At 36.2% G+C, this 562,537-nt stretch overlaps 14 protein-coding genes across 29 annotated transcripts; 5 read left to right on the top strand and 9 right to left on the bottom strand.

Annotated features, from left to right (window-relative positions):
- The first annotated feature begins 7,591 nt into the window (after positions 1–7,591).
- Positions 7,592–33,683, top strand: LOC120414326 (ras-related protein Rap1). Its single transcript, XM_039575464.2, has 5 exons — positions 7,592–8,106; positions 28,161–28,268; positions 28,326–28,454; positions 30,288–30,440; positions 30,545–33,683. Exons 1-5 carry the CDS (start codon positions 8,032–8,034, stop codon positions 30,632–30,634), a joined length of 555 nt encoding a protein of 184 aa, XP_039431398.1. The 5' UTR covers positions 7,592–8,031; the 3' UTR covers positions 30,635–33,683.
- A 5,596-nt stretch (positions 33,684–39,279) lies between these two features.
- On the bottom strand, positions 39,280–41,463 carry LOC120414340 (signal recognition particle subunit SRP68). Its single transcript, XM_039575494.2, has 2 exons — positions 41,240–41,463; positions 39,280–41,172 (listed from the first exon to the last, which is right to left on the bottom strand). The coding sequence occupies exons 1-2, from the start codon at positions 41,364–41,366 to the stop codon at positions 39,458–39,460; spliced, it is 1,842 nt and encodes a 613-aa protein (XP_039431428.1). The 5' UTR covers positions 41,367–41,463; the 3' UTR covers positions 39,280–39,457.
- Positions 41,464–45,119: 3,656 nt separating this feature from the next.
- LOC120414328 (uncharacterized) lies at positions 45,120–57,034 on the bottom strand. The gene is made up of 9 exons (XM_039575468.2): positions 55,977–57,034; positions 55,661–55,919; positions 49,772–50,747; positions 49,627–49,702; positions 49,471–49,565; positions 46,449–46,610; positions 46,218–46,383; positions 46,054–46,155; positions 45,120–45,992 (listed from the first exon to the last, which is right to left on the bottom strand). The coding sequence occupies exons 1-9, from the start codon at positions 56,089–56,091 to the stop codon at positions 45,526–45,528; spliced, it is 2,418 nt and encodes an 805-aa protein (XP_039431402.1). The 5' UTR covers positions 56,092–57,034; the 3' UTR covers positions 45,120–45,525.
- A 5,386-nt stretch (positions 57,035–62,420) lies between these two features.
- Positions 62,421–64,516, bottom strand: LOC120414310 (bifunctional lysine-specific demethylase and histidyl-hydroxylase NO66; the record flags this gene model as incomplete). The annotated part of the gene is made up of 2 exons (XM_039575449.2): positions 62,421–64,247; positions 64,304–64,516. Coding segments are annotated over 2 exons (1,962 nt in total), but the record flags the coding sequence as incomplete, so codon positions are not given.
- Positions 64,517–65,487: 971 nt separating this feature from the next.
- On the top strand, positions 65,488–66,061 carry LOC120414358 (39S ribosomal protein L33, mitochondrial). Its single transcript, XM_039575521.1, has 3 exons — positions 65,488–65,642; positions 65,799–65,902; positions 65,966–66,061. Exons 1-3 carry the CDS (start codon positions 65,602–65,604, stop codon positions 66,016–66,018), a joined length of 198 nt encoding a protein of 65 aa, XP_039431455.1. The 5' UTR covers positions 65,488–65,601; the 3' UTR covers positions 66,019–66,061.
- Positions 66,062–68,859: 2,798 nt separating this feature from the next.
- Positions 68,860–98,269, bottom strand: LOC120414366 (1-phosphatidylinositol 4,5-bisphosphate phosphodiesterase). 2 transcript variants are annotated; one of them, XM_039575533.2, is made up of 13 exons: positions 98,055–98,269; positions 97,886–97,945; positions 97,118–97,255; positions 93,114–93,193; positions 80,270–80,346; positions 80,047–80,206; positions 79,534–79,700; positions 79,158–79,462; positions 78,934–79,098; positions 74,412–75,817; positions 73,992–74,352; positions 73,847–73,936; positions 68,860–70,655 (listed from the first exon to the last, which is right to left on the bottom strand). In XM_039575533.2, the coding sequence occupies exons 1-13, from the start codon at positions 98,223–98,225 to the stop codon at positions 70,587–70,589; spliced, it is 3,249 nt and encodes a 1,082-aa protein (XP_039431467.1). In that variant the 5' UTR covers positions 98,226–98,269; the 3' UTR covers positions 68,860–70,586. The 2 variants fall into 2 exon arrangements, with proteins under 2 accessions (XP_039431467.1, XP_039431466.1); XM_039575532.2 differs by lacking the exon at positions 93,114–93,193 and adding an exon at positions 86,529–86,608.
- Positions 98,270–142,398: 44,129 nt separating this feature from the next.
- Positions 142,399–143,776, top strand: LOC120414360 (protein arginine methyltransferase NDUFAF7 homolog, mitochondrial). Its single transcript, XM_039575522.2, has one exon. The coding sequence runs from the start codon at positions 142,451–142,453 to the stop codon at positions 143,741–143,743; it is 1,293 nt and encodes a 430-aa protein (XP_039431456.1). The 5' UTR covers positions 142,399–142,450; the 3' UTR covers positions 143,744–143,776.
- A 3,863-nt stretch (positions 143,777–147,639) lies between these two features.
- LOC120414335 (uncharacterized protein CG43867) lies at positions 147,640–457,317 on the bottom strand. Of its 10 annotated transcripts, none has more exons than XM_039575476.2 (19): positions 456,162–457,317; positions 351,518–352,245; positions 351,356–351,448; positions 201,164–201,226; positions 161,734–162,621; positions 161,521–161,676; positions 161,200–161,449; positions 160,602–160,765; positions 159,154–159,576; positions 158,948–159,091; positions 158,742–158,886; positions 158,572–158,684; positions 158,300–158,509; positions 156,538–156,633; positions 155,912–156,024; positions 152,728–153,106; positions 152,491–152,665; positions 148,174–148,810; positions 147,640–148,093 (listed from the first exon to the last, which is right to left on the bottom strand). In XM_039575476.2, the coding sequence occupies exons 2-19, from the start codon at positions 352,160–352,162 to the stop codon at positions 147,889–147,891; spliced, it is 4,899 nt and encodes a 1,632-aa protein (XP_039431410.1). In that variant the 5' UTR covers positions 352,163–352,245; positions 456,162–457,317; the 3' UTR covers positions 147,640–147,888. The 10 variants fall into 10 exon arrangements, with proteins under 10 accessions (XP_039431410.1, XP_039431411.1, XP_039431412.1 ...); XM_039575477.2 differs by having other exon boundaries at positions 160,602–160,756; XM_039575478.2 differs by having other exon boundaries at positions 160,602–160,738.
- LOC120414337 (uncharacterized) lies at positions 224,337–225,442 on the bottom strand. Its single transcript, XM_039575488.2, has 2 exons — positions 224,842–225,442; positions 224,337–224,785 (listed from the first exon to the last, which is right to left on the bottom strand). Exon 1 carries the CDS (start codon positions 225,337–225,339, stop codon positions 224,860–224,862), a length of 480 nt encoding a protein of 159 aa, XP_039431422.1. The 5' UTR covers positions 225,340–225,442; the 3' UTR covers positions 224,337–224,785; positions 224,842–224,859.
- Positions 363,280–367,773, top strand: LOC120414309 (aminopeptidase N-like). The gene is made up of 2 exons (XM_039575448.2): positions 363,280–365,313; positions 366,577–367,773. Exons 1-2 carry the CDS (start codon positions 363,307–363,309, stop codon positions 367,312–367,314), a joined length of 2,745 nt encoding a protein of 914 aa, XP_039431382.1. The 5' UTR covers positions 363,280–363,306; the 3' UTR covers positions 367,315–367,773.
- On the bottom strand, positions 422,886–510,432 carry LOC120414308 (astacin-like metalloprotease toxin 2). Its single transcript, XM_052710020.1, has 4 exons — positions 509,992–510,432; positions 509,587–509,925; positions 428,044–428,173; positions 422,886–423,001 (listed from the first exon to the last, which is right to left on the bottom strand). Exons 1-4 carry the CDS (start codon positions 510,115–510,117, stop codon positions 422,886–422,888), a joined length of 711 nt encoding a protein of 236 aa, XP_052565980.1. The 5' UTR covers positions 510,118–510,432.
- Positions 510,433–521,340: 10,908 nt separating this feature from the next.
- LOC120414302 (heterogeneous nuclear ribonucleoprotein 27C) lies at positions 521,341–527,186 on the bottom strand. 4 transcript variants are annotated; one of them, XM_039575440.2, is made up of 2 exons: positions 526,941–527,186; positions 521,341–523,460 (listed from the first exon to the last, which is right to left on the bottom strand). In XM_039575440.2, exon 2 carries the CDS (start codon positions 523,210–523,212, stop codon positions 522,004–522,006), a length of 1,209 nt encoding a protein of 402 aa, XP_039431374.1. In that variant the 5' UTR covers positions 523,213–523,460; positions 526,941–527,186; the 3' UTR covers positions 521,341–522,003. The 4 variants fall into 4 exon arrangements, with proteins under 4 accessions (XP_039431374.1, XP_052565812.1, XP_039431375.1 ...); XM_052709852.1 differs by having other exon boundaries at positions 527,017–527,186; XM_039575441.2 differs by having other exon boundaries at positions 527,021–527,186.
- Positions 527,187–531,349: 4,163 nt separating this feature from the next.
- On the bottom strand, positions 531,350–540,336 carry LOC120414334 (DNA polymerase alpha catalytic subunit). The gene is made up of 4 exons (XM_039575474.2): positions 540,181–540,336; positions 536,083–540,119; positions 531,787–531,922; positions 531,350–531,722 (listed from the first exon to the last, which is right to left on the bottom strand). The coding sequence occupies exons 1-4, from the start codon at positions 540,194–540,196 to the stop codon at positions 531,424–531,426; spliced, it is 4,488 nt and encodes a 1,495-aa protein (XP_039431408.1). The 5' UTR covers positions 540,197–540,336; the 3' UTR covers positions 531,350–531,423.
- A 3,381-nt stretch (positions 540,337–543,717) lies between these two features.
- Positions 543,718–546,146, top strand: LOC120414339 (nucleosome assembly protein 1-like 1). Of its 3 annotated transcripts, none has more exons than XM_039575493.2 (4): positions 543,718–543,923; positions 544,210–545,296; positions 545,353–545,416; positions 545,476–545,594. In XM_039575493.2, exons 2-3 carry the CDS (start codon positions 544,235–544,237, stop codon positions 545,386–545,388), a joined length of 1,098 nt encoding a protein of 365 aa, XP_039431427.1. In that variant the 5' UTR covers positions 543,718–543,923; positions 544,210–544,234; the 3' UTR covers positions 545,389–545,416; positions 545,476–545,594. The 3 variants fall into 3 exon arrangements, with proteins under 3 accessions (XP_039431427.1, XP_039431426.1, XP_039431425.1); XM_039575492.2 differs by having other exon boundaries at positions 545,350–545,416; XM_039575491.2 differs by lacking the exon at positions 545,353–545,416 and having other exon boundaries at positions 545,476–546,146.
- The last annotated feature ends 16,391 nt before the right edge of the window (positions 546,147–562,537 follow it).

Here is a 562,537-nt window from a genome sequence, read left to right as displayed (position 1 = left end):
ACTATCAAAAGGGAATGGTAAGATGCAATAGTAATATTGCTAGGTTTGATAGTGTCAAAAGGTAAGATTAAGGAATAAGGATTATATGAAACTATATTGTCATAATTATTGTATTCACTGAAATATCTATCCGCTTTCTACCCCCAATGTGTCCTGCACTGGGGGTGCCTGGGGTAACTTCGAGTTGACCTGGGCCGCCCGAGGAATTATGTCGTAGGTGGTTCGTGTACTTCTCACTCACCTCTCCTCGCGGCAAGGTTTTCCGTAGGTCTACACTCGAACATGCAACATGGGACAGCATGAATCTTCAGCTGAAGCCGGACGAATGTATTCCGAAATTACAGAATTACAGAATTACAGAAATTGTTTGCTATCAATCTGATTCTTGGAGGGTTGTAGGGAGTGTACTAATTAGTGGAATAGTGGAATAATCCCGAATGTTTACGTTTTGATTTTGTGCCCTAATGAAATGTTTGGCTCGAAGTATGACCTTAAGGGTTTCTCTCTTAAGTGATTTAGAATTTTTGAATCCGAGATGGTGGTCAAAATGGCGATGATGAAATATTGAAAAAATGCATTTTTTAATTTTCCAGGCAATAAACCATTAAAATTTGACTAGAATGGGGTCGCAGAACTCGAATTTGAAGTAAAAGTAAAATAAGAAAATAAAAAAATACGAAAAAACTATTTTTTTGTTCGTGATCCGATTATCAGAAGTCCCATACAAACTTTCGGATAATCGAGTCATGACTGTATAGGAGTTAGACTCGACAGTTAAAAATAATACAAATAAAATGTTTATTTTTTCGAAATGAAATTTTTCCAAGGCTTTCGGATAATCGAGTCTGAACTGTATTCAAAAACACACAAATAAAAATATTTTTCTTCAAAAAAAAGTTACTCCAGAATTAGTATTTGCGCAGGTCATATCGATAGGAAAAAAGCAAAAAATAACGTCTCATTTGAATATGTGGTTGCTCGATTGAATTACTGAAACTGCATTTGGTGGTGTTACAAGTCCCTCGATTTCGAGGGATGTGCCACTAGCGAAAAACTACAGCATATTTTTTTAAGCCAGCCGTGTTGCCATACTTGATTGAATGAATTTTTCCACTTCTGGTTAGAGAGCCTATATGGAGAGGCGAAATGTCACTCTCAGGGTTCCAAATCGGGGTTCCAATCGAGCAACAAGATCATGCAAGAATAAGGTCGGAATCAATATAAAAAAAATGTAGGCCGAAAAACGATATTTATAACAATCAAAAGCATTGTAAAACTGTTAATTCTCGATTAAATTTTCAAAAGGTCCTATCTGCATAGGAAACCCATGAGGGATAGGTTGTTTTGAAAATTTAATCTAGAATTATTATAATTTGGTAGTTTTTGTTATGTTTGCGCTTGTTCGGTACAAGAATAGTGCCAGCACAAAAGTAAAACTACAAGTTTTTCAACCTTACATTTGAATGAGTTTGGGTGTTTGAAATTTCTCCCAGAACATTTCATTTCCCTATGTAGGTCCCTACTTCTGGTCCCATACGCCTACTACAAAATATAGTACACCCAAACTAATGTAATCCATGCATTTTGGCAAGAATTCTACTAGATTGGACATAAGAGCAGAAAATCACGCTAGAACAGCAACAAGCTTAGCAAGATTGTCAGACTTTTTTTTCGTTCAGTTGTAAACACAAACTTCCAGCGAATAAAAAGGCTGGCTTAGCAAATTTATCAGTGGAATCAGCAAAACCAAACTAGGGAAATAAACCAAGAAATTTTGCCCAGTTTTAAACACTCGTACTCCTGTTTAACTTGCATACAAGCATGAGCGAAAGAGACGAAAAGCGCTCTTTTTGTTATTTCGGTATTAGTGTGCTGTAGTAGGCCGTGTACGATGGACGAAACGATCACCACAAACGCCGCTCTAGTCGCGCTTTGAACAACGAACAACGAACCAGCAGCAGAGAGAGCGAGGGTTTAGTCGCCAGAGTCAAACACACGAGAACCATCGTCATCCTGAGCATACTAAAATAAGAAAACGGTAGTGTATTTTCTTCGCCTACTACGATTGAAGCGGTTGTTTCGCGGGTTCGTTTTGGATTTGCTGCTGGAAGAAAGGATTTTCTTGCTGTCTACCGCAGAATGTGGCTGACTTTGTTCTTCTAGTTATTCTTGGGTTTCGTTGATTTTTGTGACTTCTAGCGATTGGTGTTGGATGTGTGTGTGTGTGTAAGCGCGTACGTCGTCGGGAAGAAACTGGAAAATAATCTGCTGCTGCTACTGCTGGCGAGAATACTGCCGATAACGAGACGAGACCGTGAAGAAGGAAGGAAAGTCTATTTTTTATTCTTTCACTCCAGCGCTTACACGGAGTTTCGGAGAGGAAGTTTTTTTTGCCAAAAGTGCAACACACTACTAAACGCACACACTGTCGCGTGTTCTGTCAGTTTGTTCAGTCAGAGTCAGAGTGCTGATGTGATGGTAGAGTGTTCAGCAGAGAAAGAGAGCTGGTTTTAAAGTTATGTGATCTCATTTTCGCCTACTGTGTGTGGTGAGTTGTGCTGTGTGCTGCCTGCCTGCTAGTTGCGTCTCGCGCCTACTGTGTTGGTGCATTTCTGTGTTTCGAGAGGATAAAGATCCCCCAAAAAGAGCAGCAGGAAGCAGAACTCGATTGTGGAGTTCTTTTTTGTTCGGTTCGCGACCAGCTTGTTGTTGCCACAAAGGGAACCTGGAAGCTTGGTTCCTTCTTTCTTTCCTCCAAAGTAAGTTGCCACAGTCAGTCCAGGCCAGAGTCCAGGAAGAAGAAGAAGACGGAGCAAAAGACAAGCGAAAAAGGCTCCGCTGGAAAATGTGCCTTTTCGGTTGGTCGTGTGTGTGTGAATGTGTGTGCGGCTAAGAACAAGAAACTCGTCTGTTCCTCTTCATCTTGTCAGATTTTGACGGATAAGGAATCGAATCGAAAATCTGCACAAGGAAACCAAGCAGGCTGTGGAGAGTAGACGTTACCGGAAGGAGCCTCGCCAACAGGGGAGGTTAAAACTTTTATTAGTCATAGCACCCACGGAGGCCACGAAGTAGGAAACGTCAAAAAGCTGTCATTTTCCGTGTCGTTATGGTCGGTTTGGATGTGTGTGAGTGCGTGTGTGTTGTGTGTATGTGTGCAATTCAGTTGGGTAGAGTCGAGTCGGCGGCAACGCGATGAGGGCTGGGGCCGAGTTCCGAAAAACGAGAGAGCGGTTTTGAGAGAGTGAGATTTGGAGAGAGAGCGCGCGCGACTGCTGGTATTTGAACTCGGAAAACAGTGTTGCCGGGGAGAACTAGATGCTGCTGGAGAAAACAACTTTGACAGTTACTGATTGTTTTTGACTCGGTATGATCGTTGAAAAATTGCGTTGCAGGATCCGGCCCATCAATCAATTTAGAGTGGAGATCGGGATGCTAATCCACGATTAAAATAGTTTTCGAAAGGATCACTGCTAGATGGTGAAGATTTTAGTTCGTTTTTGTTACTCATTCGCCGATGTGCCTTCCGATCAGTGCTGCAGTGAGCATAGTAATCCTTGATCAATGTAAAAACGGTAGTTGAGTGTAAACCAAAACAAAGTGTCATTCCAATTCTGTACTTCGGACTAAACGAACGTCTCTCGTTCCAAGAGGTTATGAGCCCATACAACGCCATATCGTGCATTAAACGGCGTAAAAAGGAACCCAAAGGTTTTATCAAGGAGATCAAAATTTAAAGAGGAGTGTTGAGCATAGTAATCCTTGATCAATGTGGAAACGGTAGTTGAGTGAAAAACGAAATAAGCTGTCATTCCAATGCTGTACTTCGAACTGAACGGATGTCTCTTCTTCCAAGAATTTTGATGAAGCAATGCATCGAGCATAATACTCTTGGTTTTGTTATTCTTGCTGCGAAGGAAAGGATGGCACCACAATACTTGACGGAAGCGATGGTATCCGGGGATATTCATGAGAATGACACTAGAGAAGCTGGTCAAGATGCGATACGAGAAGGACTTCAGTATAATCTCTTAGCAAGGACAAATGATTACAGAAATTGTGATAAGCTTTGTGCCTTTTCTCTTGTCTCTAATTGAAGATTTTGCGTCTTTTCCATTAACTTGACAGCTTAGAATCGTACTCCAACAAATGATAATGATATTCTCTCTATACCTTTTTGCGCTTGGCGGAAACTAATATCCTCATTCGGATGCGTGTACGCCGTGTGCCTGTACTGAATTCCTAATCGTTGGCTTAAGTTGGCAACCGGCGTGGATAACCCAACAACAACTCCTCTCGTCGGTAGTGGTTCGTTTCATTCGATTTTATCATCGGATAAACTCACGCGCCACTCACACGACGTTGGGGGGTTTCATTTTTTTTGTAAAGTTTAATGTGGTTAACCACCCACTTCTACCCATCCCTGGCCAGCTCCAGGAACGTGTGGGGAACGAGTAAGAAGAAGTGGGACAGTATAATTGATTCGTAACAATTCGGGTGGACCTCGGTTTACCTCATGTTGAATGAAATATCGGGGGTCTTGTTTAATTAGTGATTCGTTGCTCCACGAATCCGCTACCTCAGGCCATGCTTGTTGACTTGTGTGGCTTTATGGTAAAAGTTTGCAAGTAAACGACATAACGGGTTGTTGATTTTCATCCTATCGTAATTATAATAAGCCGGCATTGGCAATCAGTTGACTCAGGGTTCGTTCGACAAGGTAATATTTGTATTGTTGAGTTATAAATATCTCGGTATGATTTCATTACCCGGGAGGTCAACCCAAGTCCGATGCTTGTCCAATATGTTACATATATGCATCGACGGGCTATGCACTTGCGCTACCACCACGTCACATTGTTGGCCGATGAATCACTCGAGAGATTGCTCGGCTATCACATTCAATTCCCATCAGTCATGCTCGGTGCTGCGATAGCATGCCGCGCGACCCACATGGGTCTCTGTGCCTATCACAGCGCGCCCCGATATTGGATTATGTGGACGCTTGTTTCAATTTCGCTCGTCCGTTTCAATCCGGCTTAACATTAGCAGCGTTGTTTGGGATCGAAACGTGGCTGGAATCGATTGCAATGAGCTCTAATGGGTTGAAGCGAAGTGAATCGATCAGAAGCCAATTGCTAGAATTTAAAACGGTTATTTGAGGAATTTTATGAAACATTCTAGAAATGGTTTTTAATCTCAAGAAGGTATTCCACTGTGGAAAAGTTTATAATCTCATCCTTAGATTGACACCAAGCATCCTTTGATCACACTAACACTTGTATTTGTATTTGTATTTTATTTTTCAACAATATACCGAAGGTACAACCTTTTTTGTATACATTGACTTAAATGATAAGGACCTTATGTTTCATTAAAACTAAAAACTAACAACTAAATTAAAAACTAAAACGAAATAAACTAAAGATATAAAAATGTCGATAATACGAGAAATTACTTGTTTAAGTAGAATTCAGTAATAAATTTAAGACTGATTATCAGCTGTGTATGTAGTTATAAAAGAGTGTGTAATACAAGGCATTGCTTAATCAAAAACCAAAACAAAACTTAAATTGAATTTTTTAAATGCTCTTTACACCTACGCTTGAATTCACTAAATAAAGTTATAGATTTTAAGTTATGCGGCAAATCATTCCACAAACGTGCGCCTCGAACTGCGAATGAATTTCCCATAAAGTTAGTGTGGTGAACTGGTATTATAATATTATTTGTGCGATTTGAACGACTGAAAACTAAACTTTCGAAAAGATATTGCGGCTCTTTGAAATTTATAAGTTTGAATAAAAATAACAATAATTGAAACTGAAAGAACTTGCTCAAAGACAAATCAAAAATTGACCTTTGAAATTGTGAAACATGATCGAATCTCCTTAAATTGTAGATGAAACGGATACAACTGTTGAAGCAAACTTGTTGGTGTCTTTCAGTGTCAACATTCATTTTAGAAAATATAACATTACCGTAAATGAAATGAGGCATTAATAATGTGTGTACTAGCTTTATTTTAGTGTCAATTGATAATGTGTGTCTATGGCAATTTAAAGTTCGAAGAGTTGAATAGACCTTTTTCTTTATTAGAGATACATGATCATCCCATGTAAGATGTTTGTTCATTTTAATACCTAAGTTCAAGCATTCATCAACTATTTCTACATTTTCATTGTCGATTTGAATAGGAGGTAAGTGTGGAAGAACTGTATTCTGACGGGAAAAAATTATTGCTTTTGTTTTTGAAGTATTTAGAACAAGTCCATTATCCTTACAGTAACGAGAAATAGCAGATAAATCAGAGTTTATTAGAGATATTTTGTTAGGAAGCTGATCAACTGGGCAAGAAAGGTAAATCTGTGTATCATCGGCAAAAGATTGTTTATTACAATGAGTTATAAAACTAGGCAAATCGTTAACGGATAATGTATACGCCAACGGACCAAAAACGGATCCTTGCGGTACACCTCTTTTTGTGGACCTAAACTGAGATCGGACTCCGTTAATTTGAACTAATTGCGAACGGTCGCTCAGGTAGCTTTTCATAAGATCACAAGCATCACTAGAAAATTGAAATTGTTCTTTAAGTTTATCTATAAATATTCTGTGGTCAATCAAATCAAAGGCTTTAGTGAAGTCCAATAAGATAAGTACTGTAACATAGTTAGAATCAAATGATGCATTTATATCCTGGCAAACTTTTGTAATAATGGTGGATGTACTATGGTGTTCTCGAAAACCAGATTGAAATGGTGTGATAAGTTTTTTGAATGTAACATATTGAACTATTTGATCCTTCAGCAAGATTTCACAACCTTTTGATAATGATGGCAAAATAGAAATAGGTCTCAGATCGTTAGGATTAGATGGATTTTTTATTTTAGGTATCGGTTTAACTATAGCCAGTTTATATATTGTTGGAAAGGTATTTGTAGAAATGATTTTATTGTATAAAAGCGTAATGTATGGAACCAAAAGATCAAGAAAAAGTTTAACAAATTTAAGTGGAATTTCATCATACCCTATTGCATCAGATTTAATTCTAAGTATAGCTTTATGGACTTCATCTTCAGTAACAGCTCGGAATTTGAATTGGTCTTCTTCAACGATATCAGGAATAATAGTAGGTTGTCTGTTTCCAGTTGGATAGTTCTCAATTTTTTGGATAAAAAACTTGCAGTGCGTTATTTCGTGAGAATTCATTGTAACATAACAAAATTTCAGGCGGTCAGACCTACTGCGTAAAGTTAACCGCAACTATGATTCGTTGAACTGGATTGAGTTTGAGCACGGGGTGTTCAAACAACAATACAGTTCTGAATCTACTCACGTTCGGTATAGTTATCGTATGCCACTGGATATTTTTTCTGCAAACATAAACTGTTTTTTTGACAAGTTTGGTCCGGAACTGTCCACCCACCTACCACTGCCAAGGTCATCCAACCTCTTCCCACCAGCCGCACCGCAACTTTCGGAAGCGCAAACAACCGCGTCCGACCATGTGACTAACGAGATATCTTGCTCACTTTTAGACCCGATGATTAATAGCTTGTCTTTGCTCTTGTTCTTTTTCCCTCCACAGACGACGACGACGACCGGCACGGGGGACGTTCCGAGCCAAAGTGTGAAGATAGTGGCCAAACTCCGGAATTCCATGAGCAATATCTAGGCGCATAATTAGCGAGAGTCGAAAATTTTCGTTTCGTGAATCACACTGCTAGGGGGAACGCGTTGTACGTGAACGTAAGAAGAAGAAAAGGCAGTATTTGAAGAAGTGAGTGCTTCTGCGAGAGGGAAATTGGTGTAAGGTGGAAGCAGCAGCAGCAAGAGCCTCGGGCGTTGCGTGGGAGTGACGAAAGATTAATTTGTGGTGCAAAAAGGTCCCGGAGTGTGGGAGAACCAACCGGAGAGCCCACGAGTGGAATATTTGTGGCCTGTGTTGCGTGTGTTTGTGTTGTGTTGGAAGATAGCTTGAACAAGCTTGTGAATTAGAAGCAGCAGCGCGCAGCAAAAAGCTTCAAAATGCGTGAATACAAAATTGTCGTGCTCGGCAGCGGAGGTGTCGGCAAATCCGCCTTGACAGTGCAGTTTGTTCAGGTGAGTGATTTGCATCTGTGTTTGTTATCAAACTCCATAAACTCCATCAACCTTGTATTATTCTTGGAAAAAGTCATTACGACTTTTGCGAGTATCGATTTCGATCCGATCGCCCTATAAATAACTCTTCCAAAGACGCTCGTCATTCTTATCTTGTAACACACTCTTCTACACAAATTCCACTCTGAAAGGTCTTCCCATGGCCTCGAAAAAAAAACAAACTTTGTAGAATCACAGAGAAAATAAAACACAGATGTTAACAGCATCCGTGAACACGAGAAGCAAGACGAAGACGACGACGGTCGACCTGGGGTCAAACACATCCTGTCCTGTCCCTGTTTTGACCCGACACCGGTGATGATGCTTTTAGTCCCTTTCCTCCTTCTCTTGGCACAACACTCCCCTTCCCCTTCGAGGAAAAAAAATCACGTGATAAGAGAAGCCCAAGATTGTGGTCGGAGACCACAGTTTTTGGGGGGAAAACCTGTGGAGCTAACAAAACAAGGAGTATGTAGACGGACACCCCTCTTCTGTATGGTGTCGGTCCTAATGGTAGATGACAGGCGAAAAGACTGTCCTGTTTGCGTTGGTTTTGTTAACATCACATACACTTTACTGGGGATTTGTTGCTCGCTTTGAGTGATGGGTGTGTTGTGTAGTACTAGGGAGATTACTTTGCGAGAATGTCATCTGCGATGAAGGGGCAGATTTGGGGAATCCTTGTGATAATATTCCGTTTGAGCGTCTTGAGATGTGGTATTTGATCTTCTATGAATTCATGAGAATAACAAGTTCCAATCGTGCAAACAGAGTACATCAAATCAATGATTGCTGCAAAGCGATTTAATCTCAAAATGCTGACATTGAATTGCAGCTCTTCTACAAGCAATGATGAATTAAATTGGCTGAAATTAAGGGAAAATACTCCTAGTAGAGGTGGGCAAACCCGCTCTTTTTTGGAGCCGCTCATTTTCGTTCGCTAATTAAAAAGAACAGCTCTTTAGAATGGCTCGTTCGCTCTTTTTCAAAATTTTGATAAAAAGGCTGTTTTCAAGAATGTTGTGAATTTAAAAGTTTTTTTTTTTTACTTGTATAGGCCGTTGCAAATATTTTTCAAAGTTTTTGTCGCCATTTTACTAAATTGCGTTTATTTGTGTTACCAATTCGGATATTTTATTAGGAGAAAAAATTATGCGAATTCTTTTCTACATTCTGATATAAAGTCGATTAATGCTAAAGTTTAATCGGGCTAGGCTAGAGGATTGATATTTTTTTTCCAAAATCTCGTAGGCTATTTAGTATATTTTGAAAATTTGTTCCATGTTAGGTAATTTGAAATTCTCATATTTATGATCGGGTCAAAATTTAATTTATGATCAGTTGTACAGTGATTTTTTTTATTTTGTGAAGAAAATCATTCACTTTTGGAATTTTAAAGAAAACTCTTTACTGAAAATATGAGTTGGAACATTGGCATCAATGCTAATAAGAGTCTTTCAATATATAATATTGAGAAAATTGCAATAGACCCTCCAGCGAAATATGACAATTCAGCTCTTAAGATGTCGGAAAATAGTCCCTCTTTAAGCTGTCGTAAAGAACTTGAAAAAAATACACAGTGGTACAATTTTGAGATTATTTTTTAACTGGCATTGAAATATATGAAATTGCATTTTCAATTCTCAAAAACATATTTAATACTAGAATTTGTTGGAAATTCAATTTATTATAATATAAAAAAAAAATAGACACAGGTTTTAAAAATCATTGCATCTTGGAACGGTTCTTTCAAAAGACCGGAGTTTCAAAGAGTACCGCGACTCTTATTCTGTAAGCCATGATTCGTTCGCTCTTTTTAGTGAACCGGCTCTTTGAGCGGCTCGCTCTTTTTTTGCCCACCTCTACTCAAATACAAAAAAATAAAATAAAAAAAATCTTAAAAAGGTGTTATAAATGTCGTAAAAATATTTGTTACAAATTTAAAAAATCAGGAACTTATTTTTTTTCAATTTCAAGAGTTAAAGAGTTTAATAATTCGAAAATTATAAAATTTAAAGCAAGATAATTTTAAATTAAAAAATAAATAAAATTGATAAAAATATTTTGAAATCCATATTTATTTTACGTTAATTGTTAGTTTCAAATAAAAAAAAACGATTCTCAAATTTTATTTATTATTTTCTGCATTTCCCATTTTTTTTTTTGAATTTCGAACACCTGGGTGATTTTGATTTATGTGGCATAAATAGGCAAAATATGATTTAGGGTTGTAGAATATACCCAATTCTATAAAAAAAAACAAACACAATACACTGAACATGATAAAAAAATATATATATATAAAATTAAAAGAAGTAAAAGAGTAGTGCTTTAAAAAAACCTATGAATAAAAGAAATCTTGTGCTATGGGACTTTTAAAAATCTCGAGCTGAAAACATAGTATAGAGTGCTAAGTTACATGCAAGTACTTTGTTGATGCCGGATCTCAGTTATTTGAATGAAACTGATGTCCTGAATCAATAGGGGCAGGGGGGGCAGAATGGACCGCCTAAGGGAAATGCACCAAAAACCATAGAAAAACATGAAAACTTATGAATCCTGTGTAGTAGGCTTATGCTTTGGAATGTTCCCTTCAATGTTGTATACTTGGTTGATGAAAATATTTTACTTAAAACTATTTTTGAGCCACTTTAAAAAAAAAGTTTTTTCGACTAACTTTCCAGGGTGCGGGGCAGAATGGACCACCCTGCGGGGCAGAATGGGCCACCTTAGAAAACAAGCCATTTCTTCTAATACAACGTTGAAGGGTGATAAGAAGTTACTTGAGGGACCTTTCCATTATAGTTTCCATGAAATTTGATCACTTTTATAAAAAAAGTAACTTAAAAAAACAAAGATTTTTGAAAATGGTATAAATGTGTCGAAAACAGACACTTTTTTTACAACTAAGCGTCGAAACAACTAAAAAATCAACTTTTGTTGCATTAAACGTGATTTGTGAAGCTATTAGGAGTGAAATAATCCGTTTAGCTAAAATTTTATAACTTTTGATTGTTTTTATAAGGCAGGAAAAGGGTGGTCCATTCTGCCCCCAAGTGGATTTTAATTTAACACTTCCACCACCAAGCCTCTAAATGATTTTAAGGTTCCGTTGTTGTTTGTATACTTTGGTAGTAGCATCTAGTAACGTTATAAGCATTGAGCAAACTTTTTCAAACAATCCAACTTTTCAGAAAGCTTATTTAAGAACCTCGAAATAAACAACATTTGCGTGGTTTTGTCAGTAAATTTACATTTTTGCTCATAATTCGAAAAATACAATGAATTAAAACGTCGTTTTCGGTATGGTGATGCTATTTGACGTCCTTTATAAGACCCATGCCTTACAGTTGGTCTAAATCCGTTCTAAAGCCCAAAACCAAGGGTGGCCCGTTCTGCCCCCATGGTCCATTCTGCCCCCCCTGCCCCTACTTGTGATCAATCGACAGTTTTTGTGACAGTTGACTGAGCTCATCTTTCGTTTTCTAAGTTTTAGCGTACTAGTAAGTTTAAGTTAATTTCATGGTGATAATTTAGCTTTTTCTAAAAAAGCTTCCAAATCTTGAATCGAACTTTTTTCAATTCCAATAAAGTTATTACAACCAGTAAAATCTTGAGCAGTGATCTGATTTGAAAAAGCTTGGCCTATTTTCCATACATTCCATAAATGAAGTAACACAGCAACAGTGAGACATCAAATTCCACCGCACACTTGGATTGACGCCGAAGTAACTGCACTGCAGCATAATCGTTTATCCTCTCATTCCCATGGAGGCGCCACCAAAACTCATGGCACACTACTGACCGGTGCTGCAAACGTCACCCAGTGCAAATAGCACAACAACACCAGCAGATCTTTTCACCGGAAACAAAACAATCTGCTTGTCGGACCGAATGGCCAAGGGGAAATGTATAGTTACTGTTGCGCCGCCCTCGGCATCGTCGTTTGTCGTCCTTGTTTCGTGTTCCGACACACCGGGACCTGGGTCCATCATTGCTCTCTGTGGTGACGACATCAGCTGCTACATCTGTTATTGCCGGAGCAAAATACAATCAAAGCATGCTACGCGGTGATTGCGCTCTACATGAGCAGGGTAGTTGGCTCAATTGTTGTTCGAGGGAGACATTGAGTTATTTTAGAACGATTTTTGGAGCTGTTACCCTGACGGTGGGAGCACCGACCGGTTGGTCAGGTCCATATTTCACTTCCCGGGAATTCGTCATAAATTGGCCTTGACATGTCCATTACACGGTGCGATGTGTGCGCAATATTGGCTTACGAGATCTTGTTAAAGGAAATTGATGTTTTACTACATTTTGAGCTGCTGCGTCATCTGTACAAAGTTTAGAAGTTGCTTGCTTCAAGAGTAAGCTGATTTGAATGGAATTGCTTATTCAGTGCTCGTTATCAGTTATAAAGTATGTGCTATCGTTTTCAGATTAGATAAGAATAGTAATCGATTCCGTTTCGTATCATTTGACCTAAACGTTGAATATGTATCAATTCATGAGAGTAGGATTTGAGTTTGTGAACTTTGATTCTTAAATTTTCATTTTCCAATGATCAAAAAAACGAACTCTCACTTCACAACCATGACAATCAGCCATGTCCATCGCAAACAGGAAAAAAAAATCAAGAGGCAACAGTAGTGCAAATGACACCCCCGCAAGATTACTAGGCAAAACATAATTAGTCTCGATTGCAGCAAAGCCGATAGAGATGACTACAAATTAGCTGTGTGCAGCCTAGACTGACTAATCTGATTACTCGCCGAGGGAGACTTTAATTGCTCTCTCCATCTCTAGCTCTGTTCGTACGTCATTTATGTGACTAATTATACGTTTTTGGGCGGAAATTTTGCACAGTTGGCCATGAGCACTTCGCACTGGGGATGTCACGCCGGTAGAGTTTTGATTTTTTTTTTTGCCAAATTCAATTAGCATAACGTGTCCAAAATTGGCAACTCTAAAATCAACGCGCCTACTTGGACAGCCAGAGGTCAGGAACGTCAGGTGTGGGCTGCAAAGTAGAAAAAAACAACGACCCGTCAGATCCGTTCTATTAAATTTCAACTCGAGCATTTGGCCTACTCTGACGCCTATAGCTTGGAGGTTTGGTATGCCGCATCGCAGTACCGTAAAACGGGGTGACTTTGATAGGTTTGCGATTTTACCGCAAAATGAAGAGAACAATTAAAATACGTACGGAATTGTTGAGAATAATACTGACCGTGGTAGAGAAGTGTTCAAAGTACCTCAAAAAGCACTTTTCATAAAATTTTGAAAAGTTTAAAAAGTTATTTAACTATAGTTAAGAGGCAGTATTTGTAGATTCTGCTCGGTTTGTTCTAGAGGTCGTATCGAGGTGCTCCGATTTGGATGAAACTTTCAGGGTTTGTTTGTCTATACATGAGATGAACTCATGCCAAATATGAGCCCTCTACGACAAAGGGAAGTGGGGTAAAACAGGCATTGAAGTTTGAGGTCCAAAAAACATGAAAAATCTTAAAATTGCTCGCATTTCCGTAAAACTTCATCAATTCCAACTCTCTTAGATGCATTCGAATGGACTTTTGAAGCCCTTCAAAATGTGCTATAGACATCCAGGATTGGTTTGACTTTTCTCATAGCTTTTGCAAATTACTGTTAAAAATTGATTTTTTTAAAACCTTAATAACTTTTGGCAACAGCCTCCAACACCCATACTCCCATAGGTCAAAAGTTAGGGAATTTCATGGACTATAAGCCTATGGTATTAACTTTTTGGCCAATCGCAGTTTTTCTCATAGTTTTACGATTTTTCTAGAACACACATTTTACAACGTTAGTTTTTGCCCTGTAGGCCAATAAGACGGCACTTTTTGGTCTCAATTTTGTCATATTCGGAATTATTAAGGTTTTAAAAAATTCAATTTTTAACAGTAATTTGCAAAAGCTATGAGAAAAAGTCAAACCAATCCTGGATGTCTATAGCACATTTTGAAGGGCTTCAAAAGTCCATTCGAATGCATCTAAGAGAGTTGGAATTGATGAAGTTTTACGGAAATGCGAGCAATTTTAAGATTTTTCATGTTTTTTGGACCTCAAACTTCAATGCCTGTTTTACCCCACTTCCCTTTGTCGTAGAGGGCTCATATTTGGCATGAGTTCATCTCATGTATAGACAAACAAACCCTGAAAGTTTCATCCAAATCGGAGCACCTCGATACGACCTGTTTCACATCGGTGAAAAACTCGCTCTTAAGAAAATGTTGATGAAAGTAATTTTTTTAAACTTCTCAAAGTGTCATGATTTTCTCAATGAACATGATTTTGAATCGGAAAACGGAATGCATTTTCGGATTCTTTGGACAATTTTCTATTAGGAGCAGGTTAAATAAGTTTGCAAACAATAAAAAATATGTGTTTTTGAAACACAAATTGAAAAATTCTCCAAATATATAGGCAATTTCAGTTGAACAAATTTCATGTAAAATGTGAAAACTTGTGATTCATGCTTCGAATTCAGTATAAAATGCAATATAAATCGATAATGCAGAGGTCCAATCTTCAATGTCTCTTAGACAATTTTATAGCAAATTTTCTGAACTTTAAAAAAAAATATTTTTAGAAATGGTTACTCATGGTCACCATTTTTAAAAATCGAAAAACTGCAAATATTTCAAACTTTTGGTGGCTATATCTTGAAAACGGAGCCCTTTATCAAAAAATCTGTAAAGTAGTTTTCGACGCCAAATTCAATTTTGCATTTAAAAATACCGTCAAATTTGTTTTTGCATGAAATTTAATTTTTTTTCCAAAAATCACTATTTTTTCAAAAATTCATAACTCAGCGGCAGATTTTTTGACCATGTTTCTCTATGGCTCAAAAGTTGCGGATTTTTGTCCCCTAAAACATATAAAAAAATACGCATTTTTGGTAAACTGAGTTTTTGTAAAAAAAAAGTTGACTAAAAAATCATTTTTTTTTCCGTGTATCTATTTTTTTCTCAATAGTTCTCAACAATACCTACAACTTTGCCGAAGACACCAAATTGATCAGAAAATTCACTCAAAAGTTACAGCTGATTTAATATTAACATACCATTTTTGTATGGACAGCAGCCAAAATTGTATGGAGACTTGTATGGGTGAACCAATGACGCAAAATAGCTTATTTGGTCATAGGGAAGGTCCCCACAAAGTTTGAGCCAAATAAAAAAATACAAAAAATAAAAATGGTCGAAATCGGCCGATTTCGTAGAGTCTATTGAAAAAACTTTTTTCCAGAATAGTGCATGGACTTTGTGTGGCCTACCCCAGTACATGTTTTAAAAATAATAATCTTGAGAAAAACCTTACCTGTCCGAAAATATTCCAAAAACAAATTGAAATCCTATCAAAGTCACCCCGGATTACGGTACCTAGTAGGCATTTGTGCTGGAGCGCGCGGGGGTGTACGTGCGGTAAATTGTCACAACATTGACATCGTTGGATGGTTCCAGTCCCAGCCCAAACAGCGCAGCGTCGCTGTTGTTTCTGATCATAACTGTGCTTTACGGTTCATCGAATTCAAACGTGATAGCTACCTACTCTTTTGAGGCGGATTGGCAATGTTGGACGTTGTTCGTTTTTGTGTTGTTTGTGAGAGCAGGCGAGTTTTGAATATTGCCAATTTTAAAAGATTTTGCTTGATTTTGTTTAGTTTTTTTAAAGATTTATTTATGTTAAGAAATTTAGTAATAGATCATTTTTCTCAACAAACAAACAATTAAACATCTGATGTATGTAGTTTTTAATGGTACCGGCCAGACCTACGGTGTAACATTTACCACAGTGATATTTCGTTGAATTGAATTGAGTGTTAACATTGCAACACTGTTCTGAGAATTCGTGATTCAAGATTAACATTGAAACAAATATAAAATAGCAGCTTAGGTTTTTTGATATGCTAATGCTGTAGAAATCACAGTTTATTTTAAAAGCTCTATTTTTGCAAAACTTAATTAAAAATGTTCCAGCAATATTTCACGTTCGTACACTGCAAACACAACACACAATTCCTGCTCCCTGTGTGCTGTCGTCGTCACTGGAAAAGAAGACACTGCTGATGTTCATACCGGCGTACATGATGAATCCTGTAGCAGGAATTAACCAACCGGAAGTGCATGCACATGACATCCGCTGAGGACATGACAACGACGACGGATCTTGATGGGGGCTGTGCTTTAAATAACGTTACCATCGTCGACGCGGAAAGTCTGTTCTCTCCCGTACGGTGTTGTGATGGAGTTTAGTCAGAAGTCGGAAAAAAACTGATTGAAACGTGTTACGAAAATAGTTTCAATCAAAAAGTTGGCTGAAAATGAAGATTGCCTCGTCGGAACGGCGACGCCCCGTCTAGGCTACATGAAGTCCCGATGACGACGCACGCACCACAAAGTACTAACAATACAAAACTCTCGCTCGATGGTTATAACTTTGCTGAGCTGCTTCATAAAATGCAGATTAAACTTATTCAATTTATCAGCAACCGCAGCACCAGCGTGTAATGCAATGTGCTTCCAACTGGACTGGTCAGCTTTTAGTTCAGCTTCGTTCAGCTAGCAGCCAGCCGGGCTACAGGGAAAGATGATGATGATGTGATGACTCAGAGTGAGGGCCAACATTGATGGCAGAGGGAAGGCCACTATTTGGAAGAGTTTAATTTGGAACACACTTTGCTCGGTGTGGTGTAGTTCAAGTGAAGATATATAACGCTGGGGAATGGCCCCTTGAATTAAGATTTGAGCAGGGAAGATGAACAAATTAAACAATTTAAGTGTTTTTTTGTATCAGACTCTCAAGTGGCTCTTTAACAGCTCTAGAGCATAGAACTACTTCTTTGCTGCAATTGGCTCCAAATACAATTATAGAAACAGAATTCGGGTTTACAGTAAAACTGAAATTGAAAATGAAACTTTATTTTATTATTTGATTTTTACTCTAAAACAAATACAGTCCAGACTCGATTGTCCGAAGCCTCGATTATCCGAAGTTTCGATCATCCGAAGTTCGATTATCCGAAGGTTTGTATGAGACTTCGGATAATCGAAACATAAAAAAAATCGTATTTTTTTTCTTACTTTAAACGTCAAAATCGAGTTAGTCAAATTTGACTGGTTGATTGGCTATAAATTAAAAAATGCATTTTTTCAATTTTGTATCACCGCCATTTTGGCCGCCATCTTGGTTTTAAATTCTAAATCACTCTAGAGTAGTTTAGGAGTCATACTTAAGCTTAACAATCAAAAGTAAGACAACGTAAAAAAATGTGATTCAAATATCCGAAGTGAAATTTTGCCAAGGCTTTCGGATAATCGAGTCTAGACTGTAAAGTTGTTTTAACAATGCTACTTTTTAAAGAATTACTCAGTTGTAGTTGGTTCAGCATAAAATTTAAAAAAAAAATCATAATGAAAGATTCACACAATGAAACGTAAATATTAAACAAAATATTTCTAAAAAAAAAAGTAATTTGGGCGATGGAGAGTAAAAGATTCACAGTTTCAACAATTCGCAACCCGACAATCAGCTGTGATGGGCTTACTCGCGCTGACCAGCTCAGAGTCAGACTGCTAAACCGTTAATTTAAATACTCCCCCTCCATCCGTCCAAACGAAAGCGAAAGCCCAATAAGCTCGTTTTGTTGATGCTTGTGCTTCTGGCTGATGTAGTGCAGCACCAGCCCGAGAAAGCGCATATAATTAGAAGCATAAAACCCACAAATGTGGATGATGAAGCAAGCATTTGCGATTTTGCGCCAAGTAATTAAACCTTACAGCAAAAATCACACATTATTACGTTATTATTATTTTGTTGGGCTCTTTTTTTCTACTTCTTCGTTTGCTTCCCGTTTTCCGAGAGCGAAGAGGCACTTTGTATATTTCCAAACCAATCCATCCATCATCATGAACCAGAAGTAGAAAGGAGGTGGGGAAGGGGAAGCACTATTACGACCACAAATCGTGCCCCACCCTCCTCTATCTGTCTCTCTCTCTCGATCTGTTTTGCTGATGCACCCGCGCGCCGGTAGACACCGAAAGTGAAGCAAATATAAAAAGAGTTTGATGGTGAGGCGATGGGGGAGGGGAGGGACACCATTACCGTAGGTCTTCCGTTCCACCACTATAAACTTCCTCTCTCTCCGTCTATTATGATGGTTAGTATAGTGTATTATTGGAAAAGAGCATCAGCAAGCAGCCGGCGCTAAATGTAGCCTTGTAATAGCTAGCCAGCCAGCCGGCCGCTGCTACTGCTGTTGTAATCATAAATATAGCTTAACCAAAGGATATCGCACGCCGCCGTGGTTGCCCAAGACTCGTTTTTTATGCAATTACTAAACATCCTTTGACGTGCAGCAGAGATTTCATTTGCAGAAAATAGCGCACGAAATAGAGATTTCAACCCTTTCCTTAGCATTACAGCTTGACAGGCACGTCGCGTTGATCGCTCAGTTTTATGTTTCGTTTTAACTTATCTGCTAATCTGGTGATGTAGAGGGTATTTTAAGTCCTGATTTTTTCAAATAATATTTCAAATGGATCCACAAAATAATGATTAATAGAGACTTGGTAAAATTGTTAAAATATGTAACCTATTCGTTTTTGTTTGCGATGTACAGTTATTGAAAAAGTTTATATTTATCAAACATTAGCCAAGGTGGTGGCCACTCAATTCGGGAAAAAGTCAAGAATTCGCAAAAATCTGAAAAAAACGTGATTTTTTAATCAAAAAGTCGGAATCTAGAGCATAATTGTTTGAAAAATATTTTCAAAATCTTGAATAAATTTTGCAATATTTTTTTTTTCAAAGTTTAAATCAATTGCATTAGAGTAAACTTAAAATTTTAGGTTCATTTCCCTATTTTTATCTATTTTCGCTAAGGCTTTTGATTAATTAAAATACTGATGCATATTGGATGATTATGATGACATGCTTTTGCGCCGATTTTTATAACATTGCATAAATAAAAAAAAAGATTAACTTTTAATCAAATTTGTTACACTTTAAACAACAACAAAGCTATTGAAAACTTAATTTAAAATACAGCATAATATCAACGGTTACATGACCAGCTTAAAGTTATTATTCTGTTTCATTTCACATTTGATCACATTGCTTGAATTTTGCAAGTAATTTAAATTTGAGATAGCAAATTAAATAATATTGTCATTTTAATAATTCATTGCAAATATTTATTTCCATTTTTTTGTTTCGGTAATTTTTTATGGATATGATTTTTTTTATCAGAAATCCTTAAGTTTCGAATGTAATAAAAAAAACTAGTTTCCTTTTAGAAAATATGAGAAAAATATCTGTAAAAAATACAAATAAAATTAGCAAAATTCATTTGGGCTATTACAAATATGTTTATATAACATGCCTATTCAAAAATTTTGTCTAGAATTAGATGTAAAGCATTCTTTGTACTTGGCGTTTGAAAAAAATGATTTATGATTAATCAACATTGATTTTATCAACAATTTTGCAAGTAATTTAAATTTGAGATAGCAAATTAAATAATATTGTCATTTTAATAATTCATTGCAAATATTTATTTCCATTTTTTTTGTTTCGGTAATTTTTTATGGATATGATTTTTTTTATCAGAAATCCTTAAGTTTCGAATGTAATAAAAAAAACTAGTTTCCTTTTAGAAAATATGAGAAAAATATCTGTAAAAAATACAAATAAAATTAGCAAAATTCATTTGGGCTATTACAAATACGTTTATTTTATAAAACATGCCTATTCAAAAATTTTGTCTAGAATCAGATGTACATAAAGAATTCTTTGTACTTGGCGTTTGCTTTGAAAAAAAAAATGATTTATGATTAATCAACATTGATTTCATCAACATCTACATAATTTAAAAGGAAACTGATAAAAATAAACTTTTAACTAAATTTTCAGATATTTCGATTTTTTTTAAATATCAAAGTAAAAAATCTTATTTTATGTACACAGCTAAAAAAGTAGTAATCCAGCTTCGTGTAAAAGGCCTGGGTGTAAAATAAATATTGCATTTTTTATGCAATTTTATGTGATTTTACACCCTGAAATATGTAGCCCATCAGTATGGGAAACCTACTTGACCGAAATGTCAAGCTCATATATGCGTTTATCCTTAACGCTTTTCATCGGTCTGATGGCCGAGTGGGCTAAGGCGCCAGTCCTTACTGTGGGTGCTGGGTTTGAATCCCGTCGGTTGGAACTTTTTTTTGTGTTTGCAAAAATTGTACATGCAGTGTGGGACTATCCATAAACCACGTGGACACCTGGGGCGGGGGGGGGGGGTATGGCGATTGTCCACGCTCCATACAAAAAAAGTTTTTTTTGTATGGACAATTGTCCACGAGGGGGGGGGGGTCCAGATTTCCAAAAAAAAAGTGTCCACGTGGTTTGTGGATGGTCCCTGTGTAATATTAAGTCTTTATTTTGACGAAGGTGATGTGCATGCTTTTGCATGCGATTTTACCGAATTTTTTGCTGTGTACAGTGCAGACTTGATTATCCGAAGCCTCGATTATCCGAAGTTTAGATTATCCGAAGGTTTGTATAGGACTTCGGATAACACAGTCCAACAAGATTTTGTCTCTGAGACGAGTATATGTGTTCCTAGTAGATTTTTGCCTGCTGAATCCGAATCCGGGTCCAGAATTGCTCCAAATGGTCCCAATTTTGAGATACACCCGTTTGAAATGTTAGTTTAGGCCAAAATTAGCTACTTTGTCGACTATTTTACAAAAGAACTATTGAATAAACAAATAAACCAATACATGTATCTTAAAGTTCACGTTTTCCCCTTTCTGAAACACCCCTGGTTTTCAAAATTTGATTGTTTCTACGCATATTTATAGCCATTTTAAAATTATATTTTCAGTTGGTTCTCATTCAAGTTTTTCCAACTTGCATGCAAGTCAAATTCTAATTTTGAAATGGCTATAAATATGCGTAGAAACAATCAAATTTTAAAAACCAGGGGTGTTTCAGAAAGGGGAAAACGTGAACTTTAAGATACATGTATTGGTTTATTTGTTTATTCAATAGTTCTTTTGTAAAATAGTCGACAAAGTAGCTAATTTTGGCCTAAACTAACATTTAAAACGGGTGTATCTCAAAATTGGGACCATTTGGAGCAATTTTGGACTCGGATTCGGATTCAGCAGGCAAAAATCTACTAGGAACACATATTCTCGTCTCAGAGACAAGAAACATTTGATTTTTTGTTGAACTGTGTAATCGAATCACGCACATTTTTTTTTCTTTTCCTTGTTTTTAACATAAAATTCGAGTTCTGCGACCCTATTTTAGTCAAATTTGAATAGTTGTTTGCCTATTAAATAATAAAATGCATCTTTTCCGTCACCTCCATATTGGTCGCCATATTGGATTTAAATCTTTTAAATCACTTTAGCGTTGTTTAGGGGTCACACTTAAGCTCGACTATCAAAAATTAGACAATGAAAAAAACTGTTTTTGCCTTCCTCACCTCAATGAGGAAAGGCTATAAAATCACTCGAAAAATGAACTTCTTTATTTGACCTCGTAGACCCACCTTCACGTATACCTATCGACTCAGAATCAAATTCTGAACAAATGTCTGTGCGTGTGTCTGGATGTGAGTCCGTGCACCGAAAAATATGCACACGATTATCTCCGGACTGGCTGAACCGATTTGGACCGATTTGGACCGATTTGGACCGATTTGGTCTCGTTCGATCCGTCTTGGGGTCCCACAAGACCCAAGTTAATATTATGAAGTTAAGAAAAGTACTTCAAAAGTTATGCTAAAAAAAAACGATTTTAGCTAAACTTCGGAAGTTTGTAGAAAGGGTGGTTTTTGTAAGAAAGACCTATCCAACGCGTTCAAAAGATTGAAGATCTGACAACCCCATCAAAAGTTATGAGCACTTAAGTGTTATTTATACACTTTTTTGAGGCCGGATCTCAAATATTATGATGAAAAAGTTGTCCGGATCTATCATGCGACCCATCGTTGGATAGGTAATCAAAAGACCTTTCCAACGAGCCCACAAGATTGAAGATCTGACAACCCTATCAAATGTTATAAGTACTTGAGTGTTTTAAATACACTTTTTTTGAGGCCGGATCTCAAATATTTTGATAAAAATAAGTGATATTTATACACTTTTTTGAGGCTGTGTAGTGTACTCACTTTATGAATGCGAGAAAGGCACCAACCACCTAAAGGTGGATTAAGAAACGTTTTTTGTTATTCAATTATCCGAAGTGAAATTTTTTCGAGGCCTTCGGATAATCGAGTCTGGACTGTATTAGCTTTAGTTTAAATCGCTAGCAAGTTCGGTAATATCTCGGTTTTTGTTACTTATATTGTTTTTTTTTCGCTCACAGAACTCTAGAGATATTTTTTTTTTCACGTTTTGATTGTATTAAAAATATAAAACATCTTATTTTTTTTGCGGGAATTTGATAGATGTAGGGTTTTTGTGTTTGTTTTTTAAAAATAAAACTAAAGATTATTTAGTAAAAAGAGGACTCTAAAAAAATATTTATTTTTATATTAGTCAAATATATGTGAAAAAAATCATATCTAAAATCAAATAAGGCCAATGCAATTTTTATTTCAAGTGTATGCCTTCCCCCTTCAAAATTTCCCCAAACAAAACATTGCAATATATCGGGGACAAAAAAAAAATTACGATATTTTAAACTTTCATTGAAAGCCATTCAAATGGCCTAATGAAACGGTTTTGTAACGCATCGAAAATAAACTCGTTTTTTTTACAGAATTTGGCAAATCCTGAATCTCTTGTTGAAAATTTGGCCTAGACGCAATATTTTGAAATTTGCTCTCCAGTTAATATTTTTTTCATTAAAATTTAAAAAAAAGCTTAACGTGAATGCTCTTTTAAAGTTCCAATCCAACAAACCCCGCTATTCTGCACTACAAACAAAAAGGTCACCTCAGGGACACATTTTTTGCTGTTATCATTTGTGTAAACACGTGACCAAAAATATAAAAAAAACAGAAGGGAGTGTTTTGACCTTCGAGAGGAAAACGCACGCACCTCATTCACATTAGGCGGCATGAATTTTTAATTTACTATTTCAATTATTACTGATGCCGTTCCCTTTAAGCTATCTATCCTTTGATTCTCGTTAGTATCGAACCAGCTTAAAAGGCTAAAAGCCAAGGGTTAGATGTCGATTTAGAACCAAACTTTGCGCTTCTGCGTTGGCGTTCGTTTTTGTTGGTTTGGTTTGATGCAAAATTGAAAAAGTTCACCCACAGCCACCATCTCGTTGCCGCCTCATGTTACATCGTTCCATCTGCTGGCAAAGGTTTCGAATTGTTCGAGTGAGCTAATTCACCTGATGGAAATTCAATTTGGGCTTCGGGGGGAAATTTCGTGCGTTGGATTGATGGAGAGAAGAGGATGCTTTGTGATTTTCATGGAAAACAACTTTTTTTTGTTGTATTCTCGTTCTGTTGAAAAGTTTCGGACCTGATGAGGTGGGTGATATCTCAATCTGAAGGATTGTAGAGAAAACTTTCCACTTGAAAATTAAACAGGCCCGGGCAATTTGCTTTGTTCGAAAACATTTCAGTGACAGAGTTTTTCAGCTTTTATCCTTTAGAGTACCGGAAAACACACACACAACAAAAAACACGAAGCTTAAAGCCTTTCAGCGAGGAAAATTTCACGGTCCCACTTCCTGGAACTTCTTGCAAATAAATAGCCGGGATCTTTGCCGTGTCCCTCGCGCGCTCCCTCTCCCCATTTAACTATGCAAATATATTCAGCACCCCTCTCCCCTTCTAGTTTCCCCCTGGACACAAGATAAATAGGGTCCGGGGGTTGTGGTCGTTGGGCCAAATCACGGAACGAGAATCTCTGGGTCAAATTAGACAGCTTTTCGGGGGACTGTTTTCCTTTCGTCCCGCGCGCTTTCCTGCTGATGGAACGTTGTGGCGTGGTAGCATGCCATGAAAACGAGGCCCGAGGTCTATCCCTTAATTTTCACCGCAAATTTATAGATATTCGTAAGCAGATTAACACCTTGTGGAATAATATTTTTGTAGAGTAATCTTGGAAAGGGGTTTGAGTAGATGCTGTTATTATTATGTTTGCAAAATCCAGATTAATTACACCTTGTAAAGGCCAAGGGATAGAATTTTGTAAGCTCGTGGCTCTCTACTGCTCTCCAAAAGGAAGATATTATTTGTAGCGTAAATCAACATACTGCTGGTGACCTTCCGGTGCCGTGTACCACGGTGTGGTTTCAGATTTTGGTAAATAAAAATAAACAGATTTACTAAGAATAGGCATTCTATATTGGAGGCTTCTCACGTCATTTGTTATGTTTATCAACTGCTAATTTAATGATAAATCATAGAAAAAAATCGCACATAATTTTTGCAAGACATTTTTGAAAATTCCACTTCAAATTAGAAGTTTGAGAATTTCCGAAGTAAAGTTATAAGTTTAGGAGAGATGAAAAGCTTATTTTGATAGATTTGGCATTGAATTGAGCCGCTTTTTTCAGGACAGTTGAAAATCTTTCTTTCGACAAATGCTAAAATAATCTCCAGCCTACTTTTGCATAATTTCGTAGCCTAACGATATTGGATTAGCATCACACACATGCTTGATTATTTTCTGTATAGTTGTTTAAAACTCGACACTAGCAAAATCTGATTTTTTTTCAAAATAAATTTATTGCACAAAATCTGATTTGCCTGCCAATTTTTGAGAAAATTATGCCAAGAACATGATTTTCATAGACAAATTGCTTTTTATGCTTGTTTTATTACCTTTGCAGTATCAAGTTGTACAGCTTTAATCTCTTGGATAAAGTTGTAGAGCATTAAATTTCCTGTAAGAACTTTACTTTTGGGCTTTTATTTAAATTAGTTTATCAAAATCAGAAAATTAAAAAGGAAACTTCGTAAAAACACATATTTCAACGCGAATTCCTAAATATTTTCCATTTTATTTAAAAGGGCAATAACTGTAATCATTTTTTAAGCGTAATTTTTGAATACGTTCATTATACGACATTTCTATTTTTTGCTCTTTGGGAGTTTTTTTTAAAAGGTCCAATAAAACAAAATGGCAAATTGTAAATAGTTCCTTTTTATTTATTTTTTATTTGGACCTTTTGTTTGGCGGTTGATTATTTTTTTACAACAATTTTTTATTTACAATCGTTTTTTTGGTAAGTCGGGAATTCATTAATGACATTTGAGTGGCCTGTCTGTCTGTATGAAGCTTAAATTTGTTCTAAAATTAATGAGCAATGGGCGTGATTTTTGTAAATTTCCTGAAAATCAAGAGAATGTTTATATTTTCTTAACTTTCCGGCAATGGTAATGTACTGACAATTTTTTCAAAATAGAAAAAATCAATTTGATCTTATTGATTGAAACATTCAAAATTGAGAATAACTAATACAAACTTTGAAGATAATTGAACAGTAGGGTACCGTCATCAGGAGTGACATTGGGTCTTGGGGTTAAATTGGATCATAAAAATTTCAGCATTTTTGTACGACCCAATCTCACCCCCCAATGTCCCCCCGAATGACGGTACACCCAAACAAAGATATTTTTCAAAACACTTTGGTTGAAACTTCACTAGAAAAACGTGTTTTGAGTATAAAACAGATGAGCAACTCTCTACGAAATCGGCCGATTTCGACCATTTTATTTTTTTTGTATTTTTTTATTTGACTTAAACTTTGTGGGGGCCTTCCCTATGACCAAATAAGCTATTTTGCGTCATTGGTTCACCCATACAAGTCTCCATACAATTTTGGCTGCTGTCCATACAAAAAAGGGGATGTAAATATTCAAACAGCTGTAACTTTTGAATGAATTTTCTGATCAATTTGGTGTCTTCGGCAAAGTTGTAGATATTGTTGAGGACTTTTGAGAAAAAATAGGTACACGGAAAAAAAATTGCAGATTTTTTAATCAACTTTTTTTTCACTAAAACTCAATTTCCCAAAATATGTATTTTTTGATTTTCGAGATTTTTTGATATGTTTTAGGGGACAAAAATCCTCAACTTTTGAGCCATAGAGAAACATGGTCAAAAAATCTGCCGCTGAGTTATGAATTTTTGAAAAAAACAGTGATTTTTGAAAAAAATCGAAGTTTCATGCAAAAACAAGTTTGACATTATTTTTTAATGCAAAATTGAATTTGCAATCGAAAAGTACTTCACAGATTTTTTGATAAAGGGCTCCGTTTTCAAGATATAGCCACCGAAAGTTTGATTTTAGCGAAATATTTGCAGTTTTTCAATTTTTAAAAATAGCGACCATAAGTGACCATTTCTAAAAATATTTTTTTTTGAAGAGTTCAGAAAATTTGCTATAAAATTGTCTAAGAGACATTGAAGATTGGACCCCGGGTTTCTTAGATAGAGCCGCTTTAAGAAAAAGAAACACGAAAATTGAAGTTTTCTAAGTCTCACCAAAATAACCCACCATTTTCTAATGACGATATTCTCAGCAACTAATGGTCCGATTATTAATGTTAATACATGAAACATTCGTGAAATTTTCCGATCTTTTCGAAAAAAAAATACTTTGAAAATTTTTAAATCAAGACTAACATTTTAAAAGGGCCAAACATTGAATATTACGCCCATTTAAAATGCTTCTCAACAATACCTAAAACTTTGCCGAAGACACCAAATTGATCAGAAAATTCACTCAAAAGTACAGCTGTTTGAATATTTACATACCATTTTTGTATGGACAGCAGCCAAAATTGTATGGAGACTTGTATGGATGAACCAATGACACAAAATAGCTTATTTGGTCATAGGGAAGGCCCCCACAAAGTTTGAGCCAAATCAAAAAATACAAATAAAATCCATTTCCGGTTTTGGTAGAGAATTGCTCAGATGGATTTTTATGGTAAATTAAATTCAAAATCAAAAGGTTGTATAATTTTTTTCAAGTAATCAAGCCCTGGATTGATCTTTGCACTAATTTTGACCGTTAATGTTGTTGTTCACTTCGATTTTGCTGTATTTGTTGGAAACTAACTGGACTAACTGTAGTTAGTTTTAGAAGAAAAACCCACATGGCGAAATCCAGTCTGTAACCCGTCAAAACGTCGTCTTCAAGCGACTTCGATTTTGCTGCCATTTTAAATCTGGGTCATTTCTAATGAAATTGAAATTTCCAGGGAATTCCTAGGGTTTCCCGGGAGATTTGTTATCTTTTTTAACACCTGTTTCCCGGAATTTTTGTATCTTCGGAAAATTGGACGCTCTAATTTTAATAAAATACAGAGCATTTCGGGGTGCTGACTAATGTTCTGTAGAATTGATGAATGATTTATTCAGATCTGTTCAATAAATTTTAAATAATAAATTTATTAAATAATCCCCAAGAAACCCCACTCTGTACGTCCTCTCATTCCTAAACGATGTGGCGCAATTTTGTGAATGTAAATAAGAAAGGACATCATCATCAGCAGCATCAGCGACGACGACGACGACGACCAAACCAGACTTAATATACCTACTTGGGAACTTGGGAATCGGGACGCGCCCGGCCACCCTCAAAACACAGGTAGAGGTTGGAACGGAACCTGTTGCCGGCTATCATTATCGCATTTATGGCGGAGGAAGCAGGGAGGGGGTGGAGAGACATCGTTGAGCACGTGTCGTCGACTTTGGTGGTGTCGTATGGTGCCAGCTTTTTTTTCTCCGCTCTTTCCGTCAAACTACGCGATGCGAATTTTAATTCAGTTTCGTCACTCATTCGGGATATAATTATGAACTCTCAATTTCCACGTGGCTTCAAGTGATTTCCACGTTGGCAGAGAAACGTGTCACTTTTGCTACTAATTGCCATCATTACATTGTCACCGCGAGAGCGGAAGAATTTCGATTGCAATCTCGTTTCGCCGATCGATTCTGTGTAACCAATTTACAGTTGATTTTTATACTAATTGATTTCCTTGCACTCTCTTTTCTGTTGCGCAGGGTATCTTTGTGGAAAAATACGACCCCACGATAGAGGACAGTTACCGCAAACAGGTCGAAGTTGACGGACAGCAATGTATGTTGGAAATTTTGGACACCGCCGGAACGGTAAGGATCAAACTAACTTTTCCTCCTTTTCTATACTAAAAGTTGCATTTTTTCTAGGAACAATTCACGGCAATGCGAGATCTCTACATGAAGAACGGCCAGGGCTTTGTGCTGGTGTACTCGATCACGGCACAATCCACGTTCAACGACCTGCAGGACCTCCGAGAGCAGATTTTAAGGGTTAAGGTGAGTTTTGGCTGTAGATTGGTGTAGGCGGTACAGGGTGGCCACTTAAGTCAAAAAAATTTATGAATTGGAAAAAAATGAATTCCAAATTTAGATTTTTGAAATTAAAATGTCTAGAAATTAAAAAAAATCAATCAATTAGACCTGAGACAGTAAAAGGAATAAAATTTCAAGAATTTATAAATTCTGGTATTCAAAAATTCCAATACAGTACGTATTTGATTATCCGGAGTCCTGAGCGCCGGAATTTCATTTCGGTTTACTTGACTGTTTTGTGTTTTGTGGATATTGTAGCATTATATTTTGGAATATATTAGGCTACCAACAAGTCGAATTCAACGAATTTAGGGCTGAAGTTAAATTGCACTACAAAAATAACATTTTTTTAAATGATTCTATTATCCGAAGTAGAGATCTCAAATAATCCATTTGAGCAATTCTCAACGAAATCGGCTGATTTCGTGCATTTTTATTGTTTGTATATTTTTATTTGGTTTATCCTTTAAGAGGCCTTATCGCCTTATCCCTATGATTAAAGAAGCCATTTTGTGTCATACAAGATTCCGTATAATTTTAGCAGCCTTCAAAATTAAAAAAAAAAACATTTGTGAAATTTTCTGATCATAAAAAAATTCTTAAAATTTTGGAATCAAGACTATGATTTAAAAAAAGTCAAATATGCAATATTTCGCCCCTTTTGAAATGTTAGAGTTTACTCCGAAATTTTGAAAATATTTTTCCGAAGAGATCAGAAAATTAAATGTTGAGGCTTAAAAAACTGCAATTTTCTTGTTCCTTCTTTTATTCACTGTATTTCTGCAACCAGAGGTCCAATCTTCAATGTTATTTAGGCAATTTTATTGCAAACGTTTTGAAAAAAAAAAATCAGTAATGAACAATCATGTCATTACTATTAAACTATAAAAAAAACGAAAACTGCAATTTTTGAGTTAAAATTAAACTTAAATTTAAAGTCTAACTTAAAAACTTTGCACTTTTTTCAAAAATCTATTAATTTCATTTCGATTGCAAATTTGATTTATCATTGAATAAAATTTAATGTTAACAGTAGTTTTCCTTTGAAACTTATTTTTTTCCAAATTTTTTTTTTTTAGAGATCAAAACTCGGCGGCAAAAGTTGCGGTTTTTTGTCTCCAAAAACATCAATAAATTCATAAACTACTAAATATGGATTTTGACATTTTTCAAAAATAATTTAAAATTCGGAAAAAATAAATTTTACGTGTACAATTTTTTTCTGTACAGTCTTCATCAATACCTACAACTTTGGCGAAGACACCTAACCGTTCAGAAAATTCCTGTAAAAGATACAGATTTTCAAATATTTACATACCATCTTTGTATCGACAGCTATCGGTCATAGAGAAGGCCCCCAAAAATTTAAGCCGATTAAAAAAAAAAATCAATTTTTGGTTTTGCTCATTTTTTATTATTCGGAGTTTTGGATTACGAGTACGGAATGCATTTAATAAATCTTTTACAGTTTTCATGGTTTGAGTTTTTGAATATTAAAATTATTCGATTTAAAGATTTTAATATTTTATGCTTTAGAAAATTTCTTGTTTTAAAATTTTTGGAATCTCAATTTCTTTAAGTTAAAATATTATTTTTTTATTTCTGAATTTTGTCAATTTTATTATGATAAAATTTTAAAATTATTATACTTCTAAAATTTATTATTTTTATTTTTTTAAGTTTTTTATTTGTAATATCATAAATAGCGAAATCCAGTCTGCGGCTCACCGTCTCCGTAGTGACGAACGATGATTAGAAATTTGCATTTCAAAATCTAACATTTTCTTTTTTTCGCAGGACACTGACGACGTTCCGATGGTGTTGGTCGGCAACAAGTGCGATCTGGAGGACGAGCGAGTAGTGGGCAAGGAGCTGGGCAAAAGTCTCGCGAACCAGTTCAACTGCGCCTTCATGGAAACGTCAGCCAAAGCCAAAATTAACGTTAACGACGTGAGTATTGTATTGTGTTGACGGTTTTCAGTTTTTTTTTTTTTGTTATTTTGATTTAAGAGAAGAGACTTAAATTTAATACTGTAATTTTTTTCAACTTTTAGATTTTCTACGACTTAGTCCAACAAATTAACAAGAAATCGCCAGAGAGAAAGCCCAACAAAAAGAAGAAATCGCTGTGCGTGTTGCTCTAAGTAAACTATTGCTAATAATAACAAAGTAATAATAAAGCGAGAGGAAGCAACAAAAAAAAACGGTTCGAGACGTGGTTATAAGGCAAAAAAAATCGTTCAAGATAAGAATTAAAGAAAAGTTATAAACATTATATTAATAATTAAAACAAGAGGAAGCAGATCGCGCCGCAAGGAAGTTGAAACAAAAGGAACGCGTGGCCAGCCACAATTGGCACCTTCTCTCGATCGCGCGAGAGAGAACCCAAAACAGACAGAACCCAGAATTCGGTGTGGACATCATCATTTCGGTGTGTGGAAGAGGTGTGTGTGGTGAAGAAGGTAAGACGCACTACTTACTTGATAATTTTTAAGCAAATTATGGAACGATAACACACACACATTCGAGCACACAAACAGCAAAAAGAAACAATTTCAAAGAAAATAAAAGAAACAAAAAAAAAACAGTAAACGTCGTCATCGCCATCGTTGTTGAATGTGATTCTTTCACCTGGACCTATCTCTCTCTTGTACACGACAAAAGAATTTAAAAAAAGCAAAAAAATTAAAAAGGTAAGTGATGTTGTGCCCAAAACTGCCACGTCGCCCACGTCGTGTGGTTACTCTTTTTCGATATACGATATCGTGATTATTTGGCTTCCATTGCACACTCTGAAAACACATTCACTCAATCGCACACAACACAATTTGTAGACGGACTCTTTTTTCAGTGATTTGTTCAGTGGCATCGTGTTGTGTTGTTTGGTCGGTGTTGAGAGTTGAAAACAATAGTAGAAAACACACACCTGCACTGTTGCGTGCTTTTGTGCTAGAGCAAATTCGGGAACTAATGAGACTTTTTCACACACAAACAAACAAACAAAAGAATGTATAGTTGTTCAACACACACAGACTCGCAGCGTGCGCGCAGACACCGTTGTCAGGTTGAGTGAAACTCAACAGTATTATGAAAGAAACTTTCCAGAAACAAAAGAAAAAGTTTAAAAACCAAGTAGATTAGAGATGGACACTAGATTTTGTACTATTTTTAAAATGCAGAACCTACACACACAAAAAAAACCCTTTTTCTACTGTCGCGTGAATTTTTAGCTGTTGAGCAACGTTGTTGAACGATAACGTTATCGTCGATATTTTTATCGTTATTCGTTCATGATGTTTTTAATCGGCGAACATCGACGATAATCCATTTAAATTTAGTGTTTAAATCAAACTTTATTAAAAGACAGTTTTCCAAAAGTTTTAAAGCGTAAGTGCTCTAAAAAATCCGAAAAGGTATTTTTTTACATACAATTTTTTTTTGCCAAATCCAAGCCTGTCAAAATCGAATAAAAATGTTGCGTTGTTGATACTCCATTGCAAATCATTAACATTATTTAATTATTGTCGAAAAATTTAGTTAAAAAATGATTTTTGCACAAATAACCTCAATTCTGTGAAAATCCATTTCGCAATTTCAAAAAAGTTGAAAAAGAGTTTTTTGGAAAAAACTACTTTGTTGAAATTTAAAAATTTGACATAAAAATTAAAGATGTTTCAAAAATACAATTAATATTTTGCTGTGTTTGATACCGATATTGAAAATTAAAAAAAAAACTGTTTTCAGAAATTATAATTAAAAAAAAATATTTCACTCGAAAAAAAATCATGAAAAATGGCTTCGTTTGATATCAATATTTAAAATTGTTATTTTTTTTTATTCCAGAAAAACGTATTTTATAAAAAAAACTCAATTTTTTTATAGATTGCGTTTTTTGGTACTCAAATTGGCAATTTATTAAAAATAAATTGCTAAAAAAAATAAAATTGCTTCTTACGTTTTGTGTATTTTACAAATCACGAATTTTGTAAAATTCCATGGGTAATTTTTATGGATTTTCAACAACAAAAAAACGGTTTTATGAAAATTTGAGAGTTTTCCATTAAAAAATTGCATCTTTTACCAAATTTAAAAAAAATAAAACGCTTGAAAAATATGCCGAAATATATTTTTGAAAAATAGCTTATTTTGTGAAATTTATTTTCTTCCACAACATTAACGTTGTGAAATTCAGAATTTGACTTCGTTTTACACGAATTTTGCAAATTATAAAAATATTAATATTTTTCCGAAAATACCATAAATGCAAATCATAAAAGTAATAATATTTAAAAAATGCGGGATTTTGAGAAAATTGTGTGCAATTTCGCAATTTAGTGTTTTTTTCAAATTCTAGATTGCTTCGTTTCGATATTTAGTTCAAATTTTTATATTTTAACAAATAAGTTAAATTCGAGTGTTAAGTTTCTTTTACAGAATCAAATAAATTTTCTCAATAAGAGAATATGATTTGATCATCCGATTGGATTTTTTTTCGAGAAATTAAAAAAAACTTGTTATTTTGAGTATTTTAAATAAATTGCATAAATAAAATAACGCGAAAATCAATTCAATTTTTTCAGAATTTTGTACCATAATATAAAAAAAAGTATTATTCAAAATTGATGAATTATCATCGATTAATTGCCGCTAAAAATAATCCCAGATCGTTAACGATGACGATAATATTATCGTTAACAGCCTTGCTCTTGAGCATAGAGTGCAGAGCAAAAGATGGCCCAGAATCCTTCATAATCATAGAAATTACAATAGAATCGGGATCGCCAAAATTTACGGCACTCTTTGCTCTGTCATAAAAACTAGCAACTCTGTTCCAAAAGTGAGAGAGAGAGAAAACGAAACTAACAAGTTTTGGAGTGCCAAATGTGCAACTACTCACTCATGAAATCAAATAGGTCCTCACCTCACACACACACACTCTTAAAAACTCCTCTTTTCAACTAAACTCCTGTTTTACTCCTCTCTTCCTCTATCGAAAAAAATAAAATGTTAAAATTATCTTCTTCGCGCTTTCTCTCCCCCCGACGGTATTTTAAAACAAATCTCCCATTCCAAAGGTGTCACTTTTACGCTCGCTCTTGAAGGCGGTATTCGACTGCGGGAGACAAACAAAGTTTCTCGCGGTGGAATACCACCCTAACTCTTTCGCAAACCAATTTTAGACAAAGTTAAAAAGAGTTTAACATTCGCAAAAACGAAGGAAAATCAATAATTAAAAGTAAAAATAGTCACATACACACAAAAATTAAAAAGAAAGGAAGGTTTGCCTTTGTTCGAAGTTTTTAAAAAAGCAAGCAAGTATAAAGTTAGCCAAAAATTGAAGAAAAAAAAACGTAATCAAACATAAGCTCGTCATCGTCGTTGTCGTGTCGTCATAATCTTCCACACACACACAAATAAAAACACATTGGAAAAACAGCATAATCTCAGTCAAACACACCCATTAACAAACCCTGTTTTTCATCGCCGCCTTCCCTATTGTGTCTCATGGAACAACACTATTTAGTAGTAGTTTTTAGATAGTCCTTCTTCTAATTCACACCAGCAAAGCAAAGTGCAGAGAGAAAAAAAGAGTTGATCAAAACTCATCACCACATACGCTAATAAAAAAACGTTAGAAACACTAGTGTAAAACAAGTTAAGAGTGTAATCAAAGTGACCCAACAAACTCCAACAAAAGCAAAAGTTGTTGTGGAAAAAACATCTAAACGTGAATGTGTTGAAGTTCCCACACGAAAAAATAGCATTTTAAAATCATAAAACGAATAACAAACAAATAGAACAAACTGTCAAAAGCTCATTCGGGACCATCCATAAACCACGTGGACAATTTAGGGGGGGGGGGGGGTATGGCGATTGTCCACGCTCCATACAAAAAAGTTTTTTTTTGTATGGACAATTGTCCACGAAGGGGGGGGGGGGGGGGGTTCGAGATTCCCAAAAAAGTGTCCACGTGGTTTATGGATGGTCCCTTCGCAGTTGTAAACAAAACAAAAACAAACCCGGAAAAAAACAATATCAAAACTTTGCAACGTGTAAAACTGAAAAAGAGTAAACCTAGCAGACTAGCAGAGTTTAACAGAAGTAATCGTAACACTCATTCATGACCTCTTGTTAACGGCACACACAAACAAACAAACAGACACACACACACACACACTTTTGTATCCATTGTTTGTTTCCCCCCTTCCTATTGCTGCATTTGCTTTGGAGGGCAAAACATTGAACGTAAAAAAAAACAAAACACTAGAATCGCTATGGAATTTTCTTTTCTCAAAGTTAATGGAGAAAACCAAAAAACAAGAAAACATTGTAACAAGAAAATAAAAGTGAGATATACAACAGACACAGTCACACACACACACATTGACACAATTCTACAGAAAAAAAACACACACACACACACAAACACGCTCTTCTCTTACACCGATCAAGAAGAAATGGATGGAAAAAAGATATAACTGTGTAACCATGCAAAACAATCTATTTTCTAATGAATAAAAAGTATATATATACAAAAGAAGGGTGTCCTGTTACTTTTCTATAATAGTCCGAAAACTCCTTTTTGATATTTCATTTAAAAGTTTTGTTTTAGTATAATACAATAATGTTCTCAATAAAAAAAAAGCTTTAACAATTTTTAAGCCCATGCAAAAATGTGTTGCCAATCACTCGTGTTTGACTTTGTCAACATCAAAAACAGCAACTTTTTTGCTCTAAGTGTTTTTTTTATGTTGTGGTTGATTCTTAGAATGTTAAAAAAATCTATTTCGTTGTGAAATTGTTTACATTTCCTGTCATTCTCAAATGACGAAACGGTATATTTTTCATAGCCAACAATAACAGCACTGGAAAATACTTTTGGAAATCCCGTTGTTAGACTACCTATTTATTTTCCTGTCCAATGACATAACATAACGAAGAGACCGTCAGTGAACGCACACGAAGTTAAAACGAACGAATGCCGAGTTTGACACGCATGCAGTCGCACAACACGGCGGCACATGCTCTTTCTCTTTGTTTTTTTTCTCTCTCTTTCTTGCTTGTGCGGTGTGGTGACCGACTGCAATCATTTGAATGCAGTCAAGTTTTAAGCTTCGACTTGACGACTTGTCGATCTTTCGAGCGAGAACGAGCCGGGACTTCAAATTTGATGTTCAGTACAGTCGTGCCTCGGTTTAGCACCGCATATGGGGGATGCAAAACCGAGGCGTGCATAACCGAGGCACAGAGCTTATGGGATTTTGGCTATATGGGAGACATTGGCTATAATTCTATGAATAATCATGCAAACATCAAAAAATTATAGTGTTTTGGAATCGGGATGATGTCAGCTATCCATTAAAATTATTATTTCATGAAAGTTTTCACAAAAATACGTATTTTTCCTGTATTTTGAAAATGCATATTTTTTCTCTAAAGTAACCAAAAATATATTGTTATTGCAATATGGTTATCAAATGATCAGGTTTTTTTTCATACATTTTGGATGTAATAATAACATTTTTAGAAAATACTCCAAATTTTCACAAAACTACGTTTTTTTAGAAAAAATACTCAAAATTTCAATTTATACAATATGGGTATCAAACAATATGGATTTTTTCATACATTTCGAATGTAATAACAACATTTTTTGAAAATACTCAAAATTTTCACAAAACTACGTTTTTTCGAAAAAAATACTCAAAATTTCAATTTTTACAATATGGGTGTCAAACGATCGGGATTTTTTCATATATTTCGAATGTAATAACAACGTTTTTTGAAAATACTCAAAATTTTCACAAAATTACGTATTTTTGAAATAAAAATACTCAAAATTTAATTTTTTACAATATGGGTACCAAACGATCGGGATTTTTTCATACATTTCGAATGTAATAACAACATTTTTAGAAAATACTGAAAATTTTCACAAAACTACGTATTTTCGAAAAAAATACTCAAAATTTCAGTTTTTACAATATGGGTATCAAACGTCCGGATTTTTTCGTACATTTCGAATGTAAAAAATATTTTTTTTGAAAATACTCAAAATTTTCACAAAACTACGTATGATACTTATATTGTAAAAATTGAAATTTTGAGTATTTTTTTCGAAAATACGTTGTTTTGTGAAAATTTTCAGTATTTTCTAAAAATGTTGTTATTATATTCGAAATGTATGAAAAAATCCCGATCGTTTGATACCCACATTGTAAAAACGGAAATTTTGAGTATTTTTTTCGAAAATACGTAGTTTTGTGAAAATTTTGAGTATTTTCTAAAAACGTTGTTGTTACATTCGAATTGAATGAAAAAATCCCGATCGTTTGATACCCACATTGCAAAAACGGAAATTTTGAGTATTTTTTTCGAAAATACGTAGTTTTGTGAAAATTTTGAGTATTTTCAAAAAATATTGTTATTACATTCGAAATGTATGAAAAAATCCCGATCGTTTGATACCCATATTGTAAAAATTGAAATTTTTAGTATTTATTTCGAAAATACGTACTTTTGTGAAAATTTTGAGTATTTTCAAAAAATATTGTTATTACATTCGAAATGTATGAAAAAATCCCGATCGTTTGATACCCATATTGTAAAAATTGAAATTTTGAGTATTTTTTTTCGAAAATACGTAGTTTTGTGAAAATTTGGAGTCTTTTCTAAAAATGTTGTTATTACATCCAAAATGTTTGAAAAAAACCTGATCATTTGATGCCCATATTGCAAAAAACAATATATTTTTGGATTTTTTAGAGAAAAAAAATGCATTTTCGAAATACAGGAAAAATACGTATTTTTGTGAAAACTTCCATAAAATAATAATTTTAATGGATAGCTGACATCATCCCGATTCCAAAACACTATAATTTTTTGATGTTTGCATGATTATTCATAGAATTATAGCCAATGTCTCCCATATAGCCAAAATCCCATAAGCTCTGTGCTTCAGTTAAGCACTGGGCCGTGCTTAACCGAGGCAGCTGAACGGTGCAAAACCGGGGCAGTGCAAAACCGAGGCGTGCAAAACCGAGGCATGACTGTATATGATTCTGTATAATGGAATAAGAAAAAAATGGGTAAAAATGAGACGTAAAACACTGATATGGCTATATATCTGGGAATTAATTTTGGAATAGCTTCGAAATTTGGGCACAAACAGTTTATTGTGCAAGTTTTCGAATGGCTTTTTGTTTGAAATTGAGTTTTTTTTTTAATTTGAATGTGTTATCTTTAAAATAGTTCAAAAATACCTCTTAAAATAGTTTGGTTACTTTTACCGGTCCAAAATTATGAATCCAAAAAAAGAATTCTCGTCTCCGACCCAAGGCTACATGTTTTCGAATGATGGAAGGCACAAATTTTTAGAAGGGTATACAGACATCGCACAAGTATTTCCGGTTTTCGAGCCAAAACACAATCCAAAAAGCGCATCGCAACCTTCAAATTAGTAAAATGGTTATATTCTAGGACGATAACTAACCCGTGCACAAATTTCAAAGATTTCTGAAAAAAGCGTTTTTTCCAAAAGCAAACATTAAACCTTTGTTTTGTAAAAAACGTGAAAAAACAAGAAAAAAAATCTAAAGTTCCTGATAAAAATATTAAAATATGATAAGGTTGTAGAATAATCCAAATACGATCAGAAACAAACATAAACTAAACAAGATAAATGCAATTAAAATACGAAAGATTTAACAAGAAAAACATAAAACAAGAAAAGTAAAGTCTTTCGTTAGTTTTTTTTTTTTTGAATAAAACATTTGGGCATTAGAAGAGGGTACAAGGGTGTATTTCGGATTAAAAAAATTGTAATCAACTCGTTGCAAAACTTGATTTTTTTAGCACTCGTCTGTTAAAAAAAATATATTGTGCTTCTTTAAAAGCATGAATATCTCGATCATATTTTGTCGATAGTAGAATTGAATAATTAGAAAGTTTCGATTGTGTAATTGTTTTTTTTTTTCAAATCTAATATAATTAAATAATTTTGATTATAATATTTTTTTCATCCAGCATTTAAAAAAATCAAAACTAGAGTTTTCATAAAAAAGCCTGAATTTTTTTTATAGATTTCAAAATTGTTTTAATTTTTAGGATTTAAAGAAAATTAAAAAAATGTAAATATTATAAAATGTTAAAAAATCAAAATCTTTAACAAAATAAGAATGAAAAAAAAATCCGATTTTTTTCAATATGTTATTTATTTATTATTTTGCTTATATGTATTTTTTTTTATTCCTATAAATTCTAAAGTTTGAAATATCTTTAAAAAATTTAGAATTCCAAAAAACATAGAAACTTTTTAAATTTTATAAAATTTTTCACTCGCATTTTAAATATTTTTAAATTTTTGATCAATTTAAGTTTTTTTTTTTCGAAAATTCCATAACAAAGTTAGATTGTTATTTCTGAATCCACGATCGAGATTCCTGGACAGTTACATTTCGATTGCAATTTATTGATGGTAGATCGAGATTTGTCCATGGTAGATCGTAATCTTACTGTCGAGAAATCTTGATCGTGAGTCAAGAAATAACGAGCGAGTGCAATAAATCACTACAATAGTAAAAATACGGCAGAATCACCAGTTGGCATAATCCAAAGGTCGACAGTTCAAATCCCGGGGTGGATCGGAGCTAGGTGTAAAAAGAGGTTTAGATTGCCTCACCGTTTCAAGCTTTCGGGCACCTAGGTTCGAGTAAGAATCTATCAATAGATATCGACAAGGGCTGTAGAGCAAACAATATTAATTGAATAAAATATGAAAAGTCCTTGATTTGAGTTTTGGTTTATGGATAACTTTATTGAAAAAATCAAATGTTTTCTTACACATGTTTTGTTATACAGTTATATTACTCTCACATCACTCCGCAGAGTAGAAGTAGTACCAAACGAAAGTTCATAATCGGGCAAACCTGATCGAAAAAATAAACACACACTCCCAAACTCCCCCTTTACTTTCCACCGCTGCCACCCCAACCGAACAGGCCCTTAACGAATCCGGACATTCCGGCCGTCTGCTTCGCCCCACCCTTCTGCTCGACCTTATCGTCCAACGAGGGAAACTCGACAAAGTTGAGCGCCAGGTCGAAGAACAGCGGCTTGGCCGGAATCGGTTGCATCTCCGGCGTCAGCTTGAACACGTTCGGGTTGCGCGAGTTCAGCGAGGAGTCCTCCTTGTACACGGACAGGCGTTCGAACAGCGGCTTGGAGGATTTCGTGCTTTTGCCATAGAGAACCGACTCCTCGGTGGTGTCCTCCTCGAGGACGCTGTTTGCGTGCGCGGAGAACTTGCAGCCCTCGATGGTTTGGATGAGGCGTTTCAGCTCGTCTTGCAGGTCGAAATCAGCGCAAACGGATTTCTTCGATGCGGTCGCTTGGGACGCATACTTGGTAGAGCGTTCGTACATGGCCACGGCATCGCGCCAACGCTTCAACGCAACCAGCGTGATGGCGATGTAATAGCAACGGAATGACTTGAAGGAAAGGGCCAAATTTTCAATTTCCGCTTGGTACTGGGCGTCCGATTCCATGCCCGGGAGCTGCTGCATTTCTGTTACGTTCTGAAGGATGATTTCATACAAACGGGACAAATCTTGAGGTTTCGTTTTCTTGCCCTCAATCTGCACCTTTTCCGGTGCGTTTGGATCGTCCAAGCTTAGCTTTCCCTGCGCAACCATGAACAAATTTCTCTCAAGAGTCAACTTTAATCGAGTGTACGAAAGGTACGTCAGCAGGTACTGCGTGGCCGTCATGGTTCCACTGTCGCTGCTCGAACGCAACTTCGGGTCCTGTTTTATCTCATCTTTAATCGCCGAAATGGCATCCTTACAGTCCAACAGCACATTCTCCAGCAGTTCAATCTTGGCCGGGTAGTCTTTTGCCTTTTCAATACTGTTGGCCAAATCCTGAATGCTAAGCAAGAACAAACGAACCTTCTCCGGCCGGACAGTGACCTTACGTCCACGCCACTCCGTCGTTTGGAACGCTTCCATGCTTTCGGTTTTGGTTTGCGCAACCAGCGCGCTCAAATTATCCATCATTCCCTGTCCACGCATCTCCAGCAAATTGATCGCCCCCTTCTCGCCCACATTGTACGCACAATAGCGCAGACTCGGCGTTAGCTCATCAACCTTTGCCTTATAAACTGCCTGTTCCTCCTCCGGCAGTGCTTGGGCAAGATTCTCGTAAATCATCTGCGCCTTCTTCAAGTTCTCCGCAGCCTGCTTCCACAGCGACAGCTCAAAATGCAACGATCCATGAATCCAGGCCGAGTACGCTTCCGCCTCCAGCTTGGTCCGCGCATCGCAATACTCCGAGTTGCACAGTTCCTGCAGCTGCAGCGCATAAACCGTGGCCTTGCGCATCTTCCCAACCAAATGGAACCGCTTTCTGGGTTCCGTGTTCGACTCCTGGCGCAGCTGCATCGCGTACGCCCAAGCCCGCTCGGCCAACATCAGCGGGATGTGGATGAACCGCTCGTCCGAGTTCTCCCGCTCCAGATTGGCCAGCGTCACGTCGCGCTTCTTAAAGTGCCGCTTATCGCCCTGGGGCAGATTCAGCGTCTTACGCAGCCGCTTGACACGCCGCGAGCAGTAACCGCGGTACCGCTGGTAGTCCCCGTGGCGCAGACCATGCTGCAACTGCAAATCCTTGATCACCCGCAAAACTGGAATGTTACAAATCCGGTCAGCCAAAAAGAACACACACCAAAAAGAGAAGAAGAAGCAACTCACTTTCGATGGTGAACACCTTGGACGGTGCGGTCTCGTCCTCCTCCTCCTCTTCATCGACTTCCATCTCCTTTGCGGGGTCCGCGTTCTCCTTGTTGGCTTCCGGCTTGCTCGACTTGGATTCGACCATTTTTCCGGGCTAAATTTGCTGGAAAATGAGAAAAACTTCAACTCTGATGTTGGCACTTTCACTGAAACGATGTGCGACGACTCTGACAGAAGTGTGTCGTGTTGACAAAGTTTTTGACGTTTCTGACATGAGATGGGGATGTCACATTTATATAGATGTTTGCAGATTTTCTACCTCGAAGAGTGCAGATGTGTTGAGGGGGCTGTTGAAATAAAACGCAACGCAAGCCAAATACATTATTTCCAAACGATGTTGTATTGAGAAAGTTACTTCTTCAGTTATGGTAATTTTTTGAGCATGTTAGCAATTTTTGTGATTTATTTTATTTAACTTCTTGTGAATGTTTGGAATATGTAACATTGAACGTTTGAGGTTTCGCTTGGAACAAAAAATATCCTAGAACAAGGATCACAAAAATTTAAAAACCTTATTTGTAAATTCTTCAGTTCTAAAATTCTCAAATTCTAAAATCCAATGTTTAAAAACAGTGTAAAATTCTAAAATTAAAAATTGTTCAGTACAAAAAATTAAAAAATCTGAAATCTTTAAAATTATGAAGTGAATAGTTTGTAATGATGCTAAAAGACCAATTGCAAACTATTTCGAAAAATACAATTATAAAATTCAACACATCCAAAAAATATTAAATCATTAGCTAAGAATTTTTGATTCCTCCAATTTCAGACATCTATTTCAGAGTTTTAGAAGTTTAGAAATTTATAATTTAAACTTTTGTCTTTCATATGTTTATAGGACCTAATCAAAAAAAACTCTAGAAATGGAAATTTTATTATTTTTGAATTTAAGAATTCTATAAAGTTAGAAATTTAGATTTTTGGGCAAATTATTTTTTTTAGAGAATTTTAGTATGTCAGAATTTAAAAAAAAATTATGCATAGAATTTAAAAATTTAAGAATTTCAAAATACATATTTAAATTTAGTTAGCTAGTAGTCTTTATAAACGAGCCTTTCAGCCTTAAAAACTGGTTCTGCTCGGAATATTTGAATTTAAGAATTCTATAATTAAATTTTCAAATATCTAAAATTTAGAATTTCAGAGTTGTACATTTTAAGTAGTTTTGAGAATTAGAATGACATTTTTTTTGGATATATTATATGCAAAGAAATTTTTAAAATTTTAGAATTTAATTATTTTAGAATGTTTGAATTTTACATTTATAAAATTCCAGATTTTTTTAATTTTGGAGATTTTTTAATTTTATCATTTTAGAATTTTAGAATTAAAGAATCCTATAATTTCAGTTGACACTCAGCAGTCGAGCAGAACGGTTGATACTCACACTTGCTCGAAGAAGTAACCTCGCGATCTTGTGATCAAAATGGCAAACAGTGAAGAACAAAGGACCAACAAATCTTCTTTTACGGAGAAACGACCTTCAGTAGAAAAAATACGGACGTACCCGATTTCATCATCTGGACCATTTTACGTTTACATAAAAAAGCAGCAAGATCCCCTCCGTTTGCTGCCTCTTGCTGACGATCTCAATCAACGTTATCGTTCAGTTGAAGAAATTAGAAGTGAAAACCCCATGAAAATCCGAGTTTCATTAACTAACAGACATGAAGCTAACGGATTAGTGAATGACAAGTACTTTAGAAAAACACATAATGTTTTCATACCGCCTCACCTAGTTGAAGTAGATGGAGTAGTTTATGCTGATGACATAACTCCTTCTACTATGAAAGACAAAGGCATCGGAAAATTCAACGATCCTCGGCTCAAGCCTGTAAACATCAAGTTTTGTAGCCGATTAGCAAAATTTTCGAAAACCGAAGAATGTTATCTACCATCGTCTGGACTACGTATTACATTTTATGGAACCGTTCTGCCAGACTTTGTACAATATCAAAACATAGTTCTGCCGATACGACCATTTTTTCCTAAAGTGATGTATTGTACAAATTGTAAGCAGTACGGTCACACAGTAAAGCACTGCTCGAACAGTGCCCGTTGCTGCAAATGTATGGGGAACCACACAGAAGCCGATTGTTCGGAGACACACAATTGTTGCTTTAGATGTGGACAATACCATCAAATAATCTCCAACTGCCCAATTTTCATCGCGAAAACCAATACAGTGAAACGAAATCTCAAGAAGTTGTACAAACACGCGTACAATGAAGCCACGAAACAACTACCTGCAGAACCAAACTCTGCCGCAAAGACTCTCCTACAACCGAACCACATCGAACATGTAACTACCAACACCGCTGCGGATAGTGAACCAATATCAACGAATTTATCGCGAAAGCAGAAAAAAGCCAGCCAATCCAGATCTTCAACTTCAGCGCCTCGAACAACAAACAACGCAGGACTGATCAGTTTCGACAAACTTATCGACGTGCTGTGCTGTTCCTTCGACGTTGACCAACATTGGAGAGCTTTTTTGCAACTAATAATGCCTCAATTGAAATACTTAATGAACGATGTTGTTAAAAGATATCCACTAGTTAGTGCATTCATTACTATATGATTATGTAATTTATTTTTATTATTACTGTACAATGATACCCGGCTCCGTAAAGGGTTTTCCGCTTGAGCCAACTAAATAAACGAACTGATAAAAAAAAAAAAAAAAATCCTATAATTTAAGAATATCTGAAATTCGAATTTTAGATCTTTAGAATTGTAGAATTTAAGAATTTTTAAGAATTTTTAAATTCCATAAAACTTAAGAATTTAAGAATATTTTAATTTTTAAATTCCATAAAACTTAAGAATTTAATAATATTTTAATTTTAGAATTTAAGGATTGTAGAATTTTTTAAATTTCAGAAGTTATTGAGGATTACAAATTAAGAATTTTAAGATTTTATAAGTAAACATTTTTTACAGTTACAGAATTTCATAATTTTAGAATGTTATAATTTTACATCTTAAAATTTTAGAGTTCCTATTTTTTTTTTAAATTAGAATTTAAGAATTCTATAATTTAAGAATTTATAAATTTTACAAGTTTTGAGTTTATCAGTTCTAAAATATTAAAATTTTAAATATATTTAAAAAATTTCAAATATTATAACTTTTAGATTTTTATAATTTCGAAATTTTAGAATATAAAATTTTTTGAGTTGTTGGTCAAAAATTACTTTGAAATTTGAATTTGCTGCCATTATAAACACTTTAGATCTTAAGAATTGTAGAATTTTAGAATGTTTTAGAATTGTTAAATTCCATAAAACTTAAGAATTTAAGAATATTTTTATTTTAGAATTTCAGGATTGCCGATTTTTTAAATTTTTGAAGTTTATGAGGATTACAATGTTAGAATTTCTGGATTTTATAAGTAAACAAATTAAACAGAATTTCATAATTTTAGAATTTTACATCTTAAAATTCTAGGGTTGCTAAATTTTATATTTAGAATTAAAGAATTCTATTATTTAAGAATTTTAAATTCCTAGAAATTTTGTTTTTATGAGTTGTAAAATATTACAATTTTGAATATATTAAATTCCAGAATTTATTTTATTTGTATTTTAATATTTTATAATTTTAGAATTTTAAGAATTTTAGAGTTGTAGAATTATAAAAAGAGTTGTAGAATTATTAAGAATTTAAGATTCTCAGAATTGCAGAATTTTAAGTCGGTCAAAAATCACATTGCAATTTGAATTTTTTGCTATTTTACACACAGATATCCAAGCCCTATCTTTCGGTGGAGGGCAATACAATACTTTTGTCCAAAAAGAGATTTCTGGGAAATTTCGGAATTGAGTAAATATCCAGAGTTTTCAAGAGTTTAAATTACTTTGTCTTTATTACATTGGTACATTTTTGCCTATCAACATTCAATATATTATAATTTAGCTGGTTTTTTTTTTGTTTGTTTTGTTTTCAATAAGAGTAGCAATCTTAAACATTCCGTCTGGGCTTACGAAGTAAATAATCTGATGAAACAATGCGCTGGCTCATTCGAATTCGTTGCTGCCGATCGAGTAATTTGATTTTCTGGTTTTTTATGCAGCAAGGATACCTCCTCCTTTCAAGCACACAACTATGCGATAATGTTGCTGTTTTTTTGTTTGTTTGAGTGTTTGTGTTTGTAAAAATCTTGGAAAGATGTATATAAATATTTGTTTAAAATAGAAATCCCGTGTGTTTTTTTTTTGTTTGTTGTCCGTATTTTCCTTTTTTTACTCGTGATGCCGCAGGCCGCAGATCGAGATGAACGTGCTAAAGTTTTGCAGGTGGCAGGCCGGAACGACGGTGTACGCGATCCGGGCCACGTTGGACGGCGAGCTGAGAAAGCTTTCGATGGCCTCGAGGAGGGCTTGAACGGAACCGATGGCACCCACCTGGTAGAAGAAGCGCAGGTGAACCGTTGGCAGGGTGGCCGCGCTGGGGACCGGTCCCGTGTTGTGGTGGTGAGGATGGTGATGGGGCGGAGGTACCAGCTGTTGGGTTGGGTTGGGATCATCCGACGAGGAGGAGGAATCGTTTGACGGGCTGTTCCCAAGTGGGTAGTCCTGGAGTAGCTTCCGGAGGACGTACGCGATCGCGTCGTGGATCTGCTCGCGGGAGATTTTCTGCGAGAGTTGATTGTGGTGGTGCATGCAGTCATCGCTCAGCTCCGTCAGCTTGGTCGTTGATGTTGCTAGGCCTGGGTAGTAGATACATGGTCAGGGGTTGAATTCTTCAAGTGGGGAATGACATGGTCTTACCGGTCGAGATGTAGCACACAACCGAGGCGCAATTGTTTTCGTAGTTCCACCGTCTCCGGATTGAGATCGAGTAATCGCCGATTGAGCAACCCGTTTCTTCGTCTGAAACAAACAAAGATCTAGATTTAATTTTGAAACCCCCAAGAGATTCTACAACAACTCACAGTCAAACTTGTCGTTGTGCGTGTGCGCCCAAACTTGCCACTCGACGAGGGCACCCCGCGGCAGCGCCGGCACCACAATGTAGTCGATGATGGCGTTGGCCGTCCGCCGTTCCCACTGCCGTCTGGCCTCGGTGATGTAGCTCGGATGCGTCACGAAGCAGATTCCCTGCAAGATTAGAGGTTACTAAAGATGTCATTCTGCATCAAAAAATGTGACTCCGTCGAACCAACCTGAACGACATCCCGCAGCTGACCCTGGGCGTGCATGGCCTTCGCTATCCGTGCGACGTGCCTCAGCGTGAGCTTGCACTGCTGCTTGATGCCACCCTCGATGATGGTCATGCTGCCCGGGACGAGCGCGATCTGGCCGGAGATGTACGTTATGGTGCCGACCTGGGTAAAAAAGAAAGTTTTAGGAATTAAAGTCTTGCTTTTCAATAATTTACACAAACAAAAAAAAACAAATTAAAAAGTTCAAAATAAAAAAAAAACACTCTAAAAATTTAAAAGCTTAAAACTTTATTGTTAACAAAGAACGGTCCGTACTCGAATTTTAAAATTTTAGAAATATCAGAATATTAGGATTTTAACATATTTTTGGTCGTTTTGGTCATTTTGACCGTTTTGGTCGTTTCGGTCATTTTAGCCAATTTAGCCAATTTGGTCATTTTGGTCGTTTTCGTCATTTTGGTCATTTTGCTCGTTTAGGTCATTTTGGTCGTTTTCGTCATTTTGGTCATTTTGATCGTTTTGGTAATTTCGGTCATTTTGGTCGTTTTGGTCATTTTAGCTAATTTAGCCAATTTGGTCATTTTGGTCGTTTTCGTCGTTTTCGTCATTTTGGTCATTTTGGTCGTTTTAGTCATTTTGGTCGTTTTGGTCATTTTGGTCATTTTGATCGTTTTGGTCATTTTGGTCATTTTGATTTTTGTTTTGGTAATTTTGACCATTTTGGTCGTTTTGGTCATTTTAGCCAATTTAGCCAATTTGGTCATTTTGGTCGTTTTCGTCATTTTGGTCATTTTGGTCGTTTTAGTCATTTTGGTCGTTTTGGTCATTTTGGTCAATTTGATCGTTTTGGTAATTTCGGTCATTTTGGTCGTTTTATTCATTTTGGTCGGTTTGTTCATTTTGGTCGTTTTGGTCGTTTGGTCGTTATGGTCAATTTGGTCATTTTGGTCGTTTTGGTCATTTTAGCCAATTTAGCCAATTTGGTCATTTTGGTCATTTTGATCGTTTAGGTCATTTTGGTCGTTTAAGTCATTTTGGTCATTTTGATCGTTTTGGTCATTTTGGTCAATTTGGTCATTTTGATCGTTTTGGTCGTTTTCGTCATTTTTTTCATTTTGATCGTTTTGTTCATTTTGGTCGTTTTGGTCGTTTTAGTCATTTTGGTCGTTTTGATCGTTTTGATCATTTGGTCGTTTTGGTCAATTTGGTCGTTTTAGTCATTTTGGTAATTTTGATCGTTTCGGTCATTTTGATCATTTTGGTCAATTTGGTCATTTTGGTCGTATTAGTCATTTTGGTCATTTAGATTGTTTTGGTCGTTTCCGTCGTTTTCGTCATTTTGGTCATTCTTGATGTTTTGGTAATTTCGGTCATTTTGGTCGTTTTTCATTTTGGTCGGTTTTGCCATTTTTATCTTTTTGGTCATTTTGGTCGTTTAAGTCATTTTGGTCATTTTGATCGTTTTGGTCATTTTGGTCAATTTGGTCATTTTGATCGTTTTGGTCGTTTTCGTCATTTTTGTCATTTTGATCGTTTTGTTCATTTTGATCGTTTTGGTCGTTTTAGTCATTTTGGTCGTTTTGATCGTTTTGATCATTTGGTCGTTTTGGTCAATTTGGTCGTTTTAGTCATTTTGGTAATTTTGATCGTTTCGGTCATTTTGATCATTTTGGTCAATTTGGTCATTTTGGTCGTATTAGTCATTTTGGTCATTTAGATTGTTTTGGTCGTTTCCGTCGTTTTCGTCATTTTGGTCATTCTTGATGTTTTGGTAATTTCGGTCATTTTGGTCGTTTTTCATTTTGGTCGGTTTTGCCATTTTTATCTTTTTGGTCATTTTGGTCGTTTTAGTCATTTTGTTCGTTTTGGTCATTTGGTTATTTTGGTCGTTTTAGTCATTTTGGTAATTTTGATCGTTTTGGTCAATTTGGTCATTTTGGTCGTTTTAGTCATTTTGGTCATTTTGATCGTTTTGGTCAATTTGGTCATTTTGGTCATTTTAGTCATTTTAGATAATTTGGTCATTTTGGTAATTTTGATCGTTTTGGTCGTTTTTAATTTTTGTCGGTTTTGCCATTTTTATCTTTTTGGTCATTTTGGTCGTTTTAGTTATTTTGTTCGTTTTGGTCATTTGGTCATTTTAGTCATTTTGGTAATTTTGATCGTTTTGGTCAATTTGGTCATTTTGGTCGTTTTAGTCATTTTGGTCATTTTGATCGTTTTGGTCAATTTGGTCATTTAGGTTCCTTTGGTCATTTTAGTCATTTTAGACAATTTGGTCATTTTGGTAATTTTGATCGTTTTGGTCATTTTTATCGTTTTGGTCGTTTTGATCGTTTTGGTCATTTTGGTAGTTTTAGTCAATTTAATCATTTTGGTCGTTTTGGTCATTTTAGTCATTTTGGTCGTTTTGGCCATTTTGGTCATTTGGGTCTTTTTGGTCATTTCGGTAGTTTTGGCCAGTTTGGTCATTTTAGTAATTTGGGTCGGTTTGACCTTTTTGGTCGTTTTCGTCATTTTGGTAGTTTTGGCCGGTTTGGTAATATTGGTCATTTGGTAGGTGTTAGTAATTTTGGTCATTTTAGTAGTTCAGAATTTTAAAATAGTTCTGCCAAAAAAATATATTTTTCGTATGACTTTTCTCTTTAGTGGTGGCTTTCAGTTTTAGACCTTTCAATAATCTGATTTTTGAGGTTCGACCTTTTTTGATTTTGGATTTTAATATTGTATTATATCATTAAAAATTATTATTTTCCCAAAAAATCTAATTTTGCACTTTTCCGACGAGTAAAACAATGGTTTTATTTAAATGTAACTTTTTTCCCTGGATTCTTCTAAGATTATATGACGCGATGGGAGCAAGGGCGTCTATGCGAAGTGTCCAAGTGAAGCGAAGTGTGAATGAACAAATTGATGAAACCTGTTTGGACATCAATGTACTCACAACGTTTCAGCCAAACAAATAATACTAAATAAAATTTTAAAATGAAAGAAAAAAGTAAATTTTACAACAGTTGATTACCTTGGTCGACTGACTGTAGGTGCCGATGTTGGCCGGCGCCCAGTGGGAAATTCCCTGCACGTGCATCGTGTGTCTTTTGTGGTCCCATTCGGAAGCTGTGAAGAGGAAACCATTTTGAGTTCAAGAATTTATCACGGCACAACGCGTTGATCTTACTTGACTTCTCGGGGTTGAACGCGACCGCCTCCAGCACGACGTGACAGTCCTCTGGAAGTGGACATTCTACGCAAACCTGAATGGAAAAAAAGGGAATCGCAATTAGAACCTGCCGTTTTCGCAAAGCGTTTTTTTTTCTACATACCCTAGTCGGTGGATTGGTAAAGCTAAACAGTGAAGAGTAGACCTCGTTGAGCGCACCGTAATCGGCCATGTCCCTCACGTACAGCGTGATGTAGCAGATTTGGCGCAGCGTAAACGAGTTTGAGGTTATAAGGTCTTCCAACGTGTTGAGGGCGATCTGCATCGCCTGACTAGATGATTCGGCCACTCCCTGGACGCCGGCAACCCACATCCAGCCCTTGGAGTTGACGATGGCCCGGGGTTGATTTGTGAGCGGTTCCTTCTCCCTTACGTAGCTCAGCGGAACTTCACTGCCTCCGATGGCGGCCTCCACGCTGGACCGTCTCGTGATGATCTTCACCGGTGATCGTGGTGGCAGTGACAGCTCGTGGTTGAGGTCCTTCGTGCTGAGACTGTTACTGCGTGAAACTCCACCAACTCCCTCAATACCGCTGATGTCGTCCTTGCTGAACGAGCTCCGTATGATCGCCGCCCTTGCGTTGGTTTCCTTCTCGATCAGCTCCAACTCCGTCTCACTCAAATCCGGATCGCTCAAATCGTTATAGCTACTCTCGTTCAAGTCCGACACAAAGTCCAGCGAGTTCTTAATCACCACCGGCGTCTCATTCCGCTCCTTCGGCACCAACCGGAGCTTCGTAAAGTTCAAATACCCCACCGGACAAACCGGATCCGCCGAACTGATCACCGTCTGCACATCGTCCACCACGATCCGGCTCTTGAACAGCGGACAATCCAGCGTAAACGTCTCGTACTCGCCACCCTCGCCGCAAACGTTCAACCCGTACTTGTCCTTCATCTTGGCCAGGTACGGTTGCATCTCCTTCAGCGATTTGCCCAGGTGCCGGTCCGGCATCAGCCCCAGCGCGGCCACCTTGATGATGATGGCGCACACCTGACTGTCGATCATCTCCGCAAGCAGCTCGGTTTGGTCACGGCGCCACAGGTAGGCCAGCGAGATGAGCTTGAGCCGGGTGCAGCTGGAAAAAGAGAGTGATTTTTAATTTTGTATTTTTGTTAAGGGGCCATCCATAAACCACGTGGACACTTTAAGGGGGGGGGGGGGTATGGCGGTTGTCCACGCTCCATACAAAAAAGATTTTTTTTGTATGGAAAATTGTCCACGAAGGGGGGGAGGGGGGGGTTGAGATATCCAAAAAAGTGTCCACGTGGTTTATGGATGGTCCCTAATAAGGGTGAAGCTTTTTCCATCGATTCCCAATAAGCAATTCTGCATCATTGCATAGGGGATGGCGTCGCTATTTTTAAGACCACGTTTTCCACCTTTTCTCCACCGAAACCGACTACTTTATCGACTTCATTTTGCTGGGCGAGATAGAACGCCGTCTGTTTTTAGACGATGACTCAGTACTTTTCCACTCTAGCACTTAAAAAAAAACCAGGTGGCAGCACGATGTAACGCCACGTCCCTATTGGTTTCTCCATACAAACTTGGGTCCATACAAAAAGTGCTATGACAACGTTCAATAATCCGTATCTGGAGACGGGATTTTCTGATCGGAAAGATTTCTGCAAAGGTTTAGACTATAATTTTCAGAAATAGCGATATTTTTTTAAAATGTCTCAAAAAAAAAAACAAACAAAAAAATATTACAATTTTTATTTAGTGAAAGAATTAGTACAGTTGATGAACGAAGTATAAGTTGAACTTTTAAGCACTCAAATGGATGCTCTCTTAATTCATTTATTTCTGGCAGCTTTAAACATCTTGGTCATTCGTTGCTTAAAAATGGATGCTGAAAAGTACTTTCCCTTCTGTTATATTTAAAAATAAAAAAGTATAGATTTCTGAAAATAAGTTTTTTAAAGTTCGTTTTTCGTTTCGTTTTCGTTTTACGGAGCAAGGTGGGGGACGCGGCCTCAAGTCAATCCAAGTCCGGTTTCTTGTGGAAAAAAGGGTAGTGGCCGAACTAGTATTGCATACAAAATGAACACCACCGGAAGATATAGGGGATCGGGAGGGGGAAGGTGAAAGAAAATTAGTGTAGGTGTGAGTGGTAAGAACTTGGATTGATTGAACGGTTACGTTTATCTAAATTTAAAACCTAATAAAGGAACTCTAAAGCAGTTATTCAAAAAAAAAAAAGCAAAAGCACTATTATGCATTCCAACTCTAAATGGAATCAAAAAATCGCACTGGAAAACGAAAGATAAAATAACTTGTTTATGGAATACAAATCTCGATGTTAAAACCTCTAAACGGGGTCCTCGTCCTGTCACGTCCGTCAGTAGTCTTGTCGTACATTGCACCTAGAAGCATTTCTGCCAAAACCTTAACTAAACTATCTGAAATAACTTTAATCTTAAATCCCCAAAATTTTTAGTTACAAAGCCAAACATTCCTTTATCTTGCCTTTAAACCTGTCTTGCCGCTTCCAAAACCAATAAACATAAATGAACAGTTCCAAGAGTCGACGTGAACAGTTAAACAGGCGTCGTGAATGAGAAAATAGACGACCATTTCGTGCCTTCCATTTCATTAGGGCATATAACTCTTGTAAACAAGAGTGTAACCCTCTCACACTATATGAAAACTATCATTTAAGTGAAAGGGACACACTATCCTGCTCACAAAACCCATGCGCCCTTTTGAAATGTTAGGCTCCATTTGATCGTCAAAACTCCAGTAGATCCTCGATTCGCAACAATGGTCGATACAACCATAATCCGAGAACCGTTAGTTCAACAGATTAACGAATTTTGTCCGATATAATTTCATTATTGATTGATCGAGACGCTATGGCAACTTTGACAAATCAGAACAGTACTCAACATGAATGAAAATTAACGATTCTGGCTGTATTACTTGCCCCGCTGACTGCCTAATGAATTTCTGATAATTGTTATCTTTAATCTAATTCCTAAAATTACTAAATGTAAAATCTTCAAAGACCCTATTTTAATTTTAATTTGGAATTCGAATGAGAAACTATTTTTTTGAAAACTAAGTCCTAACCTACCTCCCACATTCGATAGGGGAAAAGTCACATATGTAGCGGTTTGTTGTACATTTGTGATATTTCCACTATCGGAGAACCTCTTAGTCTCGACGCCAGCTTAACTCACAAGCAGTCGCGTTAGTATTCATTGTACACACGTTGTAAGGACATTTTAAGAGTGCCCAAAATACGCGACTTCTAGATGGTTAAGCCAAAAGACATCGATAAGCCTTGGTGCTACGGCAAAGCGGGTTCTCATCAGCATGGAACGATATCCATTGTGTTAATAAAATGGAAGTTTTAACAGTATTTGGAACAATACAATTAAACCCTCAATTTCATTACCATGACGGAACTATCCATGCCCCTTGACAAAATGAGTACTATAACGATCTATATAATACTCCCCTGGCAAGGCCCAAGGAAAAAAAATAAGTTTTTTAAAGTTAATTTAAAAATCGACATAAACAAATTTCGAAAACCTTTTTTTCTGAATGCTCAGCAATTCTTACAAATTTGCCGAAGACACCAAACCGATCAGAAAATTCCTTCTAAAGATACAGATGTTCGAACATTTATGTGCCATTTTTGTAAGAATGAATGAGCTTGGTCAAGTTCACAGGTGATTGCTTGATCAAACAGTTCGTCATCTTATGTTCAGTAATCTGTACACCCATGTTTTTTTTTTGTTCGAATTTTGTCGTTACAAATACCAGTGCTTATACCAAAAGAAATTTCCCATCTCCCCAAAGCAACGGAAATTTGTAACGGGTGTAGGGACACATCACACATGCGCCCTTGTTTAACTGTCACGACATTAAGGGTATGAGATGTCGCAAAATTAATAAGCAATTTTTGTATGGTTGCCAAAATTGTATGGAGCCTTGTATGGGTGTACCATTTACTCAAATTGCCCCCAAAAAGTTTAAGCCAAATAATAATAATAAAAAAAAAATACAAATAAAATCCATTCCCGTTTTTGGCAGAGAATTGCTCTACACTAAAACCCCGGTTTTTTTTATTTCTCTAAATAGATTTTTGCATCTGCCGACCCCTCGGTTATTTGACATTGTTATTGTTTTTTGACGTTCGACTGCATTTTAGTTGGGCTGCCCAGTTGAAAAGCAGCAAAATTAAACAACGCCAAGTTATCGAACAAGTAATCCAATCACAAGTATATTTTTGGGATGCTTTCTTTGGACTGGCTGCATTTATTTTGGAATAAGAAAAAAATATTTTCATAATTTCTAAATCAAAACATTTTAAAATGGGAAACTAATAAATTTTAGGCCCCTTTGAAATGTATATCGTGATTTTGAAATTTTCAAATGCTAAGTAAATTGTGATGTTTCAAAGATTACGATATAGTAGTTGTTCAGTAACTGAGCGTTGTTTAACTGGGCTGCTTTTTAACTGGGCACTCGATAAACGGACCGTAGTTAAGAAGCAGACAAACGTCAAAAAACCAAAACAAACCGATATCACCGAGGGGTTATTGGATGCAAAAATCATGTTCAATAAAAAAAATTCAAACTTTTATGTAATTTTAAGCCACATTAAAAGAAATATGAAAAGTAATCATTGTAAATAAATTTGAGTAACTTTTATTACTATATTTCATCAAAAAAATATTATGCTCCGGTATTCCCCTCGTTATTTTTCGTTCAGCCCAGTTAGCGAACAGCATTTGGTGACTGGGCTACGTTCTCAGCCCAGTTACCGAACAAGTACTGTATATCTTTTTTTTTTTTAAAAAAAAAGGTCCAATAAATTAAATTTTAATTTTTTACTTTGTGGGTGTTTTTGAAACCGCCTTAGACATATTTAAAAACACCCAAAAAGCAAAAAAAAAAAAAATGTCCGAGCAATTAGAAGCAAAGGAAGGAAAAATCAGAAAATTTCATAATTTTAATGGAAGTAGAAGCATAATCAATTGAAAACAATTTGAAATGCATTTTCCAGTGCTTAAAATCATATTTATCTTGTCTGGGAGCGATCAAAAATATTTTACTTTTTTTGTAAAATTCAATTGTACAGCACTGCAGTTTTTTTTTTCAGTGGTATTTGTAATGACCTCATTGGACTTAAAAAACACTCGGGGTATAAACAAAGTTTGATTGTTGTATTTTTTTTTATATATTTTTTAAATACAAAAATTACTCAATGTGTGATCCAAGATGGCGGCCAATAGGGCGTCTACAAAGTGCGCATGTATTTCGTGTACGTACACAAAGGGTTTTTAAGTTAAAATTTGTACCCGCCGGCAAAAAACAAATGGTGTGCGTGAGATCGGGCTTAGATAACTTAAAATCTAGGATAATGTGGACTGTAAAGAAATCAAAAATATTTAAAAATCTCTTGATTCAAAATATCAAATGTTGTTATTTTCTTAATTTTTAACAACATTTTAAAGTATTTGATTATTTTATTTAAGAAATTTTATATGTTTGAATTTATGCAATTACAGTATTTTTTTATGTTTTAAAATTTTCCAATGAAATTTCTATTTCATATTATTTTGATCCTGATATTTGGAACGTCGATCAAAATATTCTAAATTGCAGTGATTCAGGGAGTAAGACAATTCCGGTAGATAATTTTATCAGAATTTTTAACACTCTGCCTTGAAAAATTATATAAATTCTCCACATGTGCTCATAACTTCAACCGAAGACTGCAGATCTGCATAATGTTATCCTCTTCAATTTCCCACAGCTAATCAAAGTGATAAACAGGTTGATAAAATCGCAACAAAAGATTGATTTACACACATCCTCCACCACCCCTGGGCCCTGAGCAATGCTATTGCTGCAGTGCTCATAAATAACTGCCGCCAGTCGTCGCCGTCATCATCGCGTCTTCGTCGCAGACGCAGATCACGCGATGCACATGAGATGATAAACTTGCGTTACACTACACAACTAGACACTTACACATTCTCGACGCGCACCCGCTGGTAGTCGGACAGGATCGCGCCGACGGCGACCGCCTCCACGTTCTGTTCCTCCTTCACCTGGGCGAGCAGCTCGTACAGATCTTCGACTTCGTCGTCTTCGGTCGGTTCGTAGCTGCCCTTGGTGTTGATCGAGTTGCCGCGGGTTATCTTGCGATAGAGGGGGAGTTCCATCGCCTGGGCGAGCTTCTCGATGCCCTGGTGGCCGACGGTCTGGTACATGTAGCTGTCCAGTTCGTCTGGAACGGAAGTTGTTAGAAGGGTTGATGCTGGTGGAGGTTTTGAAAAGGGGTTACCTTTATCTTTGGGGTGCAGGTTGGCCAGCGCAATCACCTGGTGGCCTTCGGCCGTAACCTGCATCATGTTGTAGGTGCTGTCCTTGCCACCGCTGACGAGCGCCACGACCCGCATCTTGTTCAGAGTTTCTGGTTACACCACAACAACAACAACAACAAAACGGTGAATGTGTCTTTTGAAAACAAGCTATAACAAATCAACAACTTGTGACCCGTAGAAAAACCCAATAGAACACAGGTTGGCCGCGCAGCTTTTCCGCAGTTGGCTCCTTCCAAACGACCTTCACTTGCCTTCCTCTCCTTGGCCTGCAAAGAGCAAGAGGTTCCGCCGCCAAGTACACAACAATGTACTGTAGACTTGGTCTGTGTGTTGATCTACTGCAGCGCAGGTTCCGTTGCACCGCGATGTGCAGTGATAAGCCTTATCACTTACTTCTATTGGGAGAATGTGTACAAAAACGTGCGACTCGCAGTCGGCTCTTGGCCCTTTTTTCTTCCTTTCCTCTCTCTCTTTCTGTCCTCTATTGTGATTGTAATACGAGATGAAGATGCTCCTGCTGCAGACGATGATGATGATGATGCTGCGGCGATCGATGTCTTCCGTCCTCTTCCAGCGTCCGCCTCTTTCCCTTCTAATCGCTCAAACAAAGACGACGACCACAACAACAACTACTACTACAACCACTGACAATCCGTATCTTCTTCATCTGCCGCAGCATCCGCACGTCGGGAATCAAAAAACGATAACAAACCACTCGCCCAAACCAAGTAAATAAACACCTTGAGATATTCTCCCCCGAATGGCCATATGTCACTCCCGTTCGCGTGGTACCCAAGATCTATCGAAGCAGGCGACGACGATGGCGACCGACATCCATCACCACCACCACGCACACAGATCACGACGAATCACTTCTCTTTAACATCTTGGCCAGCAGATAAGTAGGCTGTGGTGTTTTGGGAATTTTGGGCTCTAACTTTGGGGTCACCACCAGCAGCAAAATTATCGACGACGACGACGACTCCTCGACTGATATGGCCGCGGCTGATGGGTTGGTCGACGACGTCGATTCGATTCTCGTCAGGTTTGACAGCTGAATAGAAGGTACGAGGGGGGATAGCAGTGCAAAAATAAGGTAAAATATGTGACGGAATTAGATACGCATGTCAGGAATACGAGTATTTGGGAAACATTGTGGCATTAGGTTGAGCACACTAAAAAATAATTGAGATTCTTATTTCATCCGTCTTTCACGGTCTACACCGCAAGGACTAGACGTTTACGGACAGAACATGGTTCTTTACTAGACTAGAACTCCCGACAACATGAAATTTATTCTCGAACAAAACATAACAACCTATAACAAAACTTAAAAATGACAGATCACATCCATGCGCTGTCACAGCACCAACAAGCGTATCCAACTCCAAGCGAAACTTATTTGGGGATACCGCGGAGATTTTCTCTTATCCTGTTGAAAAAGTGGAGCATCAACCATTCCCGTCTTCAAAATCCCCTATCCTTGTCCCTGGCAGGCAGGCGATGGTCGGCTGTCATGGTGTTGAGAATCTGGTTCAAGTGGAATAATTGGTTCTGCTCCCAAATCAATTCCTAGGCACTTTGCAACATGCAACATCGCATGAACATGACGAAATCCGCTAAAATTACCGCCTTCAAGCGAAGTGAAGCGATTTGATGTCCTCGGCAAAGCTGCTGCCCGCGAAAAAAAAATTACATTTTCAGAAGCTAATAAATTTTTAGCAAAATCCTAAAAATATGGCGTCTTCCGCAATTTTTTTAAAAAAATCCAATTAAGATCTTAGTTCTGAGAATTGGTAAGAATTGGATAATTATTGCGCCTTCTAGAGTTAAAAAAAACTTAAACAGATACTTTTCTCCATACATTTTGACGATTTTTCCCGGGGATCCCGTGGTCAGAATAAGCTCAAATTTGAAATTTAGTCTAATGATGGGTCAATCTTTGATGTCAGGGGGGAAGCCCCGAGTAAGCACGGATTTGAACCACTCCATAGTGTTCACTTTGTTTATAATCGCCCCGTTGTCCAGAATTCTAAAAAGAGCAAATTTAAAATAAAAAAAAATTAAGAAATTCTAAAATCTTAAAAGTTTTTAAAAAAAATTAAAACTTTTAAAATAAGTAATCAAAATTTTAAAAAAATATTTAAACAAGGATAAAAAATAACAATAATTGAAACGGCCTAAAAAAACAACATTTAGAATTTTTCTAAATTTTTTGAAATTAATAAAATTTTTGAATTAAAATTAAAATGTATTTAATTTTTATTTTTATGATTTGTAATTTTCTTGAAAGGTATGATTGTTTTTATATTCTAGATTTTTGAAAACATAAAAATATTTTGGAATGTTTTAGATCTTTATTTTTTTATATTTTTTATTACCTAACAAAAATGAATTTTTCAATGTATTTTTTTAATGTTTGAATTATCTAAAATTCTGAATTTTAAAATTCTTTGACGCCCTAAAAATACTTCAAAATTTTTGAGATCTTTGAAAATTTAAGAATTTTGAAATTTTTGAAAACAAGTTCGAACACATATCGATAAGGAGCGGCCGTGGCTGACTGGTTACGGTGTTTGCTTTGTAAGCGAATGGTTCTGGGTTCGATTCCCATCTGCTCCCAACGAGAAATTTAAGAACACAGAAATTTGAAATGAAGAATATGAACGAAAAATCAAAGTCGCTCGAGGCGGGGTTCGATCCCCCGTCCTTTGGATTGGTAAGCAAAAATGCTAACCACTAGGCCATGACGACTTGGTAAGCTTGGACTGGAATTAGGAATACTGTTACAGAGAGCGAGTTGTGGCGCTATAACCACGGCAAATAGTGTCCAGGGCATTCGTGGAAATACAATGTCCCATCCCAGAGGGTCCCGGAGTACCAAACCTTCTTAGCATGGTGCTCCCAACGAATACAACCAAATCTCGGAGCGTATGGTGGTGTGTCCCCACGCTTCTTCCTCCCCTGTCGATTCAGAATTGTGTTGTTGTTCGAACACTCTGTGCTCAAACTCAACCCAATTACGAGTCATCTCTGCGATACGGCTTTACGCAGTAGGCCTGGCCGCTTTAACGCTTGTGATGTTTCAATGCATTCTAATGCAATGGCGCACTGCAAATGTTAATAAATGACAAGAAGAGTGCTAGGCGTCATCTAACCTAAGGCACTCTCCAGGATCCCTTCGAAAGATTGGCTGCGCTAGGGTCTGATTAGATTAGATTAGATTAGACAAGTTCGAACACATATCGAGATTTTTTCGAACGTTAGCCGTTATTTGTCGATGGGAGATCGTTTAAAAATACAAACATTTGAAAGTTTAGAATAAAAAAATCAAATATAAAATTCAAAGAAACATTGTCGTATTTTATTCAGGATTCTTTCTCAAAATGTGGGTTTTTAACCTAAAATAGTACTTTAAAATTTTTGGGATTTTTTTTTGTAATTTGCATCATGACCAAAATTACGGAATTCAAAAATAAAAAAATAAAAATTGTTTAATTCGAGGAATAAATTTAGGAGTCCGGACTGCTATCAAAATTAAAAAAAAAATAATCAAACATTTTAAAAATTTAAAATACAGTGGACTCTCTCGTTGTCGATTTTGAAGGGACCGTCGAGAGCGGGAGTTATCAAATTATAGAACGAAAAATCAAAGCAATTTATTTGAGGGACTGAAAAATTTATTGACAGCTGGAGCAATAAATAGAGAAGATCGACAGCCAGAGAATCCACTGTATTTCCAATGGCTTAAAAACTTTATTTTTTATTTTTTTTTAATTTGTTAAAACTTTAATATATTTCTGGAGCAACATTTGAAGGGGGCGGTTCGACATTGCTTTTACGGCCTTCCATTACACGCGTAAAAATGGGACGAAGGCCGTTAGAACAATGTTGTACCGCCCCTTTCAAATGATGCTTCAGATTTTAAAGTTTTTGAGATCTTTTATTTTTTTTTTAATTTTTGGTAAATTTAGATTTTTTTGTTTTAACTTAAAACTTGAATTTTAGAATTTTTTTTAAATTTTTGAATAAGAAAAAATAATTTTAAATTTTAAGATTTTTAAAAGTTAGATTTTTTTAATTTCTGAATTTAAAATTTTCTTTTAGAATAAAAAACAAATTTAAATTTTTGATATCAAAAATTTGGGAATTTTTGAAAACAACTTTGACCACATATCGAGATTTTTTCGTTCGTCAAGGAAATATTAGACTATGGCAAACAAACAAACAAACAAACTCGCACTTTTTTGTGTTTGACAGTTTGCCAAACTTGTTTGCGGCATACTCGTAAACAAGGTCAAATGTATGCAGGCTGACGTTTCTGCAAACAAATGCAGGCAAACAAACACAGCAACATTTTTTTGTCATTGTCTAAGGGCATCTCCAGCGCTGGGGTGCAAATCAAATTTGCACCCGGCTCATGAATACCGAGATCAAATTTGCCACCTTGATAAAACTCCGTCATCCCCACCGCTAGGGTAGCAAATTTGCCACCGAAACAAGCCCACCGCGGGGGGCAAATATGGGTTCTTATCATTTTTTGCTCTCGTTTACCTTCAAAATCAATAATTATGTGTTGATTCATGCCTAGAATTGCTAAAAGTTTATTAAACTTTTTAATCCTATTGAAAATTTCAAAGAATTACATTTTTCGAAAATGTCGAAAGTTAAACCATTTGCTACCCGATTTGATTCCCACAAAATTTGCTCTCGAGTTTGCCCCCGAGTCTCCCACCGCGCGTAGCAAAGCAGGTATCAAATTTGATCTCAAGTTCATCTGTAGAAGAAAAATATGTGTCGGTACCTGTCGGGTACTCATTTTCTGATACCCGACAAGTACCGGCAAGCCGGGGGCAAAGTTTTGAATGCGTGTTTCGGAGATTTTTGTGAGTCTGTATGTCTCTTGTGTATAATTCAAAGATTCAAAAATTCAAAAATTTAAAATTTCAAAAATAAAAAAATTACAAATACAAAAATACAAAAAAACAAAAATACAAAAATACAAAAATACAAAAATACAAAAATCAAAAATACAAAAACACAAAAATACAAAAATACAAAAATACAAAAATACAAAAATACAAAAATACAAAAATACAAAAATACAAAAATACAAAAATACAAAAATACAAAAATACAAAAATACAAAAATACAAAAATACAAAAATACAAAAATACAAAAATACAAAAATACAAAAATACAAAAATACAAAAATACAAAAATACAAAAATACAAAAATACAGAAATACAAAAATACAAAAATACAAAAAACAAACATTCAAAAATTGAAAAAAAACACAAAAAAGCGTTAAAAAAGCTTATGTTTCTTTTTGATTTTTAATTTTTTTTAAATTTTTTTTAAATTTCTTTTCAATTTTTTTATTTTTTTTTAAATTCTTATAATTTTTTTTATATTTTTAATTTTTTTTTATTTTTTTTTCAATTTTTTTTAAATTTTTTTTAAATTTTTTTATTTCTTTTTAATTTTTTTAATTTTTTTTTTAATTTAAAAAAAAAATATTTTTTTTTATTTTTTTTGAATTTTTTTAAATTTTTTTTAAAATTTTTTTAATTTTGTTTAAATTTTTTGTAATTTTTTTTTGATTTTTTTAATTTTTTTTTATTTTTTATGACTTTTAATTTTTTTTAATTTTTTTATTTGTTTTTATTTTTTAGACACTTTTTAATTTTTTTAAATTTTTTTTTATTTTTTTTTTAAATTCTTTTGTTTTTATTAATTTTTTTTTCATTTTTTTCCGTGCATGATTCGATTTTCCGTGCATCATTCCATTTGCCACGGCAGCAAACCAGCAGAATAACGGGTAGCAAAGTGAAATCCCGAAGAACTGAGAGCAAATTTGCTACCGCGACAAGTACCGCGGTGGGGTTGACGTCGGGTGCAAATTTGATTTGCTTCGATGTTTGCCACCAGCGCTGGAGATGCACTAATGCGTCCTTCAGTCGTAATGAAGTACCCAATTCGAGTGGTAGAAATAGGTAGAAATGACAGTTCTCCCATAAGGAATACATTTGAAGTTTAAATTTAAAAATTCAATCCTTTGAAGGTTCAGAACATTAAAAATTCAAATATTGAATTTAAAGAAATTGCAACTTGAAAAAAAAAATCTAAAAATATATATTTTTTAAACTCAAAAAAACAAAAATCAGTTCAAAACATTCCGTATTCTATTGTCCGAAGGCCTCGTCAAATTTTCTAATCCAATTAAGGAATTTTTATCTCTCTTTATCTTGTTAACCTAAAATAAAGGACTTCAAAAATGTCTGATTTTTCCGCGTTTTTCCGATCTTCGTACCTAGCTTTAAACCGTTCAGTAGAACACCTGAAAACCTCCTTATTCTATTGCATGACTTTCTTTCGCATTGAGACAACTCCAACTTGTTCATTCAAGATAAAAATACTTGTATTCAAATCAACAGAAACTGCCTCTTACCTTACTAACTTGGCAAAACCTCCGCCACTCTACTCACCCCTCGCCACAATCAGCCCCTTCTCCCACAAACTCTTGGCAAACTCGACCTTGTCCTCGACGGGCAGCGCTCCGATGGCCACCGTTTCCGGGTAGATTTTCACCAACAGCTCCACTCCCAGAGCCGCATCCTGGTCAACTTCCAGAAAGTTTGGCTCGTACTCGTGGTACTCGCGGGAGTTTTCCGTGTGGTAGTACAGTCGCAGCGTGTTCTCCTCGTTGACCAGCCGGACAATGTTCCGGCGGAGCAGACGAATGGTGGTTCGTTCGGTGAATGCTGTTTGGAGGGGGACGGTTCCGTCCGGGTTGAAGGCGTAGTTGGCGCCGTAAGCGGTTTGGGCGCGTTCCTGGTCGGTGAGGAGCGGGGGGAGGGCGTCGTGTTGGAAGCGTTTGGCCAGCTGGTCCACGGCCACGTCGATGGCCTCTTCGCTGAAGATTTTGTCGACCAGCGACTTGATTTTTTTGATTAGGTCCTTGCGGGTGGGGGTTTCGTTGTCCGAGTGGACGATTCCGAAATGTTGGTGGAGGTCTTGGGGGATGCCACGGCGGAGTTCCAGGTGGTTCTCGGCGGCTTGGCTTAGGGCGTGAGGGAGGTAGAGTTCCAGTAGGTCGGCCCAGCTGTTCTTCTGGTAGACGCTCATGGTCACGTGCAGCGAATGGTGGCCCGGAACGGTGCTCGCCTGGTGGATGATGCCACGTGGGAAGTAGAGCAGGTCACCGGGTTCGAGCGTCACTTCCAGTATAGGGACGCCGATTTCCTCCTGCGTAAAGTTGGGTGAAGAGACTCGAGCCAGCACTTCGGAGGCCGTTCGAGGGCTGTAGAGCTTCCAGTGTTTGCGTCCTTCGACCTGCAGCACGAAAGCTTCGATGTCGTCGTAATGTGGCGCAAATCCTTGGCTGTTTGGTGGCGTAAGGTAAAAGTTGGATCCCGTCATGCAGTGGAAGAACTCTTGCAGCTTTACGTTCATTTCGTACACACAGGGAAGGTACGTTTGCGGGTTGAGCATCCGGATCGAGCAACCTTCTTCGTAAAACGCCCACACATCCGGTGGAAGCGCTCTTCCGTCCGGGTTGTGCGTCTCGCGAACTCCCTCCCGGTACGAAGTGACGTCCAGATTCTTCGTGTACTCAATGTTGTTGTTACGGAGCATTTCATCGATCTTTCCCCGCGACAGCAGATTAGCGTAGTACGTGGGATCGCTCCGTTGCACCAGGAAAGGTTTCTTCTCCCAAAATTGCGCCATAAACTCGTCGACCGTGGTCGAAGGGCCGATGACCCAACTGAACTTTTCCCGACCAATCTCAACACTATCTAGCGAACCGCTGGAAGTCTCCACATTCAGCATTGTCGGCCTACGCGGAGTCTTTGGTTCCTGTTTGACCACAACCTTCGACGGGGTAAACGTCAGCGGCAGTGGCATGATGTGGGACTTGTTCTTGTTCTTTTTAGCTGCCTTCGCCCCTTTGTGGTGGACCGGCGTCGAATGGTTCGAGCGATCTTTGAGCGAGTCACCGTTGAAGGAAGCTTCCAGCATACTCGTCGAAGCGGCGGCCTGCCGGGAGTTCTCCACTCCTTGCAAACTTTTGCGCAACTTTTCCTTGTGCTTCCTGTGGTCCTGCAGCTTAATCTTGAGACCGGCTGTCTTCGGTTTCTTTGGCTTTGCAGGTTTATCCTTAACGCTGCTCTTGCTGGTGTTGTTATTGCCGGAGGAGTCGGCCTTCGACGAACCGGAAGTGTCCTTCTGCAAAAATAATTAAAATTACCTCTTGAAAACTTCCAACAATTTGATCAGCAAACCTTCTTCCGGCTCTTTTTCGCCGGTGGTGCCTGATCCACGGAGTCGTTGTTGTCCTCATCCTGGCTCATTTCACGGATCAGTTGGTCAATCAGCTGCTTCTTGGTTGCGGCAGCAGGAGATTTTTTCTTTTTCGCCGCCGGTTTGGCTGCAGCGCCGTTTTCCGTGGCCGCAGGGCGGGGATCTGGCGCTGGTGTGTCGAAAATCGACAAATAAAAAAAAATAAAAAAAAAAAAAAAATAAAAAATAAAAAAAAAAAAAGTAACTTTGCGGAGGGGGGGGGGGGGGGGGGGGGGGGAGGGGGGGGGGGGGGGGGGGGGGGGGGGCGGGGGGGGGGTGGGGGGGGGGGGTGGTGGGGGTGGGGTGGTGGGGGGGGGGGGGGGGGGGGGGGGGGGGGGGGGGGGGGGGGGGGGGGGGGGGGGGGGTGGGGGATAGTTTTGATGGGGGGTGGGGGGGGGATGTGAGGTGTTGATATGGTTTTTTTGTAGGTAGGGTTGATTAGGGGTTATTTTTAAAAAAGGGGTATTTTATATTTTATTAGGTGTTGGTTGGGAGAGATTTGGTTGAAGGAAGTGAAAAGGGGTTTGGAGGGTTGAGTTTGATGGGGGTTTTGGAGAAGTTTGTGAGGTTGGAAGGTTGGTGGGGGTAAGGATGTTAGAGGTGGGGGAGGTGTAATTTGGTTATTGGGTAGGTTTTTGGTGGGGGTGATTGGGGGTTAAAGTTAAGAGAACGGGAAGGAGGTATGATTTGGTTGGGAATTTTGGTGGGTTTTTAGAAATGGGGTTTTATAGGGGGGAGTCATTGGGATGGGGATATTTTTTGATGATGGTGAGAGGGTTTATTTTTGTGAAGATTGAGTTCGGTCTGGTGATAAATTGTTGAAAGGGGGTATGGGGGAGAAAAGGGGTTATATAGTTCATAGATGTAAAAGCGGTATGTGTTTATAATGAATTTTAGGGTAAGTGAAGTAAATAAAACTATGGCTTGAGTGTTTTGTTGAGGGCCGATTAACATATGAAAGATCTTGAGTTGTATTGGGCCGTTGTGTATATAATACTCGGGAGTGGGAACGTAGTGATGGGTGAATTAGAAATTTGAAAAATAAAAATTAATTTTAATTCAATGGTTGAAGATAAAAAAGCGTTTCGTAATCTCTGATTGGATTCATTGGATCAAGCGTTCGTTTTTGTCGTCTCTACTGTCAGCGCAGATTGAATCGAAAATAAACAAATCGCGAGCAAAGTGGACCCTTTTTGGTCAAATTTGGAAAGTTTCTTGTGGAAATTTCGCTTAAAATACAATGTTTATTACAAACATTTTGCTGAAGAAGGCAAAGAGCAAGTAAGTAATCGTTTGATATTATTCTTGAGCGAAGAAAACGCATAAAAACACTCAATATTGCGAATCAAACATCAGTTTCGTAACAACTCGTGCTCCCCAACTGTAAAGGGACAACTCAATTTTGCAAACCTAAAATTTTTCAATTTCGCTTTTCAGAAATGTGCTGGTGCTGATGGAGAGTGCCGTCAGCGGGCACCAGTTCACCAAGATTCGTGAGCGGCTGGCCGACAAGCTGGAACTGATTCGGTTCGATCCGTACAGTGAGTAGAACATTTTGAACTTTTGGGGAACTTTTTTGAGCTGATTTTGGATATTTTTTCTAGTCCAGCGCAACAGTCTTTACAAGGAGCGAAAGCGTGTTAGGAGTTTGAACTAAATGTCGCTGTTGTAATATAAATGTTAGAAGAGATGGATTAAAAGGTTTTGTCTCATATTTAGTCACTACCGAAAATCCTTGCGAATCTTTTTGATGAACGTGACATTTTAGTTACTTGAATCTTACGTCCCAAGCTGAGAAAAGTCACCATCGCGCGAAAGCTGCAACACCTCATGCAACACTATACGAACCAAGATTCAAAATATAAAACAAACAAATTTAAAAAATTAAACGTTAAATACTAAACTACTAAAAAATCTGGAATTAATTAAAAGCTGAGTTATTAAAAAAATTTAAACAATATAAAAATATACAGCACTTAAAAACAATTAATTCAATTTTCGAAATCAAGAATTTTTTTAAATTGTGTTAGAAATTTAAAATCTTGTTTATTTTTAGTTTTGTTATTTTTTAGAATTTCTAATTATTTGAAGCTGAATTTTTATAATTTTATAATTTTGGCTTTTAATATTTTACAATTTAAGAATATTAGAATTTTCGAATTTAAAATTTTTAGAATTTAGGAATTTTAGATTGTTAGAATTTCGGAATTTTAGAATTTTGGAATTAACAATATGAAATTTTGGAATTAACAAGATGAAATTAAATCTTAGAATTTAAGAATTTTAGAATTTTTGAATTTTAGAATTTTAGAATTTTTGGAATTTTAGAATTTTAGAGTTTTAGAATTTTAGAATTTTAGAATTTTAGAATTTTAGAATTTTAAAATTTTAAAATTTGAGAATTTTAGAATTTTAGAATTTTAAAATTTCAGAATTTTAGAATTTCAGAATTTTAGAATTTTAGAATTTTAGAATTTTAGAATTTTAGAATTTTAGAATTTTAGAATTTTAGAATTTTAGAATTTTAGAATTTTAGAATTTTAGAATTTTAGAATTTTAGAATTTTAGAATTTTAGAATTTTAGAATTTTAGAATTTTAGAATTTTAGAATTTTAGAATTTTAGAATTTTAGAATTTTAGAATTTTAGAATTTTAGAATTTTAGAATTTTAGAATTTTAGAATTTTAGAATTTTAGAATTTTAGAATTTTAGAATTTTAGAATTTTAGAATTTTAGAATTTTAGAATTTTAGAATTTTAGAATTTTAGAATTTTAGAATTTTAGAATTTTAGAATTTTAGAATTTTAGAATTTTAGAATTTTAGAATTTTAGAATTTTAGAATTTTAGAATTTTAGAATTTTAGAATTTTAGAGTTTTAGAATTTTAGAATTTTAGAATTTTAGAATTTTAGAATTTTAGAATTTTAGAATTTTAGAATTTTAGAATTTTAGAATTTTAAAATTTTAGAATTTTAGAATTTTAGAATTTTAGAATTTTAGAATTTTAGAATTTTAGAATTTAGAATTTTAGAATTTTAGAATTTTAGAATTTTAGAATTTTAGAATTTTAGAATTTTAGAATTTTAGAATTTTAGAATTTTAGAATTTTAGAATTTTAGAATTTTAGAATTTTAGAATTTTAGAATTTTAGAATTTTAGAATTTTAGAATTTTAGAATTTTAGAATTTTAGAATTTTAGAATTTTAGAATTTTAGAATTTTAGAATTTTAGAATTTTAGAATTTTAGAATTTTAGAATTTTAGAATTTTAGAATTTTAGAATTTTAGAATTTTAGAATTTTAGAATTTTAGAATTTTAGAATTTTAGAATTTTAGAATTTTAGAATTTTAGAATTTTAAAATTTTAGAATTTTAGAATTTTAGAATTTTAGAATTTTAGAATTTTAGAATTTTAGAATTTTAGAATTTTAGAATTTTAGAATTTTAGAATTTTAGAATTTTAGAATTTTAGAATTTTAGAATTTTAGAATTTTAGAATTTTAGAATTTTAGAATTTTAGAATTTTAGAATTTTAGAATTTTAGAATTTTAGAATTTTAGAATTTTAGAATTTTAAAATTTTAGAATTTTAGAATTTTTAAATTGTAGAGTTTTAGATTTTTAGAATAGCAGAATTTTAGAATAGCAGAATTTTAGAATTTTAGAATTTTTAAATTGTAGAGTTTTAGATTTTTAGAATAGCAGAATTTTAGAATAGCAGAATTTTAGAATTTAAGAACAGCAGAATTTACTTTTTTTTGAATTTATAATTTTGAAATAGTAGAATTTATTTTTTTAGTGTTTATAATATAAGAATTTTAGAATCTAGGATTTTTTTTTTAGTTTTTAAAAGTCCTAAAAAATCGCATCCTCTCATTTATTCTGCAGTTTGTGAAGCTATTTCCAGACCCTTTTTAGGAACCAGTATGCCCTGTACAACAAAAGTGCAGGTGGTTATGTTACAGACATGACCAAAATGACAAAGAACATAAAACATTTAATGACTTACAGTTCGGATCTTTCGGATTTCGATTAAACAAAAACATCTAAGAGTGTCATCGCAATGGATTGTCATCACGCAGCTAAACAGAAAAGAAAGAGTGTTTGCTAATGGATGCTCTTTTACTTTCCCAATTTTTTGCTTTTTAAAACTTATGTTAATGACTCAACCTGCTTCAACCAGCTTCTTCCTAACCACACGCGCGCACATGGCGATTGCCAATCGTTTTCTCTCTCTCGATCTCAGCTATTCACTGCTGTTTGGTTGATTTGATTTGATTAGTATATTGGAGTTTTCGATACACTGCTTTCCCTAACTGTGTGTGTTTTTTGCTATTTGATTTGTTTTTTTTTTTGGTTTCAAAAAATCCTGGTTGTGATTTGTTGTGTTGAAAATGATACACATAACGCTACTACACCGTGTAAGTCCTTATTTTGTGTGTTTGATGTTTTCGATTTTCCTTCACTCCGTTTTGCTGGAACGGAGAGATCAGCCAGCAGTTTGTTGTTGAGAAGTGAACTGAAGTGGTTATAATGCTTTCATGCTTAAAATGTAACGACTAGAAAATTGTTTCTACACATTATATTCTCTCTTTGGATAGGACTGATCATTTCGTTGAATGTCTTTCAACGTGTGTGTGTTTGTGTTGAGATTCTGAGGGTACTTTTTAAAAGAATTATTTTTAAAAAGTACTCACAGAACTGAAAGAAATTGAAATTCGAACGCACACACACACGCCTTTTTTATTTCTTTTCTTGTTGTTTTGGTAAAAAAGTAAGGGATGATTTTTCGTATTATAGGCACTCATGATTTTGTTGTAGTTTCTTTTAAAGTGAACAACGATTCGTAAGATGATGAGAGAGATAGGGGACAGGAAATGGAGCTCGGCTTGAGGAGTCTGGAGGATGGGGAGGGAGTTGAGGAACGGGGGAAGTAGATGTCTCTTTCTTTTTATTTTTTAATAGTACAATACTTGTTTCGATAATAGCTTAACCCTAAATACTTATCTTGCATTTGCATTTTCAGTAACTTGCTTTTAAAATTAAATTTTTCTGTATATAACTTTAATATGATTTTTCATTGGTAAGTTTCAAAAGTTTTATGACACACACTCCACTTTTCACCAGCTTATATATTGGGGTTTATCATGTTCTAGTTTCTACTCCGGCCAGTGCGAACAAAAGAGGCTGCCCGAAGATGAAACAATGTTGATTGCTATCAGAAAATTGAACTAAGGTTTCTACTTCGAAAAAAGATAGAAAAAGGAGCATTGCAAATATTTTCAAACGTTTTTGGGTGACTAATTTTGGAAAGCAATCTAATGTCTAATCTTTGATATGTGACTTTAACATTCTTACACATGAGAAATCGTAGAGAGTTGTGTAAAACAAGGAACTGTGACGCTATTTTTCACCGAAGAGAAATAAAACAACCATTCAAAAATGTTTGCAATGTTTCCAGCAAAAATATTCAACAACTATGTTCAGATTCATTTCTAATTGACATTCTATCCAAAAAAATTGTATCGCAACAAAAAAGAAGAAAACAAGCGCAAAAATCGAAACAAACTTAACGCAACAACATTGCTAAAGAAAGGCAGTTGAAATTGTCTAGTTTAAAATGTTTTTTTTTTCATAATGATTTTCGAATTTTATTTGTTCCCGCGGTCTTACTAGTAGGATGATTCTGAATCCCCTTCCTTGTGTTTTTTTTGTTGTTTTTGCTTTGATTGCAACTCTAATAACATTCTATCAGTGCGAAAGGGTCAACATCTCTTTTTAGTATTTTTTTTGTTTGTTTGTTTGCTTAGTTCACACACACTACAAGTCAGTATATAAAGATACCTCTCATTTTGTTCACGAAATTGATGGTTTCTAAAACAGCTAATCTCACTTTGATTACTCTCTCTCTCTTTTCTAAATGTTTTGTTTTTCTGTTTGCTATCATAGTAAATGTAGTTGGTTTGTTTTGTTAATACTATTAGTGTTGCTGTTGTTTTTTTATTTTCTAATTCTTAATTTTTTTTGGTTCTCCTAAAGACTTTTGCACAACATGATACATTTCATATGATTATAGAGCATATTGTTGTTGTTGAATATTTCTCTAAAATATGGGGTTTTCGTACTCATATACATATGATTATTAGCTGTTTTGTTTACCTCTAGATTTTCAGATTGTTTGCATGAGTTTTGCTCGGTTGTATCATCTCGTGGCAGCGGCCAGCACTTTAAGCGTAAAACTCCATCTTGCTGGTCAGCTTGTACTCCTCCTCCTCGACCACGTACATTTGGATGAGCTGAAATGGAGTTGGATTATGGTTAAGGGGGGCGCTCTTCGGTTATTGCAGGGTAGCCACTCGAGTCGGAAAAATTAGGAAATCGCGAAAAATCGGGAGTTTTAAAAATATGTTTTTAAAAATCTTGGGAAAGTCGGTTATTCAAGGTTATTAGAATTACTCTGCTGAAAACCTGATTTAACATTTTCGTACTAATTTCAGTCAACTTTATTTATTAATTGTTGAGAGCTTTATGTTTTGCCTTCCTCACCTCAAATAGGAAAGGCTATACAATCACTCGAAAAATGAACTTCTTTATTCAACCTCGTAGACCCACCTTCACGTATACCTATCGACTCAGAATCTTTTTTTTTAATTTTAAACAAACTATCAATGATCTTATTCTTTTTAAAACATTCAGAAAAAAAAGTTTTCTAAATGTCAATATTTTTAAACATTTTTACACTAAAATCGAAAAATTTCATATGTTTCAGTCTTTGAAACAAATTTGTAGGAATTTATTTAAGAACTTACTTTTGACACAACATTTTTTTCCTTTTTTTTACAACATTTCTTTTTGAAGTTATTCAAAGATATCAAGATTGCAATGGCCTGCAAAACTATAAAATTTATTTTAATGAAAATTTATGTTACAAAAATATATGTATATATTTATTCTAAAATGGTTTCTTGGGAAGCATCGATTTGAGTTCTTCAGCAAAGTTGCAGCTAAATGGAGGGTACGCTTTGTAAAAAATTCAATAAAATAAAAAAAATCGCAGCAAAAAATAATCCTAAAATAGTAGTTTATGCAACAAGTTGCAAAAAGAGGATTTTTTCAGCACGAGTCGTACATTTATCCAACGAGGTTCACCGAGTTGGATAAATACGACGAGTGCTGAAAAAATCAAGTTTTGCAACGAGTTCCATACAACATTTTTTGCAATTCCGAAAAACACCCATTGAGTGAAATTTTAAATCAAATTTTCATGTATTTGTCAATAAATCGTTTAAATCAAAACAATGTTGAAAAGTGTTACTTTTCGAAACAAGTGCTGAAAAGTTCAACTTTTCAGCACCCATTACAGTGCTGAAAAGTAGAACTTTTCAGCATTTATTTTGAAAAGTGTTGCTATTCGATTCTGTTATTTTTGGTACAGAAAAGTAGGCTATTTCGTCGTTTAAGAATGACAGGAAAAGTAAGTAGTTTCACGACGGAATAGCAAAAACCCATTTTTAGTTTTAGGACACATTAAAAGGCAACTTATAAACTAAAGATAGAAAAAAATATCCAAGGAGTTTTGAAAAAATCTTGATATGCTTAGCAAATCTTCCCAATAATTTTGAAAAGTATTTTTTTGTTCATTGCGCCGTTTTGATGTTATGGCTTTAAAAAAGCAAATTTAAGGAATTTATGTTTTTGATGTCGACCGATGGTAATTTAGAAACAAATGGTCAAATATATTTTTTCGAATTGCTTAAATTTTATTATATTTTTTACATTGAAAATTGCACTATCGGTACGATTTTAATTTAATGATTAAGAATGACACCTTTGTCAAATTTTCCAACATAAATAAATAAATGAATAAAATTTGAAAAAGGTTAAATTTTGTGTTTTTATATCATTTGCGTTTTTCAGAGTTTGCAGGGAGAATTGATATGTATATGCTTCTTTTGAGATCATGACTCAATCATTTTGATTAAAAATAAAAATCAATTAATTTTGTATGCATCAAGGGCCCTGATGTTTGGTTCAATGATCAGAAATCACTCACTCATCGCCGAACGAGTCTTTGCACACGACTCGCTAGCTGCCAGCGTCTTGGTCAATCGCATCACCCAGCGATACAAAAGGGCTTTTGTTAATTTGATTTGGTTAACCGCGGTGGATTTTCTTGAAATAATTCGAACTGTCAAAAATCCACCAAAGCATCTACCGGTGGATATTTTTCCACCACAGATTTTTGTGCGATCAATGTGGTAGATGCTTTGGTGGATTTTTGACAGTTCGAATTATTTCAAGAAAATCCACCGCGGTTAACCAAATCAAATTAACAAAAGCCCTAAATACTTTGTAAATGTCTTTGCCTACTACGTCCGTCGACCCTAGTCACAAACGAATTTGTTCAGAGAGGAGAGAATCTAAGAAAATAATTTGATTTTGACAAGGTGGAAATTGCTTTCAAATGTATCTTTGATGTTGTGCTATCAACAAAATTGCAAAATATTGTTGATCATGATGATTTTAACAAATTTAATTTATGATCAAAACAAAGCGACACATCGCAATCAGCCTCTCTGAACAGTTCGCTGCACTAGACGATTCGAGAGAGAGAGAGGGAGAGCAAAAGAGAGAGCATTCAATAGCGATTGGCGTGGAAGTGACAAACGGTAGGAAACGGTCAGAGCAGTTTTCGTCGCGTTCGATTTGTGATTGCGACTGAATGAGTCTTTTTGGAACAATGAGGACCCTTGGATTGCATAACAAATTAGTAATATGCAATCGATGATGGCGGCAAATATGGCGCAAAATTACGGATATTAGTGGATAGGTCAGTGTTATCCACAGTTCTTCGAAGTACTTCGAATTTAGGGATTTAGATGCGTATCTTGGGTCAGAATCGCTCAATACTAAGTTTTTGAAATTACGGGATTTAGATAATGGGATTTAAGTGGCCACCCTGATTTTTTTAGTGCGATGGAGAGATTGCTAGTAGATTAGTAGAGAAAAGTCGTTTGATTTGAAACGTTAATCGTTAGCTAGCTGTTGAAGAAAACATAGAATACGAAAATAATAAATGGGAAAAATAATAGCTTACGTGTCGGCAGCAAAACTGAAGATCTGGAGCATGGTCAAAATTGTGTTAACACAATACACTCAAGAGAGTTGGGCAGGAGGGGGGAAGAAACATCAACTGAAGCAGGATAAGGTACGCGCGTGAACTTATCGTAAATCTACTCTGAGAACAACTGAACGGAAATTAGCTACTCTAAACCGAAACTTAACAAAACTTAACCAAAATTTACATAAGAAATAGAGTAAGATCTACGTAACACAGATCGGTTTTGGCAAATACACGGAACGCGCCGCGGGCGCGTCCGTGTGCGTTGTTGTTGACCATTGGTGTGGGTGGGGTGGTTTCGGAGGCTACGCTACGCTACTACACCACCGTTTCTAGCGTAACAATCTCCCTGTACGCGTTTTGTACCTTTTGCACGTCGTTGTCCAGTTCCTCGAGCTGCTTGTCGTGGGTCACTTTTAACTTTTCCTTCTCGCGGTTCTGCTTGATGCCGGCAGTCTGAAAGTGGAGAAAGCGATTAGAATTAAGAGGTTGGATTGAGACTTAAACGCACCTTCTTCTCGTCCATGAACCGCTTGATGTTGTTCTGCTTCTTCTCGCGCAGTCGCCGGTCCTTTTCGCCCTTGGTCTTGAGCGTTTTGTCGTTGGCGACCTCCTTCGAAGTTTCGACGGAGATTTTCGCCTGCTGGCTGTTCAGGTTCTTGACCTCGCGTTCGTGTTTGGCCTCGAGCTGCTTCATCTGCGCGGCCTGGGTCGTTTCCATCAGCTTTCGCAGGATCTCCTTCTGGTCGTTCAGTTGCGTCTTCAGCAGGTCCCACTCCTCCTTCTTGTGGCGCTCGATCATCTCGCTCCAGGTGGCGTTCTGCTCCTGGATCACCTTCCGGATGGCGGGATCGGCTTTGATTTCCTCTTTGCTGTAATTTAAATACCTCATTAGAATTGGTTTACCGAAAGACAAACATCCCACACTCACCTCTTTCCCTTGATCAACCGTTCGATGGCAGCGTTCTGCGTCTTCTGGACGCCGGCCCGTTCCTTGGCGTGCTTCTTCTTTACGCTGTCGAGTTCCTTTTGCTGCTTTTTGGCAGTCTTTTGGAACCCTTTCTCCTGGCGGAGTGATTCCACAGTGATGGGATCGAAGACCAGCGGCGGTTCGGTGACTTCGGTAGTCTTCGTGCCCTTGGTGGCGTCGGCGGCCGCTCCCGAGCTAGATTCTTCGATGCCCATGGCCTTCATGTTGTCCGACCGTTCCTTGGCGGCACCCATGAAGGCGCGCGGGTCGGACAACGCGTCCATGAAGTCTTCGAAGCCGTCCGGGACGTAGATCTTCAGCTCGATGTTACAGAACAACATGGGCAGGGACATGGGGAAGTTGGCGTCGGTACGGAGGGAGATGTGCCGGTAGCCACCTTGGAGACCGTCCAGCGGGAGGATTCGTTGTCCGAGAAGTTTTCCGTTTTCGTCGTAAACTCCGAACCGAAGCACGGCAAGATCTGGGAGGACCACCTTACGGAAGAGGAACGGTTCTTCATTGTAGACCGGGTTGAGACCGTTAGCCGGGACGAGACGGGTTCGGAACTCTTTTCGGACGGTGTCCGACGGTAGACCGTACATGTCCACCTCGACGTAGGTTCCCACCTTCTTGTCGGACAAGAACTGACCGGCAATGACCTGTACGCCGCAGGATGCAGCAATCACACCATCCACGGGGGCATCGGCGAATGGGTCGAAATTTCGGTCCGCTCGTCGCATGAAATCGGGCTTCAGCAGATAGCCACAGTTGCCGTTGTATTCGAACTTTCCCTGGTTCAGCTGCATCGGTAGATCGGACGTTTGGAAGTTGAGGGACACCATCTGACAGCCGGCGTTCCAGAACACCTGGGGCATGTAGTTGGACGAATCGGCACGGGTTCCCTTGGGGTAGATGCGAGACATTTGGCGTTTGTTGTAGTTGACAAAGTCGATGGCCTGTTGCTTCAGCAGATTCATTCCGGTCGTTTCGGCAAACGACGACATGTTGTGGTGGATGTTCTTCGTGTCGGCATAGTCAAACGTTTGGAACTTGATGGGCTGCGCGTAGTTGACCATCGACGACAGCCACGGATGGACGTTGGTCGTTGAGCCGGTGTACTGAACCACCGCAACTTCCTCGCCGCCTTCCGCGGCAGCCGCGGTTGGGGCCACCGCCGCCGCTTCTTCGGTTGGATCGATCTTTCGGACCGCGCTGGCGTCTTCCTTGACTTCGTCCTCCACGACGAACTCGCCCTGCAGGAACAACTCCAGCTCGCGCTTCTCGACCTCCGGCTTGAGCCGCTTGTTCTTGATGAGGATCTTGCGCTTCAACGCCGACGGCGGAGGCAAGGGAGCTCCTGGTTCCAACTAAAAAAAAAAAAACAAAATATTAATTTTTTTATGAAATTAAACAAATAAAAATACCATATTTTTTTAAATTCCTAAATTAAAAAATTAAATAATCCAATACATAATTTCAAAATGAAAAAAAAACTAATATTCGAGAATTTCGACGCCAACATTTCAAAAAGCATCATGTACAAACCATGCGTTTTGAGAAAAACGAATTTGAATGTTGAGCATCCATTTTCAATTCCCATTTTAATATAAAAGCAAAATATGATGTTCTAATGATAACAAACGATGAAAAACGTTGCTTTTATTGATACTTGATCATCCATATTCAATAAAACATTATTTCCGTAATTTTATTTGAGAAAAACAAACATAACTTCTTTTGAAATCTCCAACGTCTATATCACCCTGCTGTCATTGAGGGGGGCGCTTTGTTATGATTCGTTTTTCTTCGCCGAATGTACATGGCGCTTTGTTCATGATGCTTTTTTTTTCGACACGAGGTTTATGTAGTCTTTTGTTTGACAGGTTGACAGGGCTATATAAACAGGGATTGCTGATGGCAGAGATTTTGTTTATGTTACTTTATTTCAAATCATGATTAAACAGACTTCACTGAAGTAACTTTTGCTCATTTTTGGTGGAGAGGTAGCTTATTAGGAGTACTTTCAGAATATGCAATAACCCAGAAAGTGTCAAAATGTACATGATGCCTTTTGAAATGTTACCGTCGATTTAATAAATTTTAAATTCGAAAATTAATTTTGAAAATTCCTAAATGTAAAATGTTTTGAATCGGAAAACTAAAATTGAAAAAAATTACGAATTAAATTTGAAAATTCTTATTTTAAGGCTCCATTGTATTTTTTAAATTTTCCGATTTGGATTTTAAATGTTTACAGATCAATTTGTTTTTTTAAATTATTTAGATTTTTATTTTTTTTAGCAAATCTAATTTGAAGTCTTTGTAACCCTTCATATCACTCCCTCACCTTTAAAATCTTTTTAAAAAATCTGGGGACATTCAAAAAATTAAATTTCGAAAATTCTAAAAACAAAAAAAAAATTAAATTGTAATTAAATTAAAAAGCAGGCTTGAAAATTAAAAAAAAAATCTAAAATTTAAAGTTCAATTCTTGACTTTTTTTTGATAAGGTCCTATAAACAAATGTAAACATTGAGTGTATCCCTTTCACACCTTATGTCAAAGTCCATCGGAGTAAGCGGGATACACTCAATGTTTACATTTGTTTATAGGACCTTATCAAAAAAAACTCAAGAATTGTTTGAATTCTTGAGTTTAGCAAATCTAATTACTAAATTTGGAAACCTTCAATTGTAAATGGCAAAAAATCTAAAATTTTGTGATTTTGAAATTTGTAGAATTATTAAATTTTTTAATTCTAGAAATTTTATTTTTTTCAAATATATGAACTTTTTTCAAAATTTGAACTTTTAAGTTGATTGTTTTTTTTTAGGCTATTGCAAATCTCGTTTAATGTTTTTTTAGTTCCGCCTCTCTCTCTTAAATCTTCCCTAAAAATCAAAGGGTTTCAAAATATTAAAAATATGAAATTCGAAAATAAGAAAAAGGTTAAAAAAACTAAACTTCTGAATCGAGTTTACAAATCCGAAAAATCAAAATCTTCAAGGAAATTAAAAATGTTGAAATTTTTGAGCTTTAAATTTTATGAATGAAAAATTGATTTGATGGGTTTTAAAATTATCAAAATTACAAATTTTAAATCCAAAATTTTAAAATTTTGAAATTTAAAATGTTTGATTCCTGAATTCTAGATTAAATTTTCAAAAGGTCCTATCTGCATAGGAAACCCATGAGGGATAGGTTGTTTTGAAAATTTAATCTAGAATTTTAAAATATTTAAATTAGGAATTTTTGAGATTACAGATCTAAAAAAACATGAAATTCGAATAATAATTAGAGAAAAAAAAACTGCTCTAAAAGGAAAATAAAAACAAGTTTACAAATTTATAAAATCAAAAACTTTAGAAATTTGTAAATTATGATTTTTTCAGTTAATAGATCTAAATTATTTTTTTTATTGCAAATCTAATTTAGTGTTTTTGTCAGGGAGGCCCCTCAAACTTAAAGAAAATCAGGGAGCAATAAAAAAATTAAGAATATCAAAAAATCAATAAAATCCTTTATTTGAATATGATGGATATAAAAAAATATATAAAAATATCAAGCTTTAAATTCAAAAATTCGGAAATATGCATTTTAAAATTGTTTGATTCAAGTTGATTGTTTGAGTGTTTTGAGCTTTGAATTTTACAGATTAAAAATCGAATTTTGAGATTTTAATTATTCGATTTATCAAATTTCCAAATCTTAAAATTTAATTTTTTTTAATGTTTGATTTTGATATTTTAAAATTGTAAAAATACCATTTTTTTGAATTCTTGATTTTTATAATTTTTCAATTTTGAATTTTGAAGTTTACAGATTCAATTGTTTTTTTTTGTTTATTCTGAATACTCTTTATTTTCTATTTTTAATTTAGGTTAATATTGCAATAACAGTTGACTTTTAACTATTAAGAATACATTGTTTATCGATAATTTTTGCACTTTAATCAAAAGAAATACTTTTGGGCATTTGACAACTATTGGATTTTGAGACCACAATTCGAAAACAGACGTAGCACCTTAAGAAAAAAAAAATAAGTTTAAATATTCTAAAAGTGATACTCAGAAACCAAAAATTTGAATGTTTGAATTATTGACTTTTGAAATTTACGAACTAAAAATTATTTTTTTGAGTTTAATTTTTAAAATTATCAGATTTCTAGACTTTGAAATTTTGGAATCAACAATCGATTGTAAATTGTTTAGAATACATTGTGTATAGTTTATTTTTGTATTTTTTTTTATCAAAACTAATAATTTTGAGCTTTTGACAATTTTTGGATTTCGAGACCCCAAATCAATAAAAGACCGTATGCACTTTAAGAAATAACATATTTTTTAGGATGTTTTGATCATTTGTAATTTTTTTACGGTAGCATAACTGTAACAATGATAATGTATTTTGTTGTACTTTTTGTTTGAAAGTGTTGAAAATTTAGCTTTAGAAATTTAGGTTATTATTTTAAAGCAAGACTCACCGGAAAGTCGGGCAGCGGCTCCTTCAGCAGCAAATCGCCGAGGATTTCATCACAGTACTTGGCCAGCTTGTACTGCTGCACCCGGCAGCAGTGGTTCTCAAACGACAGAATCACCGGGTAGTCCGAGGTGACGAAGGCCGTGTCGCGCAGCGCGTAGATTACGTCCTAACGAGAGTTTGAGTTTGTGAGAGCGTGTTTTAATCTCGAGTCATTGATGGGCAAACCTTAAACAGAATATCCGTACACATGGCCATGCCGTGCGTGATGATCGGTTCCTCGTCCTCGCCCTTCCCGTCCCAGCAGTCCAGCTCGACGCACCGGCAGCCGGCCAGCAGCGTCTGGCGGTACATCTCGACGGAACTCTTGCCACCGAACTGCCGCCCGGACAGGTACGTGTTGTGGGACGAGTTGATGTAGTAATGGCTCAGCGGCTGGTCCATGTCCATGTAGATGTCGAGCCGGTCCAGGAACACGGGCGCGTTCTCGTCCGACATCAGGTACCGGATCAGTCCGTCCTTGGTGAGGGTTTCTGGAAGAAGAGCGGAGAACGCGTGTCGGTGTTCTAACCATAGATCGTCAAAAACCGCAGCTTGTACTCACTGGCTTCGCGCGCTTTCTCGTCCTGCTCGTACGTGTTGATGATCTCGAGGGCGCGCTTCTCGTCGTAGAACGGGTAGAGGATTTCGTTCAGCCGAGGATCACGTTGCTTTTCGTTGAGGAAGTTGACAAACTGGTCCAGGTTGATCTCGTTCGCCTTGTTCTGGGTGCTGAAAGTGAGAAAGTGGCGTAGTGAAAGTTAATGTTTGTTTTCTGTTTATTACCAATCACGTTCTTTAAGAATTGGGGAGTCTGAACACGAATCGACAGACATGCATTTTAATTCATTGCCGGCCAGTATCAAACATAACAATTCTTATAAGAAGCCAGGCGCCTCCATCGATCACTCTAACAAAATGTGTATTCAATGGAGACGCATGGTTGGTTAAAACATGGACATGAAATATAATTTTGATGATTGGAGCGTTTCCAGGAAGCCCAATTCTTATAGATTCTCAAGAAAAGTTAACAGAAAAAAATCCTCTCAAAATGTTGAGTTAATTTGTAGGTCCTCACATCGATCGGAACAGCTCCTCGATGTCATTTCTGGGGCAGATCTTGTGGTACAGTTCGTAGAACTTTTCGAACGTAAAGTCCGCCTTCTCGATGGCGTCATTTTTGCTGCTCGGCAGCCCGAGATCCGACAGGATTTGGTAGACTAGCTTTTCAGTTTTACCTTAAAATGACATTAAAATCTATGGTTATCAACAGTATTTGCAAAGATTTGAAGAAATCTTACCGGAGGCGAATGTTTTGGCCACCACTTTCACAGGTACTTTTCCCTTGGCATCGACCAGCATTCCCAGCCTCATCCAACTGGGCGGACGCAGGGAAAGGACGAAAGAATTGAAACAAACGAATTAGTGCTTTGCTTTGCTTCATGCCTTCAATCTTCAGTGTTCACAGTTAGTCGAAGCGTGCAGGAGTACAACACTACAAATGAGGTGTCAATAACGATGCAATCTACGTAATTGGTGCCAATTAGCAGGGAAATTATTTTAACATAAAAGTGCATGCATCTCCCGGCGAGGTGGAAAATTGTAGCCCTGGCAGTGTACCAGACTGTTAATCACGAATGGATGGATGGATGGATAAGCACGTGCGACAAACCTTAACTCTGTACACCGAAATTCACAGACAGCAGACGTAAACCTCTTTCAAAAATTCATCAACAAAAAAAATAACGGTCAATTTAAATAATATCGGAAATTCACCACAAAATCTTTGAATTCACCACGGCTCATTTGACAGTTGCTTGCAACTGTGGTGCCACAACCAGATGGCTCTAGTGAGGTGTGAGTCTGTTTCTCTGTGTCTAAAACTAAATCTACCACTCAAACTACATGCAAATAAACCGTTGTTGGGAGAACTAAATACCGGAAAGTAGCTGTAAATAATTTGCTTTTCAGCATTAATTGCTGCACATTTACTTACCGTTGCTTATTTACAAAATTATAAAATATCAAATTGTTAAGGGAAAAAAAGATCAATAAAGTGCCATCATTCTAATCCAACCACATCAATTGATGTGATTGAAGCCATATCATATGCCATATCACAACTCCCGCCAGTTATTGCTTTATTAAGCGGACAGAGATCTCTTTTGCCTTCCTCCTCTGTGTGTCAATTGAATTGAATTAGCCCGCTGCAAATTCATCACTCAATTACACTGCTGTGCTCTATTTTTTAAAGAGTGAGCGCACGCGAAATTTATTCAATTTGTCAGCACGTTTTTGTTTGCGGTGGCGGCCAGGCGGGTGGACACTTGTTGATTGGGTTTATGATAAATAGTTACTCCTCAGCCAGCACACGTGATGAGCGATTGCGCAAAGACAGACACAAAACTAGATCTGAGAAGGAAAGTCGCAGATAAACGGAGCAATCTTCTATCCTTTCAGATTATTTTTTATTTCAAAAATGGCATGTTTCAAAAAATAAGTAGCTGTTTAATAGGGTGCCCAGAATATGGGACTTTATCTCAAAACCTCGCTCCACAAGCTGAATATTGTTCCTTGACCTATTTTAAGACTCTGGGCCAAATATGAGCAAAATCGGTCATCATTTACCCATTGATACTCGGAGGTGAAGTTTGTATGGAAAAAATCGAAAAAATGTATGGAAAAAACAAGTTTCTTACGGTTTGGTCTGCACGGTGCGCTACTTCCATTCAAATATTCCCAAAAGTGAGATTCTTATTGAAAATTTAATGCTGTACAATTTTGTAGAACATACCAAAGTTGTAATACTCGATCCTGAAAAGTAATTAGCGATTTAAAAAAGTCATTTTTGTATTTATGAAAAACATTTTTTTTGCCGACTTTAGGCTCGGGTATCAATGGGTAAATCTCATCCAATTTTGCTCAAAATTTACACAGATGCTTAAAATAACCCAAAAAAGAGTTTTCCGTTTGTGGAGCAGGGGGTCACTTTTTCTGGGCACCCTACTGTTTAAATATTCTTTTGAACAAGAATCTTGAGGAATATTCGAATTTTCTTAAATTATTCGATGATAGATTTCACAGGATTTTGAGATTTTGTTTTGTCAATAATCTGCTGAAACATCAAAATAATTCTTCAAGGTTTTTAAATTAATTTTTATTGCATTTATTGCTTGAATGAAATTTTTAAAGTAGGTAATCAAAAGATTATGTCTTATATTGTTTGTTTTGTCCATCAATGCCAATTTCAGACATTTTTGGAATGCATCAATAATATATTTTCTTTTTTAAACAATATTAATTCGACTCAAGTTTGCTGAAATTTGGCCTTTCAAAAAATGAAGATTATCAGATAGTTTTATTTTTAAGTGTAACCTTTTTACCTATAAGTTTGCAATTTTACGATATGTTTGAACAAATTTTATCCGATTTTCAATGTCTATCACCATGAGTCTCCATGGAACTCGAACTTCTATGAGGATGCATGGTGCTTTCAGTTCGTTTGATTTACTCCAATATTGGATTCTTTTTTTGAAGTATGTTTCTGCAAACCCTTAATATTTTTTTGTAATTTTAGTAAATTTATATCAAGAAAAATTTCCAAAATAAATGATTTTCATAAGCGAGTTGTGACCATTTTAAAAATTATTTGTTTTTTTCTTGAACATTGCTATGAATTAATCTCAATTCAGAATTCACCAGACCTTGAAAGTTGAAAGTAAATATTCTACCCTTGAAAATTATTGAGAATTTGCAATATTTTGTGTGGCTTCTGCGAATTCCTTTCTATATGAGTTTGGAAATCCTAATTAGGCAATTATTTTTTTTCAAAATTGTACTAAGGCCACTGCAAATTATATTTCAAGTTTTTGGATTAAAAAAACAAATTAATGCTGAAATATTAATTGATGGAACAAGGTGCAAAAAGAAGAGATAAATATATTTTTTCAGCCCGAGTCGTACATTTATGCAACGAGGCTTAACAGAGTGTTGTACAATTGATTGTAAACAATTTAACGTACCGTCATCAGGGGTGACATTGGGTCTGGGGGTGAGATTGGTTCATACAAATTTCTGCATTTTTGTATTACCCAATCTCACCCCCCAGACCCAATGTCACCCCTGATGACGGTATAACTTTATTTTTTGTATTTTGAATCAAATATGGCACTTTTAGGCACTTTGCAAATTTTAAATTTTGAAATAAAATTTCAGATTGCCTCAATTGATTGATATTGAAGATTAAATTTTCGGTAGACTTCAGTCTCAAATTATCATTAGAAAATCAATTGTTCAGGAGGTTCCTTGTACGTATTTTTTATTTAGCCATTAGGTAGGCTGGTTCAACAAATTTCAATTAAAAATGGAAATACATCACTGTCCATTCTAGATTATCCGAAGTTCGATAATCCGATGGTTTGAATGGGATTTCGGATAATCGAGTCATTTTTTTCGTTTTTATTTCATTTTCGAATTTTAAACGTGTAATTTGTATTCTGCGACCCCATTTTAATCAATTTTGAATGGTTGACTGCCAATTAAATTAATAAATCCTTTTTTTAATATTTCATCCCCGCCATTTTGGCCGTCATCTTGGATTTAAAAATTCTAAATAACTGTAGAGCAGTTTATGGGTCATTCTTATGCTCGACAATCAGCAATTAAGCAAAAAAAATTTTTTGTGGTTCGATTATGCGAAGTTTCTACTATTCGAAGTGATATTTTGCCAAGGCCTTCGGATAATCGAGTTTGGACTGTATTTGTTCAAATAAATATAACTCCTTGACAATTGATTTGAGCTCTTTTGGACGTAAATGAAAGTTTATTAGTTGGACCTTAAAGGAAAGTTTGAAGACTGAAAAATCTAGGCTAACAGTTGAAAACATCCTATGAAACTTTAAAATGCGGTTTTGATCTTGTCTGAAAGTGATTTTAACGGATTTCCAGGGAAAATCAACAAAACTTACTCAAAATGGGATTTTTTACAGGATTCCGAGATACAGGTTTTTGAAAATGACGCGAGAAAATGAAAAAAAAACTTTTATGCAGTAAAATGGCCGTAACTCAAAAACTAAATATTCAAGTAACCAAATGCTCGTTTGCGCGCACGTTCATTTCCAAAAAGTTGTGTCTCAGAACTTCTCCTATTTTTTAAGTTTGTTGTGTGGAATTTTCCGGGGAGTCCGATAATAGTAGTTTATGCAACAAGTTGCAAAAAGAGGATTTTTTCAGCACGAGTCGTACATTTATCCAACGAGGTTCACCGAGTTGGATAAATACGACGAGTGCTGAAAAAATCAAGTTTTGCAACGAGTGCCATACAAAATTTTTTGCAATTTCGAAAAACACTTATTAAGTGAAATTTTAAGTCGAATTTTCATGTATTTTGTCAATAAATCGTTTAAATCAAAAAAATGTTGAAAAGTGTAACTTTTCGAAACAAGTGCTGAAAAGTTCAATTTTTCAGCACCCATTTCAGTGCTGAAAAGTAGAACTTTTCAGCATTTATTTTGAAAAGTGTTGCTATTCGATTCTGTTATTTTTGGTACAGAAAAGTAGGCTATTTCGTCACTTTACACTTTTTCACTTTTTTTCAAAAAAATGTTGTATGGAACTCGTTGCAAAACTTGATTTTTTCAGCACTCGTCGTATTTATCCAACTCGGTGAACCTCGTTGGATAAATGTACGACTCGTGCTGAAAAAATCCTCTTTTTGCAACTTGTTGCATAAACTACTATTTCAGACATGGTCCAGACACGGTCACAACGGCATGTTGTTATTTCATACAACTTTTCAAATGTTTTAATTTTTCAGTCAGTTTTAGATTTTTCAGTCGTCAAATTATTTTTCCTTCTAATTCCAACTGATAACTGAAAAAATAGAACCATTCTTATTTGGAAAGTACCACCCTAATGACCAATAAAAAAAAATACGTGTCTTATTATTTGGGACGACCAATTCCTGACCAATTTTGGGCCATTTTCAAATATCAATTTTTAATTTTCAAATGTAATTGCTGTTTACCTAATTGATATAAACAGAAAGTTATAAAATTATCCCATCTGTTCAGCTGTGCCCAAACGTTGAGTGTCACAGCAGAGATTAAATTAGCCAAGCACATCGCCACTTTTATTGGACTCAATAGATATACAGTGGAGCGGGCGCACGGTTATTTATCGTGACTGATGATTGCCTTTTTTTATCCGATCGATGCTCTTCCCCCCCGGCACATAAACCGAGTCGGTATAGGTAAAGTGAGATTGAATTAGCATTGTGTGTATCTGTGCTATCTTTCACTTTTGGCGTATGAATAGCCCTGGCCCTGGCGGCCCAGCCTAAAGGCCAAGAGTCCAGAAGGATGACGATGATACTTGCAACTATAATGATGTACCGACCGCCATAACTCAATAACGATGAAGGGGGGGCGGCCTAGCTATAGGCCTTTCAGAGATGTCGAGAGGTTCAACCAACTCCACGTGAGCGGCTTCTATTCACATCTCATTCTAACGAGGTGTTGATGCTGTGTCGATAAAGAGCAAATGGGGTGAAGTTGGGTCCGTTTGATGGCTATCGAGCTCCCCGACTATTTTTATCACGTGAGATGAATTGTGATTTGATTAGAATCAATCGTAAGATCCTTTAAACACGCTTGATTTCACTATTGCCAGGGATCACGCGTGTGCTGATTCGGCGGTCACCGCGCGAAGGAAACACACGTTTCCCGATTAATCACGTCATCGCCTCTGCCGTCATTTCAACCGACGATTGGCACGAGTAGCAACAGCTTCCTGATGTGGCCCTTTGATGTGAGCCCTGGCTTACCGGATGGCTGGCCCCCACCGCAACCCCTGTGGCTATTATTAAATCATATCAATCGGGGGTGGTGGCGGTGTGATAATCCGGTGGCCACGCTGACTAAACGATATCCCCGACCCGACCCAACCGTCCCTCACAATATCCAGTTTGTCCGGTTGGGATACCCGCATTAACATGAACAGGAGCACCAACAGTAGCGTCGAGATAAGGATATGTAAAAAAGTTAGATTTGGCTGTGAATGTGAGGAAGCATTTGTGTCTTAATGTGGTTCGTAACAGGAACATTTTTTTTATCAATTAGGAGAAGACGTGGAAATACCGTACCACAAACGCTACAAGTTATTATTAGAGTAAAATTTTGGCGAAAGTATTCTAAGCCAACTGCGATTGCACAAAAATAAATGCAAAAAAAAATCTGACGGAAGTCAAGACCCGACGTGACTAGACACCGACCGACGAACAACAACGGCCACATCATTATTCTGGCACGGGTTGAGTACACCCGAAAAGAGTTGCTTGCGCTGCTCCTCATTTGGCCACAAATTGCCACAACACCACACGCCACGCATCTCTCCGGTAATGAGGGATCGCAACAACAAAGGCTTTTTTCTGGTCCTTAACCGTGGAGTTTGACGTCATACTTTTACAATACAATTTTGATAATAATTCGAGCGTGGTCAACACTAGCAATCTACCATTTTTAGCAACACTGGAAATTGTCATAAGTAATTTAATAAACCTACTGCTTCATGAGGTTCAGCCTGACGCAGGAGTTATTCATTTTGTTATTGTGTGTTATATCCCGAAGTCCTTGCTGCCACAGCTGGATGGAAAATTAAGGAATGGAAATTTATCAATTCAAGTATCTATATACATAAAATCAGAGGCCGCTGCCTTCTCTTTTGCAAACCATTCTGTCGTTTCGATATCTGCTTAGATTTCAATCGTCACTAAATACAATCAATCTGATTTGCATTGTCCTTTCGCTGCTAGTTTCGCTGGCTGTTGAAACTTGGTTAGGGTGGTTCACCTATTTTTAGAGGAATTTAGTTTGCAATTTTTTTAGCATCTCCTTCTTAGTGATTTCCTTTAAATAACGAATTTTCAGTAATCGTAGAAAAAAATATATTTTTAAAATTTATATAAACTGTATTATCCCAGCAACCCAGAGCATTGTTCAAGGAAGAGGTTCAAGGACACCATTCCCGTTGACAGTAGTGGTGGCATGAAGGCTCGCCGTCGTGCGCACCATTATTGAATTTGAATTCCATTTTAAATTGACTCTGGTGCGAGGAGAACAGAGCCTGCTATGACTTGCGACGACCAAGACCTCCACGACGTGAGCACATCTCCTGAACTAGCGATAGTGTAAAGTGCCACGGCCAGGGCACCAGGTGACGCGGCAAACGAAGTGATAAATAGTTCATGAATTGAGGATTCAGTCAATCTCTTCCGTTTGGTGACATACACGGCGGCACTCGTGATGAAATTGATGGTAGGGTGGTTCAAAATTGTTTTCAAAATTTGATAAAGTTTTTTTTGAAAATCATTGCATTAGGATCTTTTAAACTTTTTGAATTTAGACACAAAAAAAAAAGTTCGATTCCTACCCAGTAAGGTGATACTAATAAAATAGTTGGTAGCTGGTACTGAAAGGAAGCTAAAGAAAGCTAATAGTATAGAGTTGTTAGGGCTTCCGTCGCTTTACCTATAGATACGTGTGTCAGTCAAGAGGAGAAATTTCGAGCTCTTTGCTCTATTCTTACACGATGATGTACGGTTACAATGTAGGTCAGGAATAAATTAGATTTCGAGTCGCTGCTGCCACTGTGCATTTACAAGGGAAGGAGGTTGCTCCAGGGCTCGAGAAACAACGCCTTTTAATATTTAATAGGGGCAGGGGGGGCAGAATGGCCCGCCTAAGTAAGATGCGTCAAAAACCATAGAAAAACATGAAAACTTATGAATTCAGTGTAGTAGGCTTATGCTTTGGGATGTTCCCTTCAATGTTGTATACTTGGTTGATGAAATTTTTTAGCTTAAAACTATTTTTGAGCCACTTTAAAAAAAAAGTTTTTTCGACTACTTTTCCAGGGTGCGGGGCAGAACGGGCCACCCTGTGGGGCAGAATGGGCCACCTTAGAAAACAAGCCATTTCGTCTAATACAACGTTGAAGGGAGATAAGAAATGACTTAAGGTACCTTTCTAACATAGTTTCCATGAAGTTAGACCACTTTAATAAAAACAGTCACTTACCAAAACAAACATTTTTGAAAATAGTGTTAATATGTTGAAAAAGGACACTATTTTTACAACTAAGCGTCGAAACAACTAAAAAATCAACTTTTGTTGCATTAAACGTGATTTGTGAAGCTACCAGGAGTGAAATAATCCATTTATTCCAAATTTCATAACTTTTGCTTGTTTTTATAAGGCAGGATAAGGGTGGTCCATTCTGCCCCCAAGTGGATTTTAATTTAACACTTCCACCACCAAGCCTCTAAATGATTTTAAGGTTCCGTTGTTGTTTGTATACTTTGGTAGTAGCATCTAGTAACGTTATTAGCATTTAGCAAACTTTTTCAAACAATCCAACTTTTCAGAAAGCTTATTTAAGAACCTCGAAATAAACAACATTTGCGTGGTTTTGTCAGTAAATTTACATTTTTGCTCATAATTCGAAAAATACAATGAATTAAAACGTCGTTTTCGGTATGGTGATGCTATTTGACGTCCTTTATAAGACCCATGCCTTACAGTTGGTCTAAATCCATTCTAAAGCCCAAAACCAAGGGTGGCCCGTTCTGCCCCCATGGTCCATTCTGCCCCCCCTGCCCCTACCCATAACAGCACAACAGCACATAAATCGATGTTTTGTAAGTGAAAAGTTGGGTAACAAGTTTAACTGGTGGGAAACGAAGCACCAGCAAACTATCTTTGTTTTCGAAATTGGATGCTATTTTTGGCCCTCAAAAAACAGCTTAGATTGTAGTCGGGAAATATCCAACAAAAAAACTATAATCCAGCACGTGTCCGTGTTCAGCCTCCGTCAACCATCATCAATTGCGAAAGTGATTAACCGCTTGACTTAAGTCGATTGGCCACAGCGTCCCAATATGGGGGGAGGGAGACATAGTGCGAAAGGAAACACGGTGTGAAAATGCATAAATAACTAGAGTGCAATTAAGCGGTGGCGGCGGCGGCGGTTTGCCAAAGTGAATTTTCCACGCGCAGGCAGTAGGCTGGGACGATTTTCGCCAAGTGGGTGTAGTTGGGCGATTCTCTGGGAGTTTGGTCACATATAAAAAAAACTAAAGTGTACAAAAACTCTTGACTTTTTTTTGATAAGGTCCTATAAACAAAAGTAAACACATTGAGTGTATCCCGCTTACTCCGATGGAATTTGACATAAGGTGTGAAAGGGATACAATCAATGTTTACATTTGTTTATAGGACCTTATCAAAAAAAAGTCAAGAACTGTCAAATAAATTAAAATCACGATACAAATAAAAATATTTTTTTTTAAAATATCGATATGTTTAGAAATTAACCGCAAACACGAAGAATTATAACGTTTCGTTTTAAAATTTACTGTAAAAAACACGTTAAATTTAGGTTAAAAAATTATATTTTTTCAAAACGATGAACTATTTCCGTTTACAAAAAACTGTAACCAATTAAAAATTATCAATATTTTAATTATGTTTGTCATTACGAAATTGTTTTTTTTCCTTTTTTTTAAATTATTTTCAATAAAAAAGAGTTTCTAGAGCATTGTTAAGTACTGATATAAATATACAGCAATTCCACATCAAATAAGCAGGGTTTGTTTTTTATTGTTTTGGCGATCACTATGCACATAAGTCCAGTTCGCAAAATTTTGTAGAAATCTCGCTTACTTTTTCAAAAGGTTCTATGTACATAGGAAACCCATGGCGCATTGATTGTTTTTAAAAAGTAATCTAGAAATTAGATTTCAGTTTATGGTGCTTTTTAGATATATATTTTTTAACGTAGCAATAAGTGATGTTGAAAATAATCGCATTAGTGGTCAAGATGCATCGTAAATCGACATTTTCCGTTCCGTTCCGTTAAATCCCATTTAAAATTCAACCTCATATTTGGAATTCGAACTCTGTGCGCACACCGGCATAAGCCCTTGAATTCCCACAAAAAAAAAGTAATTTTTATTACATCCTGATAATTGTATTTCAAAATATGATGACACCACCCTAACAAAATAAAAATAAAAAAATACAGCAACATGTATTTCCATGAAACTTTGCCCGCTGAATCAAAATCTACTCAAAAAATTGAGCCAAGGTGTACAAGGTATTTAGATTAGATAAGGTAAGGTGGGTTTTCCTGCTGTCAAAATATAGTCAGCACGAAACCTAGATTTTACATGGATATTTTCAGTAATGTGAAAATTTTACCATTTTCCGGGCAAATTTCACCGGACTTTTTTCTGTAAATTTTTTAAGCATGCCAAACTGAACCAAAAAACACTTTTAAAACAAATATATTATTTAAAAAAAAAAATTCAACTAAAATATTTTTTCAAAAAATAAAATTCAACTAAAAGCGTATTTCGGTTCCGTTTTGCATGTTAAACAATCCTACAGAAAAAAATCCTGTGAATGTGAAATTTGCCAGGAATACGGATAATTTTAACTTTTCTGGAAACTTCCATATAAAATCCGAGCTTCGTACTAATTTTTTTTTGACAGCTGGAAAATTAGCCTTAGGGAGCGTTCTTTTATTACATAACGCAAAAAATCCGATTTTTAGACCCCCTCCCCCCCTCGTAACAAAATTTCCATACAAATTTTAAAATTTTTGTATTGAGCGTAACACGGCCTCCGACCCCCCTCCCCCCGACTGCGTTACGTAATAAAAGAACGCTCCCTTACCTATAATGTTATCTATATGCATGTAAAATCGTAAAAATATTGACGTTAAAATTTTAATGAGACAATATTTTTTGGAATTTTTTTCTATGTTTTTTTAATGACGATGATTTTTTAAACTTGACCCTGGGAAATTACTCTGAGATTTTTTAAAGTGTTTTGTAATGCTAGATACCTTCTTTCAAATGCAACCTGGTTCACATCAATTGGCAATCGTTTTATCGTGATATGGTGGTGTTTTTGGTAAATTTGTTCGTGGATTGTCTGATAAAATTCCAGTCTTAGATTTTCCGTAACACCCCGACCTTGTGAACCACTCTTATATTCAACCAAGCCATAATTTACCCCTTAATTTTTGCTACAACTCTTTTTTTTCGAAAAATCAAATTTTAATTTTGCAAACGATTAGATTATTTTGGCTAAATTTGATTTGCGATTTCGATTTTAGTCCTTTTGATTTGACATGGAATTTTAGTATATGAAGGCATTCCTATTTCGAGGTTTGGGTTGTATCGAGAGTAGAGGTGGGCAAACCGCTTTTTTTTAGGAGCCGCTCTTTTTCGTTCGCTCATTAAAAAGAACCGCTTTTTCGAACGACTCTTTCACTCTTTTTCAAAGTTTGGATATAAAGGTTTTTTTTAAGAATCGTGTGATTTCATAAGTTTTTTCACATTGGACTTTTTAAAACAAATTAAAACTGAAAACGAGAAGATGCCCTTGGAAACCATAGGTCTTGGAGGTCTCTTTGTCAAGATTTCTACTCGAACCTAAACATTCGAGTAATTGAATGGCATCCAAACTTAAATCTAGGTTGCTGGAAAAAATGATTTTAATTGCGTTTATTTCTTCAAGAATTGAACTAATGCTGATGTTTTATTTGAAGAAAATATTCTGTGAACTTTAATCGATAAAGTATATAAACGCTAAAGTTTAATCGGACAAAAGGGTTTATTTTTTTTTTTCAAAAATCTCTTAACTATTCAGTAGATTTTTGGTAATATTTTACAAATAATGCAATTTGAAATGCTCAAATTTGTATTCTGGTAATACTTTAGTGTACAATCGGTTGAACAATGATTTTTTTTTCATTTTGTTTAGACAATCATTTACTTTTGAGATACATTTTTATTAGCATTGAAATATTTGAATTTGCATTTTCAGTTCTTAAAAACAAATTTAATACTATTTTTTTGGAAATTCAATAAATTATATTTATAACATAAATCATGCCATCTTGAAACGGTTCTTTCAAAAGACCGAAGTTTAAAAAGAACCGCGGTTCTTTTTTTCTGAGCCACGGTTCGTTCGCTCTTTTCAGTGAACCGGCTCTTTGAGCGGCTCGCTCTTTTTTTTGCCCACCTCTAATCGAGAGATCCAATTGATGGATAGGAATTTGTTTAAAATGAGTAAATGCTTCCTGGTTTAGCTTCCGTTTACATCTTGAATAATTAAATCAGAGAGATTTAGAAGGAAACAACGAAAAAACAAGGTTGAACATCGAAAAAACCAAAACTTGACAAGGTAGCAAGGTAGCTTCCAGCTTTTCCAGCTGATTTTGAGCGGTGATCATCCTAAACCCCCTTCCCATTGTAGACTTGTTCATGTTTCATGGTCGAATCCCGGACCGGAAGTCGTGTGATGTTATGTGCTAACGGCGCCAACGCGCCACCATAGACAAGCAGACATGAGAGCTTGACTGACTTTGAGATATCGGAGGTTTCATGTCTGTTTGTCCGTCTAAAAAGGGCTATTTAAATTCTCGTCGTCGTGATTGGTTAGCCCACTGGGGCGTGCTCCGTTAGTATTTTTAGATGTACAGTCTCCACATTTTTTGCTGCTCGTACCGCCCTTCCTCTTTTTGATCTTCGTTTTTACACTTGCAAACGTGTCAAAATCATTGGAAACCCTGGGAAGGGACGAAGCGAAAGTGAAGCAGAGCAGCGGCCGGATGTCGGCTGTTTATGGGGTGGAAAAATTGGGTTTTCAGCCAAATCAACAACTTAAACAAGCGTCAAGCTATAGGCCGTCCTGCTTTTCTCGTCTTTCGGTATGGTCCTCCGCGCAAGGATGGATAATTTGAGAAAAACGTTGGGAAAGCAAGTCGTCGAGGAAAAAGCTCGCGCCAATGAGTGAGTAATAATTGAATTTCCCGTTACGCGTCAAGGCAAGGTGACAAAACATGAAAGCTATGTAAATGTAGAGCGTGAAAATTTAAAGACGACATTTAACATCTTGATTTCGAAATTTCCTGAAAAAATGAAAGCTTGGAAAACATGCAGAAAATCATGAAAACTTAACTTAAGACATGCAATTGTATTAGTTTCGTGTAATGACTTTAAGACAAAACATCCAAAAAAAACCACCACATGCGTGTTTGTGAAACCAAGAAAAGAAGAAGACCAGGTCAAAGACTTACTGCTTCTTGAGCGCAGTCATCGGACAAAAGTTGTTTGCTTTGCCGTTGTGGGTGATTTTCCGGAGACCCTCGAGCCAAACCTGTGTTTGAGCGGAAAATAACGACACACACGCACAAAAAAGAAGAAGAAGAAGAAGAAAATATTCAGGGTAATTGTGATGGATTGATTTCGTTCGTTTCGTAGCTGACATTCTTCGGGTTTTTTTTCTACGGTGGAGACGCGTGGTCTTTGATGCAAATTCAGGACGGTCGTCGGTCGGTCCGGTTTTCATCCGGGGGGAAGACGATCCTAATGAACTAATTTTCCGCAAATGGCTCCATCTAGCGCTCCTCATCTGGGTTGATCTGCTGTGCTTAGAAGAAGAGAGCAGGTGACGCGGTGTTAACGAGATGCCATCATCGCACCATCATCATCATCATCATCATCATCAGGGGCTGTGGTTCGAGGCGGCAGTCACCAATTAAGATCATAATCTAGTTCAGGTTAAAAGTCGGTCTTCGTTTGATGTTTGCCTATGACGACCAGCTAAACAACCTCCAGCGCCAATACTGCGTCACAAGGAACTTTATCGGGGATGTGCGGTTGCACGGAATTAAAATGTGTTTACGTTCAGGTATATTGAAAGGAAAGTTGTTCTAATCCAGCTGAATGGTGCAATTTTTCAGTGACACATTCTTGAAAAATGTGGGTAACATGGTCTATTTTTTACAATTTACTGATTCTGGTTAAACATAATCGTTTAAAAAAGGTATTTTTCCTAAACAAGAGAATTTTGACATTCGCTTAAAACATATTAAATAGCAGTAATTATTTGTTTATTAAAATTTTTCGGTACTTAAAATATTTTTGTTTTGCGACATTAATTTTAATAGTTTTGTCAAACTTGTATTACAAGCTCATAAAATTTGGCAAAATTTTTATAAAAAATTGCCACAGAGAAATTCTTACCATAATCGGTCAATTTCAAAAATAATTTTATTTTATATTTTAGAAAGTTTTTTGAATTATTGGTTTTCCCATACAGTTCTGACAGCTGTCCATACATAAATGGTTTGAAAATATTCAAAAATATGCAATGAAAATAATTAACTTATTTTCAAATTACCCCTATTTCAGAAAAAAGTGGAATTCTGAAATTCGCATGTTTAATTTTTTTGTATGTGTTTAATGAAACAAAAATAGGCACCTTTTGAAGTAAAACAAGGTATAGACATCGTTTTTTAAATATTAAAAATTTATCCTGAAAATATCCAAAACATATTTAAAAATTTCCATAAAACGCACCGTTTCCAAGTTAAAGCCGTTTAATGGTTTATTTTTGGAAAAATGTTTCGTATGTGGTATCGGCAACTATTTGTCCGAGTATTTAAAAAAAAACACTTTTTGTCCAAATTTCAAAGTCCACAGAAATGTAATAGAAAATTTTTCTCAGCTAGTAGAAATTGCATAATTTTTAGAAATGGACATATTAGTAAAAGTAAATCTTTCCTGAGGGGAACACCCGTGAAGAGTATCGGGGCCGGCATTTACAAAGCGGATTCAGTGACAGTTTATGAATCAACTTAATGTTAACATGTTATGGTTAATTTTAACATTCCATAGGTTGTCTTTATAAGGTGTCTTGATAAGGTCCAGTTTGTGACGATACACTACCCTCCCTTTCCTAAGCAATCGAATCCAGAAGGGAAAAGATCACCAGTTGTGTTGGTCCGAGCCGGGATTTGAACCCCGATCTACAGCTTACAAGGCGGAAGCGTTACCATTGGGCTACGTGGCTCGGTCCCCATTTTTTAATTTTGAATTAATCAATAAACCAACTAAAAATCGTTGCACTTTATCGAAATAAAATGTAATTTTCAAATGCAAATTTGATTTACTATTAAAAATATGTTTTGGAGGTTTTTTGGAGTACATTTTGAAAAACAAAATGTCCATTCTTTTTATTTTTTCCAAAAGTTGCCTGAAACAAACATTAATAAAAAACATTTTTAACTTGATACAAAAATGGGTAAATTTGTCAGAGTTTTGATATTTTTCATGCATTATTTTTATCGCAACTCTAAACAGGTTTTCCCGAGGTTCATTTTTGAATGTTTACTGCCCATGGACATCTTTCGAAATTTTATAGATGAATAAAAAATTTAATATTTTTGAAAAATCATTGTGCATTGTTGTCAATGCTTGTTTAACTAAAAAAAATCAATATTACGTCTTTTTGGAATTTTAGCCTTGATTTCAAAATATTTCAAATATTCAAATATTTCAAATAATTGGCATAATTTTCAGCTAGCCTTATTTTATTTCAATAATCCTCGTAAATACCTACAAGTTTGCCGAAGACACTAATTCGATCAGAAAATTTCTCAAAAAGATGTGATGGACAGTTTGAGCTAATAAAAATACGTAAAAAAATGCACGGAAACGATCGATTTCGTAGGAAATATGGTAGATAAAATATAATGCTTTGGCCAAACTTAAAAAAAAAGGATTCAAAGTTTACAAAGTAATTGAAATTTCGACGTTGAATTTACATTATTATAAACAACTATGACTTCGATGCCTCTGTGCTCTCTTATGCTAACTAGATAGGAAAAACTGCATGCTTAGTACAAGAGAGCACAGAGGCATCGACTTAATGATATTAAATTTATACAAATGTTATAAATCTGTAAAAAAATAATAATAATTTGTAATCATTCTTTTAATTTGTGGCAACAAATCAATGATTTTGCCAAAAAATAAAATTCCCGGAATTTCCGGGAAATTGCAAAATTCAACTCGTCACCCTCGAACTGAATCACATTCAGTTATTTATTTTACTGTAATGGGAATCCAAAATTTGCTGTGTATGGAGCTGTCAAATGCTTGCAGAAATTTCAGCATTTTTTAGCTTACTGGAAATTTTAAGACAAAATCAGTATTGAGCATTCACCGAGTTTATGGGATGCATAATAAAGATACGAATTACAGGAGAAAGTCATGTTTTTGGCATCCTATATAGTTGGGGTTGCACTTAACCTGTTGTTATCTCCTAGTGAAATCGCCAAATCACTGGATTTGTAGCTGGCGGTAATAGTGAATGTCTGCTGGTTAAACTACCGTCATGGTGATGTTTTAATCACTACTCATTAGTACAAAAAAGCGCTTGACGTAATACTCAAGTAATCCTAATCAAAAGAGTACCGCGCTATAATATCTGATCTAGCAAGCCACGGCGCTGTCATTCGCGGCATTCTCGGTGACCCATTACGGTGCCGGAAAAGCCACCACACACCGCGAAACCGGCTGCTGCTGCTCCGGCTGACATTTAATATCCTGTGGCAGATAATTTGCCCGTTGAAGCTTGAAGTGATCCGTACGTGCGTGCGTACGTGTGTGTGTGTATGAACGTTATTCCCTTTTATACCGTATCACACGTATTAGAAGGGATAATGCCGCGACGACGACGATGATGATGATGACGGCGATGGGAGCACATTCATGGCAGCTGATTTTATGAGCCGATGATGGAGGACATTGTACTGCACGTTGTAATACGCTTGAGCCGCGGTACTTGACTGTTGTGTGAGGTGGAGCCCCGTGGTACTTTGTAAATCTGTTTTCAACAGACTTTGCCTCACGTGGCCACGTGGTTCGGTTGGTCTAGTAGGCATTGGCACATGTTTCGTAGGAGGGATTTGCTTGTAAACTCATAAAGAGATTTGTCGATTTTCTTGTTCCTTCCCAACAAGTCAACGTGCCTCAATTGGATCTCTCCGGTAAACATCTTCTCCTTCTTGGGCCATTTCCTGGGAGGAAACAATTCGCAAACAATCCTGCCACTGCTCAAAAACTGTTCAACTTTCCGACAATCCAATTCATTACTCATTCCCTCACCTGACTCATAAAGCTATTGTGTGTTGACCTTCCCCCCTCCCTCCCCACAGGCTAATGGAATAAAGTTTCGAAATGCCACGAGTTGTTTACTATACAGATGAGCTTCTCCTTCTCCTTCTGGGCTTACCTTGGCCGTGGCCGCATCCGGACAGACCACGTGCTGCATGTTGATGTTGATGTAGTCCGTACCGGAGCAGATTGTGAGCGACTTTTCCTCCACATTTTCGCCGTGTTTGTTGCACAGCTGGTTGAACAGTTTCATGTCCTGATGGGGTTTGAAGTTCGTGTGCCGGGAGAAAGAGAAAAAAAAATATTCCGTTAATAAGCGAGTTGTCCACAATTTCATAAAAATTTGCTGCTCTCAGTTACAAGGAATCGACTTGTTTTGCGGGATCAAAAAGTTTGGAGCGAGTGCACTAATTATTTCCGAGGAAACTTTTGATTTTATTTGTGAGTTCAAGTTGACGTCAAAAAAGGGGTCGCGAAAGCAATAAGCCCATGGTTTCAAGAACATTGTTTGTCACACAAAAAGAGTTGAGGATGGCAAATTCATTCATGTGGTTAAGCGTCTTTCGGGGTTGTTTTGCACCGAAAATTATTAGGAGCTTCTTTCGTAGGATTGTTTGTTTCAAACCAAGCACGATAAAAGTTCATTGAAAGTCATCGCTCCGTGATATGACGATTGACGCGAAATACGTCAGAGAAAAAACTTTCTGAAGTAATCATTGTGATTAATCAGTGGTGACGCAAAGCTGTAACTTATACTGACTGCATTTGCAAATTTATGCTGATTTTTGAAGCAAGAAAGCTGAACAATTAAAAAAAAAACATTATTCCTAAGTTGCTTTCTAATTGTTTTTGAGGCAATCTACAAAAAAAGGATTAATTATCTTACCTTTGGCATTCCACCGGCACGGATATCACTGACTTGGCAGAGCTCTATCACATCACCTTCCTGTTGAAATGGAAAACCGGAGAGTAAACCGATTAGCCCCGGAAGACCGGTTGAACCGCTCAAATTGCCATATGGTGTATGAGAAGCAGTACGGCTCATCGCCACTTACCCGCCCCGAGCTCTTCCAGTAGACGAAGAAGCCGTACTCGTCCACCTTGAACAGGCAGTCTGGCTCAAATTCGTTGTTATCCTTCTCCTCGGTCCACCGGTCGAAGACGCACCCATTCTGGAGCACTTCCGGCACCGGGATCTGCCAGTTGAACTCGAACCGCTTCGTCATGGCTTACTGTGTGTGTGGTTTGGTTTTTTTTTTATGTATGAGATCTGCAAAGAATGGAAAAAAGATGATGTTTTTAGTAAACTTAGTTTTACAGTTCAAATTGAATTCAAATTCCAAGGATTTTTCATCAAGTATGCCCTGCTTTGCATGAATAAAAAGGTCAATCAAAAGCTACGATTGCCGTTCAGAATCGTTTCTGAATTGATGTTGCCGATGTTGCAAAACGAAGAATACGTTTCAACACGTGTCCCATTCGTGCATCGACGAGCTTTTCCAACCTCGTTGTCGTCGTTTTACCAATTTCGTTGTACCCACCAGGCAACGCAACGCAAGGTCATCCCAGCAGGCCGCGGCCAGGTGAGCTCGTACAAGTACCAGCTGCGTGCCGCGCGCGCCGCCTCCTTTGGTGGTAATTAAATAAATCAAACAGCGAGTTTATTAAATTAAAACGGCATGATGTTTGCCATTTGTCACGTTTGTTCCCCTCGGTGGCGACGCACCCCGCACACACACACGTGTGTGTATGTGTGACGACACACGAACATATGTCTCACTACATATGGTGATGGAAAATAAGTGAAAACCATGTAACGAGAGCAAACATGGGCAGAGACATTAATTGAATTGAAATTTACATGGTCGATTGCAATAATTTTCATGTAGTTGGTGGAAAATGAAGGAAAAAAGTGGATCATTTTTTGATTTCGCTTAAAAAAATGCTTAAATTGTTGACAATTTTTGATTAACGTAATTTATGAACGTTCCCCATTATATCAACAGTGGCGATAAAGTAATTAGTCGCTTTCCTGAACGAGGGTGCATAAATGCTTCGTTTTTTCTTCTTCTCTCCACTAGTCATGCCCATAACGTGACGTTGTCACACTTAAGTCGCGAGCGTGAACATATGCGCGCGAAAAATTATGGCACTGTCAAGTTCGCTCGATTGGAGTTTTTAATTGGTCGACTTTTGACGCGCTGCTGCCGCGTTTGGCCCTTTTTCGGCGCGTTCTTTGACAGTTCCACTTCATTTTCCATACTAGGAGGGATGGTCTGGTATGGAAAGTGTTGCACAATTTTAGTCTTGTTTTGGGTCAGTTCTTAAAGACATTTATTTTTTTATTACAAATCGTTTTTTGAACTTCAGATAACCTAATTGTTTAAAAATCCAGTTTTTGGTTAATTTATATACAGTCCAGACTTGATTATCCGAAGCCTCGATTATCCGAAGGTTTGTATAGAACTTCGGGTAATCGAATCACGATTTTTTTTTTCATTTTTTTATTTTCCTACTTTTAACATTAGATTCGAGTTCTGCGACCCCATTTTAGTCAAATTTGAATGGTTGATTGAAATTTAAAAAAATGCATTTTTTCAAAATTACATCGCCGTAATTTTTGCCGCCATCTTGAATTAAAAATTCTAAATTACTTTAGAGTAGTTTAGGGGTCATACTAGAGCTGAACAATAGAAAATAAGACAACGAAAAAAAAATTATTTCGTGATTCGATTATCGTAAGTGAAATTTTGCCAAGGCCTTCGGATAATCGAGTCTGGACTGTATTCTGCTTCGGAGATCACTTGTTTCCAAACATAATCTGAATTGTAGGTACTAGAGGGTGACGATTCTCGAGATTTTCAATTTCCCGGGAATCGAGAGTTGAGTTTTGCCATTTCCAGGGAATTCCCGGGACCCGGGATTTTTTTTAACTAGCCAATAGTGTTCCCTCAATCTACAAATACAAAATCGTTTCTCGAGCCTTTTTGGGACTCGAATTGCAGTTTAAAATGTTTACGAATCTTCATTCGCACTGATTGATTTTTCCAAAGTTGCACAAACTTTTTGTTGAACTTGCTATTAGATTTTTGAAAGTAAAAAAATAACTAATACAGTAGTTGTTCGGTAATTGGGCGTTGTTTAACTGGGCTGCTTTTTAACTGGGCGCTCGATAACTGGGCCGTAGCCCAGTTAAAAAGCAGACAAACGTCAAAAAACCAAAACAAACGGAAATGACCGAGGGGTTAATGGATGCAAAAATCATGTTCTATAAATAAAAAACCTTTTTTCAAACTTTTATTTGATTTCAAGTCACAATTAAAGAAATATGAAAAGTAAGCATTGTAAATAAATTTGAGTAACATATATTTTTATTTTTCATCAGGAAAATATTATGCATCGTTGTTCCCCTCGTAATTTTTCGTTCAGCCCAGTGAGCGAGCAGCATTCGGTGACTGGGCTACGTTCTCAGCCCAGTTACCGAACAAGTGCTGTATATAATTATCCATTTATGCAATATGGCATTCTGCAATATGATAAATAACGACTCAAAACAAAAACTTTAAGTTGATTTTATCCTTCTTAAGGTCAACTGTAAATGTTTACAATTCGCGGACTTAGTGTCCGCTTACAAAAAAATGCCTGATTTTTATTCTTTAAATATAATTTAATATGCAAAAAACAAAATGACTCGATAAAGCGAAATTGACTTACTTAGAATTTAAAAAAATAGACTATGAGTTATGCTATGCTCGAGAGGGAATATGGAAATTAAACTTATCTTGAAAAGGCTTTTCCCTCTTACCCGCATAAAAAAGTACCATATAAAAACTTTTTCTCATATGGTAGTTGAACTTTAAACTATATTGTTACTACCATTTCCTAAAATGTTTGAATACTATTTTAGAAATGGTATTGATATGGTTGGCATGAATTTTTACTATCTCACAAATGGTTTAACCATCTGGCATAAGGGTGGTTAGCAATGGTAACCTTAAAAAACTCAGTACTATTTTCGTCAAAAAACTGTTTGTTGTATGATAAATAAATGGTTTAAGTACTATTTGGCAAAAAGTAACCTTAAATCAAACAGTTCACAAATAGTTTAATTTAGTTAAATTTTAATTTTGGGAAATTGAAAAAACGATTTCACAAATAGTTACCATTTCTCAAAGTGTCATTGTATGATCCAATATGGTAATCAAATGGTAATTTTTTATCCGGGTAGAAATAAAAAAATATTTCATTTATGGTGTGTAACTGCTAATTATGCTTCAATGTTAATTTTGGGTTCCACATTTTTTGGTTACACTCAATTAAAGTTATTGGAATTTTTTAAAAGTTAAAATTCACTTTTAGAATAAGAAGATTAGAGAAGCATTGATCAATTCAATCTTGGAAATCGAACATTGAACATCCAATGTTCTAAATAATTTCGAATTTTTCAAATGTTTTTCTGATTAGTTTATTAATTTTGGTTCGATATTTATAACTATAAAATTTCCCGGGAGTCTCGACCAAATTTCCCGGGAATCGAGAGGTAAAAAAATTGCCGATTTCCCGGGAAATTTTTCCCGAGAATTCCCGCTCGTCACCCTCTAGATAGAAGGTACGTTCGGAAAACTTATTTTTGAAGGTTTGCTGTGATGCTTTTGGTAAATTTGGTAGTAGCAGGCATAGATTGCGAGATTGTTCTCATTCTCATTTCTTCTACTCATAATCTACAACTTTGCTGAAAACACCATATCGATTAGAAAATCCCTTCCAAAAGATAAAGATTTTAAAATATTTACAAATAATTGTTAATAATAATTGCGTTTTAGGGGTTGTGCAAAATTGCATAAATTTGATGTAAACTGTGAGTTTTTACAAGTAAAGGCAATATAAAATATATAATAGCACATTTAGGTTAATAATTTGATTTTCAATGCTAAACGACTACATTTTTTGTCACTTTTCCGAAATAACCTGGAAGGTCTTCATAATTGATGACCGATCCCTTATCTTTTATTCCAACACACACACATACACACTAACAAAGGTTTTTCCATCCTCTTCCCTTGGGTAAACATGGCCCCGTTTTTTTCTTTGGGCCCCAAACAGTGGCATAAAATCCATCGAATTGATGAGGTGATAAACGGGACGAGACCGGGCGGCGGCTGACGCTGGTGACCGAGAGCAGCCGACCAAGAGTAAAAGCTCATTTTATAGCACTAAATCACTTTCCAGTCCGTGATAAGCGGCTGTGAAAATTTATTTGCCCTCTGTCGGTCGATAGTGTGAGTGTGTGTGCTCCTGAATTTGCTCATCGAAAAGTGTGTGTGTGTGTGTGTGTGTGCTTTACCTAATTGTTTTCCACCGTACCTCTCCCCCCTGATGGGGACACATTTCAGGGGTTAAAGTTTGGCGCGGTGTGGCAGAGTGTGGCGAATAATAAAACTTCCGAAAACAACCCTCATCAAGTGTGATCGGGCAGCTGTTACACATCCGAGAAGGAGAGAGGGAGAAAGCAATATCCAGCGCAGGATGGAGCGGAAAACTGTTCCGAATTAGCACCGTTGTCGTAAGCCATCATCATTATTTGTGCGCTATACACATTTTGTCGTCCATCACTCTGCGTTGTGCAATAACCCTTCACCGCACACCACACTACCTGAGTTTAGCCGGGAACGACGACGACGACTATTTATGGCAGTAATTATTTCCCACAATCCCACAATCGCTGAACGGAACATAACTTCTCGTAGAAACTTTGCAGATGCCATGCATATGATAGGACGGACGTCTTCTATGTTAATAGTTGGGAACAATTGTTATAAGACAGCAGTGGTTCTCGAATGCTGCAGGTGACATGATCTTTGGTTTATACGAAGCTGTCCGATAGCATAACCATAGTTTCTGGTTTAGTGAAAAGCCAGAATTTCATTGCACAGTGTGCGATTTGAGGCAAAATTTCGTATCATGCATGTATCAAAATGAATCCTGAAATATCAAATTCTCTCTATACTAATATAATTACCGCTTAGCTAGCAATACATAAATTATAGAAGAATAAATTTATTTCCAGAGGGACTTTAATGTAAACTTAGAAGCAATGATTTGTTTATATACACAGTAAAAAAATCACGGATTATTACATCTGTGAAGGAGTACATCTTTTATGTCAGTAAAAAAGTGTAATTTTACTTCTGAAGACATGCAATTTTACCACTTTTTTGGTGAAATGTCACTTTTTCAGTCTAAATTGAGGTAAATTGAGATAAGATTCAACTTTCCAAATTACACATTTTTTTAATTGTGCAGTGAGAATCGGCAAATTGAATGTAAAATATGAGACTATTCCCCACCTTGCTACTCTGATAATTTGTCATGAAAGGTTCTAAGTTGTCTCACGTGTATGAGCAGTTCCACAAACAATTTTAGCTGAACCACTTCTGAGAAATTGGCTTAAGAAAATTAAGGGTTGTTTGTGTGACACTTGACTTTAAACTTCATGATTACTGTTAACTTTGAAGTGGCTTTTTTCATTCAATATTACGCCCTTTTGAAATGTAAGTCTTGATTAAAAAAAAAGAAAATATTTTTTTTCGAAAAGATCAGAAAATGTTTCATATTTGAACATTTAAAATCAGACCATTAGTTGCTGAGATATCGACATTAGAAAATGGTGGGTTGTTTAGGTGAGACTTAGAAAACATCAATTTTCCTGTTTTTAAACCTTTGCATGGCAATATCTCAGCAACTAAGGGTCGTATCAACAAAGTTCAAAAAGCAAAATATAGAGAATTTTCAGCTTTTCAAAAATATTTACTGCTACTATTTTCAAAAAAAGTTACCTAAAAGTGGCTATAACTTGAAAACGGTGCACTTTATCAAAATTTCACTAAAGTACTTTTTGATTGCAAAATGAATGTGAAATAATTTTTTGGGCCAGCATTTAGATTTTTTTAAAATCATTATTTATTCAAAAAATCATAACTCGGCAAAGAATTTTTGCCCGTTTTGGAAATTTTTGAAAAGTTGGCATTTGATGTCCCCTATAACATTTTTTTGCAAATCTAGTTTTAGTGACAAACTTAACAATCACCATTTTTTTTACCGTGAATCATTTTTTTTCAGTGTAGTCCTTATCCATAGGTGAGATTGAGGAGACTTGATCCCCAAGGAGACTTGATCCCAAGCCAGTATCTCGTCAGCATGTGGGTAAAACAATTAGCTTTGTTCTAGAAAGTTGTGCGAAATTGACTAAAACTCATTATAGAAAACAAAGAAAGAAAATTAAAAAATGTTTAGATTGAGTTACACACATTTTTCTAAGAAGTGCTGCAAAAAACTTCCAAGAGATCTTTTTTCTTTGTTTTGATAAGTATAGAAAACACTCAAAAAATATTCAAAAATAGTAGTTTATGCAACAAGTTGCAAAAAGAGGATTTTTTCAGCACGAGTCGTACATTTATCCAACGAGGTTCACCGGTTCCGAAAAACACCCATTGAGTGAAACTTTAAGTCAAATTTTCATGTATTTGTCAATAAATCGTTTAAATCAAAACAATGTTGAAAAGTGTTACTTTTCGAAACAAATGCTGAAAAGTTCATTTTTTCAGCACCCATTTCAGTGCCGAAAAGTAGAACTTTTCAGCATTTATTTTGAAAAGTGTTGCTATTCGATTCTGTTATTTTTGGTACAGAAAAGTAGGCTATTTCGTCGTTCAAGAATGACAGGAAAATAAGTAGTTTCACGACGGAATTGCAAAAAAATTGTTTTATACATGAATTGTTTGATAAACATATCAACTCCAAAACCCTTACGCATTTGACGTTAAATTTATCGTCATACTATTTTTACAATCAATTGTTTAAAAATGTGCGTTTAGGGAGACTTGATCCCTGCATTTTTACAGTCACTGGAATCAGCCTCAAGATTAAATGATTGGGCTGGGTTTTTGTACATAGTTTCCTTTAGTATAGTTGTACATAACTTACTGCAGTTTGAACCATTTTTTTAAAGTTTTGTAAACAAAAATTACCAGCTTTTGTAAACATGCTCAATTTTGGTCTAAAAAAGAAAATTTTAAGTTTTTAAATATTTTGCATGCTAAACTTGTTATATTTTGAACAAAAACGTACAGGTTTAAGGTGAAATTGCTGTAACTTATAGAAAATAAAAAGTTTGGATGAATAAGAAACATTTTGCTTAAGATTTCTTCAAAATGTTGAAAGGGGGATCAAATTACCCCCGACATTTTGAAAATGCCGGTTTAAAATATTTTTTTAAAACACTTGGCATGATTCGAAGAGTTTATCTGATGAAATACCCTTATCAGCCAAACATAGTTGAATTAAGCTTTCAATTCATGCAAAAAGATCATAGTTTTGTGAGAAATTGACAGAGTTATGTGCGATACAAAAAAGGGATCAAGTCTCCCCACTCTCCCCTACCTACAACTTTGCCGACGACACCAAATCGATCAAAAAATTCTTTCTAAGATACAGAGTTTCGAATTTTCATAAATCATTTTTGTATGGACAGCTGCCGAATTTAAATGCACAAACTAATAATGCAAAATGGCTTCTTTAGGCATACCGTAGGCACCAACAAAGTTTCAGCCGGATTATAAAATATAAAAAAAAATCGAATGACCGAAATTTCAGAGAAATGCTCATTAGTTCCAATTCACTAACTATACTAAATTGCTGAAACTACTGAAAAAAAAAATAAATAAAAATAAGTAATTGTTACAGATATTTCCGAAGTTCCTAAGAAACCTCCGGATAATCGAGCTTCGGATAATCAAGGTTTCGGATAATCGAGTGGAGCTACAACCTCAGAAGTGCTATCAGCATTGAAACAAAGTGTTCTATTTCAAATACAGGATTTTCAAAAGTTATGCAGTAGGAAACACAATCGTTCCCACAAACATCGCAATTTTAAAGAATTTCACCAGGATTTATCGCCCTTTTCAAAACTATTCCACACATTGTCCTGTGCGAACAAGCCACGTGTGAACCTCCATCTATAAATACGCGAATGTCAGCTGGTCGGGCCTGGCCCCAGCTCCAACAAGATAACCGTGATAGAGATGTAACCCGACGACTGAGGAGTCGCGAACGAATCCCCTTCTCCTCACCACACTATGGGGTATTTCCATAGAAGCGAGCGGCCAAAAATATTTTTTTGCTTTTTTGTGACTTTTTTGTGTTGTTTGTACTTAGTATAATGAAAACAAATGAATTTTGATATTTTTACAAAAAAAAAGTTTAATTTTCGATTTTTCATATATTTGAGGCCACATGCATTAAAGTGGTGAATTTTAATATTCTTGCTCTGTCTATTTGATGCACGGAATGGCGGTTTATGCTATGTTAAAGTTTCTGATTTACGTTCAATCTCCCTCCCCTTCTTCTTGAGTTAAAATTCACCTCTCTTTGAAGTTGATCATGTGATGGTTCTGCAATGTTGTAATTCTTACAAATATACTCGAAAGCAGTTCTCACGTTTTCAGAATAGTGCTTCGTTATATCGTACAGGGACACTACGGTATTATTATCCATACTTTCAAAAGAACACAACAACGAACTGATATGAATATTCGACGAATCGTTTCTGTAAAATACTTAGAATAGGAATTTCTAATTTTATTAAATGTACCTAAGTACCAACAAAGTCATGAATATCAAATCAATTTCAAAACATACATAGCAGGTACGTCATTTCTGCCTCCGCAGGTAAATAATGTGATTTTAACCAAGCGTATACGCGAAATCATCAATTTTCTTGCATGAATCAAAATGTTCAAAATGGCATAACTCAAAAAGTGCACATAAGTGCACTTTGAAATTTGGAGACAAGTTAGGACATGGTTCAAATTTTAAGCTGCAAAATTTTCAGATCGCACAAATGCACACAAAAAAAGTACTCCATTAACAAAGTTGAAAAAAACTAAATTTTGAATAAAAATCCATCTTTTTTGATTTTTATTATTTTTTTTAGCCTGTAAAAGTGTGTTTTGTAAAATGTTATTGAAAAGTTGAATCAATTACCTTTCTGAATATATATAATGATGCAGGGAAAAATACATAAACAGCTACACAGTACAACTATGAAAAATAATCATTTTTTTGCCAAAAAACATGTTTTTTCTTACAATTTTCGCCTTTGAAGGCCTGCAATTCAGCGAATTTTGAACCTACAACTTTCAAACTCCGGATTTTTCTTAGTTAGAATGTTTATTTTCGAAAAAAAATACCAAAAAAATAATTAGAGTATGTCGGTTTTTCAATTTATGGCCGCCTGAAACCCCATAGTGCACCACACCGTTCCGAGGAAGAGGGACTTCACCTGCGGAAGAAGGCGTTCACCGTCGTGAATGAAAATCGTGGAGCAAATTCTTGAAACTTTTCTCATTTTCGAGCTCCGCTTGCGGAAAGGGTGAGGGCACGACGATGATGACGATGATGGGGGGGTGGGTGAGAATTTATGAATGCAAACCTTCATCAAGTTGAGATTGAATGGGAAGCTTAGCGAAGGCTGAGTCATCCCCGGCTACAACGGTGGACAGGTGGAATGAAAAGGTGCACGAATCTGGGCGTTTTCATGAGCTATCGTAATTTAACCCGTTTCTGGGAAACTGTCTAATAAATTGGACAGCTGATGTACGATTGTCCCCGTGATGTTGAGCTTTGCTGTCGAGAATGGATTAATAAACGGTGCATAATTTTTTTTTGGGAAATAACGATTTTCCTGGTAGAAATTAGAAAGTTCCTGGAATGGAAAAGCTCTTTCCCTATCATAACCAATTGTTGACAATGGCTTCCAGTGCAGAATGGGATTCTCGAGAGATGCATTATCCAGTATTTTCCATTGAAATCAAGTTCATAACCGGAGGAGACCTCCAGCTGACTTTTGTTCCATTTAATAATTGTTGGAAGTTGCTTTTTTTTGCTGCTCCACCACGTTTTACATTCCACACTGTCATCGTTATGGGCTGCCCGAGGCAAGTGCAGCATAATGGTCAAGACAATAGGACCATCTCCGAGAGATAAAAGAGATTGTTCAGGGACAGAAGGAAGAAAAACTTTTTCCTTCTGATATCGACTAAAGAAAATAAGGGTTAAGTGGCTATAATGCCAACTTAAAACGAGTCTTTGATGTGACAAAAAGTTTCTGGAATTTATACAAAAATCAATATTCAAATGGAAATTTCAACGCACAACCGAGCCAGTTTGATCTGTCTTGATGCCGTAAGGAAAGCATTCACCTTCAAGTGGCCGGAATATTCCTCAAAGTCGCGCGCTTCAAGCATATTCATTAATCATTGGAATTTTCGACGAAAAAATCGCCTGAATGCTTTCGTTTGTCCAAATAATAACAGCAACGAAAAAAAAGGCGAAACAAACAAAGTAAAGGTGCTCACATTCACACCCACCCAAAAACGCCGCCGTCAGTGTTGCAAGTCATGTGAAAGAACACACAGACATCGTCTTCTTCACACGTGCCAGTCGTGACACGTGTGTCGTCGTGAAGAAGCAATGTGCACCAGAGAACAACAACGACAAAAAAAACGCAAACATCCCGAGGGAGAACAATCATAATCCAGCTCAAGCCAGCCAGCAAGCAAGCAGTGAAGTGTGTGTGTGCTTTGATATTATTTTAGCTGGCAGCACTGCTGTATTTTTTTTGTTCTTACAAAAAAGGGAGGATGAGCAGTTTTGCATCGCGATAAAAGTGGCTTTAATGAGAAAGAAAAATACAATTTTTCACAAGTTTGTCTTGACGGCTCGGCCCATTGCTGGATGTGTGCATTTGGGCGTTGGGACAAAGTGAGAAAAATTGGGAAGAATGAACGCTGCCTTAGGTGTTTGTGTACCGTCAGTGGGAGTGACTAGGGGTACACGATACGATATACCTCTCGAAATTTCTAAAATAACAAAACAATTTAAATAACATCAAAAAAATTTAACGTAAAATTGTTCTAAGATAGTTTACTATCACTATCCCAAATTATGGTGGAATTCGATGAACTCTACTTTAAATACCAATCGTTTGAAAATTGACCCAATCTAACCCCTTAGATGGGATGACATTGGGTCAAATGAAACTAAAATGATGCTCAAATACAAAAATATGGTAAACACAAGTCATCCAACAGTGTTTCTTGTTCGAGGGAATCGTATTGACATGCTGCAATGTTTGAAGTAGAGATTTTCAAACATTTGAGTAACTTTTCGAGCAATTCCAAACGAGAGATCATTTTTGGCCGAAAACGTACCTCAACTTTAGACAGCTGCCAAAATTACAGATTTGTTCTAGGAACGAGATTTTTTCAGCTAAGTCATTTTAAGACGTCCCCTACACAACCATTTTAACTGAATTGAGATTCATTGATAAGAACCTGAGAAATGGCAAAATCCGTAAAAAAAACACTTTGTCCCAATGTCACCCTCCAGACCCAAAAACACCCCCACTGACGGTAATTTCTGTGACACGGGTCTGTAAAAATTCAAAAGATGTGTTTCGTTGAAAAGGCTATCCTTTAACCTTCCTTGGTATTAATAAAAACCACACTTCACAGGTTCTTTTCGACCCCAAATTTTAAAAAATCTAAAAAAATCCAGTTTTTGACCAATTCCGGTTCTCTTGAGATCAAATCAATGCTTAAAACAGGGGTGCCCAACCTTTTGGCCTTGTGGGCCAGATTTGAATTTTCTGAAGCTGTGTCGGGCTGGAAGTAATATTTGATAATAGTTTAAAAAGCAAGCTTTTTTTTCATAAAATTATTTAATTATTTTTTAAGTAAACAAATTAATAGTGTTGCAAATATGATTATTATATTTTGATTTTATGAAAGTAAAACAAAATAACTTTCATAAGTTGATGTTGATTTATTTTTATTTGTTTAAAATTAAATTAAATATCCTGATTCCATTAACTTTCTAAAAACATTCAAATTTAATTGGTCGTTGCAAGTTTCTTAAAGTTTAATTTCCTTTACACAAAAATATCAATGAGGCATGATAAAATTTATTGAAACAAAATTTGGATGCAAATCTTCTTTACAAAAAAAAAAAAACACTTTTGCGTTGTTGTGCATCTTTACCCAAATATTTTTCATATATTTTAAAGTTATTTTAAAAACACAAAAATTTAAAGAGTGTAGAGAAATATGTAATGATTAGTTTTCAATTCGTTATTCTTTGAATTTCGAAGTTCATGAAAAAATACAGTGTTGCCCCCGAATTTCTTGACTCATTTTGGGATTATTTTTAATGTTTGAAAATATTTGCAACAATCTTATTTTTAAGTATCAATTTGCTTTTTTAACCTTTTTTTCAAACGAAACTATATCATTGAAAAATTGTTTCGAAAAAATACACAATTGCTTCCTCACTCATTTAGGCTGGTAAAAAATTTATTTAAAGATTTTGTCTCCCCCCCCCCCTTCAAAGTTGGCCCGAAAAATCAGGGGGCATAAAATATTTTTTCAAAAAACTTCAAAATTTTAATGGAAATTGAATTGCAATCAACTGAATTCAATTTAAAATGCATTCCCTTGCGTTTAGAATCTTTTTTTTGAATTTTTGAAAAATTTCGATGTTTACTATCGCAAAAAGTTTTTTATCGCTAAAATTTTTGTTTTCGTCAAATCTTACATTTTTTGAAAACTAATAATTACAAAACAACTGAACTAGTGTGCACATGCATTTTATTTTGTTAACTTAATATTTTTTTTTTTTTTGCTATTTTGAAAAGCCGTCTAGATGAAATGGTTTCACAGGCCGGATCCGGCCCGCGAGCCGGACGTCTTGCAGGCCTGGCTTAAAATGTCCCCTTTTCGAGACAAACCTGGAGACCCGGATTTGGGGCAGTTGCTTCTACCAAGACCTTTTTGAGACCCCAACTTTGCGAACCTGTATCTCCGGCAAATTTCAACTAATCAGGATGCTCCGGGTTGCATTTTTTTATACTTTGACCACAAGTACTAATATCAGGGCCAGGTGACCTACCGGTTCTGGAAATTCGGAACATCCGAAAAGTTCATGTTTTACTGTTTTTCACTTATATGTGATACCATTACACTCATGATAGTTGAAATTGATCCATAAAATTTACTAAAAACACAATACACGATTGCTAGAACCACTCTGGAGTGTTACTGGCCGGCTCCGGGTAACCTGGAACCGGCTCCCGGGTACCCGAAGAACGGTCAACTTTACTTTTTTTTTGGTGAAAATCCATCATGTACATACTTCATGAAATTGAAAGATATGTCAATCTTCGGTCATGCCTTTGTTCGCTGACCAATTCTGGAACCGGTTACCGTTGGCCCCTTGGGGACACTTCCGGAACATGGGATAAACCCTTGCATCCGACATATCAAACTTCATGAAATTGAAAAATAAGTCAATCTTCGGTCATGCCGCTGTTCGCTGACCCACCCTGGCCAATCTGGAATCGGTTAACGGTGGCCCCTTGGGGACACTTCCGGAACATGAGATAAACCCTTTTATCCGGCATATCAAACTTCATGAATTTGAAGATACGTAAATCTTCGGTCATGCCGTTGTTCATTGACCCATCCTGGCCAATCTGGAACCGGTTACCGGTGGCCCCTTGGGACACTTCCGGAATATGAGAGAAACCCTATCATCCAACGTATCAAACTTCATGAAATTGAAAGATACGTCAATCTTCGGTCATGCCGCTGTTCGCTGACCCATCCTGGCCAATTTAGATCCGGTTACAGGGTGCCCCTTAAGGGACACTTCCAGTTTAAGATTTTGAAAAAAAAAAAAATGTCCACTTGGTTTATGGATGGTCCCGTAATTAGTTAATTGTATTGCGTCCTAATTATTATTTCACTTTTTTGCTTTGCTGAAAGAATCCTGTTGTTTTCACAATAGGCAAATCTAAACCATCGCTACCACCTCAAGTAACCCAGAAATCACCAAAACCCTAATTCCAGGGGGGCCCACGGCCTAATTTAGCTGTTTGTGCTGTGCCACTCAAGATTTACAATCCGATTCGGTGATGGTCGCGTGCTATTCCGCAGCAATTCAGTAGCAGGCCAACTTCCGCCGCGATGAAGGTATACCACCCACGCAAATCCACGAAAGGGTGGCCAATAAGTAAGGCACTCGTGTTTTCACCATTTCTTCGTCTGGCCAACCAGTAGTGGACTAATAAACTTAAGGTCGAGCACAAATTCACGATTCGTTCCCTTGCTTTTAATGCGAAATTGTTCAGTAGTTGAATTAAACCACAATCCCAACACACTAACTCTAAAGCACTGACCAGAGTCGTTACGTTTTCCGCGAGACGAGACCGCCGAGCTGCGCCGCCACCACGCCAGAACTAACTGTTCCGGATATCACCGACGAAGTTGGAAGGAAGGAACACACGGACCGGTAGCGAATAAGGACTTTACTGCGTCAAAGGCAAGAAACCGTCTGCGATGGAGTGGGTGAGTGTCGTTTGCTTTTGTCGGAGGATTCGGGCTTTAGCTTTTTTTTCCCACTTTTCTTTCTTTTCTTTTTTGCTGTTGGTGACTGGTGTCGTGTTTTCGAAGGGCTTCCTCCGGGCTTTTCCCATATAATGCTTGTCCGCGTAACCTACCTCGCACGGCACGATATGCCGTTCCCAACCATGTGTGGTAGGGAAAAGTTTTGCTGAATATGTACAGGATTTCGTGTTTACCTGTGTGATTTTTTGTCTCTTTTGCCATGAGAAGTCTGTTTTGAGGTCGGACAGTGTAATATTTGCAAACAGTTTTTATAATATAGGTTAAAAATAGAATACAACTTTTTGAATAGTCTGGCCTGTTAAAAAAAACTAAATTTTGCAATTTTTAGGATTTTTTGTGAAATTTTCTTTTTTTTAATTCTCGTGATTGATGAATGCAATTTAGTTAATAAATATTTACTTCTATTTTTTATGTAATTACGAAAGCCAACTCGGTGTTAATCAGGTCCCAGCACCGAAATGGACCTAATAAACATAAGTTTTTGAAAAACTTCTATTTCATTAGGTCATTGGCAACATGTCACTTGAAATCTAAATGGTAATTCTTTAGATAAAGGTCAAACTGATAGTATACCGACAGTTGATCCAACGTTGCATGACAAACGGGCAAATAATCACATTCATCGTAATAAATTTGCCTTCTATGGGCCCACGGGGAAATTAAGCATTGATCTATTCGCTTAAGTGAAATTGATTTGCATAACCGCAAAACCACCACCCTCTGGGACGAGTCGTCACGATGATCGCAACACGTTGATAAATTCTGCTCGGGAAAAGTCGCATAGCAAACTGTTGTTTGTGAATTTGAGACGACCTTTAAAAAGCTCAGCACCGCTCCATTATCCAAATTGGAATCCGTGCTTCAAGTTTCACCTCTCACTAATCCCCACACACACACACACACGCATCACTAAAACACTCCAAAATGGTCAGATTCCTGTACATTTCACCATCGTCATCATCATCATCATCATCATCGTTGCCATCATGACAAAATAAACAACCGCATATGCGAATCATGTCCGGACGAAAAGTGTCGTACGGTGACCTGGAAGTTGAACCGGTGACCTCAACCTAACCTGTTTTGAGACAATCTCGAAACAAGACTACATTAAATAAATTACAAATCAAGGCTTGATTTGTAGAAAATCGATCCCAGATCAAAACTGGACAGTTTACCTTAGTTGTTCAGTTTTTTAGGAGAGAACAAATCTTGCGACAAGCCCTCCGGATATCGCACTCTCCGCAGTCTCCCAGCTGGTGCCACCACTGTCAGGACGCTGAAGTGTGTGACAGTTCTAACCTGGGAGATCCGACCCACCTCCCACTCCAGAACACCGCACAAAAGAAGGAGAACACCCGCAATTGCTTGGTGGTTGGTCGGTTGGTTGGTGGCAGCATATGTTTGTCAAGTTTGGGCTGGCACTGGCTCTCCAGCAAGTAAGCAAGCACTCGCAAATGTGTTCCAAAAATAGCCACGCTACTGGCTTACGTCGAAGGGAACCGAGGACGACGACGACGGAAGCTTTGGTGAGTTCAAGAAAAGGGAAGGAAGTTGTGTAGAAATAGATTTGGCCTAAGGAGTACGGAGAAGTTAAGGTTTAAATGTGTAACAAGTACTTGAGAAACCCTGCGTCTCCATTTCTTCGGTTATTTTTAGGCAGGGTGGTCACTCAATTCCAATTTAAAAATTTTCCCTGATTTTTTTAGAACCTAAAATAATTGACATTTCTAAAAAAATACCAGAATAAAAAAATATTATAAAAGTCAATACAATCATCAAATTAAATTTATAAATGAATTAATATAATTATAATTTTAATAAAAATAGAAACTTGATTTTTTAAACATACAGAATTCTTCAGAAATGGATATGAGTATTTTGATTAAAAGGGCAAACATAAACAATCGGTCTGTTAAAAATCATTAAATGCTTCAGATACATTTAATTTCAACAAAATAAGGCTGTCGAAAAGTTAAAATAACTAAATTAAAATTTATTGATTTTCAGATAAAAAATCGCTTATAACATGATGACAGTTATATCTAGGAACTTAATAAAAAATGTGTTCACAAAGTCTGGACCAGAGAAAATAGCAGATAAGGCCATTTCAAATTTTATTTCAAGTTTTTGTCGCAATAAAATTTCCAAAAAAATCCTGAAAAATAAGGAGGCAAAAATCATTGACGAAAATTTTAATTTCCTCAGAAAAAAAACTTGTAAAACCGATTGTAAACTATTCAGAATAGATTCTATAACGCTTGTTTATCAAAACTGTTTTAATATTTTAACAAATTTTGAATGTTGGTACACAAATCGGTAAAAGCGTTAAAGTTTTGAATAAAAAAAATCATTGCTAAATCATTGACAGCACAATTGTAAAGATCTGGATTTTTTTTTAAAAGGTCCAATCAACAAAACTTTCAGTTTTTGCTTTTTGGGCGTTTTTTAATATCCCTGACTCCATGCGGTTTCAAAAACACCCAAAAAGCAAAAACTGGAAATTTGGTTTATTGGCCCTTTAAAAAAAAAGCTCCAGATATGTAGGGGAACTATACCCTTTTTAAGCCTATTTCTATTATCGGCCTATCAGCACTTTGATCATGAATTACAGCTTTCATAAAGTGTTTTTGACTGTCCCAAAATAATAAATAGCTCAAATAGTAGTGAGCAAGCAACTCTCCATTGTTGATACACCTGAAAATGTTGATTTAATAGCGGAAATCGGCAAAAGTGATGAGAATTGGTCGAACGGCTTAGAGTGATTAAAATGTGTATATTTACCCTATAATGCGATACTTTTTGATTCGATGTTTTTAAAATCAGACTAGAAATTCGATTTGATTTATTTTTTCAGTTCTTTCCATATAGAACAAAAAACGTTTAGGTTTTAGTTGATATTGAAGTTTTTATTTCCGAAAAATGAGAACAAAACTTTATCTACATCAATTTACCCATACTCTTAAAAATGTGGCATGAAAGAATTTAGAGAAAAAAGTTGCAATGACTCATGCATTTAGTTTCACATTTCAAGTTTAATACCAAAAAAATATTTCTCAAGTTAGAATCGTTTTTCCAATATTGACAAAAATAAACAGATGGTAACTTTACGGTAGTCATAATCGTTGAAATTGATTATTTCAAAGCTTCTTTCAAATTAGTTTTTTATCAGCTTTGTTTTTGTTTTAAGATTACTTGAATCTTTTTTTTTTTCAAAAAACTTAAAACAAAATCTTTTGTTTCATAACAATTGGAATTTTGGAAGGATGAAGCTCACCTCAACAATGTTGTAATTTTACCTAAATTTAGACTGGAAAAGTGGCATTACACTAGAAAAGTGTTAAAATTCCCATCCCCAGATGTAATATTATCATGATTTTATTTTTCTGAGAGGAATATGAAAATCTTTGACATATGCATAACATCATTATCCGAAATTATTTATTAGTATAGGGTTAGTGAATTTTCAAGATTTCAAAGAACGTGTGAAATCCGTGAAATTGGGTACTTTCCATGAAAACCAGCAACATTTTATTTTGTTATCTGTAAGCAAAAAAGTTCAGATTTGTTAATGTTATTCATACATTTTGAATTCAAATAAACTTTAAATGTTAACAGAAATTAATGAGACTCGTTTTATATAGATCTTTGAAGAGTTTAAATGGTTATATTAGTAGTATTTTTTTAGAAGGTTCAATAAACAAAATTATATTTTTTTACCTTTTGGGTGTGTTTTAAACCCCTGACTCAAGGCGGATTGAAATGCATCCAAAAAGCAATTAATATTAATTGTTTATTTTACCTTAAAAAAAAAACTTTTGTTATGAGTCATAAAATGATCATGCGTTACCCGCAATTTTTTTAAAGTCTATATTAAATTATTTTTTGATTTCATTGCGATACCCGATAAAAGTCAGTGTATTTTTAAATTATCGGATTCAACCCTTTTACAGACTAAAAATGACTAAAAAATCTAAAAAAAGCAATTTATAAGAAAAAAAATAAGATTTTCTTGTGCATTTTAACATCTTTCACGTTCCGTGATTTTTTCGTGAACTTTAGGTTTTTTTGTTAATTTAAATTTTGGTCCCCGATAATTTTTTGTGTTTTTAATGTCTCAATAGCCTTTTCACTCTAATGTAGATTAAAATAATGAAAGAAAGCTTTTATTTTAAGTTAGGAGCTCAAGACGATTATAGTGAAATTGATTTGAAAATTGTTAAAAAATATCGCAAAATTAGTCGCAATTTTTGCGAATACCTCACTTTTTCGACTTGGGTGGTCACCATATTTAGGCTTATAGAAACTGTCAATAGATTAAGCAAATGTCTTGCAAAAGTGATTTCTGTGTTTCTATTTATGGGGTCATGACTGATGTAAAATTTGTTTTACTAACTAAATATGACAATAGCAGAAAACATCTTTAAACATCATAAAGCTTGACTCGTATCACTTTTCTTTTATTTATTTTTTTTTGAGAAGATCCTTTTAGCTATTGTGATTCATATGTTAATAGGAACCCCTAAAAAAACTCTAGAATTAAATTCTCAACTTCTCCAGAAGATAACGTTCTTAAGGTAGACACAGGGAGTGGGTGAGGTCTACCATCAGCATAAAAATGTACGCGCCCTGTTATCATCAATCATCTCAATCTAGGACCGCTCCCTTTGTCAACTCCAAATGGAAAAGGAGGTCATCGCCGCCGTCACATGTGAAGCGCACGCATGTGAGCCTAGAATCAAGATGTTTTCTGGGAGCTTTTTTGTGTGCCTTAAAAATGTCTTATTCAAATGTCTAAAATTAAATTTACTCGAGCTCCACCCTTTATTTTTCGGATGAAATTTAATTGAAAGCCGCTTGTGTTCCGTTTGGTGGGGTCTCATGGTACTTTAGCTTCAAAACCAGTCCAGAGTCTAAAAACCTCTCCCCCGCTGCTCCATCATAATTCGATTTCGATAGGTACTTGTGAGTGATGGGTTTTCCTTCCGTTTGCCGGGGGCGTTCGCCTCCGAGGCAACTGAACCGAACACACAACATATGGGCCATAAAAGTGAGTTAGGGTGACCTTCGGTATGGCTTCACCGTTGAAAAAAATTAACTCCGTGAACCACCCTAACAATTTCTCTAAACGAAGCAGAAAAGCACTTTTTAGTATAGGCAAGCTTCCGGCGCTTATCTGTGCACGTTTTATGCTTCAATATCAGATGATTTAGAGAAGAGAGAAAAAAAACGAGAAGGAAAATGATGCCAAGGCTGCGGTCGTCGTCGTCATCGCTTCAGGTATACTGTGACTGACTGTGTGTGTTATCAAAACCGGGTTCATTCGGTCGTTTGCATCTTTCAACTCGGTGAATGCTGGGATAAAAATCTCATCTTTCTCGTTGCTCTTCATACTACGAATCTATACAAATTTCCAGGCCTTGGCCGAGCGAAAGCGGAAGCTGGCGAACCCCCCTCAAGCGGTTCATGGACTAATTTACTGGCTCATTAGAGTCCCAGTTGGTGGTGGCTCTATCTATTGCTTGCAAACAAGGCAAAGGTTTTCTTTTCAATTAGGTTTACGTTTTCAAAGGACAAAACATAACAAAAACATCCAAATTGAAAAAAAACTATCTCCCTTTCGCAAACATTTAACACCGCCATTAAAAGTTCAAACTGGGTAACCTTGAACGTTCTTTTGAAGTTACACGTTATGAAACTATATGGGGAACACACGGCAGCGACTGATTGCCACTCAGTCTCAACAAAACGGTTCAAACATTCTCCCAAAGCCCTCGTCGTTCCCCGTTGTTGGGTAACAGCGTTTTTTTTGTCGCCCATCTCTGACCCTGAGAGAAAGCTGGAGGCCCACCTCCACCATGGGGACAGTTTGCCACCACACGGTCAATTGAAAAGCTCTGGCCTCTGGTTCTGGAATAGAGGCACAGATGGCAGACCTCCAACACATTTTTTCGAATTTTCTAAATGTAACGTTTGATTTAAGGAAATTTAACATATTTTAATTAAAAATATAGGAGAATTTAACAATAGTTTGAAAACAATTTAACATATTTTTCAAACAAAAATAATGTTTGATATTGAAACATGACAAATAGTAAATTAGATATATCGTCAGTTGAAAGATGAAAAATAGATAACACTTTAAACATAGATAACACTTCAAACATAATTATTTTTTTGTAGGCCGTACTTCAGTAATTTCTAAAGCAAAAGATAAAAAAAAGATGGAAATGGAAGAATATCCTTCATTCAGTTCACAGAAAAAAAAGTTGAATTTAAAAAATGAAAATTTGGTTGGTTGAATATTATTTATTTTTTGAGTAATTTTACCTCAAAAAATGTGTACAAATGTTACCCTGATGAAAATTCACCAAAAACTGATGAAAATTTACAAGTTCCATTACCATATTTTTTTCCTGTTTTCCGCAAGTATGTTTTTGAATGCGATAAATTCAAAAAAATCTCAACAAATTAGGCTGGAGTGGCAGTAAAATTTTCATGAAAAAGAAGTCATATTACATAGTAAAAAAAAACATTAGAAAAACATTACAACATTATCATTATCTTCTTAGTCAGATTAAATGAGTAATTTAACCTCTGAAAATGTGTAATTCTACCACTTTTTCAGTCTATATTGAGGTCAAATAACATCATAAAAGAGGTAATATTCAACCATCCAAATTTACACAATTTTTTACTATGTATCAATTTTATTTTCATCTGAAAATTATTTCTTTTATTTTAAGGTGGTTTTACGATTATAAAAAAAATATTTTAAAAATAACTCTACGCAGAAAAAAAATGATGGTAATATTCATCAGGGAAAGATTTTGTGTCAAAAAATAATGTGTAATAAACCTTCCAAAACTCAACATTTTTTGGTGAACAACAAAAAAAAAAAAATGAAATTTCAATATTTTAATAATTCAAAATCATTTGTTTAACTGTGTAGTTTTTCAATTTCATCTCTTATAATTGAAAAACTACACAGTTAAAGAAATGGTGGAATTATTATATTTGGAAATGGTGACAGATTTTATGTCGAAAAAATGTGTAATTTCGCATTAGGAACTGGTGAAATTTTCAACAGTTTCTGTTGATTTAGGAAAATTACTTTAAAATAAGGTAATATTCAAAAAACTTCATTTTGAATTTTCAAAAAAAAATAAAAAAATTTCTGTGTCCAATTGGGTCTTAAAATGAAGCTTAAATTTGTGATATTATGGTTCACGATGAAAGCATATTATTTCTGAGTACAATGACCCTTTTTACCACCGCAAAGTATTTAAATTAGATTTTTAAATCAATTTTGAAAAATTACCTTCGCGGCCCTTCTTGACAGAAAAGGTCCTACTTGACAGCTCGTTCCAAGGGGACCATAGTTGATATATCGAAAAAATGTTGTCTTATCATTTTTTTTTGCATTAAAATGAAAAAAAGTGACCAGAAATCGTGTTTTTTACCGTTGTACATAAAAATTAGCATATAGCTTTAGGACCCTATTAAAATTATTCTTCGACAAATTTATAAAAAATTAGGAAAGATAACTGGATTTCTTCCGGTTTTCAGGAACAAAGTACAAGATATTTTTAGCTTTTCAGCTTTTCTAGACAGTTTGGACTTACCAATGGCCTATTCATTTTGTGGCAAATCAAAATACAAAAAAATCGATGGAGGATTGCTCTATTCCAATGTAATCAAATAAACAATGAATAAAAATAATTATAAATACTTTGAAAATTAAAGAAACGCTCAACTAAATTTTGAATGCAGATATAATTTATTCGAAAACAAACATAAAAAAAATCTGTCAAAAACGCAAATTTGCGACTAGGTAAGTCTGTTATCTGTGAAGGAAAACAGGCTGAGAAGCAGTGCAAACAAAAAGCCAACCACAGTAAAAAGCCACAAAGCGAATGGTCAGCTGTACGTCATTCACTGCCGGCCCCTTTCCCTCCGCCAAGGCCCTTCATAGTTACTTTGGTGTCGCTTTTGTCAAACTGTGCATATGTAAGATGACAGCATAGCAAAGTGGGCATAATTTGTTTAAAAAAATATTTGAACTCTTAAACTTTTAAAAATTTATAAAATTAAAACCTTAAAATTCTTGAAACTTGGCAAAAATTGATCAATTTTCCCTCACAATTTTCCCAATGTGCCATCCTACGGCGAGTGTCCTGATGGTACAAAAAGTGCCATGTTTGCTCTAGGTTCCTTTTTTTCCTCATGGATGGCTCAAAGCTGGCGACTTGCAACACTATCTGTTTGTAAGGGCATAATGAGAAATGGCGGCGGCGGCTGATGATATAGATCCAGGCAAATAAATTTTAAAAATAGCATCCCCTTTTCATATCGGAAAAATGGAACACAAATAATGGAAGGAAGGACACACGTTTTGCGGGCAGGCCCAAGTGGCACGAGATCCAAACAAGATTTTGGCGCTGACACCTTCGAGGGATCAATACTGGATGGGACGAGCTAAATATTTATGAAAAGTGGTGCGGCGGTGGTGGCGACGAGGTTTGTTTTGGCAGGAAAGTTTTCAAATGAAATTATACACTCGTACCGGCGACTCGATCGGTCTTTGGTTGGGGCGTCCCTGAAGACCAACAGATGTTTCTCGTGTTGGACGAGAGCCCATTTCGTTAGTGTTGAAATAATGCGAACACTTGTTGAGTTATGCAAAACTTGCAGGTTTGCTCTGGAATGCTTTGTTCAATGAAAGGCATTGATTATTTAAATAAAAAATGGTTTTAAAATAAACGTGTATAATAATCGATGCATTAAGTCGATCGAAAGTTTACTTCAACTTGAAGGACAGGACATTTATTTTGTCCCTTTAGGCCACATATCTAACGGCTCGTTTTCCTTTTGCACCGGTTTTAATTGTTTGTAGTAATTACACACGGCAGTCAGTAAACCCCGTTTTGCGGATTAGAATGGACAAGAAGAGAGTGTGGGTTTTATTTGGTGTTGTTTTTTTTAATAACAGTAAGCTTAAACCTTAATGTTTTATTCGATTCATTCATTTCTTAATAAGTCAAAACATTCACGAGAGATCTAATCTACTCTAATCTAACACAAACGCAGCCAGTCCGGTGAAAGCATGCTGGAAAGTCTTGTGATTAGATTACGCCCCAAGCACTTTTCTTGTCATGATTAATAATTGCAGTACATCCGAGAACACCCGAAAATGTGTAACAAAAATAAAAGCGGCCAGCCCAACTGCGTTGTGTTTACCGCAGAAAGGATTCTGAAAACGGAACACATTTCACAGAATCTATAGGGGTGGAAGGATGCGTGGACATACCGTACCAAACGCTCAGATTAAGCCAAAGCGTACAATTTAAAAGAGAATATGAGAATCAATGTGAATAAACATTTTTTTGTTGAAAAGGTACCTATGAACTATCGTTTAAAAATACTCTGATTTTTCAAAACTTATATGATTCTTTTAAAGTATGACATTTCTGTCAATTCAAAGCTCAATGACAAAAAAAAAACCCAAAGAAATAAACTTCTCAATTCGGCTGTTGCGAATATTTTTCAAAGTTTTTGTTGACCGCCCCCCACCCCTCCCTTCAAAAACAACTTGAAAAATCAGGGGTCAAAAAAATATTTTTCCAAAAAGCTGAAATCAATTTTTAATGCATACCTCTGCGTTTTTCGTTAAATTTTTGTTTCTGGTCAAATCTTAAATAACTCGTGACGGAGGTACGACCTCTTCCATTTTTGAACATTCGAAAAAATACGTGTTTTTCAATAACTTGCAGCCTGAAATGGTTGTTGGGATGATCGGATTAGTTGTTAAAATTACAAAAAAAAATAACAAAGATTTGTTCGAAGAATAATTAAAAATGTTATTAGTCTGTTATTAAAATAACGATGCAATAACAAAAAATCATAACGACGAATAACAAATTTAGTGGTAAATAATATAAAGTGTTATTGGCCTAGTATTTTCAAATATCAAAAAATGTTATTCCCACGTTATTTCCGTCTGCTCGGGGAGTGAGAAATAAAAAAAAAATAAAAAAAAATTGGATAAGCTAACTTAAATGTATACTGAAACTTGTGTTTATCAAGTAATTAAACAACATTGATATTTAGAGCTTGTTTTCTTTATTCTTATTCTATACTAAAAAAAGCAATAATAAATAATTACAGTGATGATGACTAAACAAAAGCAAAGTGCTTCGTACTATCGTTGAGTCATTTACGGGGTATAAAATTACATTTACACATAAAAATACTAGTTGAATCTGGCACGTTCATGTGGTTTGTGGTTTGAGGTGTGAGAAAATTGAGCCACAATTGCAATACGAGAGTATTTCAAAATCAGTGAAGAGAAGAAAAAAAAAGTCTTGAATTTGTTTTGTTCTTCTAGCATTCGAGTTTATTCGACGGGAAAAATCGCCCTTGAGCACGTCCTCCCTCCACCCCAAAATTGATCGATATTACTCCACTCTGTTCAGTCTGGAGAAGCCGTGAATGGGCATCTCCCTCTTTTCTCCCACCCTTTTCCAGCTTGTCTTTCAACAAGTGCAGCAGATTGAAAACTTGAAATATAAAGTATAGTAACAAAATATCCGCTCAATTCGCTTTCCCTCACACTTTTCTTCGCAGCCACTTTCGCGAGGTGATTTGAATAAACCATGATATAGATCGCGATTTTCATCTTTTCAGTTTTTCTAGCGGTGGTGGGGGAGCTCTGGAAAATTGGTAAGGCGAATTACGACGCTAAACAGAGGCTGAGAGTTTTTCCCTTCCCGCTTTTCTTTTTTCCGCTTGGTCGAAGCGAAAAAGATTCCGATTGAAATGATTTATTTATTTTGGCTCTCTGCTAAAACTCCACACAGCCTCTGGTCGTCGTCGGGAAGGAGGAAATGGCATCGACTTTAACGCCGCCTTCAAAAGGTATTTTGTTTACAGGAGGGCAGCAGCGCGAACTCCTCTGCCACATTCTTTGTCCCTCTCTCACTCGGAGGCGTTTGTTTGATTTATTTATAGAGAAAGGAGCGTTTTTCTTATATAAGAATGTCAACCGGGAAAAGCTGTGGAGAATTTTGATTAAACGGTTTTGGGCTCGATTGGGCTTTGGATCTTTCCAAACACGTTTTTTTTTGAAAGTGTAAACAAATCACCGTGTTAATGTTCAATATTTCCTCTGCAATCAGTTAATTCTATATGAAGATTTGATGTTGCTATAAGCTGATGAAGATGTAAAATAAAATCAAACCTTATTTTCACACAAACGTTGAACAGTTTTCAATATTTTTGCGATTTTTTATCGATTTTTTTTGTTTGGATGAAACTTTATCCATCATTTTTCAAGTTCGAGAAAGGATTACATGATCGATTTGGTGTCTTCGACAAAGGTTTGTTATGATTGTTTGTTATGATCAGGACTCTCAGTATCCTATTTTGGGTGTAATTTAATTATGCAAAATTACTGCTTTGGAGATATATACATTTTTAAACCATTAAAAGAAAAATCAAGAGATGCTAGAATACAAATCTCGAAAATGATTGTAAATATCTACAGGACTACTCACTTGTAATACAGCTGTTTCATAATTCCGAGATTAACAATAATCTAAATGCACCCTGAAGAAATTTTTGGAAACAATTATTTTGTATTCCTAGGCAATAGAAACTTAAATCTCAGTCAGAAAAAGTCAGGAGGCGGCGTCCTCTTAGCCATAAATGCCAGACTTAATCCAAAAGAAATTGTAACTGAAAAACATTTTCAATTTGAACAAGTCTGGGCCAAAGCCACTATTGCAGGCCAAGTACACATTTTTGCATCAGTATACTTTCCGCCGGACCATGCAAATAAACAGTCGTATGAACTATTCTTTAAAACAGTAGAAATCATAACATCAAAAATGGAACCGGAAGTAAAACTTCACATTTATGGCGACTTTAATCAAAGCAAAGTCGAATTTATATCTGACCAAGAAAATGAAGCAATTCTTCTCCCAGTCATTGGGGAAAATGAAACTTTGCATTTTCTCTTTGACAATATTGCAAATTATGGACTTTTCCAAATCAATCATGTAAAAAACCAAAGAAATTCATTTTTAGACCTTTTATTCACTAACTGTATTGAAGACTTTCATGTACAAGAATCTGTAACCCCCCTTTGGAAGAATGAAGTCTTCCATACAGCAATTGAATATTCTATTTATGTCCATAAAAACACTTTGCCCATTGACTGGGAATATGAAGAAGTCCTGGAATACAATAAAACAAACTTTGTAGAAGCCAAACGTAAACTACTTGCAATTGACTGGCAAAATTTATTTAATAATGAAGGAAATGTCGACGAATTAGTAGGAAAATTCTATACGGAAATTAACACTATAACATCTGAAACCGTACCTACTAGAAGAAGACGACGTAATAACACAGGCAATAAATACCCAGTGTGGTTCACTCCACAACTAAGAAATTTAAAAAATAGAAAACAAAAAGCCTACAAACTATACAGAAACAATACAAATGACACAAATCTTCTGAATTATCTGAATATTTCCGACCATTTTTTTTCGGCACTCAATTCTGCCAACGAAGAATATAATAGTAAAGTCGAATCTGAAGTCAAATCATGCCCGAAAAATTTCTTTAATTACGTAAAATCCAAATCCAAAAGTAGTAACTTCCCATCGCAAATGCAACTGGACGAAAATGTAGGCAGTAACTCAAAAGAAATTTGCAATCTTTTTTCAAAATTTTTCAAAGAAGTATACACCTCATTTTCCGAAGAAGACCGCGACCGCGACTACTTTTCATATATACCGGAATTTCCAAATGACGTCTCAGTCAATTCTTTGTCAGAAACGGAAGTACGCCAGGCATTGAAGGACTTAGACTCATCAAAAGGACCAGGACCCGACGGAATAGCACCTGCATTCCTAAAGAACCTTGCAGAAGAATTGACATTTCCACTGCATCATCTTTTCAACATGTCAATAAATACTGGAAAATTCCCACAAACATGGAAAAAGTCTTTTTTGGTGCCTATTTTCAAGTCAGGCCCAAAATCAGACATACGTAATTATCGCGGAATTGCCCTTTTGTCTTGCATTCCAAAACTTTTCGAATCTATTATAAATGAAAAAATCTTTCAGCAAGTAAAAAACCGCATTACATGTAAACAGAACGGCTTTTTTAAAGGCCGCTCTACTAGCACCAACCTTTTAGAATTTGTAAATTTTACACTGAATGCAATGCATAATCGCAATTTCGTAGAAGCAATTTACACAGACTTTAGTAAGGCATTTGACAGAATCGACATACCATTATTAATCTTCAAACTGCAGAAAATTGGAATTCAACCGAATCTTTTGGAATGGCTTAAGTCATATTTGACTAAGCGCGAACAAATTGTTCGCTTCCAAAATGTACTATCGGAATCAATTCACGTCACCTCTGGGGTTCCGCAAGGATCCCATCTAGGACCTCTTCTTTTCATCTTGTATGTAAACGACATTTCCTTCATTCTTAAAAAAATTAACGTACTTGTATATGCAGACGACATGAAATTGTATATGGAAATAGGAAATGCCAATGACAGTCATGTATTCCAAAACGAAATTAATCTTTTCTACACATGGTGTAGTAAAAGCCTACTCCAATTGAATGTAAAGAAATGTAATTCCATTGCCTTCAGCAGAAAACATGAAACACCAAACATAACAGTATTATTAGGAAACCAACCAGTAGAAAAATGCAAAGTAGTACGTGATCTAGGTGTCATCCTAGACTCACAACTAACTTTTGTAGAACACTATAACACAATAATAAACAAGGCAAAAAGTACATTAGGCTTTATAAAGCGCTTTGCATTCAACTTCCAGGACCCGTATACTATTAAATTACTCTATATAACGTATGTCAGGCCACTCTTGGAATACTGTAGTATCGTCTGGAATCCATACTATGCCGTACACCAAGCACGTATTGAATCTGTCCAAAAACAATTCTTACTGTACGCACTACGTAAACTTAACTGGACTGCATTTCCTCTCCCATCGTATGAAGCACGCTGCATGCTCATAAACATACAATCATTACAAGAACGTCGTAAATTTGCCATGCTCTCTTTCATCAACGACATTATTTCTCAACGCATACAGTCAGCAGCATTATTTTCAGAAATACGCAATAGTATTCATGAACCAAGCCGTACTCTTAGACATTCACAACTTTTTAGAATAACTGCATACACGACAAATTATTTAAAAAATTCGCCATTAAATCAAATGATGCGCTTTTATAATGAAAATTCACAGTACATACATTTCGACATGTCTAAACCGGAACTACGAAAAAATCTGTACAATAGAAATAATATCTAGTATGTAAGAAAATTGTAAGTAGTCTACATAAGCTTGACGAATAAACAATAAACATTTATTCAATATATGCAATTCATGTGATAAACAAGTCACTTTAACCTTCTGGAGATGTTTTTTTTAAATGTCAACAAAATTAATCAATGGAGTCGGGGGAGCCAAATCACGTGTACCGGCGCCTTCCGGAAATGACTATTTCAGTTTTCAATGGTATTTATAGGGGATCATGTGGTGAGAATCCCGGGAGGTCGTTGCTTAGATCAATATGCTAGATAGAACACGGGAATTCATCAGGTTGAGAGGTTTTGCTTGGAAGGTGAAATATGACGCAACTAATTATAATGATCAAAAATAAAAATAGTTCCTCAAATGACGACAATTCATAAGTTCAAATCTATGGCGCAATAGTTCAATTGAAAATCCTTTCCCCGTGCTTCCAAGAGCGTTTCATGATAAGGTGAAAAAGGGGAACAAGTTGGGTCGTGTGGGTGGAGGGTGACACTTATTACGAACCGATAATAGAATATATACTATATAGAGAGAGAGAGAGGTGGAATAAGGTGGTTGTGTTTTGTGCCGCAGGAAGAAAATTTGACGTCAGCACTCTGAGGCAACCTGAGCTTCTCTCGATAGAACGACGCAATAGGAGGGGGGAAAAGTGGTTGGTTGGCGGCTGTTGTGAACAAGTTCCAATTGTTCCTGTCAGAGTGTAATATAAAGGAAAGCAAGGTGAAACTGAAGAAAAGTACCTCCGCGCGATGGTATGAAGCACTTTTCAATATCGGTTCGGTGAAGTGGAAAACTTGAGTTGTGCGATTGATGGATTGGGTGTAGCGAGAGTTTCTATTTTTTTTTGCAAGCAATAATAAACTTTTGTAATTTTCATGTTTAAATCAGACCATTCCTTGGAAAGTTTAAAAGAACGACAGAACAAATTATGGTTACTTACGCTTTATAAGCTCTTTCAAGTGAGCCAAGCTGCTATTAAATGCATGATTTTATTCAGAAAGTTTAATTTAATTTTCAAATTATAAATGACGTATAAAAATATAATTCATTATGAATTTTCAAAAATGTACTAACATTTTGAGTTTTCTACAATATGGGTATCAAATGATCAAATTATTCATACATTTCGAAAGTATTGATACAAGAAAATACTAAAAAAAATCACAACTACTTATTTTTGAAAAAGTTCAAAACAGAAAAAAATAGTTTGCAAAATAAAAATATGTAATTTTGTAAAAGTTTTGTGTTCTATTGCAATAAGCAAAATCTTGAGTTTTTCTCGAAAATACGTAGTTTTGTAAAAACTGTTTAAAAAATATTATTACTCTTAAAAAGTGTGAAAAATTCCTGAAGATTTTGCACCCATATTGTAATTTTTTTCTGTACATTTCGTAAAAAAAACTAAAATTGTCTGTACTTTTTAGAAAATAGCTTGAGTATTTAAAAAAAAATCTTTTCGAAATGTATTTAAATTCCCAAACATTTGGAACCCACATTGCAGAAAGTATAAATTTTTGTTTAAAAAATAGTTTTGTGAAATTTTTTTGAATTTTTGAATTTTGAAAAAAAAAAACTTGTAATAATGATTGAAAGGTATAAATAATCCTGATCATTTGATAACTATACATATTATTAAAAAAAATGGAATTTTCGGTACTTTTTCAAAAGTACGCGGTTTTGTGAAAATTTGGAGTACCTTAAAAAAAGCAATATTACTTTCGAAGTTCCCCCTCCCGCCCAGAGCCGGACAAAAATGCATTTTAAAAATATAGGAGAAAATACGTATTTTCGTGAAAATATTGATGTAATTTTAAATGTAATGGATAGCTCACATTATCCCGATTCCAAAACACGATAATTTTGCTTATTATTTACATCAAATTCGAATTATTTTCTCAATATTTCATCGCCGCCAACTTGTATTTAAAAACTTTTGTTCACTTTAAAGTAGTTTAGGGGCTTCTTAAGCTCAAAATTAAAAAATAAGACAACGAAAAAAAAAATATTTTTTTGTGATTCGATGTTAGTCAAAGCGCTGACAAAGTTGGCCCCTTAACAAAATTACAATTTTCAAAAATTGACAAAATTACAAACAAGTCAATGCTTCCAAATACTTTTTGAAGATCAAAAATAAGTAGAAACAAGGAATGGAGAATGGATAAATGTAGATGTTTGGCAAAATTTTAGATCGATGTCCGTTTAGAGTTAACGTGAAGACTTCCATCATTGCCATAATTTTTCGTTCAAAGATATAAATTTTGCGTTTCTTTCAATATTTTGACAAAATTCTTTCTACAAGTTGTTTAGAATAGTGCTCTACACATGCTGATACTTTTTGGTACCGATTATCACATGCTTATCACATGCCGGCACATGCTGATTCCGTTTGGTGCAGAAATTCGTTAAATTCAATTTTAATACAGAATATTTTAGAGTGATGATCAATTTTCATTGAAAATGATTAAGTGGGTTGAGCTGTTAATGGTTAAAAGTTAAAAGTAATTAAAATAACACTTTATTCGAATACTTAATAATGTGTATTTCATGAGAAACAATTATTATGATTATCATTTAAATATAGTCCAGACTCGATTATGCGAAGTTTTGATTATTCGAAGTTCGATTATCCGAAGGTTTGTATAAGACTCGGATAACCGAAAAAAAAAGTTTTTTTCATTTTCTTATTTTTAACATTGAATTCGAGTTTTGTGACCCCTTAGTCAATTTTGAATGGTAATTTATCAGTATTTCGTAACCACCATTTTGGCCGCCATCTTGGATTTAAAAAGTCTAAACCACTTTAGAGTAGTTTAAGGGTCCTACTAAAGCTCGACAATCAAAAATAAGACAAAGAAAAAAATATTGTTTTCGTGATTCGATTATCCTAAGATTCGATTATCCGAAGTGAAATTTGTCTGAGGCCTTCGTATAATCAAGTCTGAACTATATTGATAAAAAAGCAATGATTCATTAATGTGTTTAGCATATTTGTGGAACCGGATATTTTTCCGATAATAAAGCCCAAATCGTTTATTTATCCACAATGAGTAAGTTCAAACAATCGACCGAATCCCACTGATCCAATTAAAGCACTGGTGTACCAATGATAACAACAATCCCAAATGTGTTCGCCCAAACCCAGGTCTCTAATCTATGTTTGGTTAGATATTGTCTTTCCCTGCTGGCCAAAAATAACAGAAACAACAAAAAATAAATAAAAAGAATGCTGCCTCTTAATCAGCAGCAGCACTTCCTTCCCTGTTTATGTTTTATTCTCTCTCTTTCTTTCTCTCTTCACATCGCAAATGTGCGAATGCGAATGTGAATCGAATGGGTGGTTTGGATTAGAGCAACGCGCGCGCGGACAAATAAAAGAAAAAAAAAACAAGGTGCACAAGAAAACCGGCACATTTGTTTACCTTCCCAAACCGATGTTCGACCACCCCTCCCCTTCTCCTCCTCTTCACGCTGTAGGGGAAGGTGGGGAGAGACTGGGCCATCTGCCAGCAGAACTAAAACCAACTGAACATTGGAGTGGAGAGAGAGAAGGGGAGTAAATATTTGTAAACTCACCTTGAAATAGCTTAAATAGCGCGTGCTTAGACCGCGACTAAGCTTAAGCCGCTCGCTCTTGTTTAGGCTTGATGGTGTGAGTGGGGTTGTGTACGCGGACGGTTTAGCCGGGGAGTCGCCGCCGCTGCTGGAGGTGTGGGTGGCCTCCACGAACCCTAACAAAACGCACTCAGCCAATAACTATAATGAATCACTTTTCAATTAAGTTCTTTTCACAATCGGCAACACTCGACTCTCTCTCTTTCTCTGCTTGTTTCTCTTTCTTGGAGATAACACTCGCTCGCTCTATCGCCGAATTTTCAGCGCACGCACACACACAAACAAAACAATGCCTGTCGTCTGTAAGTGTGTGTGTTTGTATCGAGGGTGGCGTGGAAAAACGAACACCCAGATAAGTGAGTTTTCCTTTTGGCCTGAGCTTTCTTCTTGATTTTCTGATTTTCCCGCACGCACGGCCTGCTAGAATTGCTTGCCGACACACAGACACACGTGCGCGCACAGTGCACGCACACACTGCCAAATTCACACAAACACAGGCGCGCACGTTTTTTTTCGGGGAGCTATCGAAGCTGGCACGGACTGCTTGCTGCTTGTTTGCCTCTTCTGCTGGGGTTGCTTCGATGGACGACGACGGAAAACTCTCTCACACTCCCCAAAAATACAAGTGTGAATGCTGTGGGGCTTGGAAAATGCACCACCCCTGCCTGTGTGTCTCGGCCTGCGTTTTTCCTCGAGCTTGAGGAGATTCGTCCGGAGTCCGGAAATCTGGACCACCTTACAACCTAGTAGATCGTCACAGCAGTAGCTGCGGCGGCCGCAGGAACCTTCTTCACCAGAAGTATGTCCTCGCCCCGTTGGTTTGACATTTTCACGGATCCCTTGGAAAATTCGCCAAACTGGTGGTGGGCGCTCGGAGATTTTCACTTCACCACCAAAACTCAGCAGGCTGGCTGTCAAAGGATTTTCCACAAAAGAACCCAACTTCCGTCCAAGTAGAATCCGGGAGACGGCCTGGCCAACCCAAGATCCGCAAAACTATCTTCGGAACAACAGGGAACCAGGGGCAAACGACACGACGGGCGACGGACCACGGATCCCGACGGCGAGACTATGACGAACGACACTCCAAAAACATCTGTCAAGCTGAGGCTCAGAACCGACCGACGAACCGCAGCTGAGCTGAGCGAGGAGAGCAAACAGCAAAAACGTTCGAGCAATTTTCTTTGGGTGATATCAGCAGCAGCAGCAGGCCAGGCGGTGTGCCATTTCTCTGAGAGGAACCAGGTTTTGTGAGAGAAGGCGTAATCCAACTAGAAGTGATGTGATCATGCTTGTTGAAAAATAACCATGGCAGAAAATACTTTGAATTGTAAGCTATTAAAACTATAGTTAAAACACCATGCGTCTCCTTCCATAGTAAAGAGGAGCCCCATCTACCATCCACCATGTGTCTCCATTTTAGTTTAAGTAGACGCATGGTGTTTTGAATATATTTCTCGAGTTTTTTTTAAAGTCTAATCTAATCTAATCAGACCCTAGCGCAGCCAATCTTTCGAAGGGATCCTGGAGAGTGCCTTAGGTTAGATGACGCCTAGCACTCTTCTTGTCATTTATCGAGAAATTAAAAGTGAGAGTGTGTGCAACATGGAGTTGAACTTTCTATGAAGTTGCTGTGAAGATTACCATGGCACTTTGAAAAGTTTAACTCCATGTTGCACACACTCTTACTTTTAATTTCTCGATTAACATTTGTAGTGCGCCATTGCATTAGGGCATCTCCACCGCAGGGACCTAATTGCGTTGCAAAGCTAATTTGGCACCCGCGTCAAGCCCACCGCGGTACTTGTGCGAGAGCTAATTTAGGTTCGAGTTCATCCGTGTTCATCCGAATCTAAACAAAACTCAGGTTAGCTCCGGGATCTACCTGGAGCAAATCGTCTGACGGATGGTTTTTTCAAGCAAAACAATGTAATTAGGTGAATGTGAGTTTGTAAACAAAAAGTTTATCCTGCTCACGTCAGTAAATGTTTACATTAGGAGTGATGATTGATTTTTCGATTTCAATTCTTCGAGTTTGGAGATATTTTCCCTCCTGTGCAGCAAGTTTACGCATGAAAAATGACTTTTGGCCACCTTTTGGCAATCTGGGGTGATGCAGTTTAGTTTTTGAGGTCAGATCTTAAATTCTTAAATTCTCAAATTCTTAAATTCTTAAATTCTTAAATTCTTAAATTCTTAAATTCTTAAATTTGTTTTGTATTTTTGATAAAAATAGTGTTTTTTTTCGTAAATTTTTATTTTCGAATTTCTAAATTCTAGGGTTTTAAGCTTTTGGAATTTCGACTTGTAATTTCTGTTTTTTTTTATAAATTGTTGAGCTTTTGAATTTATAAATACTTTAATATTAAAATTATTATTCAATTCTGCATATTTTTAATTTTGAAAATAGATAGAAAATAGATATTTGTATGATAATTGTGATTGCCTCTCACCCAGTCGGCCTGGGTTCGATCCCAGAAGGTCCCGGTGGCAAATTTTGAGACGAGATTTGTCTGATCACGCCTTCCGTCGGACGGGAAGTAAATGTTGGCCCCGGACTAACCTAAAAAAGGTTAGGTCGTTAGCTCAGTCCAGGTGTAGGAGTCGTCTCCCTGGGTCCTGTCCTGGTGGAGTCGCTGGTAGGCAGTTGGACTAACAATCCAAAGGTCGTCAGTTCGAATCCCGGGGTGGATGGAAGCTAAGGTATAAAAAGAGGTTTGCAATTGCCTCAACAATCAAGCCTTCGGATACCTAGTTTCGAGTAGGAATCTCGCAATCGAGAACGCCAAGGCAATGCTGTAGAGCGAATAATTTGATTTGAATTTGATGATAATTGTCAAGTTTTTTTTTCACTCTGGTTTACTTCATTTCGATCCCGGCCGTGTGGATCAATTGGACAGCGCACTGGACACACAATCCAGAGGTTGCTGGTTGGTACTAAGCAATAGTGGCCGACATGTCTGCCGACAGCTATAAAGACAACTTCTTTTTTTACTCCATTTCGACCATAAAACTATATCTGTCCATTTAATTTCAAAATTCTGCATTCGGCGGGGATTTTCAATATTATTATATCGTAAACAAGATTATCAATATGATTGTGGTTTTCAGTCGCATTCAAAAAGGAAAATTCCAATTCTTCGATTCATATTGCAAACAAGCACCGTGCGAAGAAACGTCAAACGCCACTTTTCGTTTTTGTTACTTTTTAGTTGCGTACCGCTTAAGAAAAATCTTTTCGTTGCCCTTTCCCTGACCATTTTTTTATATGGAGTTTTGCGTTCCTTCCAATCTGCCTTTACGGTACTACTATTCAAAATATTTTTAAATCAAATAAAAAAATAATAAAAAAAATGTATCCGTATTTTTATTTTACTCCCTACCCTATATTTATTTTTTTTATAAATAATTTAAAAATGTTCAAATCGGTTAAGTTATTTTATAAATTTTGAACATTCATGTTTAAATTTTTTGTGATGGTTTGCTTATATTAAACATAGGTGGCTGATAATTTTTTATTTAAAAAATACCAAAATAAACATAAATTCCACAATTTTTCAATTTAATAAAGTCGTTTTGAACCAAATAACTCATTTCTTTAATATTTATTAAAATTTGATAATCAAAATAAATGTATCTTCAACCAAAACGAATACAAACAATTCTAAAAATCGCTGAAAAAAATTGGCCACCGGCAGCTCGGGGACTTCTCGAGCACCTATCTTGGCTACTCGACGGATCCCCGATGAACTTTTTCTTCGCTGAATGAACTCGAAGGCTAATTTAGCTTTAGCTTTGCTACCCGCGGTGCGAATGTTGGGGTGCAAACATGTCGGGAGCAAATCGAATGAACTCTTTTAAAAATTTGAAATTGATATTTTATAGATTTAAGCAAACAATTAGGACATATAATGCAATTGGAAGCATGTTCTATCATACTAGAACATAGTTTCATTGATTTTGGTCAACAAAACGGCTAAAATTGGAAAATGAATAAATTAGATCCCCGCGGTGGGCTTGATTCAGTAGCCAAATTAGCTCCCAGCGGTGCGGAAACGTGTATTAGCTACGGAGCAAAGCTAAAACTGGGGATCCAACCGATAGGTTTGCCACGCAATTAGATCTCTGCGGTGGAGATGCCCTTAGAATGCATTGAAACATCACAAGCGTTAAACCGGCCAGGCCTACTGCGTAAAGCCGTATCGCAGAGATGACTCGTAATTGGGTTGAGTTTGAGCACTTAGTGTTCGAACAACAACACAATTCTGAATCGACAGGGGAGGAAGAAGCGTGGGGACACACCACCATACGCTCCGAGATTTTGGTTGTATTCGTTGGGAGCACCATGCTAAGAAGGTTTGGTACTCCGGGACCCTCTGTGATGGGACATTGTATTTCCACGAATGCCCTGGACACTATTTGCCGTGGTTATAGCGCCACAACTCGCTCATTTCTCGAGTTTTTTTAAAGTTCCTATAAACAAAATTTTCACTTTTTTGCTTTTTGGGTGTTTTTTAATACCCGTGACTCAAGGCGGTTCTAAAAACACCCAAAAAGCAAAAATTAAAAATTTTGTTTATAGGACCTTTTCAAAAAAAAAAAAAAAAACTCTAGGTTTTAACATCTTACAATTAAAAGTTATTTACTCCGAAAAATTCAACTGTTTCTACATTTGTTCATTTCCGAGTTTTTTTTTATAAAGGGGGAGGGGGGGTGTTGGGATTTCCAAAAAAGTTTCCACGTGGTTTGTGGATGGTCCCTCTACAAAAAACATTTTTTCTCTTTTTTTCTGTTTTTCTTGTTTTTTTTTTTACAGAATGATATCATTATCATTTAAATTTTAAAAAAATCTTAGATGCATAGGTTAAGACATTAAAAAATAATGCAAACTTATTAATGCATAACAAATTAGGAATGTTAGTAAAAACACAGCCAAAGTTGAAAAAAATAACATTTTAAAATCAATTCGCAAAGTTACATAAAACATGTCAAACATCCATCCCTATTTTTTTCTAAAATTTCAGGAGTTCTTCTTTCCTATGCTTTTGATGTTCAAAAATTGGTTGAAAATTTTATTTTTGTCGAATTTTTAATTTAATTTGTATTTTTTTATACAGTTTTTGAGAATTTATGTTTAAAATTGAAAATTGTATTATGCAAAAGGCAAATTGTGTTGTGCAAAAGGCCATTGCAATTTTTATTTCAAGTTTTTGTTTTCCTGAAAAATCATAGGGGACCATTCATAAACCATGTGGACACTTTTTTGGAAATCTCCCCCCCCCCAATCGTGGACAATTTCCATACAAAAGACATATTTTTGTAGGGAGCGTGGACTACCCCCCCCCCCCAAAGGTGCCCACATGGTTTAAAAAAAATTGTCTAAAATTCACATTTTCATTAGAAAAAAAAAAGATTGTGAACAATACATAATACCTACATTGAATATCGCTTATTTATGTTTTTGTTAATCAAATAAAGAATTATTAATTTTTTTACAAATTTTGAATTTCGTGACTACAGACGAAACAGTTTTTGGAAAAAAAATATTTTCGCAAAGTCATTGAAATTTCGCATTTATACTCGAAATTTTCAATTTTATTTATTGGCAGGAAATTAAAAAAAACATATCACGCCTTGGCAAAACTGAAGCGTTTACCGACTTCAACTTTAAAAATGTTGACTTGTGTTATAAGAATTACCCTCACAAATTTTCGATTAAAAAAATTAAAAAATACAAGGATATACATCACCGCAGTTTTTTTGGGAGAAAACGTTTTTTCAATTTAATGTTAACCATATGCAAAATTAGTAACAAATTTGTTTTGTCAATTGTAAATTGTTCAAAATAGTTTTGGTAACGTAAATTTTTCGATTTTTAATTGAATGTAATATTTACTCTTAAGATTTTAAAATAATGAATATGTTGTTTACTATGCGTCTGAAAAAGATAAAAAAATCATAGAAACACATTTTTCAGGATTTTTTTATGTATTTTGAATACTTATTTTAGGCCGCTGCAAATATTTTTCAAAGTGTATGTCCCCCCCCCCTTTAAATTGGCCAAAAAAAAAGAGACAACAATTTTGTTTTCCAAAAATTTCAAAATGTCAATGGAAATACATAAAAGATGAATCAACTAAAAACATCTTCCTGCGTTTAAATTCAGATTTAGCATGTTTAGGCTCGAATGAAATTATTTTGAATTATTGTGAAATTTAAATGTACATTATCGTATAGAGTTTTGCGAAAATCAAAATGTTCGTCAATAATTAAATATTTTCAAAACTAGGTAGGGGAAATTCTCGTATGTTTGGCAGGTTAAGAACTCGCTCCTAACTCCATCCAATTTGCTGATTTTCACTATTTAAACAACTAATTTTGCAAAACTTTTGATAGAATCTTGCTTGCTCATTTCTTATTAAGCTATTTATCACTCGATTTCAGTTGAAAACGCTTTTTATCAGCTTTAATTGAATGACAAAGTTCTGACCTACCAATTAGAGGCACGCTGGAATTAGATGCTGTTTCCCTACTTCACGATTTTATCATTTCAATAAAAAAGTGTTGTAAAAATCATTACATACCAAAAAAATTGTCTTACATTCAGTATAGATATATAGATTTAAAAAAACGGGACTAGCTGGCAATTTAAAAACTGAATTCATAGTCGTTACCATTGAACGATATCTTGTAACAAGATGCATGTCTGATCTTGTTTTTCACTTTTGAGTTATTCCAATACCTTTCTGGTCCGAATAACCGCTACAACAGTTCTTCACCTCACACTTCGCGAGTAACACGATATCTCGCTGTCTCTCGGAGCTTTTGTGTGCGGCTCTCTCTCTGGGCCAAATTGGCGAGTACATCGCACCGCGTTAGAATTGCGCTTTGCATGTGGTGTGTGGCAGAGCACTGAACGGTGGCGGTGGTTTATATCACATTACACGACGACGGCGGCGACTTTTGATAGCTTTGCTAGATGTACACGGGCGTTATTGCTTCCTTGAGCATATGCGTTTGATGGCGGTTTTGTCGTCGAGATGTTCCTCTATATTGGTGCATTCACCGTTTTGAAGTGGCTTTTGTAATGGTCAAACATTAGTAAATCACATTTGCTCTTATTGCTTGACTTGAATAACTAATTTTAAGAATTGAATAAAATACAATTGGATTGCTATAAAAACTAGATTATATTTCAATTGATAAATAATACTAAATCAAATGGCATTAAAACCATAACAAAGTTTGACCAACTAGTCACACAGTGTTGCTTACTCGCTCTAGATGGGTCCGCTGGCAAACAACAAAATACCATGCGCTCTCGCGCCGTCTTTTCTCTCTCGCTGCTTGGATCGCGATTTGGTGGTCGTTTCGCGTGCCACAAAACAGTCGGAACGAACACATTGACGGAAATGTCATTCGATTCGCGCGATAGAGTTACCATAGTAACGATTTAAATTTTTTCTTGAATTTTCATAAAATAAAAGAATTAGTAGTTTATGCAAAAATACAAGTTTATCAAAAAAAAAAAAAAAAACAAACAAACAAAAAACAAACAAAAACATTATATAAATTTGCATTAGAGCAGTTCTCTCAGATATCTTTTGAAGGAATTTTTTGATCGATTTGGTGTTTTCGGAAAAGTTGTGGACAAGGAAAAACTGAAAAAATGATACGCAGTAAAGAAAAATTTGGTGATTTTTTATTAAAATTTTTGTCACTAAAACTTGATATGCAAAAAAAAATATATGGAAACACTAATGATGCAAAATGGCTTCTTTGAGGATATCGAAGGCACCAAAAAAGTTTCTGCTGGATTAAAAAATACAAAAATTAAAATTCCAAAATAATACCGATTTCGCGTATATCACCTCCGTGTACGCACGAGAGCAAGCAGCAGTGAAGTGCTCAGTGCTCCATCGTTTTTTCGGATTTTTTCGTCGCTATTGATTGTGATTACCCGCGAGTTTGCTTCTCCAGCATGCCAAAGGCCGGCCGTGGCCGTGGCAGTTCGAGTGCGGCCTCGAAAAACCCGCGAAGTTCGTCTACCGGCCGTGTGCAAAAAGGTAAACAAAACAACGCCGTGTCGACCGCCATCGCGCAGGGGAGCGTGAGCGCAGAAGGCATCGATAAAAAGTTACTACATCCCGGATATGTTCCGAGATCACCAGTGCGAACCCGTTCCGGTACCTCCGGTGCCACAACCAGTGGCACATCAACATCCGCCAACATCCCCATCAGGAACGAGTTCCAGATGCTGAGCGACGACGAAGAAAACAACAACAACACCGACGGTAGTAGCACTACCGACGACGACGACGATGATGATCGTGCACGGAAAAAAGTGTCGACGTTAAAAAAGAACAATTCTCCTACGGAACGAAGACCACCTCCAATTTTTGTTTTGGACACGTTGGCGGACGATGTTGACGAGGTGCTGGAAGGCCTCGGATATTGTCTAAAAATCGGCAAGTCGTCAGTGCAAGTGATCACACTGACCAAAAAGAATTTCGACCTGGTGCTTGAAGAATTGAAGCGTAGCAACTTCAACTTCTACACATTCAACCCAGAGAAGCCCCCTGTCAAGGTCGTCTTGCAGGGTTACCAAGACCGTCCGGTTTCCGACCTGAAGAAGCACCTTTCGGACGCCGGAATAAAACCGCGGGAGATAAAAGTGCTCTCGCGCAAAACAACGGTAACAGGTACCCATACACTGTACCTGTTGTACTTCGACCGCGGCACCGTCAAGATCCAAGACCTGCGGCGGATTAAGACGTTGGACGGTTTTTGGGTAAACTGGCGGTTTTACTCCAAGAACCCAACGGACGTAGCGCAATGCCACCGTTGCCAGAAATTCGGCCACGGCTCGCGGAACTGCAACCTCCGGCCCCGCTGCGTGAAGTGCGGTGAGTCACACCTCTCGGAGGCGTGCGCACTGCCACGAAAGGCGGACTTGGGGGACAAGGCAGAACAAACCAAGCCGCGCGTAAAGTGCGCGAACTGTGACGGCAACCATACCGGCAATTACCGCGGATGCATCGCGCGCAAGGCCTACCTCGAGGAGCAGGAAAAGAGAAAGAAGAAAGCAGCAGCGTCCCACTCTCCTCAGCGAAGTACGAGCGCAGCCGTTCCTGCAGCAGGACAGCTTACGGTTCCAGCGGAAAACTCAGCGTTCCCTCCTGGTTGGGGGCGTTCGTTCGCCAGCGTGGTCGCTGCCGGTAGCGGCAGTACGGCCCAGCAAGAAGTCACCGGGGAAGATCTCTTCACCCTGCCGGAGTTCTTTGCTCTCGCGGGGGAGATGATGACGCGGTTTCGGAGCTGCCGGAATAAGGCGGAACAATTCCTGGCCCTTGGGGAGCTGATGATCAAGCACATCTATAATTGATATTTTTTCTGTGATCTAGTGTTAAGCTTTCTCTTTATCTATCCTTTTCCCATTGCACTTTCTGTAAGTTTTTTGAAAACTTTTTCTTACTCTTGCCTTCTATTTAATATTTATAAGTAATAACACATTCGATTGAATTACGATGTAACACACAGCTGAAAGGAACTCCAAAACTCTGTTATGTACCTAAATGAACTCATTGTAACTTGATTATTCACAAATAAACCGAATTGAATTGAAAAAAAATACCGATTTCGTAGGGAATTGTTCATTAGCCTTAAGTGCAATCTTACTTTCTTCGTTTTGGGATCATTTGATGATTTAGAAAATAAAGAATGTTTTTTTTTTATTTTTTTTTGTTTCTTCAATTAGGTATTCAAAGCATTCATTTCATATATTTTAACAACTCGATTTGAATAATTGAGTTCCTTTCAAATATTAGAGTTCAATTCAAGAGTTGAAAAAGTAAAATATCACGTTTCCAATTGAAATTCACACTTCAAACGATTGTGGATAAAATGTTTGTTATTTTTGCCTTGATTTCTAAAAAATCTTCAGATTTCACAGGATTTCGCGGAAATAGTGGAATATCACGAATTTCACGCTGTCCGCGAAATAGTGAACATTCACTAACCCTAATTATTACCTTCAGAGTTGAATTTTATTATTAATATGTTTGAAAAAAAAAAGTATATTTTTGAAATATTTTTTGAAGTTTATGTCCCTCGACTCTGACCAAAGTCGAGGGGGGAGGGAGGGGGGCAAAAAATAAAAAAAATATAAAAATTGAAATTACGAGCCATGGTTTCAACATTTGAATGAAAAAAGTGTTTTAAAATGCATTATACACCTGTCCAGTTGTTTTGCCATCATTAGTTTCCAAAATATCAAAAATTTGACGAAATGTTTGTTTTTTTTGCGAAAAATAAAATTTTTGCGGTGCTGTGCATTGGAATTTCATAAAAATTCAAAACATTTTTAAACAAGCCCGAACATGCTAAATATGATTATCAATGCAGAAATATGCGTTTTAGATTGTTTTCAGTTGATTAGACTAATATTTTCATGGAAATTTTGAAGTTTTTTGGAAAATTTTGGGGGGCGACCTAAACTTTGAAAAATATTTGCAGCGGCCTTATGAGAATAGTTGAATTAAAAATATGGACGGATAAAATTAACAAAAGTTCCCAAATAAGTTTTAGTTTAGAGCAACACATTTCTCATGGTGAGATTAATTGGATAGTGATAAACATTAAGTAAATAAGATGATTTGTGAATAATTTGCTTTTATTTACCCTCCTGGATCAAACACTCGAAATTACTAATAATAATAATTAAAAAATGAGTTTTTTGCTGTAATTTTCCTTAGGGACCTACATAGGGAAATGAAATGTTCTGGAAGAAATTTCAAACACCCAAAGTCATTCAAATTTAAGGTTGAAAAACTTGTAGTTTTTCTTTGCGCTGTCACTTTTCTTGTACCGAACAAGCACAAACATAACAAAAACTACCAGATTATTATCAACAACAGTTTTACAATGCTTGTGATTGTTATAAGTCTCGTTTTTTTGCCAAAATTATTTTAAATTGATTCCAACTTTGTTCTTACACGATCTTGTTGCTCGATTGGAACCCCGATTTGACAGTTTGATTGGAACCCTGAGAGTGACATTTCGCCCCTCCATATAGGCTCTCTAATTTTCCTAGGTGACCTAAATGATAATCTTTAACATAACGCCGATGCAAATATTTTTCTAAGTTTTTGTCCTCGGCTCTGGGTGTTCTGTGTTCTAAAAGGCATTTTACGCTAGTTCTGTTGTTTTGTTTTTTAAAAAAATATATGATTTGACAAAAACAAAAAAATATTTCTGCGGTACAAAAATTCAAAATCAGAAAAAATATTGCCCCCTGATTTTTCTGGGTTGAAATTTTTTTGTTTGTATTTGTACCAGCCTAACATTACGTGATTATTGTGGGTCTTTTTTAAAGATTCTTTTAGGTTTTTCAAACCATTTCTGGACACCCCGATAATGTTTGGGTAAAGCACTCAGGTTTGTTTCGTAGAGGAGTGTTATTTCATTCTAAAGTTTTTTTTTTGAAAAAGTCTTTAAAACAACATTTTTAATGTTTGCTTTTTGGGTGTTTTTGAAACTGCCTTGAGTCAGGGGTATTCAAAGCCAACCAAAAAGCAAAAAAAATAAAATGTTGTTTACAGGATTATAAGTCCATAAGTCGATCCACCATGCGTCTACATTCAGCACTAGCTATTTTCATGATTTTCTTAGAGAGAAGAGAGAGATCGATAGAGAGATTCTCTTAGATTATTTTCTTTCATTAAAATAATACTGAATTAGTGGCGTGTTGTTATCTCATCAACATCACTGGTGCAACATATTGTCGCAATGTCGCGCAACAACAGAAACGTTGCACAGTCTTGCTTCAAAAAAGCTGTTGCAACATTTACGATTTGTTTACCAACAATCAGTTTGACAGTTCTCGTTGTCAAATTTATCAACAACTGTGATGCAAGTGTTAAATGTTTAAGTTTTGTTGAATTTAAATTAATGATAATGAATCTACGGGCGTCGCGTGTAATTTTCAATCAAATAAGATGTTATTGCTACAAACCGGTGCGTCGCGTGTCACTGCCACCGGCCAGCAAGCTCGCACCAAAGGCGGCGGCCAGCGTCGACAACTTTTCCCTGCAGAATGAGTTCAAATCTCGCATCCTGGCAACGGGACCGATTCCGGTAGCGGCGTACATGAAGCAGGTGCTTACGAACCCCGCCGGTGGATACTACATGAACGAGGCCGATGTTTTCGGCAGTAAGGGAGACTTTGTCACGTCGCCGGAGATTGGCCAGATTTTCGGCGAATTGGTGGCCGCATGGTGTTTGAACGAGTGGACCAAGTTTGGACGTCCGGCGCCGTACCAGCTGATTGAGCTTGGACCGGGCAAGGGAACGATGATGCGGGACGTTCTGCGGGTCTTCAGGAGGCTTGGGGCCAGTGATGGGCTGTCGGTGCATTTGGTTGAGATGAGCGAGCATTTGAGTGAGGTTCAGGCGGAGTTGCTGTGTCGGAGTAGCGAGGAATGCGCCGATAAGGCTTACTATCGTGCTGGAGTTACGAGGGCGGGGACGAAGGTGTTTTGGTATCGGCATTTGGAGGACGTGCCGGCGGGATTCTCGATCGTGTTGGCGCATGAGTTCTTCGATGCGCTGCCGATTCACAAGTTTCAGAAGCAGGGCAACGTGTGGAAGGAGGTGCTCGTGGATGTTGACTCTGACAACAAGGACAAACTTCGCTTCGTGTTGTCCAAAGCGGAAACGCCGATGCTCAAGCTAGTATTGAACAACTACCCAGAGTTGGTAAAGGATCGCGACCATATTGAAATATCGCTCGATTCCGAATCGATCATTCGGCAGATTGCGCAGCGATTCAACGCGACCGGAGGATTCGCACTCGTGGTGGACTATGGCCACACGGGCGAAAAGGGAGACACGTTTCGAGCGTTTAAGAACCACAAACTGCACGACCCGCTGGAAGAACCGGGCAGCGCGGATTTAACCGCGGACGTGGACTTTTCGCTGCTGAATCGCTTCTGTGAAAATACTGGACAGATTTTCACCATGGGTCCGATCGATCAGGGTTCGTTCTTGGAAATGGCCGGGGCGAAGGATCGGTTGGAGGTTTTGCTGGCGAATGCAAAGAGTGAGGAAGAGAGGCACCGGTTGAGTGATGGGTACAATATGTTGACCGCACGGGATCAGATGGGCAGTCGGTTCAAGTTTTTCGCGCTGTTCCCGAAAGAGTTGGAGAGTTTCTTTAAAAGTCGTTCGCAAGCTGAGGGTTAGTTTGGAAAAGTTAGCTTTTAAATAAAAGTTGAATTACGATAAAACACATTCTTTTCAATAACTGTTATTATCACATACCATGAGAGCGATTCTCTAGAAGTCGGCTGACACAAAAAAGGGAAGTAAATATTAGAAAAGCAGAACATTTTGAACGAATTTTCTAATTGGTTCGGTGTCTCCGGCAAAGTGGTAGGTATTAATGAGGACTTTTCAGAAAAAAAAGTTGGTAAAAAAACGATACTTAATCCACCTTTAGGTGGTTGGTGCCTTCCTCACATTCATAAAGTGAATATTGCTTATTGCGAGATAAAATCACATTTCTCCATCGCTGTGAGTGACAGGAGATTATTGCCGCCTAACTACCGCAGTGTAAAAATCAGCAAGTTGAACTGAAATTCTGCGTTGATTTGGCTGTCAACTTGGTTTGTTTTGAATATTTTCCAAAAAGTCAGCTGAAAACTCAAGGCAACCTTTGACAACAGCCAAAAATTTGTACTGCGGTTGTCATGCGGCTGTCATGCGACCATTATCTTGCGGTCGTTTCACCGCGCGTGAACTCTAATTATTAACGCCCGCAATAATACACTACATAAACTCAAAAAAGTGTATAAATAACACTTCTAGAGTTTTTCTTAATAAAGTAAAAAAAAGTAAAACGTGTTAAGTTTTCGCGAAAAAACTGGATTTCCTCCTGATTTCTAGAACAAAGTACTGGATGTTGTACACTCAAAGTCAGAAGTATCCCTCAAAAGGGTACTTTCAATCCTCAAAAAGGATACTTTCTATCCTTTTTTAAAGTTCACCCGGCGTCACCCTTTTAAAAGGGTATGTCAAATTCAGTACATTTTCGATACCCTTTTAAAGGGTGATGTTGAGAAGGATTTGTTGCCGCCAGCAGTTTTGTGGTTATCAGCTAAAAGCTACAAACATTTATTAGCATGTTTTTTAAGTATAAATTAATGATCTAACAATCGGTTGTCCTGGTCCAACAATATCCCACCAAAATCGTCAAATTGCCAGATTGCGTTCCTTCATTTACTAGTTGTTTCCTTATGAACGGTACGCGCGAAAATAGCAAGCAAATTTAATAAAATAAAAGCGTTTGCTGCTGGTTTCCCTCTAATTCGTTCTGTCGCACAGAACAGCAACCGTCAAGAACATACAATTGTAAAGTAAATCACGGACAATAACCTCATACACACGAGGGGTGTTTTTCGCACATCTTCGCAAAGTGGAATCGGCGCTTCTCGTCGCAACAGGTGACGACGGGTGAACTTGAAAAAATGATACTTTTTACTTTGAGTGTATGCTTTCCTGAAAGAGCACACGATTTTGAACCAAACTGCATCAATAACTCAAAAGCGATGAAAATGCATATGGGACGGCCTAAAAAAAAAGCGTAATAAAAAAAAACACTCAAATACTTATAACGTTTGATAGGGTTGTCAGATTTTCAATGGTTTGGATTCTTTGGAAAGATATCTTGATCACCCATCTAAAGATAGGTTACATGGTAGATCCGGACAACTTTTTCATCAAAATATGTGAGTCCGGCCTCTAAAAAGTGTATAAATAACATTTAAGTGGTTATAACTTTTGACAGGGTTGTCAGATCTTCAATCTTTTGAACGCATTGGAAAGGTACCTTTCTAACAATATGCATGACGGGTTTTCTTACAAAAACCACCCTTTTTAAAATCTTCCGAAGTTTAGCTAAAATGATTTTTTTAGCAAAGCTTTTGAAGTACTTTTCTAAACTTCATAATATTAACTAGGGTCTTGTGGGACCCCAAGACGGATCGAATGAGACCAGAACGGTCCAAATCGGTTCAGCCAGTCCGGAGATAATCGAGTGCATTTTTTTCGGTGCACGGACTTACAGACATACACACGCACAGACATTTGTTCAGAATTTGATCCAGAGTCAATAAGTATACATGAAGGTTGGTCTACGAGGTCGAATAAAGAAGTTCATTTTTCGAGTGATTTTATAGCCTTTCCTCATTGAGGTGAGGAAGGCAAAAATAAAATTTCACAAAATTAATATTTTTTCGGTTTGAGGAGACAAAAACCGCAACTTTTGAGCTATAGAAAAGTATGGTAAAAAATTCCGCCGCCATGTTAGGACGCTGTAAATATTTTTTTCAAAGTTTATGTCGCTGCAGCATCCATTAGAACTTTTCAGCATTTATTTTGAAAAGGGTTACTATTCGATTCTGTTATTTTTTTTACAGAAAAGTTGGCTTTTCGCCGTTCAAGAATGACCGGAAAAATAAGTTGTTTCAAGACGTAATTGCAAAAAATAGAAGTTTAATCAACTGAAAACAACCTAAAATGCATTTTTCTGCAGTGATGGGGCTTGTTTAAAAAAGTTTTGATTTTTTTTTATAAAATTCCAATTTATCAACATCAAATTAGAGTTCAGCAACCCTTGATTAACCGACTCGGTCCTAACCAGGTTCCAGTAACGAAAAGGACCTAATAAAAATAATTTATGAAAAAAAACCCTTGATAACTCAAATTTGAGTGGTTAGCAAATGCATTTTATCAATATTTCGCCACCACCATTTTGGTCGCCATCTTAAACTATAAATTCCCAGATCAAAATAGTCATATTTAGGCTCCAATCCCAAAAGAGGACAAAAAAAAAATCGTGAATCGTGATTCGATTATCCGAAGATGAGCTTATTCGAAGTAAATTTTTTCCAAGGCCCTCGGATAAACGAGTTTGGACTGTAGCATAAGGTATGACTATGATGTATCAAAGGTTATGCTTTGAGTTCAGTTTTTAACAAATTCAATCTCATTTGGTTATTCTGATATCCAAATCTGTCCTGGGCATCAAATGACCGCGAATGAATGGTTAAAGCTTCCTGTAGGTTAAAAAATTGCAGTCATTTTCATTTTTATTGAAAAAATAAAAAAAATTGAAAAAAAAATGCTAGCGGTTTTGCCAGTTTGTTGGGACCGCTAGCATCTTTTTCGTTTCCTTTGCAGTTCGCACACTTGACACGCGACATGACTTGTGCCGCTAAATGCCAGATTCTTTGTTTTTGGACAAAGTTTATAGCAAGGAATATGATTTCTTTCATTCATTTCAAGAAAAACAATCTCTCTAAACAATTATCGATGTTTTATTCTCTCTCTCTATTCATCTTCAATTTCTTTGATTTGATTTCTGGTTATCGCTATCGACATGACCTCCGACGGTCTGGCATTCGTACTCGTACATTCACACTTGATTTTGTTTTCTTCTCCAATTTGGTTTCTTCTCACGCAGTAGGAGTAGGCGATTATACAGATTTTTCAATTTTTTCGAGAATTTGACAAAAAAAACCAATACACACACGCATCTTCTCTACTCACAATGTGACACAATGGAAAGTAAAAAAAAAAAAATGAAAACGAGTTTTTTTTTGTTGTTACGATTATATGGCGACTGTTGCGTTTCTTTGTTTTGTTTTTCTGCTCTAATCGATTATAGCGCGCGACTAAACGATTGTGTATATATTTTTGTTTTTGTTCCGGTTTCGGTTGCAGCAATAAAATAGCGTATGTGTGGCTCTAATATAGATTAGTTAACGTTTTGGTTTTGCTCGATTACACTGGTATTCGTTTTGCTGGTTTGTGGTATAGTTTTATTGTTGTTTAAATATAGTTTTTGCATAAAAATCACATTGGTTTTCTAAAAATTTCCCTCGCTTCTCTCCGCGGTATAATGTTTCCTGTTTCATTCACTTTTTTGTCAGTACCTACTGTTTTTTTTTAGTCTGAGTTAACACATACATTTTACGCACAAAACACGTTCAAACTGTCGTTTATTTTACTTATTCTTCTAGGAAGAAGAGAGTTTTTGTTTTCTGTTAGTTTTGGTAAGAGCTTCTCTAGTATTTACATTAGGGGAAAAAGAGTACGAATGAAATTAAGCTTAAAGTCTAAATTAGAGCACTCAAAAGTTGCATCGTCCTAAATCGATCGAGATTTGACTTAGCGTTTGCACTGACAAATTACGCTTAACTTATTCGTTAAATTGTATTTACACAACAAAAAAGAAAAGAAACGTTAGTTTGGTAGCATTCACTTAGAATTAGAAAAGAAATAATATCAAACTTTCGAGAAATGAGTCAACACAATAAAACAAAAAACTAACGCCGCTGGTGGTCCGGCGTGCTCTTCAGGATGTCCGGCTGGCCGTGCGAGCTGAGCGTGTGGCTGACGTGGGAGTTGAGCGTGTGCGAGTGGGACGTGAGCGTGTTGTGGGCGTGCGTGTTGATCGTGTTGGCATGCGACGACGAGTTGAGCGTGTTGTGGGCCGGCGTTCCGGTGCACGAGCCCGGCATGGCGCGCGATCTACCGAACGAGACAAAAAAAAAGAAGCGGTTATGAGTTATGTGATGGCTTGCCGATGAGCGACTCTCTAGACTGATTACCTAATACTTCGATGGCTTCCGTTCCGCGTGAGCGTGTTCATCTGGGGCGTCCCCGGCAGGGTGTGACCCAGCGCGTTCATGTAGTCCGCAATCAGCAGCGTAATCTCCAATATCTTGGGCTTGCTCATCGCAAACAGCAGCTTCTGCTCGGGACTCCCGGCCAAAGTGTCCTCCGCACTAACAACCAGCATGAAATCGTCCTGACAGCCCCCGAACGTCATCACCGAGCTGTACGGATAGCGCGCGATCGAACCCATCGACGACAACTCCAGCACGCTCAGCGCATCCTCCGAAACGGCCAGCCACGCCATCGCCTGGTCGGAATGTCGCGGTTTCGCCTGGAACAGCGTAGCCCCAAAGAACGGCCACTTGCGGGCGCACGTCAAATAGATCCTCACACAATCCACCACGGAACGACCCTTCAGCAGGGACCACTTGCTCGCCAGCAGCTCCTGAAGCTCCTTCAGGCCGTCCGCCGTCAACGCATCCCGGTACCGATACGGGTAGAACTTGTCCAACGCCTGCAGCGAAACCGTCTTGGCCTTGTCCGCCGCAAAGTCACCCATGTCGATCTGCGCCATCAGCGAGGACAGCTCGAGGGCCAGGTCGCGGGACAGCGGGAAGCGTCCCTGGACAACTGAAATTAGAAAATTTCGTTAGTTAAAAATCTACTTTACTGCTGTAATTATTCTTAATTTATGTAACTTTAAAAAATTTAGATTTTTTTTTGTAATTTTTGCAATTTATGTTATGTAAACTTTTTTTTTTTTTTTTTTTTAAACTTTTGCAAATTTACAAAAAATTTGCGATTTTTGTAATTTTGTTATTTGAGGTTTCTTTTGTATTTTTTGGTAATTTTATGATGATTTGTAATTATGTACTTATAATTTTTGGTATTTTATTTATTTTTTTATAACTTTTGTTTTTTTTTTAATCTTTGAAATTTTTGGTAATTTTTGTATTTTATTTTAATATTTTTTGGAGAATTTTGTAAATATCTGCAATAAAAAAAAAAAATTCTGTAATTTTTTTTTGTTTTTAGTTTTGTCATTTTTTGTGATTGTGTGTAGTTCTTTGTTATTTTTTATATCTTGATAATTTTTGGAGCGGCCGTGGCTGACTGGTTACGGCGTTCGCTTTGTAAGCGAATGGTTCTGGGTTCGATTCCCATCTGCTCCCAACGAGAAAGTTAAGTACGCAGAATTTGAAATGATGAATATGAACGAAAAAACAAAGTCGCTCGAGGCGGGGTTCGATCCCCCGTCCTTTGGGTTGGTAAGCAAAAATGCTAACCACTAGGCCATGACGACTTGGTAACTTGGACTGGAATTAGGAATACTGTTGCAGAGAGCGAGTTGTGGCGCTATAACCACGGCAAATAGGGGGATGGCGTCGCTATTTTTAGACCACGTTTTCCACTTTTGCTCATCGAAACCGACTACTTTATCGACCTAATTTTGCTGGGCGAGCTAGGACGCCGTCTATTTTTAGACGATGACTCAGCACTTTTACACTCTTGCGCTTAAAAAAACCAGGTGGCAGCACGATGTAACGCCACGTCCCTATAGAGTCTAGGGCATTCGTGGAAATACAATGTCCCATCCCAGAGGGTCCCGGAGTACCAAAACCTTCTTAGCATGGTGCTCCCAACGAATACAACCAAATCTCGGAGCGTATGGTGGTGTGTCCCCACGCTTCTTCCTCCCCTGTCGATTCAGAATTGTGTTGTTGTTCGAACACTCAGTGCTCAAACTCAACCCAATTACGAATCATCTCTGCGATACGGCTTTACGCAGTAGGCCTGGCCGCTTTAACGCTTGTGATGTTTCAATGCATTCTAATGCAATGGCGCACTGCAAATGTTAATAAATGACAAGAAGAGTGCTAGGCGTCATCTTACCTAAGGCACTCTCCAGGATCCCTTCGAAAGATTGGCTGCGCTAGGGTCTAATTAGATTAGATTAGATTAGATTTTTTATATCTTGATAATTTTGATAATTTTGATAATTTTGAAAATTTTGATAATTTTGATAATTTTGATAATTTTGATAATTTTGATAATTTTGATAATTTTGATAATTTTGATAATTTTGATAATTTTGATAACTTTGATAATTTTGATAATTTTGATAATTTTGATAATTTTGATAATTCTGATAATTCTGATAATTTTGATAATTTTGATAATTTTGATAATTTTGATAATTTTGATAATTTTGATAATTTTGATAATTTTGATAATTTTGATAATTTTGATAATTTTGATAATTTTGATAATTTTGATAATTTTGATAATTTTGATAATTTTGATAATTTTGATAATTTTGATAATTTTGATAATTTTGATAATTTTGATAATTTTGATAATTTTGATAATTTTGATAATTTTGATAATTTTGATAATTTTGATAATTTTGATAATTTTGATAATTTTGATAATTTTGATAATTTTGATAATTTTGATAATTTTGATAATTTTGATAATTTTGATAATTTTGATAATTTTGATAATTTTGATAATTTTGATAATTTTGATAATTTTGATAATTTTGATAATTTTGATAATTTTGATAATTTTGATAATTTTGATAATTTTGATAATGTTGATAATTTTGATAATTTTGATAATTTTGATAATTTTGATAATTTTGATAATTTTGATAATTTTGATAATTTTGATAATTTTGATAATTTTGATAATTTTGATAATTTTGATAATTTTGATAATTTTGATAATTTTGATAATTTTGATAATGTTGATAATTTTGATAATTTTGATAATTTTGATAATTTTGATAATTTTGATAATTTTGATAATTTTGATAATTTTGATAATTTTGATAATTTTGATAATTTTGATAATTTTGATAATTTTGATAATTTTGATAATTTTGATAATTTTGATAATTTTGATAATTTTGATAATTTTGGTAATTTTGATAATTTTGATAATTTTGATAATTTTGATAATTTTGATAATTTTGATAATTTTGATAATTTTGATAATTTTGATAATTTTGATAATTTTAATAATTTTGATAATTTTGATAATTTTGATAATTTTGATAATTTTGATGATTTGCGATCACACTGGCATCGTTTTGTAATTTTTGTTCTTCAAATTTTTCAGATATTTTTATAATTTTTCTGTTTTATTTTTCTGTAATTTTGTTGTTGATATTTTTGAATTTTGTGTCATTTTTCTGGATTTTTACTGTAATTTTCTGTAACTAACTTAATTTTTCACTATTTTTCCTGTTTTTTGTAACATTTTGTAATTTTCTGTATTTTTTAAATTTTTGTTTTTTTTTAATTCTTATTTTTTCTGTTATTTCTGTTTTTAAAAAATGTTTTTTTTTGTAATTTTTGTATATTTTTTCTGTAATTTTGTTGTTATTTTTGGGAGCTTTTTCTGTAATTTCCTGTAATTTTTCTGTAGCTTTTCTGTATTTTTCTGTATTTTTTGTTGTTTTTCTGTAATTTTTCTGCAATTCTTCTGTAATTTTTCTAGTTTGGCAGGGTTGCAAATTTTTCAAAGTTTTGAAAAGCGTGAAAAAAGTTTTAAAAAATTTATGGACTTTATTTTTAGGTTGTAAAATGAACTTTGCAATGGAAAAGGACTTTACACAAATTTTGATATCGTGCACCGTTTTCAAGAAATATCCTCTTAAATATTGTTTTTTTCGATAATAACGTTTTTGCCTTTAAAAGTCATAACCAAGCTTGACCATCTCTGAAAATATATTTTTCTAAAAGAACAGAAAATTTTCTATGGGGTTGCTTTCAAGATATTGAAGATTGGACCGATGGTTGCTAAGATACAACCTTCGAAAAACAATCACCCAAAAACAAAACGAGGTTTTCTCCACATCATGAAAATAGTGTTGAATTTTCAAGTTATTTAGCAAATAAGCTTAGGATTTCTTATGTGAAAAAAACTTAAGTATCGTTTAATTTCCCGAGCTTCAGAATACAAATATTTTCCAAATTTTCAAATCAACTCTGATGTTTGAAAAGGCCCAAAAAAAAACAAAATTGCCAAAATTCTAAAATTGCTAAAATTTATAAAATTGTCAAATTGCTTAAATTGCTGAAAATCTGCGGAATAAAACAAAACTTGTTAAACAAAAGAGTTATTCATTTTATTTGTAATCATTTGTAGTTTTTAAAGCCCGAAAATCGGAAGCAATTTCTTTTACACAAAAATTTGAAATTTCATTGCACACACCCTTTTTAAATTGTATTAATTTTTTGGGTCTTACGATATTTTTTTACTTTTGGCGAAATGTCCTGCATCCACACTCATCCCTCTCTTACCTTGCTGATTAATCTGATAGCACAGCAGCAGCCGCTCCTTCTCCGTCTCCAGCTTGGCCGCGTGCTTCCAGTACAGCCGGTTCTTGTACGTCAGCTGGATGACGCGTGAGTTTTCAAATTTGCCCGAACCCTTCTCGCGCAGTGCCGTCTCCCACTTGGAAATGACGTCACAGAGCTGCAACAAAAAATGCAAATTTTTAGTAAAGACTCAAACCCCCTTCAAACCGACTCTCTCACCTTCGCCTGCGGGTCCAGGTAGTGCTCCAGGTCCTTCTCGATCGGATCGTCACTAAACAGCGTAAACCCGTTCGTCCCGTCCCGACAGCCAATCTCCTGCGCCAGCGTCGAGTGAAACTCCTCGATCGTCGAAGACCCATCGAAGGACACCACCTGGTAGGTCGAATTCATCATGTGCACCGGAATGGCGTGCGGCAGCGAGTGATGGTACGGATTCTTGAGCAGAATCGACAGCACCTCCATCCGGGAGGGTTTCGTTTCGCGGCCACCGTTTTGCATGGTGCGCTCCAGTGCCCGCTCGCAGTAGGCCGCGTACTTGCCGCACTCGGTCTTGGAGTCGGCGTTCCGCGACAGGTGCAGCTTGAGGTACCACAGGAGGCTGTGAAATGGGAATCAAAAATTGATTTGAAGATTTGATAAAATTGATTTTGTAGACTGGTTAAAATATTATGAATTGTGAGCTGAATTTTATGAATTTCATAAATGGCTTTTGTTACTTTTTTTGTTTTTTATTTTTTTTTTGATGAATTTTATGAAATAAACTGTTTTTATGAATCTTATGAATTTAACGAATGTTACGAATATTTTAAAATAAATTATCCAATTTAGCTATTTCCGCAATTTTAGCAATTTTCGAAATATTTGCAATTTTAGCAATTTTAGCAATTGTAACAATTTAAACTTTTTTATCAATTTTATCCAATTTAGCATTTTTTGCAATTTTATCAATTTAATCAATTTTAGCAATTTTAGCAATTTCATCAATTTTAGCAATTTTAGCAATTTAAGCAAATTTAGCAAATTTAGCAAATTTAGCAAATTTAGCAATTTTAGCAAATTTAGCAATTTAAGCAAATTTAGCAAATTTAGCAAATTTAGCAATTTTAGAAATTTTACCAATTTTGCAATTTTATCAATTCTAGCAATTCTAGCAATTTTAGCAATTTCATCAATTTGATCAATTTTAGCAATTTTAGCAATTTTAGCAACTTTAGCAATTTCAGCAATTTTAGCAATTTAAGCAGTTTTAGCAATTTTATCAATTTTTGCAATTTTACCAATTTTAGCAATTTTAGCATTTTTAACAATTTAAACTTTTTTATCAATTTTATCCAATTTAGCATTTTTTGCAATTTTATCAATTTTATCAATTTTAGCAATTTTAGCAATTTCATCAATTTTAGCAATTTTAGCAATTTTAGCAAATTTAGCAAATTTAGCAAATTTAGCAATTTTAGCAAATTTAGCAATTTAAGCAAATTTAGCAAATTTAGCAAATTTAGCAATTTTAGAAATTTTACCAATTTTGCAATTTTATCAATTCTAGCAATTTCATCAATTTGATCAATTTTAGCAATTTTAGCAATTTTAGCAACTTTAGCAATTTCAGCAATTTTAGCAGTTTTAGCAATTTTATCAATTTAAGAAATTGTACCAATTTTAGCAATTTTAGCAATTTTATCAATTTTATCAATTTTATCAATTTTATCAATTTTATCAATTTTATCAATTTTATCAATTTTATCAATTTTATCAATTTTATCAATTTTATCAATTTTATCAATTTTATCAATTTTATCAATTTTATCAATTTTATCAATTTTATCAATTTTATCAATTTTATCAATTTTATCAATTTTATCAATTTTATCAATTTTATCAATTTTATCAATTTTATCAATTTTATCAATTTTAATCAATTTTATCAATTTTATCAATTTTATCAATTTTATCAATTTTATCAATTTTATCAATTTTATCAATTTTATCAATTTTATCAATTTTATCAATTTTATCAATTTTATCAATTTTATCAATTTTATCAATTTTATCAATTTTATCAATTTTATCAATTTTATCAATTTTATCAATTTTATCAATTTTATCAATTTTATCAATTTTATCAATTTTATCAATTTTATCAATTTTATCAATTTTATCAATTTTATCAATGTTATCAATTTTATCAATTTTATCAATTTTATCAATGTTATCAATTTTATCAATTTTATCAATTTTATCAATTTTATCAATTTTATCAATTTTATCAATTTTATCAATTTTATCAATTTTATCAATTTTATCAATTTTATCAATTTTATCATTTTTTCAATTTTATCAATTTTATCAATTTTATCAATTTTATCAATTTTATCAATTTTATCAATTTTATCAATTTTATCAATTTTATCAATTTTATCAATTTTATCAATTTTATCAATTTTATCAATTTTATCAATTTTATCAATTTTATCAATTTTATCAATTTTATCAATTTTATCAATTTTATCAATTTTATCAATTTTATCAATTTTATCAATTTAATCCATTTTATAAATTTTATAAATTTTATCAATTTTATCAATTTTATCAATTTTATAAATTTTATCAATTTTATCAATTTTATCAATTTTATCAATTTTATCAATTTTATCAATTTTATCAATTTAATTAAATTTATGAAATTTATGAAACATTTGAAATTTATGAAATTTATGAAATTTATGAAATTTATGAAATTTATGAAATTTATGAAATTTATGAAATTTATGAAATTTATGAAATTTATGAAATTTATGAAATTTATGAAATTTATGAAATGTATGAAATTTATGAAATTTATGAAATTTATGAAATTTATGAAATTTATGAAATTTATGAAATTTATGAAATTTATGAAATTTATTAAATTTATGAAATTTATGATGAATTTTTATAAATTTTAATAAATATTAATGTTTTTTATGATTTTATATAATTTTTTATGAATTTTAAAGAATTTTTATGATTTTTTTTATGAATTTATTAAATTTTTTTATGTTTGACTTTTTGTAAATTTTTATGAATATTTATGAATTTTTATGATCTTTAGGATTTTTTTATAAATTTATATATATTTTTTTGTGAATTTTCAGTAATTTTAAAAAAAATATGATTTTTTTTATTTTTATGAATTTTTATAAATTTTAATAAATTAATTAAATTAATGATTTTTTTTAAATTTATGAAATGTATAATATTTTATTATTTTATTATCATTTTATAAATTTTGTAGAGTTCTACATTTTTTGAATTTCTTGAGATTCGCGAGAGATTTCGTTTATCGTATTAGTTTAGTTTAGTTTGCCAGTAAAATACATGAAATTTCGAGATAATTCCCACACTGAAATAAAAATCCACTTACCGACTATTCTTTGGCACAAACAGCGACACGGCTAGCGACAGCAGCTGCCAGCCCTGGATGAAGGTGTAGGCGGGCGGGTTCGACTTGCAGTCGATGGGCGGAACCGTAGGAGCCTATGATTTTTGATTTTTTTTTGTTTGGAAAGATTTCGGACAAGAATCGAATAGCGAATACATTGATTAGTTTGGAAAGGATCACTTCAATACGGTTGGCTACTTTGATAAATAGGAGAAGATAAACTCAAACAATAGAGAGGTGGTCGTGATTTTATTTGTTTTTTTTTTTCGACAAAACGGGTGAAAAGCGAATCAAATGTTGGTGGTTAGTTTCAAATCGTGTTTTTTTTATATCCCAACGAAAATACCAATTCTTGTTAATGTTAGACAACACTACTTGTACTTTTTCTGTGGGTTAGTTGTTAAATTTTAAGCTACAATCAAAGGGCGTGTGTGGGTGTGAATGTCGGAAAAAATGGGAAATTTTGTTAGCAGCGGTTGCCGGAACGCAAACAAGTTCAACCAAATTGGAAATCAGGAGGAAAAACGGAAAAAACCTTGTGAAATTAAAGGTAGAGAAGAAAAACAATAGATAAACGAAAGATGAATAAAATAAGAAAACCATCCTACCTGAATGGAAGTTGGGGAGCTCCCATTCGCTTGGGTGGAATTGCCTTGTTGCGTATCGCAAGTGAATAAACTCTGCGTTGCACAAAGTAGCAATTGCTATTGTGTTTGATTTGTTTTGTTTGATGGTTGGTTTTGAGATGTATTTTGTTTAAATAGGCGGTTATTAGAAAGAGAAAGAGAAACGTCGAAATTTATACTGGTTAATGAAATTGCTAGTTTTTGAATTCACTTTTTTGTGGTTGTATATTTAATTTTCTAGACTATTGCAGATATGTTTAGATCTATAATTTGAGCGTGTGAATTGAGTTACACTTTTTTTTCTATTCAAAAAATACTAGATTGATGGGCTATTTGGTGATCATTTTCTGTCATGAAAGTATGGAAAGTTTAAATAGACGGCTGAACACGGCATCTACAACTAAATAGAAAACAACTAAGAGAACGACGATTAAATAATTTCAATAAAAATTAAGTGTCGAATAATCATGCTGATTTTTTTTCCGAAGTCTAAACAATTAAAAGCTGACGACAGCTAATTCGTTCCGGCTAGACGGGGTCACTTAAAATAGAATCGCGCTCGAAATTACGACTTGTGTCGATTGATTTAGACTTAGATGCACACGTAGAGAGCGAGAGTGAGTGAAGTAGAAAGAGAGTTCAAACATAGTGGGCCGTTAGAATCATTCGCGTCGCAGTTTACTTGATTTTAACGTGTCGTTTTATGCGAGTGCAAGTTGATGTTTTGACAGTTCTCTGGCGGCTTCGGGTTTTAATTTTATTTCAAACTTAAAGTCACTGAATCATTTGAGAATGTAACTTAAAATAAATAAATAAAAACAGTGAAACTAAAATTATTAAGCAGAGAAAGCACATTTAAGAGAGAAGGTGAAAAAGAGACAGGTTTTACAGTTTTAAGGGTGCACCGAATGTCTAATGGTGAGATGTTAGCATGCAAGTACGCTGTTGTAAGGTTTTCTCCTTCTACTTGCAGAATTAGGAAAAAACTTCTCTCCGACAGAATCGCATACTCGTACTTTTAACGTTAACTCTCTCTCCTTCTTTGTTATGTGATTCGCTCGCTCTCGCGAAAGTAGAAAAGAGAGGAGAATAAAAAAAATGCGAGAATGACGTTTTGTCGAAGAGAGCATTTCTCTTCAAGCAAAATTTTGACAGTTCTGCAAGTACGCGGCAAAACCATTTAGTTAGACCTTTTTTTCAGATATCTTGTTAAACCTTTCGGACACCTACTCGTGTACAGATGGTTCGATTAGCACTCTTGAGAAAGAGCTTCGGACGTTAGGAGGGGAATCGCTACAAGTTTTTTTTACGCTGAAATTTCTTGCAGCATTTGCAAACCAAAAGAGAAACAAGTTGAGGTCTTTGGGATGGAGATCGATTTTGTGGGGTAAATTTGGATCAGTGTGTGTCATTTCTTTGTTAGAAATGTCACACGCTTTCGATTTTTTAAATTTTGCAAATCTAATTAGCTAATAAATTCAACTACATCCAATCAGAACAGATTAAAGTCATGCCAATTTGGTGCTCGCAGCCAATCAGTGGTGTGTTGCTTTCTGGGATGCTGATGGGATGGGATGACCAACTAAAAATACTGAATAATGTTAGTTAACCAAAGTTACTCTAATGATGATTTAAAAAACTGTCTAGGACACTAATAATGTTAAGTAAAAAAGCAAAGAATCAAGAAGAAGCACGTAGCAGTACGGTTACGCGTTCCCCTCGCCTTCGTTTGCCAGCAACTTACACGAGCCGGAATGCCCAGTTTCTTGTTTACCTGGACCCCCACGCCGAGCTTCTGGCCGGTGTGGCGCGACGTTTGCTTCACCAGCGTGCAGATCAGCTCCGACTGGAGCTCCACCATGTCCAGCGCTTGCTGGAGCGCGTTCTGGGCCAGCACGACGTGGTAGTCGATGCCGGGCTGGTTCACCGCCACCGACATAAACAGTTGGCAACTCTGCAAGACGTGTGAGAAAGAGTGAGAACCGTGCCTTCGAACTTGAAAGAGGGGGTCGGTACCTTGAACAGCTTGATCGCTTCCGACTGCAGCGTCTCGGAATGTAGTGAAGTCAGGGGTGAGGTTATGTTGTCCTTGGTGTGGAGCAGGATCGGATGTCGCCACAGGACGCAATCTGAAGAGATTTGAGGAAATTAGTGTCTGAGAAACGTCAAAATGGTTGTTATCATACTCGGATCGCCGTCGGTTTCCATCAGCTTCTGGATGAGCTGCTCGTACTGCGTTCCAGCGTTCGGACCTCCACCGGAAACGACCGTCAGATGGTACAACCAGTTGTCCCGTTCTTGCTTGCCCGGCAGAATTAGATACGTTGGACCCTGGAAGCGTTCAAACTCCTGATAAGACTGATTCCAGGTTCTCCAAACTCCAACAACTCACCACTCCCTGATGCTGGGGGTAGATGGCCACGGTAAGTCGCGCCTGGCTCTGGGCCTGATCTTCGCGCTCCTCCGAGTCGGAATCGGACACGTGTTCCACCTCGTCGACCCGGGCGTCCCGCATGTTGATCTGTCCCAGTGGGTTCTGCAAGTAAACAATCAGATCTTACGACGTTCTTCAAATTTCAATCCACACGCGTGACTCACCGTTTCCCCGGGCGCCTTAAAGTACAGGAACATCTTGCCCAGCAGGACGCACCAGCACTTTTTCGCGTGCCCGTTCTTCACCTTCGTGACCCAGCCCTGCACCGTCGGCTTCTGGTCGTCCCGGCTGAGCAGCAGCTTGGTGGCGTTCCGCCGCTGCACGTTCTGCAGCACCCGGATCCAGTCGTCCATGGTGGCGTTCGAGTCGGCCGTCAGGTAGTACACCTTCTTGCCGGTGTCGATCTCGAACGTGGACGCGCCCTCGGCCCGGTTTATCCGGCAGGCCTCGTCCAGCGCGATCGTCCCCTGGGGCTTCCGGTGCACGTCGTGCTGGCTCTTCCAATACGTGAGCTGGCCGTTCTTCAGCACGAACCACCGCTTGCGCCACGTTTTCAGCTTGCCGCCGAGCTTGGCCAGGTGGCCGACCTTGAACGGAAATCGAGTCGTTTGAATTTAAAGTGTCAACTTTTCCCAGTGTGATCTCACAACAACAACAATGATCTTGTTTATGTCTAGAGTTTTTTTTGAATAGGTCCTATAAACATATGAAAGACAATAGTTTATTGGTCCTTTTCAAAAAAAACTCTGGATGTTTTCTGAATTTTAACGCAGATTGATTGTCAAAAGTCACAAGTTTTAAATGTAAACTTTTCCTAGTGTGGTCAACTTTGTTGACATCAGCTGTCAAAGCTGCCCAACAACAACAACAATGAGTGCGCTGCATCAACTTGAAGTTCTACGCGTATAAAATCCAGGATAAATCCACTTTCGCTTGGCAAACGGTCAGAAGTTGAAAACAATCTGAAGCAGTTGGGAGCTTTGGTGCAGTTTAGAACAAATTTTTTTCCAGCTGTGACAAGATACCGAAGTTGTACGCAGATTTTATCGATGAGAGACTCGACTGCTATGTTTGCAAAAGTCCAAGCGGCATGAGAGTGAGTACACCCTTACCAAAAATCTTTTACACCCTTACCAAAAATCATGATTTTTTGAGTTCCAAATCCCACTTTTCATACGAATTTTTCAGTTCAACCCATATAACCATTTTTATGGTTGTAGTACCTGAACTCAAAAAATCGTATGAAAAGTGGGATTTGGAACTCAAAAAATCATGATTTTTGGTAAGGGTGTAAAAGAGCAAACACAGAGTAAACCCAGAGTGACCAGTCCGACGAACTGTCATTTCATTGTTTGGCTCCATAAGGTTTGCTGGTAGCAGGCGTGCGATGTACCTGCGATGTACCACCAAGTTGAACCAAAAATCAAGAGGCAGTGCGAACTCTGTCTTACTCTGTGGAGCAAATCTGATTCCTCTCGGTTTCTCCTGTTCCTCTCTCTCTTGTGTTCTGTAACTAGAGCGAACTGAATCAAGAGAAATCCTGAAAAAAGAGAGTTGCTCTCTTGCTCACTGTCTCCGGTCAGACAAGCCTCGTTCCGTAATCGTAACCTACCTTCTCGAGCGTCTCCATCTTCTTCGGGGAATCGGCGTACGAGGTGCGCATCAGCAGGGACGGCATCGACGCGTCCATGCAGGTGTTCTCCACCGTCGAGACCGCGTCCGGCGGTATCGCGTAATCGTCCGAAAGCCCTGATTCAAAGGACATTTCTGAAATTACTTTACGATTTGATGGGGGGGTTTCGGCAGATGGCGTGTTTTTTTTTTGGTGTTGTGTGGGAGGATTGTTTCGGGAAGAAGGAAGTTGGTGTGTGTTTCAGCGTTCGAATGAGCGACAATTGTGACGAAATGGGTGGGAAATAAAGAGAAAATTAATTAAAATTATTTATTTGTGGTTTTGGAATATAGAGATCACTCTGCTAAGCTAATGGAGACCCAGCGAACCAAACCAAGGATCTTGAAAATTAGGGGGCAAAACGCAACACTAAGCAGGAATATCTAGCTTACAATTTCGATCTGAAGCGTGAAGGGAGGATTTTGCGGCAGATTAACTCGGGATTATTAATCGGTGGATAGAGTGTGTTAGTGGTGTTCAAAAGCCAATGTTAGCGGTAAAGAAGCAAATTTCCAAAATAACTTCCTCGATCACCTACCTCGCGTTTTGTTCTTTGGACTTTCGGAGCCGGACCGCTTGGCCGGGCTCAGACTAGAGGAGGTTTTGAGACTCTTCGAGGGACTAGAGGCACTGCCGGACGTGCTCGTCTCGGTGTTGTCCGTGCTGGTCGAGTTGTGCGAGTTGTGGGTGGACGTGGCACATGTCATGATGGCACCATGATCCTCGCCGTCGCTGCTGTCGTCGCTGGAGTCGCCCGTAAACGGCATCGACCGGATCTGGGAGGCACGCTGCGAAAGAAAAAAAAATACAAAAGTTCAGCAATCTTCAACCAACCTCAAGGATCGTTGACGAATCTCACCCCTTTAACGGTGGCGTAAACCGGTACACTAATATCACAGTATCCACCGGACACGGTCTGCGAGCGGGAGTTGACTCCGACGCTGGACGTCATGCCGGATCCGGACTCCTGGTCCTGAGATTCGTTCTCGTCCCCGGCGAGGCCATCGTTGGCCACCTAAAATTGCGTTAACTTCAAACACAGCCCAATTCCATGAGACAAAAAGCTACAAACCTGGTAAATTTTGGCCTCCCAGCTGGGAAACCGGTGCAGTGGAGGTGTCGGCGGACGTGCCGTCCCTCCCAGATCGGCAACCGAGTCCGAGGTGGTCGTACTAGAGCCCCCACTGGGCAGGCCCTTCAACCACGTGGGCGCCTTCTCCCGCGAGGGCGTATAAATCTCCGCGTAGTCGTGCGCGGCGTCCACGTCTGACGTGGGACTCGGCTGGTGAGGGTGCGGATGAGGGTGTGCGTGGTGGTGATGGTGGTTGTGGTGATGATGGCCACTTCCGCCAGCTCCCGCTCCACCACCCGCATTAAGGGGTGTGAGGCTAAGGCCGTCGACGGCGGCCGCTAAATCTCTAGCTAATTCCTGAGGTTCCATCGAGAGGTTCCGCCGGTGATGGTGCACCGTAGACGACGCCAGCAGGGACCGGTGCTCCGGGGGATCCAACGATTCGCTCCGCCGCCGGCCGCTGCGTCGCTTATAGTCCTGTACGTCTAAGCTTAAACTAGATCTAACCGGTTGCTGTATACTATGTCTACTGCTTTGGGTGGCGATGTGGTTCCTTAATAGCTCTAACTGTTGATTGCACTTGATGTTCTGCTCCCGTAGCAGCTGGTTCTGCTCTTCAAGCTCGCGGAGTTTGTTCGTGACCCACTCCTTAATCTTCGCCGCTTTCGCTCCAACCTGGCGGGCGTCCTGCAGTCGCAGCTGTTTCTGCTCCTCGACGGCTGTTTCGAGCTGGACGATTTTGGCCGGAGGTTCCGTGCCACTTCCGGACGGTTTGGCGCTGCCACTACTGCTGGCACCAACGCCGCCGCTTGTGCTCGCACTTCCGGCTGGCCCAGTTATTGCTTGTGACTTGGGCCAGTCACACAGTCGTTGCTCCATGGCCCGGACCTGGAAGAGAAAAAAAGGGAAAGTTTGATTAGATATTTGTTGGGTTTAAATCTTTTGAAAACGCTAAGTGGAAGTTGAAGTCCAGATGACCTTTCGGATAAACAAATTTTACTAAAATGATGTCGCAGAACTTAAATTTGATAATTGTTAAACGTGAAAAATAAAAAAATACGAACATTTTTTTTGCTCGTGATTAATTTATCCTAAGTTCCCCTTTAGATAATCGAACTTCAGATAATCGAAACTTCAAATAATCGAGTATGGATTGTATTTTTCGGAATTGCATTTTTCTAGCTTTTCGTAGAAATAATTCAGATTTTATTGTTTGTATTGCAAAATGTAAAATTCTTTCTTCCATGCAAATTTCCATTTAATTTTAGGAGATGATCAAGCAAAGATGCTGTATTTTCCAATTTCTTTGGTATCTTTTGCAAAGTTTTAGGTTATGCCTAATGATAAAAGGTGTAACAAAATAAAATACAATATTTATTCAATTGTTTTTTTCTTCTTAAGTCGATTTTGACAAACTTAATGTGCTCAATTATTTCCGAATTTTCCTAAATAATATGATTAAACTAACTTTTGAGCTGTAGTGTATGGGAGGCGATTTTATCACTGTGTTTTTATAAAAATCTAAAAAATAAAACATTTTAACAACTATGTATTTATACAAAGTAAAAAAATTACGGTAATTTAATGGTGAGTGATTTTGTGTCAAAAAGTTACTCAAAAAAGAGGTAATATTCAACCAATCAAATTTTCAACCTTCTTAAATTAAACTTTTTTTCTGTGTATGTTAAACCAAAATTTTAATTATAATATATAAGAGAAAATACAAGTTATTTTGCACCGATTTCACGTTACACGTTTTTTGTAATATAAGTGTTTTCAAAATGTAAGGAAATGTTTTCATTCTTGTCGAGATCTAAAAATTCCATTCCAAAATTTAAGTTTTTTTTTTCTAGATCAGACAAAAAATGAAACAAAAATCAACTTATTATTTTTCAGAAATCAAATGGTTTATAAATTAACATGTTTTTTTTTAAATTTATAAAAAAAACCTAAACTTAACATTAGGCCTATTTTGTAGAAATTTTAACACCTCACAAAAAATTTCTTAAAATTTTCTAATTTTTTTTTTTGGGAATATGCTTAGTGCTTAGACCAAACCAAAACCAAACCCGAGGCCAAAAATTTGGAATAGATTTTAAATGCATTCGATATTTCAGTAAAAGTAAAAAAAAGTAAATCTTTCCCAGTTCCTGAGGGGAACACCCTTGAAGAGTATCGGGGCCGGCATTTACAAAGCGGATTCAGTGGCAGTTTCATTCTCAACTTAATGTTAACATGTTAAGGTTAATGTTAACATTCCATAGGTCGCCTCCCTAAGGTGTCGTGATAAGGTCCAGTTTGTGACGATACACTACCTTCCCTTTACTAAGCAATCGATTCCAGAAGGGAAAAGATCACCAGTTGTGTTGGTCCGAGTCGGGATTTGAACCCCGTTCTACCGCTTACGAGGCGGAAGCGTTACCACTGGGCTACGTGGCTCGGTCAAATATTTCAGATATTTAGATATTTCAGTGCAAAACACTTATTCTTTTTACAAAACACCGTATTTAAAAAAACACTTGCTTTTCCATAATTTGCAATGCAATTAAAATTATACAAAATTGTATATGTAAAGATTTTAACACCACTTTAGTTTTGTTATGAAACACTAATAATTGTATAAAATACCGTATTTCTTTTTTTAAATACTAAAATTTTTGAAAATTTGAATGACCCAATCTCACTCCCTTGACCCCCGATGATTTTGCGAAAAAAAAAATACTTGGTGGGACAATTTTGCGTAGAAGTACAACGATTGGGCAGACTTGATATTGTTTTTAATGGGTTTGCGAATAAAGTACTAGATTTTGTGTCTTTTTCTTTAAGTATACGTTGAACTAAACATAAAAATGTCAAAAACTCAAAATCCTCAAAAACTACATGTAACAATTATGGCAGTATACTCCCAAGCACTTATAAAAAAAAATTAATTTTGTACAGCATATTCAATCTTTTCTTGAACATGGGCATCAAGGTGTTATTTTCAAACAAGTGGTTAGAACGATTTCCATTGTTTTAATTGCTGCGGCTGTGTCCGATTTCAGCTGTTCAAAAAGATCGGAATCCTTCAACCCTCATAAATATGGACCTTTTGAATTGATTTTCTGAAAATTCGCTTTTATAGTATTTGGGTATATTTCCATGCTCTTTTTGTAATTTATATTAAAATGCATATAAATCTAGTCATTTTTGTCCCTTTTTACCCCAGACTGCAGTTCTGATAAAACTACGCTGCTTGATTTTGGATAAAAATATAGCGTTTATTATTTTCAAAATAACGGTCATTTTGAAAACAAATTTAAAAACTGTCTCAGTTTTCACAGGCCCTTTGCAATTCGAAATTATTGCTTTCATGCACATTTTCTTTGTAGTGGTGCTAAAAAGGCGTTGATTAGAATAGGTATCTGGGAGTGATTATAATAGGTTGATTAGGCTGAATATACAAATTTGATGGAGTGAATTAAAAATGATTTTAAAAATAGATTAAATAACTGAAGTTCATATTACTTTATACTAAAATGTTCAGAAAGAGTTGCTCTTTCTAATGAACATAGAAACTTGATGATTTAATTGAAAATTGCTTAGAAATTCTTAAATAAATCAAGAGTCGTGGCTTAATAGGCTGAGAATAGGTATATTTCCCCTAGTTCAGTTGTTTTGCAATCATTAGTTTTCAAAAAATCTAAGATCTGACAAAAACAAAAATTGTATCGAAAAAAAAAGATTTTGCATCGAAAATTTTCAAAAACTTTTAAAAATATTTCTTAAACCCAAACATGCTAAAAATGATTTTAAACGCAGGAGAATGTATTTTAATTTGATAACAGCTGGTTGCACTTGAATTTTCATTGAAATTTTGAAGTTTATTGTAAAATTATTTTTTTTGCCCCCTGATTTTTCGGGCCAATTTTTAAGGGGGGGGGGGGGGTCGAAAACTTTTAAAAATATTTGTACCAGCCTTATTTTAATTCCTGAAAATAGGTTTTTTTTTGAAATTTGCAAATGTTACGTGTTGATTCAACAGTTTAAATAAATTAGTAACAAAACTTTGAAAAATCAAAAACACAAACAGTAATCTTGATTGGCCAGAAGGGATTTATCTTCCGCGCGTAGCAATTAAAACTTTTGTCCAAAGTTAAACTAATGTGAGTTTCATCGACACAGGAAGCTTGCTCCAGCTGCATGCCGGTTAAGTTTAGCAAAGATGTGTGGGCCCTGCCTTCCTGGCGTTGTGCTTGTTGTGTTAGTCTCGCAAAAGAGATACCAACCGAGATAAACTTTGGCCGTTTATTGATTAGTCTAAAAAGTTTTTCAATTATGATCGGTGCGTGCCAGACGCTTGTTCCCAAGACGGGCAGAAATTTTCTTTATTCTTAGAAAAAAATGAGTATAATTTAAAGCTAGTTTCTGAGCAGTCAAAACCCCAAATAAAAATATATGGAAGAATAACAACATCATCTTACGTCAAGAGCAGAGGCCAAATTCTAATGCTGTTTTTCCCGTCCATCAAACTCACAAGCGAATATCATTCCTCCCCGTCCCGGACAAAGAACATTATTTATGGTTTCGAGAGAGAACGAGCGAGCGAGTAGCAAACATCAGCATTCGGAAAATTCAAAGCATTGCATTTTCCACTTATTCCTCTTCCTCTTCCTAATATTTTCCACTCTTCAGAAAAAAAGACACCAAAACAGTTTGAAAAGCAGCAGCAAAAGATGAACGAACTAAAAGTCGACAGCTCTGCGTTCTGAAGAGTGGCTGACTGACGAGAAGAAAGAAGAAGAAGAAGTGTGTGTAGGGTGATTGGGCAATTGTTGCTCCAAGATGAAGGAGTGTGCAGAAGTTGCCCGTTTTACCCTTCGCTCTGGAGAGCAACGACGCGGATGCCTGTCAAGCGCACACACACCCAGGAAAAGATGAAAAATTGCAGAATGCAAACACACGAGCGGGAAAAATTCTGCTGGGAAAAAAATCATGATGACTGTGGCAAAAGCGAGTCTGTGTTTTCAATAAGCTTTTGGGAAAAAATAAGAGCGAAAAAAAAAACACTAGCAATATCGTGAGGCCCCATAAAACAATATTGTGCAATGAGGAGGACACAGCAAATACATAAAAGGATTGAAATGATTGAATTCTATTGTTTGTCTAGTTGGTTCCAGTTTTAACTATTTTTTTTGGTTCTGACACAGAACATCTTATTTCTGGAGTGTATTTGAAAAGTTCCAATAAACCATTTTTTTTAATTTTTTGCTTTTTGGGTGATTTTGAAAACCCCTGACTCGAGGCGGTTTCAAATACGCCCAGAAAGCAAAAAACTACAAAAATTGTTTTTCCAATGTTTTTCCTCAAATATTTTTTAAAACTGGATTTTAGGATTTCTAAATTAAACTGAGACTCAATTCCAATTACGTAGCTCGACAGTTTTGAAGTTGATGTCAGTAACGCTTCAGTTTTGTCAAGGTATGATAGATATGGGTTCCCTGAACACGCTGTAATTGACAGAATTGAATGTTAGTGAATTCTCTGCCAATAAATAAAATTGTAAATTCGGGCATAATCTTAAGAGCGAGTCCACGAGCAAAGCATACCCATCTCGCATCGACCTCACCAATCTGCCTGAAATTTTCAGGGGTTGTTTGTACATATAAAACAAGCATCTGGCCAAAATATGAGCACCCTAATTCAACGGTAAGTAGAGCAAATCGGGACACAAAGTTTGAAGGTTCAAAAACGTCAAAAATCTTAAAAATGCTATAACTTTGGCAAAATTCTATACAATTCCAAAATTCAAAATGCATCTGAAAGGGCAGGGCAGGGCAGGGAGAAACACCCCAATTGGTTAAATTTAAGGGGAGTAATTGGCATTTTAGTGAAAAAATAGCATAATTTTCAAACTCAAATAAAAAAGTGTTCCATCCAGATATCAACTTGGTTCGACCTGCAGCTTGTAGGGGACATCTGGGACTACCATCTGAGACTGAGAACGCTTTGGGTAAGGCAGTTTAACATATTAAAGAGACACTTTTACTTTTAGTGAATTTTTCGGTTTTTGCTCGGGGGACCCCTTAGATCCCATTTTCTGGTGATAATTTTATCATATTCGTGTTCCTGAGACAATTCCACAATAGAAACATGCACAACAGTGTTTATTTTCATCAATTTTAACCCTTTAAAAAATGAAAGTTAAAAAAATTAAGAAGCTGTTTTTATTCTGGTGTCATCTAGTATCCTTGGAAACGAACTTGATTTTCAATAAATGTGAACGTTTGACCCTTTTGAAATGTTAGTCTTGATTCAAAAAAATTGAAATATTTTTTTCGAAGAGATCGGAAAATTTCACGAATGTTTCATATTTTAACATTGTAAATCGGACCATTAGTTGCTGAGAAATCGACATTAGAAAATGGTGGGTTGTTTGGGTGAGACTTAGAAAACATCAATTTTCCTGTTTTTAAACCTTTGCAAGGTAGTATCTCAGCAACTAAGGGTCGTATCAATAAAGTCCGAAAAAGCAAAATATAGAGAATTTTCTCAGCTTTTCAAAAATATTTTATTCAAAAGTGGGCAAACATGGGCACCATTTTTAAAAAATCAATAACTGCGACTATTTTGAAAAAAGTTACATTAAAAATGGCTATAACTTGAACGTGCACCACCACGTGTTTATCAAAATTTCACTAAATTACTTATCGATTGCAAATTCTATTTTACATAAAAAAATGAAACTAAAAAATTTTTGCGACCAATATTTCGATTTATAAAAAAAAAAAATGTATTGATTCATAAAATCATAACTCGGTCAAAGATTTTTTGCCCATTCTGGAAATTTCTGAAAAGTTGGCATTTGATGTCCTCGAAAACATATCAAAAAATAAAAAAAAAATAAAAATAGTGTTTTTTTGCAAATCAAGTTTCAGTGACAAAAATTGAAATTGAAAATCACCAAAATTTGTTTTACCGTGTATCATTTTTTTTTCAGTGTAGTCCATATTCATACCTACAACTTTGCCGAAGACACAAAATCGATCAAAAATTTCCTTCAAAAGATTAAGATTTTTGAATTTTCACATATCATTTTTGTATGGACAGCTGCCAAATTTGTATGGAAAATTATATGGACAAACTAATGATGCAAAATGGCTTCTTTAGGCATACCGAAGGCACCAAAAAAGTTTCAGCCGGATTAAAAAATACAAAAAAAATCGAATGACCGAAATCTCAGAGAATTGCTCATAAATAAAAGTGGGTGCGCATGGTTGCTTGAGATTATTCTGTACCACTCGAAATTTACAATTTTAGTTATTGGCAGAGAATTCCCTAAAATTCAATTCTGTTGATTGAAGCGTGTTCAGGAAGCCCAAATCTTTCATACCTTGACAAAACTGAAGCATTTACTGATATTAACTTCAAAAATGTCGAGTTGTGTTATTTATTTCCAATGTTGAATTGCTATGTTTAGTGTTCTCCAGAAAACTTCGAGGTGAACTTTTAGTCTAAATATAAGCTCATCAACCAAATTAATTTTTGGCATACTACTCGTTAAAAGAAAACAAACGGACCACTAATCGTTTCGGCAAACACCAAATTTACAAGGCCCTGTCATGTCGTGCCTTCCATCTAGAAAATTTAGTGGAAATAAAATACGTTCCGACACGATTCGCACTTCAGCAGGCCGGGCAGCACCCCCATGAAATAAGGTAATTTAGTGAAGGAAAAAATCTCACAGTAGTAGGCCACGCCGGGTTTCTCCGGTCAGATTGCTGGTTAAGATTAGGCGCCACCACCCATAAATATTCATACTTTTCGTCGGAGTGACCTTTGACTTTTTATTGACGTTTGACGTGGCGCCACATGTCCTTACAACCAACCAAGTGGTAGTTTTGTCAAATCGTCAAATAATTTTGTTTTCTCGAGAAATTTGCATGAGATGATGACCCTTTTTCGCCTGCTGTGAGCTAGCTTATCGGCCACTCCCCACAGTAGGGTCCCCTACAAGGTTGTTGCAGTGCAGCATGCCATGCTGAAATTAAGGTGGAGATTCGTTGTGGCGCACCCGTGTTCTGACCTACCCCCTGCCTGCTGGGGCACGTGCTGTAGTAATTTCCGCCTGCTACGATACACACTAATGGGGAACCTGGTGAGAAGTTGTTGCTACTTTCCCGTGATTTGGGGAAGAGCAGCGCTTCTTTGGTTGCACAATTTTAGGGGAATCACTTTTGAAAAGGGAGCATAATTAGAGTCTTTTCGACTCCATGGTATCGCAAGTCTTTCTTGCTGAAAGTTACAGCAGAACTTATGAAAGAAGCAAACGATAAGAAGTTCGAGAACGGGCGTGGCGTTTGCAGATGCAATCACGACGTGACTCACAATATCGTGCCCTAATGAGAAAAACGATTTGTTATCGCTTTATGGGAAAACGACTCGCATACTTGGACCGACCGACCGGTTGGATCGATTTGTGTGCTTTCCTAATGAAGTGGAGTGGAGACCCGTGGTGCTTCAATAAACATAAAGATCGATTCTATGTTTTCCAGTCTGCTGACGGTTAAATTAGGCGAAACATGGTCCCAACGGGGTGTGGGAGGGGCATAATTTTTATAACCCAAAAGCCGATTAGTCACCATTCGTGTAGAGTGTAGGTTTGCGCTGTTTATTTTAACGTAGACTTTTCCGATTTGTCACACCTCGTGGGTCGCGGCCACGACTGTGACAAATGGTTCAACACTTTCCGACTTTAATTGGATGTCGGGCGGCGCCCCACAGGGGGATTGCAAAAGGAGGCGTTGCGGGGCGTGAAAAAAATATAACAAGTCGTTTACACAACTCGAAATGACACTTGATCCGACGGCGGCGAATTATGTGTGTCGGACAGTCGCAAAAGAAGGGGGGAAAAATAAAAACGTAAACAAAGTCACACGCGCCCGCTTTCACAAACAGATTGGAAATGCACTTAACTTAATAGTGCTTGGTAATAATAGCAATCATGGTGATATTGTTTTTCCAACTTCTTCTTCTGCTTCGTCTTTTCCGGTACGGAGATTCTCGCACGTTTTCTTCGCACATCCAAGGCTTGCTCCGTGTGTTCATGTTCCATCTATAATTCATTTTTATCTTTCCCTCGTGAGATCTGTATGGTGGGCTCTGGTTTCGATGAAGATCTGGGCATGCCATGAGTCTGTGCGAATGATTCACGCGCACGCACTGCGTTTGAAAAACGAGAACTGTCAGGTCTACTTACATGCATGGGCCTTTTTTTTTGCTTCCGTAACTTTTTTGTCTGTTACAGAAAACTGATATATGGGGGTGTGTCTGTGGCCAGTAACAGTGTGCAGTGAATCACGTCGGTGGGAACTGGGGTTTTCTATCATGTGCGTTGGAAAAAGCTGTATTTTTCAGTGCAGAAAGAAAACCAATTTAAAAATTCAACAACGTGTTTTAGGGCAAAATTAAAAAAAATCATTGCTAAGCAGAGTTTTTCAAAGTCTGACAAGGTTTCATTTACGAGACCAAAAAAAGATAACATATTCGATTCATCTATATTGAATACGAATCCGTACCTAGATTTTTTTTTTTGAAGAGGTCCTATAAGCTATTGTGTTTCATATGTTTATAGAACCTATTCAAAAAACTCTAGATATGCATATTTTAAGCAAATGTTATTTGCGATACTTTGTAAAGTTTCAGATCCTTCTAGTACACATCATATACAGTCCAGACTCGATTATCCGAAGTTCAATTATCAGAAAGTTTATATAGGACTTCGGATCATCACATCATGAATAAAAAGAAATTCCTAGTTTGTTTTGCCTACTTTTAACATCAAATTCGAGTTCTGCGATACCTTTCATATTTCAATAGTTAATTGCCTACCCAAGTTACATTTTAGGCTTTATCAAAGCTGTCACAACCGCTATAAAACCTATCACCCAAAACCAACATTAAAACCACATAGTCGTAATCAGTCATGCTTTTGAACGGGTTCTCCGTTCGTTCCAGTTCACACAGCAACACGAAAAATAACAGCTCTAAGAACGAACGCTCGTCTCTAAGAAACGTTCGTTCAGTAGGCTTTTTTGAAACGAACTGAGAACCCAGTTCAGAACTTCAACATTTTCCTTAGATAAGACCTCAGTAGACTAGCTAAACTTCATTGACTTTTAATCATCTGTTTACAAGGCAGTACTGCTAGCTTAGTGGTAACAAGTAGGTTTAGTAATCAGAGGTACACAGCTAAAAAAGTAGTAATCCAGCTGCGTGTAAAAGACCTGGCTGTAAAATAAATATTGCATTATTTTATGCAATTTTATGTGATTTTACACCCTGAAATATGTAGCCCATCAGTATGAAAAACCTACTTGACCGAGCTTATATATGCGTTTATCCTTACAGCTTTTCATCGGTCTGATGGCCGAGTGGGCTAAGGCGCCAGTCCTTACTGTTGGTGATGGGTTTGAATCCCGTCGGTTGCAACTTTTTTTTTTGAGTTTGCAAAAATTGTACATGCAGTGTGTAATATTTAGTGTTTATTTGAAGAAGGTGATGTGCATGCTTCTGCATGTGATTTTACCATCGGATTTTTTGCTGTGTAGTGAGTTCGAGTCTCTTTTTTTCCTGAACATGAAAAGCATGAAAAAGTTTTTAAATCACGGTGACAATAAGATTTCGTTTCCATTTTAGTTGGAGGTGTATTCAGATGATTTTTAGCCTAGCCTCCCAGCTGGAGTTTCCCTTGATTTGTATAAAATGTAATTTCAGTGGGCGTCAAAAAATTGGCACCCAACCACAAAAAAAATATTACAAAAATTTGAGATTTGAACTCACTTCCTTTGAATACTGCACTGGCATGTTACCGCCGAGCTAACTAAGCTCTATAAAAATCGTTCTACTGCATGTTTATTTTAGCTAAACAGTTGCCGTAGAGAGCCTCTGGCTATAGGCAGTTCACAGAACGAACGCGTTCCAAACCTTGAAGAGAACGGCTTGAAAAAGTGCCGTTCTGTTTTTGGAACGAAAAGCAATGGTTCCTGCGCTGTGGGTTCAGTTCATTTTGAAGAATGAGAACGAACGCAGAACGGGTTCCGTTCAAATTGCATGACTGGTCGTAACAAACTCCCCAGAACCTCGATAAACCCCACTTAAAACCCAAAAGGACCTCCGCTAAAGGCTGTTACGGCCTATTTATAAAACCCACATAGGAGTTCAAGGCTTTACAACTGAATCCTAACAACCACCTTAAAACCTTAATACTTAATAAAACCTTTGTTAAAACCTTGTTAGGAGTTAGGGAAAAATGACATTTCATACGTCTTCATGCGTCTTATGACAAACAGATTTTATTCTGGCAAAAAATAAGTCTTCGTCTTGCCAAATGAAATAATGGAGATGGTTGTCAAAAATGATTGGAGGTAATTAAAATAATTTCAAAGCTTATTCCTCGCAATTGGTGGCTCAAATTCAGCTGCGGTTGAAATTTTATCGATAAATGTGGGGGAGATAGAGCCAAAAAAATCAACTCGCTTCATCAAAAATATTTCTTCTGCAAACAAAGTTTTTGATTAATTTTCTTATTTGCATTTTTTTTCGCAAAAAATGTTTAAATTATTTTTGAACTTCTATGGCTATGCTAACGATGTCAGAAATTTATCATAATTGTGTGTTTTCATCAAAATTTAATCAAATTTATGTTTTTTTATTCATTATTTTCTGCCAAGATGGCGGTCAATCATATTCAATCAGACCACGCGTTCAGCGCCATATTTAAGCATTGCTATTTGGCTGCGTTAAATGCTCTTTTAGGAGCTTATGGTTTTAAGTGAGCTTTCTGCATGCCTAATGGCACTTGACAGCTACAACACCCTTGGTTTTAAAGAAGCATGCGATAAAACCGTTTGGCATGGCATTGCCATCTGGTTTTCAAGCCTTTATTAAAACTTTCATAAAACCTTATTGAAAGCCAGTCGGCTTTTATTTTCACCAGGTTTTATGTCCGAGGCATAAAACCTTGTTAGAACCTATAAATTAGCTCTTGCTTATTGGTTGCGGTGAATACCCAAATAAAACTATTAAGCAATCAAGATGCTACCATAAAACCTCGATAAAACTAGGTGGTGGCTAGTTGGTTTAAAAATGTTATAAAATGCATTTTTTCCAGTATTTCATCGCCGCCATTTTGGCCACCATCTTGGATTTAAAAAAAATTCTAAATCACATTTAGCGTAGTTTGGGGGACATTCTTAAGCTCAACAATAAAAAATAAGACAGCGAAAAATACGCTTTTTTTTTGTGTTTCGATGTGAAATTTTTCCAAGGTCTTCGGATACTCGAGTCTGGACTGTATTCGATGTTTGAAACATTCAAATGTCAAATAGCTTTGTACCCATTCAATTATTTGGATTTTATACGAAGTTTTAAAAATTCACCAGGTTTTAATCGTTAGAACTTTTTTCAAATTTTGATTGTTTAAAATAATTTCTCTGAAATTTCAAGACGAACATATGGAACAAGAGAAACAATCGCTCGTACGGCCGTAATTTTTACAATTTTGATATTTCCAGTATGAGGAATTGTTTCTAGAAATTCATTTAGTTGATTCTACTGCCACATAACCGCCAACACGAAAGCCTCCGTGGCATATAAGTTTGAATGATTTTTTTTTCAAAACCTTTGTTTTCTTATAACTTTTGGAATTCACAAAATAAGGCTCAGAGTTTGTTTTTCTGTTATTTCAATCTAAATGTAATTTTTCCTTGATAAGTATTGTCCCTGCAAATAACTTGTTCCAATTATAAAGTATGAATTATGATTTGGTGTTTTTTGTTAGGAGCTTTTCAAAACCCATGTCTAGGTGAGGCAAGTGTACTACACGGATTTTTAGTATGAAAAAAAAAAATACGAATTGCTGCAACAACACAGCTTGTTAGGAAATAAATCCATACATGTGCTTGATTCAGAATCAAAGTGTTTAAATTAGTATACGAATTTTGATTTTTCAATTATTTATTTGTCACATTTTTATTCTTCTTAGGCCGTTGCAAATATTTTCAAAAATTTTTATCGCTCCCCCTCAATATTGGCTCGAAAAATCGAGGGGGAAAAAAGATTTTTTTTCAAAAACTTTTGAACTATGTGAAATTTTGATGTACAGTACCGACATTTTTTTTTTTGCATTTTTTTTGTCGGAGCATTGGCTTTTTGAAAACTTATGATTGTAAAATGGTTGTATTATTTATTTTACATCCCTTTCTTGATTGAAATGTTAAAACCATAGCACATCATTTCATTTTTTAAATTTTTTTATTTGAATGAATTTCCGGTGCAATTTGTTTTTTAGATTTTCTGTGGATGATTTTTTACTAACTTTAGGACAAATCAAAAAAGAACCCGATCCAGAACTTTTTCAAAAGAACATTCTCTTTTTTTTTCTTTTTTGAAAAGTTAAGCAAAAGTGTGATAACTGTAAGATAATCTTTTCAACTCAAGAAAAATTCAAAAGTGCAATTATATGCTTAGCTGAATATGATTTGCAATAATAAATTACATCATATTCAATTATTTTTTCTTGTGACTAAAGTAATTCCAACTGTTGAGTCGGCTCCTAACTTCCTACATCACGTACAGATTCTCGTTGAACCAAGAGCTCATCTCGATCCTTCGGTATGACACCCAACAAAAAAAGGAAATAGCAAAAAAATAATAGCATAAAGTATAAAAATTCCGCACCAACGACAGGTTAAAAATGGGTGATGAGAAGTAATCTTGCTCTTCTGCCAGCCAACAAGGTCCGTCCACCGTTGGCAATCGACACACAATCGTTTTGCAAAAGGTAAAACGGCGAGAGAATTGCCAAGAGGTGCTTGTTCAGCTGCTTTCCGCCACGGTCGTCGTCTAGCGTTAATTGAAATTGGTTATGCTTTTCATTGCTTTTGTTCATCTGCTTGTGCTTGAGCGGCAATAATAAAACGTCGGCTGCTGCTGTATTTTTAATTTAATTAGGGAATTGTTCCGGACAGGGGGCGGTGCCCGGCAGGACTCTTGAACGAGCTTAAAGCTGTCAGGTTCCGCTTTCCTCAAGTCCGTTCCGGCGTGACAATCGAGTCAGTTCATGCGTAAATAACCACATAACCACTTTTATCAACGCTCATTACCATATCTTTTATCGTGCACTACCAAATGAATATATCCCTCCCTGGAGTGGACTGCTCTGGTCATGGCAACTATCGTACGCGTTGTCCCGTGCCTGATGTTGGCTGCACAGAATGGTCCACTTTCCGGGATCCCAGGATCCGGGTCCGGGTCGGAAATGTGCACAATGCCATAACCAGAACCGCACTGGAAAATATACACACATCCCTACCATATGAACGCACCAAATGAACACTTTTGAGTCGAGTATCCGGCCACATAATGACACACACAGTAGTTTGGCACTGTGAAAATAAACATGAATAAATAATTTAAAATCTTCAGAAATAAACATCTTTGTGGCTCTTCAAAATTAAAATTTCACTTTAATTTAATTGTTGAATTTTTGAAACTTGAACTTAACATTTTACTGCCATTTTAAGTCATTGCCATGAGTCAAGCCAGATTAGTCCACAGGGATGGAGGGATGCTTTATTAATACAGCGCTCTCGACAGGGATATTGCAATTAGGATGCACCGAGGCACTATGACTACCAAAGGATCGTACAGTTGAATGGAATGGAAATGAAGCGTTGTTCGGTGCGCGTATTGGAATTAGAACCATGGGAAAAATGCAGTCAAAAAATGATGAAAGAGTTATTGTCTGTGCATTTTAAATTTAAAACAGTATACGTTACAAAGAGTTTGCTTTAAGATACCAACAGTTCTTCGCATAGGTAGAGATTGAACAAAATTGCGCTTAGAAAATGTAACTAAATTGAGAATCAACTTCAACAACTCGGCATTTTTGAAATTGATGTCAGTACCTAAAAGCTTCAGTTTCATCAAGGTATTATAGATTTGGGCTCTCTGAACACGCCGAAATCGACAGAATTGAATTTTAGAGAATTCCCTATCAATAAATAAAATTGTAAATGCTATGAAATCATCTAAAGCAAAAAAAATAAAAATAAAATACAGCGTTCTTATTGTTAAAGGAAAAGTTTCCTTCAAAAGGATTATCCCTTCAGATGAATTTAATTCTCAACTAATATAAAAACTGGCACAGAACGCGTCCAAGTGCCAATATCCGACTTGATAGTGCCAAGAATTTTCTCAGATGTGCCACGAGGCGGATCAAAGTTCACTGAAACTTCAAACTTTCCCATAATCACTTTTCCGCGCGCTTTTCTCAGCAACCTCCTCGCGGGAAAAGTTCTTCGAGTAGTTTTGAACCTAACTTGAAACTTGCACACGGTGACACGAGATTAATGAAAAATCCAGCCCGCGGAGCGAAAATAAAAAAAAACTTTTGAAGCAAACTTAAAGTTTTGTTAATTTTAACACTCTCGCTCGCCCCTCAATCTTCAAAGCGAAATTTTCACAACAGTTTTCCGCCCGGCATTTGTTGTCTGTTTGAGCTGCGAAAAGCCATTAGCGCGGGTGGGTGCAAACCCTCGGAGGAAAAGCCATTAAAAACTTTGTCTCCACTTTTCGCGGCGATGCACCTAGGCAAAATTAGATTAATTTCACTCCCAGTTGCAATTTATTCGTTTATTCTGGCGTTTATTTACGGCGTTTTGTGTTCTGGATGAATCTTGGAAATTGCCAGTGTAACAAGTTTATTGTAAAGTTTTGCTCGAAAAAAAAAAAAACAAACGTAATTTCGTCTGTCTGGTGGTTAAATGCAATTAATTTTAATCCAATTCTTTCCCCGTTGATTCTGATTATATACGTACACATGGTGTCCTCGGTGCAGTTTGTCTTCATTGTGCTGCTGCTGAAAACTGTCAACGAAACGGCAAACTCGGTTCTGGCTCTCATTAAACCCGACCATGATTTCCACTTACACTGGGTCACACATTTTTCCTCAGACTTTACTCGATGAACAATCACTTTTCACGCATGCACTAGACGTATATTAATCATCAAAGATCTAAAGAATGACACTCAGATTTGTTGTTATTTGCAACGCGTGGCACAACGATAATGATGATGACGGTCGGTCGGTCGTCCCCCTTATTCTTTTTTTATTCCGGAGTGTGTTAATGTTGCGTTTTCTATGCTACGCTTTCCATACGAATCGAGCGAAGGGGAGAGCATAATTCAAACCCGCACACACACTCACAAAGTCGTCACGACCAAAAAAAAAAAGCATAATGAATAGCGGAGGGTCGGCCAGAATTTATGATTGTTCTCGTCGTTTTGGTCGTGCAATTCTTCGCAGTAGGCGAGCAGTTGGTGTCGTGGGGTCGGCTGTTGTCCTGAGAACGACACAAACACATTCATGGCTTGCTGTGTAATTCTCTCTCGCGTAATGAAGATTTGCAATGCGTTGACGTGGTCGTCGCGGCGACGCATAATAAAAACTACACTGAAAGTGCATTTCGGGAGATGCATCGTGAGGGGAAAATTGCATTCGGAAAATATGGGAATTTTTTTGTTTTTCTGTGTTCAGTTTTTTAACGCTGGCTGCATTGCACTTTTCACTAGAGGTGGGCAAAACCGCTCTTTTTTAGGAGCCGCTCATTTTCGTTCGCTCATTAAAAAGAACCGCTCTTTTGAACGGCTCTTTCGCTCTTTTTCAAAGTTTGGATAAAAAGGGTTTTTTTTAAGAATCGTGTGATTTTATAAGTTATTTCACATTGGACTTTTATAAATTATTTGATAAAACAAATTAAAACTGAAAACGAGAAGATGCCCTTGGAAACCATAGGTCTTGGTGGTGGGTCAAGATTTCTACTCGAACCTAAACATTCGAGTAATTGAATGGCATCCAAACTTAAATCTAGGATGCTGGAAAAATTGTTTTTAATTGCGTTTATTTCTGCAAGAATTGAACTAATGCTGATGTTTTATTTGAAGAAAATATTCTGTGAACTCTTTTCTACATTCTGATTTAATCGATAAAGTCTATAAACGCTAAAGTTTAATCGGACAAAAGGGTTTTTTTTTTCTAAAATCTCTAAACTATTCAGTAGATTTTTGGTAATATTTTACAAATTATGCAATTTGAAATGCTCAAATTCGTATTCTGGTAATACTTTAGTGTACAATCAGTTGTACAATGATTTTTTTTTTCATTTTGTTTAGACAATCATTTACTTTTGAGATAAATTTTTATTAGCATTGAAATATTTGAAATTGCATTTTCAATTCTCAAAAACAAATTTAATACTATTTTTTTTAAATTCAATAAATTATATTTATAACATAAATCATGCCATCTTGAAACGGTTCTTTCAAAAGACCGAAGTTTAAAAAGAACCGCGGTTCTTTTTTTCTGAGCCACGGATCGTTCGCTCTTTTCAGTGAACCGGCTCTTTGAGCTGCTCGCTCTTTTTTTGCCCACCTCTACTTTTCACACACAAACTGAAATTATGCAATAAAAACCAAAAAAAAAAAAACAGTTTTAAAGATGATTTATTACACATTTTTGAGCTGTGATATGAGAAAATATACACAGTTAGATTATTTTACCGAATTTTCAACTGCTGAACAGTTCAGTAGAATGAAAATTACTGAAATCGGTAAAAACTCACCGAAATACGGAAATACAGTTCTTTTTTGTTCATCGTACAACCGAATTTCGGGAAAATTTTATTCATTTTGACAGATGGTTTACCGATCTAAACTTTCGGATTTTATAACTACGGAATTCGTTAAAAAAATCTAAGTTTGTGTGTCAGTGAAACTCATTTCAAAATGTTAAATTCTAATATTATTAATGAAGTAATCAATTTTATGTTCGAAAAAATGTACTATTTAAAAAAATCTGATCTGAAAATATTTCCGACTTTAAAACATCAATACTTATATCAATAAAGGTCCGAAGTACTCATTTTGGAACTTTAAAAATATTGAAGATTGATAAAAAATATCAAATTACTTCATATAAGAAATTTTAGTTTTCTCTTAAATAACAGCTATTTTAAAACAATTAGACAATTTTTTTTTATCAAAACAGCTTGACGGCTATAAAAATAAAAATAGGTAAGTAATATTCAACCATTATTACTTGTTTAAAAACGTTTTTCAAATATTACTATTATAGGACAATTTGTTATAAGATGTTTGTCGCAAAATCTGATGTTTTTTTTTTTTAAATAATTTTAAACAAAAGTATTTTGGAACAACTTTATTAGAAACTGAAGCAGCTCAAGGTTAGTATTAAATTGATTTAATTGCCAGTTCATGTCAAAATATTCTACGGAAATTTTACATTTTTTTTAATTCGGGTTTGATAAACTTGTTTCAAACGAAAAAAAATCAAGGATTTCTGTACTAACATACCTTGAAATAATTGATTTTTGCTATATTTTAGAACAATTTTGCTGAGTTTTTCCTAGGAAAAAATTCACATCTTTGCTTTTAAAAAGTATTTATATGAATCAAATTATAAATGTAAAAAAAAAATGGTAAAATTCCATCTCAATTTGTCAAATGGTATTTTTCAGCAAATATGACAAATTACTTTCTGAGGATATTTTAACACTACTTTTCTCGGCGTAACCCTTTCAGACATTAATTAAAAAATATTTATGTTTTTGGGTAAGACTATTGCAAATATTTGTAGAAGTTTATGTCCCTCGACTCTGACACCAGGGATAAAAAAGTTGAAATTACGAGCGATGGTTTTAACTTTTTAATTAAAAAAGTGTTTTAAAATGCTTTTATACACCTGTCCAGTTGTTTAGCAATCATTATTTTGCAAAATATCTAAGTAATGAGGAAACATAGTTTTATGCGAAAAGAAAAGTTTCTACGTTTCAAATATTTTCGATCAAGCCCGAATTTGCTAAATATGATTTCCAATGCAGAAAAATACAATTTAGAATGTTTTCAGTTGATAAGACTTCTTTTTTTCATTTTAATTTAGAAGTTTTTTGATTTTATTTTGCCCCCTGATTTTTCGGACCAATTTTGAAGGGAAAAGATGTTATGATCATTTGAAAATTATAGGCTAGTTTAGAAAATTTTGATTTTCGGGTCAATATAACCCAACATACCTTAAAAGATTAAGGGTTTATCAAATATTTTTATAGATTTGTTTATTTCATAATACTGACAAAAAGGTCAAAAACATTACTGAAAAGTTCATTATTGCACTCACTTTTGAATCAGTGCTAAAGAATTATCATTTTGTAACTTTTTGCATAAATTATTTTAAATGGCAAAAATAACTGTCTGTGCATAAATATAATAAGTTGTTGCACGAAAATTTAATTAACTTAATATTTTTTAGCGAAATTCCAGAGGTTGAAAAATCAGAAAAGGCATTTATTCATTTATTTTGTTGGAAAGACTTTGGTTCGCTATTATTGCTCAAACTTTGAATTGCAAAACCCGACTCTTTTGCCGCATCAAGGCAGCCAAACCCGTTAAATTATTACCACAAACGACGCTCGTAAACATTCGGGTGTACCCCCTTAAAGAAGGGGTGTCCTGTGCCAAACAACCGCCGACTTTTCAATAAATCCTCTCCCCAACTAATTTGATGCAAATCAACGACCGTAAACTTGGCAAGTTTATCCACTTCAAGTCAAGTCGAGCCGTCCTTTTCCCACTTTTGCGTATGTTTGAAATGTGTTTGTGTATCAAAGTGGGTACTAAAGTAGTTGATTTTAGCATAGTTGGCGAGTTTAGCCATAGAGGATTAGTATAATCCTGCCCCAATACATGGAAAAGTTTCCCCAAAAAACTCGTGTGTCGTGTGTCGCCTGCCACGAGCTGTTGTTTTAATAAATTAGAATATGGTCGGTCTGTTAGTCTCGTTTCGTTTCGTTTTAATACAATCCGTGTGTCATTTCACCCTAAAGCGAAAACAAAAAACTGGCAGCAGCAATTTGATACACTTTGCACACATACACACACAGTAACACACGCACTTTTCCACGCGACGATCGTTTTTTTCTCCTTCCTGGTTTTGTTTGGTAAAATTACACTCCCCTTGTTGCTGCAACTAAAGTCTGATCGTGGAATGGAACCGACCAAAAAAAGGGGGACGACGACGACGACTGCCTTTCATTTTGCTCGCTTGAGGTGGTCGGTGTTTCATGATTGAGATTTTTGAGGGACGAAATCTTTGCAAACAATCGGTTGAATTGTCGAAATTGTAATCTTGTTGGAAATATTTGATGGCCATTTTGACTAGTTTTAATAACACATTGTTTTGTTCTACAATTCAGATTGTTGAAGTTCATTGCACAATTTTTGTACATATTGCAATGTAATGAATCCTTTGATTTGGAAACTACTCATAAATCATAATTCTTAGTTTCAATTTTGTAGAGATGAAGAAATAACATGATTGTTCTTGATCCTTATTTTTGCCAGTTAGTTTAAAGTTTATGTAATAAATCTTGTTAAATGAAATCAGCCTTTTTTCCGGATTTCTGTGTACACAATCCAACAAAATCACTATTTATATTCAAACTGTGTTATTTTGTATAATTATTTTTTTTAAATCTGCAATATTGATTTCCAGTAAGCTAAAATGTGCAGAATCCTTAATAAAAAGTTAAATAGCTTTATATAAACTTCAATCTACGTTTAGTAAGTTTGGCAAAAAATTAGAGTTGAGTAGTCTCTATGGAATCGAATATTTTGAGCTCTTAAATATAAAAAAATGTAAACTCAACACCAAATAACCGGAATAGTCTCATCCGCATACTCCGACTGTTTGCCTTGAGAATGCATAATACATCACACCATTAAACAAAATTTATTGATTATTGTGTCGCATCATCATCCTCTATGTTGAATCCTGGCCATTACCCTTACCCACTAACAAAATCCCAAGTAGAAGTAGTTTTCCGGCACACGTGGGGGTGTGGATATCGTATAGAACCCACCCTTTGTAGCAACCTGTGCTAACTAACATTCCCGTCCCAATCCCACGAGATCTACAAACTGACATGGCGGGCGCCGTTGGTGGCCAACGACTGTTACCTATTTGCTCCAGATCTAGTTATAATGATCTTGATGTTTTATCTTTTCAGCGCATTCATACATGCTGTTGATAAGGGAAACACCATTAGATCGTTCAAGCGTATGGTCGGTTGTATTGATAGGATATTACGGTCCTGTTCAGCAACGGAGAAGGACAACCATGGGTGGTCTCTCATGCTCATGCTCATGCTCATGCTCTTAAATATAAAAAAATGTGTTTGAAAATTTCTGTTCTTTTCGAAAAAAAAAAAAACATTTTGAATTATATTGGGGAAAGAGTTTATTTTTTCCTAAAAACACCATGTTTTTTTCAGAAAATTATAGCCGTAATTCTCTTTGGCTCAAAAGTTTCGGGTATCCCTTTAACATGAAAAAATAAATAAAAAACTAATCTTGGGATTTTGAGAAATTGTTTTTTTTTACTAAAAAGTAAAAAAAATCCGTTCTCTGAATAGTCCTCATCAATTCCTTACAAATTTGCCGGAGAAACTAAATAGATCAGACAATTCCAACAAACTATAGCGATTTGCGAATATTTAGGTTCCTTTTTCAAATGGACAGATGCCAAAATTGTATGGAGCCTTGTATGGGTGAACCAACGACACAAAAAAGCTTTTTGGGCCTTAGGCCTTCAAAAAGTTTGAGCCAAATATAAAACAGGGACACAGAATTTGATGGATTTTGGAATTATTTTTGTTTTTATCTTCTAATAAATAGATTTTGATATTTATTGTCTTCTAACAAACATTTATTCCAATTAGCCCATTTCTTGACTTTTTGAATTTTCTAGGATTTTTGTGTACTGATTTAAATTAGGCATAATTCTGACGAAAAACATATGTTTATGAATTCTTAAATATTTCGTAACCTTGACAGGGACAAAAAAGTCTAAATTTGGAAAAAATGCATCGATTTTCTCATATCATTGGTTAAATTTTAATTAAATTCGTTAAATTTTGTAAAAATGTAACTCAAAACCTCTTCAATTAAACCAGGTTTATATTTAACATCAATACTTAAATTGGCTTAATCGTTTTTTTGCAACGCTTTAAAACATTTAGGAGTACTTTAGCTTCAAAATATGTAATATAGTTGGTTCTTTTTTTCAGTCAGTTTAGAACGACAACGTTGCAAATTTTATCCTTAAACTTTATACTGATTGATACGAATTTATCTAGAAGTTGAATCAAAGTTTCTTCTAATTTGGTTTGGCATAATTTCGCCCCAACAATCCTCATTCCGAAACACCGCGTCCTGTGCCATTTTTCGATGTCGCATAGAATCATGCTGCACCGGCTGCTGCAGCAGAGCCGGGTTCACTATCCCCGGGAACATAAATTGATTCTCAATTTCATGTCAAACAGATACAATCACACACACACACTCTTGTGCACTTTTCACCGTGTGTATCCGGACGACGACGACGACGACAATAACGACAGCGATTATTCAATTAAATTTTAATCAAACAGCTGCGTTCGCTTGTCACTCCCCTTCTTTTACCCAGAAATCGATTCTTTTCCGGGGACACGGGGAAAAATCCGCACGACATTTAATTCAATTTCCTTTTTTCTTTCTTCTGTCGCATGCTGGTTTGGCACTGATTTCCTCTTCCTCGGAAGAGATGCGACACTTTTATTGCACTTTCAATCGAGAAAAAGAACATGGATTTTCCTGGGACTCTTTTTTTTCAAGCGTGAATAAATTCTTGCTTCACTCTTTACCCATTCTCAAGTGGCCACTGGATGCTGCACTTTTTTTTATTTCCAGCAAAAGAAATCCAAAATCACAACATCTTCATTATATTAGCCAGAGAGTTTTATTTCTCCCCTTTTTAAATTCTGCTGCAATCTTCAAGTGGATCGCGCGCGCGTTACTCCGGAAGAGGGAGAGAAAGGGAGAGAGAGAGTTTTCCCCCTTCTCGTTCGATGCAGTTTTTCCTCCCAACAGAGTGGGCTGGTTGGGAGATGCTCGTTTGACTGCGTGTCCCCGCGGCACTTCTCTTCCCCTCGAATGTTTCTCTGCTTCCCCGACTGACGGAGATTCCGGGGACTGGCAAACTCCGCACACGAACCGAACCCGACGAGAGTAAAACTAGCACTGAAAAGCAGTCAGCCAGAGCCAGAGGTCGGTTCTTTAGTTGGGGGAAAAGTGGAAAGGACGGAAGGAAGAAAAAGTAGAGTCTCGGGTTCGCATCGGGACCGTTGTCGTCGGTTGTCGGAATTGGTTCGGGTCGTCGGTTTTTTTGGGTGGGCCTGGGGTGGTCATGATAGTTGGGTAATTCAGTTTCGAAGTGCAGTTTTGTGCGTGATAGTTTTCCACGGCTATAGTTGAAAGTGTGGAAAACTCTGTGAGTTACTGGGTGAGTCATAAGCTCAGTTTTTTCAATTACTTGAAATCATGTATTGTAAAATTAAATCAAATAGAAAGAAAAATACCAATTTTTCACATCAATCTATGCGACATATTCTAATCTCTTACGCAGTTCTTTTAAATCAAAAACCCTGTTTGTTTTCGAGGAAAAATAATGAATGTGAAAGAGTAATTTGAGGCCAAAATTTTTAAACCCTGAAATAGAAACGTGATAAGAATAGGAATAGTTCCCCTTTTTAACAAAGTTGTAGAAGATTAATATATTCATTTAGTTTGAAAAGATGATTGCAAATAAAATTGCAAATAACATTTCAAGCCCCTCCCTATCTTTCCCCTCTTAAAAATTTTCCACAGATCGGTACAAAACGTAATTATTTGGAATTTTTTTATGAAATCGATAATATTTAGCAAATTTGTGATAGCAGTATAACTGTAATCATGTTTTAAACATTTTGTGATACTGTGTTTATAAAACTGTTGCTTTTTTAAATCAAGAAAAATTGAAAAAAAAAAACAAATTACCAATCAAACAACCCAATTAACAAAACTATTTTCAAGATTAAAATGTTATCTTTTAGGACTGATATTATAAAATCAGTCTTTTGCTTAAGATTAAAAAAATCAAAGTTTAGTAAACAGTTTATTTTTTGTCTCAGATTTTTTTTAAGATGACGACAAACAAAAATTTGAATATTTGCAACGGCCCAATTTTTTGGAAAATATTTTATTCAATATTATTTTATTTTCGTTGAAGAAAAAATTTAAAACCAACTTTAGACAAAAACATAACTATTTGTATTCTTATTCTAATCAAATCTTATTTTAAAAATAAAATAATAAAATTGTAGTAAAACAATTGATCCTTAAATATTTTGAGAAGAAAATTGAATACGAATAATTTAAACAACTCTGAAAATTGACTTCAAAAATGTAAAAATGTAAGTCCTTTACAAATATTGTTGATGGCTTCAAAGAAATCAGAGGGAAAAGTTTTTTTCTTTTAAACTTAAAATCAGAATTACAAAAGCATTTTGTAGCGTTTACAATCATTTTTAACAAGTTTGTGTTCGTCTAAAATTATTTGGAATATTGATGAAATTCCCATGTAATGGACAGGAAAAAGAGTGATGTACAATGCTGGCCGTTTTCCATTGGAATGTCTACAGTGTGGTCACGATGTCTTTTGACACCGTGAAATAGTGGCTATTTCAAAATTTTTTTTTCCGGGTGCAACTTTTTTAAGATTTTTAACTCGATTTTATAGAAATTTTTTTTGGCAAAGTTGCTGAAAGTTTATAAAAACATGTGAATGATCTTTAATAACATATTTTATCAATATTCGACCACTAACGGAAAGTTTCCAAAACCATATTTACCAATCATAAAAAAGTAAAAAAATACTCGAAACACTAAAAAAATATTTCATGGGCCTTTTAAATGCCATTATTTAATTTTAAAGTCCAAATTTTCCAATTTTGGACTCACTAGTTAAACATATTTGGATATTCGAAATATGCTGTGTTCGTCGACAACTTTACATTTCTGAGTAGTTTCGCAATTTGAAGTTTTATTTTGACATTTTTTATGGTGTTCAAGAATAAGCTTATCCTGAAATATTTTTTTTTTCAATTCTGTCGTAAAACTCCTTCTTTTTTGTAATTCTCGAACGACGAAACAGCCTACTTTTCTCTACCGAAAATAACAGAATCGAATAGGTACCCTTTTCAAAACAAATGCCGAAAAGTTCTACTTTTGAAAAGTTGTACTTTTCAGCACTTGTTTGAAAAAGTAATAATTTACATTTTTTTTTGATTTAAATTATTTATTGACTAAATGCATGGGCATTTGACTTATATTGACTATTGACTGTTCAAAGGGTGTTTTTCAGAATTCCAAAAAATGTTGTATTGAACTCGTTGCAAAACTTGATTTTTTCAACACTCGTCGTATTTATCCAACTCGGTGAACCTCTTTGGATTAATGTACGACTCGTGCTGAAAAAATCCTTTTTTTGCAACTTGTTGCATAAACTACTATTTCTATGGTTTGAGAAGTGCTTTTTTCCAATTGAATTCTACACTTTTGTTATTTATATTATAATTCAATACAACAATTTTATTTTTGATTAAACATTTTTTTTTATGATTTTGCTCGTAATTTTGTAACTGGTGAAAAACTTTCCTCAGAAATAGAAACAGATAAAATATTCATTCCCTTTCCAGACACTCTAAATGATTTGCATAGGATATCGATTCAATTAGACCACATACAAATCCCGTGGCTCCATCGTTGTCTCATCAAATCAACGTTGGTACCTCAACCACACACACAAAAACACACACAAATCAGGCAAACCATTCGCTGCCAAATAGAGCATAAACAACATCCAAAGGGGAAATGATTCACACGAGTCAAAATTAACGTGGAAAAAAGGACTGCTCGTCGACCGACGGTTCAATCAGAATTCATTGCGAGCAAATCTGCAGCACCGCAGACAGCAACTGCGCCACAAAGCAGTTCTCAAGAGCATCGTTGTGCATAAATTTGAAAATGTTCAAGTGGAAATCACTGAGTTGGTGGGTGGTGCGTTTTGTGGTTTGGAAAACTTTTGATGTTACCATTTTGCGTTTTTGCGTCGCTTCAAAGTGCAGTTTTTCAATAATCGGCTTAAAATGAAATGAATGAATGAGTGAGGAGAGAGAGCGTACAGTTTTATCGGCTTTTCAAATGCTCGAGAGGTTTTTTTGGGTGGAAAATCGTGATGTATGCAAGTGGGATGAATTATGACTTGATGCTTGAATTCAACGTTCCAAATTTTCCAAGTTTTTTGTGCTGTTTCAAAAGAGTTTTAAAACAATAGCATAAATGAAAGCATCACAGAACCATTATTCAAAACTTTTATCGACCCAAACTGGGTCAGCGGAGCATCGAGTGCAGCGCACACTAAAGTAACCCAAAGCATCCGCAAAGTCTAGAGAATTTATTCCGCGACACCGTGGCCATAACTTGCCCCGGCAGAATAGCTGCTGATGCAGTAACTTGCGGGTTTCGCTTCGGCAGGATTATCGCCCGGACAGGATCTCTGTATCCATCAGCCAGCACCAGAACCAGCAGGGAGGAGAGGTGAGTAGAGAAGATGGTTTTGCAGTGCAGAAAAAAAAGTAAGTAAAGACCGATTGTATCATAAAAGTGCTTTATCGTCGTGCTGACGAGGGGGTATCGATTACTTATACGAAATATGAAGCACTTTAGAGGAAGTTTTTTTCCGTGTGTTTTTTTTTTGCTGCAAAATGTCGATGGGATGTGTATTTGGTGGTTTTGTACCAAAAGTATTGCGACAAATTGTGACATTTTTGCTGTTATTACGAGGAATGGCGTAAGAAATTGTTGGATTAATTTTCTTCATTTTTTACATGAAAAGAACAATATCCATGATTACACGACCGAATTTGTTAGCATAAACAGCAACTTGGTTGATCTTGTGTCGTCATAATACGTACTTTTTTTTAAATATTCTTATCATCGCATAAAAAAAGACAATAAAATTGATGAAATTGATATTTTGTATAACCAAATCAAAAAAAGAAATGTAAGTGTCTTGATCATAACCAACAATTTCTCCGAAGATTTTATATCGATTAGAAATTCCATAGCAAAGAAATTGTCAAAAGACTATGGACATTCCTCACATTTTCATGGTGACTTGTATGAAGGAGCCAATGACGCCTAGTAGATTATGTTAACTTAGAGAAGCATAAGGATTATTCATGAGTAGGCTTAGTGATTTTTCACGCTCAAAAATTGCAAATTTGAAGGGGCAATTTCAAAACACTAAATTTAACGGAAATTTCGTAGGAATTGAAAAATGTTAAAATAACAGTGAAAATCTTATGTAAAAATTACAGAATCTTTGGCTTCATGACATATTATTTTTCAATAGGCTAATAAAAATTCTTCACAAAATTTGAACGCGACACATTTTTTTTTTCATAATTTCCAAAAAAAAGTTTAGTGGTTTATGGATGGGCTATATATTTATTTTGAAATGTAGGGCAAACGTATTGTTATTTTTTAAAAAATTAAAATAAAAATCAAGATGCAAAAATAATATAATCTGTAACGAAATCTTCAAATTTTTCTTCAAACTCGGAACTGAAAACAAAAAGTGGTATTTTTTAACTTCCACGGGAACCATCCACCCAAATAATCAAATATCGTTAAAATTAAACAGAACATAGCAAAAATGTAAAATGTTCATAAAAGGTGATTTTATAGATCAAAATAACTCTTCATTTAGTCTTGAATGAATCAAGCTTGAAGCTTGAACTTAAAATTTCATTTAAAATTATGCTTTTCAAGATTTAAAATTGTTTTTACAGCGAATGAAAATACTACAAAAATCAGTTAGAAAAACTTATAAACTACATACTATTGATATTCTAATAAACAATCTACTTTCTCATAATTTTCTCTACTCAAATGGAATTCATTTTTTTCATTCTATTCTTATTGCTTGCTCATTCGGTCAATTGTGCATTGACTTAAGGAAAGATGACTGTTTCTATTGAATGTTACTTTTATATGAATGTTTGATTGTATTTGATTTCTAAAAATAAATCATTCAAAAACTTATGACTTGTTTAGTCAATTTTAATAGGATTTGGTATGAAAGCCAAAATTTGTAAAAAAAACTGTTTGGTAACTGCAATCAAATGATTGTGATTACTTGATGATTCCGAGAATGTATTTTATACTTTGACTAATTTATGTTAACATCATTTAAGTATTCGTAGCATTCTCTTCTCAGTAAAAGATGTAATAATTTTATGTTAATGTATATTTTGCTAACAATTCTTCAAATGGTTTTTCAATTGAAAACTAATAAAATTTAGTTAAAATGTCTTCATTGATCAAACATTTATTATATTGATATTTCTAAGCAATGATTTGAGAAAATGTATAAATGTCACAGAAATCATCAAATTTTACGAATTTCACGCTGTCCGCGAAATCGTGAAAATTCACTAACCCTATTCATGAGAGAACCAAGTAAAATACTGATTATATTTTTCAATAATTTCTCAGCCGGCCTGCATCATATGACTTAATAAACTCATTCATTTATCTATTGGTTCATCACAGAAATGCTGTAATATAATATCTATGAAATACCAATACTTTTTTGAATGTATTAGTGAAATCATGTAACGACCGGCTACGAAGTTACGGGAAAATATAATCAGCTTCAGACTTGTACTATCGTTTTCAGAGCGTTTGGCTTATCTTGTCAAATCTCATCGATAGACTGTTACTCAGAGTGATTTGTAGGAAGTAATACACAGCGCTATAGGTGAATCGAGCCAGTAACTTGGGTGTAACTTTCAGACCAGCTTACGGGCGCTTCTGCAACCAGGAAAGTATCCTCGCAGCGTACAAAAGTTTCTCGTTGGCACTAATCCGCTGGAAGACAGTCACATTTCTGCTTCAGCAAGTGGAATTTTGTTATAGTACTTTCCGCTACTTTCCAACCAAACGGGTTACATCATTCAACAGCAGCTGCCAGTCTCCTTCCCACGACGATATCCAGAGAATGGAGCTCCTTATCTTTGCTTCCATTTTCTTTATTGGACTCCTCACATATCTCGGTGGTGCCCGCTGAACGATAGGTGCCAACTCTTCAACCTCCCTTTTGAGAAAAAGGATAGCTTTTCAAAACAGCGTTTTCATGCGTTGGAGAGGGGAAGGTGCGGACTTTTCCGGCGAGACTAGTTATTAATAGGGGATTTCCGGGTTTTGTCCTTTTGTGTGGCGCTTCCTGATGGTTGAAAGTAAAACAAAATCTCACGGTGAAGAGTCCCTTTCTGCCTCTTTCTCTTGGCGGAAGCAACGAGACAGATAACGCTGCACAAGATAAGCTCATTAGGGAAATGGGTGGAATAAAGGCCAATTTATTTTAAGCACGGTCCAGAGCGTTTTCGGAAATAGAGTGGAAGCTTATTCAATTTAAAATGCAGCAGTGAAACTTTCAACTGCAGTTGTTCAAACGGCGAAAGTTTTGTATCAACAGTTAGTCAGAGTAATCTAGCTGTCTAATGATACTCTTCATCAGATTCAATTAGTACATGTTATAGGGGAAACCTCGAAGAAGTCAGCTCAAATTAGTGTCCCGAATCGAGTCACGCACAGCGTACGGAGCACGGTTTCCCGAAAATCATCGACTGTCGGTTAGCGAAAATGTTTATTGGCCAAATTAGCCGCCAGCTCTTGGAAGCTTCCCCCGTCACGTATTTTCCCTTCTGACAAATGGTGCACGTTTGCCTCTCGCGAGCATAATACATTGACTTTTCCACTTGTTTTGACTAAACACACCTCAGAGTGGTGTGCACGGTGGGGTTGAAAGCGATTTTTTTATAAACTTATTTAAAAAATTTCTATACAATAACAAAACTTGACATTTTTAAGTTGATATCAGCGAACGCTTCAGTTTCGCCAAGGTATGATAGATTTGGGCTCCCTGAACACTTTCCAATCAACAGAATAGAATTTTAACGATTTTGAAAAACGTACCATGAAATTTGAACACTTTGTTCGTGGTTCCCATTTTCATGAACGCTTGTTCACGATTTTGGGAACTCTTTTTTCTCCGTGTAGATAAAATTGTAAACTCCAAGGATAAATAGTATGGAATCATCTTAAGCTACCATGAGCCCCCACGTTTATCTATAACAATCTATAGGGGGTAGCAAAAATAATGGGTGCGCTTGGTTGCTAAGGATAATTCCATAGCAATTATATCCAAAATTCACAATTTTATTTACTAGCAGGGAATTCGTTAAAATTCTATTCTTTCGATTGGAACGTGTTCAGGGAGCACAAATTTATCATACCATGACGAAACTAAATCGTTTACTGACATCAACTTCATAAATGTTGAGTTTTGTAAAACTTCTATTCTTTGAACACATAATATATATCAAAATAAGTTACAATTAGCCCCACCGTACACCACTGGCTCCTCGGGGAGCACCAACTTGTAACAGAAGGGTAATTTGTCTGCGTCTGTCTACCTCAAAACAAAACCAACTCATACTTTTGGCCACACTTTTCGACCCAACCTCGCACGCCACCTCTTCTGGTAGAGGAGCAGTTACACACACGTTAATTTTCCGGCGCGGGTTTTTTGGGCCCGGTCCAAAAGTGGAATTGCGAAAGATGTGTGGTGGCGCGGGATTTGTAGACAAATCTAGCCGACCGGCGACCGACCAACGACGACGGTTTGCCACTGGTGCCAGCCAGCCGCCAGACAGTGCGAAATTTATGAATGAAACTGCTACTGCTGTTGGTTGGCCGGGTCGTCTGCCGTATTATAATGATGACATGATGGTAAAGGAAAGAACCTCCAAAGTTCACGAAGCGGTATCAGACGGAGATGATTCATGGAAAACAATCAAGTCTGGTAGACAGTGGAGAAAAAAAATTCTTTTGAAGTCGTTGTCTTGAACATTGTTCCCTTCTTCATAGATTTAGTTGACATAAAAAAACATGCAATTTCGAATGAAGTAAGATGTCAAAATGTTACTTTCTACGATCTGCACTTCAAAAAGGTGGGCGCCGTTAATGATCAAGTTTGATGTAAGATAAAATTTTTGTTTCTCGAGGATTTTTGTTATTATTTTAGCAAATTTACTTTACGCTGCAGATCGTTTTGACAAACACAAGAAGCAAGAAAAATATCTATAAATTTGAATCTTGAACGAAATCAGCTGGGACTCAATTTTTCTTATTAAAATATTTGCGATAGCGTCGAATATAAACAGCTGAATTATGTCAACTAGAACCGGGTGCCGGAAAGATTTATTAGTCTGACGCAGTAGAATAAAAAGCAAAACCCCACACGAGAACCAAGTCAAATTTCCCGTGCTCACGGAAAATCAAAAGAAAAGTGGCTTGCTGACGAGCTGATTTGGCACAGGTCCATTTGCTTGATCTTCCGTCGGAGTCACGGAGACGTTTCGCAAGAAGTGGCGGCGTCAAATTGATTGAACGCAATTGGATCTGGCCCCGAGAGATTGCACCTCAACGGGGTGCCAACATTGTACCTCACGGTTGGGGGCTAATTGGGGCAAATCGCATCCAAACACAAACTGATTTCCAGCCAATTTGTCGACATTTTACTGTAAAAGTTACACAATGTAAATTTGCAACAAAAATGTGCGACATTTTCTTCGGAAAATCGTTCCACTTGAACAAACTCACGAACGTTCAATTCGGGCAGCAATAATATATTTTCCTTTATGTTTTTCTTTTCGCGAGCAGCGAAAACGTATCCAGCATCCAATCTCGATCACCAGGCTGGGTGGCTTTCCTCTTGGCTGCACTCACGAAATATCTTGCCTTCGAGGGCGACAAACAGCGATTTTCAATTTTCCGAAAGGATTATTACCGCATGCAGCACACCGAGAGCAGAAAAAAATAACAATAAAAAAGTAAGCGGAAAGTTTTGCCTTTGGCACACAGCATGAGGCCATGACACTCTGTGTTCCACAGTTCCGCAAGCTGGCGTCAGTCGTCGTCGGCGTCGTCTTGGGATGACACATCGAATTTTCCTACGAAGATCCCAGAGAGCAGAAAAACAGAAAAACAACCGTTTTCGTCATTAGAGGAGAAAATTCGAAGAAAAGCGGCTGTTTGGCAACACTGTGCTGCAGTGAAGTGGAAATCTTGGGACGACGCCACCACCGCCGCCAAACCTAGTAGGCACAGATTCTGGACGCCAGCCAGACTGGACGGATTATGTGTAGCAGTCTGGCGGGTTACATGATTTTGCTGTCGCCGACTGCTGCGTGCCTTCTTCACGTGGAAAAGTGGGTTTGTGGATGGAAGGAACGTGAGAGAATTGGGATGGTCTTAGTAGTCTATGCTTTTGTTTGTCAAAATAAATATTATTTGAAATATGTACTTCAAACAGTACATTTTTCATGAGGCATTTTTGTTCGTTAAATCAGTTTATCTTAAGATAAAACAAAATTGAAAATTTTGAACACTTTTAAGATTTTATAGCTTTTGGTTCTGTGAATTTGTGCTAATCTTGAACCAAACCTGTTAAAGATTGGGGGTCGCTTTAGAACGTTAAAACTAAAATTTTGAAAATTTGGTAAAAACGTATGCAGGAACGCGAAAAGTCAAATTTGAACCACCCTACTGTCCATACAAAAATGATTTGTGAAAAATTCGAAAATCTGTACACCGGGAAGGGATTTTCTTATCGATTTGGTGGTTCTCAGCAAAGTTGTAGTTAATGAAAAGGACAATTCTGCTAAGATAGTTACACTTTAAAAAAATACCCATTTTCCAAAATAACTTTTTGTCACAGTTTTCACTGAGTTGAATAAATACGACGAGAGCTGAAAAAATCAAGTTTTGCCGCGAGTTAAGTACATTTTTTATTTGCAATTCCGTGAAATGTCCATGTTTAGTCAATGCACTGTTCAAAATCAAAACATTATTGAAAAGTATAACTTTTCGATACAAGTGCAGAAAAGTTCATTTTCAGCACCCATTTCAGTGCTTAAAAGTACAAATTTTCAGTACTTGTATCGAAATAGTAGTTTATGCAACAAGTTGCAAAAAGAGGATTTTTTCAGCACGAGTCGTACATTTATCCAACGAGGTTTACTGAGTTGGATAAATACGAAGAGTGCTGAAAAAATCAAGTTTTGCAACGAGTTCCATACAACATTTTTTGCTATTCCGAAAAACACCCACTGAGTGAAATTTTATGTCAAATTTTCATGTATTTTGTCAATAAATCGTTTGAATCAAAAAAATGTTGAAAAGTGTTACTTTTCGAAACAAGTGCTAAAAAGTTCAACTTTTCAGCACCCATTTCAGTGCTGAAAAGTAGAACTTTTCAGCATTTATTTTGAAAAGTGTTGCTATTCGATTCTGTTATTTTTGGTACAGAAAAGTAGGCTATTTCGTCGTTCAAGAATGACAGGAAAAGTAAGTAGTTTCACGACGGAATTGCAGAAAGTAATTCTTTTCGATTCTATTATCAAGTAGTTTCACGATAAAATTGATAAATTTTTTTTTCAAATATGTAGCTGAGAAATTTATCAAATAGCCCTAAGTTTTTAGCTGACGATAGCTCGGCGCTATCAATGTTAAAAGTTGAAATTTGGTTGAAATCGTTGTAAAATTTCACAATTCTTAAAAAAAGAAACGAAAAATTAATAAATCAGGCGCAACATTTTAAAAGGGTTAACACTTACTGATTTTTAAAACAATGGTTTTTAGTTTGTTTTGGAGTAGGTACATTTCTGGAGCAAAATTTGAAGGGGCGGTACGACATTGCTCTTACGGCCTTTCGTCCCATTTAAACGCGTGTAATGAAATGAATTGAATCAGTTTAAAATACATTCTCCTGCGTTCAGAATCATTACAATTACATTTTGTGTTACAAAAAAAAATATAAAACAATATTAAAGTTCTTAATGAATTTTAATTTTTTACACATTTTCTAGTAAAATTACTCAAGATAGGTTCAATTGAACCAAATTTTCAACCTTAAAAAAAATATATTTTTTCTGCACACAATTTGGTTTGTTTGCATCAGAAATCGGCTTTCTCCCTTTTTCTCAATAAAAGAAGAGCTGTTTTTTTAGCCGACCGCCCGATGTCAAACCAACATATTTAGCAGGGACTTTGACAGCTCTTTGTTTTCATCGGGAAACCACCAGCCATTGTGGCGACACTCTGACGAGTACTTCGTAGTTTTTGGGTTGAATCATTGTTTTTTATCACTTGGCTTACTGCCCATAATTGAAAATTCGGCTATTATGCCAAATCAAGTATTCCGAGAAAAACGCGTTTTAGTGTTTGTCACAAAATCTCCGTCAAGGCAATTTCCCATAAGAGTGGCATATTAGCCGTTTGGTTTTTCGCATCGGCAGCCAAGTCTAAACACTATTTCAGTAAAATTCAAGGTCCAGAAGATGCGTTGGAACGTCCTCTACCACCTGGTGCTAATATCTCGTTTTTGCCAAAAGTGGATATTAGCCGTTTTTTCAATGGTGGGCAGCTTAGAAAGCCATATTTTAATGTAATCCAAAGACTTTGATACTCCATTGCTGAAAAATAAAAAGTAGTATCTAACGAAGGTATCGCGATCCGCGAGTAAAAACTACCCTCTTCCAACGCAAGAACCGTAGTCTGAATAGAATCAACCCACCGCAACCCTCCACCGCTTGCTATGGTGCTGCTGCTCGATGTGACAGAAAATCGATATTTTATTCTTTCTTTCGCGAAAGACCCGCGTGCCGTGTGCTGCCACAGCGCCAACTACGGCCGAGTAATTGGAATTCGATCTTTTGCTTGGGGAGTTGGTTGCCGTACTTAAGGTTCGTTCCGTTGGTTCCGGGCGGGAGATGTATCCCCCCGCCATTAGGGCCACGTGCGTTTTTGTTCGACTTTTTTGTTGTTGGTTGTTTTTTTTTTCTTTCCTTCTGTGGGAGTGTGGGACAGCTGATGTTGTTCTCGTCCTGCCCCGAGGCAGGTTGGCATTGCAAAACAGAGCAAAACTCCCTTCTCTGGCACAAGTCGGGTGTTCCCTAATGTGTCTCGATGTCTTTTATGAGTTTTTTTTAGGTTATGTAAGCAATTCCTGGCTGCTGGTGCTACCCAAGTTGATTATGATGAGAGGACGCGTTGGACGGGTTTGGGGCAAGTTTTGACTGGGCGCCACACACCGTGTGTTGAAATAGAATACGGTTATTGTTATGGGTTCCGTCGAGAAAGTTTTGCTTCCTGTATCATTTGAGCTGTAAGGGGACACTGGCACTTGGCAGGGTGAGAGGTGTCAAATTTCGACCGGAAGGAGGTTGCGAACTTTATCGATTTTACTCCGTCGGTTCGTTCCTCCACTCGGGTCACAGTGGTAAGCAACGCTAGGGTTGCTCGCATTTTTATAGGTCAAGGTTAATGAAGATTTATTGATGGGCTTGAAGTCACGCGGAACGCTGTATGATAATCACCTTGTAATCCTATCGTTCGCTGGACATCATCAATAGTAGGCTCTGGCAGGATAACTTTCACTCGCAACAGATCGTTTCTTAGAATAACATCAGCTGGTTACGGTCGAGTTACAAGAACACATCTTGAGTGAGTTGAATCACGAATCGTTCTGATAATCACTTGAACTCTCACAATTTTCAATCTATGTCACTTTACACAAATTTAGCCATGATTCCAGTGCTGAAATCAATCACAAATTAAACTAGATTTCCACATTTCCACAATGTCTGTCAAAATTTCCTTCTTTGTGGTGTTTCATGTCTTGTCACACAAACAACCCTCCAATACACATGCTCGCGTAGAGTAATCGAAAACGGTACAGGGCGAGAAGGCGAGGGGTAAAGGATCCGACATTCGAAAAAAAATAGTCTCAATAAGTTCGCAGAAAAACACACGAATCAAATTACCATCAAACACACTCAAAACTACCACACCAAATTCGGAACAAACAAACTAAACTGCCCCCTCAATCGTCGTCGTGTCACGCGGAAAACACGGCCATGATAATTCGATAATTCACACACAAATCTCGGACCCCTCACAAAACAAAAGGGAAATTGTGCACAGTTCGCGTAACACTCTCCTCCAAAGAGGAGGAAAACGGCGTTATTCTTGCACGAGCGATTAGCATACATCCTGCCACCAATACCAACGCAGCAGGCTGCGAGGAAAAGGATGTCACGCGGCGTCACAAACACACGAGCAGCCTGCTGTGGTAGAGCGTTTTTCCAAGATGGCGACGCGCGGATTTTGACAGCTAGCGAGGAGTGAGTCCTTAACGGGGCGGTGTAATGCAAGTGCTCATGCGCCGACTTTTCGTTTCGATTCTTTTGGTTCAGGAAACTGGCTGTCTGTGGAGTCCACTGAACTCGGGTTTGGGGGTAGAAACCGTTTCGTCTGACAGAGTGAAGGGTCAGCAGGTTGGAAGGGAATCGATTTTTAGACGTTATATGGGGTGGCCTCTGGTGTAAGGGTGGTTGTTTGCGGTGTAGTTGGGCAGGGTTGGATGTTTGGTAGGGTTGGATTTGATGACGGTGTCGCGATGGAAGATTTTTTTTTTTAAATTTATGTTTTTGACGGAAAGTAGTCAGGTTACCAACGCCAAGTTACCGAACGAGTACTGTATTTTAAAACTACCACATTTTAGTAAGGTATTATCGATGATCGATAATGGCGAAATTTTTCGATTACAGAATTTATCTAAACAAAACCTTTTTGTTGATTTTTTTTGATAATTTAGTTGGTTCAGAAGCGATTAGCAGAAATACTCGCCATATTATAACTTACTTATATTTGAACAAAATCAATTGGTTAGAGGTGCTCACATTTTTGCCCCAGTGAGCCAAATTGTTTTTTTTTTGGAAACGGTCGGGGACTATTTTTTAAATTAAAAACCAGTAAAGAAAGGTTAAAGTAAAATTGCTAAAATAGAAAATTTCAGTATAAAAAATACTTTAAATTGCAAAAAACACTGTTCATATTTTTTAAAGCAATCTTAAAAATATTGATTATTTGATTTTTGTTATCATGTTATTGAAAAATGTTTGAAAAGATTCAAAAGATTTGGTGTAATATAATTGTAAAAAATGCTTAGTAAATCATTATAATCTGCTATTAAATTAAATAAGCATTTGTTCCAAAAACAAAAACGAGGCATTTATTTTTCGGAGAACTTTAAAATTTTCAACTGAACAAAAAAAAAATAAATGCATAATGGCATTCATGTTTAAAATGTTTTGGCTTTTTCAAACTATTCAGATATTTTTTTTTAAATTCCGATGTACAGTACCGCAAAACGATTTCATACGTTTTTTTTTCTTCAACGCTTAGATATTTTGACAAAAAATTATTGCAAATCAAATGAATTGGTGTAAAATGCATTTTTTAAACACTTTTTTTTATTTCATGGCTTGTTATTTCAACTTGTATATTCTCTTATTTTTTGCCCCTCCTCCCCCTCGAATTATGACATAGTCAAGGCCATAAACATCAAAAAATATTTGCAACGGCCTAACACAGAAAATAATAACAAGATTTGAAGCTAAAAATCTCAACTTTTAAAATGGTTAAAAAAATATGGGAAACAATCAAACAACTGAGTCTTAAAAAGTTATATTTTGTTTGTGAAAGCATGAGGATGAGTGTTTTTGAAGGCAGATTTAATAAAAATTTACAACAGACATTTCTTTTTAAACTCTTAGATTTTTTAAAATGTTTTTAGAGTAAGATAACAACAAAAAATGTTGTAAAGAAGGTTGAAATTTGATTTTTAAATTTTTGTTGAGTCATCATTGATGCAGTATTGAATATACAATCCAGTATTGAATATACAATCCAGACTATCCGAAGGCCTTCCAAAAAAATCACTTCGGATAATCGAATGACGAATTTTTTTTGGTTGCCTAATTTTTTATTGTTGAGCTTAATTAACACTTGTAGCACCAACGGGGTCAAAACTTACAAGGGGGTCAAAAAAGTTGGAAATGCAACTTCAACCGGCTGTATCTCGGCGAAAACTCAACAGATTTGGATGATTCTTGTTGCATTTGATCCGGAAGAATGTCAAGAATCACCTCCAATAAGGTAGATCCAAAACAGATGCATCTACCTTAAGTTAGAATAAAAAAGGCATTTCCAACTTTTTTTCCAAGGGTTGTATGAGCCGGTGAAATTGCATTTCCAACTTTTTTGACCCCGATGGGGCTACAAGTGTTTATTATTAACCCCTAAACCAAGGAGTAATTCCCTTCTCTTTGCCTAAACTACACAGAAAAAAAATCATGGTAATATTACATTTGGGAAGGGGTACATCTTTTAGGTCAGAAAAAATGTGTAATTTTACGTCTGAAAATGTGTAATTTTACCACTATTCTGGTGTAATGTCGCTTTTTCAGTCTAAATTGAGGTGAAATTACATCATAAACACCTTCCAAATGTACACAATTTTTCACTGTGTATGCTAAAGTGATTTAAAATGTTTAAATCCAAGATGGCGGCTAATATGGCGGTGACGAAGTATTGAAAAAATGTATTTTATTTTTTGATAGGCAATCAACTATTCAAATTTGATCAAAATGGGGCCGCAGAACTCGAATTTGATGTTTGAAACAAGAAAAAGAAAACAAAAATTGTTCGTAATTCGATTATCTGAAGTTCCATACAAACCCTTTGATAATCGAACTTCGGATAATCGAGTCTGGGTTGTATTAAATTTATTTATAATTTTACGGCAATATTTAGAAAAAATTGAGGATGGATAGTAAAACCACGAAAATGAAATCTAATCTAAAGCAAAGAAAATTGAGTACTAAAGTAAAGTATAATTTATCTAAATAATTTCTAAAGAAAACACAAAGATAGAAAAAAACGCTTACAAAGTGATTATGACGTTATTTGCTATTGGTTCACCCCAAATGTCATCTTCCATCACAACTTTAAACCGTAAAGTGAAGCAAGTTGACAGGGGAAATACGCAAAGTTTTCCACAACCAACCGTCGCGGCAGTTCAATAATCTCGATACAGGGCAAAATTTTGACGAGGGTCGGCTGCCCATCCCAAGGTTCGAAGTCCACCGTCTGGCAAACGGTTCACCCCTTGTTTGCAGTCGGTTATAAATTTTTGATCGATTGCTCGCGAAAGATGTTTGCTTTTTAAAGCCATTTTTGCAATTGATTAAAGGGGTTGAGCGATTTAAACTTTTCTGATTAGAACATTTAAATTTAAATAATACTTTTAACTGGATCTCTCTTTTAAAACAAATTCGTATCAATCTCAAAACAAACTCAACACCACTCGTCAATCTGTCCCGATGTGGTTTTTCATGATGTCCACCCCTCATCATAGTAGGCATCAGCTATTTTCTCCTACCCAAACTCGCCCTCCTTACAACAAAATCACAGCCAACTCGCTTACCTTGTCTTCGGCTTCATCGGCGCGCTCCTCGGCCTCGATGACCCTCTGTTCGAGCTCCGAAAGCTGAAAGGAAGAAAAAAGAGCCCATCCCCGTCGAGGAGAAGGGAGAGAAAACAGAAAAGAAAATTAATTGAAATTGTTGTGTGCTTTATCAGGCAGGGTGAACATTATCGTGTAATAAAGGACCAGAAAGGGGTGTCGCTGGCGGCCAGGACGAAGCGTTACATGGAAGAGGGAGCAAAAAAACATCGCATAGTTGGGGATGTCTTGAATTTGACATGAAAATAATTTAGCTGAAAGATTTTTTTTAATTTTAGTTTAATTTTAATTTTTAAAATTTCATAAAATTAGAATCAAATAAATTTTAATTTTAAATTTAAATTTTAATGTACAGATGAAAATTTCAAAAACATTGCACAGACATCCCTACTCCGTGCGTTACACCCTCATGCTATGTTTTAGTCGTTGCTCAAACCCAACGTTATCAAGTTGAGCTATTCGCCACCAGATGGCAATGACTGTTAGAGAATGACGCGTCTCCACCAAAGTACCCGAGCAGAATCACGGCTAAAGAGCAAACACATAAACATAAATTCTTGATCGGTTTCGGGAGGGGGTGGTAAAGGATGCTTTCTCGATTCGTGAAGAGAGTTTTTTTGCCCTCCATTAGTTTAGTCATACGGCACACTACTAGCAGCAGGAGATTGCATTCGAATGAGGGGCGGCAAATTCGCCCAAAACGGTGGCAGCAGCAGCAAAAAGGGGTTAAATTTATAGATATTGTCTATTTTAGAGGTGATAAAAGAGGAGGGACAGCAGCAAAAAACTACCCGTCGTTGTCATCGTCATCATCGTCCCGTATTAAGGGGATACGTCGTCGTCGTAGTTGGAGCAAAAGCCAGGAGGAGGTCGCCGGATTTAGTGCCTCGAGATGGGAAGATAAAAGTGATAACCCGAGCAGAAAAGGATGCACTTTTAAAGTTTTTTTTTCGTTTTCTTTCAGAGGTAATTGGTGTGGGACACATAATGGTGAATGCAAAAGTGCAAAAGCGACAAAAGAACGTCGTCGTTTGGCATTAAGGAAAATTTCGCTTAAACTTGATGCTCACAGGATAATGGATACCCTCTCCCTCCTCCCGCTTAAGAATGTGACATTCTTCGTTCAAGAGTATCAGGCGTGGCTGGCTCGCCGGATTATTTATGGTAAAAATAGGGCGGGAGGAAAAACGGAGATTTCCATTGATGGTGATGGCTGCAATTAGTGCTAATTAAAATTTCGTTCTCATTAGCTTTTGTTGTACACGCGAGCGAGACGCCACCAACAAGAGGGGGGACATCATCGTTTCAAGCTCGAGCTCGAAATCCAGCAATTTAACCCTTTCTTCGTCATCAGGACTGTGTGTCTCGACTCGCTGGCATTGTGTTTGTTGTGGGCCTTAGAACAAGACACCATCACCACCACCCAGCACCAGGCAGAAGAGATTTAGTTCCGGTAATCTGAGACCGTAAGGACCCGAGATTAGTGGAAATGATTTAATAAAGTCGAGTCTCGTGGGGAGGAGGCTGGGAGGGGATTAGTTGAGAGAACCCGGTGTGATTAAGGGCCGAGGGACGGAGCGCGGGCTGTGACTGTGGCCATGGATGACAGTTTTACGGTGTAGAAGCAAGACACCCGGCGCAATCAAGTGCATCACAGCACTGGGTACTGCTGCTCTAATTGCGACAGACCGGGCTTAGCAACGTTATCTGGCGACGTTATTTGTCGGAAGTCGTAAAGAATGCTGTGATTTTTGCTTGAATCTTTGAAGGTGGATTTGCGTTTTGGAATAAAATTTGACAGTCTAATTCCGAATCTATTCCTCCTTCTTTATTTCCATAAGTTTTTTTTTTTATAAGCTGGAGAATTGTTTTTTTTAATTTCTGTTGCTTTGGAAAATACCGAAATCCTTTTTGATTTACACGCTGTTATTTGATACACCAAAACTCGCATTGATCATTTATTTAGTTTGTTTTAATGAAGTTATTGAGTTATTGGCTGGTTTCCATACAGGTTTATGGAAGGATTAACCCTTATTCATGGGTTTCCAACCTTCAGATATTTATGAAGCTGTGCCGGGCCGTAAATAATGTTTGATGAAATAAAAAAAAAACAAATCTAGAGTTTTTTACATGCTACGGAATTTACGGACCATTTAAAAAAAACTCTAGATATAAAACTAATTGATAAAAAAGTGTTGAAACAAAAAACGGTAAAAAAACTTAAAAAATGGTAAATTTAGTTGTTTTTGACGGTTGTAATGGGGTAATTCTACGACAACTCACACGAAATCGGAAAAAGTTGCCTAGACCCTAGTCCTAGGACCTTTTCTGTCAAGTAGGTCCATGAAGTTATTTTTTTAAATTGATTTAAAAATCGATTACAAACCGTTTGTGGTCGTACAAAGGGTTATTGTACTCAGAAAAATAAGCTTTATCGTTGTGAACAATAATATCACAAATTTAAGCTTAATTTTAGGATCCAATTTCCAAATTTTAGAAATATCAGTATTTTAGGATTTTAAAATATTTTTGGTCGTTTCGGTCATTTTATTAATTTTGGTCATTTTGGTCGTTTTGAACGTTTTAGTCATTTTGGTCGTTTTAATCATTTTAGTCATTTTGATCGTTATGGTCAATTTGGTCATTTTGGTCGTTTTAGTCATTTTGGTCGTTTTGGTAAATTTAGTCATTTTGGTCGTTTTAATCCTCATTTTGATTTTGGTCGTTTTAGTCATTTTGGTCGTTTTGGTCAATTTGGTCATTTTGGTCCTTTTAGTCATTTTGGTCGTTTTAGTCATTTTGGTCGTTTTGGTCATTTTGGTCGTTTTGGTCAATTTAGTAATTTAGGTCGTTTTGGTCATTTTAGTCATTTTGGTCAATTTGTAAATTTTGGTCATTTTGGTCGTTTCGGTCGTTTTGGTCGTTTGAAACATTAGGGTCATTTGAGTCATTTTGGTCGTTTGAGTCATTTTGGTCGTTTGAGTCATTTTGGTCGTTTGAGTCATTTTGGTCGTTTGAGTCATTTTGGTCGTTTTGGTCATTATAGTCATTTTGGTCAATTTGGAAATTTTGGTCATTTTGATCGTTTTGATCAATTTGGTAATTTTGGTAGTTTTGGTCAATTTGGTCATTTTGGTCGTTTTGATCGTTTTAGTCATTTTGGTCGTTTTAATCATTTTAGTCATTTTGATCGTTTTGGTCAATTTAGTCATTTTTGTCATTTTAGTAATTTTGGTCGTGTTAGTCATTTTGGTCGTTTTGGTCATTTTAGTCATTTTGGTCAATTTGGAAATTTTGGTCATTTTGATCGTTTTGATCATTTTGGTAATTTTGGTCGTTTTGGTCAATTTGGTCATTTTGGTCGTTTTGATCGTTTTAGTTAGAGGTGGGCAAAACCGCAGGAGCCGCTCATTTTCGTTCGCTCATTAAAAAGAACTTTTGAACGGCTCTTTCGCTCTTTTTCAAAGTTTGGATAAAAAGGTTTTTTTTTTAATCGAGTGATTTTATAAGTTATTTCACATTGGACACATATAAATTATTTGATAAAACAAATTTAAACCGAAAACGAGAAGATGCCCTTGGAAACCATAGGTCTTGGTGGTCTCTTTGTCAAGATTTCTACTCGAACCTAAACATTCGAGTAATTGAATGGCATCCAAACTTAAATCTAGGATGCTGGAAAAATTGTTTTTAGTTGCGTTTGTTTCTGCAAGAATTGAACTAATGCTGTTGTTTTATTTGAAGAAAATATTCTGTGAACTCTTTCCTACATTCTGATTTAATCGATAAAGTCTATAAACGCTTAAGTTTAATCGGACAAAAGGGTTCATTTTGTCTTTTTTCAAAAATCTCTAAACTACGCAGTAGATTTCTGGTAATATTTTACAAATTATGCAATTTGAAATGCTCAAAAATATTTTTTTCATTTTATTTAGACAATCATTTAATTTTGAGATAGCATTGAAGTATTTGAAATTGCATTTTCGCGGTTCTTTTTTTCTGAGCCACGGTTCGTTCGCTCTTTTCAGTGAACCGGCTCTTTGAGCGGCTCGCTCTTTTTTTGCCCACCTCTATTTTTAGTAATTTTAATCGTTATGGTCAATTTGGTCATTTTGGTAATTTTGGTCAATTTGGTCGTTTTGGTCATTTTGGCCGTTATGGCCATTTTGGTCATTTTGGTCGTTCGAATTGAACCAACTAGGCCCCTTAAGAATTACGGAAGGCTTCACTTTAATGTTTTTAATCTCAATTTTGTTAAAAATCGAATTTTAAGAAATTTTTTCATATTTTGTTCTATTTATTTGTAAAAATATTTTTATATATTAATCGCTATCCTGTACTTTTTCATGTTTTGTTCCTTCAAATTTCCTTTACTGTCTTTTCAAAATTCAGTACCACTTCAACCGTAAAGCCCTCTTTGCCAGTTGGTGTTGGCAGTCAACCAATTCATTTCAATTGCTGGTCTGTGCCACTGGAGCAAGCCCACTTGAATAACCTATCATTTTGCGAGGGCTCCATTATCTGGCATCAACAGACACCTCGAAGGGGCACGGAGAGAATTTTCAATTGTTTTTATAATCTTAGAAATTGAGGATTTTTTTTATGACAGCCAATTTTCGCGCTTGAGCCTGATAAATTCGAACTTTCTTTTCCTTCAGTGTCCTCCACAAGGTAAACAAATGCCACCTAGGGAAAAGGTGTAATTTGATCTAATATATGCGAAGGAATAAATAAGCAAGTGCCCAGCAGCACCGGAGCGCCTACTGATTGCAGGCAGCGTTTATTTGGATAGTCCCAAAACACAAAAGCTCCGCGCGAAAAAAAGAACCCCCAAAACAGGAAAAATTACTCCATTATTAATCAGTGAGAGCGTCGCCCCTTTGCTCTCTGTCTGCGGTGGTGAGGTTCTTACGGTTGGGGGGGAGAGAGAGAGAGTTTGTTTATTTGTTTGTTTTTCCCCGCGCGATCTGTGCTTTTACTTTTGCCCTTGCAAGAGTCCAACTTTTCCACGCGAGCACGGGCAGAGATTCCACCTGGATTGCCTATTGACAATTGAAAAAGTTGGACCATAATTTCGCTCTTTTTGCGGTCGGGACTTTTCCGACCGACTCTCAACGGGACGATGGTGAGGTATAAAGCCTTGCGTAGCAGGCGTGGCGAAACAAAAAAAAAAAGAAGAAGGAAAAGTAAGTGGTGTGCCGTAATAACAGTAATGCGCTCCAATGAATTGTGAATTGCTGTATTATTCATTTTGGCGGAAGCTTCTGTCTTTCTTTCTGTTTTGTTCTGGGTCAGTCGAAGTTGAAATCCCTTGGTGAAAGCTTTAATTTGAGCTGGAAGAAGTTTTTCCGAGAAGAAATTTCGGTTTAAATCTCCTTTTTGGTATTTTTATTTTTAACTCAATGAGGCACCAATTTATCACAACATATTGAGCTGATAGAGAAAACTGTGTATTGTTTGGAAAGCTTTTCTCTTCGAATCGAACCCCATCAAAGTAGGCTGTTTTCCTTTATGGCACAGAGCACAATAGGGGGAGCTCCCCGCTCTCCCTGGAAAATATCCATTCATATATTCATAAGCCTACTGTGAGCCTGCGTTCGCGTGGGTGATTGTTGATGTTTTCGCTATTGTTATTGTTTGCAACCCTCGGGGTGCGCTCTCAGCACAATGAAATGGGGCTGCTCCCCCCTTTTTTTTTTTGAAAGGAAGCAAAAATGCGACGAAATTTTCCACAGAAACGAATAATTCATTTTTGCTCGACCTGCTACCCCAAAAATTGAAACCAGCAGCGGCTGGGATCAACTTGAGCCGGGACTCCTGCCGTCGAGAGGTTCTGTTTGATGTGTGCGGACGCCCCGAAGGTAGGCATTATTGAAATTATGTTAAAGCGCGCCCCAAACGAGGTAAACTGGCCCATGACACGGCATGGGTAGGGAAAATGGGGTTCGGGAAATTCGCAAGTTACGAGATCTAGTCGAACAATTCAAGAGGGACAATTTTGAAAACTAAAATTTTGTTTAAATTTGAACTTTTTCAAAGTTAAAAAATAAGTTTCACCCGCTTGAATAATATTTGCCGTCAAGATAAGTTTCAATCTCCAGAACAGTATTGAAAAGTATTACTTTTCAGCACAACTCCTGAAAAGTTTCTCTTTTCGGAACTTAAATGGATGCTGAAAAGTAATTCCGAGTGCTGTTATTTTTTTAGATGAAAAGTATGCCATTTAGTCATTCGAGAAATACAGAAAAAGTAAGTAGTTTCACAACGGAATTGCATAAAAACTACATTTTTCAAAATAGTTTGAATTATTTAAATTTTCCGAATTTAAGGAACCAGCTATAGTGAAATGCTCCAAAACTTCACCGGGCTTCCCCAAACAGAGTGAAAAGCTCGCTTTATTGAAATACACAAGACAAAGTTGAAGGACGACGACGACGATGACGACGTCGAAATGCAAATAGACATCTTTGCCGCTTCAGTTCCTCTGCCGAGATGACAAAAGATAAACATTGCCCGGGGGCGTCCGTCCGGCACCGTCTCTCTCTCTCGCTGTGTCTCTGAAGCCTGGCCGATTCTTGGCAGAGGGTTGATATCTGGGTCGCATCCTCGCACCACATAATGGCGCAACGGGCCGGGACCATTATAGGATCGTTTCTCTCCGGACATGGGACGGAAATGAGATGAGCTGGTCCTGGAGAGGTAATGTTGTCATCGACAACACCTTCCCCTCCTCTCCTCCGGAATGAAACCAGGTAATGATGTAATGTGACAATAAGGAGCGGAAATGAAGAGCAGATTTCGTTTAATGAATTGGATTACCTGGTGGAGTGGGTAGAACCGTTCGCGTTTGAGAAATTATCGATGAAGTTGTGGGGAAAATCCGATTGGAAGTGCTTTCACAAGCTTGAGCAAATATTTTAAAGTTTTTACTAATCCATTTTGTAACCCCTCCTTTTTAATTTTCTTCTTAATCAGGATAAACAAAATTAGCTACATTTTGAATGATTTGCACATAAATTCTAAACGTTTTCGTTTCTTAGTAGGCCGATTTTGTTGTTTTACATTAAAAAATAAGAACCTATTTTGAATCGAAAAATTCCACTTATTAACAAATGCTCCCCAAAAAAAGCATAAACCTTTCCACTCTAAAAATCAACACGACCAACCACTTTGCACCATTATTTCCCTTGTCCGCATCAAATTTTCAAACCAGTTCAACTTATTTACTGCGAGTGACCGTACCGTCCGTCAATCCGTCCGGACAAAAACGTGTCAGCCCAGGTGAGGTACGCCACTCACCACTAGCAGCAGCACCTCATTGTGTGCAGGTCATTGGGAATTCAGGAGCACGTTTCCGGCCAAACTCCGAGACCGAGTATCTAGGCCACATACACACCCCGGGGCAGGCCCGGACGGTCGGTCACTTGTCGTCACTTCTGGCCACAACAGCAACAGCAACAATTCGCTGAGGTTTTTGGAATTTGAATTTTAGATTTTCCCTCCCTTCCAGGATTTGGAGTGCCCCTCGGTAATCGCGCCAAATTCCTGTAGGCGGTTTGTTCTGACCGAAAATCTAGGTTAGCTCTTATTTTGGTTCAAACGGAACAGGATTTGATACTCTGACGAAGGGACGGACTCAAGCTGCTGGACATTCCATTTAGCCCTCTCCTTTTTAGAAGAAAAGGTTAATTCAATAAACTGTAATTTAATGAGCAGCCGGGCAAAACCGAATGACCGGACGGGAAATTGAATCTGAAAAGTTGGCAGAAAAAAGATTTCTTTCTGGATCCCCCCCTTGATCCGGAAAACCGCAAGGAATGTTTCGCTCCTAATTTTGCTTGAGCACGTGGGCAAAGAGAAGAGGGTGCCATCGTCTGCAATTTATGGCCAAAGTGACGGCAGAGGGGAGGGGCGCTGCTGATCTGGAAGGGTCATTTTCCACTTGGTTTAGCATCGTGGAGAATTATATTTTCTAGCAGTATATGAGCGTTAAAATTTTCTTCAAATTGTTTACTTCAATTTCAGACGGAAAGGAGCTAAATGGAAAAAAATACCAATTCAAATAAGTTGTATTTTTTATGTAACATTCAATCTCCTTTCCGTGCGGGTGCAATCAGTATCCTCCCAAATAATGCCTCAGCGGAAAATTCCGCCAAAAATCTATTATGATGAATGTTTTTGGCGTTTGGAATTGGAAAAACACAAAACCACCCCCGCGCGCCCGAGAAAGCGAAAAATTCTCCCACCCCCTTCTCTACCCTGATGGGTTCGCCTGAACCTTCGTCATCAGACATAACAAGCAGAAGCCTTTCGGAAACAGTTTCCAGAGGGCGTTGACGATGATGGATGAAGTTCGCATCATGCACACGTGTGGGAGGCACTCACGAAACGCCACTGGTGGTAACAATAAAGAAAACAAATCCTTTGCCATCCCGTGCAGGATCCAATTTTCGGTTGGTAAACATCCATCGCAGAAGGCAAGTAACAACAGGAAAAAAGTAGATTTAGGGCACTTTCGGGGGGCAAAAAATAAAAAATAAACCGAAAAAGGAAACAGGTAGGTTCGTAACCCATTACGGGATATGATGATGATGAGATGAAAAGGGGCTGTGACCCATCAAAAATGAATTTTCCGGTGAGCCATTACTCGGAAGGCTTTCTTCAGCGCGCGTCTTCAGGTGGGGTTTGTTGTGGATCTCAATCCCAAAAAGGATAACAAACAGTTGAGCCTCGGGTTGCCAAACTCTTGATGGCAAATTGAAAACAAACAGAAATGAATGATGTTGATTTGTCTCTGTCGTGAAACAAAGTGGGCTCTCGAGAAGTAATCAATTTTTTAAATTGATTTACACTCTGCGCAGTTTAAATCTTCAAACCTCAAAATCTTAAAATTTACAAATTCTCTAATCTTTCAACCTTAAAATATTCAAAATTTGTAAATCAAATATTGAGTTGCTTTGGAGCATTTGAACGGTGCGCGTCGCGGTTATTGCGCAGGATTTTCGTTGCCGTTTTCGATTGTGTGTGTTTTTCGGTCCGGGCGGTTTCGCGTTTTCGCATTTTATTTGGTTTTATCTTTCCACAGCCGGCTGTCTAAGATTGAATCATTTATGTCATATTTCAACACCAAATAACCGGGAATAATCTCATCCGCATCCTCCGACTGTTTGCCTTGAGAATGCATAATACATCACACCATTAAACAAAATTTATTGATTATTGGGTCGCAACCTTGGTAGCAACCTGTGCTAACTAACATTCCCGCCCCAATCCCCCGAGATCTACAAACTGACATGGCGGGCGCCGTTGGTGGCCAACGACTGTTACCTATTTGCTCCAGATCTAGTTTTAATGATCTTGATGTTTTATCTTTTCAGCGCATTCATACATGCTGTTGATAAGGGAAACACCATTAGATCGTTTAAGCGTATGGTCGGTTGTATTGATAGGATATTACGGTCCTGTTCAGCAACGGAGAAGGACAACCATGGGTGGTCTCTCATGCTCATGCTCATGCTCATGCTCATGCTCAAAATTTGTAAATCAAATATTCAAAGCTTCAAAAAGGTTAATCTCAATTTATTACATAATTTCGTAAAAAATTACTCTGATTTTAGTGAAACAACAACAATAAAAAATTCTGGGAAATGGTTTATTCTGCGAAATGGTATCGGGGGAAAAGGATAGAACAACTTTTTTGTAATCAATGAAGTTAAACTGTTTGATGTTTAATTTAAAAAAAAATCGTACTCAAAGCACGTAATGTTTTTTTCTCACCTTTTTCTGAATGGGAGAACATAAATGGTAAAAGTTTAAAATTTCACTGATCAAACTTGTTTGATCGATTAAAAACTGTTACAAATTTTAAAACTAAATTTCTTTTATGGAAAACATTTTTCAATACAATCCAATGAAAGATAAAAATATATTTTTGTGAGATTTTCACACAAAAAAGTAAATTTGGAAGCTGTTCAGTTTAAGTAAGTGCACTCAAAAAAATGAGTTCGCGTAAACGTGAACAGAGTTCATGCCACCGGGAACCAGGAAGAAAACTGTTCAACTTTTATAGTGCATTGCACCATGAAAGTGAACAGTTTCCTTCCTGGTTCCCGTTGGCATGAACTCTGTTCACGTTTACGCGAACTCATTTTTTTGAGTGTGAAACACAAAAAAAAATCTGATGTAATTTTACATTTTATTATATGAGCAATTCTCTACGAAATCGGTCTTTTTTCTTCAATTTTAATTTTTGTATTTTTTAATCCGGCTGAAACTTTTTTTGATGGCTTCGGTATGCCCAAAGAAGCCATTTTGCATCATTAGTTTGTCCATATATTTTTCCATACAAATTTGGCAGCTGTCCATACAAAAATGATGAATGAAAATTCAAAAATCTGTATCTTTCGAAGGAATTTTTTGATCGATTTGGTGTCTTCGGCAAAGTTGTAGGTATGGATACGGACTACACAGAAAAAAATGTTACACGGTAAAAAAAATTTGGTGATTTTTTATTTAACTTTTTGTCACTAAAACTTCTGCAAAAAAAAAATATTTTTATTTTTTTCATTTTTTGATATGTTTTAAAGGACATCAAATGCCAACATTTCAGAAATTTCCAGGTTGTGCAAAAAATCTTTGACCGAGTTATGATTTTTTTTAATCAATACTGATTTTTTCAAAAAATCGAAATATTGATCGCAAAAATTTTTCAACTTCATTTTTCGATGTAAAATCAAATTTGCAATCAAAAAGTACTATAGTGAAATTTTGATAAAGTGCACCGTTTTCAAGTTATAGCAATTTTTAGGTGACTTTTTTGAAAATAGTTGCCGTTTTTCGTTTTTAAAAAATAAAGCACATGTTTGCCTACTTTTGAAACAAATATTTTTTGAAAAGCTGAGAAAATTCTCTATATTTTGCTTTTTTGAACTTTGTTGATTACACCCTTAATTGCTGAGATATTGCCATGCAAAGATTTAAAAACAGGAAAATTGATGTTTTCTAAGTCTCACCCAAAAAACCCACCATTTTCTAATGTCGATATCTCAGCAACTAATGGTCCGATTTTCAATGTTAAAATATGAAACATTCGTGAAATTTTGCGATCTTTTTGAAAAAAATATTTTAAAATGTTTAAATCAAGACTTACTTTTCAAAAGGGCCAAACATTCAATATTACGTCATTTTTAAATGTTAGTCTTGGTTTAAAAATTATGAAAATATTTTTTTCGAAAAGATCGGAAAATTTCACAAATGTTTCATATTTTAACATTGAAAATCGGACCATTAGTTGCTGAGATATCGACATTAGAAAATGGTGGGCTGTATGGGTGAGACTTAGAAAACATCAATTTTCCTGGCTTTGAACGTTTGCATGGCAATATCTCAGCAACTAAGGGTCGTATCAACAAAGTTCAAAGAAGCAGAATATAGAGAATTTTCTCAGCTTTTTAAAAATATTTTTTTTTAAAGTGGGCAAACATGTTCATTAATTTAAAAAAATAAAAACTGCGACTATTTTCAAAAAAGTTACCTGAAAATGGATTTAACTTGAAAACGGTGCACTTTATCAAAATTTCACTAAAGTACTTTTTGATTGCAAATTTGTTTTTACATCGAAAAGTGAAGTTGAAAAATTTTTGCGACGAATATTTCGATTTTTTGAAAAAATCAGTGTTGATTCAAAATTTCATTACTCGGTCAAAGATTTTTTTGCACAACCTGGAAATTTCTGAAAAGTTGGCATTTGATGTCCTCTAAAACATATAAAAAAAAAAAAAAAAAAAATAAAATAGTGTTTTTTGCAAATCAAGTTTTGTGACAAAAAGTTAAATTAAAAATCACCAAATTTTTTTTTACCGTGTATCATTTTTTTTCCAGTGTAGTCCGTACCCATACCTACAACTTTGCCGAAGACACCAAATCGATGAAAAAATTCGTTCAAAAGATACAGATTTTTGCATTTTCACAAATCATTTTTGTACGGATAGCTGCCAAATTTGTATGGAAAGTAGTATGGAAACCAATGATGCAAAATGGCTTCTTTGGGCAAACCGAAGGCACCAAAAAAGTTTCAGTCGGATTAAAAATTACAAAAAAAAATTGAATGACCGAAATCTGGGAGAACTGCTCCACAGCAACAAGATTATAATTGTTTTCCTTCCGGTCAGTGATCTTCAACACACACATGGTCTTCTTTCTCCTAGAACCAAAAAAATAAACGAAAATTAGCATTCTTATTGTTTAAACAATAAAATAATTTCGGACTCGTCCGCAGTTCAACCCCGGAGTGTAACTTTTCCATGTAGACAACCCACCAAACTTCCGGGTCGTGTCCTGGTGTCCCAGAGTTCCCCCGAAAATTGAAACAGACTGGGCCGGAAACGAACTTGTATCCACAGTTCAAAAACGACTTGCTACTGCCAACTCAACACAACAGAAACAGCCAGCAGGGACCTGCTTCAGACAAGTCTCGACCAAAAACCAAAGCGAAGATGGTGTGTCCGGGAACGATGAGAAGCTCATGCATATTTTATCCACGAAAGCTCTTGCAAGTGTGTGTGTGGGAGGTGGGAGTTGGGTGGAAAGCTTTCACAGGCAATAACTAACCTCATATCCATCGACAGGCAACGATGAAGCACACTCTCTCTCTTTCGAGCTGGCTGGTTGCCTGCCATCAGCAGAAGAACCCTTCTGTTTTTCGTGATGGTTTGTTTTCTTCTGGAGCAGCAGAACACTCCAAGGACGAAAAGTCGCCCTGCAACTCGGTGTGTAAAGAAGACACTGTTGTTCACTGAGTGGAAAACGACGACCAAAACACGATTTATGTGGGACCTAAACTCTTGTTCTGTTGTTTTGTTCTTTTGTGTGTTGTGTTCTGGTGGAAAGTGGAAATTGTGTCGCTCCTTTGGTGGGATAGTTGTTAGTCTTGTTAGAGTTGGATTGTTTTTCCCATTTTTCCAGCCATCTCAGGATGCACTTGAGCGTGTCACTTTACACATGAATTATATGGGGGGAAAAGGGGGTGCATTCGTGTAGTTGCCCTTTTGGAGAACATTTAAGGACATTTTGGTTACTCGTTGCATAGTGTAAAATAGATTTCTTTTTTTAGACAAATGTTATAAATTTACACGAAATGGCTTGGCCACGTCAAAACACCAGGATCCTTTATCAAAAGTGCTCAAAAATTTGTTTTGAGAGTTCCTTGACAGAAATGGGAATTAATTTATGTAAAGCTGAGAATCATATTCAGTTGCAGTTACATCACAAATAAAGGTTTCTTCTATAATTTTATAATACACTGTTTTGTTCGAATCTTTCTTGAATCAACTACAAAGCAATTCCAGCTCAAATCAGGAATTTTTCTGGTACTTTTGTACCCGACCCTCTCCGATTTCAATAAAACTTTGTAGACATGTTATCCTAGGCCTATATAAGCCATTTTTGTGTATATGGAGCCAATAGTACTCGAAAATAACATTTGAGGAGGGCGTAAGGTATTTAATATTTTTGTATTTTGTAATTTAAAAATTTGTGTATCTCGAAGCCGTGGCATCGTATCAAAAAGTGGTCAAAGACAAACTTGTAGGAAATTGGACGGGCTTTCTGAAAAAAATACACTGAAACATAAATACACGCCACATCTATGAGATTTTTTGGTTTTTAAGTCTAAAACATAAATTTAAAGGTCGACGATTTTTTTCCGTTCAAAATTTTTGAGGAAATAGCCTAAAATGTTACCAAAAGACTGACGAAAAATGCAGGATGGTATGTCTCTCCTAAAAAAATACAAAAATTATTTACTAAAACTGTTTTTTTGAAAAGTGGTCTAAACGTCCAAATTTTTAAAAACCAGTAGTGGGAATCGACAAAGACAAAGACAAACTTATGGGAAATTGGACGAGCTTTCCGGTAAAAATATTTACGAGACTGAAAAACCAAGTTTGTCATATAGAAATTGCCAAAAACCCCAAAAAAACCCGTTTTTTCAACATTTTTATTTTTAAAACCGCTGTATCTTCCCAAGGATTGGACATAGGACAATGGTCAATATGCAGACTTTTATGTAAAATTGTCTGGAGAATCGATTCCCACTACCGGTTTTCAAAAATTTTGACGTTTAGACCACTTTTCAAAAAAACAGTTTTAGTAAATAATTTTTGTACTTTTTTAGGAGAGACATACAATCCTGCATTTTTCGTCAGTCTTTTGGTAACATTTTAGGCTATTTCCTCAAAAAATTTTAGCGAAAAAAAATCGTGACATCACCTTTAAATTTAAGTTTTAGACTTAAAAACCAAAAAATCTCATAGATGTGGCGTGTATTTTTGTTTCAGTGTATTTTTTCAGAAAGCCCGTCCAATTTCCTACAAGTTTGTCTTTGACCACTTTTTGATACGACGCAACGGCTTCGAGATACAGTAATTTTTAAATTACAAAATACAAAAATATTTAAATACCTTACGCCCTCCTCAAATGTTATTTTCGAGTACTATTGGCTCCATATACACAAAAATGGCTTATATAGGCCTAGGATAACATGTCTACAAAGTTTCATTGAAATCGAAACTGCTCTACACCGTTGAAGATTTTCTATTATCGTGCAAAGATTATTTACCCGTCGAACGACGAGCTGCTGACGAAGATTAAAGAGTCCCAGCTTCCGCTCAGCAAGCAGCAGCAGCAACTCCTGCACCGTCAGCAACCGAAAGGGGATATGAAAAATTACCACTCAACGAAAATTGATGACCGGAAGCTGGCACGGACCTCCGAGCGAAGAAAGAAGTCACGCACAGCTTCAACACACGGCCAGAACATCCCACAGCAGCAAGTCTCGAAGGTCCCCGTGACTGAGGGCAATTATAACCGCACACGAAAAAAAAAAGTGCAAATCCTTGCAGCAATATGCAACGGGAGCCAGCCAGGGCAAGTAATTCATTATCCCCAGAGCGGCGCTACTCGGCGGTGGATGCCAGGAAACACATGCTCTCTTCCACGAGACTTGGCCCCACGGGACCGGAGGACCGACGTCTGTTCCGACCTCTGCTGCTGATGGTGATGCCTTTTTTCGGCAAGGAGGGAAGAGTTACCAGTTGTAGCAGTCAAGCTAGCTAGTCAAGAGCACACAGGAAGAAATATTATCCTGCATCATTCACTTTCCTCCGGGTACCGTGCAGTGGGGTTACTTTGAACATCTACCGGATTTTTTGCTTTTCTAATATACATTAATGAAGTGAGTCAGAGTCATCCCATGCAACGGTACATCTTTACAGCAAGCATTCCTTGAACACGCGAGGGACCGGGAGCGCGTGCCAAAAAGGATCACGTGCTGCAGTTGCACTTTTTCGCCTTATCCTAACATCACTCCTCTTCCAACAAAGTCTCAGTGTTTTCCGGAAGCTGAGCAACAATCACGAAATGGTAATTCATTTATTATTTCTGAACGGGATTCACCCTCCTCCGCCGCATTCAAGCAAGAGGAGGAAACAGCTGTGCGGAATCGGTTTGTCGATCTCGAAGAAACAACAGCAGTATCAGAAGCAAAAAAAAAAGCTGGCGAAACTGAAAGTCAGCAAACCAAGTGGGTGGGGAAATAAACGTTCACAAACAATTTGTAACGTTTGCAGCATCACGGAGTGGTGGAGAGAGGAAAAGTTTCGTCTGTTTTTTTGTTGGTAGTGGGGTGGAAAACTATACTGATATCCTTTGCTCTCTGAAGTAGTAGCAAAATGCGATACGATATGCACGTGCACGGGAATCGATGTATGAATTGCGTCGATATGAGGTGCTAAATTCGATAAAAACAAACATTTGTTATTCGCTGCCGCTGCTTGGAGGGCACTGGGAATTGATGATAGCACAGGGAAGGGTAGCAATTTGTAGAGAATTAGATGCTCGGTTTAATTTCACTTGATAAACAACGTCAGTTTGTTGTCGATGTGCTGGTAGGAAAACGTCAAGTCGCGTAAGCTGCGCGTAAAATGCGCAAATTGCGGTAGGAATCATAGGGCGAATTGACGGTATTCCACCAAAATTTCCATCCCTACAACTTTCGCAACTTTAAAGGTAACCGCGGCCCGAGAACCACACCTTAAATTGAACGCAATTACATGAAAAACTCAATCTTCTCTTCCCTACACCCACCCGATGGAACCTCAAACTTTTGGTGGCGCCACAGCCATTGAACCGAAATTGTAACGATTCAGTTCAAATTCAATTCCGCGCCCACGTGTGTTGTGTGCGTGTACCTCACGTGTTTCCCCACTCGAGAGACGCAAACCAACCATTTTGCCCTCCGAACCAAACAGTAATCAAACAACCAAACATCATTCAAACTCCCATCGGGGCAAAGTTGCGAACGTTGAAATGCCTTGCCAGAATCAATACGACCAAGCAGGCGACGACGACGCGCCACCACACGTACCACATGGAGCCACGTGGCGCACGTACGTTTCCATCGCGACGACAACACCTCTCTCGCGCCGGTGAATTGGTAAACGATGTGTTTTGCTGCTCCTGGGGTCGGGAAGATGTCGTCCATGGCCTGCCTCGTCGAAGGCAGGCTCGAGGAGTTTTATCTCGCCATTGACGGTCGTTTGCAAATTTGGGCAACTTTCTCCCCGACGCGCTGACTGTTTTTGGGGGAGGCGGTTTTCACCTTTGGGAAAACCCCCCGACATGGCCCGACAAGTTGAGGCCTCCTCCGTGTTGGAAATTGTAACGGCGAAAGGTGGAAACTCGCACTTTTGCATAAACTGAATGACAACGAGGAAAACTTTTGCGGTGTATGACAGCTCAAAAGTATTATGAAATTTATACTTTTGTTTGACTATAAATAGACAGTTATTGATTGTGGAGCCTATGTCAGAGGTTTTGCCTTCGTCACTGTTTTCTTTTTCTCTTTTTGTAGTTATTTCGAGAGCATACTCTTTATGGGGTTACATACATGTAGAAAATCACAAAATTTCATATTACAGAAAATTTATTAAATCCTTTTAAAAGATGAATTTCAATCGCTCCTTAAAGTTTCATGAAGATATTTCATGGTTTAACTGAGTTAGAGACGATTTAAGCTCAGAATTTTGCAATGCACAAAGCAAACTGTCTAACTTTCTGAGCGATTTTCTCTAAACACCGAGTTGATTTTCGGGTGCCAAATATCTCGAGATGGGACGAACCAAATTGGCTGAAATTTTGGGTGAAGACTCCCAAGACTTATCCCGTGTGCATGACGAAGCCTGATTTAGAAATTTTGAATTTAAAAAAAAATACATAAATCAAAAACTGGCGATTTTTTATATGAAAAACAGAAAAATATTTTTATCTTTCTTTTTTTAAATTAACTTTTTGAATATCGGCCTTCGTCATGCACACGAGACTGGTTTAACGAGTCTTCACCAACATTTTGAGCCGATTTGATCGAAGCAATGTTGAGATATCGTGGCACCCGTTTTTTGAAACTGCTAACTTCAAAAAGCTATATCTCGGCAATGATACAACCAAATGTCTTTAAACCAACCTGTAACATTTTTGCCGATTTACATGTATGTAATCCCTTAATTTTAAAATTCTTACAGTGATATCAGAGAGTTCAATCTTGAGATCATTTTTGATAACTTTTCAAAAATGTTAAGGCAGTTCATTTGTTTTGCAGTTATTGGGCAAATATGTTAGGGCTTACTATTATAATTTTATAATTATTGTTCAAATTTCAATCTCTTTCTCTTTTTCTAAAATAAAGATAAAATGTTAAAGTTTAAAGAACCAGAATGTTTTGATTTATCATTTTATATTCAGTATTCAACAAGATACAAAAAATTCCCAAAACATTCACCATGCATTTTCAAAGAAAATTATAACTCCCGATCTTGAATGAAGATACTGGTGATTTACTAGCCTCATCACTTAAATGACCGTTTTCACTTTATATCCTTTATAAGATGATTTTTAAAGGGCTGTCCAAACTTACCCCAAACTCCCTGCACACTTTTTTGTTTTTTATTTTATTTTGTATTTTCTTATTTAGAATCTACTTCCCAATCGAATTATGTTATGTCCAAAAAGCTATTTTGTATAATTAGTTCCTCGATGCACATTTGGGAAATGTCCACAAAAGTTCTTTGAAAATATATGAAAATCAATACCATGAGAATAAACTTTCTGATCGATTTGGTGTTTAAAGTCTTCTCAAACCAAAATATGTCTACAGAAAGAAATCGTATTTATTTTTACTTTTTATCACAATAAAATAATTTAAACAAAGTTTATCCCATTTGGTTTTTTTTCAATATTTTTCACATGCTTTATTAGTAAAGCAAAGATGCCTGAAATGCATGACGGATGTTTTTATTGATTATTATTTGATTTGGATGATTTCGAAAAACAGTCACGAATAAAATTTTAGAACACATTTATGGAAATTTAATTAAATTCGAATTGAAAAGTGCTTTTGTTGAATTTTAATAACTTCATCCATTTTCTAATTAAAACAATTATAACAAATTTAAAAAAATGTTTAAAAAATTTCACAAGAGTTTCATATTTTGACATCGGATCAACAGTTTCTAAGCTCGTTGATTAAAAAATAAGGGCTGATTGGGTAAAGTCGGAGGCCAGATCATTTTTTTTAATTAAATGTTTAATAAATTTTTTACAAAGGATTTTTTCATTTCCAAAACAAGTTGAAACCAGATCGAATTATAGTAAATTTTGAACTCATGCAAGAAATGAAATGTATCAACCTAAAACTTTAGTAAGCAAATCAGTAAGGCTTATTTTCCTGCATTCAATTTCAATTTCATTCCAATCGAAAAATTTATGGCATATGAGCAACTCTCTACGAAATCGGCCGATTTCGACCATTTTTATTTTTTGTATTTTTTGATTTGACTCAAACTTTGTGGGGGCCTTCCCTATGACCAAATAAGCTATTTTGTGTCATTGGTTCACCCATACAAGTCTCCATACAATTTTGGTATGTAAATATTCAAACAGCTGTAACTTTTGAGTGAATTTTCTAATCAATTTGGCGTCTTCGGCAAAAAAAAAAAAATTTTAGAAATGGTCGCTCATGGTCACTATTTTTGAAAATCGAAAAACTGCAAATATTTTGCTAAAATCAAACTTTCGGTGGCTTTATCTTGAAAACGAAGCCCTTTATCAAAAAAAAAAAAATGTAATTAAAAAATAACTTCAAATTTGTTTTTGCATGAAATTTAGATTTTTTCCAAAAATCACTATTTTTTAATTCATAACTTGGCGGCAGATTATTGACCATGTTTCTCTATAGCTCAAAAGTTGCGGATTTTAGTCCCCTAAAACATATCAAAAAATCTCGAAAATCAAAAAATACGTATTTTGGGAAATTGAGTTTTAGTGAAAAAAAAGTTGATAAAAAAATCTGCAAATTTTCTTTTCCGTGTACCTATCTTTTTCTCAATAGTCCTCAACAATACCTACAACTTTGCCAAAGACACCAAATTGATCAGAAAATTCACTCAAAAGTTACAGCTGTTTGAATATTTACATACCATTTTTGTATGGACAGCAGCCAAAATTGTATGGTGACTTGTATGGGTGAACCAATGACACAAAATAGCTTATTTGGTCATAGGGAAGGCCCCCACAAAGTTTGAGCCAAATCAAAAAATACAAATAAAATCCATTTCCGGTTTTGGTAGAGAATTGCTCATATATAGCTGCACAAGAGGTACACTTCAAATTTCTAATAAAGTTCAACTGAATGAAAAGAGTCAATATTGCATTTCACCTCATTGAAAAAAAAACGAATATTCGGCAAGAGATGATAATTTGTATCGTGCACTGTGTACTGTACTGCAAAAAAAAATGTATCACTTGAAACAGAATCGATGCTCTGAATAAAAAAATCAAGATTTTTTGAATTCCAATTGGGATAGGTTAAATAGGATAGTTATGATAGAATTTTCCTTAAATTATTTTGTAAAATAATTTTTTAAACTGAACTTTCAAGAAGTACTGTGAGAACTAAATTTCAAATCAAATAATCAAATAAAAATTTAATGCTTTAAAATTTGGAAACCAAAACATTCTCAGACCACTAACTGAACTTTGCAGACAGACATCGATGGCTCTTCAAACAACTTTGTAATTCGATTTCACAGGATCAGTCAGGAAATTCTTTTTTTTTCGCCATTTTCAAGAACCCACACTCCCCACCAGATTAATTGGAGCCCATAACGGACGCAAATGATGAACCCTGGCCGTTTGATGGATTCCCGGTGCTTGCCGGCCAAAAGTGGTTCGATTTTTCAAACCCCGAAAATCCCATCACCGGCCCCCACAGCGCGGTCCAGTGTCCGGAAGTGGGCATCATTTGTCCGAAACCTGGGACGCGACTTCCAGCAGGGAGCACTCGACAACACATTCGACAAAACAAACAAAGGGGAAACTGTGTTTGCTTTTCCGGCCTCAAACGGAGCTGCTGGCCAGTGGCAGAGTGTCGTCACTCGGGCAGGACCACCTCCAGGGACGAAATGTTTGGCGTTCTTGAAAATTCAATTTGGGGAGGGTTTTTTTTGCTTGTTGGTCGGAAAAAGGAAAAATGATCCTGGCCCGAAAAAAGGGAGGAAAGCTTTGAAATGAAATCCCCCAGCATATGTCAAAAAGTTGCGCGAGGTTTTTTGAGCTTTTCGTGGTGGGGGTTGGGAAAATAAGGGAAAGCCGTCCCTCGCTGTTGATAAAATGTTTATTTTCATAATCCTTTCATAACTTCTGCTTTGTGCAGCAAGCGAGCTAATTAGCATTCGCTATTTCTAGTCCGAGTCGGGGGTTGTGTGTAATCAATTAGGGACGTGCCGACGAAGGTTGGAATGTTGGGGTCGTCGCCAAGGCAAAAGCTCTTGACCTCTGCCAACGCAACATATTTATGGAAAATCTGGGCTCCCAACGAATGTTTTTTTTTGTAGGGGAGAGAGTTCAACTTTTTGACGCTTGGAATGCTTTTGGAAAGAACTAACCAAAACTGGCACTTTTCCCCTATTCAGACACACTCACAATCCAGGGACCAGAGGGAAAAAGTTAATGATAAAGCCGGAATAAATGCTAAAATCATTTTTAATCTCGGCAAATAAATTTGCTACTTTACTGGCTTTTGCAGTGTATGCGGAAGCGAGCTGGGTTTGCTGCCTGGCAGCACTAACTGTGGCTGCATGTCGTGTGTTTGTGTGAGAAACTGGACGGTTTTTCCTGACTCGGAAAAATTAACAGGAACTATGAAAATTGCCAGAGGAAATAACGAACTTTGCTTGGCTGCTTTTCATGCACGTTTTCTTTTGATGAGATTTAGTTTGTAATATTTGTGATTATGGACGCGCCACAATGACAATGACAGACTTTAGGAACGCTACGCTGCGATATTCGTAATTCGTTCCTAATTGGAAGTTACGACCTCCAAAATTTGTCCTCATTAAAAGCGAACAAAGCCCGAAACCGCACAACCAAATAAACTCAACCACACTGTTATACGATGTGCCATTTTCTCGCGCAAGGCACAACATTTCGAAATTAACGAGCATTCAAAAAATAATTACTCCCGCCATTCTAAGCACTTTCAGCTTCACATCAAAGCTCTATCCAACTCCAAATTCTAACCTCGAAATGAGTGGTTGCTTGCCTGCCTGCATGTGCCATTACACTGAATTACACGTCAATCTCTTGTTGAACACGTAGCAGCAGCAGCAGCAGCTCCCGCAGCTTTTGGAGTCTGGGTCGTCGTTTTCCACGCGCCAGCCGCTTGACTACTCAGAAAAGCGGCAATTTGGGGCAATAACTCTTTACCGTTACCGGGATCGTCGAGACACTGAGAGAACACGTTTGACGTAATTGCCAAAAATCCACACATAAAGAGGTGCCTCTCCAAGTGCACGGCGAGAAATAACTCTGCCAATAATGAACCATAAAGAACACACACGCGCTCGGAACGGAAAATCGCCCGGATCTGGATTTGATGTCGAGTTCCCCCCGAAAATAACCGTCCAGAACGCCGCAGTTCCGCACTCACCTGCCAGGACGACTCCCCCCTCAGGAAAAAACCTCAGCCGGATTTTACGAGGTTCTAAAGCATTTAGTGCACAATCAAAAAATCATGAATTTATCGTCGTTGGACCACGTTTGCTGGCCATTCAACAAGCCTCAAGAGGGGGAAAGTGAGCCGTTGGGCAGGACACGGAGGAGGGTCGAGAGTTTTCCGCCTGTCTTTTGCACATTTTTTTTTGGAAATGGACGATTTACGCACTATTGTTAGGGGAAGAGATTCTTCATCTCTTTGTGTAAGGGCTATCGATGTTTGGGGGTTGTGTCAGATGCAGAAAGTGTAGTTTGACTACACGGGAAGCAGTCTTATCGAAATTGCTATTCCAAACAAGCTGGTGAGATTTCTTATTTTTTGATCGGGATTCAGATATATTTTTTTGTGTTTTAGTATTTTAGTATTTTAGTATTTTAGTATTTAAGTATTTAAGTATTTTAGTATTTTAGTATTTTAGTGTTTTAGTATTTTAGTATTTTAGTATTTTAGTATTTTAGTATTTTAGTAATTTAGTATTTTAGTATTTTAGTATTTTAGTATTTTAGTATTTTAGTATTTTAGTATTTTAGTATTTTAGTATTTTAGTATTTTAGTATTTTAGTATTTTAGTATTTTAGTATTTTAGTATTTTAGTATTTTAGTATTTTAGTATTTTAGTATTTTAGTATTTTAGTATTTTAGTATTTTAGTATTTTAGTATTTTAGTATTTTAGTATTTTAGTATTTTAGTATTTTAGTATTTTAGTATTTTAGTATTTTAGTATTTTAGTATTTTAGTATTTTAGTATTTTAGTATTTTAGTATTTTAGTATTTTAGTATTTTAGAATTTAGGATATTTTAGTATTTAAGTATTTTAGTATTTTAGTATTTTAGAATTTAGGATATTTTAGTATTTTAGTATTTTAGTATTTTAGTATTTTAGTATTTTAGTATTTTAGTATTTTAGTATTTTAGTATTTTAGTATTTTAGTATTTTAGTATTTTAGTATTTTAGTATTTTAGTATTTTAGTATTTTAGTATTGTTGGGTGGAGTACAAACTCCTTGAAGCAGCGGTTGATCTGGCGCAGCTCAAAGCTGGAAAATTCATATTTATTAGATCCATTTTAGTATAGCTTTAGTTAGTCACTCACATCTAGTTTTTCCTCGTACCCTTTGTCTATATTCGTGCAGGTCGATGGCATGAGCCGAGATGTGCCCTGTCCGCGATCATGAAAACAAAGTGTAAAAATTCAACATATTTTTGGAATCAACTAAGCGCTAGATTACCTGGCGTTGATTCAACGGTCCCAGTCTAACGGTGCTTGGGCGGACCGGTCGGGAGCAAATGTGTGGAAATCTATACTAGTAAATTCAAATTTAGTATGTAAGAATACTAGGCATAACCTCAACGAGTACTTGAAAAAATAATAGTTTACCCTATCGTGTGTGCGGTTCTTCTTTCCGCGTTCTCGATAAGCTCGATAATCAAGCAGGCCTAAGCTATCAGCTATGCTGGTCTGGGTGGTTTCTAATTGCTGCAAAAGTAACTAAATTAGACAAAAAACATCCCCAAAAGATTAACCACATGTACCAGGTGTCGCTTCGTGTTCTACTTTAAGTGGTCTTGCTTCTTGTTGACGTTCGCGAGCCGATTCGATCGTCGATGGCTCGGCTTGTCAGCTCCAGGGCTGAAGATGTAGCTGCCTTTTGACGAGGGGCTACCGTTCTGCGTTTTATCGTCAGTGCTGCCCATGCCGTTTACATCCCCCGACCCGTAACGCCTTTCCGGTTCCGGCTCGGCGTTACTCACGCGTTGTACCTGCAGCACTGCCAGTTTGGATACTGGTCGACGTAGAATTCCGGCTGATGTTTGGATCGCTGCTTGGCGAATTCGGCCGTCTCGTCCAGGGATCACCGTCAAGACTCGTCCTCTTGTCCATCCGTTTCTTTGGCCTTCATTAACTATAAGCACCAAGTCGTCAACCTGGATGTTCTCTGCCTCGCTGTGCCTTTTTGTCCTTTTGGCGATTGTGGGAAGGTATTCGTTGATCCAGCGACGCCAAAATTGGTCGACTAATTGCCTGGCCATGTTCCAGTTCGTGCGGGTTACCTTCGAAGGCTCCAACAGCGTTCTAGGGGGTTCTACAACCCCACTTGAGCTGAGTAGTAAAAAATGATTTGGAGTTAAGGCTTCTTGGCTTTCGTCTTCGAGTGGAACGGCCGTTAGTGGTCTAGAATTCACAATGGATTCGGCTTCTGCTAAAACGGTTAGTAGTGTTTCATCGTCTGGATTACGGTCGCTGCAAAGAGAGCGAAGGGCCACTTTAACCGACCTCACGAGTCGTTCCCACGAGCCTCCAAAATGTGGAGCTGATGGTGGAATAAAAATCCATTTGGTGTTCGAACTGGTGAATGTCTCTGCTAGTCCTTGCTCGATCGTTGTGATTTCCTCCTTCAACTCCCGGCTTGCTCCTTGAAAATTGGTTCCGTTGTCCGAGTGTATTTCAACCGGAGAACCTCGCCGTGACACAAATCGCCGCTCCGCCATCTTACACGACTCTGTAGATAGAGAGTGTACTACTTCCAGATGGACTGCCCTCACCGTTAGGCAGGTAAAGAGTGCAACCCATCGTTTAACGCAGCTTCTGCCGACTCGGACCGAGATAGGGCCGAAATAGTCGAGTCCGACGAAGGAAAACGGTCGAGCCCCAGCCGCTAGTCGTGAATCTGGTAGGGGTGCCATTCGGGGGGTCGTTGGTGTCGCTTTGTTGATCTTGCAGGCCTGGCAGTTCTTCGCGACTTGGTGGACGACTGTGTAGAGGTTTGATATATGGTATCTTTGGCGAACTTCGTTGTGAACTGTCCTGTGGTTCGCGTGTAGGTACCGGCGGTGGTACCAATCGACTATTAGCTTAGTGAGGTGATGATTTCGGGGGAGAATAACCGGAAACTTGAAGTCGTAGGTGACATGTGGAACGGCTCCGATGCGGCTGTCAACCCGCATTACCTCGTCTTCGTCCAGAAAAGGTGTCAGCTTGTAGACAGGACTCGTTTTGTCGATGGTCTTCTTGGATCCTGCTTCGCCCTGCTTCAAGATGGTCAGCTCATCCGGATACGCTGTTTCCTGCACATTGCGCCACAGGCTGTTTTCCGCCTTCCGAAGCTCCTCACCTTTTAGACAGCCTTTTAGACGGGGTTGGTTTTGTCTCGTACGCTTGCAGTTTTCTACGAACCGTAGAACGTATGCCGCGGTCCTTTGTAGGAGCTCCCATCTAGAGAAGTGGTTGATCTCGAAGACGTCCTCGATGTGGTGTTCTTTATGCGCCATGCAGGGCCGCAGTTCTTCGTCCGTTTCCAACAGTTCCGATCTCAGTTGCTCTGGCCATTCCGTCTCGGGTTGATACAGGAAGTCTGGTCCACGGAACCACCGCGACTTGACGTCTGTACTAGGTCCTTTGCCCCACTTGGTTGCTTCGTCAGCCGGGTTGAGTAGCGTGGGAATGTATCTCCATTCGATGGCATCGGTTTTGCTGAGAATTTCACCCACTCTGAAGGCCACGAACTGTCTGTACCGCCGGTGTTCCGACTGGATCCAGGCTAGAGTTGTTTTAGAGTCTGTCCAGAAGACTCGCCGACAGATCGGAAAGGAGTGGTACGCCATGACCGCCTTGGCCAGCCGTGCTCCAAGTAGAGCTCCCATCAGCTCGAGGCGTGGTACCGAGAGCGCTTTTAGTGGTGCAACTTTTGCTTTGGCCATAGCCAGCGTAACGTAGACCTTTCCATTGATTACAGCTCGAAAGTAGGCTGTACAGGCGTATGCGTCTTCGCTCGCGTCCGTAAACACGTGCAGTTCCACTGAACCGATCTCTGCAGCCGAAAATCCAGGAAAGTACGCCCGGTGGAGCTTTATTTCGCTGACCCTTTTGAAAAGCTTCGTCCACCTAAGCCATCGTATACGAATAGCTTCGATGACTTCGTCATCCCACTTTGTGTTGTTGCGCCATGTATCCTGGATGATCATCCGACCTTGAATGGTGATGTGTGACAGTATTCCCTGGGAGTCAAAGAGGCTCATTACACAGCGTAGGATGTTCCGCTTTGTAGGTGGGATTCCATCCAGTTGCAGTTGCGTCGCGAAAGCTAGGATGTCCTCCTCTGGCAGCCACAGTAGTCCTAGCACCCGTTCGGCTTCGCTCTCAGCGTCGATGTTGATGGCCTTCGCTTGCATCTGCTTTGGCTCCCCGACCCGTTCCAGAAGTGCATCGGAGTTCGAGTGCCAGTTCCTGATCTCAAACCCTCCACGGGCGTGCACTTCCTTCACCTCAAGTGCGACCTTGATAGCCTCGGCCTCGGAGTCGAAGCTATCGAGGTAGTCATCGACGTAGTGTTTATTTACGATGGCTTCCGCTGCTTCCGGGTACTCCGCTACGTGTTCCATGGCGTTACGATTTTTGATGTATTGGGCTTGACAGGGTGAACAGGTAGCGCCAAAACTTCCCACATCCATCGCAAACACCTTCACCGGTTCTGAGGGATGATCTCGGTAAAGAAACCGTTGGCTCGCTACGTCGTCTTTGCGGATTTTAAACTGGTGGAACATTTCCTTGAGGTCCCCACAGACAGCTATCGGTCGCTCCCGGAAGCCGCAGATCACTGACGCCAATGGTTTGAGCAGGTCGGGTCCTTTAAGGAGGTTCGAGTTCAACGACACGCCTCCTACTTTCGCCGCGGCATCCCAGATGAGTCTGACTTTCCCTGGCTTGTTTGGGTTCCTCACGGCACCCAGCGGCAGATACCAAACCTTGCGCGGATCTGTTGCGTCCATTTCGTGGGGTGTCACCTCGTGGATATAGCCTTTCTCCAGGTACTCCTTAATTTGTCGCTGCACGCTGGCTTGCAGCTCTGGGTCTCTTATCATCCTGCGTTCGAAACACTCCAGGCGGCGCATCGCCATAGGGAAGCTGTTGGGGAGTTGTACGCTGTCGTGTTGCCACAGCAGTCCAGTTTCGAATCTGTTTGACACGCGTTTTGTCGTCTCCTCAAGGATACGCCGGGCGCGCTTATCTTCTTCAGATTCCGGCGCCTTTTCAGCGGAAACGCCGATGCTTTCGACCGCAAAATGACGCTTGACGAGATCGTGGAGTTCCTGGTCCGATTTGCCACCCTCCTGGCATTCACACACGTGCATAGCGAAGTTTGTTGTTTCTTGGCTGTTGGCAGAGTAGCCGTAGATCGTCCATCCCAGCCTTGTTTTGCTTGCTAACGGTTCGCCGAGTTGTCCCTCGCGCAGGTTCAGCGTTGCTATTAGCCCGGCGTTGTTCGAGCCGATCAGAATGCCCGGTGTGGCTGCTTCATAGCTGTTGACCGGTAGTCCTCGTAGGTACGTGTACTGTCGTGCTAGATCCGAATAGCGCAACGTCTGCTTCGGAAGGTTTAGACTGGCTACCGTCCTCGTATCGTTCAGGGCGTAAAGCTCGCTCTTGCCTTCTCCAGAGATTTGGAGCTGAACTCGGTGGGATTTCGGCTCCTCTCTTGTCACGTTGCTAGTCCAGGAGAGGCACAAGGGAATTGGCTCGCCATCATCGATGCCGAGGCGTTCAGCGATGGTCTGCTCAACCAGGGTTAGGTCCGATCCGTCGTCTAGGAATGCAAAGGTGTCTACCGACTTTCCGTTCCAGAACAGCGTCACGGGGAGAATCCGGAATAGCGTAGACTTCCTAGTCGCATGGTGAGCGTTGAGCCCGTCTCCAGCACATTCAGTCACTCCGCTTGTAGATTGCTCTTTCTTTGTTGGCGTTTGAGGCTTTGCTACTGCACGATGTAGGAGTTCATGGTGCCGTTCTGGGCAGCCATCCACACCGCACCGTTTGGTTAGCTTACAGGGTCGGCGACCGTGCCTACCTAGGCATGTCCAACAGAGGTGGTGTTCCCGTACTAGCTGCCACCGTGACTCGGGCTCCCATTCTTTAAAGATGTCGCAATTCTTCACTTTGTGGTTGTTCCGGTTGCACGCTAGACATTGGACCTCCACGATGTCCTTTGTAGAATCTTTTCCTGGTTGTTCTTCTCTGGTCGACTCGGTGCAGGTTGGTGCAGCACTGGTCGGTGCGTCGCTCGTTGAGTGGGCGTGTAGGTTACCGCGTTCGGTTCGCCCGGGCCGAGGCAGTTTGGCGTCTATAACGACTGTAACTTCGGAGGCCGCTCCTACTATCATCGTCATGTATGCAGCAAATGTGCTGAGATCGACCGTCTGGAACTGTTTCTTGAATATCGCCCAGTTCAGGCGCTGCTGGGCTGGTAGTTTGTCCACCAGTTCCCGCAGCAGTACTGGATTGCAAAGATGGGCTACTTGACCTGCCGCTTGCATATGGTCGCACAAATTCTGGACTGCTAGGCCGTAGGTGATTAAGGTCTCCAGTTTCTCAGGCTTTGGAGACGGCGTTTCGCGTACCTTATCCAGCAGGGTTTGGATGATGAGCTCGGGCCTTCCGTACAGCATGTACAGGGTGGAAAGCACCTGTGGGACCAGATGTGGGTTAAGTAAGCGACCCTGTACTTGTTCGAGAGCTCTTCCCTGTACCGCCCGCTGTAGCCGTGCCATGTTCTCTACGTTAGAATACCCGCAGGCATTGGTGGAATTCGTGTAAGCCGAGAAGAACATTGGCCAGTCTTCTGGGTTCCCGTAGAACGTTGGGAGGTCTCGTGGCATGACTTGTCTGGCGAGAAGCTGTTGCTGCGTTGGACACGGAGGAATCGGGGGTATAGGATTCGGCCGAGGGTCCAGTTGAGGCTGCCCTTGCGGCGACTGTCCCTGTTGAGACCAGCTTTGCTGCGGCTGCCCTTGCGGCGGCTGTCCGTACTGAGTCCAGTCTTGCTGCGGCTGCCCTTGCGGCGGCTGTCCGAGCTGAGCCCAGTCTTGCTGCGGCTGACCTTGCGGCGGCTGTCCGCGTTGAGACCAGCTTTGCTGAGGCTGCCCTTGCGGCGGCTGACCGTGTTGAGGCCAGTTCTGCTGCGGCTGCCCTTGCGGTGGCTGACCCTGTTGAGGCCAGTCCTGCTGCGGCCACCCTTGCGGTGGCTGTCCCTGCCGAGTCCAGTCCTGCTGCGGCTGCCCTTGCGGCGGCTGTCCGTGCTGAGTCCAGGCCTGCTGCGGCTGCCCTTGCGGCGGCTGTCCGCGTTGAGGCCAGTCCTGCTGCGGCTGCCCTTGCGGCGGCTGTCCCTGTTGAGACCAGCTTTGCTGAGGCTGCCCTTGCGGCGGCTGTCCCTGTTGAGGCCAACTTTGCTGCGGCTGCCCTTGCGGTGGCTGACCGTGCCGAGTCCAGTCCTGCTGCGGCTGCCCTTGCGGCGACTGTTCTTGTTGAGACCAGCTTTGCTGCGGCTGCCGTTGCGGCGGCTGTTCTTGTTGCGACTGATTTAGCTGCAGCTGTCCTTTTTGGGGTCCACCTTGTTGCGGCCAGCCTACAGCTCCAACTACCGCGCTAGAGTTGCTTGTATAACCCGTCGAAGGAACCGGTGGACGGTTAAGTACTGTAAACGTGCCCGCGGCGTGTTGCGAGGTCGGGGGGCAGGTTGAGTTTATCGGTGTGGATGTGGAGCTTTGTCCAGAGAATCGCGCGTCGTTTGAAGACCGGCCCGGAGGTCCGAATGGGATGTTTTTTATCTCTTCCATCATTTTTTGGACCCAATTCGCTGAAGAGTTGGTGCCCGGATCGACTGTTTGTTGTCCTGACCCAGCCGCTACTGCTTGTCTGCTTCCGCTCAGGATCCCCTCGGCAACCTCACGGCTCATCTTCTCCAGCTCCTCTCTCTTGCGGCTCAGTTCCGATTGTTGTCTTTCCACTTCGCGCAATATAGACTCTCTTTGTTCCGCGATCCAAACCAAGTCTGCTTTTGCTTGCTCGGTGAGCAGCGATCCCATATTTCCGGCAGTAGCCGAGGTCGACATGGTGGGAGCGATCGTGGTTGACTCGCTCGCGGGTATGTCCGCGGTGGCCACACAGGTAGCGCATCTCCAGCCTTCGTGGAAGATTTTTTCTTCGATTCCCAAGCAAGCGGCGTGAAACGAGCAGTTGCAGCCCGGACAGTTTTTCATATTCGCCAGCGGACCATATTGCTCACAGTTTTTGCACTCTCGGTATACCATTCTAGGTATAGTTGCCATTCTATTGATATAAGCTTGACGAGACTGCACGTAGATCTTTGAGATTGTTGGGTGGAGTACAAACTCCTTGAAGCAGCGGTTGATCTGGCGCAGCTCAAAGCTGGAAAATTCATATTTATTAGATCCATTTTAGTATAGCTTTAGTTAGTCACTCACATCTAGTTTTTCCTCGTACCCTTTGTCTATATTCGTGCAGGTCGATGGCATGAGCCGAGATGTGCCCTGTCCGCGATCATGAAAACAAAGTGTAAAAATTCAACATATTTTTGGAATCAACTAAGCGCTAGATTACCTGGCGTTGATTCAACGGTCCCAGTCTAACGGTGCTTGGGCGGACCGGTCGGGAGCAAATGTGTGGAAATCTATACTAGTAAATTCAAATTTAGTATGTAAGAATACTAGGCATAACCTCAACGAGTACTTGAAAAAATAATAGTTTACCCTATCGTGTGTGCGGTTCTTCTTTCCGCGTTCTCGATAAGCTCGATAATCAAGCAGGCCTAAGCTATCAGCTATGCTGGTCTGGGTGGTTTCTAATTGCTGCAAAAGTAACTAAATTAGACAAAAAACATCCCCAAAAGATTAACCACATGTACCAGGTGTCGCTTCGTGTTCTACTTTAAGTGGTCTTGCTTCTTGTTGACGTTCGCCAGCCGATTCGATCGTCGATGGCTCGGCTTGTCAGCTCCAGGGCTGAAGATGTAGCTGCCTTTTGACGAGGGGCTACCGTTCTGCGTTTTATCGTCAGTGCTGCCCATGCCGTTTACAAGTATTTTAGTATTTTAGTAATTTAGTATTTTAGTATTTTAGTATTTTAGTATTTTAGTATTTTAGTATTTTAGTATTTTAGTATTTTAGTATTTTAGTATTTTAGTATTTTAGTATTTTAGTATTTTAGTATTTTAGTATTGTTGGGTGGAGTACAAACTCCTTGAAGCAGCGGTTGATCTGGCGCAGCTCAAAGCTGGAAAATTCATATTTATTAGATCCATTTTAGTATAGCTTTAGTTAGTCACTCACATCTAGTTTTTCCTCGTACCCTTTGTCTATATTCGTGCAGGTCGATGGCATGAGCCGAGATGTGCCCTGTCCGCGATCATGAAAACAAAGTGTAAAAATTCAACATATTTTTGGAATCAACTAAGCGCTAGATTACCTGGCGTTGATTCAACGGTCCCAGTCTAACGGTGCTTGGGCGGACCGGTCGGGAGCAAATGTGTGGAAATCTATACTAGTAAATTCAAATTTAGTATGTAAGAATACTAGGCATAACCTCAACGAGTACTTGAAAAAATAATAGTTTACCCTATCGTGTGTGCGGTTCTTCTTTCCGCGTTCTCGATAAGCTCGATAATCAAGCAGGCCTAAGCTATCAGCTATGCTGGTCTGGGTGGTTTCTAATTGCTGCAAAAGTAACTAAATTAGACAAAAAACATCCCCAAAAGATTAACCACATGTACCAGGTGTCGCTTCGTGTTCTACTTTAAGTGGTCTTGCTTCTTGTTGACGTTCGCCAGCCGATTCGATCGTCGATGGCTCGGCTTGTCAGCTCCAGGGCTGAAGATGTAGCTGCCTTTTGACGAGGGGCTACCGTTCTGCGTTTTATCGTCAGTGCTGCCCATGCCGTTTACAAGTATTTTAGTATTTTAGTAATTTAGTATTTTAGTATTTTAGTATTTTAGTATTTTAGTATTTTAGTATTTTAGTATTTTAGTATTTTAGTATTTTAGTATTTTAGTATTTTAGTATTTTAGTATTTTAGTATTTTAGTATTTTAGTATTTTAGTATTTTGGTATTTTAGTATTTTAGTATTTTAGTATTTTAGTATTTTAGTATTTTAGTATTTTAGTATTTTAGTATTTTAGTATTTTAGTATTTTAGTATTTTAGTATTTTAGTATTTTAGTATTTTAGTATTTTAGTATTTTAGTATTTTAGTATTTTAGTATTTTTGTATTATAGTATTTTTGTATACACTTCAATTGTGATAATTAATCATGAAAAATGATAGAAATACCAGAAATTATCCGGAAATTCCAGGATACATTAGCAACATTTCAATTTGTAAAAGACACTTCCCTCCAACAGCAAAGATTAATCATTTTTATGGTAGTACAATTCCTGCCCCTCGTTCACAACGCTTTCCCGATAATGGCCATCATTAGAAGGACCAGAACAAGCATCCATCCTACTGCTGCTAAAAGAAATTGCTGGCAGGTAACGAACCTTGGCACAAGAACCATCGACCATCTCAACAAGGAAGAAGATGTTGGTCTCTCACGCAAAGTTCAGAACCAAGACGGTCGTCGGTCGGTATCGTTCGTCTCATCATCATCAGCAGCAACAGCAACAACGTGGTCGACTTGTGCAAAGCATTCTGGTTCCACTTCTGGTTCCCCTCATTCCCAGCCCTTCCCCGCCGGGGTTAATGAATACAGCGGCAAAGTGAATGAAAAATGAAACTCGAGCATTTCCGTAATCAACCTGAGGGCAATTCCGCGGAAAGTTGGGTGGGGAAGCTCGCCTTACAATGGATTTTCGTTCCTAAGAAAATAGTGCTTCCTGGCGGGAAATTCGTTTTCGCTTTTCCTCTTTTGTGTGCGTTTGATTCTCGTGAATGAGATTAATTAAAACGTTGTTTGATGGCGCTTTGAAACGCAATCCCTTTTGGAACCACGTTTCCAAATGGCAAATATTTCAATAAAAAAAAAACAATTTCGGCTCAGCCATGCTTAATCGCGATTGAAAACATTTATGCAGGATCACACGCAGAAAATTCCGTCCCGGATCCAAACAGAGCGAACCCAGCGAAGCATTTCCCAGCAAGCGTGTGTGTCCTCTTCTGACACCCGCTTTTTCCATTATCAATTCAGCGATTTTCCCCCCGCACGCAGTTCTGGAATTTCTGTCGCAATTTAAATTTATGAGTAATTCTCGCTGAAAGTGGACCACTATTTACACAAGGTGCTCAAAAATCAAAAGCAATGTACTTTTCCAATAGCCCCCACCAATTTATGAATGAAACCATGTTTGGTTGGTTAAATTTGTCCTCACCTCGGCGCCACAAAGCTAAAACATTTTTTTAAATTGGTAATTTTTTGACTTAGGCGCGTCTACAAAATTGCTAATAACTTTGCAAAACTTCAACGAACCTATAATGTTTAGGGGTGTTTTGGAAAGGAAATGAGCAGAGCTTTCGAATGCACTTGTCAGAAAAACACCGTTCCATACATTTTTTAGCCACAAAACACCAATGTATTTTTAAAAGTTATTTTTGATTTCAATTCGAAAGCTGAGATGATTTCACATAAAGGACCAAAAAATCTAAGGTGTATGTTCCTCCTATCTTTTTAAATCTTATTTTGATTCTGCGAGCGCTGCGTTCCGTTCGCATTTCGGGCACCCAAAATGTTGCAAATTTGATTCCAGATCCGAATTCAGCGACCAAAATAACTATAAGAAACCTTACTCTGGCTTCCAAAACACATGCCGCATGTAAATAATAGGCCGTGCTTGTTAATTCTGAGAAATTTGTAAAATTTGCACTTTTTTCTCACTAAAACTTAAATATCTTGGCACTGGAGTTTCGAAATTACGTTTTCTTTAAGAGAAAAATGTTCGTAGTGAAATTTCATACCTGTTACATTCATTACTTTCACTGAAAAAAAGTCCACCCAATTGTAAGTAAGCATTTTACAAAAAAAAAGTAAAAAAACAATTTTTCGACGTTAAATTGCCTGGAAGACCCAAAAACATAAATATTGGTCAATTATCGAAAGTGTATTTTGATACTTGGACAATAAACTATCATTTAAAAAGTGAGCACCTATATTTTTTTACAAAACCTTTAAATAAGGCAAGCAAATTGCAACATTTTGGGTGCCCATAATGCGAACGGAACGCAGCGCTCGCGGAATCAAAATAAGATTTAAAAAGATAGGAGGAACATACACCTTAGATTTTTTGGTCCTTTATGTGAAATCATCTCAGCTTTCGAATTGATTTGTCAGTTTTTCGATAAAGCGGGGCGCCGGCCTTCAAAAATAACTTTTAAAAATACATTGGTGTTTTGTGGCTAAAAAATGTATGGAACGGTGTTTTTCTGACAAGTGCATTCGAAAGCTCTGCTCATTTCCTTTCCAAAACACCCCTAAACATTATAGGTTCGTTGAAGTTTTGCAAAGTTATTAGCAATTTTGTAGACGCGCCTAAGTCAAAAAATTACCAATTTAAAAAAATGTTTTAGCTTTGTGGCGCCGAGGTGAGGACAAATTTAACCAACCAAACATGGTTTCATTCATAAATTGGTGGGGGCTATTGGAAAAGTACATTGCTTTTGATTTTTGAGCACCTTGTGTAAATAGTGGTCCACTTTCAGCGAGAATTACTCATATGGGACATTTATGTGAACATGGGCATTGATTGATCATTCAATTATTTCTTGCAAGCTTCCCTGCACCGTGCGGTACACGCGGTTCGCTTGCACCTCGGGTTTGCTTTACGCCTGCTTTGTTCGGTTTACACCCGTACCCGACTCACACGAGCCGAGGGTATTTTGGTTCATCGTACCAGCGCACCACGACACTCTCAGTTCGCCGCGTCGGTTTTGTGTCTGGCACTCACCCATGGCATGAACCCGGTATATGAGCCAAGGTGCTTCACTCGTTACGAGCCGAGGTACGTGCCGTGGTACGCGCTGGCGGTACAAAACGGGTTCAATACCACGACACGTACCACGGCACGCTGGGTTCATGCCATGGGTGAGTGCCAGACACAAAACCGATGGGGCGAGCCGAGAGTGTCGTGGTGCGCTGGTACGATGTACCAAGATACCAATACACAAATGGGTTCAGGCACGTACCGAAGCTAGAAAACCAAACCCGCGGTGTGCGTTGGCACTGGCGCATGGGAAGCTTGATTTCTTGCAAGGCTAGATCCAAACAACAAAAATACTAAATTTTCAGAACCTCTAAAAGAGTAGTTCAACTTTTCAGCACCCATTTCACTTGAATTTCCACTTTCACATGGCTGTATTTTTTGCAATTCCGTCGTGAAAGTCTTTACTTTTCCTTTCGTTCTCGAGCGACGAAACGGCCTACATATCTTCACTAGAAGTAAAAGAATGGAAAATTAATACCTTTCAACACCAGCGCTGAAAAGTTCTACTTTTCAGCAATGAATTAAAAGAAAATAAAAAAATTAAAATTCAGAAAAGTTGAACTTAATAGCACATTCAAAAAGCGTTTTTCGGAATTGCAAATAATGTCGTAAGCAACTCGTTGCAAAAAGAACATTTAATCAGCACGAGTCGTAAATTTATTCAACGGGGTTTACCGAATTCAACTTTTAAGAACCCATTTCAGTGTTGAAAAGAAGAACTACAGAAAACTTGTTTATTGCAAATTGGGTGACATTTTGCATCATCTAAAAAATGGAAGCATTTTTAAATTAAATTCGAACAACTTGTGCCATAGCTTAAGATGGCATGTAGAAATAAGCCCCATGTGAAACAAATTGAAAATAAAAATATCTGAAAATTGATTTTTTCGTCACCTAGAAATGATTTTTTTATTTTTTCGAATGTTTTTAAAAAACTCCAAAAATCTAATTTTTGTCCACAACTTATATGCAACAAAATTATCGTCACTGAAAGTCAAATGATGACATTTTCGGCCCAAACTTAAAAATATTTCATAATTTTGAAGGAATTTAAGTTATGGTTAAAAGTTGATTACGGTTGTTTTTTTTTATTGTCACAATTTTTTTGCGAAACGGTCTTTTACTAATTTCCTGAAAAAAAAACACCAAATCGATCCGAAAATTTCAATTTTGTATGCCGTCAAATTTGTAAGGAGACTTGTATGCACGAACTATAATGCATAACCTTAGTTGGACATCGGAAATAGACACTCAAAAATCGAAGAAATCGAAAAAAACGAAATTTAAAATAGAATTTTGCGAAAAATTGACATTTGAACTGATTAAATATTTGCACACTTTTTTTATTACCTTCAACAGGGGTGAAATTGGGTCTACAAAAATGCTGAAATTTTTATGACTCAATCTCACCCCCCAGACCCAATGTCACCCCTGATGACGGTGCTATCTTCAATGGGAGCAATAAAATATCTTTGTTTTAAACAAAAATACAAACATGAATGTTACAATACAGCTTCACGCGATAAAATAAAACTCCATTGCAACACAAAGAGAACAATACCTTGCCCATAATAAAGGACACCACCTTCCACGAGAGCCTGCCACAAACAAAAGGATCCCTCTCCAAGCTATTCAGAGGCTGTGTTTTTAATTTTCCGATGGTGTCAAAAAATTGATAAACGTGTGTTCGTGCGCTGACACAAAAGGGATATTTCTGCACACACATACATACGCACAACCAGCAGAGTGAGGTTCAATATCATTGTCGCTATTTATTAAAAGTGTCATCCTCGGCACACGAGATCTCCAACATATGTGTGCCATAACAACAACAAAAAAACGAGGAAAACACGTTAAAGTGGAAACAGAAAACGTAATAAAACATCCAACCCAAACGAAAGGAAAAGGCACTTCCGCCGGTCACATGACTGGCGTTGGCCAAGTGACCCAAGCCAACCCTTGTCTGTGGGGACCACCTCTTTTTGATGGGAAAAATGTGACCACTGTCAGACAGACAGGCTCGGATTTCCAGCTCACTTCCTAATGCTTTTGTCTGGGTGTGTGTGCAGAAATATGTTACAATGTCAGGACACCTGCTTGTCCTGGTTCCAATTTCATCGGTCTTAAATTCTGTCACTCGACGAAAAGGACCTCCACCGGAAACGGGATTTGTTTCAGCACAAGATTTTAATGGGGGTGAAAGTGAAAGTATCTTTGGTGTGACAAATGGGTTGTCCAGAAGGGTTGCAAATTGTTTTATTTCTCGATTTATCATAATTTTTGTTAACTGGCCAGAGGTTGAATTAATCTATTAAATTCGTTTTAAATCTGCATCAAGTCAGTAAAGTAGAATTGTTTTGATTTGAACAGCTTTTCAAAGCACTCAAAAGCTTTTAGGAACAAATCCTTGTTTGAAAAAGTTTCAAGTTCGATCAATCCAATTTAACTCTGTTGCGAAAACACACTCAAGCGGAAAAATTTCTTCCGAATGCCTTTTCCCCGAAAATCCGAGGATTACTTCTTTGATCCATCAAAATTTCCCGCCAAAGCACTTGAAACGTTTTCTTTTATTTTTGTTGGTTGATGACTTTCCTACGAAACTCGAAATTGCGCAAAGTGAACGAGCATACATTATAAATTCGTTTCGCGAGCGGGGGGTGGTTGAGAAAAAAGTGGCAGTGCAACTTCCGAAAAGATGTCAGCATCTGTGTGGTAGCAGCTCCCCCCAGTTTTGGCGTTTTATAATTTCACTTCCTCTAGCTTCCGCAAAAAGGGGGGCAGCAGCATATGTGAAAGTGGAACGATTTCTTTGTTTTCCTCCCCTAGCATGTCGTCGTCGTCTTTTTCGGAAGTTTAGCTATAAAAGGGGTCCTTTCCAAGAGGGAGAGACTGTGTTTGTGTACTGATGTCTAAGAAGATTTAAAATCCATTAGAGTTATTATTCAGCGAGTTGAACTTTATGCGATTTATGCGCGACTTGTTTGCCGCACTCCCTCTTCTCTTCAACGAAAACGATTCGAGCGCAAATCGTGTTTCATCTTTACAGCAGGGTGGAAAAGGTTAATACAAGTGGCAAATGAAATAAGTGGCTTTCTGGCTGGCCCCCAGCCAACCTGGCAGTCCCACCTTAAAAGGGCTTCTAGGTGAGATAAATGCAATTTGTCACTTGTCTTGTGTTTGGGAAATAAATCATTGTCTTATCTGGGCTTTCATAAATTGTGGTGGCGGTCTGGTGTCTGGTGGTGTTGTGCTGTAATTGGGGTGTTTGTTGTGGCATTCGCTGCTGGTCACTACGATGTGATGTAATTGGAATTCATCATTGCGCTCAAATAAAAGAAGCAAATTGTATTTGATTTTATTAAAGTTTACCTTTTAATAACCTTAAAACCAAAAAAATATATATTATGGAATCGCGATAACTCATGATGGTTAAACTTTATGGAACATTGTTACACTCTTGAATATAATAAAACCTGCAATATTACAACAAATTAAAAAAAAAACCAACGAAATTCAAAGTGAAAAAAATAAATGTAAATGAAAAAAAAAGCTTTTCAAGGTTTGCCAGATGTTTTAATATTTTTTAGTTTTTTAACAAAAAAGTGGGTTTAAAACATTTTTTTGCAATTCCGTCGTGAAACTACTTACTTTTCCTGTCATTCTTGAACGACGAAATAGCCTACTTTTCTGTACCAAAAATAACAGAATCGAATAGCAACACTATTCAAAATAAATGCTGAAAAGTTCTACTTTTCAGCACTGAAATGGGTGCTGAAAAGTTGAACTTTTCAGCACATGTTTCGAAAAGTAACACTTTTCAACATTTTTTGATTTAAACGATTTATGGACAAAATACATGAAAATTTGACTTAAAATTTCACTCAATAGAGCTATCTAAGCCCGATCTCACGTACACTAGCTTACCATTTGTTTTTGCTGGCGGGTACAAATTTTAACCTAGAAATCCTCCGCGTACGTACACGCAATACATGCGCACGTAGATAACTCTATGGGTGTTTTTCGGAATTGCAAAAAATGTTGTATGGAACTCGTTGCAAAACTTGATTTTTTCAGCATTCTTCGTTTTTATCCAACTCGGTGAACCTCGTTGGATAAATGTACAACTCGTGCTGAAAAAATCCTCTTTTTGCAACTTGTTTAAAATTTTTGCGAGGATTTTTTTTTCAACTTTTGAATACGCCATCAAATTGGGCGTTCAATTTTACATAAAGCCCCTTTGACACAAAATGTCTAAATCATCACCATTTCAACCTGCAATTTATTGAACATCTTGAAAAACACTGAAAATTGCCTTTTCGGCTTTTCAACGTTTTTCAACCATCATGACTTTTTTTTTCGAAAAATTGGAAACACTGCCAAATTAATTTTGACCAACCACCAATTAATAATAGGGTAAATTGATTTAGAGTGTAACTATTTTTTTTCTGAGAAGTTCAAAGCAATGCCTATAACTTTGCCAAAGACACCAAATCGATCAAAAAATCCGTTCTTAAGAAACAGATTTTTTAATATTTTAAAAGCCTTTTTAGTAGACTCAAAAAATTGTATGGAGACTAGAGCGTCCAAATTCCCGGGGTTACAATATTCCCGGGAAACGGGAAATTTTCAACAAATTTCCCGGGAAATCCCGGGAATTCCCGAGAAATTTTAAATAAATCGAAAATTGTTCTGATGCTGGTTATGGTTAATATTTTACAACAAAATAGTATAAAATAGCAGCTATAATGGTAAAAATAAGTGTTAGGTTCATTTATTGCCTTGGCTGCTTGTAAAAAAACATACAACTTCAAGATAATATAAAAAATTTCTAAATATTTATAAGCTGTCTTTCAATTCGTTCAAAATATCAAAAAAATATGATTAGTATTTTGTATTGATAAGGAGTAGCTATCAGGTATAATTTTTTTAATCACAGTGTTTGGAAATTGAGTATAATGAATCCATGCTTCAAAACGATAAAATTGCTTTTGAATACGTTTCTGTGACCAGTTATGATAAAGGATATGATAAAGAATAAAATTGATAATTTAGTTGAAAAGTAACAAAATTATGCAGCAAATATGTTTTTCATGGCAAAACATTAAAATAAATAAAAAAAAGAAAATATGTTGTTCATGGCAAATATTTTATCCAGAACAAAACTTACTGGTTTAATCATGAATAAATGATAAGCATTGAATTTACCTTAAAAATCTGCTTTTTACTTGAAATACTATTTTTTATGTAATCACAACTCAAAGTTTTCAAATGTTTGGAGTGAGTATTTGAAATATGTTTGAATTTTTTGGGCACTTCTTATGCAATACGAAGTAGTTTTTTAATGATTTTTTAATGATTCGGCCTTATAAAAGACTTCAGTTAAAAAAAATCCTAGAAAAAAAAGTTGTTTAGTATTTTCAGATACAAACCATACGCCCTTGGTAGCTCTAGTGCTTTATAGATGAAGCCTTAGAGACATTTAATGATACCAATTAATTTTCTTCCAATTTGGTCATGGTAAACAAAACGTAAAAAAAAACATTTTGATCTTGGCGGGAAAAGTTACCTTATTTTCAAATGATATAACAAGAATTTTCGTTTAAAAAGCTTATCAAAATTTGAATAGTTTATTTTCATTTCATAATATCGTAATTTTTGTTGCCCAACAAATAAACCAAATATATTCCTAGTTGTGAATGCTTCAGAAATTAATATCATCTGAAATAAATCTCGACATGAAATTTTCAGATGAACTGATAAGTTCAATAAGAACAGTGAATTGAATTTAATAAAAAAAGAAAATGTTCTTTCATTATTTTTTTTATAAGTTTTGATTTCGGGAATTCCCGGGAAATTTAGAAATTTCTCGGGAAACGGGAAATTTCTTCCCAGGACGGGAAATTGGACGCTCTAATGGAGACTTGTATGATGCAGAATTCCATCTTTGGTCATAGCAAAAAGTACACACAAATTTTCATCCAAACCAAGTCATGAAAAAAATAGTAATCTAAAAAGTTTGAGGAAATTAACTTATTTGATCACTGAAATAAATTGTTCAAAAAAACCTTTTTTAAAGTTGGCCAAACTTTCCCCCAAATCCAACACCGGCATCGACCTTCACAGCAAGTGAATCAAGTTAAGGGATCTAAAAGTACCGCCCGAGTTAATAAGCATCATTGATATAGGGTCGGCCAACACAAAAAAACTCATTGCAAGCGAAATAAAAAGTAGCCAAGAACCACAACATCTGCCTGTGCCACGAGAGTTCAGAGTTCACGTGATAACGGAAAGAAAAATACACCCAATAAGAATAAGAGACCTACAAGTTCAAAAAGATACACAATTTGCCTAAAATTTTTATGCCTCGTTTTGATGTAACTTTGTTCATTTGTTGTTTGGAGCTCAAGGAGGTGGGGCAACCGTGGGAATAATAAGCCCTCGAGGATCCTCCACCCAAAGACAGCGCGCGAATATCATCATCCATAATCATCGTTATCATCATCATCATCGTTTCACCGGGGGTCGTTCCGGTCTTGCCATTTGCAGTTGTTGTTGTTGCCGACTTTTGGTTCGCGCGCCGAGGACCATGGGCTGGGCATGAAAAATTAATAACGGTATAAGCAAATTATGTCGATTGCGCCTGGAGTTGGAGGGCAAGGTGAGCTGCGCGGAGAGGAAGGCAATCGCTGGCTGTGTGTTTACCTGGGAAATTGCAAATGAGCAGAAGCGAGTTGCTGCCGGCTGAAATTCGTCCTGCCAGTAAGTGCTGAAAGCATTCGTGGATAGAGGGCGGAAAAAAATCTGCACCCAAGGAAAATATCGCCAGTGTGCCGAGGGCGCTGTAACGTACACAGTGGTCTTTGGTGGGAAAATGGGATTGAGAAACTTTCTATCAAGTGATAGTAGTTGTTAATTTCAATTTATTTAACTGCCAAATTATATCCTTTTTTGTATAACTTACTTTCAGAAACTCGAAAAGCATCATATATTTTTTTTTAAATTCGTATTTCTTCACTGTGCGAGAACCTTACGACAAAAAATTGAACTTTGTTTGCAAGCAGAAAAAAAATCACACAAAAAAAGTCCACGTCCTTCAGGCAGGTACACTTCCACGGTTGCAGTTCATGTAGAAGGCAAACTGCCGCCGCTCTCCAGGCCGGCAGTGGGTGAAGTAAGTAAATATTTTCCTTTCATTTTTCGTCTGACTGCCACACCACACATACAACCTCCGCGGAGTGTAACGTAAACATTTCCACTTGTTCCGAGCTTGAGAAGCTTCGAACGACAAACTGACGACGTCGCGCGTTGTAGTGGAAATTCGCGCTGGGAAAACCCATCTGAAAGTGTGCGTTTTTTTGTGTTTAAAGGAAAAACCGCGGAAAATTCAGGAACCGGAAACATGCATCGGAAAGGAATTTTTATGCGTTGAATATGCTTTTTTGTGTTTGGCTGTTTCCTGAATTGCCAGACAAAGTGATCATCCAGCATCATCCCGGTAGGAAGAAGAATTTTCCGTGGGAAAACCGCTTCACGTAACAAAGTAACGCTGGGTTGGGCGGTCTGCCTGTCTGTGGCCGTTGACTGGGAAACATTAATTTCTTCCTGCTCTCGTAAATAAATTGTGTTTTAATAATACTGCCTCGTTTTTTTGTCGAGCTTTATCCAACCGGAGTCCTTTTAATCCTGGGCATACACAAAACATCCAACGCCGGTATAAAGGGGTTTGTTGTTTTCCTTTCTTCCTTTTTGCCCGGCTTTCCCAGCGCCTGAATATGCAAAACTTTGCTGCTCCAAGGGAATGATCTATATAACTTGTTTCTTTTTTTTTCTCTCTCCACTCTCAGACTCTTTGGCAACGCCATGACACCAGGTGTTATGAATTAAGTTTTGGCTTGGCACAAAAAGAGTTTTAACTCTTGCGGTAATTCGCTAACCCCATCTCTGACACCCGGGACTGCCAGGGAAGATGCTTGACTTTATTTCACGTGGAGCGAGGCCACATTTGGTTTGCCCCTTTTATGGGTATTTTTGAAAAATGGCCCTGCCAAGTCGTTTAATCCCCCGCAACGGTGTGTTTATTGGGCTCGAAAGAAAAATATGAACAGAAGGAATGGGAAAAAACTGCGTAGCTTCACAGTGCAGTGAAAAATCTTGCTCAAGTTATGGTTTATGCAGGGTGGAAAATTAAATTATGCCTGCTCGAGTTGGAAAAGTTGGTAAATGAATTGGAAACAGTATGATCATCACATTACTGCCAGTTGAGTATACGAAAAATTTGAAAAAGTAATTAATTGTGACTTTGCGAAACATCAACGTCTTTTTAAACAGCATCAACCCTCTACATCCAAACAACCTTACTTTTAAACGAGGTAGGGAATATACCCATTTATAACCTACTTCATGTTTCAAGAACATGATTAAAAAAAATCGCAAGCAATTTATTTTCAACAAATCTTGAATTTTTAAAAGAATTTGAAAGAAAAATTAATTTTTTTAAATGTAAAAAAATCTGCAAATTTAGGCTGAAAAAGATACTAAATCTAAACTTTAAAAGGCAGGACAATTTTGCTATATTGTTTTCTTATCATTGAATCCTTCTACAAATAAAAATGAAAAGTAACGAGCCGAAGTTATCCTGATTTTTTTTTATTTCAAAAATAAGCAAAAAGACTTTTATTTTAGTCATTAGTTATCCTTTAAAAAATAGACTCTGGTTTTACAGATTTTTGGCAAAACAATTAGATATAGAATTAATGCAAAATATAATTTATCTGGTTTATTTATAAATGTCAGTTTGTCGTAATTGATTTTTTCCAACAGTTTAATTAGTAGTTATATAAAACGTTTTTTTGCTGATAACAAAAAAGTTGTACAGTTCAGGAAAATACATTGCAAAATGCATTCTTTTCGACACAAGTTCTGAAAAGTTGGCCTTTTCAGCATTGCTATAATGAACCTTTCAGCACTGTTATTTTGGGTTATTATAGAGGCCATAGAAATTGGGAAAAAAATATTTCTTTGCAAATGTAAATAAAATATTTTGAATGATAAACAATCGTTTAATAAATAAATGTTGAACAATTATTTTAAATTTTAAACCATTTTTTTCCTGTACAGGGATCAATATAGAATCATAAAACAATCACGAAATAATTGTAGGTGGGAAGCATGTTTTTTTCTATCGAGCATCTAATGTTGGCATATCAGTACTTTGACATTCGATTTTCAAAGCTCTATTTTAAAGGGTTTTCAACCGACACTTAAATACAAAATTTTTGATAGGAAGTAAAAAATGAAGTTTCTATCAAAAATTTCCAAATAATTTATACATCACACAGAAAGATTATGGTAATATTACTTCTGAGAATGGTGACAATTTAATGTCAAAAAATGTGAAATTCTACATCAGGAACTGATAGAATTTTGGTCAATTTCTGATGAATTTCACATTTTCACACAATTTAAATTTAAAATTACACTTAAAGATGTAATATTTCAGCTAACCAAGTTTTCAACCTGTCAAAAAAAAACTTTTTTTTCTGTGTATATTTTATATTGATTGCTGACAGTTAAAAACGTAATCATCTAGAGAAGTATTATACTATATTAGTTTAGTATACACAATAGAAAACATCAAACACAATAAAAACAAGTTTTAGTTGGCAATTTAGACGGTAAAACCTTGAATATTCAATTGAAGTTTCTCCCCCTGGAGTAGAAAAAAACAATCCCTAATTATATTATTACCTACAAAACCACTTTTCCCAATGACTTTCCCTTCAAAACGACTCAAGTGGTGACGTACGCAGAAAGAAAACAATCATCATCTCATTTATTTCCAAAGCCCATTATAAAAATCGCCTTTTCCCTCCCTTCCCTGCCGCAGACACTCTCTAAATGGCCCCGATGAAAGCTCTCCCAGTCAAAACAGATATCTAATTGGAAAAATGTTTTTACTCCAAGTAGCTAACCTCCTAATTTCCTCCCCCTCTCCGCGACTACCGACTTCCAAAGAGAGATCCCACTTTATTGCCCTCCTCCTCCTCCCTCTGCTTGAAGCAAAAAATAAGTATGCAAATGTTTCAATTTCGCTTCATACTCCCGGGTCGTAAGATGACTTTTATTAACCTCATTCTCCGATGGGGAGCGGAATTCCCGCGTTCTGGCAGTTACGCCCCCCAAAATGACGATCACCCTAATCTCTTATTGTTTCTCTGTGTTTTGGGGTCTCGATTTGTGTCTGGTCGGCTTCGCCTGGGGAGAAGTTTCCTGTGGTGGAGCTTTTGGTTGCGGCGATTCAAAGTCAACATTTTTTTAATGGAGACGCACGGTCGTTTGTCGGAGATTTTCCAACAAAGTGTGGCGCGCCTTGTATTTTCCACCGGTTTTATGAGAGCACTTTTATGCCCGACAGTCATCAGTCACATCGACGACGATAGACGCTTTATTCTTATTAAAATCCACCCTCGACCCGCTGCGTTTGTCCTGAAGGGAAACTCAACAGTGACACATTCTCAATCGTCTTATGGCACTCATCGATTGTCTTTGTCTGGAGCTTAAGGGGTGGCCTTTATATTTACAGAATAAAAGAAATTATTCAATAAATTCACAAAAATAAATTGGATTTAAAAAAAACTTCATCTTAAAAATTCAAAATGATGCCATGTCAAGATTCACGTACCCCCTTAACCAAGAACCCACCAAGATGGGCGCAGGGGCGTCACGAAATAATAATCCATCGTCAAGTCAATCCGAGTCAGGTCAAACGCCGTGTTCCAGGTCATCCCCGGCGCAGAGACGCCAGATGAGACCTCCGAGAAGACGAACAATTTCATCACCGATTTTATATTGTGCTTGACGGTAAAATTGATGACCTGGCGCCATTTCCGCCCATTTCCGGATGTCGGGGCGGGGGCAGATCAGATCGAACTTTGCCATCCTCATTGGAGGTAAGATTTTAATGGGCAAATCTTATGCCCGGGTTGTAAACTCGCGCGCGGGGTTATATTAGAAACTGGGGTCGGGAAATAATTAAATTAATTGGAAGTTGTGGCGGTGGTTGGTTCCGAGTCGTGCTTAGTGGTGGCTTCGGATGTAGCAATTAAACGAGCCTGCCTCATCCAGAAATGGCCGTATAAACGGGGCGAAGTTGTTTTGGGAAATGTTTCACGCAATGCTCAAATTTCAAGGTGATCGTTAAGTCTTTAGTGAGTAAAATTTAGATTATCAATCAATCGCTCGGTACACAGCTAAAAAAGTAGTAATCCAGCTGCGTGTAAAAGGCCTGGGTGTAAAATAAATATTGCATTATTTTATGCAATTTTATGTGATTTTACACCCTGAAATATGTAGCCCATCAGCATGGGAAACCTACTTGACCGAAATGTCAAGCTCATATATGCGTTTATCCTTACAACTTTCCATCGGTCTGATGGCCGAGCATGCTAAGGCGCCAGTCCTTACCGTTGTTGCTGGTTTTGAATCCCGTCTGGTGCAACTTTTTTTGTGTTAGCAAAAAATGTACATGCAGTGTGTAATATTAAGTGTTTAATTTGACGAAGGTGATGTGCATGCTTTTGCATGCGATTTTACCATCGGATTTTTTGCTGTGTATGTACTTGGTTTGAAATTTAAATTTAAGCTCATATTTTGATCATCTTTTAATCTAAGCTCTTAATCGGCTTAGATTTGCTCAGTACCATGAGAAAAACACTAACAATTTAGTGGAAGTCAGGAAATTATTCCTTCTCGAATGAGAAATCCTGCTGAATCCTGCTCTAAAAATTAACATTTTATAACAAAATGTCAAAGACCTTTTTTCCTTCTTTACTAAAGAAAGGTAGAGCTTTTTCATGTATATCTTTTGACTTATATTCGAAAACTGAACAAAATTATTTGAAATTGAAAAATATTTACAACGGCTCAGCAAAATATTGTTAACTTTTCGACATCTATCGATAGTTAAAAGAAATCCCAAGTTTGGTGCTGATTGGACCATCCCTCTATTTTTGGCACCGCCCGCTTTTTTGACGATTTTCTAAAAAACTTTTTTTTCTTTTAATCATAACTTTGCAACTATTTGAGCAAAAAACTTTCTACAGGTTGCATTTCATAGAAAATTGTCCAAGGAATTCGATAAAAATAAAATTTAAACCCTTAAATGAACGCTAATATTACATTTTAACGTTTTAAGTATTAAAATTCAGTTTTAATCAAATCCTTATATTTTTATGTGTTTTATTTTATCACCATCGTGTTCCCCGGACAATTTTACATAATAATCAATGTAGACCTCAAACTAAAATGAACTATTGGCGAGATACAGCGATTTTACTGAAAAAAGTTTGATTTTGCGCTGCACTCTGTCCTATGAATTCAAATCCGAAATAGGTTTCTCACATATAAAAACCGAACTATGCGGGATTCATCCCTTTTTTTTTGAAAAGTACACCATGTACTTCCGAGTGCTGCGCGAAATCAAACTTTTTTCAGTAAAATCGCTGTATCTCGTCAATAGTTCATTTTAGTTTGAGGTCCACATTGATTATTATGCAAAATTGTCCGGGGAACACGATGGTGATAAAATAGAACAATTAAAAATATAAGGAATCGGTCAAAACTGAATTTTAATACTTAAAACGTTAAAATGTAATGTTAGTGTTCATTTGAGGGTTAAAATTTTATTTTTATCGAATTCCTTGGACAATTTTCTATAAAATGAAACCTGTAGAAAGTCTTTTGCTCAAATAGTTGCAAAGTTATGATAAAAAAAATATATATTTAGAAAATCGCCAAAAAAGAGGGCGGTGCCAAAAATAAATGGATGGTCCAATCAGCACCAAACTTGGGATTTCTGTTAACTATCGATTAGAGGGTGACGAGCGGGAATTCCCGGGAAAAAATTCCCGGGAAATTGGCCATTTTTGGACCTCTCGATTCCCCGGAAATTTGGTCGAGACTCCCGGGAAATTTTATACTTATAAATATCGAACCAAAATTAATAAACTAATCAGAAAAACATTTGAAAAATTCGAAATTGTTTAGAACATTGGATGTTCAATGTTCGATTTTCAAGCTTGAATAAACCAATGCTTCTCTATTCTTCTTATTCTAAAAGTTTAACTTTTCAAAAATTCCAATAACTATAATTGAGAGTGAATTTGGACCCCAAAATTAATCTTGAGCATTCTAAGCACTTACACACCAGAAATGAAATATTTTTTATTTCTAAGAGGGAAAAGCCTTTTCAAGATAAGTTTAATTTTCATATCCTCACTCGAGCATAACAAAACTCATTATCTTGTTTTTTTTTAATTCTAAGTAAGTCAATTTCGCTGTATCGGTGTAATTTCTTTTTTAAGTCAATTAGTCATTTTGTGTTTTGCATATTAAATTATATTTTGAGAATAAAAATCAGGCATTATTTGTAAAGTTAGTGTCCACTAATTGTGAACATTTACAGTTGACCTTAAGAAGGAAAAAATCAACTTAAAGTTTTTGTTTTGAGTCGTTATTTATCATATTGCAAAAAAATTGAAAATTAGGGGAACTATACCCTTTTTCGGCCTGTTTCTATTATCGGCCTATCAGCACTTTGAACATGAATTACGGCTTTCAAAAGGTGTTTTTGACTGTTACAAAGTAATAAATAGCTCATATAAAAGTGAGCAAGCAACTCTCCATTGTTGATCCATCTGAAAATGTTGATTTAATAGCGGAAAACGACAAAAGTGATGAGAATCGGTCGAACGGCTTAGAGTGATTAAAATAGGTATATTTCCCCTATATATTAGTTATTTTTTTTTACTTTCAAAAAATCTAATAACAACACAGAAAAAAACACATGGTAATATTACATCTGGAAAGGTTACATCTTTTATGTCGGAAAAAATGAGTAATTTTACCTCTGAAAATGTGTTATTTTACCACTATTCTGGTGTAATGTCGCATTTTCAGTCTAAATTGAGGTAAAATTACATCATAAAAAAGGTAATTTTCAACCTTCTAAAATTACACCTTCCAAATATACACTTTTTTTTTGCTGTGAAGTTTAACAACAAGTTTGTGCAACTTTTGAAAAATCACTCAGTGCGAATGAAGAATCGTAAACATTTTAAACTGCAATTTCGAGTCCCAAAAAGGCTCAAGAAACGATTTTGTATTTGTAGATTGAGGGAAAAATCAAAATGTAGAAATAGTTCCTCAAAATAATGAGGTTGCTTAAATTTACGTTTCATTGGATTAATATGAATTCATTGTATCTGAATTTATTAAAAAGACACTTTTTTTTACTTTTCTTTTTAAGATATTGTCACTTTTAGCTTTTCAAAAAAAAAAAATCCCGGGTCCCGGGAATTCCCGGGAAATTGCAAAACTCAACTCTCGATTCCCGGGAAATTGAAAATCTCGAGAATCGTCACCCTCTACTATCGATAGATGAACGTTTCCTCCAAGTTTGGTCCAAATCGGTGAAGGTCGAGTCGAAAAGTGTACTCAGTTGACCTGGAATGACCCAAATAGTGATTTAGGTTGATTGCAGACTGGATATCGTCATGTCGAAGTGATGATTTTTTTAGCACAAATAGCTTAGAAATTGATAATTGGGAATAAAAACAACTCCACCAGGACAATTTTTCATCACCTTAACTGCCGTTCTACCGCATAATTGTCCCATGTTCAAAAAAGTGCAACTGAGAAAAACGCGATTGAAATTTTTCGAACTTTTTTTTGTGTTTCTACTCATAATTGTCCCGTGGGTTCATATTCGCCCTATAATTCCCTAATCGCCCCATTTAGCAGTTTATCACCCTTATTTATGATCCTCTTGCTATACAACAGGTAAACAAGAAATAATGCTAATGATTCCGTGTAAGAAAAAACTTGGTGGGACAATTATGCGTAGAAGTTTAACGATGGGACAAACAGACTTGGTGTTGTTTTTAATGAGTTTCCGAACAAAGTACCAGATTTTATGTGTTTTTCTTAAAGTACACATCAAACTAAACTTAAAAATGTCATAAAGTCAAAATCGTCCAAAACTGACATGGGACAATTATGCGTAGAACGGCAGTTAACAGCAGTCCATTGCCGTCCGGTCTCATCTCCACCAGACGAGGAAAAGGATTTGGAAAAGAATTAGGCTCCACTTTTAAAGGGGATAAGGGAAAATCTCCACTGTATCCGAAAACAAGTTTCACGTTGCTTGTTCTCAATTAAATATTTTGATAAAAAAATGTAATAACATACATATTTTTCAGAAATTCTGATTTCTTTTATAATCCTGCAAAGCATTTGCATTACAATCCAGTATTCGAAATAGTAAAAGTGATTTTTTTGTTTAAATCGAAAAATTTTAGCATGAAAATAATAGTACACTAAAATACAACGTTTTAAGTAGCTGTTATTATTTGTTGTTTAATTGAATTATATTTCTGCATAAATCCTTCCCCTGCAAGGATCAACCTGGCCTGTATCCACTATCGCACCCTGCACCATATCGCAGCACCGAACTCGGTTCCGGTCGTCGAGTGAGTTATAGTTTCGACTAACCTTTGGCAGTACCTTTGGGGTTCACTCCCGCCCCAACCAAACATACAGCCAGTGCTGGTGCACAGCTGTTACCCTCAGCCTAGACCAGGTTGCGACCAGGTCGCAGAGTTCCAACGGGGGACCGTACTTTATGTTTGCGCCTTTTGCCACCGCGTTAATGTACAATAAATATTTGTCTGTTTAAATTTAGGTTAGGCTATGAGTTATGCTTTTTTGCAGGGGGGTAGGTATGGAGTTAAAAAATCTTCTAGAGAAGTTGCAGCTGCAGCAGGTGCAGCAGTGTAATCACGAGGAAACGCTACCGTGTATTTCCGGACGGCCATAAATTCCGTCTGAAAATCGCACCACTTTATCAAAAGATTTGAAGGGAAATAAACGCGAGCTTGCTCGCATAAAAGTGTTGAAACGCGAGGCAATCGTTCTTACTTTGCATGTGAACTAAGACAACAGCAAACGGAGAGACCAAAGGACCAAGAATGCGATAGTAATGCTTTCGGTAGACACTCGAGTATTTACATCTCCTCTGTGAACTGTGAGATGTTCTGCCAACCCAGCGACGTCGTCCTTGTTCGTGCTGTACAACAAACATGCAAAAGCTTTCCGAGAGTTTGACTTACTGGGGCATTTCCCACGGTACCTATTTGCTCTCTGTTTGTGCAGTAGTAGGTACAAAATGTTGTTCATGATGATGATGATGATGTGGTGGTGTGGTGATGTTATTGTTGTTGTTGTTCGAGCTTGGTTCAGTTCAAATGTCGCTTTCTGGAATGTTTATCTATTCTAATGTTTGATGTCTGCTCGTGTTCGGTTCAATATTTTTACATTGTCTGAACCGTGAAAATATGCACAGCTGCTGGAATTCCTCGTTTGGTAAACGCAAACAAATTACATGTAAATTTTGCCAGGTCGTGAGGTTTGAATTTGCATCAATTTTACACACTTCATTGCCCTAACAAGCGCAAAAAAGCTCTTCTATTAAAACATACCCACGTGAAAGCTTCCATCAATCATACCTGAAAAGAGACAAGAAAAAAAAACTATCATTAATCAATTCAAAGATCAAATCTGAACTTATAAATAAATTTCCCACCGATTTCCCCTCGATCAACCCGGCTAATGTGTGGTAACTTTTCCAAGAACCAAGAACATCCCCCCTCTCCCATAACGAGATGTATCTGTCGAGATTTTTCCCAGGGCAAAAGTAAAAGTGAATTACAGTATCTCATCTCGCCGGCACGTCCCGTTTCAGAGGCGATTCCTCTTCTCGAGAGTGGCCACGCGAAACCACCAAAACCGGACACAAGAACTTCGCCTTTTTCGCTAACGACTGTTTAATGCTATCGCAGGGCCACTACCGGACCATCTCGGAGCAAAAGATTTATCGTTGATACATGACGCTTAAATTAGTATTTTGATTAATAAAATGATTTACTATATCGAGGAGGCGGAGGCCGGTCGAAAGGCTCGAGGTTACGAAACTGCACTTTCGTTCCTCAATCTAGAGCAGCTTTTGGAGAAGGAGGAAAAAGCTGTCGATGTATCGGGCAGATCGATTCGTCCCTGTCGGTGAGTCGTTCCGAATTTGGAGAATAACGAGCGAAATCAATTTCGAGACAGAGATGGATTTGGCCCAACTCTTCTTCCAGAAGCAGCAGCAGCTTCCTCCCCACACAGAGGATTTATGTGGAATAAAGTGTGTCTCGAGAGTTGCTTTCTTCCTTTCGCAAGTTTATTTTTCTTCACAAGTGGAACGAGAGTGGAAATCGGAAAACGCTTGTGGAGAGAGTGGGGGGTTGCAAGTTTTTCCGCCCTGGCACTAGTTCTGTTATTTATTATCCAATTTAGATTCAATTATAGTTGTATTGAAAATCGAGATCTCTTGGACCGACAGGAGTCTATCAGTGACCAGAACCGGTTGGTTCATGTGTGAGTCGGTGGGTGTGCTTGTCCATGTCCATCCCGTTGAAATACTCTTTCTTCGATTATCTTGGGGGTGGTTTTGAGAGTTCTTTTTAGGACGCTTTTGGCGTTGGTGAAAGTAACGTAAAATACTGGACAATGGAATATTTTGGTTTTCATTCAACAGCGATTGAGTGCGAGTGCTGAAAAAATCAATTTTTGTAACGAGTTGCTTTTTTTTTCAAATTTGAAAAACGGAATTGTATGTCAAACATCCATGTGTTAGCTTCACCGCTCAAAACAAAAAAAAAATATTGAAAAATGTTACTTTTCGATACAAGAGCTGAAAAGTTCAACTTTTCCGCACCCATTTCACATTGAAAGGTAATTTTTTCCATTCTGTTATTTTTGGTAGAGAAAAATAGGCCGTTTCGTCGCTCGAGGATGACAGGAAAAGTAAGAAGTTTCAGAACCGGTATTACAAAAAAAGTCGATTTTCGCAATTTCGTTGTGAAACTACTTACTTTTCCTTTCATTCCCCACAAAAACAGCATTATTCGAAAAAAAAAGTTCTCCAATCGGGTTCAAAATTTTTCAGGGGGTTCCCTGGCCAAAATAATTAGACCCGTATTTTTTTATTTGGCCTTTAGGCTGACTTACGCCGTGCTAGGGTGGTCCGACAAATGACAATTTTCGTCGATGTTCGCATAAACCACTTTTTTCAAAAAATCATATTTAATTAAAAATACGCAACTTTTGGTATATAGGTCATCGCTGAAATTTGCAAGTTATCGCATTTTTAGTGTAAAAAGTCGTTTTTTTGCCGCTTTCGTCATTTTCCCATTTTTGCGCGTGGCGCGTCGAAAAACCCAGTTTTTATTTTTTTTAAAACGTATCTCAGAAAATTTAAAACATAACTTCACACTTATGTAAAATTTTCCGAGGAATCAGGTAAAAATATTTTCAGACATAGGCTCTTTGGTCCCGAGGCCTTTAAAACAGCATTTTTAGTTTTCAAACAACCTTTTCAAATGTTAAGCTAGATTTTTGAAACTTCTTACTATTTTTCCCAAATAGCCAAACTAATCACCATTCTTTTGCGTCTAAGACAGCAAAAATCTGATTAAATGGCGCGGAGATATGATTTTTTGAAAAAAGTGGTTTTTGAGAAAATCGACGAACATGGCCTTTTTTCGGACCACCCTAACACGGCGTAGGTCACCCTAATGGTCAAACAAAAAAATACGGGTCTAATTATTTTGGCCAGAAAAATTTTGAGCCCGATCGGAGAACTTTTTTTCGAATTATGCTGTTTTCGTAGGGAATTGCTGTCATATTGAAAAGTGATACTAAAGGGAAAACAAACGTTTCACTTATAAAATCGGGAATTACAAAAAAAGTTGCAAAACTTGTTTTTGTGATGAAAAAATCTTCTTTTAACATAAGCAATACTTTTCGAACCTATTTTGGTATTCATCCAATCCCGCAGAGTCTCTATGGATTAATGTAAAGACCCTTTTTCTATATTTAAAAATCATAAAAACATAGAGAAAGATTATTTTAATTAATTATGATAAATGAAACAAAGTCAGTTGATTTACTAGTGTATTTGGAATCTCAATCAATTAGAATTGAGAATATTTTTCTTAAAAATGTCATTTTCTTTGTCGAAATATTTTTTTTCGAAATTGTTTCTTTATGCCAAAAATGCAAATTATAATCGATTTTTTTAGTTTCAGATGTGATTTAATTTCGCCAGTTTCTTAAAAAAAAAACAACAAATATTAAAAAAGAAGAATTTGATGTATTACAAATTTTTAAAGATTTCTGCTTGGGGTTTTTAATTTTTGTATGAATATCAATATAATTTAGTTTTTTTAGTTTAGCCCTTGTGTACAATTTCAGCAGAATCTGTGCAGATTTGTAAAACAGATTGACGACTTTTTTCAGGCTCTATTTACAATTTTGATTCAAAAATTTACAGTTTATTTTACAAAATCGATCAATCTGCACCGATGATAATGATAATTTTTTACGTATTGGCTATATTTTAATCTCAAGAATCTCAAAAATGCCTTCCTTGATAGAAACATGAAACATGAAAATATATCTATGTTACCATGCATGGATTTGGATAAAACTTTGGCCCTTGCCTATTTTTGCCTATAAATTCGATTTCCAATTTTGCAGAAGATCGATTCGTAGAACTTTTGCAATACCGATCACCCTATTGAAACAGGTTCCTTGTAATTATTGAACACCACATTTTTTTTTAAACTGTGACGATTGATTTTCTTTTTGCTTCACTTAAAGCAATTTTGTCCACATTTTGGATAAACATCAACCACCGTGCCCGACAGTCGAAATGTGAGAACTGGACTCAGCTGCCCAGAAAGTGATTGGAATCTCGTTACGGCGAAATGCGCTGAATTCGTAAGTGTGCTTGCTGCCGCTGCTTACTCCGAAGTGGAAGCAATTGTCGCCAAGTGGATTGAGCGCCAAGTTGGTAAGATTCATCAAACCCTCTCAAGTACGGGTTTACAGTGGCGCGAACGATGTTTGCCCAAGAATGTCCTCAAGCGCGCGCTTCCTTTGAAACTCGATACACCGGCTTCTCTTCCTTCGATGAAGAGTCACTCATTCAAAGAGTTGTCGAGTACGCAAACACTTCGAAGTCGTCGTCACCGGTCTCGTGTTCAAAGTCCACGCGTTAATTGTTGAAAATCTCATCAATTTTCGCCCAAATCACTACACCGCTGTGGAATTCGAGCTGATTACGGTGATAATGGCCCCCGCCGGATCTTCCCGGACGGGACGGGACGACGTCGATTTAATGAGAAAGGAGATAAGTAAATAGATTTCTAATCAAATTACCAACCGAACCGGGTCCGGTCGGGTTCTGATTCAGCTGGAGTTCTGCCGGCAAACGAGAAACTCGGAGAACTCGGAGATGCTCGATTCAATCAATTAATTACGAAAGCTGCCGCTCATTTGCAGAAGACTTGCCGGGGACGGCAGTGATTAAGATTGAACAACTTGGACGGTTGCTGATGAACACGTTGGATTCGAGGATTCTTTAATCTGTTTAAAGCTACTTTGCTTCAACAAAGTTAAAAAATCAATAACTCGTTACACCGTCTGCTCCAAAGCGTCTAATCTACTACAAAAAGCTTTCTACATGGTCCTTTATTCCTCTAAACTATTCACTCGGCACACGACATCGTGCGTTCCTCCGCAATGCCGATTGTATTCAGTGTGTGTGAATGAGGCAAACCCCAAACAGGAAAAAACACCTGGTACAAGCACCATTTCTGTGCACGCAAGTGTGAGAAAAACAGCTTTTCCAACCTGCTCCGTTCCCTTGGCTTGGCTAATGGCCGGTTTCGTACACACACCGGATATGGTGCACCATTTTCCAACGAAAAAAAAAAGTAAAACGGCACGGCATTCCCGATATGAACTGGTCAAAACATGAAAAGGTGAAACGCGGTCATTTGAAAATCAAGACCAAGTCGGAAAAAACGGTAGTTGGTAGGTACTAACGAACAAAATCATTAAATATGTGTGCGGTTTGGCGGGGTGTGAATCCACTTAAAAAATCAAAAAGTGCAAGCCATATTGGAGGCAGCAACATTGTGCTTACAGAACTCAACATGAAAGAAATAAAAAAAAAAAACAAACCCATTTATGTACACTCGATAAACATTGTGGGGTGGTCTGCTTTTTGTTAAACTCGTCCTCGGAGCTTTTAATTTTGTTTGTCCTGCAGCGCGAAGCTGCTTTCATATTGAGAAAGACCCCGTTGAAGCTTTCATTCGGGGAGGAGCAGTTGAGCAGTTCTCTGGGACTTGGAACATTTATTTTTATTTCTTTTTAAATATTTTTTTGATTAAAGTTTGTAAGTACTTTCTCTATGCAATTCAAAAGTCCACTCTATTAAAAATGTAGCAATTTTTTAAATCGATCCCATCACTGCTGAATTTTACCAATTGCACAAAGTAATCATTTGAAATAGTAATTATGCAACAAGTTGCAAAATAGTAGTTTATGCAACAAGTTGCAAAAAGAAGATTTTTTCAGCACGAGTTGTACATTTATCCAACGAGGTTTACCGAGTTGGATAAATACGACGAGTGCTGAAAAAATCAAGTTTTGCAACGAGTTGCTTACAACATTTTTTGCAATTCCGAAAAACGCTTCTTTAATGGAATTTTATGTCAAACATTCATGTGTTTAGTAAATTCATCGTTCAAAGCAAAAAAATATTGAAAAATGTTACTTTTCGGTACTAGTGTTGAAAAGTTCAACTTTTCAGCACCCATTTCAGTGCTGAAAAGTAGAACTTTTCAGCACTGTTATTGAAAGGTATTAATTTTCCATTCTGTTATTTTTGGTAGGGAAAAGTAGGCCGTTTCGTTTCTCCAGAAGGACAGGAAAAGTTGACAGTTTCACAGTGGAATTGCAAAATAGTAGTTTATGCAACAAGTTGCAAAAAGAGGATTTTTTCAGCACGAGTCGTACATTTATCCAACGAGGTTCACCGAGTTGGATAAAAACGACGAGTGCTGAAAAAATCAAGTTTTGCAACGAGTTTCATACAACATTTTTTGCAATTTCAAAAAACACCCATTGAGTGAAATTTTAAGTCGAATTTTCAGGTATTTTGTCAATAAACCGTTTAAATCAAAAAAATGTTGAAAAGTATTACTTTTCGAAACAAGTGCTGAAAAGTTCAACTTTTCAGCACTCATTTCAGTGCTGAAAAGTAGAACTTTTCAGCATTTATTTTGAAAAGTGTTGCTATTCGATTCTGTTATTTTTGGTACAGAAAAGTAGGCTATTTCATCGTTCAAGAATGACAGGAAAAGTAAGTAGTTTCACGACGGAATTGCAAAAAAGTAGTTTAGGCAACAAGTTGCAAAAAGAAGATTTTTTCAGCACGAGTCAAACATTTATCCAACGAGGTTTACAGAGTTGGATAAATACAAGCTTACAAAATTTTGTGCAATTCCGAAAAACGCTTTTTAATGGAATTTTAAGTCAAACATTCTTGTGTTAATTGAATTCACCGTTCAAATCTAAAAAATATTGAAAAACGTTACTTTTCGATACAGATGTGAAAAAAATTAACTTTTCAGCACCCATTTCAGTGCTGAAAAGTAGAACTCTGGAGTATTTTTTGAAAAGGTCCTATAAACATATGAAAGACAAAAGCTTATAGGTTCTTTAAAAAAAACTCTAGAACTTTTCAGCACTGATAATAAAAAGTATTAATTTTCCATTCTGTTATTATTCGTAGAGAAAAGTAGGCCATTTCGTCGTTCAAGAATGACAGGAGAAGTAAGTAATTTCACGACGGAATTATAGAAAGATATTTTCAGCATGAGTCGGACGAATTTTTTTTCAAAAAGACATCGCAGAATCCTGTTCATATTCAATATTTCAGAATATGTTACGTAAAACAATCTAAGACAAAGTATCAGCTGTTGGATCCGAGAGCTTCAAAAATCGTCATTCTTTGGACCACAAAAATACTGGTCTTATAATTTTGGCCAAGGAACTCCCACGCCAAATTTGAGCCAAATCGGGGCACTTTTTTATTTTAATTCTGCCAGTTTAACGTTAAAATCGATGTTATTTTTTAAATGAAAATTGTCACTCAAATATCTCGGAAATGGTTGAACGGATTTACGCCGGATTTGTTCCATTCAGTTCGGTTTTAGTTCCCATAAGTACCAAATCATTATGTTTGGTAAAGTGCCTTAAAAGATAAATACAAAATTCTTTAAGTAGATGAAAAAATTGTTGATTTTTACAAAACATTAAAAGTTCCGTAAATATAAAATAACTTTTCCTTTTTTGATAGGATTTATTTTACATATATTCAGGCGCAATTAAATACAATATTTTAGAATTTATTTTGATAGGAAGGCATCAATCACTGAGGTGGTTTAAACAATGGTTTTGGATAAAAAGTAAGGATCGAAAATCACGCTACAAAACAGTTAATTTCGGGGGAAAATCACAAATTTGCACCGATTCCGCTGATTTTTTTTATCAGGGCCATGATTTGACATTCAAAGATGCCCAAAATTATGATTAAAAAAAATATATAAACTTGCTAACAGATGTTTGACCAAGAAACAGAGTTCGGAAACTCACTCACGAGTTACTCTACCATGAGGAAAAACTAAGTTACCTGCGAGTAAATTACTCAACACTCTCGGTGAGTGTGAGGGCCTTCCTCATTTACTCACAAAGAGGGCTTTGAGCGCTCATGAGGGCTATTTAAGAAAACAAATTTCGAGTTGTCAACTCTACATTGGTAAATTTCATGCTCACTCAACAGCGGAAAAGTAGTCCTGATGGTAGAGGTGCAGTGCTTTCAAATAGAAGTTTTTTTTTTCGTTTCGGTTCAAATCCTGATTTTTATCTGTTTTTTTTTTCAGCTAGTTTTGTCAAACCGACGGATAGGTTGGAGGTTGTTTAGACGGAGGATGCCTCTGCGGGTGGATTTTAACAGCTTTACCAGCAGTGGATGGACGTGTTGCTGAGGTAAGTGGCCATTCCTGGTCGTCGAGAATCGGGACATCCCGAAGAAGTTGCAGTAGCCGCCGGTGGCTTTGGCTTGGAGGTTCACTGAAAATTTAAAAAAAGCCGATCCAGTGCTTTGGACAGCTTTAGGCTAGGGCCACCGGCGGCCGCTGAGGCTCCACTGGCGTGTCCTGGTTCTTAGGCAAGACATATTGGTAGAACTGACAGCGACCGGGAATGGCCACAGTTGCACAGCTGTCGAAGGGAGTGACCATTACCCACAACAACACGGCCATCTTCTTTTGGTATGGCTGCCAACATCCACCCGCAAAAGCCCCCGTCTGCGGCCTCCGATTTATCCCGCGGTAGGTCAATCCACAACAGATTTCGACCGGTCGCCCATCTTAAAATTATAAAAATAATTGCCCATCCGCCAGCCACTGGACTTCGACAATCCAAGGTTTCTTTTGCAGCAATGATAAAAAATATACCAGACAGAAAACAAAAATATAAAAAAATATATTTATGCCTAATTAATACCAACACAGAACCTTCGGATTTATAGACATTGACGCTACCTCGAATGTACAACCGATTGATAAAGACGTTTGATTTTGGATTGATATGTTCATTGATTCTATAAATAACAAACTGTTGGAAACGGCCTACTCACGCCCTCATTTTACTCAAATATGAGTAAATTTACTCAGCCCTCACACTCACGGTGAGTATCGAGAGTGTTTTCTGTGAGGAAGCCTACTCGATTTGTGAGTGTGAGTGGTTTTCCGAACTCTGCCAAGAAACGTAATTTTTCGTCATCCAAAACATATCCAAAAGATATTTTTCTTAAGTTATTAATTTATGTAATTAATTTTTGTGAGATAAAAGTGATATTACAACGGATATTTAAAAAAAAATCTAATCTGATCTGATCTGAATTTTTCAAAAAATTGGTGCAAAATGGCCTGTTTGGTCATACAGAAAATACTTACACAGTTTCACAAAAAATACAAACATAAAATTTAAAAAAAAAATGCTAATTTCATCGAGATTTTTTTTTTCAGTCGCAAAGTGAAAATGGCAACTCGGCAAGTGCTGTGTCCGTGTGTGTTGTGCAACTCTTAGCTTTAAACTTTTTTCGAACCCGTTATTTCTCATTACAGAAAGTTTGCAGTGCAGCGCGCAAGTGGGGGAGATTAGTTTCTTTGTTTATTTTGTTGCAGCTTGCTCGCGACGACGACGACGAGTTTAAAGCAATTTACATTAGTTTGCCTTAAAGTTTTATGCTTCTTTTGGGAAGATTTTCGCTAAAGTGGTAGGTAGCAATTCTGCAGCGAAAGTTATCAAGCTGATGGTAATGCCGATGGGGTAGGTGATCCAGACCAGCTTCAAATCCTCAGTCTTTATCGAGTTAGTTGAATCGGATAAGGTGTTTGCCGCAGTTTTAGTTGTGAAATTTTTGTGGGTTGCTTCGTAATGATTGATCAATCCTCCTGCCGCAAACTGAAGGCTGTATTTGCAGATTTTTTCGTACAGAGGTGACTCGTATCGTACGACAGCCAGCTGCGGGAAGATGTGCGTAGTCAGCTTTGAGATTCGATAGCAACTGGGCATTTCGATAGTGATAACTACCGTGTGCGGCATTGATGCGCAGAGGCCATGGGCAGCAGCTAGTTCGTTAAAGTCGGAATCTTCTGGAATGCTATCCATGTCCAGAACATCGGTAATGTTACATATTCTGTAACGAAAGAGATCGTTATAGGCGACTTTTTCAATGCCTTCGACGAAGCAGCAAGATTCGTAGATAAGCTCATCCGTATCCAGTTCTGGGTAGTATCGAATACTCAATAGGAATGAAATCACCAACGATTGGTAGCAGGAAACGAGGATCAAACTTCCGATCATGAAGCAACCTATGAGTAGTTGGGCTAAGGCACGTTCACTGTGAACGGGAGATCCTTCCAGAGCATTACTGAGAAGGTTTTTTACTTGTTTGCTATAGTTTGCAAGAGAGACATTAGTCGACAGAAGCACCAGAATGGCTCCAAGTAGCACCACAATGCCGCCAAAGCTGACCCAAGTGAACCAATCAAACGGATCGTACAGCACGCTGAACAACGGCTTCCGCTTACTTTTGGGAACCAGTAGAACGTAGTAGTTGGATCTTTGCATGTCCACGTAGTTGATGTGATCGTTGAAGCCTTCCAGAAACTCTTCAATCAAGTCAGGAACCATCAGGTGCGTGTAGTCCGAGTCCGTGGTGAAGGTGGCGTTGACGCGATCGAGTACCGTTTCAAGAAAGTAATGATCCTTACTTTCTGAAAGGTTTGCTGCGATCAGCAGTCCGTGCAGATCTCGCTCTGCAGCGTCAAATGGATTGGTATCGAGCCTTTGAAGGTAGTGAAAAGTTCTGTTATACGGTTGATAGTACCGGTACGGTGTTTGCGGATCGTCGTAGACCAGATAAATCACACGAGGGATTTGCTGGCGACCGCTGAAGGCATTCGCCACGGTTCGCATGTTGGCCAGGTTGGTGACCACGATCGTTCTGGTCAGCGTTCGGTCCCGAATTTCAAAGCCCAGGTACGGCCAGGGATCGCTCAGCACTACTATGCACACCGAACGCGAGCGTGAAATTCGCTGAACAGTTTGGGCAACGGTGATGACAACAGATGGGAATGGGGTTATTCTGAGCAGCGTTGAAGCAATTGTAACCATATCTTCACCGTCGGAGGATTTGAGTGAAATGTATAAAGTTTTCTGCTCGGAACACACAAGGGTTTTCAAGTATATTACATGATTTGCTATTGAGTGAAGCTCATCCGAGGTCAAGGCTAAACCTTTGGAGGTTGAAATGATTACTAGCAGTAGGACAGTGTTCATTGTTGAACGCTCAACTGTAGACTAAAGTGTAACTTGAAGTTTGCTAAATCAACATATTCCTAATGAAATGCAACACCTGATAGCATTTCAATCTAAATAATGGCCATCATTTAGATGTAACCACGTGATGCAAGAAGGGAGAATCATTCGGCGATGGGAATTTACACTGAATTTTCAATTTTCAACCCCAAACACCACTCAAGCGAAGCGCAAATTTAAAGTCATCGTCGTGGAATGAGTTGCTGATCCTGGTGGTCTTCACCACCGCTCAGAAATCGATTTCTGTGTGGCGAAGCGAGTAAGGGAGACTCACATTCGCACATTAGCATGCATAAATATATCGAACAGACGTCGTCCCGGTCGTCGTCTTCATCGTTGAAAGGATGGATGGATGGGTGGTGACACCGCAAGAAGTATAGCAGCGCAAACTGTAACCAACCGAGAAACCCCAACCAGTTGCTGATAGTGTTGTGTCGATTCGATGGATGTCGTCGTGCTCGTCTGTTTGTCTGGGAAAATGTCATTCATCAAAATCACAATAGACGACGATGGGCACAATGGCGATGACGATGGAGACTCCGACAAACGATGAAGGACGAATCGAACGACGACTCTATTCTTCTGCAATTCGATGCTCGCTGGAGCGAATCGATCCTTGGAACTTTATTCGGCAAGCCCGCCCCAGATGGATGTAATACCTACATTCGAACTTTTCTGTAAGCAGCTCTGTCGTCGTCCTCGGTTGAGGTTCTATTTCACAGAAGAATGCTCTCTCCCCAGGTTCGCTTTCATTTGGAAGAACTTGAGCACCTTGCCGTGCATGTTTGGCAGTCCTTTTGCAACAGAGATATTTTATTTCACAAGAATGAGGTATTCCGTCGAAAATGAGACTTCATTACGAGATGTCTTGGGTGAAAACCCAAGTAACATTTTTTTCCAGGAGTTCTACAAGAGCTCTTCAAGATAGCTACAGCATAGCAGTTTGGACCGCGGTAGGATAAAATACTCTTCAAAACTTCTTCAGGAGTCTGGAAGAGTACTTGAAGAGAGTTTTATCCTACCGCGGTCCAAACTGCTATGCTGTAGCTATCTTGAAGAGCTCTTGTAGAACTCCTGGAAAAAAATGTTACTTGGGAAATAATCAGGTGGACTACCGAAAAGGGAAAACTCCTCAAAATCCGACCGAATTGACCGAATCAGAGCCCCGTTTGTCAGCTGAACAAACACCGTGAAATCCCATTCTTTTCCGGGAACTGTTGTCGTCCATCACCAAACAACCAAGATGGCAGCAGATTTTCAAATTTCAAAATTCATCATTATCCTCATCTCTCAAGAGTCCTTCTCCCGAGTTCGAGTGGGATTTCTGCGCGTTTTCTCCATTCAACGCCTCCATTCACGGCGTTTTCTTCTCCAGAATAAATCTATTCAATTGTGCCTCGTTCTCCTGCCATATTAATGGGCTCTCGCTTTTATGATTGATTGAATCTCATGAATATAGCCGCGCGCGCGAGCGCCTCCATTTTCTTCGATGTGCTTTTTTTCCTTTCCGCTCTCTCGAAGAAAAGTTGATTGAACCAGCATGTGAAGCGAGGGCGGATGGGGCGCGCCAAATTTTCCACCCGGCTCGTAAAGGAAAGATTATTTTTTCCCTCTTCACAATTGTTGGATGATCCACGCGCGAGCCTGATTCTGGGGGGCGAACACCAGCAGAAAAAAAGCTGGGGTCGCGCTATCGGCAGTCGAGGAGATAATTTTTCAATTTGTGCCAGATTTTGTTTTTTGTTTGCACGACCGAATAAGCCCCGCGGATCATCGTGAGAAAGCTTTTTCTGACTGCTGTTGCTACTGCTGGAAGGGACAGGATCTGCGCCCGGGATGATTTGGTACTAAAGTTAATTAATCTCGGGCTGTTTTTTGCTTTTTAGGCTGGGTGATGTTTTACACTTGATAGGGAAATTTAGGATCTGGGTGGGTGAAAAAATGATAAATGAATGAGGATGAATAGCACACAAAGAGTTGGGTTTTTGAGAGCATTTGAAAATTAGTTGTAATAACTCAGAATCAAAAATCTTGAAATACCTCGTTGAGTTTGAAAAATGTTATAAATTTTACTTCAAAAAGATGTTGTCGACAAGTCTTAAATAGCAGATTATATAAAAAATGAACATTTCAGAACTCAAATTAGTACCTTAATGAAATTTTCAGCACACAACAAAAAAAGTAGTAAATTTTGTGAAATTTTGTGAAATATTATGTAATATCACACACTGAAGTATGTAGAATGTAGTGTATCAGTATGAGAAATTACATGACTGAAATGTCAAGCTCATATGTGCGTTTATGCTTTCCATTCTTCATCGGTATTATAGCCGGGTAGTCCTTACTGTTAGTGTTGGGTTCGAGTTCCGTCGGTTACAATATTTTTTTTTTTTTGCAAAAATTGTATTTACATGCAGCGTCTAATATTAAGTGTCTTTTTTCACAAAGGTGATGTGCATGCGATTTTACCATCGGATTTTTTGCGGTGTTGGTCATTTTTTCACTAAAGAAAGCCATGAAAAGCAAATATTTTTGAAATAGAATTCCAAAACATTTTTTTTTTCATTGTTCATGAAAGATGCAACAAAAGGCCGAATTTAAAATTCTTGAATTTACCAAATTGTCCTTTCCTAAATCCTATTCAAAACAAAGCTTCCTTATTTGTTGTTCAATGTCAAAATGTATAAAGGAATCAACAAAACCAACAGTGGAAAAAGTAATCAAGAAATCTTTCCAGGAATTAGAAATTATAGCGAGTTTTTCCAGGTAAATCAAACATTTTCATAGTTCGCCGGACAGATGACATTCTAGGGAACAAAACGGTTCCATGAAATCATAGGAACTCCCTTCCAAAGTAGACATACTCTGAATTTTTTTTTCAAAGATTTTGTGTCAAAAAGAGTGTAATTTTAAACCTCCAACTAGGAAACAGTAAATTTTTTCTCAGTTTTTGATGAATTTCACTTTTTTACACATTATTTTAGGCAAAATTGCACAAATTATAGTGAATTTTTTTCTGTATTTTATTAATCCAGCTGAAACTTTTTTGGTGCCTTCGGTATGCCCAAAGAAGCCATTTTGCATCATTAGTTTGTCTATATAATTTTCCATACAAATTTGGCAGCTGTCCATACAAAAATGATGTACGAAAATTCAAAAATCTGTATCTTTTGAAGGAATTTTTTGATCGATTTGGTGTCTTCGGCAAAGTTGTAGGTATGGATATGGACTACACTGAAAAAAATGATACACGGTTAAAAAAACTTGGTGATTTACACTATTTTTATTTTTTTTATTTTTTGATATGTTTTAGAGGACATCAAATGCCAACTTTTCAGAAATTTCCAGGATGGGCAAAAAATCTTTGACCGAGTTATGATTTTTTGAATCAATATAATTTTTTTCAAAAAATCGAAAACCCGGTCGCAAAAATTTTTCAATTTAATTTTTTGATGTAAAATTGAATTTGCAATCAAAAAGTACTTTAGTGAAATTTTGATAAAGTGCACCGTTTTCAAGTTATAGCCATTTTATATAACTTTTTTCAAAATAGTCGCAGTTATTGATTTTTTTTAAATAGTGCTCATGTTTGCGCACTTTTGAAAAAAATAATTTTGAAAAGCTGAGAAAATTCTCTATATTTTGCTTTTTCGGACTTTATTGATACGACCCTTAGTTGCTGAGATATTGCCATGCAAAGGTTTAAAAACAAGAAAATTTATGTTTTCTAAGTCTCACCCAAACAACCCACCATTTTCTAATGTCGATATCTCAGCAACTAATGTCCGATTTACAATGTCAAAATATGAAACATTCGTGAAATTTTCCGATCTTTTCGAAAAAAATATTTTCAAAAATTTTAAATCAAGACCAAAAAAAAAAATTTTAAAAATCAAGACTAGCATATCAAAACGGCGTAATATTGAATGTTTGGTCTTTTTGAAATGTTTTTGCGACCAATATTTTAATTTTTTGAAAAAAGTTGTATTGATTCAAAAAATCATAACTCGGTCAAAGATTTTTTACCCATTCTGGAAATTTCTGAAAAGTTGGCATTTGATGTCCTCTAAAACATATAAAAAAAAGTGTTTTTTTGCAAATCAAGTTTTAGCGACAAAAAGTGAAATTAAAAATCACCAAACATTTTTTTTACCGTGTATCATTTTTTTTTCAGTGTATTCCATATCCATACCTACAACTTTGCCGAAAACACCAAATCGATCAAAAAATGCCTTCAAAAGATACAGATTTTTGAATTTTCACACATCATTTTTGTATGGACAGCTGCCAAATTTGTATGGAAAATTATATGGACAAACTAATGATGCAAAATGGCTTCTTTGGGCATACCAAAGGCATCAAAAAAGTTTCAGCCGGATTAAAAAATACAAAAATTAAAAATAAAGAAAAATGACCGATTCCGTAGAGAACTGTTCAGATCCTAATCTCAAATTACACTTTTTTTTTATACAAAATCTCTTTCTAAATTTAATAATACCATCATTTTTTCAGGGTACATACAAAATTGTTTTGGTTTTGAGTGGATTTGCTTACGTTGGATTACTATTTGAGTGCTTTCAATAATATTTTTCAATAATAAGAGTGCACTTATGAATGATGTTATGAATAGTTATCATCAATAGATATCCAGGTTCTGTCTTCAGAGTTCAGCAACTCGTCAGATTGAAACAACGTGGTTTCGTATTGTAACAAATTTGCTGAAGCTTTAAACAGTTGTAACTAATTTAGAAATAATTTTCAAACTGATAATACTAAAAATTTCAGAAGCACAAGAAAATACACCTACATCAGCAAATATCAGAAATTTGCTGAATCCAACTTGTCACACTCTGGAAGTATTTACCTCCATTCAAAACGATGCATTTCTGGAGCAAACTTTGACGGAGATACTGAAAAGTGCTCCAGTGGGAGTACGAGTATTTACGGATACTCAGCAATATTGTGAAATATCGGAGCAGTTGGACGCATGTGCCGTGTTACTTTTGGACCATTTGCCTCAAAGCAGAGAAATCAGGCAATCCAAATCAAAAATCCACACAATCGCAATAACAAATAGTGAATTGTTTTCTAGTCTGTTTGAAGTGTTAACTGATTCAAATATTTACAACGTGATATACTTTGTGTACAATAGTGAGCAAATGCTTCGATGGCGTTTTTATAACCTTTTTCAAAGACGCCCGCAGGCCAGCATTGAACGCTTCACCTTAGGGATTTACATGCTGATGAGCATAGTCCTGGTTTCAGCGTATCAATCGTTGGTGATTTCATTTCTGCTTAGTACACGTTTTCACCCAGAATTGGATTCACTCCGGCTGGTCAACGAATCATGCACATGGAGTCATGATGCTGGAAATTTAGAACTTCGTGAAGCTGGCTTTCTCCACTACGGCGAATGTGACGCTGTTGCTATGGATGAAATGAGTTTGAATGACCAAGTCAAATCAATGTTTGAACAAAAGTGCTGTGTCGAAATACCGGAAAACGAGTGCGAAATGTATTTTAAAGAAAATATTGTCAACGAATACTTTCGCGTTTCAAAAGTTATAACTCGTCAACTACCAGTTTTTGCTGCATTGAAAATAGACTCACCACTTTATAGTACGGTCAAGTGGTATGCCAGAGCTTTCCACGAAGCAGGTATTTATCATTACGTAGAGGAATTCAAGTATCATGATCCGACAGTCGCAAAACGCCACAAATTGGAAGCTTCATCCGTTCGCGTTCAGGATTTGTCCCTGGTTTGGGTACTATACTGCATGGGATTGACCTTGTGCATGATCTGCATATGCTGTGAGTGGGCTATACATTTGGTTGGAAAATATTAAATATTCAACTACTTCAAAAGACAAACTTTCCCAATATTAAATCTCAGTCCATTCATTTGAGTCAGTTCACCCACTTTACCTCCATTGTCAAAAGTAGCCCAAAAACCACGTAAGCAATCAATTTCACAGCCTATCGCCACCGGAAGTGAGTCTTTCCAGCATCTTCAGCAGCTAAGGGGGCGCGTAGAGTAGCTCATCTGTTACATCAACTTGATACAACAACGACAGCAAGAAATGGTGGCACATCCGCTGCTGGTGCTGCCCCGACGTAACGAGCAAGTGATTTAAACTTTTTGATGAAATAATCCTCTTCAAAGGCGAAACACCGGCAAAATAACACAGACAGGAGGCGAGCAGAGAATTTTTATATGAAACCACCGCCAAACAGTTGGAAAGCGGATCAGGAAAAAAAAAAACGGGGATATGGTTCGGAAAAGCTGCCGGATATTGAGGGGGCACGGTGGGTTTATTCTTATACAAAAAAATGCTTTTAATTTTTTATTAAAATAATTAACCTTAAGTCCGGAATAAAATGAACAAAAAAACATTATTGTGACTAAATCTATTTTTAAACCCACCGTGTACCTCACCTAAGCCTTCCAAACGGACCTAAATTTATTTTTCAGTGTTCTCATCCTGGCAACCAGAAGCGAAACAACCAAAATCAACTCGAACTCCAACTTAGAGCGAGTAAATGTGTCTGTACACAACCTAGCTTTCAGTTCCTCTGCTGGAAAAATAAAAAAAATCGCGTAGAAATCAAAGAAAATCCACGAAATGAAGAAAAGCGTGAAAATAGACGGCACAAGTGCGACCGAAAAGATTGCGGGAGGAAAAAAAAAGTTTTCCGTCGCAAGTTTATCCACAAGCTAGAACCGTTGATTTTTTTTCTAAGCCAAAAAAATCGGAGGGTTTCATCGAGCGATTCGGAAAAATGGGCGAAACACGAATCGACGGAAGACGGGAAAAGAAAAGTTTGCCTCATTTTTATTCCCGAAAGTAGTACGATACTAGTTCATTTTGGAGCTGGAATCGATTGCAATAACGGCACTCTGCCACGATATGATACTTTTGCTGTCGTTTCCGGAGGTAATCTCTGTGTGTGTGCGTGTGAATTTGAACTTTTGGAAGATTTTTAGGTTCTGTTCAATCTGTGCTATTCATGTTACCTAATTTACTTTTTAAGGTTGTTGTTTTGTTCGAAACTGTGTCTCTTATTTGCAAAATTTATCAATAGCTCAATGCATGCTTCTCAAATTGCAAGATTTTTAGATTTTTAAACAAGCATTATAAAAAAAAATTGTAGAGAATATATTTTTTAAATATTTTTTTTAGAGATTAGCGAGGTTGAACAATATTCGATTTTTTTTTAAAAAAGGGCTTTTTATTAAAATGTGGCTCTAAAAATGGCTTAAACTAAAAAAAAACGTTTTTTTTAAATCACAAAATTCCAAAATTCAATTTAACCTTTTTCGGGTAATTTTTGATATTCTTCAAAAACTACTATTTTTTCTAAAAATAGTAACTTGGCGAACAACAAAAACGTCCATCAGGACCTATATTTTAAAAGTTGGTACTTTTTGTGGGTCTCGTGGCGCAGGGGTAGCGGCTTCGGCTGCCGATCCCGATGATGCTATGAGACGCGGGTTCGATTCCCGCCTTATCCACTGAGCTTCTATCAGATGGTGAAGTAAAACGTCGGTCCCGGTTTCTCCTGTCTCGTCAGAGGCGCTGGAGCAGAAATCCCACGTTAGAGGAAGGCCATGCCCCGGGGGGCGTAGTGGCAATAGTTTCGTTTTAGTTTCGTTTACTTTTTGTTCATTCAAACATATAAAAAATTAAATGGGTAAAGTTCGCCAAATCGTTTGTTTTGTTAGGATTTTTTAATTAAAAAAAATGGTATTTCTTCCTGTATCTATTTTTCCAAATAGTCCTAATCATAACCTACAACTTTGCCCAAAATATCTAAATTTCATTTGAATTAAAGCAATAAAAAAACTTCAAAACAAACTGTAATATACAAAACTTTGCACGCCAAGCACAGATCCATCCGGTCACCGAAATGGGACACTTGAACTGTCACCGGGAACGGCACCTGGGAGAATTCCATCCATAAAAATCAGGTCGACAGCATTTGCATAACGGATTACACGGAACCCGAGTCCCCGGGTTCGTTTCCGGAGTGATGCTTTTCCGCCTGTCTCTCTTTTTACAACGTCAACAATAATCTCATTTCCTTCCTGAAAACAACCGCCCCCACCACCCACTCGCCCAAAGTGGGATCATAGGCGTTGTTGTCCTTTCCCTTTGTTTGATGGAAATATTCATATTTCATTACTTCGAAATTGACCATAACGAAAAAGAGCTCTCCAGTGCGCCATATCACCATTACTCCCATCATCATCAACATCAATGCGGGTACAGTCAGTATTGTTTATTACTTTCGGTGAATGGAAAAGTTCGAAACAATAGTATTTGTTGGCAAATTTACCACAAAACGTTTTTCTTTTTCATTGAAAAGTTGAGCAATCAGTTCACATCGATGCATGAATAATATAATTTCAAATTTATTTGTAAATTGAAAACAATAGAAACATAATAAACAAAACAAAAAATACATATCCCAGGTATTCTCTTGCTGTTACTTTTCGTTGTTTATATGAAAATTAAAACAAACACCCTGCCATATTTGCATAGTCAGCCACACATTCATGCCCAGGTTCGCAGGAAAAATTCCACTCAAAAAAGTAGCAAAAAAAAAAACTTCACAACACCAACATAATAAACACGGGCCATGGTGAAGCCTCGACAACCACTTTTCCAGCCCGCTGAACCGCTTTTCTTGGGTCGCATAAAAATGCAGTGCAACGTTGTGATAAATTGTTTTCTCTCTCACTTTTGCACACATACAGCTTCCCTCTTACGAAATTCTGGAGCCTTGTTTTTCATTTTTTGTTGTTGTTATTTTGTGTCGTCCACACTGTGCATCTCACTCGCATCCAAAGAGGGAGGGAGAAGTGTAGGGAAGTCGCGGAAGCTTGTTTGCAATAAAAATGATTTTTTTATTGTACCCACTGCCGTCAAAAACTGTAAAAACAAAACCCGAGTGCCGTGTGCGGCCACAGTCCACGGCGGCGTGACATTTCCGGATTGCCCAGGGCAGGGCAGGAATGAAAGGACGGACATGCATGCGTCTGACAAATAAAGTTTTTTTCCAGTGATTTGAAATTGCATGTTAGAAGACTGGTCGTAGAGCCGCTTTCTGATTCTAGATATTGTATTTGATTGAAAAGCAAGTGAAAAAATTTAAATCAATTTTAACAGTTTATTGATAATTGCAATACAAATTTTAAAACAATATGTTTGTTAATGTAATAAATTTGAAAGCTAGAATAAATTTGGTAGAATAAAAAATATATCACAAGCAAATCTAAAAAAAAATTAAGGGACCTAAAAACAAAATTATCATTTTTTTGCTTTTTGGGTTTTTTTAATACCCCTGACTCAAGGCGGTTTAAAAATTACCCAAAAAGCAAAAATTGAAAAATTTGTTAATAGGACCTTTATAGACAAAAACTTTAGAAATCTGCTTTTACGGCAATTTAGCTCTACTAGTATTTTCCAATAATTTAATGCTTGAGTTGGCTTGATTACAGAGAATTGCAAGAAATTAGTTATTTAAAAAAAACGATAAACTTAACGTAAAATACTCAAAAAAATATGTTTTTTAAAGTTTTTTCGATTTCAATTACAATTTCCATTATTTTCAAATATGGAAGCATTTTTTGGAAAAAATATGCATTTTGAAAAAAAAAGATAATCTAAGAAATTATGATGGTAACACCGACCAATACAATTTCTTAGCATTTCCATATTCCATAGCAATTCGTGTAATTCCTAAGTTGTATGCGAGAGTGACGAACCGCCCCAATTTTTCATACAAACTTGGGAGAAAATCATTCTATGCAATCAACTGAGAACCATTTAAAATGCATTCCACTGAGTTTATAAACATTTTTAACACGTTCAAGTTTGTTTTAACAAATTTATTTTCAATTTAAGTGAATTTTCGATGTACATTAATTCTGAACTATATGGTGTCTTCAGCAAACTTGTACGTTATGGTTAGGCATTTTACAGATAAAATAGGTACACGGAAAATTTTAAGCTCAATTCAATGTCCCAAAAAACTTTTTTTCAAAATAGTTTTTTATGTATTTTGGGAGACTAAAAATTTCATTTTTTTCGCTGGAATTAAGGTAAACTTGAATTTTTGAAAACAATTATGGACCATCTATGAACCACGAGGACACTTTTTATAATCTCTACCCAACTGTCCGTACAAAATAAAACATTTTTGTATGTAGCATGGACAATCATTTAACCCCCCTCCCTCTTCTAAACTGTTCACGTATGAGGTTTATGGATGGTCCCTTATGATTTTTGGAATATATTGAACCCCAAAGACAAAATAAAAATCTGTCAAAAATATGTTTTTAATGAAGTGTTTTGTTTAAAAGTTATTGTCATTTTCTAAAAATGTCCATAAGAAGAAAATTTCCTTCAAAAAATATGTTTGAAATCCTGAGAAAATTTCCTAAAGTGTTTTTTTACTTCGTAGATTAAATTTCTAAAGTTTCAATTTTGTGAAAAGTTAGCTTTTCGCAGTGTCCCCTAATAAGCCTTCAAAAAAATAATTAAAAAAAATCTCAAAATATACGAAATTCTTAAGAATTACTCAAAAGCAACACAACATGGATTTGTAAACAAACAGTGGGCTCTATGTTCGGAAATCCGCATTGGCTCAATCACGTTAAAAAATAAAGTCGCAATTTTGAATATTTTTACATTCTTGGAATCTTGGACCGAGCCACGTAGCCCAGTGGTAACGCTTCCGCCTCGTAAGCGGTAGATCGAGGTTCAAATCCCGGCTCGGACCAACACAACTGGTGATCTTTTCCCTTCTGGAATCGATTGCTTAGTAAAGGGAAGGTAGTGTATCGTCACAAACTGGACCTTATCACGACACCTTAGGGAGGCGACCTATGGAATGTTAATATTAACCTTAACATGTTAACATTAAGTTGAAAACGAAATTGCCACTGAATCCGCTTTGTAAATGCCGGCCCCGATACTCTTCAAGGGTGTTCCCCTCAGGAACTGGGAAAGATTTACTTTACTTTTGCAATCTTGGATAAAGGCAGTGACAGAATTTGAGAATGTTGGAGTTGGTACTGAAATTTTTGAACAGTATATCTTGAATACGGAAAAAACGGAATCGACGTAACACCTTATAATGTGGCCCTCTTAAACCTTGCGGTTTCGTCAACGGATCCACAGGCGTGTATCGTTCTTTTTGCGACCGGACTCCGCCTCCCGGGTCTCCTAAGTGTGAAGGTATGGGCACGGGGAGAGGGCACCGAATACCTATATTTACACTTAGATCGGGATTCGAACCGGCGACCTCTGGATTGTGAGTCCAGTGCGCGGTCCGATTGATCCACACAGGCAGACGTATATCTTGAATAACATTTGAGGAATCTGATTTTAACGGTACGTACTATTCAAATTCAATCCGAAGATCAGATTTTCACGAAAAATAATAAAAGCTTTTCTTCTCAAACAAACAGAACTGTTTGGATTTTTTTCCATTTTTTATATTTTGAAGTTTGATTAATTCTTTAATTAGCTACAACATAAAAAAATGTGAAAAATTTAATTCCAGTAAAAAAGATTTATTTTAGAAGGTTGAAAAAGTGCCACCACAAAATTTGTGACCATAGCGACAGTGTGAGATAAATAAATGTTAAATTCAGTGTTCCTAAATGTCCTCATCGCACATTATTTGTTAATTTTAGTCAGTGTACCACTAGCTTTTGGTGGATTTTATGACGTTCTTCGTAGAAAAGTCAGCTAACAAGAAACGTTAAGCTATGTATGGTTTTGTAATAAGTCCTCGACTATGTGTTTCTAACAATAAATTATTAATTAATAGTTCCTCGTGAAGAAGGCGCCAATCAGCGCAGAAAAGTCTCAGCATAAACAGCGTTTCACTTTGCCCAGACTGAGTAGCCGATCAAACTCAAAAAACAATTTTTTTAATTGTTAAAACATTATTCAAATTTAAAGTAAAGTCCAAAAAAGCAAGGATGAGGATGTGACAGACGTTGATGAGCTATACAGTTAAAAAATTGTGTGGTAAACAAAGTGGTATAACTACACATTTTCAGAGGTGAAATGACCATTTTTTGACATAAAAGATTTAATATTACCATGATTTTTTTTGCTGTGTAGAATTCCACTTAGACACTAAAGTTCGTATCAAACAATATTTGATTACAACAACAATGGCTGTAATCTTGTGTTAAGTATTTTGTAAAGGTTTTCCTCACTTATAAAAAAACAGGTTGAAATTTGAAGGTGAATTTTGGTACTTGCACCGTGCCTTAGTTGAAAAAGATTGACCAACATTTTCTCTTTACATTCTTAAATACTATAGAAGCACTTGCTGGAATCATTTTGCATTGGTGCGTTTTTATTTATTTTTCCAAATTTCTTGAAGAGAGCTCTCCATACCACTTTTCTTTAAAAAAAAAGACAATTTGGTGTTTTGAAAAAAATAATCAAAATACACACACACAAATTGCACATGATTTTGAAAAACTTTAAGCGTATGCTTCCCATACATTGAAAATATGAAAACACTTGTTTCGTTTATAGCTTGTGTTAACACTTAAAACACTTATAATTAGGTGATGTATGGTAATGTTTCAACAACAACTTTCAAATCACCACTTATTGACGACCAAACACCTTTCTAGAACATTTAAATTTTCCACAATTAAATCCATCACAACCTCGACAGCATCCCTTGACGATCACCATATCTTCGAGTCGATTACAAATCCCAAGGTCGTGTCACAACACAAGCCCTTGAGACTCCCGCCGCGATGCCACCAGTCACTACAACTGGGTCATCCCTCTCCTCCTCTTCCTGTCGGCCACCCAAGGACTAACCTTTTTCAACATATCCTCCAGAGACTCCATGTCGAGATTGCAGTACTGGTTGTTGTTCAGCATCGGGTTCGAGCAGTAGTACCGCTTGGACTTGAGCAGTTGCTGCTGCTGCTGAGACTTCTTCTCGAGCTGCAGCGTCGCGGCGTGATGCTGGGGACTGGCCGGGGGCAGGTGGAAGGGGTGGTTCTGGTTTTGGTTGTTGGGGTGGTGCTGGTGCTGGAGGTACAACTTCCGGCGACCAGCGACCGGCGTGCTGCGGGCGGAATTGTTCAGGTGATCCACCAGCAGCGAGTGACCTCCTTTCGGTGGGGGCGTCTCCAGCAACAGCAGTATCGTCGACAGGTCCATTTTATAGTGGCGGCGGCAAGTATTGGCGAAGCGGCAGCAAAACTAAAACTCTCCAAGCGAAGCAATTGGCGGCAACGGTTAAGCTAGACATTAAGCCCCACACGAACTTATTGTTGTGTACTGATTTTTTTTGTTTTCTTCGGCAATTGGTTTGAGCCTTTTTTCGCTCGATTTATGTTTGCAACTTTTGTTTGGATCACACTTTGCACTTTGGGACGACTCAATTGAAATTTAATTTCTCAAACGCACCACCACTTTTTCTTCTTCTCTTCCCAACTGGGGTCACAAAAAGCTCCAGCAAAATTTTCCAAACCGAACCCACGAAGCAAAGCGCAGCGGAAACGGAATGTTGCCAATGAGAAGCCAAAGCAGGAACAAAAAATAACAACACTTTTCACTTTTCTCTTTTGTGCGGCGACGGCGATGTGATGCAATCTGTCTCCGTGTTCAAAAAGCCAAAAAAGCAAACCGAAAAAAGCAGGCGTTGAGCAGAAAAAATGACACTGTCTTCTTCCTCAGAGCTTTTCGGTATTTTCAATTTTCCTTTTTCTCTTCCTTTTCAAAACCGAAAAAAATCGGAACGGTAACTTTCCGGTGTGCGTTCCCTCCTCGGGGGGAAAATCCTTTAAGGTCCTTCCTTCCAAACTCACTGCTAGTGGGTTCCCCACGGCACGAATCCGGGGGTGCGACGACGGCGACGACCAGCAAAACTCATCCGGCACAGTCGACGGTTAGCCCATAACTGGTTCTCCAATGCTGATAGCAAGAGCTCTTCTAACGGAAAATCACCCTCGCCTCCTTGAATGCCGCCACCACCCCCAACAACAACAACAACGACACCCAAGAGCCTGGATAAAAAGGACGCTCTTTCTCTCGCGCTCCCTCTCTCACAACTCGCGACAGGACTTTTCCCCGGGAAGGGTGGAAAATGCCGTGCGAGCAAACATAAACAAAGCGATTCGCTCTCTTGAATTGTGCGCGATTTGTGAGAGAGAGTGAGAATTTGTTCTCTCTCTGAGCATTTTTAGGATAACATCGTTCTCTCGTTATCCTGCGGGCTGGCTGTGTGACGGAATGTGCGAGGGAAGTTTTTCTTTTGTTGTTGTTGAAAAAAGGAAAATTTTGCCGCCGAAGGAAATGGGTACTGGGAAATATTGCTTCTGAGCGGGATTTCATTTGGTGGTTGGATGTCGCTGAAGAAGGAGCTTATCGTGAACATGGAGGAAATTTTGGTGGAAAATTTACGTGTACGAACGATGTGGTTGATGTTGGTGGATAAAAATCAGTTTGGTAATTTCAGTTCAGTTTTTGAGGCAACTTATAAAATTTGTCAAAAGCAAAAAATGAATGGCTGTTTTTGATGATTTAAACAGAAACATCTGAGCAATAGTATTTTAATAACAACTAAAATGCCAAGCGTGTGAAAACTTGCCTTGAGAGACTTGTTTTTTAACTCAAGTGAATCTTGTTTTTAATCACTGGCTGTTGCTTACAAAATTAGCAAAACCGTAAAATTTACCACAAAAATCTAAAGCAGTAAACATGATTCAAAACAGTGGATTACTACTTCAATTATTGAAGCTTGAAAATTATAGAACATGAGAAAAGCTCGAAAAGGTTGCACCATCCAACATTATTTCAACTTTTTATAGTAATTGTTTATTTTATTATCTCATATATACTTTTGTTGAGAATAAGAAATTGTTTATGATTCTGGAGGACAATTTGTTTCAGATAAAATTTCAGATAGGTTAGGAATATGAGCTTAGAGCCAGTTGTGAACAAAATAACTTCTCGTGCGGTTCTAGAATTTACGAATTAAAAATACCAAAAATAAATTAACCCTCTACAACCTAACCCCGCCTTTAGACGGGCTTCGATCTGAAAAATCGCCAAAAAACAATTTTTCAACCAATTTTTGATCTTTAAAATGCATTGGAAAGAAGAACTCTTAAAATTTTAGAAAATTTTAGGGTTGGAAGTTTTACTTGTTTTATGTGACTTTGCCAATGTTTTCGAACATATCATTTTTTTAGGGGTCAACTTTGGCTGTGTTTTTTACTAACATTTGCTATATTTTAAGTAAAAATAAGTATGCAGTAATTTTTGTAGTGTCCCAGACTATGCCTCTACGCATTTGTTTTCAATATAAATGATAATGGTGCCATTCTTTAGCAGAAATATGAAAAACAAGTAAAAAATTGAAAAAGTGACTGTAAAAACATGAAAAAATTAGATAGGCAAAATGTAATGATAGGAGGTGTTAGAATAGGCCAAATACTACCAAAACAAACATAAACTAAACAAGATAAATGAAAATTAAAATACTAAAAATAAAACAAGAAAAACATAAAACAAGAGAAGTGAAGTTTTTCGTAGAACAAAAGTTGCTCAAAATGACCTCCTGAACACGGGAAAAATAAAAATTTTGACACCCCCTAATTGGCCGACTCTTTAACACCGCATAATCCCTACCCACCCCACATCCAACACCCAACCACCTACCATGCCCCACCCCCAACCCAAAATACCCATTCCCCCCACCTTCCCCCCCACTCCTGCAATTAACCCTTCAAATTAAAAAACCCACAAACTATCCCGCCTTACAAAATAAAAAACAAAATAAAAACCTTAAAAAAAACAAAAAAGAAAAGAAAGAAGAAAAAAATATAATACGGCACCCAAACACCCCCAACCCAACACAAAAAAAATAAAACTCCACCCAGCAAAGCTCCCACCCGCCCCCCAACAAAACAACACACCAACACCACAAAATCCACCCCCCCACCCCGCACAACGCCCAAAATTTCCCTGCAACCACCTACAATTTCCACCCCCACCCCTTCCCCCCCCCTAACCCCACCCAAACCAGTAAAAACTCCAAACAACCCCCCCCGCGCCCCCGCCCCCCCTACCCCCCTTATCACCCCCACCAGTCCACCACTCACAACCCCTAACTTCACACTAACAAACCCCCTTCACATCCCCCCACACATAAACCACACTAATCACTAACATCCCCACGTATAAAATATTTTGACCCCACTCATAAAAATAAATTATAGATATAAAAAAAAAAAAAACATCACTGCACACCCTTCCCAAAAACAAAACCATACCCCCCCACAACACCCTCATTTCCTCAAATTACACCCTCTAATTCCCCCTCCCATTACCCCCCACAACCCATCATCTATAAAAAATCATTCAACGCAAAAATCCCAACCCAAAAACCCACAGATCCCTTAAAAATACCCTCGCCCCCCCCTCGCTAAAATCATGCAGTTCCTCCTAACCCCCCCCCCCAAATAAAAAAACACATCTAAACATCCCCCCACAACCACTCGCCCCTCCTCCTAATCCATCCCCAACCCACCCCCCACCATAAACCCTCACATCCTCACCTGCACCCATAACCAAATTTCCTCCACATTTCAAAACTAAATAAGCCACCCCCCCCCACCACCCCACCCTATACAAAATCCAAAAAAAAAATCACTCTTACCCACCCCCTCCAACTACCCAATCTATACACCCCATAACCCCCCCTGTACAATCCCCCTGATCCCCCCCAACAACATTACCCCTAACCCAGCGGATTAAATTCTTTTTCTCCCCGCACAATTTTAACATATGATATAATGAGTACCTTATCGAACCCACTTCAAGCATTGTACTATAGAGACATAACTAAAACACTTTTCTTGGCGGTAATTTATAGCACTTTCTTGTCATTTAATTTTTATTTTTTTTTTTTTCGAGGGATTGTATGAGCACACAGAAAACCCCTTTTCGACCCTTATGAAAATGTATGTGTGTTCGATACCCTTTGGCATCGAAATATACATTTTTGCATTTCCGTCGTGAAACTATTAACTTTTCCTGTCATTCTTGAACGACGAAATAGCCTACTTTTCTGTACCAATAATAACAGAATCGAATAGCAACACTTTTCAAAAAAAATGCTGGAAAGTTCTACTTTTCAGCACTGAAATGAGTGCTGAAAAGTTGAACTTTTCAGCACTTGTTTCGAAAAGTAAAACTTTTCAAAAAAAATTGATTTAAACGATTTATTGACAAAATACATGAAAATTTCACCTAAAATTTCACTCAATGGGTGTTTTTCGGAATTGCAAAAAATGTTGTATGGAACTCGTTGCAAAACTTGATTTTTTCAGCACTCGTCCTATTTATCCAACTCGGTGAACCTCGTTGGATACATGTACGACTCGTGCTGAAAAAATCCTCTTTTTGCAACTTGTTGCATAAACTACTATTATTGAGTTCAAAGACATACTTAAAATCCGATAAAAAAAATCTTAGAAATTGTGTAAATTATAAATTATATTTTTTTCTTATTTTACGACGCTCTTGCTCATTATTTTGTACATCAGGCTTATCTTCGATCTCGACCAGAGATCACAAATTTAACAATTTGTTATCCATCAATGAGAAACAAGATTCATATGTATGCTGAATACCTTTTTTTTTAACCAGTACAATGTAGTTTTGGATTTTTTTTTAAATGGTCCAAGAAACATTTTTTTTACTTACTATAAACAGTTTTAAAACAACAAAAAAGCAAAAAAAATCTTGTTTTATTGGACCTTTAAAAAAAATCCAGAAAAAATCGAAAGAATCAATACTTTGATATTGATATTAATATTAATATTTTTCTCAGAATGCTGTTTTTGCATATGGGACATTTATGCGAACATGGGCAGTATACTAAACACCTTTAAAATGATTTAACGGTTTGAGTCAACACATTGCAAAATTATCAGATATCGATGCTTGTTACATGAGAAGGTTTTTAGATCAAATATCTGATTGAATGTGCAAATACAAAAATATATTGTTACTTACAGTGATTCTAGTATAGATTCTATGTAGGATACGTCAGGTTTACCTGAAAGAAAGAAAAAAAAAACATGGATTAGAATATTGATGTCCTATCATCTATAGATTTGAAAACGAAACAAAATCAAACTATTATTAAAAATATTCATGATTATATGTGACAATGTTGTACAGCACTCTTAAATTGTTTGCTAGATTTTTTTTTCTATCTCCTTTGTTTTGGAAAATGCTGCGTAAGCATAAATTAAATTAAAATTTACTGCTAACAGCAAAGTTAAACAACTGTATCTCCAACGCATCCTACTACCCAGTATCGAAATCCAATTCAATTCTATTCGCCGAGATTCACTCTCTTCCCCGAAAAAATCATCTAGATCCTGGCACGGCCCAACACTTTTACGACGTTCCATGGAAACTTGTTGGCAACCAGCGTAAAACCCATACACATCATAAAAGCATAAAATTCAAATTCTTCATTAAGTTTCTCCAAGCCCATCGACAGGCCCCCCATTCAGGGCAGTGGAGTTTTGAATGGATGAAGAATTGCCTCCAGGGGGTCGAGGAACAGACTAAGCCCTTGAACCAGCGGATGGGGGGAGAGGTCAATAAAACTGGACTTTTTATGACCTTCCACACAGAGGCTGGGACCTACGGCGGAACTGGGTCAGGACACCATGTGCGTGTGAAAAGCTCCTATTTAATCATTCCCTGGCAGAGTTTCCCGAGGGGTCTCCCACCCCTGGGGGGCAGCGCAGTTGATGATCTTAATCTCGGAATTTATTTACACTGGGTCATATAATTTAAAGCATTGTGAGCTTTTTTTTTCGTCCGGACGCAGTGCAAATATCTGCCACATTGTGTCAGTTTTGTGTGAGCTCTGGAAAGTTACGGCCTTTTTGTGCGAGCCCTAATGGTTGCAATGGAAATATCAATAAATTTGCAGCCCAACCATCATAAAAAGTGGGATTTATAGGAAGCGAGTTCCGGGTTCTGGAGGCGCAATCAGATGTAGGTTTGCTGACAGAGCAGCAAAAACCTTAAGGGAGGTGGAAAAACTTGATGAGTCCTCGCACGGGACTTTCTGCAAGAAAAATTAAAAAATGCCATAAAAAGCATTAACTCTCATTTTCTTATCAATTTTCCGCTTGTTGCATGTCCACTTCGAACTAGGGTTCTTGGAAGCTCCTTGAAGAGTGCTCAACACAATAGACCAGAAGCACGAAGAGAAAAAAGTATGAGTTATCAATAAATAATTACAAAAACAACAAAAACGACAAAAACGACAAAAACGACAAAAACGACAAAAACAACAAAAACGACAAAAACGACAAAAACGACAAAAACGACAAAAACGACAAAAAAAGCTGTTTTCTCTGCGTGCACCACCACCACCACAGGAGCACAGGACCAACTTGTTAATGAAATTATACTGTTGCGAAATATTCGTGCGCCACTTGAGGGGTGCCTTGTTCGAGATTGAGTTTTTATTCTGATTCCAGCGTGTGGCGGTGAGTGAGGTTTCACTTCTTCAATTCCGGAGAAAATGTCTGGCCTGAATTGGCCTCCTCCCTGCTCCAGGGATCTAGAAAGAGGTGTGCAATTACGTTGCCACCACAACACTTTCTGCAGCAATAATTTGCGCGCGCTTTTCCACAAAAGCTCAACGGAATGGTTTCTCCAGACTTGTGGGGTTCAGGACCCTCTTCGAGGGTTGTTCACCGCCGGTGACGACCACTTATTGACTTTTCCGTTCGCTCTGTGAGGAGGAGGTGCCACTGCTGCTATTGATGAGGGGCGAATTTCGCGCCGTTGACGTTGCACAGCTGCTTGCTTGCCTTCTTGTTGATGAAAACGGTGAAAATTAGCTTAATTAGCTCGGCACGTTTGGTTTGAGCTCGGTTGGGAGAAATAGTTCTTCAAAGCGCGGCGCAGTGGTTCTGTGGGAAATTGTTTTTGTTTTGAGCTCACAGATGTCGCCGACTTTGAAGAGAGTGAACTCTTTCAAACAATAACAAGACGTTTCATGACATCACTTTAGTTATTAGTAATAAAACATCAATTAAATCCTTTAAAATCTACTTTTCAACTGAATGCTTGAAAATGGATACCATTGATCATTTGAGAATTTCGACTAATTATAAAATATTCAGAAACCCTGGCAGCAGTGAACCGTCAGACCAGCCGGTACGCGATAAATTGATATAAAATTTCAACCTCAGCGAAGAGGTGTCGAGTGCACGACAAACCGTGTGTGCGTTATGTGTGACTGCTGAGCGAAGCCTGAAAGTGCAGCTCTTTCATAAATTTGCCATCGTTAGAGCCATCACCAAACAAATGTGACACTGTCTAGCGGGGTGACTTTGGATCAAAGTGGCTAAAAAAATCAAATGTTTCAATTTCACATTTTCTATTTTCTAAATTAGTCAATAGTTTTTTTTTTCAAATAAATCACAATTTTAAATCCACCCATTCCGACATTATTTCTGAAATGTGATGAGAACCCGTCGTCGCCGTGGAGGACGGGTGCCAAATTGTTGCTCTCTCAGTCCCAGTTGTTTCCCACCGGAAAATGTCCCAGCCAGCCAGCTCCCGGACCGGAAACTGAGAAGTGCATCATCACATCGGCGTTCGCACATGCGGTAATTATGATTAATTATTGACGCTCGGTTCTGCAAATTTGAAAGCATTTCCGGTGCCATCCAATTATTTCTCTGCGTGCCATAAAGCATCTCCAATGCACACACACACAAATTCTAACGAAATTTGGCCGCTCGTGTCGTTTTTGGAATCATTGATGCACATTCACGTGCGCCGCGCTCGCTGATTGAAGTTTATTCGCTTTGGTCGGTTCGATTGATATTTTGCGCGCCACAAAAGGGCAGGGAGGTGTTGTCCACGTGCAATGATTGGAATGGAAACACAATGAAATGCTGACGCTAATTGAATTTGATTTGGCGAGCGGTTCTAGAATGCTGCACCTACACAACGTGAACGTTTCAAATGGACGTTATTATATCAGCGAAATTTCCCTCGATTGATTCGGTCCCGCAAACGATCAATCTACATAATGGACTCTCGAGAGCAGTGTATTTTTTCTACTAGCACAGCCAATTCAAGCTAAACGAGTCAAACTTCCGGCCAATATTGCGCCACCCGGGGTCGACATCTTTCTAGTTTTATTTTTTTCGGCGAAAGATGATACCGTCTCGGCATGTCGAAGATGTCGAGCTCTTATTAACCAATCCCTCTTCGTCCTTCCCGAGCCGGGGAAAATGATACAGGAACATCAGATTTCGATTTCTATAAATATTAAAAAGAAAAAAAGTTGGATAAGTAAACCCAAACTGCGGAATTTTCATGGGATCCCAAAAAAAAAAAACAATTTACAAAATAAAGATTTTTTTTTTAGCGCAAAGGGGGCAAACATTGAAAAAAATCTAAATTTCAATGGAAATTGTAGTGAAATCAGCTGAATTAACCCTCAACGCCCATGGTTACTCCAGAGCACCACAAATTTTTGTCTTCAAAATTAAAAATCTCTGCAACCATGCAATTTTTCAACACGGTTCAACCTGCAATAGTTTAAATAGAATCTTAGCTAATAACCATTAAAATTTCATCCAAATTGGTCGATCCAGTTTTGAGTAATGTGGAAAAATGTTAAAGATCTCAATTTAGCTCTGGGCGGGAAGGGGTTAATTTCAATTCAATTTAAAATGCATTTCCCTGCATTGAGAATAATTTTCAGCATCCGCAAAATGTTTTTTTGGCTATTTTTTTGGTTTTCTTCAAATCTATTTTTTTGCAAATGAATGATTGAAAAACAACTGAACTAGTATAAAATGCATTATGAAATGGGTAATTCTCTACCAACTCACACGAAATCGGGAAAAGTTGCCCCGACCCCTCTTCGATTTGCGTGAAACTTTGTCCTAAGGGGAAATTTTTGTCCCTGATCACGAATCCGAGGTCCGTTTTTTGATATCTCGTGACGGAGGGGCGGTACGACCCCTTCCATTTTTGAACATGCGAAAAAATAGGTGTTTTTCAATAATTTGCAGCCTGAAACGGTGATGAGTTAGAAATTTGGTGTCAAAGGGACTTTTATGTAAAATTAGACGCCCGATTTGATGGCGTACTCAGAATTCCGAAAAAACGTATTTTTCATCGAAAAAAACACTAAAAAAGTTTTAAAAATTCTCTTATTTTCCGTTACTCGACTGTAAAAAATTTGGGAACATGTCATTTTATGGGAAATTTAATGTACATTTCGAATCTACATTGACCCAAAAGGGTCATTTTTTCATTTAGAACAAAATTTTTCATTTTAAAATTTCGTGTTTTTTCTTACTCTGCAGGGTTATTTTTTAGAGTGTAACAATGTTCTACAAAGTTGTAGAACAGACAATTACAAAAATTTTGATATATAGACATAAGGGGTTTGCTTATAAACATCACGAGTTATCGCGATTTTACGAAAAACAGTTTTGAAAAAGTTACTTTTTGCGTTTCTCTTTGTTTCGTCGTCCGTGTCTGTCGCGGGTGACCATGAACGGCCATGATCGATGACGACCAACTTTTTCAAAACTTTTTTTCGTAAAATCGCGATAACTCGTGGTGTTTATAAGCAAACCCCTTATGTCTATATATCAAAATTTTTGTTATTGTCTGCTCTACAACTTTGTAGAACATTGTTACACTCTAAAAAATAACCCTGCAAAGTTAGAAAAAACACGAAATTTTAAAATGAAAAATTTTGTTCTAAATGAAAAAATTACCCTTCTGGGTCAATGTAGATTCGAAAAGGACATTAAATTTTCCATAAAATGACATGTTCAAAAAAAATTTACAGTCGAGTAACGGAAAATGGGAGAATTTTTAAAACTTTTTTAGTGTTTTTTTCGATGAAAAATACATTTTTCGGAATTCTGAGTACGCCATCAAATCGGGCGTCTAATTTGAGATAAAAGTCCCTTTGACACCAAATTTCTATCTCATCACCGTTTCAGGCTGCAAATTATTGAAAAACACCTATTTTTTCGCATGTTCAAAAATGGAAGGGGTCGTACCGCCCCTCCGTCACGAGATATCAAAAAACGGACCTCGGATTCGTGATCAGGGACAAAAGTTTCCCCTTAGGACAAAGTTTCACGCAAATCGAAGAGGGTTCGGGGCAACTGCTGTGTGAGTTGGCGGAGAATTACCCAAATATTTTATTTATTCAAATGTTAATACTATGGCATGTTATTTAAATTTATATACTTGTTTGCCCCCCTTCTCGACCTCGGCCAGAGCCGAGGGACAAAAACTTTGGAAACATATTTTCATTAGTTATGGCTTTTTTCAATTGCAATTTTCCAAAAATGTTAAATTTATCGCATTTAAAAAGTATTTTATGAAATAAGGGGATTGAAAATAACTTTTTCAAAAAGCTATGAAATTGTCTTTATATTTTCTTTAATAAATTTTATTGATCGAAGTGGAAAATATGCAGCCCTTTAATAATATTGTGATCTTTTCTGATCTTTTCTCAACTTTAAATCTTTGAGATGTTTTAATTTGTTGCGTTACCGTTGTTTAGTTCAACAACGGTCCACCTGAGGGTTTCAAACGGATTTTTTACTCCAAATTGCTAGAACTCAGTCTAATTTTTAACTATTTAGATGATTTTTGCTGCGCTTGATTCGGGTTAATCCTAAGATACAAATATTGGTTTAAGTAATCCTAGCTCCAAAGTAAATGTAATGTTCTTTTTTGTTTAAGTCTGGAGCATTTTACAAAAATGTTTAAATTTTAATTCAAAAATTATTCTGCAAAATTTATAAAAGAAAATTCATTAAAAATATAAATTTGATGTAGAGTCTGAAAAGCAGAAAAAAATATCGATGACAAATTTTGCTTCACAGGACAAAAATAATACAAAAAAATACATGAAAAAAGTTCGAAATTTGCTTTTCCTGCTAACTTTGGATTACTTTTAAGATTCTGTGGAACATATTAAAATTTAAAATAAAAAATGATTTCATAAAAACCGACTTGAAATTGGCAACAATCTGAAGTAAATGCATAATTTTACCTAAATTTTATAATAGGCATTAACAAAATTTTACAATTTTCATATTGTTTCAGAAATAAATGGAAAAAAATCGAAAATTGTACACCCCTTTAAAAAAAAAATATTTCAAAGAAGTCTCAATCGATTACAAAAAAAAATAACAAAAAAATACTCAGCTCAGCAATTCTCCAACAAAACCCAACAAAAATAGATTTTTTTATTTATATTTTTTTAATGGTTCAAACTTTTTGGGGGTTCTATTCGAACTTAACAGTTTTTTTATGAAGTGCAACTTATAGCCACTAAACGTTCAATTTAACTGACAAAATCCAGTTTATCGATTTTTTAATTACACGGCAAAAAATCGGATGGTAAAATCGCATGCAAAAGAATGCACATCACCTTCGTCAAAAATACACCTAATATTACACACTACATGTACAATTTTTGTAAAAACAAAAAAAAAGTTGCAACTGACGGGATTCAAACCCAGCATTAATAGTAAGGAAGGACTGGCGCCTTAGCCCGCTCGGCTAAGAATAAACGCATATTTTTTTTGGTTTAAACTGCATATTTCTGGGTGTAATATTACATAGAATTTCATAAAATTTTGCTAAATTTATTTTACACTCATGTCTTTTACAAGCTTTTACAGGCATTCCTGAAAATATTTGTTTCGCAGAAATCATGAATTTTCCATTCCATTTAATAGACATAGACATTGAAGATTGGACCTCTTTTTGCTGAAATACAGCGAACAAAAGAAAAAGAAGCAAAAAATGTTAAGTTTTTTAAGTCTTATACAAACAGCCTTTTATTTTCTAGTATCAATTATCTCACACACTAATGGTACTCAAATATCCAATACTTCGCCCTTGTTTGGGAAATTGTTTTTTTTTTGCGAAAAATTTAATTTAAAAATCGACAAAAAAAAGTCAGCAGTTCTGAATAGTCCTCTCTAATACCTACAACTTTGCCTAAGACACCAAATCGATCAGAAAATTCCTTCAAAAGTTACAGAATTTCGAATATTTACGTACCATTCTTGTATGAACAGCTGCCAATATTGTATGTAGACTAGGGCAACAAAAAAAAAATATTTTGGAAAATCTTGAAAAATACCAATTTTAAGCCAAATCGGTGAAATTTTAAGGGTCGCTGTCAATCGATGCAGATTTAATGGGAAAATTCGAAAAAATGTATGGCGAAAATCCAAAAACATCGGTCAATTTCGTAGAAAATTGTTTAAATTTACATTATTCATGGTGCGATCATTGTTTTTTGTTAAAGTCATTGAAATTTGTGTAATAAACCTTAAAAATAATTTCAGCTAAATATCAAATCATTGAATTCACAATTATTTTTTTTTACATTTCAATAATACCAAAAATTTGCTCGATACAAAGTTTGAATTTATTTTCAATTCGAAATTGATTTAAATTTCTATTTTTGTTAGTATTAAATTTAACTCGGGTTGACTGGAAGAAACTCACACACTCACACTTATATCTCCTTAATATCGACTCAAGTGGGCTGGAGTGAAACCGGAGCAGAATGCCCGGAGAAAGTTTTCCCCAGACGAAGCAGATTTTCTCGAATCATACGGCAATCGATCATTCGAACAAGTATGATTACATATTTATGGACGGGTTTGAAAGGCAAAATTTTTGTTTTGAATACTGCAAGATATATGGAGGTGGCATTCGTTGTCGTTGAAAACCATCTATGATGCAAGGTGAATTTTGAATACATGAATGTGCATTTATGATTCGGAGAAAACATTTCTCTTCCATGGAAAAACTTTCAAACGCAAATTCAATCATCGCAAAACTGTTGAATCTTTAATAACCATTCTTTCAACTCAGACGTCATTTTTCTACTCGTTCAAATAGCTTCAATCTTTGATATCTGGAGCTGATGGCATCGTAAAATTAGTATCAACACTGAAGAAAGCGAGCTGTTTGCCCCCACATACTCGAGGCACCACCTCATAAAAGCTCCACAACCGGCAGGCAGGCCAGGGCATAACCATTCACTTCATCGCCATAAACACTTGAGATGACAAACTGTCCATCTTGCAGCATAGCTTAGAAGCCCCCCTCCCCTCACTAGACTACACGGTGAAAAATTCTTCCGTGAGAATGCAACGAAATTTAGACAGATTTTTTAAAGAAAGTTTGCTTTTAAAGATTTGTTTCTTAGCAAATTTGTTTTAGGTTATTTTTTGAAAAGTTTTTTTTTTGTATTTTTCTGCATCCAGCTTGTGGAAGAACGAAACTGAAAGATGCTTATCAGCGATGATACACTTTGACACACTCACCCATACACATGGCGAATTATTACCAATACACCACACACTGAAAGAAAAAGCAAAAAAATGAAGGAAAGAAAAAGGTAATAACGGCTTTATTCTTTCGGAAAAGGACTTGCTGCTTGGGGAAGCATCCTGCGATGTGTTTGTGGTGCTTCCTCCTCCTGGTGACAGTTTGACCAAATAATGTCGTCATAATTTTTGCTTCTCTGGCTCTTTTGCCCGAGATTATGACCGGGAGCCCAGGATTGATCCCTGCCGTTTGATGTTTTCCGTGGGGCTTGGAAGCGGTGTGGAAAGGTTGGACTTTCCGGTTTGAAATTTTTGGAAAATGTACAAGGAATATGTTTAGTTAAAACTTTTTTTATGAAATTATCAATCAAAATGTTTCGTTAATATTAACATTGGTATTTTTTTATATATTTTTTTTTTTGTAAAACAGCAAACCATAGGAATTTTCATTTTTATAAAATTTGAACTCAAATGAGTGCTGAAATGAACTTTTCAGCACTTTTTCACTGGAGTGGCTTTCATAGTTTTTCAGCAGAAATTAACAGATAAATTTGATTTTTTTTTTCTAAAACATTCCCTTATAGCCCCACCGCGCGATCAAAGCTCGCGCAATGTGACCTGCTAAAGACGTACGAAACCAGATTAGCCCGGAAGCTCACTTTTTATGAGCAGTTGAACTGTGTCCTCGCCATCGTCTTTCTCTGGCCGGTTCCGGGACCTGCCCGGGATGGCCACTTGGTGCCTCGAAGGTGGATTATGGTCCGGAGCCATATCTCACATCGATATGATTTTTATGTCACTTGACGTGGCGGAGAGTGGCCTCGCAGGATTGGGCTGAGGGTCATAAAATAAATTTAACGATCCGAACGCCACCCCCCTCGAAATTCGACTATTTGCGCGTAATCTCACCTTGGCGGCTAAAGGCTTTCTTTTTGTCGGGACCAAGATGAAGCCGAATATGTAATTGTTTTTATCCTATCATTTTTCACCGTGGTTTCTCAGCGCTCTTTTTTTTGCCTTTCGGTGAATTATGGTGGGCAATAAAAATTGGACGCGCCCTGGTGGATTGTCCTTTCCCTTGTGGGTGGAGGAGTGGGTGTATTTATGGAAGAACCCTTAATAGCCCCAAGGCAGAGCGATTTATGGCCGGAAGCATCAGTAGCAGCATGTGTGGTGTGCTAATGTACGAACGGAAGCTGCCGGCCGCTGGACCAAAAGCACAGATTTTTTTTTTCGCTTGAGGAGAAAATCGGCTGTAAATGAGATATGAGTGTCTTTTTCCTTCTGCGAGCATACTGGGCAACTGAATATATGGAGTAAATACCGAACGCGGTATGATAAATTGCCAATCGGACAGCTAAATGAGATGTTGCAATCGTGCAGATGGGAACGCAGGAAATCAAAGCGTGTTGGTAGATTTATTGAACTCTAGCGGAGTAAAGTATTGTGCGTTTTCATTGTTGGTAAAACAACAAAATTCGTATAAAATTAAAATAACAATTATAAAATTAGTGATATCTAGATATCTTCCAATACGATCAAAGCTGAATTTTCTTCTCAAAAATTTCACTGTGGCTAATCGATATTCCTATAATTGGTTGCAGTGGTTTTATGGCTCGACAAAAAAAATGATTCGATTTTATCCAAAGTTCTGATCTATTACTTCTTTTAGAAGTTTTGAAAATATCGAACAGAATTTAAATTATGTTCTATAGATTCAAAAATAACATTTAGAATTATTTCCCATAAGTATTGAAAATCGGAGAAAATGTTAAATGGGATTGGAATTTTCATGGAATGACCTAAAAAAATCTTCAAACGTATGATTCGAATTTGCTTTAAAAAAAGATCAAAAATCAAAGCAGACATTTTGCATCTTTGGTTCGTCCATGCAAGTCTCCACACAATTGAAACGGCTGTTCTGCCCATGTTCGCATAAATGTCTCATATGCAAAAACAGCAAGCTGAGAAAAAAGCATTTGAAGTTTGTCTCATACATAAGGCTACGTGTTAAGTTTTCGCGAAAAAACTGGATTTCCTCTTGATTTCTAAAACAAAGTACTGGATGTTATAGACTATTTTGAAAGAGCAAACGATTTTGAACCAAACTGCATCAATAACTCAAAAACGATGAAAATTCATATGGGACATTTATGCGATCAGGGGCAGTGTTGGTCTTACGAAGAAGAATTGTAAATATTCGAAAATCGTTTTCTTGGGTAAGGACTCTTTGGTCGATTTAATGTCTTCAGCAATGTTTAAGGTTACGATGTGGACTTTCCAGGAAAAAAATAACACCCTTAAATATTTTTTACTTTTTCAATTATCTTTTTATAAAAAATTAAAATTTCTCAAACACCATATTTTTTATAATTAAAAAAGGCAGCTTTTGAGCACAGAGAAGTAGGGTAAACAAAAACAAAAGAAGAGATAAAATTACAAAACCTGGAAAAAATAATAACACCCTAGAAATATGAAACATTTTTTATCAATATATTTTTTTTCACAGATAGAGAAACTCTCAAAAACCGTTATTTTTAAATATTCCAGGAATCAAAAAACAGGCAACAGCTCAGAGGAGTTTGGATTTTTTTTCACTATGATATAATTTTTGAAAATTAATGATTAAAAAAACAATGTGTTATTATTTTTTCAACAACATTTCCTTAACAGTTTTTTCGGCAAGACACTCCGCTTTCTAGTAATATCCATTAAGAGACCATCCATAAACCACGTGGACACCTGCCCCCCCTCCCCCCATGGGTTGAGAAATCCAAAAAAGTGTCCACGTGGATGATCCCTAAAGGAATAATTGTAGGTAGAACAAAGTAAACTTTTTTAAAGGTGTTCATGTCTTTCCATTTCTGAACATATTTTCATCAAGTAGCTGTGGAAATTCTTAACTATTTTCTTTAAAAACTTTGAAATCAGATAAATAGTTGCCGAGACAAAAATTGAACTGAAATTGAAAAAAATACATTGTTAAAATGTTTTCCAATTAACCTTAAATCATTTAAATTTTCTCAATATATTTTTTGAACTGCTGGTTTTTGGAAATATTTGAATAACAAAACGATACATTTTACTTTCAAACTGAACAAACTAACTTGAAATTCCTAAATATGTTAAAATAACAAGGTTTTTAAGATATTTGGACAAAGATCTTTAAAGAAAACCTTGGATAGTCCATTCAACAAACGGCAGTTTGCCTGAAAACATTTTTAGATTGCTAGCATTAGAAACATCATTAGGGACCATCCATAAACCACGTGGACACTTTAGGGGGGGGGGGGGGGTAAGGCGATTGTCCACGCTCCATACAAAAAAGATTTTTTTTGTATGGACAATTGTCCACGAAGGGGGGGGGGGGGGGGGGGGGAGATTTCCAAAAAAGTGTCCACGTGGTTTATGGATGGTCCCTTAGAAATAAAATAAATTTTGACGCCTGATTTTATTTTTTTTTCATCCAATGTCAAAAAATCGAAAAAAAAACCAAAAAAACATTGCTGAATATTCAAATTTTCATTGAAAAAACTTGTACAATTGGTTGTTAACTATTTCAAATACATTTCTTAACGTTCATTATTAATAAAATAGGACACTTTTAGACTTTTTGCAAATTTAGAAATTTGGGACCACAGATTGGAAAAAGACAATTTTAGGAGAAAAATATTTTCATAAATTTATTAATATTTTTCCATTAATTGGTAGTAGCAAAACTGTAATAATGTATTAAGCATTTTGTGAAGCTTTTGCTTTAAAAATTTAAAAGTTGGGTTGGATATTTGAAATTAAGTGTATTTATATTCGCTTGCCTCCCCTCGAACTTGACCAGAGCCCAGGGACAAAAAAATTAGATAAAATTTGTGCTTGCCTAATAACAATTTTTGAGCCAAATTGAAAAAGACGCTAAATTTGACCCACTAATCAAAAACTTTGGGCACCCATGATTTAGATCAGGGGTGCTCAAAGTTTTTGGAGGCCGGGCCAAATTTGAAGCTCAAATGAGCTTGCGGGCCAAATTAAAAAAAAGGTTATTGAAAAAAATAAATTACATTATTTTAATTTAAAAGATTTAATTTGCTATTTTAATAAAATTTAAATTCAAAATAATAGAAACCACAAAATAACGGTTTTCTATCGGTATCGTTGATTTTATTGTTTCAGGTATTTGAAAAAAAGTTTTTAGCTGAATGTACTTGTGTTTTCAAAAAAAAACAAAGTTTTGTTTTTATATTTCGAAAATGGTGACATTACATGTTGAACAATTCATCTAAAAGCATATTTTTATCTATAAATTAAGTGTGGCTAATGAAAAATCGTTGAGAGCCAGAATTTCAAAATTTCAATGGAAAAACATGTTAGAAAATGTTTTAAGCTTCCGTATAGTTAAACTGCAATCATTATCTAGCGAAAAACCATTTATTTATTTCATCGAAAATTCACTAAAATTCATTTTTTTAATAAACTCAACTGATTCTTAATGCAATGGTATGCATATTTAATAAATTTCAGCTGATTGCACTTACATTTCATTTTTTTTGAATTTTTGAAGTTTTTTGAAAATATATTTTTGCTCCTTGTTTTTGAGCCAATTTTTTTAAAAATGTTGGAGGGGTGGGTTGATCGACGAAAGCTTTGTAAAATATTTGCAACAAACTTGATCCTCCGATTTCCACATTTTGTCTGCCTGAATCAGTTGGTAGTCAATCAGATTCGTTATCTAACTGTAATGAGTTCGAATCCCGAAGGAAGTGCAATGTATGTTTGAGGGTCAGTTCATAAAAGTGTTATTATGACTTGCAAATTAATAAAGAAAACTTACATTTTTGCAACTATTACAGAATTCCACCTAAGTCAATCTTGAACGTTTTTTAATATTTCTAGAAATGTTTGATGAAAATTTTGACGATATTTACTAGTTTCACTCACATTGAAACGTATGAAATTGTTTTAATTATAAAATATTTTGAACACAGTATTTGTATCCTAAAGTGGGGATCAAAATATTGATAAATAATAAGTTTTTTTATTAACAAAAAATAAAAAAGATTAGTATATAAAAGTTTAAAATAAACCTTAATTTTGAAAAAGTATAAAATCACTATACAAGTGGTCAACGGTCCATTTTACAGGATCATTCAAAATGGGTCCGCGGGCCACAAAATATCACCTCGCGGGCCACGTTTGGCCCGCGGGCCATACTTTGGTCACCCCTGATTTAGATGAAAATAGGATCGTTGAAACTATTAATAGTCCTATTGGTCTGTAAAATTCAAAAAAATAATGTATTTATCTAACGGCAACAGTTTTGAAAATGTTGCATTTAAAGCTTTGTTTTGCAGAAATCCCTAAATTTTACCAAAAATTCCAGGGAAAAGAATAATAACTTTGATAAGGCCGATGCAAATATTTAAAAAAGTTTTTGTCCCTCGGCCCTGGCCGAGGTCAAGGGGGGGGCAAAAAAATAAAAAAATATAAAAATTTAAATAACAAGTCATAGTCTTCACATTTAAATGAAAAAAGTGTTTTAAAATGCATTTTACACTAGTTCAGTTGCTTTGCAATCATTAGTTTTCAAAAAATCTAAGATCTGACAAAAACAAAAATTGTATCGAAAAAAGAGATTTTGCATCGAAAATTTTCAAAAAATCTTAAGATTTTTTAATAAACCCAAACATGCTAAAAATGATTTTAAACGCAGGAAAATGTATTTTAATTTGATTTCAGTTGGTTGCACTTGAATTTTCATTGAAATTTTGAAGTTTATTGTAAAAATATTTTTTTTGCCCCCTGATTTTTCGGACCAATTTTGAAGGGGGGGGTGACAAAAACTTTTAAAAATATTTGTACCAGCCTAACATGCAGATTTGCAGCTCAAAATCGATCAAACGTCCAATACATCGCTCTGCCATTCACAAAAGTCCCTCATTATGGCCCTTTGTCTTTGAACACAAACGGTGCCATGCCCAGCAGCAGGCCATCCGATAAAAGATCGACACTTTTATGCCCCATGTGTGACACCATCAATGAGTCCCCGGGGGCAAATCTGCCGCCTCGGTTCCACCACCATTCACCGCTTTTATTTTGCATAATTTGCCAAATAAATCCTCCGGCCAGTGCCAGGCTCGACTGGCAGTTTTCACCAACAATGCCTATTGAATGTGTGACTCCGGGGGAAAATCCAATATCTTTCACCGGAAAAATTGCGATGCGGTTATCCGTCGGTTTCGATCTTGGTGCGCTATCTTGCTTTCACCAGCACTCTTTCAAGGAACAAATAAAAAACACTGATGAAATATTTGTCCCCCAGCACACAGTTAATCAAAGCAGGCTGGGGCCTTCTGCGATATGTCGCTTTGATTGCGGCCCGCCGAGGGGCGCGACAATGCTTACCGGAAAAGCTTTGTTTCGAGGATTTGGCTCCAGATTTGACTATCGTAGATTTCGAATATCGAATTCGAGTAAACTTTGTTATTAGGAAATTCCTTCTCTTTAACCCAAACAAAAAAGTACACCCCTCGTCACTAGAATCCGTTTGCCAAAGCCGTGTCAGCCCCGGTTCCATCGGATTAAACTCTGAAGCTCGAGCAAATCGAAAGGAATTGACAACTTGTTATTCCCAAATTGTGATCTTATCGGACCACTTTCGACCCTTTTTCCACAACCAGCGGACGGAAAATCTTCAATTCAAACATCCCTTTCCATACGCTTTGCGTAAACTGGTGTGTGTGTTTGTGTGAGTGGCGATGAAAAAGCACCCACCCGGAACCGGAAACTCGGAGTAGGCTCTCGCGCCGTAGATTGACCGGCCCGCGCCATATTTCCATAGCGATGGGCTGCGATAATCGGCTCTGGTCATGGAAAGGGCTGGCTGACATCCCGACTATAGTGGGGCGGTGGACGTAGTAGGCCGACAAGCCAGAAATGAATAATATCCTTTCCGCATCTTTGTTTTTTCCCGTTGGCCCTTTTTTGGTCGGGATTGTGCCATCTTGTCACTCGTGCATTTTAGGCTAAATTGTGTTTTGGACGCCATTTTTGCAGCTTTTTACGCATTTAATTTGACCATTAGAGATCCACTAAAATCGTTTTCAAACCTTTGATGTGATGATTTAGTGCATTTGGGCATTTTGACCGATTTGCTCATGTTGACCGATTTGGTCATTTTGACCGATTTGGTCATGTTGACTGATTTAGTCATTTTGACCGGTTTGGTCATTTTGACCGATTTGGTCATTTTGAACGATTTGGTCATTTTGACCGAGTTGGTCATTTTGACCGATTTGGTCATTTTGACCGAGTTGGTTATTTTGACCGATTTGGTCATTTTGACCGAGTTGGTTATTTTGACCGAGTTGTTGACCGATTTGGTAATTTTGACCGATTTGGTCATTTTGACCGAGTTGGTCATTTTGACCGATTTGGTCATTTTGACCGATTTGGTCATTTTGACCGAGTTGGTCATTTTGACCGATTTGCTCATGTTGACCTATTTGGCCATTTTGACCGATTTGGTCATGTTGACTGATTTAGTCATTTTGACCGGTTTGCTCATGTTGACCGATTTGGTCATTTTGAACGATTTGGTCATTTTGACCGAGTTGGTCATTTTGACCGATTTGGTCATTTTGACCGAGTTGGTTATTTTGACCGAGTTGTTGACCGATTTGGTAATTTTGACCGATTTGGTCATTTTGACCGAGTTGGTCATTTTGACCGATTTGGTCATTTTGACCGATTTGGTCATTTTGACCGAGTTGGTCATTTTGACCGATTTGCTCATGTTGACCTATTTGGCCATTTTGACCGATTTGGTCATTATGAACGATTTGGTCATTTTGACCGAGTTGGTCATTTTGACCGATTTGGTAATTTTGACCGATTTGGTCATTTTGACCGAGTTGGTCATTTTGACCGATTTGGTCATTTTGACCGATTTGGTCATTTTGACCGATTTGGTCATTTTGACCGATTTGGTAATTTTGACCGATTTGGTCATATTGACCGATTTAGTCATGTTGACCGATTTGGTCATTTGGACCGAGTTGGTCATTTTGACCGATTTAGTCATTTTGACCGATTTGATCATTTTGACCGATTTGGGCATTTTGACCGATTTGGTAATTTTGAACGAGTTGGTCATTTTGACCGATTTGGTCATTTTGACCGATTTGGTCATTTTGGTCGATTTGGCCATTTTGACTGATTTGGTCATTTTGACCGATTTGGTCATTTTGGTCGATTTGGCCATTTTGACCGATTTGGTCATTTTGACCGATTTAGTAATTTTGACCGATTTGAACATTCTGACCGATTTGGTCATTTTGACCGATTTGATCATGTTGACCGATTTGGCCATTTTGACCGATTTGGTCATTTTAACCGCTTGGGTCATTTTGACCGATTTGGCCATTTTAACCGATTTGGTCATTTTGGTCGATTTGGCCATTTTGACCGATTTGGTAGTTTTGGTCGATTTGGCTTTGGCCATGTAGACCGATTTGATCATTTTGACCGATTTGGTCATTTTGACCAATTTGAACATTTCGACCGATTTAATAATTTTGACCGATTTGGTCATGTTGACCGATTTGAACATTTTGACCGATTTGGTCATTTTGACCGCTTTGGTCATTTTGGTCGATTTGGCCATTTTGACCGATTTGGTCATTTTGACCGTTTTGATCATGTTGACCGATTTGGCCATTTTGACCGATTTGGTCATTTTAACCGTTTGGGTCATTTTGACCGATTTGGCCATTTTAACCGATTTGGTCATTTTGGTCGATTTGGCCATTTTGACCGATTTGGTAGTTTTGGTCGATTTGGCTTTGGCCATGTAGACCGATTTGATCATTTTGACCGATTTTGTCATTTTGACCGATTTTGTCATGTTGATCGATTTGGTCATGTTGACCGATTTGATCATTTTGACCAATTTGAACATTTTGACCGATTTGATCATTTTGACCGATTTGGTCATGTTGACCGATTTGAACATTTTGACCGATTTGGTCATTTTGATCGATTTGGTCATTTTGACCGATTTGGTAATTTTGACCGATTTGGTCATTTTGACCGAGTTGGTAATTTTGACCGATTTGGTCATTTTGACCGATTTGGTCATTTTGACCGATTTGGTCATTTAGATCGATTTGGCCATTTTGACCGATTTGCTCATGTCATTTTGACCAATTTGAACATTTTGACCGATTTTGTCATTTTGACCGATTTGGTCATTTAGATCGATTTGGCCATTTTGACCGATTTGCTCATGTCATTTTGACCAATTTGAACATTTTGACCGATTTTGTCATTTTGACCGATTTTGTCATGTTGACCGATTTTTTCATTTTGACCGATTTGGTCATTTTGACCGAAGTGGTCATGTTGATCGATTTGGTTTTATACCACAAGTGGTAATTGTGTCAAAATTATGCAGTTTGTCATAATGCACGCACAAAATGGTCAGGCCAACAAAATATGTTTGTTATTGTTGACATTGCGTCGAAAAGTTACGTGCGACAAGATAGCACGATCCCGTCGCTCCCTCGTATGGAAAGGATGTGCGATAAAAAGTGACTCCAGCCCAGCGCCAACTATGATAGGTCGTAGTAGGCAGGCAACAGAGAGAGAGAAACGCGCACATTATTATCCTTTCATTTTTCATGTTACTTGATTATTTGTGGGTCCTGGGAGGAATGGGGGTGGGGGTAAAACAGGAAATGGAACGAACGCTGACAAAAAAGGGTTTATTTGACTTTCGACGCAATTTCTCGGAAACGGATTTCGGGCTTTTTGGGTGCGTTTTTTGTTGGTTGTTGGTCGGTTCTCTTTATTCGAACAACGGAGGGATGTTTTTCAAACAGAGTGGAAAATCCTTTCGATTAAAGCGTGTCAAATGGAGATGAAACTGACTGCTCTTTTGGGAGGGCGGGATTGCCGGAGCTGTTGAATGCCTCGGAAAGATAATGACGACCCGAGTGAAAGTTTGTAATGCGATACCATTTAGTGGAGTCTTGTTGATGCGGTTTTCAGTGTCTAATTTGATTTTTTTACTACTACGATTCAAAAACAGATTATTTATTTCACTTTTAACACAGTCAATTTGAAACGCATAAATTTCGTGACTTGGAAACAAAAGCCGGCAGTTTTAGTAGATCCGAGATCCGAGATTAACCCGTTGATAATAAAAGCTGATGTTGGCGAAGTAAATAATATTCGTAATTTTTTTTTTCAAATCGCTAATAGCTTTTAAGGGTCAAGTTGTACAGCTTTGGTCTCTTGCCAAATGTTTTAGAATATTAAATTTCACATACGAGTCTCACTTTTCGTAATATTTCAATGGAAAAAGTGCCATTAACTAACAAAATTGAAGAAAAAATAATTTTCCATGCAATTGTAAAATGTTCCCCATGCAAACTCCACCCTTGAGTATCAATGCGTAAAATTTGACAATTTTTGCTCATAATTTCCTTGAAGCTTTGGAAAAAATACCCCAAATTCTTAGCACCCTAATAAACACAAAAAAAATCAAAGGCAAACATGTAAGCAATCCTCACAAGAATGAGCAATTTTTAGCAAATTTAATTTTTGTATTCTTTGATCTTGATGATATTTTGTGTGTACCTTTTCTATTACTAAGGAAGACATTTTGCGTTCGACCATACAAGTCTCCATACAATTTTGACAGCTTTCCATACAAAAAGACTACTAAAATATTCAAAAATCTGTATCTTGAGAATGGTTTTTATGCTCGGTTTGGTGTCTTTAATTTGCAGATATTGCTTACGACCTCTCAAAAAAAGGACCTCTAAAAAATAGTTTCACTCTCAAAAACTGCCAATTTATTTTAATTTGGCTAATCACATACCCTTTTTTTTCAGCTCGACTTTTCAAAAAAAAAAATATATTGAATTGCGTAAAATAAGGATTTTTGAAAATCTTATTTATGGTTTGTTTAAGATAAAAAAATGGCATCTTTTGAGCTATAGCACTAATTGGTTAAATTATTTTATGAAAAACAGTATTTTTGAACCTGATTTAAAAAAGCAAAATTATTTTTTTTATCAAAAAGTACTTTACATAAAACGTAATCACGTGCACCGTTTTCATGTTGCATCTCTTTATTTTTTATTAAAAATGAGAATTTTCACTTGTACAAATCATGACCAAGCTTGACCATCTCTGAAAATATTTTTTTTTCGAAGATCTGAAAATTATCTAAAAATTTGCCTAAAAGACATTGAATATTGGACCAATGCAATGGTTGCTGGGATAAAAGCTCTTAAAGAAAAGCAAACAGGACAAATCTGGAGTTTTTTTTTAAAGGTCCAATAAACCAAATTTTCAGTTTTTGCTTTTTGGGTGTTTTTTAATAGCCCTGACTTAAGGCGGTTTCAAAAACCTCAAAAAGCAAAAACTGGAAATTTGGTTTATTGGACCTATTTTTAAAATAAAACTCCAAAAATTAAGTTTTACATACATCACCAAAATTGCGTTGATTTTAAAAGTGACGATAGCTCAGCAAATATGCGTCCGATTTTAAATTTTTAAAAACAAAATTAATATGGAATTTTCGGGTTTTTTTTTAAAATAGTAGTTTATGCAACAAGTCGCAAAAAAAAAAAGATTTTTTCGGCACGAGTGGTGCATTTATCCAACGAGGTTCATTGAGAAAAGAAAAGTTTTGCAACGTTTTACAAAAAAAAAATGTGTTTCCGGTAAACACCCTTTGAAAAAATTTATAAGTCAGATGTTCATGTATTTTGTCAATTAACCGTTTAAGGCCGTTGCAAATATTTTTCAAAGTTTATTTCGCCCCCCTTTTCAATATTGGTCTGAAAAATCAGGGGGCAAAAAGAAAACTTTAAAATTTACATGAAAATAGAAGTCTAATCAACCGAAAACAATCAGAAATGCATTTTTCTGCATTGATAATCATATTTAGCATGTTTGAGCTTGTTTAAAAATGTTTTGATTTTTTTTATGAAATTCCAATGTACAGCACCGCAAAAAAAAAAATCGAAAAAAATAAAATTTTCGTCAATACTTAGATATTTTGGAAACTAATGATTGCAAAACAACTGGAGGTGTATAATGCATTTTAAAACACTTTTTGCATTCAAATGTTGAAATCATGGGTCGTTAATTCAATTTTTAAACTTTTTTATTTTTGTATTTTTGCACCCCCCTACCCCTCGACTTTGGTCAGAGGCGAGGGACATAAATTTCAAAAAATATTTGCAACGGCCTAACTAAAAAATATTAAAATTATTCTAAACAATTGCTGAACAGTTCAACTTTTCAGCATCCGTTTCAGTGCTGAAAAGTAGAAATTTACACAATTTTTTTTTTAAGTTTTTACTTTTCGATTCTGTTATTTTTGGTACTGAAAAGTAAGCTTTTTCATCGTTCAAAATTACAAGTTCAAGAAGTAGTTTCACGACGGAAACAATATCAAATAATAATATGTTTTTTAAAGAATTGTACGATTTTTTAATTTTTTAATTTTGAAAATCTTACGGATGTTTGCCGAATAACTGTCATTTAAAAAAAAACAACGCTTTTTTGGTGATGAAAGTTTTACAATTCTTCTGCTTGTACAAACAAAAAATAGAAGGAACTTTTTTTTGGCAATTTATTATTGGTTGGAATGTGAAGATTAAAAATGACATTTATTCAGCCTAAAACGAGTAGTGTCACGAATGGTGTGTAAGATTTGAGAAGAAAATATTAAAATTAATATTTAAAATAGAAAATGTACTTGACAAAAAAGAGGATACAAATATCTTTGAATTTAATTTTCCGGTATATTTGAAAAAAAGCATTATAAATCCCATCAACAATTAAAAAAAAAATCAATGGAAAAAGCTGAAAATTTTCAAAGAATTTGAATAAGCACTCCACTGAAATCGATTGAAGATACATTACGCTTCCTTCTTTATCAAGAAATTTTGACAGATTTGAAATTCAGATACTGATAAGAATTACTGATCACAAAATGTAAGTGAAAAATGAAAAATATCCAGCCTAGCCAATTCTGAGAGTTTTCTGGTCACCATAATCCACGTTTGCATCAAACTTTACATATAAGATGTCAAACTTTACATATAAGATGTGTTCATAAGATGTCTTTTTTTCTCTCTAAAATTTTTGTTTCGTAATCGGCCTTATTTAAATAAAATGCTTTGACTTATTTTTGGCAAAATCAAAATATTTGCTCCAAGTACTCTGGTAAATTCCAATGAATCTCTTCTGAAACTCCAATTTTACAAAAATAGTGTAGTTTGGTGAGAAACAATAAATCGCGTTTTATCTAAGCAAACTTGATTTGACAGAAGAGTCGAATTTCAAAATAGAGGCAATATTTTTGACTAGAATGTTTCGTGTAATTCAATTAAAAATCTCTACAATGTAACAAATCCCTTGATATGCAAATCTAAGCATTGAACCGTAAACACCTTGTCTGTTTTCTATTAGTCGATATCAATAAACAATGTGTCCAAAACATACAACTATTTAGCCCCAGCGCGCACACAAACAATTCTAAAACCCCAAAGTGGCCGATAGTTGAGCCCCGGACCGCACCACATCGCGTGGCCACGGATGAATAATTAATTTCCAATCGTACGCCATGCTTACCAAACAGGGACCCACCACTAGCGTGGCTCACGTATATATGAAAAAGACAAAAGTGTTCAATTTCGAACGCCTCGCCCGGAATTTTGTAGCAATATGGCCCCTAGAACATAGCCTGAAATTTTGAGCGTATTAGGTTAAGGTTTAGTACTTCCACCATTGGCCTGAAGTTAGTATGGAACTTCTAAAAATTGACTATGGGAAATTTTCACTTTTAACCTCTTCTTAGAGAAAATTTCCCAAAACCCAATCAAATTTTCCTATTCTCAAGTTTCTTATAGGTTTTGATCCGGGGAACAACTTTGTAGAACATGGCAAAGCGCTAGTAATTGATCCCGAAAAGTTACAGGATATTTTTTGGAGTTTGGAAAACAAATTTAACGTGCTCTGAAAATTTGCCGGTATCTTTCCGGGATTAATTCCTAGCGCTTTATGATGTTCTACAAAGTTGTTCCCCGGATCAAAACCTATAAGAAACCTCTATTTTGAGAAAAAATCATAAGACATAGGAAAACTTTCTCGAACAAGAGTTAAAAAGTTGAAAATAAATAAATTAAATTTATTGAAATTTCTTAATAACTTCAGGTCAAAAGTGGAACAATTAAACATTAACCAAATGCGCTTAAAATTTCAGGCTAGCTTCTGGGGCTATAATTCTACAAAATTCCGGTCGAGGCGTTCAAAATTGAACACTTTTGTCTTTTTCATATATCCGTGAGCCACGCTACCCACCACCCATTCAATAGAATCCTCTCCTCCCAAAAGACCGCCACCAGTTGCACCATTCAGACCTGTGTGTGATCTGATTAATATTGCAGAGCTCGTTTCAATTTGTCATGAGAGTGTTGATGGTTTCCACTGATTTTTCCCCCACCGGTCTCCTCCAACGCCCATAAACGTGGCAAATGAAACGGAATGAAGCTGGAAAATGGTCCGTGAAAGAGGGCAGCGGGCGTGTGTGACTCCGGGGAGATACCCCCTCAACCCTTAGGACAAATTATGGCCCGGAGCATTTATTACCGACACTCGCGACGGCGGCTGTCCCTCCTTCTTCTCTCTGGTGTGGGTTTGTTGCCATGTGATACTAAGAATTTACTGCCAGGCAGCTTTATCTCCCCGGGAGACACTTCCTCCACACCGCGCGACCTCTTATTAAGTGGAATGCATTTCTCGAAGACGTCGTTGGTTTACGTCGTGTTGTAAAATGCAGTTCCTTGAGAACTCGACGGAGTTGGGTCTTCGTCGGTGGTGAGAAAGAATCGTCCTGGGAGTAAAGGAAGGGGGGCATAATGGGAGAACAAATAAAAATAATTGTGTATGAAGTGTGCAGTGGGCGGAAATCGGTCGTTCTGGGAAGTTCTGGGAAGAAATGTGTCCCCAGGACTTGGTGGAGATTACGGCGAAGAGTTATGGTCGTGGGTGGGTTGGACGGGGGGACGATTGATACACGGTGAGAATTACTTAACAAAAAATCAGAACAAAACTGTAAAACAAGTCATTACCGGCGCTCACCAGGTTATACTGTAGATGTAGCGAGAATTGTGTCATGGCAAACTTTGATACGCTGACGCAAAGGAGAAATTGGTTTGGATCTACCTTGGAGTTACATCAAATATCCTCAAAGAGTCCTATTTCTTCCCTCCGTGCACTGGAAGCTCTCAGCGTGATTCTAAAATGTGGCAGAACATGCTTCCGGACAGTTTTATTTTTCCCCTCCGCTTTTCTTCGCATATTTTTATTTTCAAATCTCGTATCTTCCGCTTTGGTTTTTCGCTTTGCGGTTTCTCCCCCAAACCAAGAAACCCCCCCGAGGAGAAAAACTACATATTTATGTATAGATATTTGCAGCAGCATCCCAGCCAAGCCAAGAGTCCTCCTTCTCGCTGGCAAACCATTATCATTCGCCAGAGAGTCGTCCCGACGGTCGCCGGTTTCAGACAGACTGATGTCCTCGGCAGGGCAGCAGAACGTGCCGAATGTCCTCTGCCCTGTCTATATGCGGTGCTGAAATAGCCCACACTTAAGCCAATGGTCTGTCGACTGCAGTCAACACACTGCTCGCCGGTCGCCGTTGTTATCCATATCGAATGCGCTCTGGGGCCGGCCGGAAGAATGGGACGGATTCTTTTTTTTTTTGTTTGTGATTCTCTATCTCTCTTTGGGGAAAACCGAAACCGCGGCGGTGCTGCTACTGTTTGGGGGATTAATTTTAAAGCGAGATTCAACGGCTGAATTAAAAGTGCATGATTACGGTGGATTTGGTGTGATTTGGTTTTGAGGTCACTTTTAGTTTGAAAAAATCTCATATTTCCACTTTTCTCTAGTGTTATTGAGCTATTTTTATGCTTTTTGAAGTTTTATCTATGATTATTGTGTGGGTAGTTTTTGTTTAATTTAGTCAATTGATTCAATAAATAGTTCTAGTATTTAAGAGCGAGTCCACGAGCAAAGCATACCCATCTCGCATCGACCCCACCAATCTGCCTGAAATTTTCAGGGGTTGTTTGTACATATGAAACTAGCATCTGGTCAAAATATGAGCACTCTAGGTCAACGGGAAGTGGGGCAAATCGGGACACAAAGTTTGAAGGTTCAAAACGTCAAAAATCTTAAAAAAGCTATAACTCAGGCAAAATTCAATTTAATTTCAAAATTCAAAATGCATCTGAAAGGGCTTAAAAATGCAACAAAATGCAGGGAGAAGCATCCCAATTGGTTAAATCTAAAAGGAGTTATTGACATTTTAGTGAAAAAATAGCATAATTTTCAAACTCAAATAAAAAAGTGTTCCATCCAGATATCAACTCGGTTCGAACTGCAGCTTGTAGGGGACATCTGGGACTACCATCTGAGACTGAGACCGCTTTGGGTAAGGCAGTTTAACATATTAAATAGACACTTTTACTTTTAGTGAATTTTTTTGTTGTACATTTTTGCTCGGGGGACCCCTTAGATCAAATTTTCCGGTGATAATTTTATCATATTCGTGTTCCTGAGACAATTTCACAATAGAAACATGCATAAAAATGTTTATTTTCATTCATTTTAACCCTTTAAAAAATGAAAGTTAAAAAAAATTAAGAAGCTGCTTTTTTCTGGTGTCATCTAGTATCCTTGGAAACGAACTTGATTTTTAATAAATGTGAATCGAAGATTTTTTTAACTTTCATTTTTTAAAGGGTTAAAATGAATGAAAATACATTATAGTTTTTAGCTTATTGTACTAAATTTTTCACAACATGCCATAGTTTTTCTATGAATTCACATTAACATTAACATTGCCATTTTGTTAATTTTGTTAATTTTGTTGATTTTGTTATTTTGTTAATTTTGTTAATTGTGTTAATTTTGTTAATTTTGTTAATTTTGTTAATTTTGTTAATTTTGTTAATTTTGTTAATTTTGTTAATTTTGTTAATTTTGTTAATTTTGTTAATTTTGTTAATTTTGTTAATTTTGTTAATTTTGTTAATTTTGTTAATTTTGTTAATTTTGTTAATTTTGTTAATTTTGTTAATTTTGTTAATTTTGTTAATTTTGTTAATTTTGTTAATTTTGTTAATTTTGTTAATTTTGTTAATTTTGTTAATTTTGTTAATTTTGTTAATTTTGTTAATTTTGTTAATTTTGTTAATTTTGTTAATTTTGTTAATTTTGTTAATTTTGTTAATTTTGTTAATTTTGTTAATTTTGTTAATTTTGTTAATTTTGTTAATTTTGTTAATTTTGTTAATTTTGTTAATTTTGTTAATTTTGTAGATTTTGTTAATTTTGTTAATTTTGTTAATTTTGTTAGTTTTGTTAATTTTGCTAATTTTGTTAATTTTGTTAATTTTGTTAATTTTGTAAATTTTGTAAATTTTGTAAATTTTGTAAATTTTGTAAATTTTGTAAATTTTGTAAATTTTGTAAATTTTGTAAATTTTGTAAATTTTGTAAATTTTGTAAATTTTGTAAATTTTGTAAATTTTGTAAATTTTGTAAATTTTGTAAATTTTGTAAATTTTGTAAATTTTGTAAATTTTGTAAATTTTGTAAATTTTGTAAATTTTGTAAATTTTGTAAATTTTGTAAATTTTGTAAATTTTGTAAATTTTGTAAATTTTGTAAATTTTGTAAATTTTGTAAATTTTGTAAATTTTGTAAATTTTGTAAATTTTGTAAATTTTGTAAATTTTGTAAATTTTGTAAATTTTGTAAATTTTGTAAATTTTGTAAATTTTGTAAATTTTGTAAATTTTGTAAATTTTGTAAATTTTGTAAATTTTGTAAATTTTGTAAATTTTGTAAATTTTGTAAATTTTGTAAATTTTGTAAATTTTGTAAATTTTGTATATTTTGTAAATTTTGTAAATTTTGTAAATTTTGTAAATTTTGTAAATTTTGTAAATTTTGTAAATTTTGTAAATTTTGTAAATTTTGTAAATTTTGTAAATTTTGTAAATTTTGTAAATTTTGTAAATTTTGTATATTTTGTAAATTTTGTAAATTTTGTAAGTTTTGTAAATTTTGTAAATTTTGTAAATTTTGTAAATTTTGTAAATTTTGTAAATTTTGTAAATTTTGTAAATTTTGTAAATTTTGTAAATTTTGTAAATTTTGTAAATTTTGTAAATTTTGTAAATTTTGTAAATTTTGTAAATTTTGTAAATTTTGTAAATTTTGTAAATTTTGTAAATTTTGTAAATTTTGTAAATTTTGTAAATTTTGTAAATTTTGTAAATTTTGTAAATTTTGTAAATTTTGTAAATTTTGTAAATTTTGTAAATTTTGTAAATTTTGTAAATTTTGTAAATTTTGTAAATTTTGTAAATTTTGTAATTTTGTAAATTTTGTAAATTTTGTAAATTTTGTAAATTTTGTAAATTTTGTAAATTTTGTAAATTTTGTAAATTTTGTAAATTTTGTAAATTTTGTAAATTTTGTAAATTTTGTAAATTTTGTAAATTTTGTAAATTTTGTAAATTTTGTAAATTTTGTAAATTTTGTAAATTTTGTAAATTTTGTAAATTTTGTAAATTTTGTAAATTTTGTAAATTTTGTAAATTTTGTAAATTTTGTAAATTTTGTAAATTTTGTAAATTTTGTAAATTTTGTAAATTTTGTAAATTTTGTAAATTTTGTAAATTTTGTAAATTTTGTAAATTTTGTAAATTTTGTAAATTTTGTAAATTTTGTAAATTTTGTAAATTTTGTAAATTTTGTAAATTTTGTAAATTTTGTAAATTTTGTAAATTTTGTAAATTTTGTAAATTTTGTAAATTTTGTAAATTTTGTAAATTTTGTAAATTTTGTAAATTTTGTAAATTTTGTAAATTTTGTAAATTTTGTAAATTTTGTAAATTTTGTAAATTTTGTAAATTTTGTAAATTTTGTAAATTTTGTAAATTTTGTAAATTTTGTAAATTTTGTAAATTTTGTAAATTTTGTAAATTTTGTAAATTTTGTAAATTTTGTAAATTTTGTAAATTTTGTAAATTTTGTAAATTTTGTAAATTTTGTAAATTTTGTAAATTTTGTAAATTTTGTAAATTTTGTAAATTTTGTAAATTTTGTAAATTTTGTAAATTTTATAAATTTTGTAAATTTTGTAAATTTTGTATATTTTGTAAATTTTGTAAATTTTGTAAGTTTTGTAAATTTTGTAAATTTTGTAAATTTTGTAAATTTTGTAAATTTTGTAAATTTTGTAAATTTTGTAAATTTTGTAAATTTTGTAAATTTTGTAAATTTTGTAAATTTTGTAAATTTTGTAAATTTTGTAAATTTTGTAAATTTTGTAAATTTTGTAAATTTTGTAAATTTTGTAAATTTTGTAAATTTTGTAAATTTTGTAAATTTTGTAAATTTTGTAAATTTTGTAAATTTTGTAAATTTTGTAAATTTTGTAAATTTTGAAAATTTTGTAATTTTTGAAAATTTTGTAATTTTTGTAAATTTTGTAAATTTTGTAAATTTTGTAAATTTTGTAAATTTTGTAAATTTTGTAAATTTTGTAAATTTTGTAAATTTTGTAAATTTTGTAAATTTTGTAAATTTTGTAAATTTTGTAAATTTTGTAAATTTTGTAAATTTTGTAAATTTTGTAAATTTTGTAAATTTTGTAAATTTTGTAAATTTTGTAAATTTTGTAAATTTTGTAAATTTTGTAAATTTTGTAAATTTTGTAAATTTTGTAAATTTTGTAAATTTTGTAAATTTTGTAAATTTTGTAAATTTTGTAAATTTTGTAAATTTTGTAAATTTTGTAAATTCTGTTCATTTTGTTCATTTTGTTCATTTTGTTCATTTTGTTCATTTTGTTCATTTTGTTCATTTTGTTCATTTTGTTCATTTTGTTCATTTTGTTCATTTTGTTCATTTTGTTCATTTTGTTCATTTTGTTCATTTTGTTCATTTTGTTCATTTTGTTCATTTTGTTCATTTTGTTCATTTTGTTCATTTTGTTCATTTTGTTCATTTTGTTCATTTTGTTCATTTTGTTCATTTTGTTCATTTTGTTCATTTTGTTCATTTTGTTCATTTTGTTCATTTTGTTCATTTTGTTCATTTTGTTCATTTTGTTCATTTTGTTCATTTTGTTCATTTTGTTCATTTTGTTCATTTTGTTCATTTTGTTCATTTTGTTCATTTTGTTCATTTTGTTCATTTTGTTCATTTTGTTCATTTTGTTCATTTTGTTCATTTTGTTCATTTTGTTCATTTTGTTCATTTTGTTCATTTTGTTCATTTTGTTCATTTTGTTCATTTTGTTCATTTTGTTCATTTTGTTCATTTTGTTCATTTTGTTCATTTTGTTCATTTTGTTCATTTTGTTCATTTTGTTCATTTTGTTCATTTTGTTCATTTTGTTCATTTTGTTCATTTTGTTCATTTTGTTCATTTTGGTTCTTGAAGGTCATTTTGGTCATTTAGTCATTTTGGTAATTTTGGTGATTTTGGTAATTTTGGTAATTTTGGTTATTTTGATCATTTAAGAAATTCGTTCTTTTGGTAATTTTGGTCATTTTGCAAGTTGATGGATTTTGCAGGTGAAAAAAAAAACATTTAAGCTTATTTTTGCCACTCAAACACAATTATCACTTGATCGAAAAACGGGCACCGTTTTGTTGGCTGCCAAATTATGAAAATGAAACAAATTGAATCAAAATAAAACACACCAAAATGGAATCAAAACGAGCCAAAAGTCATAACACGAATCGTGTGCACGATTTTTATTCCTCTTTTTTCTCTCTGTTAATCACCCAGCTCCAGAAGCGTGAAATCAAATTATACCGCGAGAAATGTGGAAAAAAAAAGAATTCACACTAATTAGCGTGATCGAAAAGCTCAACTTCACGGGTGGAAATTGTGATTAAATTGTAATTATTCATTTCAACTTTGTTGCCGGCGCGTCGAACCTCGAAACTTGTTGTAACACGAAACGGAACCGAAAGTGAAGCTTCCGAGCTCGCGATACGCGCGAGCATTATGATTAAGGCTCCAACCCAAAGTGACGGTTAGCCCGCACGGTGGTGTTTATTTGAGAAGAAGCGAGCGAAACTAATTAACAAACTCATTAATTGTCGACTTGGCTTGCAGGGTTGGGGTGGGGTTTCGAGACGCCTCATCGATCAGAGCTGATTAGAATCGACGTTTTCGAGAATATCTCAATTATAAGTTTGAATTGAATTGAGACGTTTCAGCGGATCACAAAAGCACTAGTGAGTTATTATTCGAACTAATCCGGCAATTCACTGAGCGAGAAAAGATATCCTTTTTCACCAGGCATAACATCCGAGTAAAGAAAACAAACGGAATTCCGGAAAAACGCCCTCAGAAGAAACAGTAAATTAATCCCAGTCATAAAGCTTTTGCCTCCTCCCCGCAAAACACATTCCTGCCTCCTCCTGTCAGTGTGTTGCCTACTTACAGGCGAACGTACACAATGCAGCAATGGCTTGAGCTTTTGCTTGGCCCGGATGATGCCCGGAAGAAACATTTCTGAAAGACTATCATGATGACGATGATGACGTTGTTGTAGTTGATGCTGATGATATCGCTTTTAGCCATCATTTATTCAAGAGAATCCTTTCCACCTCCCCCCCTCGAAAGGACTTTTCTTGGTCCGCTTTCGTTCTGTGGCAGTAATGTTCATAACACTGCTGAACCTGCTGTCGGAGAAAAGGATGTACAAAGTTCAACCCAACAATGAGGGTCTCGTGTGTTTGAGTGCGTCTTGAATAGTGTGATACAAATTTTTGTGTGATGCGGAGTTTCGTGCAATTCAATATTTAAAACCGTATTCTTTTTTTTTGTTCGTTTTTAACTTGAAAATCTTTTGCAAACATTGCATTATGTCCAGTTTGAAAAAAGAAACATGATGTTGAGCTCAAATAAGACCCAAAATTTGCGTTTTTCATAAAAAATATAGTTTGAAATTGGCTTACATCGAGATGGAAAATGGTTTCCCGAGCAGACGGTAATAACTTTGGAATAACATTTTTTGATATTTGAAAATACAGGGCCCCTAACATTTTATGTTATTTATAACACGTTTTGTTATTCGCCGTTATGATTTTTTTTGTTATTGGATTGTTATTGTAATAAAATTTATGTTATTCTTCGAACAAATCTTTGTTATTATTTTTTTGTTATTTTAACAACTAATCCAATCATCCCAATAACATTTGGAAATATTTTTCCATAACAAAAAATGATATTCCCAAGATGTTTTTGCTTTGAATCAATATCAGACCAATAACAAATTTTGTTATGATAACATACACTGTCATTAAACTCTTATGCAAAAATGGATTTTTCAAGAAGATTTGACAACACTTTCTGTTATTTTAACAGTATTTGTTATTGAAATGGCTAGAATTTTGTTATAACTGTCTGCCCGGGTTGTTGTTAATTTCTTTGAAAAATACAGCCTTTTTGTGTAAATTAAAAAAAAAGTTTGGTTCAAATTTGAAAGGGACAGTAAGTAAGCGTGAAATTGAGGGAGGTATTCATATGGAATGATTAGATTTTGTATGAAAGTACTTCGCTTAAATTTCGACATTTATAATCTTGTATTTTTGATTTGCATTCCATGCATTCTTTGCGTCACAAGTAACCATTTTGCATCAATAGTTTTTTCATACAAATTTGCGGGCTGGTCTACTGAATAATCATGTGAATTTCCGAAAATCTATATATTGAGAAATAATGATTAGGATCGATTTGGTGTCTTCGGTAAAGTTGTATGGTCAGAAAAAAATTAACACAAAAAAATCTTTTATCAAAAAGTTAAATTCCCAGGACATTTATTTTGAATTTTTCTTTTTATTTCTTTTATTTCCTTAAGGAGTACATATTTTACGCTTGAGTTTAGGGTGGTGCAAAATCTGAAAAATCTTGATCTGTTTGATATTTAAAATCTTTTATTTATTTTAAAAGTGATTTTTGTAATAAAAAAAGGTGCAGGTGGTTATGTTACACATGACCAGTATGACAAAGAACTTAGTAGAAAAGCTTTTAAAACTAAGCCATTTTGTTGAATTATGCGTCAGATAAAATTAAAGCATCATTGGATCTTATTTTCGCTCAATTTCTCTTTATGCTTTGTATAAAAAACCATGATATCTGTATGGTTCGATGTTTGTCCCCCAATCGGAACAATCGTGAGGTAGCGGCCTCTCCAGATTGCGGCCACTTTTTTCGAAATGGTCAGTATTGAAAACCATGAGTTGTGATACCCATTTTGCCAATACTCGTTGGTTCAGTAGATGTCTCCCCGGGAAAACTTTCCTTTAGGGCACCGGCCACTCCAGCTTTTGGCCAACTTTTTTCTAAATTGCCATTTTCATTACCAATATTGAAAACCATGAATATTGATACCAATATTGCCCAAAATCATATGGTTCGGTAAATGTCTTCCTGAGAGAACCTCCCTGAGGGAACCGGCCACTTCAGGCTGTGGCCAATATTGTCAAAATGGCCATTTTCATCACCAGTATCAAAATCCAAGAAGTTTGATACCCATATTGTCAAGTCCCGTATGGCCTTCCCGGAGTGATCTGACCATTCCGGGTCTTGGGGCCAGAATATTCCGGTGGCTCTCAATAATTCCGGCTGGCCTGCCTCCGCTTGGTCTGCTCCAAGCTCCAGGCTAGCTGCTTTTCGGCCAACTGCTTTTGGGCCTCCAGGTCATCTGCTTCCAGGTCCAGTTTGTTGTTTACTCCTCGGCGTCCAACGATAGATTGATTTCCCAGGGTTGACCGAGCGGGCTTATATTGGCTTAGAATGGAGACGGATGCCCCGCCCCTTTGCGCCGGTTATCCCATTCCTACGTCATTCGCTTTTTTAATGCACTGGTGGGGATGGGAAGTCGTAAAGGCAGCATTTTTGCCAACGATTTTCATTCCATCGTCATTGTTCGAACCGACAACATCGTAGCAGCAGCAGCAGCAGCGGAAAAAACAACGACTGAAGGAAATCAAGAGCGAGCTCCGAGAAGAAGAAACACGCCAGCGTGTGCGTGAAATTGCTGCCAAAACGACGTCGAAGGAGAAAAGCATGGCCTACTTGGATGGACGCTCGAGGAGATGGCCACAAGAATCAACTTCTGCTGCAATTGAACAAAATGGCGCTTTTCAGCGCCATCGAAAAATTCACGAAAGAGTTATTGTTTCAAATGATTCATGCACTGCTTTTGGTGCATTTTTATAGCTTTTGACGCATGGCGTTTAAATTAATTTAAATATTTCCCCCAAAATTTTCATTTGAAAAAAAATTGAACGAATATTAAAAATTTTCGCTTGCAAGTGTCAAACGATCGCAGTTGGCCTTGAACAAGCAAGCGCATGCTTTGACCCACGAAAAAAATAGTTCCGCTCTCTGATTGGCTGTTTTGTTTTGCCGTGGAGTCGTGAAGGCAGCATTTTTGCCAACGATTTTCATTCCATCGTCATCGTTCGAACCGACAACATTGTAACAGCAGCAGCGGAAAAAACAACGACTGAAGGAAATCAAGAGCGAGCTCCGAGAAGAAGAAACACGCCAGCGTGTGCGTGAAATTGCTGCCAAAATGACGTTGAAGGAGAAAAACAAGGCCTACTTGGATGGACGCTCGTGAAGATGGCCACAAGAATCAACTTCTGCTGCAATGCAACAAAATGGCGCTTTTCAGGGCCAACGAAAAATTCACGAAAGAGTTATTGTTTCAAATGATTCATGCACTGCTTTTGGTGCATTTTTATAGCTTTTGACGCTTGGCGTTTAAATTAATTTAAATATTTTTTTTTTTTCAATTCAATTCGGTTTTATTGGTGAATTATCAATATACAATAAGTTCTTTTGAAATATATAACAGAGTTTTGGAGTTCCTTTCAGCTGTGTGTTACATCATAATCCATTTTGGAACAATTGTTGCTTGTAGTTAAGGGGTTACCGAAAGTAAATATTTAAATATTTTCCCCCAAACAATTTCCATTTAAAAAAAATAGAACGAATATAAACAATAAAACGTCAAACGATCGCAGTTGGCCAACTTATGAGGCTGTGGCCAATACTCTCAAAATGGCTATTTTCATAACCAGTATCGAAAAACATGAATTTTGATACCCATATTGTCCAAAATCGTACGGTTCGGTAAATGTCCTCTCGGGAGTACCTACCTGAGGGCACCGGCCACTCCAGGTTGTGGCCATTACTTTTTAAATGGCCATTTTAATTACCAGTACCAGAAAACCAAGAAGTTTGATACCCATATTGCCCAAAATCGTATGGTTCGGAAAATGTCCTCCCGGGACAACCTCCCTGAGGGCACCGGCCACTCCAGGTTGTGGCCAATATTGTCAAAATGGCCATTTTCATCACCAGTATCAAAATCCAAGAAGTTTGATACCCATATTGCCCAAAACCGTATGGTTTGATAAATTTCTCCCCGGAACAACCTCCCTGAGGGCACCGGCCACTCCAGGTTGTGGCCAATACTGTCAAAATGGCCATTTTAATTACCAGTACCAAAAACCAAGAAGTTTGATACCCATATTGCCCAAAACCGTATGGTTTGATAAATTTCTCCCCGGGACAACTTCCCTGAGGGCACTGGCCACTCCAGGTTGTGGCCAATACTGTCAAAATGGCCATTTTCATCACCAGTATCAAAATCCAAGAAGTTTGATACCCATATTGCCCAAAACCGTATGGTTTGATAAATTTCTCCCCGGAACAACCTCCCTGAGGGCACCGGCCACTCCAGGTTGTGGCCAATACTGTCAAAATGGCCATTTTAATTACCAGTACCAAAAACCAAGAAGTTTGATACCCATATTGCCCAAAACCGTATGGTTTGATAAATTTCTCCCCGGGACAACTTCCCTGAGGGCACTGGCCACTCCAGGTTGTGGCCAATACTGTCAAAATGGCCATTTTAATTACCAGTACCAGAAAACCAAGAAGTTTGATACCCATATTGCCCAAAACCGTATGGTTTGATAAATGTCTCCCCGGAACAACCTCCCTGAGGGCACCGGCCACTCCAGGTTGTGGCCAATACTGTCAAAATGGCCATTCTAATTACGAGTACTAAAAACCAAGAAGTTTGATACCCATATTGCCAAAAATCGTATGGTTCGGTAATTGTCCTCCCGGGACAACCTCCCTGAGGGCACCGGCACTCCATGTTGTGGCCAATACTGTCAAAATGGCCATTTTCATCACCAGTATCAAAATCCAAGAAGTTTGATACCCATATTGCCCAGTCTCGTATGGCCTTCCATCGGAACACTCCTGAGGGTTCTGGCTACTCCGTGTCTTGTGGCCAGAATATTCCGGCTGGCCTGCCTCCGCTTGGGCTGCTCCAAGCTCCAGGCCAGCTGCTTTTCGGCCATCTGCTTCCAGGTCCAGGTTGTTGTTCACTTCTCGGCGTTCAGCGATAGAATGATTTTCCTTGGGCTGATCGAGCGGGGTTTATATTGGCTCGAAATGGTGACGGATGCCCCGCCTTTTTGTGCCGGTTATCCCAAACCTCATCATTCGCTTTTTGTTTCAACCGTGTGGAAAATTCCACGCAACAGTGCCTTGTTGTGTCGCAGAACTCTTCCCCAGTACCAAGCATGCAACGCGCGACATTTTTCGGTTTTCTGGATTGACACCTCACCAGAATAGAGCCCTTAGGACAAAGTTCTTTGTCAAAAATAAAAATATTGTCAAATATAATTTCAAAAATCAATACAAGATGAAACATCAAATTTGCAAATAAAAAAAGTTCATCGTTGTCAAAGTATTCGTAACATTTTTCAAAAAAAATTTTTTTTTTGCAATTTTAAAATACTCTTTGAAAATAAAGCAAAAAAATCCCCATTTTTTTTTCTCTTTGAATAATGTAAAAATAAGGCTACCAACTGTACGGATTTTTTCCTTACCATACGGATTTTCGACTCTCTTCGCGGATTTTTAACGGGCCGGAATTTTTGTAGGGATTTTTTAGCATTATACGGATTTGTACGGAATTTTAACAACTTTTTAAACATTGAATTGCATTTTTTTTTATTTGATCAAAGCTTTTGTTAACTAGACATTTTTATTTTTATTTAACTGTGAGTTTGATTTAAAAAGGGAGTTTTCCGGGTTTTCCTCAATTCAAACTTGATTATCAATAAGGATCTAGAGTTTTTTTTAAGGTCCTATAAACTGTTGTGTTTTACATGTTGTAGGACCTTTTCAATATTTTTTTTTTTGAAATTTGTTCGTGAAAACACTGAGAACGTTATTATTCGTTAAAGCAAACTTGACATTTCGTAATCTTTTAAACTTTTAACAAAAAAATTAAGAACATAATGTTTTGATTCAAATCACGGTTTATTTTATGAATACTTTTAAACGTGCAAGTCATAAGCACTCTGATAGCATTTTGTGAAATTTGATAGCTGTAAAAACGACACAGTTTTATGTTTTTAATTCTCAAATTTACTTAATTTCATTTATATAAATAATTTCTTGACAGTTTTTGTTATACCATGCTGTCATTTCGGCAAAGTGTACGGATTTTTGCTCTGCAAGAGTTGGTAGCCTTATGTAAAAACAATATTTTTCTAAGCGTCCCCTAATAAGGCCGTTGCAAATATTTTTTAAAGTTTATGTCCTTCGACTCTGGCCAAAGTCGAAAGGGGGCAAAAATAAAAAAAGTACAAAAAATCAAAACACAAGCCATGATATTAACATTTGAATGAAAGAAGTGTTGTAACATACATTTTTCACCTGCCCTGTTGTTTTGCAATCATTAGTTTAGAAAATATCTAAGTTCTGACGAAATTTTTTTTTCGTCAAAAAAAAATAACTTTTTGTAGTACTATACAACGGAATTTCACAGAAATTTAAATATTTTTAGCGGACTTACAAATGTTAAAAATGTTTATAAACACAGGGGAATGCATTTAAAAAATGTTTTCAGGATAATGTACACAAAATTTCGTTAAAATGTTGAAGCTTTAGAAAAAATATTTATTTGCCCCCTGATTTTTTGAACCGATTTTGAAAATGAAACTCCTGTGAAATTTTCTGCTCATTTCTAAAACAATTATTTTGAAATTATTGTTTTGCCCTATCAAAAATGTTACTAATGATTTTAAAATTTCAAAATAAATTTTGATTTAAAAGATTTAGAATATTTCAACCAAATAGTTTTCAAGATATTGCGAGTTGAAAAATTGAAAAAAGTATTTTTTTAACATAATTTGAACATTTAAGAGGTTGGGCCAACTGTTTGATCGTCAAACTCAAACAGGAAAATTGTAATAAATTTTGTCAGCCTTTCTAAAATATTTTATGCAGAAGTAAAAACTAAACAGATGAAAAAATCGAAAATTAAAAATAAATGAGTCTTTTTGAAATTCAAAGTCAGATAAAAAATATAAAAAACGAGTAATTTTTTGTTCGAAAAGGTCATTTGTGAAATGGCATGAAAATGGGGATTTATATCTCGAATGTTTTAGTAATGTTTCTAACATTATATAACATTTTAATCTGAACAAATCATCTTGAACACAGTTTGAACGATTTGAAATTTGACTGAAAGAAAAAATCCAATTTCAAGATAACAATACCCTAAAATTGACACACATGTGCAGCATAAATTTATAGAAATAAAAAAGTGTATTTTTTTGTTACAAAACTGGAATTAATTTTAGAGCCCACACTGTTTTGTTATTCAGCAAAGGATCACACTACCCTTAAAGGTTGAAGCTTTTGTCTTGAAGCTTGCAGGCTGCTGCTGCTGCTCGAAAAGACTCAAAGTATCAGGGACGAAAAGGTGAGCGCCATTCAGCTGGAGTGACGTGCAAATTCCCGGCGTGCACAAAATGCATTCGCTTTCATTACCGGAGTAGTACATACCGGAGTATGTATGCCAACGGCAATGCGCAAGGAGGAAGACGTTTTTGACAGATTGAGCCCTTTTGTTTGGGGGAAGCTTTCGGGTGGAGTTTTCAGAAGATTTTTGCTGTCAGTTTAAATAATGTTTTTATAGTAACTCAAATTATAAAACCTGTACAAATAGCCTTTAAACGAGTGAAATTGTGTTATCCAGCCGCTACCGCACACAAATTTTGAGTGTATAACAGATGGAACCCACGATTGGCCACGTCGGGAGTTTCGTTCGCATCGGTTATGGACCACAGGACGAACGGTATGGAGTTGCCTGTACGAAAAACACATTAAAATCGTAATAATGCTCAAAAACCATAATCAATCAATTCTTACTAGTAACGGGAGCCAGTCCGACTCCACAGAAACGATCGTTCGCAATACCGACCGGATTCGGAATGATCAGATAGTCGGTTGAACACTGTGCTGCCTGCATTCCTGCTGCAGCGGTACCGAGAGTGCCGGCTGCCGCCATCGTAACGTCCGAGGTCAAGGTGAACGCGTAGGGGTCAGCAGCGGGCTAATAAGTCAGAGGTTAGGTTAGTCCATGTAACCGTAAAAGCCTTAGATCTGTTACTCACAAGTTTGTAAGTGATGGTACAGCGTCCTGCAGCGCGTTGCACACAGATTCCATAGTTCATGCTGGCCAGCTGCCGACTTCCGGTCAGGCTCATAGCGGCGTTCAACGCCGGATTAGCTCCAGTTCCATAGTTGAAGCTGTAGATATCTCCGGTAATGCCTGAGTGATACTGCAGACAACCAGGTGGAGCTTTGAACTGACTGGTACAGGGAATCTGCGTAAGTTTCAGGTTCCAAACTCGGTTAAACGACGTCGATGGCGTCGTCGAGACCTGTACACTGATTGCGGTGGTTCCACTGAACGGAATGTACACGTGCTGACCGTTGTTATCTCCGCACATGGTCGGTAAACGGGTAGCTCCGTAAAGAACTTGCATATTGTCCACCGAGCAAACTCCATCGCCCGTTGGCTGCGCTAGCGAAAACGCCGTAAAGTCGATCCTCAACTGACAGATCGTGTTGTCCTGGGGAACTACCGAGAAGGAGCACGTTCCACCTCCGTTGTACGGAGCGGGATACCCAGAATTACGGAAGTACGTCACATTCTGCGAGGAGGATCCTCCACACGTTCCGGCAACTGTTCAAAAACAAACAAAAATCTTCAATTTCATACATCTCAAAGATTGAACTTCAAACTTACACACGCAACACACCGACTGAGTCGTCAAAGTGCTGCAAGTTCCGTAGGCAATACCGCCGTTGGCGTCACACTCGCCCCGAATCTGACAGGTTCCGGTCAACCCGTTCGAAGACTGACACGGTGAATTCGCGATTCGACCCACTGACCAAAATGGCCACTGTCGTGGTGATCTGCCGCCACTACTACTACTACTATTACTCGAAATAACATTTTCATTACCACCGATTTTAATATCCTCCGAACAAAATATACTTCCGGAAGTCACCACCAACAGTAACACTAATGACCAAAAGTAACACTCCATTTTTGGGGGGTCAGTTTCCGGCCGAAACTGCAGACTTGTCACACGCGGATGTCCGCCAACGACTGATGAAGGCAATTAAATACCCCCAACTGGGTACTGCCGGTCGAAAGAGAAAGTATGAAGTCATAGGAAAGGTGCTAAATTCGTCGATGGAGTAAATTAATTAGAGTAACTTGGCGTGAAATGCAACTGGTTGTGGAGATTTGTTTCTCACGCATCAAAGGTAAATTTCACGCTGTTCAAATATTTCGAAATAAAATTTGAAAATAATTTAGACAAAACGATTTCGTTTGCAAACCATTCCTACATGAGAAAATATAAAGGAGCTGGAAAAAAGAAGATCATTTCAAATTCGAATGACTTTTGATATAGAATATCTGTTTATACAATTTGAAGGAACATCATTATTTCAAGCTACCAATGTTTAAACTTTAAATTATTGAGCTGGTTCAGCTAAATCCAGTGTTGGAATTCGAGCGAGAAGAAGGAAAGCAAAAAAAAATGTAAAATTTTGATAACCTATCAAGAATACATGAAAACTCAAGGTTTTGAACGATAAAATTATTGACGCTCGATAACGACAGTGATAATTCTATCGTTATCGTCGAGATTTCGATAATTCGATGTTTCGATAATTCTATCGGCGAAAATCTTATCGCCGATAATGGACGATAACACACTTTTAAAATCTTTCTAAAATCGACTTAATTCAACCAAATTATGTAAAATTTTCAATAGTTTCACTAAGAATATAAATAAAAATCATGGTAATATTACATCTGGGAAGGGGTACATCTTTTATGTCAGAAAAAATGTGTAATTTATCCTCTGAAAATGTGTAATTTTACCACTACTCTGGTGTAATGTCGCTTTTTCAGTCTTAATTGAGGTAAATTATATCATAAAAGAGGTAATATTCAACCTTCCAAAATTACAGCTTCCAAATTTACATTATTTTTTCTGTGTTGTTAGCAGGGATGGAATAATCGCAAAAAAAATCAACTTCGCTTGCGAACTTTCTTCACCCGCGAAAGAGAGAGGAGGCAAATCACGCAAAAGAAAATCGCTCCCGAAATTCTCCAAGAAAATCAATCTGCTGATGATTTTTTGTGAATTGTCGCTGACAAAGACCACTTAATAATATTAACTTCACTTTGTTTACACACATTGCCCATCTACAAAATGTGACAGGCATTTTTCGACGTGTGACGTTATACTTGCAAGTGTAGTAGTGAAAAAGATGTTCCGCCGAATAATCAAGATGATGATTTTTTTTAGATTCTTTCAATCGATCTTTCGTGCGCGAGTTTTTTTCTCTTGATGAACGTCCAATGATTTTGTTTTGATGATGATTATTCCATCGCAGGTTGTAAGTTTCAAAGCTAAATACTCAAAAAATTTCAAAAAATAACGTATTTTTTGAAAGTACTAAAATTTTCATAATTTGCAATATGGGTATCAAAAAAGCGATATTTTATATGCATTTTCACTTCATTAGAGTTTTTTTGAAAAACACTAAAAATTTCACAAAATACCGTATTTTTCGAAAGCACTAAAATTTTCATAATTTGCAATATGGCGAAATTTTTTATGCTTTTTCACTCCATTAGAGTTTTTTTTTTGGAAAATACTAAAATTTTCACGAAATTTCGTATTTTTTCGAAAATACTCCAATTTTTAAAATTTGCTGTATGGGTATCAAACGAAGCGAAATTTTATATTCTTTTTCACTTCATTAGATTTTTTTTTTTTAAACACAAATTTTCCCACAAAGAGCGAGTTGTGGCGCTATAACCACGGCAAATAGTGTCCAGGGCATTCGTGGAAATACAATGTCCCATCCCAGAGGGTCCCGGAGTACCAAACCTTCTTAGCATGGTGCTCCCAACGAATACAACTAAATCTCGGAGCGTATGGTGGTGTGTCCCCACGCTTCTTCCTCCCCTGTCGATTCAGAATTGTGTTGTTGTTCGAACACTCAGTGCTCAAACTCAACCCAATTACATCTCTGCGATACGGCTTTACGCAGTAGGCCTGGCCGCTTTAACGCTTGTGATGTTTCAATGCATTCTAATGCAATGGCGCACTACAAATGTTAATAAATGACAAGAAGAGTGCTAGGCGTCATCTAACTTAAGGCACTCTCCAGGATCCCTTCGAAAGATTGGCTGCGCTAGGGTCTGATTAGATTAGATTAGATTAGATTAAAACAAAAATTTAGCATTAGCATTAGCATTAGCATTTGGAGGACGCCCCACCACCGGAAGGCTCCACAACGCTTATCCCACTGTTTGGTGTGGTTGTGTTAGACCCTCATCCGGAATAATAATCCAACACGGGAGATACCATGTCTTCATCTTTTGATGAGTGTGTAATACAGCCCAGGGCATAAGGGGGTCCACGCCGGGTCCAAGCTATCCTCGGGGAAATGAAGGAATGTTAGTAAACACCTATCTAAAGTGCGCAGGGACCCCTACGTCACCTTAGTGGTATAGATGTTTGTAGGGAGGTTTTGGACTCAATGTTAGTAGGAGAGGTAGAACCCTAGGATATACCCCGAAAGGTATTACGGGCGAATCAAATTGAGTTAGTTTGTTTTTATTATTAAACATATACTTGTGACTGTATAGTGTAAAATATGCGTGATTTATGTTTTTTTTTAATTTAAAGCCACGGCAGATACAACGCGACGAAGCCGTGCATGATTAAATTGAGTGTAGTACTACTAAACTAACCTTTCTCTCATGTAAAGGCAATGCTGATTAAACACAGTTTTAACATGTCTGCTGTTAAACTCAAGCTACCGACTGTAAGAGTAAAGAGAAGTTTATATTTTCCTTTAAATTATTGAGTGTTTAAGCGAAATTCGAGGTTATAAATGATTTAACGTATAATTGGATTCTTTATTTTAAACTCTTACAGCGATGCGGAGTGAACATTAATTATTTATTTGTTTTATTAAAATATAGGAGTTAGAAATTAAATTAAAACGACCGATTTGAAAAACATAATTAGTTAATATTTAAACTTTTTTGTGTAATGGGATTAATCAGCATATTTAACATTTTCAAATGAATAAAATAACAATGGAAAATCATCACTAAGTTTTAAGCGTCGGCATCTGTGAGAATCGGCTAGTGTAAAATGTAACAGTTGGGAAAATTTCTGTCTAGGTATTAAAATATTGTTGATTCGATTCAGTCTTAGACAGCCGGCTGTGGAAAGACTGAATCACAATTGAAACTTGTGTGAAAATAATTTTGGTTGGTCTCATTTTAATTTCAAAATTCGCGTTAAGTCAGGCTAATCTCTGTCATTTGATACCAAACTAGACTAATAAAATAAATAAACAAACTATGTTACGTCAAGAATATCCAATCAACAATAAAATAAACCGAAAAAGTTCATGTTTCCGTTCCTATTGTGCGTCGAACATGCAGCATATGGAGCGTTCTTTTATTACGTAACGCAAAACAAAAATCGTTGTATGGAGCGTAACAGGAACTCAGACCCCCTCTCCCCTAACTGCGTTACGTAATATAAGAACACTCCCATAATCTTCTCTCTTTCTACTGTGTGCTCAACATGGAGCGAACTCACCGCGCACTCCAACAGCAAGCAGCACCAACACACCGACAGCCTACACGCGCTGTTTGTGCTGGTGATGATGATGATGACGACGAAGCACACAGCAGCATCAATGGCACCTCTCTCTCCCTCCAAACCTTCACGCGAAAACTCCGGCCGCGTGGTCACACAGGCACGCACACGTATACAGGTCATCCGCGACCAAAGCCCTGATCTGAGGGACAACACACAGAAGAGCAAAGTCGTCGCTCACTCTCTCGCTCTCCTGCCCTCCGCGCGCAGACACTCAGCCAAACGGCTTTCATCATCCAACCGCGTTCACACACACTGAAAACTGCGGCCCTTTTTCCTGCCAACACCAACACTATTGCACCAACGCCGATCAAATTGCACCAACGGAACCGAAAAATCCGGATTTTTACGGCGGAGGCCACCCTGAGCCGATAGATCTCCCGGCTCCCCGTGAAAAACAGAACCGACAAAACTAAAACACTTATCAAAACACCGAAAAATCACTTCAAAATTTACAAAACAAAACGGACGCGGGGGACACCGAACCGAACGCGACGAAGGCTCACACCCACCTAGATTAGATTAAAACAAAAATTTTCCCACAAAATACCATAATTTTTGAAAGTACTAAATTTTTTCATAATTTGCAAATGGGTATCAAACAAAGCGAAATTTTGTATGCTTTTTCACTAAAATTTTCATAATTTGTAATATGGGTACCAAACGAAGCGAAATTTTGTATGCTTTTTCACTTCATTAGAGTTTTTTTTTGAAAATACTAAAATTTTCACAAAATGTTGTATTTTTTCGAAATTACTCAAATTTTCAAAATTTGCTAAATGGGTATCAAACGAGCAAAATTTGATGTGAATTATCAGTTTATTAGAGATTAGAGATTTATTAAAATTTTCACAAAGTCAAAACAAAGCAAATTTTTATATGAAGCATACAAAATTTTAATGTACGTTTGAAGCATGCAACATTTTACAAAAAATGAATAATCGTCCATTATCGAAAGTAGAATTATCGAAATAAGGATAGATTATTAGTAAAATTTAAGTTTAAATATAAAAAATCTTTTTTTCTTGAAATATTTTTTCTGAATTTTTAGCACGCTTTTAAATAATACGTCCAATTTTACACAAATTTCCCTTTGACACCAAATTTCTATCACTTCACGGTTTCGAGCTACAAATCACAGAAACCCATTTGTGAATCTTTTAGACTGGAATTTGTATTTTTGATGAATTTTGAAGCGTAATAGTTTTTAACGTTTTAGATATTGCTATATTTTCAAATATAAATCATATAAATTTTGTCTCTAAAGCGCCTTGCCCTGAGCCGACCATGACTCATTTCTGCGTCGCAATCGACCACCTGCTAGTCACAACAGCAGCAGCCAGCATCCTCGTCAGCACGTCGCAGCCCATTTATCAGCTCATTCTCAGTTCGTGAGTATGAATTAATTTCGCCGATTTAGAATGCAGTCTTACACAGACAGAAGAGAACGTTTACCTCCCCATTCTCGAGAACGCCGGTTGATGGTGTGACGATAGACGGCCGACGATGATGGAAGATGTGAAATTCATTAGGTCGGTCGCAGTGTCTCCCCCCTAATATTTGCAAACACAGGGGGAGGAAAAAAACAAGACTTGGGAGGAGAAAGTTTTTCCAGTTGGAGGAAAACCTCAGCACGTTTCACGTGCGACGCTGCCCTGAATTTGGTTGACCTGGCTGTCAACGGCACAGATGGGGGAGAGATGCGCTTCCCTGAAATGGTCCAGTAAATTAAATCTAATATCGAGATAAGGCACATACGGAAGTTTTACGCTCGTGCTAAAATATTTTATCTGGTGGCGGGCGTCGTCGTGTATTTTCGTATTTTAGGCGGAAGGACAACTGAATGCCCCTCCTGGGTTTGGATGACAGCTTTTTCCTGAAGGTGGAGTTTGGGGTTGTTATTTGGAGCAAGGGGGAGCTTACTGCGGTTAATGGTCGATTTAGTGGGGTTGGGGCTTTGTGTGCACATGAATAATCGTAAAATAATGAGGTTTATGGAGGGGAAAAGAGATAATGAATTTTTAGGGAAGCGCGTTAATGAAACTAAATTCTTTTTACTATTTTTGTTAGAACAATGTTCAAATCGCACGAAATATAGTTTATCGTTGTTTATGCGGTACTCCACAATCTTTTTGGCAATCAGACATAATCAATCCGAAAAGTCGCGTTTTATTGACGGAGTTGTTATTCGCTGGCTATAAGTTTTTCGCAGGCATCGAACTGAAACGATTCTTTTATTTTTTCGTAAATTAAATTTGCAAATTTGCTTCTCACAGTCCAAAAACTTTGCTCAAATCGCTTCAACGTGAAATTTTAATTAGAAGAACTTGTTTACATCCGCGTTCGTTACGCACGACAAACCCCCTTCTCCCATCAGGTGTGGTGGAGGGTGGATGACACTGACACACACACACAGTTTAATCTGTGAAGCCAATTATCACGATGAGTGCTAATTAGGGGGAAGGGAGCAGATTTGACGAATTCTTGCCGTGTTCTCTTTCAAAGCCGCTTCTCGTTCACCCTCCTGGTGGTACAGAACATCCGAACCGGTTAGACACGCTGTTTAACGAGATACACGTGGGAAAATTGTAGGCGTTTAACCCTTTCGAGCCCGAATTTTCAAAAAAATATTTTTTAATCTAATGATGGGAAAATGATTCTTAAGACCATTCGAAAATTATAGGCTAGTTTTGAAAATTTTCATTTTTGGGTCATATATGACCCATCAGTCTTGAAAGGGTTAAAGTAATCAGTTTCCAATTAGTACGCGTGAGCAGATGGCGCTCAATTTGACGCATTTAAAGTTCTCGCAAGCGCGATAGTTTCACGCACAATTTCAGCTCGAAACTCATCAAAATGTCATCATCAAGTCTATCCTTTCTAGCATACTTTTTATGCGCTTTTTATGTCGCCATCACAGTCGTAAAAGTAATGAGAAAACTAGGAAAATATGTTAAATTTATACCCTCTCAAATCTGGGCCCTTCCGGGGGCTATCCATAGGAAAAAGGGAGGGGAAAATAACCATTCAATATGATTGCGCACAGCAGCCCTCTTTAAACAGCGATTTATGTCTTTTTTCTGCACCCGGAAGAGGGGAAAGGAGACAGAACAACAACGAAAAAAATGTCCTGTTGATGGGTTTATTTTTTACGACCAAACCCGGTCCTTTCCTGGAACCGATCGTCGGGAAAAGGGAAAGAGAGCGAAAAGTTGAGGGAAAATTGATTTCGGACGATTTTCTATCAAGGGATGGTGACAATTTAAATAAATTTGGAAATTTTTCAATAGACATGGTGCAGTGCAGTCTTCTAATATATAATACGGATGTCATTTTCATGAAAGCTTCAAAAAGTTGGCCTAAAAACACGATTATTTTTTCTGAGAAGGTGATATTTCATGGCAGCTTTGCCAGATTTTAAAAGTATTCAATTCGTTTGTTTTGAAATTCACTGATTGAAGTACCTATGAAATTGCTAAAATTTATAGCAATTTCTTTTCAGTCCAGGACGTAGAGATTCATCTTATAAGGGTTGCCAGTTCTTGCTATAAATACCTATCTTACAGATCCATCTAAAAAATATAAAAATTGAAATTACAAGCCAAGATTTCAAAAAATAAAAAATATTAAAAAATAAATAACATGCCTTGCTCAAAACATTTGAATTCCAAAGTGTTTTAAAATGCATTTTACACTAGTTCAGTTGTTTTGCAATCATTATTTTTAAAAAAAATAAAATTTGACGAAAACACGATTTTTTTTTTGCGACACTGAAAATCAAAATTTTTCAAAAATTCTAAAGATGTTCAAATCGACCCAAACATGGTAAAAATGATGTTAAACGCAGGGGAATGCATTTCAAATTAATTTCAGCTGACTGCACTTTAATTTCCATTGAAATTTTGAAGTTTAAAAAAAAATATGTTTTTGCCCCCTGAACCTTTAAATAAAATTTGTACCAGCCTTAATTGAATTACAATTTTCAAAAAGTCTGTGCACCTAGAAAAAAGTCTGGTGCAAATTCATGTAAAAAATAGTATTTTAATGTTTTTTTGTGATTTGAATTTGATTTGAATATTTTTTGAAAAGTTCGAACAACAAAATTAATGCAAATAAAAAAAAATTAGATTTCAATTGCATTATACACCTGTTCAGTTTTTTTGCAACCATAAGTTTCCAGTTTATGTAAGTACAGTCCTGACTCGATTATCCGAAGCCTCGATTATCCGAAGTTTCGATTATCCAAAGGTTTGTATTAGAGCGTCCAATTTCCCGTCCCGGGAAAAAAATTCCCGGGAATTCCCGGGATTTCCCGAAAAAAAATATTTCCCGTTTCCCGGGAAATTTCTAAATTTCCCGGGAATTACCGAAATTCAAGCGAAAGTATACATTTTCTTAACTTTTTGGTACATTTTTTAAACTTACCAAACAAATAATGAAAGAACTATATTTTATTAAATTTAATTTACTGTTCTTATTAAACTTATCAGTTTGAAAATTCCATTTCATGATGATATTAATTTCTGAAACATTCACAACAAGGAGTAGCTCTTGTTTATTTGTTGGACAGCAAAAATTACGATATAGTGAAATGAAAATAAACTTTTAAAATTTTGGTAAGCTTTATACACGAAAATTCTTGTTATATTATTTGAAAATAAGGTTACGCTTCCTGTAAAAAATCTTTTTTTTTGCGTTTTGTTTACCATGACCAAATTGAAAGAAAATTGAATTGGTGTCATTAAATGTCTCTTAGAGGATTTTTGCTATAATAATTAGGTTAATTTATTTAAAAGTGTTCAGTCTTTTATTAGGCCGAATAATTCAAAACATTAACATTAAAAAACTACTTCATATTATATAAAAGTGCTCAAAAAATGCAAACATATTTCAAATACTCGCTCCCAACATTTCAAAACATTGAGTTGTGATTACATAAAAATTGTACTTTAAGTGAATAGCAGATTTTTAAGGTAAATTATAAGGTAAACCAGTAAGAATTGTTCAGAATAAAATATTTGCTATGAAAAACATATTTTTTTTCATTTCAATGTTTTTCCATGAAAAACATATTTACTGCACGATTTTTTCTTTGATTTCAACTGAATTATCAATTTTATTATTTATAATATTCTCTCAAACTGGTCACAGAGGCGTATTCAAAATCAATTTTATCGTTTTGGAGCATGGATTCATTTTACTCACATTCCAAACACTGTGATTAAACAAATTATACCTATCTACTTCTTATCAATACAAAGCTTATATATTTAGAAAAAATATACATTTTCTTGAAGTTGTATGTTTTGCCTTTCTTACAAAAGAATGGTTTAAGGTTTGCTTTTGGAAAAACGCTTTTTTCAGAAATCTAAAAAAATTCGTGCACGGCGAGGATTCGTCCCAGGAAAAAATCCTATTACTAAATTGAAGGTTTAGATGCGCTCTTTCGATTGAATTTTGGCCCGAAACCCGGAACTCAAAGTCTGATTTTTGAGAGCTCTTTTTCTGAAATACATGGCCGATGTCTGTATCCGCTCTTAAAAATTTGTGTCTTCCATCACTGAAAAACCGCTCGTAAAACCCACAATTTTTAAAAGCCAGATCTGTAGCCGTGGGGTCGGAGACGAACATTTTATTTTTCGATTCACAATTTCCGACCAGTAAATGTGGTCAAAGCCATTTTTAGAGGTATTTTTTGGACTATTTTACAGATAACACTATCAAATTTAAAGAATTCAGTTTCAAACAAAAAGCAATTCGAAAACATGCGCCATAAACTGTTTGGGCCCAAAATTTGAAGCTTTTCCAAAATGTATTTCCAGAGATATAGCGATTTTAGTGTTTTTCGTCTTATTTTTACCCTATTTTTTCCTATTAAATTTTTGAATTTATACAAAATGATATACTGAACATCAAATTCGAAGTCCCGGCTCGTTCTCGCTTGAAAGCTCGATAAGTCGTCAAGTCGAAGCTTCAACGCCAGCGCTTTTACGCTTGCGCGTTTTACGCTGCGCGTGAAAGTGTTCTTTCTGGCTTCTCATAATTGATCGACAAAGTGCAATAGCGATACATATTTTTTTAAGTTAATCATAGACTAACATTATAGACTGAGTACCCTTTTTTTTCTAATAATGTCAATCCAATATGTTTTTCTTAATTAAATTTAAATGTCTTGCGACAAATAATGTGCTTCTGAAATTAAAAAAATGGCATTTGAGGTTTAGCCTTAATAGATTCGAAGCTTTAGGTTAAATTCTCACTGGATGGTATCATTATGTTTTTGAAAAAATAATTGCACCAATATATTTCTCGGAGTTTCATCATTTTGTAAGAAAGGCTCTATTTCACCTCTGGTGATATTAAATCGGGTTTTTTTTTGTACAAGCAGCCAAGGCACTAATTGAACCTAACACTTATTTTGACCATTATAGTTGCTATTTTATACTATTTTGTTGCAATTTTGGATAATTTTCAAACCCCGGGAAATTGGACGCTCTAGTTTGCATGGGACTTCGGATAATCGAATCACGAACAAAAAAAAAAAAAGATTTCGTATTTTTTTCATTTTCTTGTTTTTAACATAAAATTTGAGTTCTACGACCCCATTTTAGTCAAATTTGAGTTGTTGATTGCCTATTAAAAAATAAAATGCATTTTTTCAATATTGCATCACCGCCATTTTGGCCGCCATCTTGGATTTAAAAATTCTAAATCGCTTTAACGTTGTTTAGGGGTCACACCTAAGCTCGACAGTCAAAAATTAGACAATGAACAATTTTTTTTTCGTGATTCGATTATCCGAAGTGAAATTTTTCCGAGGCCTTCGGATAATCGAGTCTGGACTGTATTGATGAAACTTTTTTTTGTGAGAAAAAAATATTTGCGGTGCTGTCCATCGGAATTTTATTAAATTCAAAAATAAATTAGACGATCCCAAGCATACTAAAAAATATGATTATCATTGCAGAAAAATGCATTTCAGATTATTTTCAACTGATAACACTTCCATTTCCATTAAAATTTTGATGTTTTTTTTTCAATACTTTTTTTGCCCCCTGATTTTTCGGCAGTCGCGCTACTGTACATTGAGCACCGATTGTAATGACGTTTGTAAGGGGGGCCGAAAAACACGACATCCGAAAGGTTACAAACTATAATTTTGATCATATTGAAATATTCATTTCAAATGGAAATTGGCAAGTGTTTAAAATAGTTTGTTCAATTTATAAAACTGTGATAAACATCAAACTCCACTGGTTATTTCAAAAACCATCAAATCAAACCAGCCAATCTTCCTCCCAACAAACACCACATCCCAGCGCGCACTATCAGCAATCGTTTCATTTAGCGCCGGAAATGAAAGGTTCAGCCCCATAAAAGTGGCCATCATATCGTCCCCAAAACTGCCACACACGACCAACTGCCAACGCCGCCGCCGGGGGCCAAATTGACCCCAACGGCCGATAGGAAATTACAGTCGCCTGTTCGAAGTTTGGGGCGTTAACACAGAGTCGTCGGTCGTACGTTACAACGAAATCTCAACGCTCGAGGCGATTTCTCTCTATAATGGCAATTGGGTGTAATTGGCTCATTTGCGAGTGCTGCTCTCGTGCAATCTTTCGGGACTAATCGAATATTTTAATGGGTCTGGACCAGCGTGTCCTTCTTCGTGGTGTGGCATCCCGTGGTGAGACTTGGACATGGAGTTAGTTTTAGGAAGAATGTCGGTTTCTTGTAAGTTACCCCTTAAGCATAATGTCCCAAGATCTAATCCCTTACGACCTGTCACGGCCAAATCCCGCCAGGGCGTCCATTTTCCGCGCCACCTAAACGGTATGAATCATTACCAATGCATTTCATCGTATCACTTATCCTGGCAATAATCCCCACCCTGCCATGCTCTGGCACACACAGAGAAGTCGACAAAAACCTTACAATCGCATTAATATTCCACACCGATTCCGGGATTTTCCACTCGCTTTTCCCGACTTCGGGGGGGCGCTCCAGAACGCCAAGTGAAAGTACTGTGATGTTGGAGAGAAAAAAAATCTTCCCCCGGCAGAAGGAACGAGATGATGGAAGATTAATATTTAATTAAATACATCTTCATACTCGTTCGTTTTGCCTTCCCCCCGGAAAACAACACAAGGATCAACAGAGGAAGCGAAAAAAAAGCTGTAATCCAAGCTGTTGTTGAGAATTTCGAGTCTCTGGCGAGTCGTTTTCCGGAGAAAAAGATTTTATTGGATCCGACCGGCAGTCCACTCGCGTGCCTATGGGCCGTTCGACCTTTGATGGAAGCCCCCCAGCTGACGGCGAACCAATTTCAGCAGCCAGCTTTCATCCTTTCAGGGCCCAATCTCTCGAGGGAGGGGAAGGAAAGAAGACACGTTAAACCAAGGTTGATGGTTACTGAGCCTGATGGGCATCGGATTAGCGAGAATGATATCGCGGAGTAATTGCTGGAAGCAATGCGTTTGGGGAGGAATCTTTTCGAAGTATGGGAGTTTTGTAGTGATAAACAGAGCTTGTATCAAAAGCATATTTTTTCAAATAGTGCAAGAATTACAGGCATAATTATTATTCCAATTTTTTTCAGCATTTACTTCTTCCTTACAAAAAAAGGATACGGAAAATTTCCCATCTCCTTAAAAAATAGTATTTAAAAATCACAACTAACAATTCAAAAGGCCTAAAATTTATGATTTCCAATTTGGAAATTATCCAATCAAGTACCAATGTTTGAAAACTTTTTTGAATTGTTTTTGGAATCTTTTCGAAATATATCTATTTTTCAATAGTTTAAATTTTTCAATAGTTTAAATAGTCGCTTGATCATTCATGCCCAAATTCAACTCAATTCAACGATTCGTCTTCACAGTTAACTCTAAGCAATAGGGCTGGCCAGTGAAAAAAAAAAACGAAGACGGGAGTGTTTGAACCAGCATATACCAGGGAGCTCACGAAAGACTTGTTGCATACAGGTTTGATAAAACCAATTTTTGAACCCAAGTCAGCCCGAAAAATCGGCAAAACAATTTTTTTTTCAAAAAAGTTCAGATTTTCAATGCAATTGACTGAAATCAATTTAAAATGCATTTAAGTAAAAAAAATCCCAAATATTTTTCTTCCTCCGATATTTTTTTTTTTTTTGAAAACTAATACTCAACTGTAATGCATTTTCCAATGGTCATTTCATTGAAATGTGTAAATTCTAGCTTGTAATTTCAATTATCATATTTTTTATTGTTTCAAGTTTTGAAAAATATTTGCATCGATCTAATTCTTAAGTGATATCTGATGATATGTTAACACTGTCCAGAGTTAATATGGCTTAAGTCAAAATTGGAATAAATTGTCTTCTGTTTCGGTTAGTCAAATCATCTTAAAATCTTAAGGATTTGGTGGCATAATCCTTCAATCTGGCCATGTTTGCAAAAATGTCCCATATGCAAAAAAAGCAAGTTGAAAAACTTTCAAATCATGCCATGTTCTAAAATTTCGTGACAAAATTGATTTCTTTGAATTTTGTAGCTGATTTGTTTTAATTTTCAAAAGAATCTTCAAAATATGTAGACTAGCAAGGCTATTGTGGTTTTTTTACAAGCCTGCATTTTTATGTTTTAAATTGAAAGCGCAACTTCATCTGTTGATACAATATTCATGATATATGAAATTAGAGATATTTGAAATTTGTATCAAATCCAGTTTGTTACCGAAAATTTAAAGAGGGTAACTCTTAGCAAAATGGCATAACTTTTCCCTTTAACCATCGGACAACGGCACCAGTCGCCAGTTTTAAACCCTTTTATCCCTTAAAACAGCTAAGGGGTTTCCCGTAAAAACCCTCGTCGCGCCAGCGTCCCTCACATTCAGCCGAACGGAGCAGCGTTAAATCCATAAAATGTGTTTTTCCAAAATTAGTCTAGTCTTTTAGGCCCGACAATAAACAAAACCAAATGACAGCAAGAGAGAGGTGGCCGCCTCGGACTCGGAAATGGGAACCAGGAAACATCAAAAACATGTTGCACATTATTAGGTATCACTCTCCTGGGGGGAAGGCCGGACTCGAACTCGATGCTGGCTGCGACTGCCGGCAAAAGGATGTCCTTTCGAGCCCGTTTATCATGCGTTATTTTTGCCGACGACCCACGTCTGGCCCAGTCTGTGGGGATAATTGAAGGCCTGGCGCGTACAAGGATCGACCTCCCTTAATGGGTTTGCAGTAGGGTGGCTTTAAAGTTTAATTTGAATTTTATTTTTAAAATTTTAAATTCAGGATTTTTTTCATGGTAGAAATTATTAAATTAAATTTCAAAAATGGAATCACCCTATTCAAAAAAACGCACTCCAGGTTCGTGTTACGAAATTTGACTACAGAAGGATCTGCCTCTACTTTCCGGTTGTCAGCCAAACGTGCCTGCTTCACGAAGTCAAACTTTTTCTAAAGAATCCCGTTACAAGCGCATGTATTCGGAAATAATTTCAAACAAGCAGAAAACATCACGAGTCGAGTCCTAAAACTTCCGGTACCGATGAATGGTACAAGGAAAAAAACAGACATTAAAAAAAATCAAGAACTCTTGCGAAAAAAAGGATTCTTTGTACACAGAAGGTACAGCGAAACACAGTTGGAAGTTAGCAAAAAAAAGCAAAACCAGGGAGACTGCAATAAAGACAGTACTAAATTGATATTTTAATTAAAACTCTGCGGTCAGCGTCGGGATCATGCGCGGGCCCTCCCGCATGTTTCCGCCGGATGCTTCGAGCGTTTTCCAATTAAATTCTTTATCATTTTATCGCTGCTGGAGGTGGACCGACGACGACGACGACAGCACTGCATTGAAGAGGAGAAATTTCTGTCCTTGCAGGGGTCGTCGAAATGCAACCAAAACGATGTTTGGCATCTGCTGGAAACAAGAAGCTGTAATTTGATGTGGTCCTAGACAAAGATCGTTTTTGTTACTGGAAAAGATGGTTCAATTTGTGCGACAGAATGCTTACATTGTCATTTTGTTGTACAAGAGATCGATTGTAACAAATGACAATTTCGGTAGTCACTCTTTTATACAAAAAATACATCAATAAATTTTCAAAAAATAAAATAAAAAATGGTTCTGATATGGCATGAACTTGGACTGCCTAATAAAAAAAGGAATTCGTAGGAAAGAATTTTCTAGAGCACAGCGTATTTTATGGACTATGTAGGAAAAAATTGTCATCGTTGTTTACAACAGCGTCTCATAGGAAATTTTCTCAGTTCTCCAATGCTTCAAAGAGCGAAATGTTTCATCGAGAAATTTCTGAGATATCAATTAGTTTAAATTTTTTGCTTCAAATTCCTTCCTTATTGATTGAAAACTTAAAATAAAATTTCGTCGTGAAACTTGCTACTTTTCCTGTCATTCTCGAATAACGAAACAGCCTACTTTTCTCTACTAAAAATAACAGAATCGAATAGACACACATTTCAAAACAAATGCTAAAAAGTTTTACTTTTCAGTTGAACTTTTCAGCACTTGTTTTGAAAAGTAATACTTTTCAACATTGTTTTGATTTAAACGATGGTAAATACATTGACATTTGACTTACAATTACATTCAAAAAGTGTTTTTCGGAATTGCAAAAAATGTTGTATGAAACTCGTTGAACAACTTGATTAAATGTACGACTCGTGCTGAAAAAATCTTCTTTTTGCAACTTGTTGGATAAACTACTATTAGGTGTTATGTGTCAATTATTCATCAAAATGTGCAAAATAAGGCAAGAAACAACTTTGTATAAGTTTGAGCACAGACAACAGACGTTTGGGCTCGATTCTTCCCTTGTGTAAATCATTGCTACAGATTTTTTAGTTGTGGCAATCCGTTTGTGGCGCTGCAGTCGCTTTGCCCTGACACATTGCCCGCTGTCAAAATATCGCTTTCCGCCTACTGTCATTTTTCATTTTGTTGGTTTTCAACGTTTGTAATCGTTCTGGATGAAAAGTTGATTTCAGCCTAGATTTCAGCCGATTTCAGTAAAATTACTCGCGCTTGCAGCTGCTTGACAAATGTGAGGCAACCAAAGTGGCCAACCTGGTTCCTGAACCGATAGCCCCGACGGATTGCCGATTGGAGTACGGCGTCGTTATAGAGGAGGTGTGAGAACGACCGACGTTCCAATCAAGATCCCCTCGGAAAATACGGTCGCCCGGTGTCATCATCAACGCGACGGAAGCTGCCACACTCCCCCCGCACCCGATTTTGATTTTATTTGTGTTCCTTGTCAGCATGATTCGCAAAATGACCTCTATGACGGGGCTACGCTTCTTGAACCTGGTGCGCATCAAGGAAGAGGATGGGAAGGGGAGGGGGGTGGGGGTGTTTGAGGATCGCTTGCACTAGAAATCCGGTGGGGGAATCCGACGCGCCGGGGAGAGGCCTTTGGTATGGCGACGAGGGTTCGCTGGAAGTGGCGGCACTTGAAGGTGGGGTGGGTTTCGAGGGCGTTGAAGAGGTTGATGTCTTGGAGGTGAGCGTTGAAATGATCGTGGTAGCTGGTTTGTCGGTTCCAGAGATAATCTTCGGAATGCCGTCGTTTGGGGCCAAAACGTTTACGGGGTTAGCCGTGATAGTAGCTCTTGTTCCGGATTGTTTCGTTTCTGGTTCCGGATCTTTTATCCTCCAAGAAACGCTTGCTCATCCTCCCGATTTCCACCGGGTCTCCTACTTCTTTTCGCTCACCTCTATTGGTTTTGTTTATAAACACAACCAGCAAGAATTTGACAGCCTCAAGCGCGGCCTTGGTTGCTGTGTTTAAAAAAGCATCAGACTAGACTATTTTTTTAATATCGATAATTAAATGAAAAAAAAAAACATCCACGTGCTTGTAAATCGTGTTAATTAATAATTAAAGTAGATTTACTATAGCATTTAAACATAATCTTTAACTTTTTATTTTTTTTTCGAAAAATTGAAATAATATATTTTTTTATGTTTCTGGGTGATGCATTTTCAAACACACCTTCTCAGAAAACCATCATGGCTGCTTTAGAGAGTGGCAATAGGCTAACAGATGGCGCTAGTAGATTAGCAGGATGCGGCAGCCATGTTTTTACACACGATTTTCAAATTATTTTGTTCTAGCCGCTACGTCTGTTGTCTGTGGTTTGAGTTTTGATTGAGTTTTTGAATATTTGGGATTTATTCAGAAATAAACATTATAAAACCGTTTGAAAACCCTAATTTTAACAAGAATAAATAGAATTTCACAGATGTTTTGTGTACAAATGTCACCAGTGTGCTCGATTTTAGCTGATAAAATCGATTTTGTTATGCAGGTTTGAGACTGTTAAGAGTATTACAGATTTTTTAATGCATAAATGTCATTTTTCAAATGTTTTATAATTGAAGTCGAACTACAATTGACTGTTTTATGCTTCAGGAGAAATATTTGTCATGAGTATTAATTCTTTGATCAGAGGATATCAAATTAGTCTTATATTTAGTTAGTTTTTTGTTCAAATAGTTCAGAGTGAATCTTTTAGTTTTTTTGTTAAAATAATTAAAATATGATTTCATTTTTACTCATACTTAAAAAAAAACTGTGACTATGTTTTTAAAATTCTGAATTGAAACATACGAATTATTTTCAACGGCAAAACATGCTATAAAATTTTATATTTATGGAAAATACGTTTTTTTGAAACTAGGAACAGTGATTTGTAGGCTATTTTCGATTACAAATCTTGTTTTGTATCCATGCATCTTGTTAATCTAATAATACCATTAATAATCTGAAATCAGCTTAAATTTTAACTTTATCAGCTAAATCAGATCCCACAGGTAGTATTTGTACACTAAACATATGTAAAATTCTATCTGTGCTTGTTAAATTATGATCTAACACAGTTTAACGTCATTCAACACATAATTTTCAGAATATTTCTTGCATCCTTCTAAAAAGTTGTTTCTTGTCTTATTATGACCATTTTGATGAGTAATTCTAGAGTAAATTTTCAAAACAATTTATGAGTCATGGTTTTCCTATTCAGATAGGATCTTTTGAAATTTTATTCTAGAATTGAAACATAAAGCACAGCATTTGACAAGTTTCCTTTCCTGTTTTTTAAAAAGTTTCATTAAATAATAAAATAAACTTTAATAAAGATACCTTAGAAATTTCTCGACATTTCGCTAATATTTCCTATAAGGCACTTTTGAAAAAAGTTTTTTTTTTATAAAGTTTGTTCTAGAAAACTAGTCGTGATTTCCTTTACACCCTTTATAGTTTTCCAATAATATAAACCCAATAAGTTTTTTTTAATTAAGTATTAAAAAATCATCAAGATTTTGGTTAGGGTCAAGGGACACAAAGTAGAAGTAATATTTGAAACGGCCCTATAAAAATAAATAAATAATAAATTTTAATAAAAACACTACAAATTAATGAAGAAAAACAAAAACCACAAAGATGTTGCATAAAACGAACTCCCAAAAATTGTTCGCTTGAGGGTTAGCAAACGATTTGTTGAACTTAATACAATGTCTTTAATAAAGGATTACTCATTAAAAAATACTTCGGCGATTCAAATAAACCGAAACATTCAAGAATAATGCGAAAAATAATCAAATGTATACGAAGTTGACTTTATAGCTGTCGGTCACCATTGCTAGTACCAACCACTAGTGTCTTCCTTTTTATCCGTCCTGGGCTCCTGAGTGTATGAAAGTATGGCACGGAGCGACGGCGCCGATTACCCATATTTACACAAAGAATTTTAGAGCGCCCGCCGCGGGATTCGAACCGGCGACCTCTGGATTGTGAGTCCAGTGCGCGGTCCGATTGATCCACACGGGCTGGCATCAAATGTATACAGTCAATGTTATATAAAAATCGTAAAAGCTTTCATAGGATTTGTAAAGCTAACAATTTAAACCATATCTTTTATAATTTAACAAAATTTTAGATATTTTGTTTATTGTTCAGGATTATCAACAAAATTTATTGAATGTAATTGTTTAATACCCAGAAATTCAAACATAACATGGTCATGTGTTTTTCAGAAGAAAAAAAAAACAAAATTTACTTTCAACCATTGCTACCAAAAAAGAAAATTTGCAAAATAAGAATTCAGTCGGACAGTCCGAACACTCACAAAAATCTTCATAAATAATCTTATTTTTCAATTACAAGTTTTTTTTTAAAGGCATTTAAAATCCTTAAAAGTCTCTAAAATTTTAATATTATCATGAAAACATAATTTAAAATTTTAATGAATGTTTTTGTTTGCTTTTCATTAATAAAGGATTACTCATTAAAAAAACTTTAACGATTCAAATAAACCGAAAAATTTAAGAAAAATGCTAAAAATAATCAAAAGATATACAATTAAAGTTATATAAAAATCGTAAAAGCTTTTATAGGACTTGTATAGATAACAATTTAAACCATATCTTTTATAATTTAACAAAATTTTAGATATTTTGTTTATTGTTCAGGATTATCAACAAAATTTATTCAATGTAATGGTTTAATACCCAGAAATTAAATCATAACATGGTAATGTGTTTTTCAGAAGAAAAAAAAACCAAAAATTTACTTTCAACCATTGCTACCAAAAAAGAAAATTTGCAAAACAAGAATTCAGTCCGACAGTCCGAACACTCACAAAAATCTTCATAAATAATCTTACTTTTCAATTACAAGTTTTTTTTTTTAAAAAAGGCATCTAAAATCCTTAAAAGTCTCTAAAATTTAAATATTATCATGAAAACATATTTAAAAATTTAAATGAATGTTTTTGTTTGCTTTTCCAGAAATACATGGTGTAAGGTAATTAAAATAAGATTCCTTTCACAGAACAAAACAGCACATTGGTAATCCGGATTTGGTGTACAGAGAACTAGGATGGTGAAGATACAAAACTTTAGAAATCACAAGAAGACTTTAACCAGTACAAGGCCATTCATTCATTCAGGGCAGCAAGCAAAAAGCAATACTTAATCCATCTCAAGCATCTCCCATGAATGAAGGTAGAAGCTTCCTTTCACTGAACAAATCCTGGCAAGCTCGCAAAAGCCCTCGAAAACGGGTCAAAAATGAAAAGAAATGGTTACACGCCAAAACTAGTTCACCGCTTGAGTTTCGTTCCTGTAACCTGATTTCATCCGAATTGAAAGAAACTTTTCGCCAAAGCTTCAAGCAAAAAAAAACGAAAAACTTGCCGGGAATCCCTCTCAGAACACCAAACTGCAGTAGTAAATATGGACTTCACCGGCACACAACCCGCTTTTCACAACCGCTTGAATATATTACACCTCTTTATGAAGCACTTCATTTTGCCTCAACCCCACCTCGCGGCTTCAACAAGATGAAACGAACATGAAAAAAAAAATGAAAGCATTCCGGATGAGAGTCATCTCTGGGTGCGGGCTGCGAGAGAATCATCCAGGAGAAATCCTGGAATCCGGGAAGTACTGCACCTTCACAGATATGAGAGGGTGTAGAGGAGTTGTTGCCATCATCATCATATAAATTGTGCGAACTTTTCTACCACCCTTCCACTACTTACTGAATCTCCCCGTCTCGTGCAAGCGGGTAAGTGAATGGTCATGAGAGATAGAAAAAAAAGAAGAAGAGAAACGCAACACTACTCTTATCCCTTTCGTCGCCGACGACGACGTCACGCCCATCAAACGGAACGGTCTAGAGCTCTCATTTCCGGCAGTTTCCGGTGCAGACAGAGTACTGGCACTAAAGCAGCACTAGCTGCTGGGTGGCATGGATAGGCCATAGAGACCGGTCCCAGGAAATGAAAGTAAGCTAACTACGCTTTAAGTTAACGATAAAAGCTTCCAGCTGGCTGGCTGCCAACGCCAGTGAAGGGACTGGCTGGTTGGGTCCAGGATATGATGATTATATCACACTATAAGAAGAAGATGTTAAAGCTTCATCAGGGCACACACCCACATACACATGGGGTGAACGCGTGATCCCAACTCGAGCAAGGGCAGTGTGAGTTGAGATTTGAAGTGAATACCTCCTTCTTTCATAGGTCGAAGAAAGGAGAAAAAAGGGCCACTTCCAGAACCTCACACTACACATAGTCCTCAAAGGTAGAGAAGAAAGGGTAAAAAAAGACGAGAATCACCTGGTTGAAAGCTCACTTTCTTCGCTGGGCAGAGCTTCTTTTCTTTCCGAGGATCCTACCTGGCTGGTTGGACGATATTGAGCGATAATTTCTGATTAAAAGGACTACGATAAGATTCCTGGGAGGAGGAGCGGCGCCGTAATCGTAAACAAGAATGGATCCGTTGATTACCGGCCTGGTCTGGACCCACCAGGTCTTGGGCAGGGAATTTTACGGTTATTAACTTTGGTTCGGCGGATAGAGTGCGTAATGAGGGCTAAGTGTTTGAACAATTATACGTCAACTCCAGGAGGGGGTTTTTGGAAGATCGGTGGCAAATGATCTTGTAATAGGCTAGCAATCTTCATTCAAGTTTAGTGCTGTTCTATTCGTTGATATTTAGTGCAACGTTTGATAAAAATCTAAATATCTAGTAACGACATCAGCGTAAATGTCAACAAGATAACAATCTTAAATATTCAATCACGTTTTCAATTCTGACTGCATATTTCTTAAAGATGCACCATTTTCAAATAAACCTTATTTTTTACGTATATGCAAATAAGCATCAAAACATTGTTTTAATTAATTTTTAGTTGTACAGTCAAGTTTGCAATCATAAAAAACTTAACTTAAACATAATTGATATTGTGCACAACGAATTTAAAGTACACACTTTAAATTCGTTTTTGGTAAAAACGTGACATTTATAACTGAGGAAGTCATGATCATCTCTACAATAATTATTTTTCGAGGAGTTCAAAAAAACATTCCAAGAAAACTGCTTCAAAGACACTGCAAATTGAGTAGAATCACCAAAACAGCATCGTTTTTTAAGTGACAATAAATATGCTGCCGAATGTTAAAAATTAAATTTTTCATTATCTCGAAAAAAAAATTCTGAATTTTCAAATATTCCCTCACCATTCCAAACACTCTAAAACACTTAAGTTTGACTAGTTGAAAAAAAAAATGTTGACAGAGCGGAAAGTTTGTCGATGGTTTAATTTTTTGATATTGAAAATTAGACTCATATTTGCTGAGTTATTGTCGCTTAAAAAATCGATGCTATTTTAGTGATAAACAAAAAACTTTATTTTTTTCTTTCAGAAGCTGTATCTCAGCAACCATTGCCACAGTGGTGATCGCAAAATTAAGGGGAAAATTGATTTTCCAAAAAATGGTGAAGTTTTCATGTCTTCAGAAAATTTGTTGCAAATGGGAAGGGGCACCTTTGGTTTGGTTGAAAATTAGGGTGTTTCAAGATTTGGGTGATTTTGAAAATCTTAATTTTCTGGAATATTTTTGTTTTTTTTTTCTTCTAGAATGTTGATGGGCTTGCCAATCCAAGCAACTTTGTCGAAATGACCAAAACTCATTTGTTATGGTGGTGTGAGTTGGTAGCATTATTCTCTCGATTTTGGCGCTGAGCCCTCAATAAATTTTGAGGGAACGATTCTCTCGACTCGGAATTTTGGGTGTAGCAACTCAGGGTTATGACTTAGAGTAAAGTGATGTTCGGGACACATTTAAAGCTCTAAAAAACAAACATTGTCATTTTTTGACAAGTCAATTTGGACTTAAGAGTAAAAAGTAACAGCTATTTTAAGGTAAAAAATTAGTTTCTGCGATACGGCCTACAAAAAATCGATAGAAATTTGAAAGTATTTTTGAATTTTCTGATCTTTTTCTTAAATCAATTTCCAAATTTTAAAATCATGTATAACTTTTGAAAAAGTCTATAAATTGAGAATTTTCCTTATTTCCAATTTTTAAACAAATGTTAAATAATATTAATTAAAATAATTTATATTAGAGGTGGGCAAACCCGCTCTTTTTTAGGAGCCGCTCATTTTCGTTAGCTCATTAAAGAGAGCCGCTCTTTTGAACGGCTCTTTCGCTCTTTTTCAAATATAGATGAAAAGGATATTTTTTTAAGAATGATTTGATTTTTAAAGCTATTTCACATTGGGATTATATAAATTATAAAAAAAAAACAAAAAAACGAGAAGATGCCCTTTGAAATCATAGGTCTTGGCGATCTCTATGTAAAAATTTCTACTTGAACCTACTAAACGTTTGAATGAATGAATGGCATCCAAACATAAATCTAGGACTTTGGAGAAATTGCCATCAATTTTAAAATGGCGTTGAACATTGAACTAATACTGTTATTTTATTAAAAGATAATATTCTGTTAACTCTTTTCTACATTCTGATAAATTCTATAAACGCTGAAGTTTATTCAGGGAAAATTTATTTTTTCCTAAATCTCTAAGCTATTTATTAGATTTTTGATAATAATTTACAAGTTCAGCAATTTGAAAATTTCATTTAATGCTCAAATTTTCATTCGGGTAATACTTTAATGTACGATGAATACAATTAAAAGTTGCTTAATTTTGTTTTAAAAATTCATATAATTTTGAAATTTTATAAAAAAGAATAGGATACTGAAAATATATGCTTGAAAACTATTAAGTGGTGTTCCAATATTGACATCAATGCTATTGAGAGTCTTTCAATATATATTGATGAGATAGTTGCTATAGATTCCCTAATGAAATGTGACGATTCAGCTCTGAAAATGTCGGGAAATAGCTCCTCATTAACATGCCGTTGTTGGGATTATTTTTTTATTAGCATTGAAATAGTTGAAATTGTTTTTTTTTTCAAATTTCAAAAACAAATTTAACACTACAATTTATTCCATTTATGAACGGTTCTTTCAAAAGACCGGAGTTTAAAAAAGAACCTACTTTCTTTTTTTGTGAGCAATGGTTCGTTCGCTCTTTTCAATGTACCGGCTCTTTGAGCGGCTCGCTCTTTTTTGCCCACCTCTAATTTATATTGATTTATTATTGAAAAGATCAGAAAATTTCAGAAAAGGTCAATTTTTATTTAAAAAAAAAAGCAATGGTTTTCGAGATATCGTCCGTTTAGACTTATAAGATGACATTAGGGTGGTTTTCCTTTATAAAGCACTGTTTTAAAACGAACAATGTTACAATATTTGAAAATCATAACCTGAAAGTGACTATAACTCCATAACGGCGCTCTGTATCAATCATTCGGTTAAGTAATTTGCCATTGTTAATTTAATTAAGCCCTTAAAAATATTTTTTGTAATTTTTTTGGCCACTTTATCAATATTTTCCAAATTTATACCTTTTCGAAAATTCATATCTCAAAACATTTCGGAAATGGGTAATTCTCCGCCAACTCACACAGCAGTTGCCCCGACCCCTCTTCGATTTGCGTGAAACTTTGTCCTAAGGGGTAACTTTTGTCCCTGATCACGAATCCGAGGTCCGTTTTTTGATATCTCGTGACGGAGGGGCGGTACGACCCCTTCCATTTTTGAACATGCGAAAAAAGAGGTGTTTTTCAATAATTTGCAGCCTGAAACGGTGATGAGATAGAAATTTGGTGTCAAAGGGACTTTTATGCAAAATTAGACGCTCGATTTGATGGCGTACTCAGAATTCCGAAAAAACGTATTTTTCATCGAAAAAAACACTAAAAAAGTTTTAAAAATTCTCCCATTTCCGTTACTTGACTGTAAAAAATTATGGAACATGTCATTTTATGGAAAATTTAATGCCCTTTTCGAATCTACATTGACCCAGAAGGGTAATTTTTTCATTTAGAACAAAATTTTTCATTTTAAGATTTCGTGTTTTTTCTAACTTTGCAGGGTTATTTTTAAGAGTGTAACAATGTTCTACAAAGTTGTAGAACAGACAATTACAAAAATTTTGATATACAGACATAAGGTGTTTGCTTATAAACATCACGAGTTATCGCGATTTTACGAAAAAAAGTTTTGAAAAAGTTGGTCGTCATCGATCATGGCCGTTCATGGTCACCCGCGACAGACACGGACGACGAAACAAAGAGAAACGCAAAAAGTAACTTTTTCAAAACTTTTTTTCGTAAAATCGCGATAACTCGTGATGTTTATAAGCAAACCCCTTATGTCTGTATATCAAAATTTTTGTAATTGTCTGCTCTACAACTTTGTAGAACATTGTTACACTCTAAAAAATAACCCTGCAAAGTTAGAAAAAAACACGAAATTTTAAAATGAAAAATTTTGTTCTTAATGAAAAAATGACCCTTCTGAGTCAATGTAGATTCGAAAAGTACATTAAATTTCCCATAAAATGACATGTTCCAAAAAATTTTACAGTCGAGTAACGGAAAATGGGAGAATTTTTAAAACTTTTTTAGTGTTTTTTTCGATGAAAAATACGTTTTTTCGGAATTCTGAGTACGCCATCAAATCGGGCGTCTAATTTTACATAAAAGTCCCTTTGACACCAAATTTCTATCTCATCATCGTTTCAGGCTGCAAATTATTGAAAAACACCTCTTTTTTCGCATGTTCAAAAATGGAAGGGGTCGTACCGCCCCTCCGTCACGAGATATCAAAAAACGGACCTCGGATTCGTGATCAGGGACAAAAGTTACCCCTCAGGACAAAGTTTCTCGCAAATCGAAGAGGGGTCGGGGCAACTTTTCCCAATTTCGTGTGAGTTGGTACCCAAATAAAAAAAACTTTTTATTGGAATCCAAATTTTAGTGATTAAAAAGTGAATAAAGAAATCGGTCACTGAATATAATTATAATCTATGATTTTGCCGAAGACATCAAATATATCAGAAAATTCCATCGCAAGATACAGATTTTCCAAATCCAAATGAAAAAAATCCAAATAAAATAAATAAAATATTAAAAATAATTTAAAATAATTTGCGAAAATCTTGAGAACAATTCTAAAGAAACAACTTTAAAACATATCACAAATATAAAAAAAAACTAAACAAAATTCAGTCGCTAGAATTTTGGAAATGTTTTTGAGATTTTTAATTTGATATATTTTATTTGGATGAATTTGTTTCAATGAAAATCCTGCGTGAAAATGGTCAGTTTTCGGTTTTTCCTGGTCTAGAGGTAAATCATGAAAGCAACGTATGGCTGGAATCAGAATGATTAGATTTGGTTTTTTTTTCGGAATCGGAATGGTCAATTTTCGTATCATTTTTTTTTTTGATCGGAAAGGTTAGAATGCCATTTGACACTATGACCCTTTCCCAAGAAAGAAAAAATCCCAGAAATTTGTATTGTAGTTGAATTACCAAAAAAAAAGTTAATTTGTATGAGAATCTATGATATTTACGCTGCTTTTTTATATCTTTAGATCATCAAATCTCAAATACTTCAAATCTAATAAAAGGTTGAATCATAAAAGGTTGAATCACTATGAATTCCAATACTCTGGTTAATTTTTGGTTGGAAAATGTTTTTTTCTGGGATACTTTTGGCGAATGGATTTCTGGATAATGAGATTGAACCATATTTTTTTAAACCAACTTCGGCATTGGAAATAAGCTGGTTTAAAAATTAAAAAAAAACTGACTGTTGCTTTGCTTTTCAAAAAATCCCGGAATAATTTCCGACATTTCAAGAAATATTCAACCTTGACAATCTGGACGAACTCTTCCAAATCACCAGCAACGGTTTAAACAGTGATTATAACCAACTGGAAGCCTTTTTGTTCAAGGGCAGTAAATTCTCCTCCAAACCTGCTCCGACTCGCCAACTTTATGCTCCGCATCGAAACTTTACAAAGCGAATCTCCGCACATTGCGCGCCTCATAACTCTGTTGCCACCAGACCAGACCACGCTGCTGAATGCCTTCTAAATTACACCAAACTCCTCTCTGCCCTCCTAGCAGCGCTTGCAGCATCCCACCCAGCCCCGAACGTCTTTAAGATTTAGTCCAAACCTGATGACAATATATTTTCCACGCCTCACACACATTTCTTGAGGTTGGCGCCCAACTGGAACGAAAATCAATAACTTGTAACACCGCACCGAGTCGGATTGGGCTTGACTTGACTTGGCTTGGTTTGGTTTGGGTGGTGAAATCAGATTCCAGATGCATCTTCTCCAACTACACGAGAAGTCAAGCCAAAGCCAGTCCTTGGAAATATGAAGAGAATTTCTATAGACGTCGAATGTTTACTTTTTTGAGCGCACAGACACACACAGCCTCACATACATTTTGTATAGAGCTCAGGATCCTCGTCAGAGCATTGTCGGAACATAATGGAAGAGCATTGGCAAAAGTGTCGAGGGTGAAGGAGGGTGGGTGGTTTGAGGATGCTTTATTAGTTTACCGCCGGGATCCACCACCACCGAACGAAAACGGGTTGGGGAATATTTGCCAGAGCAAGCACACAGAAGCCATCCTCCCGCCCTTTACTTTGTGTTGTCGAAAACCCAGCAGAGACCCCAATTGAACTGGCTGGCTGGTTGCCGCAATCGATTTACTTCCTAATGGACTGTACATACTTTATCCTGTCATAGTAAATCCTGGCCCGGGCGGAGCAGAGAACCGTTCTTCGGTGCACCCAGAGTGAACTCTGGGTCCGACACGCCCGGGATGCATCCGGTGGACCATCGTCCCGCCGCTCCACGATTGTACAGAACCAGTACACACACAAATTGATCCAATATGTTGTAGCGTTGAATTGGGAGAGGAGTTTGGCGAGGGTTCACCATGGGATTATGTGGTCAAAATTCAGCTATCATACAGCATGCAATGTTTTGGACACGCCCTAAACAAGTAGTGTGACCAATGACACGAATCCATTTTATTCAACTATCACCGCATTGAAAAATATGTAATGATCACACGCTTTAAAGATTGCTTAAATTTTCTTACGTTGAAAATTGTACCTTTAAACAGCTTGATTTTTTTACAGTCGACTTTAAAAAGAAAAAAAGTTTTGATTTTTATTTATATTAAATTTAACCGCATAAAAATAAAGGATTTTTTTTCTACCTTGTTGAGCCATGTCTCAAAATTTGCTTTAAGTCGTGTTAAAAATGGAGTTATCAAGGAAATAATTTACAAAATTAACTCTAAAAATTGTTGAGGGTGCACAGCAACCAAGGAAGTTGTTGTCTTCTTATACCACAATTGTAAAACTTACGGACGCAATCCGTAGACTTTTGATATGTAACAAATAAACATAAAAAAAACTTTTTTTTACTTTTTTTCAATTCTACATTGATTAATGTTAAAGGTATCAATAGTGTCCAAAAGGCCCTTGGAGGATGACCACCTTTTTTCATTTTGATTTAACAAAAAAAGTATGATTTCTGTCAAGAAGGGCTTAATTTTAGGACCAAATTGTGATACCATACGGATTTTTTATTTGATCATAGTTTTGTACGGAATCAGAAAAATCATGTCACGCTGTTTTACTTAATTTGAGCTCTCCAGGTTCCAGAAGAGAGGGGATGAATTTGGCTATTTGGACAAAATACTTAATATTTCGAAAAATCTAGCCATATATTTGAAAAGGTCGTATGACAAGTTTAAAAAAACGTCAAAAATAGAATAGAATAGAATACCTTCAAAATAAAGCAATGACCAATGCTATTTAGAGTAGCCAAGTTAAGAGATCTTTAAAACAGCCAACTCAACATTTTTCTTTTTTGTTTTAATTGGTTGCTTGGAACGACGCAGAGATATGTCTCTTTATGTGGTGCTGGCAGCTTTTCATATAAAAATGGTATGTGAAAATCAAATCTTTATCTTTTAAAGGAATGTTTTGTTAGATTTCCCGTTCTCGATAAAGTTGTAGGTGTGGATGAAGACTACACCGAAAAAAATGATAGATGGAAAAAAATCTTAGCAAGCTATTTATAATATTTTTATATTTATTTTATGGAAAAATAATCTTTTTAGAAAGTTCCAGAATGGGCAAAAAACATTGATCAATTGAAAAAAGATTTTCGACTTCATATTTAATGTCAAATCAAAGCTGAAAGATATAAAATTTAACGGAGTTAAGACCTAATAAAGTGCATTAAGGTGTGCATCAGTGCATCAGAGGTACGCAGTAAAAAAATCTGTGTAAAATCGCATGCAAAAGCATGCACATCACCTTTGTGAGCAAAAGCATGTAATATTGTATGAGAAAACGTGTACACAAAAACCATGTAACGAAGAAAAAAAATCAGGTCTGCTCACCCCAAAAATAACATTAATCCGAGAGTCATACTCAGATAACCAAATCCGCGCCCCAACCCGCTTGGCTATCTCGCCGCTGTGAAAAAAGGTAGGATCAATGCCAATGTAACAGTAGGTTTTCCGTACGTCGTATACTGTGTTAACTGCATACGATGTATGGGGAACCTACAGCTACACAGCTAAAAATGTAGTAATCCAGCTGCGTGTAAAAGGCCTGGGTGTAAAATAAATATTGCATTTTTTTATGCAATTTTATGTAATTTTGCACCCTGAAATATGTAGCCGGTTAGTATGGAAAACCTACTTGATCGAAATGTCAAGCTCATATATGCGTTTATCCTTACAACGTTTCATCGGTCTGATGGCCGAGTGGGCTAAGGCGCCAGTCCTTACTGTTGGTGCTGGGTTTGAATCCCGTCGGTTGCAACTTTTTTTTTGTTTTTGCAAAAATTGTACATGCAGTGTGTAATATTAAGTGTTTATTTTGACGAAGGTGATGTGCATGCTTTTGCATGCGATTTTACCATCGGATTTTTTGCTGTGTACATCGGTGAAAATCCAAACATATACATTGCGGCGAGATAGCCGAGAGGGTTGGGGCGCGGACTTGGTAATCTGAATATGATTCTTGCCGGTTTGATGTTATTTTTGGGGTGAACAGACCTTATTATTTTTTCTTCGGTACATGCTTTTTGTGTACACGTTTTCTCATACAATATTACATGCTTTTGTTCACAAATGTGATGTGCATGCTTTTGCATGCGATTTTACCATCGGATTTTATGCTGTGTAAAGTTTCTAATTTTCACTGCAAAAATGTACCCATTCTCAGATGTAATATTGTCATGATATTTTCAACATTATGCATCAAACAGACATAAATTTCACAATTCAAACTTAGAATGATGTGAAGGTAGATCCCAACAACAATAAAAATAACAACAACAAAATTTGAAGAGATTGATATAACTTTCGATATCGAAAGTTAGCTGATTAGAATTAAATTTTCTGGTGGTTACTTTCCCATATCCAATCAAATGAGGAAAATTTTCTTTTGTTTTAACCGCAGCAATGCAATGATATATTTTTTCATAAATTATAAGATTTTTTGGATTTTTATATTGGATTTGTATTACTCCTAAAAGAATGAAAAAGAAATTTCTTATTTGAGCTTAAAAGATGAATTTAGTTTTCTAACATCCAATGGAATATCTTATGAAATGGTTTCTCATTAAGGTGAGAAATATTATTTTGCGCGAATTTTGAAGAAATGGCAACATTTTTTTGTAAATTTGAATCCATTACAGAAATTGCAGCAAAATTCCATAAAATTTTATTGACGCGAAGTTGGCTGTTAAATTGTTGCAAAATTTGCTATTTATATGTTTTATATTACAGAAAAAAAACTTTTAGAAACTGTTAAAAATTGATTTCAAATATTTTTTGCTGACAATTTTGTTAATTTTTTTTCCATATTTCTGCAAATTAACAAAAACAGTTTGCAATTCATTCTATTTTTATATATTTAGGCTTTGAAGTAAATTCATTTTTTGTCATATTTTGGACTTGCACACTAATTTCTCATTACTGAATTCAGTTAAATTTATTGAAATCTGCACTACTGAAATTTTCAGTAAATGAAAACTTGCTGAAATTTCAGCAAAATTTGACAGATTCATTCAAATAAAAAATGAAGATCAGCGAAAAACTAACTGATAATTTCAGTAGTGCAGTTTTCAGTAAATATTAACTGAAAACGAACATCAGAATTTGCTGTGTGAACTTATTTTATTTTTGAAAAATAACGAAGGTCGAATTCCTTCCACCGCCAGTAACACCATTTATATCGAAAAATGTTTAAGCTATTTCTCATTTTAACCACCAATCCCTCCCACTGTCCAAAACAAAACTCTGCACACTGTCATCGGTCGTTCGCGCGCGCTCTCCCCACAGCCGTCACACCTGATTGCTTGCGGGGGAGGTGGATTGTATTTGCTGTAATTGAACCAGAAGCACCCACCGTGCGTGCTTGTTCGTTTGTTTGTGAGCGGTCGGGTGTGTCAATAGATTTCAACAACCGGATATGCATGCGTCCTTCCGGTGGGGGAGTACGTATTCCCAGAGTTCCCAACAAAAAGCTGACAAAACAATGCGGGGCGGACGCTTTTATTCGAAGGTGGTGCTGCTGCTGCCATTGACGGACGACGCACAATGTTTGTGTGTGTTGGTGGTAGGACAAAAGGATAACATCCGGCTCACCGGAGAAGCGTTACGTTGAAAATTGAAAAAAAAAATGGTGGATGTAATCTGAGGACATAGTTTGGCATGGTTCGCCGAAATGAACGTCGCGCAAATGCGCCAGATTAAGAGGAATTTTAGAGAACACGGATTCGTACCGGTGTGGACCATAAATCAGTCATTCTGCGGACGGTTCGCCCATTATTCAAAAGGACCACTCTCAACTTGTAACCGGAAATTAACGAGCGAAATTAAAGCCCCCTCGGGCATTCCAACCCTCCGTTCCCCCGCATAAAATAAAAGCTGATCCTACCTTTTCTCGCAGCATATCGCGAACACGCCCGGCTTGATTCCGCGACCGGTGCAGCTCGAGCTGCAGTTCCAGGCACCGTTCCTGCCAATTAATCTGCAACAAGAACCGTGTTCAAGTTATCGGCTTTCGCGCGCAACACCCAGTAATTACGCCGCAGCTTACCTCGGGAAGTCCCTGGCTGTAGTTGTTGACCTGGTGCACGTCCAGATTATCGGTAAGGCTGGAGAACGCCGGCCACGGTGCGTCCGAATCGAGGGCCGCCAGCGACGGATTGGCGATCATGCTGGCATTCGGCGTTGCCACCCTCGGAGGGATCATCGGTGGCCGGCTGCTGCTACCACTGTTACCTCCACCACCGGAACTAGGTCCCGGACCACCACCTCCCCCTCCTCCGCCGCGACGAGCCATCAGTCGGGGGCTGTTGGGCGTTGACCGGGAACCCATAACAATCCGGTTCAACCCAGGCGGGGGACCCCCGACGTAGCTGCTGGTCGAGCTGCTCGAGCTCATCTTGGCACTTTGATTCGATGCCGATGATAGCGATGTCGACGAGGAAGCCGTGTTGTAACTGTAAGCCCCGGACGACATGTGATGCTGGAGCAGCGTCGACGTGGATGACGAGTTCGATGGGCCACCGCCGTGGACGACGCCATACTTGTGGTGGTTCTGCTGTTGTTGCTGCTGTTGATGCTGGAGCAGATGTTGCTGGTGTTGCTGGATTTGCTGCTGGATCTGCTCGAGGTCACTGAGGCTCGTCAGCGGGTCGAAGATTTGGGACAGACGGCGGGGAGGAGTTTCATCGGACATTGCTCGGGGCGAAGCACTCCTCTCCAGCGGGCTCCACGGAGGTAGCACACGGAGCGCAGCGTGGTTCTATGGGGGAAACATTTCTAGAAAGGGAGGAGATGAAAATTGCATTGGTTAGATATGATGTGAAATGCCAAATCTTTTATGATATTATTTTGTTCAATTTTTTCATGTTTTTAATATATTTTTTAGTGACTTTTGAATTGTATTTTTTGACTTGGATGAAACTTTAACCATGCATTTCCCTATGTCAAAGAAAGGCAGTTTTTCAAATAGGTCTCCATACAATCTTGGGTACTGATCATACAAAATTGGTATGTATCTGTATCTTTAGAAGGGATTTTCTGATTGGTTTGGTATCTTCACCAAAGTTGTAGGTGTTGATTAGGATTTTAAGGAAAAAAAAACACGGAAAAAAATAAAATATTTAAAAAAGAAGAATTTCCAAAATATCATCTTCTGAGCCATAGTGCGTGATGGTGCAAAATCTGGTTAAGGACATATGATTCTTTGAAAAAATATCGAAACTCTGGACAATTAAATTTTATCGTTTTCAAGTTCTAGCTACTTTCAGGTATAAATATGATTTTTTTTAGGTTTTTCGAGTTTAAAAAAAATTGAAGGAAAAGAAAAAACAAATATTTTTGAAACGCTGAGAAAATTTTCTATAACATTCGCTCTGTAACTTTGAAAATCGGGCAATTATCTTCTGAGAGTAACTTTCAGTCCTCACACAGAATCGAATCGATAAAAATGAATTTCTCTAAGCGTCACCTATTAGTTCGATTTTGAATGTATTTTTTTTTCTGATCTTTTCAATGAAAATAATTTCAATTTTTTTAAATAAAGCTCAACTTTTAGAGAGGTTCAAAAATAGATATTTTTTCTTATTCAAAATGTCAGTTTGAAATTGCATTCTTTTATTATTTATTATTGTACTATTAAGTAAAAAAATGTACAGTAAAAAACCACCCCAAAAATCAAATATTGAAGTTTAACTTTTTATTATCAAAAGTTGAACTCCCAAAATATCATCTTCTGAGCCATAGTACGTGATGGTACAAAATCTGGTTTAGTAGATATGATTTTTTTTAATGAGGTTTTCGAAAAAAATATCGAAACCCTGGACAATTAAAATTTATCGTTTTCAAGTTTTAGCTACTTAAAGTTATACATTTTCAATTTTTTAAGGTTTTTCGAGTTTAAAAAAAAAATTGAAAGAAAATCGAAATCAAATATTTTTGAAAAGCTAGGAAAATGTTCTATTATTTTCTCTCTGGAATTTTGAAAATAGGGCAAATAGTTTCTGAGAGCCCTCACAAAGAGTTCGAATCTACAAAAATGATTTTTTTAAGCGTCACCTATTAGTCCGATTTTAAATGTATTTTTTTAACTCTATAAACATTTTTTTATCTTTTCAATGAAAATAATTTCAAAACTTTAAAATAAAGCTTAACTTTCAAAAGGTCTAAAAATAGAAAAAAAATATTTAAAATGGCAGAATAAAATTGCAATCTTTAGTTATGTTTAATTGTACTATTTACGTAAAGAAATAATCTTCAGTTAAATAAGCACATTTTAATGTTTTTTTTTTAAAGTTTAAGACTACACAGAAAAAATGATTGTAATATAACATCTGGGAATGGTGACCGATTTCCAATTAATTAAACTGTAAACCATTTCTCTTGAAATCCTATCATAGGATTTTTTTCAGAATTGCATGTTTTTTCAACACTTATCGTATTTATCCGACTTGTCAGACAAAAACACAAAATACATGTACGACTCGTGCAAAAAAAAAATCATTTTGCATCTTGTTGCATAAACAACTATAAAAATATAAAATTAATCAATCAGAAAACAAATAAAAACTTTTTTTTATAACAGGGGTAAAAAAATGTGAAAAGCCTTCAAAACACAAAAAAGTTTGTTAAAAATTAAAAAAAAGAATGAAGTTAAGAGGCAGTATTTGTAAATATTGCTCGGTTTGTTCTAGAGGTCGTATCGATGTGCTCCGATTTGGATGAAACTTTCAGCGTTTGTTTGTCTATACATGAGATGAACTCATGCCAAATATGAGCCCTCTATGACAAAAGGAAGTGGGGTAAAACGGGCTTTGAAGTTTGAGGTCCAAAAAACCTAAAAAATCTTAAAATTGCTCGCATTTCCGTAAAACTTCATCAATTACAACTCTCTTAGATGCATTCGAAAGGTCTTTTGAAGCACTTCAAAATGTGCCATAGACATCCAGGATTGGTCCGACTTTTTCTCTTAGCTTTTGCAAATTACTGTCAAAAATGGATTTTTTTAAAACCTTAATATCTTTTTGCAACAGCCTCCAACACCCATACTCCCATAAGTCAAAAGATAGGTAATTACATGGACTATAAGCCTACGGTGTTAACTTTTTGGCCAATCGCAGTTTTTCTCATAGTTTTTCGATTTTTCTAGAACAAACATTTTACAACGTTAGTGTTTGCCCTGTAGGCCGCCATAGCGGCACTTTTTGGTCTCAATTTTGTCATATCTGGAATCCTCGGACAATTTCACGTAAGTTAGAAGTATTGGAGTTGTAAATTTGATTTAAAAAATAATTTTATAAAACATTTTTGAAAAAAGAAATAGATCTTATTTATCCTATGATCAATACGTCAAATGCTGTATCAAGTAGGCGAAAACCTGTTTTACCCCTAATCCAACAAATTGTTAAAAAATATTTTGATTCATTCTAAATGGCAATTTTTACAATCAAATTTACAACTCCAATACTTCTAACTTACGTGAAATTGTCCGAGGATTCCGAATATGACAAAATTGAGACCAAAAAGTGCCGTCTTCTTGGCCTACAGGGCAAAAACTAACGTTGTAAAATGTTTGTTCTAGAAAAACCGAAAAACTATGAGAAAAACTGCGATTGGCCAAAAAGTTAACACCGTAGGCTTATAGTCCATGTAATTACCTGTCTTTTGACCAATGGGAGTATGGGTGTTGGATGCTGTTGCAAAAAGATATTAAGGTTTTAAAAAAAATCCATTGTTGACAGTAATTTGCAAAAGCTAAGAGAAAAAGTCAAACCAATCCTGGATGTCTATGGCACATTTTGAAGTGCTTCAAAAGACCTTTCGAATGCATCCACGAGAGTTGGAATTGATGAAGTTTTACGGAAATGCGAGCAATTTTAAGATTTTTTAGGTTTTTTGGACCTCAAACTTCAAAGCCCGTTTTACCCCACTTCCCTTTGTCATAGAGGGCTCATATTTGGCATGAGTTCATCTCATGTATAGACAAACAAACGCTGAAAGTTTCATCCAAATCAGAGCACCTCGATACGACCTGTTACACATTGGTGAAAAACTCGCTCTTAAATTAAATGAAAAAGTTTCAAATATCTTCAATTTGTTGACATTTTCATTGCTTTTATTTAGTTGTTTATAATTCAGTTGTGTTTTTTCGGCAAGTTTTGTATCCAATTTAAAAATACTTCACAGTACAGACTCAATTATCCGAAGGCCTCAGAAAAACTTCACTTCGGATAATCGAATCACAAAAAAAATTGTTTTCTTTGTCTTATTTTTGATTGATTTGATGTTATCCGGCTCCTCCGGGGCGCCTGGAAGATGCACAGACACACCAACGAATTAACCACGGAGGCGCTCGGGAGACCTGGGGCCTCCCTAACCACAAGCTACAGGAAAAGTGGAATAGGGACAACCCCCCAGGCTCCCGAGACCCCTGGATGAGGTCGCACAAGGGCTAAAACCCCATCCCCTCGGATAATCTCAGGAAACACACCAGCGAGACCAGCAACGAGAACACCAACGCAGCACAAGTTTAAATAGTATAGCTAGTTTTAAATTTTTATCGTTTTCAATAAACAACATTTTATAAAAAAAAAATTGTTGAGCTTCTGTATGATCCCTAAACTACTCTGAAGTGATTTAGAGTTTTTAAATCCAAGATGGCGACCAAATTACGAAATACTGAAAAATTGAATTTGGTAATTTTTAAGGCCAGTCAAATCTGACTGAAACGGGGTCGCAGAACTTGTATTTGATATTAAAGATAAGAATATTCAAACAATGCGAAAAAAATTGTTTTGTTCGCGATTCGATTATCCGAAGTCCCATACAAACCTACGGATAATCGAACTTCGGATAACGAAACTTCGAATAATCGAGGCTTCGGATAATCAAGTCTAGACTGTATTAAGAGTTTCATAAAAAAATTGTAATACAATTAATAAACAAACCATATTGTTTATAATGAGATATTGAATTTCTTGATCTAAGAATCAAACGCCAAACAAAACAACAAAGAAATTTGATCTCCACGTTCCTTATAACACGTCAACATCCTTAATCATCTGCGGAATACATTGCATGATTGAATAAATATCAATTTTCAGGATGTTATCCGTCAATTCATCCGCATGTAATAGTGGTGCAACATCTACAACCAGACAACAGTGACTACGCCGGCACCACATGGCACATCCTCCGCGGATCACAATCCGATGTCAACGCCACTACGGTGGCTGTCGCGGAAGAAGAAGTCCTAGATGTCCTCCGCGTATGTTTGTAAATTATGTATGAAATGGCATTCGCCTCTTCGTACGAGAACGACACGCACTCGCCTTCTGTGGAGTGAGAGCAGATCCTAGATATTGGTTGGAGTAGGTGGAGTTCTGGATGGTCCACGTCACGTCTGTAATGGCACGTGAATGGCGCGAAACGAGCCTTGTCGTCCTCGCGGAAACCGCACTCTTTCGGAATAGCTTTATTTGAATTCCAAGACGATAAATATATAATTTAGTGGCAGCGTGGAGAGCCGTTTTGCGAATCGGAATTGGGCTGGAAGAGGGTGGAGGAAATATGGGATTTATGATAAATATTTGAGACATTTGTCTGTGACAAAGGTCCTTGCGTGCCGTTGTAAGTGTGATACTAATCCGTGCGTGAACAGCGGAATAATCGCTTCTTGGCGGTAGGTTGGTGGGTTTGGAGAAGGATACTTTGTTATGTATGAGGGTGCAGGATATAAATTTCTATTTGGAAAGCCGATTTATTCAATGTGCCACACACACACCTTCAATACATTGTAGGGTTAAATTGTTCGACTGTTGTAATTCAACGCACCAAAGCCGATTGGAGAGGATTTCTGCACGAACCGTTTTTCGGCTGCACCCCGTCCCCGGTTGTTTGGCGAGGCGTGGAAGTGTAATAAATTGTAGCATCCTTCAATCGATTTCACACCTGAGTGTGAGTGTCCCCTAGAAGCACATGGCAAGTGTGGAGCTTTTCATCCGCGCTTGGCTTTGGCAGTTGGTCCACCACTCCATCATTCATTGTTTGCCAATGTCCCGTTTATTTGGCACTTTGCCCAGAATTGAGTATCCTCACGGTGGGGCAGGCTGATAAAATAGTTGAAAATAAGTTTACCATTGAAGTTTTTATTGATATTTGCATTTTCAAAAAAAAAAAAAAAAAGTCCAAGGTGTTCTTTCTATACCATGGCGTTTGAAAAGTACATAAACCCCACTCGTCTTAGTAGTTAATTTACTCAATTGTCAAAATAATCAAAATTGCTAATGCTGGGGTTAAGACTTTTTTTTTGTCCGCATGTCATTTTTGTCATTTTTGTCATTTTTGTCATTTTTGTCATTTTTGTCATTTTTGTCATTTTTGTCATTTTTGTCATTTTTGTCATTTTTGTCATTTTTGTCATTTTTGTCATTTTTGTCATTTTTGTCATTTTTGTCATTTTTGTCATTTTTGTCATTTTTGTCATTTTTGTCATTTTTGTCATTTTTGTCATTTTTGTCATTTTTGTCATTTTTGTCATTTTTGTCATTTTTGTAATTTTTGTAATTTTTGTAATTTTTGTAATTTTTGTAATTTTTGTAATTTTTGTAATTTTTGTAATTTTTGTAATTTTTGTAATTTTTGTCATTTTTGTAATTTTTGTCATTTTTGTCATTTTTGTCATTTTTGTCATTTTTGTCATTTTTGTCATTTTTGTCATTTTTGTCATTTTTGTCATTTTTGTCATTTTTGTCATTTTTTTTCATTTTTGTCATTTTTGTCATTTTTTTTCATTTTTGTCATTTTTGTCATTTTTGTCATTTTTGTCATTTTTGTCATTTTTGTCATTTTTGTCATTTTTGTCATTTTTGTCATTTTTGTCATTTTTGTCATTTTTGTCATTTTTGTCATTTTTGTCATTTTTGTCATTTTTGTCATTTTTGTCATTTTTGTCATTTTTGTCATTTTTGTCATTTTTGTCATTTTTGTCATTTTTGTCATTTTTGTCATTTTTGTCATTTTTGTCATTTTTGTCATTTTTGTCATTTTTGTCATTTTTGTCATTTTTGTCATTTTTGTCATTTTTGTCATTTTTGTCATTTTTGTCATTTTTGTCATTTTTGTCATTTTTGTCATTTTTGTCATTTTTGTCATTTTTGTCATTTTTGTCATTTTTGTCATTTTTGTCATTTTTGTCATTTTTGTCATTTTTGTCATTTTTGTCATTTTTGTCATTTTTGTCATTTTTGTCATTTTTGTCATTTTTGTCATTTTTGTCATTTTTGTCATTTTTGTCATTTTTGTCATTTTTGTCATTTTTGTCATTTTTGTCATTTTTGTCATTTTTGTCATTTTTGTCATTTTTGTCATTTTTGTCATTTTTGTCATTTTTGTCATTTTTGTCATTTTTGTCATTTTTGTCATTTTTGTCATTTTTGTCATTTTTGTCATTTTTGTCATTTTTGTCATTTTTGTCATTTTTGTCATTTTTGTCATTTTTGTCATTTTTGTCATTTTGGTCATTTTGGTCATTTTTGACATTTTGATAGCTTTGGACATTTTGATAGTTTTGGACATTTTGAAAGCTTTGGTCAGTTTGGTCATTTTGGTAATTTTGGCCATTTTGAACTAATCCTTATTCCTCATATTTTTCCAGAAGGGTTGTGTAGTAAAGATGTATTTTCTCATTGAGGAAAAGAAGAAGTTAGTTATTTCAACAACAATTTTTTTAAAGGAGGCTGTCTTTCATTTTGTTTTGGTTTGATGTAACAATTATTATTTATTATTTCATACATTTTTCAGTTTTTTGAATCAGAACAAAAGTTTAAATAAGTGCAATATATCTCACCGTGAGTTTCATAAAACTCCCAGTAAGCCCATCTACTAGCAAATAAAAATGTAAAAAAAAAAGTTCTGGACCAAACCAGGCCCACGAACTCCATCACACGCCTCGTCACGTCACCGTTGATGACATATTGATGGTTTCCATAAAGCTGACGTCGCTCGCCTGTTCGGAACTGGATTTTGAGTTGATGAATTTTCCGGCAGGCAGACTCTTGAAAAATGTGCTCCCGCGTGAGATGGATGAAAATCAAGTTAAGTGATAAATAATTAGGTTACAGCCAGCCCTGCGAGCGAAACAAGGCGGGGAAAAAAAGCCCCCGGTGGCAGCTGACAGCTTTTCATCCTTCTTTTGGTGTATTGTTGACGGGGGGAGGGAGCGTCCATAATTACGGCGCGGGGGTGGACGGGCGTCCATTATCGTCGCCATCGTCCTGACAAGTGGAAATAATGGGATTAAAATTTTGCGGTGCGCTGCGAGGGATAACAAATTATGCACCGAGATCACGATCTTGGTGATGGAAAACAAAAGTGTCACCTTCAGTTGGAGAAAAGTGAATGAAAAACCAAAAGCGCTGTAACGTAACGTTCACTGCAGACTAATTAAATTATGTCCACGATGCGCCACCGGGCACTATTTGCATAAATACGCGTTCAATGCGGTCAATTTCTTCTGGAGGTCAGTCCCACGAGTCGAAAGCTAACATACCAATAAATGTCACAAATGCTGACGGTCAATGCATCATTCCCAGCTGCTGCTGACCAGGCGCAACTATTATTGTACGTTCATACAACAACACGCGGGTCGCTGACATATGAATTAACGTTATCATTCTGAGCTGGACTTGCGGACGACTTGGGGATGGTGGCGGCCAAATTACCATAATCTGCGTCCATAAATATCACATTTCTGCAATGCACACAAGCACAATTGTGTCTGCATTCAATAAAACGCACAAAGATCTGGACGATGTGATACCGAGTGCGTTTGGCACACATGAATAATGCAAACTTAATTAAATTTGTTTTAATTATTTCAATAAAACTTGATAGTTCTCATGCTCATTGGGGCCTGGTTCTTGGAAAGAATACACAATGGGTCATCTGGGCTGGGATGATTCGTTGCATCATCATCACGCTGCTCTTATCTTTAAGGATGATGCTGGGACTGGCGGCTTGTCGCTCACTGAATTAAAGTTGACTTTAAGTGCAACGGTTTGTAGTTCAGTTCTCTCAAAATAAAGGAGGTTACAAAATTGCAGGTCCAACCAAATTTTGGAATAAACTAGTTTTGTACGCACAAATTTGTGTTTCATTTTATCTTTTTTTCTTATTCAGCAACTTTTGCTCTACAAAATGTTTTAACGACTTTTGTTATGTATGATTTTTGATGTAATTTGGCTTATTCTATCACTTTTTATTATTACCTTTTGACTTTCCACAATCTCATATTTTTACAGTAACTTTTTAAATGTTTGTTTATTTTTTTAATTTTTTTTTTGCTATAGAATAATTCTATGATCATCTGAAATGTGTAAAAATAAATGCATGTTGGCATAGTCTGGTACATTAAACAAAATTACTGCATACTTAATTTTTACTAGTAGGTATCGGAAATGTTTGTAAAAGGCCAGCTAAAATTGAACTCTGAAAAAATCTTTTTTTTTAACATTGAAAAAGTCACATAAGACTTTCCAAATTTCTTATCCTTAAAATATCTTAAAATTAAAAAGTTCTTCTCTATTTTTAAATCAATGCTCGCCTAGAGGTGGGGCATCATTTTGAATTATTAGTCATATTGAATAAGCATGTGAATATTCTAATATTTGAGCTCAGGAAAAAAAATTCTGGTAAAAATGAAGCAAAAAAAGATAATCGTAAAAAATGTTTGTTTAATCACTTTTTTATCACTTAAATTCAAATTCATAAAATAATAATGGTAAATCAAGGTCATAAATTTCAAAATCATCGATTTTTTTTTTCAAAAAACGTACGAAATAGAATTAGAAATAAAAATAGAATCAAATCAACTAAAACAAATCTTAAATGCATTTTTCTGCTGTAGCAATCATATGTATATTGCATAATTGGGATCGTTTAAACATATTTTATATTTATTATTTTGTGAAATTTGTGATGTACAGTACCTTGAAAACTTCTATTGCCGCAAAAAAAAATCGTCGAGGTTAGATATTTTGAAAACAAATGAAGGTAAAACATTTTAACAGGTGTAAAAAGCATTTTAAAACACTTTTTTCATTCAAATGTTAAAACCAAGGCTCGTACTTTCAAATATATATTTTTTTGTTTCTTTTTGCCCAGTTTTGACTTTGGTCAGAATCGAGGTACAAAGGTACGAGGTTTCGAGGTACGAAATAATTATCAATTGAAAAATACTTTATGTAGAATCTCTGAAAAATATTTTTAAAAAGTCCTGGCGTTTTCTGCAATTTTATTTTTATTCTTTGTCTAAAAAAATCTTATTTTGTGAAAAATTATTTTTCTTAGTGTTACCTAATTCTTCTTTTTCTGACTGACTTAATATCATAAACGATTGGTTAGATGTTCAATGTTGAAATAAAATGTTTTGAAATTTTATTTAATTTAAATCTGTTTCTAGCAAAGCATTGGTGTCTACCCGTAGCTGCTACTTCGTTATTGACCAGGACCCCCAAACATTGCTCCGTGGACCACAGATGAAAAGTAGGAAACAATAATCACCCCTTCGCAATTTTAAAAGGTCCCTATATTATTTAGTTTAAATCTGCTTCTTCCATATAACAATATTTCATTTATTTTTTTAATAAAGAAAAACATTTGAAAAGGGTTTCAGTGTTTTAATTTGAATATTTTGAACAGGCCAAACAAACCAAAAGTTTCCGATAAAAATGAGGGTTCTTCATATTAAACTGAAAAAGACTTGTTTTTCGTCAATAAATAATTGGGCGTACAAAACGTTTAACATAGATATTAAGTGGATTATAAAAAAATCAATTAATAGTTAATTATTTAACTGATTTTTTTTCACTTTTGAATCAAAATAACCTCCAAAACTTTATGTGTTGAATAATTTATGGTTATTTCTTTAAGAACATCACTTAACCGTACACTTAATCTAAAAAAATCCATATAAAGTAATATTTGAACATTTAGTGACAACATGTTTACAATACGCGTTTACGATATTGTATTGAAGTGTTTGCGAACGTTATTTTTATAGATTTGTGAGAAGGTAAGAAAAACACCCTCTAGGAAAAAACCTGGAAGAAATTTAAAAAGTAAATATTTTATAGATTTTAAAATCCTGCAATATAACCACAATACGATATGTTTTTGCAAAATACGACGTAATAATATTGACAAAAAACAACAACATTAAAATATGCAATCATTTGTAACAACACTGGAAGAAATACATTTTTTCGTTTAAAATTATCACGTTGCCCTACACAATTTGAAATCTTGTTAGCAAATACGGTAACTCTTTGTTGTTGAATTTGTTAACATTGAAATTTTTCCAAAATCGTTAACATTTTTTTCGTGTACGATTTTGGAAATATTTCAATGTATATAGACATCGTTGAGTAAGAAACCTCATTGCAAATTGAGTTGAACATTTTTATTACTCAACAGTGGCTATAAAATATTGATGGTTGTAATTCCGCGTTTAAGAGACATAAAATTCACACTAAATTATAAGTTTACACAGAGATGCAGCGCCAACAAGATTCTACGTATTTTACACACTAAAAATAGTTGAATTTACACTTTACAATTTTTGTTAAAGTATCTAATCCATGGAATAATTCATCATTAGCGTAAATTTATGGTTGAATAATTGAATCTCATCAGTCTGGTATTTTTTCATTGTGAATCCCCAAGAACCCAGTTAACCCTACAACGCACGCTCATTTCACCAGAAAAGCTTACACTATCGCATTTGGTCGTATAAATCGAACAAAATCAGCTCAGAAGACATAAGCTCATCGCAGTGTTTCCATCATGTCGATTCTAACAATACTTATAAGTTGTGCTCTATTAGTCGCTCGAGCAAGTGCCAATTCGAGTGAAACCGTTGAAGAAAGTGCAGCGGATTATCGCTTGCCAAACGGCACAATTCCAAAGCATTACGATATCAAGCTGTGGACCAGTGGTCACGAGGGAAATCTCAGCTATCGTGGATTGGTGAAGATTTTGGTGGAGATTGGTGAGCCGACGAATCAAGTGATTCTGCATGCAGTGAATCTCAGTATACGGCAGTGTAATCTATTCCGGTTAAGCGGGAATGACGAACGCGTTGAGTTGAAGGGCTTGAATGTGCAAAACATCCTCGAGAATGAGCAGCTGATGATAAGTACGAATGATCTGATTGAGGTTGGGGCGCATTTGCTTGAAATTGAGTTTAATGGAACTGTGAACTCGACGAATCCGGAGGGGATATTTCTAACGTCTTACGAGGATGAAGTTGGTGGCGAGCGATTTGTTTTAGCATCACAGTTCGATCCGATTGGGGCACGGCGAGCATATCCCTGTTTTGACGAACCTGCACTGAAGGCTACGTTCAACCTGTCGATTGTCCATCACAAGAGTCATGAAGCTTACTCAAACATGCCGGCGATTAGAAGGGAGGTTGTCGGTGGAGATTATGTTGAAACGACATTCCAGCAAACGCCTTTGATGTCCATATATCTGCTGGTGTTTTGTACGACAGATTTGGCTGTGCAAACAATTGGAAATCAAATGGCTTTGGTGAGGAAAAGTTTGCTTGAGAAGGCACCCGAATCGCTTCAGATCAGTCACGAAATTGTGGACGCCCTGTCGAAGTACACGAATTTGCCTTACAGTGATTACATGCCAAAAATGACTCATTTGGCAATTCCCTTCAGTGAGAGAGCACACTTTTCGGCGATGGAAAATTGGGGATTGATATTGTATTTGGAAAAGTTCTTCATCGATCCTCCCTCGTATTACAACCTGTACGGATACGGAGGTAATCGTTTGCCTGCGATAGAAGTGATTGCTCACGAGCTTGCCCATCAATGGTTTGGTAATTTGGTCACTCCTCAGTGGTGGAACCATCTCTGGCTGAAGGAAGGATTCGCTACCTTGTTCCAGAACTACATCTTGCATGTGATTAGACCAAATGAACGCTGGATGGACAAATTTTTAGTTCACGAGATGCCACGAGGACTGATCGACGACGAATATACTAAAGCAATATCTTTCGAGTGCAACAACAGAGAAAACATCAAACAACAGTACAGCGATTATTCGTACCAAAAGGCAGCAGGTGTTTTGAACATGTTCCGTTACGTTCTTGGCGATGAGAAATGGCAAAAAGCTGTACAGATCTACTTGAAAAGTCGGGCCTTGGACAGTGCCACCCCCCAAGATCTGTATTCAGCGATAGAAGTAGTCAGTGAAGAGAGTGACTTCTTTCCTGCCAACATCTCGGTCGAGGAAATTTTCGATTCGTGGATACTGGAAGAAGGAACTCCTGTACTATACGTCGATCGATTAGAAGGTGGAAATAAAATAATCCTATCTCAAGAAAGAGAGCAGTATTGTACCACTTCCGGACTCGGAAATAGAATGATTCCTTATAACTACGCTTACGAATCAGATCCAAATTTTGATGAAATAGGACCAATCGAATGGCTGACTGATGATTTGGCCCAGATAACAACTAATGCATCCTACGACGAGTGGATAATTTTCAACAAACATCGTTTTGGTCCCTACAAAATCATGTACGATCTGCACAACTGGCAACTGATCATTCGTGCACTGCAGAACAATGCTTCGTGTATTCACTATTTGAACCGAGCTCAACTGCTGGACGACGCGTATGATCACAGCAGAGAGGAAAGACTTGTCGTAAACATTGTGTTTGATTTGGTTACATATCTGCGGAATGAAACGGATCTTTTGGTGTGGTCCAGGGGAAGGCGAATTGTTGATTTCATGAGGCATCATGCCCGAGGAAAGGATAATTACAAGCTTTTCAAGGTATGTTATCTTATCTTTTCAAGAAAATCCATGTAAATAACTTATGATTTTAGTAAACGCTTCAGTTTCGTCAAGGTATGATAGATTTGGACTCCCTGAATACGCTCAATCGGCAGAATTGGTTTTTAGTGAACTCCCTGCCAATGAATAAAATTGAAAATTTTGGTAAAAATGCTGTGGCATCAGCTTATTTGACGGATCATGTTTAAGTAGTCCAAATCTAACCAATGCCAACCGATCAAATTAAATTTTAGTTAATTTCCGACCAAAAGATAATAACTCAAATTTCACTCGGAGGATGTTAAGAATTCTCCCCGAAAATTTTGTTTTTATTGTTCGGTCGAATCGAAGAGAATTTAATTCTACACCCAAAACTGGGCAGCGCTTGTCCGAGAGAATAATGGCCTCGAGTCGAGAGAATAGTGGCACCATTCACGGACACAGAGAACACAGCTCGAGATTGGCGAGAGAATTATTCTAGCGAGGTTCATTTGCTAAAAAAGTTCATCCGTCAAAACAAAAAACCAGAAGTGTCGACTACGGGAATCGAACCAGAGACCTTTGACATACTAACTCAATGACTTAACTTCCTCGGCCACCACAGCTTGGTGAACAAGGAGTGGTCAGATATCAATGTATGACACTTGTTGGAGATTTATTGTTTCAATTAACGAATGAACTCATTTGTTATGGTGGTGTGAGTTGGTAGTATTATTCTCTCGATTTTGGCGCTGAGGCCTCAATAAATTTTGAGGGAACGATTCTCTCGGCTCGGAATTTTGGGCGTACCATTATTGACAAAAATCAAACAAAAATCAAACCATCCACATTAACGACCCCCGGGTCTTTTGTGGTCTCTATTGCAAGTTTCTGCTCGAACCTAGGAGTCCGAAGGCTTGAATGGAGAGGGCACCCAAACCTCTTTCTACTCCAAGGAACCTTCCACCCCAGTGTTTGAACTGACGACCTTTGGATTGCGAGTCCAACCGCCGCCAGCGATTCCACCGGAGTAGGCTTGGTTTGGTGTGTTGTTTGTACTTATGGCATCGAGACGACTCCTACACCTGGAATGACCTAACGGCCTAACAACCAAGGCCGGGACCGATGTTTTACTTCCTCATCCGATGGAAGGTTGGAGCAGATGGGAATCGAACCCAGAATCATCCGCTTACAAAGCGGACAGCGTGACCATTCGGCCACGCACTGCCTGCCATTATTGACATTAATTGTAAAAAATTTGACCTCTGTTCTACTTCCTTCCAGATATTCCAAACTCACCTGATCGAAAGAGTTTACGAGAGTTTTGAACCACAAATGAAACTCTTTCCATTCACGGAGTCAGCGCACAGATGGATCACAAACTTGGCCTGCATAGGCGGTATCGACCGTTGTTTGGATGCTGCAAGGAAAGATTTTACCAGTGCAGTTCAAACTAATGCAACCGTCAGCCCGGAAGATATGCACACCGTGTACTGTTTTGGGCTGCGCAACGCTACCGAAGAGGAGTTTAGCTGGCTGTTGAAACGACTGAGGACGACTCCAGATTCTAAGGAGCAGGAAATGCTGCTTGCAGTGTTTATTATTTGTACAGATCAGGTGGATCGAATGCGGAGAGCAATCGTCAATATTCGAGATTATTTGAACGAAGATGAGAAACGTCAGAAAGATTTTAGCTTAGAATTTAATGGCAGTTATTTGAGGGTTGTCGAAGAGAAATTCCAACAGCTATTCAATATTTTAGATGGAGATTCCGAATTCATGAAAAGTTTGGGTTCTTCACTAGCGAAAGAAGTACTGTTAGCTATGAAACTTATATCAAGTACAAAAGATGAAAACGCCAAACTAGTTAAGTTAGTTGAAAAGTTCAACGAGGTATTCGAAAACGAAAACGATCGCTTGGACTTGGAAATACGCGAAAGAAAACCAAAATTCAACAGTTTGATGTTGGAAGATTTTCTTCAAAAATATGTCAGCAAATTAAACGCACCCCTCCAGAAATAAACTCCAGCTCAGCATGACATCGGCAGCATCGACTCTCCCACGTCCTCAAAATAAACCGCCTCATTTTTCTCCCACACACACAATTCAATTAACAAATTTGTTTGTTGTGAAACTTTGACACGTCTCATCTGACAGCCGGAAGGCATACCGCATGAGAAGGGGGATCTCCACCCAAAAAATAAAAAAAGCGCACATTTCTTTCTTTCCGAGGGGAAGATGATGCTGCTCGAGCTCCTGCAGCGAATCAAAAAAATAAAAATAATCCTGTTTCAGACATACACAAAGACACACACGTACCGCACCACCAGTCAGATAGAATGACAACGATGACACATGCCTCTTATTGTGCCTCCACCTCCACCGGCACAGGTCCGTGTGGTATAGCTCAATTTGGGCTGGGGTTACCAATTGAGAAATTTGAAGAGATCTACATGTATGTCGTAAGAGAAAATATTTTGTTTTGTTAATTCGTTAAAATACAAATAAGATAAAACATTTGATGAACAAACAGTATTTTTGCGTTTAATTTAAATACCATTTCACATAGCTTCGACACTAATATACTGGGGTGCCAGATAAATCTGGCATTGCCAGATTTTTTGAGTGTCAATTTGAAAAAAAATCTATTTCTTCCATACATTGTTTTATTAATGTATTTTGTTAATTTTGTGAATCTATTATGTATAAAAAGTGAAAATACACTGTTTTTGAACACAAAATGGCTTATTACTTTGAGAAAAGTGGCTTGCCAGATTTTTTCTGTTCAGACCTGGTAAACCTGCTAATATATCAGGTGAGAGTTGACCTGCATCATTGCAAAGATGTTTGCTAGAGTTAGAAAATTTTATTTGGTGGAAATTCACAGAAATAATTACTTGTACGACGTACGATGAGAATGAATTTAAGGGGGAAAAATTCCCTCCAAATTACCCCTCCAACTAAAACATTCTAAAAATTGTATTTGGCGATAATTGTGATCAAAAGCATACAACTAAGAGTTCTAACATGGGAAACAATGGGGAAAAGCGGGTGGAAAATATTATTTAAATAGTTCCTTTTTTTGATTCATGGATTGAGGTTGAGGAAAAACGAGTCAAAAATTTGATTTCGATATTTTTTCTAAAAAAATATAAAACTTTAAATAACAAGCCATAGTCTTAAAATATGAATTTAAAAAGTGTTTTAAAATACATTTTACACTAGTTCAGTTGTTTCATAAAAAAAATAATGAAAATATAAAATTTGACGAAAACAAAACAAAAAACTTTTTGCGTTCGCATTCGCATTCGCATGGAGATCTTAGCGGGTTGCAGACTGAAAAACTTTTTGCGATACTAAATATCGAAAATTTTCGAAAATTCTAAAGATTTTTAAATCAACCCGAACATGCTAAAAATGATTCTTAACGCAAGGGAATGCATTTGAAATAAATTTCAGCTGATTGCACATAAATTTCCATTGAAATTTTGATGTTTTTTGAAAAAAATATTTTTTCGGGACAACTTTGAAGGGAGTGACAAAAACATTAAATAAAATTTGTACCAGCCTTAGGCCATTGCAAATAATATTGTAGGTTTTTAAGTCTCCTCAAAATTTCCACAAAAAAATCAGGGGGCAAAAAAGTATTGACTTATTGAAATTGACATTTAAAAAACTTGTTGAATCGATTGTAAACTATTCAGAATACACTGTTAAACGCTTATTTATGCGTTTTCAAGCAAATAATGGCCCTCACCACATTCTGTTCACAGATGGAATGTATGGACAGAGTTTCATACAAATAAAAACAAATACAAGTTTAAAAATTGCGAAATAATTAGCAAAAATCTAGAGAAAAACTCATAGGGGAGCTGGGGGTAAGACGGCCAGGCGGGGTAAGACGGCCACCCCACTGTTTTAATAAGTATACTAATGAATATTACTAAAATGTTTAGCAATACTGTTCCTCATGCTAAATAATGCATATGGAGTCACCTTTGCCAAAAATATTGTTTGAAATAGTATAAAAATAGCTCAAAATAAAGAAATAATTTTTGAACTTGAAACTGGATGTAATTTTCATGAATTACAACTTATGCATTTTTGTTAGATAACAATATGTTTTCCTGTCTTCAAATATTTTTTCATGTTAAATTGAAGTTTTCCCTAAATTATGTCCCTCGAAAAAGTTTAAAAAATTCGATGAGCTATTTGCAAAAAATGTTTGAAAAAATAATTTATTTGGGGGCAAGACGGCCACCTCCTCCGGGGGTAAGAAAGCCACCCGAAATTTGTGGATTTTATTTGATATAGGTTATATTTTTGACGGTTTTTGACTATTAAGACATATTTGTAGATAAAGAAAAAGCATTTTCAATAAAACTATATCCATTTTTAATCAAAATGCTGTTAACTACCGTTTCGACAACATTCTTTACTGTGATATAGCAAAACTCATTGAATAGTATGAAATCCTATCAAACTTTTCATAAAAATCGTGAATTATATTGTTTACATAATTTTGATTTACTTATTCTAATCGAAATACACAAACTAATTATTTTGCATCAAATTGTGTTTGTTTTGTAGTAAAAATGCACAGTTTTTCATAAAATGTGGTCGCAATAATATGAAATTCACTGAGCCAAAATATTAAATTTTTTAAACAGCATTTTTCTTCACATTTGAAACCTGATTTTTTTCAACCAAAATAGTTATGATGTTCAGAGAAGTCTGTTCAACCAACCATGTAGGTATTTGGGTGGATTTAGCAAAGTTATTAAGTTAATTTATAGCACTGGCCGTCTTACCCCACATGGGTGGCCGTCTTACCCCGCGTATTTCATATATACACGATTTCAATTATTTTTTTTAAATTGCTGAAAAGTATTGAAAATTGGTTTTTAGACCAACTAATTTATGTTATTTCTATAATGGATTAGTAGTAGAAAATATGTACTTAATTTGAGATCAAAATAATCTGTTGTGTAAATTGTATTAGACTTCTACCTTAGGGTGGCCGTCTTACCCCCATCTCCCCCAATTTAAAAATTTGAAAATTTGAAATTTTATTTCGACTTGAATATTCTTTTGTTGTTTTGTTGAAACATTTATTTTAAATGATTTCAACCTACAAGTAATTCTCTTGAATGCCGCCAATTTTTTCCAAATTTTCAATTCTGTACTTTTATAATTGGATGTTTTTTCCAAACACTCGCTGTCCAAAGAAGCCTCAAGACTAATTTAAAAATTTGGTAATTTTTCTGTTAAAATGAGTTGGAACTTTACTAACATTTAGGTTAAAATTTTCAAAAAAGTTTAATTTAACTCATTTTAAGCAAATCTTTTGGTGTAAAAGTACCTCAAAAATATTCAGGAAAATGAGTATTTTTTTTAACTTCGTTGTACAGTCCAGACTCGATTATTCGAAGCCTAGAATATCCGAAGTTTCGATTATCCCAAGGTTTGTATGGGACTTCGGATAATCGAATCATGAACAAAAAAAAGTTTTTTTCTTATTTTTTATTTTCTTGCTTTTAACATCAATTTTGAGTTCTGCGACCTCATTTTACTCAAATTTGAATGGTTGATCGCCTTTTAAATCAAAAAATGCATTTTTAAATATTTTCTCACCGCCATTTTGGCCGCCATCTTGGATTTAAAAATTCTTAATCACTTTAGAGTAGTTTAGGAGTCAAAAACAACGAAAAAAAAATTGTGATTCGATTATCCGAAGTGAAATTTTGCCAAGGCCTTCGGATAATCGAGTTTGGACTGTATATCGTTGCCTAAAAAATGTCTCCAAAATAATTAATTTCGCTTTTTGAGTTGCAAGTCTTCCTTTCTCGACCGACGATATCTATGCAACTCTTGATTCGATTTTCAATGTAAAAATAGTACTGTTGTGATTTTTTTTGTTCTGTAAAGTAAGAATCACATAGAAGTTTATGCAACAAGTTGATGAGTTAAATAAATACGACAAGTGCTAAAAATAAGGCTATTACGTCACTGTAGAATGACGGGAAAAGTAAGTATTTTTGAAACGAAATTTAAAAAATGAAATTCTCAAATCGTTTGGCTTGATTGACTGTCTAGAATAAGTGTAATAAGGGTCATTATCTGTCAACTCACAATATATCTAAAAAAATGCCCCTAGCCCTCTTCGATTTTCGTGAACTTTGTCCTTCAATATTTGGCAGCCTTAAATGGTGACAACTTGGGAATTTGATGTTAAAGGTACTTTTATGTAAAATTGGATTCCTGAATTGATGACAACCTCAATATTCAGAAAAACGGATTTGATATATTTTTTTCTACAAAAAATGTTTTAAAACCTCATACATTCATCTTTACCCGCTTTAAAAAAAATCGTGGGAAATGTTATTAAAATGAAAATTCAATTTACTTTTAGAATTTTCAATAACCTAGGGTCATTTTTTTTTATTCTAGACCCTGTTACACTGTACAGAACTACCCTGCAAAGATGCAAAAATATAAAATTACAAAAAGAAAAGTTAGGCTTTAAATATTTGTCAACATTAGCTTTAAAAATATTTGGCAACTCTATCCATCTACCGGATACAGCACCAAATTCTTTCTTCAAAAAAACCCACACACTCCGGAGCAAAGCAAACTGTCTGTTTCCACCCGAAAATCCTTGTCCCACTGACGGATAAAGCCACCGGCAGTGGAAAACCCACTTGAAAAGGAACCTGTCACCACACGCCGTTACGCGGCCCGCGCCGGAACCGCCAAGTTGAAGCCTTTTTCCGGCGCGCGCGCGAATCTTCTGCAGGGTTTTTCTTTCTTGAAAACCATGTGGCAGCTCGAGCAGCCTCAGCTTCAAGTGGGCGTCTTTTATCATCATTTGTAACCGTCATCAAAATCCTCTTTGCACCTGAAGAGGGTGGAAAAGGGGGGTGGGATGGGGTGGTCCCATCTGTGTGACACTTTCCTCCTGCAAAAGCAAAGGAGATGTCGCATTTACATATACAACGCACACGCACGCACGCACGTGGTGATCAATGATAAAGTATGGCCGGAAGACGCGTAGCGTACCAAGTTCTCCGAAAACGGTGCGTGCCGGTTTACGCCAAAAACCTCCACCCACGTGTCTATCGAAGATATCCGAAATCCGATAACAACCTGCTGCCGACGACGACAACATCTTGAGGCGCGCTGATTGTAAACAAACAAATATTTTGTCAAGTGGTTCAGACGCTCAACAAAGTTGGATGAGAAGAAGAAGAAGAAGAGGGGAAGGAGGTTAGCAGGGCAAACATAATGGTCGTAATGATTTAAATCGACAGTTTTTTGGGGGTTAGAATCGGGCCGATCGATATGGCGCTATGGGGACGATGGTACTTGTATGGCTTGTCATCGTAAAAGCTGGGAGGTGGAGGTGGAGATAACGAGCAAAGTGTGATAACGCCATTAATCTAAACAGATTTTGGTGCGGAATAACCTTTTTTTCGCTCTGTAAAGAATGGCGGATGTTTGGGGAGCGGTGTGTTTCTGACACTGAAATGGTAAACCTCGTTTAAGATCTGTTGAACTTTTGCGCAGCAAACGGGGTTTAATGAAATTAGTAAACGATTTGCTTGTAATGGGAATCAATTGGATTTGGATTGTCACGAAAAGTTTATTTTTTATTTAACATTATGTCAAAAGCATTTTCGAACGAAAAAAAAAATTAAACAAAGAAACATGTCCAATCCATTTGTGTTTATTGGATATTGTAAAAAGAGTCTTGTCCGTTAAGTTTATTCTTTTGTACTTTTTTTCAATAAGGCTTTTACTAATTTTGTATAAAGTTTGTCCCTTAGCCCAGATCGAGATCAAGAAAGTTTTATCATTGATAACAGTTATAGAAATGCAAAAAATATATATCTAAGAATTCATAAAAATACTAATATCGTAAACTGAAGGGCCTGATCTGATTTTTCTGTAGCAGTGGCGGGCCGGAAGAATACAAATTAAAAACAAATCAGAAGCAGGTTAATTAAGTAATGTTGGAAATAAGATAGATTTTTATTTTAAAAGACGAACACTAGAAACCGTAAAAAATTATTTATTTCATTTTTTTTATTGTAAACAAGCCTTACCCGAAAAACTTCGTCTTTTCCTTTTTTCGTTTGTTGACGTTTTTAGCTTTTTCCTTATTCAGCCTCCTATGATCAAAATTTGATTTTACGTAACTTTTCCCATACAATCTGCAGGTTCTCCGGAATTGGTTCCAGAGTGGCCAAAGTTGTAACTTTTTGGCGTAAAAACCTTCCTTGGGCTTACACGAACCTATTGAAACAAAAAACGCCTCGATCCGACATTCCGTGTTGAATTGATTCGCGTTCGAACAAAACCATCGAAATTTTTTATATATATAGATTGTATTAAATTACAACTCAACTCTTGTTTTTTTTCTTTCCAGAATTGTTTCTGTCAATTGCAGCGAAATACACTGTTTCACTATGTTTGATAAGAATTCATTAGAACTTCTTAAATTATTTTTAAAGTTTAAGACTCTGACAAGAAGGTACACAAAGATGTTAAAATTCAAATTTGAGCAAGGCATGATGTTGATAATGTTTGTATTAACCATTAAAAATTTAGCTCATTGGTCTTCAATTTGTTTAATGTTAAATTTATTTTTATTCACTGATTTTTCGAGAGTATTTTTAAATCTTAAAAAACTTTGCAATGGTCTATATTTTTGAAATATTTTTGTTGTTTATTTAAAAAAAAACAAGTGACTTTAACCAAAATGTGGCCATTCTTCCCATTTTTTCCAAAATGATGTATTGGCATAATATTTTGCAAACTATTTTTCAAGCGAAATATTATACCTTAATAAAAAAATATAATGAAAAATTAACATAAAATTTATCAATGGGGAACTGATTGCTCATAAGACATCAGTTCTTTTCGTATTACTTGAAAAAATCTACTTCAAATTAAGAAACAAGCAGTCAAAACTTTTGCTATTTTTTTTTATTTAGTTCTCTTTTGCACAATTGAAGGATTTCTTATATGATAACACATTTCATGAAATGGAAAAAATGTTTTTGGATGTATTTTTTTCAATTAAATGTTTGGTTAGTAATTATTACAACAAATAACAAAGAGGAATTTTCAAATTATGAAAAAAAATGTTTGAATTAGAAACAATATGATTGTTTTAAAAAGACAAAGGCAATGTAAATGCAAATTTTATTTCAAGTTTTAAATGGAGAAGAGCACTTTTAGACTTTTAGCAAATTTGTATTTTTGGGACCACAGATGAAAAATACATAAAACCATAAAAAAATATTTTCATACATTTTTTTTTTCAAATTTTTGGTAGAAACATAACTGAAATAACGTAAAAAGCATTTTGTGATAACTACGTCGCCTAAAAATTTGGAAACATGGGCTTGAAATAAAAAATTGAGTTTTAATGCGTTCGATCTTATGTTATTTTTAATTTCAGACACTCGAATTATTTATTCAATATTTCTAGGACTGCCTAAAAGGCTCTTTCAAAAAATTTCAACAATTTTCAAAACCAATCACGTGGTGGAAATTGGGCATCCCCAGTAACTTTCAAATAGAAAATTAAACGAATAATTATTTATTCTAAAGAATTACAAGTTTTATCAAAAAATTACATTTCTGGATACCAAATGTGATTTTACACCTAAATATAAATTAAAATATTTTAGATAATTTTTAAAAATGTAATTAAAAAAAACCGTTATGAAAATTTTACCAGATTATGCGCATAACTTCTGACGCAAAAGAAGCCCTTTTCGGTACTTTTAACATATCCAAAACATTCTAAATGAAGAGAAACCTACTTTCACTTCCCAAGGTACAAATATTAATACATCGATGCTTTTGTACTAAACTTCGATGCTCTTGTACTAAACTTGCGTGGATTCCTATCCAGTTAGCATAAAAGGGCACAGAGACATCGACAACTTACAAAAATAGCACAAACCAAAAGTGATCGCATTATGTTAAAAATTGGAAAAGCAAAACAAATTGCAAAATTGATTTTTAAAACATGAAAATTTGTGTTGATGTGAGTGTTGTGAGATCTTATAAATCCATCATTACGGGTTGTGTTCAACCGCTTAAATCAATCGATGGATGAAGTTATGCACTTAATGAAATCCCAGTTTATTTTGTTAAAAACTAGCTTAAATTAAAAAAATAATTAATTCATCTTCGTAATAAATTGTTGATCAGGGCGAAAATTAATCCACCAATTGTTGGATTTGCACAAACAGTCTCTCCGTGTCTCTTTTTGAAAATTCCCAAGCCGAAATATATAAAATTTTCTTTGAATAAGAATTCATTTAATACACATGATTTTCAACCGTTACAAAACGACGAACTCAGCAACGCAACATTTCTCGGAACTTGACCCAAAAAGAAATTTGTCAATCAAGCTGCCAAACAACTCCTTTCCCGGATGAAAGCTTCCCTAATAAAGGTCAAATAAGTGGACCACTGCCGTGACACGTGACATCCCTTAAGGGTGACCTTTGTAATTTTCCTCGCCCTTCCCAAAGCTACCCAAAACACGTGCCAAAAGTCGCTTCCTGATACACTTCACCTATCGATCAAATTCCCATCCAATATCGAGAAGTCGAAGCTTTTCTACGACCAAGTGACAGGCAGAAATTAAAAGGAAATCGCTGTTTTTTCGCCGCGCTGTCACAGCGCAAGGAACTTTTTCCTTTTCTCCTAGGCCGGCTTTGTTTTCGTAACTTTGTGACACAGTTTCGGCGTTCCACTGATTTATTGGATAATGAATTTTTCTCTCACTTCTGATGGCTGTCACTTGTTGTGGGGTGGCAAGGGTGGGTGGACAAAGTTGGTAGGAAGTAACTTTTTTTTCTCTCTCGAGTGTGTCCTCCTTGCGGATAACATCAAGGACTCGGGTGCGTATGTCTCTGCTGCTGCTCTCTGCCAGTTTTGAGTTTGATTTATGGTTATAGAGCAGCTGTTTCGATAACTTTTCCTATAAATCAAATTGATAAAAGTTGAACAGAATCAAATTTGTGTTAATGGATTTATTTGCTGAGCTGAGAAAAGAAAAGAAAAAACTTGAGGTCTGGTTCTGTTTTTGACGCAGTCAAGCACGGTTTGATGGATTGAACCTGAATCAAGGCAGAAGGAGGATTGTGGTGTGGGAAGTGAGGTAATTTGACTTTGACAACAGTTTGTCCGCGCGCAACTTGATTCCTGGCGCAAAAGTTTTCCGCAGTTTCGTGATGGTTGTTTGGTGCTACTTTTCCAACCAGGCCACTAGGAACACCACTGACTAGAATGAAAAATTGGAACTCTTTGTCCACCCTCTCCCTTTTGTGGTTGAAGTTGAATGTTCCCAAAAACTACCAGTCAAAGCTTTTTATTGCCCCAGCATCCCATTAGGCCAATATTAACGACACCTCGAACCACTTAGCACCTTCCCCCTCGGTGTTTTCCCTATTTTTGTAAAGTTGGAAAGTCCCCACCGAAAAAAGTAATTATTAGTACGACCGGATATACACGAAAACTTCCTCTGCCATTCCCCCCCTTCTGGTTTGACAATGAATCGACGACACCACCATCCCCCCTCAAGGGACACCTCTCCCCCTCTAGAAAAAACCACAGCCGCACAGAAGTAAAGCAATAAAATTTCGACTTTGCAAACCGGAAAAAGTTGAATCCACCTACCCGGGCCACGTTAATTATTTCTAATTGTCAACCGTTACGGCTGCGGTAGGGATGATTGGGACAGTCCTGGGGAAGATGGCCCGCAGGGGGGGGCGACACAATTGGATTCTGCGTTCCCGGTTTTCATCCCGGTAAAGCCTGGGGAGTCTAGTGTTCGAAATCGATAGACTTCTTTTACTTTGGTGTCAGATTGGAGCGTGGTTGTGTTGAAATCTGAACAAAATCGATTGGAAAGTGTTTGTCATATTTTCAGAATAAATGAATATAAGATAAAAATGAAAAAAATGTAGAATTTTTCATTTCATTGTTTTTGTTATATATAACAAACAAGCCTTACCCGAAAAACTTCGTCTTTTCCTTTTTTCGTTTGTTGACGTTTTTTAATGTTTTTCCTTATTCAGCCTCCTGTGATCAAAATTTGATTTTACGCAACTTTTCCCATACAATCTGCAGATTTTCCGGAATCGGTTCCAGAGTGGCCAAAGTTGTAACTTTTTGGCGTAAGAACCTTCCTTGGACTTATACGAACCCAACGCAACAAAAAGCACCTCGATCCGACGTTCCGTGTTGAATTGATTCGCGTTCGAACAAAACCGTCGAAATTTTTTATATATATAGACAATTCAACGAATCATTTTGCGATAAACTTTACCCAGTAGGCCTGGCCGCTTTAACGTTTTGTGTTGTTTCAATGCATTCTAATGCAATGGTGCACTACAAATGTTAATAAATGACAAGAAGAGCCTAGGCGTAACCTAACCTAAGGCACTCTCCAGGATCCCTTTGAAAGATTGGCTGCGCTAGGGTCTGATAAGATTAGCCTGGATTAGATTAGACAAACAATTATGTGATTTAGAATATCAAAAATTTAAAAAAAACATCTTTGAAGGTTATTAAAAAATAGTTGTCGGATTGGGCCCAAAATTGGACTTCGGTAACCCCTTGGCCGAAATAATAAGACTAGTATTTTATTTTTTTGTTTGCCAATAACGGTGACAAACACCGTGTTAGAGTAGTCCAAAAATGTAAATTTTCGCAAAAAACACATATTTAAAAAAAATCATAACTTCGCGCTATTTCAACCAATAAGATTGAAAACCAAAAAAAAACTCGAAAATATTTTTTTAATCGATTTTCATACAAGTCTAAAAATTAAAAACCCCTAGGCCGATGTGATTCTCTGCATGGATTTTGCTCATATTTCGGCCACCGACCTATTTTTGCATATAGAATCGACCAGTAAATGTTCAGATCAATTTAAGGAATAATTTAATGATGAAATCATTCCATCCTTATAAGGGTGTCCCAACCAAATGCGATGTTGTAGAACTTCGGATTTCAATAGTTTTTTGGCTCAGAAACAATGTTTCGCAATTTGCTAAAAAATTGCCCGTTTTCATAGATAATATATAACGAAGTTGACTTTATAGCTGTCGGCCACCATTGCTAGTACCAACCACTAGTGTCTTCCTTTTCAAATACAAAACCCATATTTACACAAAGACTTTTAGAGCGCCCGCCGCGGGATTCGAACCGGCGACCTCTGGATTGTTTGTCCAGTGCGCGGTCCGTCATATGCTGTAGTAAAAAAAACAAAAATGAGTTAAAATTGCTCCATTTTTCACTTGAAATGATATCAAGGGCTACACTATTTATCAACTTTTTGTTCTGTAGCCGTATTGATCCAGGAAGTCGTCATTTTTCATTGGCAACAAGCCAAAGTTTAAAAATGAGATTAATTGCGTAGAATTTTATCTCTAAAACATTTAGGTTAAAAAACGCAAATTTTTCGAATTTCCTTACCGTAACCGTATTTAGTACATCAAATTTTTTTTTTTCAAATCCTCTGAAAACAACTTTTTACAAAAATAAACACTAAATGCATTTATGTAAATAATTATTTTTTTCATAGCAAAGTAATAAAAAAATTAAAATCTATTTTGCTAATTTTGAAACATGACTGTCATTTGATATTTTATTCACTCGCTACGACTTTGGCCACGGTACAGGCGAAAACTTTAAAATAATATTTGCATCGACCTTATCAATGAAAAGAAAATGGTGTTTAGGCCAATGCAAATTTAGTTTCAAGGTATGTCTCCCCTTACAAAAGTTCCTTAAAAAATCCAGGAGCAAAAAATTATTGCTAAAATATTTAAGTTCCAAAAGGAGGATTTTTTTCAGCACGAGGCAAGTCACAAATGTCCAAGTGTTTAGTCAATTCATGATTGGAATGAAAACGATATAAAACAGTTTTACTTTTCAATACAGGTGCTGAAAATTCAACTTTATAGTACCCATTTGAGTGCTGAAAAGAAGAACTTATCAGCCTTTGTATCGAAATGTGTTTCTTTACGATCCTGTTATTTTTTATGAACAAAGAAAGGCCGTTTCGTCATTCGAGAATGGCAGGAAAAGTAAGAAGTGTTTCGCAATGATGTTGCAAAAATTATTATTTAAATCAAGAAAATTTGTAAGATGAATTGAATTTTTTGAATCTGTAACCACAGATCGGAAAAAGTCATAAAACTTTATAAAAAAAAACGTGGATTCATTGATATTTGTTACAGTTTGACTTTTTTTAAAGCATTTCGTGATACTATTTGCCGCATTTATTTCTAAAAACGTAATTCTAGGCAATTCTTATGAAAAAATAACAGAGAAAAAAAAAGATTTTCAAAATGTAGAGTTGTGTCATATTTTTTTATAATAGTTTTTATATCTGCAGTTTTTTTTTCAATTTAACATACAAAAGAAGGTAAACATTTTGGATACAAGGAAAAACATTTTTGATACAAAACCAGTTATTTTTTGCCTTTTGCAAAAAAAAAAACATATAAATAAAGCTTGTTTATCATACAAAATTCATAAGAATTGAGTAAGAACCAAATATTCACATATTTAAAAAAAATGTAAGGCAATGTAATTCAAACTTTTTGAAAAAGTTGTATTCAAGATGGTTATTATTTCAAATAAAAAAAAAAAAAGACAAACAAATCTTTTGGATTGGTTCCATTAGCTTCAGTTAACAGTACACTTTTTTTTTTGATAAAAAAAAAATAACAATGACCAAATTCATAAACTACCAATCTCCGAGACCCAGCTACCCTTGCTGAAAGTAGGTATTACACAAAAGCCATTCTCATTGGTTCATTAAACGTAGAAAATGCGCAGAAATAGATACGCAATGTAGTCTCTCGCAGGAAAACACGGATTGCGACAGAAAAGCTCCAATAGAGGAAAATCAAAGGGAGGAGTGGGGGAGCAAAATTTTGGGTACAGATTAAATCCTGCGGTGGGCTTACGGCATCCAAACACGCACACTAATTGAAGAAGAGGGTGTATAGTTTTCTGTCGGGGTGTGACATTTTTCATATGGCGATAAATTTATGAACTGCTGGGAGGGGGGTATTCAACATGAAACCCCTCTCTTCTGGAAGGGCGAAAAGGTTTGTGGCAAAATATTAACTGAACGTGATTGGGTTGGCACTATAGAAAAAGGTATTAATTGCACTTGGCTCAAATTGCAGAGAATCACGTTTCGGACGTAATTTGTAATAAAAATTGCGACACTGCAGAGTAGTTTCCAGACGGCTTGACTGTATTCAAGTGAGACCCATAAAAAGACAATTAAATTAAACTAAACAAGCGTTGGATCGATTGTCGATCAAATGCCAATCACTCGTGGCGCCAAACCTAAATTAGCAGTCAAACAAAGAGACAGCTGCCAAACCTCGATCGATTGTGCAACCAAATTCGACAATCGAAAACTTGCTCACGTTTTGAACTGAAAAAAAAAACCCAAAACCTGATCCCAAAGAAAGCCTCCCCTTTTGTGCCATGAATATTTAATTAATTAACCTAGTCCGAGGCGCCACCTTTTTCGGCGTGCAAACTTTGAAGAATCTGGGTCCGGACAGCAGCTGGTGTCACCCCCAGGTTTTCCAGGGGGCCACGTAGCTCCGTGCGAGGCTCCGTTCCGAATCTGATGTATCAGACGTGACGCATAAAGTTCACACTAATCGCACATTAAATTCACCTCTTTTCCTGGCTGGGCTTGGGGGGAAAGTGACACGATGGAGAGGGAGCCTCATCCGAGATTTCATGATGAAAGCCACTAAATTATTTAAATATTCTGCTACCTGTGCTCATCCGGTCCGATGGACCTCGACTTTGTGTGCATGAGTTGTAAGCTCTAACTGGAAGCCAAGCTCAGACATGTAGGAAGAGCTTTTCCAGTTGAGCTGACTTGTGCCAACTTTTTGGGCAGTGATGGGAATTTCGTTAGCAAGAAGTTTTAATGTATTCAAAATTCTTAAAACAAACTTTTCGAAACTTCCTGAAATTTCAGCATTTTTAAAACTGCTTCAGTTAAATCGATACTAACATTCCCCAACCCTGCCCCAAAGAAAACGAGATATGAGTTAGTTCCGGATCCATTGCTGCAGTCAGTAGAGGGAGGCGAAAGCCACCGGCAAAAGAGTTAAGCATCAAGGATTTAGGCAGCGCCAGCCTCTTTATGATCTGCTTCAGAGCGAACCTCACAATCAGCATCTTTCGAGAGCGAGAGACTGTGGAAAAGCATAAAATCTTGCTCCGGGAGGCCTTCTGGCAACGAGGGCGGCGGTGTGTGTTTGGCAGAATGGCAGTTTTCGCTCAGATTTTCAGCATCTCGAAAGAAGCCGAAAGGCGAATCAAGTCAGCAGCAGCGCACGAGATATGAGAGATGACACACATTTTGGGTGGAGCAAGGTTATCTGATTCGAAGAAGCAGCTAGCAGCATCAGAACAGCAGATAAATATGAATTTGTAGATTATTAAACGAATGTAATATTTATAGAGATATGATGGAACTGCTTTGGGAAACGTCTTGCTCTGTGAGGGGCTGATCTGATCTTGATCTCGTAGCATGTGCTTCGCAAAAAGGTGCGATTACAAATTCATGCTGGTGGGGCTCTTAACCTGGCAGAGGTGTTTATCAGTGCAAAACTTGGCCTTGCCATGATTTAACGGAAGCATATGGTCGATCATTAACTTTTGATTACTGAGTTGTAATGCTGTGTAGAACAAAAAAAAAGGATTTTTATTCTTTTCAGATATTAATTTTTCGTGCGCAATTTCATGAATTTGGCAGCTGTCCCTACACAATTGTGAACATTGTAAGATCTATATATCGGAAAGGGATATTTTGATCGATTTCTAACAAAACAATGTAAATCGGCCAAAGTCAAAGTGTAAATAAAGAGTCCATCCTGCTCGTTCCCAATGTAAACAACAACTGATGTGAGCAGGTTAGACTCTTTGTTTACACTTCGACATTGGCCCATTTACAATGTTTTGCTTGATTTGGTGTCTTAGGCAAAGCTTTAGTTTATGATAATGATAATTTAGAAAATAAGTTACACTCCTAAAAATAACTCATTATTTTTAAACAACATTTTCCACAAAATGTGAAATTTCCAAAAAACGTTTTTTATAAGATAAGTAGACACAAAATTGCAATTTGGCAACACAGAAAAGTACCGTAACCGGGTTGACTCTGATATGATTTCAAGCTTTTTTTTAAATATTATTCAAACAGTAAGACTTGTCTCAAGATTTATATTTTATACCACGTACAGTATTTAAGTTACAGTAATTTGCAGGATAATCCAAGAGAGAGAAATAATAGTTTTGATTTCTGTAAGTGTGTGAGAGTATGATTATTTATGCTTTAATTTTTTTCAAATTTCTGAGAAATTTCTCAACAATTTTCCGTTTAATATTTGAAAGTTGGACAAAAAGTTGCCGAGATAGAACAATGCATTAAATTCTCTTTTTTTATTTTTCACACGAAATGAGCCTGCAAATATTCAGAAATCTCTAAATTGATTACAGATTTTTTGATCGATTTTGTTTCTTCGGTAACGTTTTAGGTTATGATTAAGGCTTTTCAGAAAAAATAGGTGCACGGAAAAAAAATCTAGAAATTTGTATACGACTTTTAATTACTAAAAGTTGAATTCCCAAAACATGTATTTTCGATTTTTTTCATATGTTTCGGAAAATTTTAGAATCAAGGGCATGAAACACATATTTTTGACATTTTTTTTAGATTCCAAAATAATGTTTACAAAAATGAGCGAAAAATTCCCGAAAAGTTTAAATTTTAGCATGGAAAATCAAACGAAAAGTTTTAGGGCTTATTAGCTGACACTGAGAAAAACTAATTTTTCATAATATTGGACAAAAACTTGAAATAAAATTAGCATCTGCCTGATTTTACCAAATTGAATCAAATTTGAAGTGGTATCAGAAAACATCGTAAGTAAAGCTGTGTACACGGAGAAAAAAGAGTTCCCAAAATCTGTAAAAGTGTTCATGAAATTGGAAACCACGAACAAACTGTTCAAATTACATTTTACGTTCTTCAAATCCGTACACGGATAGAAATCTAGTAAACATACCCAGTAACTCTGTGTTTTTGAATTCGTAAACATCACAATGTTTCCAAAATCGTCAACATGTTTCTCGATAGCGATGTAAATGTTTTCAAAATCGACAAAATTGTTGTTCGAAATCGGAAAAAATGTTGACGAACAGTTTGTTCGTGGTTCCCAATTTCATGAACGCTTGTTTACGATTTTGGGAACTCTTTTTTCTCCGTGTATGAAAAAATTAGTTCAGTTCATTCAACAGTTTTCGAGAAATTTCAATTGTCATCTGTCTATGTTGTGTTGCACCCGAACCAAACTCCACTGCAATGCAACGATAACAAAGCTTCTGACATTCATTTGCAGCACTACTGTAAAGGATTGTTGAGATTATCTCAACAGTCCAGCAGCTTACACGTTAGATCCACTTTTTCATTACCAGAGATTGCTCTCTGAAAAGAGTTCTTTTATTAACGTTTATCAATTGCACAAAACAGAGATTCATTCTAAACCGGCCACCTGCTAGTGCAATCCAATTGTTAAATTGCTAACAGTACTATTAACGCGACACAGCTCACACTCCACGTGAGCGCGCAAACAGTCAATTAATTTTTACGAGCAAATTATTAACGATAACGACGACGACATCGTGCAAACACAATCATCGTGGCCTCTGTTTGCAGTTGGCGGGAGAGGACGATTATAAAATGATGATGATGGTTCTTGTGCGATAATAATTACGAATAAAAGATAAAATAATTATAAATGCATGCCCGGGCAATAAATATGAATGAGCGGAGTGCAGCCAACCAACCTGGGCTGGGGGAAAATAATGAAAATGGGATATTTATGCGAAAAGCTCCCTTTTCTCCTTCATAAACTGCAGTCCGAGCTGGGTTCTGGGAAGAGTGACATGGTCCATTCGAGAGATGCAGCAGCTTGTGGGTTCTCTCTTCAGTAACAGGACCATAATCTGGCGATTATCGACATAGTTATACAAAATAGATGATGATAACGACCAACAGTGTGATATTTTATTGCACCACTTGGTTTGGTCAGCAAAGTGATGACGAATCGGACAAGCTGTAACATATAATCGAGTCGGATCTGGAAATTTGAGCGCAGTTGAAACGGATTTACTGGCTCTTGTGTGATGAAATTAAATTGTTGCAAATTGCCATGTGCCGTAATGAATGGTCATTGGGAGGGATGTAATTTGATAAAAGGGTAACATACAATGTAAAATTTGTAAAATGAGTATCATTTTGGCTCGCAGTTACCAATTTAAATCATTCAAATACGTACTCATGCCAATGAACTCTCACTGCCAATCCGGTTAATTTATTCCGTTCAAACAGAATTTCCCCACAAGGATTAAGTTAAACTTTGCCTGTTCCTAGAAAACTAATCCTCATCTCTTCTAGCAGCAGCTTAGTGGAACGATCGAACTTTGGCCGGCGAAGATAAACGACCAGAAATTAATTCCTCCGCAAGCTGGCCGCATTAGTGCCTGCCGAGCGCGCGCGGGCCAAGTTTTGTGCCAAGATTGTCGTAAATTTATCGATGGATCCCAAACTTACACACACTACCACACAAGCAGAGTGGACCCCCTCCAAGAAGGATGGATATGGTAACTAGTTGGTGGTTTTGGACCCCCAGCCCTTCTTTAAGGGTTGTTTGTGACGTCTGTCGTTAAGATTAATTGCTGCCGGAGCTGTGCGTTACTAGTTTTCGGGTGAGCTCAAAAGGAAAACTTGCGCCAATAGCTCCGACTGTAAGCCCCCGTACGGACGTGACCCCGTCCGAAAAAGAGTGCCCGTTCCTCGACCAACCCGAAATCTCTGATGGATCGTGGACAAAGTTTTCCCGGGGACAACTTGGCTATTTCGAGCAAAAGATTAATTATCCCAGGAATGTGAGCGAGTGCCCCTGAAAATCGGCCTCGACGAATCAGGCCGATAGGGTAAAGTGGCCCAAAATTATGCAAAGTTTCCGGCAATGTAATACCACCTTAAGTTTGGAAATGATATCAAACCAACTATCAAAATTTACGTTATTGCGGGTTTTGGAACCAGAAGACAAATTCAGTGCACCTTACCCTACACCATATCTCGATCCAAGTGGTATTCTCAAACTGTCGTTACCGGGGTCTCGGATGTGCGTTGAACCCCGGGACATGCAGAGTTATCGACACTCGAGGACAACTTGGCAGCAACTTGGTGTTGTCATAAATATTTGATTAAAGAAGGAAAACTTTGCCGGGAATGTTGATGCGTCGTTGTCGGTTGACTATGAGCAGGAGGAGCAGAACTTTGGACCACATGTGGCACTTTGGACTGAAGATGGTACTTTTAATGGCTTTCAGTGCATTTTTATTTTTTGTTTAAAATATAAAATTTCATTGTCGATTTCCTAACCAAAATCAATACATTTCTAATTGGAAAACGTCACTCAAATTCAACTCAACTGGCCTAATCCAGGAATAGATTTAGATTTAATTTAGCCAAAATCGTGCGACGAAATTTCTCCTCATTTCACTTTGGCACACTTTCCAGTCACCTGGGCTCCCAACAGTAGCAACAACCAAATCAGTCAACTCACATTCAGGACACGCGTTCCGAAAACCTGCCTGAACCACCGTTCGGTTGAGGTGCTGCTCCGTTCCCACGGTTAGATTCTCCCTGTGTGTGTTTGTGTTTTTCAATTTCAAACCACGTACCGTTCATTATTTCCACCTTTAATTTCATTAAATTTATTATCAATTTATTTTCCTGCAAAAACGAAACTCAGCCTTCGCTTCCGCTGGTGTTTCTCTCCCGCGGAACCCTTTTCGAAAGATCTCGGGGGACAAATGTGCTCTTCAAAGTTAGGGCAACGATTTGTATTTTTAAAACCCGATACTTTCAAAAAACTTTTTTCTCTAGTAATATTCATTAATTGAAGATTGTCCCGATCCAAACTTCCTCTCCGTAGATTATGTTATGAGCTTGACTATTTTAATTTAAATCAATTTTTAACCGATAGTTGACTTCTTAAAAATGGTCAATGGATCAAAAAATATTAGTAATTGTAATTTAGTAATATTTGAATAAAATCTATTTTTTTTTCTTTGTTTATTTTGTTAAAAAAAAGGTAATATTACATTTGAAAAGGGGTACATCTTTTATGTCTAATTTTACCACTTTTCTGGTGTAATGTCACTTTTTCAGTTGAAATGGAGGTAAAATTACGTCATAAAAGAGGTAATATTCAACCTTCCAAATTCACACGATTTTTTACTGTGTGTTCATACAAAATGGGTAAGTGAATAATCGAGAATGTGTTATCTTAAGAAAGGATTTTCTGATCGAACTCATCGGAAAAAATGGTACACGGAATAAAATGTATCCCAAACTTTTTAATTGACATTTTAGTTGCATTCCCAAAATTAATATATTTTATTTTTTTAAAGGTTTTTGGGACCAAAAAACGTATTTTTGCGCAAGAATTTAGGAAATTTAAAAAAAATATTTTAGAAGTAAATTAAAATGTTCATTGGAAAATAACTTAACAATTTTTTTGATAAAATGCACCGTTTTAGAGTTATAGCCAAATAACGATCAGTTTTTTTGCAATTCAAAAATACTTCATGAAAAAAAGCACCCATGCAAACAGCTAAATTCCTTTTTATTTATTTTGTTGATCGAAATGCTGGTTTCTAAGATACAGCCACCAAAAGTTTGAATTTTGTGAAAGATGAGTTTTTTTAGTGTCATCTTCATTTTTCAACTCGCTATTAGCGATTAGCCTTCATTTTTCAACTCGCTATATCTATGAATCTGTTTGTTCGATTTTCAATATTAAAAATCAAACTTTTGGTAAGTGTTCTGCTCTTTTGAAGAAATATTTTCTAAATTTTATAATTTTTTTTTACAAACACTTATTTTGAACAATTCGAAATGTCGCATTTAAATTAAATTTCTAAATGAGATGTTTTTGTTTATGTGTTAAATATTTTACAAAATGCTGTTTTCTTTTTTTTTAATTCACAAATTTTAATTACAAACAATATTATCATGAAAACAATGTTTTTCTGTGTTTTTTTATTTTATTCATAAAAATATGAAAATTTTAACATTTTACACTTAAATTAAATTTTGTGGAAATGTTGCTTTGTAAGTATTTTTTTTTTTCTAGAAGCAAAAGCAAATATTGAGAAGTTTAAAACAAGAAATCTTATTTTCTAAAAAAATCAGTCTTTCAATATTTAAATATATGAATCAACCTTTACCTCAAAACATAATTTATTATTCGCAAAACAAAGCTCGATATGCACCTCGTATTTTTATAGAAATAAAAAAACGCACACGCACACTCGTTTTTACCATTGGCACCAAGTTACAGGTGGCAGCAAAACAACACTAAATTGAAGATAAAAAAAAAACAACTCTTCAATTCAATTCTGCTGGAGCGCGCTCGCGCGGGTTTTTCATTGATTTTAATTTAAACGCTAACCGAATGAGTGTGCGTCGTACTCTCGCTGGAGAAAGACGAAAGCGAAGCCCAAAATGAAATAAAATATTTTATTCATTAAACAGGTGTGTTCCCTTTGGCCAAGAAGAAGGAACTCGTTCGTGGACGGTGGTATCTCCACGGGTTGAGAAGAAACGTGTGGAGAAACGGGGAGAGAATCTTACTACACCCTCACGTTTTGTACTTCATTCACAAGCCGGTTGCCATCGTGCTATGTTGTCACAAGTGCATTTTTGTTTGGTTGGATTTCCTTAAGAACGTAATTTTTGAAAACTTTTTTAAGTTAATTTTTAAAATGATTTTTTTTTTGTAAATACTAGTGCGACAAGATATCACAATCGCGACGAAACGCCGAATTTGGGCTCTACCCACTCCGTTGATACGCGTAATCGTATGCACCGGCTGGGCTTGGCCTGTCTGGTTCTTAGTTGGCATTCAACAACGCATCCGCGATTCTTCCCGCATTTTTATGCTCTTTCTCGCCGGGTTGGTCGGTCGGATGTAGTGTTTATGCGTCCGTTTGTTATAAAAGGCAATTGTTTTATGCTGCACCTGCAATGCTGATTTTGTTCTTTGCCTGGTTATGTTGACTATTATTTGGAATATTAAGTAACGTTTTATGAACAAGTTCAATGAATACTCTTTCTTAAGGGCTGAGGGAAAGATTTTGGGGTTTCCAGAAAAATTAGGATTTCTCGAAAACTGTTACGTTTTTTAGAAAATCGTTGGCAACGTTCTCACGCATCTACAGTCCAAATATGAGCTTGATTGGTTTGGTATAGCTTAAGTAAATGATTTTTTAGTCGAAATGAATGAGTTTTAATTTAAATTTCAACATTCCAACTTTGTTTAAAATCCCAAAGAGAGAACTATCACCACCTGAACCTCCCAATGAGACCAACCTAACCAGACAACCTTTCAACGGCGACGCCGACATGCCAATAGAATTCCGGAACAATCCGATAATGTCAATGGGGTCTACCACGTGGCGCTTCTATGCCCCACCAATTCCGGAAGGCTCCGCCGGCGACACAAAATGTAACACCAAGTCTCTGTGACTGTTTTGAATAATGGAACTCTGTACCGCCATCGCCACCGCGCCGGAAACAGATACAGACGGCAAAGACTCTGTGAAACGGAAACCGACAACGCCATCAAATGGCTCTTTTTTCTCCCCCCGGGTTGACACCAAAAACAGCAACTACAACCACCAACCAAACTCTAGGATAGTGCTGCAGTGTGGGGAAATAGTTTGCAGTTTTGTTGAAGCAAAAGTAGCAGTTTGAAAAAGAGGATTAAAAGTGGAGCACTTCACATGTGTGCACCACCAGCAACAGCAACAGCAAAATCCTGACCACCACCACTCCACTACTGGCCTAAAGCCGGATTTGGAGAAGAAAAAAAGTGGACGACGAAATCGGAAAAGGCGAGCTCGTCGAGGAAAGGTTTTTCCGAATAAAAAGCGAAAGCAGTGGGAAAATTTTCGGTAAAGCTGGAAAACAAAAAAAAAGTAGAAAAGAGGAGAAGAGTTTCGGTTAAATTTATTACTGCACCAAAATTCTATGACCGTATAGAATTAAATTCTCAATTTGAATTTATTCCCTTTTTGGGGGTTTTGCTCGAGGCCCCTTTTGGGCAGCGCAGAGTGCGGTCTGGGCCTATTTTCAAGTGGTTGAACCCAGCTCACTCTGGTGGTCGGTGGATGGATAGTTGCGATAAAGACACTCTTGGAGAAGGGCTTGTTGAACCCAGCTGCACTGCAACGAACAGAAATTCCGACAGCAATTATGCACGGCTTGGGGGAATTTGATGAATGTGGCAAGATAGCAGCGATGATGAAGTGGCCGGCCGGGGAAATTAATGAATTGGTCAGCGCCCATATGTAGGCAGCATACGCTGCAGAGAAGCTGCCGAAAAAACGTTGATGGAATTTGGGAATTGAAGTTATTCGCAATAAGAATTGCTCTCAGTTGCATTAAAAAAAAATATCTGATACTCATATCTGCTACCTGCCTTATTTTTTGACAAAATTATTTACATCGTAATTAAACTATAAAATTGCGAAAATTTGTTTATTTGACCTTAATTCAATCTCAATTCAATTAGCCAGCTTTGGAACTAAGAAATATTTCAATGGAAATTCTCAACATGAAGAAAGAAGAAGAGCACTTCTGAGACAAATAAACGATTTAAATAATCGATTTTGCATGTCATTTCATCATGTATCGGCACAACCGAACCATGTAGATATTGCAGCATTCCCAGCAAAAGATAGCATCACAAGAAAATGTAGGCCTAGCAAAACATTGTTGAGCTTTGCAAGCCTACGGCTTTTCAAGTATTTGCTTGTTTTGAAAAACTGATGTAAAGTTGTTCAAAAATGATGTAAATAAATCTGATAATACAAGATTAAAAAATGTTTTCATCTATGTTAACGAATTATATCACACCAAAATTTTTATTCGTTCATTAACTGAAAAAAAAATAGATAAGCAACAGCAAAAAACGCCAATAATTAAAACAATTCTTTGAAACTTAAGATGAATTCAAAATAATAAATGAATTTTGAAAATTTCCAAAACTTAAAAACAAAATTAAAGCTTTCCTAAATCAGAAGTTACAACTTCAAAAATAGAAAACAAAATCACATTGAACAATTTTAATTTGAGCAGCAAACAGTTGCTGAGATATGTTTAGCATTGCGAAGAATTAAAATAAGAAAAATGATTTTTTTAAGTGTTTTCTAGTAAGCCTAAATTATTCAACTGACGCAGCAGTTATTGATCCGCTTCTCAATTCAAAAAAATAAAATCTTAGTTGAATTTGAAAATCTTTCGATTTTTTTTTTATAATTTCTGAAATAAATTCAAAATGATTTATTTATTTTTCAAAAACTAAAAGCTTCATAAAAAAATTGGCTTCATATATCTTTGAGGCGAACAATACAGAATTTGAAAAATTCACATTTTGTAAAAAAAAAACTGCTTATTTTTTAGATTTAAACTACTGTTTTCACAATTGTCCCTATAATTCTTTACAATTTTGTTATGGTGAATAATTTTTTTTTTATTTGACCAAACGATTTTTAATACATGACAAAAAATCTTGTTATTTCAAAATACCAGAAACCTGGACAAAAAATACTTAAAATCCAAACAAAAAACAAAATTAAATTGCAATCGAAAAGAACTTTAATTTTTTTTTAATGAAATGTATCGTTTTCAAGTTAAGGTTACTTTTAGGTATATATTTTTAATTTCTTTTCTTTTTTTCCTGCATTTTGAAAATACTTCTTGAAAGGAAAGCACTCCTGGAAAGACTTATTTTTGAAAATTTGAGAAAATTATCAACAATTTTCTCCAACTTTGAAAATCGGACAATCACTTTCTGAGATACAGTCTCACAAAAATTCGAATCGAAAAATGTGATTATTTCCTAGTGTCACCTTAGCCTGTAATGTTTGACTCGGAAACTATTGGTCCAAAAGGTATTGCGAAATTTTGTGATGTTTTCAACAGGATCAAATTGAAATTTTTAAAACAAGCTTTAATTTTGAAAAAATCTACAAATGTCCTTACATTATAGTGCAGACGAAATCATAAATTGTTTGAAAAAGATCAGAAAATTTCGCAAAAGTGACTTTCTAAAATATCGTTTTTAGTCTCCTAAAACATATTAAAAAAAAATAAAATTATAAAATACCTGGTTTAGGAATTTGACTTAATGTGATAAAAAGTTTAATAGAATGAATAGTCCTCATCAATATCTACAACTTTGTCCAAGACACCAAATCAATCAAAAAATCTTCTTTTATTAAGTAACGCAAAAAAAAATATTTTTGGACCCCCTCTCCCTGAAGAAAAATTATTTCCATACAAATTTTAAAATTGTTGTAACTCACCTTATACATAAAATTAAAAAATTGTGTGTCACGGATTATGCTTTATCAAAGCAGGAAAATGCATTTTAAACTGTTTTCAATTGGTTGCACTCCTATCTCAACGGTTTTTTTATTAGAATGAATATAGTCTAACTTTTTTCTGGCAAGGATGAGCTACAGAAAAAATAAATAAATTTAAACGAGATTTTTTCTGTGTTTTTAAATACTGCTGAACATAACAAAAACTGTGCAACATGGAGTTAAACTTTTCGAAGTGTCATGGTAAACATAAAAATACAACTTCACAGAAAGTTTAACTCCATGTTGCAGATTTGACAGCTCGATAAAAATAAACTGACTATTCTAAAGCCTTATTTGATATGAAACCTGATTTTTCTGATCAAATTGTATCATTTCCAAAGATTTCAACGTCAAGCTACTCTACTATTATAACGATTAGAGCACTTCTGCGTCTCCCAAGAATTTGATTTAATTAGAATCTCAGCTGAATTTCCGACAATCAAAAATTGTGTAACCCTCCACATCATTTGCCCCCTAATAATCTCTGCAAAGTGTCAAGTGATCAGTTAATGACGAACAAAGCATAATTGACGTTTATTGTTACAAAAAGCCTCATTTTCAGCTCTGTTGGCAGTGTCCTCAGAAGGGGAAAGACACGCCGAGCAGGCCAGTTCATTTTACAAATTGCGTAACGGGAGCCGCGTCCACCCCCTTCGTCACACACCTCTACATTTTCGTGTAAATGTTGTCGGTACAAGACGCACACACACTCACACTCAAAAGTATCCAATTTCAGCCGACTTGGTATCACTTTCAAGCTATGTTGCCGCTTGCTGGACGGTCGAAGAACTTTCCTCACGCTAAGCGGCTGGGGATAGATTTCTTGGTATTTTAAAACTCATCTAAATGCAATAAAATTTAATGAGACTTTGACTCGTTCTCCTCGGAGATGGAGGCATCATCATCTGAGGGAGTAGGAAGGAGTACTTTCTCTGGAGCATGTTCCGGTCCTCGCAGAGGAGGACAGATTCCTTGGATGTTGTTGCAGCAGCAGCAGCGAATATGTGCATTACCAGAGGGGACTCGGGATGCACACGGTCGGATCCCGACAAGAGCACCCTTCGTTTTATTACTCCGAGAAAGGAAGGACTAACTGCGTGGAACTTGGCTGAGATGTGATAATAATATTCGCTCGCTCGCTCGGAGCAGATGCAGCGAGCAGCTAAGCTTTCAACTTTTGAAAGGAAAGTAATTTTAACGAATGAAAATATTTTGATTGCTTGGCGAGCGGGCGAAGAAGACGAAAGACGAGAGCACTCCGGAACCGAGATCTGGAATGTTCTTCGGTCTTCCGGCGAATGGGGGATGTCTTTCTTGGAGCTGCTATTACAGCACGGAGATGAAATTTGCTCTCCCTCAGAGAGTTTAATTTAATTGTTCACGGCGGTCGTCAAACTATGGGAATGTGTCACATTTTGATGAGTTGATAAAACAAGACAGGCTCGAAGTTTGCAAAACTATATATTTTTTTTGTAAAAGAGATACAATTTACAGTAAAAAAAAAGTATTTACACCCCTTGGGCACAATGCACATTCGGTGATCAAACATGTAAACAATTTAAAGTTTGACAGAAACCTAGTACTACGTTTTGTTCAGAAACTCATGCCGAACATGTTGCTACAAAAAGCTCATGAAAAGATGATTTCTATAAAAAGTTATATAACAAATACTATTGCAAAAATTAAAAAGGTGCAAAACAAGTTTGTACACCTTTCGAAAAATTAGCATAAATAAAGTTATTTATTGACAAATCACCATGAATCCAGTCTCCCAACTCCAAATAGGCATCCTTGACTGATTAAAAAATAATTTGGATTGAATATAAAGTTAACTAACTACTTAGTATAAATGTTTATATAACTCTGGAAATTCTATATAAAACTTATCTAAACTTAATTTTGCAAACTTTTAATTCAACTAAATGTCAATGTATTACCATTGAATTGCTAAATACATATTTTGGAGTGGATATAACACCGTTTTGAGGGTCTTTGTGTTAATAGAATAGATTTTTCGTTGGAATTTCGTACCAACCCGGAATTACGTCGTCGGAAAATCCGCCGGCATCCGAACCGGTCCACGATTTACAAGTCAAACTATGTAAAATCGGAAAGGGCATAAAATTTCCGATCTTTTGACACCCAAACATCTAGGTTTTCTATAAAACCCACGTTTTTAAATACCTGAGCAAAAAGTAAGTTTGATCCACGAGAAACAAAAATTACGAAATTCCATACATTTTTGGCAGGTTGCTCAAACGAAACAACGTTTTTGCTTAGGTATTTAAAAACGGGGGTTTTAAAGAGAACCTAGATGTTTGGGTATCAAAAGATCGGAAATTTATGCCCTTTCCGATAAGTAGTTAGTTAACTTTATATTCAATCCAAACTATTTTTTTAATCAGTCAAGGATGCCTATTTGGAGTTGGGAGACTGGATTCATGGCGATTTGTCGACAAATAACTTTATTTATGTTAATTTTTCGAAAGGTGTACAAACTTTTTTTGCATCTTTTTTTTTGTTATAGTATTTGTTATATAACTTTTTATAGAAATCATCTTTTCATGAGCTTTTTGTAGCAAAATATTCGGCATGAGTTTCTGAACAAAACGTAGTACTAGGTTTCTGTCAAACTTTAAATTGTTTACATGTTTGATCACCAAATGTGCATTGTGCCCAGGGGTGTAAATACTTTTTTTACATACTGTAGGTAAATTGTACCAACTTGTAAGCTTGTCAGTTTTAGCCTAATATTTTTGTTCGTTTTTGTTGTTCTTGTCGTTTTCGCCGTTTTCGTCATTTTTGTCGTTTTCGTTGTTTTGGTCGATTTGGTCGTTTTTGTCGTTCTTGTCATTTTTATAGTTTTTGTAGTTTTTGGCATTTTTGTCGTTTTTGTCGTTTTTGTCGTTTTTGTCGTTTTTGTCGTTTTTGTCGTTTTTATCGTTTTTGTCGTTTTTGCCGTTTTTGTCGTTTTTGTCGTTTTTGTCGTTTTTGTCGTTTTTGTCGTTTTTGTCGTTTTTGTCGTTTTTGTCGTTTTTGTCGTTTTTGTCGTTTTTGTCGTTTTTGTCGTTTTTGTCGTTTTTGTCGTTTTTTGTATTTTTGTATTTTTGTATTTTTGTATTTTTGTATTTTTGTATTTTTGTATTTTTGTATTTTTGTATTTTTGTATTTTTGTATTTTTGTATTTTTGTATTTTTGTATTTTTGTATTTTTGTATTTTTGTATTTTTGTATTTTTGTATTTTTGTATTTTTGTATTTTTGTATTTTTGTATTTTTGTATTTTTGTATTTTTGTATTTTTGTATTTTTGTATTTTTGTATTTTTATATTTTTGTATTTTTGTATTTTTGTATTTTTGTATTTTTGTATTTTTGTATTTTTGTATTTTTGTATTTTTGTATTTTTGTATTTTTGTATTTTTGTATTTTTGTATTTTTGTATTTTTGTATTTTTGTATTTTTGTATTTTTGTATTTTTGTATTTTTGTATTTTTGTATTTTTGTATTTTTGTATTTTTGTATTTTTGTATTTTTGTATTTTTGTATTTTTGTATTTTTGTATTTTTGTATTTTTGTATTTTTGTATTTTTGTATTTTTGTATTTTTGTATTTTTGTATTTTTGTATTTTTGTATTTTTGTATTTTTGTATTTTTGTATTTTTGTATTTTTGTATTTTTGTATTTTTGTATTTTTGTATTTTTGTATTTTTGTATTTTTGTATTTTTGTATTTTTGTATTTTTGTATTTTTGTATTTTTGTATTTTTGTATTTTTGTATTTTTGTATTTTTGTATTTTTGTATTTTTGTATTTTTGTATTTTTGTATTTTTGTATTTTTGTATTTTTATATTTTTGTATTTTTGTATTTTTGTATTTTTGTATTTTTGTATTTTTGTATTTTTGTATTTTTGTATTTTTGTATTTTTGTATTTTTGTATTTTTGTATTTTTGTATTTTTGTATTTTTGTATTTTTGTATTTTTGTATTTTTGTATTTTTGTATTTTTGTATTTTTGTATTTTTGTATTTTTGTATTTTTGTATTTTTGTATTTTTGTATTTTTGTATTTTTGTATTTTTGTATTTTTGTATTTTTGTATTTTTGTATTTTTGTATTTTTGTTTTTTTGTATTTTTGTATTTTTGTATTTTTGTATTTTTGTATTTTTGTATTTTTGTATTTTTGTATTTTTGTATTTTTGTATTTTTGTATTTTTGTATTTTTGTATTTTTGTATTTTTGTATTTTTGTATTATTGTATTTTTGTATTATTGTATTTTTGTTTCAGTTTGGCCAATTTCTCCCCCAAAACGTCCCTCTGTTTTTTATCTCGGACATTCTGCAAAGCATCATCATTTTCATTCAATTTAGTTCGTTGACTGTGCTGACGCGTCCCCCAGAGTGCTGAGTTGCGAACGACAAATTTAGTCCGACTGCGGGCGTTAGTTCAAGTCCCAAACTTGGTCCATTTTGCCGCGAAACAATGGGACGACAGCTCGCAAATTACCTCCAATGATGACGACGACGCTGGTGGACGGGCGAAAGTGTGTCGTCGTCGTCTGTTTGACTTAACTTACCTGAAAAGATAATGAGAGAGAAAATGTTTTGATTAGCATTTGGGTAGAATGACTAAAAGGGGTTGAGTTTGTTTTGAGTGAAAGTTTCCCGCGCGAACTTTGTGTTTTCATCTAAATTTTGAACTAACCAAAGCTAAAGTCACTTAAAAGCTTCCACCTTATCGAGCGCAGCAAACAAAGTGTGTTCATCTAACCAAACCAGCAAATGACTATGCTAATCGAGTTACTATTACCTGGAAAGCGCTTAATCGGTACTTTAGTCGAGCATCCCCAAATTTGCATGTATCGAATTAAAGCTAATCATCACTTAACGCTTAAGCTGGTCAACGAGCGAATCGAGAGCAAAAAAAAATCCCCAAAATAATCCGATCATCGCACACAGAAAAGTTGGTCGTCCCAAAATGGCCCCGGTTCTCATAAAAACACCATCAATTGGACAGTTTCGGCGCAACTTTCCATTAAGACCAGCATCAGCAGTGTGGCGTAACTTCGATACACTTTAGCGATGTGATAATGGCAGCTGTTGATTACTTTTCTCCAGCAGACTCTTCTAGTTCTCTGGAGTGGTGTGACTCATCTCTCAGTACCAGACTCCAGACTCCCTGCAGGAGGTAGACGTTGCAGATGAGGGAGAGGACCTTGATTGTTGGACGCAAAAACAGGTCATCGTGGCGTCTTAGTTTTATGGTCAGTCTCCAGCTAGCCACCAGGGGGACGGGAATTAATACCCTCGTAACGGTGGTGGTGATGGTCGTTCGAACTAGGAGAGGTTAATTGAATCGTCGTCAAGGACGAGTGCTGAAGGAGTGGTTGGTTTTTGGATGATGATTCTCTGTCACCAAAGGTCAACATTTTCATTTTGGTTGGTTGAATCAATTTATTTGTAGGAACTCATAAATTAACCATGAACGATGACAACCCATTCAACAGTACTTAACGTGAGAGCTGTTATTGGCTGAACAGCCATCAATATCCCAGCCCTCGACTCTGAACCAGGGTACCTGAAATAAGTGTTTATGACGGCTTCATTACAGGTCACGCTCAATTGAACCCGCTCATTCGGAATCGTGAATCTCTGGACCTCCGCGCAACCACCGCCCAAGTGGGAATCGATAACCGCTGATTTATGGCTTAAACTGCTGCCCTCTGCAGAACCACCACCACGCTAAGCTCACATTTGTCAGCCCACCGCGGCAATTGAAGGCCATCACGCGGGCGGCATTACACCATTAGCGGAGGAGGTCTGAGGAGGGGGGCGGCCACAAATTACGGCCCTCTCGGCGACCACTGGATTTTCCAAGCCAAGCCGGCGAAAAAGATTGCCCACATTAATGGCACACTCAATAAAACTGGAGCGGCCAACAGCAGTGGCAAACGACTCAATGTGTTTAGAGCAAACACAACTGTAACCAATTTCCAATTTGGATGATTTATCGGCGGTCATTTACAGCTGCCGGTTTCGGATTGGCGCTCAAAAGGTCCTCGGTCATTAATCCACGGGCGATTTATCGGTTCGATTACGATCGCGCGGTGGTCGGCCCTTGGTGAACCCGGGAACAATTCGGAAGCCTACTCGGATGAGCTGGATGTTGTAGATTCGAAGACAAGCGATATAATGCAGTTTTTGTTTCCATTCTGGAATCGAACCCAGTGCAAACAGCAATTATGACCGGTTTTGCTAGTAACTCGTCGTTCAATGGCACCCAAACGGCTGTAGGTGGCCGGTTACGAGTGCTCAGCACGATATGTGTAACACACATGAGTTATTACGTGCTGAACGACGGTCGTTAATTTATTCCACTTTGCTGAAAATGGCTTAAAGGTTGCACAAATTAAACTCCAACCATGTAAAGTTCTAAAACACAAAATTGCTATAATTATAAAATTTATCTCAAAACCACTCCCTCCCACGGTACTCGAAAAAAAATCCCAGCCCCTTGCTGTTGAGCTTCAGCTGCGAAGGCGTAACAACGCGCGTTCACAAAGCCAAACTACTCTCGTGCTACACTATTTCATACGACGATGCAGTAATAGCTGCCCCCAATGCCATCGATTGATGATGCTGCGAAGGCTGCAAAGGGGTGGGCGGCAGCAAACGGGGTTAACTTTATTGGCAGTTTGACACCCCGGCCAGGGGTCGACACGGAGGGAAAAATATGATCGCCAATTAAAATCGTTGTGCGCCGGCAGTAAAACACGAGCACGAGTGACACTTTTTATTGCTTGACTTGACTTGACTTTTAGGCAAGGGTTTCCAGCAAGGCCTCAGACTGGCAAGTAATTAATAATTACTTTGATTTTCAGCTGGTAATTAGGTAATTCTTTGATTACTTAGTAATTCATGGCAATTAGAGTAATTTAAAGTAATTAATTGGTAATCAAAGTAATTTTTGAGTAATTAAAGTAATAGATTTTTTTAAATTGTACTTCTTCAACAACACTTTTCACTTTTTTATACATAATCTATTATATCAGTTTTTTATTAATTTCAAATAAGAGTGAAACACAAAGATTAAAATAGACTGGCTCTGTATGTGGAAGGCCATATTCACAATAGTTCTCTCCTAAAACTCTCCTAAAATTTATTTTAATCATGTTGTTTATCGAAGCTGATTAACAACAAAAGGCAACGCCATGATATATTACCCAGTGAAAAATCTTTTGTGAATCCGAAATCTATTCATTTTTATTAAGTAATTATGATAATGTTTCTTTTTTTTTTTGCAAGAACTACATTAGAATTGATTAATTTTTTATGCTTTTCCTTCTAACAGGCAGTCAAAATTATTTTAAATTTATGTGGATCAAATATTTAAAACCAAAATGAACTTAACTATCATTGATAAAAACAAAGTTTTCAAGTGATAGCCATTTAAAAATCAATAAAAATAAAAATATATTTTTTCATAATCAGCAGGAATTGATAGTCCTGTAACATCTCTCTATTAAGAGCTATTTCCCCGAAAAAATCCAAATATTTCTGAGACAAATGTTTCAATGTTAAAAATCAAACTCAGTGAAATTAAAATCGACTAATATTCAGATGCAGAAATTAAATCCAATGTAAATGTCACATTTCACATTATCCGTATTTTCAGCAACGGATTTTTTTAATTTGCTTGAGAAAAAAAACATGCAAAGTAATGTCAAACCAATGTTTGAAAACATTTTAAAACATAACATTATTTTGATGAATTTCACAATTTTCATGAAGAGCTGCTGCAAATATTTGTCAAAGTTTATGTTTGGCTCGAAAAATCAGGGGACCTTTTTTCAAACAACTTCTATATTTTAATGGCATTCGATTTGCAATAAACTGAAAACAATTTTTAAATTATTAATTAATTATATTAAAATTCATATATTGAAGTAAAACGTACAGAAACGCGACTTCAAAAAACGTAAGTCAACTTAAATAATCTTCTTTTGCAATTGATTGATAAGGGTTTGGAACAGGTTAAATTGGCCATAAAACAAATATTATTGTTCATATCAATTGAGCTACTTATTTTTTACCTGAAAATGGTATAATTAAATAAAATGTCAATTTTATAATAAAATTGGAGTTTAGGTGATAAATAATTTAGTTTAGAACCGTAGAAATGAATTCTTAAATTTAAATTAAATGTTTTTTATCGTAGTGAAAAGTAATTAAGTAATTAATGTAATTAATCATTTTTGACCAGTAATTTGAGTAATTCATTGGCAGACTGGCAAGTAATAAGCGCTTCTGGAAACCCTTGCTTTTAGGTTCGTTTGATGGGTGAGATTTGTTTTATGTTGGATGTAGTGTCAGCGATGTATTTTATTTGTTGGACGTATTGCATGTTGTTGTATACGCTATTTCAACAAAATAAGACAATATTTGAAGAAAATACAACAATACAATAAACCAGAAAAGGTATGGAATCTTTGAAATGCCTAATTTCTTTTCATTATCATGAGGCCGTTGCAAATATTAAAAAAAACTTCATCATCCCTGTACGAGAATCGAACTAGCCCAAACTTGCTAAATATGCACACAGAAAAATAAGGTAATTTGAATCAACAAAACATTTTGTTGATTTGAAAATCAAGATTTTTGTTGAATCAACGCTAAACGTCAAAACAACAAAAGATTTTTGTTGAATTGAGAAAATCAAGGCTTGTTTCAACGCAAAATCGTTGTTGATTATATTCAACAAAATTTTTGTTGAAGCAAACCTCGTACAGGCTGATCGTACAAAATATTTTTCTGCGTGTGAATACAGTCCGAAGGCCATGGCAAAAATTTACTTCTTATAATCGAATCACAATTTTTTTATGTTTTATTTTTAATTTTCGAGCTTTGTTCTATCTTAATTATGATCCCTTAACTACTCTAAAGTGATATAGAATTTTAAAATCCAAGATGGCTGCCAAAATGGCGGCGATAAAGTATTGAAAAAATGCATTTTATAATTTTTACGGCAATCAAACCTTCAAATTTTATTAAAATCGGGTCGAAGACTTTGAATTTGATTTTAACAAAGAAATAAAAAATACAAAAAATTTCGTTCGTAATTCGATTGTCCGAAGTCCCATACAAACCTTCGGTTATTCGAACTTCGGATTAACGAGTCTGGACTGTATAAATGCATTTCAAATTGTTTTCTGTTCTTCTGGACTTCTATTTCCATTCGAATTTTGAAGTTTTTTAATCATTTTTTTTGCCCCAAATTTTGAAGGGATGGGAGAAGGAAGGACGACATAAACTTTGAATAATATTAGCAACAGCCGTATTATTATTTAAAAATTTACTATGAGGTAATAACTTATATCAGCGGTTCTACGACAAATCAGCAGGATCCAAATCTAAAGTTCTATTTGGCGCAATTTTAGCATTGGAGTTCGTAGGCCAAAATAATTAGGTCCAAAAAGAGGTAATTTTTGACGATTTAGCTAAAACCAAATTTTTCAAAATCAAATGGCCAATCGATCTGTATCTTGAGAAGAGAATTTCGGACCGATTTGATGTCGGCAAAGTTGTAGGTTAGTAGGTGTAGGACTTTACGGAAAACACGTTTTTTGATTCAACTTTTGAGCATGAGCATGAGCATGAGCATGAGAGATCACCCATGGTTGCCCCTCCGTTGCTGAACAGAACCGTAATATCCTTTCAGCACTACTGATTATAGGCTTCGACGATCTAGTGGTGTTTCGCTTATCAACAGCATGTATGAATGCGCTGAAAAGATAAAACACCATGATTGCTAAAGCTAGATCAGTTGCGAATAGGTAACAGTCATTGGCCACCAACGGCGCCCGCCATGTCAGTTTGTAGACCTCGATTTTAAGGGACGGGAATGTTAGTTAGCGCAGGTTGCTACTAGGGCAGCTGATTTACTCTGTGCTTACACCCCACGAGCGCCAGGAACCTGAAAACTTGTTAGTAGGATAGGGTGTTTGGTCAGGATTCATCATAGAAGATGATGATGCGACCCAAAATCATAGCATTTGTTGAACGGTATTTTGTATTATTCTCAAGGCAAGCAATCGGATGCTGCGGATGAGACATTTCCCGTTTATCTGTTGGTAAATTTTAAATGAAATGGTCTAGTCTTAGACAGCCGGCTGTGGAAAGATAGAACCAAAATCATTTGTAATTAAAACTGAAGGGTTAAACAGTGTAATTTTTAACTTGAGATGATTTCACGAGTTTTGAATGATTGATGTTTAGTGAGGTACTGATTAACTATGCGAACGACGAGTTACGATGTTTATCGAGATGAAATGGTATGATAGGGTTTTGTTGTTGTTGCACACCGACAACGGACGCGAAAAATTTACCGACCCGACGAAAAGGCATCGCAAATCGAACTGGCTAACTGTCATCGGGACAGTCAAAGCCAGCCGCACCTTCACACGCACACACGCACGCGAAAAAAAACGAAAAACACACTGCGACGGACGCGAAAAATTTTGCGACCAAACGAAAAGGCATCGCAAATCGAACTGGCTAACTGTCATCGGGACAGCCAAAGCCAGCCGCACCTTAACACGCACACACGCACGCGAAAAAAAAACGAAAAACACACTGCGACGGACGCGAAAAATTTTGCGACCAAACGAAAAGGCATCGCAAATCGAACTGGCTAACTGTCATCGGGACAGCCAAAGCCAGCCGCACCTTCACACGCACACACGCACGCGAAAAAAAAACGAAAAACACACTGCGACGGACGCAAAAAATTTTGCGACCCTACGAAAAGGCATCGCAAATCGAACTGGCTAACTGTCATCGGGACAGCCAAAGTCAGCCGCACCTTCACACGCACACACGCACGCGAAAAAAAAAACGAAAAACACACTGCGACGGACGCGAAAAATTTTGCGACCAAACGAAAAGGCATCGCAAATCGAACTGGCTAACTGTCATCGGGACAGCCAAAGCCAGCCGCACCTTCACACGCACACACGCACGCGAAAAAAAAACGAAAAACACACTGCGACGGACGCAAAAAATTTTGCGACTCAACGAAAAGGCATCGCAAATCGAACTGGCTAACTGTCATCGGGACAGTCAAAGCCAGCCGCACCTTCACACGCACACACGCACGCGAAAAAAAAACGAAAAACACACTGCGATGGACGCGAAAAATTTTGCGACCCAACGAAAAGGCATCGCAAATCGAACTCCGTTTTTTGATTCAACTTTTGATGGCTAAAAGTTGAATTCCCAAAATAATTATTTTTTGATATTCAATTTTTTTTATATGTTTTAGGGGACAAAAAGACATATTTTGAGCCATGAAATATCGACAAACTAGACAAACAATTAGATCATATTTTAAAGCAAAATCAAATTGGCAATCGAAAAATACTTTACAATTTACAATACAATGCACAGTGGTCCAGATCGCAAAATTAAGTGGAAAATGGATTTTCCGAAAAATTGTGAAGTTTTGGAGCTTTTGCTTGAATTGGCAATATTTTGGGTTTCCATGTAAAATTACCATTTGAACCCAAATTTTGACCAAAAATCGATTTTTCGATACTCTGGCTCAATTCTGAGGGCAGATTCAGATTCAGCGGGCAAAATTACATGGAAAAACCTATATTTGGACAATTTTCGAATTTCATTTGGGGTGGTCCCATATGGTTTTCCCTTGAAAATTAGACTTTTTCAAATGAAGATATCTCGAGTTGGAGGAAAAACACCCCTGAGATTTTTTCAGCGTTTGTAGTGCTAGATCTCCTCTTTCAAATGCAACCTGGTGCTTGAAATTTGGCTTGTGCATTTTCGAGATATTTATGTTTTAAATTTGCATCTTTTTTACCTTAAAATGGCTATAACTTTTGACCCTTAAGTCCAAATTGACATGTCAAAAAATAAGAATGTTCGTTTTTTAGAGCTTTAAAAGTGCTTCGAATATCACTTTTCTCTAAAACTTAACCCTGAATTGTCATGTTCAAAAAACTGATTTTTGAAGGTTTGCTCAGATGCTTTCTATAAATTTGGTCATAGAAGGCGTAGATTACGAGATAAAATTTTGATGTCTTCGACAAAGTTGCTTGAATTGGCAAGCCCAACAACTTTCTAGAAGACGAAAAAATTCCTAAAAATATTCCTGTAAAGTTAGATTTTCAAAATCACCCTAATCGTGAACCACCCTAATTTTCAACAAAACCAAAAGTTGCCCCTTTCCATTTGCAACAACTCTTCTGAAGACACCAAAGCTCCAAAACTTCACCATTTTTCGGAAAATCCATTTTCTACTTAATTTTGCGATCTGGACCACTGTGCAATGTTCAAATTGTATCTGGTTTTGAGCATATATTTTAATGTTCTTTCTGGAATATAGTTATTCGGCCAATTAGTTTCTGTGATACAGCCTCACAAAGAATTCAAATCGATGGAAATGAATTTCTCTAAGTGTCGCCAAATTAGCCTGTAATTTTCAGCTGACGATAACTCAGAAACTATTGGTCCAATTTTCAATGTTACAAATTGAATCATTTGAGAATTTTTCTGATCTTTTTTTAATATAATTTTCAAAATTTTATAATCATGCTTAACTTTTGAAAAGGTCTATAACTAGATATCTTTGCTTTTTTTGTAGACCAAATTATAAATACTTTTTTATTATCATTATTGATTTTTTTTATTGGCTTTGTCTTAGAAACTAATTGCCCGATTTTCAAAGTTCCAGAAATATTTTCAGCTTTCAAAAATATTTTTTAAGGGAATATTTTCACTTAATTTTTATTTATTGATTGTTTACATACTCAAAAAACATACAAAAAATCAATAACTTATACCTGTTCTAGCTACTACTTAAACAAGGTACAAATTTAACGTTACAAAATAAATTTAAAAAAACAATAAAAAAATTAATAAAACTCCCAATTTTTCCGTCATTTTTTTCAATTTTTACTAATGCTGAATTTAGTTTTGAGGGTTGAAACAAATATTTATCGATATTGTGATTTTAGGAAAATATTGAAAATCTGAACGGAAAAATATTATTTTTTTATTTTTTATTTAAAGCAAAACCAAATTCGCATTTTTTTTCTCATAAAATATTTCGTTTTCAAGTCTCGAGATTTTTTAATGGTTTTATTCCCTATTGTGTTTAATATGTTTATAGGACCTTATCAAAAAAAAAAAAAAAACTTTAGAAGCTGGCTACTTTAAGGTATGTTTTTTGATTTTTTTTTATGATTTTTGTGTTTAAAAAATCATTCTTAACAAAAAAGCACCTCAGAAAAAAAATTCTTGAAAAGCTGACTTTATTTCTCTCTGAACCTTTGAAAATCCGGCAAAAAGTTTCTGAGAACAGCCCCACAATGAATTCGAATCGAAGAAAATGAATTTCGCTAAGTGTCTTTTAATAAGGCTGCAATTCCATTAATTCAAAATTCAAATTTTCATAACTTGTAACTGTAATTGTAACTGTAATTGTAACTGTAATTGTAACTGTAATTGATTGTTATACAAAGACACTTTCATCTTAAATGAGATTACTTCAACCTTAAATATAGTGAACTCTCCAAGCCTCACCAGTACCTTTGAGGTAAATTGCTATTTCAAATAAAACTATCTTCATTAGCTATGTTTTCCTCATTACTGTCAGCAATGTTCAACTTGCTTCTCTGTGCGATTCCCTTACCAAACAACAACTTTCACAAACTGACTCACACAAAAAATCGCTTCAAACAAATTTCAAGAACTCCTGACACTTGCAAACTCAGCTCATTTGTGCCCGACACAACTGGTAATTAGGTTCACCTCCCCTTTCACCCACGTCAGTGTCGAGAACAGTGTGTGCACTGCCGATTTGCCCCCAGGGGAAGTCAACGAGAATACACCTACACATTCCAATTAGCACTATCACAAATAACACCTCACCACACACACACACACGTAGATACACACAAAGTCTACAGTATTTCGGCAAGGACATGTGCGAAATGCTGTTTTTCCAAGAAGACCCTCTCCGTTATGAAATTAAACTTTCAGCTAATAAGCTCAGCAGCAGAGGTGATGTGAGGGGCCTCGCCTTTGGAGTCTGAACTTTTGCTTGACTTTTCTCGCTCGGCTTATTTAGCATTCATACGTGCCACGTGACAAGTTTCATCTCGGAAAGAAGCCGGCCACATGATGTATAATTCTTGGCAAACACACACAGGTCGACGAGAGATAACTTTTTCCGGGGGACGTTGGCTTTTAGCCCGTTCAGGCCGTCCTGCAGACAGTTGAACAAGTCATCACCGGAAAAGCTCAACTTTTGCGAGCCCACCACCCCCGTTAGAAGTTGAAAACTATCCCAAAGGGGTGCGCGGGGTTGAGGACGTTAAGCCGTTTCGTCGAAAGTTGCAAAATGTGACACACACACAAAGGCACACACTCTAGAGAAAGTAGAACGAAATCACCTCCAGGAAGACGTATATTTTCAGTGAGCGCGAAAAGTTGGTCGTTCTGTGCCCGGGATCTCCCGGAATCCCGAGGAGGAGGAGGAGGAGGAACAGTTTCGAGGCAGCTCTTTTTGTTTTATGTATTTGTTTGGCTCTCGGCAAAAGTTTTTCGTCGATCGATTTTCGATGTTCTGCTTGGTGCTGCTGCTCGGTGACGCACTGATATGCAACTTGTTGAAAGTTTGTGCAGAGTTGTGCCAGCCAGGATAGAGTCTTCACGTTGATAGTTTCACTATATTTGTTTGTCAAACAGCTAAGCTTTTTTTTTGTTTTGCTTATACACGATTGATTTTTGTGCTTTTGTCTTGGAGGAAAGTTGAGTCTTGCAGATTGTTTTATTGCTCTGTGCAGAAAAATTAAATGGAAATATAACCTGAACAGTGATTTTTTTTAATAAAATAAATCCAAACCTGTATTTTATTATTTATTTTAGTATTTAACCCTATGCTGCCCAATTTTTTTCCAATTTTTTTTTTCCCCGTATTCAGGATGTTATTTTGAGCAACTTTTGTTCTACAAAAACTTTACTTCTCTTGTTTTATGTTTTTCTTGTTTCATTTTTAGTATTTTAATTTGCATTTATCTTGTTTAGTTTATGTTTGTTTTTGGTAGTTTTTGGCCTATTCTACCACCTCCTATCATTACATTTTGCCTATCTAATTTTTTCATGTTTTTAAGTCACTTTTTAATTTTTTGCCTGTTTTTCAAATTATCTGCTATAAAATGGCACCATTATCATTTAAGTTGTAAAAAACCGTAGAGGCATAGTCTTGGACACTAGAAAAATTACTGCATACTTCTTTTTACTTAAAATATAGGAAATGTTAGTTAAAAACACAGCCAAAGTTGACCCCTAAAAAAAATGACATTTTTAAAAACAGTGGCAAAGTCACATAAAACAAGTAAAACTTTCAACCCATAAATTTTCTAAAGTTTTAAGAGTTCATAAAATGAGCTTATAATAGCAAATTTTTATAAAGCTATGTTTTCTGTCTCTAAAATATAACCTTATATTTTTGACAATTTTTTGATCTTTAAAAAGTATTGGAATAACTCATAAATTTTTAGAAAATTTTAGGGTGGAAGTTTTACTTGATTTTTTTTTTAATGTAAAATCAAATTTTCAATCGAAAAAATATATTTTTATTTTTTTTATAAAGTTCACCGTTTCTCAGTAACAGTCGTTTTAAAGCTTTATTTTGATAAAAAAAAACTCTAAAATTTCGGCCTTTGTGCCCATGTTTGCCCTTTCAAGAAAATATGTTTTAAGGATCAGAAACTTTCACATAAAAATAACTCTTAGTCAAATTTATTTCAACCCTTGTTGTTCAATTTTTAGTTGCCATGTTTGTATGAACAGCTGTCAAATTTGTATGGACGAAACTATGACAAAAAATGTCTCCACAGTCACATGGTTAAAATTTATTTGATGAAAAAAAGGAAAACAAAGAAAAAGAGTAAAAAAATAAAAAAAAGAAAAAAAATCACATGGTAGATTGTATGGGAAAAGTAACGTAAAATCAATCTTTGATCACAGGAGGCTGATAAAGCAAAAAAAAATTAAAAACGTCAACAAACGACAAAAAGGCAGAACGAAGTTTGTCTAATTTCTAAAAAAAAACATTTGCAGAAATTAACTGCTTCGAGTTAGTTTTTTTTATAAATTCAAATGTAAAGCACTTGACAATTATATCCACTGTTTTTGGTTCCAAAAGCAGAAAATAAACTTGAATAGAATTGCAATCCTAATGTTTAACACCATATTTAATTCATAAACTTGAATCACTCTTCGTAATCAATTTATATTCCACGTATTGCTAGTAACATATCAGTATGAATTTTTTATCAAATATTAAAACGGCAAAAGCTAGGAAAAGGAAAACAGACCTCCAAGAAAAAGGCAAACGTAACGTAACCATTCAACATGTCAAACTTTTTAAAATTTCTGCTCTTAGTACCAATTGCATTCGCCCAACAAAATCAGGACATTGTCCGATGCATCGAACAAGTAAAGAATAACATTTTCTTCGAGAAATACCCATTGATGGTGTTTTACAGCAGAAACTTGGACGACCACACTCAGGCTGCAGTGAATCAAATTTTAATCAATTCCATCGAACCTATCTGGATTACAAACTGTGTTGACAGTTACGAAAGCAACGCTGCCTTTCGAATGCATTCGGTGGCTTTCATCGAGAACATGGACGATTTGCCGGTGATGTGGCATGAAACTGCAAATCGAAAAATCCTGATTTTAAAGAACGAACATTTTCGGAATGCTTTGAACCAGATGATTCGAAATCAGTGTTTTCATGTAGTTTATGTAGTCTGTGGGGAAGAAAGCTGCGAGATGTTCCACTACAATCAATATTTGAAACAATTGAGCAAGTATGACGGATCGGGTGATCCGATCTTCGAAAGCACGAGAAATTTGGCTGGCAGTAGTGTAGCGCACATTTATGGTCAAGAGTTGGATGAACAATTTTTCAAAATGGTTGGACGAATGATGAATAGTACCTTTGATTACGAAGGGGTTTTGTTCACTTTCGTGGAAGAGGATGTGTTAGACGATGTGACAGCTACGACTAATTTAGTATACATGCATAGAGACACAAACTATCGTGTGATGGTTCCGAAATTAAACCAAGCAGTTCCGTGGGTTTACGTGCTTACAGATCCTTACGATATTTACACCTGGATGATGTTTTTTAATGCGGTTATTTCGGTAGCCTTGTTTCGGAGCATTCTGTCTATGAAGTTCTCAGTGCGAGTGCTAATCCAGAACATTTCCAACATTTTTGGAACGGTGATCCTGGGAACGCAAATCGAATTTCAAAAGGAGGTTGAACGACAAGTCGTGGGCCTGTTTCTTCTCCTGAATGTGGTGCTTATCAATGCGTATCAATCTTTGGTGATTTCGTTCCTGTTGAGTCCTCGGATGTATCCCGAGTTGGATACCATGGACCATATCAACGACAGCTGTAACTGGAACGATGAGGACATATTGGCCGAGTTCAACTTCAAACATGTTGACGAAATCAGGGACGACGCATATATGGACATATTGAGCGTTCCTTGGAACAAGGTTCAAAGCCTTCACACCAGTTCACATTGCGCAATTGTTGGTTCATGGATGGCCAATGAAATGAGTAAGGGTCGGTACAACTTTCTGCTATCGAATCTTTTCCGATGGTCCGCGCTGACCGTGCTCAACAAACCGTTGCTAGCAGTGGCCGTTGGAGATCCGGAAGTTGCTCGGAGAGTCACGATGCTCGCTTCGATGTACTTTGCAGAGGGTGGATTTTTTGAAACGGATTGGACGTGGAACGCAAACAGGAAGTTTCACAATGGTATCGACAAAAAACCTACCGAAGCAGATGAGATCATACTTGTGTGGATGATATTGGGCATTGGATTGACCATTAGTGGGATTGTTTTTGCCTTTGAAATGATCAATGCTCATTGGATCACAAAAGGTATGAAAATGAAAACTATACCAATCACTTCAATAACTGCAAGTACACCAGAAACACAAAAAGGAAAAGAATTCATTTGGTTTGAGTACTGTGCCTAAACAAATTTCGTGTTTTGAGGCATGACCTTTTAAAAATATTGAATAAAACTATCGATTTTAATAAATCAAATGGATAAGGTTTCTTATTTGATCTATCTTGATAAAGGTAACACGAAATTGATAAAATAAATTGAATGAAAATTTGCCAGACTTTTGGTCTTCCCACAACTGGCATAGAAGGCAAAAAGAGTCTAGGATATTTCTGTTGATACTGGTGGCACCAATTGTGATTGCCGAACTAGAAAAAGAAATCGTCCGTTCTATCAACAAAGTGAAGGATTGTATTTGCAGTGACAAATACCAACTGATGATGTTTCATAGCAAAAACATGAATGATTCTACAAGAAATGCTTTAAACCAATTTTTACTTGAATCCATGGAACCTCTCCTCACAAATAGTGTTGAGATCTATGAAGAAAATGCTCAACATCGAATGCCTTCATTGAAGATCTGAAAGATTTGCCGATGATGTGGGATGAAACCAGGGTTACCAGGTCAAAATTTTAAAAATCTGGCAAAGTATCGATTAAAAATCTGGAAAAATCTGGCAGGCAAAAATTAAACAAATTTGAATGGTAGGATGTTAATTGATTTCAAAATTTGTAGAATTAAGATGGTTTAACTGATTTTATGACCTCCAAAATGTTGAATTTACAGCTTCTTTTTGTAAATCACATTCTCATTTTATTTGATTTTCAATTAAACAAGTTGATTTTAATTAACAATATGTGTAAAATGGGCATAAAGTTAAAAATCTGGCAAAATCTGTCAATATCTGGCAAAGTGAAGGGTTAATCTTTATTCTGGCTGACACTTAAAAAATCTGGCATTCCCAGATTTATCTGGCAACCTGGCAACCTTGGATGAAACAGCGAATCGTAAAATATTGATTATTGAAAAGAAGCACTTTTCAAATGCTCTAAGCCAACTAGATGCAAATGAATGTTTCAACGTGGTTTATATTGTTTGGGACAGCACCAGATGTGAATTGTATCATTACAATCATTTTTTGAAGCAATTGAACGCGTTTGAAGGATTAAACGATCCAATCTTTGAAAGTACAAAGAATTTGGCCGGTAGCAGTGTGTGGCACATCTATGGTGAAGAGTTGGACAATCACTTTTTCGAAATGGCCTGTCAAGTGCTGAATGGAACATCCAATATTGGCGAGCTAATGTTTGTGTTTGTGGAAGAGGATGAGCTGGACGCAGTAACAGCGACAACCAACCTAGTTTACATGCACCGTGATACTCACTTGCGACTGCTCGTGCCAAGACTCAACAAAGCAGTGCCATGGGTTTATGTGCTCACTGATCCGTACGATATTTACACGTGGATTGCTTTCATATCAGCCTTTTTAACAGTAGCTTTATTCCGAAGTATTTTATCGAGACAAATATCGTTGCGGAAGCTGGTGCAGGACGTCTCGAACATTTTTGGTACGCTGATCTTGGGATCCCAGATCGATTTTGAAAATGAGTTAGACCAGCTAGTTGTGGGATTGTTCCTGCTTTTAAATGTAGTGTTGATCAACGCATACCAATCTTTGGTGATTTCATTCCTGTTGAGTCCCCGCATGTATCCGGAGCTGGGTCAAATCAACGACAGTTGTTACTGGTGCGATGAAGAACAATTGTCAGAATTTAACATGAAGCACATACAACCGTATTGCTACCATAGTTTTGAGGTATTCCGTACAGTTCCATGGGATGATATTCAAAGATTATACGCCAACTCGCGCTGTCAGTCGGTCAATTCTTGGACAGCTAATTTAATAACAATTGATCGTCGCATTCACCTTTCTTCGAATTTGTATAGATTTTCAAAGCAAACCATTCGCCACAGACCTTTGATCGCAATCGCAATTAGAGATCCAGAAATCGCACGAAGGATTTTGACCATCGCTAGTTCGTACTTTGCCGAGGGAGGATTCTATGCAACATTTTGGCACGCTGACGGGGAGAAGATCGTGCCGCAGAGTTTTGTAACGAAACCAACCGAGGTAGAGGAACTTGTTCTTGTGTGCAGGCCTGCAAAATGTTTCCAACCCAGCGTACACATGAAGCTAACCAAAATGTCAGTTCACTGCTAGCATGTGACTGTAAGCCTACTGTGTCCGTTCAACCACTGCCGCCTGACTCGTGCCGGTCGGCTGCTGGAGAATGAGAGACGTGAAAAAATGAGCTACACTCACTCAATTCGTGTCGTATGACTGACTCGTAAAATCCTCTCTAAAAACTATTTTGACTATTTTTAAACAATTTAATGGTTCTAGACTATGCAAAACACTTAAAACAACCATAACTTATATTCAAAATTACATTTCCACGCATAAATACCAACTTTTTGTGTAAAAACTTGTTTCTTTATGTGTGTGCGTGCAACGTCGAATGAGCGTTGGTCGACTACTGCCTCGCACTGCAGCTGCTCAGTGAGCTTGGGCACTCACGACTGAGTCGGGTTTTTTATGTCACGGTTTTGCGGTTCAGTGAATGGATCTGAAAAAATCGTGTATGCGTCGCTGATTTTCGCGTCAGGACCCCTGACATTTTCAGCTCTGCTTGTGTGGATGATATTTGGCGTTGGAATTATTCTTAGCACGTTTTTCTTCTTCGTAGAAGTTATTTATAAGGCAAAATCAAGTAAACAATTTGTTAAGCATTGCTGCACGTTGATTCAAAGAAGAAAATCAAAATAAAGTTGGAAAGTCTTACAGATTTGAAGCAATTAAAATCATTCAGGTGTATTGTGTAATGTATTGTTGAAAGGAGAAACAAAACGCTATCAATTTTAATCAATCCGATTGACACATTTTCTAACCAATACCATTTTTATGCCAGCCAGCAGATTGTTATCGATGAAACTAATTCAATTATTTAATAAATATAAAACATTTTAAACTTTTAACTTTTCATGACATAAAGAAGCCCACAACTGTGAAAGAAAGCAAACAGTCAGGATGTTTAAAATATTTCTTTCCGCAATGGTAGCACCAATTGTGTTTGCTCACCTTCACCATATTGCGCGTTCCGTCACCATTGCAAAAGACACCATTTTCATTGACAACTATCCTTTGATGGTATTCTACAGTGAAAATCTAAACCAAAATGCACAAATGGCGCTGGACCAAATTTTAAGCGATTCCATCGAACCAAGGCAAATTACAGCTAGTGTTGAGGTTTATTTACGAAATGTTACGGAACACAGGCATGTTATGGCCTTCGTACAAGATTTCTACGATTTACGTGGACTGCGGGATGAAACCGCGAATCGTATAGTGCTGATTGTTAGGAAGGAAATATTTCGGGATGCATTGAATGAACTAGTCGGAAATAGGTGTTTCCACGTTATTTACGTTGTCTACGACGAAAATAGCTGTGAAATGTTTCACTACAATCAGTTTTTGAAACAATTGAATAAGTTTGACGGATCTTTTGATCCGATCTTCGAAAGTACCAAAAATTTAGCGGGGAGTAGCGTTGCTCACGTTTACGGACAAGATTTGGACGATACGTTTTTCAAAATGGCTGGCAAACTGCTGAATGGATCGTTTGACATGTATGGTCTTTTGTTCGTGTTTGAGGATTACGAAGAACTGGGAGATGTAACAGCGTCAACTACTGTTGTGTACATGCACCGCGATACCAACTATAGACTTTTGGTTCCCAAACTGAACATGCAAGTGCCGTGGGTTTACGTGCTAACTGATCCGTACGATATTTACACTTGGATATTGTTTATTATCGCTGTGATTTCGGTAGCTGTGTTTCGAAGCTTGCTTACAGGTCATATTACGATACAAACACTGGTGCGCAATATTTCGAGTATTTTCGGTACATTGATCCTGGGAACGCAGATTTCCTTCGAAACCGAGCTGGAACAGCACGTTGTAGGACTATTCCTTCTTCTAAATGTGGTTTTGATCAATGCATACCAATCGTTGGTGATATCATTCCTGTTGAGTCCTCGAATGTATCCTGAGCTGGACACTATGGATCAAATGAACGAAAGCTGTACATGGTGCGATGAAGATGTTTTAGAACCGTTTAACTTTAAATATGTCGATTCGTTCTGTTTAGACTCGTACATGGACATAATGGGCGTTAGCTTTGACTTCGTAAGAAATTTTCGTTCTCTCTCACGCTGCACGTATGTCAATTCTTGGACGGCAAATCAAATGAGTAAATTCGGCAACGTTTTCCTCTCTTCCAATATGTACCGATGGTCCGCGCGGACCATTATCGATAGACCAATGATTACGGTAGCGGTTGGTGATACGGAAACGGTTAGACGGATTGCGATTATTGCTGCCCGATACTTTGCCGAACACGGACTGTTCGTAAGAGATGTTGAGCCAGGTAGAGCTACGGAATATCATCCCAGTTTTGGCACCAAACCAACTGAGGTAGAGGAAGTAATTCTTGTTTGGATGATTTTGGGCATCGGATTGATCATAAGTGGAGGGGTTTTCATCTCTGAATGTATTTATAACGAAATTTCAAATAAGCGGTGTTGCTGTAAGTTCATGCGACATAGAAGATATCACACAAAATGAAATATCAAAGGTGAATATTGTTTTAAGCATTTCATTATATATTCTAATGCACTAATGCACCTTTAATCAACGAAATTGAACATGTTCAGCTCTAAATATAACAAATAAATGCAAAACATTGCTCAGTACAATACTAGCAATTGCAACGAAATGATCCACATTGTGCTTTTACTTTTGGTGACACCAATCGCAACAGTCGAGCTGGACATTGAAGCCGAAATTGTGCGTTCTTTCAACAAAATAAAAGGAGATGTTTTTACCGACAAATACCAGCTGATGATATTTCGAAGCAGGAACGTTCATCACACTGCTCAAAAAGCCCTCAATCGAATTTTGATGGAATCCACTGATCCTTTGTTGATTACGAGTAGTGTAGAAATGTACCAGAGGAATGCAGCATTTCGAATGCACTCGGTGGCCTTCATAGAAGATTTGATGGATTTGCAAGTGTTATGGTATGATGTAGCAAACCGAAAAATACTGATAATTAGAAAGAAACATTTTCATAACGCTATAAGCCAACTTACTAGAAGCAAGTGTTTCAATGTGATTTACGTAGTTTACGATGACGTGGGTTGTGAATTGTATCATTATAATCAGTATTTTAAACAAATTAAAAAGCATGACGGATTAGGTGATCCCATCTTTGAAAGCACTAAAAACTTGGCTGGTAGCAGTGTGGCTCATGTGTATGGACAAGAATTGGATGATCACTTCTTTAAAATGGCTTGTCAAATATTGAATAGCACTTTCGATTATGAGGATCTTTTGTACATATATGGAGAAGAAAATGTATTAACTAGTGTGACAATAACGTCCAATTTAGTTTATATGCATCAGGATACGAATTATCGACTGTTGGTACCAAGGCTAAACAGACTTGTTCCGTGGGTTTACGTGCTAACTGATCCATATGACATTTACACGTGGATTGTTTTCATGATCGCCGTTTTATCGGTGGCTCTTATTCGGACCATTATGTCAAACAAGATGTCTTTGCGACTAGTGATAAAAAACGCCTCAAGCATCTTTGGAACACTGATTATGGGTACGAAGATTGACTTCCAAGGAGAGCTGGAAAAACAAATTGTTGGATTGTTTCTTCTTCTGAATGTGGTCCTGATCAACGCATACCAATCCATGGCCATTTCGTTCCTATTGAGTCCTCGAAAGTACCCCGAACTAAACGCCATGGACCTGATTAATGAAAGCTGCCATTGGTGTGAAAATGAAGTACCTTCGATATTTTATTTCAAGCATGTTCGTAAAGATTGTATCCACATAAGCCCCGGCTATTATGGCATTTCCCTGTCAAATGTGCAAAATCTCTATACAAGCTCATACTGCTCGGTCATCAAATCCTGGATGGCCAACATAATGCTGAAAGAAAGTAACATTTACATCGCATCCAATTTGTTCAGATGGTCTACAGTTACCGTCTGCGATAAACCACTGATTGTGGTGGCCTTTGGAGATCAAGAAGTAGTGCGACGTATTAACAGCATTGTGTACAATTACTTTGCAGGTGCACTTTACAAAACCGTCTCGTTCGCAGAACCAAAATTTCAACCCGGCATTGAAAATAAACCAACCATAGTGGAGGAACTTATTCTTGTGTGGGTCATATTTGGCGTTGGACTTGTTGCGAGTACCGCTGTTTTCATTGTTGAATGTGTACACAATGGTGTGTTACAATCAAAATTTGAAGTTTCAAAAGTGTTTTTCAAAATTCTAGTAAACATTAGAAGCCGTTTTTCGAACGCATGGATTAAACTAAAGTAACATTCGTCAAGTATAGCGAAATATAAAAATAAAATTTAAATAATATTTCTTGTCAATATCATCAAATAAAAAATGAGTCACAAATAAAGCAAATGTTAAAAAAAAAACTAAAAAGTGTTTAAACGTATACCACATAAACAATTCAGGAAAGTTATCATCATTCTAACTAATGCAACTTCCATAAGCAAAATTGTAATTTTGCTTGAAGTATTTAATTTCAAAGGCACTCACCATCAAAGGCACCACCTGTTTAATTTCAAAAGCACTCACCTTGATAAAATTAAAAAGTGAGCATGAGCATGAGCATGAGAGACCACCCATGGTTGTCCTTCTCCGTTGCTGAACAGGACCGTAATATCCTATCAATACAACCGACCATACGCTTGAACGATCTAATGGTGTTTCCCTTATCAACAGCATGTATGAATGCGTTGAAAAGATAAAACATCAAGATCATTAAAACTAGATCTGAAGCAAATAGGTAACAGTCATTGGCCACCAACGGCGCCCGCCATGTCAGTTTGTAGATCTCGGGGGATTGGGACGGGAATGTTAGTTAGCACAGGCTGCTACCAAGGGTGGGTTCTATACGATATCCACACCCCCACGTGTGCCGGAAAACTACTTCTACTTGGGATTTTGTTAGTGGGTAAGGGTAATGGCCAGGATTCAACATAGAGGATGATGATGCGACCCAATAATCAAAAAAATTGGTTTAATAGTGTGATGTATTATGCATTCTCAAGGCAAACAGTCGGAGGATGCGGATGAGATTTTTCCCGGTTATTTGGTGTTGAGTTTAGCATAAATGATTCAATCTTAGACAGCCGGCTGTGGAAAGATAAAACCAAATAAAATGCGAAAACGCGAAACCGCCCGGACCGAAAAACCCACACAATCGAAAACGGCAACGAAAATCCTGCGAGATAACCGCGACGCGCACCGTTCAAATTCTCCAAAGCAACTGTCAACATCGCGAAATCACCCAGGTCGAAATACACACACAATCGGGGGGGAAACAAAGACGGAAACGGCAACGAAAATCCGGCGTGTTGACCGCGACGCACACCGTTCAAATTCTCCAAAGCAACTGTCAACATCGCGAAATCACCCGGGTCGAAATAAACACACAATCGGGGGGGAAACAAAGACGGAAACGGCAACGAAAATCCGGCGTGTTGACCGCGACGCACACCGTTCAAATTCTCCAAAGCAACTCTCACCTTGATAAAATTAAAAAGTATTTAAAAACTATCAAATGTGCAAAAGCAGTGTTGATTTTGTCGATTTTGTCGATGTTGTCGATTTTGTCGATTTTGTCGATTTTATCGAATTTGTCAATTTTGTCGATTTTGTCGATTTTGTCAATTTTGTCAATTTTGTCGATTTTGTCGATTTTGTCAATTTTGTCAATTTTGTCAATTTTGTCGATTTTGTCAATTTTGTCAATTTTGTCAATTTTGTCAATTTTGTCAATTTTGTCAATTTTGTCGATTTTGTCAATTTTGTCTTGAGTATGCTGTTTAGAAGGACTGAAGAGTCTATTGAATTTGGGAGGAAAATCGTAAAATAAGGGATCAACAACCATAGTATCAACTGTATTTATATTGCATTTGTTGGAACAAATTTATTGATTAAAGTTATACTCAGTGTTTTATATGATATTAATATATTATATTAATATCATACAAAATAAATCACAATCCAAGCGAATGCACACAAAATTACTGCAAAGACTCTCCACCGTCGAACCGCATGTTGAAAACCTCACACATCCCTTCTAATTTATGCAAAAAGCCTTCCACCACATTTCATTAAGCTTCTCACAGGTTCGTTGGGCAGATCATTCACAAATCCCTGCCCCGGCGATGAAACCACTCCACTCCGATCGATATCTGAACTATTCCAGGAAAGGAAGTCAAGGTGCGGGGGGAGAGTAAACCAGAAGTCGTGGTATAGTAGTGCAACGTACGCAAAGGTCTTCGTCCCACGCGCAGCCAAAACGTCTTGGCACAGCAATTCATAAAGCTCTCTGGGTTCTTTGCAAATGAAACACTGGTTTGAAAGATTTGGTGGAGTTTGGTCGCGTTAGAATCCGGATTCTTTTCATTGAACTTTTATTTCAAGATTGCTCGAAAACGTATTGAGAGTAAAGAGCTCCCAAACTGGTTGTTAAACATCCCAGAATATTTTACTTCCATGATTGTTCCTAAAAAAAGTAATCTATTGCCGTTTGAAGATATCCGTCAACATGCCTAACCTCCAAGATTAGCAACTAAGTTGGTTTGCTCGCCTATTGAAGAGTATTTTTCTCCCAGTATTATTTTTTTCCTCTCAATCCAAAACGAGGATCGACCGTCTGCTGTAGGTTTTGCAACATATTTGGAATTAAGTAAATTCTAAGATTCGTTGTCCGGATTGCTACGTGTACAATTTTTGTAAGCTCCATCATTACAAAGCCCCCTCCCCCCTTCTGCCCATCCCACCGTCATTAATGATGACTTAAGTGATTGCATGGCGTGCCAACACTAGATTTCAACAACTTTGACGACGACGACGACGCGTCGGTAGTCAAGCACCCCAGAGCGTATAGTGACCCAAAATTGATCAATTTTTGCAGTCCCCTCCCCCCTTCTTTCCCCCAAAAACACATAGTATGTTTGGGTGCCGTACCGGTTTCCGTAGCAAAATGCTTCCCTTTTCTGGGCAGAGAACGGCGAGGAACGCGCGCGGACGCATATTAATTATCATTTTATTCACATAAAATGCGAAATTTATTATAATAGTTCGTTAACATGGAATCGTTAGTTTATAAATTATTTATTAAGCGACCGGGGGAATGTGGGGGGGGGGGGGGCAGGTCACCATCTGGTGGTGGAAGGAGCGAAAAATTGTCATGTGTTTCGGGGCCGGTATAGAATGCCGACGCACAAAGTTGAGGTAACGAGGCCAGACTACACTATTCGAACAGGGTGGGTTGAAAATATGAGACTTGATCACATCATTGTGCTTTGCCAAAGATCATTCTGAGGGTAAGGCATCAATTTCTGGTTTAAAAAAGTCTACAAATCAAAACTTTCCACTTAAATTCGTTTTTTTCTAGATCAGATTTTTTTTTAGAGCTGTTAACCATCTGTCAAAATTACCAAAAACATCCAAAATTGGTTAAATAATAAAAACGGCGTAAGCGAAAATAACATCCCAAATTCGGTAAATTTTTGCCTCAAATTTGTAGTTTCAGTGTACCAATCGTTCAACTGTTGATAAATCGGTAAAATTGTCCTGATTTCGATCAAAAAAATCCAAGTGTCCAAAATCTTCGACCCTTCCCTGTACTTCCGCATGGATTTCTAATCCATGCATCGATGGCACTGTGATGGCAATTGGAATGGTCCCGATTGGCAAGAAATACCGAAAATCGCACACACTATTCTGAGGGGGTGGGGTTCGATCTACACGCTAGTTCGCATAGTTGAGTTCAACCGGTTGGCCCAGCTGGTACGGGACCAAGGGTAGGAGTGCCAAAGTTATTCGCAATTGGCAATTTATGCGCTGAATATGTAATATCGAGCCAGCCAGCCAGCCATCGTCACCTCGTCGTCTTCTTGAGCCTATTCGGGAACATGGTCGCGCAAACACACACACACACGAAAATGATAATTTTGTACACCGGGAATGGTTCCAGGAGGAGGAAAGAAAAGGGAGGAAGAGGTTTTTCGTTCACTCACTCGCTTAGTGAAGTGGATGAATGGATTGAATATGGAAATGAGCAGTCACTGAATGAAGAACATGTACGCACGCACTCACTACATGAGCGCACACACAAGCTCAATTTATGCGGTTGGGAGAGAGGTTCTCCCGAAGGATTGGCGGTTTTTTGCCTAATGTGTTATTTTTTGCATTCATATACTACAAAGAAAGCAGACCAATATCTGACCTATCAAAAAAATTTCAGAATAATGAATTGACAATAATAATTATTAACAAAGTTCTAAATATTTCTGTACAACCCAACCTCGCTTAAATCTATAAATTTGAGAATCATCAATTCAATTAAAATTTAAATTTTTATCTTTGAATTAAAGAATCTCATATAAAAAGGGATTATTTTTCTTTAAGTGTATTTTTTAAGAATGCAACAAGTTTTTGACCACTTTTTGATACAAAGCAACTGCTTCGATAAATATAATTCTTTTTATTAAGAGATAAAACAATATTTAAATATACTCGATTCCTTGAGTTCAAATAAGCTAAAATAATTAGACATATTTTAATTAACTTTTTATCACAAAAAACGATTTCGACACACTCAACACGCTTCATTTTTTTAATATGTATGACAGAAACTTCGAAAACTATATCTACAAATAAATGTAATTTTTGGAAAGTATCGAAATTTCCACCAAAAAAAAAACCAATAATCATTTTCAGATGTAACCACCATTTTCGAGTTAAAGCCATTTTTGGGCTAACGTTTTCAGAAATGAATGTTTTTTTTTAATATAAAAAAATTGCGTCCATCCTCGTCCATCTCTAAAATAATATATGTTTGAAAAGTTGAGAAAATTATTCACATTTTTTGAACTTGTTGATTTGGTAGCTGAGATGGCCTTGCAAAGAATTAAAATTATGAAAATGCATTTTTCCAATTGCTACCCATTCGGCCCACAATTTATAATGTTAAAATGTGAAACTCATGTGAAATTTTAACAACCTTTTAAAAAGATATATTCAGATTTTTCAAATAGTGACTTACATTTTAAAAAGGCCAAAAAAATCGATTCAAGTCTTTTGAATAAAAGTTGTGATTATTTAAATCAGTTTTTTTTAAACGTTGAGGAAATTTCACATTATTTTTTTTTTTTTAGTTCGAATGGAATATTCTGTTTTGTCCAATCTTCAATAATAACTGAAAGATTATAGGTTGAGCATGGTTTTGTTAAATTAATTTTTTGAACGTTTCACAATCAACAATGTTGTCGGTATGACTTCTTTCACTGAAAAAAATAATAATTTCAAATTTCGCCTCATAATTCCGATTCACAAACATAACACACAGATAAGATGCAATAATTATAAAATTGCAATATAAACTAAACTTAGCAGGTTTGAATCAGAAATGATCCAAAAAGCAAAATTTCTAAAACCAAAAAATAACACAAATCGATTTAAGGCCTTTTAAACTTTTAGACACTAAACAATGCTTAAACATATTGTTTTGCGATTCCATCGTGAAAATACTTACTTTTCCTGTTATTCTAGAACGTCGAAACGGCCTACTTTTCTCAACAAAATAAAACAGAAATGGGGGCTGAAAAGTTGTACTTTTCAGCACTTGTATCGAAAATAAATACTTTTCAATAATGTTTTAATTGAACGGGGAACTGACCTAGCACAGGCCAGTAAAATTAAAGTTCCATTTAAAGGGTGTTTTCGGAATTGCAAAAAAATGTTGTTTGGAACTCGTGGCAAAATTTGATTTTTGAGAACTCTTCGTTTTTTTTTCAACTCGTTGAACCTCGTTGAATAAATGTACGACTCGTGCTGAAAATAGTAGTTAATGCAACAAGTTGCAAAAAGAGGATTTTTTCAGCACGAGTCGTACATTTATCCAACGAGGTTCACCGAGTTGGATAAATACGACGAGTTCTGAAAAAATCAAGTTTTGCAACGAGTTCCATTCAACATTTTTTGCAATTTTTAAAAACACCCATTGAGTGAAATTTTAAGTCGAATTTTCATGTATTTTGTCAATAAATCGTTTAAATCAAAAAAATGTTGAAAAGTGTTACTTTTCGAAACAAGTGCTGAAAAGTTCAACTTTTTAGCACCCATTTCAGTGCTGAAAAGTAGATTCGATTCTGTTATTTTTTGTACAGAAAAGAAGGCTATTTCGTCGTTCAAGAATGACAGGAAAAGTAAGTAGTTTCACGACGGAATTGCAAAAAAATCTTTTTTGCAACTAGTGAGATGCCAAATACTATTTTAAAGAGATGAGAAAATATAAAAATATCGATTAAATAGTTCATTTAGAAACGAGTTTTTTATTTAAATTTAAGTCTTGTTAGCATTACAAAAATAGTATTTAAGGCAAAAAATGTTTTTCACCGCGGCAGAACCTCTTTGGTATAATACGATGAGTGCTGAAAAAATCGAGTTTTGCAATGAGACGCAAATAATTTTTTTTTGCAATTCTAAAAACAAACCCGCATTATTTTTGCGTCTGTGTGTTTAGTCAACTCTAAACCAAAACAGAGTCAAAAAGTATTGCATTTTGACACAAGTGAGTGCTTTAATGAACTTTTCAGCACTGTTATTTCTGGTGATGATAAATAGGCCAAATCTTTATGTTGTTTTAGACTAAGCTCATCAAAATGATTTTTCAAATTGTATTGGCAGGCTTCCACATTCAAACTCTAATTAAATATATTACTAGACATAGTCCCAATACCACTCGTATCACCCTACTAGTTTCACCATTCCACTGCCAGTTTTGCCCATTGTGGTCACCAGAACATAAACAGAAGGGGTCCCCCACGCTGCTGCCGGTTGCTGGTGGTGAAAGTGTAGGAATTTGATTTAATCTAATCGTGTATCGTGATGTCCGGTGTGTTTTTGCGCGTATATTCCGAGAAGTGGGCTCGGACGGGACCGCACGGGAAGAATGACAGAGGCGTGACCGGGATCGGCTGCCACTCATCTGGAAGAAGGGACAGGAAACGTCCAACAATTTATTCAATTAGAAACTTGGCCGAGGGAAAAGGTGAGGGGGTCTCTCGTGCAGGACGGAATATAAATTAAACGAAACGCGATACTTCTGGCCGGGAGTGTGACTCTTCAAGAGAGGCTAATAATTCAGACAGTTTATGTCGGTGGACAATGAAACCTCAAGAACTCTCGAAACTTAATCAAAATTTTCATGAAGGTGGCAAGAAATAAAGTTTACGCTTCGCGTACTGCACCGGAAACCTAAAGCAAAAAAGAGAATCAAAATCAAACAAAAATCCCCATCCTCATAAAACTAAGTTTAATGCAGCAAAAGTTATCAAAACCTAATCAACTCTTGCCGATATATCCCTGCCTGTTTTTGCGTGCCTTCTTCAGAAAAAAAGTGTTGTCTCTTCGATAGAGCTCACACACCTCCATAAAAATCAGCGACAAACACCGAGCTTCAGTCTTCGTAGGAAGCAGCAAAAACCACTTTGCTTTGATCAGAAGACGACGATGTCGGTACAACTCGAACCGTTCATGAATACAGAGCGGGAGGACACGACACGGAGTAGTAGTTGAACTCAACCAAGTCAGAGGCCGAGGCCGCGCCTACACACTATTCGAACCACACCGCAGCATCATCATCATCATCAAACTTCATCATTGTCGAAGAAAAAGAAAAAAACAGAAGAACAACTCAAATTCGGTATCATTGTTGGGAGGGGGCAAACACTCAGAAAAAGGTGCAAAAAATCGACACTGGCTTTGGGTGCCTCTTCAAACGCGTCACGTTTTCGATATTAAACTTTTACTTTCAATTTTGCAAACATTTCTCACGAAAGCTGGCGGGCGCGCGAAAAGCTGTGTGTTATGTTTGGCTGTTCTTTTGCGCTTCAAGCTCTAAGGAAGGGTGAGAAAAGATTGAAAAAGGTATGGAGAGTGAGAGAAAATCGTGCGCGAAGGAAAATCGATTTTCCCAACCAATCAAAAGTTATTTTAGTTTGGTGCATTATTGCAAAGTACAGTTTGCAAAGGATCAAACTTGGTGGGTAGTGTAGTAAGAATAAAAAGACAATCGATATGTTTTTAATACAAATCATACATGAAATTTTGAGCCCCTACAAAATGCTTTATGATTATAGTTAAAATTCATTATTAAAATTAATTATCAGAATATACCAGCTTTAGCCCAATTAAATTGAAAAAATCTCTGCGATTTCGAAAATCTTTTTTTTTATTTCGATGAAACTTTGTCTAAAATTTAAGACTTTTGTTACACTTCTGTTTTTTCATAAAATAATACCAAACTCATGATTCTAGAACTTTCAAGAAATTAATTTGATCAAATCTGTAATTTTTGCGATCAAAAACATCGTTCCAACTTTTTTTTCGCGTGTAAAAAAAAAAAGCCAAAAATTCCGCGGAGGCAGTCATTTTAAAAAAAAAGGTAAAACGATGTTCTCGGTCGCAGAAATTACAGATTTGTTCAAATCAAGTTCTGCAATTTTAGGATCATCTAGACATTCTTACAAATCACTGGAAACAAGAATCGTCCCGATTGGTTGAGTAGAGCCCGAGAACCAGCGAGTTGGACATGCGTTGGGCGTTCCAGTGTTAAATTTTCGATTTGGATTTTTCATCAAACATTATTTTAAAATTATATTTTATGATATTTTTTTATTCTGCTAAAACTTTGACAGCTATCCAAACCAAAATGGTAGTAAAATATGCGAAAATCTTTATCTTGTGAAGAAATTTTGTGATCTCCAAAGATGTAGGTCCGATACCTAAGATAAACGAAAAAAGGCATCTTTTGAGCCATAGAAATTTATGGGCAGAAATTTTGACACTGAGTTTTAATGTTTTGAAACAATAATAAATTTTGAAAAATTGAATTTCAGGCAAAAATAAAAGATTTACAATTTTTTAAGATGTTAATTCAAGTTTGCAATCGAAAAGCATCTTACATAGTACCGTTTTCGAATTATAACCACTGTAAGTTCGGTTTTGAGAAAAAAAAAACAATTTTTCGTTTTTGCCTTCCTCACCTTACTGAGGAAAGGCTATAAAATCACTCGAAAAATGAACTTTTTAATTAGGCCTCCTAGACCTACCTTCATTTGTACATATCGACTCAGAATCACGAGCTGAGCAAATGTCTGTGTGTTTGGCTGTATGTAGACATGTGTACCAAATCAATGTCACTGGAATATCTCGTCACAGGCTCAACCGATTTTGGCCGGAATGGTTTTAATCGATCCGTCTTAACGTTTCCTAACTTGCTATTTAAATTCATGCAGTTTTATCATGTATTTAAAAAGTTATGTTAAAAAAACTGTTTCATATAAAATTAAAATTATGGTAAAAAGGGTGGTTTTTTCATGAAACCATCACATATTATATATTTTTAGAAAGCGAATGAGAAGACTTTTACCATGGACTGAAAAAAAAAGTGATCGGACTTACCTATCCAAAGTTATGAGCACTTAAATCTGTTGAGAAAGAATAACGTAACCTCACTTGTTTTTTTTTTCTGGTTTTGTTTTGGTTTTCAAAGTCGGATGCACAGGGTGATCCAAAGAAAAAATCGTGGAATGACAATCGATGATCGACGAACAGAGCTGTACCCCAAAATGACTACTATTTAATCAAAATCAAGTGCGTAGCAAAACAAACTATTAGGGGAACATTTTTTTATTACGTAACGCAGAGAACGGATTTTTTCGTCAAAATCGTCTTCTTCCGATTTTTGACGATATGTTAGGGGGTAGGTGGAACTAATCCTTAAAAATGCCACGTTATATCAAGTAAAACAATGGAAATGGGCCAATGTAAGATTGTACAAAACGTGTATCCAACTCCTGATTGTTCACAACGACAAAGCTTATTTTTCTGAGTACCGAGTCAGAGGTAATATTGAAACTTCCAAACTTAGACCTTCCAATTTTACATTATTTTTCACTGTGTAGGAGTCCGAAGGCTTAAATGGGGAGAGCACACAAACCTCTTTCTACTCCAAGGAACCTTCCACCCCAAGGTTCGAACTGATTGCAAAGTCCAACCGCCGCCAGCGATTCCACCGGAGCAGGCTTAGTTTAGAGTATTGTTTGTCTTTATAGCAGGGAGGCACCTGGAATGACTTAACGGCCTAAAAACAACCATGGCCGGGACCGACGGTTTACTTCCTCATCCAATGGAAGGTTGGAGCTGATGGGAAAAGGTCCAACTTGACTGCTCGTTCGATCCATTGAAAAAGTGTCTCGATTATTTTATTAGGTCCTATAAACAAATATAAATATTGAGTGTATGAGTACCCTTCCACACCTTATGTCAATGCCCATCGAAGTAAGCGGGATACACTCAATGTTCACATTTGTTTATAGGACCTAAACTAAAAAAGTCTAGATGTTGTCTTGTCAATAGGGTCCTAACGCCATATCTCAATTTTTATGTACACCGGTAAAAAACACGATTAAAAACCATTTCTGATCCCTTTTTTATTTTATTTTAATGCAAACAAAAAATAATTTGATAAGACAACATTTTTTCGAAGGATCAACTATGGTCCCCTTGGAACGAGCTTTCAAGTAGAAACTTTTCTGTCAAGAAGGGCCACGAATTATTTTTTTTTATGATTTTAAAATCCATTTTGTCTCTTTTGCGGTCGTACAAAGGGTCATTGTACTCAGAAAAATAAGCTTTATCGTTGTAAACAACAATATAATCGCGAACGTCAATAATTATAGTTCACGCGCGCTGATATGACCACAGAAAGATGAACGCATGACAGACGCAGAACAAATTTTCGGCTGTTGTCAAAGAATGCCTTGAGTTTTCTGCTAACTTTTTGGAGAATATTGAAAACAAACCAAGTTGACTGCCAAATCAACGCGGAATTAGGTACTAAAGCCCTATGTCATTTTTTTCAACGGTAAATAACACGATTCAAAACCATTTCTGATTACATTTTTTCATTTTAATGCAAAAAAAAATACAATACAATTTTTTTTCGATGGATCAACTATTATCCGCGCACCACCAAACCGAAGTGCGCAACACTTCTGTTGCGCGAAAAAATCTGTTGCGCCGAACAAAAATGTAGTGGTTTGTCGTTAGCGTATACATCAGCCTGTGGCGCAACAGCTTTGACAGGTTGCGCTCGTATTTTGATTTTTGTCTGCTTTCACAATATGGTCCCCTTGAAACTAGCTGTCAAGAAGGGCAGTGAAGTTATTTTTTTTAAATTGAATTAAAATCAATTTTAAATCCATTGCGGTCGTTTAAAGGGCCATTGTACTCAGAAATATAAGCTTTATCGTTGTTAACAATAATATTACAAATTTAAGCTAAATGTTAGGACCCAATTCCAGTTCAACTTGCATACAAATTTACATAGGGCTTTTGGACGCTATTTTTAAACACAAAGCAATCCACATTAACGACCCCGGGTCTTCTGTGGTCTCTCTTGCAAGTTTCTGCTCATTTCTAGGCGTCCGAAGGTTATGTGTGATGAGTCACACAAAACCACTTTTAAGCAAATGGACCAACGTTTTACTTCCCCATCCGATAGAAGGCGTGATCATGCAAATCTCGTCTCGAAAAATGCCACCGGGTCCGTCTGGGATTAAACCCAGGACTTACTGGGGTGAGGACTACCACACTAACCGCTACACCACCGGACCCGGCACCCTATTTTTACTGTAACTGAAAATCACACTTGACACTTGGTTCATTTTCGCACATTCCCTACCTTTCCCACCCAAAGTTTGCACTTTTTTGTGTAATCGTGATCGAACTGAAAAAATCAAATGAAAAAGTGCGGAAACGAAATCAGCCAAGTTCGATTTAGTGTGTTCGTCGACTTTGGTTAATCGATTTTCTAGAAGCCAAATAACTGTCAAAATTCTGCAGTGACTGTTTTGCAGTTTTGTTATTGTTTCGGTCGTTCCGCGGATTAAATCGCGGATCAAATCGCGCCCCAAAAATAACAAAGAACTCCCGAATCTACCCAAGCCGGGAGCCGACCCGCACCGGACCGCTTCGCTGCCGGATTGCCACTGGCAGCTTTTCCGTCAGTTTGAGGCTCGCTATCAGAATCTTTGCCAACACCCAAATGCTGCTGAGTGGCGATGCGGGTCAAACGATGGAGCTGATGCTGGACCTAGTGATGGATCAAGATCCGGTGGAAACTGTTACAAAAGTTGGAGTGGACCATCTATGCAGCTGGGGAAAAAGGAGCCGAGCCGGAGTTTTCCCGACCAAGTACGGTTGCTGGAATCGAGGCCATTGAAGTTTCTATACCGGATGTTGAGGTGGTCGTGAAAGTGAAACCGGAGGAAACCGTTTCTGTGCCGGATTGTGAAAATCCGGAAACGATCATCGAATCCGAAGTCCCCGTCGTTTTGGAAGGCAAGTATGAATCCTCATCCTCAGAAGAGCAACTGGACACTGTTCCGGAGCGCTTGCCCATTCTCACGCTTCCAAATAAGGCCGTTCCAGCAGACGAACCAACAACCTTCCAACACGTCTGCGAAAATCTGGTGTTACGATGACTAAGTCTTCTACAAATCGCAAACCGACTTCAACCGCCTCGGCGGTGGCCAACTCGTGGTTACCATCAAGCTGGATTAAAACCGCCACAAATGTCCCTCTATCAGAAGATGATGCGAGATGCCAACTGGTTTTCAGCATGTAGTTTACCAGCCTGGAGTGCAACGCGTTGTAAGGATAAGACATATTTAGATTGCCATATTTGCCTTCCTCTCCTAATTGAGGTAATGCTATACTGCCGCTCTAATCTAGTCCGTCCCATATGTATTTTTGTCAAAATTGAGATAAACTTGACAAAAGTTTTAATTTTACATGTACTTTGAGCCTATTGAATAAAAAAGTAGTGTTTGTTCTGAAAAATCCAAAATAAATATGACTTTCGTGCTGTCCCATATGCAAAATAAAGGCAAGTCAGTTCCTCATTTCGAAATGTCTCGCAAATCGTTTAAATGGCTGCGAAATTATTTGAAATCTTCAGATTATGTTTTTAAGAGTACGTATAACTTGAAAATATCATTAATTGTTCATTTCTGAAGAAATATTTGAAGTTTTAAAAACAAGATACTCCAAACCTTTAGTGACTTTTTTCTTTTGAAATGTACAACTACGGATAGAAAATATAAAATACATACCGTTATGGCTAGTATCTAAACCATAAAATTAGTTATATTTATTCTTGAATGAATAAGGTTTATCCTGGTTCTGGGAGAGACTCCACCAACGATAAGCGTAGTTTTTTAAATTATTTTCAAGGGCTTATTGAGAATTTGCCTCTGTAATATATTTCTAATTTCCTGTTGTCGTTGCAGATCTCATTTTCATATCCAGGAACTTTATTAAATACATTATTTAATGCAAATAAATCTGAAATAAACATTTTTTATAATTATTTACTTAGAAAACTACCAAAACAAACCTGGAAATGACAGTTGAACCAGGTTGAAACTGTGTTGTAAATGTTCAAGCCTACCTTGATATCATAACTGACTTGCCTTTATTTATGGACAAATAAAGTCAAGTTGGTCTCTTGCTGTAAATTTCTCAAATTTACCTCCAAATTGTTAATTTTTTTAATCAAATTTATGGTACAGTCGACTCTCTGGCTGTCGATCTTCTCGATATCAATAATGCTCCATGTACCGATGAATTCTTCAGTCCCTTCAAACTGCATACTTCGATTGTCTTTATTCCTCGATATTTTCTCTTGCTTGCAGGATCTCTTCCTCGACGGTCCCTTGGATTCTATGTGCTTTAAATATCTATTCCGGTTGTCAATAATTTTACTTTCTCATGGCTTGCATAGACATTTTTCTTTGAGAAACGAAGCTTTGAAGGGTGTTTGACATTTATTTGTTTTTGTTTGCTGGACGTTGCCATGATTCTCTCCTATAGCTGGTCAGCAAGAAAAAACAAATTTCAATCGAGTTTTCATTTTGCATCGTTCTGTAAACTGATGCTTCTCTTCCTCGACGGTCCCTTGGATATTGACAACCAGAGAGTCGACTGTACTTGCGTTTTGCCTTCCTCACTGAGGTAAGGCTATAATCCTGCTCTAAAAATAAACTTTGTATAAAAACGTCGTAGACCCACCTTCATGTATACATATCGAACAGAATCAAAAACTGAACAAATGTCTGTGTGTATGTGTGTGTGTGTATGTGTGTGTGTATGTGTGTGTGTATGTGTGTGTGTATGTATGTATGTGACCAACAAACTAGCTCATGTTTCTCGGCACTGGCTGAACCGATTTGACCCGAACCTGTTGCATTCGACTTGGTTTAGGGTCCCATAGATCGAGTTTTATACAGATTGAAGTTTCGATAAGTAGTTCAAAAGTTATGTATAAAAATGTGTTTTCACATATATCCGGATCTCACCTAAATGTATGTAAACTATGTCCGGATCCACCATCCGACCCATCGTTGGATAGGTTATCAAAAGACCTTTCCAACGAGTCCAAAACATTGAAGATCTGGCAACCCTGTCTCGAGATATGGTCACTTAAGTGACATTTATGTACTTTTTTGAAGCCGGATCTCACTTAAATGTATGTAAACTATGTCCGGATCCACCATCCGACCCATCGTTGGTTAGGTTATCAAAAGACCTTTCCAACGAGTCCAAAACATTGAAGATCTGGCAACCCTGTCTCGAGATATGGTCACTTAAGTGACATTTATGTACTTTTTTGAAGCCGGATCTCACTTAAATGTATGTAGAGTATGTCTGGATCCACCATCCGACCCATCGTTGGTTAGGTTATCAAAAGACCTTTCCAACGAGTCCAAAACATTGAAGATCTGGCAACCCTGTCTCGAGATATGGTCACTTAAGTAATATTTATGTACTTTTTGTAGCCGGATCTCACCTAAATGTATGTAAACTATGTCCGGATCCACCATCCGACCCATCGTTGGATAGGTTATCAAAAGACCTTTCCAACGAGTCCAAAACATTGAAGATCTGGCAACCCTGTCTCGAGATATGGTCACTTAAGTGACATTTATGTACTTTTTTGAAGCCGGATCTCACTTAAATGTATGTAGACTATGTCCGGATCCACCATCCGACCCATCGTTGGTTAGGTTATCAAAAGACCTTTCCAACGAGTCCAAAACATTTAAGATATGGCAACCCTGTCTCGAGATATGGCCACTTAAGTGATATTTATGTACTTTTTTATTCCGAATCAAAAAGATAGATGAAATTTGTTTACAACCCCATCAAATCAGCCATTGTTGGTAATGAGTGAGGAAGGCTCCAACCACATAGGTGGATTAAGTTAGTTTTTTTAATTAATTTTATTAGTGTCCGTTTCTGAAAATATTATTACCAAAAAACTGATAATAAGCTGATTTTTTTTTTCTAATAAACATTGAACTTTGGTATTTTAGTAAGTATTAAAAGAAAGAATATAAATGAAGTGTTCAAAGTATACCGAATTACACACCATTTTAAAATGACGATTTCTCTGAAACTAATGATCCGATCGTCAATGTCATTAAATAAATTATTCGTGTTTCACCTGTGGTTATTTCTGATCGCTCCGAAAAAAAATATAGGAAAATTTTCAAATCATGATTTTTCTCTAAAGGATTAAAAATGCAAAAATGCAATATTAAGCACCTGAACAATTGTATGAATAAATGAATCAAATTGTAAAATAAATTATGCAAAATGGTTAATTTTTACATAAGAAATAGACATGGACAAGGTTCATCCAAATCAAAAATACAAAAGTTAAAATATAAAAAAATCGAAATTTTTGAAGGCAATTCTAGCAAGTTTTTTTAGACCAAAAATACTATGTTAATGTTTAAAGTTATCAAGATTTCAAGCAAAATGTAAAGTTTTGAAAGTAAAATAAAATATAAATTGCGCAATTGTTAATTATTAATGTTCACGATAGAATTGTAAATTTTCAACTTTTTCCAACAATCAAAAATTGTCATCATTCCTCAAATTATTTTTATCGCATGGAGCAGACAATTTTCTGAACTTCTGAACGAAAAAAAAAGGAAAAATTATGTTATCGGAGTGTAACCCAAATAACGTCAAATATTCAATTGGGTCGACATGACCCGCATTCTCAATACAAGCACGGGTCATTTCAAGGCTAGTTTAGTTTCAGTTTAGTATAATTTCTTCGTTCGTTCTTCGTCATTTTGGTCATTTTGGTTATGTCTGTAACATCAACACTGCACCTTTTTTTTAAAAAAAAAGTCTTACTTTTCAATTAATTAAAGTGATTTTTAAAGTGATTTACGAAATTTTGTTTGAGTAATGCCAGAATTAAAAATCTTGTATATATTTTTATCGGAAAGACAGGAACGGAATAAATGACATGTTTTCAAGAAGTGTGAAAAGTTGTAATTATTGAATAAAAGTATATAAACGTCAAATCTACAGAGAAAATACACATATAACTAAAAGTGACTTTAACATGCAAACAATGCACATTACCAAAATTTTTCTGAGTCCTTTTCGATTGCAACTGTGAAGGTAAAATTTATTTTCGCCATGATTTTGACATTTTTAGCAAATCAATTTCTAAGTAGCTCAAAAGATTGATTTTCAGATGATTTTTTTTAACAATTCGATTATTTGAGTTAAAAGTTAAAACAAACTTTGCCGTGCACACTGTTAAAGTGCATTTATTTGATGCTGGGTTTTTTTTACTTAGTTTGTCAAATTGATTATATTGTTAAAAAAAATCATACTGAAGATGTAGATTTTCGTCAAATTTGTTTGGAGACTTGTTGGACGAACAAAAGTTGCAAAATAGCTTTTTGGTGATAAGTAAGGATTTGAAAGTTTTGTTTTTTTTTTGTTCCATAGCTTTTCTATTACTATTATTTTTGTGAAGGATTATATTTTTCTATTTTTTTGTCTTTATAAAAATTTCCTCTCTCCTGCAAAACCTCCCCTCTCTCGTTAAAGTGCAATCGCTGACATCAATAATCGTAACTTACGGGGCGCTTTAGAGCTGCACTAAATTCCGTCCACATAAATAATTCAAAGCGTTGGAAATTACCCACTATCTCGATTCCCGCGGCACTTTCGGACGACAACGACCTGGACTATCCAAGGCATCGTGGAAAAAGCGTGAAAATGCAACTTGCAGAAAAGGGTTTTCCCTTTTCCCTGTCGTCGTCGTCGTCATCTAAGGTCCTTGCGCGATTTTCCTCAACTCTTCTGGGTGGGGATGGTCGGGGAGGGAGGAAAAATACGACCAAGATAATCCACACCAAAAACACAGCTAAAATGTCATCGCAATAAAATAAATCGTACCCGAATGGTGCAAGCAGCAGCAGCAGCACCGGTGAACAAAAAGGGAACACTTGACGAAGGAAAAAATTACCTAATAATTTTCCGCTTTTCCCAGGGACTTTGGGGGAGAACCGTGTGAGTAAGATGGGGTTCGCTCCAAGGATTTACGTCGTCTTGTCGTGTTTTACGCGGGGGGACTAAAACTGGAAGACGTAGTCAGATTTGTGTTTCGAAACCAAGAAAGTGTCTTCTTCATTGGGGGGTGAGTGCCAATGAGGTCAGCAGATGGGTATCAGATTGAATTTTGGCTTTTGTCCTTTCTGAGCATGAATGAGAGGAAGGTCAAACGATTTAAACTAAAATGAATTACAGATCTTGAAGGATAATGAAGCATAATAATTAAATAAGTTCAAAATAAGTAGAATTAACTCCAAAGGATTAATTTGTTTCAATCCTCTTGAACATCTTCAACTCAAAGGAAAGATCTCTTCCCTCGTCCCACAAAGCAAAGCCATTCATTTAACATGAGCTCCCTTCTACCAGATAGCCATTTAGCGCGATCGATTGTGAGTGGCGTGTGTCGTCGCAAAACGTTCCTTCCGGTTCTTCCGGCTTTCCGGTATGTGAGTTTTTCCACCTCACTTTGGTCACGACTCCAGCAACGAAGTGAAAGAGAAATGTCCTCTTCGTTGGCCTCCCAGACTCACTTGGGTACCATTATTGAGCCAATGTGAAGGAAAATTCTTCCAAAAAAAAAAACGCAGCCCGTTCAGCTGAATTATTTATCGGAAACGGCTTTTCGTTTTCATTAGAGACCAATATGAGTCTACCGGACCGGATTTCGGAAAAAGGAATATCGAAAAAAGAAGCTAATTTGAAAAAGGATTTCACGGACAACCCAAAATGCTAGTCACATCCATTTGGGATCATCTCCGGCTTCTTCGCCGGGATTGACTTTGACCTAGTCTTCTCACATTTTTTTCTGTCTTGAATATTCGATTGCCAAACTGGCCCCGCAATCGGAAAACCATTCAATGAACGTGTCTGTGGCGGGTTGACTGAATCGAAAATCGATTTCCACCCTCCCGCCGGACCGCGGGAAATCACGGCAAAACCATTCACGACGACGACTGACGGCCGCGGAGCAGAAATCCCGTGTTAACGATAAAAATTATCTCAAGTGCGAAGGAAGCAGCTCGTAAAAATCCAGAGGACCACAAAAATTAAACTGCCAGCCATTTGTGCGTGTGTAAGCTTTTTCTGAGAGGTGTTTTCGGGAGTGTTGTTTAGGGTGGTGGAACTTCTCGAAAAGATGCACAGGGGGAATGTTTATCATAAAAATAACCAAAAAAAGTTAAAATGCGAAAACTCGTTTAGAAATAATAAATTAATGCATGATTTCACAGTTGATTGTCTGACAATAAAATAATAAAATTTTGTTGGTATTTTTTTCCTAAACAAATTGACCTAACATGTATTAGTATTTTTTGGTTTTTTATTTTAAAAATTTGTTTTTTTTTGTAAAAAAAACGATAAACTGAGTATTTTTTCAAGCTAATTTTTAAATGCAAAATCAAATTAGGACCGACATGGATTGTAATTTTTAAGTTCTTGTCACTCTCTTTCACTTCACTTCTCTTCTGTCAGCCTTTAAAAGAAATAAAATGAGAAAAATAAATAATTTTGCGATTATTTTTTTGCAAAATTTATGATTTCTGGAAAACAATTGTATACCAGTAAAGATTTGCAGAAATGTTAATTTTTTGCAATTCAATTTAAGCTTTTATTTTTCTCCCAGCAAATAATATTTTTGAAAAGCTGAAAGAAATTCCTAAAATTTTATTTTAAACTGGGTAGATAGGACTGCTGGTTGCTGAGCAACAATATCATGCTCCCACTAAATGTTAAAATGTTCAAAATTATGTTTTAGCCCATCCAAAAGGTTACTCTCGATTCCAAAAAATCATCATTATTTTTATTGAACGAAGCAGAATATTTAAAAAAAAAACATTGTTAACATTGAAAATTCAAATTGTACTTTCCGTTACATCACAAGGTGCTAAATTAGGACTTATTCGATAACACTGAGAAAAACTCATGTTTCACAACAAAAAGACCAACATTTTTGCCGGAGACATGAAATCATCAGATTTTTCATAACAAAATTGCCAAATTTTATATTCAAGTAAATATCAACTTCATACAAATTTCAGGCCTAAACACTAACATTTCATAATTTTTATATGGGTATCAAACGACGTAAATGTTCAGATTTTTTTTAAGAGTACATTAGGGTGACAGTAAAACAAATATCAGGGATACCCCCTGGCTCAATTTTTTAGGTTAAAATAAGTAACTGTGCCAATTTTGAGCCAAATCTGTGAAGGTTTAAGGGTTTTAAGGATCGTTTTTGAAACAGAATCTTCATTCAAAAACATCTTCTTTTAATCTCTAATAACTCGTCAGGGTTAGCTCGGATCGTTTTGCGGTCTTGGACAAAGATGTTTGTCATAAAATTTAACTTAAGAATCTCACGCTTGACAACGATCGACACATTTAACGCCACCTTTTGGCGGAATTTAGAAATTTTTGCTTTTCCCCAATGAGAATCCTCATACATTTGTTCGAATTTTCCCATGCAAACTTCAACGATCAAAAACCCTTAAACCTCACAATTCGCACAGTTTCTTATGTTTAGCTAAAGAATCCAGCCAGGCCAAGATTTTCCAAAATTTTAGATTTTTCTTGTCACCCTAGAGTACGTAGTATTTAATGTAAAGTATTAAATTAAAAAAACGTATCTTTTAAAGTCGCAAAATTACAAAATGTGCAACATGGGAATAGAAATTTTATTAAAATATTATAATTACATCTGGTCCAAAAACAAAACTATAAAAATATTCACACCATCAGAGTAAAACATAAAATGTTCATTGAATACTGTATTTTAAAAAAAACTATTTTATATAATTTGCAATTTGTATATCAAACGAAGCGAAATAATGTAAGTAATCTCACAGCAAAAAAAGCTTTAAATTTCACAATATTTTTTTTTTTTGAAGATGGTAAATTTGTCACATTTTGCAATATTGAAATTAATTTCATGACGTGTATTGTATTTTGTTAAATTTTCAGTGTTTTACACAGAAAACTCTAATGCAGTGACAATGTTTCGCGTCGTTTAATTCTCAGTCTACAAATTATGATGATTTTATATTTAAACTCAAATGTAACTAAAAACCAAACACGATTACCCACTTTTAAATTATGAGGTAAATTATCAGGTAAAAAAAAGAGTTTTTTATTGGTTTAAATCCCATTTAAGTCCAATCATGCTCATATTTGGGATTTGGGCTCAGTTCGACCACCGGAACAAGCCCCTGTACCAGCTTAAAAGTAATTTTACAAACCGGCTCATTTAACCGATTCAATGGCTTAACTGGTTCAATTTTTTAGCACAAAATTTACGATAAAATTAGGCTTCCTTTTTTCTAAATGTAAAAAATAGTCGATCCGTATAAAAATTCAACAGATTTAGCTGAACCGGTTCATTGAGCTGGTTCAATAGTTGTACCGCCTAAACATTCCTGGCAACCTGTACCAACATTAGACCGATTTTATAACGAAAAGTACACGTATATAATACCCTATTGAAATCATGTGAACGCCCATTGATAAGGACCACCCTAACTCTTTTCTTCAGGTGTGACGCCAAAAGTAACCACCCGCGGATATGTAGGTGGTCCTGCCCATCGTCTCGCCAGCATTTTGAGCTTTTATTCGAGCACGAATCCCGCCGTCGCCATCGTCGTCGTCGTCGTCACCGACTAATAAAACGCAGGCCTCGGGATTCACCTTGACGCGGGGACCGATGTTCCAGATTCGGCCCAAAATAAGTACTCTCTTTCTTCGTTCTTCGGCATGTCCTTCCTCACAGTTGAGGACAACGGAAAGACACGCAGCAGCAGCACACACTTTTATAATCCTCGCAAGTCATAAATTTTATACGCGCTGTAATAAAGTTTCATGAAAAAATTATGTAAATATTATCAAGCTGAGGAATTTTTTTGTTCGCTTCCTGGTCGGCGCGAATCTCTCGAAGTGGTGAACACTCTCCGAAAAGAAAGACACGCTGCTTGTCCACGTGTCCTTTTCTTTGGAATTGTAGGGGAAGCTGGGTATCATTTTGCCATTCTAACTTTCTAAACGAATTATATTTATTTTTAAAGTTGATAAAAATTTTACTTAAATTGCTCAAGAAAAAAATCATGAAAACTAAATTTCAAAACAATTTTCCCAAGTCTACCCTACACCCCAAAATTTCCTTCCCAAAGTCAGACCCGCGACATTTTCCGCCATTCTGTACGAGGAGAAAAGTGAGTGGAGACGGCATAAATACGACCAAGTAAAAAGGTGCGAAAAGCTTGCGTGTGCTGCTGCTGCAGTCAGAGTGTTGAGATGAAAAGCGAGAGTCTAATCTTTGGTTCAGCTGCTGGCTGGCTGGGTGGGTGTAGTGCGGTAGGTCAGGCAGGATGAAAGAAACGGGGTGACGGACAAAAAAGCTCAACTTTAAGCCGGGACATGCACGGATTTAATACCGGCAGACTGTAAAGGATTAGTGAGGGAGCGTAGGCGGTTATCAGAAGAAGGCAGAGCTCTTGCTGGTGGATTTAGGACTGAATTGTAATTTATTTAAAATGTTTGCATTTCACAATTATATTCTCTTATTAAATTAACTCAAAAATTATTATTTTTTTATTAGAGATGTTTATTGAACTGATTTTTAAACGTTCATATTACAAAGCAAACAAATTGTCATTCATGTGCGTTTTAAGCATTCTGATTGTCATATTGATTTTGTATAGTTTTCAGCTCATAACAAAAAATCAAACTGGCTGGATTCAAACCAGATCAAAACTTCAAATTAATTTTTAAGCCACTTCCAGGCGTTTTATTTGCAATTCTGAGTGCTTTTCAATTCTCTGTCCTGGTGTTTGTTCTAGGATTGATGTTGGTATCTGGATTCGGATTCTAGAGACCATTTTCTATCAGGTCAAAACTTCAAACTAATTTTTAAGCGACTTCCTGGCGTTTTTTGCAACTCTGAGTCCTTTTTTATTTTTTATTTATAATATTTTAGGTGGTTTTCGATCTTGAATTTTTTTTTTGGAACGTGTTGCATTTCAATTTTGACTCCAGATTCGGATTCGGGAGACAACATTACATGAGGTCAAAACTTCAAACTCATTTCTGAACCAATTCCGGGCGTTTTTTTTGCAATTCTGAGTGCTTTTTACTTTTTTGTTCTAGTGGATTAATTTTGAGATCCTGGATTTGGATTCTGGAAACGGGGATTCGGGTTCTGGAAGCAGTTTTCCATCAGGTCAAAACTTCAAACTAATTTTTAAGCAACTTTCGGGCGTTTTTTTGCAACTCTGATTGTATTTTGCTTGCGTTTCCATGAAGCTATGCAAAAAAAATTTGGTTTTTACACCGGAAGTTATTTTTGGGACGAGTTTCATCTAAATTTTTACAGTTTCGGATTCGAAAAACAATTTTCCTTCGGGTAAAAATTGCAAACTCATTGTTAAGCCACTTCAGGGCGTTTTTTGTAATTCTGAGCTTAAAAAAAATCATGAATTTTTAAATTGTTTGAGGTGGATTTTTTTTTGGGACGTGTTTCATCTCAATTTTGATCAACTTTGAGCCGGATTCGAATTCGGGGACAATTTTCCATCAGGACAAAGCTGAAAACTAATTTTCAATCAAATTCCGGGCGTTTTATTGCAATTCTGAGTACATTTAGGATTTGTGAAAATTAGTAAACAAAAAAACAAATTTCTGCGAAAAAAAACAAGGAAGCTTCCATAGATCATGCCGCACGATCCATAACAAATTTGTTCCACTTCACCTTACCCCAGGAAGGCGTTTTTTGCAATTCTGAGTGCATATTACTTCTTTGTTCTGGTGGATTAATTTTGGAGTCCTGGATTTGGATTCTGGAAACGGGAATTCGGGTTCTGGGGACAGTTTTCCATCAGGTCAAAACTTCAAACTAATTTTTGAGCAACTTTCGGGCGTTTTTTTGCAACTTTGAATGTATTTTGCTTGCGTTTCCATAAAGCTATGAAAAAAAATGTGGTTTTTACTCCATAGTTATTTTTGGCACGTATTGCATCTAAATTTTGACGGTTTCGGATTCGAAAAACAATTTTCCATCAGGTAAAAATTGCAAACTCATTGTTATGCCACTTCAGGGCGTTTTTTGTAATTCTGAGCTTAAAAAAATCATGAATTATTAATTTGTTTGAGGGGAATTTTGTTCCAGGATTTTTTTCGGGACGTGATTCATCTCAATTTTGATCAACTTTGAGCCGGATTCGGATTCGGGGACCATTTTCCATCAGTACAAAGCTGAAACTAATTCTCAATCAATTCCGTGCGTTTTATCGCAACTCTTAGTACATTTAGGATTTGAGAAAATTAGCGAACAAAAAAACAAATTTCTGCGAAAAAAAAACACGGATGCTTCCATAGATCATGCCGCACGATCTATAACAAATTTGTACCACTTCACCTTACCCCAAGAGTTGCCCAGGTCGTCACAAAAGAAAAGATGTCATACTCCTTTCTTCAACGCGGCTTCACCAGCCCGCACCACACAGAAAAAAAAATGATGGCAATATTCATCAGGAAATGGTGACAGATTTTGTGGCAAAATAAATGATAAATTTTACCCCAGAAAATGATGAATTTTCATCAGTTTTTGATGAATATTTATCAGGTTCACATTTTTACACATTTTTTATGTAATATTACACAAATAAAGAGGTAATATTCAACCTACCAAATTTTCAACATTCCAAAATTCAACTTTTTTTTTCTGTGCAGTGTATCGTGTGCCGTCGTCGTCATCATCGTGAGCCACGAGAGTGTTATGATTTATGAGTCAGTGAGAATGATGAATTGCAATCCGTTGCAAATTGTGTGTGTGTATTTTCTTTTTTTTTATCTTTTTCCCAAATACACCGGAAGTGAGGAATCCTCTGGAGGATACTCTCACAAACTAGGCAGAAAGGACGGTTTCCTCTTTTTTTTTTCTTCTCTGGGACGAGCAACTTCCTGTCTTTTCTAGGTCGAGCGTATGAAGAGCAGCTCTGGTGAGATGTGGAAGCTGTGTCTCTGTCATCGTGGTGAACAGATAAGAGCTCGAAAGCAGCGTGTTGTCAGAACAAACGCGTGTTTGCACATCGTTGGCACACGAGAAGAAGACGAAAAAACCTGATTTTGTGAGATTTATTTCATATTTTGGCAGCTGTGTTGATTGGAAACTGGTTTATGGTAATCAAATGTGAGAACTACCAAAACGGCGAAGGTCGTGTGTGCGAAGATGATGCGAATGTCGCTTCTTCTCGTAAATTTGAGAACCTCGAAGAAGAAGGCGCAAAAGTTTGCGAGAGGTTGTAAAATGTTGTTGGGGATCATTCAATTTGTTACTTCCAGGCTTCCTTAAATTAGGTCAAAAAACGTGTCAGAAAACATCTCGCAAGGAGAAGCAAAGATTTGACCAAAGTCACCCGGGCGGAAAGTGGACCGGAAAAGGTCAATTGGGTCGACTAAGCCGCTAGCTTTTTTTTCCGGTGACGACCGAGAAATGCCCCGGGAAGGCCGTAGCCACATTCCTGATTATCATTTTGCCATCGCTTCTGGGGAATTTTCCCATCAAAGCCAATCGAAGCGGAAAATAAAACGGAAAACCCAAGGAGCAAACCCAACACAAAAAAAAATGACTCCAGTTCGGGGAGGGGGAAAAAAGGTGAGACAGGTGATGAGATCGGTCCGGCAGGTGGGCGTGGCGTGGACGGCAAAATCGATAAATTTAAATTTAAATAATAGGATTACACGTCGCATTGATAGGGCTTTGGGCGCCTAGGCTTTTGATGGGTAAAAAGCAAACAGCGTCTAGCGGAATGATGTGAAACATTTTCGTCGGTTTAGCAACCTCGCAATAATCGCGACGTGCTAATCGATTGGCTAGATTATGGCATTTTGCGTGACTTGTGAAGATGTGATCATTTTGGTGACTTATTTCATTCGAATCATAAAGTCTAGATTATTCTGATTTATGTTATCCGATGAAATCGGATGTTAAAAACTTCAAACCCCACCTCGAGAGAGAACCATGCTATCTACATTGCTCGGTACAGTTTGTTATCAATCAATGGCACAGGTGGACTATCGAAAACTCATTATCGCACTGGTCGACTGGCCAGGACAGGTCAATCTGCAAGCAGACAATGTTGGGTAGTCGTGTTGCTCTGACTGAATAATGTTCAACACTTACGGTAGATAAATTGTTGGCCAGGTTTGTGATTGAGATTTGGAATTGTTTTTGTTTATTGAAAGCTGGGATGACAATGAAAGTGTTTGAAGGGCTCAATTTTTACGTGTTCGAAATCCTAGGGAAATTCCACGTAAAGAAGTGTTAGAGTTCCAAGTTTGAATTTTGAAAAAAAAAATTGTTTAATAATGGAAAAAGATCTCAAAAATTATAGGTTTTCGTTAAGATCGGAAAATTTCACAAATGTTTCATATTTTAACATTGAAAATCGGACCATTAGTTGCTGAGATATCGACGTTATAAAATGGTGGGTTTTTTGGGTGAGACTAAGAAAACATCAATTTTCCTGTTTTTAAACCTTTGCATGACAGTATATCAGCAACTAAGCGTTGTTTCCACAAAGTTAATAAAGGCAAAATATAGAGAATTTTCTCAGCCTTTCAAAAATATTTTTTTCAAAAGTGGGCAAACATGTGCACTAATTTAAAAAAAATCAAAACTGCTACTATTTTCATTAAAGTTACCTAAAAATGGCTTTATCATGAAAACAGTGCACTTTATCAAAATTTCACAAAAGTACTTCTAAATTGCTTATTTGATTTTACATCGAAAAATTAAGTTGAAAATTTTTATCAATATTTCAATTTTCAAAAAATCAGTATTGATTCAATAATTCCTAACTCGGTCAAACATTTTTTGCACAACCTGGAAATTTCTGAAAAGTTGGCATTTTATGTCCCCTAAAATATATAAAAAAACAGTGTTTTTTTACAAATCAAGTTCTAGTGACAAAAAGATAAATAAAAAATCAACAATTTTTTTACCGTGTATTTTTTTTTCAGTGTAGTCCTTATCTATACCTACAACTTTGCCGAAGACACCAAATCGATCAAAAAATTCCTTCAAAAGATACAGATTTTTGAATTTTAACACATCATTTTTGTATGGACAGCTGCCAAATTTGTATGGAAAATTATATGGACAAACTAATGATGCAAAATGGCTTCTTTGGGCATACCGATGGCACCAAAAAAGTTTCAGCCAGATTAAAAAATCCAAAAATCCAAATTAAAAAAAAAAATGATCGATTTCGTAGAGAATTGCTCAACAAAAGAAAGTAGTAAATGTGACCATCCTACACTAAAAAAAACTTTATTTACTTCATAGAGCAAACTTATGGGAAATTGAACGAGCTTTCCGGTAAAAATATTGACGAGAGTGAAAAACCAAGTCTGTCATATAGAAATTGCCAAAAACCACCAAAAACCCCGTTTTTTCAACATTTTTATTTTTAAAACCGCTGTATCTTCCCAAGGATTGGACATAGGACAATGGTCAATATGAAGACTTTTTTGTAAAATTGTCTGGAGAATCGATTCCCACTACTGGTTTGTTAAAATTTTAACGTTTAGACCACTTTTCAAAAAAACAGTTTTAGTAAATGATTTTTGTATTTTTTTAGGAGAGACATACCATCCTGAATTTTTCGTCAGTCTTGTGGTAAGATTTTAGGCTATTTCCTCAAAAATTTTGAACGAAAAAAAATCGTGACATCACCTTTAAATTTAAGTTTTAGACTTAAAATTCAAAAAATCTCATACATGTGGCGTGTATTTTTGTTTCAGTGTATTTTTTTTTTCAGATAGCCCGTCCAATTTCCTACAAGTTTGTCTTTGACCACTTTTTGATACGACGCAACGGCTTCGAGATACAGTAATTTTTAAATTACAAAATACAAAAATATTAAATTACATTACGCCCTCCTCAAATGTTATTTTCGAGTACTATTGGCTCCATATACACAAAAATGGCTTATATAGGCCTAGGATAACATGTCTACAAAGTTTCATTGAAATCGGAGAGGGTCGGGTACAAAAGTACCAGAAAAATTCCTGATTTGAGCTGGAATTGCTCCATATATATTTATATATTTTTTTTTTATTTTGAAAAGTAAATCTTTGTGTAATCTCACTTCACCACCACCTCAGATATGCTCACTTCAGTGAAATCTTTATACTTTTCTACTAAAAGAGTTGGGATCTCATGAATGATAATTGCAAACTGTTTAAAAGCCTGATCGCAGTTGATATAAATAATACCCTGAAACAGCACGCGACCTGTTAATGGAAAAACGTTTTAAGCTTCAGTTACCTTATTTTGAAGTAAAGTTCAAGTTCAAAATGAGCTAGAACTTTATAGGCGAAGTTTTGAAACAAAACATTCACTCCACTTGAGGCCAATCCAGCAGCGCCGGACAAATCTTCAAAGTCCTCTAATTTCGTCAAATCCTCGGGTGCCACTTTAACGCTTCGACGAAAAAGCGCCAAACTAATCCTGTCGAAGCAAACGCTCTTCCCATAATCATAAATTCATTTGAATAATGGCTCCCATCGCTCTCTTTCTTTCTTCAACTGAAGAGCTCTTTTTTTTGCCCGACTCACAAATCCGGCTAGAAACGACTCCGACGGGGGGTTCGCAGCTAAGCTGAGTTTGTTTTGATTTAGGATTCGTGCCAATTTCGTCAGCGGGAATCACATTTTCCGTCCGTCCGTCGCGAGCTCTCCAATTTTTCGGACAATTAACATTCGTCCTTTCTGACAATGTCCGTCCGTCCGTCCCGAGCAGGAGGAATGAGTCCAACGGCGCGCAAAATCGAGGCAATAAATATTAATTCAAAAAAGTGTCCAGCAAGCCAGCCATTTGCAGTTCCCCTTCGCCCCCCTGGATTCGGCCATTATTATGCAAATTCTTCTTGATGATGTCGCTGGAACCTCTCCCGTATTAGTAGTGTCGGTTATCGTCACCGGCGTCGCCTCGTGCTGTGAGACTCTCCCCTTATTCTGAACCGCTCTTGACAGCTATACAGAGTCTCGTGGTGACGAAAGGAATGATAATCATATTTCCGGTGGACGACGAGCTCAGCTCCAGACAACTGCGGACTTGGATGGGAATGCAGTGAGACCGGAAGTGGGATGGAAATTCAACCGATTTCGAGTCTGCACATATACGGAGAAATGGTCTGGCTGGTGTCCGGAATGGAAGATTTTATTGGTTCTGATGAATCCTGAAACCACACAACTCGGTTGGATATCCGATTCATTGTCATCTCGAAGTATGTAAAACTAGATCTGGAACTTTATACTGGAATGCTGCATTGTTGATGAGGATGCAAATAATTGCATTGTACCACAATTTGATGAAATATTCGACCATTGGTATGCATTCCTTTGATTCATTTAAGATGAAATCGATCCGAATCCTCCCCCAAAACCACGACCTCTGTATTCCCTCTGCGCCATCCATCGATTTGCCCGGGATTCCTTCAGCCTTCAGGAACCAATCGAGGCCACTGTGCCACAACCGTGATTGTCCTTTCGCTCAACCGTCAACGTCCGGATATACTGCCGGTCCCCGCATGATTGCCACACGATGCCGAAAAGTCAATAAGAATCGCTCCCGGGAGCCAAAGCCAAAGCACGGTCAACGGTTTCACTTTCAGGCTTGCAAGTCGGAGGACGGACTCGCCGAGGTAAAGCTCAACCAACATCAGCTGAATTATTTATACTCTGTTTGGTTTGCCAGCCCGTTTTCGTTGGTTTGCCAGCCCCGCTCTGTCCCTCTCCTCACACACAGAGTTGTTCAAAGCAGAAGCAGCAGTGCATTACTTCGACATCGGGATTGGAAGAAGCGGGTCACCAGAGACATTACTGCACTTTATCTTCCCTCACGACCCGTGGCCTCCCACCGAAACTCGTCGGTCGAAGGAATCTCGATTGCAATTTTGCCAAATACTCTCTCGGAGATTCTTGCGAACCCCCGTGTTGGAAAAGTTCGTCTGGTTAACTGCCACTGCCACTGGCTGGTTGGCTTGCTGGAAAGTAGGACAAAATTTATGGTCTCTTCTCTCGTTGCCCTGTGCCCTGTCACACACTCCGAGGACGTCGAATCTGTACCGACTGCAATGTGTGTTTGCTTGCTCTCGGCTGCGAGACTGACTGTGGAAAAGTTACACTAAAGTCATTTTGTCGCTATATGGACCGTGGAGCTCAGCACAGCACATACGACGAGCCCAGATCGAATCGTTGCAAAAAGGAGACACGTCGATTGCGACATCTAATGGTCTTAATGAGAATTTTTGCCCTGACGCTTGATTGACACTACACCATTTGCTGGCGGATACAAATTGAGAGGTGCAAAACTTACTCGACCCGAATCGTTAAAGTTTCTCGAACTGAAATGAGCGAAGAAAAAAAAATTAAAAGTAAAATCGATTACGTGAGCAGACGTAACACCGAAAGCACCCAATCAGCGGATTTATTTATGGAAGCACAAGGGAGATTGATAAGCAAACCGAGAGACTCTTCCTGGAATGTGTGCTATGTCTCTGCCGAGGCGAAATCTGTGCAAATTAATCATTCATTGAACTCGTTCTGGCTGGCTGGCTTTCGATTTCAGTGGAGCTGCGAAAAGTAAACAGCGGATTTGTGCTGACTTTGAAGTCGTGTGAATTCCTGAGAAATTTTATTTAAAATTCTGAGTTAGAAATACTCATCGAAGATTCAATACAACGACTGAATAAACAACAGTACAGATTTGATATATGGTGCCAATGTACCAAAAATAGTCGAGGCAAAAAATTGTTTAAACATTTGGATCAAAACAAACAAATTCGTATGATATGATCTCTGAGACTTTAATCCGTTTAACGCTGTCGTTGACCCTCTGCTTCCATAACTTGGTTTTTCGTTATTAATTTTATTCCGCATTGGAAGATAACTTTGAACAACTTTTGTTGAAAATATAAAATAAATGTTAAAATTTTATCATTCTTTTTGTGTTTTTGTAATCTTGGTATCAAATGATTGGGAATTTCCCATACATTTTCGTAAGATCACAGAAATACTCTAAAGTTGTCTTACTATTAAGTAAAAAATGACGTCCAATAAAGTGATAAAGTGTTGAGAAAATTCATTTTGCGCTACCACAATTAACGTATGTAGATGGTGCAAAATTTATTCAGGAAATGAAATTTTAAATCAACCACTCAAATTTGAATAAAAACTCAAAAATGCATTTAAAAAAAATTAACGAAAAAAATATTTTTCCGAGATTCAATTTAAACACTGCATTTTTCAAGACAGGAAGGCCATAACAGAGGTGAAATTTCTTTAAAAGAAAAAAAAGATTTTTGAGAAAATACGCCCCTAACTCTCGAGATCTACAAACTGACATGGCGGGTGCCGTTGGTGGCCAATGACTATTACACCCAGAACTGGGCATCGGCATACGAGAGGATAAAGAGCAAGGTTCGGTAGTAAAATGGTACTGTGTGCGGACGGAGAGGATAAATCCCAAAATTACCGATAGTACTTTACTCATGGGTTCATTTTCTAAAAAAGTTCATCAATCAAAAAAAAAGTACCTGTACCGAGACTCGAACCCAAGACCTTCGGCTTATTTAACCGTGCCTTTGCCGTATGGGCCACCATGGTTCGGTGGCGGCCATTTGTCCATATAAGCCACTCAAGAGGATGAACTGTTCCAATGAACGAATGAACACGCGAGAGGTCTTTACTCACGCAAAATAGTACTTTCCTCAGGTTTCTTTTCGGGAGGACTATCCCCTCGGTCTTTAACTTTGGGTGTGGCATTTGCAGACATGTTCAAGGTTTGGCGATCTTGGTGTTTCATTTTTTCAGCGCATTAATACATGCTGTTGATAAGGGAAACACCAGTTGCTTTCAATTACGAAAATTTTAGTACCCATAAAAGTATAGGTCATCACCTAAATTTTAAATTTATCGCAGTTTTAGTAAAAAAAGATGATGTTTTTCCGTTAATGTCATTCCCCAGTTTTTGCGTGCGGTGCGTCGAAAACCTGGTTTTTATTTTTTTTGAAACATGTCTTGGAATCCTTTAGAAACCAATGAGAAATTCCCGACCATTTGGCAGCCACATTGCAACAACCTCCAATTTGAGTATTTTTCAAAAACACGCTATTTTATGACAAATTAGTTTCTTCTGAAACTGAGTTACTCCTACATTTTGGCATATTGACATTTCTTTGTAAATTTTGATTTGAATGAAATTTTGTCCATGCCATTTGGCATCATCATTCTTTCCAAATTTTGCGGGTTGAACAAACAAAATTAGCTTCGAAAATCTGATGCTTGAGAATTGATTTTCTAATCGATTCTGTGTCTTCCACAAAGTTGGAGGTTATGATTAAGACCTTTCAGAAAAAATAGGTATACGGTAAAAACAATTTCCCAATATTTTAGTTGATTTTTTTTTCACTATAAGTTTTTCCCAAAAAAATATTTTGGAATCAATCGATTTTTTATGTTTAATAAGACAAAAAACAGGCATCTATTGCGCTACAATATAGGATGTTGTAATACTGAAGTTTTATTTTTTTTAAGAAAATGTGATTTTAGACAAAAAATCTAAAATAATACTAAAAACAAAATTTTAAAAAATAATGTAGGAGCTTCAAATTGAGAATGTACAATGTATTCAAGTTATGGGCATTTTAAGGCAAAATTTTTCGAAAAATGTACAGTTCTTACTTCTTGAAGGAAAATAATCACTGCAAAAAATAATTTTGAAGGGCTCATGAAATTTCCGACAGTTTTCGTTTATTTTAACTTTATTGATCGGACTGCTGATTGCTGAAATAAAATCTCTTCTGTTTTTCTTAGTTTTTTTTTTCATGAAAGCTACACCCAAAACTGGCAGCGCTAGTCCGAGATAATGATGGTCTCGAGTCGAGAGAATAGTGGTACCATTCACGGACACAGAGAACACAGCTCGAGATGGGCGATAGAACTATTCTCTCGAGGTTCATTTGCAAAAAAAGTTCATCCGTCAAACAAAAAACTAAAAGTGTTGACTACGGGAATCGAACCAGAGACCTTTGACATACCATTCCAATGACTTAACTGCCTCGGCCACCACGGCTTGGTGACCAAGGAGAGGTCAGAAGTCGATGTATGACACTTGTTAGAAAAATTTATTGATTCAACTAACGAATGAACTCATTTGTTATGATGGTGTGAGTTGGTACCATTATTCTATCGATTTTGGCACTGATCCCTCAATAAATTTTGAGAGAACGATTATCTCGACTGTGAATTTTGGGTGTATAAGTTCGATTTTCAATGTTGAAAAATTAAACTTCAGTGAAGTTTTCTGCTTTTTCTATAGAAAATTTAGTAACTTTTTCAAATTATAGTTTAAGACCTTAAAGCATTCCGATAAAGAGATCAAAGTTCAAATAATTTCTTAAAATCTTGTTATTTTTCCACTAATAAACAGTTAAAACAGATCACAGAACCTCTTCTCCCAACCAAAAGATCACTCGCGCTGAAGTCTCATAAAAAACGTGATATGAAACTGCTATCATGAGTTGGATGAATGAACGAAAAAAAAGTAAACCCAACCCGAGTCCCAGCCCAGCAAAAGGTGTTGCCGCCACTCCCGCACAAAACACTGCAACCTGGCCACTTCGCTTGGAGGTTTTTTTTTTCTGCCAATTCAGCATCATCGACACGTTTCTTCATTTCCTCACACGTATGGGTTTGCGTGTAGGACGTTGCGAACCATCAACCGAACATCAACTATCATCGGACGCAGGGTGAACCGTAAAAAATCGTTAACAAATATTTTGAAAAGTGTCTAAAATTAAATTAAATGAAAATTTTAAAAATCTTCAAAAAATATAAAAGGTTATATTAATTTAATATTTTCTACTGTGCTACTTCAACCATGGAGCAAACTACAACAACATCAGCTTGTTATGCTTTTTTTCCCCTCTCTCCAGATGAACCGATGCGGAGATCCATCCCACAACAGCATCCATCGGGTGACTTATGATGGTCCTCTGACTGATGGGCCACCACCAACTGGGAAGTGTGTGCGTTGGGCCGGGTCAATATTGCTGCCCAGTTCCGGAAGCATGAAACGTTACTTTTTATTTGTACGGTCCTAATTGCCTCGGACATACGGTAGCATCCGGAGCGGTGATGAATCGTCCTAGCAGGAAGCATTGTCCTGCTGACTGGCAGCGAAATTATGGAAAAGTATTGTTAGTATTAGACTTGGATTATGCTGATACATTATCTCAGTCCCAGGTATTAGGTCGTGACAGCCCTCGCACTGCTTTAAATGACCTATTTCAAAATGACAGAGAACCTTTGATTAGAGAAATTTGAAATTGATAGAAATTTCTATCATTTCATGATCAGTGTTGACCATTCGCCTTCCATTGCAGGGCTTAATTGTATGAGTGTATTAGGCTTAATCCCCGAAAATGAGCTTGTATCTCAACTCACTGTCACCGATAGTAGCCCAAATCGGTCACCCAGAGCTCCCACTTCCGGTTACATGTGCCCGGGTTGTTAATTGATCTAACCAACCGTTCAGCAAATTACGCCTCGCCGTGTATCTAAATCTGGCAGCCATAAACTAAGCCCAACAAACGACCCTACTGCCACAACTTTTACGACCCCAATCTGCGGCGCAGTGTGGCCATCAGGGTCAGACATCGAAGCCCCCTCCGTTTGTTATCTCTTCCAACACTGCGACACAGAACAACCACGGCAGCGTTGATCGAATTCCCAGACAAACTATTACGCAATTACGGCTTTCTATGGACCAAACCAAAAAAAATAAGGTTTATTATTCTTCCTCGTACAAAATAGTGCGGTCAGTTCCTCCTATCTGGGTTCCCTTTGGCATACAGACCTACGACCCACAAACTCGGCCCCAAAACGAAGAGCGGTTTTATTTATGACGAATAAAAGTGTGAGTCTGCTCCGCAAACAAGAGGGCGAAACCCCGAAAGGAGAGCAACTAAACAGAGCCACAGAGATAATCATGATGTTACACACAAATCAGCTGCTTCGTGAGACCGTTTTCCGAGTGCCTCACCTTGGTCGTCCACCTACGCCCAAGACCAGACTTCAGTTTAGCTGCAGTGTGCAATGCAATGCTAGGCCTTAAGCTGCTGCTGCTGCTATGCAACACTCCCTAATCAATACCCGCGGCCTAGGAATAAAAATCACACACAAACAGCAGGCAAAGAGAGAGGTAATGGAAGAGGAGACCGGAGAAGGAGAACTAAAAGGGGTGTAGAAAAAGCAAAATAAATATATCAAACACAAAGAGAGGCAGACTCGCGGATTGCATTTTAAATTTAAGGACGGTATGCACCCAAAAGTAAACAATTTTGACAAAGAACTTTGTCCTAAGGGCACTGTCTACGGGTGTCAATCCAAAATTTCGCGAAGCGAAAGTGTAACGATTTGTGTAATTGTTTAAACGCTTATATCTTCCACCCAATTCAAGCAATCTGCATGCTTTATCCACCAAATGAAAGGGGAAGTCCTAAATTGCAAGTAGACTACCTCACAAAGTTGATAAAACTTTGTTAAAGTTTTCAAAAGTTAGGATGAAAATAAAAAATGAATGCAGGAAAAATCACAGTTGCTGATTGGCTGAGAGCACTTAGCAAATTTTGCCTCCTCTCCTGCTTTCTTGGAACTGTCACGCGAGAATGTTGCACCACTGTTGCCACCTTTCATGTGAACTGTATAAGCTAACAGATAGCCTCAGAAAATTTCAGTGACTACCGAGGTTTCGTCAAAGACGGATGCTCTCACACACACACACGCACACATTGAAAGACATAGTTTGGGCACCAAATTGGGAGGAATTATGTTCTAATGAAGATTGTTAGGATGGTCACCGGAAAACCACAATGATTTGGGGCAATTGAGTTGGGACCACATTTATTGGATATTGGCCACACCCGGAGTGGCCAGTGCCCTGGGGAAGGTTGTCCCGGGGGGACATTTACCGAACTATACGACTTGGGGTAATGCGTGTGTGTGTGTGTGTGTGTGTGTGTGTGTGTGTGTGTGTGTGTGTGCAATCAACCAAACGGGACCACGCGGTCGCTTCTTACAAATTAAGTTGTTTCCATGTGTTTTTAGAACTACACAGTAAAAAATAATGTATATTTGGAAGGTGTAATTTTGGAAGGTTGAATATTACCTCTTTAATGTTGTAATTTTACATCAATTTAGACTGAAAAAGTGGCAAAATTACAAATTTTTAGAGGTAAAATTACACATTTTTTCTGACTTAAAAAATGTACCCCTTCCCAGATGTAATATTACCATGATTTTTTTACTGTGTACATTCTATACATGCAAATAACTCGCATCGGCATTTGGAAGGTGTTAGCTCTGCCGAGCTTCGGTGACCCATTTCTACGCTGGCTAGCTGAGCGCGAGGTACTTCAGCTTTTATCGACAAGCCCTGCCCTGAAGAACGTTTGCATCAATCGGATTCAAACGTTATTTAGAACTTGGACGGGGGATCGAACCCCGACTCGAGCGACTTTGATTTTTCGTTCATGTTCAGAGTTTCAAGATTTATATTTCCTATACTTTCTCGTTGGGAGCAGATGGGAATCGAACCCAGGACCATTCGCTTACAAAGCGAACACCGTAACCAGTCAGCCACGGCCACTCCCTCTATACGACTTGGGGTAATATGGGTATCAAAATTCATGGTTTTTTTGAAACTGGTAATGAAAATGGCCATTTTGACCGGATTGGCCACACCCGGAGTGGCCATGGCCCTGAGGGAAGGTTCTACCGGGGGGACATTTGTCGAACCATACGACTTGGGGCAATATGGGTATCAAAATTCATGGTTTTTGATACTGGACATGAAAATTACCATTTTGATAGTGGTGGCCACAACCTAGAGTGGCCGGTTCTCTCTGGGAGGTTCACCCGGGGGACATTTTCCGAACCATACTTGTTTTGGCAATATTGAAAAATATAAAAAATTGAATAATTTTTTAGGAGTTTTGTACAAAGTTCTTTGTCATATTGGTCATGTAGAACATAACCACCTGCACCTTTTTTTAAATCTATTCTGCTAATTCTCAACTAATGGTTTTTTTTTCAGAGTAGCCTGTCTGGGAAATTGCAAAAAAGATTAAAATGTCAAAATCAAATTGCTTTTTGGCCCTCTGCAAATGATGCCTTAGAAATATATTTGGTCAAGATTATAGATTTTTTTAAACATTTTAGAAAACCCATACGCTGAGCAAAATTTACCAATAAGGAAACACCAACACGATTTGAATGACCCACATTTAAAACTGGAGATTTGCTTGGAAGAATTGATAATACAAAATTTCTTCTATTTATTAAACACAAAACAACACAACACATTTTTATTCCTTTCAAATACTACACAATCAATCGTTTATCGAAGCCTAAGAGCCTATTTCTCGGGTGAGTTTTCAAAAAGCCGGACCGTGACCTCTGACACCTATTTTCGTTTTTCTCGAAAATGAAACAAAATTACATTTATTTTAAGTTTGGGGCACTTGAAGTACGTGTAGATGAACAATCTCGAGCATTTTTGATTTTGGTTTTTCGTAAGTAGGTCGAATACCGATGCAAAAAGGACTTTGTTCAACAATGGCTCTTACGGCTATTTGAAAACTAATTCGAGATTTGTAATATCAAAGTAAAATTGTTTCATAGCTTTAATTACCATTTTATTTAATAACTTTTCGGAATTTTGGCGTACAAGAACTATTTCAAAAAATAAATTTAAATGAGAATAAAAATACCACGATTGGCATCATTCCCAACAAGCGTGTAACTCATTTTTAATTTGAAAAAAAAACCAACAGTCAGAAAGTCTTCAAAGAAGGAAAAAAATCGTTTTTTATCACCAAATTTAAGTTTAGCTACTTGTCTTGTTCGTATGGTTGTTTTCCTGTTATACAATATTTTCCTTAACAGGGGTGTTGCCAAAAATACCCAAAAAGTGTAAAAGTTAATGTTGTTAACGATAATTTTATCGTTATAGAATTACAACTATTTTTTCGACGATTATCGACGATAACTCATTTAAAGTAACTTATAAGGAGCAGCTTATTGCAACAAAATGTATTCAGACTTGGAAAGTTACTACTTAAAACATTTTTTGAAAATGCTGTGTTTTTATTTATTTTTATTATCCAATTCAAGCATAGCTACTTTAATTTTGACTTATTTAAGTGGTTGTTTTCCTATTATAATTGAGGCTGTAACTCAACAACCAGCAGATCAACAAAGTCACAAAAGAAAATTGTAGAACATTTATTCGCTTTTCTAAAATATTGTTTGCATGATTGTTCCTTCATAAATTATTTTCAAAATTAAAAGAAATTACCCAAAGGTCCATTTTATCAAAACATATGTCAATTTATTTTTGATAGCAAATTGATTTGCATCTAAATTGAATTTTGAAATTTTGTTTGACAATATTTGATATTTTAACCAAAACCCCAATTTCATTCAAAAAATCTATTTTTTTAATCGTACCAGATTTTGCGTCATCTCAAACTCTAGCGCAAAATATCAAACAATTTCAAAAATTGAAAATACGTTTTTTAAGAATTCACTATAACTTTGCTGAAGACACCAAATCGATCACAAAATCTCTTCTCTAGGTACAGATTTACAAATTTTGACATACCCGTCTTGTATGACCGTGCTGGTATCGTATGTTGTATGGAGACTTGTATGGAAAAAAATAAAAATGGTCTCTTTTCACATAAAGAATGCATGAAATACAAAATTGAAATCTAAAAAAAAAATTCGAAATTTTCGAGGATTACTCTGGAACTGACGCCTGATTTTTTTTACAATCTTATTCGAATTCCATATAAACTGTAACGTACTGGACTATTAACGTAATCGGAAAGAAATGTTGACCAGATCGGGTGTTGCCAAAAACAGGATAGGATTACCAAATGAATATTTTCAAGGCTCCATAATCGCCATCATGACCACCTTATTTGATCTAATATTTCCAGCGTTTCAAGGTGAAGCCGTTGACCATTTTTGAAGAAAATTGATCATCTCTCTACAATTCTCTGTATTGAATTCAATTTACCGAATTTCTACTTAAAAAATAATCAGCATGTGCCGGTTGTTGCCTTCATGAAGCCACTGAAGAAACTGTTGGTCTTAATCAAATTTGTTTCAAAATAGCGACGCAAAATCTATACTCTTGAACGAAAAAAATTATGGCAATGATGGAAGTCTTCACGTCAAGGTTTTTTTTTAAGCTTATCCACCTCAAATAAAAAAAAACGAAGAAATTTTTTTTTGTGATTTGGTTTTTATCCGAAGTGAAAAAGTTGCATTCGATCCGGAAGGATGTCAAGAATCACCTCGAACAAAGTAGATCCAAAACAGATGCGTGTACCCTAAGTTATAATGAAAAAAGCATTTCCAACTTTTTTTCCAAATGGTTCAAAGCGCCGGTGCAGTTGCATTTCCAACTTTTTTGACCCCGTTGGGGCTACAAGTGTTAAACATTATAGAGTAAAAAAAAATAAATACAAAAACAGGTTTTGATAAAACAAAGCTACATAGTAGATCCCCTACAAATATCAGGCTATCTTAAGCCTTATTAAAATTATGTTTGAGCTTACAAAAAAGAACAAATTCATACTTTTGAAAATATTCCAGTGATGTAAAAAAGACAAATTAATATTTGAAAAGACCGTTTTCTACGGGATGAATTCTCCTATGAGATGAAATAAAATAATTTTATATTTATATTTCAATCTACAGCTTTGCTGAGGACATCGACTTGATCAGAAAATCTCTTCTCAAGACACAGATATTCGAATATTAAATAATTTTCATCTAAACTTTATAAAGACAGGAACAATTATACAAAATGTGTTTGGGTGAGTAAGGGTTAGCTGAACATCCATACAAATAATGCAAATTTTTGTCAATTCCCTTCTTCACATTCACCCATTTTCAGGGTTGTTCAAGAAATCCACAGCAAATAATTGATAATGTGGAATTATTGCTCAATGAATACCACCCTTCCAAATCTGTCAGCAAAGGTTTGAGCGCCATCGTATCGGCGTTTGCAAGAGGAACTCTTGCGGAGCGGAGCGGAATAAGGACGGGGGTGGTGAAGAGGGTGGCAGTTCTACCAACACATCCATACCGTACAAGAGCCCACCGACCGCCGATGAAAACGGCTGGCCGACGAAATAAACAATCGGAGAGAATGGATGGCTCTCTTGCTTGGCACTGCTGCTGAGAGAGAGCGTCAACAGAGAGAACACGCAAGCAAGCATGATTTCAACATCGATTACTATACAGCGCGTGGTGTCAGAGCCAGGGGGACGACCGTCCTCGTCGTAACAGCAGGCAGGAGTAGAAGCGGCTGCGACGGCAAAACTGGTAGATAGAATGGAATGTGTGCAGGAATTCCACTGGACTCGGTGTGTCCATGGACATTCCAGAGCCCAGTAAGTTCCGATGGGAAACAGTATGATAGGATGGTGGATGTTTTAATTAAAATTGACAGTTTTTTGAAAGTTCTGGAAGTCGGGTTTACACATTCCGACGCTGCCGCGCCCTGGAATTCCAGCGTTACTTACATTTACTAGCGATGCACGTGAATAAACTGCTCCGGTGGCTGCTGCTGTTGCTAGTGGAACTTGCTAATCCATATGGGAGTTACTAGCACACCAGCAGGATCGATAATCCCAAAAACGGTCGCTCGGGCTCAGAGAACACACGACGACCCACACTCCGGGTTCGGAATCGTCGCTGTCGGAAGCACACGACACGACACAATCTTCTACTTCTCACTCTCCTGTCTGCTGGTGCTCCCGTGCTCCGGTGCGGTGGCCAGATCAATAATTCTTTTCGCAACCACGGGACTGCTGTTTGGACACAGCCACAATCTGAACCGCTATTCTTCGTCTTCTTCGTTTGACACACTATTGACACAAGCAACAATCACCTGAGAGACGGTTGCTTTTTCGACCCATGTACATAACACTTGCCCCTTATTGACACTTGCAGTAAATCAATGCAAACAGATTACACACTTTGACACGAATCAAAACATCACACGAAAACTTAACAATCGCGAACCGACTCCGGAACGACTTGTCACTACAATCTGCGAATGCCTCTGGGCTCGACAAGTCTCTCGGAGGTTTTTCTTCTGTCATCCACACCAGCGGAGAAAATTGCTTCACGTTTTTCCTTCAGCGGCTGAAACTTCTCTCACCAACTCTTCTGCTCATCTGCTGTGCCCCTCGTTGGTACACCTAAACCACGCAATTGGGCTTTCTTCGGTCAATGAAATGCACTAGTTTCTCAACAATCAAATCGTACCACTATCTATTTCCCATTTATTTCCAACAAACACACAACACTGCAACACTCAAACCTTGGTTATTCTTTCTAACTAATGGCACCCTTCAAAGCACTACCCCACAGAACAATATCGCATTGTGCAACAGTGCGTAGTAGGCTGTGGCAGCACGGCAGTATCCGCGTAGACGTCCTACGAATTCACTGGAGTGTGACAATCGGCAATTGTAATCAACACACGACCGCACAACCCACACAAACACCACCAAACCGTCACTTTCGCTCCGAGAGAGCACAACTTTTCTCTCTCACGCACGTGAGAAAGCACCAACACTCTCGCGGACGACAATAGCGCGCGCTACCCTTCCAACGGGGCTCTTCAACAACAAAAAAGCACACACAAAACGCGACCACTGCCCGCAACTGGAAAACATGCACTGGTTGTGAGTCGCGCCAAACTCGCGGTTCTCCTCTCCCCGCGCTGAAGCACGGGCAAAACTCGCGAGAGCGGGAACGAGAGCGTGAGAAGAATCCGCGGTCGTTTTGACGTTTTGTTTTGCATCGCGCGCGTGTTGTGTGTGACTGACACCTGCAGCAACATCAACGCGGTGGTGCGCTTGCACGCACACTTTGAGGGGAATAAATTTTTTGGAGCGTTGTGTGGGTGACGTATCTAAGTTAGTGTCATACCCCTCGATTGAAACGAAAATGTGATTCTTTCGAACGTTATCAACTGAAAACATGTGAGATTTAGAATTGTGATCAGAAGTTTGTTTGTTGACGAAATGCTGAATTTAAGGGATATTTCAACATTAAATTCAGGAAGAATAAACCGGTAGTGTTCGCGAACTACTGTACTCGTATTTGCTTACGTTTTTGTTAAACCAGAAAATGTGGACTTCGATAGCTTCAAATTTATATGTGATGCAGCTAAGTCAGGTCGGACAAAATCAGGTAGGAACTTTTCCGACGAATAAAGATAATTATTCATGTATACATACCGTAATGGCAACATTTTTTTAAATAATTACAGAGTGGATTCGTTAATTCGAATGGAACGAATCCGAATTCGCTAATTGGAATGACTGACAGCTGTCAAAAGCACGAAACCACGTGCTCGAAAATCAACGAGGAAAGGGATCGAAATATAAACAATAGCTTGACGTATAATTTTTTTTGACGTTTGAGTGCTTTTTGTACGAATTAGCGAGCTTTTGAATTAGTGGACCTTCGTAGTAGCGATATTTGAATTATAAAATTCGCTTTGTATTGTGAATAAAAATTTGGAGTGAAATTCCGTATGAACGTGAAGTCCGTAATAAAATACATTAACTATAGCTGGGGCTCGTAAAAATGAAGTAGGCACAAAATTCAAAAAGAAAGAAGTATAAACCAAAAATTTGTACGCATCAATTTTTTCAAATTTTTGAAAAAAATTGCAACCCAGGAATCCCATTTACAATTAAAATGCGATGCGCCAGCTCCTGTTACGTCCAATAAGAACGTTCTTTTAGTAACGCAAAATTTTGTTTTTTTTTTAACGGAAATTGAAGTGTGAAGTGAAGTGTGAAGTGTGAAATTAATTTAAAATACATTCTCCTGTGTTCAGAATCATTTTCAGCATGTTTGGGTTTATTCAAAAGTGATATGAATTTTAGTGAACTTTCGATGGGTCATTCCTTTTTTGAAACAACTTTATTATTTTTGCAAAACCACTTACTGCCCATGTTCGCATAAATGTCCCATATGCATATTTGTCTATTTTGACTTAGATATTGGAATGGCTTCGTTTTTGTGTTCCTTTAAGCTAAACTCATAATATTTACCACTTTGTTCCAGAAATTCAGTAATCAACGACAAATTTATTTGTCCCATCTGAAAATTGTTCAAATCTAGAGTTTTTTTTTATTAGGTCCTATAAACATATGAAAGACAATAGTTTATTGGTCCTTTTCAAAAAAAAACTCTGGAAATATGAGTCCCATCGTGATAATGTTCACTAACCAGTCCCTCTACAAAATATTATGTCCTGAACATACCTTTCGGATACTCCAATCTTTTAAATATAGTCAGCAATTATACAGACCGGCCATCTTGAAGGGTTTTCATCAATTTCACGGTCACACAAATCTCCCAAATGGCTGATTGAATCATTTTAAAAGAATGCAAATGTTCTCCATTTTCTGCTGAAAAATTTGTTTACTACTGGGGTTACCTAGGCAGCATGCTGCGATCGGGCTGGTTTGCGAACATATTGATGCACTATGTAGAAAATGTTCACATACCAGGTCCCATCCTGCGTACTTTTTTGAATTGAAAGAGAAAAATCAAGACTAATTTCAATACAAACTTATCAAAAGCATAAACAAGAGCATGTATGAGAACTATGTTGAATGATTTTTGAGTATACTGGTTGTATATTTAAAATTAATGAGAAAACGTTTTTCAAACTTCCAAGCTCGTTTTCTCAACTTGTTGAAAATGCATATGGGACATTTATGCGATCATGGGCAGTTTACTAGTGTAAAATACATTTTGAAACACATATTTCCGTGCCCGCGCTTGTAGCAATTTTTGTATTTTTATAAAAAAATAACTTAATTCAAGCCCATTTTTTTAATTTATGCAATAAGTTTCACAAATAAGCTATACAAGTTTTTTCAATTAGTATTTAAATTTTCAGCATTAATTTTGAAGGAATTTTTGAAAAGGGGGAGTGGAGAGGGGAGAAAATCTTACACACAAATTTGCAATATCCTTAGCTTGAAAAAATAGTTTTCAACGGTCTTAAATTCGATTCGAACCGGCGACTCCTGGATTGTGAGTCCACTGCGCGGTCCGATTGATCCACACAAGCAGACTAATAGAACTTTGAAATTAAAGCGGTCCTTTTTAAAAAAAAAAGAGAAAACACAAAGTTTTATACTAACAGGCTACGGTTTCCAATAAATTACAAATTACAAAATTTATAAAATCTTGATTTTTGTTCATAAATGCAGTATTAACAGTTTACAATCGACTTATGTTTTTGTTTTCAATGAATATTCATAGTTAAGATTTTTTTTGCCTCTGAAAAAAATCTTGAATTGGCCTTATTAAAAGTGCACATCAACTGGAGCTTGTAGCACTAAAAATTTTGTTACAAATTTGAGTAATGTTGAATCTACGAAAACTATTGTTATAATATTTAATTAGTCCCCTAAGGTACTGTCTACAAAATTGCAAGATTTTGTTCAGAAATTAGACAATTTAAGAACAAGAAGACATTAACTTCTTTGGTTGCTATGCACCCTTAAACTGAATAATTTCGAATTTCTCGAGATCCCTGGATTTATTCTCAATTACAATAATTCAGCTCTCGACTCCCAGTATAGTTTCATAATCAAGAGAACCGTCGTTGTTGTATCTCATTCGAATCATTCGAATTAAAAAGCAATCAAACTTCTAAATTTAGGTGACAGTCGCTCGAATAAACGATTTAGCATTCATCATTTCGAGTTATTTGGGTCAGCTAGTCCTAATTGTGTAGTTTTTTATTAATAGAACGTTATTAAAAATCTAAGAAAATATAATTCATTTTTTTTTTTTGAGGAGTTGTCTCGAATGTTCGTGTTTGACATAAGATTCATTAAACGTCATGCTCATCCAATTTACCTTTTTTAAATCAATTCCCCGCATTCTCCTCATTCAAACTTAGAAAAAACAGAAATGCTGTGCAGAAAGCATCATCACAGGACGAGACACCACACACCAGAGCTCCCGCAACCATGATTTACGTCTGTCGTTGATTAGGTCCCATTTATAACCTCGGCAACTTTTTTTTCACCCCTCCTCTGGCTAGTTGCATTCTCCAAGGAGGTGTGAACAGTTTTTCGTATAAAATGTTCAGACAAGCTTGACCGCAACAGCTCAGCTCAAACTGGCTCTGCCTGAGAAGTCGACGCACAGTGGATCCTCTCCGAACAAAGGTGTGACAAAATTAAAAAATGTCAGGTATTCTACCAAATATGTCATATTAGGGTAATTTTGGGCAGCTGAATTCAAAAAACACATTTATTTTTTCATGAAATAAAATCTAAGTACATTAGGGTGGTACATAAATATTTATTTTTCAAATATTTTTTTTAATTGCTGAAATTGTATTTTTTTATATCAATAGTAGCTTGGAATTTTGATTGTGTGTGTGTGTGTGTGTAAATCTTAACAAAAAAAATGTTAGGGTGGTACCATATCACATTGATCCATAACCGAAATTTTGTTAAATCAAATTCGTAGATACCACACTTTTAAATAACAGCTTTGTCATCTTCCGAAAAGTTGATCAGGATCAGTACAGTAGTAACGTTAGGGTGGTCCAGTTAATAGGGTGTTCCAAATTTTGTGTATTTGAGGAAAAGTGTTATTTGGCTTCTATGAGATTATCATAACATTTTAACTGTGCACATTTTAGTAGTATCTGTAGTTTAGGTAGAAAAAGATTAGAAGACATTTCTAGAGTTTTTTTAAAGGTCCTATAAACATATGAAACACAATAAATTAAAGGACCTTTAAAAAAACTCTAGATTTTTGTTGAGGCCAACGAAAACTTCATTTCAAGTTTTCATCTCGTTCCCCTTTCGAATATTCTCCAAATACTAGGGTGCAAAACAAAGATAAACCTACAAAATTAATAAATCATAAACTTTTTTTTGCATTAGAGTTATTAATTAGAGTAATTTGTGATACATTTTCATTAAAAAGGTTGAGAATAAGGTTTTGATTTTTTTTTTTAATTTCCTATCTTCCCTCTTCTCTTCATCCACGACTAGAGCCAAGGTCTGCTCTGCTTTTTATGTACTAAGCTGCACATAAAAATATGTAAGGTAAAAACTGCTTTTAGGAAGACTTTTTGGAAGATTTTTTGGGACAGTTGAAAAAAAATCTTGCATGGTTAGGATTCCCACAAGAAAATCTATCGTACCAAAAAAAGTATGTACCGTCATCAGGGGTGACATTAGGTCTGGGGGTGAGATTGGGTCATACAAATTTTAACAATTTTGTATGATTGTATCTCACCCACCAGACCCAATTTCACCATGATGACGGTATTCATTAAAATGTTTGCAATTCGACGTCGTCGTGCTATCATGTCGCACCCGCCATTTCGACGTTCCGAGAAAAACGCGTTTTAATGTTTGACCTTGAATAAACAAAAACGAGAGCACGCATTGTAAACAACAACAAACACGTTTTGTTTGGTTGACCATTCTGTGCATTGCCCCGAAGTTTGGTTGTATTTGGTTGCCGGAGTCCCGAGTTATAATTACAAATGTTTACGGTAGTCTCACTTGTACGTGCGTCAAACGCATCCTGACCTGAAATCCCTTTGCCCTTTGTCGCACTTACATCAATTTTCAGGGAGTGACAAGATAGCACGACAAGATTGAAACTACTTTCATATGAAAAGTGACAAAAATTTTCGGAGCTTTTTTGGTTTTCATTGAATATCTCAGGATTGAAATCGAATTTTGAGGATCTGTGAAGGTCAAAAGGTGAGGCATTGTGAGCTGCACAAAATGGCGTTCTTAACTCAATTTGGTCCAAAATGCACGTACGACAAGTTAGCACGATGGCGACGAATTGCTAATTAACTATGTTTATCACTGCTCGCATCACTTTGTTCCAATAATTCTCCACGCAAATACACATCGTAGCTTGTGTGCTATCTTGTGACACGTCCTTTCTTTTTCAGCAGACGGGTCACAGGATAGCACACAAGCTCATGTAAAATTTTACAATAAAAAGTATTTTCGCCGTTGAAGTTTTCAGTCATTCCAAGAGGAATATTTAACCAAGTCATAAAAAAGACGAGGGAGAGGGGGGGGGGGGGTTTCTTGGTACACTAAGAAATCCAAAATCCAGTATTATTTAGTACATTTGTTGCATTCTTGAATATGAAGAAAGATCATAAGGCGATTGCCATATCTGACTTTTTGATCCGATTCGTGAATAGAGTAGAGTACTTTGACTTTTTTTAGAAACATGCAAATTTTGATCTTTCGAGCAAGTATGAGCAAAATTTGCTATACACAGTCTGAAAGTACATTAAATTTCACGACAGAAACTGCATACGAGACTTTGGTCACACCCGTACAAAATTGTTCCTGAAGGGTTGAAATTCGAAAAAATCTTGAAAATAGTTAATGCTACCTTTCGTTTGAATAGCTAAAAAGGGGGGAGGGGTCAATCAAAATTCCAAGAACAGTAAAATTAACAACTTTTAATTACCTTTCGAATGCAGCCAGAAGAATCAAATTTGGTTGAAAATTGGCTGAGTTATGCAAGTTTTAAGAAAAAATATTTTTGGCGAATTTTGAAGTTTCAGCTACTAGAAATAACAAAAATGTCTGCACTCTCAAAGCCGCCAAAAATTCAAATTCCATCCAATCTTGCTCAAAATTTGGGAAAGAGTTTTTGAAGGTATGAGAAAAAATAGAAAAATACTAACACTACTGAAATTTAACTTTCATTTTTTGATTTTTGTCACACCTGGATCCACTGTGCGACGATGCCAATTCCAAAAACTGCATCCCGTTGATTGGCAACCGTCCCAAGTCCCGTGTCCCGACGGAAGAAACGTTTGCGGAAATTTGTTTACACAACAGCCACAATAGAGCGGGATATTATTTATGACACTGGTGCGATTTGGGGCTGAACCGTTGAAACCGGGCGCCTCATATATCCTTTGGAAGAGAAGCGAATTCGGGGGGTGGGTTTGGATGCAGAAAGAAACAAACACATTTCCCAGTGTGGGGCGGTTTACCCCATTGGAGCAAATAGTGCTGCACCAGGACAATTCACGGATCCAATGTTGGGGTCGTTGTCGAAATTTCCCATACGTCGACATAGCAGGCGATGCTTGTCGAAATATGCTGCTTATATGCGATTGTGGAATTTGTCCATGCTAATCGGTTTAGAGACTAATTCCTAAACGAGGGACACCGCAATGGGATTTTGGAAAATGTTGTAGTAAATTGCATCAGAAGGACGACGATACTAATAAAGAAAACAAAACATAATTTAAGTGATAAGCAAAACTCTGTCAAATAAATATTGAAACAAAATCATTTGAAAAAATAAGTCTTGAACTTATTTTGCTTGATAAAATGCATATTTTTCTAGTTCATATTCATCAATTTACCACCTTTAATGCTGTTTCATTCAATAAAAAAAGGTAAGTGCCTCCTGCCAAAGTCTGATTGAATTACTTAAGAATCGCTGCCAGCAATTCTTCTTCAAACGAGCAATTTCTCCTCTAAACAAAATCAAAAGAAGCCCAAATTCCTTTATTCTGCGGAAAAACGCTCCCGTAATTGACTGTGAACCAATTTGCTCGAACTTGTAAAAAGTATCGTCCTCACCTGAGCTGTTACACGTTTCTCCCCCAAGGGACCCCAAAAGTACCAAAGAAATTTTCACTTTTTCCGAAAAATTAAATCAAAGACAATTGAATCAATTAGGGCAGCGCCACACCACCGAGGTTTTCCCCGAGAATTTTTCCACCTCGGGGAAACCTGCGAAAAGAGAGAGCGAGTGAAATAAGTCACAAATGACTGCATGCTGTCTGGGGGTGGCTTGTTCCACCGCTTGACACGTGGTTTTAACCTTTTCGACCCACCATCGTACGGTTGGTCGGTCAGAATGAATGGTCTTTTTACGTTTTTGGTGGATATAATTGTTTCTTGGATTGCAATCCGGGTCACGTCTTGCCTTTTGCCACCTTGGTTGGTAGAAATTGTTGAGAGGGAATTCATGTAACTGTTGGAATGATTTTAAAGCATAAGTTTTTGATCAAATGGAAAGAAGTTCTGTCTAAGAATTGACAATTTAAATGAGGTGGCTTAACATATGTACAACTATTATTGCGTACCTCACTGAGGAAAGGCTATCAAATTACTCGAAAATTAAACTTTTTAAATACATCCCCTGTATGTACCTTTACGTATACATATCGATTCAGAATATATCTAAACAAATGTCTATGAGGATGTAGATGATTTTTTTCCACACGATTATCTCATAACTGGCTGAATCGATTTTGGCCGGGTTAGCCCTATTCGGTCTGTTTTGGGGTCCCATAAGACCCTATTAAAAATAATCAGTTTTAGTGCAGTATTACAAAAATTATGCTATGAAAAAGATTTTTGTAGATGCAAAAAAGGCTGACAATTGCAAAAGATCCGGCTGATGAAGAGGCCAGAACTTTCACCGCAGTGCTTTTTGAGATGATTCTTCAAATTTCCAATAGGTGGCAGTACTAAGCTCGTTAGCCTAAGCTTTTATGGCAGCAACGTAAGTAAGCTTTTATAGTGTTTTGTTTTATGTGCAAGGAGAAAGGCTCCAATCACTGGGGTGATTTTAGTAACGTTTTAGCTGAGGATTCTAAAATTTATCTGTATTTTTTATTGTTGAGCAATTCTCTACGAAATCGACAGATTTCAACCATTTCTTTTTTTTTATTTGGCTCGAACTTTGTGGGGGCCTTTCCTATGGCTAAAGAAGCCATTTGTGTCACTCGTTCACCCATACAAGTCTCCGTACAAATTTGTCAGCTGTTCATACAAAAATGGTACGTAAACATTCGAAAATCTGTAAATTTTGAAGGATTTTTCTGATCGATTTGGTGTCTTGGGCAAAGCTGTAGGTATTAATATATTTTGATTTGTTGTAGGTAGGCTTAGTGATTTTCCAGATAAAAATAATGTTTTAAGTCCAAAATTATTTATGTTCTAAAATAACCTAGTTTGAATCTTCAATTTTCTTTTAGAATTTTCCTTTAAAATGAAATGGTAGTCATATTGTTACTACACGAAATATATCTAGCAAGTTTAACGCTATCATTAGATTTAAAAAAAATAGTATCAAGAATAAAAAATTGCAATAAAATGAGCCCAATTGTTGCAAAAATGATAATAAATGCAGAAAAATGCAATTGTTTTCAATTGATTGCACTTCTATCTTCACTAAACATTTCAAAATATTTTGAAAAAAAAATCTGTTTTTGTTCCTGAAAATATAAAACAAAAACAAAACAGTAACTAAAATATGCATTAGCCTATATAACTGGAAAGTGGGGCAAGTGTAACAAGCAAAGAAAATGTTCGTTAAACCCATACAAAACGTAAAAATTCGAAAATTTCAGATCTAGACTACGACTTTGTTAAACGAGTTTTTAAAAAAATCTGGTTTGGTACCATAAAAAACGATTTTTATTTTTTTTGTTTTCAGCAAATTCTACAGCTAGGTGGGGCAAGACGAACAACCCAATGGAGCAAAAGGAACATTGCATGAAAATAATGTTTATTTGCTAACAATTGAATAGTTATCACTTAGAAACATAAGATTATAATGTATTTGAAACATTTCATTCGTTTTTTGAAGAGATAATAATATCTTACTATTAATTTGAACGTTTTTTCGCAAAACTAACATTATACAGAAGATACATGATAAATTTTCATAATATCATTATATTTTGTGAGGGAATTTTTTTTAACAATTTTTTATCAGTTTTGATGCAATTTTATGTATTTTTACCCACCAAGCTGTGTTCTTGCAACAATTCGTATTTTTATTTTCATACTAAAAATCCGTATGGTACACTTGCCCCACCAAAACAAGTGTTTTTGAAAGCTCCTAATAAAAATTACCAAATGATAAACCATACTTTAAAATGGGTGCAAGTCATTGGCAGAGACACTACTTACCTAGGAATATAATCATTTAGATATAAATAACACAAAAGAAAATCCTTGAGTTTCTCGAGATTTCGCGGAAATTGTGGAATTTTACAAAAAAAAAAACATTTTTATTTTTGAGAAAGTAGGTATGAAAAAAAAAGGCCGCCGAGTTGTGATTTTATGAAAAAAAAAAAGTGTTTTTTTGGAACAAATAGAAATTTTAGTAAAAAAAGAAAAATCCAATTTACAATCGGAAAGTATTTTACAGATTATTTGGATAAATTTTAACTTTAATTCAAAAATTCTCGTTTATCGTACTTTTTATGAGATCATAAAATTTCCAATAAAATTGAATAAGAGACATTAAAGATTGGACCTCTGGTTGCTGAAATACAGCGAATAAAAGAGAAATCACCAAGAAAATTAAGATTTATCCAAACAGCCATTTATTTTCTAGTATGGTCCTATTTTCAAAGTTGATATTTTATGAGCTATTCGAAAAAAATATTTTGAAATCAAGACTAACATTTTAAAAGGGCCAAACATTCAAGATTACGCCAATAAGGTAAATTAACTTTTAAAAAACTATTTCTCAAAATCCGTACATTGTATTCTTGTTATTTTATGCTTTATTTTTTTTTGTATATACTCTATCTTTTCATGAAGTTACCTAAATAATTCTGGTATTCAAAATTACCCAGCCTTGTTACATATCGTGTACTGAGCCCAGGGAACGTAGCAGATTAAACGCTAGTTCAAAAAAGTTTTACATCGTGGAGTGGCGAGCTTTTCACGCGAGAGCCACCAAAGGGGTTAGAATTTTCCACCTCACTTTCGAGAGCAGGCGATAGAACTACATCTCTCCAGTTACACTTGGCATCCAGGCCAGCCAGCCAGCCAGGGAAAAAATAGTTTGAATAATTTATAAACCACTAGTCACCAGCCGTCTGTTCAGATTTGCAGTCTCCGGGCGATGATAAAAACCGTTGCTTGGAGTGTTGAGAGTCGGGACAACAAACGAACAAAATGAACCTACAGCAAAAAAGAAAACCCCTTGGATGTGGGAAAATTCAAAGTCAATGAGCTAGAAAAATGTTTTATGCGGTTTTCCAACTGCCAATTTTCCAACTGGGAAAAAAAAGAAGAAGGAGAAGTGGAGGGAAGTTTTCCCCGGTTCTTTATTGTCTCGGAATAAAAATGTGAAAACTTGTTCCATTCGACACAATCTCGTGCTGCATGTCAGGCGCTCTTCAAATCCGTTTTGTACTTGTGACACATCCGATGGCGCTGGCGGTTGCAGACACAATTCCCCTTCACCACACACAGCCGGAGTTTGAAGAAAGGATGATTTAGAACTGGTTGCGGTGGAGACTGACTGACTGTGTTGGAATAAAAGTTTAAATTGATAGTTTTATGATGATTTGAAAGGATGGAAAAGCTCGTCCCACGGAAGGGTATCAATCTTGTCCCTTTTATGAGGTTTCGACAACCGTCTAGTCGCTTGATTTGATTTGAGGTTTTCGATTTTATGCTGCATGTCCCGGGCTGGTGGTGTAGTGCGCCGTGTTTGACCCAGTGGGAATTCGTCGAATATTGTGACAAGTTGATTCATTTATATTTGAGCGTGTTTGGGCATACCAGAATGCATAAATTCCAGAGTTATTTTGTCAAAAGGTTCTCTCTTTCTAAAACAATAGTTCGTAGGAAGTTATGAAAAAAATATACTAGAATTCTTGCATAACAAATTCCATCATTACTCTAATCAAAATTTATATTTTTCAAAACGTTTGTTAATCGAAGAAAAGTTTTGGATTGGAAATCGTTCAACTTTTTCTGGTATAAAATCGACTTACGGAAACCTACCAAATTACACACACAAAGTAAATTCCGGCCAATTTCGTCCCACTCAGCCCTCACCAAACACAAACCACTCTATCAAATTAGCGAGAATCGCCTAGTGACCAGCCTCCGCCCAACTTTGAATGGTTTTCCGGCAAAACTCGATTTTCAATTTTTAATGAGCTTCCTGAGCGATCCATTTTGCCATTTTGATGCTCATCAAATAAGCGTGTGATTACGCGCGGGCGGGCTGATTAAATAACGACTCATCCAATTAATTTCGCTGTCACCAATTCAGCACCACTGTCACGCTTGATGAGCTGGTCGCGAATCGCCGATGATTGCATTTTAGAATAATGAATGGAAGCGAAAACCACACCCACTTGTTTTCAAATTGGATAAATTATTCGTCCTTTTTGTTGTCGCTTGGATCAATGCACTGATAAAGTTGCTTAAATCCGGCTTAACTTGTCCTGCCGAAAATGGAATCAATGAAATCGCACCTTTTTTTCATCGATGAGATTTTCCTGCAGCATTATCTGCAAGCTGGACAGTTACACATTTTTTACAGCAGGTATTTACGCAATTTATTGCAGTGGAGATAAAATTTCAATTTCGAAAGGGGTCACCCTGCAGTAAAGCTCTTTTCTCTGTGTGTTTAAAGAGCCGAGGGTTTGAGGAAAATTTTGGCAGGTAAAGTGAAAGCAAGGTGCCCCTTTTTATGGCTAATTGATATTGATGACTTTGGGGGAGGAAAAAAAACGTAGGAAAATAGAATGGACGGCACCACCCTCAAGAAAGGGTTAGTTTGGTTATTGAGAAAAGATAACAGTAAAAACTGGTTCCTCAAAGGTGTGCTCGGAATTTAAAGTGGCCATAAATATTTTCAATTGATCAATATGTTAGATTTAGTGTCAGAGTGTGCCAGAAGGTGGCATGAATCATTGGATCCTTTTGCGAAGGAAATGGACTGTTTAGTACGATTCGATTTGTTTATAGAACTAGAATCTAATCAACATTGGCTCAACATAACGAACCCAAGAACAACTTACGAGGTGCTGCCAATAATTACCTTTCCCAAAAACAGTAACCTACAACAACAAATCAACTCTAAATAGCCCAAAACCACCCAGAATCCTTTATCTGGAACCACCATTTCGGGCACGGTTTGGGATCCCATTCAAGGTTCGTTCTCTGCCCGAGGCCACCTTGCGCCAGGATACCATAATGTAACGTTTCGTACATATGAAAAGTGGCTCCCCCCACCTCTTCTGCTGAAAGTAAGTGAAACGATCATGACAACCAACCAGAACCCTAGAGCCGACACGTGTATGATGTGAGTGTGGCAAACAGAAAAGGGCAGAGTGGCAGAAAGCAATTCGGAATGAAAAGTTTTGTGCTCGACGAGCAGCAGCAGAGGCAGCAATGTGTTGGGGCTTTTGTTTTACTTCGTGTTTTCCACAGAATCAATATAATTTTCCAATGTTTAAACAAAGAGCGCCCGGGCGAGATTTTGCGAGCTGGAGGGATTTAAGGGCAGGGATTGTAGCCTTTAAAGTATGACTTTGTAGCAATCGATGGTGATTGGAAAATCGTTAAACTTGAGGTTTTATTAGATCGAGTTAAAAATTGAATTGAATAAAATGAAGATTTAATTTAAAAAATGGTTCTTAAAACTTAAAATGTCTGGCCACACTTTTGTTTTGCTCGAATGTTGCCTTTTTTGGTTCTCTAGAAGAGATAAAAAATATATTCAAAATACGGTGTTCATCCTGAGTGTTTACTAGAACTTTGCTGCAGATACCAAATTAATTCAAAAATCGCTTTCCTCTTTTTAAATGGACAGTCAAATTTATATGAAGACCAGTATAGATAACCCATCAAGCAAAATGTCTGTTTAGGCTAAAGGAACGCCCTCGTCAAAGATTTTGGCAAATAAAAAAAACAAAACAGTTTTAATCTTCAGAATCCTTGTTGATACTTTATTAAAACTCAGCACACTCCAACATCATTTCAATGCCAATTTTACGAGCTTTGCAGCTTCCGTGAATTCACGAAAATTTAAAAGCCCTAAAAAGTTATACTCTCAGAAATTACCAACATTCCTTCACAAAAAGGTGAAAACATCGTATTTTTACACATTTTTCTTAGTTTTTATCTATTCTAATTCGAACTTATTTAAAAAAAAATGGACCGATATTTTTTACCGAGATTTGAAATTCACGGAATTTTGTACCTATATTTTAAGGGATTAATCAATTGTCATCTCATAGCAAATAATTAGTACCTGACGGTTTCCACGCGAAATCGACCATAAAAATACGATTTTGAACCGGACCATCTCCGAACTTAATAAAACTTGCTGGATCGTTTGTCCTACTCAAATCAACAACTCCTGTGCACTCAGTTGAATAATTCACAATGGCATTTGAATTTTAGGAATTCTTTTAGTTTTAAATTATTGGTAATTACGTTTAAATTGAAAAAATCATATCTTTCGAAGCAGATGTTCAAAAAATCGATCGAAAGTGTGTTTTAACGAAAATCGTGCGCTCTTTTCAATGAAAATATTTCCAAAAGCCGAAACATTCATTTTCGATCAAAAAACAGCCAAAAATCAAATTTTCTTCGAAAATCAGGCTGAATACACCCTTTGATCCAAATTTTGCCATTACCATTCGAAAGAGCGGACAATTTCCCACTCTTCTTCCATAGAGACCAAGTTGGAGCGAAAGCGTTTTCGAGTGGTTTGTAAATAAAAACCTTTTTTCGTTTTTATTTATTTTTTTCCAATAATCTAAATTACATGTTTTATGGCAAATTTTGTAACAGATCCCATTTTTAAACTTAAAATAAAGTTCTGCTTCCGTGTTTTTGAGTTTTTCCTTGACGTACCAGTTTCAAATACATATAAAAGAAACGAAATAATTACTAAAAATAACCAAAAAAGGGCACCTTAAAGTAACATTTCCTGAACCACTTTATTATGGAAAAATATTTATCTCACTCGTCAGTGTTGTTTTTACCTGCAAAATAGTTTGTTTTCTATTTTTTTTCCAAATTCATCTGGAAACATCAACTTTATTCGTGTTTATCAAAACTGTTTGCGTAGATTTGAAGCTAATTATATCCAAAATAAATTTGCAGAATAAACATGCTATTTCATCAAATCTCTAAAAAGTTACAACAATTTTTGTATAGAAAAGCTGCAAATTGTAAAATTATGCGGATGACAGGATGACAAATCAAAAATCCTGTGTTGGATTTTAATTTTATTTTTATTGCAGGAAAAAAAACGTTGACAAAATCATACAAAATTCTGCTAAGCGACTTACAGCAATTTTCTAGGCAAACGGCATGGCCAAACTCTAAGGTGCTCGGATCGGCTTCAAATCTTCGGGATTCTCTACCTCAAAATAGTTTTATAAATAATTTTTGTTAGGTAATTAGGGTGGTTCCTGGCACCTCAGGGTGTGCTTTAAAATGGCAACTATGACGATTTTGCAAAAAAAAACACATATTTCCAAAAACAACTTGATATTGTTTCAACCAACTTAAGTTATCCGGTTTGTACAAGAAAAGTGACTAATTTGGCTTTCAAGGAAAAACACGCATGAGTTCAGTTTAAACGGCGTTTGACAATGATTATTAAAAAAATACTCAAAATTGTCATCTATGAAACGCCCTGACGTGACAGGAATCACCCTAAGACCCAAAAAAAATAGGAAAAAAAAACAATTTTGCAGGTTTTAACACCACTGACGAGTGAGATAAACATTTTTCCATAATAAAAGTGGTTCAGGAAATGTTACCCTTAAGTGCACCTTTTTTGGTTATTTTTAGTAATTATTTCGTTCCTATTATATGTATTTGAAACTGGTACGTCAAGGAAAAACTCAAAAACACGGAAGCAAAACTTTATTTTAAGTTTAAAAATGGGATCTGTTACAAAATTTGCCATAAAACATGTAATTTAGTTTTTTGGAAAAAAATAAAAAATAAACCAAAAAAGGTTTTTATTTACAAACCACTCGAAAACGCTTTCACTCCAACTTGCTGTCTATGGAAGAAAAGTGGGAAATTGTCCGCTCTTTCGAATGGAAATGGCAAAATTTGAATCAAAGGGTGTATTCAGCCTGATTTTCGAAGAAAATTTGATTTTTGGCTGTTTTTTGATCGAAAATGAATGTTTCGGCTTTTGGAAATATTTTCATTGAAAAGAGCGCACGATTTTCGTTAAAACACACTTTCGATCGATTTTTTGAACATCTGCTTCGAAAGATATGATTTTTTCAATTTAAACGTAATTACCAATAATTTAAAACTAAAAGAATTCCTAAAATTCAAATGCCATTGTGAATTACTCAACTGAGTGCACAGGAGTTGTTGATTTGAGTAGGACAAACGATCCAGCAAGTTTTATTAAGTTCGGAGATGGTCCGGATTTTGAGTGGTCGATTTCGCGTGGAAACCGTCACCTACCAACAGAAAACTATCAAAAAATCAGCTCAAGGGAAAGCTTTTAGAAGCTGTATTCACAAAATTTATTGTATTTATACTAATTCTTACGGAAAGTCTGCAAGATCCCTAAAAAAACTTCAAATTTTGGGAAAACGAAGTCCTGTTAACTGAAAGTAATTATAAGCATTTTTAAATTTTTCCTCATAACAAAAATAAAAAATAAAACACTCTTTTTCTTCACAATGATGAAAATACTTTTTTTATATTTAATTATAATTTTATCAATTATTGGCTGGTGATTTTCAGTATTGCCAAAACTTATTAGGCCGATGCAAATATTTTTCAAAGTTTGTGTCCCTCGGCTCTGGCCGGGGTTGAGGGGGGAGGGGCAAAAAATTAAAAAAAAAGTATAAAAGTTGAAATTTGAATGCAAAAAGTTTTTCAAAATGCATTTTTCACTAGTTCAGTTGTTTTGCAATCATTAGTCTTCAAAAAATGAAAGATTTGACGAAAACATTTCAACGAACAAAAACTTTAACCCTCTACTGCCCAAATTTTTTTTTCGAAAATATTTATTTTTCCCGTGTTCTGGAGGTCATTTTGAGCAACTTTTTTCTACGAAAAACTTTACTTCTCTTGTTTTATGTTTTTCTTGTTTTATTTTTAGTATTTTAATTTGCATTTATCTTGTTTAGTTTATGTTTGTTTTTGGTAGTATTTGGCCTTTTCTACCACCTAATATAATTACATTTTGCCTATCTATTTTTTTCACGTTTTTACAGTCACTTTTTCAATTTTTTGCATGTTTTTCACATTTTCTGCTATAGAATGGCACCATCATCATTAAAATTGCAAAAAATGCGTAGATGCATAGTTTGGGACACTACAAAATTACTGCATACTTCTTTTTACTGAAAATATAGGAAATGTTAGTAAAAAACACAGCCAAAGTTGACCCCTAAAAAAATGACATTTTTAAAAACATTGGCAAAGTCACATAAAACAAGTTAAACTTCCGACCCTGAAATTTTCTAAAATTTTAAGAGTTCTTCTTTCCAATGCTTTTTAAAGATCAAAAATCGGTTGGAAAATTGATTTTTGGCGATTTTTTAAATCGAAGCCCATCTAAAGGCGGGGTTAGGTTGTAGAGGGTTAAGCGATACTAAAGATCATTTTTTTTTAAATCAAAAGATTTTTAAACCAACTCAAACATGCTAAAAATGATCCTAAATGCAAGTGAACTCATTTTAAATTAATTTAAGCTGATTGCACTTAAATTTCCATTGAAATTTTGATGTTTTTAAGTGAAAAATATTTTTTGCCCCCTGATTTTTCGGGCCATTTTTGAAGGGACGGGAGACAAAAACTCTAAATAAAATGTGTACCAGCTTTAATAGATCTTGCTTTGTTGAAATTAAACCTTTCATTTTTGTTTAGTGGACTTTTAAAATTTGACACAGTTTCAATAAAACGCGTTTTTGCGATTTTTGATTAAAGAAGTACATTCCCTTTTCCATGAAATTACATGTGCCACCATTTTACTACATTTGAGTAAAAGAAATAGATGAGGTTTGAAATATTTGTTTTTTTTTTCTGATGAAAAATAAGCTTCTTTTCAGAATAGTGATTACTCCGAAGATAATCCATATCGCTATTCAATTTTTTTTTGGGAGGTTCAAATTAAATGTGATTATGTGTATATTCTAGCTAATGTTTTCAAATGAATTGAAAATTTGAAAAAAAATAGGTGGGTGGAAATGGAAAAGTTAAAGGATTTTATTTGAATGCGTGCAAAATATAAATATAAGTTTCGTTTCGAATAATTTGATTTATGGAAAGCAAACTTCAATATATGCTATAAATACTCTTAAAATGGAATGTTAAAAAGCTGTACAGAGAACAAAAAAATTCGGTTCCAAAACTACGACCATGCATGTAAACCAGAACTTGCGCTGATGTAATGGTGGAGAAAGTTCTCCAAAGCAATGGGAAAAGTTGTATGATGCCACTACTTTCGAATGGGGAATTGAGCTACTTTCCTTCACCATTACCACACCACATCCCACACTCCACCTCACGTGTGAGCTGTGAAGGAGCAGTTAGTTTCCCAGTGGGTGCTGCTACACTTCTAAAAATAGGTTAAAAGTTTTATTTATTCCTCGGGGGTGGAAATCAAGCCCTCACACGTGAGCCCAGCATCCGCAGCGACTCAAACAAAGGTATTGCTTTTCTCCCTCTCTGCCTCATCAACAAATGAATCCTGTTCGGTGCAATCTCGAGTTTGCACACAAAATCCTTTTGATCCCGTCAGAAAACGTATCAATCCGATTACAGAGTCCAAAGGGACGCAACATGCTTTCATCATGCAGTCTCGAGAAGACACAGACATGTCTTGAACTTTGCATCCGAATTGACCACAGAGCCGTCCCCGATGTCCTGACAGATTGCCAATTGACCCCCCTCCATCTCCTCTTGTACAAAGTGGTTGCACCCAATCAAATGAGAAGCAAACGGACTCGACAACCCGTTTGTGCATTTTGTGGCCAGGCTCTCCGACTCCGGACAAATGCAACCGAGAATAGGTTGGTCGGTTGGTCCTTTGTATGGAAATTTGAAACTGTCAAATCTATGGTTTCGTTTGATTGGAGTCAAACAAATGGCCTTTCTGGCATCAGTTGAATGGGTTGTTGATCTCGGTGCCGACAGGTCAATCACGATTGGATGACCCCTTGTGTTGGTTTTGCAAGGATTGACTAATTGGCGATAAATTCAAGGGTTATGCAGGTTCACCGAGTTTGCTTTCGTAGTTGTTCAGGAAATTAGATTGGAAGTTAGGAACTATTCTGAACAAAGTGAATCTTATGTTCATTAAATAAACCAATGTAGCATTTATTCAATTAAACGATTTAACAGAATGACGAGTAACTGGTAATTCGAACAAAAATCTTGATATCCATAATTATGGTTGGTGAATTTTCACGTTTTCACGGACATAACTCAATGCATGAAAATAACAAAATTAAACAAGGTAATCCACCAATCTCTATTATTTAAACTGAACTTTGAACTGAAAAATGTGGTATAGGGCCATCCATAAACCGCTCCATTTTTTGTATGGATCGGTCCACAAGGGGAGGGGTTTCTGAGATTTCCAAAAAAGTGTTATAGATATTCACAGCAAGATATAAAAACTGCAAATATTTTTTCAAGGATTCATTGATGTTTCCTGTTTTTTCACTGCCGCATAACTGTTACAATGTTTAAATCAATTTTTGATACCTTTTGCTTGTAAATTTTATAAAAATTCCAATTAATTAATTTTATATTTTATATATTTATATTGATATTATAGTTTATTTCACCCTTTCATAACTGACTAAAACGTCAGGGGATAAAACAAAGCTAAAAAAACTTAAAAACTTGAGTAAAAATAAAAGTGCAATCAACTGAAAAATATGAAATAAATTTCTCTTCATCTATCTTCTATATATATAAAAAATTTCGACGGTTTTGTTCGAACGCGAATCAATTCAACACGGAACGTCGGATCGAGGTGCTTTTTGTTGCGTTGGGTACGTATAAGTCCAAGGAAGGTTCTTACGCCAAAAAGTGACAACTTTGGCCACTCTGGAACCGATTCCGGAAAATCTGCAGATTGTATGGGAAAAGTTGCGTAAAATCAAATTTTGATCAAGGGAGGCTGAATAACAAGCTGAAAACGTCAAGAAAACAAAAAGGGCAGGACGAAGTTTGCCGGGTAAGGCTTGTTTATAATAATTTTTAGCGCGTTTAAGCTCGTTTGAGTTTTTTATCTAGGAAAATTGTCTAGGTTATTTTGTCATTTTTCACGTTTTGGAAAATTTCCACGATAGCGTTAAAAAATAAAAACATTATTATAAAATTGTTGTTGTTTTTTTAAATTAATTTATTGTGATAAAAGGTGAAGGTTTCAATAACTTTTATCACAATAGATTTCGTTGGATTCTAGCAAATTGATGTCTCTTATACAAAGCTTGTGGAATTCTTATCTAGTTAGCATAAGAGAGCACAGAGGCGTGTTTTTGTTTCTCCATAAAATTCAAAATAAGATTTACTTGAAAAAAGAAAAAATCGAACACAAAAATTTTGACATTTTAATTTATTTTTCATGTACCTAATTATGTTTCAGACTCATGTTTTTATTCAGTTTTTTCGTCTAGGTCTACAATTTGATAATAACATCGAGTCTAAACAAATTTCTACACAGAAATATCTAAAGCTTATTCCGAAAAAAGTTCAAATCGGCGTCTATTCATGCAGTTCAAAAAGCTATCATAACCCAAAAACTTGCTTGCTTCCACCCTTAAACCCCCATCGGAAACATATTATAGATAAAAATCAAAATATTCCCATAAAGCACCCCGTTATGCGGCATTCATGGCGCCATTTCCGTCGCCCTGGCCCGGAACGTGCTGCACAGACACCGGAGTCGGTCCTTGGAAAACCACAGAATGGACCTTATTTCTCGCTTGCGTTTGACTTGGTGCATGCAAATTGGCTCAAATTGTGCGGTTCTCACTTTGTTGGTTCGTTTCCAGCCAGCAACGGAGGACACACACGTGGTGTGCAGTTCCTGCAGCAGCAGATGAAGCATTTCTCCTTGTTCCTGGGGCGGTTGACTCGGGCGATACATGTGTGTCAGCTTAGTCTAATGGCTTTCCACCAGACCCTTTTCTCTCTGGTGGAAAAGTGCAGTGCAGTACAGACTACTCCTCGAGGAGTGGTGTGCATAAAGAACCCTTTTTCCTCTCTTTGGGGGGTGGGAATCAAGTGCAATAATAGAAAATAAACCCGGAAATATGGGTGCTACGTGGCGGGTTGTAACTTCGATTGTTTCCCAGCTGAGCCGGAAGTCTGAGCTTCATGCGAAAGTTTAAAATAGCTCCAATCGTTTAGTTAATATGCGCCCTGGTTACGATTCCGGCTCAGATTAGAATCTATTTTTGTTTTGTTTGCGGTGATAAATTTTTATTTCTGCAAACACGTTCTACGCCCCCCCGACACTCACGATATCGGTTTTCTCGATCAGCAGTTTGGCCAGCCCCACCTTCTTTCCCCCAGGCACTGAGTGCCAATAATCGTTTCCTGATATGTGTAGGAATAAAATTTTCATTGTGTATATTGCCAATAAGGTGCAGCGCAGCTTCGAAGCTGAATCGAAAAGAGAGCTTCTATACTACTTGGCCCAAAGGTGGTATGAGGAAATGTTTTTATTTGATCGAATTGCTGTGTGAAGCTGTTCAGTTTGATTTTATTGGACAAGTGCCTGCCCCCCGTCTAGCTTTCGACAGCAACCACTTTAAGGGTGCATTTCTGAGCAGGGTGGGATGAAAACCCAATCTTTTCAATGGCAGTCCAATCAATTGAGCCCGCATTTAAAAGCATTTTCGGTACTTTTCAGCTCGATACACTTTGATTGGTCCTTTCAGCAGGGAAATGCTTTCATATTTTCGATGATTGCTTTATCTCTTTGTGTGCTTTTGAGAGCTTTGGGAACATAGGAAACGAATATTTCCTATTTTGGTCATTTCATTCATTAGACTGAGGTTTCCGAGCGTAATTTTGTAAACAAACCGATTTTTGATCATATTTTAATCAATTTTCCTAGACTGTTAATACGTCCTTCAAATGCTCAACTAAAAAACAATGGAAGTTCAATTGTTTCAGAGAAAACTACAAATTAGTGCTTCAGATTGTAATTGCAGGACCAAAATTTCGTCTTAATTTAAATCCTCTTCAACCCAATCCTGCCTCCAAACTGGCGACAGTTCTTTGCAAAACATAAAAAAAAACATTAATTACAAAACGGATCTTTAAAAATGTTAAGAGTTTTTTGAAAAATTCTTTAGTTTTAAAAATCTTAATTTTGAGTGAATATGAATATTTTTTGTTTTTAAATATTTTGCTTATGGAATTCATAAATTTTTGAAAGATTTCATGATAAAATTATTTCTGATAAATCCAAACTATTGCTTAATAATTACCTACAATTTCACATATGTCACCAAAAATTTATGAATTCCATATGGAAAGTATTTTAAAAAAATAAAATATTCGCATTCACTCAAAATAACGATTTTATATAAAACTTTATAATTTAACTGATAATTGACATTTGAATACAAATAACTCAAAAATGCAAAGAAAATTAAGAAAAATAATTTAGAAAAGAACTGATACTAAACAAACAAATGCATTAAAAGAAATAAAAATTAAAGAAGAAAATCATTGAACAATTGACGTAAAGTTTGCTGGTGAGCTAATGTGTCAAAAATACTGTCTAAACGAAGTCAATAACGTAAAACGGGGTGACTTTGATAGGTTTGAGATTTTTCCGCAAAATGAAGAGTACCAATAAAATACGTACGGAATGATACAGAATCTTACTAACCGTGGTAGAGAATTAGGTACTTTTCAAGAAATTTTGAAAAGTTTAAAAACTTAATTAAGAAAATGTTGAAAATAGTATTATTTTAATCTTCTCAAATAGTCATGATTTTCTCAATAAACATGTTTTTGGATCGGAAATCGGAATGCATTTTCAGATTTTTCGGAAAATTTTCCACTAGGAGAAGGTAAAATAAGTTTGTAAATAATAAATATTCTGTGTTTTTGAACCATAATTTTAAAAATTCTCCAAATTTATAGGCATTTTCAGGAGAACAAATTTCATATAAAATGTAAAAAAAATTGATTAATGCTTCGAATTTAGTTCAAAATGCAATATAAATCGATGATTTTATGAAAAAAACTAGTTTTATCGAATTTTAGGAGAAAATCTGACTTTTTAACAATTTAACCAAAAATCTTAGTATTTTATTTAAAAGCTTATAAACTGAGTTAACAAAATATAACATTGATTATTTTTCTTAAAAACTAAATCAGTAGCTTTAATGATGGTACATTTGACGTTTTTACGTAAAAATAAAGTTTGAACATCTTAAATCTGTTTTTTACAAGAAAAACTATGACTATCAAAGTCTCCCCGCAGTCCAAACTAAGAATTTTTAACGTAGCTGTTTTTTTAAACATTATTGAATTTTTTTTTCAAAAATAGTGCACGGACTTTGTGAGGCCTACCCCAGTACATGTTTTAAAAATAATTATCTTGAAAAAAAAACCTTACCAGACGGAAAATATTCCAAAAAAAATTGAAATCCTATCAATGTCACCCCGGTTTACTGTATTGAGTTCTCAATGTTGTCTTTGCAACCTCAAAAATTTCGGATTTGTTTGATGTCAGTATTTATCTGACAAAAAATAGCTTTTTTCAACAATCTGTCTACTAAAAATAACACATAAATAACATAAAATAAATCTGTTTTTCAAATAAATGTTGATCTCCACGACTTCTAAATAAGATTAACTTTTTGTGACTTTTGATCAGAGATTTTAAATTTTAATTGTTCATACATTTCTGGACATTTTTATGCATCCTCTCAAATATTATTGATAACACCGACAAAAAAAACTAGAACAAATGAAACAAAAAAATGCATTCTCTCGGTACTATTTTTGTTTTTGTTTTTATAAAAATTTAAATAACAAGCCAAAATTTCATCATTTTAATAAAATAAATAAATGGAAAATGCATAGTACAGCAGCACAGTTATTGTTTTCAAAAAAATAAAATCTTAACGATTTTTTTGCGTAATATTTTTTTTTTTTTGCGGTACTGTAAATCGAACATCCACTAAAACTCGAAATATATTCAAAACACCTCAAACCTGTTGTTGAAAATAATTGTAAACGCAGGGAAATGCATTTTAAATTGTTCCAGTCAATTTAATCAAAATTTGGAGGATTTCTGAAAAAAGTTATCTTGATTTTTCGGGCCGTATTTTTTTTTTCAAGGAGAGGGAGACAAGAACTTTGAAAATTATTTGCATCATTCTTATGATAAGACAACTAGTAAAACAAAATGAAAAATGTTCTGTAAAACTTTCTCGCAAATTGGTATTAACACGTTGGTTTATTTTGAAGTGAAGATTTTTCAGTTTTTTTTTCGTGAAATAAACACTTCAGAATAAATTTAAATATAATTTGGCAAGGATTTCTTTTATTTTTTTGCGATAAGAAATGGGTGATGAACAAACTTTACAGATAACTTGAGAACATACAAATTTCTTCTATGAATTAATGACAAGTTTTTTATGTTTGGATGTAACCAGAAATCATGTTTGCCCATCAATCACGAAACAATCTATTCTAAGTGCAGCCTAAGCAGAAAAATCGTATCCCATGACAGATACCTGCTCATGATGTCCCCTATTTTTTTCCAAGGGCATTTTCCAGGAATCTTCCTCCCAAGGAGTCATAAATTGCTCCCGCTCTCCCATCAATCTTCCAGCCAATTTCATTTTCAATCCCGCCGGCTGCTCTGCCGTGGCAAACCACAGCGCTACCCACCATCAACCACCACCCACCACAGGAAAAAGCAAATACCAGTGTGGCATTGGGTTGGTGGCGAATTCGCAAAAGGCAAATTCAGGCTCGTTATTTACATCCCGATGGCGGGTGTGTCCAAAAACCCACCCCACCACCTTCCTCCCAGGCCGCCACCGTCAAGACCCATAAATCGTTTGTTGTGGTGATAAACCACAGCCCGTGCCCGTCTTGTGGGTGGTGGGGTTGGGGGGAGGATTCCCTAAACATGAGGATAGATTATGTTTGAGGGAGGAAGTGGTGGAAAGTTAGGGTGATCGTTGCCATTGATACATTTAGATTTTTTAGATCAGTAAATTATCTGCTTAAAAAATTTCAACAATCATTTTCGGAAAAGTTTAAAATAAATATAAAAATAAAATGTTCTAATATTTTTTAATTCATTTCATTGAAAACCAATGCAATGTTTGGACAAAAATAGTTGTTTTCAGCAAAAACGTAATTTTTTTTGTGACGTAATCTGATGTGACTGTTTAAACTAATAGACCCATACAAATAGTATCACCCTACACACTAGGACAAATATTTACCCACGCGACGTGTCCTTCTAGAAAGAGAGATGGGGCAAAGCAAATGACTTTCCTAGAGAATTTTCTAATTTTCCCAGCCTCCCAACAAGTAGGTATTGGCATTTGAGTGCTCAGAAGTGCGTATAATAAATTAGATTAACGCGTCCCTCCAACGCAAGGGCGGATAGCGTAAAGAATATGACAAATAAATTGAAACAAATTGAGTCGTAATCGAGAGGTACAATCGAAATGGGCGGGAAAACTTTTTTCGCAACACGAAGGGGGAAAACGCGAGATTGTGTAAGCGATAGTGTGCAGCAGTGAAGTGAGTGATGGCGTAAAAATATAGTCTTGTTTGTTGTCTTTGGGGGAGGAAAAAAAGGGGGAAGACATCTTCGCTAGTTGGTGAATATTTAATGACCCACATCGTAGGAGGACGACCAAAGGAATGCTTTTATCATAATTGAGAGTATCCATCATTATCACCCCATATCGTCGAGGTTCATTGCTGCACGTGGGCGGAGGAGATCCTAACACGTGTCAACCCCCGCCCAAAACGAGGTGCTAATAAAAGAAAAGTGCGTCACTCATCCTGTTTACCATTTCAAAGGGACGCTTGAGCGTGGAAAAACTTATCTTTATGCATCCACAGGAAAGGCCCATTTTCTTCCATTCAGCATAAAGAGGCTCTCTCTAATGAATATTTTAGCGCCATAATATTTTCCTAGTGAAATCAGTGAGCCGGAATGCGTGTGACCTTTTTTGTTGCTGCTCCTCGAAAAAAAACCAAGGCACTAAAGGTCGTCACGGTTAAGCCGGTTTCCCCGAGTGAGGGGGCGGAAATTTGATGCCAAGGCTCGGGACAAATCCGCATGAAATGGGTAAGGTAAGGATGCTGCTTGAAATTCTTGAAATAATTAAATTTAACGCCTACCTTCCCGGGAATGATATTCAGGATTGGGCTGCTTTTTTAAACTCGCAGGGGATTAACAGCAAATAATTTCAAGGATATGCTTGACTTGGATGGAGGATTTTTAGGGTTGGTTAGGTCTTAAGCAAGGTGTGATGTCAAACGAGGCATAACATCACCACTTGGAATATGTAATGTTTTTTTCAGTTTGTTGAAATAAGTTTTGTTGAGTACATTAAAAAACTTAGCTGTTCCTACAAAATCCGAACAATTATTTCAAAAACATTACCCATTTAGACTTTTATTCTTTGCAACCAAAAAATCAACTTTATCATTTTAAATATTACAATCAAAATAGGTATCAAACAGAAAGTGTTAGGAACATGAAAATTCCATTGAATATGAAACAAATTTTTTTATCTCTTTCACCTTAACAATATTTACAACGATACATTTTTAATGTCTACACTTACTACTCAAGATCCTATCAAAAATGTTTGAGCAAGATTTTGAAAGCTTGAGAACACTAATCTAATTGAGGCATTACCGATTTGATTCAAAGTATTTGTCTCTCGACTCTGTCCGGGATCTAAGGGTGATCAATATAAAATAAAATTAATCTAGTCAACAACTATTTCCGAAAGTTTTCTTGGGCTTTTTGAAGAAACTATTGAAACAATCAGATCAGTTTAGGTCTTGTAAACTTTGCAAAACATTTCTACAGGATCTAATACAAAAAGTGGGACTCTAACTGTTTTCTATTCAGAATTTTGACAATTTCTGTAAAACAGTCCACAGTGGGAAAAATAGAGTCAAAAAACGGACTTAATTGATACCGGTCAATTAGAACTTTCAACCAAGACTTTTCTGATGTGAAAAATTCCGAGGAATCGTTTGGTGATGGTGAGAATCCGGCCATGTTTAGGCCAATTTACTCTATTATTTGCTATTTTTATTAGTTTTAAATATGGGTCATTCCAGGTCAACTGAGTACACATTTGGACTCGACCTTCACCGACTTGGACCAAACTTGGAGGGAACGTTCATCTATCGATAGTTAACAGAAATCCCAAGTTTGGTGCTGATTGGACCATCCCTCTATTTTTGGCACCGCCCTCTTTTTTGGCGATTTTCTAAAAAACTTTTTTTTCTTTTAATCATAACTTTGCAACTATTTGAGCGAAAGACTTTCTACAGGTTGCATTTTATAGAAAATTGTCCAAGAAATTCGATTAAAAGAAAATTTCAACCCTTAAATGCCCACTAATATTATATTTCAACGTTTTAAGTATAAAAATTCAGTTTTGACCAATTGCTTATATTTTTATTTGTTTTATTTTATCACCATCGTGTTCCCCGGACAATTTTACATAATAATCAATGTTGACTTCAAACTAAAATGAACTATTGAAGAGATACAGCGATTTTACTGAAAAAAGTTTGATTTTGCGCAGCACTCCGAAGTTCATGGTGTACTTGTCAACAAACAGGAATGAATCTCGCATAATTCGGTTTTTATTTGTGAGAAACTTATTTCGGATTTGAATTCATAGGACAGAGTGCAGTTCAAAATCAAACTTTTTTCAGTAAAATCGCTGTATCTCGCCAATAGTTCATTTAAGTTTGAAGTCTACATTGATTATTATTAATACTTAAAACGTTAAAATATGATATCAGGGGGCATTTAAGGGTTAAAATTTTATTTTTATCGAATTCCTTGGACAATTTTCTATAAAATGCAACCTGTAGAAAGTCTTTTGCTCAAATAGTTGCAAAGTTATGATTAAAAGAAAAAAAAGTTTTTTTAGAAAATCGTTAAAAAAGAGGGCGGTGCCAAAAATAGAGGGATGGTCCAATCCGCACCAAACTTGGGATTTCTGTTAACTATCGATAGATGAACGTTCCCTCCAAGTTTGGTCCAAGTCGGTGAAGGTCGAGTCCAAATGTGTACTCAGTTGACCTGGAATGACCCATATGTTGCTGAAATGTTGAATTTTTTGGCATAACTCTTTCTTACGTGAAAAATTCCGAGGAATCGTTTGGTGATGGTGACAATCCGGCCCTGTTTAGGCCAATTTACCCTATTATGTGCTATTTTTATTAGTTTTAAATATGTTGCTGAAATGTTGAATATTTTGGCATAACTCTTTCTTACGTGAAAAATTCCGAGGAACCGTTTGGTGATGGTGACAATCCGGCCCTGTTTAGGCCAATTTACCCTATTATGTGCTATTTTTATTAGTTTTAAATATGTTGCTGAAATGTTGAATTTGTTGGCATAACTCTTTCTTACGTGAAAAATTCCGAGGAATCGATTGGTGATAGTGAGAACCCGCGGAAAAGGCCTAAACACTCTATTTTTTGCTTTTTTATTAGCATGAATATGTCGCTGAAATTTTTTATACTTTGACATAACACTTTCTTACGGGTAAAATTCCGAGGAATCGTTTGGTGATAGTGACAACCCGCAAAATGTACCTGAATCTCATTGAGATTGAGAAGGGTAGTGAGAAGAAAGAGTTATGTCAATGCATTGAACATTTCAGCAACATATTTAAAAATAATAAAAACAGGAAAAATTTACCTTAAACGGGCCTCACGCAAATTTCCGCGGATTCTTACCATCACCAATCAATTCCTCGGAATTTTTCACATAAGAAAAATCTTGTCTTGTCTGCCGGCATCAATAAAGTCCGTTTTTTGCCTCGGTTTTTCCCACTGTGCAGTCGAAGTAAAAAATGTTCGCGTGTAGTGGATCCATAAAGTTAATAATATCAAGGTTTTTAATTGCAATCTTTAGGTACCAAAATTTTAGTAATAAAAATACGCAGCTTTTGATACTCAAATACACAGTAAAAAATCCGATGGTAAAATCGCATGCAAAAGCATGCACATCACCTTCGTCAAAATAAACACTAAATATTACACGTTGCATGTACAATTATTGCAAACACAAAAAAAGTTGCAACCGACGAGATTCAAACCGAGCACCAACAGTAAGGACTGGCGCCTTAGCCCACTCGGCCATCAGACCGATGAAAAGCTGGAAGGATAAACGCATATATGAGCATGACATTTCGGTCAAGTAGGTTTCCCATACTGATGGGCTACATATTTCAGGGTGTAATATTACACAGAATTGCATAAAATAATGCAATATTTATTTTACACTCAGGCCTTTTACACGCAGCTGGATTACTACTTTTTTAGCTGTGTATGTATAGGTCATCGCTTTAATTTCAAAGTTATCGCAGTTTTAGTGAAAAAAGTAGTTTTTTTTTCCTTATTCGTTTTTTTCCCATTTCTGCGCGAGGTGCGTCGAAAAACCCAGTTTTTATTTTCAAAAAATCTTATCTCGGAATATTGAAAACATAACTTTACCATTTTTTGATATGATATGTAAAATTTTCTGAGGAATCCGATAAAAATATGTTCATACATAGGCCGCTTTGGTCCTGAGACCTTCAAAACAGCACATTAAGTTTTCATACGACCTTTTCAAATGTTAGGCTAGATATTTGAAACTTCTAACTATTTTTCCTTAAAGGCCTATCTTATACCCTTTCATTTGCGTCCAAGACAGATTTTTTTTTAAAAAGTAGTTTTTGCGAAAATCGACGAAATCGGCAATTTTTCGGACCACCCTAACACGGCATAGGTCATTCTAATGGCCGAACAAAAAAATACGGGTTTAATTATTTCGGCCAAGGAACCCCCAGAAAAATTTCGAGCCGATCGGAGAACTTTTTTTTCGAATCATGCTGTTTTCGTGGGGAATTGCTGAAGTTAACTTTTTATTTTTAACTCAAAATCAAATTACATAGATGAAATTTGCAACACTGGTTTTAATTTTATTTTTCAACCTTAAGGAAAAAAAATCGCTGCTGCTTCAAGAAATACAGATGTGGCTTACACTGCTGAAAGGTTGGGCACTCCTGACCAAAAAAAAAAAACAAACAAATATAAATAAGATTTTGAACTGGTTTTGAAGTTGAAAAATTGTTATAAAAATAATAGCTTTGAACATTTTTTTGTTTAAATTAGATTTTCGCTGGTTCATTGAATCACAGATAAATCCTCTAATAATGAGAAAAACTTCCATAGGCCAAAACGTTAAAACCATTGCCAAAAATTCTCTAACTTTTGACCAAATCTAGTCTAGAACCAACTAAAAAAAACTCGCACTTAAAGCCCCTGAACATAAAAAAAAACTGTCGTTAGAACGAGCTTTTTAATGCAAATGGAGAAATGAACATAAACTTACAAAAAAAAACTATTGGCAAATATACCGTCCAGACTCGATTATCCGAAGGCCTTGGCAAAATTTCACTTCAGATAATCGAAACTTCGGATAATCGAACCACGAAAAAAATATTTTTTTCGTTGTCTTATTTTTGATTGTTGAGCTTAAGTATGACCCCTAACCTACACTTATGTGATTTAGAATTTTTAATTCCAAGATGGCGGCCAAAATGGAGGTGATGCAATATTGAAAAAATACATTTTTTAATTTAATAGGCAATCAACCATCCAAATTTAACTGAAATGGGGTCGCAGAATTCGAATTTGATGTTAAAAGTAAGAAAATAAAATCAAACGAAAACATTTTTTTTTGTTCGTGATTCGATTATCCGAAGTCCCATACAAATCTTCGGATAATCGAGGCTTCGGATAATCGAGTCTGGACTGTACTTAGATTTTGGCTATCACACGTCTTGAGATCCTTTATCTTGATAGTTTACTAAATTATCCTGAAACTTTTGTTTTTCATCCATTTCCCTATAAGAGCACATCAAAATTAATCTCCTACAAAGGTCCGTCCGGGATCAACCAACGCGGGATTATCTATCAGCATAAAAGTTTTGTACCAATTGTCGTTGGCTAAACTTTGATCATTTCTCCTCCTGCCAAATAAAAAACACCCCTCCTGAACAGAAAGAAAGGAAAAAGTGCATCTCCAGCAAGTCCCATTTCATTTGCATTCCCGGAACAGCTTGTGTCGTTTACAAATGGTCATCATTTCCACGCCATGAAACTATCTCAGAATCTGCTGGAAAAGCAGCATCAGAGAAAGTTTTACATTTTCTCAATTTCTCAAACGCAAGAAAAAAAACAATTCAAATAACATCCGGTGACCATTCTTCTGAGGATTCTTGCACTGCACAATATTTTTTCTTTGTCTCCCACGGCTGAAAAATCTATGTTTGTTTGTCGGTTGCACACCGGTGTGTGAGTGGAAAATTGTTCCCGGGGAAAACTTTTCCCGCCAAGAAAAGTGCTGCTTTATGGATGCGAATAATCGGTTAAAGGCACAATAGCCAGCGAAAAAAGTTGCTGTGCTTATATTTCAAAGAATTTCTTTGGAGTGAAAAGGCAAGCTAAAGGAGGAATTTAATTTATGCGCTTCCAAACCCTATTTATTTTCAAAGTAGAAGAAAGCAGTTTTAAAAGTGACCATCTTTGGTATTTTTCAGATCCATCACAGATGGGGAAAAAACAGCACAGAGTGGTCATCGGGAAAATATATCAATTCAAAGCTTTTCCCTTCCGAAAAAAAAACAGATTGCCGGCAGCGTATCGGAGAACAGCTGAATCTGCGTCCAGACGAATTTTCCAGACGGCTAGAGATTGGACCAAAAGCGGGAACCAAACACCATTCATTTTAAGAGGGAAGGGAAAATCCATCGCTTTTACAAAGTTTTTCCTCCTTTAAAACAATAAGCCAAATGAGTCCGCATGGTTGGAGGAAAAATAAAAACAAAAGGCAAAAAAAAAAAACTTTGATAGCGAAGGAAAATTGTTCGCCAATCTCACTCTAGGAAACAATAACACAAAAGAAAGCCCCACCGAAAGTCGTCCAGCCGTCGTGTACAAGTCGAATCCAAATCTACGCAGTTTCCACCAAAGAAAAGGGGGGAGGGAAAAGATTTTTCCTTTTTTTCATCTCTCTCTCTCTCTCGTGTAGACAATACAAAAACCTCCCCCGCGCTCAACTGTTGGATTTTAAAATTTATGGAGCTAGATTGTAACGGTTGATTGCGTGCAGCACGGATGAATTAAATGCTTCTGGCGGAATCTGGCCCGGCTGCCTGAAAGGTTACTGGAAACGGAAGCAAAAGATTTCCTTTCTTTTGTGCGAGTTTGTTCGAGTGTAGGAAATAAAAGTTGCTGACTTTTGTTAACTTTAAGCCCTTTCTGCATCATTGGTTTAGGTACTTTTAATGATTCTGAACAAATTGGGAGCAAACGAACCAATTGGTACTAATTTCTTTTAAAACGGATACAGAAATACAATAAAACAAAAAATCTAAATTACAAAAATGCAAAGCCACAAAAATTAAAATAAAAAAGACAAAAATATTTGAAACCTATGTGGTTGGTGCCTTCACCTCTTTTTACAAAGATTTGGTGATATGATGGGTTTGGACACAAATTCCATCTATTTCTCAATAAAAAAATACACACATGTCACTTAAGCGGTCATAACTTGAGACTGAGCGTTGCCAGATCTTCAACGTTTTAGACGAATATTGGTCTACGAGCTGTTTTTCAAAAGTTCATTTTTCGAGCAGGATTATAGCCTTACCTCAGTGAGGAAGGCAAAATTGCTGAAATGTAATGACATGTTAGCAACGGTAGCAGTGACAAAGATGTTAAAGATCAACATTTCAACCTGACTTGATAGTTGGAAAACTTCAACCAAGGACACTCAACGAATCCTTGACCGAAAGTCAAGGTCCTTTGCCAGCCATATTGCAGATTCATTGCTGATTTCCTCCCCACGGGAACACGTGATCCAAACAGTCATTCTTCGCTCGCTAAACCCGGAACCGACTAAACCGAACCTCCCACACCGCTGCTGCCGGATGCATCCATTTTGTCACCCATTATTCACCATGATTTATTGAAATGCCGTAGATAAACAAGTGTGCAACGATGTGCGGCTAAAACCACACGACACTCTGCTGGTTCTGCTGCTGCTGCTGCAACGACCCTGGCTGCAGCTGGCCCTGTCTGTCCCTATAGAGGACGGCCTCCGGGGACCACTAAGCGGAAAACGGGCTCTAAATTCGCTAGCGAATTAACATGTATAGATCAGCCCGAGGGGTTAGACACTCGAAGTAGGAGGTGGGTGCCAAACTGTGGCACAGTGTCACATGGCCCGAGCCCGAAATAATCTATGGACACGGCCGACACCCACGCTTGCCGAACCTTCCGAGATTCCCCGGCGCGCACATCTGGTGCACCAAATCTATCAATTATGGTTTTTGGCACTCTAAAATTCAAATTAAATAAAGCCACTTGCCGGAGAGCGCGCATTCCGGAGCGGAGTCCTTGGCGTCGGTTCCCGCCAAATCTGCTTATCGATTTTTTGGGTGGCAAGCGAAAATTGCACACACACACACGGTCCCTCCGGTTCCAAAATGACACCAGAATTTATAGCGGTGATAAAATTTCCTATCGATTGAACTTGAACCGCTTCTTTCGGGTGAGGGGCGCTAGGTGGAGGAGACGCGGAATGACCTGGCGCGGAGGTTAGGGACCGGAAAATGGCGTGGTCCAATGCTTTATGATTTTCCCCGGGTGCATAATTAAAGGGCGCGACCACGGACAAACAGCTGCATGTTTGGTGTGCCGGATGTTGGGACAGAGCACAGTGTAATAAAATTTGTCATTTTGTCATTTTTTGTCATTTTTGTCTTTTTTTGTCATTTTTGTCATTTTTGTCATTTTTGTAGTTTTTGTCGTTTTTCCGTGTTTTGTCATTTTTGTCATTTTTGTCATTTTTGTCATTTTTGTCATTTTTGTCATTTTTGTCATTTTTGTCATTTTTGTCATTTTTGTCATTTTTGTCATTTTTGTCATTTTTGTCATTTTTGTCATTTTTGTCATTTTTGTCATTTTTGTCATTTTTGTCATTTTTGTCATTTTTGTCATTTTTGTCATTTTTGTCATTTTTGTCATTTTTGTCATTTTTGTCATTTTTGTCATTTTTGTCATTTTTGTCATTTTTGTCATTTTTGTCATTTTTGTCATTTTTGTCATTTTTGTCATTTTTGTCATTTTTGTCATTTTTGTCATTTTTGTCATTTTTGTCATTTTTGTCATTTTTGTCATTTTTGTCATTTTTGTCATTTTTGTCATTTTTGTCATTTTTGTCATTTTTGTCATTTTTGTCATTTTTGTCATTTTTGTCATTTTTGTCATTTTTGTCATTTTTGTAATTTTTGTCATTTTTGTCATTTTTGTCATTTTTGTCATTTTTGTCATTTTTGTCATTTTTGTCATTTTTGTCATTTTTGTCATTTTTGTCATTTTTGTCATTTTTGTCATTTTTGTCATTTTTGTCATTTTTGTTATTTTTGTAATTTTTGTCATTTTTGTTATTTTTGTCATTTTTGTCATTTTTGTCATTTTTGTAATTTTTGTAATTTTTGTCATTTTTGTCATTTTTGTCATTTTTGTCATTTTTGCCATTTTTGTCATTTTTGTCATTTTTGTCATTTTTGTCATTTTTGTCATTTTTGTCATTTTTGTCATTTTTGTCATTTTTGTCATTTTTGTCATTTTTGTCATTTTTGTCATTTTTGTCATTTTTGTCATTTTTGTCTTTTCAACATTGATCACACTGTGCATTGCTCATTTTGTGTGCAATTTGGGCAGGAAGGGGGCCCACAATCGCTAAACTGTTGATTGCCATGGTTGATTTTGTCCCCCCAAAATTCCGCCCTGCTCCCCACATCCTTTTTCCGTGTTCCGTGGTGGCCAATGTGGTCGTGTAAATATTTGCTATAAAATTTGCAGCGAAATTAATGTTCATTTACCGCGTATTGATTTATGAAATTTCCGTTACTATTATTAGGCCATGTGCGCGCCTAATGAATGGTAAAATTTGTTTACCATGCACGGCTTTATTTATTTATCGCTTGCACATTGTAGTTCCAATTAAATTTTCAAATGGTTGAATTAATTCTAATTGCAGCGTGCGAGCTGGAAACTGTGCCTCATTATGACGTTTTTTGCGCGTACAAAGCAAAAAGCTCATTAATTCAACAGCACCTCAAACAACCATGTCACCACTGCACTAACGTTTCACAAAGAACAACAGCACTTTTAAAAGTTCAGACTAATTTCGCCCCACTCTCCGTGTCAGTGTCTTGAAGCCATCATCGCATTAGCCATGAAAAAGTTGGCTTCTTTTCCTTGCATTCACATCTGGCACATTAACAGTGGTGTAGTAATCATTAGCATCAAAGTGTGCCAGGACGACGCAATCAGCGACGATCCTTGCCTACTTTGTGCGACTTGACAATAGTGCAAGGACCACCACCATCGCACTACTTATTCATAAGCAGCTTTTCCAACGTTATGCAATTCTTTGCTGCAGCTTTTTCTCTTTGTTGTGTACTGCAATTATTGTCAAGTATGGCGTTGATGATGGTCGCAAAATACTAAATTCTTATGAGTAAGCTGAAATTAGCTAGCTATTTCATTTTTTGACACCAATCGAGGGCGTCAATTTTTAAAAATCTCGCCAACCTGAAGTTGGCACGTGTCGTAAACTAAGCAAGAAAAATCTTATTGACATTTTTTAACTCAAAATACTGCATGTCTGAATTACAAGCACCCTACAAAATTGCTGACTTGCATCAAATACTGCAGACTGAAATTTTATTAATATTTTCGCAAACATGCGAAAAAATATTGACAGCAACATAGCGCAAAAAAAACCGTTGAACACACGGTTGGAAAACGCTTCTCCAAAAAGTGAAGTGAAAGATCCAATATTTACTGTCTGAGCGTGTTTGTGTGTATATTTATGATGCAAATATTGAGAGTGCAGTTATTGAGTTTCGCTGTGCTGCTTCAGAAGGAAAAAAAAAATCTGCCGTGTCAGCATTTGGACAGATTTCATTTTGAGTGAAAAATGCTTCGTTGAATAACTTTACCAGACAGGAAATGCGGAAAGTTGAGATTTTTTATAAGTAGCTCTAATCTGCGATACCTTAATTAGGCTGCCTTCAAAAAGAGTAACTTGAAGGGGGAATTATCTACAAATTCCATCCCTTGTTCCCCAAAATCACAAAATCGATCAGCGTGACTAATCATCCAACTAGATTGATTCATCTGGCACGTCGAGGGTGGAAACCACCCTGACCAGCATGATTGATGTTCTATTTCTCAAACCCACGTTTCATTGCTGAAAATTCCTCAATTTGGGCAGGCATCTTAAAAGTTCATCACTGTCAGCAAGTTTAGCACCACCACCGAGTAGAACAATGCTGTGCAGATTTCATTACGGTTTGGCCCCAAAACTGACAACTTAATCCCCCCTGCCCAGAACTAGATGGAAACCTTGGGCTTGTTGGCGTGATTGATTTCCCACTTTGACCCTACTCTGCGGCCATTAGCGGAACCACCAAATTATGGTTGGATGAATCAATTTTTTTTACACTTAAAGAAAAAAAATAGCAAAGGCAAAAATTATTAAAACTCCAATCCTGGCAAGTCTTTGAGGCGGCAATTTTTCTTGATTTCAAACAAGAAGCTGACAAAAAGTGTAATGTATCGGAAATAATGGGATTGGATCATCATAACCCAACCCCACACCCAGCAGAGTCGAGACGAAACCAGAAGCAGTCAGAGCGGAACAAGCCAGAAATGAAGTGTAGTGAGTGGTTTTGATAGAGAAAAACGAAAACTCTTGCGCACCAGTCCAAATCAAGTGTGATAAGAAGAAACACTGGGGTTTTTTCTCTCCCTTTTTCATCGTGAATTCCCTTTGTCGTCGAGGCTGTCCTGACAAGCATCGGCCAAACGAAGCAGCAGCAACGAGAAAGTGCAGTCGAGTGGAGAAAATATCATTTTACGCGGGAAATGTTGGGTGCTGCTGCTGCTGGGTGTTGGCAGGGTTGGTAAATTTCAATTTTCATCCTGGTAAATTTGTGTCATGATTTGAAGACCTCTTCGGAATAATAAAAAGTAGTTGTTTAAGCCAGCTGCATTGAAAATTTTGTAATAAAAAAATACTTTTGCGAAATATTATTGTCATTCTTCAACCTTTGTGAATTTAAAAAAAATCAAGAACAGCAATGCTAAAAAATATGATTTTAAACTGAATTACTAGAAATGGACTCAAACATTCCTGAGAGAAAGTTTGTTGTTGGAGAAGAAAATTAATTTAGTTAAATATTTTAAACGAAGTTATTTTAAAAAAAATGGTGCATGCATCGAAAAAATTTACCTCAAAAATTTTAAAATTTGATCTTCAAATTTCAAAACATACCTAACTGATGTTTATTTTTTAAATAAACCCCTTCAAACTGGCACGGCAGAAATAAAAAATAATAGTTTGATTGGCCAATAAAAAATAGTGAAAAATGTTTTTTGTTCATGTTTGGATTATTCGAAGGGTGACTTTGACAGCCGGGGTGACTTTGATAGGTTTGAGAATTTTTCGCAAAATGAAGATTATAAATTAAATACGTACGGAATGGTATGAAACCATACTAACCGTGGTAGAGAAGTGTTCAAAGTACCTCAAGAAGAATTTTTCATAAAATTTTGAAAAGTTTAAAAAGTAAGTAAACTGTAATTAAGAAAATGTTGATAAATATCATTATTTTATTATTTAAAAAAGTGTCATGATTTTCACAATAAACATGATTTCAAATCGGAAAACGGAATGCTTTTTTGGATTCTTTGGACAATTTTTCACTAGGAGAAGGTGAAATAAGTTAGTAAATAATAAATATTATGCGGTTTCGAAAAATAATACGAAAAAAATCTTCAAAATTATAGGCATTATCAGTAGAACAAATTTCATATAAAATGTGAAAACTTTTGATTCGTGCTTCGAATTCAGTTTAAAATGCAATATAATATGATATTTGTATAAACAAAACTAGTTTCAACGAATTTCAGGCGAAATTCCGACTTTTTAATAATTTTACCTTAAATTTATATGTATTTTGTTGAAAAGCTTATAAACTTAGTTAACTAAACATAAAACTTTCTTAAAAACTATATCAGCAACCTTATTGATGGTACATTTGACGTAAACATAAAATTTGAACACTTTAAATCTTATTTTAACAAGAAAAACTATGACTATCAAAGTCACCCCGGAATTCAAAATAAGAATTTTCCATGCAACTTTTTTTAAAAACACTTTTGAAAAAACTTTTTTTAACTTTTTTTCAAAAATATTGCATGGACCTTGTGTGGCCTAGCTCAGTACATGTTTAAAAATTATAGTCTCGAGAAAAACTTTTCCAGTAGGAAAATATTCCTAAAATAAATTGAAAACCTTTCAATGTCACCCCGGTTTACAGTAGTCGAAACTTCGGATAATCGAGTCTGGACTGTATAAAACAAAGTTTAGTTCCCAAGCAAGGCCCAAAGTTGAAATAAAAATTGAGATAGTGATGAGAAAATGTTTTTTAAGTCCGTACGAAAGTTAAAGGCTAATGGCGCTCCCAATTATTGTTTGCCCTTACTGGGCAAATCGAGCCAAACATTTCATTAGGGCACAAAAGCAAAAACCGCGATTCGAGAAAATCGCTTGCAAAAAATGGACAACTTGTTTCAATTCCTATTTAAAAAATAAGCTTGACTGATGGTATTTTTACTGATGATTCGATAAAACACATCATTATCCTCAACTCTGCTTTACTGCTTCTTAATTTATGTTGATTTTCACAATAAAACTCATAATTTTAAAAAATCTCGTTATTAGGCCCTTTTAGCTTTCCAACTGCTGTTCATAATGGGCCCTTTCTAAATGCAATTTCGAAGAGAACTAAAAGGGCACTAAAGCGCTGTCACCGGATTGTTGTTTTGAATGATGTTTATGGGACCTTTTGTTCAGTTAGAAATAATGAGGAATTCAGGGAACATTATGTTAATTAGTGATGTTTTGTGATCGAATGGTGAGAATAAGGCATGTGAAACATAAAAATTCTTCAAAAGTGCACTGAACAGCATCCGCGGGACCGTATTAAATATTGTGTTTCGACGAAGTTTTTTTCTTCAGAAATCCTTGGTGAAACGTAAACCAAACGTTGTTTTGAAGTGAATTAGTGTTAAGAATGTATGAAAAGTTCACTTTATATCATAGAAAGTTCCTCAACTACGAAAAACTAACGAAAAATAAAAGGGCACAATTGAACTTTTTTTCTGGTTCGGAGTGAACATTGTTATGGGCCCTTTTGTGTTTTTGATTTTTTCAATAGGAAATTGTTTGTTATCAATCAGATTCTTGGAGGGCATGTAGGGAGTGTACTAATGAATGGAATAGTGGAATAATCCCGAATGTTTACGTTTTGGTTTTGTGCCCTAATGAAATGTTTGGCTCGAAATGATCAAATGATGTCTATTTTGATCCTCCAAATCATACAAAAAAATCAAAGATAGTTCTTTATATTGTTTCTGATAAAAAACGACAAATAAATAAAGTGTACTTGATTTTTTAAGCCGCTGCCAATATCTTTCGACGAAAAAAAACACGAATATATAGATATTTTGAGAACTACTGATTGAAAAACCACTGGGCAGTTGTAAAATCTATGTCAAAACACTTCCTTTCTTTTAAATGTTAATATCATGGCTTGTAATTTCAAATTTTTATATTTTCATATTTTTTTAATCAAGATTTGAGTGATTTTCTAAATCAAACATGGCCGCCAAATGGCCGACCGGGAATGATACTTCTCAATTTGTTCATTCAAAAATGCAATAGAAGAGTTTCCCATCCCTGCCCAACAACCCCCACCAGCAGCAGCAGCTGGTGTGTAAGACGTTCGCCATTCCATCCGTCAATTACTGTTATCAGGGTCACTTCCGGATGACTGCACTCGTTCGGCCACAGAAAACCATCCCCACCACCACATCTGGACGACAGAACCATGCAGAATCCGGATGATGGGAGTATATTTCCAGCTGATTTCCCACCTCCTCACAAATGGCGACGAGATTTTCGACCGAGCGCACTAACAAGCTTAACCGAAAAATGGCGCACTAACCATAACCTCGGAAAATCCGGCTTTTATTTTGTGTGTGGGGGATTCGTACAGGAGACAACATACAGTACCAGTGCAGTGTAGTGCCTTCTGGAAGAGATGATGACGGTACTTGGCCGGAAGCAAGCGCATGATTTAGTTCAATTTTTGTAATCCTCACCTTCAAAGGAGATCTCCTGCCCCTTTCCTATCGCGCCATAAAAACGGGTCCAAACGACACGAAGAAATCCGGAACTTGGCCATAAAGTGCATCCACAAGGGCCGATCATCGGCGGATTAAATTTTATGGCCCTATATCCCTTAGCCCAGCCGGACTGCATCGAGAGGACACTTTTGTGGTGAAAATTTTATGTTCTTTGGAGGCAGAGGAAAAAAAAGCAACTCTGGTTTGGGAAACTGCCAGCTTTGCTGCGGTTCAGTGCAGACACTACAAGCACTTTCTCATTTATTCGTTTCTGGGGAGGGATTACGGAACATGGACGGCGGCAGGTTGGTCACTGGAATCGTCGTCGTCCCGGCAGTTGAGCACTGCCAAACTATCTGTGTAGTTGGTGCTAACAAGCTTCCTTCCGCTGCAGCAGAGGCTGGATAAAAGCAAACGACCCAGGCCCAATAATTGCACTTTATTGAAGTCCGTAACTGTGTGTACAGACGATGGAAAGTGGATTTTCGGGGCAGTGATTTATTTTCCAATTGCCAGTTTATTGAACTCACTTGAAACTGAGCCATTATCGCTAAAATCAGGCAGTTTCTCAAGTTTAGATTTTTTTTTACGCCAATATTTTGATCTTAAAACTGAGAATAAATTTTTATCAGTAAAGTCAACATCGGTACGATATAACCTGAATAGAGCGTCCAATTTCCCGTCCCGAGAATTCCCGGGATATCTCGAAATCCAAGTGGATGTATACATTTTCTTAACTTTATAGCACAAATGTTTTGATATGTCATATTGAACTAATCAGCTCGTCCGAAAATTTCACGTCAAGATTTATTTCAGATAATATTCATTCTTGAAGCATTCCAGGGTGGCCACTCAAGTCGGGAAATCGGGAAAGTCGGGAAAAAGTCGGGAATTCGTCAAAATCCGCCTTAAATCGGGAAAAAGTCGGGAATTTATGATTTTTTGTCGAAAAATCGGGAAAAGTTGGGAAATCCAAGCATTAAATTCACTCAATTCTGCTATAGCAACTCACATTAAATTTAAGGTTCTTTTCACTATTTCAATATGGAAATGAAATATGGAAATGCTGTTTAAGACATTCAAAATCTTAATAAATACTGGATGACTTCGACACAGATTTTCATAATATTTTTTTATAAATCAAATTATCTCAATTGATTGTTGCATTTCAAACAAGAGGTAAAGTTAATGAAAAACTAATTTAAAAATAGAGCCTAATGGCCAGCTTAGAGTTATGATTCTATTTAATTTTGTCACATAGATTGAATATTTAAAAACAGATTCCAACTTGAGTTTGGCAATGGTTTTGTTTTTGGTAAATATTTTTAATTGTTTAACTAAATTCATTCAAATATATGTTTTCCAAATGTTGCCCATGAACATTTTGGTGAGTTAGGATAAATTACCTACTATAGATAAAGCTTGATTTCAGTTTTCAGAAAACTTAAATACCGAATAAAATCCAAAATTTAAAAATATTTATATGTTTTGAAAACATGAAGCAAATATTGAAATTGCAAATAATTTAATTCAAGAAATTGTGAGTTATTGCAAAACTGTTTATAAAAATTGTCTCTTCAAACATTTTGCTTAAAATAAGTGGGAGAGCACTATACTGCCCATGATCGCATAAATGTCCCATATGCATTTTCGTCACTTTTGAGTTATTGATGCAGTTTGGTTCAAAATCGTGTGCTCTTTCAAAAGAGCCTATAACATCCAGTACTTTGTTCTAGAAATCAGGAGGAAATCCAGTTTTTTCGGGAAAACTTAACACGTAGCCTTATGTGTGGGACAAACTTGTTTAGCGTTTTTCTCAGCTTGCTGTTTTTGCATATGAGACATTTATGCGAACATGGGCAGTATATTCATATCAAACTTTTTTTTTTTTTTCGAAAAAAAGTCGAATACTGACCACTAGATAAATTAAAATTGAGTAAAAAATGTAATATCAAAAATTACAAAATTATTTTTCTAAATTCTTTGAAAGAATAATAACAGCAATTATGTTTTAATCGTTCTTTGATTTAAAATTATGACGAAGTTTCCAATTTAAAAATAACATGGAAGTTTTAAGTATTGTTAAATTTTCGATTATTTTTCAAAGACTAATTGTTTGTGTTTCTACTCTGAATCATAATAATTAATTTCCATTTTTAAAGTATTTTTGTATTTGTTGTTCAGTTTCTGTGTTTACAAAAATTGCCAATAGTTGGATTTCTCAAATTAATTTAGATTTTTTTTTCGGTAGTTGATATTGACTATTCTTATAGAGAGTTTATGCCTATTATTTGAGCTTTCTGGAAAAGTCTTGAAAAGTCAGGAATTTGAAAATGGGATTTGAGTGGTCACCCTGAGCATTCACAACTGGGAGTAGATCTTGCTTATTTGTTGGGCAACAAAAATTACTTCATTATGGAATGGAAAAAAATGTAATTTTGGTAAACCTTTTTAAACGAAAATTGAAATATCATTGAAAATAAGTCATCAACTCTTTCCGGCCAAGATCAAAATTGAGATTTGTTTACCGTGACCAAATTGGATGAAAATTAAATTGGTATCATTAGGTAAAGGTTTCGAAGAGAGTTTTGCAAGTAGAGTATGTTTAGTAGTATTTAGAGGGTGACGATTCTCGAGATTTTCAATTTCCCGGGAATCGAGAGTTGAGTTTTGCAATTTCCCGGGAATTCCCGGGACCCGGGTTTTTTTTTTTTTTTGAATAGCTAAAAGTGACAATATCTTAAGAAAAAAAGTGTCTTTTTAATGAATTCAGATACAATTAATTCATATTAATCCAATGAAACGTAAATTTAAGTAACCTAATTATTTTGAGGAACTATTTCTACATTTTGATTTTTCCCTCAATCTACAAATACAAAATCGTTTCCTGAGCCTTTTTGGGACTCGAAATTGCAGTTTAAAATGTTTACTATTCTTCATTCGCACTGAGTGATTTTTCAAAAGTTGCACAAACTTGTTGTTAAACTTCACAGCAAAAAAAAGTGTAAATTTGGAAGGTGTAATTTTAGAAGGTTGAATATTACCTTTTTTATGATGTAATTTTACCTCAATTTAGACTGAAAATGCGACATTACACCAGAATAGTGGTAAAATAACACATTTTCAGAGGTAAAATTACTCATTTTTTCTGACATAAAAGATGTAACCTTTCCAGATGTAATATTACCATGTGTTTTTTTTTCTTTGTTGTTATTAGATTTTTTGAAAGTTAAAAAAAATAACTAATATAAAATTTTCAATTTTTTTGCAATATGATAAATAACGACTCAAAACAAAAACTTTAAGTTGATTTTTTCCTTCTTAAGGTCAACTGTAAATGTTCACAATTAGTGGACACTAACTTTACAAATAATGCCTGATTTTTATTCTCAAAATATTATTTAATATGCAAAACACAAAATGACTAATTGACTTAAAAAAAGAAATTACACCGATACAGCGAAATTGACTTACTTAGAATTAAAAAAAAAACAAGGTAATGAGTTTTGTTATGCTCGAGTGAGGATATGAAAATTAAACTTATCTTGAAAAGGCTTTTCCCTCTTAGAAATAAAAAATATTTCATTTCTGGTGTGTAAGTGCTTAGAATGCTCAAGATTAATTTTGGGGTTCAAATTCACTCTCAATTATAGTTATTGGAATTTTTGAAAAGTTAAACTTTTAGAATAAGATGAATAGAGAAGCATTGGTTTATTCAAGCTTGAAAATCGAACATTGAACATCCAATGTTCTAAACAATTTCGAATTTTTCAAATGTTTTTCTGATTAGTTTATTAATTTTGGTTCGATATTTATAAGTATAAAATTTCCCGGGAGTCTCGACCAAATTTCCCGAGAATCGAGAGGTCCAAAAATGGCCAATTTCCCGGGATTTTTTTCCCGGGAATTCCCGCTCGTCACCCTCTAGTAGTATTCTAATATAATCTAACACAAGAAGAACTGGTTTGATAGTATTCGAGAAATTACTCCCATTTTTTAAATTTGAGTTGTGATTTCATGAAAAAGTTGTTCATGTATAAAAGCGCGAGAATTTAGATTCTTAAGGTAAATTCAATGATAATACTTTTTTGATACTTTTTCATTTATATTTTATGTGTCAATATTATTCTTAAACAATTTCTCAGACACAAATTGAAAAGAAATTCTATGGTTGTGGAGCATGGATTCATTTTACGCACTGCCCAAACGCTTTGATTAAAAAATAAGTCTTTTCAACAAAAATACTTATGATCATTTTTTGAATTCAAAGACAGCATTTAAACTTAGAATTTTTTTATATTTTCTTAAAGTTGTATGATTTTTTACAATCAGGCAAGCCATTAATTGATCCTCGCACTCATTTTAACCATTAAAGTTGCTATTTTGTAAAATTAGACAATCAGAAGCAGGACCAGAATAATTTTCGATACACTTCAAATTTCCCGGGAATTCCCGGGAAATTGTAAAAAAAAATCCGTTTCCCGGGAATTTTATAACCCCAGGAAATTGGACGCTCTAAACCAGAAGCAAAACTTTAATTATTTGGCCCCTTCAGTGAGCAGCTTCCGTCTGCCCTTTCAATTATTATTACTACTATTACTACCTGTGTGGTTGGGACAGGTGCCACAAAGTGTTACGGGGTTGTTACTTGAAATGTTTCTTGGAAAAGTTTTATTTTATTTCTTTTGCGTTGAACTGCATGCACGTGCACATATGGAGAGGGTTTACAAATTGTAAAGAGAAACATAGATTACTGCAATAAGTCATATTTATGAAAAAAAAAATATATGAGCAAAATTATTCATCCAGATTTTGTTATTAAAATTTGTCTAAAAACACTAAAGCAATAAAGTTGAACCATTTCAGCCATCACCACTCAGGCACTCACACAAAGTAATCCCCAAACGAATTACACACTTTTTTAAATATCGTCGTTGTCGTTCTAGTTAATGAGACTACGTGAAATTATTTAATTTAATTCCCGACGGTGAAAGTCACTCCTCTCCCTCTCCAAACAAAAAAAAATGCAATCTCACCCGAGCAACAGTAATTGTAGATAATCCCCGGCAGGCAGTAATCACCAAAATCGTTATATTGCGCGCCAGCCCTGACATACGCGAAAAAAGGAGTTATTCAGCCCCTACCCCAAGCCCCTCTCAAGAGGAAATGAGCCGTTGAAGTGTGAAAGCCCCTGCAGATTCCAACTGTGGATTCCGTTTTTTACTCCGCCCTCGTTGGCAGCAGCAGGTTGGGGACGTTTCCGACATCACCAACCAACCGACCCCCCTTTCGACGGCTCATCAACCGTTTTCAACAAAAACATTTAATTTCCTCAATGCCCCCCCTTCTTCCAGGCATGACATTCCCACCCGGACCCATATGAGGGGGGAGAGGGGGACTTTTTTGAAATATTCAAAACTGCCTTCCTCAGTGGCCTGAATTTTTCCCTTGCTCCACTTTGCATGAAGCAAAAAAGTGCGAGAACGTATCGTCCGATTGTAGGGGAGAGTTGTCAATATTGGAATTGTAGTGTCCTTTTGTTCATTTTTGTCCTTTTGTCCATTTTTGTCCTTTTGTCCTTCTGTCCATTTTTGTCCTTTTGTCCATTTTTGTCCTTTTGTCCATTTTTGTCCATTTTTGTCATTTTTGTCATTTTTGTCATTTTTGTCATTTTTGTCATTTTTGTCATTTTTGTCATTTTTGTCATTTTGACCATTTTTGTCCGTTTGTCCATTTTTTTAATGTTGTCCATTTTTGTCAATTTTTGTCCTTTTGACCATTTTTGTCCTTTTGTCCTTCTGTCCATTTTTGTCCTTTTGTCCATTTTTGTCCTTTTGTCCATTTTTGTCCTTTTGTCAATTTTTGTCATTTTTGTCATTGTAGTCCTTTTGTCCTTTTGACCATTTTTGTCCTTTTGTCCTTTTTTGTCTTTTTGTCCTCAGATATTCATTTTTAATTTTGTATTTTTTGTAATTTTGCTATGACCTATTTCGATCAGAATTGAAGGTCCTCTCCTAAACGCAATTCGTAAAGAGGTTCTGCTCTCATTCACTCGATCCAACCAGCGAACGAAGGATACCGGAATGGAATCGTCGTCCTTCAGCTAGCTCTTTGTACCATCCCGGTCCGTGAGGGAGGCGGTGGCGGATTGTAGGCCCACATTCCCAATAATATGTAACATTTCTGCATAAACGTAATATATGTCTCCCTGGTGAGTTGGTTCTCCAGCCCTTTTTTGAATCAAAGTGTTGGCGGGAGCGCGATGATTTTGCACCATTCTATTGTTTCAGCAAGGGCTTTCATGGGGAACTCTTAACTGACTGTAGAACGCACTAACTGTCGGATAGGACGCAATGCCGCGTTTGAGGAAGGAATTTTCAGTGCGAAAACATAAATATCAGCAAAAGTGGAATGTGGAGCGTTTTTTCGCGAATAATACAAAAAATTACGCCATTTCCAGAAAGTACTTAACATTTAAATCCAAATTTAAAGTACACAATTACATTAATTTCAAGCACAAAATCTCCAAATCACAATACAACAAAAAGACAAAAAGACAAAAAGACAAAAAGACAAAAAGACAAAAAGACAAAAAGACAAAAAGACAAAAAGACAAAAAGACAAAAAGACAAAAAGACAAAAAGACAAAAAGACAAAAAGACAAAAAGACAAAAAGACAAAAAGACAAAAAGACAAAAAGACAAAAAGACAAAAAGACAAAAAGACAAAAAGACAAAAAGACAAAAGACAAAAAGACAAAAAGACAAAAAGACAAAAAGACAAAAAGAAAATAAGACAAAAAGACAAAAAGACAAAAATAAAAAAAGAAAACAAGACAAAAGACAAAAGACAAAAGACAAAAAGACAAAAAGACAAAAAGACAAAAAGACAAAAAGACAAAAAGACAAAAAGACAAAAAGACAAAAAGACAAAAAGACAAAAAGACAAAAAGACAAAAAGACAAAAAGACAAAAAGACAAAAAGACAAAAAGACAAAAAGACAAAAAGACAAAAAGACAAAAAGACAAAAAGACAAAAAGACAAAAAGACAAAAAGACAAAAAGACAAAAAGACAAAAAGACAAAAAGACAAAAAGACAAAAAGACAAAAAGACAAAAAGACAAAAAGACAAAAAGACAAAAAGACAAAAAGACAAAAAGACAAAAAGACAAAAAGACAAAAAGACAAAAAGACAAAAAGACAAAAAGACAAAAAGACAAAAAGACAAAAAGACAAAAAGACAAAAAGACAAAAAGACAAAAAGACAAAAAGACAAAAAGACAAAAAGACAAAAAGACAAAAAGACAAAAAGACAAAAAGACAAAAAGACAAAAAGACAAAAAGACAAAAGACAAAAAGACAAAAAGACAAAAAGACAAAAAGACAAAAAGACAAAAAGACAAAAAGACAAAAAGACAAAAAGACAAAAAGACAAAAAGACAAAAAGACAAAAAGACAAAAAGACAAAAAGACAAAAAGACAAAAAGACAAAAAGACAAAAAGACAAAAAGACAAAAAAACAAAAAGACAAAAAGACAAAAAGACAAAAAAACAAAAAGACAAAAAGACAAAAAGACAAAAAGACAAAAAGACAAAAAGACAAAAAGACAAAAAGACAAAAAGACAAAAAGACAAAAAGACAAAAAGACAAAAAGACAAAAAGACAAAACGACAAAAACGACAAAAACGACAAAAACGACAAAAACGACAAAAACGACAAAAACGACAAAAACGACAAAAACGACAAAAACGACAAAAACGACAAAAACGACAAAAACGACAAAAACGACAAAAACGACAAAAACGACAAAAACGACAAAAACGACAAAAACGACAAAAACGACAAAAACGACAAAAACGACAAAAAGACAAAAAGACAAAAAGACAAAACGACAAAACGACAAAAACGACAAAAACTACAAAAACTACAAAAACGACAAAAACGACAAAAACGACAAAAACGACAAAAACGACAAAAACGACAAAAACGACAAAAACGACAAAAATGACAAAAACGACAAAAACGACAAAAACGTCAAAAACGACAAAAACGACAAAAACGACAAAATTGACAAAATTGACAAAATTGACACAATTGACACAATTGACACAATTGACAAAATTGACAAAATTGACAAAATTGACAAAATTGACAAAATTGACAAAATTGACAAAATTGACAAAATTGACAAAATTGACAAAATTGACAAAATTGACAAAATTGACAAAATTGACAAAATTGACAAAATTGACAAAATTGACAAAATTGACAAAATTGACAAAATTGACAAAATTGACAAAATTGACAAAATTGACAAAATTGACAAAATTGACAAAATTGACAAAATTGACAAAATTGACAAAATTGACAAAATTGACAAAATCGACAAAATCGACAAAATCGACAAAATTGATAAAATCGATAAAATTGACAAAATTGACAAAATTGACAAAATTGACAAAATTGACAAAATTGAAAAAATTGACAAAATTGAAAAAATTGACAAAATTGACAAAATTGACAAAATTGACAAAATTGACAAAATTGACAAAATCGACAAAATTGAAAAAATTGACAAAAATGACAAAATTGACAAAATTGACAAAATCGACAAAATCGACAAAATCGACAAAATCGACAAAATCGACAAAATCGACAAAATTGACAAAATTGACAAAATTGACAAAATTGACAAAATTGACAAAATTGACAAAATCGACAAAATCGACCAAATCGACAAAATTGACAAAATTGACAAAATCGACAAAATCGACAAAATTGACAAAATCGATAAAATTGATAAAATTGACAAAATTGACAAAATTGACAAAATTGACAAAATTGACAAAATTGACAAAATTGACAAAATTGACAAAATTGACAAAATTGACAAAATTGACAAAATTGACAAAATTGACAAAATCGACAAAATCGACAAAATCGACAAAATCGACAAAATCGACAAAATCGACAAAATTGACAAAATTGACAAAATTGACAAAATTGACAAAATTGACAAAATTGACAAAATTGACAAAATTGACAAAATCGACAAAATCGACAAAATTAACAAAATAGACAAAGTGAACAAAATCGACAAAATTGTAAAAATAGACTAAACGACTAAAACGACGAAAACCGACAAAAATATTAAATACGCATTAGTTTTGAAGGTTAAACAACCTCCAAAACAACAAGACAAATCACTTTCACCAAACAATAGAACTTCGCCTTCCTAGTACGGTGAAGGATGAAAACTTTTGATTAACCCCACAACAACTAGGCACCCACTTTTCACACTTCACCAGCATCCAATTTCCGATTTCCTTTCAGCGCGACAGTGCGACTGGAAAACTTTCGATACCCTAACACATGTGTAGTAGTTTCCCTTTCGAAACGCATAATTTATGGGCAAATTTTGATGAATGGTTCGAGCGTGTGCGTTTTCCAACCGGAAATGTCCCCGTTGGGAAATGTCCCTTTACCCCATCGCTTCACCTCCAGTAGTTGTGCAAACTTTCCAAAGATTATTCCATTAAATTTTGATCAAGCACACACTCACTCACTCCAGGCGACGGCGGGAAAACAACTTGCGGCTTTCGACTTTGGTATGCGGTTCTTCCCACTCTTCTTCTTCCACTTAATTAGTCCCCGTCAAAGCTCAAAAGTTGTGCTTTCCTCAACATGTTCCGAGGAGAACTTTTCATCCCAAATTCGGTGGTCGGTTGCGGCAAATGGGCGTGAAAAGTTTGCTCAAAGGGAAAAATAGTCGGCCAGAAGGTGGATTTTTTCCGGGGCCAGAACTTTTCGATTAATTAATATTAGAAAAAAGGGAAGTGAATTTGGGTGCGTAACTTATCACATCAGGAAATCAATTAATGCGCAACTTGGAAGTATCCACCCGGGCAGAAGCGGAGAGTTTGGCCAAACGGAGTTGGGATCGGTCAGTGACGACGGAAAGTTTGTCCTATCGTAAGGTTTGCGAAAAGTGGTAAATTATGCAGAGAGGTTAGAATTTAATCTTCATTTCGGGTTAGGTGAAGTGGGCTGGAGGACAACGAATTGAATATCAAGTGTTTTGATGGAGAGGAACTGATCTGAGATCTTGTAAAAGTTTTTTTAACACGAATTTTCAAACAACTGATATTAATTCTGATTAGATCAAATAACTAGATTCCAGGAATTATTATGTGATTAATTCTGGTTGAAAAAAAGTATAAAAATAAACATCGATTTAAATTGTATTCTCTTGAAAAACCAATTCTACTTAAAATCCTTAAAAAAAAATAGTTTCATTAATGGAAAGACATAAATAAAGATTTCAAAAAATAGAAGAATTTTCATGTTTAATTGTTTAATTGTTTAATTGTTTAATTGTTTGATTGTTTAATTGTTTAATTGTTTAATTGTTTAATTGTTTAATTGTTTAATTGTTTAATTGTTTAATTGTTTAATTGTTTAATTGTTTAATTGTTTAATTGTTTAATTGTTTAATTGTTTAATTGTTTAATTGTTTAATTGTTTAATTGTTTAATTGTTTAATTGTTTAATTGTTTAATTGTTTAATTGTTTAATTGTTTAATTGTTTAATTGTTTAATTGTTTGATTGTTTAATTGTTGAATTGTTTAATTGTTTAATTGTTTAATTGTTTAATTGTTTAATTGTTTAATTGTTTAATTGTTTAATTGTTTGATTGTTTAATTGTTTAATTGTTTAATTGTTTAATTGTTTAATTGTTTAATTGTTTAATTGTTTAATTGTTTAATTGTTTAATTGTTTAATTGTTTGATTGTTTAATTGTTTAATTGTTTAATTGTTTAATTGTTTAATTGTTTAATTGTTTAATTGTTTAATTGTTTAATTGTTTAATTGTTTAATTGTTTAATTGTTTAATTGTTTAATTGTTTAATTGTTTAATTTTTTTAATTGTTTAATTGTTTAATTGTTTAATTGTTTAATTGTTTAATTGTTTAATTGTTTAATTGTTTAATTGTTTAATTGTTCAATTGTTTAATTGTTTAATTGTTTAATTGTTTAATTGTTTAATTGTTTAATTGTTTAATTGTTTAATTGTTCAATTGTTTAATTGTTTAATTGTTTAATTGTTTAATTGTTTAATTGTTTAATTGTTTAATTGTTTAATTGTTTAATTGTTTAATTTTTTAATTGTTTAATTGTTTAATTGTTTAATTGTTTAATTGTTTAATTGTTTAATTGTTTAATTGTTTAATTGTTTAATTGTTTAATTGTTTAATTGTTTAATTGTTTAATTGTTTAATTGTTTAATTGTTTAATTGTTTAATTGTTTAATTGTTTAATTGTTTAATTGTTTGATTGTTTAATTGTTTAATTGTTTAATTGTTTAATTGTTTAATTGTTTAATTGTTTAATTGTTTAATTGTTTAATTGTTTAATTGTTTAATTGTTTAATTGTTTGATTGTTTAATTGTTGAATTGTTTAATTGTTTAATTGTTTAATTGTTTAATTGTTTAATTGTTTAATTGTTTCATTGTTTAATTGTTTAATTGTTTAATTGTTTAATTGTTTAATTGTTTAATTGTTTAATTGTTTAATTGTTTAATTGTTTAATTTTTTTAATTGTTTAATTGTTTAATTGTTTAATTGTTTAATTGTTTAATTGTTTAATTGTTTAATTTTTTTAATTGTTTAATTGTTTAATTGTTTAATTGTTTGATTGTTTAATTGTTTAATTGTTTAATTGTTTAATTGTTTAATTGTTTAATTGTTTAATTGTTTAATTGTTTAATTGTTCAATTGTTTAATTGTTTAATTGTTTAATTGTTTCATTGTTTAATTGTTTAATTGTTTAATTGTTTAATTGTTTAATTGTTTAATTGTTTAATTGTTTAATTGTTTAATTGTTTAATTGTTTAATTGTTTAATTGTTTAATTGTTTAATTGTTTAATTGTTTAATTGTTTAATTGTTTAATTGTTTAATTGTTTAATTGTTTAATTGTTTAATTGTTGAATTGTTTAATTGTTTAATTGTTTAATTGTTTAATTGTTTAATTGTTTAATTGTTTAATTGTTTAATTGTTTAATTTTTTTAATTGTTTAATTGTTTAATTGTTTAATTGTTTGATTGTTTAATTGTTTAATTGTTTAATTGTTTAATTGTTTAATTGTTTAATTGTTTAATTGTTTAATTGTTTAATTGTTTAATTGTTTAATTGTTTAATTGTTTAATTGTTTAATTGTTTAATTGTTTAATTGTTTAATTGTTTAATTGTTTAATTGTTTAATTGTTTAATTGTTTAATTGTTTAATTGTTTAATTGTTTAATTGTTTAATTGTTTAATTGTTTAATTGTTTAATTGTTTAATTGTTTAATTGTTTAATTGTTTAATTGTTTAATTGTTTAATTGTTTAATTGTTTAATTGTTTAATTGTTTAATTGTTTAATTGTTTAATTGTTTAATTGTTTAATTGTTTTATATTTTATGTTTAATGTTGCAAGGATTGGTAAAAAATTAAATAAATTATTTACGTTAGTTTTCAAATTACAAAAGTTTATTCAACGCAGTACAATAAATTAATTGCAACAACATCCAACTCGCTAAGCCGCTCACGTTGTCCAACATTCGTAATCTTTGGGTTTCTAGCTCGAATAGTCTCCAAACGATCGGGATCCCGGCTAAACATGCGTGGTGTGTAGTGCATAATCGAGTCGTAATCGTAAGGCAGCGGAAATCCCGTGTCGGTCCACGGTTCTATAATTTCAAAATTGAACAGCAACTCCGGCCGTTGGATGACATTTTCGTAGAGGACTTCCACGTACAAATCCCGATCCGGCCGGGTGTGTTGATGGAGAAAGCCTAGCACGTGCATCAACTCGTGCAGTGGCGTACCGAGGGTGGTGGCGCACGTGGGACCGAGATTTAGTTGCTGTTGGATGCCAAAAAGTCAAAATTAGTATTCTTTTTCGGTTAGAAATTTATATTTAATCGATACCGATCTAGTAGACTGGTACCCAGAATCGGCCCAACAGCCGCTATCTTCGGACGTGATGTCGACGTAGCCTACTTGATTTGCGCGCTCCACAAACTTGATGCACGAAACTAAGGCAATAACTTTCATGGCCTGTTTGATGTTTTCGAGATCACTTTTCTCTGTGTTAATATAACTCTATGTAAATACAACTTAACTTCAAATTTGAAACCTTTTACCGAAAGCACCACTAATTTGATAAAAAATTGTTTTGTTAGGCCATTTGTAGTTAGCTGGAAGGACGTTCCGAATTATATTGCCATATTTGAAGAACTTTTTCTCATTTCTCGGGAGCTGAATGATTCCTGGAATCAAAAAGTTAAAATCAACTTTTTAAGTTTTGAAAAACAATTACTTCTGCTCACTACCCACAAAATTCAAATCAATCAAGCAGAAGGAGATAGCGAACCACACTCGCTTCATAATCCAGCAAAGTGTTATTAATTTATTTCCACAAAAGTAATACCAATCACATCAACCAATCTTATAACTTTCAGCTTCAGTGATCCGAAAGTTGATTCTAACTTTTCAACCGGCAGCGAGTAAATCCAACGGCAGCCACGGGATGGAAAAGCTGGGCAAAAGTTCCGAACCTCTTTCAACGGAAAAAAAACACACACAGACACACATTTCATCAGCAGATATTTTATTTACCTTTCAGCTACAATTTCAAATTTACTTCTCGTGTAACGTGGGTGGTTTTGCTACAGGACGTATAAGCATATCGGACAAATATACAAACTGTAAGGTGGGGTAAATTGGACCACAATTCAAAATTTGTTAGAAAAATTAGGTTGATTTTAACAAATAAAACACTATTCATTTTATTGATTTAACCAATTTTTGTTATTTATGATCCAAAAAATAACCCCAGTTTACGGTAAATTTCAATGAAAAGATCCAGGGATGTGCTGCGGTTTACCGGTTGTCGTGTTTGGCACAGAATCAACTTCAAACAGAGTGAAACTTTGTTCCTACCTTTTGCGAAACGAGCGCAGGTAAGTTTGGTTTGTCAGTTTTTTGGATGAATAAATACCGACATGTTGATGGGGAGAAGGGTTGGTAAATACACCATCTAAATTGAATACAAACCCTTCCTTTGAGTCTCTGTCCACAACAGCTGGATTAATTTATCTAAGCTTTTGAAACGAAAACAGAGATGGTGGAGTTTATATTTTGTAATTATGCTTTTTTTAAAGTCAGTTAAGCAAAGAATTACCAACAGCAGTTTAAACATTAACGAAATTAAATTAAATCTTACCCTTTTTATTTAATCTTGATGAGATTAACTTTAAATTTGATCGATAACAACAATGTAGAAGTAATTATTTCTCGGATTAGTTTTCAAAAGGTTCTAAGCGCCAGTTGTAAACAAAGCCGTTTTTTGATCGGTTCTCGATCAATCTACGAATAATCAAATTCAAAAAAGCTTTGCATTGTTCATCTTTACCTCCTTTGAATGCTCTTTACTGAAAACAATGAAAATTTGATTTGTTACAGAGAAAAAATCAAATAAGTGTCGGAGGTCTCGATTGCTGTTACAACGTATTGCAAACTTATCAGAGATATGTTCTAAAAAGTTTTTTTCTTATGAGTTCGTATTTGTACTACACACAAAAAAATATTTCCGAATGTTACATCATTTATGATGTCGTCGCCATCGTGCTAACTTGTCGTACGTGCATTTTGGGCCAAATTGAGTTAAGAACGCTATTTTGTGCAGCTCACAATGCCTCACCTTTTGACCTTCACAGATCCCCAAAATTCGATTTCAATCCTGAGATATTCAACAAAAACCGAAAAAACTCCGTGCATTTTTGTCACTTTACATATGAAAGTAGTTTCAATCTTGTCGTGCTATCTTGTCACTCCATGAAAATTGATGTAAGTGCGACAAAAGGCCAAAGGGATTTCAGGCCAGGAAAGTCAGGATGCGTTTGTCGCACGTACAAGCTATAGCTATAGACTACCGTAAACATTTGTAATTATAATTCGGGACTCCAGCAACCAACTTCAACCAAACTTTGGGACAATGCACAGAATGGTCAGCCAAACAAAACGTGTTTGTTATTGTTTACAATGCGTGCTCTCGTTTTTGTATATTCAAGGTCAAACATTAAAACGCGTTTTTCTCGGAACGTCAAAATGGCGGGTGCGACAAGATAGCACGACGACGTCGATGTAACATTTTTGCACGTCATTAAACATTTAAATTTAAATGCAATTTGATGTAAATTTGCAACAAATTATACGTAAAAACTTGATTTTACGTGTGATTCAACCGTTTACGTCGAATCTCAAGTTTACATCAACTGAGTTTACATGTGATTCATTTTTTCCTTGTCCAGTAAATTCACATAATTTTTTCTGTGTATTTGGCTAAAAAATCTTTGAAAAAATGCTGCGTCACTAGTGATTTGCGCCAAAGATTAAACGTCATCATTGTGATAGAATAATTTTAGGACTATTTGCTTAATTGTTTTTAATAATCTTTATATTTGGAACATTTGCCTAAAAAAATCATTAAAAAAAGGCTGCGAAAATGCATTAGTGGATAGCCTCTATGATTGAACGTCACCATTGTGAGAATAATAGTACACCTGTTCAACAAGGAACAAACACATTAAAAAAATGAATACATGTATTGGATGCAATACAGCCGTTTTTTAATTTTTTTTTCAAGAGGTAAGTTACCTCAGCTCAAAATGTTACATGTTAATACTTTATCAACATAAAATCGATTGTTTAGAAGACATTCTGGTTTGATATAAGAAAATTTCCCATAAAAATGGGACAATTATGCTAATTCATGTGGAACGATTTTGACATTAGAATATTGTAATCATTCCTTAAGCTTTTTGCCTTCCATTCGCGAGCGAACAAATACTTCGTGAATTTCTTTGCCTACTCCGTCCGTCAACACGAGTCACAAACGAATATGTTCAGAGAAAAGAGCATCTAACAAAATACCTGCGCGGCGCTCTAAGGGAGCGTTCTTTACGTAACGTAAAATTTGGGTTTTTTTACCCCCCCCCCCCCCCCCCCACCCTTCGTAACAAATAGTAACAGATGAGCAAACCCCCTACCCCCCCTGTAACGCGTAACTCAAGGGCTTATTGCATTTTTTTTAATAATTCTTATATGAAAATTTTGCGTTACGTAACAGAATTTTTCAGCACTCCCCCCCTACCCCTATTTTCGTAACATTTCGTAACAGACACCGACACCCCCTCCCCCCCCTAACTGCGTTACGTAATAAAAGAACGCTCCCTAAGAAAGTTGGCCGTCAATTTATATTTGGCATGGTGGAAATTGCTGTCAAATGTGTCTTTGATGTTGTGTTATCAAAAAATTGCAAATCATTTTTGATAAAATTGATTTTAAGCAGTTTAATAAATGAGCCAAACAAAGCCGATCGCCGACTATTTCGAGTCAGCTTTGAGCGATAGAACGCAATCGTTCTCTCCGAGCCATTCGCTGTACTAACCGTTTGAAGTGAGAGGGAGAGCCAAGAGAGAGTTTTCGGTAGCGATTGGTGTGGAAGTGACAAACGATAGGAAACGGTTAGAGCAGTTTTTTGTCGCGTTCGATTTGTGATCGCGAGTGATTGAGTCTTTTTGGAGCCTTGCTCAAAAGTGATAAAAAATGCACGTGAGACATTCATGACATTGTGAACATGGGTAGTATAGTTGACTCAAATAAAACAAGACGCTTTTATGTAATGAAGTTCTATACAAATAAGTAGTATTTCTTTATTGATGTAAAATTACAAAATTAGAACCGAAAGAGGGATGTGTGTGTTGTTCTGATCTTTCAGGGGTGTCCAAATTAAAGTTTTTAACTATTTTTTGTGAGATTTTTTTTCTTTCTCTCTTCAGATTTGCGCAACGCAATTCAGTGCCAGCGTTTGTCATATTGAAAGGTTGTTTATTTTTGGTTTAGATCTATTTTCTGCACTGATTATTTTTGCTTATTTAAATTTTTCTCTAGATTCTATTGCCGTGAGTACTTTTAATAACCATTGCTGTATGTATTTTCTTGCCTATGATCTACCGGATGCTACTCTGAATGGTTTTAATGTTTGTAGTGAAGGCCATAAATTAAGTTTAAGGTTTTTCTTTTCTAAGTCATACAGCTGTAAATCAAAACGGAAAATGACGTTGACTTTTGCTTTTCAAAATACTCTGTTTGGTTTTTTTTTTGTCAAACTCCATTAATTTTCTTGGTTTGCATATTTTAAATATTTCATATATATAGGTTTTACTTTATTACATCAAGTTTATATTCATATCTGCCTTATTTAGTTTTAAAATAGTGGTTTTCATATACTTCATAATACAATTTTCAGCATGTTTCGTCATTATTTCTTATGTCAGATACAGAATACATTGATATACTTAATCAAAATATGCTCAATGGTTCTTTATTTTTTGTTCGGTATTTTAAGTTATTTAACGTACGTGTGTGTGAGTGTGTTTTTTATTCCATTTTTCCTTTTATCCATTGCGATTCAAGTTTTCCGTTAGCCGTTAAATTAAGAGTATAGTTTAAATCTGTTTTCCCTCATCGCCACTTGCTCGTAATTTTTCTGTTCACTACTATTTGTTTTTTTTTCAGTGTGTTTAAGTGTAATGTAAATGTAATTTGCATTGTATTTTTTTTTATTTCTCTTAAACTGGTTTTCACGTCATCTCTGTTTTGTAGTTTCTCTCTTTATAGTTAATAAGGCAATGTTAAATTAAAGAATAATCATACTCCTTCAAAAATGTTTACCTCTTACTTAATTTTGTTTTTTTCCTCTTTTGCTTGATTCTATCCCAGATTTCATCATTTTGTAACGGCTATACACTCTAAGATAACAATTTACACAGGTATTTTTTTTTCTTGTCTGCAGGAAACTATCAGAAAAAACTGGTTTTATTGTACGGAACTTACACACTGATCAATACTGTACGATGGGATTGGAGTGGACAGCGAAAAGTGGGGTTCAGAGAGTTGCTCGTTTTTCGGGACTCGACAAAGAAATAGTGCGACAATTCTTCCCCACAGGTTGTAACACTTCTGTAACCGATACGATTTTCACACACACACTTTCAAGAGTTCACTGCGAGCTGCTTGCCGGCTGTAATCACTATTTCGACTTGTTCTGTCTATTCACTAATCTAATCCTTAAGATGATGGTGGATTTGGCCTATAATTTGCAGATAAAATGTTTGTTTTCTTTTTAACTTTAACTTTAGTTTTGCTGTTGTACACTACGCTTACCCTCCGCCCTCTGCTCGTACTAAATTTATAAATTTACACTGTATTTTTTTTTGCGTGGATTAATTTAAAAAACTTACCGTGTCTCACATAAAAAGGGCATCAAACTTCTTACATTCTCGAAACGCGCAGGCTGTCTTCGAAAATCTCGAACACTAGCGCGATGTTGTCTTATTGGAATGATATATCAGTAACTTACGTTCTAAGCTGGATTTCTTTATCTTCTAGAGCGCCATATTAGCAACTTTTTTTTTGGTTATTCTTTTTGCAAAAAGGAAAAACTTTCTCTCAACAATATTTACGGGGGAAAAGCCCTTTCCTGGGGATTCGCGTATTCTTAACAAAGATCGTCTCGTTGTACGAGAAACTTACACTCGTATTATCCTGAAAAAATGCAGAACATGATCCTCAACTTAAGTCGACATTTTTTTTTGTTTTGTGTTTTTCACCCTAGTATGTTACATAACTGCCTTCCTGCCTCTTAATTCAAATGTTGTTAGTTACCAGTCTTTTCAATTTCTTTGTGTATTGATACTAAAGTGTGTTTGTGATTTACTTTGTTTTTGCATTTGCCTCTAAATTACATTTTGGTTGCAGCAGCTTCCAGCGAAAGCAGCAGTTGTTCTCCGAAAGTGTGTTTAAACAATTTGAAACATTTTGTGGCACTTTGATCGGAACTGAAGCTGAGTTTAAACAGGTAAATGAATAAAAATTACCTCAAACTTAAGAAGATTTAACATTGGGAAGAATTGTTACGCCTTGAAATTTTCAAAATAACTCGTAATTTAGTTAACAAAAGAAATTAAAGAAATGTTTCTACCCTTTAGTTCAATAATTTCGGGTAGTTTTCAGGTAAATTGTCTTAAAAATTACAGATTTAAAAATGCCACTCTTTTCGACCTGCTACAATCAAGTTACCTTTGACCACGTGACGTCGTTTTCTGCCATGCCAACTGTCAACTGTGGCCAACCACACTGAAAAAAACTATTCCCGCAGTCATGAATCATGAGTATGGTGCATTTCTAGATTTTTTTTTTTTGGATAGGACCAATAAACATATCTAGAGTTTTTTTTGATTAGGTCCTATAAACATATGCAAGACAATAGTTTATTGGTCCTTTTAAAAAAAAACTCTGGATATGAAAGACAATAGTTTATAGGACCTTTTCAAAAAAAAACTCTGCATTTGCACTAGAAACGTGAATATATTCCTTCGTGATTCTCAAATTCATGAAAACAATTCACGATTTCGAGAGTTGTTTTTTTTTTCGTGCTCGTCTTCTAGACTGGTTAGCCACGTGATTTTAGTCGATCCACGTGGTTCGCAGCCACGCAGCCTGCTGAGCAATTCTTTGTGACTTCAAAGTTCGCAACAACGATAATTCAAGCAAATAATGCAATAATGGAATTGTAAACAAACAATGCATCTCTTTCACGTCAGTGGATGTTTACATTGAGATTGAGCAGGATGGACTCTTTGTTTACAAATCCGATTTATAATGTATTGTATATGTATTGTAGCCCAAAAAGCTATTTTCATCATTAGTTCATCCATACAAATCTTCATGCAACTATGGCAACTTTTCATACCAAAATGCATTGAAAAAAATGTCTAAAAAATTTCACTTCTCATTTTCACGCAAAAAATATATTAAATTCTTTTGATATTTTTATCTCCACTTTTTGTACTGACACACGACGGTTAAAATTTAGTTTGACAGTGTTGTCAATTATTTGACAAAATCATGATTTTTGGGAAACTTCCAAATCAAGCAAAACAATGTAAAGGGGCCAAAGCGGAAGCGTAAACAAATAGACTATCCTGTTCATTCCAAACGTATACATCAACTGATGTGAGCAGGACAGATTCTTTGTTTACACTTCCGCTTTGGCCCCTTTCCATTGTTTTGCTTGAAAAGAAGTCTGAAAATATCGACTTCATTGTCAAATGTAAAATCAAATCTCGAATCAAAAAGCGCCTCTGTACATTTATTGACAAAGTGCACCAAATGAGTGAAATTTAAGAAAAACGTTCAACGAATGTAAGAATAAATTCAATTCATCTTGCTTCATTTAACGCTCATACAAAATAGCGCATTTCTGAAGAATTTTAATTCTTGGCATACTCAGTTTCAAGTAAAGTTTACTCGAATTTGGACTAATTAAACTAAAATTTCTAGTCATATTCGCACATAATGAGTGATTTTTTTTCCTAATTTCATTCAGTTTAAAAACATCTCATAGAAAATAATTCAAAAATGAGTTATGTTTGGTTGAGCGTGTACATTCGCTCTCCGGCAAAGTGGAGAAATCAGGAGAGGCGAGAGCAAATCTCTTTCGCTCACTGTCTTGCGAAGGGGCGCTTCTTATCTGGCTAGTTAAAAAAAAGAAACGAAATTTGAGTTGTATTCATTCAAATCGCATTAGAAAACTTTGCCGAGGACACCAAATCGATCGTTCTCAAGATAGCGATTTTGCTTATTTTATTAGCATTTTTGTATGGAAAGCTGCCAAAACTGTATGAAGTTTGGTATGAACGAACTGATGATGCCAAATTTAGCTTATTTTACAGGAAATGCTTTGCTGTGATTAAACTGAAAAGAAAGCGAACTGAAACCAAACAAAGGAGGTAAAACTGAAAAGAATGAATGTTCTCAAATAATAATGAAAAAAAAAGAAAAAACGAAACGATTTTTTTATGCATTTTTATTAGGTCTTCTTTTACTTCGAAGTGAACAGGAATAAAAGAATCAGAATAGAATTATCCTGGCAAAGGGAAAGGGGGGTAGAAAAATATAATAGATTACAATTACTACTGCTTGGTCAAGCAAAATAATGATTTGTTGTTTTTGTTTTATTATAAAGAAGACAAGAAAATAATAATAATAATAATAATGACGATTATAATATGTTTGAATACAAAAAATAATGTAAGTAAAAAAAAAAGATAAATTTCTGTCACCCTTTCACTAAAGTTGGCTTGGCCGCCAAAACGCCTACGCATGCTAAGTTTCTGCTCTATTTGCTTGTTTTGTTTTTAATATGAGTTTATTATAAGGTTACTATGATTGTTTAGTTTGAATTTAACTCTCGAGTGCGTGGGTTTTTTTATTCTTGCAAAACAGAAAATCCGAAGAATTAAAGGTTAGAAAATGATTTTTTTTTGCTTTTAAACACTCTTTCTTTGTACAAGTCCCGACGAAGAAAAGAAAAAAATAAACACACAAAAGGGAAAGCTGATCCACTTTTCTTTTTTTTAACTCTCTTAAACTGTTCGGTTTTTTTTCTCTCATTTATCATAAGTTGTGTCTCATTATACTTTATCGTCAGTGATATATATTCAATGAATGCGGTTCGCAATGTGTATCGGCTTTTTGTTAATAGAGGTTTTTTTTACATATCTTGTTTAATAAAGGATTCTCTCTTTTTTGTTTTTAGATTAGAATTAGAAGTAACTTATTTCTTTTTCTAGCTTTCTTTTTCGTTGGAAAACAAAACCACGAGGAAACGTACTATTTTGACTGCGTTTTTTTTTTCTCTCTTTCTTTTGTTTGTTTCATGTTGCTTAATGCGGTTTGCTTACTTGGTTTTACTAATCAGGTGAAAGTATTACTCGACTCGGCTACGATTCTTAATCTTGGTTTTTTTATTCTTCTTATTTCTTCAATAACTTTAAACTTGTAGTTTAGCTTGGCTCTAAAAGGGGGTTTGTCCTTACGAAAAAACAGGGGGAGTTTTCAGTTCCTGCCTTTTTCTTTAATTCTCTCTTGTCTAATTTGTTGGTTTTGTGTAGTGATTTACGCTTACGTTTTATCAAACTTACCCATAATAATTATTCGCTAGATTTTGCTCTGTCTCTCTCTGTTCTTATTTCTCTTAGCCTGTGTTTTGTTTTGTTTTGTATGTTGCTATATCTCTTCAACTTGTTATCGTTAATGTTAATTTAAAAAAAAAACAAATCTTCTCTTTTACATTTCCCGCTATTTCCCCTTTTTAATTCTCTTTCTTAAGTTAGGCTTAAACATGACGACTGATCAAGGAGTTTTCTTCGTTACATCGTTTCTCAAAAAAACATAAAAAGTTAACGTTACTCATCCTCTCTATTTTTAGTTACTTTTCCCTAAGATTACCGGAGAGAGGTTGCACAAGTTTCTCTCCCTCTCCCTCATTTCATTAAATGTTAAATTTTAAAAATACCTCTAAGAGTCGATTTGATTTTTAACCTTTTACGCACAAATTTAAAGTTAAATTTGCCGCGCTCGCCCAAAAGATTTCATCTTTAAATCGCGAACGCAGCCCAAAAAAATAAGGAAAAACTTAAAAAATAAAACCAGGCTTTAGCTCTGAGTCTCTTTCATCATCAGTAGTGTGTGTGTTGTGATTCTTACGGTGTAAGGCTTAATCGAAAAATTAACGAAACAGTTTAGATTAAGGTTTTTTTTTTATGCGAAAATTAAACGTGAAACAGCCACTTTTAACCATTAAAAAACGCGCGCAACATTTTCCACACAGTGTAGAATCTTTTTCCTGTTGGTAAAGTTTTTCTTCGATTTTGTTTCCGCTATTATTATGGGTACCTGATTAAGTATAGTAATGTATATCCTTATCGTTCCGTTCTAGAAAAAGAAAAACAAGTTGTATGTGTTTGTGTTGCTTTTTTTTTGTGTGTGTAACGATTTTTTTGTTGTTTAGAAAAAGAATTAAATTGTTTTAATTTGTTTCCTCAGCGATACTGTTTTTTTTACGATTTTTTTTTAAACCACTTGACACCAAATCAAAATCGCTCAAATTTGTAGGAATCTGCTCTGCTTTAAAGTTGAGTGTAGAGTAAACTGTCAGAAAAATGCGAAATGTCACTCAAACTTTTTGAGAAACTCACCCAAATCTGACATTTGACTCTCACCTCAAAACTGTAAGTACACCCTTACCAAAAATCATGATTTTTTGAGTTCCAAATCCCACTTTCCATACGAATTTTTCAGTTCAACCCATATAACCATTTTTATGGTTGTAGTACCTGAACTCAAAAAATCGTATGAAAAGTGGGATTTGGAACTCAAAAAATCATGATTTTTGGTAAGGGTGTAGGCGCGAATTTTACGAAGCCTGAGTGATTTTGACGTCGGCGCAGATTTTCTTGTTCTAACCGTGAGAAAGAAGGTGAGGGGGCTCGACGGTAAGACAGTGAGCAAGAGAGCTGCGCTCTCGTTTCACCACACGTTCATTCGAAATAAGCTCATTTTTGATGAGATTTCTACAAGATCAACCCTGCTTATTTTTGAGTGGATTCTCCTAAAATTCACTCAAATTAGTTTTTAATCAGTTTTCTGAGTCAGTTCAACTTTGATTCGATTTGAGTAGAAATAACCAAGTTTTGAGTAGTTTGACAGTGAGCAAGAGAGTAACTCTCGCTTAACTGCACACTCATTCGAAATTGCTCGTTTCCAAGTTAATTTCAATCAGATTTCTTCAAAATCGATCCTGCTCAGATTTTTGTGAACTTCATTCAAAATGCTTTTCTCTCAAATTTCTTAGTAAGTTCGACTTTGATTCAAATTGATAGAAAAATCACCCAGTTATGAATAGTTCGAGAGTTTGATAGTCAGCAAAAGAGCTCTAGTGAAACGTTTCACTACACACTTATTCGAAATAGCAAATTTCTAAGTTGTTTTTAATCAGATTTTGTCCAAGATCGATGCAGATCAGATTTGAGTTCGTTTGATTTTCTCTCAAAAATCAATGATTTGTTTCACAATCATTTCTTAGCAGGTTTGACTTTAACTCAATTTGAGTGAAAACAATCCACAAATGAGTAATGTTAATTGAGCGTGCAATCTCTCTCTCGTCTCGAGAGCGAAACGTCAGATGAAGAGAAGAAGCGTGAGAGCCAAGATGAGAGCGTCGCTCTCTCGCTCACTGTCTTGCCTCTTCGTTGCAGTGTAGGGTGTTCCAAATTTTGAAGAGGGCGAAATTAGACGAGTTTTTTTCTTGTTTTGTGTTGTGTAAGTGTGTTTACGTTATCTCTCGTTATTAACTTCTGAACAAGTTGATTTGCTGCTTCAAAGATTTTTTGTTTACTTTATTTTTACTTCAAGTTTATATCAATAGTTTGAACAATGTCTCTCTCTCCCCCGGGTCTTCAAGTTTGCTTCACTCCTACGACTAATTTAATAAGGTTATTTTTTTTTTTTTGCTTTATTAGATAGATGTGTTTGTGTTGGTTTGTTTGTTTGTCTGTGTTTGTGTGTTTATTATGCTTATTTTCTTTTTATCATCATATAAGGTTCCAATTTTGGGTTTTTTTTGTTTGAGTGGTTGTTTTTAAACTTCTCTCTGCGGGTTCGCGCTTTATTCTTTCAATAATAATAATATATGTATAATTGTTTTCTTCTTCTTCCACCTCTCTCTCTCGTTTTCTCTCTCTCTTTACTTAGATAGTGCTTCTTCTTCTTATGTAATGTGTATATGTATAATTAGGGTTGTTTTAGCTTTACTTCAAGTTTAAAAAATAAGAAATAATATTCTTCCTCTCGCTCGCTCGCTTACGTTTACGATTTCGTTCCAATCAAGCTACTGTTACGGTCGAAGGAGGACCCGCCGGACGCCGCGCCACCCGCGGCCGAAGTTGTTGGTTGTTGTTGGGGCTGCGCAAAATGCATCGGCTGCGGCTGCTGCGGAGTTGGCGGCATCCTGCTCGTCGTCGTCATCGTCTCTCAAAATGCTGGATAGGGTGGCTGCGAGGAGGCATCGTTGCCGCCGCCGTAGGCCGACCTGGGCCGGTTGGTGTACGCTGCGGCGGCCGCTGTGTTCTGGTCGTTCTGGTAGTATCCGCCGTAGCCGCCGGCCGCTCCCGATCCGTACGCCGAACCGCCTCCGTACTCGGAGCCGGGCTTGGAGGGTCCTCCGGCGGTGGGGCCAGCCGTTCCAGCGGGCCCGGCTGTGGGGCCGGACTGTGGCCGCGAGTACATGTCAGCGGAGCCGGTTGAGCCCGTGTTCGGCGGCATGTTCCACGAGTTCCAGTTGCCCGAGCCGTAACCTCCGGCGCCGGAAGCTCCCGAGCTGTTGTACATGTCGTACCCTCCGTAGCCTTGGGTTTGCTGCGGGGTCGCGTTGTAGTTGCCCCACTGCTGCGGCGGAGGTGCTCCCCAGCCTTGGTACGCGTTGGCCGCCCCAGCCGAAGCTCCGTAACCGCCGTAACCTTGCTGTGGCTGCGACGCGCCCCAACCCTGGTAGCCCTGCATCATGTTCGACTGCATGTTCATCGGGGGTCCACCCATCTGGCCATTGCCCATCGGAGGTGCCTGCGGCGATCCCCACTGGTACGAGTCCGCGTTCATGCTGTTGTTGTTGCCACTTCCGTCGCGCGGTTCCGCCTTCTTAATCTCGACCTGCTTGCCGCTAATGTTGACAAAATGTTCCGCCGTGGCGCGCTCCACCGCGGCCTCGTTCTCAAACGACAGGAACCCAAAGCCACGGCTCTTCTTCTTCTCCTGGTCGTACATGATGACCACCTCCATCACGTTCCCGTACCGGCTAAAGAAGCTCCGCAGATCCGTCTCCGTAATGTTCGGCGGCAGACCCCCCAAAAACACCTTCGGATATCCGCCCGTCCGCTTCGGCTTGTGCAGCGACCTCGGATTGCACGGCTTCGGATCGATCGTCCGCCCGTCCAACGTGTGCGGCCCGTTCTCCAGCGCCCGCTCCACATTCTCCGGATCCGCAAACGTCACAAACCCGAACCCACGGGAACGACCCGTCTCGTTGTTCTTCATCACCACACAGTCAATCACCTCCCCGTACCGGCCGAAGTAACGCTGCAGGTTCTCCTGGGTCGTCTCCCAGGACAGCCCCCCGACAAACAGCTTCCCCTTCTCGTGGTCATCCAGTTCCGCCGCGTTCATCTTCTTCGACCCAGGATGCATCCTGCCGATTCCCGCTGCCGTCGCCGCTGCTACCACTCCTGCTGGGGGACCACCTCTTCCGGTAAACGACGTCGTTTTGGCTAACTTCCCGTACGGCGGCGCGCGCGGACAAAACCCGGAGATTTTGGTTAGAGTTGAACCACCTTAAGAAATACGTCACTTTTGACACCACGGTCGAGCGCGAAGGAGAGAGAAGCGGGACAACCGGGTGCGCGCGGTCTCGTGTCTGTGTGAGCAGCGAGTGTGGGCTGGAATGGGAAAGAAGAGCAAACAAAATTGCCTTGAGTACTTGTTGCCTGTGTTGGTTGGTAAGAGGAAGAGAGAGAGAGGGTAGGTAGAGGGGAAAGGGGTAGGCAGTAGTTTTACACCGCGTGAGAAAATATGACGAAGGGGAGAGATCGCAAACTGTCACTTTTTTGGCGGTGTGGAAACCAAGATGGGAGAGGTGGGCAGAGACTTGAATGCAATTTAATTTTGGTAAAAGAAATAGACAAAACTTTAAAATTTTCAAATAAACTTTTATTTTATGTGCACAGAAAATAACAACAATTTTACAAATTTCTAAAGTAATGTTAAAAATTACACTAAAAATTTAACTCTAACATTCTTTTTTTAAAACTAGCAAATCTTAAAAATTTAAATTAAATATGCACATAAAAATTTACAGATTACAAATCACGTTCTTTTAAATCTATGAAACACTTTTAAAGTATCATTATTACTAAAATATAACAACACAAAATATATTAAAAATATCCACGAGAAATCAATAAATGGCAAATAGATTATATTTAAAAATAGTTGACATTTAAGAATCGATAAATACAGCATTATAATCAATTAAAGTTGATTTGAAGCAACATTATCGATTATTTTCGAATATTGTTCTTACTGAAGATAAAATTTAATTTGATTAAATGATTGATGAAAATCAAAATTAAAACCTTACAAACTTCTAATTTTGAATTATGGATATTTATTTTTCACAAAAAGTCAAATCATTAATTCTAGAGTTTTTTTTGATTAGGTCCTATCAACATATGAAAGACAATAGTTTATTGGTCCTTTTCAAAAAAAACTCTTGAATTGTTCTGTAATTAATTTCAGTTCAAACCATTGTTAATTTTATTTTAAGTTCCCCCTTTAAAATTTCCCCGGAAAAAAAACAGAGGGCAAAAAAATCATTGTTAAAAGTGTAATTATTAATTGAAAAAAATGTACAATCGATTGTAAACGCGAAGTACATGGGATAACGTTTATGTTTGTATCAAAAAGAGCACATTTAGGATTTTAACAAATTTTGAATTTAAAATTGAGCACACACCAAAAAAGGGACCAGCACCGAGGGACAAAAACAAAATTGTGTAAGATTATCAGAATCAAAATGAACCAACATGTGGCTGATGTAATGTATCTGAGACCCCGGAAAATTTTTTTGCCTTTAACCTTTTTCAACATTAACAAAATTTATTTAACTTCCTAATGCATTGCAAACAAACGTGTTAAATAAAATGATTCGATACATGTACTCTCAAAATAACTTTTGCCAAAAGTTGTTAATTGAACAGGGTCCTGAGGATAGCATTTATGTACTATATTTTTTAGTGAAAAAATATATAAAATGCTAAAGTTTTGCTTTTTGTCAAGCAATTAAACAGATGAATTTGATCATCCCAACGTCCTTCCTCAACCTAATAAGAAATGTTATACTAACAGGCTAACGTTTCCAATAAATTGCAAACTACAATTGGGTCATAAAATGAAGCTTACATTGCTGATATTATTGTTTACAGCGATAAACCTTATTTTTCTGAGTACAATGGCCCTTTGTACGACCACAAAGAGTTTAAAATGGATTTTAAATCAATTTTGGAAAATTAATCTCGCGGTCCTTCTTGACAGAAAAGCTCCTACTTGACAGCTCGTTCCAAGAGGACCATAATTGATCCATCGAAAAAATGTTGTCTTGTCAATTTTTTTTGCATTAATATGAAAAAAAGTGATTAGAAATGGTTTTTAATCGTGTTTTTTACCTTTGTACATAAAAATTGACATAGGGCTTTACTGCCCATGATCGCATAAATGTCCCATATGCATTTTAATCGTTTTTGAGTTAATGATGCAGTTTGGTTCAAAATCGTGTGCTCTTTCAGAAAAGCCTATAACATCCAGTACTTTGTTCTAGAAATCAGGAGGAAATCCAGTTTTTTCACGAAAACATTACACGTAGCCTTATGTGTGGGACAAACTTCAAATGCGTTTTTCTCAGCTTGCTGTTTTTGCATATGGGACATTTATGCGAACATGGGCAGTTTAGTACCCAATTACAACTAACATCCATATCTCTGATTTTTAAACAATCTATCCAAAGAACAATCAAGATACGACAAGAACAAAGCATTCGATTTAAAAAAAAAATTATTCAGTGCGGCATTCCGAACTTGTGAAAAGTGCAACTGGAATCACCAAAACAGGCAATATCATTGATATTTGCGTGTGTAGCTGCTAGGTTAAACATAGCACTAGAATCGTTCTATACATATTTCCTGAGATGACCTTGAGTGACAGTAAAAGCAGCATTTTAAAAATTTTAAGTCAGCTAATTACTGCGTTGGAAATGTCGGTTAATATCTTTCAGAAATTAAAAAAAAACTTTAAAATAAATCTGGATTTTTGAGTGATTTTGAATACCTCTGACTCAAGGTGGTTTAAAAAACACATAAAAAGCAAAAACTATTTTTTTTGCCTTTTTTTATTGGATACATAAAAAGAATTAGAAAAGTATATAGAATCATTAAACGTGAAGCAAACCAAATTAGCGGCGTTGAATATTTGTTATAAAAATGATTTGTTTGTCCAGTTAAATTAAACAAAATTGAAAAATGCTTCAATACCAAACAGAATTTAACGCTGATCTTAAAAAGGATATATTCTTAATATTATTAATTTATTTGATTTACTTGAAAACAATTCACACAAAAAAAAAACATTTCTGTGAAAACAAACGTTCACACTTTTGATGATAAACACACTTGTTCAAATATCCACCTCCAGCGATAATTAGCCCAACACAATTCAACTTGCGCCATAATCGCCTTCCTCTTTGGCGTCTGGCCTGGGACTGCTGGTGAGAGTGGTTCCCGGCGGCGGTGACGTGTACATGAACAAGCTTTCTGCCCCAAAATCTTCCATGACCAAAATTTACAACGTCCAATTTTATTTCCAACCCAGAACAGCTTTACTATTAAATTTCACATTACAGTGATTACTGAAATACCAACAAACAAATTAAATTGTAGCATTGTTAAAAATATGGTGCTCCGCAAAGTAGCTTGGTCACTCAGTATTCAAGTCGATAAACCATCTTTGCAGACCATTAAATTAAATCATACAACAAAATTTACCAGCCTCCCATTCATTTTAAAATTCCAAAAAACCCGCTTCCATACTGCCAAAACTACTTTTCAGTAATCTCATGAGTTTCCGCTTCCGTGTAATTTTGGATGCGCAATGGCCGATGCTGCCTGGATAATGCGAAAATTATGTATGTGCTACCTTCACCGAACATCCGGGGAGTTCCAACTTATTCCGCGCCCTCTGCACCAGCCCCGGAGGACCACACGGCTTCTTCCCGATTCGGATCACATGTAAACCCCCAGCGGACCACAATGACACAAATTCCAATGCTTGAAACCTTAACTTAACTTAACTTCAAATTTGCTTTTTACCGTAAACTTGCTCCGCGATCGCAGCCAAACACTTTTGCCCGGAATATTTTTGCAAATTACCGTAAAACTAACTTACTTACTGTCTATATTTTATCGGTATCTGCTTCTTTACGTTTCAATTATTAAAATTATTATACTTAAATCTCTGATTTAACCTTAATAATGCCTTAAATACTAATTAGAAAACTAAAAAAGATTAAACTTCTTAGAAATCTAAATAACATGTAGGTAGGCTATGATGAGTGTGGTGAGGCGAAAATCATGGGTAGGCCTGCTTATTTTTAGGTTAGAACGAAAAAACTGCGCGAAAACACAAGATGGCTACCCGTTTGGGGTTGCCCGCGGCGAATATTCAGCCCGGCTCGTTATTGCATGCAAGTTGCGTGCAAGCCGGTGAAAATTAAGGTGAATCCGGTAATTTTTTGGGAAAAATCACAAAATCTAGTGATAACGATTATGAAATATCTAAAATATTCAGATGATTTTTTTAGATAGCGAGTATGCATTGTATGATTTTCCTAAGTTAAATGAATCCAAAACTCAAATATAAGCTTGACTAATTGCGACAAGTGTTATTTTCTCGGTCTCTGTTAATTGAATGAGAATCAAGATCAAATATTTGTCGTGATTCCCTGCACCAATCTAATCTGAATTGGTAATAAATAGATAGATAGCATTGAAATAAAATACTGTCAAATGAATATAATCGCAGTTTCAAGAGCATTTCGACGCTGTCGTGGTATCTTGTCGCACCCGCCATTTCGATGTTCCGAGAAAACGCATTTTAATGTTTGACCTTGAAAAAACAAAGACTAGAGCACGTAATGTAAACAATAACAAATACGTTTTGTTTAGAGCGTCCAATTTCCCGGGGTTACAAAATTCCCGGGAAACGGGAAATTTTTAACAAATTTCCCGGGAAATCCCGGGAATTCCCGGGAAATTTTAAATTTATAGAAAATTGATCTTATCCTGCTTCTGATCGATGTTTTGCAACAAAATTGTATGGAACAGCAACTTTAATGTTCAAAATGAGTGTGGGGGTCAATTAATGGCTTGACTGCTTTTAAAAATCATACAACTTTATAAAAATATTGAAATTTTCTAATTTTAAATGCTGTTTTTCAACTCCTACCAAATCAAAATAAAATCAATTGATTTTTTTTTGTTGATAAGTATTATTTTTTAAATCAAATTTTGAATCAGTGAGTAAAATCCATGCTTCTCAACCATAACAACGCTTTTAAATTTGTCTCTGTTACCATTTAAAGGGAATATGTTTAAGAATAACGTTGACTCATAAAGCAAAAAAAAAATCATGCAGAAATTATGTTTTTCATGGCAAATAACTTGTTATAGACCGTAATTTTATCAACAAAACTCATTTTAACGATTTTTAGGCAAAATTTTGACTTTTTATCAATTTCACCTATAATTTATATGTACCTATATTGTTAAAAAACTTATAAACTGAGTTAAGTCAATTTACACATTGATTTTTTTTTCTTCTTAAAAACTTATCAGCAACCTTAGTGATTGTGTAAAATGTGAGCACTTTAAATCTGATTTTAACAACAAAACTTTGTACAAAGTCAACCCAAAATGCTAAATACAATTTTCAACGCCACTATTTTCAAATACTATTGAAAACCATTTTTTCCAACAATAGTGCATGGATTTTGTGTGGCCTACCCCAGGATATGTTTTACAAAATAATAATCTTGAGACAAACCTTACCAGTTGGAAAAAAATTATAAAAACAGAATGAAATCCTATCATTGTTACCCCGTTTTACAATAAATATTATCTGAAATACACCTGAAATGAACCTGATTTATTCTTATTAGTTCAATATGCACAGTAGATTAGAATAAATAAATAAAGTTAGGTTCTCTCATTATTTTTTTTATAAATTTTCAAAAAAATTGGGACCAAGGTAAGGAAAATGTATACTTCCGCTTGAATTTCGGGAATTCCCGGGAAATTTACAAATTTCCCGGGAAACGGGAAATATTATTTTTCGGGAAATCCCGGGAATTCCCGGGATTTTTTTTCCCGGGACGGGAAATTGGACGCTCTAGTTTTGTTTGACTGACCATTCTGTGCATTGTCCCGAAGTTTGGTTGAAGTTGGTTGCTGGAGTCCCGAGTTATAATTACAAATGTTTCCGGTAGTCTAACTTTTACGTGCGTCAAACGCGTTCTAACCTGAATTCCCTTTGGCCAATTGTCGCACTTACATCAATTTTCAGACTGTGACAAGATAGCACGACAAGATTGAAACTTCTTTCATATGAAAAGTGACAAAAATGCACGGAGTTTTTTCGGATTTTGTTGAATATCTCAAGATTGAAATCGAATTTTGGGGGACGATTTTATAACAAAATTGTTGATTTTAACGCACTTTGGAATATCAGTCTTCAATATTTTTTGTTCTCCTAATGCCCAGTGGTGCTCTGGTGCACCATTTTGAAAAACGCGTTGCGAAATTAATTTCAAATTCAATGTACAGTAGTTGTTCGGTAACTGGGCTGAGAACGTAGGCCGGGTACCGAATGTTGCTCGTTAACTGGGCTGAACAAAAAATAACGAGGGGACCACCGATGCATAATATTTTCCAGATGAAATATTAAAATAAAATTTACTCAAATTTATTTACAATGCTTACTTTTCATATTTCTTTAATTGTAACTTGAAATTAAACAAAAGTTTGAAAAAAGGGTTTTTTATTTATTGAATATGATTTTTGCATCTATTAACCCCTCGGTCATTTTGGTTTGTGTTGGTTTTTTGGCGTTTGTCTGCTTTTTAACTGGACTACGGCCCAGTTATCGAGCGCCCAGTTCAAAAGCAGCCCAGTTAAACAACGCCCAGTTACCGAACAACTACTGTACAAGTGCTCTTAAGAAGGGTCCAAATGACTCGTGAACATTTCCAGACTTTTTTATATTAGGTCCTATAAACATATGGAATACAATAGCTTATAGAAAATGCTTTCATGTCGGTTGTGCCAGCTTGTAAAAATAGTGTTTAATGATTTTTCCAACAATACCCCATTTTTGTTTGCATTTTTGTCTATAACAAAGCTCGTACTTCATAAATGTGTATGGACAGGTATGGACTTTGATCAGAAGTGTAATTTGAAAAAAGAAGCAGTTGAAAATATTGTCACATCTCCGAGCAATTCGATTCTTGGTGCTCTGGTGCTACCATGGGCGTTAGAGGGTTAATTGGATACTGACGCTGAGTAAAAATTCTTTAAAAAGGTTTCATTTTATTAAAAATATGTTGACATTGCTTATGGTACGTTCGTTTGAAGAGCCGGTGCGGCACTGAATACCGCACTCGTCGGTTCCAGTTTTGGTTTAATCGAACGTCATTTGTCAGTGTGCGTGGAACTCGCATTAAACTGAAAAAATAACGAGTGCGGCACTACAGTTTCAGTTCCAAGATGTCGGCGAAACTCGTGCGGATCTAACACGATTTTCTTCAAAGAAACACTTTGACAGTCCTGAGTGCAACACTCAGTGTGGAACTAGCCATCAAACGAACGTACCATTAGAAAATTACTGTCCGTTTTTTTATATTTTAAGCAAAATTAAAACGTTGTAAAACAGAAATTGTAAAAGAATTTCCTAAATCAATCTTTTTTTTTTAATTTTACTGAACGCATTATATGCGCACGTAGATAACCCTATTACTGAAAAAAAGGAGGGCCTCGTGGCGCGGTGGTTAGCGGCTTCGGCTGCCGATCCCTAAGTTGCTATGGGGCGCGGGTTCGATTCCCGCCTTATCCTCCTGGCCTTCTATCGGATGGGGAAGTAAAACGTCGGTCCATTTGCGTAAAAGAGGTTTTGGGTGACTCACCACACATAACCTTCGGACGCCTAGAAATGAGCAGAAACTTGCAACAGAGCCCACAAAAGTGGATTGCTTTGCTTTACTGAAAAAAAGAAAGTTTTCAGTCAAAATAAAAAGTGGACCTCCGATAATGATCCGTTTGTACCTATGCATCTTGGATTCCACCGCAGAAAAAAATGCACGAAAGATGAAAACGGAAAAAAATCATGAATCACCCCCCCGAATAGGAAATTCGATCAGCGCAAGGATGTTATAGAAAAGGTTAGAGCGGCATTTTTAATTTAGCTCAGTTGGCGCAAAAATTTAAAAAAAATCAAAACTGTTTCAAGATGATCAATTGGTCTTAATTGAATTTGATTTTAAAAAAATCTTTGAGAAAAAAATAATAGCTCTGGCATCTGGAATAGCACAGAGTGACCGAAATAGTATTCTTCAAGCCTCAATATTAGGGTGATCCACTTACTCGAAAAAATTCTATTACTATTTTAGTCATTTAGTTTGAAAATCTTGCTAACGGGGGAATCTTTCGGATTAAAAAAAAACGCTAAATCATCTCATACGGCTAAACCTTTTCATTACAAATATATAAAAAAGGCGTACACAATAAAACAACCCAAACAAATCTACTTGCGATTCAGAAACTTCCCAAAGGGAAAGTGCCTCTTCTTGGACGCCGCCGGCGCTCCCATTTTACCTTCCCTCTTCACCTTGACCTCTCCTCCTCCTCCGACCTTGGTGGCGGCCACTTCCGCGAATGCCTTCACGGCGTTCACCTTCTGGCCGGTGGCATCGTTGATCGCGTAGTTCATGTACAGCGTGGACATCCGGACGGTGGCGTACTTGGACTTGACCAGGAACTGGCGGACCATTTCCCGCAGCTTGTCGTGCGCCTCGCGGATGTCCAGGGGGAGCGTGCGGGTGACTGGAAGGTTTTTTGGAGAGGAGATTAAAGTTGGTTCAAATTTTAGATAGCTGAAACTGCTTACATTTGCTGCTGTAGTGGCTCAGGTCAAAGATGTAGTTGTAATAGTTCAGCTGCAGGTACAGATCGGTCTCCGAGTACTGTTGGACGAGCAGCCCCTTGAGGCAGTTCAGACAGTTTGGGTTGTTCTTGGTGGCGACCTGAAAGATTGAGAAATTGTTACACGCGCATTCTAACATTCTTTTAAAAACAAGTAATCCTATTATTACAATTTCCCACCTTTGATTTTACCATACACATATTTGTTTGAAAAAATCTTAAAGTTATAAAAAATGTTAGTACTTAATTCTTTTTTTTTTTTTTTTTTTTTTTGAGAGGGTGATCCAGCCGCACATCGTTGATGTTGAAACCTCTAAACTGGGCCCTCGTCCTGTCACGTCCGTCAGTAGTCTTGTCGTACATTACAACTAGAATCAGACCTGCCAATGAATTAGTACACTTCGACCAAATAAACACTGACGCTGTATGGATCTGACTCTAGAATGAATGCACAGTTGTGTGTTATTCATAAGTCCAACTTATTCAATTATTCATTTAAGTCCAAATATTCATTTGCTAACTACTTTGAATTGAAAATCTAAACTTTAATCTAAAATCCTCTAAACTTAATGTTCAAAACTAAACATTCCTTTCCTGTTGTAGTACTACTTCTATCAAAAACAATAAAAATTTATGAACTGATATACAAATAGGATAGAAACCGCGATTTGAAAAAGAAATGACCATTTACGTCAAAAAATCCGTAGTTCCTCGATTCGCAACAATGGTCGATACAATTATAATCCGAAAACCGTTAGTTCAACAGATCAACGAATTTTGTCCGATATCATTACATTGTTGATTGATCGAGACTCTATGGACAATTTGACATAAAAGAATGCCTAGTATTCTACATCTATCAAAGTTTATTGACAGCATTACTCTAACTTAACAATTGCAACTAAATTTATCATCAAATAGATTTGGAAAGGATACTGGTTTATTTTAAATGCTAAAGCTGAGCAACAAATCAATTGTACTATCCTGAAGTCCCAACCTAAATCCCACATTGTGATAGTGAAAAAGTCACAGAAGCAGCGGTGTCTTGTGCAATTGTGATATTTTCACTATCGGAGAACTACCTAGTTCACGAAGACAGCTTATCGGTCAACGCTTAAGCCATGGGGCTGCGACAAAGCGAGTTCTCGTAGCATGAAGTGGTGTCCATAGTGCTTATAAAAAAGAATGTATACCCAAATGCCCCTTGACTTTACAAGGCCCAGGGTAAAAAAAAACTATTAAAAAAATTAAAATTCTGCAAGTTGCACCTCTAAAATTCTGAATATAACAAGTAATATGATAAAAATTGTAAAATTAAATTCAAAAATTTAAAAAATACTAAAAATTTTCAACTTCCGGAATTTTCAAAAAAATTAATATTAGAAAAATTCAAGAATTCTAAAATTCATATTCAAAATTTCTAAATTCTAAAACTCTAAAAATCTAAAATACTAAAATTCGAAAAATTAATAACTCTAGATTAAATTTTCAAATCAACCTATCCCTCATGGGTTTCCTATGCAGATAGGGATGAAAATTTAATCGAGTAACTCTTAAAATTCTAGAATTCTGCAACTCTAAAATTCTCAATATAACAAGGAATATAACCAAAATTTTAAAAATCGATAATTTAAAAATTTTAGAATGTTAGAATTATAAAGATTCAAAACTTTTAAAATTCCAACGTTCTAAAATTCTGAAATTCAGAAATCCTGAAATTCTAAAACAAATTAAAAAAAATATAATTTCAAAAATCTCAAATTCTAGAATTTTAAAACTTTAAATGTAACATCCTGAAACTTATCCCAAAATTCTCAAATTGATAAAAAAAAAAAATTCTAAAAAATTTAAATTCGGAACTTCCAAAATTCTAGAATTTTAAATTTCTAAACCTTAAACTGTAAAACTAAAAATTTTGGAATTTTTAAATTAATTTTTACTCAAATTTTAAAATTCCAAATGTTTTAAAATTTTGAGATTTAAAAAATTTAAGAATTTTTAAAATGTCAGAATTTTAAAATTCACATTCAAGTATTTTTAAGTTTCTAAAATTTCTAAATTTTAAAATTCTGACTCTTAAATTCTGATATCCTGAATTCAACAATTTTAAAAATTCTGAAAAAAAATAAATTCTGAAATTTCATGAACTCTAGAATTCTAAAATTCTAAATTTTTCAATTTCACGTTCTAAAATTTTCTAACTTTAAGATTTTAAAATTTGAATTATATAAGATTTTAAAACTTTAAAGTTGTAAAGTTCAAAAAACTCTAAAGTTTTAAAATTTTAAAAATTCAAAAAATCCTAAAATTTAATAATTCTGAAATTTAAATTCTAAAAGTTAAAATTCTTAGGTTTATAAAATTCTAATTCTAAATTATTTAAATTATAAAATACAAAACTCTACAAATTCTAGTTTTTTTTTTAATTTCTAAAAAAATGTAATTCAAAAATTTAGAAAATCTAAAATTCTGGATTTCTAAAACTCTAAATCTAACATTCTATAATTCCTAAATTCAGACATCCTGAAATTCAAAAATTCTAAAATTTCTAAAATTAGCATTCTAAAATTTAAAAGTTTTCAAATTCAAAACTTTTTAGAATTCTAAAATTCTAAAATTATAGAATTTTAAAATTCTAATTCTAAAATTCTAATTCTAATATTCTAATTCTAAAATTCTAATTCTAAAATTCTCATTCTAATTCTAAATTTCTTGTTCTAAAATTCAAAATTTTTAAAAAATCTTCAAAAATTAAATTCTAAAATTTCGAAAATTTTAGAATTCTAAAATTTTAAATCTTACATTCTAAAATTTTTAAACTAGAGGATTTTGAAAAAAAAAAATTTAAAGATCTTAAAGTTTTAAGGTTGTAAAATTTAAAAAATCCTAAAGTTTAAAAATTTTAAAACTTCAAAAAAAAAATCTAAAATTTCAGAATTAAGTTTTTAAATTAAAAAAAAAATCAAATTCTAGAATTCAAAAAATTCTGAGCTTTGTTAAATTTCTAAAAATTATAAATTCACAAATTAAAAATAATAGAATTCTAAAACTCTAAATCTAACATTCTAAAATACAAAAATTCAAAATTTCAAAAATTCTGGAATTCTAAAATTTTAAATCCTACATTCTAAAATTTTTAAAGATTTTAACATTTTAAAGTTGTAAAATTCAAAAAAATCTAGGTCTTGAAATTTTAAAAATTCAAAATATCTTAATTTTAATTTATATCTAAAATTTTAAAATTAAAAAAAAATAAAATTCTTAAATACTAAAATTAAAAAAAATCTTAATTTAATTAAATTAATAAAAACAATCAATTCACAAATTTAAAAAATCTAAAATACAATAATTCGAAAATTCTAAATCTAAAATTCAGACATCCTTAAATTCCAAAATTCAAAAAATTCTAAAAAGTTAAAATTCTGAAATTAAAAAAATTCTAAACCTATTTATTTGTTGTTCTAAAATTTTGAAAAATCAAAAAAATATAAAATTTTAGAATTCTGAAGTTCACATTCTATAAACTTCAAAAATTTTAAAATTCTTAATCTAAAATTTTAAAACTTTTAAATTTTATGATTTTAAAACCTAAAATTTTTAAAGATTTTAAAATTTCAAAGTTATAAAATTCAAAAAATTCTAAAATTTAAGAATTTTTAAATTTTAAAATTCTAAAGTTTTTAGAATTCTTAAATTTTAGATTTTTTTAAATATTTAAAATTAAAAAAAAATCTGAAATTTAAAAAATTCTAAAAGTTGTTTAATTCTTATTCTAAAATTTTAAAATTTTGTGAATTCAAAAATTCCAAAAATCTTTAATTCTTTAATTCTGATAATATGAAATCGTTAAATTCTAATATCATTAACTTCTTAAATTTTAAATTTCCATAATTAATATATTTTAAAATTCAGAAAAAAAATTCATTGCATTTTGGAAGGAATAAAAAAAATTAAATAAATTAAAACTAAATTTTTAGATATTTTATATGGGCATTTTTTTTTTCAGCATTCAATTGTTAAATTTTGCAACTCCCATATTTTTATATTTCTCGAGTTTTTTTTAAAGGTCCTATAAACAAAATTTTTACTTTTTGCTTTTTGGGTGTTTTCGAATACCCCTGACTCAAGGCGGTTCTAAAAACATCCAAAAAGCAAAAATTGAAAATTTTGTTTCAAAAAAAATTACTGTAGATTTTAAAATAGATTCTAGAAGAGACGCTTGAGAAGTTCAACGCACTCATCTCGCCAACGATCAAGTTACCTGCGACGACAGCCTCGTGTTGACGCCACAAATCGGATTGTCACAAACCATCCACCGCTCGTAGAACCGCTTAATGTCCCCCCGGATTGCCAGCGTGAGCTGATTCTTGATCGCCGGCAGGTAGTGCAGCGGCCGCACCTCACACTTTTCGTTCGCGCACCGCTCAAACACGCTCCGCTGCTTGCCCCCGTCCTTGCGGAATCCAGCCGCCACGGGGTTGTTGCTGCCGCAGGCGACACACTTGAACTCGAACCGGTGACACATCCGGTACTTTTGCGCGATCGTTTTCTGGACGGCTTCGCCCTCGGCGTGATCGCGATCGTAACCGTCGCGGGAGGTTGCGCCCAGGGCTTGGAACTTTTTGGGGTCGAGGCCGAGGGCGAGCGCGAGTCGGCAGGCGTCGGTTCCCTCGAGGGGTTCGCAGATGCGGAACACGACGGGGAAGACCTGCTGGGCGAGGTAGTAGTCGACGTCCGGTTTGAGTTTGTCCTTGTTGGCGGGGTCTTTGAGTTCGTCGATGTGGTAGGCGCGCTTCATGGCCGGGGAGGACGTTCCGTCGTCGCAGATGATGTAGCCGACCATGTCGCCGCGTTTGAAGTTGCGGTTGCGGGTTTTGTTCATGCGCATGGCGACGGTGACGTGGGGAAGCTGGGAGGAGTCGGAGTACTCGTTGAGGGCGCGGGTTAGCTGTTTGGTGATGTCGAGGAGGGAGGGGTAGGTTGCGCCGGTGAGGAGGTCGGTTTTGAGCTTTTCGAGTTTGGCGTGGATGTTTTCGATGCGTTCGTCCATGGGTTTGTCGGAGAGGATTTCGGCGAGGACAAAGTTGCCGGCGATGACGGCCAGTTTGGACCAGTCGCGACGGACGATGTCGAGACCTTTGAGTTCTTGGGTGCATTTGAACTCGTTTCCGGATTTGGTGATGGAGACGGCGGCGTATTTTTTCTTTTTCAGGAGGAGGAGGTACTTGTAGATGCCGTCGACGTCGAGTTCGAGGCACTTGTAGGTTCGGTTGACGAACTGTTTGATGCTGGCGCCGATTTTGAAGACCTGGTCGTAGTCGACGATGTTGGTGTTGATCATGATGCTGTCCGTGTCGCCGTAGATGACTTGGTAGTCCATCTTCTCGACGATGCTCTTGGTGTTCATGAGGATTTCGCGACCTTTTTGGGTGATGAGTGCGGCCATGTGCTGGGCGTAGAAGCGGGACCGGGTGTAGCCGAGGCAACCGTAAAGGGAGTTGGCGGTTAGTTTGAGGGCCATCTGGCGGATGTTGTACTGCATCATCTGTTCGGGTTCGAGGCCGGGTGCCTTCATGAGTTGCTTGACGGCTCGGCGACTTTCGACCAGCTTGCGAACCTGCCTAGGGAGAATGCCCATTTCTTCGGTCTGGAGGATGGTCGGGGTTTCTTCGCCTGGGGGCGGCGGTGGAACCGTCGTGAAGCAGATATTGTACTCCTGGATGATGCTCGGGTACAGCGAGTTGAAGTCCATCAACAGGATGAACTTGTCGTAGAAGCCCTTGATCGGATCGAGGACGAGACCTCCGGAGTAGGCGGCCTTGCTCTTGGGCTTGCGACGTTCCGCCGGTTCGCCGGCCTCCTGCGTGGCGCCCATCTTGGTCTGCACCTTGTCCGGCAGGATGTAGTCCTTCTCGTTGAACGCGTGCAGCAGCAGGAACTCGTTCCGCTCGGCGCGACCTCCGTGCAGCGTCCGGTTCATCAGGTTTCCGGCAATCTGCGTGATCTGCAGCGCCAACGGAAGCACGTTCATCTCGCACAACAGCCGCATCGTGTAGAAATTGTCCTGCATCGTGAGGTCGATCAACTGGCCGAGTTCGGCGGACTTTTCAAACATCGCCGGAATGTCCTCCAGCAGCACGTCCTTCCGCTCGCCGTCCTGAACCTTCAACACCTCCGCGCAGAGCGTGTTCAGATCGTAACTGCGCGACTTGATCAACTCCTCGGCCGAGGTCTTCACGTCGCAGATCAACCGCCCAACGAAGAAGTCATCAACGCGCCTCGTCGACGGCGTCTTCATCTTCAGCCGGCTGACCCGCGCCCACTGCGGAATCTTCATCGCCATCAACCGCTGGCAGATCAGGTCCAGCTGGAAGTCGTACGCGTCGTGCGTAACGACCAGATCCGGATCGATGTTCCCGTACATGGACAGGAACCAGTTCAGCAGCGTGCGCTCGTTTTCGCACTTGGTCACCTTGGTGCGCTTCTTCTCGGCCGGGTTGAAATCGTACGGCCAACTGGTGCCGGAAGGGCGCGCAACGCCGCAAAAGGCCTTCGTAAATGGGGGATTCGGGGCGGCGCGGTTCAGCGGGAATCGATCGTGGGTCAGCATCGAAATCATGGCGATTTCGTTGTTTCCCTTGTTCAGGATGCTGCGCACGTTGATGGCGCAGATTACGAGAGGTGGAGGAGGTGCGGTGGTCGCGGCCTGCGTGACCACGCTGATGCTGCCGATGTCCGGAACGGTGAACTCCTGCTTACAGTAACTGGACGGGGCCGGATTCTTCTTGAAGTTTTTAATCTCCATCCAGCACGGGCCTTTGACCTTCCGCTCGAGCAGGAACTGCTCCACGATGTTCGTGTTGGTGCCGAAGATGTGCGCGATCGTGCGGTACTTCCGGTCCAGAGTCGGCGCCGGAAGCTTCGCGCTGTAGCGCACCTCCAAATAGTCACTCTCCGCCGGAACTTCCAACTCGGCCATTCCACTCGTGTAGGCAAAGTTCTTCCGCACCTTCTTCGTTTTGTAATTCGTCACCTTCAACCTGGTGCTGATGTCGTCCCGGAACTCATTGTACACGCTCAGCATCGTGACCGGTTCGTCCGTCTCCAGCTCCTTCTCCCGCGGCAACAGCTGCATGCACCGGTCCACGTTCAGCACGTGCACGCAAACCGACTGAAACTCGCCCGGCTTCTTCGTGGCCACCTTGCCAAAGATGTAAATCTCGCCCTGGCACTTGGCCGGATCGGTCCACGCGTCCCAGAACCAGAACCGCATCGTCTCCGTGCTCTCCTCCGAGATGCTCGTGTCCATCGCGTCCGGAACCGGCATCTCCTCCTCCAGCTCCGCCAGACAGATGTTGTCCCACCCGCTGAGCAGCTTCTCCGTCACCTGCTGCTGCTGCCCAACCTGACTCATCGGAACCTTTTGCGTTGGCTGCGTTTCCGGCTCCGCCGGCAGGTCAAAATCGTCGTCCAAAAAGTCATTCTCCAGATGGGACAAATCCGCCTCGGAAATCTCCTGCTTGACCTCCGCCATCACCACCGCAGGTGGTTCCTCCTTGACCTTCGCGACTACCGTCGCAGTCGCCGCCGCCACCTTCGCCCTCGGATTATCAACGGAACTCTGCTTCAGCACGCGATCCAGCATCTCTTCGTCGCTGTCCCGCTCCTCAACGCGCTCCGGCTTCTTAATGTTCTTGCTAAAGTTCTCCATGTACTTGCGCATCTCCTCGTCCTTGTCCACGGGCTTCGCCCGCGCCGGCACCACCATCTTCATCGGCCGAATCTCCCGCCTCTCCGACGTCGACGTCGCCGCGCCACTCCCCGACGCCGTCGACTCCGACTTGATCTCGCCCAAAATATCCGCCAGAATATCGTCGTCCGCAATCTTCACCTTCGACTCGCGCTCCTTGTTAAAGTAGTTCTTCAACGACTTCCGGCCAACCGCCGGCGCAGCCGGCTCCTCCCGCGCCCTCTTCTTACTCCCCTTCTTCCCACCCTTAACATCCTGCTTCCCCCTTCCCCCCTCAATCTCTGCCTCCTCGTCCTCGTCAAACACCTCGCGGCCGTTCTCCACGTACCCGTACCCGCTCCCATCGTCATCGTCCACGAAATCCTCCCGCGCCCGCTCGTTCATGATCCGGGCGTACTCGCTTTCATCGACCTCGTCGTACACATTTTGGATCTCCCCAACCTCATAGGTATTCTTGACGCCGGTGGCCTTTGCCGCCCGCAGGCGCTCCAGCGCCGCGAACCGACCATGTTTGTCGATCTTGCGCCGCTTGCTGCGCTGGTCCGAACCTGAAAAACGTAAACAATTGGAACCACTTTCGTTTCTCAATCAAGGATCAAGTCGACTTACCGGGGGATTCGCTCATTGTGGGCTCGGGAAGGTTTGTTAACACTTTTCAGCAACTTAAAATGAGTACGCAATTAAAATAACTTGAAAATACTTGTTGAAAATTAGAAACAACACGGTCATCTGCGAAGAACCGCCAACTTTTGAGTTTTGTTTTGGCGCCAAACGTGAAAGTACACGCACACACACGCAAGGAAAAAATTTTGACGTCGGCGTCTGTCGACGAAGACGCCCAAAGTAATGCGATAAAGGTGGGAATGGTTTGGAAACACATTCAATCGGAATTACTCTGATTTGGGTTAAATCATAAAAAAAATACGTTAGAGTAAATTTGATGAAAATTATGATGAAATGATTGGTGATTGATTGATCAATCGATGAGTTTGACCAAATTTCCCGATATTTGAAAAACATGTTAACAAATCTGATTTTCGGAGCCAAATTGTACAAAATGGCACTTTTCTAAAGTCTCTGGAACCCCCACTATCAATTTTATGGGTTTATTTGCGTTAAGTTTACAAATTTAAAGCTTAAATTTTATGTAATTTTATGATTTTTTACGTTTTTAATTCAATAATTTTAAAATTTTATAATTTTACAAACTTTTTTTTAATTAAAAAATCAAAAATTACGAAAATGGTATATCTTCAGTTTTGAAACTTTAATTTTGTGAATTCTTTTATTCTTGAAATTAAAAAAAAATAACTTCTTGAAACTTTTAAATATCAAAATAAAATTATCCAAATTTTATTTTTTAATAATTCTTGAAATTCCCAAAATTCTAAAAAATCTTTATTTTTTGTTTAATTCTTAAAATTCTTAAAAAACTTTATTTTTTTTAAATTCTTGAATTATTTTTAAAACAAATTTCAATTTTTAAAATGCATAAAATTTTAGAAATTTTAAGAATTTTAAGAATTTTAAGAATTTTTAGAATTTTTAAAATTTTTAGAATTTTTAGAATTTTTAAAATTTTTAGAAATTTTTAGAATTTTTAGAATTTTAAGAATTTTAAGAATTTTAAGAATTTTAAGAATTTTAAGAATTTTAAGAATTTTAAGAATTTTAAGAATTTTAAGAATTTTAAGAATTTTAAGAATTTTAAGAATTTTAAGAATTTTAAGAATTTTAAGAATTTTAAGAATTTTAAGAATTTTAAGAATTTTAAGAATTTTAAGAATTTTAAGAATTTTAAGAATTTTAAGAATTTTAAGAATTTTAAGAATTTTAAGAATTTTAAGAATTTTAAGAATTTTAAGAATTTTAAGAATTTTAAGAATTTTAAGAATTTTAAGAATTTTAAGAATTTTAAGAATTTTAAGAATTTTAAGAATTTTAAGAATTTTAAGAATTTTAAGAATTTTAAGAATTTTAAGAATTTTAAGAATTTTAAGAATTTTAAGAATTTTAAGAATTTTAAGAATTTTAAAAATTTTAAGAATTTTAAGAATTTTAAGAATTTTAAGAATTTTAAGAATTTTAAGAATTTTAAGAATTTTAAGAATTTTAAGAATTTTAAGAATTTTAAGAATTTTAAGAATTTTAAGAATTTTAAGAATTTTAAGAATTTTAAGAATTTTAAGAATTTTAAGAATTTTAAGAATTTTAAGAATTTTAAGAATTTTAAGAATTTTAAGAATTTTAAGAATTTTAAGAATTTTAAGAATTTTAAAAAATTTAAGAATTTTAAGAATTTTAAGAATTTTAAGGATTTTAAGAATTTTAGAAATTTTAATAATTTTAAGAATTTTAAGAATTTTAAGAATTTTAAGAATTTTAAGAATTTTAAGAATTTTAAGAATTTTAAGAATTTTTAGAATTTTCAGAATTTTTAGAATTTTTAAATTTTTTAGAATTTTTAGAATTTTTAGAATTTTTAAAAATTTTAGAATTTTTAGAATTTTTAGAATTTTTAGAATTTTTAGAATTTTTAGAATTTTTAGAATTTTTAGAATTTTTAGAATTTTTAGAATTCTTAGAATTTTTAGAATTTTTAGAATTTTTAGAATTTTTTAGAATTTTTAGAATTTTTAGAATTTTTAGAATTTTAAGAATTTTTAGAAGTTTTAGAATTTTTAAAATTTCTAGAATTTTTAGAATTTTTAGAATTTTTAGAATTTTTTGAATTTTTAGAATTTTTTGAATTTTTAGAATTTTTACGATTTTTAGAATTCTAAGTTTAAAATTCTTGAATTTTAAAATTAAAGATTTTTGTAGCTTTCGTTTTTTTATTAATTTTTAAAATGTTTACATGTCATGTATTGTTGAAACACGTGTGAGAGAGAGGATTATTTTAGAGCCAGAATGTAAATATAGTTCGACGGTAACATTTCAAAAGGTATCATGTACATTTTGACACTTTCTGGGTTATTGCATATTCTGAAAGTACTCCTAATAAGCTACCTTTCCACCAAAAATGAGCAAAAGTTACTTCAGTAAAGTCTGTTTAATCATGATTTTAAATAAAGTAACATAAACAAAATCTCTGCCATCAGCAGTCCCTGTTTATATAGCCCTTTCAACCTGTCAAACAAAAGACTACATGAACCTCGTGACGAAAAAAAAGCAACATGAACAAAGCGTCATGTACATTCGGCGAAGAAAACCGAATCATAACAAAGCGTCCCCCTCAATGACAGCAGGGTGATATAGACGTTGGTGATTTCAAAAGAAGTTATGTTTGTTTTTCTCAAATAAAATTACGGAAATAATGTTTTATTGAATTTGGATGATCAAGTATCAATAAAAGCAACGTTTTTCATCGTTTGTTATCATTAGAACATCTTATTTTGCTTTTATATTAAAATGGGAATTGAAAATGGATGCTAAACATTCAAATGCGTTTTTCTCAAAACGCATGGTTTGTACATGATGCTTTTTGAAATGTTGGCGTCGAGTTGAGGTTCGCTAGAGCATTTGCGGTCAGAGTTTTCTCCAAAATATGTATGGGGTGGGACATTAGTTCGTCAGTGGTCATATTTTAGTTATCACAGCGGACTGTTTTACTGATTTCGGTGTTTCCGGTTAGATTTTCTTGAAATGCCTAGTTCGTTAGCATTGAACTGTTAAAAATCGACCAAGTCATTGAATAAGTTGATCACACAAAAAACTGTGGTTCAAAGAGCTTTACTGCGATCAATTTTTAACAGTTTATTTGAAGAAAATCTACCGCGATAGATCAAAATCAGACTTTTGACCTCTAGAAGATATATTTGAAATCTGAATTTTCAAAACATTTATTGATAAGCTTTTTTGCAAGCATTCAGGCGTAACCAATCTCAAACAGGAATATTTTGCAATTTTTCATTTGATTGAGTTTTGCTTCAAAAAGGTTTTGAGTTCAAATCGAAAATTTTGCATATTTCTTTTTGAGTCTGCAAAACCCAAGGTCGTTAAATTCGCAAACCGCTGTTTCGCGCGCGAGTGAAACAAAAAACCTGCCTCGAAACGTCACCGGCCATCCATCCATCTCCTTCCCACCACCGCCCAACAACTGTCACCCGCGTTCCTTCAGGAAGTGTGCTCGCTCGGGACGACACACGCGATTTTTCAGTTCGTTCGTTCGGTTTTACTCTAGCAGGCGGCGGTCGTGTCTCTTTTGTCCTCGAAAGAAGCAGCAGGAAGGCTAGGTGGAACCTGCTACGTGCGACGTGGTGTCCTCCCCTCGAATCCGTTCGTGCGTACCGAATTCCGGGTTCCGCCCAGTTTCCGTCCGTTTTCGGATTTTTGAAAACTCAACTTGAAAGGTAAGTCGCAAAATGGAGATTGTCCGGCACGCAACATGCGGTTTTTTTTCGCGATTTCTTTTTGCTCGGCGTGTGTGTGCGCCGGAAGGTGGTCTCAAATTTTGGTTGGGGGGGTCTGTTGTCAAGGGGTGGTTTGGGAATCTGTTGAGGAATGTCGGATTGCTGGGATTTCTTTTTGGTTCTTTGCGGGGGGAACATAACCTTGATTGTTTTTTTTCCTTCGGGAACAAGTGCGTCATTTCCCAGTAGGTCATGGAGTTGATTGTTTTTTCTCTTTGTTTGACAGTTCGCCTTAGCAACAGGCCGGAAGTATGACTGGAACGGAGAGTGCCGCGAAGGCCGTGGAGTCGGCGTCGGACGGAGAGGACCAGGTGCCGGACTTTTTGGACGACCCGGCGTACATGAGTTCGGCGTCGCGACGGATGATGATGAAGGAGGTGATTAAGGCGCTGCCGGAGAATGTCCAGCACCGGGTGAATGCGTTGAAGCACCTGCAGAAAAAGTACCTCAAGCTGGAGGCCAAGTTCTTCGAGGAGGTTTACGCGCTGGAGTGCAAATACCAGGAGCTGTACCAGCCGCTGGTGGACCGCAGGAAAGCGGTCATTACGGGGGAGTCGGAGCTGGAGGCGGGTGAGGCCGAGTGGAAGGAAGAGTCCGAGGACGAAGACGACGAGGTTGACGCCGAAGTGACGGAACGCTTCAAGCAGATGGCCCTCAACTACAAGAACCAGCACTCGAAGATCATCAAGGACGCGCAGGGCATTCCGGCGTTCTGGTTGACGGTGTTCAAGAATACTCAGACCATGGCCGACATGATCCAGCCGCACGACGAACCGGTTCTGGCCCACTTGACCAACGTGAACATCGTCTACAAGACCGACCCGATGAGCTACATCCTCGAGTTCCACTTTTCGCCCAATCCCTACTTCAAGGATGCCGTCCTGTCGAAGCAGTACTTTATGCGGTGTGCCGTCGACCAGGACGAACCGTTCAACTTTGAGGGGCCGGAGATCTTCAAGTGCACCGGCTGCGCGATCCAGTGGAACCCGTCCAAGAACGTGACGGTCAAGACGATCAAGAAGCAGCAGAAGCACAAACAGCGCGGCGTCATCCGCACCCTGACCAAGACGCTGCCCAACGACTCGTTCTTCAACTTCTTCAACCCGCCCCAGGTGCAGGAGGACGACAAGGACGTCGCGGAGGAGACGCAGATGCTGCTGGCGTCGGACTTTGAGATTGGACACTTCCTGCGCGCCCGCATCATCCCGAAGGCCATCCTGTACTACACCGGCGAGGTGATGGACGAGGACGACGACGGCGAGGAGGAAGAGGAGGAGGAGGAAGAGGAAGACGAGGAGGAGATGGAGGAAGAGGTACGTTCGAAATCGTTGATTTTAACCCCGAAACTTCTAACTCAAATTTTAAGCAGCTTCAAGAAAGATTTGGCTTGCACGAAACTTCTTGAAATTGAACCCCGTTGAAGATCTTGAAAAGTACCCCCAAAACCTAGAAATGTCTACTTTTCAACTAATCAAACATCCTTACTTTTTAGGGCGAGGAAGAGGAGGAGGAGGAGGACGAGCGGCCCCCGCCGGCCAAGAACCAGAAGCACCGCGGCGGTCGCGGTGGCGGCGGCAAGAAAAAGGACGGCCAAAATCCGGCCGAGTGTCAGCAGCAGTAAAAACGTCTGAAATCGAGCGAGGAAACGACGCCAATTATATAAATCTTATACAACTTCCGTTGAGCGAAGCAGCAACCCGCTTGTTGTGTGTTGGAGAGAGTATCGTTTTTGATCGTTTCCACCACTCTGTGTAATCCACACGCATTCACACCACACACACACTCACTCTCACACGCATACTATAAAACAAACAATGCATATTATATTAATATACGAAGCAAACAATGTGGCGGCAGCGAAAAATCGAGGAACGCCGGCGATTTCCTTCGGAAGAGGCTGGATAGGCAAACTTCCTTTTCACACAGAAACACACACACACACACACACACATGCCAGGCGAAGATGTTAGAAAAAAAAATCCTATCGCAGCTGCTCTCACAACTCGCGGAGTAAATTCTATATAATTCTCTAATTGCATGTTGATTCCACGAACAACTGTAAACAGTAAACAAACAAAAAAGCAAGCAGTTTTTCCTTTATTTCTTAGGTTTATCACACTTTTTTTCTAATAAAAAACCTGTAACTAATCACAAAAAAAGAGATTTTCGTTTTTCGTTTTCTTTTGTTTGACTGTTCCCACATCTTTTCGTAAACCTTTTTTGTAATAAATTGTTGAGGAAATCTCCTTCAAAAGGGTACGATTTTAAATGGCAAAAACAAACAACAACAAAAAAAGTGCATCAGCAGCCGATACTAATACCAATACAAAGTGATTGACGAAACACGCTTCATTGTTGAAAACAAAATGTATTTAGGATAAAAAGTGAAAGAAGAAAAAGAAACCGCTACATTTATTGGATCTATGATGAATAAAGAAAATTGGTTACGACTAAAGTTTGAGGTTTCGTTTATCTGTACATAGCTTTTATGAAATTTTTATTTTTTTTAAATGTTTTTGATTTCTTAAAATTCCTGGTTTCGAAACCATACATTTTTCAGTTTTTGAATTCAGGGTGGCCACTCAAGTCGGGAAAACGGGAAAGTCGGGAAAAAGTCGGGAATTGGTCAAAATCCGCCAAAAATCGAGAAAAAGTCGTGAATTTATGACTTTTTGTTAAAAAGTCGGGAAAAGTCGGAAATTCTGAGCATACTTGTTTGAAAATTATTTTTTAACTCTTGAATAATTTTGTAACATTTTGTACAATTTTCAAATTGAATTCACTCATTTCTGCTTTAGTAACTTACTTTATATTTAAGGTTCTTTTCACTATTTCAATATATTTGAGTATGAAAAAGCTGTTTAAGACATTCAAAATCCTTATGAATATTGTAATCTTTGACACAGATTTTCATAATATTTTTTATGAATCAAATGATCGCTATTAATTTTTGTTCATCAAACAAGAGGTAAAGTTAATGAAAAACTAATATAAAAATAGAGCCTAATGGCCAACTTAGAATTATGATCCTATTTCATTTTGTCACATAATTGAATATTTGAAAACAGATTCCAACTTGAGTTTGGCAATGGTTTTTGTTGTTAAATATTTTTAATTGTTCAACTAAATTTATTAAGTAATTTAAAATATGTTTTTTTTCCAAATGTTGCCCTTGAACTTTTTTTGTGAGTATGGGTAAAGTACCTACCATAGATAGAAGCTTGATTTTCAGTTTTCGGAAAACTTAAAAATCGAATAAAATCCAAAACTGAAAAACTTTTTTACGTTTTGAAACCATGAAACCATAAAGAAAATATTGAAATTGCAAAAAAAATAATCCAAGAAATTTTGAGTTATTGCAAAAATGTTTTAAAAAAATTGTTTCTTCAAACATTTTGCTTAAAATAAGTAGGAAAACATAAAATCATAGCAAACTGAATTTTCATTGAAAAAAAAAAAAAAAAAAAAAAAAACAGTTAAATACTGACCACTAGATAAAGTAACATTGATTAAAAAGTTCAATATCAAAATTACAAAATTAAAAAGGGAACTTGGCAAAAACATTTTCTTTTATGAATTCTTTGACATTTTTCTAAATCCTTTGAATGAATAATAACAGCAATTATGTTTTAACCGTTCTTTGATTTAAAATGATGATTAAGTTTTTAAAAAATAGAAACGATATTTTAAGTTCAGTTATTTTTAACTTTTTGTCATTTCCAGTTGAAAAGAAGTATCAAAAACGTTTGCCAATTTGAAAAATAACATGGAAGTTATAAGTATTGTTGAACTTTCGATTATTTTTTCAAAGACTAATTGTTTGTGTTTCTACTCTGAATCATAATAAAATTAAATTTTTGATGTTTTTTTTATTTGATGTTTAGTTTCTGTATTTACAAAAAAAAAAACTATATTTGGATTGTTTTAAAAATCCATTGAGAATTTTTTTTTCGGTGGTTAATATTGACTTTTTTTTTGAAATCATTCTTTAGATAAGAAATGCCTATTATTTGAGCATTCTGGAAAAGTCTGGAAAAAAGTGAATTGTAAAAATTTATTTGAATTTCAAACTTTACGCCATCTCAAATTTTAAAAACAATCAGGCATTTTTGGTGTCTAGATTGGAAACCAAAATTCTGAGAAAGCTAAAAACTTCTTGATGGATTGGAAATTTCGACGAGGGCTTCGGACAATAGAATACGAACTGTTTAAAATTGATTTTAGTAATTCTGAGCTCAAATTTTTTTTTTTAATTTTGAAATTTTAAATATTTTTGATTTTTTTTGCTTTTTATTTTTTAAGCATTATGACATGTTCAAACTTTTGATGTCTTAAAAAAAAAAAAATCAAAAAAATAAATATTTCTGGAGTAAAACTTAATAATAAGGAACTCTAAAGCTCAAAAATTTCAAAAATTTTAATTTCTGCAGCAACACGAGAAAAAGGGGCATAAGCATTTAGACAGCTGCAACTATTTTGCAAATTCCAAGACGACGAATAACCATTTAGCAAACCCCGAAGTGTTGAGAGGTAGCTGATGGGGAGGCCAGTTATTGTTTTACGAGTGTTGTGAAAAAAAAAATCCTGAAGGTTGAGAATTAGCAAAATAGTTCTAATTGTCAAAATGCATATCCGCCCTTTTCTCGTGTTGCTCCAAAAATTCTAAATTTTTGAGATTTTTAATTTTGGATTTTTTTTATTTTAGAATTTTATGATATTTTAAGTTTTTGAATATTATTTTTTTACCTTTTGAATTTTTGAGAGTTTGAACTTCATTTTTTTAATGTTTGATTTTTAAGTTTTAAAATTTGAATTTTTTTTTTAAATTTTGATTTTTAAGAACAAGGCATACCCCTTTGTTAAAGACGTCGTTTGGACCTCGCCAATATATGTCCAAACAACCCCTGAATATAAAAAATAAAAAAGTTTAAAAATTGAATTTACGAGCCGCGGTTTTAACACCTGCATGAAAAATATTTTTTTTGCAAACAAAAAGTTTTTGCGGTGCTGTACATTGAAATTTCATAAAAATTCAAAACTTTGAAAAATATTTGCAACGGCCTTACTGAACATTTGATTTTTTTTATTCTCATTTAAATTATAAAATATGAATTTTTGAATGTTTTGAATTTTCGATTTATTGTATATTTCTAGAGTTTTTTTTAAATGTCCTATAAGCTATTGTGTTTCATATGTGTTAGGACCTCTTTAAAAAAATCTAGATTTTTATTTTGTATTTTGAATTTAGAGTTGAGTGTTTGTATTTTCGATTGTTTTTATTTCAGATTTTAAAAACATATGGGCAATTCTCTACCAACTCGTATTTTTCGTATTTTTTTAGATTTTTCATCGAAAAAAACACTAAAAAAGTTTTAAAAACTCTCCCATTTTCCGTTACTCGACTGTAAAAATTTTTGGAACATGTTATTTTATGGGAAATTTTATGTACTTTTCGAATCTACATTGACCCAGAAGGGTAATTTTTTCATTTAGAACAAAATTTTTCATTTTAAAATGTCGTGTTTTTTCTAAATTTGCAGGGTTAATTTTTAGAGTGTAATAATGTTCTACCCGTGTGGATCAATCGGACCACGCACTGGACTCCAATCTAGAGGTCGCCGGTTCGAATCCCGCGGTGGGCGCTCTAAAATTCTTTGTGTAAATATGGGTATTCGGCGCCGTCGCTCCGTGCCATACTTTCATACACTTAGGAGCCCAGGGCGGCGAAGTCCTTGTAGATAAAAAGGAAGACACTAGTGGTTGGTACTAGCAATGGTGGCCGACAGCTATAAAGTCAACTTCGTTTTTTTTATAATGTTCTACAAAGTTCTAGAGCAGACAATTACAAAAATTTTGAAATATAAACATAAGGGGTTTGCTTATAAACAACACGAGTTATCGCGATTTTACGAAAAAAAGTTTTGAAAAAGTTACTTTTTGCGTTTCTCTTTGTTTCGTCGTCCGCGTCAATTGTTACACTGTAAAAAATAACCCTGCAAAGTTAGAAAAAACACGAAATTTAAAAATGAAAAATTTTGTTCTAAATGAAAAAATTACCCTTCTGAGTTAATGTAGATTCGAAAAGTACATTAAATTTTCCATAAAATGACATGTTCCAAAAATTTTTACAGTCGAGTAACGGAAAATGGGAGAATTTTTAAAACTTTTTTAGTGTTTTTTTCGATGTAAAATACGTTTTTTCGGAATTCTTAGTACGCCATCAAATCGGGCGTCTAATTTTACATAAAAGTCCCTTTGACACCAAATTTCTATCTCATCACCGTTTCAGGTTGCAAATGATTGAAAAACACCTCTTTTTTCGCATGTTCAAAAATGGAAGGGGTCGTACCGCCCCTCCGTCACGAGATATCAAAAAACGGACCTCGGATTCGTGATCAGGGACAAAAGTTACCCCTTAGGACAAAGTTTCACGCAAATCGAAGAGGGGTCGGGGCAACTTTTCCCGATTTCGTGTGAGTTGGTAGAGAATTACCCTATATACTTTTTTCATATTTTTTGAATTTATTTGAATATGTATATTTTTGTTTTTAAATTTCTAAATATCTAAATATTTGTTTTTTTTTTGTTTTTTTTTATATTTGTATTGTTGAATTTCTAAGTTTCTAATTTTTTATATTGATCCTTGACATATGAAAAACAAGCGAGTAATATTAGCTTAAGCTCGGCTCGCTTTGATCATTTTTCTAGAAAATATAAAATTTCCCATGCCAGTTTGACAAGTTGCAATAGTGCGATGACCAAATAAGAGGGAATTGCGCAATATTATTGCATTTTGATGTTAGATTATGGTTTGGACTTTCCATTTGTTTATTTAATTTTGACTAGGCGGTTCGTCATGTGATAGCTAGTTGAATACAAACATTTTGAAGAAAGTCACTTTTTATTTTAAGAGTTCGGACATGGCAATTTTTAGCATGAAAAATCGTTAACCCTGTACAACCCAACCCCGCCTCTAGACGGGATTCGATTTAAAAAATCGCCAAAAATCCATTTTTCAACCAATTTTTGATCTTCAAAAAGCATTGGAAAGAAGAACTTTTAAAATTTTGGAGAATTTTAGGGTTGGAAGTTGTACTTGTTTTATGTGACTTTGCCAATGTTTTTAAAAATGTAATTTTTTTAGGGGTCAACTTTGGCTGTGTTTTTTACTAACATCTATCTATATATATAAAAAATTTCGACGGTTTTGTTCGAACGCGAATCAATTCAACACGGAACGTCGGATCGAGGTGCTCTTTATTGCGTTGGGTTCGTATAAGTCCAAGGAAGGTTTATACGCTAACTAATTGACACTTTGGCCACTCTGGAACCGATTCCGGAAAATCTGCAGATTGTATGGGAAAAGCTGCGAAAAATCAAATTTTGATCACAGGAGGCTGAATAAGCAAACAAGCAAGAAACGTCAGGAAACCAAAAAAGGGCAGGACGAAGTTTGCCGGGAAAAGCTTGTTTCCTATATTTTAAGTAAAAAGAAGTATGCAGTAATTTTTCTAGTGCCTCAGACTATGCCTCTACGCATTTATTTACAATTTAAATGATAATGGTACCATTTTATAGCAGAAAATGTGAAAAACATGCAAAAAATTGAAAAAGTTACTGTAAAAACATGAAAAAATTAGATAGGCAAAATGTAATGATAGGAGGTGGTAGAGTAGGCCAAATACTATCAAAAACAAACATAAACTAAACAAGATAAATGCAAATTAAAATACTAAAAATGAAACAAGAAAAACATAAAACAGGAGAAGTAAAGTTTTTCGTAGAACAAAAGTTGCTCAAAATGACCTCCTGAACACGGGAAAAATAAAAAAATTCGAAAAACAAAATTTGGGCAGTAGAGGGTTAAGCCCTGATAAAGTAAAAAATAAAATTAATGAAAATGGAACGAAACCACGTTTTAATATTTAGAGTGCAAACATTCTATATTTGGGATCCATTTGAGGGTTAATAAAACGCAACCGGTAATAGTAATTTGAATAAAACTAGCGTTTTACAAATACCTTATTCATCTTATTGTCCCTCTTGATGTTAACTAAACTGGCAAGAACTACGCCATTCAATATACCAAAAAAATATTGTTATTTTGGGAAATTCACTTCTTGTGATAAGAAGTAAAAAAAGTTAATACTTATATACCGTTTTTTCCACAAAAAAAGGAGAATGTAGAGCAATAATTCGTTCTGCATTAAAATCACAAATTACACGTGATTTTGGGGACCCTCTTTCCCATTAATTGAAAATCACATCATTAATAATGCTGTTATCAACAGCTGAAGATATCTTAGGTCACACTTAAGTCCAGTCCAATTGCCTCAAAAACTTGGCAAATGTTGTTAGAATAGCGGTGCAAAGCAACACAAAATAAATTAATGCAAACTTTCGCCAATAAAAAAAACTTTCAATTCAGTTTTTCAAGTAGTTCATCCTCAAACGTTCACCTTTTTACCGGAAATGTCCACCTGAACGGAATAATTCCCCTTGAAAAAAAAAAACGTCATTAGAGGAAATGAACCAGGCGCTTCTTATTTCGGCCACAACCTGATTTGTCCCTTTTCCACAACCTGTTTTCCACTTGGGATGCATATCGAAGAAAACGTTGAAAAAAAGTAAGGAAATAGCTCAATTCGAATTTAGCAAACTGGAGGAAGGGAAGAAAAAAATTACACTGAGTGACGACTCCTCATTAAAATAATCTACTGAAACGGAACGGAGCCAGGTCCCAATTTGCAGCGGATTTTTTCTCCTTCGCTCCGAATCACTCCCAGCTTTCTTCTCGATGCTGGGACTGGGCCGAAGAGATAAACGACTTGTTGAGAAAATACTTGCAGCTTTCTTTTTTTTTAGTGTTGTGGGGAAAAGTCGGAATGAAATCGTGATGAGAGGGAGGATTTAATTTAAAATTGAAACATTCTAGTTGTGGAGGGAAAATGGATGCAATATTATTGAAAGGCTTGCCTTCTATAAATGTTTCAATAGTGTAAAGGAGCTATTACACTATGGCAAACAAACAAACAAACTCGCACTTTTTGACAGTTTGCCTGCTTGGTTAGCGAGTTTGCCGCAAACAAGTTTGCGAGTTTGGCAAACTGTCAAACACGAAAAAGTGCGAGTTTGTTTGCGGTAGTGTAATGGCTCCTTAACACAAATTTTAATAATTGGAATTGGAGTGCTTGGAGTGATTGTGCTCACCAAATTTTTGTTGTTGTGATTTTTCATATTTTTTGACCCACAAAATGGTGCCATTCATCTTCCAGCTCAGCGAGCAAACTTCTTCCCATCATAAACTACGCAATAAGTGATCTGAGAATAATTTTATTATTTATTTGTTCCCATAAACAACTGTGTGTGTCTGTGTCGTAGCCGAAACATATTTCCCAACCCATAAACTGGTATCTGCCCCCTCCTGGAGCCAAGAAGGCCAGCAGCCTGGTCACACACAATGTTGTTTCTGATGGTCCTCCTGATCCGGGGAACGAGAAACGAGGAAGCGGAAATAGAAACATGACCTCTGGTCTTTTCTGTCTCTCTCTCGATTGGCGTTACGGTACCCACCCACAACACATGGTTTCGGCCACCCGCAAGTGGTCTGTTCTTGGAAAAGACCCCGAAACAAGCCCCCAAAACATGTATGGCGCTACCAACTACAAAGAAGAAGAAGAGTGCCACCCACTTCTGAAAAAGGGTATACCATGCATGCATGCTCTTCGACGTTTAGTCACATACCAGGGTTGCGAATGAGCGAGCGCTCACGGAAGGCACGCTCGCTCCAGCTGGAGCGTGAGTTTTTATCAGGTAGCTCGTGCTCGCTCACGCTCACCGGAGCGTTTTGCGCTCACGTGAGCTAGTGAGCCAAAGTAGGTAGTTGTTTTTCCCTGTTGAAGCATCTGCCTGTTTGAAACGAAGTTTCTAGAACTATCTCAGCACAGACAGCAAAAACAAACAAGAAAGTGGTCAAACAAACAAAAGTAAGCAATAACATGTATTAAGTCGGCGAACCGAAATATACGTTCTATTTAAATTCAGAATTAGCCAAGGGGCAGAATGATTCACTCTTGAGTGTGCTAACAAAGAGCTAACTCATTCTTAATGTAAAAAATCATTGACGTGAAGAGATGCACTGATATGTACAAAAAATTGAATTAATTAACAAATGTTTATTTTAAGTTTTAGAATCCGGAGTTTTGACTCAAGGCGGTTTTAAAAACACCAAAAAATAAAATTTGTTTTATTGGACCTTTAAAAACAGCAGTAAGCTTTATAAAAGTTATAACCATTCCTCATATTCGGAACATTTTAGAGAATGTCCATATTCAAAAAATCATTTATTGAATCTGTAATTGAATATTTTCAGAGGCTTGGTAGCGGAAGTGTTAGATATAATTTACTTGACGGAAGAGGAGCCACCCTTTATGTGCTAAAACATAACAATGACAATTTATATTATTTCATTCAAATGGGTTATTTCAAACACTAGCAATTTGGAGGCTTTTTTGTAAAAAGAGAACTGTTTCAACAATTTTACCCTATTTTCTAGAATGAGAAAGAGAAAGATTAACTTTATAAAAATGATCAGCCGTTTCCAAGCACTGAACGATTTATTAAATGGAATGACTTTTGTTTAATGGTTGCTCATTCTGATCCGCACGCTGGAATGGTAGCCAACAAACTGTTTAGGTACATAAAACAGTTTAATTTTATATTTTAATCAACCAAGCATATAACATTGAATCGAACTTACCCCAGCATAAATCTTCTTGAATTATTTCATTGTTTTGTAAGTTTTTCTAAGGTTTACAGTCCTTTTTGTTCACGCGCTCATACCCTTCCCTTGTTTCCACTGACATGCTGCGCCTTAAGTACAAAATCTAACTAGGATTGAAAAACAAAAAACTGTCTCAAAAAGTTAAACGATTCGCGAAACTTCCAAAGTGAGCGCTCCGTGAGCGAAAAATGAGCGCGAGCGCGGGCGTGGGGTAAACGCGAGCTGAAAAAATCGGAGCAAACGTGAGCGCGGGCAAACGTGAGCTAGCTCGCTCAGCGCTCCTCCTCACGAATGAGCGAAAAGTGAGTGCTCACGAGCGCGTGAGCGCGTGAGGAACGCAACACTGCTCACAGACTAGCAGACGTTAATTTTAAATTGACAACTAGCGCAATCAAGTGCCCTGTGGCGGAAACAAAACTATTAAGTGAAGGTGGCGCCATCTCGGTGATTGTAGCGGAACTGCTTTCTGTCAAAATTAGAAATTGACGTAACCGCACAAAATTTGCTTGTCTGTGGGAAAGACCGGAAGTTCCCGGAAGCGTGAGGAAAAGGGGTTGATGGAGAGTTAAACGGTAAGGAAGGTCAGAAGGTACCCGACCGACACAACCGAAAAGGAGGAAATTGTCACATAATTTATTCTGTTCCATATGGCTTCGATATTTGTTGCTGTTTTATCGGGCTTGGAACCAGAACTACTTTCGGGGATGGTGGTCCTGTCCTGCCTTTGGAGGCTTTTCATACGATGATTTTGCAGTCTGCATATCGGAAGGCCAAGCCAAGGCAAGAATTTATTCACTCTCGACCCCAACATTCTCCATCTCTCGGTTTTATTCCGACGGGCGGACACATGTTGGTCGGAAACGACTCGGAAAGGATGTGAAAGCACAGACAAAGAGACGTTAATTTATTTTCAAAGCTATCAGAAAACAATTTAACCTTCAGTTTGAAGCTACTTGAATTTCGTCGGGTGCGTGCATTCACAACTAGATGGCTCTAGTGAAGATTGAATGATCGATTATTAATAAAAATGTTGTTGATTCACATCTGTTTGTTTGTGAGGAAAGAGTTTGTATTTTTTCATTCTGCATTTTTGGAAGAGAGGCACAGATTTTGTGGTTTTCGTACATGCAGATGAAGTAGTTGATGCCGGTTTTAATGAAAAGTAGGAGATTTATTGTAGACGCTTCAGGCAGTTTGGGAACACATTCGACAGTTGTCAGTATTAACTGCTGATTGAGCTTTTGTGTGTGTATGTGTGCAGTTTTTATCTGGATAGAAGAAGATTGCATTTCTGGTGTCAAACTTGAAGCGTTGAGCAAAAATTCCCTCAAACTGCTATTTCCAGCATTTTCTTCACACAGCAAAGCCATTGTTTGGAAGATTTTCTCAGATGAGAATTTTATAAGACAGCAGTTTTAGCCATGTTTTTGCACAATGTTTGGATTTTTTTATTGGTTCTGGACAGCTATGTTTGTAGGTACAGTCCATACTCGATTATCCGTAGGCCTCGGTCGAGCTTTAGTATGACCCTTAAACTGCTCTAAAATGAGTTATAATTTTTAAATCCAAGATGGCGGCCAAAATGGCGGTGACAACATATTAAAATCAAATATTCAAATGGGTCGTCGTAGGTCGTAGAACTCTAATTTTATGTCAAAAGTAAGAAAATTGAAAAACAAAACATTTTTTTTTGTGATTAGAATATACGAAGTCCCATACAAACCCTCGGATAATCGAACTTCGAATAATCGAGTCTGGAGAGTACTTTAAAACCACAGACATTTATGAGCCGCAATTTTTAAAATTTATTTGAATATCAGGATCTATTCTAAAGTTTTTTTTTTTAATAGGTCCTATAAACATATGAAAGACAATAATTTATAGGTCCTTTAAAAAAAACTCTCGTAATGGACTTTTACTGCTCATTTGATCTTTTCGTGCTATAAGCATGGATTAAGTTGCTGAAATTAGTCTGTTGATACAGGCATGGCTATGGTGTCAAAGGGAGCGTTCTTTTATTACGTAACGACAAATAAATTGATTTGTGGACCCGCTCCCTCCCTCTCGCAACCAAATTTCCATACAAATTTTAAAAAGTTTGTATGTAGCGTAACACGGCCGTTGACCCCCCTCCCCCAACTGCGTTACGTAATAAAAGAACGCTTCCATACCAAAAAAAGTCGGCCCGCAGGACAGAGAACAGAACAGGAGTTGAACCTCCCCTCCCTAAAGTGTCCACGTGGTATTTTGATAGCCCCTTGATTGAATAAAAAAAATAGAATCAAAAAAAATAGAAACAGATTTAGATTTTTGTGAAAAAAGCAAAATAAAAAAACAGGCAATTTTTTTTAAAGTTATAATCACAGTTCACAGATAAACATACGTAGATCTCCTACAAAATTCATCCATCAGTAATTCAACCCACCACGGCAATTATAAACTAATTACAGCCATTTAATGTTCACTCATATTAATATTTTGCAAAAATAATTTCTGTATATTGATTAGGGTTTATTCAAATATTACGTCCGGAGATTTTTGGAATTGCCGACCCCCCACCCCCTCACCAATCATGAACGTAATTTTTGAACGAACCCCTTTATTAAAAGATGTAAAGAAAACTTAAAAAACAATTTTGACCTATTTAGAATTGTAAGAAAGACCATGTTAACAGGGTGGCCACTCAAGTCGGGAAATTGGGAAAGTCTGGAAAAAGTCGAGAATTCCCCAAAATCTTTCCAAAAATCGGGAAAAAGTCGGGAATTTATGATTTTTTGTCAAAAAGTCGGGAATTCCAAGCATACTTGCTTGAAAATTAATTTTAACTCTTGAATAATTTTGTAATATTTTGTACAATTTTCAATTCTCAATTCTGCTTTAGTAACTAACTTTAAATTTAAGGTTCTTTTCACTATTTCGTTATATTTGAGTATGGAAAAGCTGTTTAAGGCATTCAAAATCTTAGTTAATATTGGATGTAGTTGTAACAGATTTTCATAATAGTTTTTATGAATCAAATGAACTCTATTAATTTCTGTTTATCAACAAGAGGTAAAGTTAATGAAAAACGAAATAAAAATAGAGCATAATGCCCAGCTTAGAGTTATGATTCTATAATTTCTTTTTGTCACATAGATTGAATATTTAAAAACAGATTCCAACTTGAGTTTGGCAATGGTTTTTTTTTGTAAATATTTTTAATTGTTTTACTAAATTCACTAAGTAATTCCAAATGGGTAATTCTCTACCAACTCACACGAAATCGGGAAAAGTTGCCCCGACCCCTCTTCGATTTGCGTGAAACTTTGTCCTAAGGGGTAACTTTTGTCCCTGATCACGAATCCGAGGTCCGTTTTTTGATATCTCGTGACGGAGGGGCGGTACGACCCCTTCCATTTTTGAACATGCGAAAAAAGAGGTGTTTTTCAATAATTTGCAGCCTGAAACGGTGATGAGATAGAAATTTGGTGGCAAAGGGACTTTTATGTAAAATTAGACGCCCGATTTAACGGCGTACTCAGAATTCCGAAAAAAACGTATTTTTCATCGAAAAAAACACTAAAAAAGTTTTAAAAATTCTCCCATTTTCCGTTACTCGACTGTAAAATTTTTTGGAACATGTCATTTTATGGGAAATTTAATGTACATTTCGAATCTACATTCACCCAGAAGGGTAATTTTTTCATTTAGAACAATTTTTTTCATTTTAAAATTTCGTGTTTTTTCTAACTTTGCAGGGTTTTTTTTTAGAGTGTAATAATGTTCTACAAATTTGTAGAGCAGACAATTGCAAAAATTTTGATATATAGAAATAAGGGGATTGCTTATAATTATCACGAGTTATCGCGATTTTACGAAAAAAAGTTTTGAAAAAGTTACTTTTTGCGTTTCTCTTTGTTTCGTCGTCCGTGTCTGTCGCGGGTGACCATGAACGGCCATGATCAACGACGACCAACATTTCAAAACTTTTTTTTCGTAAAATCACGATAACTCGTGATGTTTATTAGCAAAACCCTTATGTCTATATATCATTTTTTTTTGTAATTGTCTGCTCTACAACTTTGTAGAACACTATTACACTCTAAAAAATAACCCTGCAAAGTTAGAAAAAAACACGAAATTTAAAAATTAAAAATTTTGTTCTAAATGAAAAAATGACCCTTCTAAGTGAATGTAGATTCGAAATGTGAATGATGTATGAGCAACTAATCGTCCGATTTTCAATGTTAAAATATGAAACATTCGTGAAATTTTTCGATCTTTTCGAAAAAAATATTTTCAAATTTTTTAAACCAAGACTAACATTTCAAAAGGGCCAAACATTCAATATTACGCCCTTTTAAAATGTTAGTCTTGGTTTAAAAATTTTGAAAATATTGTTTTCGAAAAGATCGAAAAATTTCACGAATGTTTCATATTTTAACATTGAAAATCGGACCATTAGTTGCTGAGATACCGACATTAGAAAATGGTGTGTTGTTTGGGTGAGACTTAGAAAACATCAATTTTCCTGTTTTTAAACCTTTGCATGGCAATATCTCAGCAACTAAGGGTCGTATCAACAAAGTTCAAAAATGCAAAATATAGAGAATTTTCTCAGCTTTTCAAAAATATTTTTTTCAAAGGTGGGCAAACATGTGCACTAATTTAAAAAAATGAAAAACTGCGGCTATTTTCAAAAAAGTCACCTAAACATGGATTTAACTTGAAAACGGTGCACTTTATCAAAATTTCACTAAAGTACTTTTTTATTACAAATTTGATTTTACATCAAAAAATGAAGTTGAAAATTTTTTGCGTCCAATTTTTCGATTTTTTGAAAAAATCAGTATTGATTCAAAAATTCATAACACGCTCAAAGATTTTTTTGAACAACCTGGAAATTTCTGAAAAGTTGGCATTTGATGGTCTCTAAAACATATCAAAAAATAAAAAAAAATAAAAAAATGTGTTTTTTTGCAAATCAAGTTTTAGTGACAACAAGTTAAATAAAAAATCACCAAATTTTTTTTTACCGTGTATCATTTTTTTTTTCAGTGTAGTCCATATCCATACCTACAACTTTGCCGAAGACACCAAATCGATCAAAAAATTCCTTCAAAAGATACAGATTTTTGAATTTTCATACATCATTTTTGTATGGCCAGCTGCCAAATTTGTATGGCAAATTATTTGGACAAACTAATGATGCAAAATGGCTTCTTTGGGCATACCGAAGGCACCAAAAAAGTTTCAGTCGTATTAAAAAATACAAAAATTAAAATTTAAGAAAAAAGACCGATTTCGTAGAGAATTACTCAGATACCAAATCGATCAGAAATCTCTAGCAAAGATAAAGTTTTTGAATGTGAAGAAACCATTTTTGATGAACCAATGATGCAAAAATACTATTGTGGTCATAATGAAGGCCCCAAAACTTAATCTTTGTTTACCATATTTTGTTTAAAAAAAACCTGAGGCTTGCTCTATGGAAATAATTATACTTAATAAACCAAGAAAACCAAAAACAAAAAATATTAAGGGAGCGAATTACCCATAGGGTCAGATTTCCCTAATAAAATCAACAAACAATAACAAAATTGCTATAAAGTTTATTTCATTGAAAAATTTGAACAAATGATTTGTATCTTCAATTAAAATAGGACACTTAACTGTAGTAATGTAATATATTAAATTTAAGTTTTTAGGATAGTTTTATGCTTAAATCTATAGGAAATCATAAATATGTTCAACCACATCTTTTTTTGAAGGCTCCTCGTGCTCTCATAATTGGGGCCTATTTTCGATTAATTAAAAGTTTCCCCACCAATAAGTAACTTTTTCCCACACTCAGCAGCTACCTCTCGGCACAGCTACTTTCCCACACACATAAACTCGCACATGAAAGGAGGCCACCGGAACCGGAAGAGTGACAAAAAGTGAACCCGACTCAGGCTATAATTGAGAAACAACACAATTTTCAAGTTTTAATTAAATTTATTCATTTGGACCAGTTGGCCCAGCCAGTCCAAGCCAGCAGGCTTCATGTACAATAACAACAACGGCAAGAGTATGGTCTGTGCCTGTGCCTGGACCAACAACATGACCAACGACGCCGGCGGAGCGTCGCTACCGTGGGCCAGAGATCCCTCCCCACCCCAGCTGGGGGTGAATATAAATTAGAAAAGTGAATCCCATTCTTTGGATGCTTGGAGCGGCTTCCAGTTTCATCGGGTCGGAAATGTGTGTTACCTGGGTGAAGACCGTGAAGTGGCGTTATAAAGTAATTAAAAACATTGTTTTTCATGAAGCACCATGCGTTTCCATCAGACTGTTATTCAATGGAGACGCGTGGTGACTCAACTTTCCCAGCAATTCAACGTCACCCCACGCTACGGTCCCGTACCGAAACGGCAACGGGTGATGAATGCGGGCTTTCAGTGCCCCTTTGGCCACAGGAAACAACACAGGTTAGTTGAATTTTCCGGATCAACTGTTGTCTGTGTCCTCCCTCACACCTCCTGGATGGTGGTGCGATGGGAACACCCTTAGACGACGTAACATGTCCACCGGTGTGGTTACAGTTCCGGAAAAGTGCCTTGTTGGCCGTTGCTGGCCAGTGAGTGACGAGATGGATAAAAGTTCCAAACACATACAGGTATGTACGTGTAATTTTCCACCTGTTACGATCGCAATCATACAATTTAATGGGAGAGGATGGGGTGGCAGCTGTTGCTTGCATTCTAGAATGAGAATCGTGCGCATTGCGCATACTATACTTATTTCAGCACCTTGTCGGCCAGAGCTGCTGGGCAGGATGTCATCATTTGGTATGGGTTTCGGTGGCTGTTACGGTGGAGGAGTTAATTTTGAAGTTTACAATCATTGAATAATGTTCCAGATTGCAAAACTAATTCAGTCGGCATTGAACCTTCTCATCTTTTATTTAAGATTAATATTTGATATGATTTTTTTATTTGGCTCAGACTTAGACTTAGAGCCGTCCGCGCTGAAATGGTCATTGTTGGAGGCTAATAATATTTAGCAAAACATCATGAAAATATAGGATCTTAGTTCCGGGAATATTTAAGAATTTGATAGATATTGCGCCCTCCACAGGTAAATCATTGGAATAGTTCCATTTTTGGTTATAATGAGCAGAAATGTTAAATTTAGCCAAGTGATGGGTCAATCTCTGATTTCAGAGGGTTCAGAGGGTGGATTTGCTAGAGACTCCATTCCTGATTTCTGTTTTTCCAAGATTTCAGAAAATTTCCAATAAAATTGCCTAAGAGAAATTGCAGATTGGTCCTCTGGTAGCTGTAATTTGCCTTTTTTTGATCTATTACCATTTTGTATGGACTGCTGCCAAAATTGTATGGGTGAACCAATGACACAAAATGTACTCTTTGGCCACAGGGTTTGGATCAATTAAAAAAATTAAGATAAAATAAATAATTTTGATTGATTTTTATTTAACTTTAAAAATCAAAAGTTTATGATTTTAATAATCCGGTGGGTGAATTTTAACGATATCAAAATTATATTGTGAGCAATTTTTCCCGATTTTTTTAAATGTTTTTTATTTGGCTAAAACTGTGTGTCATTGGTACGCCCACACAAGGCTCCATCCAATTTTGGCAGATGTCTATGGGTAATTCTCCGCCAACTCACACAGCAGTTGCCCCGACCCCTCTTCGATTTGCGTGAAACTTTGTCCTAAGGGGTAACTTTTGTCCCTGATCACGAATCCGAGGTCCGTTTTTTGAAATCTCGTGACGGAGGGGCGGTA

This window comes from Culex pipiens, chromosome 3 (assembly GCF_016801865.2).
Source record: "Culex pipiens pallens isolate TS chromosome 3, TS_CPP_V2, whole genome shotgun sequence".
Taxonomy (NCBI): Eukaryota; Metazoa; Arthropoda; class Insecta; order Diptera; family Culicidae; genus Culex; species Culex pipiens.
Note: the sequence above shows the minus strand (reverse complement) of the source record. Positions and strands in the feature narration are given on the sequence as shown.

Bases quoted from the DNA above. Each gene is read 5' to 3' on its own strand.
- LOC120414337 (XM_039575488.2), bottom strand. From the start codon at position 225,339: ATGGCCAGGCAATTAGTCGACCAATTTTGGCGTCGCTGGATCAACGAA.
- LOC120414366 (XM_039575533.2), bottom strand. From the start codon at position 98,225: ATGACGAAGCGGTTCGAGTTCAACTGGCAGATCCCGGTGCCGGAAGTG. The intron at 80,207-80,269 runs GTAAGATTTCTT...TGTCATTTTAAG, and splicing joins GGCCAAAACATTCGCCTCCG to GTAAAACTGAAAAGCTAGTC. The intron at 79,099-79,157 runs GTTTGCCCATCA...AACTCTCGTTAG, and splicing joins GTACGGATATTCTGTTTAAG to GACGTAATCTACGCGCTGCG.
- LOC120414335 (XM_039575476.2), bottom strand. From the start codon at position 352,162: ATGTCCGATGAAACTCCTCCCCGCCGTCTGTCCCAAATCTTCGACCCG. The intron at 162,622-201,163 runs GTAAGCGAGTTG...TTTCTCTTCCAG, and splicing joins CCGATGAAGCCGAAGACAAG to GTCCGGGCCATGGAGCAACG. The intron at 156,025-156,537 runs GTAGGATGGTTT...CAAAAATCATAG, and splicing joins GCTCCCCAACTTCCATTCAG to GCTCCTACGGTTCCGCCCAT.
- LOC120414358 (XM_039575521.1), top strand. From the start codon at position 65,602: ATGTTTATTACAAACATTTTGCTGAAGAAGGCAAAGAGCAA. The intron at 65,643-65,798 runs GTAAGTAATCGT...TTCGCTTTTCAG, and splicing joins CTGAAGAAGGCAAAGAGCAA to AAATGTGCTGGTGCTGATGG. The intron at 65,903-65,965 runs GTGAGTAGAACA...TATTTTTTCTAG, and splicing joins GATTCGGTTCGATCCGTACA to TCCAGCGCAACAGTCTTTAC.
- LOC120414339 (XM_039575491.2), top strand. From the start codon at position 544,235: ATGACTGGAACGGAGAGTGCCGCGAAGGCCGTGGAGTCGGCGTCGGAC. The intron at 545,297-545,475 runs GTACGTTCGAAA...CTTACTTTTTAG, and splicing joins AGGAGGAGATGGAGGAAGAG to GGCGAGGAAGAGGAGGAGGA.
- LOC120414328 (XM_039575468.2), bottom strand. From the start codon at position 56,091: ATGCGGGTCGTGGCGCTCGTCAGCGGTGGCAAGGACAGCACCTACAAC. The intron at 49,566-49,626 runs GTAAGATCAACG...TCCTCTTCACAG, and splicing joins GTTCAACCCCGAGAAGTCAA to CTTCCGAATGGGACCACAAA. The intron at 45,993-46,053 runs GTAAGACCATGT...TCTACTACCCAG, and splicing joins TGTGTGCTACATCTCGACCG to GCCTAGCAACATCAACGACC.
- LOC120414360 (XM_039575522.2), top strand. From the start codon at position 142,451: ATGATAATGAATCTACGGGCGTCGCGTGTAATTTTCAATCAAATAAGA.
- LOC120414302 (XM_039575440.2), bottom strand. From the start codon at position 523,212: ATGCATCCTGGGTCGAAGAAGATGAACGCGGCGGAACTGGATGACCAC.
- LOC120414334 (XM_039575474.2), bottom strand. The intron at 531,923-536,082 runs GTAACTTGATCG...TCAATCTTTCAG, and splicing joins ACACGAGGCTGTCGTCGCAG to GTCGCCACCAAGAACAACCC. The intron at 531,723-531,786 runs GTAAGCAGTTTC...AAAACCTTCCAG, and splicing joins GAGCCACTACAGCAGCAAAT to TCACCCGCACGCTCCCCCTG.
- LOC120414309 (XM_039575448.2), top strand. From the start codon at position 363,307: ATGTCGATTCTAACAATACTTATAAGTTGTGCTCTATTAGTCGCTCGA. The intron at 365,314-366,576 runs GTATGTTATCTT...ACTTCCTTCCAG, and splicing joins ATAATTACAAGCTTTTCAAG to ATATTCCAAACTCACCTGAT.
- LOC120414340 (XM_039575494.2), bottom strand. From the start codon at position 41,366: ATGGTCGAATCCAAGTCGAGCAAGCCGGAAGCCAACAAGGAGAACGCG. The intron at 41,173-41,239 runs GTGAGTTGCTTC...GTAACATTCCAG, and splicing joins CAAGGTGTTCACCATCGAAA to TTTTGCGGGTGATCAAGGAT.
- LOC120414326 (XM_039575464.2), top strand. From the start codon at position 8,032: ATGCGTGAATACAAAATTGTCGTGCTCGGCAGCGGAGGTGTCGGCAAA. The intron at 8,107-28,160 runs GTGAGTGATTTG...TCTGTTGCGCAG, and splicing joins TGACAGTGCAGTTTGTTCAG to GGTATCTTTGTGGAAAAATA. The intron at 28,269-28,325 runs GTAAGGATCAAA...CATTTTTTCTAG, and splicing joins TTTTGGACACCGCCGGAACG to GAACAATTCACGGCAATGCG.
- LOC120414308 (XM_052710020.1), bottom strand. From the start codon at position 510,117: ATGAAAGTTATTGCCTTAGTTTCGTGCATCAAGTTTGTGGAGCGCGCA. The intron at 428,174-509,586 runs GTTGTTGCAATT...ATCCATCACTAG, and splicing joins AGCGGCTTAGCGAGTTGGAT to GTCCAGCATCAGCTCCATCG. The intron at 423,002-428,043 runs GTGCGGGTCGGC...CCCTTCTTCCAG, and splicing joins TCCGGCAGCGAAGCGGTCCG to ATGAGTGGCAGCCGATCCCG.